The 576716-nt window shown below is 43.9% G+C and overlaps 7 protein-coding genes and 1 pseudogene across 14 annotated transcripts; 7 read left to right on the top strand and 1 right to left on the bottom strand.

Annotated features, from left to right (window-relative positions):
• The first annotated feature begins 1400 nt into the window (after nucleotides 1-1400).
• Nucleotides 1401-160537, top strand: MDN1 (midasin AAA ATPase 1). Of its 3 annotated transcripts, none has more exons than XM_082633597.1 (102): nucleotides 1401-1634; nucleotides 9853-10079; nucleotides 22894-23118; nucleotides 23474-23581; nucleotides 23662-23854; nucleotides 26656-26898; nucleotides 27140-27271; nucleotides 30112-30215; nucleotides 32075-32189; nucleotides 35954-36147; nucleotides 37083-37164; nucleotides 39978-40073; nucleotides 41404-41516; nucleotides 43396-43544; nucleotides 44618-44678; nucleotides 49945-50156; nucleotides 50730-50833; nucleotides 52158-52302; nucleotides 52996-53092; nucleotides 54425-54538; nucleotides 57339-57486; nucleotides 58178-58288; nucleotides 60234-60385; nucleotides 61152-61330; nucleotides 62355-62563; nucleotides 62747-62893; nucleotides 63966-64107; nucleotides 65451-65585; nucleotides 65669-65807; nucleotides 66082-66220; nucleotides 66522-66652; nucleotides 69146-69290; nucleotides 71079-71208; nucleotides 74939-75157; nucleotides 75820-76017; nucleotides 77506-77714; nucleotides 78650-78772; nucleotides 80650-80847; nucleotides 81887-81994; nucleotides 82356-82544; nucleotides 84778-84867; nucleotides 84962-85225; nucleotides 85375-85636; nucleotides 89546-89705; nucleotides 90993-91109; nucleotides 92048-92256; nucleotides 93262-93410; nucleotides 93763-93974; nucleotides 94364-94584; nucleotides 95419-95532; nucleotides 97192-97324; nucleotides 98644-98759; nucleotides 99539-99672; nucleotides 102647-102804; nucleotides 103026-103146; nucleotides 103514-103724; nucleotides 104438-104669; nucleotides 105378-105504; nucleotides 106177-106347; nucleotides 109468-109682; nucleotides 110056-110443; nucleotides 111201-111310; nucleotides 111935-112640; nucleotides 114537-114698; nucleotides 115138-115411; nucleotides 116151-116386; nucleotides 116989-117084; nucleotides 117718-117812; nucleotides 118073-118194; nucleotides 118799-118945; nucleotides 119790-119899; nucleotides 120518-120591; nucleotides 121077-121275; nucleotides 123102-123261; nucleotides 125130-125276; nucleotides 125804-125930; nucleotides 127074-127179; nucleotides 127724-127839; nucleotides 128709-129194; nucleotides 129464-129690; nucleotides 130283-130435; nucleotides 130612-130781; nucleotides 131529-131690; nucleotides 134985-135122; nucleotides 137723-137864; nucleotides 139143-139318; nucleotides 139754-139903; nucleotides 140871-141018; nucleotides 143524-143840; nucleotides 144068-144238; nucleotides 146032-146133; nucleotides 147140-147347; nucleotides 148822-148992; nucleotides 150629-150792; nucleotides 151498-151587; nucleotides 152936-153051; nucleotides 153685-153859; nucleotides 155392-155465; nucleotides 155557-155671; nucleotides 156493-156556; nucleotides 158089-158231; nucleotides 159055-160537. In XM_082633597.1, the coding sequence occupies exons 1-102, from the start codon at nucleotides 1533-1535 to the stop codon at nucleotides 159241-159243; spliced, it is 16809 nt and encodes a 5602-aa protein (XP_082489723.1). In that variant the 5' UTR covers nucleotides 1401-1532; the 3' UTR covers nucleotides 159244-160537. The 3 variants fall into 3 exon arrangements, with proteins under 3 accessions (XP_082489723.1, XP_082489724.1, XP_082489725.1); XM_082633598.1 differs by having other exon boundaries at nucleotides 130615-130781; XM_082633599.1 differs by having other exon boundaries at nucleotides 130618-130781.
• LOC309811430 (mitochondrial import inner membrane translocase subunit Tim9-like) lies at nucleotides 66789-67990 on the top strand (annotated as a pseudogene). Its single transcript has one exon. The product of its transcript is annotated as a mitochondrial import inner membrane translocase subunit Tim9-like (transcript).
• A 3158-nt stretch (nucleotides 160538-163695) lies between the features above and the next one.
• On the top strand, nucleotides 163696-165909 carry LYRM2 (LYR motif containing 2). Its single transcript, XM_082633631.1, has 3 exons — nucleotides 163696-163775; nucleotides 164440-164580; nucleotides 165034-165909. The coding sequence occupies exons 1-3, from the start codon at nucleotides 163731-163733 to the stop codon at nucleotides 165112-165114; spliced, it is 267 nt and encodes an 88-aa protein (XP_082489757.1). The 5' UTR covers nucleotides 163696-163730; the 3' UTR covers nucleotides 165115-165909.
• Nucleotides 165910-166028: 119 nt separating this feature from the next.
• On the bottom strand, nucleotides 166029-390530 carry ANKRD6 (ankyrin repeat domain 6). 4 transcript variants are annotated; one of them, XM_082633607.1, is made up of 16 exons: nucleotides 390372-390530; nucleotides 261415-261678; nucleotides 234821-234919; nucleotides 227720-227818; nucleotides 225755-225853; nucleotides 222015-222113; nucleotides 220544-220642; nucleotides 218277-218375; nucleotides 216921-216998; nucleotides 212592-212696; nucleotides 211121-211255; nucleotides 210626-210811; nucleotides 209776-209928; nucleotides 171811-171924; nucleotides 170982-171108; nucleotides 166029-169816 (listed from the first exon to the last, which is right to left on the bottom strand). In XM_082633607.1, the coding sequence occupies exons 2-16, from the start codon at nucleotides 261532-261534 to the stop codon at nucleotides 169245-169247; spliced, it is 2184 nt and encodes a 727-aa protein (XP_082489733.1). In that variant the 5' UTR covers nucleotides 261535-261678; nucleotides 390372-390530; the 3' UTR covers nucleotides 166029-169244. The 4 variants fall into 4 exon arrangements, with proteins under 4 accessions (XP_082489733.1, XP_082489735.1, XP_082489732.1 ...); XM_082633609.1 differs by lacking the exon at nucleotides 212592-212696; XM_082633606.1 differs by lacking the exons at nucleotides 261415-261678; nucleotides 390372-390530 and adding an exon at nucleotides 232164-232502 and having other exon boundaries at nucleotides 234821-234888.
• A 10267-nt stretch (nucleotides 390531-400797) lies between these two features.
• Nucleotides 400798-438460, top strand: RRAGD (Ras related GTP binding D). The gene is made up of 7 exons (XM_082633627.1): nucleotides 400798-401147; nucleotides 414966-415261; nucleotides 420872-421071; nucleotides 421877-421991; nucleotides 422786-422928; nucleotides 430030-430178; nucleotides 435517-438460. Exons 1-7 carry the CDS (start codon nucleotides 401006-401008, stop codon nucleotides 435666-435668), a joined length of 1197 nt encoding a protein of 398 aa, XP_082489753.1. The 5' UTR covers nucleotides 400798-401005; the 3' UTR covers nucleotides 435669-438460.
• An 11370-nt stretch (nucleotides 438461-449830) lies between these two features.
• UBE2J1 (ubiquitin conjugating enzyme E2 J1) lies at nucleotides 449831-476365 on the top strand. Its single transcript, XM_082633628.1, has 8 exons — nucleotides 449831-450014; nucleotides 458235-458308; nucleotides 459715-459846; nucleotides 462011-462095; nucleotides 462378-462483; nucleotides 463862-463991; nucleotides 465223-465342; nucleotides 471786-476365. Exons 1-8 carry the CDS (start codon nucleotides 449984-449986, stop codon nucleotides 472062-472064), a joined length of 957 nt encoding a protein of 318 aa, XP_082489754.1. The 5' UTR covers nucleotides 449831-449983; the 3' UTR covers nucleotides 472065-476365.
• A 22147-nt stretch (nucleotides 476366-498512) lies between these two features.
• Nucleotides 498513-511669, top strand: GABRR2 (gamma-aminobutyric acid type A receptor subunit rho2; the record flags this gene model as incomplete). Its single annotated transcript, XM_082633786.1, has 8 exons — nucleotides 498513-498949; nucleotides 499073-499145; nucleotides 500389-500612; nucleotides 501996-502078; nucleotides 502265-502405; nucleotides 504727-504879; nucleotides 506036-506259; nucleotides 510714-511669. 8 exons carry the CDS (start codon nucleotides 498513-498515, stop codon nucleotides 511023-511025), a joined length of 1647 nt encoding a protein of 548 aa, XP_082489912.1. The 3' UTR covers nucleotides 511026-511669.
• Nucleotides 511670-532396: 20727 nt separating this feature from the next.
• On the top strand, nucleotides 532397-565362 carry LOC309811120 (gamma-aminobutyric acid receptor subunit rho-1; the record flags this gene model as incomplete). 2 transcript variants are annotated; one of them, XM_082633702.1, is made up of 10 exons in its annotated part: nucleotides 532397-532781; nucleotides 546632-546676; nucleotides 549376-549482; nucleotides 550940-551007; nucleotides 552070-552293; nucleotides 556268-556350; nucleotides 558881-559021; nucleotides 560990-561142; nucleotides 563720-563916; nucleotides 565069-565362. In XM_082633702.1, the coding sequence occupies exons 1-10, from the start codon at nucleotides 532660-532662 to the stop codon at nucleotides 565360-565362; spliced, it is 1434 nt and encodes a 477-aa protein (XP_082489828.1). In that variant the 5' UTR covers nucleotides 532397-532659. The 2 variants fall into 2 exon arrangements, with proteins under 2 accessions (XP_082489828.1, XP_082489829.1); XM_082633703.1 differs by lacking the exon at nucleotides 546632-546676.
• Nucleotides 565363-576716: the final 11354 nt, after the last annotated feature.

Consider the following 576716-nt stretch of genomic DNA (forward strand, 5'->3'; position numbering starts at 1 on the left):
TTATTTGAGCCAAACTAAGGACTAGCCTGGAAGCCAGCTTCCCAGATTACTCTGAGAAGCTGCTCCAGAGAAGCATGGTTTCCAGCACAGTTTTATATCTTGTCAGAACAAAGAACATTAAACAAGATAGGGTTACATTCCTTCAAGGTTTTAAAAAACAACAACAACATACACACAGATCAGCAAGTACACAGCAAGCCAGCATGGCCTTGGCACCTGTAAAGGAAGCCTTATCATCAAAGGAGTACTAGCATTAGCATCCCAGGAAGAGAGACATTTAATCTTTTTTTTTTTTTTTTTTTTTTAGTTTCTGCTTTATAACAAAGTGAATCAGTCATACATATACATCTGTTCCCACATCCCTTCCCTCATGCATCTCCCTCCGACATTTAATCTTTATATTTAACATGGACATTCTTTACTTCTGGTCAGTGTGCTCTTTTAATAATTAGAGCAGATATACAATTTATGTCTGATAGGCCATAAACAGGCTATTTTAGTTAGCATAAAATTCAAGTTAACTCATGTATAAGCCAAGAATGACTTTCATATATGTCAATATGTGAACATTTCTTTTATCACGCATCTTAACATTTATATCCAATACTTATATTAAGAAAGCTGCAAGGGACTTCCCTGGTGGCGCAGTGGTTAAGAATCCGCCTGTCAACGCAGGGGGCACGGGTTCGAGCCCTGGTCCGGGAAGATCCCACATGCCGCTGGAGCAACTAAGCCCGTGCACCACAACTACTGAGCCTGCGCTCTAGAGCCCACGAGCCACAGCTACTGAAGCCCGCGCGCCTAGAGCCCGTGCTCCGCAACGAGAGAGACCATCGTAATGAGAAGCCCGCGCACAGCAACTAAGAGTAGCCACCGCTCACCACAACTAGAGAAAGCCCGCGCACAGCAACGAGGACCCAACGCTGCCAAAAAAAAAAAAAAAAAAAGAATGCTGCCAGGGCTATGCTTGTTACACTTGGGTGTGAATTTCCACAGGCCAGAGGTCTAAAAAGGGAATTGCTGGGTCAGAAGGGGCGAATCTGCTTTTCTTTCCTATTTGATCTTTTCGCCTGTTGAGGCAGAAGGAGGCAGGAGGATCCCACAGCTCCCTACAGGCTCCCTAGCTTCTCCCGCATGGCGGAATCTTCTGTCTCGCTATCCCACCACTCGTCGACTCCGAACTTCCCACCACAGCAAGCTCTCGCCTCGGCTCTAAAAGCCATTTCTGCTCGGATTCCCCAGCGGGAGTTGGCCGGATACGGACGCCCGCGTTTCCGGTGCCGAGGGGGCGGGGCCGGCGTCGCGGGGCGGGGCCGGGTCGCAGGCCGGCGCCGTCGCAGGCCGGTGACGCAGTGCGCCGCGTGCTCCCCCCACGTGTGCTGCTGCTCTCAGGGTGTCCGCGGAGAAGCGGCGGTTGTTTTCTCTGGGGGCGTAGTTGGTGGCAGCCCCGGCGCGGGGACCTCAGCGGCTCGGGGGCTCTGAGCGCGAAGCAGGGAGCGTCGGTGGCCGTCTGGGGCTGAGGTCCCGCGGTCATGGAGCACCTCTTGCTGGAGGTGGCGGCCGCGCCTCTGCGGTTAATCGCTGCGAAGAACGAGAAGAGTCGCAGCGAGCTGGGCAGGTTCTTGGTCAAGCAGGTAAGAGAAGGAGCGAGAGGGAAAGCGCCCGGCCGCCCCCGCCACCCCCTGGCGCGTGCCATGGGGCGCGCGGGGTGCGCGGAGACACAGGGGACAGGAAAGCGGCGTCTTTTCACTCTGGCCCGCTCCCCAGGGCTGGCCCGTGGCGGAGGCGTCCGCGCGCGTTTGAGGAGCCAGGAAGAAGCCTTTTGTTTTTCTCGGGGGGAAAGCCTTGCCTCCTCCTCTCCACCGACTTACCCCCTTGCAGCGCCCTGACTGCGTGCGGCAGACGTGGCCTTCGGAGAGAAATGTGGGTGGTTTTTCTGTAGTTGAGGTTGCGTGTCTGCCGTTTTGACATGTGTATTATCTAAGTGTGCCGAGTCCAACCACCCCTGTTAGCTGGGGTGAATGTTTCCTGTCTGCCCAGTCCCGACTTTTCGGCCCACTGACAAGCATTGATTGTGTTCCTGCTCTGCCTAGCACACAGTGTGGCACTTTGCGGAGACATAAATTCGTTAAGGTCTCTGCCCACAGGGAATTTAGCGTCTATCTTTAGAGACCGTTCATAAACACAGAAAACAACTGACAGACAAAGCGAGACATTGAGTGCATAATTTCTAAGCCATGGAATTATGAATTGGTTTTCTGGGAAATGGGTGCTCTGGCCTTTTAAGAGCGAACTCTCGTTTACCACCAGCTGTCTTGAGTTTTTTCACGTGGCATTTTAACTTTGTGTTTTGTGCTTCCCCACCCCCCACCAATATCTGTTAGCTTCTTTTTTTAAATTAATTAATATTTATTTTTGGCTGCGTTGGGTCTTCGTTGCTGTGCGCGGGCTTTCTCTAGTTGCGGCGAGCGGGGGATATTCTTCGTTGCGGTGCGCGAGCTTCTTATTGTGGTGGCTTCTCTTGTTGCAGAGCACGGGCTCTAGGCACGCGGGCTCCAGAGCGCAGGCTCAGTAGTTCCGGCGCACGGGCTTAGTTGCTCCGCCGCATGTGGGATCTTCCTGGACCAGGGCTCAAACCCGTGTCCCCTGCATTGGTAGGCGGATTCTTAACCACTGCACCACCGGGGAAGTCCTGTTAGCTTCTTGAGAGTAGAAAATTTTTTTTTTCTAATTCCAGTATGTAGACCGTATATATTCTATTGCTTAGGAAACAACAGCAGTATTTTGTGTCTGGAGTAGCTGGGAACTAACATGAGAGGCATTTCTGTTTGGTGACAACAAATGAACGTGTATAGCAAAGGGGAGGGAGCAGTGGAAGATATGCCTGGGGTTATCTGGCTTGTTGATTCCCCCAGGAAAGGGAATCACTAACATAAATGGAGAGGTCTAGGAAAGAAAACGGATTTTTGGTGGGCTAGACTAAGGAAAGAGATGATCAGTTTATATGAGCTGAGCTTGTGGTGACAGGCTCCTGAATTATGTATTGTGGCAAGAAGTATTTTTCTGTAAGTGGGCTTGCATTTAGAACAGAGGTTCTGAAGCTGGGGCTCATGGACCATGGACAATAGGGGATTTATTTATGATTCTCCACTGTAATTGGATATAAAATTGGTGCTTATGTATTGGGAGTAAAATGAGAAAAATGGTTTGTAGCCGTTTTTAAGAGAATCTGATATTTTGAAGTGTGAACCACTCAGGTAGATTCTGAGACTATATAGTAATGCTAAGGAACTTAAAAACTACTCAAAAGTTTAGTTGAATTAAGGAGATTGGGACACCTGTGCTTTCCTTGTCTCACGTTATCTGTCTCTCAGATTCTATCCAATCTGAGAGATGTTTTTCAGGTTTGTTCGTTTCCATTTTCAGTAATAGTTTCAAGCCTTTCGCTCAGAGAAGAGTTGATTGTGTTGTCATTCTATTTTTCTCCTATTTTGGGAAGCAAAATAATTTTTACTGGGAAGCAAAGGCTTTTTTTTTTTTTTTTCTTTTTGCAAAGCCGTGCAGCTTGTGGGATCTTAGTTCTCCAGCCGGGGATTGAACCCGGGCCCTCTGCAGTGAAAGCACGGAGTCCTAACCACTGCACTGCCAGGGAAGTCCCAGCAAAGTTTTTGAAACATTGCTTCTCATGGAGTTTGGGATCTGAAGTAAGAATTTTTTAGGATTGTGCTCCCTTTTTTTTTTTTTTTTTTTTTTGGTACGCGGGCCTCTCACTGTTGTGGCCTCTCCTGTTGCAGAGCACATGAGAGGCTCCGGACGCGCAGGCTCAGCGGCCATGGCTCACGGGCCCAGCCGCTCCGTGGCATGTGGAATCTTCCCGAACCGGGGCACGAACCCGCATCCCCTGCATCGGCAGGCGGACTCTCAACCACTGCGCCACCGCCACCGGGGAAGCCCTGTGCTTCCTTTTTTTTTTTTTCTTTATCTCAGCTGGTGACACCACTGTCTCTCTATCCAGTCCCTTTTCACTCCTTTTCTGTCACATATAGCGAAGTCCTCCTGATTTTCCTTACTCAGTGTTGGATCTGTTCCTTTCACTTCCTCCCTACTATCGCTACCATCCTGCAGTTCTGACTCTTAATTGCACCATGGGGGTGTTCTTTCCACCACCACCAAGCAAGTCTCAAGACACCAGCTGGTGTTCTACAGTTAACTCAGTTCTGACACTGTTTATCTGCAGAAAGCATCATATTCTTCAGAGTAAAGTCTCAGCCCTAAAAGACTTCTCCCACCCGCAACATACACACCGGTTGTCACCTGTGCTTCTGATCAACAGGCTGTAAATTGGAGGTTCCAATGACCTCTTCCCTGGGTTTGATTAATTTGTTAGAGTGGCTCACAGAACTCAGAGAAATGTTTTACGTACTAGGACAACCAACTCTGAAGCCCTCTGAACCACGTTCTTTTGGGTTTTTATGGAGGCTTCCTTACACTGGCACAGTTTTTTAAATCTCTGGCCGTTGGTGATTGAACTCTCCATCTCTAGCCCCTCTGCCCTCCCGGGAGGGCACGGAACTGAAAGTTCCAATACTCTAATCACATGATTGGTTCTCCAGGCAACCAGCTCCCATCTTAGCGGCTTTTCACAATTCACTGCATTAACATAACAAGACACCTTTATCTTTCTCTCTCATCACAGGAAGTTCCAGGGGTTTTAGGAGCTCGGCCAGGAATAGGGTCGAAGACTTCATTTGTATTTCTTATAAATCACAGAGTCACATCTTACCTCCTTGATCACTGTTTATGTTGAGGAAGAGCAGAGTGCTTAAGAGCATATGCATGGATACTGGGGCTGAAGTACGGCTGAAGATCACATCCATTCTCTCTCTCTTTTTCTTGTTTTGTTTTTTGGCCGCCCGGTTTGCAGGATCTTAGTTCCCCGACCAGAGATCGAACCTGCACTGCCTGCAGTGGAAGCGCGGAGTCTTAACCCCTGGACCGCCAGGGAAGTCCCACTGTTCTCTTTTATTTAACTGCCTTTGGGTCCTCCCACAAGTTGCTCAACTCTCCTGAGTCTCAGTTTCTTGATATGATATGTATTACGGATGGTAGCCGCTAAATAGTTACAGAGAGTAGTTAAAAGCAGGGACTCTGGAGCCAGATTCTCTGACATGGATTCCTGGTTCTGCTTCTAGCTTTGTGACCTTACCCCTTTTTTATTTTTCAGTTTCCTTATCTGTAAAATGGGGATCATTTTACCTACTTCATGGGTTGCTATGAGGATTAGGTGCCTAGAATATAGTGAGTGCTGTCTGTAAAATGGGTCGCTGTTATTATTGCTATAAATAAGATTGTTGGGAGATCTAGATGATGCATTTGGGGAGTTTACCACAGTACCTGACCCATAGTAAGTAATCAATACATACGAGCTATAATTAGAATTTTTTAAAGACAGCTTTGGCATGTAATTCACATACCATATAATTCATCCATTTAAGTGTACAGTTCAGTGGTTTTTGCTCTGTTCACAGATATATGCAACGGTCACCACAGTCCATCTTGGAACACTTTTGTTACTTCACAAAGAAGTCTCTGTTCCCTTTAGCTATTATCTCCCATCCTTATTCTGGTCACTTAATATAAATTATCATTAATAAGACAAATCTGAATCTATTGCCATTCTGCCTAAGAGCTCCCCACTGTCTCCAGAATCAAAATCCAAGCTTTCTAAAATGGTATATGAAATATTGCTTTTTTTTTTAATTTTTAAAGAAACTATTTTCTGTCAATCATATTTCCATTTTCTTTTTGAAATTTTTTTTTTCTTACCCAGTCTGGTTCTCAGCTGGGGGCAATTTTGCTTTCTGGAGCAAATCTGGAGATGTTTTTTGGTTGTCACAACTTGTGATGAGGGTGCGCTGTAGGCGTCTAGAGTGTAGAGGCCAGGGATGCTGCTGAACACCTTCTAGTGCACAGGGTAGCCTTCACAACAAGGAAATTATCCAGCCCCAAATGTCAGTAGTGCAAAATTAAGAAAGAAACCCTAAATATATGTATACCTAATAACAGAATGTCAAAATGCATGAATCAAAAAGTGACAGAAAAAGAAAAATAGAGAAACTCAAAATTATAATTGGAGACTTTTAACACTCTAGCCTTGGTCACTGATAGTACAAACACAGAAGATCAGTAAGGATATAGAAGACTTGAACACCATCAACAAACCTGACCTAACTGGCATTTATAGAATGCTGTGTCCAGTAATTGCAGAATACATACTCTTCATATCTGGAACGTTCACCAAGATAGATCATAAGATGGGCCATTAAACAAGTCTCAACAAATTTAGGAGAATTGAAATCATACAAGGCATATTCAGTTACCCCAATGAGATTAAATTAGGGGGGAAAACCCTCAAAATGATGCTGGGAAAAATCCCTAAATGTTAGAGATTAAATAAGAAAATTAAAAGAAACTGATGACTGAAGAAGATATCACTGGGAGAATCAGAAAATATTTTGAACTGTATGATAGCTTAAACAATTTGTGGGTTGCAGGCAATAACAATTAGAAGGAAATTCATAACCTTTAGAGGGAAATTTATAACATTAAGTTCTTATATTTGGAAAAAATGGTTTGAAATTAGTGATATTTCTTAAGCTTCCATAATTAGAAAAAGAAGAGCAAATTAAACGCAAAATAAATAGAAGGAAAAAAGTAATAAAGATAACAGTGGAAACAAATGAAATAGAAAATGGACAAACAATATAGCAAACCAGTGAAACCAGAAGCTGATTCTTTGAAAAGATTGACCAAGAATAAAAGGGAAAAATCGAAACTATTAGGAATGAAAGAAGGCCACCATTACAGTTTGAAAAGAATAAAAAAATAAGTAACTAATATGAAAAATTGTATGCCAATAAATTAGATGACAGGAGCATTCAGAGAATATAAATTACCAAAGTTCACTGAAGAAATAGACAAAAACAAGATAAGAAGAGAGCAACACTTCCTCAAGCTGATACAGAGGGTCTACAAACACCATCATAGTTAATAAAGGAACAGCCCGATTTAAAAATGGGCAAAAGATTTGAATAAATACGTCACAAAAGAAGATAAATGAATGGCTATTAAATACTTCATACCATATACCACTCCACCTCCACTGGAATGGCTAAAATTAAGACCGATAATACTATGTGTTGGTGAAGTTATGTAGCAACTGAAGCGCTCAGATATTGCTGGTGGGGATGTGAAATGGTGCAGATACTCTGGAAAACAACTTCTGTTAAACATTGAAAAATATCTTAAAATTTATTTATTATATTTATTTATTTTTGGCTGCATTGGGTCTTTGTGCTGCGCACGGGCTTTCTCTAGTTGCGGCGAGCAGGAGCTACTCTTCCTTGTGGTGCACGGGCTTCTCTTCTAGGCGTGCGGGCTTCAGTAGTTGTGGCATGTGGGCTCAGTAGTTGTGGCTTGCGAGCTCTAAAGCGCAGGCTCAGTAGTTGTGGTGCACGGGCTTAGTTGCTCCATGGCATGCGGGATATTCCTGGACAAGGGCTTGAACCTGTGTCCCCTGCATTGGCAGGAGGATTCTTAACCACTGTGCCAGCAGGGAAGTCCTAAAAATTTTTTTAAATTAAAAATAAAAGTTTAGGGAATTCCCTGGTGGTCCAATGGTTAGGACTCCGTGCTTTCACTGTGGAGGGCCCAGGTTTGATCCCTCGTTGGGTAACTAGGATCCTGCAAGCCATGCAGCATGGCCAAAAATGTATTATCAAGTTGAGCATACAGTTACTGTGTGACTCAGCAATCTCACTCTTTGGTAATAAAAAGATTAAGAGTAATGAAAATATGGGGGGTGGAGAAATTGGGAATTTGGGATTAACAGATACACACTACATATACACACACTATATACACACATATATAAAATAGATAAATAACAAGGACCTACCGTATAGCACAGGGAACTATATTCAATATGTTGTAATAAACCTATAGTGGAAAAGAATCTGAAAAAGAATATATACATATGTATGTATATATATGTATAACTGAGTCACTTTGCTGTACACTTGAAACTTTGTAAATCAACTATACTTCACTAAAAAAAAAAAAAAAAAAAAAAAGTAATGAAGGACTTCCCTGGTGGTCCAGTGGTTAAGACTCCGTGCTTCCACTGGAGGGGCCTCGGGTTGGATCCCTGGTCAGGGAACCAAGATCCCACACGCTGTGCAGCGTGGCCAAAAACCAAAAAAAGAGAGAGAGGAGTGAACATATGTCCATCAGTCTTTTGTACATGAATGTTCATGGTAGCTTTATTGATGATAGCTGAAAACAGTGCAAATATCTATTAACATGTGAAAGGGTAAACAAGTTGTGGTATGCTCATATGGTGAAACACGAGTAAGTAATAAAATGGAATAAGTTATTAACACTACCTACAAGTACAACTTTGGAACTTTGGAAAAAATTATTATATATATATATTTTTTTTTTTTTTTTTTTTTTTTTTTCGTACGCGGGCCTCTCACTGTTGTAGCCTCTCCCGTTGCGGAGCACAGGCTCCGGATGCGCAGGCTCAGCGGCCATGGCTCACGGGCCCAGCCGCTCCGCGGCATATGGGATCCTCCCAGACCGGGGCACGAACCCGTATCCCCTGCATCGGCAGGCGGACTCTCAACCACTGCACCACCAGGGAGGCCCATATTTTTGAATATGGTATTTAGGTTGTGCTCAAACTGTACTCTTATAGATAACCATTTAGTGTCAAAGCCTTTAGGCTATAAATTCATAGCCTTGGGCTTGCTGGGTCAGAGGGTATACGCCTCAGGCAATTTAAACCCTCTGTCGCATTGCCCAGCAGCAAGGGTTGTGCAGACTTGCATACACACAAGCAATATGAGACCTTTTACATACTTTTCAGTTTTCCTTTTTATGCTTATGGACATACTGAGCCCAGGCACTAGAATTTTGTGGTTTATTTCATCTTGCATATCAAAGTGTGGCTGTCTGTTTTGGATCTGTCTTGTTTATTAATTAAAATCTGAAGCCTTCATGGGGATATATCATCATTCATTTCCAGGAACTGATTTCTTATCCTTATTCTTTCCTCAAGAGAGTTGGCACTTTTGCATACTAACTGCACTTTATTTTTTTCTCATTTAATTCCTGTTTTCCTCCAAGACAAAGGTGTTGGGGGAAACACTGGATTCCCTGGAAACTGTTATGACTCTGAAACATTACTTTTCAAGGAAGCTGAAGCTATCTAGCATTTTACATGGAATCCTGGTGTCAGTCCTTTTACCTCAAACCCCAGTGGACTGAAACTTATTTGTAACAGCGTTTACATTCAATTAACTAATCCTCTATTGCCAAAAAACCCCCACCGTGTTTTATAAGATAAACTCAGTTATGAAGTCTGGAAATTGGATAGTTTGATTTTAAGCCAGGACTCTGTTCTTCTATAGCAGTAAAAATGAAAATCTTTTTTTTTTTTAGATGTTGGGGGTAGGAGTTTATTAATTAATTAATTTATTTTTGCTGTGTTGGGTCTTCGTTTCTGTGCGAGGGCTTTCTCTAGTTGTGGCAAGCGGGGGCCACTCTTCATCGCGGTGCGTGGGCCTCTCACTATCACGGCTTCTCTTGTTGCGGAGCACAGGCTCCAGACGCGCAGGCTCAGCAGTTGTGGCTCACGGGCCTAGTTGCTCTGCGGCATGTGGGATCTTCCCAGACCAGGGCTCGAACCCATGTCCCCTGCATTAGCAGGCAGATTCTCAAGCACTGCGCCACCAGGGAAGCCCCCATGAAAATCATTTATGTAGAAATTTTGTTTTGCCTTTCTCTCAGGTGTGGACACCTCAAGATCGCCAGTGTATCTTGAGTACCTTAGCACAGTTACTTCTGGATAAGGACTGTACTGTGCTGGTTGGCCGCCAGCTGCGCCCTCTCCTTTTGGATTTGCTGGAAAGGAATGCTGAAGCCATTAAAGCTGGGGGCCAAGTCAACCATGACTTACACGAAAGGCTCTGTGTGTCGATGAGCAGACTCATCGGTAATCATCCTGACGTCCTCCCGTGAGTAACAGTTTTATTCTTCACGTTTCTCCTTGAGGTGGTAGAACCTACTCTCTCCTGGGAAGTAAGGAGGAGTCTGAGCTGAGATGAAGAGAAAAGGGGAAATTCACAAAGGGGAGAGAGGAGTGGTACTATTTTATAAAAATAATCACAACAGAAGCCGTTTATCCAGCTCAGTTCAGTGACCATTTACTAGGTTTTTAAGTCTTGAACATCAAGACAGGTCTGGAAAATATAACCAAGATATCTCCCTGCCCTCAAGGATTCTGTCACCTGGAAAGACATGCATATAAGGCAGATCTAAATGAGTTTTAGCTGAGGCTCTTACAGCATCCATTTCAGACGGGTGAGATTCTTACTTGCTGGAACAGCTGAAGTGAGTGGGTTACAAGAGCTCTAGTGTCCCTTCCAACTTTCTGTAAATCTATCCACAGCCAAAGTGTGATAAGAAGTTGTATTAGAACTGGATTCTAATGCATTTCTCTTTTGACCTGCTCTCTTTCCAACTTGGGCTGCTTCACCCCTCCTTAGGCAACCCCATGGTCCCCCATTCCCATGAGGTCACCCCAATAATGCTGAACTTAGTGCAGATGCCTAGTTGGCATAGCGCCCTGCAGCCCGGAAGTCCTGGCCCAAGCCATCCTCCTGCCTTAGCCTCCTGAGTAGCTGGGGCTATAGGCATGTGCCACTGCACCAGGCTTTCTCAAAAGGATAGGTTTGTGTGGAATAGTCAAAAGAGGCAGCTAACTGAGTGTCAGGGGTTTTTCAATTGAGAAGATAAAGGACTTTAACTCTAAACATGAATAATGTTCTGTGTACCTGTAGGAGCATCTTTTTTAAATAAATAAATAATTGATTGATTTTGGCCGTGTTGGGTCTTCATCGCTGCATGCAGGCTTTCTCTAGTTGCGGCGAGCGAGGCCTACTCTTCGTTGTGGTGCACGGGCTTCTCATCCTGGTAGCTTCTCTTGTGACGGAGCACGGGCTCTAGGCACGCGGGTTTCAGTAGTTGTGGCACGTGGGCTCTAGAGCGCAGGCTTAGTAGTTGGCTGCGCTTGGGCTTAGTTGCTTTGTGGCTTGTGGGATCTTCCTTGACCAGGGCTCGAACCTGTGTCCCCTGCCCTGACAGGCTGATTCTTAACCACTGTGCCACCAGGGAAGTCCTAATTAATTTTTTTATTGGAGTATAGTTGGTTAACAATGTTGTGTTAGTTTCTGCTGTACAGCAAAGTGAATCAGCCATACATATATCCACTCTCTTCCAGACTCCATTCCCATATAGGTAATTATAGAGGACCGAATAGAGTTCCCTGTACTATGCAGTAGGTTCTTTTTTTTTTTTCCCTATAAACTTATTTATTTTGGCCGTGTTGCATCTTCATTGCTGCGCGCAGGCTTTCTCTAGTTGTGGTGAGCAGGGGCTACTCTTCGTTATGGTGCACAGGCTTCTCACTGCGGTGGCTTCTCTTGTTGCGGAGCACAGGCTCTAGGTGCACTGGCTTCATTAGTTGTGGCACGTGGGCTCAGTAGTTGTGGCTCGCGGGCTCTAGAGCGCTGGCTCAGTAGTTGTGGTGCACGGGCTTAGTTGCTCTGCGGCATGTGGGATCTTCCCGGGCGAGGGCTCGAACCCATGTCCCCTGCATTGGCAGGCGGATTCTTAACCACTGCGCCACCAGGGAAGCCCTACAGTAGGTTCTTATCAGTTATCTTTTATATACAGTAGTGTGTATATGTCAATCCCAGTCATCCAGTTTATCTCCCCCTTTCCCCCCTTGGTAATCATAAATTTGTTTTCTACATCTGTGACTCAATTTCTGTTTTGTAAATAGGTTCATTTGTACCATTTTTTTAGATTCCACATTTAAGCAATATCATGATATTTTGTCTTTCTCTGTCTGACTGACTTTACTCAGTAGAGCATCTCTTATTATTAGTCTTCTTCAACACAATAAGTACACTTTGGCTTTCCTGGAAGTATAATCTCTAGTCTGGTCCGTGGATGAGGTAATAAAAAATGAAGGCTTGGGGAAACCATAATTTGTGTGAGCTTTTCTAAAAGAGTAGCAAAAAAAAATGGGCCCAGTTTGATGGGACTAAAACATATACAGCAAAGTTAAAGATCACCATCGTACGAGGTATCAGGAGCTTATCCTCTGTGTTGATTGAGGGTCTGGATTGTGGCCTCACTGGGAGCTTTAATCACTTAGGTGTGCTTGACTGTGGTACGGTTTCACAGGGTGTGCTGACTGTCCTGTGCTTACCCTGTAGGACTGACGCGTGAGTGACTTCAACCCCACTTCTCTTAAGCCTTAGTGGTAGAGTGCTCTAGGGCTGTGCTTGAGAATCACTAAAATGATGCATTGGCTACATCTGCTTTCCCATCAGCTTCAGATTTTATGTTCATATTCATTGAATGTGAGGCACACTCCTACTTTTTCTTTTCTTTTTGCCAAAGCAGTATATTTTACTTATGTTCCCACCTTGTTCCAGAAATGATATAATGCAGCTACAAAGGTGCCCCTAATGGAGTAACTTAAAAACAAGGAGAAAAAAAAAAAAAACACCATGTGTAAGTGTGTGTAAGTGATGAGTCAATGCATGATATGAAGTGAACTACATAGGTAGTGATGTGGAATGGGATTTCGATTTTTAGTTTTAAGAAATGTAGCTGATTAGTTTGGCTCGTGCTCTAAATTTCCTGTTTGGGAATTTACCTAATGTATTACGAATATACCTAATATATTTAGATAGGATGCAGTCATTTATTCAGTCGGTAAATATGAGTCCTCCCTTTAAGCTCTGGGCCACATCATGGGGGTGAGAAAGTCAAACGTAATGAGTTTCTGTATTTGCAAACAATAGGATACAATACATTAATAGAGGTGTGAGCCAAATACTTAAGGGAAGCAAGGAAATCATTAAACTAAGAAAAATGAGTGTGTTATCCTCTTGGAAATGAGAGAAGGTTTCGTACTGTGCAGATTGTGGAGGAAGAGTGAGGAGTGGAAGAATGAACAGAGGAGAGATGAAATGGGGATGAAAATCTAGAAGAGAGAGACTGGAGAGGAGGGGCCCAAGTCAGGCTCCCTCGGATCCTAATGACGTTCCTTTTCGGGTTCACGCCTCTGTCTGAGGCCAGGGTGCATGCCCGTTTGGAGTTTCTTTCCATCAGGTATCTCAGTAGTAACAAGGTGTTTCTTTTTATTCCCTTGCTTATGCTAGGTGTTCATTACTGGTCCCCCTTTCCCTAAGCTTTTTTGAGATATAATTGACCCATAACACTGTGTAAGTTTAAGGTGTACAGTGTGGTGATTTGATACACGTATTGTGAAATGTTTACTATAGTAACGTTAGTCAACACATCCTTCACCTCACAAAATTACCATTTTGTTGTTGTTACTTGTTCATTACTGTTTTTACATCTGCAGTCCTTGAATGCATTTTTTACTCTTTGGCAGATTCTTTAGCAGGACTCTGAGAACACTCCTGGTCTGTTGATGCTTTCTCTATTCTGATATACTAGTGTAGGTTTCAAAGTTCTATTTTTGAAAAATCATCTACTTCTGTTCCTAACTTTGCATTCTTGTGTTCCCGGATTTCTTCAGCTGTAGCTTTGTAGATGGTTTGAGATGGTTAATACTACATTATGTGTTGATTTTTTTTTCCCCCTTAGTGTTCTCTCAGGAGTGTAACCTTACTTTTAAGTTCTGATTGTACTTTTATATTTTGTATCTTTTAGTTCTTTGCTTTTTTAGTTTGCTCCCCCTTTCTTGTTTCTCCCCTCTCCCTGGTCTTTGCGAGTCCCTTTAACACACTGTCCTTTCAACCGTGGCAGGCAAATCTTGTGGTAACTGCCTTTCATTAATGATGAGGACTGCAACCACTCTTGCATTTTATTGGCATTGTCTCCAACCCTCAGAGGTTAGGTGTTATTCCCATTTTCCAGATAAGGAGACTGAGGCTCAGAGATGCTAAGTAACTTGCCCAAAGTCCCTTTGCTAGAAAGTGGCAGAGCTGGAATTCAGTCCTAGGTTTAGCTGCTTCCAAAGCCCATGCTCTTTTTTTTTTGCGGTATGCGGGCCTCTCACTGCTGTGGCCTCTCCCATTGCGGAGCCCAGGCTCCGGACGCGCAGGCTCAGCAGCCATGGCTCACGGGCCCAGCCGCTCCGCGGCATGTGGGATCTCCCCGGACCGGGGCACGAACCCGTGTCCCCTGCATCGGCAGGAGGACTCTCAACCACTGCACCACCAGGGAAGCCCCATGCTCTTTTTTTCTACTTTGTGGTGCTGCCCACTCATCCTGGTTGAGCCATTCATGTATTTGTTGACTGATTTACACAGAACTTGATCTGAACAGCGTGTTATAGCTAATGATTATATTTATACTCCCAGGAGGGAAATAATACAGCAGTCCCCCTTTATATGTGGTTTTGTTTCCCGTGGTTGCAGTTACCTGAAGTCAATCATACCCAAAAAAATTAAATGGAAAGTTCCAGAAGCACACAGTTCATAAGTTTTAAGTTGCATGCTGTTCTGAGTAGTATAATGAAATCTTGTGCTGTCCTGCCCGGGATGAGTCATCTCTTTCTCTAGCATATCCATGCTGTATTTGCTACCCACCCACTAGTCACTTTGTAACCATCTGTGTTGTGGTATTAACGTGCTTGTGTTCAAGTAACCTTTATTTTACTTAATAATGGCCCCAAAGCACAGGAGTAGTGTTGCTGACAATTGGGATATTCTGTGCCTGATTTATAAATTAAACTTTATCATAAGCATGTATGTATAGGAAAAAAGTGTGTATAGAGTTCAGTACTATCCGTGGTGACAGGCATCCACTCTGGGTCTTGGAACCCATCCCCCATGGATAAGGGGGGACTACGGTAATCACCTAAGTTCCTTTGGGTTGTACTGGGTTAATTTCTTAGCTTCAGTTTCACATTTGCTGTCAGTTTGTCCTGGACACGTGGATCCCCATCAGTGCTATGTCTTTGATTGGGAAGAGCAATAATAGGTGGGCCTAGTAATGGTCTTTTGTGAACAATAGCAGGTGGAATGCTATGGTAGAGCATGCTTCATGTGTAAAGTGCTGTATATATGTGGACAATCATGCTGAAATCAGGCTGGCATAGAGTGGAATGAGGGACCAAAAGTAGTTATGCTTTTATAAACCTCCGCTTCAAAACTGTCCAGGAATGTTGTAAAGGTAACACACATTTAATTTTAGACTTTCTCCCCCTTCAAGAATTATTTTACTTATTCTGGCGGCATTCTTCTGAGGAAAAGAACATCCTCTTTTTTTTTTTATTAGTTTCTGCTTTATAACAAAGTGAATCAGTCATACATATACATCTGTTCCCATATCCCTTCCCTCATGCATCTCCCTCCCTCCCACCGTCCCCATCCCACCCCTCCAGGCGGTCACAAAGCACCGAGCTGATCTCCCTGTGCTCTGCGGCTGCTTCCCACTATCTATCTAGCTTACGTTTGGTAGTGTATATATGTCCATGCCTCTCTTTTGCTTTGTCACAGCTTACCCTTCCCCCTCCCATGTCCTCAAGTCCATTCTCAAGTAGGTCTGTGTCTTTATTCCCGTTTTACCCCTAGGTTCTTCATGACATTTTTTTTTAAATTCCATATATATGTGTTAGCATACAGTATTTGTCTTTCTCTTTCTGACTTATTTCACTCTGTATGACAGACTCTAGGTCTATTCACCTCATTACAAATAGCTCAGTTTCGTTTCTTTTAATGGCTGAGTAATATTCCATTATATATATGTGCCACATCTTCTTTATCTATTCATCCGATGATGGACACTTAGGTTGTTTCCAGCTCCGGGCTATTGTGAATAGAGCTGCAATGAACATTTTGGTACATGTCTCTTTTTGAATTATGGTTTTCTCAGGGTATATGCCCAGTAGTGGGATTGCTGGGTCATATGGTAGAAGAACATCCTCTTTTAATTACAAAAGCAGTATATTCAGGTAACACTCAATAATACAGAATCGTAAAAAGCAAAAGGCCCTCTCCGCCCTGAAATCCTACTCTCCAGAGGTAACTGCTATGTTTGGTATGTTTCCTCCCAAATCCCTTTTCTTTTTCTTACTCTTGCACCCATCTGAGAGTGTGCACACTGATATATTTACATGCACACATTTAAAAAATAGCTTTATTGAGACGTTTATATACCACATAAGTGTACAATTCAGTGGTTTTTTTTTTTTTTTTTTTTTTTTTTTTTTTTTTTTTTTCCGTACGCGGGCCTCTCACTGTTGTGGCCTCTCCCGTTGCGGAGCACAGGCTCCGGATGCGCAGGCTCAGCGGCCATGGCTCACGGGCCCAGCCGCTCCGCGGCATATGGGATCCTCCCAGACCGGGGCACGAACCCGTATCCCCTGCATCGGCAGGCGGACTCTCAACCACTGCGCCACCAGGGAGGCCCAATTCAGTGGTTTTTAGTATATTCACAGGTATGTGCAACCGTCCCCACAGCAAATTTTAGAACATTTGTGCACATTTTCAAAATAAAATTTTAGTAAAATCTAAAAACAAACATTTGACTATATACTAATTTTAATAAAAACATATTATAATTTTTAACTTGCATCTTGTTTTCAAATTTAGTCACGTATGGACATCTTTGCATCAGTAAATAAAGTTGTTTTAAAAGTTGTGTAGTATTTTACCACTTTTTATCCGTTTGTTGGGCAGTAAGGTTGTTTTTGAACATTGAACATCCTTGGACATGAAAAACTGTGGATCTGCCATGGGAATTAGGAGTGTGGATTTTGGAACAGAATGGTGGTATTTTAGTAATAACACATATTTATTACAGGCTTTAGAGTAAGTAAATAGATAAATATTATCTTTTTTTTTTCTTTTTTTTTTTTTTTTTTGCGGTACGCGGGCTTCTCACTGTTGTGGCCTCTCCTGTTGCGGAGCACAGGCTCCGGACGCGCAGGCTCAGCGGCCATGGCTCACGGGCCCAGCTGCTCCGCGGCATGTGGGATCTTCCCGGACCGGAGCACGAACCCGTGTCCCCTGCATCGGCAGGCGGACTCTCAACAACTGTGCCACCAGGGAAGCCCAATATTATCTTTTTAATCTTTGTACTGTGACATATTCAGGCACTCTTAGCCCCATTTCAAATCTTTAGAGGGGTTAACTAAGTTAACTAAGTTGTTCTAAGTGTCAGAGCCAGAGCTGGACCACAGGTCTTACTTGTGGATGCTGAGTTGCCCAAGTAAGTGGCTGATCCAAGATTAGACGTTTAACTGGATAGTGTTCCTTGTTGCATTTTAGACCTTACGACTCTTTGTTTTATCCCAGGAAAGAGACTATTCTCCATAGACTTCGAATATTCTCCAGGGAAAAATCTGATCATGTTATTCTCTGCCTAAGTATGCTTTACTGGTCCATCCATCACCGCCTGGATCAGAATTTTAGAGCACTTTCTGAAAATGATGGGTCTCTAGAGAAAAGGGTGCTGTAGTCACCAAAGTTCAGGAGGGAATATCAACCCCTCCTCCTTTTGTATACTTACAGTGGACCACAGTCTGTTTCCCCTATAGGGAAGCCTTCTACTACACAGGTTTACAGCCATTGCCAGTCCACTCTGTTCATTTCCCCTTATCCTCAAAGACCTCTTGGGTTGGGTTGATGATTTGGTTACTGCTTATCTCCTACATGTTTGTTGCTGCCCGTTGGTTCCACGTGCACTGCCATCACCAGCTGCCCATGAGCTAGTGGGCGACCAGCCTCCCACACCACAGCTGCCAGGTCTCTCTTCCAAGCCACAGCTGAATCTTTTTTTTTTTTTTTTTTTTCTGGCTGTGCTGCTCGGCATGCGGAATCTCAGTTCCCCAACCAAGGATTGAACCTGTGCCCCCTGCAGTGGTAGCGGGGAGTCCTAACCACTGGACCACCAGGGAGGTCCCCACAGCTGAATCTCCTGAGACTCAGTTGTCCAGTCTCCTTCAGAATATCATGAGCGTTAATGTACAAAGCCTTTATTCTTGTTGGCCTGGCTTGCCCATTGAAGTCCAAGCGTTCCCACCCATCTCCTGAATTCTCATTTTGTATCGTCCCACACAGCTGACATCCAGGCCTCTTCCCTCACCCAAACCCTTTCCCTGCTTGTGCTCCATAACCTGCACACTCCCTTGTATACTTAGCCTCTTCTCTGAATGTTACTTTTGCTTCCTTGTCTTCACTGATTTACGATGGTCTTGATATTGTGTCCGTGTTGATCCTTAACAAGGAAGGGGGTCTTTAATCTCACCCTCCACATCCCTCACAGTCTGCATGTTTAGTGGGTGTCCTCCTCTCTGTTCTGTGAAGTTTTCTGGACATTCTTGTTGCCATGACACCTGCCATCTTCTGCTTTATTTTCTGCTGCTGCTTTCTTGTAGTCACTGATGAACTTCCGAGCTCCTCTTCCTTCTTTGAAGAACTTGGCAACCGGCCCATCGTCTTCTTCCCCACCCCAGCTCCTGTGTCACACTTGGAATATCCATGCAGTGCTGACTCTGTTGTTCCTTGACTAGTTAATCTCCAGTGGACTTCTGCGTTCATTTCACCTACCCTGCTCACTACAGTGGTCACACCCTGGGTCTAGCTCACATCTGCACCACCACCTTACAAGTCACTGGCTCAAACGCTCCGTTCCCAGACTGCCATCTCCTATCCCACTAGTTCACTTAACACACTAGTCTCTCTCCTCACTGGGACTGCCAATTCTTTCTTCCTGTTAATCAGCTCTTTCCAGTTTGTACCTTCCTTATGTGGCTTAAAATGCTATTTTTGACCTTATGGTTGCTATCTTTCTATTAATATCTGCTTTTTTGTCAGTCGGTTCAATGTTCTTATCTATCTAGAAAACTCCAACTCTTGATGAATCCACTTTCTTCATGTCTGTAGTACAGCAACTGAATCACACATCTGATTGTGGAGTTGGAAAGCCTGGATTCAGATAGCCTCTTTACACTTAGTAGCTTTGTGACCTTGAGCAAATAAACTAACCACTTCAGTTTCCTTAGCTTTTTTCGCTTGGGATAATAATACCCACTGTTGACATACTCCCTGTTCTAGTCCCACTTCAGAGTAGACCGGGGTAATGAGAGTACAGAAAGAGCTAAACCAATAGCTTTCATTGTAGACCACCAATACATACAGGGCACAGAGGAGTTTGCTTTGATTACTTTTCCCACTTCCTGGGTTTCCTTCTACTCAACATGCCAAGGAGTACAGTAGAAACAACAAGGATGTGCTTCTACATCATTTACTATCTGAATCTACTGAGAATCACCATGTTTGCAGTATACATAAATTCTGTAGTGTATTTTTAAGTTTTTAAAGTTTATTTTCATTATTAAAAATGCACATACTGGGCTTCCCCGGTGGCGCAGTGGTTGAGAATCCGCCTGCCGATGCAGGGGACGTGGGTTCGTGCCCCAGTCCGGGAAGATCCCACATGCCGCGGAGTGGCTGGGCCCGTGAGCCGTGGCCGCTGAGCCTGTGCGTCTGGAGCCTGTGCTCCGCAACGGGAGAGACCACAACAGTCAGAGGCCCGCGTACCGCAAAAAAAAAAAAAAAAAAAAGCACATACTGGGCTTCCCTGGTGGCGCAGTGGTTGGGAGTCCACCTGCCGATGCAGGGGACGCGGGTTCATGCCCCGGTCCGGGAAGATCCCACATGCCGCGGAGTGGCTGGGCCCGTGAGCCATGGCTACTGGGCCTGCGCGTCTGGAGCCTGTGCTCTGCAACGGGAGGGGCCCGCGTACTGCAAAAAAAATGCACATACTTTTTTTTATTATGGTAAAAAAAAATCATAAAATTTGCCATCTTGACCATTTTTAAGTATGCAATTCAGTAGTGTTAAATATATTTGCATTGTTGTAAAACAGGTCTCCAGACGTTTTTCATCTCGCAGTACTGAAATTTTATACTCTCTAAACAATTCCCCTGTGCTCCTTCCCCCCAGCCCCTGGGTAATCACCATTCTGCTTTCTGTATCTGTGAATTTGACTACTTTAGATACCTAATACAGATGAAATCACACAGTATTTATCCTTTTATGGTTGGCTTACTTTACTTAGCATAATGTCCTGAAGGTTCATATATGCTGTTGAATGTGACAGGATTTACTTCCTTTTTAAGTTTACACAGTATTGCATTGTATGTATATACCACAGTTTATTTATTCATCTGTCAAAAGACGTTTGGGTTGCTTCCACTTCTTGGCTATTGTGAATAGTGCTGTTATGAACATGCGTGTGCAAAAATCTCTGAGACCCTGCTTTCAGTTCTTTTGGCTATATACCTAGAAATGGGATTGCTGGGCCATATGGATAAGTGCATCATGTGATTCACCGTGTTTCAATCTGTAATTAAATTAGTATGTTTGCTTTGTGGTAAAAAAAAGATATGCTAGTTTTATTTTTGTAAATATTTATTTATTTATTTGGTTGTGCCAGGTCTTAGTTGCAGCAGGCAGGCTCCTTAGTTGTGGCATGTGAACTCTTAGTTGCAGCATGCACGTGGGATCTAGTACCCTGACCAGGGAACAAACCCAGGCCCCCTGCATTGGGAGCACAGAGTCTTATCCACTGTGCCACCAGGGAAGTCCCTATTTATTATTATTTTTTTAAATAAAATTTATGTATGTATGTATGTATTTATGGATGGATGGATGACTGACTGCGTTGGGTCTTCGTTGCTGCACGCAGGCTTTCTCTAGTTGCGGCGAGCAGGGGCTACTCTTCATTGTGGTGCGCCGGCTTCTCGTTGTGGCAGCTTCCCTTGTTGCGGAGCATGGGCTCTAGGTGTGTGGGCTCAGTAGTTGTGGCGCGTGGGCTTAGGTGCTCCGCGGCATGTGAGATCTTCCTGGACCAGGGCTCGAACCCGTGTCCCCTGCATTGGTGGATGGATTCTTAACCACTGTGCCACCAGGGAAGCCCCCTATTTTTTTTTAAAGGAACCTCTGTACTGTTTTCCATGGAGTTGCACCACGTTATCCTGCCAACAGTGCACAAGGGTTCCAGCTTCTCCACATCCGTACCAACAATTGTTAATTTTGTGTGTGTGTGTGGTTTTTGTTTTTTAGGTTTTTTTTTTTTTGGCCACGCCATGTGGCATGCAGGATCTTAGTTCCCCCACCAAGGATCGAACCCATGCCCCCTGCAGTGGAAACATGGAGCCCTAACCACTGAACTGCCAGGGAATTTCCTCATAGTATTCCTTATAGTTTATTTTATTTCTGTGGCATCCGTAATGTCCCCTCTTTCATTTCTGTTGTTTTTTGAGCCTTCTATTTTTTTTCTTAGTTAAACTAAGAGTGTATCACTTTTCTTGATCTTTTCAAAAACCAACGCTTAGTTTTGTTGATTTTTTTTTCCCTGTTGTTTTTCTAGTCTGTATCTCTGCTCCAATCTTTATTTCCTTTCTTTTGTTAGCTTTGGGTTTAGTTTATTCTTTTTTTTTAGTTACTTGAGGTGTAAAGTTAGGTTGTTAGCTTGAGATCTTCTAAAATATACATGTTTGTAGCTATAAACTTTCCTCTTATCATTGCTCTTGTTGTATCCCATAGGTTTTGGTGTGTTGTATTTTTTTTTTCATTTGTTTCAAGGTCCTTTCTAATTTTCCTTGTGACTTCTTATTTGGTCCATTGGTTGTTTAACAGTGTGTTGTTTAATTTCCACATATTTGAGGATTTTCCAGTTTTCCTTCTGCTGTTGCTTTCTAGTTTCATTCTATTGTAATATTTTGTATTATTATACAAAAGGTATTCTGTGTAATTTCAGTACTTTAAAGTTTGTTGAGACTTGTTTTGCATCCTTACCTGTGCCCTATCCTGGAGAATGTTCCATGTGCATGTGAGAAGAATATATGTTCTCCTGTTGCTGGGTAGGGTATTCTGTATGTGTCTGTTAGGTCCCTTCGGTCTGTAGTGTTGTTCAAGTCCTCTGTTTCCTTATTGATCTTCTGTCTCATTATTCTATCCATTTAAAGTCTGTTTTGACTGATATGAATATAGTCACTCCTGCTCTCTTTGGATTACCATTTGCATGGAATTTTTTTTTAATCTCTTCACTTTCACCCTATGTGTAGCCTTAGATCCAAAGTGGGTTTCTTGTACATAGCATACAGTTTTATGCGTTTTTTTTCTTTTTTATATCCATTCAGCCAATCTCTGTCTTTTGATTGTGAGTAAACCATTTACATTAAAAGTACTTACTGATGCAGAAGGACTTACTATTGCCATTGTTAATTATTTCCTGTATGTCTTGTAGCTTTTTGGCCCTCTTTTCCAATCTTACTGCCTCTCATGAGGATCACTTCTTCATCTTTTAAGGTGCAGCCAAAGCATCTCTTCTTGACTCTCCCAGGTTCAGTTGAATCTGTTTTCTTTGGGCCTCTCGTTGTTTCTGTGACTCTCTTCCTTCCTAGATAGCAGGCTCCTCAAGGAAAGTATCTTCTTGGTTTTGTACCTCCAGGACTTAACACAGTGTCTGAAACACAGTGTGTGACTCATAGTGAGAAGTCAATAAATATTTGTTGAAAATGAGTTTATTTTCAGTAGTAAACACTTGTGATAAGTTCTTGTGGTTTTTGTTCCCTCTTAGATATCTCATGCTGCAATTCTGGTTCCTGAACTTGTACAGAATATAATCTTAGGACTAGTGGCTTAAAACATTCATCTCTTCTGGTTCTCAAACCCTTGGGAGTTACTGTTATGTCCCGTTGTCTCATTAAGTGGATATGTATACTTTGATATTCTTACCAAGCAATGAAAGTTCTTTTTCTTTCTGAAGGTTTGCCCTGAAGTATTTCAAGGACACTTCTCCAGTCTTTCAAAGACTCTTCCTAGAGAGCTCAGATGCAAATCCAGTCCGGTATGGGCGCAGGCGGATGAAGCTCCGGGACCTAATGGAAGCAGCTTACAAGTTTCTGCAGCAAGAGCACTCCGTGTTCCGGGAGCTCTGGGACTGGAGCGTGTGCATCCCACTCCTCAGGAGCCATGACACCTTGGTCCGCTGGTGCGTAGCTCTTGGGCTGTTCCTGTGCTTCTAGTGTGGGGGTAGTTGAGGGAGTCTGGAGTTGTGTGCATGAGGAGGGAAGGGAGGCCTTTTAAAAGATGTCATTTTTGTTCTGGTCCCTTTGGGGTTCTTATTCCCTTTCACGTGTCATTTCAGAGGGAAATCAGATGGTATGAGTGGAATTCCATTGTTTTGTGTTCCATTAGGTGAATTTATTTTGCCTGATTTGTGTTTTCTACCCTTCCCTGTGTTAATTATAAGGTTTCCTTTTCTAATGTTCAGTTGGCTAGCAAATTTTCTTTATTCTTTAGAATCAGCTGCAGGTCCTGAGTTTATATACTTTGGTTTTCTCCAGGTACACAGCCAATTGTCTTTCTTTGGTCACCTGTATGAATGAAGAGCACAAGTTATCTTTCCTTAAGAAGATTTTTAATAGTGAGGAACTGATTCATTTCAGGTTAAGGTAAGCAGAAGCATTCCTGGAGACCTCGATGTGGCTTTCCTGGGAGCTAGAGTAGTTGATGAGATCCTCATTTTCCTCAGGTTGCTAGAAGAGGCCCAGCTGCAGGACTTAGAGAAAGCCTTGGTGTTGGCCAATCCAGAAGCCTCCCTTTGGCGTAAGGAGAAGGAGCTGCAGTATTTACAAGGACACCTTGTTTCAGCTGACCTCTCCTCCAGGGTGACTGCTGTCTGTGGTGTGCTGCTGCCTGGGCAGCCGCCAGCCCCTGGAGAGCAGGTATGTTGACAGCCGTGGCGTGTGTGGCCTCTTCCATCCACACACTGAGTGTGCATTTTTCCTTGGCTGGGCTCTGTGTTCTAGGTGTGAGCCAAATCGAGTTTGCCAGATTACCGTTCCACTTAGAGAAGTGTTCAAGGAGAGAGTAAGAGAAGTTCACCCAGGACCCTCCTCTTTGACAGTCTCTTTGTCCCTATTTAGTGTGAAGTGAGAAATTCTAATGATGCCTATGCAAAGGCTTTTAACTTTAGCAAAGCTCTTCCGTGTGTGACCTCATTTACTTGCTACAACAGCTGTTTGAAGTTGGGTGGCCCACGTTGTGATACCATATTTATGTAAAACTAAGGCAGAATGACTTGCCCAGGACCTGTTGGGCTGTCCTCTGGCAGAGATGGGGCTAGGCCCAGGTATAACTCCCCGGCCTCTTTCTTTCAGAATATTCTCTTTGCCTGTTGTGTGAGGGGCTAGCATCTGTAGTGAACTCTTCCCCTGCCATAGCAAATGACCTTTCCAAGAGTGTGCCTCCAGACTACACTTTGGAAAGTCTTGTAAATCAGAGTCTGGTTCCATAATCTGGGAACATTGGGAACCAGTCTGTTTTCTCCAGGAGTCTTTAGTCAGTTGTCACTTTGTCTGATGGTCAGACCCACCCAGTTTTCTTCCTGGAACAAGTCCTGAGTCATTCCTTGAACTATCAGTTTGTATCTGGGAAGTACAAACTTAAAAAGATAGGTATAATATAGATATAAAAAAGTGCATGTCTTAAGTGTACAGCTGCATGATTATTCATAAACTAAATACCTCTGTCACCAGCACTGAGACGCCAGCGTTTGCAAAGCGCCTTGTGTTTCCCTCTGGTCAGGAAGACCTCCCCAGCCCTCTTTAACCACTCTCCTCACATAGATTAGGTTTGGAGCATTAGAACTTTAGCAGAGGGAAGGATTCTGGTTGGGGTAGGCTTGATACACTGGGTGGCGGGGGCAGAGCGCCGGGGCAGAAGTACAGAACGGAGCTACAGCCCAGCCTGCCTGCTGGCTGCGAAGAGTAACAGCTCCGCAAGAAGTTCGAGAACTTCCAGCGCTGAATCTCATTGTGTCCTCACGTATCTTTAGGGGACAAGCTATGTTTGAGAATTTACCATGCCTTAAACGTTAATAATCATTGCACTTTTCCAAGAGGTCCTTTTTTCTGTGTCGTGTTAGGTCCATTGTTAATAAAAATTGTTTAAATTGTGGTAAAATGAATGTAACGTTTACCATCTTTACCATTTTTAAGTGTGCTCTTCAGTGGTGTTACGTATATTCACATTGTTAGCAAACAAACTCCAGAACTTTTTCATCTTGCAAAACTGAAACTACCCATTAAACATATTGGGTGCATTATTATTATTATTATTATTTTACTTTTTGTTATGGAAAATGTTAAACGTATTCCAAAGTAGAAACAATAGTGTAATGAATCCACATGTACCCATCGTTCAGCCTCAGTAATTATAAATTCATGATCAGTTATGTTGCATTTATATTTCTGAACACTGTCCTCACACCATATGGTTTTGAAGCAACTCCCAGATACCACATCATTTCTTAGCTAAATATAGGCATACCTTGTTTTATTGTGCTTCTCAGATTTTGCATTTTTTTTTTTTTAACAAGGTGTGTGGCAACCCTGCCTTGAGCCAGTCTGTTGGTGCCATTTTTCCAACAGCATTTGCTCACTTCGTGTCTCTGTGTCACATTTTGGTAATTCTTGAAATATTTAAAACTGTTTCATTATTTATATTTGTTATGGTGATCTGTGACTGGTGGTCTTTGATGTTGCTGTTGCAAAGATTACAACTTGGTGAAGTCTCAGATGATGGTTAGCATTTTTAGCAATAAAGTATTTTTAAATTAAGGTATGTACATTGTCTTTAAGACATAAAGCTATATTGTACACTTAATAGACCACAGTGTAGTGTAAACATAACTTGTATGTGCACTGGGAAACCGAAAATTTTGTGTGACTTGCTTCATTATGGTATTTGGTTTATTGCTGTGGTTTGGGATTCAACCTGCAAAATCTTTGAGGTATGCTTGTAGTTTAGTGTGTGTGTGTGTGTGTGTATGTGTGTATAAAAGGAAAGGACTTTATGCAAACTATTATGTATAGGATGTATATATAATATAAGGGAAATATATTCAGTATTCTGTGATTAACCATAATGAAAAAAATATATGTATAGCTGAATCACTTTGCTGTATAGCAGAAATAAACACAACCTTGTAAATCAACTATACTTCAATAAAATTAAAAAAAAAGAAAAAAGGACTTAAAAAAAATTCCCAGAACTCTTTATTACACCTGGAAAAAATTGAACAATTTTATAATGTATCCTTTTAGTGTCCTTACTCCCCTGATGGTCTCATAAGTGTATTGTGCATTCTTGATCTTAGACATGAAATCCTAGAATATGGTAAGATAAAGAAAAAGAAAAATCCAGTCATGAGAGATGAGGTTTGCTCCCATCCCCTGTGTGTCAACTTTTGTGGCTTCTTAAAGTTTGGGAGACTTTTTCTTGAATTTGTTAGTGAGTTCCCACCCTTCTCCCCAGAGTTGGAACTGGGGGGAGAAAGGAAAGTGAAAAAGTCAGATCCTTCCTTTGGATAGCATATTTGTTGTTATTATAGGTCCTGTACTACCAATTTATTGGCAGAGGTTTATGTAAAAGCCGGTGGAAGCACTGTTGTAGAAATTAACCTGTGCCCTTTGATGGAAGGACTCTTCTTGATATGCCTTTTATTTTTCACTTGCTTCCTTAGGCCAGTGGTAGGAGTTCTTCTCGCGAACAGGAGCTGGCCTTTAGGTCTTATGTGCTGGTTGAGTCAGTCTGCAGAAATCTTCAGACACTGGCTATGGCAGTGGCTTCTCAGAATGCTGTGTTGTTGGAAGGACCAATTGGATGTGGGAAAACTTCCTTAGTTGAACATTTAGCTGCAATGACAGGTAGAAGGAAGCCCCCTCAGCTTCTCAAAGTCCAGCTTGGAGATCAGACCGATAGTAAGGTAAGTAAGAAATGGCAGATTTTGGTTGGTGAGCATACTTGTGAATATTTGCATTAAAATATTGTTTTTGCTAAGAGAATATGAGAATAGTTATTGGTCTTCCTCATAACTGAGGGGACCACGCTGTAAAACCTCAGGTACCTGTTACAACCCTGTGGAAGTTTAATGGAACTAATCGCAGGATGTAGCACTGGCTCCTCAGGTGTGTGGCTTCAGTAGTTACTTTATCTTCTTTTTGCAGATGCTGTTGGGAATGTATCGCTGCACAGATGTCCCAGGAGAGTTTGTGTGGCAGCCTGGTACCCTGACACAGGCAGCCACAAATGGACACTGGATCCTTCTGGAGGATATTGACTATGCCCCCTTGGACGTGGTATGTCACCTCCCTAGTAACTCGCTAATTTCTTGTCTTTGAAGAGAATGAGAATTGTGTTAATAGTGATACTGGGGGATTATTTAAACAACATAGGTATTTCATTAGAGATGGTATGTTGGTTACCTACCTAATCTGGTTTGAGTTCTTGGATTACTGGCCTGATCTCTTGTTTGATAGAAAATTATTAAAATTCTGCTTGTACTGTTTCCTTTAATAGTTGAATATGTGATCAATTTCACAGTAGTTTTTTTTCCTCCTTTAGTTGAAAATGTGACCAATTTCACAGACTTTCCAAGAATAGGCTTGGTGGGAAACATCTTAATCCATGCTGCATATACATTGAGAACTTTGAGACCCAGCTCTCTGGCTATGGCATTTGTAGAGCAGTGGGCTGAGGACAGATGAAAGAAGAGATGGTATAATAAGAGCCTGCTTGTCTTTGTTCCATTAAGGAAAATAAACTGGATGTATATTTTTGACTTCAAAAAGATCACTTTTATATGTGTATAAAATTTAGCTATGGAGGCAGTCCATGTTTCTTATGTATTCTGTAAACTATGACCAAAAAAATGTATTCCAGAATGAAAAAAATCTTCCTTTGGGTAGATTTCCCTGAGATTGGTTTTAATTTTCTTTTACCATGAACCCTAAAGCTACCTGTATATGGACTTTCCCCTCTTGGATTGGAGAGAGAGAGGAGACAGAGATGGGGGAGGGGGAAGGAGAGGTGGGAAAGGTCTTTAGGTTTAGGGAAGTGTATGGGGAAGGAGGGGCTATAAATATGTGTGTGTCTTATGGCACACATATTTTAGAGTCTAGTGAGGTAAAGATGTAGTAGGGTTATTGGCTTAGTTTGACCACCATGTTCTAAGATTTTAATGCTCAGTTTTATAGGGCTGGAGACTCAGATTTCTTAAGAAGCCCAGAGCCAAGGATGACTACTACCAATGAGACTTAAAAATTAAACTGAATTATAAACTACAAGGCCAACTTAAAAGTATTTGTTGAGTCTTGGCGCTTTCTATAGCTCTCTTTCCTGGGCAATTTTTTCAGACATCAGGGTACCTGGGAAGTCATTAGGATTATGAATCATAGAATTTGAGCCAAAGAAGGTAGATGAACATAAGGGATATTTCATTCAGGTCATGATGAAGCCTAGGGATCTATCCCTTTGCCATAGCCAAGTACATTCTTTGATGACCAAGTCCAGATTTCAAGACCAAACTGTTAGTTTCTGTCTTGATCTTCCTTGGGCAACGTCTGGTAAACATCAGAAAATTCTTGTACTTTGAGTTCCATTTTGTGTAGACCATTCCCCTTCTGTTGCTATCAGTACATTTGGTTCCAGAGGGTATGCTGTGCAGTTGATTTAAACTTCATCATCATTATAGTGAAGTTGTGTTTATTTTAAAACATACCTGGACCCTTGATTATTATTTTGTTATTTCCAGAACTTCTCAGCTAATTGCTAACTAATTACTATTTTAAGGTAGCTTTTATGGCTTTTATAGATCTCATTCAGGATGGTTGTCTTTTGTTTCAAGTTTCGGAGTCATCTTGGAGTTGCCCCTATAATATTGTTCCTTTCGTCTCCTAGCCATGTCTGAAATAAGGATGCTTAATAAAATTACCTTGATATTTTAGGACCTTCTTCCTTGGCTCTTTGTTCTTCTTACTGTTTTTTTTCTCAAACTTCTATAAACTCACATCCCCTAGACCCATATGTCTAGTCCATACTTTTCTTGAAAAATCTCTACTTGGATCTTCCTTAGCAGGTACAGGTTCAGGATGTTCAAAATGAACCTTATCTGCTCTTTCCTGCAACAGCCTTTCCTGCCACACAATTACCAAGCCAGAATTTTGATGTGTCTCCTTCCTCTAGTCCCGCATTCACTTAGTCTGATATTGCTTAGTACTTTTTCCTTATCTCTTATTCTGTTCCCTCCTAGCCCACTGCCTTATTAGCACAGGCCTTCTTCTTTTTATCTATCTGTCGGTCTGTCTAATCTATCCTGCCATCTTACCTTTGTTACCTGAATGGTGTCCTTTATCACTTCTTTCCCTCCAGGCTGGCTCTCTTTCAGTTTATCTTCCCTATTGTTGCATAGTTCATTTTCTAAAATAAAAAATAGGTTTTTCTCCAGACTAAATCCTCTCAACAACTTCATGAAAAAAATTCAAACTCCTTAGCTCAGCACAGAAGGCTTTTGATCATTTATCTCTAAGCCTAGTATTTTTCCACTACTTCATGTGCACGTCCTGCCCTAACCCTAACTGTTAAGAGTCCTCTCATGCCATGCTCTCAGGCATATACATTTTTATCCATCTGAATATTTTTGCCTAGAGTAAATGTGCCGTTGCTCTCCCAGCAAGCCAGGCTGATCCCTCCCCATACTTTCAGACTCAGTGAATGTCATTACCTCTAGAATGGCTTCACTGCCCTGCTTCTAAACTACTCCACACTGATCTACAGCCACCCTCTGTCTTCACACATTGTTTTGTACACCCCTTGGGGGTCACACCGGCCATGCTGTATGGTAGTTTGCATGGCTATTTCCCGCCAGACTCTAGGCTGTAAAGCCTCAGTCATGTCTGGACTTCTCCTGCCTTGCTTGATTCTGGCCCCTAGTCGGCGCTCAGTGAATGCTGAGTGAATAAGTTGCTCTGCTGGAGCGTAGGTGGCTCCAGTATTCCCGCCTGGCACTTGACCCCAGTTCATGCCGTGAGAAGTAAGGTTTCCTTTAAGGCCGTGTTCCTCATTTGGTGAGAGGGTTTTTTTGCTTTCTTGTTTGTTACTTCTGTCTTAATAGCTTTATCACTGAGGTTTTGTGATTTAGGTTTCCGTGCTGATCCCTCTCTTGGAGAATGGAGAGCTCTTGATTCCTGGCCAAGGTGACTGTCTGAAAGTGGCTCCTGGATTTCAGTTCTTTGCAACCAGGAGGTATGTCCCATTAACCCTTCTCTTCCCACGATGGAGCCTCTTCCTAAGTCCACATGCTAGAGTGCTGAATACAAAAGTCTTGGAATAGAGTTCTCTGGGCCCATTTTAAGCAAGGTTAGTTAGCAGTGATGACAGATTCAACATTCTCATTCCTGACTTTTTTTTTTAATGAATTTGTTTAATTTTTTTTTGGCTGTGTTGGGTATTCATTGCTGCACGCAGGCTTTCTCTAGTTGCAGTGAGGGGGGCTACTCTTCGTTGCGGTGCTCAGCTTCTTACTGTAGTGGCTTCACTCGTTGTGGAGCATGGGCTCTAGGCACACGGGCTTCAGTAGTTGCAGCACTCAGGCTCAGCAGTTGTGGCTTGCGGGCTCTAGAGCACAGGTTCAGTAGTTGTGACTCACGGGCTTAGTTGCTCCGCGGCATGTGGGATCTTCCTGGATCAGGGATTGAACCCGTGTCCCCTGCATTGGCAGGCAGGTTCTCAACCACTGCACCACCAGGGAAGCCCCTTCCTATTTTTAATGGAGATAATTAATTTAGAAAGTAGAAGTGTTTTTTTTTTTCCCCCCACTTAAAAATAAGTAACCAGTCTTAAAAAACTTTGTCTTGTTTTCATGTTTTCAAACAGAATCAGAGATGAGACTGTTGTCAGATAGCCCTGGGTTTGAGTCCTGACACTGACACTTTGTACCTCTGTGTACCTTGCTTGACTGATTATGATGGGGCCAATAACACCTACTTTACAACTTGGTGTAAGTTATGAAGGTTAGGTGAAGTGACTAAAGACCTGTCACATAGTAAGTGCCCAGCCATGATGGTGGTGATCATAAAGCCATGTAGACTTCAGGCATTTAAAAAAACTAATTGAATATAAGCATCAACAAAGGAATAAAAGCTAAGCAAACTTAGTATATGTCCCTATCTACTTTTAAAACAATGTGAAGGCAGTGGTTTATTTCCTACTACTTGTCTATAACTGTACAGCTTCTCTAAGGTCTTAAAATGCCCAAGAGTGAAAATAATGCCACATTGTATTTAGTGATTATGTTAGTGTTTACTGTACCTCTGTGAACATTCACTTCCAGATGGAATGCAGAGCTAACAGTTCTAAGGAAGACCTTGCTAGGCCCTGTTAGTTTTAATAGACCCTGATTTTATTCACAGCGATGGTGAAGTTCTTTCCTGCTAGATACATTTCCCAGAAAGTCCTGGTACCTCATAGAAGTATGTCACACAAACCTGAGTTCAGTGCTTGGCTTTGCCATTGGTAGTCATAGTTGAGTGAGCAAGGGACACTACTCTCCTTCTCTTCCATACAGTTCTTCCTTAGAGTTAGAAGAAAAGAAGGGCACCATCCCCTCAGGGCAGTTGTTGTGAAGATTAAATTACATGGCTTAGGTGTAAGCCCATGGCTTGCCCAGAGTATGTGTTTAATGAATATTCCTTCTCTTCTGGGCATGTTAAATAATTTTAGGTACTGTCGCTTTTGGTAATAAGCAGTGAACTTATTTTTGGTGCTATCGGTCTTGGATTAGGTTTTCTTTTTCCTGAAGTTATGTCTTAAGGAAAAGGAGCATGTTGTTGAGTTCAAAACGCCTAATAGGATCATTTGCAGTGATGTGAAAATAACTTGGTTAAAGCCCTATCACTCCCCCTAGGAAAATAGTCAAACCTGGCTTGGTGGCAGCCTTTCGTTGTCATCCTCCCTATAAGCCCAACATAGTGCTGTCTGGCACCTGAAGGAGCTGTGAGTTTTACTCAGATATGAGAGAACGTCTCGCAAGGGATAACCAGGGGCATAATTCAAGATTAAAATTGGGAATTTTGTGTGACTCTGTTTTCCATTCTGAAATACAGACTCTTGAGCTGTGGAGGAAATTGGTATCGACCGCTAAATAGTCACGCTACTCTGCTAGACAAATACTGGACCAAAATTTACCTGGATAACATGGATAAAGCAGAACTGAATGAGGTATGGGGTTATTTGAAAGTATCAATGCTTTTCTTTCTTACTCTTCATTATTAAAAGTGTCAGACTTACATGTAAACAGAGGAAATAGCCCAATGAGTCACCAAAATACTCATCACTCTAAATTTAACAGTTGATATGCTGACATTTTACTGTATTAATTTCATCTAGTAGTTTTTTTACTGCTGTGGCCTCTCCCGTTGCGGAGCACAGGCTCCGGACACACAGGCTCCGCGGCCATGGCTCGCGGGCCCAGCCGCTCCGCGGCATGTGGGATCTTCCGGGATCGGGGCACGAACCCGTGTCCCCTGCATCAGCAGGCGGACTCTCAACCACTGCGCCACCAGGGAAGCCCTCATCTAGTAGTTTTTATTTGCTAATATATTTGAAAGCAAACCTCATAGCATTTCACCCTTCAATACTTTCATGCATCTCTAAGGGCATTTCCGTATATAACCGTAATGATTATTATACCCAATAAAATGAATAGTAATTCCTCAGTAGCACTTAATTTTCAGACCATGTTTAAGTTTCCCCAGTTGTCCCCAAAGGCTCTTTTTTATACTAAGTTGTTTTGTAACTAATACCTTTCACACTTAACAACTTCATGTACATTTTGATCTGGGTATTAATGAACATTGAGATGACGTATTTTACAGGTTCTATACATCGCTTTACTTTGTAGTGTCTCAGGTTCTCCGCGAACACTAAGAGGTGTGCCTCCCTTTACCCTGCCAGCCTCCTGTCTCCCCTCAGATCTACCTTCTCACGTGGGAGGCGTCCTGACTTGCAACGTTTCATCTTGGAGAGCAGCAAATAAAGCATTGTCAGTGATCTCATTCAGTCATGGCAGGGGTGCTTTCCTCTTTCTTGGTATAAGTGTTTGGATAAATAAGTGGCACCAGACAACCTTTTCCAATATTTTATCTAGCATTTAGGTATTTACTAGCAGAGGGGTTTTCAGAGTTCCCCGATTACTGGGTAAACCTCGATAGTATAATCTCTAAGAAGCCTTGCCTTGATGGTGTGATTTTATAACTCTACAGCCTGTTTTACACCTGTGAGTTTCTCATCTCACCCGAGTTCCCAGTTGTGTATTTGTGTGTCCTGTATGTCTTTCTTTTCCCCTCTTGCCGCCCTCAACTATAAGCTCCTCCAGTAACTTAACTCAGCTTTGGTGTCCCCAGCATCCAGTCCGTGCCTGGCGCTTTGTAAATGTTTGTTGTATTGCTCTGTCGTAGTGCTCCTCTTCCGTTTGCTGTTGTAGACCTTTAAATGTTTTGTTTTCAGACTTAAATTGTGAGTCTTTTCTTTAAAGGAGAGGGCCGAAGTTCACATTCAGGTGTAATTCATTGGGGATTGAGAGGATGAGAAGAACATTTGACGGCCACTCTGTTCTTACTGTATTCTGTACTTGAAGGATGAGCCAGAGCTGCTCCTTCCACTCCTGCCTCGATCAGCAGTGTGTCCCTCTGCTCACCACAAGTGCGACAGGAGCACACACCTCCTCACTTCAGTGACCTAGGTCATATGTAGGTAGCTGACTTTCAGAAGCTCACTGGTTATTTTTAAGCTTCTGGACTTACTAATCCTAATAACACTCTCCTAAATAAATGACTGGTAGCTAAAAACCTTGTGTGTATTACTTAGCAAATAAAATACTCTCCTATGCCGACCTCACGGGGAACACAAGGAACTGCACTTCTGTTGCTGCCAACCACAGCCGTCTTATGCTTAGAAAGACTGGCTTTGACTTGCTGCTGGAATATCAAGTTACACTTCAAAAAACAAGCTCTTTACATAATGCTAGTCTCATACCTAGTCAGTTTTGGGAACTTACCCCTAGCAGTTTCTCACACCTTGTCTCCCCCATACGCCTTGAATGTGCCCTGATGCCTCACGTGCTGGCACCAGAGATGGCCTGCTTTCTCTGCCGGCAGTCCTCTCTCACAGTCACCAGCGACCTCTGCCAGGTGCCTCTCCTGCTCTGTGAAACCTTCCCGGGTCTCCCAAGCAGGGCCGACCATGCTGTCCTTTGGGCTGCAAGCTTGCTTTTGCTTTCATATCTGCTGCTTATATTAGGGGGAGTTTCTCGAGGACAGGTTCCATTCCTTATTTTGTTTTGTTTCTCTGTCCCTGGAATAGTGCCTGCTACAAAGTAGGTACTTAATAAATGTTTATTAAAGGAATGAATCTCCAAAATACATATCAAATTGATAACCATATCATGTTAGATTAGTTTATTATGTGATGCTGTGTTTAAATTTTGACATTCATGTTAATAACAAAAGATGTTTTTTGACTAAGATAGAAAACGACTAATTGGTTGGTACATATAAATCTCTATTCAGAACTTTTTTTCCAGATAACTGAGCCCTTACTAAAGTGTTAAACCTAACAGAAATTTTTTTCAAGTAAAAACAGCTTTTTTTTTTCACCTTGATCATAAATATACATGCTCGTATGATGGAATTACTACTCAGCAATAAAATAGAATGAACTACTGATACATACAGTAATGTCTGGATGAATTTCAAAAACGTTATGCTGAGTAAGAGAAACCGAACTACACACTACATCCCGTATGATTCCGTGTATATGATAGATTTGAAAGCAAAACTGTATAGAGATCTGAATCAGGTGCAAGATTCCAGGGACGGGGATGTGGAGGAAGGGAGTGATGACAAAAGGGAACATTTTGTTTTAGGGGTGATGGAAATAAGTATATTTTGTTTATGGTAGCCAGGGTCCACAAATATATGGGCAATTTTGAAAATGTTCCCTCCGTACACAAAAAATGTATATTCTGTATTTGAAAGATCCACATGTGTATCCATCAAATTGAATTTGTTGATTTTATTATTCTCTTTTTCTGTCCTTAATTTTCAATACATCTGAAATATGTTTTCAATAATATTTGTTGTAAAATCCTCCAGTTAAAAAAATATATGAAGAAATAAAAATCTATGAGATCTACCACTTGATGACACCGTTAAAAGATTTTAGTGGACCGTACAACTTTAATATATACAAAATATGTTGATATTTCATATATAAATTGGAATCGTGATATTCTTCTCAATTTAAATGTATTAGGGTGTAATATTTCTAATATATACATGATATTTTTCTTCCTTCTCAAGTAGACTTGACTTAGCAAATCCGTATCATAAAAGTGTTGAACCAATATTATGGGCACCAAGTATTATACTGCACAAAATTCTTAATAGTTACCAAAGTGAATTGGACTAGATCTTTTGCTTGTTAAATTCTGTTGTCTGATAAAAACTACTTTTTATCAGGACTTAACACTAGCTCCTTTTACTGTGACTTGCTTTAAAAAACTTTCCTTTTCCCATTAACTGCTTCTTATTTGCTTTTGTCTGAGAAATGACTTAATGACTGTACTAGAATTGTGTTTAAAAAATTAGAGTGCATATTACTTGAAGGATACTTCAATGAGTAAGTGCCTGGGACTTGGTTGCCTATGTTGCTTGAGACTCCTTTCCCATCTAGCTTCTATACCCTAAGCTGTGTGATAGGTGGTGAGATTGCCAGATAACTGAGTTCTGGGCAGGAAAAAGTCATGGTCTTTGAAGGGTGGGAGGTATGGGTGAGGGTGGAAGTTGTTATACTTGGTTAAGATGACAGATTTCTTAGAAAAATTCATTTTTGGTTGACTAGTGTCAGCAGCAGTTTATGTGTGCTTTTAAAAATCACTCTGTCTGCTGCTAAATTTTCTTTGCTTTTTTTTCTCCCTCTGTCAGGTTCTTCAAAATAGATATCCCAGCTTATCGGTAGCAATTGATCACCTGCTTGACATTTACATCCAGCTTACTGGAGAGAAACATCACCCTCTGAGTGATAGTTCTGTTGGAGGGGAACAGGCACCCGAGGAAGTTTCAGAAACCAGATGGGAACACAGAAGACTAAGCCTTGAGGGGAGAGAATTGTCTCTCAGGTACTGGGCTAAACACTTTTGGTATTTTAAAAACTGCTTCCCTCAGAAGTTCTTAGCAGCTAGAACTGAGTGGTTACAAGAAGTCAGGTTTTGAAATTAGACGTTTGGGCTGCTTCATAGTGTTCAGTCCCTTTTTGAGATCTGTAGTTACTGAATGGGAAGGCTTATGAAGGTAACATTATGTTAACTTTAACAAATAACTTTTTTCTTCCAGTTTTATTGAGATGTAATTGACACAGCACTGTATAAGTTTATGGCATATAGCATAATGATTACATACATCATGAAATGATCACTGCAATAAGTTCAGTGAACATCTGTCATTTCATAGGTACAAAATTAAAGAAACAGTAAAAAAAAATTTTTTTTTTCTTGTGATGAGAACTCTTAACTTTTCATATATAACATACAGCAGCGTTAATTGTACTTATGTTGTACGTTATATCCCTAGGACTTACTTATAACTGGAAGTTTAGCAGATAACTTTAAAAGCCAAAGTCGGGGATAGTTACTGACATAGCTCTTTCACTGGATGTCCTTTTGTGACACTTGGGGTCTTAAAAGACTCTTGGGTTTTGCTCTGTATAGTGAGTTCCATGCCTTTGCACTTCGTTCTCAGTGGTTGACTTGCCCTTTGAGGAGTGAGAATTAGGTGTGGGCACCTCCCCTCAGTTTGCTCTGAGAATTAATTGCTCCCTGTCTCCTGCTACCTTGTCTGGCATGGATGGGGAGAAGTGAGTTCTAGGTCATTTCCTGGTAGGATAGGGACTGGGACCACTCATTCTTTTTCCTGACACTGTTTATCTTCTGTTGCCAGAAAAAAAGGAGAGTCTTTGTTGTCAGGTGTTCCCAGACCTAAATAAGCTCTGATGCCTTTGATGTCTTTGGCCTATGGTCTTTTATTTCTTGCCCCCCGCCCCCCCTTTTTTTTAAAGGGATCTGCTGAATTGGTGTAATAGGATTGCCCACAGCTTTGACAGTCTGTCTTCATCAGCATCATTAAATATTTTTCAAGAGGTAAGATACAGTCTTCCTGCTTGTTTCTCTGCGCTCTTTAAGGCTGTTGATTTCCACTGTTATTTTCTGTCTTGACTGCTATCAAAAAGTTTTCTTTTGTGTAGGTACTGTTTATTCTTAGCTACTTAAAACTGAACTAGTGTTGCCTTAAAACTAATTGGGCATAATAAATGTTTTGTGGTTTTTGAAACAGGTTACTACTAATTTCAAATAAGTATAGTTTGAATTAGAGTAAAACAGATACAGTACTGAAATGAAAGCTTAAATGAAAAGAAAGTCTCCCAGGTGATAATACTGTTATAATATAAAGTGTTTCTAAGATCTTTAGTATTTATTTCTATATATAATTTCTTAGTCTATTTGATAGAATTACATTTGTCTTATCCCACCACTAGCCTCAGTAGGGCCTTTTTAACTTTAGTCCAGAGACATTTACGTGGGGTTTGTAAAGTACATCCTTGTGTGCTGGACGTGGGAGGGAAGCTCTATTGAACCGTAGCTCTGCCACATTCAGTAGAACAGAGAGAGATTTATTCCCGCCTGCTTAAGAATAAAGTGATGCTGCCTGAAGGTCTCTGGGCTGTTAAAACATCAACCCATTTTGACTCTAAAGTGTTCTGGTTTCTGTCAGCTAGGACTGAGGAGAGAATAGTGACCCATTTGGGTTAGCAGTTTCTCTCTGTGTTTGGTTAACTTACTTTGAGGGGAAAGAACCCACATTTGGAGCACACACTTAAGCCGGCCGAACTCTGAAGTGCTGTGTGCCAGTCCTTTAATCCTCTCCCTTCCATTGAAATTTCCTTTCCATTCTCCTACATTTCTGATCTTTCTTACAGGTAACCTTGTTTTGTACTTTTCTTTATTTTATTTTATTTTAAAATTTTTATTTTATTTATTTATTTTTGGCTGCATTGGGTCTTTGTTGCTGTGCGCAGGCTTTCTCTAGTTGTGGTGAGCGGGGGCTACTTTTCATTGCGGTGCGCGGGCTTCTCATTGCGGTGGCTTCTCTTGTTGCAGAGCCCAGGCTCTAGGTGCCTGGGCTTCAGGAAGTTGTGGCTTGCGGGCTCTGGAACGCAGGCTCAGTAGTCGTGGCGCGCGGGCTTAGTTGCTCTGCAGCATGTGGGATCTTCCCGGACCAGGAATCGATCACGTGTCCCCTGCACTGACAGGCGGATTCTCAACCACTGCGCCACCAGGGAAGCCCCCCCACCCCCGTACTGTTAATACCCTGATGTATCTCCTTCTACACCCTTTTCTATGGGAATGGGATTAAGAACTTTTTTACTGTGTCAGAACCCCCCCCCACACACATACCCTTGAAGAGATCAGGCCAGTTGTTTTACAGAATGTTTCCACCTTCTGGCTTTATCTGGTTGCTTCTTCACTGCTTTGACACCAACTGGTGGCCTGCAATTCAGTTCAGTTTTGATACTGACTACCTGGAGTTAGTGTAGACCCCACAGGATCTACACTGAGGACTGAGGGCTCAGTCCTCCGCAAGGCTGCCCCACTTTAGACTCTAGCCGCAAGTCTCAGACGCCCACCCACACTTAGGACCTATCAGCTGTCAATTCAGGGGTTCCCACAACTTCCTCAGGTACAGTAATCACCTCACAGAACTCATTGGAAGCTCTGTACTCACCATATAGGTCACAGTTTTATTATAAAAAATATAACTCAAGAACAGTCAAATGGAAGAGACACATAGGGCAGGGTTTCAGGAGTCTGAGCACAGGCACTCCTGTGGAGTCAGGGTGTGCCACCTTCCTGGTACATCACTTTGTCACCAACCAGAAGCTCTCTAAGCTTTGGATGTCCAGTGTTTTATTGGGGTCTTATTCTGACATTGGCTATTCGATTGAACTCGGTCTCCATCCCCTCCCCTCCTCCAGAGGTTGGAGATGGAGCTGGAAGTTTCAACCCTTGGTCTTTCTGGCCTGGCCAGAAACTATCTAAGGGCCCATCAGGAATTACCTTGCTTAGCATAATAAACCTGGTAAGGTCCATAAGGGCTCCAGTAAATAACAAAAGACACTCCTTACTCCTGGTAATTCCAAGAATTTTTGAAGCTCTGTGTAAGGAATTAGGGACAAAACTAGATACATTCTTTTTTAAATGCTTGCATGAAGTTTCTTGATGTATGACACTTGGTGGTAGCAGAGCCAGATATATTCTTTGTTTTGCCGTATACTTGTGTCCTGTGCCTTGTTACTTTATCTGTCTTTCTTGTAAATAGAAGTGTAACAAAATGCTTGATGTATTCAAATTCAGTTTTTGTGGGGTAGAATCCATTTGGTGGTGATACGTACTTTATATTTCATTATAGCAGAAGACATGTATCTTGTTGGCCTATCAGTAGTTGCTAAAATTAAGTACTGGGTTAGGGTAATGACAGTGTAATCCCTTTATTGCACACCAGGAGTCTCCCTTTACATCTAGAAAGCAATCTTTTGGTGTTACCTCCACTGTCTGGAAGTCGTTTCCCACCACGGAACCATATACCCAAGGATTAATGCTAATTGCTATTATTACCTGAATTTTGGATTTGCAAACTGAGGCGTTTGTGTGTGTTTTCCTGATTAACCAGTATTTTGATAGTAAAGCCTTCACATTTTTTGGTGTCCTGTCTCTGTTATGGTAAGGTCCTTTGAGTCTAGGGTTAGTACTTTATTTGTATTCTCCTTAGTCTTACTTGCAGAAAAGTTCTGCTGGATTTTATGTTCCTCCCTTTTTTTGTGGCCTGGATAGTGATGCTCTGTTATTAATGTATTATTTTAAAAATCAGTTGGCATTTACCTTGGTTATTTTAATAGGCTCTGGACTGTTTCACAGCAATGCTTTCTAAGCAGACAAGCAAACTGAAAATGGCAGAAGTCATTGGAAGCAAGTTGAACATTTCCAAGAAAAAGGTATGTAATGCTATTTTTACTTCCCTCTTGAAAGGAAGCTGGGATATTTAGCTTAATTGCTGACCTCTGGTCCTTACCTGGAACAGGTTTTGCAAATAACAGCCTCCTCTGTCATAGTTGGTAGTTTCATTGCTGCCTCTCATGGGCATAAAACTCACTGTCTCCTGGATAAGTAGTTCTCCTTGTGTTCCACGTTCTTAGAGTGAGCTGCCTTGCATCGTTTTTCACACGCACACCTTTTTCTCCGGTGCTTAAGGAGCATGTTATTCTGTAGGTTGTGGTTTCAGGACTGGAACCATGTCTTAGTAACACCTTTGTCTGTAGTTCTGTGCACAATTAGATTTTTTCCAACTTTTTATAGTTAATATCTTCAAACATCAAAAAAGTTGAAAAGTGTTAGTGAACACCTGTATACCCACTACTTAGGTTCACTGCTGATACTGTTAATATTTGCCTTTCCTGTTTTATATCAAAATATGTACTTCTGGAGGAGAGAGCCTTTCGGCAATGGTGTTGGTAGCTGGAGAAATGTCTGGGGCTCGTCTAGAGGCAGATATTTGGCGTTCCCAAATGAATGATGACTCAAAAAAGCCTTAGTCAGGAACCGAGATGGTTAGAGGTGTTCCTTAGGTGTATGAAACTATCGGGATGGTTTTGACTGCAGGTAACAGCACCTACTAAAAGGGGCTGAAGTAATAAGTATGTTAATTATAGGAGACAAGAGAAATGAGACTACCATGATTGGCTTAGGTTGGTCAATATTCAGCCCCTTTGGTTGAAGAGGGGTTTACCTTCCCTGGGCAATTTGCCCCTTTTACTCCTGCCCCAAACCCTGAGCAAAATCTTGGTTCTTTGAGCTAGTGATGAGAATAAGGCTGACGGGTACGTGTCCTGAGCCTCTGTCACAGCTTCTCTTTCTGCTTTGGCTGTCGTCAGATGTATCATGGTTTATTCACGTGACTGTTTCCTGCATTATGTTAGAAATTTAAAGCAGAGGAAAGCATAGAGGAAGAAAAATTACTTTGATTTTTTTCTTATCTTTTAGGAGTAAAACTTTCTGTTCACTGTGTTCACTTCATATAGGTAGATAGAGGCTCATTTGAATGAATAAAAAGTACTGTTACAGGGAAACATTCATGATCAGTGTTTTTAAAAACATAAACTTGGAGAATTTCAAAAAATATAATTAAAAGCTAACTTACCTATCTTAGAAGCCTGAAAATGCCTCTTAGTAGAGGGCCTGTTAGCGGAACACAGTAAGCCTCACGGACGAGAAGTATTTGACGAGCATGCAGAATTTTACTCAGGTAAAATCTTCCCCCTCCCATAGGCTGAATTCTTCTGTCAACTTTATAAACCAGAAATTACGATCAACGAGCTAGATGTGCAAGTGGGTAGAGTGCGGCTTCTACGGAAACAAAGTGAGGCTGTCCACATACAGAGGTAAACAGGGTTCCAAACAGATCTGAGCACTGTGGGGTCGTTGGGAAATTGATAGAAGGAATGTCTGGTCCAGCCCCTTATCTTTGAGTAAAACATGTCAGAACTGTGATCTCTCCAGTGTACTAGACAGTAAGGAGCAGTGACTTCCCAAAATGTGTTCTGTGAAACTAGATGTTAGTAAGTGGAGGAGGTGATGAGGGTCATTAGAGACTTGGGACTAGCAAAGGTGTATCTTTGATTTTATTCACTGTAGTGTATTCAGTGAAGTAAGCATCACCTGGAGGTCAGGCTTGGTCCTAACATTAGTCTGTTAATCCCTTGAGGGCTGGAATTGTATACGTTTCTGAGATTTATTAAAGTTATTTATTAAATATTTGCTATATGCCTAACGTTGTACTGAGTACCTTTTTGCATGTTTTCTCATGTAGTGGTTATAGTAAGCCTATGAATTAATGTGTGTGTTAGTGTCCTTAGGGCTCTCCTAACAAATTACCATAAACTTGATGGCCTAAAACAGCAGGCATTTATTTTCAGTTCTGAAGGCTGGAAGGCTGAAACCAAGGTATTGGCGGGGCCACACTACCTCTGAAGACTCTTGCCTCTTCCTGGCTTCTGCTGGCTCCCAGCAGTCTTCGGTGTTCCTTGCCTTGTAGCTGCATCAATCCAATCTCTGATGCCATTGTCATATGGTCTTCTTCCCTGTGTGTATTTCTTTGTGTCTCTAAATTTCTCTTTCTTTATAAGGACACCAGCCATTGGATTTAAGATTGACCCTTAAATCCAGTGTGATACGCTTTTAATCTTATTATACCTGTGAAGAGCTTTTTTCCAAATAAAGTCACATTCACAGGTTCTCAGTAGACATGAACTTGGGGGGAACATAATTCAACCCACTACGGCTAGTAACTGTTGTTATCCAGATTTTACAAGTTAGGAAGCCGAGGCTAAGAGAGGTTAAGTCATTTGCGCAAGATGACATAGGTAGTACAGATGTTTTATCTTATTGGTGTTTTGAATTTCCAGAGCCTAGTGAAGTAGCAGTTAGGTAAACGCTCCACGTATGTAGAATGAATGAATTCTGCGATTCATATGTTGTAAGGACATCTGTTATAGCAGTGGTCCTCAACCTTTTTTGGCAGCAGGGACCAGTTTCGGGGAAGACACTTTTTCCACGGATGGGGTTGGCGGGGGGATGTTTTGGGGATGATTCAAGCACATTACATTTATTGTGCACTTTATTTCTGTTATTATTACATTGTAGTATATAATGAAATAGTTACACAACTCACCATAACGCAGAATCAGTGGGAGCCCTGAGCTTGTTTTCACTTGCCACTCACGGGTAGGGTTTTGATGAGAGTCTGCAAGCAGTCGATCTACGATGGTCTCAGTGCAGTCACACCTCTCTGCTAATGATGATGTGTATCTGCAGCCGCTCCCCAGCTCTAGCATCACCGCCTCAGCTCCCCCTCAGATCGTCGGGCACTAGATTCTCATAAGGAGCGCGCAGCCTAGATACGTTGCATGCAGTTCACAGTAGGGTTCACCACACTCCTATGAGAATCTAATGCCGCCGCTGACCTGACAGGAGGCAGTGCTCAGGCGGTGATGCGAGCGATGGGGAGCAGCTGTGAATACAGATGGAGCTTCACTCGCCCGCCATTCACCTCCTGCTGTGTGGCCCGGTTCCTAACAGGCCATGGACAGGTACCAGTCCATGGCCCAGGGGTTGGGGACCCCTGTGTTATAACATGAAGACGGTCACTCTGAGTTGTCTCCTTCTTGTTTGTTGAATCTGGGAAATCTGATTCCTCAAAATAACACAAAGGGAAGCTTGCAGCCTGTTCCTCCAGCTGCTTACATACTTCCCCCTCCCCAGGGAGAAGCTCACCTTTGCTGCTACGAGGCCATCCTCTGTTCTTATTGAACAGCTCGCGGTGTGTGTTAGCAAAGGGGAGCCTGTGTTGCTGGTGGGAGAGACCGGGACCGGCAAAACCTCCACCGTCCAGTACTTGGCTCATATTACAGGTAACCTCCTAGAGGGGAAGCACTCTGCCCCCAGGCAACAAACATTTGACACTGACTGCCTTTTTATTATTTTTAAAAAATATTTATTTATTTATTTGGCTGCACCAGGTCTTAGTTGCGGCATGTGAGATCTTTTTAGTGTGGCATGTGGGATCTGTAGTTGCGGCATGCGAACTCTTAGTTGCAGTGTGTGGGATCTAGTTCCCTGACCAGGGATCGAACCTGGGCCCCCTGCATTGGAAGTGCAGATCCTTAGCCACTGGATCATCAGGGAAGTCCCCTGACTGCCTTTTTAAAAAATAAAAAGTCCAAAGAATATTGGAATTTAAGAAGTGCCACCACTCCACTTCCCCTGGAGATAAGCACTGGAAATTTTTACCTTAGAAATAATGTATTCTTTCCCCCTGGAAATAACCACTGTTAACAGATTGGCATTAACTTTTTTCAGTTCTAATCTGTGGTCTGCAAACACATACAGATTTGGTTTTGTTTTGAAACAAACGGGATCATTCTCTATGTATTACATTTAGTTAATAAGCAAATTGGACATCTATTTTTTTTTTTTTTAGTTTTGTATTTTTACTTTATTTATTTATTTTTGAGGAAGCAGATTTTATTTATTTATTCCCCCCCTTTTTTTAAATTAGTTTCTGCTTTATAACAAAGTGAATCAGTCATACATATACATCTGCTCCAACATCCCTTCCCTCTTGCGTCTAAATTGGACACCTTTAAAAACAGAACTGCCTCATTCCTATTCTGATGGCTAAATAATATTTCACACTGGATATTTATTTAGTTCTAATTCATAGACAGACATTGACTTACTGAAGGGTTTTTTTGTTGTTTTCAGTTACCTGATGCTAGAGCAGTGAATCTTCTTTTACATATCTCTCTGGGTTAGGTGAAAAGTTTGAATAGTCAAGATACCTGAAAGTAAAATGAGGGGGTCAAAGGAAATGCACATTTAAAGATTTGCCCTGTGCCCTTGTCCACACATCCTTAAGGATCACACTGGATATTGTCAGTCTTTACATTTTCAGGATAACCCTTTTGCCCTTTCTTTATTAAAGGCCACCGTTTGAGGGTTGTCAATATGAATCAGCAAAGTGACACTGCAGACTTGCTGGGAGGGTAAGTGTGATTTTAAATCTTATTCTTGTTTTGTGTTCACTGTTTGAGGTAAGAAATACTTTTTTTCTGTAAAGCTCAAAACTAGCCTTGGAAAAACGTTCAGAGAATTGCCCCCCTACGCCCACCCCAGCAGGGTATTATTTATTAGAATTTATTAAGGAGCTCTTGAGTGTATAGATGTTTCTTTTCATTTTAAAGAACACTTGAGGTTCTTGCTCTCAAGGATCCTGCTGGGAGGGGCAGGAAAACAAAAAGGTAAGTATGTAATCAAGTAATGTTTGTGTGTGCAGTCATTTATCTGAAGCCTGTGTTCTAGACTCACTGCCTTCAAGCTAGGCTCTCCAGCAGTTTGAATATCTTTGAAACATTAAGTAGCCTCCACTTCGTTAAATGGGACTTGGCTCATGGCGCTCCACTGTGGTTAGTAAAATGCCCTTCTTCCTTATTTGTGGTTTTGAATATGTTAGTTTCATGAACAATTTTAGTCTGTGCTGAAGGCTGTAAAAGCGATGGCTGCTATTGGCATACCTTATGTTGAACCCTAATAGGGTCTGCCCCAGTGACTCTAAGCAGTTGTTTACACAAACTCTTAAAGGCATAAGATAATAGAATTTATTGTCCTTTTTGCTCTTTGTGATATCTGCAAGAAAGCTCTTTATTTACTCTGTTTTGAGGACCACATCATGCTGTAGCATTATTTTTACTATCACTCTTTCCTTGTCTCATATCCCTTCCTGCTCTGGATGGAGTGCTACTTTGGAATCCTGCTTCCTTTGGTGCTTCTCATGTTCTTGCCGTCCCGACCTATTACTTCTATTCTGCTCTACAACTGCCACTAATTATGTATTTTAAATTTATATTCTGTCTTCAAATCCGTTAGCTGAGGCTTACCTCTCTTACTCTAATTCTACTTTGACTTTATTTTTCCCCAGGGGTCTTTCTACCTTGTTTTCGTTTTGCTTCTCTTCAGTTAATTGACACTTAATCTCCCCATTCCCTCACTGTGGTACTTGCAATGTGTTCTTATTAATATATGGAATTTGTTACTTAACTAGGCATGTCTATATTACTGTGTATTTCTCTCTATCCTGTATCTATCTGCGTCTTTAATAATATCCTACTGTTAAGGATTCCTAACACAAATGGCATTAATCTCGTGCTAGTTGAACATGCACTGGGTCTGTCTCTTCTAAGAACTTGTAGTGTCACGTCAGCTGTTGCAAGTAGTTTTAAATGTAGTGAGTACACATTGTGCCTTGATGCAATTAATAATACAAAAGGTTGAAATCAGAATTTGTTAACTGGAATTTTATTTTGGTGCAACTTGGTGAAAAAAATACATATCCATTTGTCCTTGTTAGTAGGTTAGCATCAGTTATCAAAAGAAAACTTACATACGTTTCAATTTTTGTATAGTTGGAAGTATGCCTTGTTTTCTCTTCTTTTGTATTATTGGCAAGTGGTGTGTAAATCACATCTTTTAATATATATTATCGATGTATGAATGACTCCTTTGCTTAAGAACCCTTGTGTATACAATTGGAAGACCAAAAATGATTTTAAAAAGACAAGGGAAAAAAGAAAAAAAGGAAAAATAAATAAAGGCAAGGGAGTAGAAAACAAAGCAGCAGGTAGGGAGGTGGGATAAAGAAGGGCTAATATTTCTATTTTGGCAATGTGTGGTTAGTTTCATCTAACTATGAAACTAGTTCTGTGTTTTGTAACTTACATTAAACATATTTTGCATTTATCAAATACTATGGTTAAAATATAATAAAAGAAATTTGTAGTCCTAATTAGTCTGGTTTGCAAATCTGGATCCTTCAGATTGGTTTTTAAAAAAGTTATAATTAAGGATAAATATATGTTATAAAAGTAAAGCCTTCAAGGCCATTAGGCTCTTAAATTGCATTACTGCAGATTGCCTTCTGATCTTTGTTTGCATACGTACCCCCTTAATTGTTTTTTTTTTTTTTTTTTTTTTTTTTTTGCGGTACGCGGGCCTCTCACTGTTGTGGCCTCTCCCGTTGCGGAGCACAGGCTCCGGACGCGCAGGCTCAGCAGCCATGGCTCACGGGCCCAGCCGCTCCGCGGCATGTGGGATCTTCCCGGACCGGGGCACGAACCCGTGTCCCCTGCATCGGCAGGCGGACTCTCAACCACTGCACCACCAGGGAAGCCCCCCCTTAATTTTTGATTAGTGTTAGTGTGGTATATCTTTTTCCCTCATTTAACTTTTAACTCAATTTTGTCATTCTATTTAAAGTAGGTTTCTGATAGACAGCACATAGACCTTCAGATTACCTGTGAGTAGAGAAGTAAGCCGAATTCTGACAGAGTTGGGGTAGAGAGAGCTTATGAGACTCTGTAGAAAAGAGTAGAAGATACAGAGGACTTAGACGAAGCAGGTAAAAATCATTCCAGAAAAGGAAAGTCTACCATTAAATGACAGAACACAGGTTCACATCCCTGACTATAGGGAATAGGATTCGGGGGGTAGCCTCTGAGGGAGAAACAGATAACTAGAGAAGGGGAGGGATCCTTGGAGAAGTTAACGATGAAAGGAAAGAACAAATGGGAGGAAAATTAAAGATCTCATAGAAATAGACATAAAAGGGCTAACCTGTGTCCTCCTCTAAGCCACCCATGGAAACATCCATACAGGACACTGCACAGCAGATTGCAGGGCAGAAGTGCATGCTTTCAAACCCAGAATCCTGACCCCAAGTGAAGTGAACCGTTTACCTTTTCAGTTACTCAGCATGCACTGTTTTGTGTCTCTTTTACACTGCATGTTCTTTCATGTATGATAATTTTGGAGAGTCATTTTCTTTTGTTCCAGCCATTTTCTAGTGAACTCTTATATGTGGTCTCCATGTATCGTGTATGTAACAGGTAGACCCTGAGTGACTCTCCATGAGGGCCAGGTGTTCTAGACCTCCCTCCCCTCTTGGCCTTTAGGTTGCTCCTGAGGCATATTTTCTCTGCAAAAGACATCATGGAAACCCTGGTCTGTAATGGTTCGTAGTTTGATTTCATCAGTTCTCCCTGTGGCTGGTTAGTTTCCGTTGAGTATTTGTGTTACAGTTTATTTCTATTTATTTATTTTTCTTTTCAGAAAGGTGTATGTATGTTTGTTCATTTATTCATCACTTGAAACATATGTCGACTTAACCGTTCCAGCCACTATGCTTTCAGCTTTAAATGAACAAAATTTTTTCTTAAGGAGCTCAGTCTAATTTGAAATATAAAGCCATTTCTTTCATGAATTCAATTCACTGAGCCAATTACTAGTGGTAATAGTTGTCACAGGTAACTCTTAAATGGCACTCCTGTGCCAGGTACTATTTTGAGTCTTTATCTGTGTTCAGTCACTTAGCCCTCTTAACAACCTGTTGACTATCCCCATTTACACTTCGAGGACCTGCGGCTCACAGGCATTAAGTGCCCTGTTCAAGGTAATGGCTAGTCCATGACTTGAGCCCAGGCAGTCTGTCTTGATCGTCTCCGTCTTAGTCATTACTCTGCTGCCGCAGTTAGCTTTGGATCCGTCTGTTCTGTCACCTTTAAGACTAGCTCTTGTATTTAAATCACGTGTGTGTTTAATTTCTTACCACTTCTTCTGTTGTCATTGTGGTTCATCATCCTCTGCCTGGTCCAGTGCAGGGCTCTCATCTTTGCTTCTACTCTTACCCTCCCCACAGTCTCTCTTCCATTTAGTATTTACAATGATCCTTTTATAGTGTGATCAGATCTCATCACTCTCTTCCTCAGATCCTTCCACTGACTTCTCCGTCCATGTGGAATGTACTCCAAACCCTTCATCACCTGGCTCCGGCACGTCTCTGTCTCCTTCCTTTAGCTCTGCTCTGTGTTGATATTTCCTCTGTGGCCTCCCCTGCTGCCCAGGGATATTTGCTTAGCCTAATCCTTCCTTGTTTGATTTTCTTCAAATTCCTGTCTTTAACACAGCCTCTTCTTACTATCATAGTCAAAGTACCAATTCTTCTTTCAGCCACTCTCCTTTCACCTTATCCAGTCAAAGCACTTGCTACTTGATATTTTATACTAGTAGATGTATTCCCGTATTGTCTCTTTGGTTAGATTGTAAGCTGCAAAGGGGCAGGACGTGGTGGGTCTCATTTACTCAGTGCTGAACTCTAGCAGGTGCTCAGTAAATCTCAGTTGAATAAATGGAGTAAAGAAATGTCTTTACTAATTAATGGGTTAGTGCTTACTGGGAAGCAATATTGAGTTTGTGAAGTTCTCATGCTTTCTGTCTCTGGAATCAGAATCTTCCGTATAGATGCTCAGTATCAGGGCACTGGGTTTCACTCATCTCATTGTTCCTTCTCACAGGCCAGTGAGTAAATAGTATCCATGAGTTCTCCAATTGTGCTTGACTGTTCTGAAACATATTTTGGTATTGTTTCAGTTCTCAAATTATATTTCTTAGAAACAAAATTTATGTCATCATCCTTGAATTGTAGTATTTAGTATCCTAGGCCACGGAAAATTGTATACTTGAGATTTTCCAGGAATGATCAGTGCTGCTTGGGCAACTTCTTTTAAATTTAGCTAGAGCAGTGTTTCTTGACTCTCTACGTTATTAACCCCCCCAATATTAAATTAAATTTTAATTTAAATTAATTCCCTAATTCCCCAACCAGAAAAGTAAAATGCTAAGAAATAGGAGAGACTCTGAATGCTGAGAAATAAAAAAAGTTGAGCCTTGGAAGGTCACAAACCATTGCAATGTCTTAAGATTTTTTTTTAACCGTTCCCCTCCCCCAGTTTTAAATCTCTTTGGGAGTAGTCTCCCCACCCTCCATTGACAAGGCATGATGTTCAAGTAAGTTCTTAAGATGCTTGAATAAGTCAATTTCAGACATTATATTTTTCTTCTAAAATGTTTCAAAAACCTTTTGGTCCATCTTAATAGAATATGGTTTATCATCAAATATACATGATGTTTATTTAAATATGTTCGTAAAATCAGTGACATGCCTTTCACTGCCCAGTTTGGAATTTCAAATTTGTTCATAGTTTATCTAATACTAGTTTTAACCTTTAGTATAGGTGCTTCTAACACTTGGAGTGGAGAAAATAGATTATAATTTAAAACTTTAACATAGATGTAAAGTATTTTGTTATTTCTTATTTTGATTAGAAGAAATCTTACACCTATTCCTGTTTTCTAAGGCATACTTTCCAACTTCTGTTAGCTTTAGAAGTTTGCGAATCACATATTTACCTTTTGTTTCAGTTACAAACCAGTGGACCATAAGCTTATTTGGCTACCCTTACGGGAGGGATTTGAGGAACTCTTTACTCAGACGTTTTCCAAGAAGCAAAACTTTACATTCTTGGGACACATTCAGACCTGTTACAGGCAGAAACGGTGGCACAATCTCCTCAAACTAATGCAACATGTGCACAAATCGGCTGTCAACAAGGATGGAAAAGAGAGTGAGACTGGTAAGAATGTGACCCAGGCTGCCAGTGGGAGGGCATTCGGCTGAAGTTTAATTAGCAGAATTAGGAGAAGAGTTTGGGGGAAGAATGAAGCAATACACATTAGAGCTTTCTAGGACTTTAGGCAGAGCTGACTAGTTTTGAAGTATTGCTGCTCCTGTGACTCTAGTCAAGATTTCCATCAAAGCAGGTGGTCGCTGATGTTGATGTACAGTGCCACTTAGTGGTTAGTAAGTCACATGTGCTTAGAAGAAGAGGTTACTTCCAGAAAACTGGATTCCACAGCGAGTGGGGCTTTTGGTGGCTTATCTTCTTCCTCATCTATAAAGTGGGAATAAGAGTACCTACTTCAAAGGGTTGTTGTGAGGATAAATGAGTTGACCAGTACGTATGCATATAAACAAACTGATTAGTATAGTGGCTGCACATGGTTGGCATTATGTAAGTGTTTGGACTTAATTTTTTATACTTCTAAGATGTGATTTTTGTGTGTGTTATGTTAATTGTGTGTTTTTTAAAGTTATATATATTACAACTCAAAATGTATGTTAAATTCTTGTCTTTATTTTTCTCTAGGGTCACTACTAAAAGAGAAGTGGGAAGCATTTGGTCTTAGACTCAACCATGCCCAACGACAGATGAAAATGACTGAAAATGCCCTATTGTTTGCATTTGTAGAGGTATTTTGCTTCAGTTGTTTAGGTTAAGGGAATGTTGATCTGACGCAGAATGCAAGTTTAAGGAGGCTACTGTTCTGTATTCTCTTCATGTTGACATTTTAGGTCTTGTTGTTTAAGACAGTAAACACTTAATGAAATAATTCTTTGGGGGGGGAGATTTTTTTTAATGTCCTTTATAGAAATTATAAAGTCTTGGTTAACACCATCATTACTATTTTTAAAGATGCAGTTGAGAACAACTAGTGAATTTTTTTATTGTTTCATAGCTGTGTGTGTGTGTGTGTGAGAGAGAGAGAGAGAGAGAGATTTGGGTCCATTCCTGTTAGGACACGTTTTTGATTCCAGTGCATGGGTAGCTCTACTATTTTCTCTCCTGTGACCTTGCAGGATCAACTTAGTTAAATGTTTGTGACTTAAGCTTTTTATATTTTTATTAAAGAAGATTATTTCTGTGGCATTCTTCAGACCACACTCTAAGAGAGGTGTAGGAATCTTACTTGAGATGATGTCTTAGTAAGAGATAAAGTCCCTCAACCATATATCCATTGTTGTGGGAAATTTAGTCATCAGTGCTTAATCTTAACATGATTGTTTCTAAAATAACCAATGAAAATGTCAAGTGCTCTCAAAATAGGGTTTATACCTATTTCATGACTTGACATTACACTGGATTTTAATGTTTGTTCCGTTTTATTTTTTTCAGTTTTATTTACAGAAGATTCTTTGTTAGGATCACCATGAAAACAAAAGCATAAAGCAGTTTAATAATAGTAAAGCAATTAAGTTTCTGATGTTGTGTCACTTGAATAGATTATCATTTCATTGCTTTTGGAAATAGAACTTGAGGAGATCAAATCAGTAGAGATGAGGAAAGATTCATCTTGATATTCTTCAGCAACTGTGAAAGGCTCTGAATTACAACCACTATACACTCTTGATTTAGTCATTTATCTTTTCTTGGTATACTCATAGCCTGATCCTGTATTTATTTTGGGTCTTTTTAATAACCAGTTGGTTACCTTTAAACATCTGAATACACTGTAAGTTATTATTTGCCTTACCATCCATATAATGGGATGGTCTAGTTTATTGCATCTCATCGTTAGGCTCAGAGAGATTCCCTTGGCCCTTTTGGATATTTGAAAAAGAGTTAACTTGACCTTAACCCTGGCAACCAGCTGGCAGCCATTTGGCATTAAGGTGTAAGCTCATCAGGTAGGAGCGGTTTGCCCTTGCCTCTGCTTCTAACCCTGCTCACATAACTGTTCTTGGTGAGTGTGTTTGTGTTTGAAATGGACCCGTAACATTTTACTTCATCTTCTAGGGTACATTAGCTCAGGCTGTAAAGAAAGGAGAGTGGATCTTGTTGGATGAGATTAATCTGGCTGCTCCAGAAACATTAGAATGTCTGAGTGGTTTACTTGAAGGCTCTTCTGGCTCTCTGGTGTTGCTGGATCGAGGAGACACAGGTAGCACTTGATCCCCTTGGGGTTTGACATGATGCGAGGCCTTCTGGCCTCTTTAAAGTAATAGTCTTGAGACTTCCCTGGTGGTCCAGTGGGTAAGACTCCATACTCCCAATGCAGGGGGCCTGGGTTGGATCCCAGGTCGGGGAATTAGATCCGGCATGCTGCGACTAAGAGTCTGCATGCCACAACTAAGACCCGGGGGCAGCCTAAATAAATAAATTAATTAAAAAAATTTTTTTTAAAAAGTAATATTCTTTTGGTTAGGTCGATTACATGGGCCTCCCAGTGTGATTTATTTATTCTGTAGATAGTAATTTTCTGCAAAGTCTTATTGTTAGATGATATAGGGAATGAAAAAAATACGATAATTTGTCAAGGCATTTGGGTAGTGGGTAATAAGGCATGCACCCTCAGTGACAGTGTACGTGCTGGTGAATAGGTGATGAAATATAAATAGCATGAACAACCTCACCATAAGAGATGGTGGGATGGCAGTTTAAGATGAAGTTGTGTACATAGATCTGGAAACTGATTTCATTGGGGTTTGAGAAAAGGCAAGGATGGTTGAGCAGCCAGTACCAACCTTGCTGAGCCTTGAGGCATAGTGGTCCACCCTGGGGTTCAGTGGAGTTAGTCTTCCCCTGATCACTTATTGTAACAAATTGTTGAGAATTTATAGTTTTCTTTTAACAGAACCACTGGTTCGTCATCCGGATTTCCGTTTATTTGCGTGTATGAATCCAGCAACTGATGTGGGCAAAAGAAATCTCCCACCAGGAATAAGAAACAGGTAAGGGGACATGGCTTGGTTCCTGGAGCTGTTTTTAAAATTAAGTTCTCTTTATTTATTGATTGGTAGTATTAATGTATCCAACCCTCATAACAATGCTTGAAATTTATTGACTGCTGATAGAGGAATCTTTTTACTTGTAGTAGTCTTCTTTCTGTAGGTGGTAGGAATGTGGAAAACTCCAGAACACTGGGAGTTTTTTTCCTTTGGGTTGTGCGTATGACATTTAATGGCTCGTGGATATTGTTGAAAACAAAAATCTTTCCTCCTTCAGATAGCCTTTTAGCTATTAGAAAACCTTCACATACGAAATAATAGTATATCATATAACAACGTAAGTGCATTTTAGGCAGAGTCCTCTTGGATGAGACTAATGATTTGTAAAAGAACATTTAAGTTTCAGTTTTCATCATTAAGCACTGACTGACATGAACAAGATGTTTTATGTATGTAGCATTTGGGAAAAGATAAATGACCTTGAAGAACCTAAGGGCAGGGCAGGAATAAAGACGCAGACATAGAGAATGGACTGGAGGACACGGGGAGGGGGAAGGGTAAGCTGGGAAGAAGTGAGAGAGTGGCATGGACATATATACACTACCAAATGTAAAGTAGATAGCTAGTGGGAAGCAGCCGCATAGCACAGGGAGATCAGCTCCATGCTTTGTGACCACCTAGAGGGGTGGGATAGAGAGGGTGGGAAGGAGACGCAAGAGGAAGGGGATATGGGGATATATGTATATGTATAGCTGATGCACCTTGTTATAAAGCAGAAACACACCATTGTAAAGCAATTATACTCCAATAAAGATGTTAAAAAAAAGATAAATGATCTTGTTTATTGTTGGTAACCTTTTGTTGAATCTGAGTTTTAAAATAGTGTTAAAACTTTACTAGATCTTCTCTCACATTATAAAAGTAGTAAAAGCTTTTTAGGAAAATTTTATCAACCACAAGACTGTATTTTCCTTTGCTACAACTATGAATTTTTGATAGTGAGGCTTTTTTGTTATTGTTGCATGTACTTTTTGTTACATATAGTTGTAATCAAAAACACCTGAAAATGAGGATAAATAAAGTCTTATTTTTGTAACTGTTTTTGCAAGGACTGTTTGACTTTCTTCGAAGTAGTAATGGTAGATTTTTGGTAACGGTTACATTACCTTCTGTTTCATTATGATCAATCTGTATCTCAAGTTGAAAGGCCTTCATAATTCATATTACAAGCAGGTAAAATGAGTTTATATAACTTCTGTCTTGTGTTTTTGTATTGTCAGAATAGCTGTATTAACTTCCTCAAAAATGGTTACTATGGAATAATTGTCTTAACAGGTTCACAGAACTTTATGTAGAAGAATTGGAAAGTAAAGAAGACTTACAGATCCTTATTGTGGATTATCTGAAAGGCTTGAGTGTGAACAGGAGCACAGTGCAAGGAATCATAACGTGGGTTCTTTTTGGTTTCTCTTTATAAACTTTTCTCTGAGCATTAAAATGTGTACCTCATGCACGTATACTGTTTTCTTCTTTTTTGCTTCTAACGAGAGAAGACTGATGGAAGGATTATTTAGATTTTAGTTTAATGTTGGAACCTTATGGACTCCCTTGGATTTTCCTAAGGAAACTACATAGACAGCTTATGAGAATGTGTATTGTCGATACCTATGAGAATACGTAAACAATTAGATAACGCTCTCCTGATTGCTTCTTTATTCACAGCTAAGAGTTTGAATCCCTTGAGGAGATATAAATGGCTTGTATTTTGATCTGCCTTGGTGAAATCCTATTTTTTGCAATTTGCATATTAGCTTTGTGGAATATAGAGGGGGGAAGGTTTATATAATTGATTGAGGCCAGTTTGGAATTATTAGAGTCTTAGCTGAATGAAGTATAGAGTGGTTATATCGCCTGGTGCTTTAATTTGAGTTTCTTTCCTCTGTTTTTTGTATGCCATGTGGAAAGGGTGCAGTCTTTTGTATCATAACACCCTGGGTTCTAGTGCTGGCTCTGTCAGAAACTAAGTCTGTCATCTGGGGCATGTCACTTAGTTGATTTTATCTGTGTCCTCTAAAACAAGATACACAATATGTAAAGATTTTGAAGTTGGATCATATTAGTGTTTTACTTTGCTTTTTGTTCTTTTTTCCTTATTTTTTTTTACAAATAGTTATTGAGTGGCTCAGATGCTAGGGATACAGCTATAAATAAAACAGACAACCTTGGTTCTTTTCATGGAGCTTTAATTCTACAGGTGGAGATAATCAGTAAATACTGTTATTTTTGGTTGTGATAAGTGAAGAAAAAGAACATATAAAGCAAAATGCTGGTTAGAAAATAAAACTTGGAGCCCGGTTTTAAATAGGTTAGTCAAAGAGGCATTTGTCAAAGGGCTTCGTAGTGGTTTGTCACACTACATTTTAAAATCAGAGCACTTTTTGTTAGCCAAGAATATTTAGACAAAAGCGTAAATATGTGTAGTTAAAGTTCAAAAAGCTGGAGATAAAGCAGCGTGGCTGAAGTGCGGCTCTTATAAAATGCTGATAGGGCTTCCTTGGTGGCGCAGTGGTTGAGAGTCCGCCTGCTGATGCGGGGGACACGGGTTCGTGTCCCGGTCTGGGAAGATCCCACATGCCGCGGAGCTGCTGGGCCCGTGAGCCATGGCCGCTGAGCCTGCACGTCCAGAGCCTGTCTTCCGCCACGGGAGAGGCCACAACAGTGAGAGGCCCGCATACAGCAAAAAAAAAAAAAAAAAAAAAAAAAAAAATGCTGATAGTACAAGAGGTTCATGTTCCATATATAAAAACCCACTTCTGGAATGTAGAGTCTTTCTACAAAAGAAAGAATGTCTAGCTAGATTGCAAAGAGGGAAGACATCTCATTTGGGCAAGAACTTGGGTTTTATCTCTTTATTTGGTTGCACTGGGTCTTAGTTGTGGCAGGTGGACTCTTCAGTTGTGGCATGTGAACTCTTAGTTGCTGCACGCATGTGGGATTTAGTTCCCTGACCAGGGATTGAACCTGGGACCCCTGCATTGGGAGTGCGGAGTCTTATCCACTGCGCCACCAGGGAAGTCCCTTGGGTTTCATCTCTGACACATGTTTGGTTATACTTGATCTTGCAGCATGTGATCATGAATTTCATGAATTTTTTTTTTTTTTTGGCTACTTTGGGTCTTTGGTGCTGTGTATTGGGCTTTCTCTAGTTGCAGCGAGCAGGGTCTGCTCTTCATTGCGGCGCGCAGCATTCTCATTGCGGTGGCTTCTCTTGTTGCGGGCACAGGCTCTGGGCATGTGGGCTTCAGTAGTTGTGATGTGTGGACTCAGCATTTGTGGCTCGCGGGCTCTAGAGCGCAGGCTCAGTAGTTGTGGTGCACGGGTTTAGTTGCTCCGCGGCATGTGGGATCTTCCCGGACCAGGGCTTGAACCCGTGTCCCCTGCATTGGCAGGTGGATTCTTTTTCTTTTTTTTTTTTTTTCCGGTACGCGGGCCTCTCACTGTTGTGGCCTCGCTCATTTTGCGGAGCGCAGGCTCAGCAGCCATGGCTCACGGGCCCAGCCGCTCCACGGCATGTGGGATCTTCCTGGACCAGGGCACGAACCAGTGTCCCCTGCATCGGCAGGCAGACTCTCAACCACTGCACCACCAGGGAAGCCCGGCAGGTGGATTCTTAACCACTGCACCACCAGGGAAGTCCTTCATGAATTTTTGACATTTGCACTTGATGTTTCAGTCTGAAACTTCTTCCATCTTGTCATCTTCTGGACTTCTAAATTATGTGGTAATGAAAGTAGAAATGGTCGCCATATCATCATGCTTTTTAACATTTTGTCGTTGTTGATTATAACCGTATCTGTAGACTTTCTTTTAAAACACCATTACTTTTGTTTTCTGTGTGCTTATCCATCACCATTAGAGATTACACAGGGACTTCATTTGACCCTCATATTAAAGCCAACTTTGGAACCCCGTGTTTGGATTCAGTATATTCTTGCTAAGGGCCTCTCATATCCTGCTACCATTCCCTTAAAAATCAGACACATCTCCCCTTTCTCCTCTTTCCATCCTAAGGGAAGTTGATCAATATTCATTTTATTATTTTTGATGCTCTAAGAAGTTGTATGTAAGCTTGGCCATCTAATCTATAAAAATGCCTTTTGGTCCTTTTGTAGAGAAACGGGAACAACAGCAAAATAGTAGGGCTTGTTAGTTAATAAAATAAATCTTTTGAACTGCATCCTCTCTATAGGTTCTATACAGCTGTGCGGAAGGAGTCTGGGACCAAATTGGTGGATGGGACCGGCCACAGACCTCACTACAGCCTTCGGACTCTCTGTAGGGCCCTGCGATTTGCAGCCTCCAATCCGTGTGGCAGCGTCCAGCGCTCGCTCTATGAGGTCTTTGTACATCTGTGTTTGCTTGGGAGCTTGGTGGATGGGCACACCATGGGGAAGGAGCAAGTGGGGATGCCCGTGCCAGGGTTGCCAGTGTTTTCTGTTTAGTCAGATTAGCTCAGAAATTTTCATACCGGAACTACCCTGCCCTTTTTCTACCACTGTATCCCATTTAAAAGTTGTTCTGGGGCTTCCCTGGTGGCGCAGTGGTTAAGAATCCACCTGCCAATGCAGGGGACACAGGTTCAAGCCCTGGTCCGGGAAGATCCCACATGCTGCGGAGCATCTAAGCCCGTGCGTCACAACTACTGAGCCTGGGCTCTAGAGCCCTCAAGCCACAACTACTGAGCCCACGTGCCACAACTACTGAAGCCCGCGCACCTAAAGCCCATGCTCCGCAACAAGAGAAGCCACCACAATGAGAAGCCCACGCACTGCAACGAAGAGTAGCCCCCACTCGCCACAACTAGAGAAAGCCTGCACGCAGCAACGAAGACCCAACGCAGCCAATAAATAAATAAATTAATTAATTAAAATAAAGTAAAATAAATAATAATAAATATATTCTTAAAAAAAAAAAAAAAGTTGTTCTGGGCACCAGCACCACCCAAGAGGTTGAATTTTATTTCTGAAATAAGTTGGCCTGTTATTGCAGAAGGATAACTAGTGTTACATGTATTTGTGTTTTCTCTAGGGCTTTTGTTTGGGTTTCTTAACACAGCTTGACAGGGCGTCGCACCCAATAGTCCAGAAGCTCATTTGTCAGCACATTGTTTCTGGCAATGTTAAAAGTCTGCTGAAGCAGGTAGGTTCTTTTTTGATTTTTGATTTAAATGAAAGGCTGAAATATCAAATTGTTAGCTGCTTTGTTTTTGGTTTTGGTTTGTTTTGCAAAACTTGTTTCTAATTATAAAAGTTGTCAGTTTGTTCCACAAAATTTTAACGTAGGTGGTGAAAATTCCTGATAATCCTGATCTTTGGAGATTTAAACCCTATAGTTAGTCCTTTCCATCTAAATCGTGTGTGTGTGTGTGTGTGTGTGTGTACATATATATATATTTAAAAGTTAAAAAATCTTTTTTATATATTCAAATTCTGATATATGTGTGTGTGTAGATTTATCAAGGTAAATTCTAATACAGGCATACCTCACTTTATTGCAGTTTGCTTTATTGCACTTAGTAGATATTGCAGTTTTTTACAAATTGAAGGTTTGTGGCAACCCTATGTTGTCAGTTGATGGTTAGCATTTTTTAGCAATAAAGCATTTCGAAATTAAGATACGTACATCTTTTTTAGACATGTTATTGCACACCTAATAGATTGTAGTACAGTGTAAACATAACTTTCGTATGCGTTGAGAAACCAAAAAATTTGTGTGACTGGCTTTATTGCCATATTGGCTTTATTGTGATATTTGCTTTATTGCTGTAGTCTGGAATCAAATCTGGAAAATCTCCATGGTCTGCCTGTATATATGTAATATAAGTAATATAAATGAAACCATCTCATAAGAATGTTCTGTAGTTTCCTTTCTTAGCCTAACTATATCCTGGATATATTTTTATGTCTGTACCACAGGTCACTGTGAGTGACGTGCTTTCTAATTGTCACATAGCATTTCATTGGAAGCTTGCACCACAGTTTATCTGCACGCCTGCCTTCTGACTGATGGTTGGGCTTTTTTTCCCCTTTGCTTTTCTTGTTTCTATTATACACAATAACCATTTCAGTTTGACAGAGGAAATTACGGAATAACATGGGATTGAAAGAGGCTGAGAGAAACTGGCTCACAAACTGACTTGTTTATGTGTCGGTTGCTTGCTCTTTAGGAAGAAAAGAGCCATTCGGATTGGGGTACTTTGGATTCAATGTTTTTTCCTTTTAAAAAATTGTACAAGTAACACATGAATATATACTTTTGGTAAACTGTGAAAACATTGAGAAAAGACCCAAGCTTGCTTTGATTATTACCCCATTACCATTCCCTCCACTTATTCTTTTGTATGCTTTTCTCATGGTTATATGTGATGGTGGCTTAACAGTTCTTTTTTCTCACTGCTCTTCTGCCCAACTGAGAAGTCCTTAAAAGCAGTGCCTACAACTGTGGCTTCAAGTCAGGGGGCTAAATGTACTAGAAGAGCACTTTTCTATAGCTATATATCTGACCACCATTTGACCACTTTTGATCTATAAAAATGGCAGTTTTGTATAAATCAACTTAACTTCCACCATACCTTCAAAAGGTTATGCCATCATCTACAATATAATCCTTAACGAATTAGTTTCTCTGGAGGGTTGCTTTTATTTTTAATGTCTTCTAGGGGATCCAGAACATAGTAGTGCATAGCGCCCCCCGCTCCCCGCCCCAGTACAACACTGGCCATGTTTTGGGAATATGGTTTATACGAAATACATGTTTCTGACCAAAATACTTTATTAGAGTTGGATGTTTGGTAGATGAGAGAAGAGAACTGAGGCATAAACTATCTGAGAAATTATTTTCATTCAAGTTTTCCCCCATATCTACCGAACCCCACCTGAATTTTAAAACCAGTACACGTCGCCATTTTGTTCTCCTTCCTCAAAGTAATTTTTTTCATGTTCATTTGTGGGTTTTAATGTTGAAAGCATCCAGAACAAGCAGCATTCTTGGTGACAATTTTTTTCCCACTTCACACCCCTCTCTGAAAGAATGCCATAGTTGTCGTGGGTCTGTGGGTTATTTCTCTCACTCTTGTGTCTTTCAGCCTATTCCAGAACCAAAAGGAGGTCGGCTCATCCAGGTGGAAGGCTACTGGATTTCGGTGGGAGACAAGGAACCTACAATAGATGAGACGTACATCCTCACGTCTTCCGTCAAGCTGAACCTGAGAGACATAGTCCGAGTGGTCTCTGCAGGGTGTGTGGACCTTTTCTCACACTGCTCTGATGTCTTACCAGCATAGGCATTGCTGAAAGTCTAGTCCTACTTCCTGAACTTTCAAAGAGCTCTATTGTTATTCATTGGCTGAGTGAATAATTATTTTCTAAGTCAATCCTGTCACTTTTCTCCAGACACAAAACATCATTTCTAGTTGTACCTTTGGTGGGACTAATATGGACACAGATTATTTTGGCCATCATTAAGGTTGCTTTTTAGTATTTTGCTGATGGATACTCATCACCCATTACTTGTTAAGTGAGACTCACAACAGTCACTCCCGCTTACTGTTTCTCACTAGTGCAAGAGAGGCTGGAATTACTTTCCTGGGTAGTTTCTGAGAAACTTTTTTTTTTTGTGGTAAGCGGGCCTCCCACTGTTGTGGCCTCTCCCGCTGTGGAGCACAGGCTCCGGACGCGCGGGCTCAGCGGCCATGGCTCCCGGGCCCAGCTGCTCCGCGGCATGTGGGATCTTCCCGGACCGGGGCACGAACCCGTGTCCCCTGCATCGGCAGGCAGACTCTCAACCACTGCACCACCAGGGAAGCCCCTGAGGAACCATTTTTACATAGAAACTTCTCAGGGCTTAAGAAACGTTCCATTAGTAGTGCATAGGTATATAAAAACATTCTCTTATGATGATGTTAAATGTTATAGTTGTTCTTTTTTAAACACTACATAATTTAATTCTGGTTTCTGTCTTTTTTTTTCTCTTTTTAATTGCTTTATTGGCTGATCCTTTAAAGAACATATCCAGTGCTGATTCAGGGAGAGACATCAGTGGGTAAAACAAGCCTGATACGTTGGCTGGCCGCAGCTACTGGTAACCACTGTGTGCGTATTAACAACCACGAGCACACAGATATTCAGGAGTACATTGGTTGTTACACATCCGGCTCCTCAGGGAAGCTCATGTTTAAAGAAGGTAAGGATATAATTCTATTCCTTGGGTCTCCTCAAGCAATCTTCATCCTTTCCAGTTGAGGCACATAGATGGACGCCATAATAGCTGTTTTTTCTTTGTCCCTGAGCTATGTGATGGTTAAGGGGTGATGGTTAGGGCCCCAGCTTCATTTGAGCCAGACTAATCTTGTTGGCTGTGCACAGGACTGGGGCCTAGGTTTTTTTTCTTTTTTTAAAATTATTTAATTAATTTTTGGCTGCATTGGGTCTTCGTTGCTGCACGCGGGCTTTCTCTAGTTGCGGAGGCTACTCTTTAATTGCGGTGCGCGGGCTTCTCATTTAGCGGTCGCTTCTCTTGTGGAGCACGGGCTCTAGGTGCATGGGCTTCAGTAGTTGTGGCACATGGGCTTAGTTGCTCCGTGGCATGTGGGATCTTCCAAGACCAGGGAAGTCCTGGGGCCTGGTTTTGAAGAGTGCAGTTGAACTACATTTCCTAGAGTATCAGAAGATGGGTAAGCATTGAACAGAGGGAAGCTGAGAATAGATATGAGAATGTGGTGCCTTAAATGAAAGTAGACTTCAGGGGAAAAAGTAAGTTGTAAATGTAATATTCATCAGCTTTGGCTCCCCCTCTGTGTAAAATAAAAAGGAGTGGGCTTCCCTGGTGGCGCAGTAGTTGAGAGTCTGCCTGCCAATGCAGGGGACATGGGTTCATGCCCCGGTCCAGGAAGATCCCACATGCCGCGGAGCGGCTGGGCCCGTGAGCCATGGCCGCTGAGCCTGCGCGTCCGGAGCCTGTGCTCCGCAACGGGAGAGGCCACAACAGTGAGAGGCCCGCGTACCACAAAAAATAAATAAATAAATAAATAAAAAGGAGTATTTTAAATTGAAAATTATGCTTCCTTGATACTCAAAACCACAAATTATTTGGGGACATGACTAGGTGCAGAGAATAATTTGCTAGGATTTGCTGATTTGTATATAACATTTAAAAAAAAACTTTGGACTGATTTATGCACTAATTTTCAGTATGTATTTCCTCTAAGGTGTTCTTATTGATGCTATGAGAAAGGGCTATTGGATTATTTTAGATGAGTTAAATTTGGCCCCTACCGATGTGCTAGAGGCACTGAACAGACTGTTGGATGATAACCGTGAATTGCTCATAACAGAAACACAAGAAGTTGTTAAAGCACATCCTCGCTTCATGCTTTTTGCTACCCAGAATCCCCCAGGACTTTACGGAGGCAGAAAGGTGTGTAGCATTTGCCCCCTTACTCCTGTTTGTTACCAAATCGAGTAGAAAAGTCGTCTTGGTAAGACTGAGATGTTTTTACCTCTTCTGAAGGGTTTTTCTTTTTGTGGTGAATAGCAGAGCCTGCATTTTGGAAATTAAATGAAAAGGGCCTTTGTTTCATGGTGTTTGTGCATTTCCCAGATGCTGTCTAGAGCCTTCAGGCATCGATTTGTGGAGTTGCACTTTGACGAGCTGCCTAGTTCTGAGTTGGAGACAATCTTGCACAAGCGGTGTAGCTTGCCACCCTCCCACTGCAGCAAGTTGGTTAAAGTCATGCTGGACCTTCAGGTATTCCATCTGTCTCCACCACTTAGTTTCAAATGGACTGTGTTGACCAGATTTGGTGATCAGAATCTGAGGCTCCCTGGGGTAGAAACAGCCCACCCACCCATTTATTATTTTTGTCACAGTAAGGATCTTATCTTTAAAACTCATCCCAGTAATACCCAGTTTTTGGTTTTGCGTTGTAAATTGGCAATTTAATACCATGTTAAAATGTTTCTGATAATGATATGTGATGACAGTTCCCTACTTGTGGATAATATGGAACATTTTACTTAGGTTGGAATTTGGCATCAACAAACTGCAGTTTTTGTTTTTTAAATGGGTGTAATCCTTGAATGGACATGACTAAAGAGATCCTTTATGTGTGGCTCTCCCTTTTCAATTCTACGAAGCTACAGTTTGTGTTTTTTTAAGAATATTCCCCCCCCCCTTTTTTCTAAAGATTTCCCAGAACTTACTCGTCATTTATTTATTTGTTGGGGCACATGGGCTCCTCAGTTGCAGTCGTGGGCTCCTTAGTTGCGGCTTGTGGGCTCCTTAGTTGTGGCATGCAAAAACTCTGAGTTGCGGCATGCATCTGGGATCTAGTTCCCTGACCAGGGATTGAACCCGGGCCCCCTGCATTGGGAGCGTGGAGTCTTAACCACTGCACCACCAGGGAAGTCTCAAGAATATCCCGTTTATTTTATGGGATTAAAAGTGGTTTTTATCAGAATGATACACTGTTAAATTACTTCCTATACACTGTTAAATTACTTACAAATAATTGCCACTCTTATTACTGTGGTCCCACACTGAGATTAATTTTCCTGCCTGTTTGCCACTATTTGTATTATTATTCGTAATCGTTTTCTATGTGTTATATGAGATGGAATTCCATTATTTGTTATGTTCTTTGCTTACACATGGGTTTGAACATGTATCTTCAAACGATTGCAGTCCCTTTACATTTAAGAAAAATTAATCTTAGTGGAATGAATCATTTTTATGGGAGCTTAAATTTGTCAGGAATTTTGTATAAGTTGTACTGTAGGCTTGCCATTGCCCTTTTTCATTTGTTTTGGTCCTTTAATAGTCCTATCGCAGAGGTTCTTCAGTGTTTGCTGGAAAGCAAGGCTACATCACCCTCCGTGATCTGTTCCGATGGGCTGAGCGATACAGATTGGCTGAGCAGACGGAGAAAGAGTATGACTGGTTGCAGCACTTAGCCAACGATGGTATGCTCTCAGCACATGCTCTTTAACTGTGGACTTATTAGGGCAGATTGCATGCTGTGTTATTACAACAAATCTTGCCCAAATTGTGGTCAGTATGTATGTTTCACCAGGCATGGCAGGAACAGAGCCGTTCTCCCTCAGGACCCGACTGATGTTGTAAGTGGTCCTGTTTCTGCAGGCCTCTGTGCTGTTATGTTTTGGTTGCTACGGTTTTCTCACTCTTAGCTTCAGGTGGCCACCTGTGGGAGTCAGGATGTGGACATAACGCCTTTAGGAGTTCAGGCAGGTGGTTGGTGGGGATCTTTGAGCACCTTTTATCTGCGTTGTGGTAACCGTGGAGAGTTATGCTTGCGCCTTAGAGACGTACAGAAAACTGACGGGTTGGATAATCCCAGAGTTCTGAGTGAAGGTAGTTACGTCATCTGAGACTCAGGTTTGTTTACTTTGGTTTAATCCATGGGAAGAATTTGTATGTTCCCCTCCGTGCTAGCATAGAAAGCCTTTCAGAATCTTCTGGTTTGAAAAGTCTTGATGAGTCGTTAACAGGGTGGTTACTAAGTGTGGGGAGGAAATAAAACTAACCCATGAGAGTTACATTTTCTTTTTGCTGGGAGAGAGTACAGGGAGGAGCCCTTTTTTTAAACTTTTTTTATCGAGGTATAACATAAAAGGTAACAGTAAAGTGGGTAAAGTGCTTTGTTATTTCGTGTGCAGCTTAATGTATTTTCACCTATGTGGGTACCCAGGTAAATCACCACCTCGGGAAAGATTTAGGATATTTCCAGTACCTCAGAAGATTCCTTCATGGCTCTTGCCAGCCTTAACTCCTAGAGATAGATAATCACTGCTCTGACCTCTGTCACCAGTGATGGATTCTGCCTTAGCTTGTGCTTCATCTAAGTAGTATCATGCAGTATGTACTCTTGTGTCTGGCTTCTTTTCACTCAATCTGATGGGAGATTCAGCCATGCTGTTTTGTACATCAGGACTTCATTCCTTTTAAATTATTACTGTGTTGTAACCCGTTGTATGGGAGATACCGTGATATGTTTGTCTGTTCTCTTGTTGATGGACATTTGGGTCATTTCTGCTTTTTAGCTATTAGAAAGAAAAGCTGCTCTGAACATTCCTGAACGTCATTTGGTGCATATGAGTTCATTTGTGTTGGATTACCTAGAAGTCGTGTTGCCAAGGCAGAGGGCAGGCGTATAGTTAGTTGTAGTAAGTTCTCCTGGTTTTCCAAAGTAGTTCTTCAGGTTTCCTCTTCCCAGCAGCTAATGCTCCATAGTATCAGTGTCCCTTGGTATTGACACTTGACGGTTCCTTTTTTTTTTTCTTTCAAGGTTTTATGCTTCTGGCAGGCCGAGTCAGGAAGCAGGAGGAGGTTGATGTGATTCAAGAGGTCCTTGAAAAACATTTCAAGAAAAAATTGTGTCCTCAATCCCTCTTCTCCAAAGAAAATGTCCTAAAATTGCTGAGTGAGTAGGCCACCACATTCCAGAGGAGAATGAATTGAGTTGTGTTCATATTAGAACCTAAATATGTGCTCTGCCTTTGATAGGTAAATTGTCTACTCAGATATCCGCATTGGAGTCTAAGTTCAGCCACGTCGTGTGGACCAAGGGCATGCGGAGACTGGCGATGCTGGTGGGAAGGGCGTTGGAATTTGGTGAACCAGTGCTGCTGGTTGGAGACACTGGGTAAAGTGGGGAGACAGTAACTCGTTTTGAGGGTTCAGTTCAATTCAGTAGAGTTCATGTAGTGTGTGCCCTTCTGGATAAGAGACATGGTAGGGTGCTGTGTTTTGGGGAAGGGCCCCCTGAGCCAAGGGGCAGGCACCCTGTGTTGGCCAGATGCCCTGTGTTGACCAGCAGTGTCTGTGGCCAGAGCTCCCCTCTCTTGTTGACTGGGGTGTTCGTGGGTGTGTATTTGGAGTTCATGCTCCTTGTTAATCTGGTGTGTATCTCTTAATAGGTGTGGGAAAACTACTATCTGTCAAGTGTTTGCGGCCTTGGCAAAGCAGAAATTATACTCAGTCAACTGCCACTTACACATGGAGACATCGGACTTCTTGGGGGGGTTGCGACCCGTGAGACAGAAGCCAAATGACAAGGTTTGTCCTGAGCAAATGATAACATGTTCATTTAAAGAATTGCAGTCGGCTCTGTGCGAGAGTCAACTGTGGGATTTTGTTCCTGGTGGGGCGTACAGGTTTGATACATATCTTATCTTCAGATTTTCACTGGTCTGCAGGGGACCTCCACGAGCATCCTGTTATGCGAGATCTGTTCCTTCCTTGTTCTCCAGTCTTTGTTTTCTTCAGAGGAACTCCAGCAGACACCCACTAGCTACATGTGTATTGTCTTGTGGAGCCACCTCCCCTTTAATTCACCCTCTTCTTTTCCAAATTGTAGGAAGAAATTGACACATCAAGACTCTTTGAGTGGCATGATGGGCCTCTGGTTCTGGCCATGAAGGAGGACGGCTTTTTCCTCTTGGATGAGATCTCCCTAGCCGACGACTCTGTCCTGGAAAGACTCAACAGGTACACGAGTGTAAGAGGTTTACCCTGTGTTTGATGCTTTTGCTGGTCTGGATTTTATAGATACTAATTCTTGTGCACAGTAATGCTCTTCATAGGTACACTGTATTCAGTAAATGTTTGAAAATGATGATGAGCTATTGCTTTTTTTGGCCTTAGCACTCAGTGTCTCCTTTAAGAGACCTAGTTTTTCTGTTTAGCTGTCAATAATCAGAAAGATGGGACTGTGGGAGGATAGGGCTAAAACAAACAAGCCCAAGTTAAAATTCTTTTTTAAGGCAAATTATGTGGCCATTATCTTAATTTTTTTTTTTCAAAGAACTAGAATCAAAATCCTGGATGTTACAACTGTAAGGCCTCTCAAAACCCCAGACCAGGATGCTGACCCTCCACACCAGACTTGGCTGGCCACGTAGCCCCCTAGCCGCATACTGGTGTTGGATATGAGAGCTTGTGCTTGAGTAAGAAATCAGGCTTTGCTGGAGACATTCAAGCAAAGATGCTTTTCCAGAACAGAAAGGAAACTCATGCATCAGAAAAGGTGACTAGTGAACATTCTGAAAGAATATGGCTGCACAAATACTGAAATCTGATCAGATAAAACAGTTTAAGAAGTTTCTCAAAACCTACACAGTAAGCCTACGGTAAACCTGCTTTTTGCAGCGTGAAAGACTTCAGGACAAGAGAAGTAAAGCCTGAAGTGACCTCACCTGCTCAGAACATTGCTTCCAGAAATGTTTAAAAATGACACGAAGAATATCAGTGAGATTTCAGGAATATCCTGTTCAACAGAATGAAGCCCTGATAGCTAGTGCAGGATGCCTTGGCCAACCACGTAGAGAAGTCCTGATGGACGGATCCCTGATGAGATACCGGAAATGAGGTCTCACCTGACAGAAACCGCCCAAAAGCAGTAGCCACCGTGTGAACCAGCCATCTGTCCTGACTGGCAAATAAGAACCACTGGAGAAGCAAAATTGCTATTTACCAGAGTAATCAAAATAAGTCTTGTTGTGCAATGAAAATAGTAAGATGCAGCATTTGTTGAGACCTTAAGACTCAGCAGCTCGGTCACTTGATTAGAAAAATAAACCATTGTTTCTTCAAAATAGGTGTTCAGTCATGAGATAGAAAAAAACTATATTACTAAAAGTAAAATAAATGGAAATAACACGGGGGAAAAAAATGAAACAGGGACTTCCCTGGCAGTCCAGTGGTTAGGACTCCGTGCTTTCACTGCCGAGGGCCCTGATTCATTTTCCTGGTCGGGGAACTAAGATCCCGCAAGCTGCCCGATCAAAAAGAAAAAGAAAAAAAAAAAAAGCAACCCAAAACAGAAAACCTCAGATCAGTATGAATCTTGATGAATACCTGTGTTTCTCTCTTTATCGAGGTATAATTTACGTATCATGAAATGTACCTGTTTTAAATGTATAATTCAATTAGTTATTTTTTTTTTCTTTCTTTTTTTTTGGGGGGGGGTTGTTTCTTTGTGTGGGGAGGGCTGGGGAGTTGGGCTGTGGCCACGTCCTGCGCCTTGTGGGATCTTAGTTCCCTGACCAGGGATCGAACCCCGGGCCCCAGCAGTGCGAGTGCCAAGAGTCCTAACCACTGGACCGCCAGGACATCCCCTAATTCGATGAGTTTTAGTAAATTGACTGAGTTTTGCAGCCACCACAATTCAGTTTACATTTTTATCATCCCAGTAGCATCCCTCCTGTGCATTTACAGTTTATCTTTGATGCCACCTCCTGCTCCAGGCAACTCCTCATCCACTTCGTGTCTGTATAGACTTGTCTTTTCAGGACATTTCATATAAATGGTCTCCTCTTTCACTTTGCGTCAATGTTTTGAGGTCCCTCCGTGGTACAGCCTATATCATTAGTGTGTTCCTTTTTATTCCTCATAGTATTTCATTGTGTAGATAATACCATATTTTTTTATCTATTCACCTCTTCTTGGTATCTGGGTTGTTTCTATATCTGTGAATAATGCTGCCATGAACATTTGCACGCTAGGCTCCCATTTTTTATTTAATTTATTTTAAAATATTTATTTGGTGGTGCCAGGACTTAGTTGTGGCTCACCGGCTCCTTAGTTGCAGCATGTGGGCTCCTTAGTTGTAGCATGCGAACTCTTAGCTGCGGCATACATGTGGGATCTAGTTCCCTGACCAGGGATCGAAACCGGGCCCCCTGCATTGGGAGTGTGGAGTCTTATCCACTGCGCCGCCAGGGAAGTTAGGCTCCCATTTTTTAAAACAAGTGTCTTGACGTAAGTGGGAAAAGGAATTCTTTTTCTTTTGATCAGAACTGTTGTTCCACTGCATGGGAATTGGGATAACTATTCACTTTGAAGTTTGTGGCAGGAAACCATTAACTAAAGTGAAAGCTCAGCAAAGGAGATGACTTTTTTTTCGTTTTTGAGAACACTGAAGACAACAAAATAGAATACCGAAGCCTTTTCTAATCTCACATTCTCCAATTTTTCTTCTAGTGTCCTCGAAGTGGAAAAGTCTCTGTTACTAGCTGAGAAAGGCAACCTAGAGGACAAGGATAATGGGGTAGAGCTATTGACTGCTGGGAAGAAATTCCGTATCTTGGCAACCATGAACCCCGGGGGTGACTTTGGGAAAAAAGAGGTAAAACTGTGTTCTTGAAGCATATTTTTTTTCTGCCTTTTGACCTCAGCTCACTGTACCCATAAATACAGTATGTAAAAATGTGTCTGGAATTTTGTGTTGTAAAAACTGAGTAAGAGATAAAAATCCAGAGAGAGCCATTATAAGGTTGAAAAATAATTCTGACAGATAAAACATTTCCTTATTTGATATCTCGCTTTCGTATGTGCCTGAAATTTCATTATTTCAATCACTTTGCCTGGCTTTTTACATATGTTAAGGTAACAAAGTCTCATGAGAGCTCTGTGTGGAAGTTACTACGCTAGTTTTATGGATGAGAAAAGTTGAAAGTGAAGTTTATTCTCACGTGCTGCTTCTAGAATCTACTCTGTTAAACACGAGAGTGGTGATATGAATGATTTAAAGTGACAAAAAAGCAGTCACAGCCATGATCCTGTCCTGGTTTTGCAGGTGGAGAGTATCTGTTCTCTCAGGGGTTGTGTGGGTCACCCTCAGACTGTTGGTAAAGGAGAGGGTGAGGTTGATTTCTTCTGTTCAGAAGGTGGTATGAGGGTCCCCCAAGCCCCACGGCTTCCAGGCTCATGAAGCCTCTCAGTGGAGAAGTCTGCGTTGTGTGTGGGACCCTGGTGTGTTCAAGTTAGGGAAAGGGTAGTGTGGTAGTAGGTCAGGACGAGGAGCAGAAATGGGTTGATGGGGAGTGAAAGCAATTAAGATTCTTGGTAACTTGGTGGCTGCCTGAAATGTGAAAATGATATTTAGGGCCTGATTTTCCTCAGTAGCATAAGAAGAAAGATGATCACTGTGCTTTGGGAAATGTACTGAAGGGAAGAAATAACATACACCACAGTTTCAAAGTATGAAAACAGGCGCTGTGGCACGTGGAAATAGCACAGAAAGATCTGATTTCAAGGTTGTATGTGTTAACTTGCCTGTCACGTTAGCTTAAGTTTTTTTTAGACAGAGATTGCCGGCTTTTACCGAAGGGAAAGCTAGCTTTTGGTTCTGCCTGCCTTGCTGCAGGGGGAGGTGGGATCCTGGAACCATGGTCCTGCTCAGCCAGGATGGTGCTGAGCAGCACATGCACACCCCTGGGGCCTTTGCTGAGCTGCTCCTGAGTCCAGGCGTCGTTCCTGGTCCTGCTGTGCTCGGCCGGGTAGGCGAAGGATGGAGTTGATCTGTCCAGTAAAAGAAAATTGTTTAACTTTTGTGAGCGGGTGTTATCTGACCTAGGGGGAGGGTAGGATGAATCCAGACTGAGGGCAAAGGCCCTGAGACTGGAGGACTAAACAGTTCTTTGTCATACAAGAGGTAAATATATACCTGTTTGCAATTTCACTCCCTTTGAGCCACATCAGAGTTTTCTCCTTCTACTTCAGACAGCTCTCCCCCATGGGAAGATGGCGTTTATTTTCTCCAAACCACCAGTCAAGTAGCTGAAGGGAAAGTAAAGGGAAGGGCCTTTGCTTAAGGGAAAGTGTTGGGGTTTGGAAGTCATCTACGGGGGCTGAATCCTTCTTGCACCACGGACTCTATAAGACCTTGAAGTTCTCTACCATGATTATAAAGAAAGGAGTGGTAGTACGAGCTCGGGGAGTGTGCTGGAGATAATGAGATGACATGTGGAAGGAGCCGGACAGATAGGTGTTCAGTGAATTACAGACAGTAGTAGAGGTGATAAATGAAGCATTGGGTACTTGCCACATTCACAGCTAGCATTCATTCAAAGGATTTGTTTTCTAGCTTTCCTCATAGGTATTAAATTCACATTAGAATTTGTGTTCTTTGTAGCTGTCTCCTGCCTTAAGAAACCGTTTTACAGAAATATGGTGCCCTCAAAGCACAAGCCGTGAAGACTTAACTCAGATTATCAGCCATAATCTTCGTCCAGGATTGTCTCTGGGCAGAACAGATCATAAAGGTGAGAGTGTTCGGGTGGTGGCGGTGGGGTGGGTGTGTGTGTTGGAGGGAGGGGCATAGCATGTTTAGCAGTAGGTGTGTATGGCCTGTTCTATGGAGAAGTGATAACAAACAGAGAGATCTAAGGAAAACGTGGTACTAGCCTGTTGCCCTCTACCAAAGTATCCTTCTTCACCTTGCTTCCATCACCGGGTTACTACGTTTTAGCTTTCTGATTGTTTCACCTGTCGGCCGTCTTTATATATAAGGCATATTTGTTGGCTAAAGATAAGGAAATGTGATTTAAATTTAAATCATTACCACCATTAGAAAATGTTCATAAAATTTTAAACTGCATTTCTTTAGTAGTTGTCAACTGATTTATTATTTCACTTTATTTTATTTTAAATTTTCCTTTTATTATGAAAATTTCAAACACAAGGAAAATAGTTTTAAAAACTCCCATAGGCTTGTAACCTAGATTTAATAATTCATAAGATATCCAGTCAGAGCCAAAACATTTATTATACGTTTTTTTTTTTCAAATTGAGCCTAGATTGCCCTGATTAATCCCATATTCTCGGCATTGAATGGGCTAAATTTAGGACCTAGATCTGGTTCTAAGCCTTAATACAAACCCTAATACAAGTAGTTTTTTGGATCATTTTGCCTCTCTGTCTTAAAGAATATAAAAGGATATCTGCTTCTTTGAGATTGAGGTTCATGGATAGTTCAGCTTTTTAAAGGCATGCTAAAGCACAGCTTCAAAAATAGGTAGGATGGCTGTGGAGAGTAGGTGCATGGGTCCCAGCCTCATCTGTGGTATATTAGGAAAGATTGGCTCTTTAGTTACCTGAGCACAGACTTCCTTTTAAGAAGGGCCTTTACTGAACTTCAGTGTTCACGGGTGTACACAGTGCTGTCTGAACAGCTGGAGTTCCCCTGGCTCCACCAATATCACAGCCACTCAGTGGTGCAGAATTGACTAAGCCTGCGATTCCCAAACTCACCTGGACAACTTGTTTAAATAAGCTTGCGGGGCCCTGCACCCAGGGCTTCTGATTCAGTCGGTCTGGTGTAGGGCATGAGAATTTGCCTTCCTAACAAGCTCCCAGGTGGTCCAATAATATTGGTCTATAGCCCACACTAAGAACCTGTGACTTACCTTGGTTGTGTGCATTGGTGCATTTATGGTGAAAATTCAAGTAAAAAGAGGAGGAGAAGACAGAAATTGTTAAGCTGGCATGGTTTGTCTTTTGGCTCTGGGTTGGGACTGGGTCCCTCAAGGAAGTAACCTCTGAATCTCCTATGGGCTGCTTACTCTTCTGAGCTACTTGGATTGTGATAAGAATGGCGGAGGATGCAACTGCTGTTAAGCTGCCACGTTTGCTGCATCATAAGTGCTTTTCATGTTTTAACTGAGCAAACTGTTCCTCCACAGGGCATAAGCACTGGGACCCCTAGGACTTACTTGAGTCTTAACGGCTTGTCCTTAAGGGGCTTGTTTACTCCATGCTTTCCAGGCTGCATGACAGCAGACTTCCCTGGGGAGGCATTAGAGACCCTGAGGGAACATGGAGCGTGAGGGAGAAGTGGCTTAATAATTTATATCAGTTTTTTCATTTGGAAATGGATCAGGGTGGCACAGCATAAAAACATTTTTTAAATTGTGTAATATAAAACAGGAAATTAGGGAATTCCCTGGCAGTCTAGTGGTTAGGACTCCGTGCTACCACTGTAAGGGGGGGCACAGGTTCGATCCCTGGTTAGGGAACTAAGATCCCACAAGCCGCACACCGCCAAAAAAAAAAAAAAAAAAAGGAAACTAGACATAGCTTTTCCCCAGGTTTTCTTTAAGGATATATATGATTCATTGAATTTAATATTTCAACTATTATGGATTCTAAATTGAATTCTGAGCCTATTTAGGGTATTTAAGATATATTTACTGCATCGTCTTAATGAAAATATAAATACCACCTTGGGTACCACTTACTTTCTCTATTATTTTTGGTTCACAAATCTCTATAGTAGTATTATGCATACATAAATAATATAACAAAAAAGATTATGTAATGAAATCTTTTCTATATTTGATGTGTTGATGAAATTGATGTATTTTTAAAAATTGATCTCTGAAGGGCATGTGGGCTGCTGCTTCCATTCTCAAACTCTCATTGATCAGTATTTCTCAAAGCATTCTCTTTTCATTAAAATGACATATTGTTCAGAGCTTTTCTTTGAGTTGTATTTCTAGAAGTAGAAACAAGGATCTTCCGAGCTCCCATTAGTTGTGGCCAGATTGCTCTCCAGAAAGTTGGCCCCATTCACAGTGCTGCCAGCAGCTTAATTAGTTCCCCGACCAGGGATTGAACCCGGGCCCCAGTACTGAGAGCGTTGAGTCCCAACCACTGGACTGCCAGGGAATTCCCGTCATTTTTTTCTTTTTAAATACAATGAAATCTATTATTTTATCCTTGTTAATTTAATGGATATTCTAAAATTTCATTTTCTTTTACTACTAGTGAATGGAGCATTCTCTTTAGTTTATTTAAAAATAACTATTATTTTACATATTGCTATTTGTATATTTTTGGATAATATTCCTTAATATATTTATCACATAGGTTTCTCTCTTCTGTTATCTTCAGTATTTGTTGTTAAAAATTACATACATGAACCCATCCCATCCACTTTATCTCTGATGATCTTCTATTTCTTTAATAGTCATGATTTAATTCCTCTCTATTAATGGATAAATTATTTCATTTTCCTTAAGTCCTTGATTTGCCTCAATTTTTTTCCACTCTGAAATGTGGATCCAGGTACTCATGTTTAACATCTAGCTTTTGAAACAGTATTTAATTTCTTTCCTCTTGTTAACTGGACTTTCCCCCATGAGTTGTCATTTTATATTCTTTCTTAAGATTTGTGTTTTTTTCTGTAATTAGTATTTTTCTTCTAACCAGTTTGCAGTGTAGCTTGAAAGCTGTTACTGTATAGTCTACTTTTTATTACAGCAGTGCTGATTCCTCCTCATCATATTTTCTTTTTGAAAAACATTCCTTGGTGTTCATACTTTTTAGATAAATGTTTACTATTGACTTCAGAAGTTATATGAAGTACTCCACTAAATTTGATTGTCATTGCTTTGAATGTCTGTGTATGACTTAGGTATTTTGTTTCCAGACAAATATTTTACAATATGAAATTGCGAAAATTAGAATAGTCATTAACTTGAATCACGAAACATAATTTGTGAATCCTCTAATTTGCTAAATTGTGATTGATGAACAGGTGGACCAAACAAACAAAAAACCTAGACTAAATGCCACTGAAATGATAATCCCCATTCCACTGAATCAGTTAAAAATGTAAATAAATCTGTATGTTTTCTAAAATCATGGTGTCTTGTCTTCAAAATTGTATCTGAACATGAACCAAATGAATACTTTATTTCTTTGAGCTGTTCTCAGGGTGCTTTCTTAGACTTTAATTCTCAAAGTTTTCTTTCTGGTGTTTGTTTGTTTGTTTGTTTTGGTAGGGGTAGAATGCTGTTCTTGAACCCTGTGGAATATGATTAAAGCCGTGGACCCCATTTGCTTAGAAAAAGTATTAATGTACATTCACAAAAATTTGCATATAATCTCATGAAACATGGATCCCTTTTAAACCATCGATGGGCCCCTGGTTGCAAATCCCTGTCCGGAGTCTTCCCAAACAGCAAATACCTTTGCTTTCTTGTGTCTTAGGGGCTGACATAGCTGAGGTGATGCTGGATTTCATTGACTGGCTGACCCACCAGGAGTTTGGCCGAAGGTGTGTGGTCAGTATCAGAGATATCCTGTCCTGGGTTAACTTCATGAACACAATGGGGGAGGAAGCTGCTTTGAAAAGGCCGGAGACCATCTCCACAGTGACGTCTTTTGTCCACGCCGCCTGCCTGGTGTACATAGACGGAATAGGTTCAGGTATGTTGTCTGTTAGCTGGTGAGAACAAGGGGTGAGGGTAGAGGGGACTGTGAGGTGGAGCAAGCCCAGACCTCTGAGCCAGATGCCTTTAACATTTCCAAGGCTCACAGTGGCTCTCTTGTTCTTTTACTCTGTTTGAGAGGCGACTGGTGTAAAAGATACACGAGAACTTTTCATTGCTTATAGGCCAGGGATTTAGTAGATGTGAAGCAGCGCGTATGATAGAAAGAAGGCTGCTGGAGGTACTCGTGCTCCCGAAGAGTGCCACATGGCATTCCTTAACACGGTCATTCAGAGTTCACGGGCCTGAATCCTGTAGTTGGTTGTAAGCTTGCTACAATTTTATTAAATCTAATGTTTAGGCTTTTTTCAGCCATGAAAATTAGAAATACAAGCCCACGTGACTAAAAGTACCACATTAGTTACTCTTTTCTCCAGCCTGATTTCTCACGGAGTGACTGGAGTGCTTTACTGAATAAGCTGCTGCTGAATTGATGACGTGACACTTGTGGGGAGAGGGGAGTCACTCTCCTTCTTAGGGCTGCTTATACTAGCAATCGTATTTTGGCTGTGATTCAGGAGCCCATCCTAGAGTTCCTGCTGAGTGGTTGTGAAGCTGGGTGCCCTGCTGTCGTTTGATGGACCGATCCTCTTCCTTTAGGGGTAACTTCATCTGGGTTTGGTACGGCTCTCTTGGCTCGCAAAGAATGTCTGAAATTCCTAATCAAGAAACTTTCCAAGGTCGTCCGACTTACAGAAAGTCAGAAAAACGAATTGAAGATTTATGACAGACTCAAAGCCAAAGAATTCACTGGGATAGATAACCTTTGGGGAATTCATCCATTTTTTATACCAAGGGGTAAGAATGATTTTAAATAAATAAGATTCTCTTCTTGTGGTTTATAAACACTTGACCTTTATTGTGACTTTTAACTTTATATCATGATTACTTTTGAACTAGTTATCTGCGTTAGAATCTGACTTGGCGTAATCATAATTGTGTGAGTGGTTAAAAATATATAACAGGCATATAAAAATAGGAGAAAATACAGTCTTTAATACATAAGTAAATTGTCCCATAAAAATGCATTTATATGTTTATTATTTGGTGCTCAAAACAAGACCTTTCCTATAGTGGTAATTCAGCCCATAATGTTTCAACTACAGAAATTTATCACCTTTTGCAAAAACAGTTTTTTGAACCCTTGAGGGCAGGTGTCATTCATCTTCCTGTCCCTGGCATCTGCCACATAGACATTCAGAGAATGTCTGCTGAGTGAATGGATGAAAAAATGAGTGATTAAATAGGAAATGCAGGTGGATTTCAGTTCTAATCCTTGCTCTTATTAGGTTGCCTCTGTCAAATATTTAAATGAGGTAGTTATATTAGATATCTTTCCAGGGCACTCTGGATTTTTCGGATTGTTGCTTCTCTATCAGAGTCATGTATTTCTTGTCCCTTCTTTCCTCCCTGTGTCAAGAATTGTTGAGTGCCTGGAAAGTGTATAGGTGCAGTGGCAGTTAGCAGGGGTTCAGTGGTGAACTAAACCAGCCCAGCTTCTGGGCTGAATGGAACATTGCCCCTTTCCCTCTCCCTCGTCAACAGTACTGTCTTCATCCCTGATGGGGCCCCCCGTGATCTAAGCATTAGATCCCTTCCCTAAGCCAGCACGGTAGTTAGTATTCAGTTCTCTCGTGTAGCAGCTGTGTGCTCATGGCCTGGGACTGGGGTGGTCCTTGCTTCTGCTTCCGTAGCTGAGGTAATAGGTGTTTTCCTAGCCCCACTGCCTCCAAACTGATGTACCAACAGCTTCTGCCAGGAGACACAGTGGCATGAATATTAAGCTCTCTAAGACTGTTATCAGTCCTGCACTTCAGCTACATTATGGGTTAAGGATGCATCCTGAATTGTCTTGGTGGCCTCAAAACCTTGGATGAAATTGTTTATATGGGCTTATATACCAAGCTTCCACTTGACTTTTAGGAAAATACAAGTATAAGGTAAATTGTACAAGTACGTGTAGTAGTAATTCCAGGTGTAGGTTGTGAAAGGAAAGATGTCTGCTTGCAGTTTCGCCCTATATGAGTACGGATAGATGTGGGTGTGGGAAGTGCCGAGATCTGCGTAGCAGGCACAGTTGAAGGAAGTATGCTGCTGGCTCTTCCTGGAAAGCATTTCATGGACCCAGAAGGGAGCAAATACCAAAATAGGGCTAAGCGTTCTCACCGCAGATGGTACTTCACTGGCTGACAGTCCACTTGGTGGATTCGTTTAATCTCCAGTTGATACATATGTATGATTTGGTGATGTCCAGCTTATATGTGGCTTTTCTTTTCTCCACTTCAGGACCTGTCTTGCACAGAAATAATATCGCCGACTATGCACTCAGTGCGGGCACCACAGCTATGAATGCCCAGAGGCTCTTAAGAGCTACAAAACTGAACAAACCTGTCCTCTTGGAGGGCTCCCCTGGTGTGGGCAAGACGAGCTTGGTGGGAGCCTTAGCCAAGGCTTCAGGCAACACTCTTGTCCGAATCAACTTGTCAGAGCAGACGGTAAGCTTAAGTCACGCTACAGCTGATGGGGGTAGGTGTAGGGAGTTATGGTTTTATCTCTTTATAGAGTTTTCTAGTCAGAAGTAATCACGATGTCAGAACCCCAAACATTTCATGGTGATAAAGACCATAGCAACACGGCCCACAAACCTGATTCTCCGTTTGTGTTCATTACTAGATGACACCGGTTGTAGTATTCTCTGGAAGCTTTACTGTAATTCTCTCTCTCTTTTTTTTTTCTTTTTTTTTTTTGCGGTACGCGGGCCTCTCACTGTTGTGGCCTCTCCCGTTGAGGAGCACAGGCTCCGGACGCGCAGGCTCAGCGGCCATGGCTCCCGGGCCCAGCCGCTCCGCGGCATGTGGGATCTTCCCGGACCGGGGCACGAACCCGCGTCCCCTGCATCGGCAGGCGGACTCTCAACCACTGCGCCACCAGGGAAGCCCTGTAATTCTCTTTTGAGAGAGAATCACTCATTTCAGTTTTTATTGTAATACAGCCTCTCTATTTTTGTCCTTTCTAAAAATATTAATTACAAATAAAATGACCCTTTAAACAATCTTATGAAAATATGGGACAGAGATGACAAATTAAATAATCTCCTGGGATGGGGTCTGGGAGGAGGGCCTGGGCATTGTTTTTGGTGTGTGTGGTTTTTGTTCTTAAGGTCACCAATTTATTTCCAAGTGCATCCAATGTTGAGAACTATTGATCTAGAGCTCCAGTTGATAGATGCTTAGACTATTGTGATGATAAGATGCTTAGGGCATGTCTGGGCTCCTGGTAAAGAGTTCTGGGATTGATTGGTTCTCTCTTGGGGATAAGACTAAAAAGTGGTACAAGGCCTAAGTATTTACCATTTTACGTTTGGGGTCTTGGGATCTACTTAATTTTCTATGTAATGTTGGCTTTTCCCCATTTCTTCCTCCTCTCAAAGGACATCACAGACCTGTTTGGAGCAGACCTACCTGTTGAAGGTGGCAAGGGAGGAGAGTTTGCCTGGCGCGATGGCCCCTTGCTGGCAGCCTTGAAGGCAGGCCATTGGGTTGTGTTGGATGAGGTGAGAGGACGGCCCATCGTGCCAACGTGGGACTACAAGTGTGAGAAACGGGGGTGGGGGCAGAACTTTTCGAGGCTTGAGGGCATTTCACAATGGATGATCATGCTCTTGGCTAGTAAAGGCAAATTCCCTGATGAAAAGAATCCTCCGTGGTCTCTTGTATGAATAAGAAAAGTCACTTGTCAGAAAGCATACAGAACTCCCCCCATGTATAGGGTTGGCCAGAAAGTTCGTTTGGGTTTTCCCATAGCATCTTATGGAAAACCACATGAACTTTTTGGCCAACCCAATATAACCTACAAACTCTCCTGCTTTCGTGAGCTAGCCTCCAGAAAAAGAGCCTCTTCACTAGTTTTATGCTCTAGTCGCTGGCAAGCTTGCTGTGTTTGTATTTATTTTCAGAGATAAACATAGTTTACAAATAGTGCCAACCACCTCATTTCAGCAGAGAGGCTGGGGAAAGTTACAGTACGAAGAGACATAGAAAAATGGTGAGAAAATGGTCAGTGTCATATGTGCACATGGGATAAATTAATGACCAGAAGAACAGAGCACATCATGAGACGTGATAAGTGCTGAATCTCTGTGACTGACAGGCAGCTAGAGAGATATGGAGGAGAAGTGATGCACAAAATAAAAAAATTGAAGGTTGTGGCCAAAGGATTTGAGTTAGTTCGGGATGTGCAATGTCAGTTCCAGAAAAGGCGAGCAAGTAGTTGTGTAGCTTAAATGATTTGAGTGATGAAAGTGCCACAGATGAGTTTTGGCACAGGTTCCCTAGATTCAGACCCCCCTTGCGTCTGCAGTAAGGGGGATGGATTCCTTTTCTGCTGAGCTGCTTCCTAATTACCAGATATTAAAGAGAGGGAGGGTTTTGGTTTTTGTTTTATTCCCCCCAGATTTTTTTGAAGAAGATACGTGATAGAATAATCATCAGCTAGGAAAAAAAGAGTGCCTTGTTTCAAAGCTAGAAGACTACTGACCATAGTCATATTTTGTGGAAATGCACATAGGGACTGCAAGGCATTCTGGCCTTGCAGTCACACATAAGAGGAGTTTTTTAGAACTTGACCCGTATGTGGGTATATAGCAGAGTTTGTGTTTTGAGTGCTTATGTAAGCATGACACTTGAAATTCTAATATAATCTGATTTTTGGCCCGTTTGCATTTTACTGATTCACATTTCACAGTTGAATTTTTCCATGTTACCTAAAAACCACCCATACTTCACATCCCTGAGCTCTGAACTCAGCATCTGAGGACCTCCATTCAGCTCTTTTCATTTCTGGCACTCACACACACAAATCCTTGTGTTTGTTTTTGTTGTTCGCAAAACTGTTGGCATAGTTAGACCTACTTTATGTAGTTTATATTGTGACTTTGAAGCCCATTTGGAGAGTTCATTCAGTATTTGAGCTGGGAAGGATGTTTAAGTATGTAAAGAGCTATCTTACTTCACCTTAAAAAAATCCCAGAGCGAAAATGAGGTATCTTTGTATTGGAAAGTTTCTTCTGTAAGCTATGACTTATAAAGTAGGCCAATATAGGAGCAGATAATGGATACAGTTTTATTTTTGAGACTAATCTAACTGCTTTAAAAAAATTTAACCTACATACTCAGTTTACTTAAAATTATTATTACTTATTATTATTTACTTATTATTGCTATTTTATACACCCCAAATTTCTCTAACATATATATGAAATAATAGGATGAATACACAGCAGTTCAGCTTGAGAAGCAGAATGTTACCAACGTTGTTTGAACTCCTTCCCCCTTGAGGATAAGACTACTTTTTGTGCATATTTTTCTTTTGCTTTTTTGTAATGGCTATACAACATATAAAATAAGTATATGCTCTTTCTTCTCCAAATAGCTTAACCTGGCTTCGCAGTCAGTCTTGGAAGGACTCAATGCTTGTTTTGACCACCGAGGAGAAATCTATATTCCTGAGTTAGGAATGAGCTTTCAAGTGCTGCATGAGAAGACGAAGATTTTTGGTTGTCAGAATCCTTTTAGACAAGGAGGCGGAAGGAAGGGCTTACCCAGGTCTTTCCTAAACAGGTTTACTCAGGTAAGATTTGCTGTTGCCCCAGAAACCAAAGGTGCCGTCAGGGGCGATAATACTGCTGACACAGCTATGAGGGTGCCCACTATGAGAATGAAACAGGCTCAGTGTAATGATCTGCTTCTCGATTTCATATCTTTATATGTTGGATATCAATGTGACTGATTCCCATAATGACTTCTCTCCTGCTGCGAATCCTTTGTCTTAGGTCTCAGAGGACCTGGTATGTTATCAGTTGGAGGAAAGTAAGATGACCACCATCTTGAGGGTTCTGTTACCGTGCTCAGAGATTAAGGCCAATCTTTGACCTTTTCAAGTGCATTTGTGATGTGTTAGAACATTAAAAGATTATTTTATAATGAAAATGCATTTAAATCTAAGTAAAATAAAGTATAAAAACTACCATGAAGAAAAAAAATCCAGTATTCTCCATACCAAAGTCAACCACTATTAATAATTGGTATCTTTTCTTATTACCATAATTCTCATTTGCAGCAGAAGGTGTGTGTGTGTGTACACGTAGGCTTACATGTTTTAACGTCTTTTTTCAAAGTTTGGCTAATGTAGTGGCTTGGAAATGCTTCTAGATGTTAGCTTTCTTTTATGCCCCATCCCTTGATAATTAAGAATTTACTGAGTATCTTTTAAGAAATTTATTATGAAAAATTTCAAACATGTTGAAAAGTTGATCAAATTTTAAAATGAATGCTCATATACCTACCATCTGGATTTTTTAGAGCATTTTACATAATATATAGGAAATTAAAATTACAAATATACTTTAAAAAATTACTTGCATGTCTTTCTCTAATTCACTAGAATGAAGCTAACAAGAAAACCCTCTTGCTCTATATTTCAAAGACTTTATATGATTCCATATCCTAAAAATGCAAGAAAAGAAATTTCTATAACTGAAATGTATATATTACTGAGGTATTACTACTTTGGTGTTAAATAAAAATTTTACGTAAGTCACAGTAGTCATTTCTGGTGTTTGGTAAAGAGAAACGATGTCATTTTTTCATGTTATTTTTGGATTTTCTAGGTCTTTGTGGATCCCCTTACAGTAATAGACATGGAGTTCATTGCCAGTACTCTGTTTCCAGCCATTGACAAAAGTATTGTTAAAAAAATGGTTGCTTTCAACAACCAAGTAAGTACCTACGCATATTATTTGTTCTTTATTCTTCTGATTTTCTCATGTTCTCAACATGGAACACTAAATTACCAGTCTCCATAACTAAGATAAATCACATAGACTTCTAAAAGTTTCTAGTGGAAGGCAAGCTACTCATTTGAGGGTTACAGTAATTCAGTTCTGTTGCATGTATCATTGTCAGTGCTTACCAGGGTATTCCTGGCGTTGAGAAGTCTGGGTTGGGAGAAGGAGACATCTGAATCAATCCTGTTAGTCTCTGTTTTGGATTATGTATGCACTCACAGCACACTGACGGTACTTAATGCGGTGCCTAGCAGTGGTACGTGCTTTCCTAGTACGGGTAATTGCTTTTCAGATTGATCACGAAGTGACTGTCGAGAAGAAATGGGGGCAGATAGGAGGACCCTGGGAATTCAACCTCCGAGACCTTTTCCGCTGGTGTCAGTTGATGCTAGTTGACCAGTCCCCTGGGTGTTACGATCCTGGTCAGCATGTGTTTTTGGTCTATGGTGAAAGAATGAGAACCAAGGAAGATAAAGAAAAGGTGAGTGTCATACTTGCTCTTTGCGTTTCTTTCCATCTGTAAGTTGATTTCTTCCTGAGGGACAGAAGGGGTGTACTCATTAACAATACCAAACCCAAATTTAGAAGTTACAGGAAGAAACTAAACATTCACGTGTCTCAGAGTCTCGTAGTTTGCTTTGGAGGACACAGTTTGCTTATCCATCTAAATCCCCATGATTGCAAACCTTCTTTAACAGTATTGCCCTCCATTAATAAAGGCTTGGTCTTTATCACCTTTCCAGGCACAAAAGTGAGAAGCAGGAGGAGACAGGTGATAACCAGTAGAAGAGGAGGGCTTTCTACTTTTAAATAAATGTCAAATTGAGAGGTATTTTATCTAGAAAGGATACATAGATGAAAAGAGAGAGGAAATTCTGTATCTAAACGGAAGTAAAAATATCCCTTTGTAAGTAGAAAACAACACCAGAATTTCCAACTTAGTAAGCCAATAATGTGTGCATTTTGCTTTGTGGTATTTCAAGTACAGTTCATGGAAAATTCACAACAGTTGCAGGTGGGAGGTGCTGTCATGACCTCTTAGAGCTGAGGATCCAAGGCTCAGAGTCATGGAATCTCAGTGCGCAAGTGGCAGAGCCAGCTCTCCAGCACAGACCTTTCCACTTTGCCTGCTATTCCTTCTTCTGTATCACAGTTGTTTACAAACAAAGTAACTTACAGATTCACGTGAGTTAGAAACAGTAACCTCCTTACTGACGTGAAGATATGGCTGCCCATGGCACAAGTGACTTTCACACACTTTGATTCTGCTACTAAGAGCACAGATCCCCTTTTATGTGGCATCCAGAGTCTAGCCCAGTGTTAACAACTCATTTATTACATGCAAATGGCTTTCAGTATATTAGGACAAGATGTTCAGTTAGTTTTGTTTTTTTTTCACAAATTTTAATTCACATATCATCAGCTAGTATTTTAATTCCTTCATCCACTTACTGGTTACAGTATATTAACTGTGGCAGGAATGGCCAGTGTTGGGTAATTGATGTTGGTCAGATGGTGAGTCACTGTAGGGTGTGGAAGGTTTCCATCACTTCTCCAGTTCAGTTGCTGTAGTTGACCAAATGTTTTCTGAGGGGGAAAAAAACTAAGTAAAATAATAATAGAAGAAGAGAGGCTATAAAAGTATTTGTAATTTTAACTCTGGTATAATATCAGGGAGAGGAGATGATGTGCTGTAGAGTGGGATATAAGGTCAGAAATTGCCTGGACCAAGGAGTAGGTGGTGGGAGCATTTTCTTCTGTGCTGCTTTTAGGCTTTTACTCGGTGTTTGATACTCATTATGATTTTATCTTTGTTGTTCTTATTTTCTGACTTCAGTCCAGTATACATTGATTAGTATGAATATTGCTGCTTTGTTAGAAATGCACAACTTCTTGCAAATATTTTGGGTGGCTGGAATCTTTGTGGCTGCTATGGGCTAAATTAGTGTTTTTTACACACCCCTTTATTTTCCCCTCCCTAGCTCCTCTTAGCTTTAAAAAAGAAAAAAAAAGTGCAAAAATGAAGTACAGTTAACAGGAAGTTTTTAACAGTATTGCTGCTAAGAAAGGGATAAGTGACTGTAAATAATCAGTCAGAGAAATTACTTTGCTTGTCCTCTCTACCTAAATATTTAGAAGGATAACAGTGATTTTGGAGTCAGACAGGCTTAGATTTGAAATCAGTTACCAACCGTGGGCAAATCCTGTAACTGTCATGAATCCCCTAATCCATATCTATAAAATGGAAATGGAAATAACTATTTTGCAAGGGTATTAGGATCAGAAATAATCTATCAAAGCACCTAATATAATGTTTGGCACATGGTAGGTACTCAGGAAACAGTCATTGTTCTTCATAAACTTCATGTTTCTCTTCTACCTTCTTTAGGTGGTATCTTGAATGACGAAAGCAAATTCATTTTTCATCTTAAGGTTTACCATAGTTTCTATGGCTTTAATTTATGGTATATTCTCACTGGAATCTCAGAATAATTTGAGATTATGTGATTACTCTTTTCTTAAGCTTCAGTTTACTTTCATTCTGAAGAATTAAATGCAATCTGTCCTTTTTATAAGAAAATTCAAAAAGATAAGGACTCAGAATATTGTCATTCTCCTATTGTGTTCATGTTTACTAGTATTCATTCTAGAAGGTTTGGCTCAGAATTTGGTGGAGTGATTTGTGTTTTGATTGTATCATCTTCTTCCTTTAGGTCATTGCCGTATTCAAGGATGTGTTTAATTCAAATTCTAACCCGTACCTGGGAACCAGACTGTTTCACATCACTCCCTGTGATGTTCAGGTGAGGAGAGGAGGATAATCCTCTTCAGTTTTCTATGGCTTCTGCTCCCACTCGCAGGCACACTTGTGAAAGCTCACCGGCATGTCTTTTTCAGCTGGGCTACTCGGTGCTTTCCCGTGGCAGCTACGTTCCTCCCCCGACTTGCCGGCCCCTGTTGCTCCTGCACCAGTCTTTACAGTCTCTGGAGTCAGTTATGAAGTGTGTACAAATGAGCTGGATGGTCATCCTTGTGGGGCCGGCCTCAGTGGGCAAGACCAGCTTGGTTCAGCTCCTGGCACACCTTACAGGTCACACTTTAAAGGTCATGGCCATGAACAGTGCAATGGACACTTCGGAGCTTCTGGGTGGATTTGAGCAGGTAACTGATCTGCCTCTGCGTTTTCAGGCAGAACACAATAAACCGTGTGGTCTGGCTGGTTGTCTTGTGTGTTGGTGGTAGCTACAGTAGCAGTGTTCTTTGATTCTGGCCATGGACTGTGCTGGGTTCACGTGCTCTGGAAATTGCAGGTTGATCTCATCCGGCCGTGGAGGCAGCTCCTTGAGAAGGTGGAGGGCACCGTCAGGACCCTGGTAAGAGACAGCCTCCTCGTCAGTGCTGACGATGCAGAAGTAGTGCTGCGAGCCTGGAGTCATTTCCTTCTGACGTATAAGCCCAAGCGTCTTGGAGAAGGTGGTAAAGGTGTCACGATGGAGATTGTCAGCAAGCTGGAAGCAGTGTTGCTGCTTATGCAGAGACTCAACAATAAAATCAACTCATACTCCAAGGCAGGTATGTGTGTTTGGGTGTGTGTATCAGGCACTTACTATTAGTGTCCACCTGCAGGTGATACATTTGTAAATTCAATGCCCATAATTTTTAAAATGAATTTAATGATTATTAACAATCAAATTTTGGAAATCTTTGTCTTAGGAAGTAAAATGAAGCTGATGTAAAGTATTCAGAATTGGTGATCCTAAACAGAGGAAACAGGAAAGAAACTGGTTACTGAGTTTGATTTATTCTGTGTATAATCAACCACAGTGACTTGTATGTAAATTTGGTTTTATTGTTTGTTGGCCTGTCTTTTAAACTTGTTAATAACTTCTCAAGAAATCGAGTATTTCAAACTGAAGAACAGAAGTCTAAATTGATAGCTAGGAATCTATTTTGTATAGAAGGTGGAGGAAATTCCTCAGTTAACCTGGAAATATACAACTCTCATCTTGCAGTGCAACTTTTTCGGTGGTAATGAGCATGCCCTTAGGGGAGAATTGATTAAAGGTTAAGGCCTGTCACTAAGGTTGTCGTCCTTTCCAAAACCTGCTCTTAACTGTTTATTCCTTAGGAATTCTCAGTTATTCCTTGGGAATAGTTGATTCCTTAGGGGTGAAGAAATGAGACTCCCCTCTTCCCACTGTGTCAACATTGTATCCAGATAGTTTACTTTCTTAGTTAAGACAGTGATTTCAATGTTGTTTTGATCTGTCATTTTCCAATTCAAGCTCACCATTTGAATTTGAAATTCTTTACTCATTCGTTCAAATTAATTATTAGATATGTTAATGAAGTCATACATCACTTTATATATTTTTAAAAGATAGGTATCGTAAAACTCACCATTGAGGTTTGAATTCCTACTGAGTGGTGGACACTATGTTAAATATGTTTACTTTTTTTTTTTTTTTTTTTTTTTTTTTTTTTTTTCCCGCTACGCGGACCTCTCACTGTTGTGGCCTCTCCCGTTGCGGAGCACAGGCTCCGGACGCGCAGGCCCAGCGTCCGTGGCTCACGGGCCCAGCCGCTCTGCGGCATGTGGGATCTTCCCGGACCGGGGCACGAACCCGTGACCCCTGCATCGGCAGGCGGACTCTCAACCACTGCGCCACCAGGGAAGCCCCAAATATGTTTACTTTTAACCCTCACAACAACACCACATTACAAGGAAAATGAACCCCATTTTATACGTGAGGAAGTGGATGCTCACAGAGGTAAAATAACCTGCCCAGTGCCTTCTTGTTACCAAGTGGTTAGACTAGGTTTGGGTTCCAGTCCTCTCTGACTTCAAAGCCTGGAATCTGGTGTGTATAGATTTCTTTCATAAGTCTGTTAAAATGTAAATATCTAGGGAAGTTCTCACAGCCCATTCTCAATACTGCCTTTTTTTTTTTTTTTTTTTAATATATTTATTTGGCTGCATCACGTCTTAGTTGTGGCATGCGGGATCTTTTGTTGTGGCGTGGGAGGCTCTTCGTTGTGGCACACGGGCTCTAGAGCGCTCTGGCTCGGTAGCTGCGGTGCACGGGCCTAGTTATCCTGCAGCACGTGGGATCTTAGTTCCCTGACCATGGGTTGAACCCGCATCCCTCGCGTTGGAAGGCAGATTCTTAACCACTGGACCACCAGGGAAATTCCAGTACTGCTTTTTATTTAGGATTGACTTTCATATTATTGAGTAATTCATTTCTTAGGGATATTGATAGAGTGAAAGAGGCTGGGTCTAAAACAGTTTGTCTACTACTATTTTACTTTTGGTTAAAAATATCTTTTCTTCTTCTTTATATCTTTTAATGTCCCTATGATGAACATGTATGACTTTTAAAATCTATTCTAGTTTCATATTTTATCTTAAATCTTTGTACATATTGAGCATATATATAATAGCTCTATTAACATCAGAATGCAGCCCTTAGGGGCTTCCCTGGTGGCGCAGTGGTTGAGAGTCCACCTGCCGATGCAGGGGACACGGGTTTGTGCCCCAGTCCAGGAAGATCCCACATGCCGCGGAGCGGCTGGGCCCGTGAGCCATGGCCGCTGAGCCTGTGCGTCCGGAGCCTGTGCTCCGCAACGGGAGAGGCCACAGCAGTGAGAGGCCCGCGTACGGCAAAAAAACAAAACAAAACAAAGAATGCAGCCCTTAGGGACTTAAAGAAGCAAGAAAATATATCTAGGAATTTTTATTAGATTCTGGGCATTTTGAATTTAAGTCGCTAAGTGCTGCATTTTGTTTTTTTGAGGTTTTCTTTGGGGGGAATAAGGCAGTTGAGTTGCTTATGGGTCATTTTTATCTTTTCAAGCTCGCACTTAAGCTGTTTAAGGTCAGGTCCGGAGTAAACTTTACTCTAGGGTTAAAATTAGCCCCACTCTTGAGGCATGGCCCTATGGCATCTCTACTGAAGGTCCTGTGTGTTATGTGGAGTCTCTTCGCTTTGACTGGTGGGAACTGGAGTGTTGTTCAGCCCCGTGTGAACTCTGGGAATTGTTCAGCTCACAGCTCCCCGGTAACTGTCCTTTCCTTGGAAGTTTTTGCTCATGCTTGTGGAGTTTCAGCCTTCACATGCACGTGTAGATTATTATTGAGCCGAAGACTCCAGGAGCCCTCATCTGGATTTCTGGAGCCATCCCTTTGAGTAACTCTTGCCTTTTGAGCACCCTGCCCCTCATTCTAGTTGCTGTAGCCTCCCTGAATTCAAGTCTGTGACCTCAGGTCATTGAGGCCTTGGGATCTGTTTGAGTTTCCCCTCCCCGCTTTGCAGTCTAGAAATTGCTTCCAGGCAGAAAGCCGGCCATTATAGGACCTCCTTCCCTCAGGTGTCACAGTCCTGTACTGTTTTCCAACATCTGAAAGCAGTTGTTTCGTATATTTTACCAGTTTTCTTATTGTTAAACATCGGGAGGTTAAGTCTGAACCTTACTATTCCTTCATGGCTAGAAACAGAAATCCAACATATATTACCTTATGATAAGAAAAAGGGTCAGGAAACAATTTCTCCTCTTTCTTTTTTAAAAAAAATTTTATTTTATTGGAGTATAGTTGATTTACAGTGTGGTGTTTCAGGTGTACAGCAAAGTGATTCAGTTATATATGTACATATATTCATTCTTTTTTAGATTCTTTTCTCATATAGGTTATCACAGAATATTGAGTAGAGTTTCCTATGCTATACAGTAGGTCCTTGTTGGTTATCTGTCTTATATAAGGAAGCAATTTCTAATGAGAAAGATCAATTGAAAAACTTCTGGGAAAGGACTGTCTAAACTATGAAGCACATAACTACCGGTTGTTACTGTATACGATATGGTCGTTACAAAGGCTGCCCTGTTTGATGACGCTGATGGCACTGTGCCGACTTAACTGCACTTTCCTATAGTGTAAACGCAGTAAGAGGTGGAAGACGTTATCCTTCCACATGTGAAAAAGTAAAACACATAAAGGTAATGTCCCTTCTCTGTCACCCTTGAGTCAACTGTATCCAGCCATTCATTCAGAAAGCCATTAAATAGTTTCTATCCCCAAACCTAATTTTCTTACTTGTTTTGTTCAAACAAAAACGAAAATCTGGGCTTCCCTGCTGGCGCAGTGGTTGAGAGTCCACCTGCCGATGCAGGGGACACGGGTTCGTGCCCCGGTCTGGGAAGATCCCACATGCCGTGGAGCGGCTGGGCCCGTGAGCCATGGCCGCTGGGCCTGTGTATCCGGAGCCTGTGCTCCACAATGGGAGAGGCCACAGCAGTGAGAGGCCCACATACCGCAAAAAACAAAAAACAACGAAAATCTTATTGTTTACCCTATTATGAAACTTTAAAGAACTGGGCCAGAAGTTTCCAGCCTTCTTTTAATAAACTCTTAGTTTTTTGTTTTATTTGTTTGCTTTTGATTGCCCTGGTTTGAAATTAAATACCGTGGCTGTGACGTTTCAGAGTTTGCCAAACTCGTGGAGGAGTTCCGAAGCTTTGGTGTGAAGCTTATGCAGTCAGCCAGTGGCCGAAGCTGTGGCACGTTCGAATGGGTTGACAGCATGTTGGTTCGGGCCCTGAAGACTGGAGATTGGCTTTTGATGGACAACGTTAACTTCTGCAAGTAAGGACCTTCTATTCAATCATGGGTCTGATTGAAATTTGAGATATGCTTGTCAAAGTAGAAACCCAGGTGGAAGTTCTGGTTTTGTTTTTCCTCCCTCCCTCCCTCCCTCCCTCCCTCCCTCCCTCCCTCTTCATTGGTGTGCGCAGGTGTTGCGGTGCGCGGGCTTCTCATTGCAGTGGCTTCTCTTGTTGCAGAACACGGGCTCAGCAGTTGTGGCTCGCAGGCTCTAGAGCGCAGGCTCAGTAGTTGTGGCGCATGGGCTTAGTTGCTCTGCGGCATGTGGGATCTTCCCGGACCAGGGCTTGAATCCGTGTCCCCTGCATTGGCAGGCGAATTCTCAACCACTGCGCCACCAGGGAATTCCAGCTCTGGCATTTTTAATCCACTGTTTTCTTAGCTAGAAACACATCCTCAGCTATATTCTATAGGCTTCTCCCAGTGGTGAACAATGGTAGTTGGTTATTAGCTACGATATTTTAGTTCTAGCAGATAGTTTTGAGCTGAACTGAAGGCTAACAAAATTGGATTACTTCTCCAACTAACATCCTTTGAGTCACACCTTTGTATTTAACATCAGAAAGCTTCCTTTTGTTAGGGTTTTTTTTCTTTCCTTTCTTTTTTTTTTTGCTGTGCCACACAGTTTGTGGTATTTTAGTTTCCTGACCAGGGATTGAACCCCAGTCCACGGCAGTGAAAGCGCTGAGTCCTAACCACTGGACTGCCAGGGAATTCCCTGTTAGGGTCATTCTTAAGTACAGATTTTTGAAGTGGAGGGTCTGACACAGGGCAGACATTTAGTGAATGTGCATTCAGTGTGTACCACTTGATTCTAAAGTAAGGAAAAGGGCAAGTGTAAGACTACTCTGCCTGTACAGTGAGCGTAATACAGGTCAGGTGAGGGGCTTCTCTACCTGGAGCATTTTCAGAATGTTTCGAGTTAAAATCCAGTTACCTTTAAATGAATTTGATATTACTGGGAAGTGGGGGAGAGGGAAGGGGAAAGAGAAGAGAGTTTTATTAGTTCAGGGAACTTTCCATCATTTTCCTTAATTTATTCAACAAACATTTTGTATATTTACTGTGTATGAATCACTGGGCTGTGTGCCTTGGGGAGTGAAAACGGGAATTGATAGGAAAAGAGATCTTGGAAGAATCACAGTTCTGTACGGGGACGTGATCTGTGCTGAAAGGAAGACATGGGTCAGGCGCCGTGAGAGGCCTGAGCCACGGCAGTAGTCAGTGTGGCACGCCAGCCAGTCCCCCATTTGGATTCTCTCTGTGCAGCCCATCGGTGCTGGATCGTTTGAATGCTTTGCTGGAACCCGGAGGTGTCCTCACTGTTAGCGAGAGAGGAATCATCGATGGATCCACTCCCACCATAACACCAAATCCCAATTTCAGGTATTTATGCCTCTTAAGTTTGTGCCTCAGAATCTGACAGCCTTCATGTCAGAGGTGACCATTCACTAGGGCCACCTTACGTATCGTATTTGTACACTCAGTCATGAACATGTTCATACATTCATTGATGTAACAAATATTTACTGAGGCTCTGCCATTTGCCAGGTGCTGGTGTGCTTTGGGGGGCATAGCAGTAAATAAGAAAGATGAGGTCCCTGCCTTGGGTTGGTGGTGAAGGCTGGAAGCAGGGAGACCAGTTAACAAGCCTTTTGCAGTTCAGGTGAGAGATGATAGCTTAGGCTAGGGCTGTCAGATCAGTGGGACTTGCTCATGGGCTTGGGGTTAAGAAAAGGAGGAAGCAAAGATGGCATCTAAGGTTTTGGCTTGAGTAATTGGGTAAAGGGGTGCCATTCATTGAGAAAGGGGAGACTGGCAAAGGAGCAGGTTTGGTGTGGGGAGGGTTAGCAGCAATCAGCTGTTTAGCTTTGGAGGTAAGTGTGAGCTGTCAGATAGCTAGATGCAGAAGTTGATGGACATTGAATGTTATGAAGCTAAGTGTTTCTGGAGAATACACTGCTCCTTTTTCTTTTCTCTGTAGGTGAGTTAGAATAATTGATGAATTAGCACTGCCTGATGTGGGGAATACCTGAAAGTAAGAATTTTACAGTCCTCAGTACTAAAGGTGCACTGGATACACAATACTTAGTTCCTTAGGAAAATAGGTGTAGAGAAACTGATTTGCTGTATTGATGCATTTTGGAACTAGAGGACAGAATGCAGATGTAAACAGCATCTGAACGTTGAGTTAGCAGTGTCTCTTTTGATGAGCTCCCTGAAGATGAGCCACATAGGATTTGCCCTCACCAGTTGTTGCTGAGCTGCACTGTTGGCTGCACTGAGATTTTGATTTTTTTTCCTTTGAATTGCTACACTGCTAGACTTTTCCTCTCAATGGATCCTGTGCATGGAGAAATATCCCGAGCTATGAGGAATCGTGGACTTGAAATCTACATTTCAGGAGAAGGGGATGGGAGCATCCCAGATGACCTGGATCTGAAAGTCCTACTGCACAGCCTTGGGTTGGTGGGGGGCAGTGTGTGTGACATCCTTTTGGCTTTGCACTCAGAGACCCGAAGTGCTGTTGTAGGTAAGGTGCTTGACTTCTAGGCCTCTGCAGGGTTTTCTTCCTCTGGAAGTTCATGTTATTCCATTTGACTGCTAGTTCAGGGGTTCTTACATTTAGTGTCCATAGAAATAGAAATTACCAGGAAAGCCTGTTAATAATGTAGATGCGCTTGGTACCCTTCTTCCCCAAGAGGTTGGGTTCAGCAGGTCTGAGTGAGGACAGGAATCAGCACGTTACAGAAGCTTCCTGGGGAGCTCTGCTGCACACACTCAGAGAGCCACACTCAGAGGAGCACCTGTACTGCTTCTCACACTGAGATTGGTGACGTTTGTCCTGCAACTCTTCACGGCCATCATTGAATCTCTTGAAGGTTGAATAAAGAGGGAGCTTTGAGTTGTTTAAAACAGACAGGTGTTACTTCTTCTAAATGTCCAAATATACAAGAAAGAGCAGTAATAATAACAATAATGGAAAAATAATGAAATGTTACTTATTAAGTAACTACTCTGTGTTAGGCGCAATGTTGGCTGCTAATTTAGTCTTCACATTAGTTCTGCAAGGTATATTTCCATTTTACAGAAAAGGCTCAGAGAGGTAGGTTAACTTGTCAAATCCAAACAGTTAATAATGACAGCTGGGATTTGAAAGCAGGTCTGTTGGATTTCAAAGCCCATGGTTCTTTTTGGCACCATGCTCATTTTGCCCCCTTCAGTGTGTGTCAGCTTTAGATCCAAGGGTCTGTGTGGCCAGGCTTTATCACATTAGTAAATGAGTCATCTAGTCACTTCCCCAAAAGGTACTGCTGACAGAGAAGGAGGCGAGGAGGGCGGAATAGGAGGCAAGGAATGTGAATGTCCCAAGTTCAATGTGTGCTAGTGAGCCCCTATGGTCCACTTGGAAGGCTTTCTAAAATGAGTATCTGGGTGGATTTGAGTGGAAGTTTGATGTGAAAGTGAAATTTGTCCCTTTTCATTAGAGATTTTTCAGAATCTGTTGCTCATGGATGGCACTATTTCTTCTTTATAGGTTCTCCAGCATCCTCGTTGTCAACACTCATTCAGACAGCCTTACTCATTGTGCAATACCTACGGCGAGGGCTGAGCTTAGCCAGAGCCTTTTCTGAAGCATGCTGGGACACATATGTCCGTTCCCAGGCTTCACCAGCAAACCAGAAGGTACTGTGAAGTGTTTCACACAGCTTTCTACGTTATAACGTTACAGGTAATAGGAGGAAACTTTATTGGTGGCAACTTTAATGACCTAAGAGAGCCATCTGCAGTTACACTCTAACAGAGATCTGGTATCCAGGCACTTTCCTGGAAAAGAGCGTAAATGTAAATATTCCTTGAAACTTGCCTCTCAGCAGAAAAAGTGAAATTTAGCTTGTAATGTTGGATATTGAGGAATGTGTCTGAGTGTTGTGAGAGGGTCACAAGGGGTCTAGAAAACTGCTGGTGCCCTGCTAGTTTTGGGTAAGCGCACTTGTGTCTCGGTGCCTGTACACCATGCGTTTTTATCTCCTACCAGCTTGTGCAGGCTTTACTGGAGAAACACGTTTGTTCTCTGCAAGCACATGAAACCTGGGGCAACTCCATTCTTGCCATGGGGCTGTGGCCAGATTCTCTGCCCTCGGCTCTCTCTGCTACGGAAGATTCTCATCTCTCTAAAGTCCGAGGCGATGGACAGATCTTAGCATATTGTCTCAACAGGCTGAGCATGAAAACGAGCAACTGGGCAAGGTTAGTGGAGCCTTGAGCTTCTGTGTCTCTTTGGCATCTTGACTTTTCCTCCCTCCCTCCCTTTCTTTCTTCCTTCTTTCCTTCCTTCCTCCCTCTCTCTCTTTCTTTCTCCCTCTCTCTTTTTTTGATGGTAATGGTCATGACCCAACATATTTGACCAGAATGTTATGTGGCCATTTTCCACACAGTTCCATTGTTTGTTGCGATATTGCTCCCTATTTATTATTTAGTATAGGTACGTGTTTTAATTGTCCCCCTTTGGAGGGGACTCATGTTTTCCCTGTTAACCTCTTCGATACATTAATTGTAAAGTTATTGTCTTGGTTCTTTGAAATATGAAATGAAGGTTTAACCCTAGTACTAACTTTGCCTATTGCAATGAATTTCAGGATTCAGCCTCTTAGTTTGCCAGACTTAGAGAAAATTATGCAGTCCCCCCACCCGGAGAGCTTAAAATTCAATTCAGTTGAAATGGATACTTACTGGATCGATGAACCAGATGCTCTGGCTGTGGCTGTTAAATTGCTCATAGAAAGAGCAACCAATCAAGACTGGATGCTCAGAGTTAAATGGCTTTATCATTTAGCCAAGAATGTGCCACAGGGGCTTGGTGAGTAGAGAAACTTAATTTGTGTAATGAGGGAATTTAAGTACACTTACCCGGCTGTAGTAACTCCGCAGTTGTTTTACTCTCTGACTACACTTAAAATTACATCTGGGGAAGCTCCTAGCAGGACGTTTATGACTTAGCATTACTGCTTATATAGCTGTTAAAATATTAAGGAACACATCTGCCCTTAGATGTTCCCTGAGAGAAATTTTTTCCCCCCACGTAATCCTTAGCATTTCAGGATCCATCCAGCTTTCTATCAAATCCAGAAGGAAAATGTACTATATTATGTTACTTTTAAGTTTTTGAACACCCTGCTTTTTTTGCTGTACTGACTCTGCTGCACACGCATTCTATCTGGGAAAGGATGGCTTTTGGTAAATTTGCTTCCCATAAAAGTACATAAGATTCTAATCTTATTTTCGTTCCAGTGCTCTTAAGTGGTCGTGCTCGATTTCTTTGTACTTTTTTCATTCCAAGGGAGGGAAAAGCAACAGTTAACAACATTGTACAGGTTGTGAAGTGCAGGACTTGGAATTTGTTGGTAGAACTTGTTGACTGAAGTAATTGAGTTTACATGCGTCTGCCGCACGAGAACTTGTCGATGAGCCAGCGTATATGTATATTACCGTGCGGCACACGTGATGTCTAAACGTGCAGAGAAACATTGTATACATGTTCGTATCCGCGGTGTCCTGTGTGACAGCTGCTAGCCACGGGTAGCCGCTACACTGTGACGTGTGACATGGCTGCTGTGACAGCAGCTGTGGAACAGACAGTTCACGTGGGCGGCGCCGCCTTAGGTGCTAACGTGTGCTTCTCCTTCCTCCACAGAGGCAGTGCAGATGCATCTGGAAGCCAGCGCTGCATCTCTCAGGAAGTTTTACTCAAGTTCTCTCTCATCTGGGGTCAGTAGTGTCATCAAAATATTACAACCAAGTGTAACAGGTACTGCACCTGACTTGATTCCTAGCTCTCAGCACCCTGGGAAACTTGTCCATTGCGTTCATGGGAAAACGATCTGTTACAGCTCCCACTTGTAACAGTTTTTTCTAAAGAAGACTCAGGGTATCCAGATGCAAATCCTGCTGCTTTTTTTGAAATTGTGCATTTATTCTTCAGTTTCTGAAAGAGGATGATGACACACAATGTAGTGGGAAGAACACAGGAGTTGGAAGACTGGGCTCCAGTTCCAACTTGGCCACACACTGGCTTGTTGATTGGGGGCCCATCATTCACACTTGCGGACTTTGTTTGAAAACTAGGGGAATTACATTCATTCTTCTGGGGTCCCTCTCACTCATGACTTCCTGTGGTAGACTAGTGCTGTTAACAGAAACTGTGATCTATTTTGAGATGAAGGGGAAACAGTGCAGGATCCGTGTCTTCAGAAAATAGAAAACCTCAATGATGCAGTTATAAAGCCTTAAATACAAAGTTACAAAACAAAAGCATCATGAGAAAAGGAGTAGCCATCTGAGCTATCTAATCAAATGAGGTATTCAGAATTTCTCAATCTTTATCTGATGTTGATCAAAACATACTGTTACCCATTTGGTTTAGAAAAAAGTATGCATGATGCTTTCGTGCTAAACCTTATGTTTACATAATTATAATCTTATGTATACTTATAATTACCTCATGTACACTAAAGGTAATGGGCTAAATGGTTGAGCAGAAATCAAACAATAGAGAAAACTTGCGGCTGGACCTAATTATGGCTTTCCAATTATGAAGGAATTTTGGTCTTTGGGAACACAGTTCTAGACTAGAGTGGTAGGTTCCCTTTGTAGCAGACATGGCTTGCCCTCTGTTGGCACTCATTAGCTCGTCTTCCTTTTTCCTTTTCAGCTGTGTAGCTCTGGATTGTGTAGTCTTGCAGGACTTTGGGATGTGGGCCCCCATGTGTACCTTGCTATTCACAATAGGCATTTGTTAGGCTGCTCTATGGTGGATGCCTTTAAAACTTGAAGTGCTCCACTGACCCATCCAGCTCAGCCACCATCAAATGAATGTTCCCATCGTTTTGTCTTACCTCTTCCGCTGGGCTCGCAACCTCTGGAGCGGGGCAGAGTCTGATCGCTGCTGCTTTAGAGAAGAGATACTGAGCTTGAGCCAAGGGAGCAAGAGGTAGCAGCAGCACATCCTGTGCTTATAAGGCAGTGGTTTTTAACGGGAAAAATCTTGAGTTGTATTTTGTACTGAAAGCAAATAATGAGATGTGTTCATTCATTTTCTGCCATGTAAGTTCGTTTTTTTGTGGTTAATGGCGAAAGATTGGCTAATTAAGCCCATGGATTCTTTTCCAACCAGAAGTGGGAGCTGAGCAAATGAATACATTTGTTGGAATGTTTATGCTCTAGCAGAGGTTACCTTTCTATCCTACGGTGGAATGAATTTTCAGGGCTAGAAGAAATTTTGCATTTAGAAAGGAAATAGCGTAAAAGCTGTTGAACCCTACTTTTCTACTACCATGGACTGAAACCATTTCCTTGGTCCCTCTCTTCCCCGGCAGGACTCAGTGGGATCAAAGTAAAACAATGAAAATCCTCAACTGAAATTTGCCAGGCAAGTTTCCAAAATTCTACCTTTTGTTTTTTAAACCAGATGAATACGTGATCCCTCTGGATCCCCGATGGAATATGCAGGCTTTGGACATCATTAGAAATTCGATGGACTTTGACCCACAACTGGACCAGCCTGAGCAGCTCTTTGCCCTTTTAGAGTCTATTGCAAACAAGTAGGTGAAGTCTACTGCTCTGGGTGCTGTTTGCCTCGCTGTACACTATGGCTTCACAGATTATACCTTTCCTAAGCTATACTTGACAGTCTTACGTGTGTTTAATTTTCTGAACCTGAGAAGTGGTGGGTGTCAGACATGATTGCTTCGTCACCACCTCTCCTTCACTCTCCGTGTGCAACAAAATCATTCTGACCCTGATGTCCAGGTGCCTGTGAATGTGACAGGTTCTTAATAATTTAATAGGGTGCTTTAATAAATACACTAGTGAAGCATTAGTGATGGGATTTGTTTTATGGTTAATCTTTTATCATAGGATAGTTGTGTTTCCACTGTTTTCTGTGTGACTCCCAGCAGCTCCTTGCATTTTCATATGTCCTTTCCTCAGCCATCTGTCTGCCCCATCCAGTGTTGGAGATGTACGTACATAGTGACCTATAGTATAAATTTACATAATTGTTATATAAGTTGATCTTTCCTCACCTTTAATGTAATGACCGGTAATATTTTTTAATTGGCCATTAGTGTTAATAGATTTAAAAGATACTTTTGTAATTGAGGTATAACGTGCATTACAGAAAAGTACAGTAATGATGATTCTATATCGTTTTGATGACTTTTCACAAAGTGAGCTCACTCATGCGATAATGTAGTAGCACCTCTGAGGCCCCCTGTCCCCCCTCCCAGCAACTCCCCCTTCCTCCTCCCCAGGTAACTTCTAGCACTGCAGGTTACTTGTGAGACGGCCAGTTTTTAATTTTTATTTATTTATTTATGGCTGTGTTGGGTCTTCGTTTCTGTGCGAGAGCTTTCTCTAGTTGCGGCAAGCGGGGGCCACTCCTCATCGCGGTGCGCGGGCCTCTCACTACCGCGGCTTCTCTTGTTGCGGAAGACAGGCTCCAGACGCGCAGGCTCAGTAATTGTGGCTCACGGGCCTAATTGCTCTGCAGCATGTGGGATCCTCCCAGACCAGGGCTCGAACCCGTGTCCCCTGCATTGGCAGGCGGATTCTCAACCACTGCGCCACCAGGGAAGCCCTGAGACGGCCAGTTTTAAGAGTTCTCAGCACGGTTTGTCACGTCATGGCAGAGCAGCACAGTGGGGCTGGGTGGTCTACCTCGCCCTCTGTCTTCCTCCCCCCAGCTCAGTTGTCATCCCTCTTGCTGCCGTCTCTCTAGTCCAGAATTTGCAGAGGCACGAGGGGAATGGCAGGTTGAAGGAGATTCATGTTCCAAGGGTTCTCAGGATTCAGCAGGTAGAGGCTGTAATAAGTATTATTAACCAATAACTATTTGTTATGTTATGGAATCTCATTTCAGGACAATCATATATCTTGATCGGGAAAAACGGATTTTTACGGAAGCAAATTTGGTTTCTGTTGGTGGCAAAAAGTTAAGAAATAGTGTTTTGAGAATGTCCTTTGAATTCCATAAAGGTAAGGACATTACCTTTACTTTCTTCAGTTATGCCTCTGACTGCATAATGTTGCTGAAGGTGAGAGGGATTCAGCAGCTGATGCCATGGTACTGATTCCTTTTGATTTGCTAGATCGAGTTTGAACATCTTCCCTTATTCAGTAGTTTTGACTAAGTGCTTTTTTACATGTCCTTGATCTCATTTACTTTTTATAGCAACCATGAGATAAGCCTCATGAGAGAGGAAAGGGAGGCACAGAGATGCTCAAGGTCACATCTCTAGCAAGTAGCAGAGCCAGAACTTGAAACTTGTTCTGTTGGCTCAAAAGTATGAGCTCATAAGCATTTGGTTATAGGTTCTTTCTTCCTCCCTCCTTTTTTTTTTAAATTGAAAAGATAACGGTATTTCTTGGAAAATATTCAAACTATATAGAAGCATAAAAATGGAAAAAGTCTTTTCTCGCAGCAGCTACTGTTAATAGTATATTTGTTTATATCTTCTCAGATCTGTCTGTATTATCTATCCATCCAGTCATATACACACTTAGAATTCGTATTTAAACAATTTTGTATTTAAACAAATGCTTTTTTTAAAAAATTAAGACGTTATGAACATCTCTAGGTATGCACGACTAACTTGCTAACTTAATAATAGACAAAGATTTGCTTTCAGTTTTGATGTTTCAAACTGACCCTTATACTGAGAATAACATTAAGTTGTAGATTACTGTTGATTTTGAAAATGTCCAGAGATTTAAATCTGATCAAATGTTCTTATTTTGTTTATACCAACTCTAAGATCCAGAGAGCTATCACAGCCTGCCCCATGAAATCGTGGTCAATCTTGCTGCTTTTTTTGAACTTTGTGATGCGCTAATCCTGCTCTGGGTACAGTCCTCCCAGGGGCTGGTGTCTGATGCCAGTGTTAATGAGGTAAGAAGATGTACCTGTTTTTATCTTAAGCAACATATTTCTTGGCACAAAGATTCTTAGGGGCGAGACCAACTTCAGTGTTGTTACATGTACAATATTATTTGAGAAGTTCTTAAGAATTTAAATAGATAACACATATTTTAAAGCTTTATGGGGTTATAACTGACATATAGTAAGTCGCATATAAAGTGTACAGTTTTGTATGTTTGACACGTGTACACCCGTGATACCATTACCACAGTCCTGACAGTGAACAACCTGTCCATCACCCTCAGACCTTTTCCTCTTGTTCTTTTGTTTTCTCTTTTTTCCTGCCCCCCACCTCCAACCAGGTATCCACTGATCTGCTTTCTGTTACTGTAGCTCAGTTGTGTTTTCTAGTATTTTATATTGTTCTTTTTTATCTGGCTACTTTCACTTAAAATCATTTTGAGGACTTCCCTGGTGGTCCAGTGGTTAAGACTCCACACTTCCAAAGTAGGGGGCACAGGTTCGGTTCGATCCCTGGTCAGGGGACTAAGATCCCATATGCCGCGTGGTGCAGCCAAAAAAATAAAAATAAAATAAAAATGAAAAAAAATATTTAAAAACATCATTATTTTGAGATGCATCCATGTTGTTTTGTGTCTCAAGGATTCATTCCTTCTTATTGCCGAGTAATAGTCCACTGCATGTATGTCCTACATCTTCTTCCTCCACTCACCTGCTGATAAACAGCAGAATCTTAACAGTTATATTTTAATTCACTTGATCCTTCTTAGACATGATTGTCACATATGGACTAAATTGGGCTTGAATCCAGATTATTCGAGTAATTCTGGTTAAACTAGAATTGTAGATCTTAAACTTTTTAAAAAGTCTCAAGAACCCCCCCCCCACTATGGTCATAAAAGTTACCAAAACCCTCAAAGAACTTCTGTTTATGTGTTTACATGTATCAATATTTACTTTATTAGGAAATAAATCTGAGAAATGTAAAAAATATTTATTAATATGTTTAAGAAACACAGTAACAAATTCATTTCATGGTAATATGAATAACATTTTTAATGAAAAACAACTATTTTCCAAAACAAAAATTAAGAGGAGTGGAACTCTTTTACATTTCTGCAAGTCTCTTTAATGTCTGGCTTAACAGAAGAAACCTGGATTCTCACACCTGCTTCTGCATTCGGTCTCTTACAGTATGTTGTATGGGTTGAAGTTTGTGAAGAAAAACTGGCCTCTAATTTCATGTGGCTAAGAGATTGGAAAGGGAGGAGTATGTAACAAACATTTCACATAACTGTGATATTCTTCTTTGATTCTGTACCACAGGTTGACAAGTGTTAGTTTTGTAAAGGTTACTTGTAATGTGGAATCTGAAAAAGTATCACTGATCTTGTCATGCATTAAAATCCGTTGGCCTGGCTTGCACTTTGGATGGACTTTTAGCCTTGCATGTATGTTCTCATGCACTGGTAATTTGGAAAGTATTGTTCAGTGAGTTATCAGATCTTCCAAACGTCGACACATTACGTTTTTCAATATAGATAAATTTAAAAAGTTTAAAAAGTCACACTCATGAAAAATTACCACAGAAAGTTACCTCATGAAAAAATCTGTAAGTACTGGGAAGTTGTCAAGCTCTTAGGTTTTCAAAGTTCTAGGCTTTACTTGAAGGTTCAAATTCTATCATCAGCAACAAATACTCTCCTGTTTTTCTTGAACTGACAGATTGACTCCATTCATTTCCCACACAGTGTTTGCCAGACACCCAGTCAGTTTGTCCCCTCCACCCCTCGCCCTGTTTTTGGTACCATCAGTGCAAACGTCAACGTAGTGAAAAAGGCAAATAACGTGACATTATTATGAAAACAGCTTTGACATCATAAGACCTAAAAGGAATCACTAATCTTGAGACTACTGTAAAAATACATAATTAGAAGGACAGCTAAGTTGGAGACTCAAAATACCTGATCTGCATTAAGAAGCTACATTAATGAAAACAGTAGTTATTTTCATAAGGATAGACATTGACCAGTGAAACAAAAAAGAGACTTCGGAAATAGACCCTCTTATATGGTCAGTGAAGTTTTGGGGCAGGGGGGCAAATATGCAAAGGTAATTTAATGGGGAAAACAGTTCATTCAGCAAATGGTGATGGAAAAACTAGATATCCATATAATATAAAAATGAGCCTTTACCTGCTACCTTACATCATATAGAAAAGTTACCTCAAAATGGATCGTAGACCTATGTATAAAAGCTAAGATTATGAACCTCTAAAAGAAAACATAGAAAATCTTCACAGCTTGAGGATAGGCAAAGATTTCAGGGCATTCTTCATAAAAGAAAAAAATTGATGAACTCAATTTTGTCGAAATAAAGAACTTAATAGCTTTAAGAAAAGGAAAACACTGGGAGACACTGTTGATAAATCACATGTAAATTTTATAGACAAATAATAAGACAGCCCAGTTTTTAAAAATGAACAAGAGAATTTGAATAGATGCTTCTCAGAAGATAAATGAATGCCCAATGAGAACTTGGAAAAATTGCAACATCATTAGTTACCAAGGAAATGTAAATTAAAACCACAGTGTGGTGCCACCCACCAGAATGGCTAAAATTAAAATGGTCAACAGTAGCAAGTATTGGCAAGGAAGTGGAACAAACTGAAACCCACCTACACTGCTGGATGGGATACAAAATAGTGCAGCTGCTTTGTCAAGCAGGTAGGCGGTTTCTTATAACATTGAGTGTACACTTACCACATGACCCACTAATTCCATTTTCTCTGTTAACTGAACTTCAGATAATAGGAGGAAAAAGCTTTGCCTTCTCTGACTGCCTTAATATCCCTAAAAATACTCCAGTCGGATGCTAGATCTTTAACGTGTGTATGTTGAGTATTGATTAATGATTGAAGTCAGTGTTTTGTGTCCTTCACTGGGAGATGTTTGCGAGCAGTTATGGTTTACTTTGTTTTTAGGTCTTGGGTTCTGTGCGGTGGCGGGACAGGTTCTGGACCGTGGCCGATACCGTAAAAGTGGATGCACCAGGCCTGGCCTTGCTTGCCCTTCACTGGCACTGGGTTTTAAAACATTTGGTTCGTCAGATCCCCCAACTCCTGATGAACCACGAAGACAAGTAAGCATCATAGTCAGAGTAACAACGTCAGTATCTACAGTATTGATGTTAAAGGGAGGAGGGTTAGGAATTGAAATGTGCTTCTTCTTGGCTTTACTTTGGTTTGTCCCCTTGGCCTGTTGGTGAATGTAAATCAAATATAAAATGTGAGTGATGTTCTTACCATCCAGCATTTCCCCCTTTCCTTACTTCCCTTCTGCCCTTTATCTCCTTTGTTGAAGATATTACAAAGAGGTTCAGACCGTCTCAGAACATATTCAGAGTTGCTTGGAGAGCCCAACTGGTGGATTCACGGGTATAAAGAAGTTACAGAAGTTTCTGGGACGACCGTTTCCTTTTAAGGTATGACTTGGAAGCATGTAGTAAACACAAAGATTTGACCTCTTTGGCAGCTCTCCTGGAAAACGTGGGGACTGCCATTCAACTATACTCAGCCTTGCTTGCAAAGCTTAATTCTTAAATGTTCAATGAGTACTATTAACTGACCTGTTAAATGTTATCATTTTACTTCTTCTTGAGACTTCTAAGGCTGAGTAGACTTTTAACTTTATGACTGTGAATATCCTGAGATCTACAGGAGTAAACCAGCTTTATGTTTTGTAGAATCATTCAGGAAATATTTAAAACATGTTTTTCAGCCACGAATAGGCTGCTAAAAAGCACTGCTCTTCTCCTCTGTAATAGGCTCTCCTGGGTTTTATTGTTTCAGGACAAGCTGGTGGTGGACTGTTTTTCACAGCTGAAGGTCTTTAACAAAGCCCTTGCCATCAGAGAGCGGATGCCTGCCCTTGGGGAGAGTGGATGGTGGGAAGACATTAGTCGGCTCCAACTGGTTGCTTCTGAATGGACATTAAAGAAAAGTCTCCTGCGGGCCTGGGGGTTGGTCCTCAGAGCTAATACTCTGGAAGATGTCAACCCAGGTAATATGCTCTGGAGTTTGGCTAGCTGACAGATGTTCTAAGCATATCCTCTGCTTTGCAGCCAATAAGTTTTATTAATTAATTTATTTATTTGCAGCCAGTACGTTTTTTAAAGTTTTCCCTTAGATATTCTCCTTTTATTTATTTATTTATTCCCTGTATACTATACCGACCACTAAATAAGTATCAGGCATAGGGCTAAACTTTTTTTTTTTTAATTTTTTTGGCCACACCACGCAGCTTGTGGGATCCTAGTTCCCCGACCAGGGATCATACCTAGATCCACGGCACCCAAGTCTTAACCCCTGGACTGCCAGGGAATTCCCTAAACTTTACATATATTATTTAATTCTGTCATTGGAATTGTGCAGGTATTAATAGCATTATTTAACACAGCGGTCCCCAACCTTTTTGGTACCAGGGACCGGTTTCGTGGAAGAGAGTTTTTCCATGGATGGGTCGGGGGTGGCTCAGGCGGCGATGGGGAGCGATGGGGAGCGGCAGATGAAGCTTCGCTCGCTCGCCCCACTGCTCACCTACTGCTGTGCGGCCCAGGTCCTAACAGTCTGCGGACCGGGGGTTGGGGACCCCTGTATTAACACATGAGACACTCACGCTCAGGTGAAGTTGAACTCAGGTTAAGCTAATGGTCATGTGACTGGCTGTTGGGAATCTGAGCCTGACCACTGACCACTGTGTGTCTTTTTGTCCAGATGAATTGAAGAGTCTTGTGAATGCTCAGTGTTCAGAACTAAAAGCCAAAGGAATTTCACTTGGTTTTCTGGAGAAAAAGCACAGTGAAGCTTCCTCCCTGTCACAGCCAGGCTTTACCTCCTTAATCCAACTCACCAGGAGTGTTCAGCTCTGGCCTGCAATGGAGTACCTGGCTATGCTTTGGCAGTACAGAGTCACAGCGGATTTTATGACACAGGCTTGCCTGAGAAGGTGAGCCGTCCTTCAGTTTTTTTCCTTTGGGGGCACTTATTTTCTTGCAAGGTTATTCCGTGTATCCTACATGTAAAACAAAGCACAGCATTGTCTTGAGGGGGCATAGTTGCTGAAGCAGAGGGAGGTCATTTGCCACTTTGGAAAGCCAAAACTTCTTGAAGATTCCTTGCCTGTTTTGACTCCACTTCTAAAAGTTACTAGGTGTGGGACTTCCCTGGTGGCACAATGGTTAAGAATCTGCCTGCCAATGCAGGGGACACAGGTTTGAACCCTGGTCCGGGAAGATTCCACATGCCGCGGAGCAACTAAGCCCGTGCGCCACAACTACTGAGCCCACACACCACAACTACTGAAAACCGCACCTCTAGAGCCTGTGCTCTGCAACAAGAGAAGCCACTGCAGTAAGTTCACACGCCGCAACGAAGAGTAGCCCCCACTCGCCGCAACTAGAGAAAGCCTGTGCACAGCAATGAAGACCCAACAGAGCCACAAATTAATTAATTAATTAATTAAATTTATATGAATGAATGAATGAATGTATGTATGTCACTAGGTGTTTTTCCAGTAGAATTATGTGCTCATTTTTAAATAAATGTACTCGAAGTCCTGTGTGTTCCATCTTCCCTTACATAGCAGTTAGCAGTTTTCTAGCAGCTCATTGAAAGCCTACAGCCCACTCTCTCTTCCTCTTTATTTTTGGAGCAGGTCCAGCAAAAACCAGCAACCCCATATAGAGGAGGAGATAAGTCATCACATCACATTTTGTCTTAAGCACACACCAGTTGCTCCTCCAGAGCTTCGAGACCTTTGGTCCTTAGTGCACCATCAAAAGGTAAAAACCAAAATCAAAATCAGAAAACCTCCTTTAAACTATGAGCTGATTAGATTTTCTCTGGCAGACTGATTGCAGAACATTTATTTATTTAATCTCAAAAACTGCATGTTGTAAAACTCTAGTCTTATCTGAAGTAAGTTTCAAAGGGGAGAACTTTGAATGTTCTTTGGCAGTAATTTCCTTGGTATTTCTCTACTCTTATCACAGATTCACTTCATTTGGTTTCCAGTTAAATGAGGCTAAAATATTTGCTTACTTTTATTTTATTTGCTCAAAAATGTATTGTCAGAGTGTTTTTTACCCTTCCACAAGAGTAACTATTAAATGTGAATAGTGGTAAACTGTAGTTAATGTAACTTCATTAGTACAACCTTAAATTTTTTTGATAATGTTTTATTCATTTATTTATTTTGATCACGTAATTGTGTGATTATTTTAATTAAGTTTTCTCATGCACTCTTATAAAGTCAGATCTTATGTTTTATAAAATTATAAATAGGTTAAGTGACTTGACCAAGACAACTGGGGTGGCAGAAAACCAGGAACATTAGGATTAATAATCTTTAAACCCATGTTAGTTATAGATGTCTTACAAGACAGAGAGACCGTATAACGATTTATGGAACCTTTCTCAAATACTCTTTTATCTAATTATTCCTTTACCTCTAGATGTCTACTGAAGAAAGGATCTCTTTGTGGTCCGAGTTATTTAATTCCACGTTTACATCTTTCTGGAGCAGTACCGTGACCACAAATCCAGAATACTGGCTAACATGGAGCCCTCTGCCCGGTGTGCAGCAGAGGGAGACACCCAAGTCCCTTCTGGACCCCACGTTAAAGGTTTGTTGTCATAAAATTATAAACATGTTTGATGATAGTAGAAGAAACTTCTCAGTGGATCTAGCAATGAACATTTATTCCTAGGGTAGAGCAGTGACTAAGTGATTGCAATACTTTATTTTCTGTAGGATATTAATAAGTGTACCTTCAAAAAAGATATTCCATCTTAAATGATTTGGGAAATCCTGAATTAATGTAAACACAATTTCCTTTCAAAAGTCTTTAATTTTGGGGCTTCCCAGGTGGCGCAGTGGTTGAGAGTCCGCCTGCAGATGCAGGGGACACGGGTTCGTGCCCCGGTCCGGGAGGATCCCACATGCCGCGGAGCGGCTAGGCCCGTGAGCCATGGCCGCTGAGCCTGTGCGTCCGGAGCCTGCGCTCCGCAAGGGGAGAGGCCACAACAGTGAGAGGCCCGCGTAACGCAAAAAAAAAAAAAAAAAGTCTTTAATTTCTTTTCTAATTGAAATATTTTTTCTAATTATAAGATTTTAAACAGTACAGAAACATGTAGATATGTGTGCATATGTGTGTGTGTATATATATATATATGCATACACATATACATACACAATATGTATACATGTGTATTTATATACATATATAATGTAGAATTCACTGGCAATAACCACTCTTTGCTCTGTATACTTCTGTTAACATGTATTTTTATATTAAATACATATGTAAACAAAAACAAGGCCACCTTCTTGGTTCACATGATATGTCGTGGAAATTTGCACCTGTCATTCCAGCTTATTCTTTTTAAGGTATTCCACTGTACTAATATGCTGGAATGCATTTAATCACTTTCCTCTTTTTTTTTTTTTTTTTTTTTTGTGTGTGGTACGCGGGCCTGTCACTGCTGTGGCCTCTCCCGTTGCGGAGCACAGGCTCCGGACGCGCAGGCTCAGCGGCCATGGCTCACGGGCCTAGCCGCTCCGCGGCATGTGGGATCTTCCCGCACAAACCCGTGTCCCCTGCATCGGCAGGCGGACTCTCAACCACTGCACCACCAGGGAAGCCCAATCACTTTCTTCTTGATAAGCATTGAGGTTTCTTGCCTTCTCCTCCCCCTCCCTGTAGCAGACATACCTGCATCAACTACCCTTGTATAAATAAGCCTTTGTCCACTTGTCTGAGTATTTCTGTGGATATGTGACGAGAATTGGAATTTAACCCTTGGCCAAAGTGTCTTCACACTTAAAGAGATTTGTAAATATTATCAGAACGTCTAGGGAAGTAGGTTTTCGTTTTTTCACTTTTTTTTTTGGCACGGTATGTGGGCATCTCACTGTTGTGGCCTCTCCCGTTGTGGAGCACAGGCTCCGGACGCGCAGGCTCAGCGGCCATGGCTCACGGGCCCAGCCGTTCCGTGGCATGTGGGATCTTCCCGGACCAGGGCACGAACCCGTGTCCCCTGCATCGGCAGGCAGACTCTCAACCACTGCGCCACAGGGAAACCCTTGTTTTTTCACTTTTTAAACCTGCAAGGAGACAGTGAAGAGGGAGAACATGAAGTCAGGATGACCATGGCGGACTTGGGACTAGAGCATGTTTCACTTATCATATATCCTGTGTTTCCATATCTTTGCCCCACTAGGTGTTATTAACACTTTAAATTATTGCCAGTCATACAATTTTTTAAAAAATCTCATTTTGATATGTATTCCTTTGATTATTATTCAGGTTGAATGTCTTTACATATGTATATTGATTGCTTTTATTTCTTTCTCTGAATTTTCCAGTCATGTTTATTGCTCATTTTGTTTTAAAAAAAAAAGTCAGTAGTCATCATTTTATTATGAAGATCTCTTTATGTATTATGGATATTAAACCTTTACCCAACATATATTTGGAAATACATTTCTAGTGTTCTGTTGTCTCTCAAGTTTGAAGATGTTTTCTTATATCACAGAAGTTTTATAATGTTTTCTTTTCAAATATGCCAGTCCCTTTCTACTTTCTGGCTTTGGTATCATGCTTTTTAAATAAGTCTTCCTTCATTACCCAGAGAGTTAAAAAAAAATTTTTGTCTTTTTTTTTTTTTTCCCGGCTGCGTTGGGTCTTCATTGCTGCATGTGGGCTTTCTCTAGTTGTGCGAGCGGGGGCTACTCTTCATTGCGGTACGCGGGCTTCTCATTGTGGTGGCTTCCCTGGTTGTGGAGCATGGGCTCCAGGAGCACAGGCTTCAGTAGTTGTGGCTCACGAGCTCTAGAGCGCAGGCTCAGTAGTTGTGGCACACGGGCTTAGTTGCTCCGCGGCATGTGGGATCTTCCCGGACCTGGGCTTGAACCCGTGTCCCCTGCATTGGCAGGCGGATTCTTATCCACTGCGCCACCAGGGAAGCCCTCATATTTTCTGTTTTTGCTTTTGTTTCATGTTTACATCAGTCTCATCTGGATATCTTGTTTTGTGAGGTGGGGATGCGAATTTTTTATTTAATACAAACGAGCATAGCCAAAAGCAGTATCAGCAACACCAGTCTTGACTAGTTCATCCTTTCCATCTCTTTTGAAATGGCCACCTCTGTCGTAACACCTTTTTCCCACGGTGTTCATGGATTTATTTTTGGACTCAGTCCTGTTCCATTGCTGTATCAAGATTGATTTCTTTAGTGTAAAGCATCTCTCAAAGCTCTTAGTGTTAAACCTTACGGGTCCCCAAGAGTTGCACAGAGTCAGGTTTGCTCTCGTGTATTTGACCCGCTAACCCTTTGTTCGTGGACAGCTGTTCCTGTGTCCCAGGTTAACAGTCCAGGGAGACAGGCTTGTCCCTGTCTCTTCTGTTTGTCTTCCAACTCCTTCCCCTGCCTCCACGTCTCACCTTCCTGCCCCAACTCTGCTGCACGACTGGTCTTCCTGATGCCCAGGTTTGAGGGCTTTTCTTCTGCGACTAAAGCCCCCACGGCTCCTCGTTCGTAGAGAATGGAGTCCTTCAAAGGCCCACTGCACCCGACCCCATTCTGCCCTTCTGGTCCTGTCTCAGGCTGATGTTTACCTGTTCCTAGCAACTGGAATCTCCTTTTAAAATTTCTTTCTTTCCTCTAAGGTGCCCCAGTGCCGCTTGTTGAAACCTTTTTTTTTTTATTTCTAAAAGTTAACATGACTCCTCTCCCCTTATCAGGGTCCTGGAAGTCTCAGTAGAGCCGTGTTCTCCAAGTGCTGCTTTGAAGTCTTGACCAGCAGCTACAGAGCAAGTCCCTGGGATGTGAGCGGCCTCCCCATCCTGTCCTCCTCACATGTCACCCTGGGGGAGTGGGTTGAGAGATCACAGCAGCTCCAGGACATGAGCTCGGTGCTTTGGACCAACATGGCTGTCCCTTCCGTAGCAGAGTTCAGGTATTCCCTCCCCCGGGTAGACGGTACAGCTCCCGTCTTTCCTCCAGAGCAGGTAGTGGGGACCTCAGTCAGAGCTTTCTCCGATAGTGGCTAGTTCCGGTGGGTGGAGGAAGGGTGTTTTCTGGCTGGATGAGCAGGTTTTCAGTCCATGACAGAGACTGCTGTGAGTTGGCCAGCCACTCTGTCAGCTGTGAGTATATTGTGATCAAGAAGGTGGTACTTAGAAAACCGTATCAGATTTAGTGAGAATAGAAATTGACCTCTAGGTGTAGGCAGTGCAGTCTGTCTTGTCATTTTCTGGAAGAACAGTAGCATGAGAAAGGAATGGTGGTCGCTGTGACGCAGACCCTTAAGTGCTTCCCTGTCCCCACAGACGCACGGATTCCCAGCTCCAGCGGCTGGTGCTGTGCCGGCACTTGGCTGGTCTGGCAGAGCTGCTCCCCGAGCCCCGGCGGCAGGAGTATGTGCAGAACTGTGAGCAGCTGCTGCCTGGGGACAGCCAGGCATGCCAGCGTGTGGGCCAGACTCTCGGCGACATGGCCGGGCACGAGATGCTGCCCAAGGAGCTGCTGTGCCTTTTGCTCACCTCCCTGCACCACTTGTTTGGGGAGGGGGAGGGTAAGCGGGACCTGCCTGAGCCAGCCCTCCGTGGGAGCCTGTGGGTGAGCCTGGGCCTGCTCCAGATCCAGACCTGGCTTCCCCAGGCACGCTTCGACCCCGCCGTGAAGAGGGAGTACAAGCTCAAGTACGCCAAGGAAGAGGTATGGAGGGAGGGTTTGGAGCGCGGGCTGCATCCCTGACTGGCTGGCTTTGCTTAGTATATTACTCCTTTCTCTCCCTATGGTTGCTCAGAGCACAGAGGGATGATTTTACATAAGCTTCCCTGTGACATCCCAGGAGTGTGTTCTGAAGACTGTGTTCTCCTCTTTGCGGGTTCCTCTGAGTAGGTTCAGACACCGGGAGGGGCCATTCTGATGTGTCTGCTGATAGGCTGCCCTGGGCAGAGGGCATAACAGGAGAACACTAGTGGTATCCCTCCCTATCCAGATCCCTCTGCCTAAAGCAAGTTGTGGATATATGGATTTGGGTAACTTCTTTAGACAGGGTATAGCATTCCTTAGGTTTTGAACTTTGGGTGTGTGTTATCCAAAACTCAGGAAGTAGGTAGATTCGGATAATGTGGTGTATCTCTTGCTATTTGAACTTCCAACCAAACTCGGGAACTGAATACATTAAGATAGTGATACTCTAGTTCTATATTTTGAAGAAGGAAAATTATGTTAGTTGGGGTGATGCCCAGACTGCTGTAGCAGTTCATTGAAGTTCATTGGCATAAATGAGATAGTGTCTTTTCACCTGACAGCTCTGAGGTGAGTGGTCCAGGTTAGTGGAACAGAAACCCCTGCCCTTGGGTCATTCAGGTTCCTTCCATCCAGGGAGCGACCCTCCCCGCAGGGCTTTGTCTCTGGGGCCTGGTCCTAGCTGGGCACAGCACACCAGTCTCTCCTCTTCCGCTAGTTACAACAGCTGCAGTGTGAGTGGAAGACCCGGAGCCTCTCGTCTCAGCTGCAGACCGGAAGAGGCCTGGAGGATGAAGTCGTCCTCGGTCACTCTCATCCTCACGTCAGGTAACACCGTAGTGATTATTCCAGTTGGGGGTTATTGGCTTGAATATTCTTTTTAAAAAGACATTCTTTAGTATAATTACATTGTTAAGCTGAGGTTATGATCTACATCTCTGAACTACATTAGCAGGTAGATCCCAAAGCCATGGTTATAATCAGGAAAAATACATACCCTGTGAAAGGAGGAGGAGGACTCACATGGGGCCAGAAGGGTTGAAAGCAGAGCTTATTCTCAATGTGGAAGGAGTGGGCTGCGATGACGTGCACTGTGGAGGTCTGTTACCTTAGGAAATACTGTTCAGTAGTGGGTTCTGAGTTCCAGTCCTGTCCCTGACCTTTGGCTTTAAACCTTGGGTAGACCACTCCATACCTTAAACCTCAGTGCCGTATTTGTAAAAGGAAGATAATAGTGCCCACTTCAATGAGACGTGCCTCCGAAATGCTCGACGACACGTTTTGCACATGGTAAATGCCTGTGTATATATTATCCATTTGCATTATAATGGTCCATATATCATTTTATGCCTCAGTAGCTGAAATGTCTTCCTTCTGTTTTCCTGAGGCTCAGTCTAGATTTGCTGCTTTGCTTCTGACAGAATTTGCATACTGTGTTTAATTTGCCTTTAGGTTGCTTCGCCAGAGAATTGATCAGCTGGAGAACTTAATCTGTAGCCTGTCCAAGAAGCAGGCCTTCAGGCCCCCGCTGCCTGCGTATGAGTCCCTGGTACAGGAGGTCCACCACTATGTCACCAGCATCGCCAAGGCCTCTGCCGTTCAGGACCTGCTCACTCGGCTCCTGCAGGCCCTCCACACGGACGGACCTCGGGCTGCCCAGATGGCCCAGAACCTTCTGAAGGAGGAGGCCTCTTGGCAGCAGTCACACCACCAGTTCCGGAGGCGGCTGGCAGAGGAGTTCGCCCTTTACCCAGACGCAGCGGCCCCGCTGCAGGCATCCGTCCTGCAGCTGCAGCACGGCATGCGGCTGGTGGCGTGCGAGGTCCACGCCTCACTCCATGGTGGCGTGCTCTGCGCGCACAGGCTAGGTGCCCTGGCCACATCCCTGTTGGCTTTCCCATCAGTGGGCCCCACCTTCCCCACCTACTATGCTCACGCAGATGCTTTGTGCTCGGTGAAGTCGGAGGAGGTCCTGCGAGGCCTTGGGAAGCTGCTCCTTAAGCGCCTGGGAGGAAAGGAGCTGGAGGGCAAGAGCCAGAGGCCCTGCCCCACCCAAGAACAGCTGCTGCTGAACGCCCTCCTGTACCTGCGCTCCCATGTGCTGTGCAAGGGAGAGCTGGACCAGCAGGCCCTGCAGCTCTTCAGACATGTGTGCCAGGTAAGCCCCCCTCCTGACGGGAGCTGGGGACACGAGCAGGGCGCGTGCAGGACACTAGCAGTGCCCGGCGTAGGTGAGACTGTGGTAGGCACTGGGGATCTAGTGTCTGCTACTTGGCCTTTTCCCGTGTAACTGTCAGGTTTAGGGGCCTTTGTCAATTTTTAAGAGATTAAAAAACATTAGTGTTGTTAGCCCTTTGTGCCTGATACACACTGCAAATATTCTCCCCTTTTTTATTGGTTGTTTGACTTTATGGTGGGTTTTGCCGTGTAATTGAATGAACTTTTATTAATATTAAGAAAATAGGGGCCCAGGTTCAATCCCTAGTTGGGGAACTAAGATCCTGCAAGCCAAGCAGCGCAGACAAGGAAATAAAATAAAATAAATCCTGGGGCTTCCCTGGTGGCTCAGTGGTTGAGGGTCCGCCTGCCGATGCAGGGGACGCGGGTTCGTGCCCGGTCCTGGAAGATTCCACATGCCGCGGGGCAGCTGGGCCCGTGAGCCATGGCCGCTGAGCCTGCGCGTCCGGAGCCTGTGCTCCGCAACGGGAGAGGCCACAACAGTGAGAGGCCCGCGTACCGCAAAAATTAAAAAAATAAATAAATAATTCTGTTTTTTCCCTTATCAACAAAAGCAATTTGTTTTCATTGTAGACAATTAAAAGACTAAGTATAAGCGAAATTATTAGATTCTGCCACTCAAAACTATATAACTGTTAACACATTGGTGTGTTCTATTCTAGGCTTGCTCATTTGTGCATGTATCTGTAAGTGTATGTCTGTGACACTAAATGTTTTACAGCTGTTTTTTCCCAGTGGTTTACAGTTTTTTTGGGTGGCGAGGAGTAGACCCTTTTAAAAAATACAAATATTAGCAGAGTGATCCAGTATTTAACAGATAAAAGGGCTGCTCTGGTTGAGGACAATGCTATACCCTCCGTGGTCCCCGAGATAATGTCCTCAAATGGCTTGAGCCCTACAAACCACTAAGAAAGTCCATTCTGTTTTATAACTTGCCTTTAAAAACCTAACAGCTAAAATTCAGTGCTTATTTCCCCCACGATTATGGTATTCTCCACCTACATCATATTTAGTGACTGCCAGGTTTTCTGTTTTATGGGTAAGTCATTTAACAGTTCCTGTCACTGAATATTTACATTTATATGTAAAGGGTTTTTTTTTCTGTTTTGGGAAGAAAAAAAACCCAAACCAGTGCCGTCCTAAAAGTCTTAAAGCTAGATCTTTGGGTAAAACTTCTAGAAAACAGAATTGCTGAGACAAAGGTTAACTGCTTGCTTGGGCTTTTAATACAAATTGTCATCCTGGGGTTGCTTATCTCCTCAGTTCTTCTCAATATTGGGTGGTTTCTTTATAGTTCTTGCCAGTCGTAGGGCTTTAGAGGTAATAGGGAATTTAAGAAATGTCTGGTATCGTATAGCCTAGTTTTGCCTGATTGGTTGCCCTCGACCACCCAGTCTCCAGCCCATTTTCCCTTTTCCGAACCCCCAGGATATCTACCTGAGGTGCTGGCCAAGTGCAGTCTGCATCACACACCCACGTTGCTGACCCTCACCCTGTCCTTCATGCAGCGCACCATTCACGGCTGACGGGGAGTCCCCCGTCGTGCCACTACAGCAAGTTTTCACACCTGCTAAATTGTAACAATACAGCGGGGGGGCGGTTAGGAAACTCAGGTTGCTGCAGATACACAGTTTGAAAACAAATCCCATTTGCTCTCTGTCACATGGAATTTAGTGTCTTGGATGTTGGCATTTATCTGTTCGTGAACCATGGTATTTTGTTTTCATGAGGAAGAGATAGCAAGTCTTGCCTCTGTTCATTGTAAATGCCTCAGCAAAGGCAAATAAGCTTCCTTCGGAATGTGTGATTTTTTTAGGAAATCATCAATGAGTGGGATGAACAGGAACGCAGAGCCCAAGAGAAGGCTGAGCAGGAAAGCAGCCTGTACAGATACCGGAGCACTAACTCTAGGACAGCCCTGAGCGAGGAGGAGGAGGAAGAGTGGGAGTTCAGGAAACACTTCCCACTGCATGGAGAGGTTGGAACAAATTCTCTTGATACCACACACCTGCCCTTTGAAATCTTTTTTTTTTCATTCCAATTTTATTGAGATATGATAGACATACAGCACTGTATGAGTTTAAGGTGTACAGCATAATGATGTGACGTAACGTCATGAAATGATTATCACAATAAGTTTAGTGAACATCCATCATCTCATATAGATATAAAATGAAAAAATTTTTTTCCTTGTGATGAGAACTCTTCGGATTTACTCTATAACTGACCTACAGCACTATGTTAGTTCCTGTTACATCCCTCTGAATGGTTTTGTAATTTTTAAAGCATTTCTCAATGCACGTAATTCCCTATTTCATTTTCTTGATCATTCACACTCCATCCTTCCCCCTTCCTTTTAGTCTTATTAGAACTGGATTTTGACTTTAAAAGTTCAATTGCTCTAATATTATTTACAGGACTTCGCAGATATTTTGGTAGAACCAACACTAGAGGCAAAGAAGGGACCTTCAGATGGGCAAGAAGAGGAGGCCGCCCCAGAGCCCGCCCTCCTGTCACAGAGCTCGATGCAGGCCGTGATGCTGATACACCAGCAGCTGTGCCTCGGCTTTGCTCGGTCCCTCTGGTACCAGCAGACGCCGCCGCCCCATGGGGCGGATCACTACCTCAGCCTGTTTCTGTCCTGCTACCAGACTGGGGCGTCGCTTGTCACAAACTTCTACCCCCTGATGGGTATGGCAGTTTACTTTTGTTAAGCGCTTGGGAAATCAAAACGAATAGATGCGATTGCTACTTCTGGAACAACTGAAACTATTACGTCCCTGTTTTTGCTAAATTCCTTATTGATGGAGTTTCCTTCGCTTAAAGGACTTAAGCTAATTCCAAAAATTTAAAATTCTGCAATAAAGATGGGTTTTCACCCATCTTTGAATATGAATATGTGGGGGCAAAGGAATTAAGAGTAAGGATATAGAATTAGTTTAAATGGTCTTATTTCTCCGCATTATTTCCAATTTCCCTTTCACAGCTTCAGTGCTTTTCTAATGAAATCATGTATTCCTGGGAGCAACCTGGCAACTCAGAAATTAATCTCACAGGATATGGTTTGATGCAGTTTCCTACGTGACCTCATGAGTTATTCCTTGCAAGTAGGAAGGAGGCTTTAAATTTCAGGTCTGCCTACCAAGAAGAGCTACAAAAACTGGGAATTAGAATCCATCAAACCCAACTCTGCACCCTCTTGATCACATGTAGGCAGTATCTGAGTTCCTCTGTATATACCGAAACTTGGGGCAGATCTTGGTGACCACTGTAGTATTGGGGTCACAGTCTTTTAGACCTTTGCTGCTTTGAGGGTGAATGGCATTGCAATATCTACTTCATTTCGTCACAGTCATTCATTATTTCTGAGCATGTTGCTGACCTCATTGTAACTTGATACCAACTTACAGTGATCTTGTTAACTTCACAGGAGTTGAGCTGAATGACCAGCTCTTGGGCAGCCAACTTTTGGCCTACACCCTGTCCCGTAACGCTCTCTTTGGGGAGGGGACCTTGGACCTGATGGTGAAGCCTGACGGTCCCTATGACTTTTACCATCACCCCAACGTCCCAGAAGCTCGGCACTGCCAGCCTGTGCTTCAAGGCTTCTCAGAGGCCGTCCACCAGCTGCTGCAGGATTGGCCGGAACATCCGGCGCTTGAGCAGGTAGGGCAGCGGTGGGGAGGCGGCCTCTCACTGTCCTGGGGGCAGTGACTTGCACACTGGATACACAAACAGAGGTTTACAGAACTGCGGTTCAGTGCAGTGCTATTCCCTGTAGGATGAATATACCAGGTTGTAATGCTGTTGTGTAAATGGTGTTTGAGATTCCACTTATTTTATCTGCTGCTCAGGGTTTGCCGTCCATATATTGAAGTGCTGCTATGTTGCTCTCTGTATTCAGACACATCCTTACACTAACAAGGGCCTGGCGTTTTCAACATTGGCAGTTTTAGCTCAGACCTTGCTCTGTGATCTTCAGCTAATTCTGTAATAACTTATAACAGAGAGTAATAAGAGTAATTACTTTATCAAACTCAATCTTATTTCCAGAGTAATGCAGCAGATAAAGTGTTTATCTTGGGCAGGATCTGCAGCCCTGGAAGTTTCACCCGCAGCTTTCCTAAGTGCTCACGAAGCAGGGCCTTTGCATGAAACTTCCAGTCAGGCCCCTCTTCAGTACCCTGTGACTTTGGGTGATTGACAGTCCCACAGGGATGCCCAAATCTTCTTCCCCCCCATCCCTCCCCTCTCCCCCCACCCCGCAGCTGCTGGTTGTAATGGACAGGATTCGTAGTTTCCCACTTTCCAGCCCCATCTCGAAGTTCCTGAATGGCTTAGAGATCCTTCTGGCAAAGGCACAGGTAAGAGGATTCTCTCCGGTCCTCATTTTAGTTACAGTCAACTGAAGAGATTCTCTTATTGTTAGAGGGACAGGATGTGATAGTTTGGGTTGGAAAAGGATGAACCTCCTCGGTTTTTCTGACATAAGGTCAGATTATTGCAGGTGAAGCCACTGCCTCCATGGGACACATAGGGGACCTGCCTCACCTGTTCTCAAGGGTGGGACGCAGCGTCCACCAGTCCTAAGGGCTCAGTCTGCCAGCACTTCTGGGTTGGCCTTCAGACCAGCAGGGTGCCTCCACTCTTCAGCCCCTCAGTCCTCTCACAGCCTCTGAAGTGGCTGGTGCTCCCCTGATTTTCAGATTAGGGCTCTGGACTTTGGAGGGGTCACGTGACTAACAACAGGGATCCAGACTCAGGTCTCCAAACCCTGTGTTGTTTGCTCTGCTGGAGGTCTGTAAAGCGACCAGAAAGGACTCAAAGCTGGATAAGCTGCATGTAAACCCATTCTGGTTAGTTATTGGTAAATCAGTATAAAAGTTGTTGACGGTCCCAGGGGTCTTTGCTCAAGAAAAGTCCAGGGTGTTCCTGAGTGAGGAGGTGGTCAGGGGACTGAATAATGGCCATAGTAAATTTTATCTGTGTCTCTTCAGGATTGGGAGGAGAATGCAAGTCGGGCCCTGTCTCTGCGGAAACATCTTGATGTGGTCACTCAGATGGTCATCCGTTGGCGTAAACTGGAACTGAAGTAAGTGATCCAATGGTCACTTCCCCTCCTGAGCTTAGGTTGTAGGGATATAGTCTTTGAATAGTTTGTTTCCTCAGAGTTTATGTAGTATGTCAGCTAGAGACCAGACAACAGCATGCGTTCAGAGGCAGCAGACTGGGAGCTTCTCCGTCTCCATTTGGGAGGAGAGAATAGTGGATATTTAGCTTCTGCTTCTGTGGTTTCAGATGTTTGAATAGGTTTCCTTAAATGCCTCCTTGGCCTCTACTTCCATGTTTCAGCTGCTGGTCCATGAGTTTGGATAATACCATGAAACGCCATACTGAGAAATCCACCAAGCATTGGTTCTCCATCTATCAGATGCTGGAGAAGCACATGCAAGAACAAACAGAAGAGCAGGAAGGTAACACCGTCTGTAAATTCTCTGCTTACTTAGAGGGTCCAAGCTAAGCTTGAAGTGCTGCAGAGTGTGGGATTTACCTGCTGCCATGTGTCCTCGCCCCACTGCTTTCACATAGGACGTATCATTTGACTGCAAGGTATTCCTGAGAGGTCAGCCAAGAAAGCTGTATAGTTTTATTCTTACTAAGAATAATAATGGAAGTCAGAGAGGTTTAAGTGACTTGTCCAGAGTCTAGAGAGCTAGTCATAAGATAAAGTTTCCTTCTTCTCTATATCTATGAGACAAGTCAAAGAGAAAGTTTCTGTCTTGGTAGGTAATAGTTAAAATGCTTGAGTTAAAAGGGTTTCATCTCATACTTAGAACAAGTGCCTCAGAATTCAGTTTCCTAATTTGCTGTGAGTGCATTTCACACATACCCTGAGTGGGGCTGTAGTTTTTAAATCAGCTTGGAATTTAGCTGTGGTCCTTGCTTCAAAGCTTCACCTTAACTGGTGTCTTTACTTGACGGCCATCCCTCGGGAATCCCATAGTAGACTGTGTGCGCTTTGTGACAGCAAGTGATGGTTGCAGGCACGTATATGTTTTCTTCTTTGAATCTCTAAAGATGACAGACAGATGACGCTGATGTTGCTGGTCAGCACGTTACAAGCATTTATTGAAGGATCTTCACTGGGAGAGTTCCACGTACGACTTCAGATGTTACTGGTTTTCCATTGTCATGTCTTGCTGATGCCACAAGTTGAAGGAAAAGGTAAGGATATACATATGGATGTATAATATTTTTTCTTTAATTTTACCCTTTGAATTCTCCACATGAAACAGGTGTCTTTTTGCATACCAGGTTTTAAACAAGACAGTTTCAGTTGTCTTTTCCTATAATGTGATTCAGGTTAGATAGAAAAACGTTAAAGTTGAGTACAGACTGGTTATAAATGAAGCCCTGGCCAGCGAGCCGTGGCAGAGGTAAATCACCGGATGCAGAGCTCGGGCGCTGGCACGTTGAGGCAGCACATCTTTCTGTCTAGACAGTGCCTGTGTCCTGCTAAGCTTCTGCTTGATCCAGGCCAGTATTATTAGGTTCTTTGATCTCGGCAGAGCGCTGCCACGTGTCAAGTAACGGCACGTAAAACTTCGACTGTCGATTCCTATCGCTGACCACAGCAGTTTAGACAAAAGTGTCGCTGTAAAATGAATATAGATTTACGTGAATGAGCAGTCAAGGTGAGCCTCTTAATATGCCATCTTTTAAAACAAGCTTAGTTTATGCTGACTTTACAATAAGATTCCGAGAAAGGGTTGGCACTTGTGAGTTTGGCAGAATGTCTGAGTACACCATCTTTAAGAACAGAAGTGCAACCAAAATATCCAGTACAAACTGAAATGAAACTATAGGGTAGGATTTAGAGCCTGCATCTCTGGGAACTGGCAACCCCGGCTTCCCGATGAGCTGTTATATGGCCTGCATGTGCTACATTGCACCGTGCTCTCGTGGCCTAAAGAGTAAGGAGGAAGGATCACCACTGCACTGGACCTCAGGGGGGGCCAGCAGCACATGCAGCAAGTGTGGTGTTTTTGTTTCTTTCTATTTCTTCCAGATTCACTTTGTAGTGTCCTGTGGAATTTGTACCATTATTACAAGCAGTTCTTTGACCGGGTCCAGGCCAAAATTGTGGAACTTCGTTCCCCCCTAGAAAAAGAGCTTAAAGTAAGATGAACGGCTGTCATAATCACTCTTGGGAGGACAAAATCAGCAAATTCTTCCTCAGTTCTGTTATTTCATCCATTTGACTGTGAGGCAGGGGGATCTGGGGAATGGAGGAGAGCGTTGCAACTGCCAACTAGGATGGTGGGTTTTGCATTTTGTGGCATTGGCTCCATTGCTGACCTGGCCGCATGTGTGAGGGTTCCGGGGCGTGGCCCCTTTTCAGAGGCTCCTAAGAGGGATGTTAGTGCCCACTCCCCTGGTCTTGCCCAGGCTGACCCTCCACCTCCGACGCGCACCATCTGGTGTTGGTCTGTGGGCTGTTGACGTGCTGGGGGTGTAAGGAGGATCCTCTCTTTTTGACACTTTCAGTGGTCGTGGAACCAACCCTGGTTTCAGCTAGAGTACATAGTGACCTACTGATTGTAGCAGCACTTTTTTCCCCCATTGCTTTGAGACAAACACATGGTTCCTTTATTACACTTGTTTTACTTGTTCACTGACACACGGTCCTGTGTTTGAGATGTAGTGGGCTCTGGTCTTCGGCAAACAGATGATCTAGAAAGAACAGAATGACACCAGCTTTATAAAGCCATTCCTTGAGCTTCATTTATCTTACAGGAATTTGTTAAGATATCCAAGTGGAATGATGTCAGCTTCTGGTCTATTAAACAATCTGTGGAGAAGACACACAGGTAATTGATCTTTTAAAGCCGGGGGTGACCAAAACGCAGAATTTTTGAATGATAGACAGCATGACTGCCTTGTTACAGAGGCCTGACGTGTGCTGCCTTGAACTTAACTAAACAACACTAGACTGTTATGCTGGCTGCCCAACACCACGCCCTTCCACCCGAAGCACAGTCTCCCTGCAGGAGGAGCGGACGTGTCTGGAGGCGGAGCCGGCTGTGGGCCGTGGAAGGCCGAGTTCTCTGCCACCTGCTCACCTGGAGCAAAGCGATCCCGCCATTCCTGGCTTTTTTTTCCTCCTAGAAAAGAGAGACCAGAATACCTGCCATACTTTTTCCTTTAAAAAAAGATTATGAGTTTCTAAGGAGCTCATTATGTACCAAAGGTACAAGTTATTAAGTTATCTATGTATGTGTTATATGTCATTTACATATTTCCTCACTTTCCATCCTATTTTTTTCTGCCCATCTCTGTCATTACCTGGGGCCAGAACCCTCTTTAAATTCATGAAGAAATTTGAAGCTGTCCTGAGTGAACCCTGCCGGTCATCCCTGGTGGAGAGTGACAAGGAGGACCAGCCGGACTTTTTGCCAAGGCCAACAGATGCAGCCGCAAGTGAGGAGTCGCCCATTCAGAGTCTGAATCGGGCACTGAGAGAGACCCTGTTAGCCCGGCCAGCAGCTGTGCAGGTATTAGCTCGTGGGATAGTGTTTGCTTATTCCTGAGCTAGTTGCGTGGGGTCTTTGCTTTCTGTGGGAGGAGTGTCCTTAGAACTAGGGGAGGGAATGCCTTTGGACTAGTGGTATAGCATTTGTTTTCATGACCTGCTGCAGAGTAAGGCAGAAAGCATTAATCCTGGTGCTGGAAGTTTCATGTTAGCCTGTGGAAACGACTGTTGTGCTTACCTGTGAACAGTTCATCTACCTGTGAGGGAAGATTTAAAGCATCAGTTTAGGAATAGGATATTGAAGCTGCCTTTGGGCTCCCATGTGATGAAGCTGTTGTACAGGGAGTGACTGTGTGCAGTGATCTGCTGGTTTGAAGTGGTTGCTGGTGACAATGGTGTAGAAACATATATACTCCCATCGTGGCCAGTTTCAAGCGCCAAGAGTTAAGAGCTGGCTTGCAAAATTCCTGAACATTTAAACAGTTCTCGAGACCTTGGGTGAGCAGGCCTGTCACAGGAGGATGTCCCTGCTTCATAATCACTGGGTGTAGGGAGCACTCTCCCCGCCCCCCGCCCCCGCTGCCCCCAGTAACTTTATTTATTTATTTTGGGCTGCGTTGGGTCTTTGTTGCTGCGCACGGGCTTTCTCTGGTTGCGGTGAGCGGGGGCTACTCTGTTGCAGTGCACGGGCTTCTCATTATGGTAGCTTCTCTTGTTGTGGCTCACGGGCTCTAGAGCGTCGGCTCAGTAGTTATGGTGCATAGGCTCAGTAGTTGTAGCTCTCAGGCTCTAGAGCGCAGGCTCAGTAGTTGTGGCACATGGGCTTAGTTGCTCCACGGTATGTGGGATCTTCCCGGACCAGGGCTCGAACCTGTGTCCCCTGCGTTGGCAGGCGGATCTTAACCACTGCGCCACCAGGGAAGTCTGGGAGCACTCTTAAGGGAGTAATGACTTTTGTCTTCCTGCTGTGCTTTTCACCCTGGGTCTATAGAGTTAGCAGTGGAGTTCCTCAAGCGATTTTTAATATTTTAATAGTTCAGAAAGCATAATAGAAATTGAGCATACAGCCATGATATGGCCGCACATGTATGATATGGCTGCCAGATTTTCTTTTGATTGTATTCATCAGTTCACCGCTTGTCACGCTGATCAAATTTTTAAACTTACTATTGATGACAGCACAGGAATTTCAGGTCTCTTTTTTGGGGGGTGGTGCGTGCTGCGTGGCATGTGAGATCTTAGCTCCCCTACCAGGGATGGAGCCCATACCCGCTGCAGGGGAAGTGTGGAGTCTTAACCACTGGACTGCCAAGGAAGTCCCAGAATTTCAGGGATTCTCAAGGGAAAAAAACTAGTGAACATAGGCCTCTGGTGGTTGCCTAGTATCTGGATCCTGGTCTTTGAACTGTCAGGAATTGGAGGCAGGGGAGAGATGGTGGTAGAAGTCAGCTTCGGCGGATCAGGTTAGCCTCGCCTGTGTGTCTGAGAAGCACAGTGCAGTGCAGCACCGTAAAGGCAGCAGTGACGCTGTCGGACCTCCACCTTCATGGAGCAGAAGCGCAGGCCCCTGGTGACGAGCGCAGGAGGCGCTGCGGGAGGTGGGGACCCTCTGCTACGGGGACCTCCCACAGCAGCAACACACGACGCTGAATACCCGCGGCTCATGCCTGTTTTAATTTTGGCGATGATGCCTTTGTTCTCGTGAGACTTCAGAGGCGTGGAGAGGAGAGTTTGCTGTTGCTGAGCCAGGTGTGTGTGGAGCAGCGCAGCATTTGAACTGAGCACCCGTGCGGGCTCGTGCTAGGGCTGTGCTTCCTGGCGGTGAGGATAACCTGTGCTGTCTCACAGGCCGTGGTTCCAGAAGAGCGTCAGGGTGCCCCTCCCGCCCCGGAGGGGGCACTTCTGCGTCGCTTGCCGAAGCTTGTGAAACGCATGAGGAAGATGTGCCTGGTGCTCATGAAGGGGAGCCCCCTACCCTGCCTCGTGGAGAGCCTCGACCAGTTCACCGGTGGGTGCACACTCAGGACGAGGGGGCTTTGCCCTCTCCGGTATCCTCAGTGGCGTGGGAGGGTTGGAATGAGATACCTGTGTCCTTCTGTGACATCTTAAATAGCGTTGAGCACATAATTAAGCAAGTGGGTTAAAAACCATCCGAGCCCAGACACAGGAGCCAGCTGAGACCCCACAGGTGGTCACCTTGTCCTCCTCCCGTGCACACCGGTGCAGTGTTAGGGCGTTCTCTACAGCAGCCCTGCTCATGTCAGCTCTTGCTGGTTGGGGACACGAGTAAAGGGCTTCCTAGAGTCTTGAGGCTGTCCCCACCTCTCAAAATGTCTCTCTTGGGTTAAAGGGGAGGTTTGTCCACAGTCCACTTCTTTTTTCCTTCACTTCAGAGAGGTGTAGCAGTCTCGTTTCCCTGTTCGTGCTGTACAGCATATCAGCAGTGGCTGGGAAAGGGAATCCCGACCTTAAAAGATCATTTGGGCCCTTGGCAGCCTTTCAGCACTTCCCCCACCTCCGCCCACCCACCAGCCGCGGTGAGCGTGCAGTCAGGGTGAAGCTGGTCCTTCTTCAGTGAGGCTGCCGTCTGATCTCAGGGAGATCTTTGTTTTTAAAAAAAAACTTGTTAGAGTAATAGCCTATTACCCGTTGCTCAGGATGCCCTGCCTGCATTGTTAAGGGGTCAGCTGCACCACATCTTTGGTGGCTTAAACAATAGAAATTTATTTTCTCACAATTCTGGGGCTAAATGTCCGAGATTAAAGTGTCAGCAGGGTTGGTTTTCTCGGAGGCTCTCTCCTTGGCTTGTAGATGCCTCTTCTGTGTCCTCATCTCCTCTTCTGTTAAGGCTGCCAGTCAGATTGGATTAGGACTCACCCATAAAGCCTCATTTTATCTTTCATTTTTTTTAACTTTAAAAAAACATATATTTATCTTTATTTGGTTGCACCAGGTCTTAGTTGCGGCTCGCCAGCTCCTTAGTTGCAGCATGCGGACTTCTTAGTTGCAGCATGCATGTGGGATCTAGTTCCCCGACCAGGGATTGAACTCTTGCCCCCTGCGTTGGGAGCGTGGAGTCTTAGCCACTGGACCGCCAGGGAAGTCCCGGCCTCATTTTTATCTTAATTGGCTCTTTAAAGGCCCCATGTCTAAATACAGTCACATTCTGAGGTATTGGGGGTTAGGACTTCAACGTGAGCTTGGGAGGCCACGCAGTCAGCTTATAACACTGCCTGTGGCAGGTTGGCAGCACCCTGGTGTTCTAGGTGCCGGTGGGTGCTCAGGAAGGCAGTGCAATGCTGGAGAACGAATTTGGGCTTTGGAGTCGGTTCAGCCAGGGTTCAAATCCTGGCTTCAAGTCTGCTCTTTACCTGAATGGCCTTTAGAAGATGACTAGACTTCTCTGAGCCTCTTTGAGTGGCTACAAATAAGTTCTTCTGGAGCTGTGCAGATTAAAAGAACATTTATTTACCAAGTACGAGGTACAGCGTAGGAGCTCAATACATGTTGTATGTATTGGAAATTTACCTCAAGTTTTAAAAATTCTTAGTGTAAATCACTGCACATAATCCATGTTCAATAAGTGCTTTTTGCTTGATTGGTTATGAAACCCCTGAATAAAAAAAAAAACAGAATACCTACTTTATTTGGGTTGTTGGTTGTTAAGAGAGATGAAGCCCATGTGTTTTGATTTTTCCATTATCATTCGTCTGGATCAGTTTAATCATTGAGAATTTACCAAATGCTAGGGACTATGTTAGCTATAAAGATGCATGACACCTGGTCTTTGTTTTTGACAGGTCCTTGGTCTTGGGTAATTTGAGCACATTAAGAATTCCTGGGGATTTCCGTGTTTCCCCCTTGTCTTCCCTGCAGGTGAAGTAATTTCCTCTGTGAATGAGCTGCAGAGGTTAAAGGTGGATCCCTCCGCAGAGAAGGAGAAGCAGCGCTCAGAAGCCAAGCACATTCTCATGCAGAAACAGCGAGCTTTAGCAGACCTCTTTAAACACCTTGCAAAAACTGGTAAGGTCCTCGATGGAAGCCCAGTGAAGTGTACTCACCTGATTTTAGGAAGACAAATAACATGGGTGATTTGGGGCAAGTTTGTAGAGACAGTTGAGGTGGTGGGAAACATAAGGTGGGAGGCAAGGTTTGAAATGTGTGAGTCCCAGTCAACACACACGAAAATCCTACGATGAACCATTTGTGACTCCCAGGTAGTTTCACAGTTTTGTAATGAGGTTTCTCAGAAAATATGTTTTTTATTTTCATCACCATATGTTGTACAGCACCCGCCCTTCCAACGTGCATAGGGAGCAACACTTTTCAGACTAACTGTGTATGAATCACCTGGGGAATCTTGCCAAAGTGCAGAAGCAGATTCTGTTTCAGTAGGTGTGGGGCAGGGCCTGAGAGTAAGCTTTCTAACAAGCTCCTGGGCGATGCTGTTCCTAGGACTTGACTTTGAGTAGCAGTGGCACTGGGGGGTTCCTGGCACATCTGTTCTCTCCTGAGTTTCTTTATTTAACCACCTGCTGTTTATTTCCTAGGTTTGTCATATCGCAAAGGTCTTTCCTGGGCCCGTTCAAAAAGCCTTCAAGAGATGCTTCATCTTCACCCGTTGGATCTCCAGAGCGCGTTGTCTATAGTCAGCAGCACTCAGGAGGCTGATTCTAGGTTTGTGTTTTTAATTATAAATGGAGCAAGTCAGCTAAGCCTCCGTGGCCTCATTTGCCCAAGTGGGGAGAGGAGTACTTCTGTCCTAGTGTTGCCATAAAATTAGCATTTAGAAAAGTGCCTGGCTCAGGACGGGCAGGTGGTGAGCACCCAGCATTAATTCTCTTTTCTTTTTTTTGTTTAACCTTTTCTTTCATTAGAAAAAGGTAAGGGACGAATTCGAAATATTGGGTGGTTGGGGCTCTGGTGGGGTAAGGAAGACAAGGGGCCACTTTGAGTGTTTAAAGCAAGTGTCAGTAGTTAGTTAGTAACTGTTGATTTTCTTCTTTCCATCCTCCTTGTCTTTATGTCTCCCATTATTTTTTTTGGTCCTTTGATTTTTCCTGAGGTCTACTCCATTTGAATGTACAGGTGAAAATCTGTGAGAGAATGGCCACCCTTTTAGCTATTCCATATACATAAACCTAAGTTCCCATATGTTCTTGAATTTGAAAGCCTATAGACTTTAGAGACAGATGGAGCTCCCTCTGTGTTAGGAACTGGTTGGAAATGAGCTGAGTACAGCATACATGTGTGTTTTCTTTGCTCAGTGGCCCTCTCAAGTGCTTTAAATTTGAGTTCAACACAACACTGTAAAAAGTAGAAATTTTACATAAACATTCTGGATTTTCAGTTTTTCAATTTGGCCAAGTGTGCTTGCCTTCCCGTGTGGTCGAAAGTTGACTAGAGTACCCTCCTTTTGATAGGACACATGCTCTCGGGTTCACTGTGGTCAGTAACGGTCCCTGTTGCTTCTCAGCTGTCATCGCCAGGGATCATTTTGTGCTTGGCTGTCCTTAACCATGTATGTTATCTGCATGGCCCCTGTAGGCCTCAGAATTTATGATCCCTAGACTCCACTGCCGAGATAGTCATAACATTTTTATTAAGGAAGCCATATGGTCATAGTTTATTTTCCCACTCTACTTTCAGTGCTAAGTATAAAGGACTGATGAGTGGCTGACTGAATGGGTCCTCACAGAGACCAATCTGTTCAGACTCTTGGCTTCTGGCTGTGGCTAAATGGACCAGTCTCTGACTCCTCAGGATCTAGGGTGGAGATAGTGGTTTTAATTAAGTAAATCATGTTGATTTCTTTCCCAGGCTGCTTACAGAAATCTCGTCTTCGTGGGAGGGGTGCCAGAAGTATTTTTATCGCTGTCTTGCACGGCACGCCAGGCTTAGTGCAGTCCTGGCAGCTCCCGCCAAGGTAGGATGATAGAGCCTTGGGATTGCAGGGGCTCAGGGATTCCAGTTCTGTTCATCCAGGGCAGCGTCGTCAGACCTGGTCCGGTGATCACAGCCCATTACTGGAAGTGACTGAACTTTTTGCAGTCATTAAACTTACAATATAAATCAATGTAATTTTGTGCTGAATCAGAGAGCATTTTATAGTAAGTTCTGTTACTCAACATTTGCTAACAGGACCAAATCCTTAAGAAAAATTACGGAAGAAAAACTTCAAATGGAGAATGCCACCCTCAGATCTTTCCCCCCTGTGAATTGACAGAAGATCACTGATACCCAATTTTGATGTTAAACTAGTTCTTGTTCATGGAACTTCCATGGAAGCGTAATTTGAGATGCACTGCTCCCAGAGGTGGACGTGTCACCTCTAGAGGGCAGCGCACCCAGGCTCCGCACCACCACCCCCCCACCCCCGACAACCCGCCCCAGCAGGGGCTCCCCTCCAGGAGCATGGGACCCAGCACTTCCCAGCGGCCCGTCAGCATGCTCTCTTCTCCCCCTGCCAGGAGATGAGTGTGGGCCACATGGAGCGGTGCAAAGGGTTCTCGGCGCATTTGATGAAGGTGCTCATCCAACAGCGGCGCTCCCTGACCACACTGACCGAGCAATGGATCCTCCTCAGGTATCGCTGACTGGCTGCGTTTGCAGCACGAATCCAGAGTATTATGCGCAGCTCAGAGTTGCTGCACACGCTGCTCCCAACTGTGCAGTGAAGTCTGAGGTCCGAAGGGGCAGGTGGGGTTTGCCTTGGCTTGGCCCCTTGCTTTCGGTGGTAATGCCTCTGCCCCCTGGTTTTGGCAGCACCTCTGGGGGATGGTTCAAGGCCGAGTCAGACGGTAAAAATGTTCATGGCTGAACCACACACCTGGGTCTGGAATGAGGATGTCCGTGATTGGCAGTCCGTGTGGGCCGAGGGCAGGGTTGCTTTCATGGCATCGGGTGTCTCAGACTCTGGGCACAGATCAGATGTGAGTCGGCTTTTTGGATCACAGAGTTGCAATTTGCTGAACCATACACTGGTGCTCCGCAATAGAAATGGATACTTAAAAGATGAAGACAGGAAGCCTGTCATCATCTGCTGAGTGGATCCCTGGCTGACAGGTAGTATTTCTAGACTGTAATTACTTCAGCTATTTTATTCTCCACTCATAAGAGTTTTATCTAGCAAAGTCTACTACATTTACTAGATTTTTTTTTTAGAACATAGTGGTTGAAATCACTGTGGTGCTGTGACTGTGTTGGATGTGAGAGGCCTGTAAGGGGCAGGCGATAAGCAGTGAGCACCGATGCTTCTGCTACACTGAAGGATGGTTTAAGTACTTTGGAAGGCGTTTGAACAGACTTTTTACTTATCTGGGGCATCCTCTCTTCTTGATTATGTGGAAAAGCCCAAACTTGGTTCAGAAATCAGTGAATTTACTGTTACAAACAGCGCGGTGACACAGTTTAAGGTGCCATGCGTTATCCCCGTGGGTTTGTTTCTCTGCACAGGAACCTCCTCAGTTGTGTGCAGGAGATTGACGGCAGGCTGACGGGGCCGCCCGTCTACCCCGTGGCCTTCCCCCCTCAGGACGGGGTGCAGCAGTGGACAGAGAGGCTGCAGCACCTGGCCATGCAGAGCCAGATCCTGCTTGAGCAGCTCTCCTGGCTCCTCCAGTGCTGCCCCAGTGCAGGGCCGGCTGCAGGCCAAGGTGATGCCCAGGCACAGGGCCAGCCTTCTGCCGCCTCCCTGGAAGGACCAGAGCTCACCAAGGGGCAGCTTTCTGGAGCGGTGCTGGGCCTGATCCCGTCAGATCGGAGCTACCCATCCCCAGTTCCTGGAAGGCAGCTGCCCTCTGGTTGCCGGATGCGGAAACAGGACCAGCTTTGGCAACAGTCAACTGTGAGATTAACAGAGATGCTGAAAGCCATTAAAACAGTGAAAGCTGATGTTGACAAAATTAGGCAGCAATCTTGCGAGACTCTCTTTCATTCTTGGTGAGCGCACCTACGTCTTTGCCTCTGTGTGTGCGGCGCCTGGTCAGGGGTTAGTAACGGGCTGAAAGGATGGAAGGGGTCATGCTTCAGTCCTTGGTGTTCCAGTGGACCCTCATAGCGCTTTGTGGCACACGTCTAGCTGTAAATCTTTAGATGCAATGAGTTTTAGTGGTGGGAGGGAGGGAGTGTGTGTGTGTGTGTGTGTGTGTGCGCGCGCGCGCGCACGCGCACACCTTCCTTTCAACATTATGGCATTTCTGTTGTTGCAGGAAAGATTTTGAAGTTTGCTCTTCTGGGCTGAGTTGCCTGTCCCAGTTGTCAGCTCATTTGCAAGGCCTAGAGTCCTTGTTCATTCTTCCAGGGGTAGAGGGTGAGCAAATAGACCCACAAATGGCATTAGTCAAGAGCCTGGAATATGTAAGAAGAGAGATCAATAAAGCCACAGATGACTTTGCTACTTGGAAGACACATCTGCTTACCCCAGGCAGCCGAGGAGGTGAGGACTATTGTTCAGTAGGGGAGTAAAAGCCCAGTGTAGGAAAGACATCTTATAGATTTAAGTCCAGATTGTCCTAAAGACACATTGTGTTTTGTTCTAGACGTATCTGTCCAGGGTTCCAAGGCAGGGAAGTATAGTTGGAACACATAGCTCTTAACTTTTGTTGCCTCTTTTGTTTGAGAACCTTGCCTCTGGATTGCCATCATGTTGCATACTTTATAGCACATGAGTAAGCAGACAGCACAGGCTCACTGGCTGTTTCAGAAAGTCCTTAGACTGGAAAGCTGCTGGCTAATGTTTGGACTAAGTTGGTGTTCATATATTCCATCTTAACTATTTTCATATTTTTGGCATTCTTTTAGCAAAATTGTTTTAATACAAGACAGTAACCTATAGGTTTACCTAGGCCTGGAATGTGTCTCTTTCTTCTTTGTACCCAGCACAGCTTGCCAGTGGCTCAACCATAGCAGGTGTTTACAAGGTGGCTGTTCGTTAGAATGACCAATGAGGATTGGTAATGATTTCCAGAGGCACTGAAACAAATGAGTGAGTTTTTAAAACTTTGTTCTGCACCATGTTACTTTACTAGGAAACCAAATGCTGGATGAAGGGTTTGTGGAGGATTTTTCGGAGCAAATGGAAACTGCCATCCGGGCCCTCCTTTGTGCCATCCAGAACTTAGCAGAAAGAAATAGTAAAAAAACAGAGGAGAACACTCACCAAACAGGACCACAAGAAGACGGTATGTCTGAGATCAGGAAAATACTAGTTTCTTACTTGATTTAATTTTTATTTTGATGATCTTTTTTTGTGGCTCAATATTGAAGGCCAGATGTGGGAAATGATTCTTGGATGACTGGAGATGAAAAGAGTTTGTTTTCTGTTCCTTACCATGTCATTCTCTTCCGTGAATGAAAGAAGCAGCAGGCTGTGAGAGACTGCGGTCAGGACATCTAACACAACTCTTAGAGGATGACTTCTGGGCCGATGTGAGCACTTTGCATGTGCAGAAAATAATTTCCGCTGTCTCTGAGCTCTTGGAGAGGCTGAAATCGTCTGGCGAGGATGGCACAGCAGCGAAGCACACGGTAACCAGTGGTTCCTCAAAGGCTTATTGCTGTCCAGGTGGGCTGAGCAGAGGCAGAGGGGGTTTCACCTCGCTCCATGTGGTGGTCCCAACGCAGGCCTCCTCGGCAAAATCACTAAGAATCTCTTGATGTCTTTATACATGTAAACCTCACTGACAAACTTTGGAAAGCTTAGGGCTTGCTGGCTAAGGATTACAGTTGTAAGACGCATAGGTGCAAAAATGCTGCCAATCCAGAATATCCATTATCTTGGGGTTCTTTCACATCCTTATCACATACTCCTGGGTATTTGATGTGAATGGTGGATGTTGCCGCCATAACTAAGGCTTAATGGCCGCACTATGCAAACACCTATCCCTTCACAATAAGCCAGAAGAGGATGACGTTATCTCCCTAAGTCCAGAGAAGCAACTTATTTTTGAGGACTTGTGTGTTATTCTGTAGTATTGCCTCCAGTGCCAACTTTGATTCCCAGTAGAATTTGTATATAAACATATTTTTTAAACACCAAACAACCTTGTTAACTAACTGAGACTTAAGTGACTAAGAATTTAAAGTGTAGTGTTGTGAGGGTTTGTGTAAACAAGGAAGAGATCTCAGTGAGCAGGTGTTATGTACGTGTGTGTAAACAAAATGTACCATTAGTGACCTTTAATACATTCACAAGGTGGTACAACCGCCGTCACTACCTGGTCACCCCAGAGGAGACCTGGTGTGAGCAGCCTTTCTGATCTGTTTTGCCCCCAGTTCTTCACCCAGTCCTGCCGCTTGTTGGTGCGCCTGGTGCCCATGCTCTCCAGGTACTCGGACCTCGTCCTCTTCTTCCTGACCACGTCTTTGGCAACTCACCGCAGCACTGCAAAGCTGCTCTCTGTGCTTGCCCAGATCTTTACGGAGCTTGCCCAGAAGGTAAGGACTATTTACGTGGAGCACCACAGGGAAGCAGGTACCCATGTATTCCATACCCGTTAGTGTTTGGTTTGATGGGATTTTATTTTGGGCCTTCACAAATAGCAGGAGGTGATTTGCTCTCTCTGTGGAATTTTTAATTAATTTATATATATATGTATATGTTTTTGTAGGTGGAAAGCATTCTCTGAAAGGTATTAAGACAATTACAAAATACAATTTTTTTTCCCTGGGCTGCGCAGCTTGTGGGATCCTAGTTCCCTGACCAGGGATTGAACCCAGGCCCTCAGCAGTGAAGCACGGAGTCCTAACCACTGGACCACCAGGGAATTCCCACTCTCCCTGTGGATTTTTTTTTTTTTTTTTTTTTTGTGGTATGCAGGCCTCTCACCGCTGCGGCCTCTCCCGCTACGGAGCACAGGCTCCGGACGCGCAGGCCCAGCGGCCATGGCCCACGGGCCCAGCCGCTCCGCAGCATGTGGGATCCTCCCGGACCGGGGCACGAACCCCCGCCCCCTGCATTGGCAGGCGGACTCCCAACCACTGTGCCACCAGGGAAGCCCCTCCCTGTGGATTTTTTACTACTTTGTCTGGCCTCCTTTTACTAATCCTTTTTCCACTAAAGGTTTGGAACCTGAAGGTCTCTCACTGGGGAGCTCCCTAGACTCCACAGTCTGTCTAAAGGCTGCTGCTTTCTGTTCACACCCTTCTTTCCTGGTCTCCAATTTGAAATCTTCTTCTGATAACTCTGAGCTAGGCTTGTAGGACAGATGAATCCTTAAGGCTGTTAAGTTTTCGGTCGTTTATACTAACGCATGCTGAAATGGTAACGGGGCTCTTAATGTTAGGAGGGGCGTCTTTAATAGGGAAGTCATTCATTGATTCAGCCATGTACCCAGTGCTGTGAAAATCACTGAAGTTATAGAGATTGTAGACCCTACCCTTGGAATTCAGGGGCAGCAGTCAGAACTAACAGGCCCAGCCTGGCGTGCTAAGTCCAGTCACAAGGGTATCCAGTTCTGGGACTCAGAGTGAGTGAGTCACTTAGCCTCAGTTTCCTCATTTTACAAATGAGATTTGCATTTTTGTGAGAATCACCTTCAACTAAGTATATAGTTTTTTGTTTTTGTTTTTGTTTTGTCCCTAGTATTTTAAGATCTTTTCTGAATCTTAGTATAGGTGAGATGCACTTGAGGAAGATAGGAATTTATAAACTGAAGGTGAGGTCTAGGCTTCTTGTGAACAGTGAAAAGTTCTTAGTTCTCAGTATCTGGAATACTGGAAATGGTTAAAAAAAAATGGGAGCAAGCCCGTGCCTTGTATCTAGAGGATAAGTACGTACATTTGTTGAGTAATGGATAAATGAATGCCTCTCAGATTTGCCCCCTCTATCTGATGGGCACTGAGCCAGTCTTACATCCCATCACTTCTTGGAGGAAACACTTGCATGTAGAAGACAGTGGCAGGACAGTGTATGTTGAGGGTGCCCTGAGATTTGGGTCAGCTACGTTTGTCCACTTGCACCATTTCTCTTGTCTGACGAGTTCTAGAATGACTGTGGGCTGTCAGACCTGTGTGTGTTTGGGGGTAGCAGTGTGGGGTAGAAGTGGTTTTGATGAAAGCAAAGTGTTGGGAGCCCAGTGGCTGTCCCAGCTGCAGCCACTGTAGTAACATGACCTGCAGAAGGACATCCTGAATCTCCTTCCTTTATGGTTGATTCTGCCTGCATCTAAACATATTTCTTTAAAATAGTATATCTCACTGTCTTAACCAAAATGTATTTTTCAATCGACTTTCTAAGAATACATGTCCTGAAGGTGAGTTTGCCTTTCCATTCATTTAAATGTCCGAATTGTGTTCCTGTCCTCTCTGAGGAGTGCTGAGGGAACTTGAAAGTAGGTTAGACACAGTGCTAAGATAATAGATTTAGGGGAATTCCCTGGTGGTCCAGGACTCCGAGCTTCCACTGCAGTGGGGACACAGGTTCAATCCCTGGTCGGGGAACTAAGATCCCGCGTGCTACATGGCGAGGCCAAAAAAAAAAAAAGATAATAGATCTTGGTTGTGATTAAAGCACTTAATCCATAGGAAGCTAGTTCTGTGTAACTAAGTCACAATCAGTGTTTGCTGGTCTTGGAACTTGGTCTTGTTAGTTGACAGCTTATTTGTAGTACATTCTCGTCCTTAGATTGGCAAATATCTTGATAGCTTGTACTTTCTCAGATAAAATTTCTGATTGAGGGCCATGATTTTCTTCTTTTTCTGTTCACTTTTGTCCCACACACTAGTAGTTGATATTTGGGTTTGGGCTATTTTCCTTTTTCTTTCTTTTTTTTTTTTTTTTTTTTTTTTTTTTTGTGGTACGCGGGCCTCTCGCTGTTGTGGCCTCTCCCGTTGCGGAGCACAGGCTCCGGATGCGCAGGCCCAGCGGCCACGGCTCACGGGCCCAGCCGCTCCATGGCATGTGGGGTCTTCCCGGACCGGGGCACAAACCCATGTCCCCTGCGTCGGCAGGCAGACTCTCAACCACTGCGCCACCAGGGAAGCCCTGGGCTATTTTCTGACATGAAATACAGTTTTATTAACTCTTCACAAGTCTTGCTGTGTCTGACCTTGTTCTTAACTCTAGACCCCATTGCCATGCTGGGTGCCAGGGTGCCAGGTGCCTTGGCAGCAGACAGCCCAGGCCAGATACAGCACGTTCCCTGAGAGTGACAGATTTACTTCAAGAGCTGAAGGGGAAGGCATGTTTTTTTGTGTTGTAATTAACATGACTTTATTTGAGGAGCATCACACAAAATTTTCTTCAATAAAAGGAAATGAAATCTCTCACTTGTAGCATCTGCTTTCAAGTTGCTGTATCTCCAGGGTTACATGTCTTCTCTCTTTCTTTTCAGGCTTGCTAATTTGAGAAGTAAAGAAGGACAAAACCCCTTTGGGATTTAGACACTGAGAGTTTCTGTGCCACACCCCGCCCCATAACTTGCTCCTTAAATACTGTCCTAATGTATACCTCATTCAAATTTTTGTCTTGGCAAATGACAAATTACTACATGCCAGAGGCCTCCACAGAGTCTCAAAACCTTGTATATTAAATCTGATGTCAAGCTTTGAAACTGCATAATAACTGTTGTCACCAACAGAGGTCTACTGTAGTTCAATCAGATTTAAAATACTGAGCTAGAAAAGAATTAATCATTTATTTACAGTATTTTCTCCTGTAGCAGGACTGGAAATCCCTTCTTTATTGCTTTTTTTTTTTTTTACCTAACTTTCACTCTTTTTATTTTTGAGGGATTTTGCTTGCCCAAAGAATTTATGGAAGATTCAGCGGGAGAGGGAGCGACTGAGTTCCATGACTACGAGGGAGGTGGCATTGGAGAAGGCGAGGGCGTGAAGGATGTGAGTGACCAGATAGAAAATGAAGAACAGGTACGTTTTCACAGGCATGAAGTATGTATATAGTTTACAGAAGCTCACTCCTTTTTCACTATTTAAATTACATATATAAATGGTTTTTCTACTAGGTTAATGGTTTTCAAACTGTGATCTAGGCACCTAAGAATACTGGAGCTTAGGGAGTGGATGTAAATTAAAAGCTTAAAGACCACAGAAAGGAACTTTTGCAGCGCATTTATTGGTTGTAGCTATAATTTGGGAGGGAAATGATTAAAAAAATTTTTATTTTAAATGGGAAAACTTTTGCTGATGACTTCTAAGAGAGCATTTTTGGTAGTGGTTCATTTAGGGATAAAAAGCTTGGCTATTTTAAGTGATAATTGCATTAAACAATAATGCCAGTGTTGGCTGTTAATAGGATTTATTGTTGTATGTCTTTAAGACGTGGTGAAATTTTTAAAATCTATATCCTTTTTTATTTGGAATCAAGAATGCTTTTGAAATATTTAGATGCTTTGGACTAAGATTGTTGTGTTGCTTTTTTAAATTCCAATCTCATTTGGGACTGTTTTTTTAAACACACTACTTTTATTTGGATTTATCAACCGTGACTTGAAGAAAGAAGAGGTAGTGGAATTACTTTTTATCACTTATATTCTAAATTTAGAGCACTGCATAAATTTCTATTTAAGGTATGGTTATACTTATTAAAAATAAAGGAACAAACCAATCCAAGCTTCCTCTCTTCCTTTGAAGGGAAAATTGGAAACATAAAAAAAACAAAAGAGTAATGCTAGCATTTATGTGGCATAGCTCTCATGTACATTATGTGTGTGGATATATATACACAGATAACATACACATTATTGTTATTTTGGCCTTTTTCCGTATTTCTCAAATTTAACTTAATTAGCACATAGTACTTTGTTAATGGAAAAATAAAGGAAAAAGTAAACCTAACAGAAAAGTACAAATCCAATGTAAAAAACATTAAGTGGGATAGAAAGCTATCAAAACAGTTCGGCAGTATCTAATAAATTTTAAATGGTGTGTGTTCTTTGACCTAGGAATTCCATGTTTTCTTGTACAAATGCTAATAAGGGCCCAAGATAATAAATATGTGTATAATGGAGTGTGTTTATACAAGGATGCTCACTACAGCATTATTTATACTGGTGAAAATTATGAATTATTTAAATTATATTATTCATGCAGAATGATACTATAATTAAACACAATGAGATAGGTTTATAAGTGACAACATGGAAATATATCTAGGAGACATTTTTTAACTTAAATAAAAAAGCAGATGGCAAAACAGTTTGTCAAGTATAATCCCTTTTTGTTGAAGAAGATGCGGGAGGCCGGTATTGGTATACCCCATCTATATTTCTAAGTATCTGTTGGTGTACTTACGGATAAAAGTATGTGCCAGAACATCACCAGTGGTATTTACTCTTTCTGTTTTGCCTAGAGATTTTTTTTTTTTTTTGCGGTACACGGGCCCCTCACTGTTGTGGCCTCTCCTGTTGCAACGGAGCACAGGCTCCGGACGCGCAGGCTCAGCGGCCATGGCTCACGGGCCCAGCCGCTCCGCGGCATGTGGGATCTTCCCGGACTGGGGCACGAACCCGTGTCCCCTGCATCGGCAGGCGGACTCTCAACCACTGCGCCACCAGGGAAGCCCTTGCTTAGAAATTTTTAAGTGAGATTTTATTACTTTTGTATCTTAAAAAAAAGAACTTTAAAAATTCAGCAACAATGAAACATAACAACGTGAATCTTTTGTCCCAAATATAGTGTAGATTATGTAGGAATATATAGTTTAAGGAAAAGTGAAGAAAATTACATTCACTGGCGAGGGATAAATTAGGAGTTTGGGATTAACCGACACACATTACTGTATATAAAATAGGTAAACAACAAGGACCGACTGTATACCACGGGGAACTGTATTAAATATCTTGTAATAACCTACAATGGAAAAGAATCTGAAAAAGTGTGTTTGTATGTGTATATATAACTGAATCACTTTGCTGTACACCTGAAACTAACACAACATTGTAAATCAACTATACTTCAATAAAAAAATAAAATAAAAAGGAAGGTAGTAGGGGGAAAAATTACATTCACAGTTGGGTAATGTCTATGAGAGATCAAAGTGACAAAACAGATATTAAATTTATGGGCAATGTAATAAGACTGATGAATTTTCTTTTACCCTACAGAGAATGCATAGTCTTTTTTAATATGTATGGATTAAAAAAAAAATTCAGGGAAATTCCCTGGCGGTCCAGTGGTTAGGACTCTGTGTTTCCACTGCAGGTGGCCCAGGTTCAATCCCTGGTCTGAAGACTAAGATCCCACAAGCTGCCCGGCTTGGCAAAAAAACAAACAAACAATTCTCATGGAGAAAACCTCAACAAAATTCTATATTCTCTAACAAAAAATGTAATAAAACCGGAAATTAATTACAGAAATGTTAAAGCAAGTCACAAATTATGTGTATTTTCTCTCCCCAGAGATAATTTTATACCATTAATCTTGGCATTTATATATTCTATTTAGAGCTGAATAAACATTAGTAATGTTACAGTGTGCATTTATGTTTCTATAATGTTTTTTTGATATAGGCAGAAGATACATTTCAGAAGGGTCAAGAAAAGGATAAAGAGGATCCTGACTCAAAATCAGACATTAAGGGCGAGGATAATGCCATTGAGATGTCAGAAGACTTTGATGGGAAAATGCATGATGGGGAGCTTGAAGAACAAGGTTTGAGATGATCTGTCACTTCATTCTTATTCTTGAAAAATAAATATTTTATACAGGAAATTACATATTTCCAATAAGGAGCCTATTATACTCTTTTGGAACAAGTTGGTTACTCTGCATAACTGCAGGTGGAAACATCAGTGTATGCCTGTGCCATCCCCACCTCCGGTCAGAAGTCTCTAGTCCATTTTGGAGATTCTGCTCTTGAGTAGGCGGAGACGCTGACTCTGATGTTCTGGCTGCCTCGTGTGCCAGATCAGTGACTTCGTAGTGTCCTTCAGGGAAATCTAGAAGAGCAAGGAGATGATCCCTAGCAGAGCTTGGCTCTCAGCTCAAGTTAAATTGTTCTGGGGAGGTTGTTTTTTAATATATATATTTTTCTGATTACAAAATTAGTAGACATTTGTTATAGATGATTTGGAACAAAAATGCAGAAACCATATCGATACCCTTTAGGCCTACCACCCAAATCACTTAATCAGTTTTGGGTTATTTCCATTTCTTGCATGTATATATATGGACGCAGAGACCGTAAGTGGTTCTATAGTCTGCTTTTTTCATTTAACTTATGAACATTACATGTCATTGAAAATTATTTGATAATAAGATTTCTTACAGCACATTATCATCTGTTGTGTTTGAACCACAATTCAACTGTTGCCCTCAATTTCTGTCCAAAGTTTAATCTGAAATACAGTGTCTTACTTTAAGTGAATGCCTTGCAGAAATGATACCTGACCTCAGAGTAGAAGAATGTATGCATGCCTAAGTAGCGTTTAAGGGTATAACCTTTGTCAAAGTAGACCTTGAACGAAGACAAAGGCAAGAAAATTCTGGTTAATTGAGCTAGACACATGATTTGAGATGTTGGGTAAAATCATTGACATGGAGTATGTTGGAGACAGGGAGGAACCTTGGGAATTTCGTAGTCCCGCCTCATCATTTCCCAGGTAAGAAAGCAAAACCCAGTGAGGTTGCTGAAGTCCCATAATGAACACTCTCCCAGCACCAGAACTAGACATCCTGACAGCTGTTCCACCACCCTCCTCACAGTCTGTCGACATAACACGTCACAGACCTCCTTCCTCCTCCAAACAGTCTGCAAAACACAGTAGGACTACTTCAGGAGATCTAAAGCATCTCCTCTAGGGTGTTCTGTAGAAACAGGCAGTAAATCCCAGGTCGGACCCTTGCCCTGCCCTTACCTCTCCTGCATACACAGGAACAGATCAATTTGGGAATCTGCCGAACTAAGCTCAGCGCCTTCTTCCCTTTCAGAAGAGGATGATGAGAAATCAGGTAGTGAGGGTGGAGACCTGGATAAACAGATGGGCGATCTGAATGGTGAGGAAGCTGACAAACTAGATGAGAGGCTTTGGGGTGATGACGACGGTGAGGAAGATGAGGAGGAAGAAGACAGTAAAACTGAAGAAACAGGACCAGGAATGGATGAGGTAATTAAAAGATTCCCTCCATCACATAGTCCCTGGGTTGAGAGGAGGCAGCCTTCCTCCCAAATACCACTCCCTGCTGTTCACTGCTCGTCCTTTTCTGGCTTGGTTTTTCTTCTTCTGTTTCTTCCATCTCTGTTTCTTCTTTTTCCTCTGCTATCTAGGTTATCAATTGTCTTTATGGCTAAAAGAGTAGCCTGACCGGCATGTTCACGACAACTCCCCACCCCTGCTGTTCACACACCTGCCCTCACTGCTGCCATCCGGGCAGACCTGCACGTTCCCTCCAGGATGACATATGCCCTGTCGGCTGGATGTTTCCATAGGGTTGGCCCAATATGTGTCTAAGAGCTGCGTTAGGTAGGGTCACCCTATGTGAAAGCAGTTGTTCAGATTGAGAGCGAGGATTTTTGTGTTTTTTCTTCCTCTGGTATTTAGGAAGATCCTGAACTTGTTGCTAAAGATGACAACTTGGATGCTGGGAAGTCAAGCAGAGATAAAACCCAGCAAGATAAGAAGGAAGAAAAGGAAGAAGCAGAAGCTGATGATGGGCAAGGCCAAGATAAAATTAATGAACAAATAGATGAGGTAATGAGGATTCAGAACCAACCTGCTCTCCTGACTCAAGGCCAGGGCCACTGCAACGCACAGCTCCTGGGGTGTCTCAAGACATTTTTTTCCTGCTTATCATTTGCTTTCCCATTGCCTCATAAGGGAATGTGTAACAGAGCCTCTTAACCGGACATAAAATATCTAACTGTTGGTTACCGATGAGGTGGTCTTCATGCTGTTTGGACTCGTGCTGTAGTTTGGAAGCTAAAACCTGTGGTCTTTTTCTGTATTTCTTCCCATAAACTTCCGTGTCCTGTTTGAGATTAAGTAACGCAGCACCTCTTATCAGTGGAGAATGTGCACTGAAAGTGAAACTTGAAATTCCAACATGAAAATTCAAAAAATATTGGTAAAATTCTAATGTGTACTGGTAATTTTAGGGAAGAGACACTGTATTCTCTCAGCATAACTACAGTTGACCCTTGAGCAATGTAGGCGTTGGGGGCACTGCCCATCTGCAGGGTTGGAAATCTGTGTGTAACTTTACAGCTGGCCCTCTACATCCGCGGGTCCCACCAGCCACGGATCTGTGTGGCACTGTAGCACGTATTTATTGAAAAAAACCTGCATAAGTGGTCCATGTAAGTGGACCCACACAGTTCAGACCTGTGTTGTTCAAGAGTCAACTGTGTTTTGAGCTGATTATATGTGAATGCTACACTTTTTTTTTTTTTTTTTTTTTTTTGCGGTGCGCGGGCCTCTCACCGCTGTAGCCTCTCCCGCTGCGGAGCACAGGCTCCTGACACGCAGGCTCAGCGGCCACGGCCCACAGGCCCAGCCGCTCCACGGCATGTGGGATCCTCCCGGACCAGGGCATGAACCTGTGTCCCCTGCATCGGCAGGCAGACTCTCCACCACTGCGCCAGCAGGGAAGCCCCTGAATGCTACACTTCTTAAAAGTTCATTTTTATTTATTTTTTCCTGTTCTCTCCATTGTCCAAAGAGGGAATATGATGAGAACGAGGTGGACCCTTACCATGGCAATCAGGAAAAGCTGCCCGAACCTGAGGCCTTGGACCTTCCAGATGACTTGGACCTAGACAGTGAAGACAAGGATGGTGATGGGGACGCAGACAGCGAAGACGGAGAAGGTGTGTCTTTCGAAACCTAAAGAGCCCGTTGGAAGTCATTGAAACTGAGCAGTAACAGATTTCTCTTCAGGCCAGTGTCATGGCCAGGTCATTATCGTGTCTGGTCAGCACAATTCCAGTTGGATAAAATTCCTCGCCTTTTCTTTGTTTCTCCTCTGGGTAGACCTGAAGCTTGTAGACCAGCAGGTCTCTGTCACTCCCGTCATCTCCTGTCCTGTGTTTCAGTGCTGCTGTCCCAGGCAGTGCTGTCGCACACAGCCCCATCGCCCCACAGTGTCACCATGTGCCCCGTCTCAAGGGTTGATGTAAACACCGTGCAGTCCAGGTAGAGCCAGGCCTCTCGTGGAGCCCAGTCACAGCTTTCCTGGGAAAGTTGTTGAGTGTTGTGCATATGTTGTGTGTTTAGTCTGAAATATGAAATCACCATGGGGAGTGAAATGGAATAACCCCAAAAGAAATCACTTGGCATGGCAGTACTTCAGCGCCTCTGTCACCCACTGTTCAACCCGAGTGTGACTCCTTAGGGGTGCTGTCTAGTATCGGAAGCTTGTGTACGCGGTGCCGCTGAAATAGAGAGCCCCCGTCGTGGTGGGCAACCAGATGAAAGGTGGCGCCAGCGAGGCTCTGCTTCTTAGTGAATCAGTTACATATGTAGAAAGCTATTAAAAACACTGCATTGGAAAAAAAAGAACAAGTTACAAAAGAATTAATGAGAGGTACCATTTAGGTGGAAATGTAATACAAGAACCAGTACTATATATTGTTTATGGATACATCAAATATACGAACACATAGAAAGGAATAATATACAGTAACTTCAGGTTATGAGCTCTGAGGAAGTAGGAAGGGCAAAGGCATCCAGAATCCAGACAGCTGTGTCCAGAACCATTTATTTCTTAAAAATGAGTGACAAGTTTGATAGACTTGTGGTAACACATTAACATCTGTTAAATCTAGGAGGTGAGTATATGGCTCAAATTTAAATGCATTTCTCACGTTTAAGGTATTTGGTAATTCGTGCTTAGAACAGTCTTCGCTCTGTGAATCTCTAGTTTACTTTTTTGTAATAAATTTATTTTATTTTTATTTTTTGGCTGTGTTGGGTCTTTGTTGCTGTGCATGGGCTTTCTCTGGTTGCGGTGAGCGGGGGCTGCTCTTTGTTGCAGTACACAGGCTTCTCATTGCAGTGGCTTCTCTTGTTGCAGAGCACGGGCTCTAGGCACATGGGCTTCAGGAGTTGTGGCACGTGGGCTCAGTAGTTGTGGCTCGCGGGCTCTAAAGCGTAGGCTCAGTAGTTGTGGTGCACAGGCTTAGTTGCTCTGCAGCATGTGGGATCTTGCCAGACCAGGGCTCAAACCTGTGTCCCCTGCATTGGCAGGCACCACCCGGGAAGCCCTCTAGTTTACTTTTTAAATGTAGTATAAGCTGCTGCTTCTAAGGCATTTCCATTAACTTATAATTTTGGAATCTTACTTCAACCTTAACAACCAAGCATAAAATTAAAATCCACTGAGAATCTAATAAGCCATTTGCCCTAGAAAAATATCCAGGCTCGTTTTAAGCTACTGAGTATATAAACTAAGAAGCAATTACTATTAAAAAAATTTTTATAAGTTTTATACAATTCTTTCCATTTACAGTTACTACAAAATATTGGCTCTATTCCCCATGTTGTATAATACATCCTTGAGCCTGTCTTACACCTGATAGTTTGTACCTCCCACTCTCCCACCCCCAATACACATGCACACACCCCCGCACATGCACACAGACACACACACACAGGTAACCACTAGTTCTCTCTGTGAATCTGAAGAAGCAATTATTTTAAAGAATTATTTGCTAACAAAATAACTGATTTCTGAAGTGCCCAAAGTATAGAAAAGCTCTTTTAGATAAACAAAATGTTTAAATAAGATTGTTCCCATTTGAATATATGTTGTATTTTCTGTGTATGGTAAAGAATGATGTCTACCAATTATTCCCAGTGATAATTGAAAATTAGACTGGCATTTCCTATCTGTTCTAAAATATTCCTATTGTTGTGGTGGCTTTTAGGATTTTTTAGTGGATTACTTATTCTTTAATGAAATGCACCATCTAAACAGTTGTATGCAATATGTAAGTACGGTTAAGAGCAGACGTAGGCAAAATTTTTCTGTGAAGGGTCGGTCAAATAATTAACATACAGTCTTTGCAGGTCATATGCTGCAACAGAGTCGCAAATACTTAGTTCTGCTCTTAGAGTGTGAAAGCAGCCGTAGGTAATACAGAATGGATGGGGTAAACACATAGGTAAACGGTTGGTGCAGATGTGTTCCTATAAATCTTGTGGAGAAATTTGCAGAAATATGTGGATGGCCAGATTTGGCCCAAGGACCATAGTTTGCCAACTCCTGGTTCGAGAATAATAATAAGACACTTGTGTAACTACATCCCATCTTAAGAAATCACATTGTTTGGTTTTTAAATTCTGTGTTCCTTCTTTTGGTTTCATCTGTCCAGAAGAGAATCCTTTGGAAATTAAAGAGAAACCAATGGATACTGTAGAAGCAGGTCATGAAGCCGAAGACATAAACGAAGAGACTGAGACTGACCAGAATGAAGGCCAGGGTCAGCACGAGCCTGAGGGAGGCTCCAGTGAAGATGACCAGGAGGAGGGGGAGGAAGAGATGGACACAGGAGCTGCCGACCAAGACAACGATGTTGCCCAGCATCCTGAAGAGAACACAGAGGAGGAGCAGCAGTCTTTGGAGGACAAGGACGCCAGTGAGGAAAGTGCAGAGAAGGACGTCCCTGTTGACCAAGGTCTCCAGCCTCAGGTATCATGGCGGGTCTGGCTTGTCTTCGATTAAAACTATGATGATGAGAAAAAATTACCTTCTTCCCACTGGGATCTCGCTTAGGCTACTTTGCCGAGCAGCTTTATGTTTCTGTTTAAGACCCACTTTGGCCGATCCCCTCCCTGCAGACTCCCCTTGGTGAGGGGGGCCTCCCACCTCATCTTCGTCCTCCAGAGCAGTTAATGCTGTGTTTGATTTCCCTGCAGATGCAGGAAAAAGAGGAAGAAGGGGAGAACTCTGACACGGAGCAGCAGGTGCCAGAGGCTACGGAGAGGAAAGAGCACGACTCCTGCGGGCAGATGGGCTTGGAGAGCGAGCAGAGCGAGCATGCCGTGGAGCTGGCGGGGGCCGCGCCCGAGAAGGAGCAGGGGAAGGAGGTGAAGGGCCCTCTCTGCCTCGCCCGCTGCCCCTTGGGGGAGGGCCTCTTCTCCCTGTCCGAAACCAAGTTCTGTTTAGTAGTAGTTGGTTCGTGTGTGACGTTTATCTGTGGTTGACATCTAACATATCATCTCCCGTTCGTTAAGAAAGTGGTCGTACACCTAATTTTATATGCCCCCTGGAACAAATCCCAGAATACTTTTACACACTTTATTTAAGTATGTGCTCAATGAGAAAAAGTTACTAGAGTGTAGTTCTCTGTGGGAGAACCAAGTTCAAATTATATTTTAGAAAGCTCCTAAGGAAAGAAGGGTTGACTTGAGACTTCATGCAGTGGTATGGCTCTAGTATGTAGTAGGGCTTCCCTTTTCCTCGCTGTTCACCAGGCTTCTAAACATTAATTTCAAATGGAAAGTACCTCTTCATTCCTTGACATAGGGTGAGGTGTCTTTTGTGGCCCAGTTGGGGCACTGGCAGCCTGGAAGGAGCCCTGGAAGTTGGAGGGCCTGCTACTCAGAGGTTTCTCTGGACAACTCCCTTGGCCTCTCTGCACCCCTACTTTCTCAGCAATAATTACAACAGTTTATATTTCTCATCCCCCTTCCAAACCATTTACTGAGCACCCATTAGGTGCTGAGCATTTCATTACTTTAGCAAGTCTTCATCGTGGCCCTATAAGATAGATATTATTGTTCTTTGTATGTTCTCCATTTTATTTTTTATTTTATTTTATTTTATTTTATTTTTGGTACGTGGGCCTCTCACTGTTGTGGCCTCTCCCGTTGCGGAGCACAGGCTCGCTCCGGACGCGCAGGCTCGGCGGCCATGGCTCACGGGCCCAGCCGCTCCGCGGCATGTGGGATCTTCCCGGACTGGGGCACAAACCCGTGTCCCCTGCATCGGCAGGCGGACTCTCAACCACTGCGCCACCAGGGAAGTCCATATTTTTTATTTTTTAAGAACATTTTTCTTTTTCTTTTCTTTTATTTAGTTTTGGCTGCGTTGGGTCTTCATTGCTGTGCACGGGCTTTCTCTAGTTGCAGCGAGCGGGGGCTACTTTTCGTTGTGCGCATGCTTCTCATTGCAGTGGCTTCTCATTGTAGAGTTGTGGCACATGGGCTCAGTAGTTGTGGCTCTTGGGCTCTAGAGAGTAGGCTCAGTAGTTGTGGCGCACGAGCTTAGTTGCTCCGCAGCATGTGGGATCTTCCTGTACCAGGGATCGAACCCATGTCCTCTGCATTGGCAGGCGGATTCTTAACCACTGTGCCACCAGGGAAGTCCCTATGTTCTCCATTTTATATCTGAGTTAAATAAGCCCCAGTGAAGTTAAATGACAATCTCCAGAGTACTCAGCTGGTTGGTGATGAAGCCTGGTTTCAAATCGAGGTCTGTCCCACCTTCAGAGTAAGCTATTACCTCCCGTAGAGAAGGAACTAACGAAGTCCCACAGGAGGGTAACAGACTCAGGTCTAGATGCTCTCGTTTCTGCCCACAGGCCAAGCCTTAGTCATGGGTGAGTTCCAGAGCAGACAGGCAGGTATGGTGACAGTTGTCCCTTGGGGTCCAAGAAGGATTGATTCCAAGACTCCCCTGGATACCCAAATCCAAGGCTGCTCAAGTCCCTTATGTAAACTGGCGCAGTACAGTGGGCCCTCCGTGTCCCCGGATATAGAGTGCCAACTGCATATGACTGTGAGATGAGAATGGTGAGAGGAGTTGTGCACAGTGCAGTCGATAACCAGATACTTGCACAGCTTCCTCCACCTCATTCTTTGTGGCTTGGATTTCACAGGAACACGGCAGTGGAGCTGCGGATGCAAACCAGGCAGAAGGCCATGAATCCAACTTCATCGCCCGGTTGGCCTCTCAGAAAAACACCAGGAAAAACACACAGGTCTCTATCAGTCTATCACTCTTCACCTAAACTTAGGTGAAGGCTGCATGTAAAATGATGTTCTAAATGTAATGGTTTAAAAAAAAAAAACTACCAAATTCCCAGCCTTTGCTGTCTCACCATGATTGTCAGCCTTGGTGAGCAGACCAGGACTGTGGGGCTTTCCCAGCTGGGGCTTCTTCCCTGTGTGGAGACAGACACACACAGACACACGCACACAGACACACGCACACAGAGACACAGACATGCATGCACACACAGACGCATGCACGCGCACACACACCCTTATCCTGTTAAGTTCTTATTATGGAGCCTAAAAACCAGGTGTTCTGTGTTGTTGCCAAGGACTAACCAGTCTTACTCTGTTCACTGTCCATTCTCTTTTTTGTTTTATTTTTAAATTTTTTAAAATTTAATTAGATTTATTTATTTTGGCTGCACTGCATGGCTTGCAGGATCTTATTTCCCCAACCAGGGATTGAACCCAGGCCCCAGCAGTGAAAGCGACGAGTCCTAACCACTGGACTGGCAGGGAATTCCCTCTTTTGTGTTTTAAAAATAAGGTTTTTTAAAATGGGGTATTATTCATGCATGTGATACAAAATTAGTATATAGAAACCAGTCCCCTAAAAAGCTTCCATTTTATTCCTGTCCCCAAGCCACCCAAGGGACTATGCTCAGAGCATATTGGTGCTGCCAGTCTTGTCTTCTTTCTAAGAGACTTTCTGCATATGTAGTATAGGTATGGATGTTTGTGTGTGTGCATCTCCCTGTGTGAGAGTGTTTCTTTGCCTCTTTGCCTTTGTTTCAGGTATAAAAGTATATCATAGAGATTGCTCTGTATATGTATTTAGAGATCTTCCTATTAACAGCTTCACTGAAATCCACTCTTGTATGGTACACCTGGTTAACTTAATCAGCCCCCTGAGGGTAAACATTATGATTATTTTTACTCTTTTTGCCATTACAGACAAGGTTCTGATGAATTTCCTCATATTTCCCACAGAGTTTTAAGAGGAAACCTGGGCAGGCCGACAACGAACGCTCCATGGGTGACCACAATGAGCGTGTGCACAAGAGGCTGAGGACTGTGGACATGGACAACCACACTGAGCAGGGCCCGGCCCAGGCCCAGGCCCAGGCCCAGGCCGAGGACGCGGAAGCATTTGAGCACATTAAACAGGGTAGCGAGCCCTATGATGTACAGACCTACGGTACGACGCAGGGAAGGCTTCTCCTTTGCTCCCTGAGCTCTGTGAGCGCTTATGCTGTGTGCCCGCCAGGTGTTCTTACAAGTCATCTTAGGAGGGAGGGGAAATGGCTTTTTAAACTAGTTTCCTTCTAATTAGAACTGTGCAGAAATACAATTTGTTTTGGATATAAAGATATCTGTAGCCAAGTGCAGGGTTTCAGTGCTCAGGGTTCTGGGTCTGGTGTAAGCCTTTTAAATATCTTTGGTAATGGTTGGCCGTATCCAAACCCAGCACTGATAACAGGGATTCTGAGTAGTGGACATTTCTTCAGAATCACCCGGCAATGGTAGGAGCTGTGAACTTGAAATATGTGTTTCAAGAAAGGAGAGAGGACTTCCCTGGTTGGCACAGTGGTTGAGAATCTGCCTGCCAATGCAGGGGCACAGGTTCGAGGCCTGGTCCGGGAAGATCCCACATGCCACGGATCAACTAAGCCCGTGCACCACAACTACTGAGCCTGCACTCTAGAGCCCGCGAGCCACAACTACTGAAGCCCGTGTGCCTAGAGCCTGTGCTCCGCAACAAGAGAAGCCACCACAGTGAGAAGCACATGCACCGTTACAAAGAGTAGTCCCCGCTCACCACAACTAGAGGAAGCCCGCACGCAGCAATGAAGACCCAGTGCAGCCATAAATAAACAAGGAGAAAAAAGATCTCAGCTTAGAAAGGGAGTAGTCAGTCGTCACTCAGTCTCCGCTTCAAGTTCTCCTGGTAACTTGTCACTGTTTCGTTCCTAACATGCAAGCTGGTGTTGCTAATGTGTACTATGAGGATGGTACAACAAGACTGCTCTGCTGTGGATTACTGTTTTCTCTCCCTGTCCCCACTTTGAAGAAAAATGAAGCAATACCAGTGATGGCTGCCATGCATGGAGCTTTTACCTTGTGCCCAGCACCGTTATGAGCCTTTGCGGCATGACCATGGAGTTCCGCTAACAGTCTTTACCAGCTAGGATTTCTCCATTTTATAGATCAGCACACTGAGGCCGAAGATGTTTAAGAACTGGTCCAAGATCACGATGCTGGGATTCCCATGCTGATCTTTCTGTGCCCCGTATTGTTATACTTTATCACTACAGTTTTTCCACCCGTAACTTGGCAATGAGGATGGTTCCATTAGCTGCTCTGAGTCACGTGCCTGGCGTGTTTATTCTGGTTCAGTGTCTGGCCATAGCATTAAAAACCCAGCTAAACATCCAACTCTATGGTCACATGTATAGTTACACTGTATCCTTGAAGCTTCTGGCCGGGGGGCGTGGCGGGGAGTGTTAAGCACTTACATCAGTAGATCACAGACAAGCCAAGTACTGTGTCCAAGCCACATAACCAGTCAGTGGCAGAATCTTGGAAACTACGAATGACCAAAAGCACACCCACTTGTGATGGCTTTGTCTGCAGAGAGCTGACTTTTTCATGTGTGTGCACTTTGTTGGCAGATGTGGCTAGCACGGAGCAGCAGCAGTCTGCAAAGGACCCCAGCGAGGCTTGGGAAGAGGAGGAGACAGAGGATGCCTCCGTGGGCACAGGGGAGCAGGAAGAGCTCTGCACAGTAGACATGGAGCAGCTGGAGTCAGAGGAGGCCAGGTCGGGGCGCACAGCCGGGCCAGGTGAGTCCTGCAGTGAGCACACCCTCCTGCCTAAGCTCTCTGACTCACAGAAGCCATTTCTCTGGTGCTGCAGTCGCGCTTGGTCAGTTCTTTCCCCATCCTAACCCATGGCTTAGAGATTCATTTGCCCATAATGATTTCCCTGTACATATTTCATTTGGGAGTAGGAAGGTAGGTGTTACAGGACGCTGTCCTTCACGGACACCCTTGAAACTTGAGTTGCAGACAAAATCCCAGCAGTCTTTATTATTTTTTTATCTTATTTATTTTTAAAATTTATTTATTTATTTTTGGCTGCATTGGGTCTTCGTTACTGTGTGCGGGCTTTCTCTAGTTGCAGCAAGCGGGGGCTACTCTTTCGTTGTGGTGCACAGGCTTCTCGCTGCGGTGGCTTCTCTTGTTGCGGAGCATGGGCTCTAGAGCGCAGGCTCAGTAGTTGCGGCACACAGGCTTAGTTGCTCCGCGGCATGTGGGGTCTTCCCAGACCAGGGCTCGAACCCGTGTCCCCTGCATTGGCAGGCGGATTCTTAACCACTGCACCACCAGCAAAGCCCAACCCAGCGGTCTTTTTAAAATATGTAGAAGAAAACAGAATAGTACACATACTCCAGTATGACCAGAAGATATATTCTTTTTTTTCCCTTTCTTATTTATTTATTTATTTATTTGGTTGCACCAGGTCTTAGTTGTGGCAGGTGGGCTCCTTAGTTGCGGCTCACTGGCTCCTTAGTTGTGGCACGCATCTGGGATCGAGTTCCTTGACCAGGGGTTGAACCCGGGCCCCCTGCACTGGGAACGCAGAGTCTTATCCACTGTGCCAGCAAGGAAGTCCCCCAGAAGATATATTCTTGAGTATTAGAGAAACAATATTTTTAATTATATGAAAATATACTATATTTAAACATTTTATTTAAAGAAATAGGGGAAATGCATGTGAGAAGGTAACAAAACTTCTTACATACAGTTCCATTTCATAGCTGACCAAGTGCTATTACAAGGCTGTTTTTTTTTTTTTTTTAATTCATTCAACACATGAAAAAATAGCTTTATCAGCAATGGTATAAGTGCAAATTCAAAAGAACTTGCTAAATTCAAAAACTTTTCCTTCTGCTTTCGTCTTCTCAGGGGCGTTAGAACTGCTGACTGCCCGGCTGTTACAGGACAGTGGGAAAGGCATAGCTCTGTGATTAGACCTTCCTAGATTCAAATCCAGACTTTCTCTTACTTACTTACTTTAGGTTGAGGCAAATTATTTGTCTTCTTTGTCTCAGCTTCCTCATTTATAAAATGGAGCGATGATGTTATTTTAGTTTTTGGTTCTGTCAGAGTTCTGCATGCACATAGTTTATTTATTTGCATGAACATAGTTTAATGGATCACACGGTTCTGTGAGGCTTGTCAGGGTAAAACAGTCTCCCCCCACTTCCACCTCCCAGAACAGCTGCCTTCCATATCAGGGTGGGGAGAGGGGGAAGTTGAGGGAGTGAGAATTGGCAGACCGTGTCAGAGAGAAAGGACACGTGGAGCCGAGGTGTTAATGTGCCGGGGAGTGAATGAGTGAAGTCTGAGTATTGTTAGGATTGACACGTGACTGTGAAGGCTGAGTCTTCATGTTGACATTGTGGTGTGAGAACAGGCTTTGAAGAGATGGAGATGGAGACCCAAACTGTTAACACAGAGGAAGACCAAGACCCCAGGACAGACACACCCCACAGGGAGACAGAGAATGAGAAACCAGAGAGAAGCCGAGATTCGACCATTCATACAGCCCATCAGTTCCTTGTGGACACGATTTTCCAGGTACTAAAACTTTCACAAATTACTACTTCGCTAAGTTGACAAAACGCAATTATAAGTTGCTTTTAAACAGCTTAAGACATGTTTGTCTTAAAACCTTTATATAGCATCTGGTTGTTTTGGGGTATCATATCCTTATCAGTCTTTTAAGGAGTACTGTTGGTACGACTGTGTTCTCTGAGCAGTTAACACACTTCTAACGGTTAATCCCAGGGTCACCGTGGGTGGTCTGTGTCCTGACTTGGCCACGATGGTGGGTCTTGTCCTCGGACCTCTGGCTCTCACATCCACCAGCCTTGTGTGAGGAGCCTGCAGGACAGTTAAGTTTATGTTGGTTAAGTAGGAAGAATCGTTGGCTTAATGCCTGCATTTAGGAAGAGCCAATTAACTGAGTTGTTTTCCCTAATTCTTTGACTTAATTATAGTCTAGATTAATTAAAGAATATTTCCATTATTGATATCTTCCTGGGTACTTTCTTTGTTTTACTGGGATGGATTTATTAAATGTTAAAATTTCCTTTATCCATTTTGCCTCTACATAATGGGAAGGAGAAGAAGAATGGCTGTCTGGCGTCTTAATTGTGCCATTAAATTTGCTCAAGTTTTGCATCTCAGGGGGAGTTCATACTGCAGGGAATAAGGCAACCAGGTATAGTGAGTTGGTGATTCCAACCTGGGTCTCCTCTATCTGTGGCTTTTCCCTCTTAGCCCTTCTTAAAAGATGCCAATGAACTAAGACAGGAGCTGGAGAGACAGCTGAAAACATGGCAGCCACACGAATCTGGAAACCCAGAAGAAGTAAGTCACTGGTCTTTTTATAAAATATCTTGACTTTTGTTTTTTAAGGTACAGGAAATCCAATTACTTTGGTCAAAGCGACCGAGTATATGGAGAATATAATAATTCTGAAGCCTACATCTGTCCATTGTTTTCTGCCTGCTTTGCCATTAGATCTGTAGCTTAATTAAAACAGAGAGAAACTGGTGTGTTTAATTCTTTAACTTCCATTGCTCAATCTGTAATGGACGTAATAGACGTGACAGTGGTTGAAACATGGGGCAAAAGTCTATACTGTGTCACTCTCTGAATAGGCCACCTGGAACACTGCCAGCTGATATGGCAGTGTAGATTAACCAGGTGTTTCCTTTTCAATGACCTTGCATCCTAAATTTACTAATATTTACTAAATATACATATTTTAATTTTGTATCTCTTATTATTCTCACCACATGTATGTATTGACTGCTCTGCCATAATTGGCAAAAAAAAAAAAAAACTAACCATGGAGCTTTATATTCAGGAAATAAGCACACTGCTGAGTGTTACTGGAGAGGTTTGCACTCGTCACTTTTGTTTTTGAAACATGAGCCCGAGAGACCATGATTAAGTGGCTGGATCTCCTGGCACCAAAATTACCCATCACAGCTCCCTCTCCATATGAAGGGTACACGTTATATACTCCTCATAGGTGATGTGAATAAGGCATTGATTTGGTCATGAATTCCAGTATTTTATTACCTTGCTTTCTCATTGGAACTGCGAGTTGTGGCTTTGGTGGAAGAGGAGACATTTTATTTATTTACTTTTAATTTATTATTTTTAAATTTTATTTATTTATTTATTTATGGCTGCATTGGGTCTTCGTTGCTGGGCGTGGGCTTTCTCTAGTTGCAGCGAGCAGGGGCTACTCTTTGTTGCAGTGTGCGGGCTTCTCATTGTGGTGGCTTCTCTTGTTGAGGAGCACGGGCGGGCTGTAGGCACACGGGCTTCAGTAGTTGTGGCTCTCGGGCTCAGTAGTTGTGGCTTGCGGGCTCTAGAGCGCAGGCTCAGTAGCTGTGGCTTGCGGGCTCTAGAGCGCAGGCTCAGTAGCTGTGGCGCACGGGCTTAGTTGCTCCGTGGCAAGTGGGATCTTCCCGGACCACGGCTCGAACCTGTGTCCCCAGCACTGGCAGGCGGACTCTTAACCACTGCGCCACCAGGGAAGCCCAGGAGGAGACGTTTTAAACCGGGTGAATCAGATAGCAGCTTGACAAGAGAAGCAGGTTGCTTTCTACTGCTTTGCTTCAGGCCTTCATCTTGCTGTGAGGACTTTGGTTGGCTTCAGCCTTCTAAGGGTCACTTACATGTTGTTGCTGTGTTGTCACAGGAGAAGGCAGCAGTGGACATGTGGCAGAGTTACCTGGTCTTAACGGCACCTCTTTCACAGCAGCTGTGTGAACAGCTTCGTCTCATATTAGAGCCTACCCAGGCTGCCAGACTGAAGTAAGTCTTCTCCATTGGATGCACTCATGGTGCCCTGGAAAGGTGGCAGTGTCACCTTTTCTGCTGAGCTTATTAGCACGTAACAGCTATGGTGCTGGCGTCTAGGTTGCCACTTGTGCTGCACAGGCTCTAGCATGGCGTTCCTCACCTTGTTGCCATTTTATCATCTCTACCACAGAAGTTTCTGTGAAGTTCAGTATGAATGCACTTTCTGTGACTAGTTAATTAATACCTGATGAGAAAATTGGCTGAGCCTTTGGGTGTGTGTGCTGGTCACCTTCTACATGTTGGATCACTCACTCGCTGCATGTGTCACTCACCTAGATCTTCCAAAGATGTGTCCAGAAGCATAGTTTTAGAACACAAAAGAGAATCCAAGACTTAATATTCAATGCAAACATTATTTTTCTTTTTAAAAAGTGTTTAAAATTTTCTAAAAGGACCTAATTATTCTTGCCACATACATACCCAGTTTTTCTGGCTGCTGATCAAGAAGATCCCAGCCCTTAATAATCTCAATTGACAGTAACACTGCATTGTGCCAGGTTACTGGTTATTTGGTATAACTGGTTATAAGTTATTATTACTGTGACTTTATCCTTAATCTTGCTCCTGTTTGGTTAAATTTAACAGAGGAGACTATCGAACTGGGAAGCGACTGAACATGCGGAAGGTCATTCCATACATTGCCAGTCAGTTTCGGAAAGACAAGATTTGGCTTCGAAGGACCAAGCCCAGTAAACGCCAGTATCAGATTTGTTTGGCTATCGATGACTCTTCTAGCATGGTAGACAACCATACCAAACAGGTAAGGAGGAGAGGTGTAGTGGCAGTTCGATGGGCCACCTGAATGTTTTAAATATGTTCTGGCTAAAAAACACTTTGAAATACCAGTTAGTTTGTTCTGAGAATATGAGACCATATTTGAGAAGATCTAAGATTTAAAGAGTTCAAAGGGGCAATTTCAGGACGTCTCAAGAAATTTTGGTGTCTTACTGCTGTAGGTCGTTTAGATTGTTGTGTTTCTTAGCATTGCCAGGCTATTGTCTAGTCGCAGAGTAAGTAAATTTGTCAGTGTTTACTTTCCACTGAATGAATGTACTATATTTTTTAAGACCATGCACAACGTAATAACTGAATAGCCCTGATACTTTTTTTTTTTTTTTTTTTTTTTTTTTTTTTTTTTTTTGCGGTACGCGGGCCTCTCACTGTTGTGGCCTCTCCCGTTGTGGAGCACAGGCTCCGGACGCGCAGGCTCAGCGGCCATGGCTCACGGGCCCAGCTGCTCCGGGGCATGTGGGATCTTCCCGGACTGGGGCACGAACCCATGTCCCCTGCATCGGCAGGCGGACTCTCAACCACTGCGCCACCAGGGAAGCCCTGAGTATCCCGGATTTTTTAAGATGTCTTCAGTACACGTTTCTTTACGTCTGTGTAGTTAGTGTTCTATGTTAGTGTTCTATCAGCAGTAACAAGGCTTAGGAGCCTGGAAAACACACACACCCACACACACCCACACACACCCACACACACCCACACACACACACACACACACACCCACACCCCACCCCCACCCCCGCCGTCAGGGACGTGGGGAGTCGGGGGAGGTCTTCACTGTGATGCTGTTGCCCAGCACAAGTCAGCGAGCAGCCTGAAGTCTGTGCATAAGCTCGCTGGAAAAAGTGTAACCTCCGCACCTGTGTTCAGGTCTCAACTCCCCACTTAGTACTGCGTGACTTTGGGCAGTTCATTTTATGTCTGTCAGTTTTACCTTCTGAAAACATGATGATAACAATACTTACCTCAACCTCAGAGTTGTTATGAAGACTAAGTGAAATCATGTATACAGAGCGGTCAGTTCAGTGCCTGGCACTTGATACATGTTCAGTAGATGTTAGTTGCTACAAGTATCGTCATCTTTTTAACTGAATTTAAATTCTAAAACTGTACTGTCATTTATGCATAGATTAGAATAAATCGGTTTTTAAAATCTTTTACCCATGAGAGATTACTTTATGTAGTCAAAAAATGGGGAAGAAACCTTAAAAATGTATGGACCAAATTTCTCAAGATCTCTTTTATTGGATAATGTCTAGAGCAGACCTTTCCTACGAGTATAAAGGATATTGGGTTTCAGCGCTTGTGCTATTAGCCAAGGCCTAAGACTACCAAAGCCACCAAAGCCTCTGAGTTGGTTGTGAATAGCCATATTGATGTTGTTCCCCTGTGTGCCATACCAAAAAAGTAGTGTTTTCTGTGGGAATCTTGGTATAAAAAAGGTTGAAAGGCATTGGTGTAGAGGATATTCCGATTTCTTCAACCCTTCACTTTGTTTCACAGCTTGCCTTTGAATCTCTGGCTGTGATTGGAAATGCTCTAACCTTTCTGGAAGTGGGTCAGATTGCGGTGTGCAGGTAAGAGTGCCTTTTAATCCCATTGGGAAAACCAGCCTTTTTTTGCATGACAAAAAATAACTCCCATTGTATTTGGTTTTTCTCCCCCAAGTTTTGGAGAGTCCGTAAAGCTGTTACACCCATTTCACGAACAGTTCAATGATTACTCAGGGTCCCAGATTCTGCGGCTCTGCAAATTCCAACAAAAGAAAACCAAGATTGCTCAGGTATGCTGATGACTTCAGATGTCTTCTGCAGTTATTTTATGGTATAGGAGAGACATAATTTTTAGAACTCCCTCCTCCCCAGCATGGTAAAATTTACAATAGAGAATAGTCCTAAGCCTCAGCCGGTGTACCACTGGAATAGAATCTCCCTTGGCATCCATTATTAAATAGGATGTGATCTCTTTTTCTGTTTTTCAAAGATCACTTGACTTTGCATCATTGATTTTCTGGCTCCCTATTTTGAGAGGTTTGGAACAATGAACCACCTCCCAGTACCCTTATCAAGTGGGTCAAGGCCAATTTCTCTACCATTTAGCCTAGAGAAGAAGATGTGAAATAAAGCCAGTGACTTGCTCAGGATGGCATACGTTCTAAACACAGCATGGGATAACAATTCCGTCCTGATTCCTGCCGTAATTTAGCCTCCTTCACGTTACACTGGATATTTTATGTTTTCTTGCCTTCTTTTTTTTGCTCAGCTCTTTTCCTTTCTTGAAAGAAGACAGCTCTTTGGTTCATTTGGGGGATTACTGACTTCTTGTCCCCCAGAGGAAGTGTTTCTTTTCCTTTGGGGTGTCTCGTAGAACACTAGTGGGGTATATGCCAGGGACACAGGTCTTGTCTGTGCTTGAGAATGCCAGCACCCAACATGAATGCCAAGTGCAAGGATTGTCAGTCCTTTATGGATGGATGGGACAGTTTGATTGCTATAGATCTGAGATGGTTATCTGACAATCACTTAAGTGCCAGAAGTAATTTCAGTCTCTATGATAGTGGGAAGAGAGTTTAAATAGTTCTCTAATTGTCTACTTCTGGTTTAGTTTCTAGAGTCTGTAGCCAACATGTTTGCAGCCGCTAAGCAGCTCTCACAAAACATCAGTCCAGGTGAGCTGTGTTCTTTGGTCTTTGCTAACAAAATGCTTTTTTGTTCTCGTACTATTTGCAAGTTGCTTGTTTTCATCTCAGTGTACCCATCACCATCTTTTAAAGTGTATGCTCTATAGGAAAACACATAAACAGGGGATGATGCAGAGGTATTAAACATTCATGGAATTTTTTACCCACCTGTTCATTCATTCAAAAAATTTTTATTGAACCCATACTCAAGAGGCTTATAATCAAAGGAGAAGGTAGACACCAACTAGTTTGTAATTAACTAGTATGTACTCATTTGATAGATTTGAGTTCAATTGTGAATGAAAGGAGTAAGGGTGTGTGGAATTAAATGTAAAGAGTATTCTTCAATATTTTAATAACAAAGGAAAGTGGAGAAGGACATAATTCAGAAACCAGCTAATCCATCCATGATTGATTTGGGGCTTTTGCAGCACACCAGTTCTTTAGCCTTTCCCTAAATCCTCAAATTCTGATTGTACCATGGGAAGACTTCCTTTTAAAGTAGGTCATTCACGCCTCTCAACACTTGCTAACCTTCCTTGACAGAAGACAGCCTGCCTTTAAGCACAACAGTCTTTCACTGGAAACATTATATAATATGCTAAAAATTTTAATACATTTTTATTCACTGTTCATTTTAGTGGTCCCTTCTATTTAAGTTTTTGTTTAAATTTCTATTTGTTTTTTTTTCAAGAAAAACAACAGAATTTAGGTACAAGAAATTGACAGAAATCTGAAGCTAATAGCCAATGACTGATATTTGGAAGATACAGTTCTAGGTTTCTGATTTGGGCACTTTCTTTTAATGGTCTAACTCAGGACTGCTTTTTTTATACTTTATATCCATAAACATGTTTTAATTCTCACATGTTGCTGTACAACAAAGTTGATCTAAATGTGACATTCCCCAAAGCACTACTGGGAAATTGTTTTATTGACAGAAGTTTTGTGTGTCTTTGTGCAGCCTTGTCTGTGACTCACGCGTTCACAGTAATAGATCTAATTTTATTTGTGCCCAGAATTCACCAGTTTCAGAGAACTGCTTGGTTTTGATAGCACAGAGAAAGCCTGCACTAATTTGTCTTACTGTCCGTAGTTTACTTATTTATTTTTGGCTGCGTTGGTCTTCGGTGCTGTGCGCAGGCTTTCTCTAGTTGCAGTGAGCAGGGGCTACTCTTCCTTGTGGTGCGTGGGCTTCTCATTGCAATGGCTTCTCTTGTTGCAGAGCATGGGCTCTAGGCGTGTGGGCTCTAGAGCTCAGGCTCAGTAGTTGTGGCACACGGGCTTAGTTGCTCCACGGCATGTGGGATCTTCCCGGACCAGGGCTCGAACCCGTGCCCCCTGCATTGGCAGGCGGATTCTTAACCACTGCTGCACCAGGGAAGTCCCCGTACGTAGTTCGAGTTGTCATTTGAGTTGAGTTGTTCCTCTCCTGCTGTTATGTAGGGAAGTCCCCGTACGTAGTTCGAGTTGTCATTTGAGTTGAGTTGTTCCTCTCCTGCTGTTATGTTCTACTACAGAAACTGCACAGCTCCTCCTGGTGGTCTCTGACGGACGCGGCCTTTTCTTTGAGGGCAAAGACAGAGTCCTAGCAGCAGTTCAGGCCGCCCGGAATGCTAACATCTTTGTCATTTTTGTTGTGTTGGACAATCCCAGTTCACGGGTGAGTGATTACTAAAAGCCACTTTTCTGGGGATTCCCTTCAAGCTGTTCTATCTGAAAAAGGGCCTGGGTCTCACTGTCATACCGAGAACTCCTATAACATTCATGGCAGCCTGAAGGGCACTGTGCTAGGCATTTTATAATTATTTTCTCATGTAACCGAGCAGTAACCCAGTGATGTAGGGATGGTTATTCCCGCTCTACAGCAAAGGACAGAAGCACAGAGGTTGTAGGTAATGACAAGGAAGCCAGTGTCCAGACTGACTCAGCCTATCCTCTTACCCACTTTCTGTGCTGACTAGTACTCGGGTGGGTCATCTCCCTCTGCACAGCGTTGCTGCAGGTATCACAGCCTTGATGATGGGCCCTGTCCGTTGGAAACACAGACCAGCCTTTCCAAGTACTTGGATCTCAGCAGTGCCCTCCTCAAAGGAGGAAGCATCAGTCGCTACATGAAAGATGTCCACGGGGTGGTCTGTTCCTAGGGAAGTACTGTCTCTGCAGGTCACATTAAGGCCTGGATAGCAAGCTGAAGATTTAATGTGAATTCTTCCAAGTAGAGAATAGGAAATACCATCGTAGGGAAATCAGGTTTGCTTATCTACCCCTATCCTTCCCTTTTAGTGGCCATTCTCCTGGAAGGGGTGCTCAGAGATCTGCCGCCTCCTTATTGAGAGTTCTGTTTTACTTAGTAATAAGAGCTATTTTTATAAGCAGGAATTAGACATGTGAGGCCTAAAAATTGCCTGCAAAGGAGATCATAAAAGAGCTAGCCAAGGACACTGATTTAGTTTTTTTATTTCTAAATGTTTTTTTCTTGCCAGGATTCTATCTTGGACATCAAGGTACCAATATTTAAAGGGCCTGGAGAGATGCCTGAAATCCGGTCCTACATGGAAGAGTTCCCATTCCCGTTCTATATAATCCTACGCGATGTGAACGCACTTCCCGAGACGCTCAGCGATGCTCTCCGGCAGTGGTTTGAGCTGGTGACGGCCTGTGACCACCCGTAGAACAGAAGGAACGCAGTCCTAAGTGAGACTTTGCAGTCAGAATGTCACTGGTTGCCAGGTACTCCCTTTGGGACAACTGTTTCTGAACTCCCAGCTCGAAAATGGTATTTAATCTTAGACTTGATTTATAAACATTCACCCAACAGCTACAAAAAATTTTATTGCAACATTTTACAACACAATTTCAGAGCCTAGAGAAAACTCATGCTCCCTGCTGTGCCTGGGCCCCAGTGCTTGTAATAAACTTGGGGTGAAGGAACGGCAGCAGCAGGTGTCTGGTCCCGTACCTGGGGGGTGGCGCGGCCCTTCGGGCTCATTTCAGAAGTCCTGGCCCAAGAGGAGGCTGCACCCCACCCTTGGGGCCCAGCTGCCTGCCTTCCCTCCCGGGGACCCTGGACACCTCCATGAGGAGAGGCTGTTGGAAGCATGGGACTGTGCCAGGCCTCTGGGCAAAGGACTAAAGGGAACTTCCCTTTTGACCCTGTGCTAATAAGGCTTGGCCTTGCGAAGCCCACAGGGTGTACCCAAAAGCTGTCAAGTGGCTAAGGCAGCTGCGGTTTTTTTTTTTTTTTTACTGTGCTGCTTATGAAAGGAACTAACTTCTCTACGAGGGTAGGAGGCTTGTGGTATGTGTGTTTTTTTATAAAACAACCAGACATGGGAGCCAAAATCATCAGAAAATGACCCTTGGGCCATGTGTGAATGAAATGGCTTTTCAGTGTCCTCCCCTTCACCTTTGCTGCTTCGGGAGACTATGCAATGATGGAAAGATGATTTTTCCTTTATTTCATTCTCTCTGTGCCATAGTTCCTGCTGTGGTAGTAATTTATTTCTTTAGTTCATTTTTTCTTAACAGTTAAGAGGAAGAATCATTCCTCACTGATTTCAAGTTGAACTGAGCCTGTCTTATGCTGGAAAAGAAGTGCTGTATCAGAAGAACTAAGCAGCCACATCTTTTTTTTCAGTCAAAAATGCATTAACGGTTTTTAGGCAGTTTTTACTTTGCCAAAAAGCAGTGCTTGAATACTTAACTGTGTGGTGTGTTCTATTTAAGCTCTGTCAGATGTTCTTTTGTAGACAACGTGCCATGACGTAATCATCTATCTCCATGTCTGTTATCAAGTTACACTGTGAAGTGTGCCTCCCTTTTGAGGTGGTCCTCAAAGACACAGTTTGCTTGTTGTTTAACCAAGTGCCCTAAAGCATGTACCTGAGGTTATATCATTTTTTATTCTAAAAAGCTATGCAGGTTATATTCTGAAAACTATTAAAAAATATACCACTGTTGATGTAACTTGTGACCACTCTTAATGGAACATGACAGGAGTGTAAAAGGTGTGCCAGGGGGTCTTGTGTGCTGGATCAGTGAGCTGTCAGTCACTAGTTTATGCTGTGTATCACGACTCCAAAACTTCAGTGGCTCATTTCAAGTCAGGGTCTGTTTCTTGTGGTTATGTCTGTGGTGGGTGAGCCTCAGCATGCTGGCCTCATGGCAGAAGATGGGCAAGCTAGTGGACACACACAATGGCTTGTAAAGATGCTGCTCCAAGATGAAATCTGAGTGTAAGAGATGTATCCCTGGCCAAAGGCCTCCGTGGGGCAGGAAGTTGAATCTTCCATACCAACATGATGACTGTGATGCGGTCCATCATATCTACCTTTAATTGACAGGACAAGCTAAGCTGAAGCATCCCAACTGAGGTGCCAGCATAAGTGATTCCCTTGGCCCTGGGATAGCTAATAGGGTCTGGAACAGAAGAATTTCAGTAAGCAAGTTACCCAGGAGTGCTATCTATCTTCAGTTTGTGCTGTGACAGGAAAAGGGTTGGGAAGCACAGGAGCAGACACAGGAGACCCATCAGGAACTGAGGGCGTTGGTTAGGAAGAGTGACACACCTGAGTCACTTAGAAGAAGCTACTGCGGATAGGCTTGCTCTCTCACACACTCACTTGGAGCACTTGGAGCTCAACCTTTACATTTGCCTTACCTTCCTCTCCACCTCCATCCAAACCCCAATCTTGTCTGGTCTATCTTCTGGATATTTACCTTATCCTGTCTTCCCTTTTGCTTTCCTCTGACTGCAGTGCAGCTGGAGCTCTCTTAAAATGTAGCTTGAGGGGGACTTCCCTGGGGGTAAAGAATCCACCTTCCAATGCAGGGGACACAGGTTCAATCCCTGGTCAGGGAACTAAGATCCCACGCGCCACGGGGCAATGAAGCCTGCACACCTCAACTAGAGAGCCTGTGTGCCACAAACTACGAGCCCACGCACCACAAGGAGAGAGAAGCCCACGCACCGCAACGAAAGATCCCGCGTGCCGCAACTAAGACCCGACGGAGCCAAAAAATTTTTTTAAATAAATATTAAAGTAAATAAAATGTAGTACTAATCACTTTGCTAGCTTCACTTTGTCATACTTACAACATCCAAGGAGATCTTTCTGAATTCCTGTGAAGAAGGTACCATTTGTTGCTTCTTAGCACTACCTGTATCCCCTGTCCCTTCTCTCCCAGCATCCCCACCACGCTATTTGATCTGATCACAGCAAACCACAGGGGCCTTGGAATCTGCCAGTGTTCCATGCATTCTTTGTCTAGAACTCTCTTACCCACTTTGCCTTTCTGACTTTGCCTAGCTCAGATAAGCCCTCCAAGAAGAAAGCTCCCACAGTATAAGCCTTGACAACATCTATAAATACTATGTTGGACTTATGTCTTCCTACCCAAAGAGTGATTCTAAGGACAGGGGGCATATATGACTCGTGACAGCATTACCAATGTCTAGCATGAGTGAATCTTTCCGGATGGGAAGAAGAAATAATAGTATAAAAATGTCAGTTCTCACTTTATAGATTCAACGCAACCAAAATTTCAGTAACGATCCTAAGATGATTTAGAGGAAAATAATACAAAGCATTTCTAAAGGTCATACAGACCATTAATAGAAGACTCTTACAAGATACTACAGGGGAGTATTCTTGCCTAATAATAAAACATACAACAAAAAAGTAAAAACGACCTGGATGAAATTACCCTGAGGGTTATTCAGACCCTAAAAGAATTTACCAGGAGTATCACAAACCCCAGGAATATGAATGAATTAGTTAATAAATGGTGCTGAAATTATAGTTTACAACCGGAAAAGAACTTATAGCCCCATTATGCTATAAACCAAAATCCTAGATAAACATTTTAAACATTAACAATGAAAAATTAAATTTTAAGTTCTGAAGGGGAGAAGATGAAATTGAAAAGGCTCAAAAGAATGGAAAATACACGTGACTATATAGAGACTTAAAGCTATAAAAGGAAAAGGATCAATTTTTTAAAATATGGCAAAAAGCCCATATAAAATTAGAATAAAAGTCTGGACCATCATAAAGGGACCAAAGTCATAACAATTCACAAAATAAGTATAACTAGAAGTGGCAAGGGATATTTAATTTCACTACTATTTTTAAAAAAATGAATTGCTAATTAGTAGACAAATTTTGAAATATGTGGTTATGGTATTAGCATCATTCACACAATGCCTGGTAATGTTCAAAATCTTTAGAGTGCTTATATGCGCCAGGTTCTGTTCTCAGTGCACTACATACAATACGGTACAACAGCAGCTCCGGGGTAGATGCTGTTATTTCACTTTACAGACGAGCAAACAGGCGAGGAAACACACACACACAAGTAGCCAGAAGTACACAACTGGGAAAAGGGAGCTCCAAGGATTCCAAGCAAGGCAATCAAGTAAATGCTCAGTGAACGAACGGGTAATTGAACACTTTGGGCTGTATTTTAATTCACAACAATCCTGCTTTTTAAAAGGAGGGATTCACTAACACCTTACAGTTAATATAACCGAAGAGCGTAAGGAGTGTGTTGAGGGGAGGATAAAACGATTATAGGGGGAAAAAGCTTAAGGCGTAGGGATGTTTGGTTACTCGTTACTAGTGACACAAAATTCTCAAAACTGCAATGGGACAACCATTTAAAGCCTTGTAACTAAGGACGATCATGAAGACTACAACGCCAGGAAAAATGCTCGCAGTAGAAAAGAACAGGGACAAGAAAAGGAGACGGGCAGAACACACACTTGAAGAGAAATTAACATTTAAATTTTTAGAATTTTTCACTATACGCACTAAACCTCAAACAGAATATACTAGTTTTCTTCCCTCACCCCCCAAATCCTTTCATTTAATGAAACTTAACCACGTGTCAGGAACTGGGCTAAATGCCTCACCACTATCTCATTCTTACAACAACCTGTGAAGCAGGAACTGCTATCCTGTTTCACGGATGAGCAAACTTAGGCTAAGACAAAGCGAAACTGCCTTGAGCTTCAGTTCCGACTGCCCGACTGCCGGGCTCCCGGAGCCAGCGCAACTGCGGCCGGCCGCCTCCCGGGAAACCGAGCTCGCCCCGCCCCGTCACCGCCCCACTTCCGCCCCTGCGCGCTGGGGCTCTGGCGGACCGCGCTGTGGACGTGATGGCCGCTTCCCGCTTACCCCCAGCGACGCTAACGCTAAAGCAGGTACCAACTCTCCTCGCCGGCCTCTTAGGGCAGCTTGACCGGGTCTGACCTCGATTCTCTACCGCTCCCTGCACCCATTCTATAGAGGGGTCTCGGGGACTACTGGGGGCGGACAACCCTGCGCGCGCCCCACTTATTGGCTCGGGCTGGGGGGGCGGGGCTTCGGGCCGACGGGGGTTGGGGCTACTCTCCAGTCCTGGTGCAAGAGGCGGGCCGGGCTCTTGACCTTGAGCCCGGATCCCTCAATGCCTAGTGACTGCGGGAAAGACTGGTCTGCTGCTTGTATTTTTTTTTTTTTGTGGTACACGGGCCTCTCACTGTTGTGGCCCCTCCCGTTGCGGAGCACAGGCTCCGGACACGCAGGCTCAGCGGCCATGGCTCACGGGCCCAGCCGCTCCGCGGCATGTGGGATCTTCCCGGACCGCGCACGAACCATCGGCAGGCGGACTCTCAACCACTGCGCCACCAAGGAAGCCCTGCTTGTACTCTTGATTTTAAGTTTGACAAGGGAGTAAGGAGACAACGCAAACAAACTTCTTGCCGTTTTCTTAAAAGAAAAAAGGTGGTTTTCTTCCCCCTTTTCAAAATTGAGAACCAAAGAGAAAAGAGCCTACCGGGCTGACGATTGTGCAGCTGTAATTGCCATTTCTCCTCCCCTGCACAGTTCGTGAGAAGGCAACAAGTTCTCCTCCTCTACAGAAGGATTTTGCAGGCAATTCGGCAAGTTCCAAATGATTCTGATCGCAAATACCTGAAGGACTGGGCAAGGGAAGAATTCAAAAGAAACAAAAGTGCCACCGAAGAGGTGAGACCAAGATCATGGTGATGGTAGGCCCTGACCCTTTTGTACTGATTAGTGTGTTTTTATAAAAAGTTTGATAGATATCTTGGGATATGTCACTGAGATAGTATATCTTGATCATTGCTCTTGATGTTACTGATTTTTCACTTAACCGATATTTTAAATTTAACAATGTTTGCTATATCTACACTCTACAGTAGCACCACCCAATTTGTCTGTTAAACCACACACACACGAAAAGATAATAAATATTACAGCATGATGGTTTGGGAAGTATGTTTGGGGTGTATGAAAGCATGCCAGACATTGTGTACCCCTAATTGTTAACTTTTGGCTTTCCTAACGTGCATCAGTGCCAGTTCTCCGTATTAGTTCCTAATTTTAACAAATAAAATGGTAGAGCTGTACCTTGTTTAACCAGTTAAAACAGTGACCAGATTTCACTTTCTTCTACAGGATACAATCCGGATGATGATTACTCAAGGCAATATGCAGCTCAAAGAGTTAGAAAAAACACTTGCTTTAACCAGATCTTAACTACAGCATTATTCTGAAAGGTTTTCAAAGTCTCCATGTGTTTAGTTGAGCTTAGGCTCAACAGTGGGTAGCCCAAAGCCAAGTGAAACTATCTGTACATAGAGCCCTTGAGCAAAATATCAGAACATGGAGCATGGCATATCAGAGAGAGCCAAGAAAAGGGCATAAGAGCAATTGTCTTAGCACTGAAAACATACCGTTTATTTTGAAAATGTTCTTGGATATGTCAGCAGTTTTTGGAAGAAGCAAAAACCAGTACAATAGATAGCACATAAAAAGATGTTCAACACCATTAATCATTAGGAAAATGCAAATCAAAACCACCAAGAGATACTATTTACATCCACTAGAATGGCTATAATTAAAAAGGGAGATAATTGCAAATGTTGGTGAGGATGTGGAGAAACTGGAACCCTTAAACACTGCTGGTGGGACAATAAAATTGTGCAGCCACTTTGGAAAAAAGACTGTCAGTTGCCCAAAAGGTTAAACAGCATTATTCATAATAGCCAAAAAGTAGACAATCCAAATGCCCATCAGCTGATTAATGGATAAGTAAAACGTGGTATACCCATACAATAAAATATTATTTAGCAAACAAAAAGGGATGAAGTACTGATACATGCTACACCTGGATGAACCCTGAAAACATTAAGTGGCCAGTCACAAAAGATCATGTATTGTATGATTCTATTTATATGAATGCACAACTCTGAATATACTAAAATCTACTGAACTGTACATTTTACAGGTATGATATGTGAATTATATCTGAATAAAGCCATTTTTCCCCAACTTTTTGGAAATATAATTGATATATAATGTTGTGTAAGTCAATTAAGCTGTTTTAAAACAATGTGAGGTATAGGGCTGGAGGTGTACTGACCTCAGGAGACACCATGGAGCTTCCTTGGAAAGTCCTTCTGCATTAACCCTCAGGGTTGTTGAGGTATGTTCTTCAGATGTGTTGCATCTGATACTCAAGAGGACTTTCCAAAAAGATCACCACTGGGAATCTAGAACTTTGTAGGAAAAAGAAGAAAGAGAAGTTTAACAAATGCACTGAAGCACCTACCAAGAAGAGGCAACTCCTGGTCAAAACTAATGTGGTTACCTTAATATCCACATGGAAAGTAAAACAAATCATTAATTAAGGAAGCTCCTCAGTGCACTAGGTTCTCCTCCAGTGACAGGAAAAAACAGAGTTTGAAGAATACATTGGAGACAGAAGTTGGCTTCAGGACACTTTTGAAAGAGACCAAATTTGTTCAACAGTTAATTTCGTGAAAGTTAAAGCTCATGGAAGAGGCTGGGATTGGCAGTTCACCTACAGAACAAATCTAAAAAGTTAATCCAAGAATCAGAGCAGCATCTGAAAGATGTAGAAAAACTTTTGCAGGATAAACAGTGTCTAGTGTTGGACCGTGTGCCATTGGAGAGGTGTAAACCACTGGTGTGACACTAACCTGCATTCCAAGCCACCCTTGCCCTTCCACAGCTCCAGAACCCACAAGACAAAAATAATTCTGAATACTCTGCCACTGGGGGATGGGCTAATCTAAAATGCTTGCATAAGCCAATTTTCAGGTTTTTATATAGATGTACTTTCAGTCAAGCCATCTGATGAACAGAGGGAAAAGTATGTGTGAACAGTTTCTGAACAGAGAACCTTAGACTTACTCTTTTGTGTGGCATGATTGGCAAATACTCAAGTACAGGCTATCTCTAGTAAATCTAAAATCTTGAAGCTAAAAAACATCCTTTTATGAAGTGTAACAAGCAGTGACTTTGATGTTCTTCCTAGCAGTACTGTATGTGGAAGATGTAAGCGCATTTGTGGTTTGTATTTGCAAGAGTCAAATACCACAGACTCCCCAAGAAAACCTAATGTGGGGTTTTGTTTTGATTTTGTTTTTTTAAGTGGGTAAAACATGAAAAATTGAATTTTCATCTTCCAGAGACTAAGACTATTCTCGTGGACAAGCTTTTCCCTTCCTCTCTAAAGAACAGTTTAATTTTATTTGTTCACTTACATCTTTGCGTATCTCCTGAATTATAGGCCAAGTCCGTTGTTTAGCCCAAGAGAAGATTTATTTAGCAATTTCTTCTCATGTGGAACCATGGTCATTAAGATGTTGGCCAGAATAGAATGCTGGTGAAACACATTTTATTCATCATCTTCATCAGTATTTTGGATTAGGCAAATTAACTGGGTGTTCCCTGTAAACTATACTGTTGTTTGAATGCTGAAGTTTTGTTCCTAAAGTTTAAGATGTCTGAATGTTCAACTAATGTATATTAACTACAATAAATCCATCTTTGAACCCCTTATTATAATATCTATTATATTATCTAAATTATTAGAATTTTTTTAAATGCAAAGCTTTCTAGCATGAGAAGTGGCTGAGGCTATTATTTAACATATTGACTGCCCCTGTGTCATTTTTTTCCCCTTTAAAGTGTGCCACTGAAGTTTTAAATTCGACAAGACGAGCTTACAAACCTGAAAATAAACTTGAGAGAACATCAAATAAATTCCCTGTCCAGGTTCTGTAATGATGACATACATCTACATTTATTAGGAACGCCTAGATCCATAGATTGTCAGTATTTAAAAGAACAAACCAAAAACAACTGAGCTTGATGGGCAGAACACGCAGGGACTAAATGCATACTTTGTTTTTCTGGGTGTTCCCATGTCAAGAAGTCATATTTTCTCTTTGGCTCAATGAGCAAAAGTTCATTCAAAATTACAGACAACAGTTACTTGGTTCCTCTGTTTACAGAAATAGAATCGAGGTTTCTATGCATATATGGAATTTTGAGGAGATGAATATAATGCCACAAGGGACAAGAAGCTTGGAAGATAATTAAATCCAAAGTTTCAACATACTGTTACTTTTGCAACTTTGTATACTCCATAGAGCAGAGTAACATCCACAGTGCTCCCTGAAGCTGGGGAATCCAAGTCAATTTATTGCATTATTTACCTTGACATAGTCGCTACAAAGCAGTGGAAAGCTTTTAAGGTTCTTCAATGACAGAACTCAGTTCAAAATGAAACACTTTCAAGAAACAGCCTTATTTCTTTATAAAATGTAGACCAATAAGCTCACATTCAGAAAGGTACTCTAAGATAACTGGCTGTGAATTAGGTTATAGAAATTTCAGGTAATTGCTACGTGAATGTTTTTTCCATTAATCCACTTTAAAATCACTATGATTAATTGTACTGTTTCTTTCTTTTGGCTGAAAGATACAGAAACCATGATCCAATGATTTGAACCTTTCTCCTTTGAGTTCATTGACATTCCCAGCGTTATTAGCCAATTAGCCCATTATTTAAATACACTCTGACTTTTCAAAACATTTTACAATATACTGGATCTTGTGACATCATGAAAATCCTTCTCCTCAAAATTTGTTTGGTGAGTTTTCCCTGGTTAAGATGTCAGCATTTTGGGAACTATGAACTTGAGGGAGTTCAGCGTGTCTGTTACAGCTCCTACAGAAAGACACTGTCCAGGCACAGGAGGCATGTTGGTATGAATGACTGCTTGAGTTCAGTGCACAGGGATTCATATTTTTTCTTGCTTTTCATTTACATTATTTCATATCCTGAATATTAGGGTTTAGGCTTACACATCCTTCAGTTTCTTAGCACAGCTCGCTTCATCTGAGCTTTTGAACTTCAGATGAACTTGAGCTGAGGTTTCAAATCTGTAATGAACCTGAAACTAAGCAAGCATCCCCTAGTTTCAGTCTAATTGTTGAAGTCTTCATAACTTCAGGGCATAGGAAGCATGTGTCTGGCACGTTTTAGAAATGAGTGCTTTTTTTAAAAGGCAAGTTCTGCTATGTGTACAAAAACTGACACCTCGGACGTAGCTCTTCTGCAGCTGCAGGACCGGAAATCCTCAGGAATCCTTCCCCCCACCGCCCTCCCCACGGCATGCAGGATCCTAGTTCCCAGACCAGGGATCGAACCCCAGCCCCCTGCACTGGAAGCACAGAGTCGACCACTGGACCACCAGGGATCGAACCCCCGCCCCCTGCACTGGAAGCACAGAGTCGACCACTGGACCACCAGGGAAGTCCCAGGAATCCTTTCTTGTCCCACTTCCCAGGCCCTAGTTTTCCTTGTGTACCTTAGTCCTTAGTTTAGCAAGTTCCTCCTCTAAACTTTTAATGTGTTCCTCCAGTGTGGCCTTGTCTTGCTGGGCTTTCTGACTGGCTTGGCTTCGTGCTTCTTCAATCTTCCTTTCATACCACTTTTCCATCTGGGTAGAAACAGCCTCAAAGAAATACTGGGTGAGCTCCAGCGCTTGGGAGGTATCTCGAGTATGAGGGCCAGTCTGCTCGCCACCTGCTGCTGGTGGCAGCTGCCCGCAGGTGGTGCTGGCTGCTGGCTGCTGGCCGCGGTGCCTCGTCTGCCCACTTTTCCCAGACTTTTTGGTTTGGGTGCCTCTGTCAACACAGGGCCCAGCCTGCGGGTCGCATTTGGCTGCCTCTTTCAAGGGTAACGAGGCTGTCTGGACCTTGACATTCCTCAGTCGGGAGCCTGTACAGTCCAAGGAAGACAACTCCTGCTGGAGTCTGTGGGCAGCTGTGGAGCTGAGGGTCTTTTCCTTGGGCCTGACCACCTGAGGGGGGCTGTCAGAGGCTGCTACTGGACCTGCGGTCACCACTGACTGATCCACACCTGTTTTGGAAGGAAAACAAAAGTCAGAGCGAATCCGTGTTCATACAGTCACATGGGCTGGCATTTGAGAGTCCCGGGAATCCTGTAAACCAGGCTTCTCAACCATCACCCACCGTGTGCAACTTCTCCTGTCCTTCCCCTCCACTTCTCCCGATTATCATCTTGGCTTGTCAGGCTTTCAGGGATGTTGCGTTAGACACACTGGTGGCATCTAAGCCAAAAACGTTACTGGCCTTTCCTTTAGCCTGTCTCAATCTACACTAAAGGGCTCTGGGTACCATTTCCTGATTGCTAAGGATGACACATCTCACTACTTGTCCTAAAACAGAATTGGGCATTTACTGATCAGAATAAATACCCCCATTCTCTAACTTCCAGGCCCTTTACAGACCATAGCCCCAGTTACTAGTTCCTTGATCCAAGCTCCCACTTGGAGAGGCGGTCCTATTACCTATACCCAGAGCTCCATGACAAGTTCCGTAACTAGTCCTAGTGTGAAAAGTTTGCCCAGGATTTTCCCCACTGTTATGGGCACAAAGAAGACAAAACCACAAATACAGAGATGGCCTATGGTACCATGAAACACGTGACATATCAAAATCCCCCCATGGAGGTCTAATTACTAAGGCTATGAATGTCCTCAACTGATCATCACTGAGTGTAGCCACTGTAGCTAATGTAAAGATGCTCTGGCTCAAAGCATCTCTTATCCAGCCCCTGGGGCAGCTTTGATACATGAACTGTTTTTTAATGAGGCTGTACGGAGTTGGCCAAAGGTAGAGGGCTGATCAAGGAAGAGAAGGGGAAAGAGTCACAAGGGCAGGGGCGAGTGCCCTTCTGAGAGGACACACCCTTTCCTCACCCTCATCTTTGGGGTCCAACTCTGACGCCATCAAGATTGCACTGCTATCACGGATCAACAATTCTTTTATTCCTTCATTCAGATATTTCTGAACACTTAAATAGGAGTGCTTTATTACTGTCTAGGAACTGTGTATACAGTAGTGCGCAAAGCATGGTCCTTGCCCCTACAGAGTTCACATCATAATCCAGTGTCCCCGCAGCCCTGTCACACAGACTGCCTTCAGAGGCAGAAGAGAACGTGACCGGGGGGTTTCATCACCTTTGGATGGAAGGGCTCTCTCTGTATGCTGGTGTCGGTTACCTGTGGAGGACTCGCAAGTGGATGGTGTGGATTTAGTCCTGGAGGCCCTAGAATCTCCAGAAAGCTTCAGCTCCAGATTCTGAATCTTTAACATGCACCAAGTTTTTAATTCATCCACCAAGGACATCTAAAAAAACCCCACAAGTTAGTACACAAGTCATCAGGAGACTCTGATACATGGCTTATGAATTAAAACCTCAAGAATGTGGACTTTTCGACTGTGATAGGGTCTTTTCTGGACAAGCCCCAAAGTTTCGGATTACCCGCCTCCCACGGGCCACACGGCCTTCTCTGTTGGCCCTCTGAAGCCCAGGATTCACCCAGCACCCAAGCCAATAGCTAACTATGATCTTCATTAAGTGACTTAGAGACACCTTAGACGCCAACAGCCAAAGCTTCCCACGGCTTCCACACCAAGCACGTCTGGCTGCTAGGCGCATGAACTCACACGCTCGCAAGTACTCATTTCACGTCTGCCGTCTGGGGTGGACCGCAAACTGCCCGAGGGCAGGAACCCAATCTTGTGCAGGCCCAGCAGGGGCGCGATATGTAGCAGTGATCCAGGGCGGAGCTCAGCTCTCCAGCACGTTCTACAAACTGCTCCGCCTCCACCTCCTGCCAGCACATTCAGCCGCAAACAGGAACCGAACTCCAGGCTCCTTCCTACTGACTTCATTTCAGGTTATAAAAATGGCACGCTCTTTGATGCCAACGCTTTTAGGGGATCTTGGCCTGGGAGTTTTCAATGATGGGTCCGAGTCCCTTGACCCGGGGGGGGCGGGAAAGAGTGGCAAATCGCAAGGTCAGCACGGACAGATCTGGTTTTCACCTGCCGTTTCTCTCCCTCATGCTTCTCCGAGTCCGAGTGCTGCTGCAGGCGGCTCAGGCACTCCGTCCTCTCTGCTGAGAGTCGCTCAACCATCAGCTTGTCCAGAACCCGCATCTAGGATTCAATGGGCAAAGAGCGAGTGACTGAGATGATCTAAGGATGGGACCTGGCATCCTGACTCCCGAGGCGGGCTCAGGAGTACCAAAGCAAGGGCCAGACAGAAGGTAAGCACACCTCCACTCCTCAGCCCAGTCTTTTCCGGTGGCATTCATGGAACTCTGAGTTTTCAGAATTCCTGAGCATGTTTTTGTGTAGGCCAAAGCTTCTTTCTTTTTCTCATTTAAAAGTCCTGAGGGGTTTAAGAGACTATATATACACAATAAATATACAGCTTGAGCCAACACAGTCCTGGTAGGTAAAAGAGAATCTGTATGGGTCTTAGAACGTTATTGCCAAGACTGTTACTGCAAGGAAAAACTATGTCAAGGAGTACGGAGCTACCCCAATTCCCCTCTTTAAAAAATTGTTTTTTTAATCCGCCTTTCCCTTTTTAAATGTCAGTGGCTGCCCAAGAGGAAATGAAAGAAGCTGAATAGTCAGGGCTTTCATCCAGCTTTCCCAGTGAACAAATCCTCTTGGCCCTTCACTGAAAGTAGTCAAAGCACATGTGAAGAAGGTTGTGGACGGAGTTCAAAGGGATTGCTTCAAGGGACTTGGCAGTCCAATGGTTAGGACTCCTCGCTTTCACTGCCAAGGGTGCAGGTTCAATCCCTGGTCGGGCACCACAAGCCGCATGGCCAAAACAAGCAAACAAACAAAAAGGGACTGTTTCAGGGAGTAAATGACTGTCACCTTCCAATCACGTGCCCCTCTGTGCTCCCCCAGCTGGACACTTCCTGTAGGGCTCTCTCCCAGTGGGGCCACACTCCCACTGCCTGAGAAGGGCCAAAGCAGAGAAGGGAACCGTTGTGAGCGGGAGCCAGCCACGGAGGGCTCAGCGGCAGCTTCCTCTCCTGTCGGGGACACAGCTGATGCTCCACACTCAGATGTTCATAATAAAAAAGCAGCAGCAGTTCTGCAGATGCGGTGAGCACCTCCCGCTTGGTCTCTTCAGCCCTCACATTTTTCTGTGAACTGCTCTTTGCCTGTTTCCTAGGGCTGGCCTTTTCCGCCACCTCCTGCCCCCTGCATGGACGAATGGCTCGGCCGAGAGCACCCAAGTGGATACGCAAATGTGTTCCTGGGGCACAGCTGACTGGTCCGGGCCTGCACACCTGACTCACGCTGGACCAGAGTCCTTCCCCTGAGATCTGGAATTAGGACTAAGATTCTACATCCCAATCTGTCACCTTCTTTGAACCAAAGAGAGGTCCTTGAGACATCCCAGCACTCACCTAATGCATTCCTCTCGGGGCTTGAGCTAGCTGAAGTGACGTTTTATTTACAAAACGGTCGTAACTAATCTATTATGGCTCAAAGATCTTTAAAATGGGCTTTCTATGAAATGCAAATAACCAACCTTAAAAATTTCACCAGTAAACAAGGAAGTAAAAATTAAACAGTCAAATGTCCTTAATCAATTGGGAAAAACTTTAAAAAATGCTAACATTAAATGATGGCAGAAGTTGGAGGCTCAGATACTGCTGGTAGGATATAAATCAGTACAACCTTTCAATTAAGTAGCTTGCCAAAACTTATCAAGAGCCTTAAACATACTCTAAACTTTGGACCCAATTATCCTAATTCTCAGCAAATAACCTCAGAAGCAATCAAAACTTTATGCTCATAAATGTTCACAGCATTTATTTGAGAGAAAAACTATAAGCAACTTCAGTGTTTAACAAAAGGAATGTTTAAATACATTATGTTGTATTAATATGCTGGAATACTATGAAGCCAAGGACATGGGAAAGTGCTCATGAAGTGAGCATAAAAGTGCTCATAAAATTCAGTAAAAAAAAGCAGGAAGCAAAAGTATGTATATACTAATCATTAGAGAAATACAAATCAAAACTACAATGAGGTATCACCTCACACCAGTCAGAGTGGCCATCACCAAGAAGTCTACAAACAACAAATGCTGGAGAGGGTGTGGAGAAAAGGGAACCCTCTTGCACTGTTGGTGGGAATGTAAATTGATACAGCCACTATGGAGAACAGTATGGAGGTTCCTTAAAAAACTAAAAATAGAACTACCCTATGACCCAAAAATCCCACTACTGGGCATATAACCTGAGAAAACCATAATTCAAAATGAGTCACCTATCACAACGTTCACTGCAGCTCAATTTACTATAGCCAGCACATGGAAACAACCTAAGTGTCCATCGTCAGATGAATGGATAAAGAAGACATAGCACATATATACAATGGAATATTACTCAGCCATAAAAAGAAATGAAATTGAGTTATTTGTAGTGAGGTGGATGGACCTAGAGTCTGTCATACGGAGTGAAGTAAGTCAGAGAAAAACAATATATGTTTTTCTAACATATATATGCTAACACATATATATGGAATCTAAAGAAAAAAAATGGTTCTGAAGAACCTAGGGGTACGACGGGAATAAAGATGCAGATGTAGAGAATGGACGTGAGGACACAGGGAGGGGGAAGGGTAAGCTGGGACAAAGTGAGAGAGTGGCAAGGACGTATACACACTACCAAATGTAAAACCGCTAGTGGAAAGCAGCCGCATAGCACAGGGATATCCGCTCGGTGCTTTGTGACCACCTAGAGGGGTGGGATAGGGAGGGTGGAGGGAGGGAGATGCAAGAGAAAAGAGATATGGGGATATATGTATAATGTATCGCTGATTCACTTTGTTATAAAGCAGAAACTAACACACCATTGTAAAGCAATTATACTCCAATAAAGATGTTTAAAAAAAAAAGTATGTGTATATCTCCTTGCATAGAAACAGTACACTGCCATTAAAGAGCACACCGGGGCTTCCCTGGTGGCGCAGTGGTTGAGAGTCTGCCTGCCAATGCAGGGGACACAGCTTCATGCCCCGATCCGGGAAGATCCCACATGCCGCGGAGCGGCTGGGCCCGTGAGCCATGGCCGCTGAGCCTGCGTGTCCGGAGCCTGTGCTCCGCAACGGGAGAGGCCGCAACAGAGACAGGCCCGCGTACCGCAAAAAAAAAAAAAAAGCACACCGTAGCTCTACAAGTCTAAGATGTACTACTAAATTAAAAAGTAAGCTGCAAAAAAAAGCACAGTATAGTCCCATTTTTGTTTAAAAGGGAAAATTAGTAAGGTTATATCTATAAAAGAAAGAACCTATGGGAAAATTCACAGTAATTGAAGGGATCTCTGGGGAGTGTCACTATGAAAATAGTTCTGTAGGTGGAATGTGGAATGTTTTTCCCAATGAACGTCTGTTATTTTATAAGCTTTTAAAAACCTGCATCTGTCACATATTTCTTATTAATTACAAAGGGAAAGTGTACCTTTACAATGGAAAGAGATGGTGGTTACCAGGTTAGCCAAATGAGACATCCTGACATTTGTCTCTTCTGATGTGATGCAATTTGAAGTTTACACAATTAAATATGATGTATTCTTGCCGCAAATATTTAACCATTGGTCTCAAACTTTAGGTTTTTACCAGCATCACCTGGAGGTCCTGTTAAAACACAGGTGGCTAGACCCCGCCCCCCCCGAGTTTTATTCACAGTTAAATTCAGTAGATTTGTAATGAGGCCCAAGAATTTGCATTCTTTTCCCCACAAGTCCCCAAATGATGCTGATGCTGCTGCTTTGGGGATGACACTTTGAGGATTACTGCTCTAGACCTAACTTTCAGAAATACAGGGATAGAGAAAGAAGTTAAATAACACCATGAAGAAACTGTCAGACAAATCCAGAATATAAAACATCCTATAAAACAAATGGCCTGGACTCTTTAAAAAGTTAATATTATGGAAGAAAACAGAAACTGCAAGAAGGAACCAGGGACTGCTCTAGATGAAAAGAGACCACGGGGACCTAACACATAACATAAAAGCACAGAATATTCACTGGATGCTGGGCTGGGATTAAAAACAAAAAGCAGGGCTTCCCTGGTGGCGCAGTGGTTGAGAGTCTGCCTGCCGATGCAGGGGACACAGGTTCGTGCCCCAGTCCGGGAAGATCCCACATGCAGCGGAGCGGCTGGGCCCGTGAGCCATGGCCGCTGAGCCTGCGCGTCTGGAGCCTGTGCTCCGCAACGGGAGAGGCCACAGCAGTGAGAGGCCCGCGTACCACAAAAAAAAGAAAGAAAAAAAAGAAATATATCTTCACGGAGAACTGCTCATATAGAACACCCATTGAACGCTGGCAGAAGACCTCAGACCCCCCAAAAGGCAAGAAACTCCCCCACGTACCTGGATAGGGCAAAAGAAAAAACAAAAAACAGAGACAAAAGAATTGGAACGGGACCTGCACCAGTGGAAGGGAGCCGTGAAGGAGGAAAGGTTTCTACACACTAGAAGCCCCTTCGCGGGCGGAGCCTGCGGGTGTCGGAGGGTTGAAGCTTCAGAGCCGCGGAGGAGAGCGCAGCCACAGGGGTGCGGAGGGCAAAGCGGAAAGATTCCCGCACAGAGGATCGGTGCCGACCGGCACTCACCAGCCCGAGAGGCATGTCTGCTCGCCCGCTGGGGCGGGCGGGGCTGGGAGCTGAGGCTCGGGCTTCAGTCGGAGCGCACGGAGAGGACTGGGGTTGGCGGCGTGAACACAGCCTGAAGGGGGCTAGTGCGCCACGGCTAGCCGGGAGGGAGTCCGGGAAAAGGTCTGGAGCTGCCGAAGAAGCAAGAGACTTTTTCTTCCCTCTTTGTTTCCTGGTGCGCGAGGAGAGGGGATTAAGAGCGCCACTTAAAGGAGCTCCAGAGACGGGCGCCAGCCGCAGCTAACAGCACGGACCCCAGAGACGGGCCTGAGACGCTAAGGCTGCTGCTGCCGCCACCAAGAAGCCTGTGTGCGAGCGCAGGTCACTATCCACACCTCCCTCCGGGGAGCCTGTGCAGCCCGCCACTGCCAGGGTCCCGGGATCCAGGGACAACTTGCCCGGGAGAACGCACGCCGGCCTCTGCCGCTGCAAGCTCACCCCACACTCCATACCCCTCCCTCCCCGCGGCTTGAGTGAGCCAGAGTCCCCGTATCAGCTGCTCCTTTAACCCCGTCCTGTCTCAGCTAAGAACAGATGCCCTCAGGCGACCTACATGCAGAGGCGGGGCCAAATACAAAGCTGAGCCCCAGGAGCTGTGAGAACAAAGAAGAGAAAGGAAATGTCTCCCAGCAGCCTCAGGAGCAGCGGATTAAGCCCCACAATCAACTTGATATACCCTGCATCTGTGGAATACCTGAATAGACAACGAATCATCCCAAATTGAGGAGGTGGACTTTAGGAGCAAGATACATTATTTTTTCCCCCTTTTCTCATTTTGTGAGTGTGTATGTGTATGCTTCTGTGTGAGATTTTGTCTGTATAGCTTTGCTTTCACCATTTGTCCTAGGGATCTATCTGTTTTTGTTTTTTCTTTTACTTAAAAAATTTTTTTTTCTTAATCATTATTTTTTATTTTAGTAACTTTATTTTATTTTATTTTATCCTCTTTCTTTCTTTCTACTTTTTCTCCCTTTTATTCTGAGCCATCTGGATGAAAGGGTCTTGGTGCTACAGCCAGGAGTCAGTGCTGTGCCACTGAGGTGGGAGAGCCAACTTCAGGACACTGGTCCACAAGAGACCTCCCAGCTCCACGTAATATCAAACAGCGAAAATCTCCCAGAGATCTCCATCTCAACGCCAGCACCCAGCTTCACTCAACGACAAGCAAGTTACAGTGCTGGACACCCTATGCCAAACAACTAGCAAGACAGGAACACAACCCCACCCATTAGCAGAGAGACTGCCTAAAAGCATAATAAATCCACAGACACCCCAAAACACACCACCAGACGTGGACCTGCCCACCAGAAAGACAAGATCCAGCCTCATCCACCAGAACACAGGCACTAGTCCCCTCCACCAGGAAGCCTACACAACCCAATAAACCAGTTTTAGCCACTGGGGACAGACAACAAAAACAACGAGAACTATGAACCTGAAGCCTGAAAAGGAGACCCCAAACACAGTAAGATAAGCAAAATGAGAAGACAGAAAAACACACAGCTGATGAAGGAGCAAGGTAAAAACCCACCAGACCTAATAAATGAAGAGGAAATAGGCAGTCTACCTGAAAAAGAACTCAGAATAATGATAGTAAAGATGATCCAAAATCTTGGAAATAGAATAGACAAAATGCAAGAAACATTTAACAAGGACCTAGAAGAACTAAAGATGAAAAACGCAATGATGAACAACACAATAAATGAAATTAAAAATACTCTAGATGGGATCAATAGCAGAATAACTGAGGCAGAAGAACAGATAAGTGACCTGGAAGATAAAATAGTGGAAGTAACTACTGCAGAGCAGAATAAATAAAAAGAATGAAAACAACTGAGGACAGTCTCAGAGACCTCTGGGACAACATTAAACACACCAACATTCGAATTACAGGAGTCCCCGAAGAAGAAGAGAAAAAGAAAGGGACTGAGAAAATACTTGAAGAGATTATAGTTGAAAACTTCCCTAATATGGGAGAGAAAATACTTAATCAAGTCCAGGAAGCACAGAGAGTCCCATACAGAATAAATCCAAGGAGAAACAGACCAAGACACATATTAAACTATCAAAAATTAAATACGAAAAAAACATATTAAAAGCAGCAAGGGAAAAACAACAAATAACACACAAGAGAATCCCCATAAGGTTAACAGATGATCTTCCAGCAGAAACTCTACAAGCCAGAAGGGAGTGGAGGACATATTTAAAGTGATGAAGGAGAAAAACCTACAACCAAGATTACTCTACCCAGCAAGGATCTCATTCAGATTTGATGGAGAAATTAAAACCTTTAGAGACAAGCAAAAGCTGGGAGAGTTCAGCACCACCAAATCAGCTGTAAAATGCTAAAGGAACTTCTCTAGGCAAGAAACACAAGAGAAGGAAAAGACCTACAATAACAAACCCAAAACAATTAAGAAAATGGGAATAGGAACATACATATCGATAATTACCTTAAATGTAAATGGATTAAATGGTTCCACCAAAAGACACAGACTGGCTGAATGGATACAAAAACAAGACCCATATATATGCTGTCTACAAGAGACCCACTTCAGACCTAGAGACACATACAGACTGAAAGTGAGGGGATGGAAAAAGATATTCCATGCAAATGGAAATCAAAAGAAAGCTGGAGGAGGAATTCTCATATCAGACAAAATAGTCTTTAAAATAAAGACTATTACAAGAGACAAAGAAAGACACTACATAATGATAAAGGGGTCAATCCAAGAAGAAGATATAACAATTGTAAATATTTATGCACCCAACACAGGAGCACCTCAATACATAAGGCAAATACTAACAGCCATAAAAGGGGAAATCGACAGTAACACAATCATAGTAGGGGACTTTAACACCCCACTTTCACCAATGGACAGATCATCCAAAATCAAAATAAATAAGGAATCACAAGCTATACATGTTACATTAAACATGATTGACTTAATTGATATTTATAGGATTTTCCATCCAAAAACAACAAAATACACCTTTTTGTCAAGTGCTCATGGAACATTCTCCAGGATAGATCATATCTTGAGTCACAAATCAAGCCTTGGAAAATTTAAGAAAGCTGAAATTGTATCAAGTATCTTTTCTGACCACAACGCTATGAGACTAGATATCAATTACAGGAAAATATCTCTAAAAAATACAAACACATGGAGGCTAAACAATAAACTACTTAAGAACGAAGTGATCACTGATGAAATCAAAGAGGAAATCAAAAAATACCTAGAAATAAGTGACAATGGAGACATGATGACCCAAAACCTATGGGATGCAGCAAAAACAGTTCTAAGAGGGAAGTTTATAGCAAAACAATCCTACCTTAAGAAACAGGAAACATCTCGAGTAAACAAGCTAACCTTGCACCTAAAGCAATTTGAGAAAGAAGGGGAAAAAAACCCTGAAAGTTAGCAGAAGGAAAGAAATCATAAAGATCAGACCAGAAATAAATGAAAAAGAAATGAAGGAAACGATAGCAAAGATCAATAAAACTAAAAGCTGGTTCTTTCAGAAGATAAACAAAATGGATAAACCATTAGCCAAACAAATCAAGAAAAAAAGGGAGAAGACTCAAATCAATAGAATTAGAAATGAAAAAGGAGAAGTAACAACTGGCACTGCAGAAATACAAAGGATCATGAGAGATTACTACAAGCAACTCTATGCCAATAAAATGGACAACCTGGAAGAAACAGACAAATTCTTAGAAATGCACAACCTGCTAAGACTCAATCAGGAAGAAATACAAAATATGAACAGACCAATCACAAGCACTGAAATTGAAACTGTGATTAAAAATCTTCCAACAAACACCCAGGACCAGATGGCTTCACAGGCGAATTTTATCAAACATTTGGAGAAGAGCTAACACCTATCCTTCTCAAACTCTTCCAAAATATAGCAGAGGGATGGACACTCCCAAACTCATTCTACGAGGCCACCATCACCTTGATACCAAAACCAGACAAGAATGTCACAAAGAAAGAAAACTACAGGCCAATGTCACTGAGGAACATAGATGCAAAAATCCTCAACAAAATAATGGTAAACAGAATCCAACAGCACATTAAAAGGATCATACACCATGATCAAGTGGGGTTTATTCCAGAAATGCAAGGATTCCTCAACATACGCAAATCAATCAACGTGATACACCATATTAACAAATTGAAGGAGAAAAACCATATGATCATCTCAATAGATGCAGAGAAAGCTTTTGACAAAATTCAACACCCATTTAGGATAAAAACCCTGCAGAAAGTAGGCATAGAGGGAAATTTCCTCAACATAATAAAGGCCATATATGACAAACCCACAGCCAACATCGTCCTCAATGGTGAAAAACTGAAACCATTTCCACTAAGATCAGGAACAAGGCAAGGTTGCCCACTCTCACGACTCTTATTCAACATACTTTTGGAACTTTTAGCCACAGCAATCAGAGAAGAAAAGAAAATAAAAGCAATCCAAATCGGAAAAGAAGAAGTAAAGCTGTGACTGTTCGCAAATGACATGATACTATACACAGAGAATCCTAAAGATGCTACCAGAAAACTACCAGAGCTAATCAATGAATTTGGTAAAGTAGCAGAATACAAAATTAATGCACAGAAATCTCTGGCATTCCTGTATACTAATGATGAAAAATCTGAAAGGGAAATCAAGAAAACACTCCCATTTACCATTGCAACAAAAAGAATAAAATATCTAGGAATAAACCTACCTAAGGACACAAAAGACCTGTATGCAGAAAATTATAAGACACTGATGAAAGAAATTAAAGATAATACAAATAGATGGAGAGATAGACCATGTTCGTGGATTGGAAGAATCAACATTGTGAAAATGACTCTACTACCAAAAGCAATCTACACATTCAATGCAATCCCTATCAAACTACCACTGGCATTTTCGACAGAACTAGGACAAAAAATTTCACAATTTGTATGGAAACACAAAAGACGCCAAATAACCAAAGTAATCTTGAGAACGAAAAACGGAGCTGGAAGAATCAGGCTCCCTGACTTCAGACTATACTACAAAGCTACAGTAATCAAGATAGTATGGTACCAGCACAAAAAATGAAAGATAGATCAATGGAACAAGATAGAAAGCCCAGAGATAAACCCACGCACATGTGGTCACGTTATCTTTGATAAGGGAGGCAGGATTGTACAGTGGAGAAAGGACAGCCTCTTCAATAAGTGGTGCTGGGAAAACTGGACAGGTACATGTAAAAGCATGAGATTAGATCACTCCCTAACACCATACACAAAAATAAGCTCAAAATGGATTAAAGATCTAAATGTAAGGCCAGAAACTACCAAACTGTTAGAGGAAAACATAGGCAGAAAACTCTATGACATAAATCACAGCAAGATCCTTTTGGACCCACCTCCTAGAGAAATGGAAATAAAAACAAAGATAAACAAATGGGACCTAATGAAACTTCAAAGCTTTTGCACAGCAAAGGAAACCATAAACAAGACCAAAAGACAACCCTCAGAATGGGAGAAAATATTTGCAAATGAAGCAACTGACAAAGGATTAATCTCCAAAATTTATAAGCAGCTCATGCAGCTCAATAGCAAAAAAACAAACAACCCAATCCAAAAATGGGCAGAAGACTTAAATAGGCATTTCTCCAAAGAAGATATACAGACTGCCAACAAACACATGAAAGAATGCTCAACATCATTAATCATCAGAGAAATGCAAATCAAAACTACAATGAGATATCATCTCACACCAGTCAGAATGGCCATCATCAAGAAATCTAGAAACAATAAATGCTGGAGAGGGTGTGGAGAAAAGGGAACACTCTTGCACTGCTGGTGGGAATGTGAATTGGTACAGCCATTATGGAGAAGAGTATGGAGGTTCCTTAAAAAACTAAAAATAGAACTACCATATGACCCAGCAATCCCACTACTAGGCATATACCCTGAGAAAACCATAATTCAAAAAGAGACATGTACCAAAATGTTCATTGCAGCTCTATTCACAATAGCCCGGAGCTGGAAACAACCTAAGTGTCCATCATCGGATGAATGGATAAAGAAGATGTGGCACATATATACAATGGAATATTACTCAGCCATAAAAAGAAACGAAACTGAGCTATTTGTAATGAGGTGGATAGACCTAGAGTCTGTCATACAGAGTGAAGTAAGTCAGAAAGAGAAAGACAAATACTCTATGCTAACACATATATATGGAATTTAAAAAATGTCATGAAGAACCTAGGGGTAAAACGGGAATAAAGACACAGACCTACTTGAGAATGGACTTGAGGATATGGGGAGGGGGAAGGGCAAGCTGTGACAAAGCGAAAAAGAGGCATGGACATATATACACTACCAAACGTGGGGTAGATAGATGGTGGGAAGCGGCCGCATGGCACAGGGAGATCAGCTCGGTGCTTTGTGACCGCCTGGAGGGGTGGGATGGGGAGGGTGGGATGGAGGGAGATGCATGAGGGAAGGGATGTGGGAACAGATGTATATGTATGACTGATTCACTTTGTTATAAAGCAGAAACTAATAAAAAAAAAAAAGAAAAATCTGAAAGTGAAATCAAGAAAACACTCCCATTTATCATTGCAACAAAAAGAATAAAATATCTAGGAATAAACCTACCTATAAAGACAAAAGACCTCTATACAGAAAATTGTAGGACACTGATGAAAGAAATTAAAGATGACACAAATAGATAGAGAGATATGCCACGTTCCTGGATTGGAAGAATCAACATTGTGAAAATGACTCTGCTGCCCAGGGCAATCTGCGGATTCGGTGCAATCCCTATCAAACTACCACTGGCATTTTTCACAGAACTCGAACAAAAAATTTCACAATTTGTATGGAAACACAAGGGACCCTGAATAGCCAAAGCAATCTTGAGAATGAAAAACGGAGCTGGAGGAATCAGGCTCCCTGACTTCAGACTACACTGCGGAGCTGTAGTGGTCAGGACAGTATGGTACTGGCACAAAAACAGAGATATGGATCAGTGGAACAGGATAGAAAGCCCAGAGATAAACCCAAGCACATATGGTCACCTTATCTTTGATAAAGGAGGCAGGAATATACAGTGGAGAAAGGACAGCCTCTTCAATAAGTGGTGCTGGGAAAACTGGACAGCTACATGTAAAAGGATGAGATTAGAACACTCCCTAACATCATACACAAAAATAAGTTCAGAATGGATTGAAGACCTAAATATAAGGCCAGAAACTATCGAGCTCTTAGAGGAGAACATGGGCAGAACACTATGACATAAATCACAGCGGGGTCCTTTTTGACTCACCTCCTAGAGAAATGGAAATAGAAACAAAAATAAAAAAATGGGACCTAATGAAACTTCGGAGCTTTTGCACAGCAAAGGAAACCATAAACAAGACCAAAAGACAACCCTCAGAATGGGAGAAAATATTTGCAAACGAAGCAACTGACAAATAATTAATCTCCAAGATTTACGGCCAGGTCCTGCAGCTCAAAAACAAAGGATCAAACAGCCTAATCCAAAGATGGGCAGAAAACCTAGGTAGGCATTTCTCCAAGGAAGATGTACAGATTGCCAACAAACATATGAAAGAATGCTCAACATCATTAAATATTAGGGAAATGCAAATCAAAACTACAATGAGATATCAGCCAGAATGGCCATCATCAAAAACTCTGGAAACAATGAATGCTGGAGAGGGTGTGGAGAAAAGGGAACCGTCTTGCACTGCTGGTGGGAATGTGAATTGGTACAGCCACTGTGGAGAACGGTATGGAGGTTCCTTAAAAAACTACAAACAGAACTACCATATGACCCAGCAATCCCACTGCTGGGCATATACCCTGAGAAAACCATAGTTCAAAAAGAGTCATGTACCACAATGTTCATTGCAGATCTATTTACAATAGCCAGGAGATGGAGACAACCTAAGTGTCCATCATCGGATGAATGGATAAGGAAGATGTGGCGCATGTATACAATGGAATGCTGCTCAGCCATAAAAAGAAACGAAATTGAGTTGTCTGTGGTGAGGTGGATGGACCTAGAGTCTGTCATGCAGAGTGAAGTAAGTCAGAAAGAGAAAGACAAATACCGTATGCTAACACATATATATGGAATCTAAGGGGAAAAAAATATCATGAAGAACCTAGGGGTAAGACGGTAATAAAGTCACAGACCTACTAGAGAATGAACTTGAGGATATGGGGAGGGGGAAGGGTAACCTGTGACAAAGTGAGAGAGTGGCATGGACATATATACACTACCAAATGTAAAATAGATAGCTAGTGGGAAGCAGCCACATAGCACAGGGAGATCAGCTCGGTGCTTTGTGACCACCTGGATGGGTGGGATGGGGAGGGTGGGAGAAGGGAAGACGCAGCAGAGAGGAGATGTGGGAGCGTGTGTGTGTGTATAACTGATTCACTTTGTTACGGGGCACACCATTGTGAAGCAACTGTACTCAAATGAACATGTAAAAAAAAAAAATAAATAAATACATCTATACGTGGAACTACTCCTATAGGACACCCACTGAATGCTGGCAGAGACCTCAGACCTCCCAAAAGGGAAGAAACTCCCCACGTACCTGGGTAGGGCAAAAGAAAACAGAAAAAACAGACAAAAGAATAGGGACAGGACCTGCACCAGTGGGAGGGAGCTGTGACGAGGAAAGGTTTCCACACACTAGAAGCCCGTTCGTGGGCGGAGACAGCGGGGGGGAAGCGTCGGAGCCGCAGAGGAGAGCGCAGCCACAGGGGTGCGGAGGGCAAAGCGGAGAGATTCCCGCACAGAGGATCGGTGCCGACCGGCACTCACCAGCCCGAGAGGCTTGTCTGCTCGCCCGCTGGGGTGGGCGGGGCCTGCGAGCTGAGGCCCGGGCTTCGGTCTGAGCACAGGGAGAGGACTGGGGTAGGCGGCGTGAACACAGCCTGAAGGGGTTAGTGCGCCACGGCTAGCCGGGAGGGAGACCGGGAAGGAGTCTGGAGCTGCCGAAGAGGCAAGAGACTTTTTCTTCCCTCTTTGTTTCCTGGTGCGCAAGGAGAGGGGATTAAGAGCGCCACTTAAAGGAGCTCCAGAGATGGGCGCGAGCCGCGGCTAACAGCGCGGACCCCAGAGACGGGCCTGAGACACTAAGGCTGCTGCTGCCACCACCAAGAAGCCTGTGTGCGAGCACAGGTCGCTGTCCACGCCCCCTTTCCGGGGAGCCTGTGCAGCCCGCCACTGCCAGGGTCCCGGGATCCAGGGACAACTTCCCCGGGAGAATGCACGGCGCGCCTCAGGCTGGTGCAACGTCACGCCGGCCTCTGCCTCTGCAGGCTCGCCCCACATCCGTACCCCTCCCTCCCCCGCAGCCTCAGTGAGCCAGAGCCCCCGAATCAGCAGCTCCTTTAACCCCGTCTGAGTGAAGAACAGACGCCCTCAAGCGACCAAGACACAGAGGCGGGTCCAAATCCAAAACTGAACCCCGGGAGCTGTGCGAACAAAGGAGAGAAAGGTAAATTTCTCCCAGCAGCCTCAGGAACAGCAGATTAAAGCTCCACAACCAACTTGATGTACCCTGCATCTGTGGAATACCTGAATAGACAACGAATCATCCCAAATTGCAGAGGTAGACTTTGGGAACAAGATACATTATTTTTTCCCCTTTTTCTCTTTTTGTGAGTGTGTATGTGTATGCTTCTCTGTGAGATTTTGTCTGTACAGCTTTACTTTCACCGTTTGTCCTAGGGGTCTGTCTGCCTGTTTTTTTTTTTTTAACTCTAAAAAATTTTTTTCTTAATAATTTCTTTTATTTTAATAACTTTATTTTATTTAACTCTACTTTATTTTATTTTATCCTCTTTCTTTCTATTTTTTCCACCTTTTATTCTGAGCCATATGGATGAAAGGTCCTTGGTGCTCCAGCCAGAAGTCAGTGTTGTGCCACTGAGGTGGGAGAGCCAACTTCAGGACACTGGTCCAGAAGAGACCTCCCAGCTCCATGTAATATCAAACAGCGAAAATCTCCCAGAGATCTCCATCTCAACACCAGCACCCAGCTTCACTCAACAACCAGCAAGCTACAGTGCTGGACACCCTAAGCCAAACAACTAGCAAGACAGGAAAACAGCCCCATCCATTAGCAGAGAGGCTGCCTAAAATCATAATAAGGCCACAGACACCCCAAAACACATCACCAGACATGGACCTGCCCACCAGAAAGACAAGATCCAGCCTCATCCACCAGAACACAGGCACTAGTCCCCTCCATCACGAAGCCTACACGACCCACTGAACCAACCTTAGCCACTGGAGACAAACACCAGAAACAACAGGAACTATGAACCTGCAGCCTGCAAAAAGGAGACCCCAATCACAGTAAGATAAGCAAAATGAGAAGACAGAAAAACACACAGCTGATGAAGGAGCAAGGTAAAAACCCACCAGACCTAATAAATGAAGAGGAAATAGGCAGTCTACCTGAAAAAGAACTCAGAATAATGATAGTAAAGATGATCCAAAATCTTGGAAATAGAATAGACAAAATGCAAGAAACATTTAACAAGGACCTAGAAGAACTAAAGATGAAAAACGCAATGATGAACAACACAATAAATGAAATTAAAAATACTCTAGATGGGATCAATAGCAGAATAACTGAGGCAGAAGAACAGATAAGTGACCTGGAAGATAAAATAGTGGAAGTAACTACTGCAGAGCAGAATAAATAAAAAGAATGAAAACAACTGAGGACAGTCTCAGAGACCTCTGGGACAACATTAAACACACCAACATTCGAATTACAGGAGTCCCCGAAGAAGAAGAGAAAAAGAAAGGGACTGAGAAAATACTTGAAGAGATTATAGTTGAAAACTTCCCTAATATGGGAGAGAAAATACTTAATCAAGTCCAGGAAGCACAGAGAGTCCCATACAGAATAAATCCAAGGAGAAACAGACCAAGACACATATTAAACTATCAAAAATTAAATACGAAAAAAACATATTAAAAGCAGCAAGGGAAAAACAACAAATAACACACAAGAGAATCCCCATAAGGTTAACAGATGATCTTCCAGCAGAAACTCTACAAGCCAGAAGGGAGTGGAGGACATATTTAAAGTGATGAAGGAGAAAAACCTACAACCAAGATTACTCTACCCAGCAAGGATCTCATTCAGATTTGATGGAGAAATTAAAACCTTTAGAGACAAGCAAAAGCTGGGAGAGTTCAGCACCACCAAATCAGCTGTAAAATGCTAAAGGAACTTCTCTAGGCAAGAAACACAAGAGAAGGAAAAGACCTACAATAACAAACCCAAAACAATTAAGAAAATGGGAATAGGAACATACATATCGATAATTACCTTAAATGTAAATGGATTAAATGGTTCCACCAAAAGACACAGACTGGCTGAATGGATACAAAAACAAGACCCATATATATGCTGTCTACAAGAGACCCACTTCAGACCTAGAGACACATACAGACTGAAAGTGAGGGGATGGAAAAAGATATTCCATGCAAATGGAAATCAAAAGAAAGCTGGAGGAGGAATTCTCATATCAGACAAAATAGTCTTTAAAATAAAGACTATTACAAGAGACAAAGAAAGACACTACATAATGATAAAGGGGTCAATCCAAGAAGAAGATATAACAATTGTAAATATTTATGCACCCAACACAGGAGCACCTCAATACATAAGGCAAATACTAACAGCCATAAAAGGGGAAATCGACAGTAACACAATCATAGTAGGGGACTTTAACACCCCACTTTCACCAATGGACAGATCATCCAAAATCAAAATAAATAAGGAATCACAAGCTATACATGTTACATTAAACATGATTGACTTAATTGATATTTATAGGATTTTCCATCCAAAAACAACAAAATACACCTTTTTGTCAAGTGCTCATGGAACATTCTCCAGGATAGATCATATCTTGAGTCACAAATCAAGCCTTGGAAAATTTAAGAAAGCTGAAATTGTATCAAGTATCTTTTCTGACCACAACGCTATGAGACTAGATATCAATTACAGGAAAATATCTCTAAAAAATACAAACACATGGAGGCTAAACAATAAACTACTTAAGAACGAAGTGATCACTGATGAAATCAAAGAGGAAATCAAAAAATACCTAGAAATAAGTGACAATGGAGACATGATGACCCAAAACCTATGGGATGCAGCAAAAACAGTTCTAAGAGGGAAGTTTATAGCAAAACAATCCTACCTTAAGAAACAGGAAACATCTCGAGTAAACAAGCTAACCTTGCACCTAAAGCAATTTGAGAAAGAAGGGGAAAAAAACCCTGAAAGTTAGCAGAAGGAAAGAAATCATAAAGATCAGACCAGAAATAAATGAAAAAGAAATGAAGGAAACGATAGCAAAGATCAATAAAACTAAAAGCTGGTTCTTTCAGAAGATAAACAAAATGGATAAACCATTAGCCAAACAAATCAAGAAAAAAAGGGAGAAGACTCAAATCAATAGAATTAGAAATGAAAAAGGAGAAGTAACAACTGGCACTGCAGAAATACAAAGGATCATGAGAGATTACTACAAGCAACTCTATGCCAATAAAATGGACAACCTGGAAGAAACAGACAAATTCTTAGAAATGCACAACCTGCTAAGACTCAATCAGGAAGAAATACAAAATATGAACAGACCAATCACAAGCACTGAAATTGAAACTGTGATTAAAAATCTTCCAACAAACACCCAGGACCAGATGGCTTCACAGGCGAATTTTATCAAACATTTGGAGAAGAGCTAACACCTATCCTTCTCAAACTCTTCCAAAATATAGCAGAGGGATGGACACTCCCAAACTCATTCTACGAGGCCACCATCACCTTGATACCAAAACCAGACAAGAATGTCACAAAGAAAGAAAACTACAGGCCAATGTCACTGAGGAACATAGATGCAAAAATCCTCAACAAAATAATGGTAAACAGAATCCAACAGCACATTAAAAGGATCATACACCATGATCAAGTGGGGTTTATTCCAGAAATGCAAGGATTCCTCAACATACGCAAATCAATCAACGTGATACACCATATTAACAAATTGAAGGAGAAAAACCATATGATCATCTCAATAGATGCAGAGAAAGCTTTTGACAAAATTCAACACCCATTTAGGATAAAAACCCTGCAGAAAGTAGGCATAGAGGGAAATTTCCTCAACATAATAAAGGCCATATATGACAAACCCACAGCCAACATCGTCCTCAATGGTGAAAAACTGAAACCATTTCCACTAAGATCAGGAACAAGGCAAGGTTGCCCACTCTCACGACTCTTATTCAACATACTTTTGGAACTTTTAGCCACAGCAATCAGAGAAGAAAAGAAAATAAAAGCAATCCAAATCGGAAAAGAAGAAGTAAAGCTGTGACTGTTCGCAAATGACATGATACTATACACAGAGAATCCTAAAGATGCTACCAGAAAACTACCAGAGCTAATCAATGAATTTGGTAAAGTAGCAGAATACAAAATTAATGCACAGAAATCTCTGGCATTCCTGTATACTAATGATGAAAAATCTGAAAGGGAAATCAAGAAAACACTCCCATTTACCATTGCAACAAAAAGAATAAAATATCTAGGAATAAACCTACCTAAGGACACAAAAGACCTGTATGCAGAAAATTATAAGACACTGATGAAAGAAATTAAAGATAATACAAATAGATGGAGAGATAGACCATGTTCGTGGATTGGAAGAATCAACATTGTGAAAATGACTCTACTACCAAAAGCAATCTACACATTCAATGCAATCCCTATCAAACTACCACTGGCATTTTCGACAGAACTAGGACAAAAAATTTCACAATTTGTATGGAAACACAAAAGACGCCAAATAACCAAAGTAATCTTGAGAACGAAAAACGGAGCTGGAAGAATCAGGCTCCCTGACTTCAGACTATACTACAAAGCTACAGTAATCAAGATAGTATGGTACCAGCACAAAAAATGAAAGATAGATCAATGGAACAAGATAGAAAGCCCAGAGATAAACCCACGCACATGTGGTCACGTTATCTTTGATAAGGGAGGCAGGATTGTACAGTGGAGAAAGGACAGCCTCTTCAATAAGTGGTGCTGGGAAAACTGGACAGGTACATGTAAAAGCATGAGATTAGATCACTCCCTAACACCATACACAAAAATAAGCTCAAAATGGATTAAAGATCTAAATGTAAGGCCAGAAACTACCAAACTGTTAGAGGAAAACATAGGCAGAAAACTCTATGACATAAATCACAGCAAGATCCTTTTGGACCCACCTCCTAGAGAAATGGAAATAAAAACAAAGATAAACAAATGGGACCTAATGAAACTTCAAAGCTTTTGCACAGCAAAGGAAACCATAAACAAGACCAAAAGACAACCCTCAGAATGGGAGAAAATATTTGCAAATGAAGCAACTGACAAAGGATTAATCTCCAAAATTTATAAGCAGCTCATGCAGCTCAATAGCAAAAAAACAAACAACCCAATCCAAAAATGGGCAGAAGACTTAAATAGGCATTTCTCCAAAGAAGATATACAGACTGCCAACAAACACATGAAAGAATGCTCAACATCATTAATCATCAGAGAAATGCAAATCAAAACTACAATGAGATATCATCTCACACCAGTCAGAATGGCCATCATCAAGAAATCTAGAAACAATAAATGCTGGAGAGGGTGTGGAGAAAAGGGAACACTCTTGCACTGCTGGTGGGAATGTGAATTGGTACAGCCATTATGGAGAAGAGTATGGAGGTTCCTTAAAAAACTAAAAATAGAACTACCATATGACCCAGCAATCCCACTACTAGGCATATACCCTGAGAAAACCATAATTCAAAAAGAGACATGTACCAAAATGTTCATTGCAGCTCTATTCACAATAGCCCGGAGCTGGAAACAACCTAAGTGTCCATCATCGGATGAATGGATAAAGAAGATGTGGCACATATATACAATGGAATATTACTCAGCCATAAAAAGAAACGAAACTGAGCTATTTGTAATGAGGTGGATAGACCTAGAGTCTGTCATACAGAGTGAAGTAAGTCAGAAAGAGAAAGACAAATACTCTATGCTAACACATATATATGGAATTTAAAAAATGTCATGAAGAACCTAGGGGTAAAACGGGAATAAAGACACAGACCTACTTGAGAATGGACTTGAGGATATGGGGAGGGGGAAGGGCAAGCTGTGACAAAGCGAAAAAGAGGCATGGACATATATACACTACCAAACGTGGGGTAGATAGATGGTGGGAAGCGGCCGCATGGCACAGGGAGATCAGCTCGGTGCTTTGTGACCGCCTGGAGGGGTGGGATGGGGAGGGTGGGATGGAGGGAGATGCATGAGGGAAGGGATGTGGGAACAGATGTATATGTATGACTGATTCACTTTGTTATAAAGCAGAAACTAATAAAAAAAAAAAAGAAAAATCTGAAAGTGAAATCAAGAAAACACTCCCATTTATCATTGCAACAAAAAGAATAAAATATCTAGGAATAAACCTACCTATAAAGACAAAAGACCTCTATACAGAAAATTGTAGGACACTGATGAAAGAAATTAAAGATGACACAAATAGATAGAGAGATATGCCACGTTCCTGGATTGGAAGAATCAACATTGTGAAAATGACTCTGCTGCCCAGGGCAATCTGCGGATTCGGTGCAATCCCTATCAAACTACCACTGGCATTTTTCACAGAACTCGAACAAAAAATTTCACAATTTGTATGGAAACACAAGGGACCCTGAATAGCCAAAGCAATCTTGAGAATGAAAAACGGAGCTGGAGGAATCAGGCTCCCTGACTTCAGACTACACTGCGGAGCTGTAGTGGTCAGGACAGTATGGTACTGGCACAAAAACAGAGATATGGATCAGTGGAACAGGATAGAAAGCCCAGAGATAAACCCAAGCACATATGGTCACCTTATCTTTGATAAAGGAGGCAGGAATATACAGTGGAGAAAGGACAGCCTCTTCAATAAGTGGTGCTGGGAAAACTGGACAGCTACATGTAAAAGGATGAGATTAGAACACTCCCTAACATCATACACAAAAATAAGTTCAGAATGGATTGAAGACCTAAATATAAGGCCAGAAACTATCGAGCTCTTAGAGGAGAACATGGGCAGAACACTATGACATAAATCACAGCGGGGTCCTTTTTGACTCACCTCCTAGAGAAATGGAAATAGAAACAAAAATAAAAAAATGGGACCTAATGAAACTTCGGAGCTTTTGCACAGCAAAGGAAACCATAAACAAGACCAAAAGACAACCCTCAGAATGGGAGAAAATATTTGCAAACGAAGCAACTGACAAATAATTAATCTCCAAGATTTACGGCCAGGTCCTGCAGCTCAAAAACAAAGGATCAAACAGCCTAATCCAAAGATGGGCAGAAAACCTAGGTAGGCATTTCTCCAAGGAAGATGTACAGATTGCCAACAAACATATGAAAGAATGCTCAACATCATTAAATATTAGGGAAATGCAAATCAAAACTACAATGAGATATCAGCCAGAATGGCCATCATCAAAAACTCTGGAAACAATGAATGCTGGAGAGGGTGTGGAGAAAAGGGAACCGTCTTGCACTGCTGGTGGGAATGTGAATTGGTACAGCCACTGTGGAGAACGGTATGGAGGTTCCTTAAAAAACTACAAACAGAACTACCATATGACCCAGCAATCCCACTGCTGGGCATATACCCTGAGAAAACCATAGTTCAAAAAGAGTCATGTACCACAATGTTCATTGCAGATCTATTTACAATAGCCAGGAGATGGAGACAACCTAAGTGTCCATCATCGGATGAATGGATAAGGAAGATGTGGCGCATGTATACAATGGAATGCTGCTCAGCCATAAAAAGAAACGAAATTGAGTTGTCTGTGGTGAGGTGGATGGACCTAGAGTCTGTCATGCAGAGTGAAGTAAGTCAGAAAGAGAAAGACAAATACCGTATGCTAACACATATATATGGAATCTAAGGGGAAAAAAATATCATGAAGAACCTAGGGGTAAGACGGTAATAAAGTCACAGACCTACTAGAGAATGAACTTGAGGATATGGGGAGGGGGAAGGGTAACCTGTGACAAAGTGAGAGAGTGGCATGGACATATATACACTACCAAATGTAAAATAGATAGCTAGTGGGAAGCAGCCACATAGCACAGGGAGATCAGCTCGGTGCTTTGTGACCACCTGGATGGGTGGGATGGGGAGGGTGGGAGAAGGGAAGACGCAGCAGAGAGGAGATGTGGGAGCGTGTGTGTGTGTATAACTGATTCACTTTGTTACGGGGCACACCATTGTGAAGCAACTGTACTCAAATGAACATGTAAAAAAAAAAAATAAATAAATACATCTATACGTGGAACTACTCCTATAGGACACCCACTGAATGCTGGCAGAGACCTCAGACCTCCCAAAAGGGAAGAAACTCCCCACGTACCTGGGTAGGGCAAAAGAAAACAGAAAAAACAGACAAAAGAATAGGGACAGGACCTGCACCAGTGGGAGGGAGCTGTGACGAGGAAAGGTTTCCACACACTAGAAGCCCGTTCGTGGGCGGAGACAGCGGGGGGGAAGCGTCGGAGCCGCAGAGGAGAGCGCAGCCACAGGGGTGCGGAGGGCAAAGCGGAGAGATTCCCGCACAGAGGATCGGTGCCGACCGGCACTCACCAGCCCGAGAGGCTTGTCTGCTCGCCCGCTGGGGTGGGCGGGGCCTGCGAGCTGAGGCCCGGGCTTCGGTCTGAGCACAGGGAGAGGACTGGGGTAGGCGGCGTGAACACAGCCTGAAGGGGTTAGTGCGCCACGGCTAGCCGGGAGGGAGACCGGGAAGGAGTCTGGAGCTGCCGAAGAGGCAAGAGACTTTTTCTTCCCTCTTTGTTTCCTGGTGCGCAAGGAGAGGGGATTAAGAGCGCCACTTAAAGGAGCTCCAGAGATGGGCGCGAGCCGCGGCTAACAGCGCGGACCCCAGAGACGGGCCTGAGACACTAAGGCTGCTGCTGCCACCACCAAGAAGCCTGTGTGCGAGCACAGGTCGCTGTCCACGCCCCCTTTCCGGGGAGCCTGTGCAGCCCGCCACTGCCAGGGTCCCGGGATCCAGGGACAACTTCCCCGGGAGAATGCACGGCGCGCCTCAGGCTGGTGCAACGTCACGCCGGCCTCTGCCTCTGCAGGCTCGCCCCACATCCGTACCCCTCCCTCCCCCGCAGCCTCAGTGAGCCAGAGCCCCCGAATCAGCAGCTCCTTTAACCCCGTCTGAGTGAAGAACAGACGCCCTCAAGCGACCAAGACACAGAGGCGGGTCCAAATCCAAAACTGAACCCCGGGAGCTGTGCGAACAAAGGAGAGAAAGGTAAATTTCTCCCAGCAGCCTCAGGAACAGCAGATTAAAGCTCCACAACCAACTTGATGTACCCTGCATCTGTGGAATACCTGAATAGACAACGAATCATCCCAAATTGCAGAGGTAGACTTTGGGAACAAGATACATTATTTTTTCCCCTTTTTCTCTTTTTGTGAGTGTGTATGTGTATGCTTCTCTGTGAGATTTTGTCTGTACAGCTTTACTTTCACCGTTTGTCCTAGGGGTCTGTCTGCCTGTTTTTTTTTTTTTAACTCTAAAAAATTTTTTTCTTAATAATTTCTTTTATTTTAATAACTTTATTTTATTTAACTCTACTTTATTTTATTTTATCCTCTTTCTTTCTATTTTTTCCACCTTTTATTCTGAGCCATATGGATGAAAGGTCCTTGGTGCTCCAGCCAGAAGTCAGTGTTGTGCCACTGAGGTGGGAGAGCCAACTTCAGGACACTGGTCCAGAAGAGACCTCCCAGCTCCATGTAATATCAAACAGCGAAAATCTCCCAGAGATCTCCATCTCAACACCAGCACCCAGCTTCACTCAACAACCAGCAAGCTACAGTGCTGGACACCCTAAGCCAAACAACTAGCAAGACAGGAAAACAGCCCCATCCATTAGCAGAGAGGCTGCCTAAAATCATAATAAGGCCACAGACACCCCAAAACACATCACCAGACATGGACCTGCCCACCAGAAAGACAAGATCCAGCCTCATCCACCAGAACACAGGCACTAGTCCCCTCCATCACGAAGCCTACACGACCCACTGAACCAACCTTAGCCACTGGAGACAAACACCAGAAACAACAGGAACTATGAACCTGCAGCCTGCAAAAAGGAGACCCCAATCACAGTAAGATAAGCAAAATGAGAAGACAGAAAAACACACAGCTGATGAAGGAGCAAGGTAAAAACCCACCAGACCTAATAAATGAAGAGGAAATAGGCAGTCTACCTGAAAAAGAATTCAGAATAATGATAGTAAAGATGATCCAAAATCTTGGAAACAGAATAGAGAAAATGCAAGAAACACTTAACAAGGAACTAGAAGAACTGAAGAGGAAACAAGCAATGATGAACAACACAATAAATGAAATTTAAAATATTCTAGATGGGATCAATAGCAGAATAACTGAGGCAGAAGAACGGTAAGTGACCTGGAAGATAAAATAGTGGAAATAAGTACTGCAGAGCAGAATAAAGAAAAAAGAATGAAAAGAATTGAGGACAGTCTCAGAGACCTCTGGGACATTAAACACACCAACATTCGAATTATAGGGGTCCCAGAAGAAGAAGAGAAAAAGAAAGGGACTGAGAAAATACTTGAAGAGATTATAGTTGAAAACTTCCCTAATATGGGAGAGAAAATACTTAATCAAGTCCAGGAAGCACAGAGAGTCCCATACAGAATAAATCCAAGGAGAAACACACCAAGACACATATTAAACTATCAAAAATTAAATACGAAAAAAACATTAAAAGCAGCAAGGGAAAAACAACAAATAACACTCAAGGGAATCCCCATAAGGTTAACAGATGATCTTCCAGCAGAAACTCTGCAAGCCAGAAGGGAGTGGAGGACATATTTAAAGTGATGAAGGAGAAAAACCTACAACCAAGATTACTCTACCTAGCAAGGATCTCATTCAGATTTGATGGAGAAATTAAAACCTTTAGAGATAAACAGAAGCTGAGAGAGTTCAGCACCACCAAACCAGCTCTACAACAAATGCTAAAGGAACTTCTCTAGGCAAGAAACACAAGAGAAGGAAAAGACCTACAATAACAAACCCAAAACAATTAAGAAAATGGGAATAGGAACATACATATCGATAATTACCTTAAACGTAAATGGATTAAATGGTCCCACCAAAAGACACAGACTGGCTGAATGGATACAAAAACAAGACCCATATATATGCTGTCTACAAGAGACCCACTTCAGACCTAGAGACACATACAGACTGAAAGTGAGGGGATGGAAAAAGATATTCCATGCAAATGGAAATCAAAAGAAAGCTGGAGGAGGAATTCTCATATCAGACAAAATAGACTTTAAAATAAAGACTATTACAAGAGACAAAGAAGGACACTACATAATGATAAAGGGGTCAATCCAAGAAGAAGATATAACAATTGTAAATATTTATGCACCCAACACAGGAGCACCTCAATACATAAGGCAAATACTAACAGCCATAAAAGGGGAAATCGACAGTAACACAATCATAGTAGGGGACTTTAACACCCCACTTTCACCAATGGACAGATCATCCAAAATCAAAATAAATAAATACAAGCTTTAAATGATACATTAAACAAGATGCACTTAATTGATATTTATAGGACATTCCATCCAGAAACAACAGAATATACATTTTTCTCAAGTGCTCATGGAACATTCTCCAGGATAGATCATATCTTGGGTCACAAATCAAGCCTTGGTAAATTTAAGAAAATTGAAATCATATCAAGTATCTTTTCCAACCACAAAGCTATGAGACTAGATATCAATTACAGGAAAAGATCTGTAAAAAATACAAACACATGGAGTCTAAACGATACACTACTTAATAACCAAGAGATCACTGAAGAAATCAAAGAGGAAATCAAAAAATACCTAGAAACAAATGACAATGAAAACACGATGACCCAAAACCTACGGGATGCAGCAAAAGCAGTTCTAAGAGGGAACTTTATAGCAATACAATCCTACCTTACGAAACAGGGCACAACTCAAAAAAACAATCTAACCTTGCACCTAAAGCAATTAGAGAAAGAAGAACAAAAACACCCAAATGTTAGCAGAAGGAAAGAAATCATAAAGATCAGATCGGAAATACATGAAAAAGAAATGAAGGAAACAAGAGCAAAGATCAATAAAACTAAAAGCTGGTTCTTTGAGAAGATAAACAAAATTGACAAACCATTAGCCAGACTCATCAAGAAAAAAGGGAGAAGACGCAAATCAACAGAATTAGAAATGAAAAAGGAGAACTAACAACTGTTAATGCAGAAATACAAAGGATCAGGAGAGATTACTACAAGGAACTCTATGCCAATAAAATGGACAACCTGGAAGAAATGGACAAATTCTTAGAAATGCACAACCTGATGAGACTGAATCAGGAAGAAATAGAAAATATGAAGAGACCAATCACAAGTACTGAAATTGATACTCTGATTAAAAATCTTCCAACAAACAAAAGACCAGGACCAGATGGCTTCACAGGCGAATTCTATCAAACATTTAGAGAAGAGCTAACACCTATCCTTCTCAAACTCTTCCAAAATATAGCAGAGGGAGGAACACTCCCAAACTCATTCTACAAGGCCACCATTACCATGATACCAAAACCAGACAAGGATGTCACAAAGAAAGAAAACTACAGGCCAAGAGCACCGATGGAACGTAGATGCAAAAATCCTCAACAAAATACTAGCAAACAGAATCCAACAGCACATTACAAGGATCATACACCATGATCAAGTGGGGTTTATTCCAGGAATGCAAGGATTCTTCAATATATGCAAATCAATCAACGTGATACACCATATTAACAAACTGAAGGAGAAAAACCATATGATCATGTCAATAGATGCAGAGGAAGCTTTTGACAAAATTCAACACTCATTTATGAAAAAAACCCTGCAGAAAGTAGGCATAGAGGGATCTTTCCTCAACATAATAAAAGCCATATATGACAAACCCACAGCCAACATCATCCTCAATTGTGTAAAACTGAAAGCATTTCCACTAAGATCAGGAACAAGACAAGGCTGCCCACTCTCACCACTCTTATTCAACATAGTTTTGGAAGTTTTAGCCACAGCAATCAGAGAAGAAAAGGAAATAAAAGGAATCCAAATCGGAAACAAAGAAGTAATGCTGTCACTGTTTGCAGATGAATGATACTATACATAGAGAATCCTAAAGATGCTACCAGAAAACTACTAGAGCTAATCAATGAAGTTGGTAAAGTAGCAGGATACAAAATTATTGCACAGAAATCTCTCGCATTCCTATACACTAATGATGAAAAATCTGAAAGTGAAATCAAGAAAACACTCCCATTTACCATTGCAACAAAAAGAATAAAATATCTAGGAATAAACCTACCTAAGGACACAAAAGACCTGTATGCAGAAAATTATAAGACACCGATGAAAGAAATTAAAGATGATACAAATAGATGGCAAAATATACCATGTTCTTGAATTGGAAGAATCAACATTGTTAAAATGACTCTACTACCCAAAGCAATCTACAGATTCAATGCATTCCCTATCAAACTACCACTGACATTTTCCACAGAACTAGAACAAGAAATTTCATAATTTGTATGGAAAAACAAAAGACCTCGAATAGCCAAAGCTATTTGAGAGCAAAAAATGGAGCTGGAGGAATCAGGCTCTCTGACTTCAGACTATACTACAAAGCTACAGTAATCAAGACAGCACGGTACTGGCACAAAAACAGAAAGATAGATCAATGGAACAGGATAGAAAGCACAGAGATAAACCCACACACATATGGTCACCTTACCTTTGATATAGGAGGCAAGAATATACAGTGGAGAAAAGACAGCCTCTTCAATAAGTGGTGCTGGGAAAACTGGGACAGCTACATATAAAAGTATGAAATTAGAACACTCCCTAACACCATACACAAAAATAAACTCAAAATGGAATTAAGACCTAAATGTAATGGCAGACACTATTAAACTCTTAGAGGAAAACATAGGCAGAACACTCTATGACATACATCACAGCAAGATCCTTTTTGACCCACCTCTTAGAGAAATGGACATAAAAACAAAAATCAACAAATGGGACCTAATGAAACTTCAAAGCTTTTGCACAGCAAAGGAAACCATAAACAAGACCAAAAGACAACCCTCAGAATGGGTGAAAATATTTGCAAATGAAGCAACTGACAAAGGATTAATCTCCAAAATTTACAAGCAGCTCATGCAGCTCAATAACAAAAAAATAAACAACCTAATCCAAAAATGGGCAGAAAACCTAAATAGACATTTCTCCAAACAAGATATACAGATTGCCAACAAACACATGAAAGAATGCTCAACATCATTAATCAACATCATTAATCATTAGAGAAATGCAAATCAAAACTACAATGAGATATCATCTCGCACCAGTCAGAATGGCCATCATCAAAAAATCTAGAAACAGAGATCACCTTCCTCCCCACGGATACACCAGAAATACAGCTACACGTGCAACAACTCCTACAGAACACCTACTGAACGCTGGCAGAAGACCCCAGACCTCCCAAAAGGCAAGAAACTCCCCACATACCTGGGTAGGGCAAAGCGGAGAGATCCGCATACAGAGGATCGGTGCCGAGCGGCACTCACCAGCCCGAGAGGCTTGTCTGCTCGCCCGCCGGGGCGCGCAGCGCTGGAAGCTGAGGCTCGGGCTTCGGTCAGAGCGCAGGGAGAGGACTGGAGCTGGCGGCGAGAACTCAGCCTGAAAGGGGCTAATGTGCCACAGCTAGCCGGGAGGGAGTCCGTGAAAACTCTGGAGCTGCCGAAGAGGCAAGAGACTTTTTCTTCCCTCTTGGTTTCCTGGTGCGCGAGGAGAGGGGATTAAGAGCGCTGCTTAAAGGGGCTCCACAGACGGGCGCGAGTCGCGACTGAAAGCGCGGAGCCCAGTGACGGGCGTGGGACGCTGGGGCTGCTGCTGCCGCCGCCAAGAAGCCTGTGTGCGAGCGCAGGTCACTGCCCACACCGCCCTTCCGGGAGCCTGTGCAGCCCGCCACTGCCGGGGTCCCGGGATCCAGGGGCGGCTTCCCTGGGAGAACGCACGGCGCGCCTCGGGCTGGTGCAACGTCACGCCGACCTCTGCCGCTGCAGGCTCGCCCCGCACTCCGTGCCCCTCCCTCCCTCCCGGCCTGAGTGAGCCAGAGTCCCCGAAGAGGCTGCTCCTTTAACCCTGTCCTATCTGAGCGAAGAGCAGACGCCCTCCGGCTACCTACACGCAGAGGCGGGGCCAAATCCAAAGCTGAGACCCAGGAGCTGTGAGAACAAAGAAGAGAAAGGGAAACCTCTCCCAGCAGCCTCAGAAGCAGCGGATTAAAGCTCCACAATCAACTTGATGTATCCTGCATCTGTGGAATACATGAATAGACAACACATCATCCCAAATTGAGGAGCCCGGAGTCAGTGCTGTGCCTCTGAGGTGGGAGAGCCAACTTCAGGACACTGGTCCACAAGAGACCTCCCAGCTCCACATAATATCAAACGGCGAAAATCTTCCAGAGATCTCCATCTCAACACCAGCACCCAGCTTCACTCAACGACCAGCAGGCTACAGTGCTGGACACCCTGAGCCAAACAACTAGCAAGACAGGAACACAACGCCACCCATTAGCAGAGAGGTGGCCTAAAATCATAAAAAGTCCACAGACACCCCAAAACACACCACCAGACGTGGACCTGCCCACCAGAAAGACAAGATCCAGCCTCATCCACCAGAACACAGGCACTAGTCCCCTCCACCAGGAAGCCTACACAACCCACTAAACCAACCTTAGCCACTGGGGACAGACACCAAAAACAACAGGAACTACGAACCTGCAGCCTGCAAAAAGGAGACCCCAAACACAGTGACATAAGCAAAATGAGAAGACAGAAAAACACACAGCAGGAGAAGGAGCAAGATAAAAACCCACCAGACCTAACAAATGAAGAGGTAATAGGCACTCTACCTGAAAAGGAATTCAGAATAATGATGGTAAAGATGATCCAAGATTCTATTTCCCATATCCAAAATCTTGGAAATAGAATGGACAAAATGCAAGAAACAGTTAACAAGGACCTAGAAGAACTAAAGATGAATCAAGCATCGATTAAAAACACAATAAATGAAATAAAAAATACTCTAGATGGGATCAATAGCAGAATAACTGAGGCAGAGGAACGGATAAGTGAGGTGGAAGATAAAATAGTGGAAATAACTGCTGCAGAGCAAAATAAACAAAAAATCTAGAAACAATAAATGCTGGAGAGGGTGTGGAGAAAAGGGAACACTCTTGCACTGTTGGTGGGAATGTAAATTGATACAGCCAATATGGAGAAGAGTATGGAGGTTCCGTAAAAAACAAAAAATAGGGCTTCCCTGGTGGCGCAGTGGTTGAGAGTCTGCCTGCTGATGACGGGGACACGGGTTCGTGTCCCGGTCCGGGAGGATCCCACGTGCAGCAGAGCGGCTGGCCCTGTAAGCAATGGTCGCTGAGCCTGGGCGTCTGGAGCCTATTCTCCACAACGGGAGAGGCCACAACAGTGAGAGGCCCGCGTACCACAAAAAAAAAAACAAAAAACAATTACCATACAACCCAGCAATCCCACTACTGGGGATATACCCTGAGAAAACCATAATTCAAAAAGAGTCATGTACCAAAATTTCACTGCAGCTCTATTTACAATAGCCAGGAGATGGAGACAATCTAAGTGTCCATCAACAGATGAATGGATATAGAAGATGTGGTACATACATACAATGGAATATTACTCAGCCATAAAAAGAAACGAAATTGAGTTATTTCTGGTGAGGTGGATGGACCTACAGTCTTTCATACAGAGTGAAATCAAAAAAACAAATACTGTATGCTAAAACATATATATGGAATATAAGAAAAAAAAAAGGTCATGAAGAACCTAGGGGTAAGACGGGAATAAAGACACAGACCTACTAGAGAATGGACTTGAGGATATGGGCTGGGGGAAAGGTAAGCTGTGACAAAGTGAGAGAGTGGCATGGACATATATATACTACCAAACGTAAAACAGATAGCTAGTGGGAACCAGCCGCATAGCACAGGGAGATCAGCTCAGTGGTTTGTGACCACCTAGAGGGATGGGATAGGGAGGGTGGAAGGGAGGGAGATGCAAGAGGGAAGAGATATGGGAACATATGTATATGTATAACTGATTCACTTTGTTATAAAGCAGAAAGTAACACACCATTGTAAAGCAATTACACTCCAATAAAGATGTAAAAAAAAACAAAACAAAAGAATCTGCCTGCCAATGCGGGGGACACGGGTTCGAGCCCTGGTCTGGGAAGATCCCACATGCTGTGGATCAACTAAGCCTGTGCACCACAACTGCTGAGCCTGCGCTCTAGAGCCCATGCTCCGCAACAAGAGAAGCCACCGTAATGAGAAGCCTGCACACCGCAACGAAGAGTAACCCCTGCTCGCCACAACTAGAGAAAGCCTGCGCGCAGCAATGAAGACACAGCCAATAGTAAAAAAAAAAAAAAAAAAAAAAAAAAAAACAAACAAGAAAAAAAAATATTTGGGGAGAAATAAGAAAATCTGAATATGGATGGATATTATGCAATTAGTGTTAATTTCCTCAGATGTGAAAATGGTACTGTGTTAGGAAGGACAAAATCCTCATTCTTAGTCAATGTGCTCTGGAGTACTTAGAGGTGAGGGGTCAGGACAGTCTACAGCTGAATCTCAAACAGTTCAGCAAAAGAACAAAAAGTGTGTGAGAGAGACAAAGCAAACGTGGCAACATAGTAACGACTAGTTGAACCTAGGTGAAGAGTGAACAAGCATTCATTAAGCTATCATTTCGAGTTTTCTGTATATATGCCAACTTTCAAAATAAAGTTGGCAAAATAAAACAAGACAGACATGGTTATATTACTTTAGTGTACAGTGGGAAACGGGTGTAAAGCACACAGACATAAAAAGACTGGAAGGAAAAAAACCCAAACATTAATAGTGCTTTCTCTTCATAGTGGGCTTATAGGTGATTTTATTTTCCTTCCTAGTTTTCATATTTTTAAAAAATGCTCCATAATGGGTATGTTATGTTTATAATCAGAAGCAATTTAAACATGCTCCTAAAAAATGTTAAGTCAATGCCTTTAAAGGAATCACACATCATCTGGAAGATGGCGGAGTAGAAGGACATGCTCTCACTCCCTCTTGCAAGAGCACCAGAATCACAACTAACTGCTGAACAATCATCAACAGGAAAACACTGGCACTTACCAAAAAGATACCCCACATCCAACAACAAAGGAGAAGCCACAATGAGACGGTAGGAGGGGCGCAATCATAATAATATCAAATCCCATAACTGCTGGGTGGGTGACTCACTAACTGGAGAACACTTACACCACAGAAGTCCACCCACTGGAGTGAAGGTTCTGAGCCCCATGTCAGGCTTCCCAACCAGGGGGTCTGGCAATGGGAGGAGGAATTCCTAGAGAATCAGACTGTGAAAGCTAGCAGGATTTGATTGCAGGACTTCGACAAGACTGGCGGGAAACAGAGACTCCACTCTTGGAGGGCACACACAAAGTAGTGTGCACATCAGGACCCAGGGGAAGGAGCAGTGACCCCATAAGAGACTGAACCAGACCTAACCTGCTAGTGTTGGAGGGTCTCCTGCAGAGGCGGGGGGTAGGTGTGGCTAACTGTGGGGACAAGTACACTGGCAGCAGAAGTTCTGGGAAGTACTCCTTGGCGTAAGCCCTCCCAGAGTCCGCCATTAGCCCCACCAAAGAGCCCGGGTAGGCTCCAGTGTTGGGTCGAATCAGGCCAAACAACCAACAGGGAGGGAACCCAACCCCATGCATCAGCAGACAAGCGGATTAAAGTTTTACTGAGCTCTGCCCACCAGAGCAACACCCAGCTCTACCCACCACCAGTCCCTCCCATCAGGAAACTTGCACAAGCCTCTTAGATAGCCTCATCCACCAGACGGCAGACAGAAGCAAGAAGAACTACAATCCTGCAGCCTGTGAAACAAAAACCACATTCACAGAAAGACAGACAAGATGAAAAGGCAGAGGGCTATGTACCAGATGAAGGAACAAGATAAAACCCCAGAAAAACAACTAAATGAAGTGGAGATGGGCAACCTTCCAGAAAAAGAATTCAGAATAATGATAGTAAAGATGATCCAGGACCTCAGAAAAAGAATGGAGGCAAAGATCAAGAAGATACAAGAAAAGTTTAACAGAGTTGAACAGTACAAGAACTGAAATGAAAAATACACTAGAAAGAATCAATAGCAGAATAACTGAGGGAGAAGAACAGATAAGTGACCTGGAAGACAGAATGGTGGAATTCACGGCTGCAGAACAGAATAAAGAAAAAAGAATGAAAAAAAATGAAGACAGCCTAAGGGACCTCCGGGACAACATTTAACACAACATTCACATTATAGGGGTCCCAGAAGGAGGAGAGAGAGAGAGAGAGAAAGGACCCTAGAAAACATTTGAAGAGATTATAGTCAAAACCTTACCTAACGTGGGGAAGGAAATAGCCACCCAAGTCCAGGAAGTGCAGAGAGTCCCATACAGGATAAACCCAAGGAGAAACACACCAAGACACATAGTAACCAAACGGGCAAAAATTAAAGACAAAGAAAAATTACTGAAAGCAGCAAGGGAAAAATGACAAATAACATACAAGGGAACTCCCATAAGGTTAATAGCTGATTTCTCAGCAGAAACTCTACAAGCCTGAAGGTAGTGGCATGACATATTTAAAGTGATGAAAGGGAAGAACCTACAACCAAGATTACTTTATCCAGAAAGGATCTCATTCAGATTCAACGGAGAAATCAAAAGCGTTACACACAAGCAAAAGCTAAGAGAATTCAGCACCACCAAACCAGCTTTACAACAAATGCTAAAGGAACTTCTCTAAGTGGGAAACACAAGAGAAGAAAAGGACCTAAAATAACAAACCCAAAACAATTAAGAAAATGGTAATAGGAACATACATATCGATACTTACCTTAAACGTGAATGGATTAAATGCTCCAACCAAAAGACACAGGCTTGCTGAATGGATACAAAAACAAGACCCATATATGTGCTATCTACATGAGACCCCCTCAGACCTAGGGACACATACAGACTGAAAGCGAGGGGATGGAAAAAGATATTCCATGCAAATGGAAATCGAAAGCTGGAGTAGCGATACTCATATCAGATAAAATAGACTTTAAAATAAAGAATGTTACAAGAAACAAGGAAGGACACGACATAATGATCAAGGGATCAATCCAAGAAGAAGATATAACAGTTACAAATATATATGCACCCAACATAGGAGCACCTCAATACATAAAGCAACTGCTAACAGCTATAAAAAAGGAAATTGACAGTAACACAATAATAGTGGGGGACTTGAACACCTCACTTACACCAATGGACAGATCATCCAAACAGAAAATTAATAAGGAAACACAAGCTTTAAATGACACAATAGACCAGATAGATTTAATTGATATTTATAGGACATTCCGTCCAAAGACAGCAGATTACACTTTCTTCTCAAGTGCGCACAGAATATTCTCCAGGATAGATCACATCTTGGGTCATAAATCAAGCCTCAGTAAATTTAAGAAAATTGAAATCGTATCAAGCATCTTTTCTGACCACAACGTTGTGAGATTAGTATCAATTACAGAGACAAAAACATAAAAAACACAAACACATGGACACTAAACAATACGTTACTAAATAACCAACGGATCACTGAAGAAATCAAAGAAGAAATTTTAAAAATACCTAGAGACAAATGACAATGAAAACACGATGATCCAAAACCTATGGGATGAAACAAAAGCAGTTCTAAGAGGGACGTTTATAGCAGTACAAGCCTACATCAAAAAACAAGAAAAATCTCAAATAAACAATCTAAACTTACACCTAAAGGAACTAGAGAAAGAAGAACAAACAAAACCCAAAGTTAGCAGAAGGAAAGAAATCATAAAGATCAGATCAGAAATAAATGAAATAGAAACAAAGAAAACAATAGCAAAGATCAATAAAACTAAAAGCTGGTTCTTTGAGAAGATAAACAAAATTGATAAACCATTATTAGCCATACTCATCAAGAAAAAGAGGGAGAGGACTCAAATCAATAAAATTAGAAATGAAAAAGCAGTTACAAAAGACACCACACAAATACAAAGCATCCTAAGAGACTACTACAAGCAACTCTACACCAATAAAATGGACAACCTGGAAGAAATGGACAAATTCTTAGAAAGGTATAACCTTCCAAGACTGAACCAGGAAGAAATAGAAAATATGAACAGACCAATTACAAGTAATGAAATTGAAACTGTGATTAAAAATCTTCCAACAAACAAAAGTCCAGGACCAGATGGCTTCACAGGTGAATTCTATCAAACATTTAGAGAAGAGCTAACACCTATCCTTCTCAAACTCTTCCAAAAATGTGCAGAGGAAGGAACACTCCCAAACTCATTCTATGACGCCACCATCACCCTGATACCAAAACCAGACAAAGATACTACAAAAAAATTACAAACCAATATCATTCATGAATACGGATGCAAAAATCTTCAACAAAATACTAGCAAACAGAATCCAACAACACGTTAAAAGGATCATACACCATGATGAAGTGGGATTTATCCCAGGGATGCAAGGATTCTTCAGTATACACAAATCAATGTGATACACCATATTAACAAATTGAAGAAGAAAAACCATATGATCATCTCAATAGATGCAGAAACAGCTTCTGACAAAATTCAACACCCATTTATGTAAAAAACTCTCCAGAAAGTGGGTATAGAGGGAACCTACCTCAACATAATACAGGCCATATACGACAAACCCACAGCAAACATCATTCTCAAAGGTGAAAAACTGAAAGCATTTTCTCCAAGATCAGGAACAAGACAAGGATGTCCACCCTCACCACTATTATTCAACATAGTTTTGGAAGTCCTAGCCATAGCAATCAGAGAAAAAAAATAAAAGGAATCCAAATTGGAAAAGGAGAAGTAAACCTGTCACTGTTTGCAGATGACATGATACTATACCTAAAGAATCCTAAAGATGCCATCAGAAAACTACTAAAGCTAATCAATGAATTTGGTAAAGTTGCAGGATACAAAATTAATGCACAGAAATCTCTTGCATTTCTATACACCAATGATGAAAAATCTGAAAAAAAAATTAAGGAAACACTCCCATTTACCACTGCAACAAAAAGAATAAAATACCTAGGAATAAACCTATCTAGGGAGACAAAATACCTGTATGCAGAAAACTATAAGACACTGATGAAAGGAATTAAAGATGATACAAACTCATGGAGAGATATACCATGTTCTTGGATTGGAAGAATCAGTATTATGAAAATGACTATATTACCCAAAGCAATCTACAGATACAATGCAATCCCTATCAAATTACCAATGGCATTTTTTACAGAACTAGAACAAAAATCTTAAAATTTGTATGGAGACACAAAACACCCTGAATAGCCAAAGAATTCTCGAGGGAAAAAAATGGAGCTGGAGGAATCAGACTCCCTGACTTCAGACTATACTACAAAGATAAAGTAATCAAGACAATATGGTACTGGCACAGAAACAGAAATCTAGATCAATGGAACAGGTTAGAAAGCCCAGAGATAAACCCACGCACCTGTGGTCAACTAACCTATGACAAGGGAGGCAAGGATGTACAATGGAGAAAAGACAGTCTCTTCAATAAGTGGTGCTGGGAAAACTGGACAGCTACATGTAAAAGAATGAAATTAAAACACTCCCTAACACCATACACAAAAATAAACTCAAAATGGATTAAAGACCTAAATGTAAGGTCAGATACTATAAAATTCTTAGAGGAAAACATAGGCAGAACACTCCATGACATAAGTCACTGCAAGATCCTTTCTGACCCACCTCCTAGAGTAATGGAAATAAAAACAAAAATAAACAAATGGGACCTAAGAAACTTAAAAGCTTTTGCACAGCAAAGGAAACTACAAACAAGATGAAAAGACAACCCTCAGAATGGGAGAAAATATTTGCAAACAAAACAACTGACAATGGATTAATCTCCAAAATATACAAGCAGTTCAACCTGATCCAAAAATGGGCAGAAGACCTAAATAGATATTTCTCCAAAGAAGATATACAGACTGCCAACAAACACATGAAAGGATGCTCAACATCACTCATCATTAGAGAAATGCAAATCCAAACTACAATGAGGTATCACCTCACACCAGTCAGAATGGCCATCCTCAAAAAATTTACAAACAATAAATGCTGGAGAGGGTGTGGAGAAAAGGGAACCCTCTTGCACTGTTGGTGGGAATGTAAATGGATACAGCCACTCTGGAGAACAGTATGGAGGTTACTTAAAAAACTAAAAATAGAACTACCATACGACCCAGCAATCCCACTACTGGGCATATACCCAGAGAAAACCATAATTCAAAAAGACACATGCACCCCAATGTTCACTGCAGCACTGTTTACATAGCCAGGTCATGGAAGCAACCTAGATGCCCATCAACAGACGAATGGATAAAGAAGATATGGTACATATATACAATGGAATATTACTCAGCCATAAAAAGGAATGAAATTGGGTCATTTGTAGAGACGTGGATGGATCTAGAGACTGTCATACAGAGTGAAGTAAATCAGAAAGAGAAAAATAAATATCGTATATTAACGCATATATGTGGAACGTACAAAAATGGTACAGATGAACCAGTTTGCAGGGCAGAAAGAGAGACACAGATGTAGAGAACAAATGTATGGACACAAAGTGGGGAAAGCGGCGGGAGGGTGGGATGGTGGTGGGATGAATTGGGAGATTGGGATTGACATGTATACACTGATGTGTATAAAATGGATAACGAATAAGAACCTGCTGTATAAAGAAATAAAATTAGGAAAAAAAAAGAAATCACAGGTCTCTTTCCCTGACAGCCTGCCCGACACGCTCAGGGCAGAGTCTGCAGAACAGAAAGGTGTGCTGAGGTCTGATTTCAGTTTCTACCAGGACACCATGCCATGAGAAGGATGGCAACCGCTTACTTGGTGCTGGGTCTTATTCTCCATGTGCCCCAGCTTCGCGTTCATCTTATCCTGAACGGACACCAGCTCTGCTTTGATCTCCTCCACAGCTGCCTCCAACTGATTCTCCAGCTTGTTGATCAGGGGTTCACATCGACAGCCATTTATTGGTGCCTAAGAGGGAAGACAAAAAGGCATCAATCCAAGTGGTTCGTTCCTTCTGAAAATATGTGTCTGTCAGTCCACCAGGGGACCACACGTGATGGAGGAGACTCATCCCTGTGGTAACTTTGGACTGACAGGCCAAGCCTTGGCTCCGTAGATGTTAAGAAGATTCAGAGAGGGCCTCCCTGGTGGCGCAGTGGTTGAGAGTCCGCCTGCCGATGCAGGGGACACGGGTTCGTGCCCCGGTCTGGGAGGATCCCATATGCCGCGGAGCGGCTGGGCCCGTGAGCCATGGCCGCTGGGCCTGTGCATCCGGAGCCTGTGCTCCGCAACGGGGGAGGCCACAACAGTGAGAGGCCCGCATACCGCAAAAAAAAAAAAAAAAAAAAAAAAAAAAAAAGAAGATTCAGAGAGTGTAACATATGGTCCCAGTCCTCAAGCTGCTTTTATCCACTATCCGGCCTCAAGATTATCTATGCAGTCACCTAAGGATGGTGCAGAGAGTCTTGTAACATCCCTGTGCTCTCCAGGCCTAAGTGGCAGGAGGGTACTGCACAGTTTAGGTGGGGAGGGCCAGCTGGCTGATCTTCAAAGCTCATGCCTTCTGTAGTCACCGCCAAAAGTGGACATTAGCCCCCAGCAACAGGGTTACACAGACACCTCGCTTACAGCCTACAGTTCTGCCCTGACAGGGCCCAGCAGGTACCTGCATCACTTTGCCATCCTTGCCCCGGTACAGCGTGTAGAGCTGGTACGCTCTGAACTCGTGGGGGGCGGCTGGTGGTGAACAGCGATGCCTGGGCCTCTTTTTAGGGTGACTGTGAGTGTGCGAGCTCTTCTGCTGTCCAGGCTGCTGGTCTGCTGGTGGGGTGGGGTCAGAAAACGCTGACGCCTGCGGGAGAGAAGGCGACAGCCACCCTGAGTGCCGTGACATCTGCGAGCCTGACGCCCAGCCGGCGGCTCCGGTCTGGCCCGCCTTGCTGGTCTCTCGGCGTTCTACGCCAGGTACGTGTCAAAAGAGATGTACCAGCCTGCTTACCTTGTGTCCGCAGCCGGCCAGGGCCGATTTCTGTGCTCTGGCTCCAAACCAGCAAGCAAGCCAAGTGCAGTGGCTTTTTAGCTGCTGGGCATGATGCTATCCCAGGGCCCTCCGCCAACCCTCCCTCCCAGCCTTCTCGGCAGCTCTCACGTGCCTCCTGACCTTGGGCCTTGACTTTTTCTGCCTGTTGTCCTTTGCTCTGGGCTCCGGGGACGCGGACAGGAAATCTTCTCTGGACTCTTCTTTTCTGGGTACAGCCTGTTCACTGCTATGGGTGTCTCCTGCTGAGACACTTCCCTACAGAGAAAAAAAAGCCCAGAAACCTCTTCTACTTGATCCCCCAGCCTTTTTCAATAATGGCATAAAATTTCCCAGCCTCCATCCACTAAAGGACCCCTGGGAATCTTTGGCAATGACAAATTTCAGACATAGGAAGCACTGCTTGGTGGTTTTAACTGAACACCTGTGCTTTTCCTGGTGCGTTGAATGTTTGGTTTTTCACTTATTAGGTGCCAAACTAGATATCGCCTTGGGTCTAACTCTATGTTCTGCAACTTTAGGAACGTAGTACACACAAAACACCTCAGCATTAGAGATTTTTTGGTCTTTTACATTTCAACAAAAAGACAACGCCACTCATTCTTTGATCTTGGACCCTCACAATTCACAGAGGAGAGAGAACCTTCTGAAATGAAAAAAAACCCAAATCACATTTCTGGTCCTTGTGAGAACTTTTACAAGTTAATATGTACAATTCACACACGGGAACCTAATGCGAGTTACAATGCCTTAACCCTGGAAATTGGTAAGATTTTCAAACAGAGAGAAAAACAAATAGTTGGTATAAAATTTTATGTGCCAGAAGTTGTCTCTATATCCTAGTCGTCTTCTTCCTGGGAGAGCTGAAAGGCATGGTTCACTCCAGGGCTGCTGTGCACAGCTGTGCAAGCTGTTCAATGCACAAAGGCACCTAGCCGAGGGCATGAGTGGGGCTGAGGGAGCTGAAGTCCATCTTGGGCTCTATTCACCATACGTGCCCTGGGCTAGGCTGGTCTGCCCAGAAGGCATCTTTTTCTAACTTGCACAGAGGAGCCGTATGGGCTAGCACAGCCTCTGTTCACTCCCTAAGGGGAAGGAGAGGCAACAAGCTACGCTACTGGTCCTCCAACTGTAGTCCACATTGGAATCACCTGGAGGGCTTGTTCAAACACAGATTGCTGGGCCCTACCCCAGAGTTTCTGATCCAGTGGGTCTGGGGTGAGGCCCCCAAATTTGCATTTCTACCAAGACTCCAGGTGACAAGTGGATCCACATTTTGAAAACCTCTGCTCTACATGATGAAGGGTGGGGTGTCAGAGAGGCTGTGCTGTCCACATGGAAGCGACAAGGCCACGGATGCACGGGGCTCGCAAATACAGCCACACAGGGTGCTGGAAAAGACGGGCGGCATGAGAGCACACGGCCTGAAATCGCGGAGAGGAGAAGACAAGAGGCCAGAAGGAAAGACGGACGAGATTTGAAGGACCCCGAGGAAAGGAGAGACAGAGGAGGGCCCGGCAGCCGCCAGACGGGCCCGGAGGAGGCGGGGAGACAGTTTCCCACCCTGGAAGTGGGCGGGAGGGCTACCCCCCACCTTGCTTTGTGCCACATCATCTCTCGGCACAGACTGAGCTCTCCTCTCTTCCTTGAGCCTCTCTCTCTTTTTCCTCAGGCTTCGCCCACGACTGAAGCGTAAGACCTGAAGGAAGCAAGAGGCATCGTTACAAACCACTGGTGTGCGTGGACCTAATGGAGCCTCCAGCCGAGCAGGGGGAGACCAGGCATTCACATCAAACAAGCGCCTCTAGACCACCCACTATGCCTCCTACATCCTGTGCTGGGCGCTTAGGGTCCCAGAGACGGGAGGACATCATTCCTGACCTTGAGCTCACAGTTTGGACAGCAACACTAACAGGCACTTAGTAATGGGCCAGGGCATCTACGTAGGTGTGAGCAGGCCGTGCAGGGCTCAGCTCCAGGGAGCATGGCTCACACAGACCAGGATGTGAACGGTGTCCCCTGGAGTTGTGTGACAACAGCCCTATGCCAGGACTTGTCTATCTTGGGACACTGGATGTAGCCCAGCAGATTTTCTCTTGGCCAAACTGTATCCAAGTCATATTCAAACGTAACTTTAATTCAAGCCGAACTGAGATGTACCTGTGAGCCACGGTACCAACCACGGGGCAGGAGTCTCTTCCCCCAGAAGAAGGCTGTGGTCTGCCCCTTCGAGGGCAGAGAGGTGGAACGGACACAGCCAAGTACACGTGGGACCCCACAGGCCCAGAGGAGCCCAGCAGCAGCTAGCTGGGGATCTTCAGGCAAGTGATCTGACCTCTCTGTGCTCCATCTTCTCAACGTGAGAACGGGGAGCTGCCGGAACTCACCGAGACAATGTAGGTGGCCAGCGCGCCTTGGACCAGTGGTCACTGGGGGTGTCTCCACCTGCCTAGGGGCCTTAGAGTGCTCAGCTGGCAGAGACGTTTAATCACAGAGTACAGACCTGTGCGCTGGTGGAAACCTTCAATCCCTGGCTCAGGTCCACACCCTTCTCCTCCAGACTCCCTACTCCTAGTTTCAGGGTTCACCTCCCTTAAAAAAACCCAAGGGGGTCCAGACGGTGAAAGCACTTTCAAGGCCACACTATCTTTCTGCAATAAAACAATATTCTACTGTCTTCTTATACAGATAGATAAGGGCTCTCTGAAGTTCAGTCTAGTGTTTTTCATCTCAATGTCAGACTTTCTTCTTCTTGTGTTCATTAAATTCAAGTGACACATTATAAGACACAAAAAATCCTCCACGGGCAGTGGGTACCTCCTAAATGGAGAATTCCTGACAATATCTGCCTGCAGCTGAACCGGATTTTTAAATTATATTCTCATCCCCTAAAGCCAGCAGTTCTGAAAGTGTCCAGGGACCCGAGTCCATGAGGTTAAGATTATTTTCATAATAGTACAACATTGGCATTTTTCATGCTCATTCTCTCATGAGTGTACTGTGGTGTTTGCCAGAAGCTACATCAGTGACATTACAATAGGCTGCATGCAGCAACAAAAGATGCCAGAATTCTAAGTAGGACAGTAAGGAGATGAGCAAAAAATGTAAACATTGCTACTCTTATTTTTGTTTTGAAAAAGTTCTTTTTCACAAAATGATGCTATTTATGTTGCTACAAAATGGACTTATTTTTAAATGAATATCTTTAATATTTCTAAACTTTATTTTCAAATACAGTAATTATTGATAGATATAAACTCACATAAACAGAGCTCTTTATGGGCCTCCGTAATATTTAAGAAAGTAAAAGGGTCCTTAGACCAAAAAGGTCTGAGAGCCAGTGTCCTCAGCTAAATTTTAGACTCAGTAAAAAGTCGAGTCTGATGAAAGGAAGCAAGTAAGGCCCGTTGCGCATCTGCTTTACAGACACTTAGAACAGGACACAGCTCCAGGATCAGCCTGAAATTCACCTTCCAGAGCATTTGTGAACCACAGCAATAAAAAATAAGAAGTAACACTCACTTCACCCAAACACAAAATAATCAGAAAAATTCCCTCTATAGACCATGTTATTAGCCAATGAAAACAACTCTGCATGGCTCACAGCCTTTCTCAGAGAGCCAGGCCATCCACCAAATGGACCATCATCAATCTTTCCCACTTCACAGAAATCAGGGAATATTGACCTTAAGGCCTCAGAAAGAAGTATCCTCTTAGTACTGCTGTGAACCATCAAAATCCATGGTCAACTAAGGTGCCAAGGCAAGGGGATTTCTCGTTTCAGACAAGACCATTTCTATAACCACAGATCAACAGAACAGTATGCATGCAATTTTATGCATATTCCAAAGCTTTTTCTTTGCACTGAAAATAAGGGTTAGGAGGTACAATTATGTAAAAAAAAAAAAAAACTTAAAAAATATCCTATTTGCTATTCAATATGGGTGTGGAAAAACTAGCTTAAGTCATTTTTTTAACGGAAATGCTAAAGGAGAACCACACAGGAAAATAGTCCACAAGAGAGCTTTATCCCTGGGAATCGAGATTCTTGGGCTCTGGAAGATAAATGACAGGCAGGTTAAAGGCACATCAATCCTCGTGTGCCAGGGGACCCTCCATCCCACAAGACTTGATGATCCTCATGGAGCTAGCTGTCCATCAAACTACCAGACACTGAAATGCCAGGTAACTAACGGATTCTGACACTTATATAGCACCGTCCTTTTTTCTTTTTTTTTTTTTTTTTTTTTTTGCGGTACGCGGGTCTCTCACTGTTGTGGCCTCTCCCGTTGCGGAGCACAGGCTCCGGACACGCAGGCCCAGTGGCCATGGCTCATGGGCCCAGCCGCTCCGTGGCATGTGGGATCTTCCCAGACCGAGGCACGAACCCGTGTCCCCTGCATCAGCAGGCGGACTCTCAACCACTGCTCCACCAGGGAAGCCCCCCACCGTGTCCTTTTTGATCTGCAAGAGACTAGCATTTTTTTTTTTTAATCGGGATTCCCAGAGGTGATTCTGCTGAGGATTTGTTTGCAAACAGCTAGACAGAGGTGGAGTCTTTTTCCAAAGGAGCACCCAACTCGCACCTGTCAGGGGCTCTGTGGATTTTCAGAGCCCACTGAGAAGGACCTTCTCCACGGGCAAGAGGGTGATTGATTTTGCAAGAGACAAAAATCTTAACCATTTCCAGAAACTGCTAGTTATATCAGGCACGTTTTTAAAACTTAAATGGAATCAAGGCCATGCAGAACCCCAGGCTGGCTGGGATTGGGCCATGGTGCAGCAGGCTGGGGTCTGGACTCTCCCTCTGGCTCCCTAAGACTTTATCTTCCTGCAGCATTAGCCAGAATAAGGTGAAAAACCAATCAGTGTTCGCTGTAAGGTAAGAGACTAGCTCTAACTGGGAAATAACCTAAATGTGTAACATTAAGGAAATGGTTTAACAAGATACTGAACAGCAACCAAAGAAAGAATATTATGCTTCCACTGTGATAAATAACTGTAAAGATTACAGAACAGTTTCCTATTACAGTTAGGATAAAGGGCATAATACCAAAGAGTATATACATTGTGGACACAACTATACAAAAATTATATGTCTGTGGAAGGTACTATAAACAAAGTTATTTCAGGGTGCTAAAATTATAAATAGGTTATAAATCATCACTATTAAATTTCTTTGTGACTTAGATCATTTCAACCTCAACTAAGATATCAGTCATCTTCTTAAATTGAATGATGGCCAATATACCATTATTTAATAAAAAAGGAGAAAACTATACTGTACTCAACTGCCTCTAGTGGACATTTATAGCTTTGTCTGCCCAGACGGATGCCTCATCCCACCTCTGTCTGGGAAATACCTCTTCTAACCACATGGTCAAACAGATGCCACCATCTTCCTAAAGCCATCTCTGTCCCGCCTGTTCCGGGCATTTGCCCCAAGCTCGCCAATCATGATCTTCTCCTATGATGTTTTACCGTTTTTATTTATTTTTTGGCCGTGCCGCACTCCATGTGGGATCTTAGTTCCCCGACCAGGGATTGAACCCACGCCCCCTGCATTGGAAGCACGGAGTTTTAAACCACTGGACCACCAGGAAAGTCCCTCCTATGACATTTTAAACTGGAACTTTTCCCTGGCTGGGAAATTATGATTCAGGAAACTGGTTGTGACAATGATCCAGCCACAGAGAGGAAATGATGCCCATGTATGAGAACAGCCTGCTGGGCCTGAGATCTCTGGTTCCAGGTGTCCTGGAGGCTCACGTGGATTCCTACACTTCCTGCTGCCTAGACAGTAAGCTCATCCGTCCCCTTCTTAAGTTGGTCTGAATTGGCTTCAGTAGATAGCAACTGCGGAATCCCAATGACCCTGAAGCCCCCGCATAATCAATACAACAAAAAATGCAACAAATCCTACCTGGGGTGCTTTAGTGAGGAGGAGAGCCACTTCCGGATTATTGTGGTAGCGGGCAGTCTCCAGTGGAGTCCGGCCTGCCTAAGGAAAGGCAAAGGGAGGACCAGTGAGTATGGAACACCAGCCCCGCGCCTGCACAGCCCAGCGGGGACAGCTCTCCCAGGAGCTAGCGACCCGGTCACACCAGCACCTACACGTGTGCTCAGCGAAACACAACCGTGCATGTGACATGGTCCTGCTCTTGAGCCTCACCCATCCAACGGGGAGCCCAGTCACACCTGAGGACACAGGCACACGGGGTAAGTGCTGACCAGGTGAGCAGTAGGTGTTCTAAGAGATAATGGTCAGGGGCACTGCTCAACCAGGAAGGCTTCCTGGAAAAGGGATGAGGGAGGTAAAAACAAAACAAAACAGATGGGGTCAAGGTGGAACTTGAGAAAACATAAAGCATCATAAAAACCCAGCCGAGCGATACATTTTCCGGGAGTACAATGGAGAAAACACCTGGAAGGGCAGATCACGGCCCAGCCACAGTGTCTCAGGAACTGGACTGTGAAAAACATTTAGGAAGCTACAGCCATAACGGAGACTCTAGGGAGATTAAAGCCCAGACCAGGAGTTGAAAACAGTGGGATTCAAAGGAAGGGAAAGGTGCTCATGGCATCATGGGGGAGGTACCACCAATCCAGGTACTAGAGCTGGGAGGGGGTACTACCAGCCTCGACACCCCCAACTCCCCAGACAACTGTTCCACCCCCAGTGCCCCCCGAGTCTGTGCAATTTCAGGAGCACAGAGATCACAGGCCAACCTCGAGGAAGAGAGGGTACCTGAGCTGGTGCCTGCTATAGGATGAGAGGGGGAGGGGAGGGGGAGGAGAAGGGGAGGGGGAGGAGAGGGGGAGGGGAGGGGAGGAGGAGCGGGGAGAGATTGAGAGAGAGGGCGTGAGAGAAGACGATTTTAGAGAGAAAGCAGTTGGAGTTTTGAGGAAGAGTAGCCTGGTGGCCATTTTTCTGAGGACCACATGTGTTTAAAAGGCCTAGAACTCACCTTCGGTAACATCCACTTGCCAGTTTACTTACACACCCCTGACCCTTTTTCATGCCAGGACATGCTCGCTGAGTTGTCTGAAGATGAGCCCTCAGGGTTTGTAACTCGTGGGGCTGCTGAGAGCAAGGGTCTCCTCAAGTCCACCCCCGCGGGCCCCAGGATCATGGGGTCAGTGCCGCCGCATGGTCTTCCCGAGCAAGCCTGGGTGAGGCTGTGCTCTGGAGTCCACAGGGGGCGAGGCAGCGACAACACGCCCTGATCCAGAAAGGGGTGGGAATACCTTTAGAAACCACTGTTGCAACTCCACTTACGTTATTGACAATGGTCCCATCTGCTCCGGCTTCCAGCAGGATTTTAACCACCTTCTTGTGATTTAGGGCAGCAGCGATATGAAGTGCTGTGTCTCCAGCCTGGAATTAATCAGAAGAAACCCGGCTAAACCCCATCGGATCGTGGCCCACAGGCCTCTGGCTTTTTATTCCATGGCCTGGTGGTGGCTTTTCAAAGTCAAACTAAAATCTGTCTTAGACTGACTGACCTTGGCTAAAGTGTTATGTGGTTCTTTTATTATTTTTAGCTCATACTTCATTGAATTTTAAAGTTTATTTTATTGAAGTATAGCTGACATACAATGCTGTGTTAATTTCTACTGTATGGCAAAATGATTCAGTTTTATAAATATATATATTCTTTTTCATGTTCCTTTCCATTATGGTTTATCACAGGATATTGAATATAGTTCCCTGTGCTATACAGTAGGACCTTGTTGTTTAAATGTGGCTCTTTTGAAAGAGATTCTGGAACTGAATGAACTTATGCACGAATACCACATTCCTTTCTGAGTGGAGATGCCAGAAATCACAGCACAGGATTAAATGCAGGGGGCAAAGTCGTGCTGGGCCTGGGTTGTTGGGAATAGTGGGACCTGACCTGAAAAGCAGGATCACAGGCAGGTAGCCAGGAGCTCTGGACCCTGTCCCTCTGCCCAGGCAGGGGGTGGGCAGAGAACCCCTTGGTTTCTGAGTTAGAATGAGCAGAAGCTTCGAAGATGGCTACTTGCACAGGCCCTGGAGTAATATCCCAGCCCTGAAGCCATCCTCAGGGATGTGAAAGGGCCACCTGGAATCATCCTGCAGGCCAGGGTGTTTTGTTTGGGTGGAGTCACTGAGAATCAGTATTCGCTTAACACCAGATGTTTTCAAACTCTTACCAAATAGCCTAAGTTTTCTGTTGTTGTTGTTTTTAACAAAAAAATATTTCAATCAACTGTGAAAGAAGGCTATGTCAAATGCAGCTTGGTGGGCCAGTTCCAAATGCAAACTGTTTTTAATTCCCAAACAGAATGACATAAATAAGTCAAACCAATATAGAAGTGAAATCATTCATTCGTTCCTGGCAGGTGAACAAGTAAAGCATGAAAATCCCCCATCCCAAGGCCCTCCTTCTCTGGTAAGTAGCCGAAGAAAGTGTTCATTTCATTCCTAAGTCACCTAGTTGTGTGTTTTGAGGAAAGCTCTGGAGCAGTGGTTTCCAGTCTCGTCTGCTCATTGGAATCAGCTGGGAAGCCTTAAAAACTACTGATGCCTGGGTCCCACACAGACACTGATTTAATTGGCTGGGAGTGTGGCTTGGGCATGATGATTTCCCAGAGCTCGCAGGTGATTGAAATATACCACCCAGGTTGAGAAGCAGCACTGGTTGGTGAGGGCTGTTTGGGGGTAACCTGATGAACCTAGAATTCATGGGGAGGCTGTAGAATGACAGAATTTAGCTATTTTACGAGGTCAGTGGTTCTCAATGCTGTCTGCACACTCAGGCCAGGAGCTTTTTAAAAATACCATTGCCTCGACCTGACCCCAAGATGTTCTAATCATTTACATTGGGGTGGGACTCAGGAATGGTATTTTTAAATCCTCTGTTGATTCTAATTTGTGGCCAGGGTCAGTAACCACAATTATAGGGTATTTTTAATCTGAATTACAATCTTTTTTTTTTTTTAATTTCAGATTCACATACCCAAACTCAGAAAAGTCAAACAATGCATCACTTAGGTATAGGTATCAATAAATAACAAGACAACTTTTTAAAAATCCACGTAACTACGAAAATCACATTTCCACAGAACACTAATAATCACAGATCTCAAAACCCCAGTATATGGCGTAGATACTGATCAGGTGCCGAACTTTACAGAAAATAGAGACTCCCTCAGCTCACATAGAGGTGGCAGTTCAGGTAAGAGAACTCAGGAGTCATGAGACACCTAATGCCCTTGCTTATTTACTAAGCCACTCTTCCTTGTGGGTTTCCTTTTTAAAAATCACACTAAAAACAAAACCCACCCCAGGATCTCCAGAAAATGTTCACTATGCAAATGTGGTGATATGAACTGGAATGCTATGGGCATGCTTTCTCCAGGAGGCCAGATAAACCAGGGTCACAGGAGCTCCATGGTTCCTGCAAAGGCCAGCACTGGCCAAGTCCCAGGCTGGGAAAGGACACCGCCCCCCAGCAGCCTCTGCTCCCGTCTGTGCCAACACACCTGCAGGTTAACCATGGGAAGGACACATGCACTGACCTGGTTCTTTTCATGGACAGAACAGAAAGCACTGAGGAGGAGCTTAATGATGGACAAGTGATTATAGCGTGCAGCAACGTGCAAACAGGTGTCGCCTGCCTGCGGACAGAAATCAAACTCTAAGCACAGTCTGAGCAGTTACAAAACAGAGAAGATAAAAAGAAAATATCATTTAAAAGCTGGCAGGCTAGCATATATTCTTTAGAAAGTAACAGCCTGAATTATAAGCATCCCCTTTATCACAGACGCTCACTCCACAACTCACAGCCCTTTTCTGTCTGCAGCCCTGCTTTTTCCCCACCATGCAGACTGTTTCGGGTTTCATACACTGGATGCCTGCTCCCCATGAGACCTTCGCAAGAGCTAAGGGAGGCTCTGCTTAGCTGGCATTTACTAAGACTCCGCTGACCCCAACCTCTCCTAAGACCCGAAGGCTCTGGAGTACCCTGATTAAGACCAACAGCACTGCTTTGGAAATGAGACTTTCCCATCACAGATCCATCATGGCTGAGAGGACCAGGAGAGCAGGGTGAGCCGTTGGACTTTAAGATCGTGTACTCTAAAAAAATTCAAGTGCACCCCATTTAATAGGACCCCAGTATCCCACGGGGAGCAATGTAGTCTAGGGAGCTAATGAGGAAGCAATCGCTGAGCATAAAACAGAGCATTCAGAAAAACTACTCCCAGAGAGAAAACAACAGAACTGGAGACAACGTGGCGACCTTTTGCAGCGCTCCCCTGGCGTTTCCATGCAAGCTCTACTTCTGTCTAGAGATGCTGGCCGTCAGCACAACCTTCTCCCCCCGGATTAAGAAGGAACCAAGCTCAAAGCTGAAGTTCAGAGCGTTCTCAGAACCACTTTAGATGAGCCTGCCCCCAATCAGGGGGCCCCAGCTAAAGCCATTTTTGAGAGAAGCCTCAGATTCTCTTGTCACGTGGCTGAGACACAGGCTTCATGAAGGAAATGCAGCTCTGTGGAGGGAGGAGGGATACCCACGGCACCTTTCAGGTCAGGCGCCTCTAAGAACTACCGGCCCATCCGCTCATCCCAAGGATGCCTCAGTAATGGATTTGTAGACGCCGGGCATGGAGCATCAGAAGGCCTCCCGGGTACAGCATCAACCAATATTTGCTAAGAGTTTTCAGGAAGCCTCTGCAGGCACAGGCTTCCTGAAAACAATTAGCTTCGTTCACTAAACTCAGATGCTAGACACCTGCTGTGAGCGATAAAACAGACTGCGAGGCTGAGGGGCGAGGGAGAAAGGATGGGAGAAAAGCAGTGTTTCCGAATGTTGATTCCTCTTTCCCATCCCCCTAAAGGACCCCTTAGGAATTAGCAAAAAAATGAATACTTTCTCGGCAGTCCCCGAACCCTTTTTACTGCCTACATGTGAATACTCTAGCATGCTTGCAGGGTTACTTTCCGAGGTGACATGAGAGCGCGTGAGGGAGGCCGGTTTTGTCCACCCACGTTATTTTTGAGGTCGGCGCGGGAGCCGCCCAGCAGGAGGACGCGTGTGCTCTGGGCGTGGCTATTCTGGCAGGCCAGGTGCAGAGCCGTGTTCCCCGCCTGGGAGGGAAGCAGACAGAAGAGAACACATGTTAGCAACCCCTCCTCCGCGGGCCTGCACCGGGCAGGCCTTGCCGTGGGGGACGCCGAGGCTTACTCACAGAAGAGTCAAGGCTCACGTTCTCTGCTTCCTGATCGGTGGTCCCAGGGCTTCGGTGGCAAAAACATTTAATGGGGAATCCAAACGGGCAGAAGCGTCACATCGCTCATAGCCAACCTTGGTTCCAAGTCCTAGGCTCTGCCACTTAACTCGTTGCAAGCTACTGGGCAAGGCTCTTAATTGAATTCCTTACCTGTAAAATGGAGCGTGACTCCTACAAGCTGAGGCTTGTGAGGATTGATTCGGAGAGCCTAGGAGAGCATCTTCTTAATGGCAGAGGGCTGTGCACGTGCACAAGGCTGTTCCTCTTACCGACAAGAGGAACACGGAGAAAAGCTGTGTTAGGGTAGCTGTTGGTTGGCTACCCTACCAACAGAGTCAGGAAGGCAAACAGGCCCCATCCGACACTGCAGGCTAAAGGTTAATAGAATGTGCAAGCCTTTTGAAATCTTGGGTTTTTCTTGAAACATCAAAATTTGAACTATGGACAAGGCCTCCACCCAACAGGCCGTAATACAACTGCATCTGTCACATCCCACACAGAGACCCTCTTGCTTTTGGACTCTACCTTCAAGGTCAAAATGGCAACCAAAGGTCAGAATCATGTCCACAGCAAGGTTGCAGAGAGAATTTGCGACAAGAAGAGAACTCTTTGAAACTATGGGAATAAGGCCTGCAAGGCTGCTGCTAACCCCTAGAAAAGCAACAAGAGAAACAGGCAACGTGATTTAGTGTCAGCCTGCAAGGACTCAGGAGATTAAATACATAAGCTCAGTATTTGTTCTGCTGAGCTTAAAAGCTGCGTCAGGGCCTGCAGCTGTGGGCTCAGAGCTATCAGCCTGCCGGTTTAGGGCTTTTCCCTGGCCTGCTTTATTCCTCTCTGGATCACACAGCACCGTCTGCCCCTAGTCAAGGATGGTTTATATTCCTTCCCTTTGAAAAGACGAATAAGTTTTTAAAAATAAAGGAAAACTGGGTGCCGCTGGGTCACTCACTCCCCTCTCACCACCTTAGCTCTAACCAGCCTGGGCAGAATCTTCCTTCCTCGCTGTTACCTCCAGGAACCTGCTGAGCTCTAAGCCCGAGAGTTGCGGGAGCTCGTCAGTCATCAACCCTCGACTACCGTCTGGAATCAACCTGAGAGGCCCTTTAAACAGTCCGGTGCGCAGACGCAACTCTGATGGCCCCACCCCCTGGGGTGGGGCCAGGCCGCTCAGGTGTAGGCGCTGAAAGGCCGGCATGCTGGGAAACCCCGACGCCGACTCAGGGCAAAACGGTACAGCTGGTCACCCCAGGCCTGGTCATCAGGTGGGTTTGGTTTTCTCCCCTCTCCCCGTGTTTTTAAAGTTTCCCGGGGGATTTTAAAGCGCAGCCGGGTAGAGAACCACTGCTAGCTTAGTCCTCCAAAATGAAGGGTCTGCCCGTGATTTAAACCCTCCGCTCCCTGTGGCAAGGCTCAGGGCTCGGCTTGGTATGATTCTCAGTGCACATAGAGAAGGTTGTCTCAAAGCTGCTGGCTTCGTGGGAGTCATTAAGTGTGTTGAATAAATGACTGAAATAAAAGAAATCTGATGGCTGTAGAAATATACCAAAATTTACTTCAACAATAAAAAAAAATCAATTATGCTGAAAAGCATTTGGATGAAGAAAATGAAAAGACATGGGTTAGAATACAGATTGTGGTACACCCATACAATGGAACGTTACTCAGCAATAAAAATGAACTAATCGTACACGAAACAATATAAAAGACTCAAAACCACTGTGCAAAGTGAAAGAATTCAGATGCAAAAGGCTGCAATGTCAAAACCTGAAATTAAAAAAACCTGTGACGTAGGTAGATATACATAGCAGGCATTTTCCCCACCCTGAGTAATGAGTTCTGATCTCCCAGACAAGGGCTGCTACACTTTGCCGAGTAAGGACATTTCTTATACAATGGAATATTATTCAGCCTTTAAAAAAGAAAGAAATCCTGTCATTTGTGACAACATGGGTGAACCTAGGGCAATACACCAAGTGAAATAAGTTAGAGAAAGACAAATACCGTATGATTTCACGTCTACGTGGAATCTGAAAAAAAAAGATGGACTGGTAGAAACAGAGAGTAGAAAAGTGGTTGCCAGAAGCTGGGGTGTGGGGAAATACACAGAGGTTGGTAAAAAGGTATAAACTTTTAGCTATAAGATGAACAAGGCCTGAGGATCTAATGCGTAATGTGGTGACCACAGCTGATAACACTGTCTTCTATAATTGGAACTTGCTCATTGGAGAACTTAAATGTTCTCACACACACACAAAAGGTAAATATGTGAGGTGATCCATGTGTTCATTAACCCCTGGGAATTATCAAGTCATCACGTTGTACACTTTGAGTATCTTACAATTTTGTCGATTATACCTCAATAAAGCTGGGGGAAAAAAAAAAAGAGAAGGATCTTCTAGAGGCTTTCCCAGAGGCTGTGGCTGGTGCGGAATGGAAGTCCCTCTTCTGGGATGGCACCTCACCTGTGCTTCCAACAGCCCCTGCTGCTTTATCTAGAGAGAGGACGCACGGCTTCCCACACAATACTTTTGGGGCCCTGCAGGGGACAGGAGGGAGTGTGGTGGAGACCCACCAGGGCTGGCTTACGGCCCTAATTGTGTCACAAACGAATCACGTATCTTACAAAAGCCTGCCGGCTCCCAGCTTAGGCCTCCCTATCCATTAACTGGAAACCACCTACTTCGAGCTGGTATAACGTTCCAGACCATGTACCACCTGGAAGAAATGGAGAGTCACCAGCGTGCCGGGCAGTGGGCCAGGCATTACTGGCGGTGTCACAATGCATGGCTCGCCGCTTTCCTCAAGCTTTCGGCCCCTGAGGGAACCATGAGAAACATCTCACCAGTCAGCACAGCACAGAGCTGTGTGCAGCCCAAGAGAACCCTCTAAAAAACCGCCCGATGGGCCTGCGGGGACAGGGCTGGAGGTCAGCGGGCAGAAAGGCACAGGGCACCCCCGAGGGAGGGGGCAGCGGGGGGGACGGTGAGCCCACACTGCTGTGCAGGAGGTCCACGCCAGGCTCTCCCAGAGAGACAACAGCCACAGAGGCTGACGCCACTCCGGGGAGGCCCCAGGCAGATGGGTCAGTCTGCTGTGAGGCTTCTGAACTAGTCCAGGGACTCACTAATAACGAGCACGGAAGGAGAGGGAGGAATGAGAGAGGGGTGACAGAGGACACCGAGAGAGAGGAGAGGCTGCTGTCCTTTCCTGTCCCCGCAGCACAGGGCTGGCCCCCCCTCAACCGCACTCTCATAGACCAACGGGACAGCAGGGAAGCCGCAGCGCTCACGGGAGGCCGGGGCCCCAGGTAGGTCCTCCTCCCCCCACGTGGACCCCGTGCATCGCGCCCACCGAGGCGCTTCAAGCTTTCAATTCCCACCAGGTTCCGCGGCCCTGAGCCCTCGCCCTGCTTAGCGAGAGGAGGCTCCCGCCGGGAAGGCAGGCCGGACTGTCCTCACCTGTGGCCGAGGGGCTCTAGCACCTGCCGGGCCTCACCTTGTTCTTGGCAAGCACGTTGGCTCCTGCTTTAACGAGCAGCTTGGCAGACTGGCTGAAACCGTGCCAGGACGCTTCGTGCAGGGCCGTGTTCCCGTCCTGGGGAGCACACACAGGGGAAAGCACATCAGCCGAGCCTGATCGTCTCACTGTCGTCAACAGAGCACATGGTACTTCAGGGCACAAGCAGGGGCCTTTCTCCGCCGGGGCTTCTCACCTGGACCACAGAACCCAGGCAGTGATTTGAGTGGTCAGTTTCTCCACTCTCCAGGAAATGGTACCTAACAAGTACCGTTCCAGGTGCGTTCTAGATTTAGGATGTATTACAACGGATGACTTCAGGCATTAGGGCTTGAGTCTCTCCGGGAACCAGGGTGAGGAAGGCTCCAGGGCCCATGCACAGCCCACGTGTAACAGAACGTAGCATCAGGAGGTACGATGCCCCTTCCTCCCCACCTCTACCGCCCCTGAGGGCCTCCTCTGCACTGCTCTGGCCCCTGCAAAGGTCAGGCAAATGAAGAGTTCAGCTTCACAAGTTCCAGGGCCCCAAGGGCAGACAGGTAGATTCCACTGCTCCTTTTTCTTCCCCCAAATCTAATCTCTCCCAGTTTAATCCAAAACCCTCAGGGCCCCAAACAAATGAGCAGGCACTTAGGACAGTGATCTATCCGTAAATAAGGTAAACGAGTGTCCTCAATAGGTGGTTTTTCAATAGAAATCAACCCATTAAACACAGCTTGTATTTGTTTAACTTACTATTAAAGACACATTAAGTGCAATGAACTGCGTGGGGTGGGACCTGGGATTAGGGGTGAGGGGACGGGGGCACAGAGAGGAGAGATGGAAACGCCCTCCTGGCTGTTCCAGGCCAGGCACAGGGCCGTCAGCTGGGGGCAGTGTAGGGACGGTGTCCAACTGCGTCCAGGCTCTGGCTTAGACATTCATTCAACACAGTTTAAGCCACGGGCCTGATATTGCTGACACCCACAGGGAAAGTCTAGGGTCTCGAGGGCTGTACCAAAGGCTGGGATGCTGGGAATGGTGGTGGCGGATATGTGTCCCGGAAGCAGGAAGCAGAAGGCAAAGTGAAGGGGGTCCCAGGTGGGAGCACTTCTGGGTCCTGGTAATGACCTCCTTGATCTGGGGGCTCACACAGATGTGCTCAGGCAGTGCAAACTCACTGAGCTGCACACGTATTAGTGTGCACCTTTCTGTATATGTATGTTACACTATAATAAAAGGTTGTTTAAAAAAAGTGGACAGAGGCCAGATTGCACTTAATTGCCAAGTCCCATGTTTTAGGATGGTTTGACAATTTAAAAACACTGGATTAATATATGTCATTGGGATTTTTTAAAGATTTTATTTCGCTTATGTTTTCTTCCAGTGTAGTTTAAATAAATTAACTCACTCCGTTATCTTAAAAAAAAAAATAAAAAGGAAACAGAGAGAGGCTGGGGCACATCCCTTCCCCCACCCAGGCCTCCAAAGGTCACTAATTCTAGACTTTTTTCTTCACCATTTATATTTATGTGGTTGCCCACTGCTGCCACAGCACAAAGGGATGAGTTTTTTTAAAATTCAATATCAGGGGGCTTCCCTGGTGGCGCAGTGGTTGAGGGTCTGCCTGCCGATGCAGCGGACACGGGTTCGTGCCCCGGTCCGGGAGGATCCCACATGCCACGGAGCGGCTGGGCCCGTGAGCCAATGGCCGCTGAGCCTGTGCGTCCAGAGCCTGTGCTCCGCAACGGGAGAGGCCACAGCAGTGAGAGGCCTGCGTACCGAAAAGAAAAAAAAAAAAAAAAAAAACTTGGAAAAATTCAATATCAGATACTCTTTCTGAGGAACCCTGGGCCGATTTCCTCATGTTAAGGCATGAGCGCTGACTCAGGAATGACACATCTCACGAGCTCGGCAGGTCCCAAAGAGGGTCCTCAGGCTGCCCCGTCCCACTTCCCTCCTCACCTTGTCCTGTCGGTCCAGAGCACAGCCCTCCTGGATGAGCGCCGCGATGACCTCCGTGTTCCCCACCACCGTGGCCCGGTGCAAGGCGGTCTGATCCCCCTGCGGGCGGCGGGGAGACAGGGACAGCAGTCAGCTCTCTCTGGCCCCTCCCTCCACCCGACACAGGGACATCCCCATCACCGCGCGCCAGCCGGGCTTGGTGGGCTAGTTAGTAGACAGTGCATGCCGGGAAGAGTCATTTTGTTCACAAACTCAGTGGTAACCCTAAGCCAACTGCAGAACAGCCCTGGGCCACAGAGCTGACCTCTGGATGAGGGTCACCCCAGGGGACGGCAGTGTGACTGTCACATCTGTGAAGAGTGGGTCTGAGAGCTGGGCTGTGTGCTGTGCAATGGAACCAGCAATGCCTGGAATCTTTACTCCCTGCTGAGTCCTCCCGTTCCCCAGGGTCAGAGGACTCACTAGCCTGCTGTGTCAGCTAGCTGGCACTCATGACCGGAGGGCGCGTGTACTTGTTGATTGACTGGCCCTGGCCTAGAGCAATGCAGGGATTATGCTAGGACATCTGAGGACGCCAGGGACTCAGGCTGTCACTGCACATCTCTAAGAAGCCTCTTCTGATGTTTCATGACAGCATCCTTGCTGATTTATGCTGCATTTGACCCCTTTCTCTGTGATCAGATTCCTGGGATTGCCAACCTTCTTTTTCTCTGTCAGGGCGCCAAAGGGAACTTGACTCTTCCCCTAACTGCAGTTGAGAGAAGGACTAAAATCCCAGAAGTAAGACAGTCAAGTCTGTAACAAGAGAGAGTTCTGAAGTCTCTGAGGGCACATCTTATCTCTGACAGGCACTCAGGAAATCAAGTCCAGCCTGGGGCACAGGCTTGAATGGGGAGATGGGTGAACAGTGTGGAAAACTGGTGGGGCGGAAGGGGCGCAGGGCAAGGGGGTCAGGAGATGTGTGTCATGCATAGCCTTGGGAGACACCTGTCACCTTGCTGGACTTCAGGTTCTTCACCTGTGAAAGGAGGCAAGGTCCCTCCCCTCCCTTCACTTCTTGGGGTCCATGATGTGGCTGGCAAGACTTTTACATAAACAGTTTTCTGGTGGAACACTGGAGGGGCAAAGGACATGCCCTGGGGCACTCCTGGTCCTTAGCCCAAGAGAGGAAAGAGACGATTAGAAGACAGAAAACATGGAGGTTTTTTAAAGAAGGATGCACTGCTACCTATAAATAGCCTTAATCAAATGCTGATTCTACTTACATCCCTGGAACCTGTAACAAATGACAATGCACTTTAAAAGCACTTAATCCAAAAAAAAGTTCTGGGGATGGATGGTGGTGATGGTTGTATAACAATGGGAATGTACTTAATGCCACTGAACTGTACACTTAAAAATGGTTAAGATGGTCAATTTTATGTTATGTATAGTTTATGACAGTAAAAAAGCACTTAATCCTATTTAAAAACCAAATTCACATTCTTAAAATTTTTTTAAATCTCCCTTTAAAAATCCATGAGGGGAGGGACCTCCCTAGTGGCACAGTGGTAAAGAATCCACCTGCCAATGCAGCGGACATGGGTTTGAGCCCTGGTCCAGGAACATCCCACATGCCATGGAGCAACTAAGCCCATGCGCCACAACTACTGAGCCTGCGCTCTAGAGCCCGTGAGCCACAACTACTGAGCCAACGTGCCACAACTACTGAAGCCCACGCACCTATAGCCCGTGCTCTGCAACAAGAGAAGCCACCGCAATGAGAAGCCTGCGCACCGCAACTAGAGAAAGCCAGCACACAACAATGAAGACCCAACACAGCCAAAACAAAAACAAAAAACAAAAAACAAAAACATGAGGGGAAATGATTTTTATTTTCTTCCTTATACGTTTTAATACTTTCCAACATTTTACACATATAATTTCTAGCATCAGGAAAAACTGTTATTTATTAAAAGCCTAACCTGTACCAATATACCAGGAAAGGGACTGTCCATGTCTCAGAAGCTTTTCTCACTGTTCATTCTGCAGTGATGGATCCAGACCTCCACTGTCCCATTACCATGATTCCACCCACTGTCCACTGCAGTCTGTCACCGAACCTGCCCCTTGGCATCCTAAGCTATTATTCCCATTACACATTAGCTTTAGCCTTGGTTTTCTTCTCACCCAGCTTTCCAAGACCCCTTACTCAAAGAGGACCCTTTCTGTGTGCCATGCGGTCAAAAGCAGAGCGTGGCCACTGGGTCAGTGTTCGCACAAGGTGTGTGAAGCCATTACACATCGTCTTCAGACAACGTAGGAAGTGTTTCCAGATGAGGTGTACTTAGTAATCATGAAAATTGCCCAGTCTTAACTTTTTAAAACTTCTGTAAGAATCTCCAAGACTGCCTGTTTCCCTACCAGCACGGTGATGGGTTTTCCCAAAATGGACCCCAAGTGCAATTTGTTACTGACCTGATAAGAAATGTGGTGCCCTGTTCTCAGAAACAGAAGTGAGGCTGAAGCCCCCTCCTTCAGGGTAAACACAGGCTCAGTCAGATTTCTAATCATTAGAGGCCTTTTACTATTCCCACAAGCTGCCGGCATTCTAACTAGCACTCCTTGGCCCAATCCGAACAACACTTTTACGTAACCAAATGAAACCATTCTGTGCGTGTTGTGCATAAAGTGTGGGTCGTGTCGGCCACTCTTGCTGCTAAGCCAAGGCACAGTCTAACCTCAGCCTGGCTTCAAGTCAAATGCTTTATTGTGTTTCACGGGCTGCCACTAAATCATGAGTTGAGGCAGCTTTGGAGCCAGAATGTCACCAGTATTTATTACTTGCTTTTAGCATGAATCTCCTGTACTTGCTTCCCTGGGGGTAACATTCCTTTGTGAAACTCTAGCTCAATGCAAGAAGCTAAATCTCACTTCTAGTTCAGCCCTTAAAAGTCAATTTCCAGAAGGACGAGCAAAACATGCAAGGAGACCTGATGACCTGGGTGAGGCTACGGTGGGAACAAAGGGTCCTCACACACCTGGCACAGGTGTCTCCTGCGTGTCCCCTTTCCTGGCCCTGCCTGTCTCCAGGCCACAGCCTCCCCTCCATCTTCACACCCCTCAGTCACAGACCCGCTCAAAGCCAGGGTCCTTGCCTCAGGTGTTGGATATACACGGCTGTGAAGGCCAAAGCCAGCCTTTCCCCACCCTGAGTGGTCCTTGAGCAGGACCGTTAGCTTTGCTCACACCAGCTGGGGTGGGTTTGGAGGACTGGGTGAGACACTTTCTCTGGTTCATAAAACCCAGCCACCCTGAAGTTGCCAAGGTGAGCATCACAGGCTGAGAGACACGAAATACATAAGCCAAGGACCACCTCGGGCTGTCTCAGAGCTACTCTCCCCCAGAACACAGCACAAGCAAACACCTGAGACCCTTGATTGAAACAGGGTCAATTACCTGTGAATCTTCCTCCTATAAAACTAAAACTTACTTTTGAAATATTTCCTCTTTGAAATTTGACGTAGAAAAGAACAAGATGTATCCTTACTACGTACTTGTAACAGACCCAAGCAGCAACTTTGACATACTCTTTATTTCTATATGATCTAAATATCAACCATGAAATTCTGAAACTTTGGAGGAAAAAAAAAAAGCTAGGAAAAGTGTGGCACTCTCAACAAAATTTACTCATTATTTATTCAGCGAATATTTATTAATCGTCTACTACACTCCAAGCACCGTGGCACCTAATTCTCTCATTTTATTAATTAAAAAAAACTAAGGCCCAGTGCAGTTCAGGGGATAACCAGCTAATCTGGGGTAGCACAGTTGGGGCAGAACTCAAATTGTCAAGGCCTTTCGCGCTCACCCTGAGCTGTTCACAGCCTGTGAAGTCAATGAACCTTAAGACAGGCCTTAAAAAAGATCACGTGCTTCTGTGGGATGGGCTGCCTCTTTATGGCATCATCAAGCTAAGTGATTGAGCCCAGTGCCTTGGCAAGTATAAGGCACCTGAGAAGTATTTGTTGAATGACTGACTACAAAGAAGCAGAAGGAAAGCGCTAAAGCTGGAAACTTGAAGACCCAGCAACCTTGCAGTTTGGCACTTCGGTTTGGAACAGGCAAATCATGTTCCAAAGTACCTGCAACTGTCTGCAAAGTGCATGAACTGCCAGCTCTCCATTTTTCTAAGACGTCAGTGTTCCTTACTTTGGGATTTCAAAAGGTTTGCAACCACTGAGGTCTAGAACTTTGTTCTGAAATACTTTTAGTGTTCTCTCCTACATGGCGAAAAAGAGTGAGCACAAATGTGGGCAGATTCCAAAGCCAAGCTCATGGGAGAAACCCCAGTCATGCAAGGGTGCACCATGCCCCTCTTCAGGAGGAATCCCTCCCAGGTGCCACAGGGAGACATGTTGCAAGGAAGCTCAAGACAGGGTAGGTGCACAAAATAATTGCTGACCTCTTTTTCTCTCTCTGATCTTCCAGGGTTCTTCCTAGCCTTGCTTCTCTGGTTTTTCTTATTTTTCTCTTCCTTCATGCCTTTTACCGTGGCCACGGGGTCCTGGACTATTTCTGAAGTGGGGGCCGTGTGATTGCTCATTGACCAATCAGAGATGGCCTTAGAGCTCCAATGAGAGTTGACAGGGTTGGCAGGAGGCAAGAGGGAACTTGCCCCTGGAGTTGCATATTCTAAAGAACTGGTTTCCACAGGTTCAAATTCATAATAATCCCACTCCAGGGCACTGGAGGTCATTCTTCAACTAATTCTCAGTCTTTACCATGACATAAAGCACAGTATCTGTAGAACACGAAGTTAGGAGTAAATTCTTCATAACAATAACCTTCTCTATAGCTACCCATCACCCAAGACAGGTAACTTCTGAAACGATTTTTTTCCAATACTTAATCTCCCACCAGCTTCTTTAAAGAACACTCATAAAGAGTTTTCTTCCTTGAATTCCTACGTGAGTTTCAAGGCTGATCAACAAGCACAGTAAATGTATAGAAGACACACATGAACCATATTCTGGCAAATGCATTACTTCAGAACTAGTAAAGATCAATTCTACCTTCTCCATTCCCAGCTGTTTCTACACTGTTTTGTTGTTGTTTGTTTTGTTTTGTTTTAAGCTACCTGGGAGAAGCAATGTATGCATCGTCTAGAGCAAGGGAAAGATGCAAAAAAAAAAAGATTTCAATAAGTGAAAGAGTTCCTCTCTAAAAGTAGAGCTGGCTTTCCTTCTGCTGCCATGTCCCCCTTCGGCTGCCTTGGCTCCTGATTTTTTACTTCCTATCTTGCCTGATATAAACAGCAGTAGTTCTAGAAAGTCAGCATGGCTTTTGCTTCAGGAGGACACAGTGATACTCGTAGCTCAGGACCTGAGACAGGAGTGTTGGGTCAGGATGGGTTAGCATGCCTCGTACTGCAGCCTTGCCACCGTGGCAAGCAAGGGCTTCAATTACGCAGAGAAAACCAGATGCAGTCCGACATATTTGCACCAAGCACTGAATGCCCTGCGTTTCCTGTGGTCAGAATCTCTTCTCTCTCCCTGTATTTTTGCTCCTGTCATGTAAGGATAAGATATAATCAGGTATGTTATGATGGCTACAGTGCAAGGAAAGAAAAGAGTGTTGTGACCCAAGGTAGAAATCAACAGCTTAAAGCTAGATCAGCATCTTTGGAAAATAATATCCTTGATGACTCAGTAGGTTCCAAATATAACCAGAAATTTATGAATGACACTGACAGCCTTCTGCCCGTGTATATGACATATTTGCTTATTTCTTTGTGAATGCTGTCCTTCTCAACTTGTGTGTTTGCCAAGTTTTAGGACATTACACAGAGACTCAAAGAAAACTCGAAGCACTATGGTAACCCACACCCTAGCCACACCTGAGGGTCTGAAATCTGATAACGTTCTGGAACCACAGAGATTACAGGTGAATCTGAAAGGGGTTTATAAATACTAACTCTCTAAGATTCTGTGTTCCTCACAAAAGTCCTTTCTCCTTTGAGTCCTACTATACAAATTAGAGTTAGAAACAGAATTGAAAGTTTCTGAAAATAGCTTCCAATCAGATTATCATTAGGATATTTTCCTAATAGCTCACTGGATGGCAATTTACATAATCTTTTCTACATGCCCTTCTTAGAGAGTTCACCCCCTTCAAAGACCCAACAGGGCCACCCTATGCACTAGGTGACCCCATGCCAGCTACTGCTGATTTACTCAGGAATGGATTCTTGACTCCAAAAGAGCCAACTGGGGCTTCCCTGGTGGCGCAGTGGTTGAGAGTCCGCCTGCCGATGCAGGGGACGTGGGTTCGTGCCCCGGTCTGGGAAGATCCCACATGCCGCGGAGCGGCTGGGCCTGTGAGCCATGGCCGCTGAGCCTGAGCGTCTGGAGCCTGTGCTCCGCAACGGGAGAGGCCACAACAGTGAGAGGCCCGCATACCGCAAAAAAAAAAAAAAAAAAAAAGAGCCATCTGGAATCTCTTTCTAGATAATTTGACTAAAGAAACTCAGAGACTGAGTTTCAATCATGGCACAGCACCAGAGTGACCTCTTTCTGGAGGCCTCCTCCTCAGATCCCATGAGACCAGTGTGCTGTGGTTTCTTTAAACAGGTCCTTTTTAACTGAATGTATACACAGTAAGAGAAATCAAGGCGAGAAAATAGAAAAATTAAGTTTTTAAGCCTCACTTTTTCTCCAGTTGTAAGTTTGGTCAATGACACATTTCCGGCAAGCCTTGCCCATACGTGTGTGTGTGTGTGTGTGTGTGTGTGTGTGTGTGTGGTGTGCTCCTTCATACTGAAGCAGGACACAGACAAGAGGCTCTGCACTTGAATAATACTAGACAGGAAGTACTACCACTAGACAGGAACCATGATGGGAAGGCCAGCTCACACCCCCAAACTCAACCTTGCTACTGAGAATGGGGCCCACAGCAGACCTTCAAGAGGAAGTTCTTCCCACCAAGATGAAGCTACTCAGTGCTGCAGAACATCTCCTACTGCCCCCTCCCTCCCCTCATAGCTAGTTACACGTTGTGGGACTCTAGGCAGACAAGCCCCCTTGACAGCCATGCCTTGATAGCATGATGGCTTCTACTCACATCGTCCTGGACGTCGAGGTCACAGCCAGCCTTCAGCAAGATCTGGACCACAGAAAGGTGGCCCTTATTGGCAGCAAGATGCAGGGGGGTCCGGCCATGCTGTTAATGCAGAGCAAACACTGATTTCAGAACAAGACATCATGCGTTCTTCCCCTGGGGGCAGGGAGCCTAGAGCAAGGTTTGCACGGTGGCGCTCCCCGCCACCCCCACCCCCCCAATCCCCGTTCAGTTTGGCAGGAGATTCTTATGGATTCATCCGGAATTCAAGTTGGTCTTGGTTAACCTTGGCTACTGGCACTGTGATCAAGGAACAAAATATGCTCAAAACGTGGAGACTTCCCTTAGTGCATAATTTCTACTCCCCGCTCATCCAACCAGCAAGTAGGAAAGTGAGGGCTTTCAAGTTTTCTCTTAGTTCCCCACTGGTTTGATAGTCAGGGATGGTGAAGTGGCCACAGTGCATCTGATGGGGTAAGAGATGGGAGGACAGCAAGGAGTCAAGCTAATCAGCCCCGGAGAAGTCTAGTTAGTAATTTCCTCAAAACTGAAACTGATGGACAAACCATTAGAACACATTCTCCCCTCTTTAGAAACAAATTTTAAAATTACAAAGTATTTCAGCCATTTAAAAATATGAACATTTTTAAATGTACACACCCACCAATCACTTTAAGAAAAAATTAGAGGAACCGTAGCCGTTCCTCACGAACCCCTCCCAGATCTCATTTCCCCCCAGCCCCGAGGTAACCGCTCAATTTGGGATTCGTCATTCCCGTGCCTTTTATTACACTTTACTACATGTTTGTAGCCATGCACAATAGGTGAACATCGTTTTGCTTGTCTTCAAAACTTACATAAATGGTATTAAACTGCACAATGTCGTTTGGCAATTTGGGGGGGGTCCAACATTATATTTTTGAGTTTTTAAAAAATATTATCACATCATTCACTCATTCTCCCACTGAGGGGCTCCAGGTTGTTCCCAGTGGCTGGCAGAACACACCTGAGTGCACATCTCCTGTGCACCTGAGCGGGCTTCTCAGCCCTGCTGGTGGGTCAGAGATGACCGTTCCCTGCAAGCGGGCTCCTGAGCTGTGACACTGAGGGTCACACTCAGAATAATCCTCTTCAGTGTATATCAGTTTCCATCTAGAGAACTGACCTTGCCAAACGCCTAATTCTCCAGCTTTTGAAGGAGCCATTATGTTGCCTTTGCCTTCTCCCTCAAGTTCACGGTGAAGAAACGTTCCCACCCCAGCTCCAAACAGCATTTAACCATGCCCGGCCCCCACCTGTGCTGAAACACTCCCAGAGGAATAAGGGTCTCGCACGGCCTGAGTCCTTTCTCGCATCTTGATAAAACTTCCCAAAGGCCTTTATTGATATTCTAGCAGGATAAACCCATTTATGATCTCAATCAAGTGCCAGTTTGCCGTAGGTAACTAGCCTTGCAGGAAAACAGAGATAGCGGACAGTAAAGGATCTTAATTTCAACCCGCGAAATGCAATCAAAGCATTAGAATGATTCTGGAAAGAAAGAGGTCAGAGCTCCCTTTAAAATTAGAATTCTTAATTAAGAAAAAAGTTTGTCCTAAGAAAGTGGGCTATGAAAAGCCTTCATAAAAAGGCAACGTCTGAGATGAGATGAAAGCGTGACCTGCCTTGGCTGGCAACTGTGCTCAGCGCGGGCCGCTTAACCTTGACTCCTCTGACGAAATGTCCACAGCTGATGAGATGGAGCCAGAGAGCCTGGTTTCCCCCGCTGGGCCTGGCCCCGGGCTCCACCTGTCCTGCGTCCTTGTACAGGTCATCGGATCAGTGACCTTCACAAGGCTTCTAGAGCATCCTGAAACAAGGGGAAGCCCATTGCATTTGTGAGAAGAAAGACGTGTGTGCTGTGAGGAAGGCTGACAGGATGGCGGGACACAAGAGCTTCTGAGCATCTGGAAAGTGCAGACCGTGAGGGCAGAAGCTGCCCCGAGAGAGGCTGGGAAGGCGGCCACAGGCCAAGGAGTAGCTGGTGCCCCAGGTCAGGGGAGCCCCAAGGAACATCCCTGTCAGCAACCAGATATTACAGTGTGGAAGCTCAGGCCCAAGGAGGCCAAAGGGTCTGCCCAAGTGAACACCAAAAAATCAGAAGATCCAGAGAAGGAAACACCGATGTGGTTCAAACCAGGTCATGTTTGGAGGGCACTTCAGAAACTATAGATTACTAACAAGGTGGCCCTGGACTGGAGGCAGCTTCCTCATTCAAGGTCAGCAGAGCCCCCTCTGTGGAGAAAAGAGAGGCCAGAGGCACTGGAGCCCGACAAGCCTAGTTCAAACCCCGGCTCTGACTGGTAACACCTGTGTGATTTTGTGCAGGACACTCTCCTAAGCCGCTTTCCTCATCTGTGAAATAGGAACGGTCTCCACTACCCACCGCGGAGGCTTCAAACAGGATAAGTGAGGTGACGCCCAGCATTCATCACGGGTTTCCTTCCCTCCAACTGTCCCCAGCCTCGCCCTGAAGACACCCCAACCGCTGCCTCTCCTCCCTGGCACCCCTGCACCGTTGCCTCGGAGACAAGGGAGATCTTTTCAAGGGCACAGACCTGGGAGAAGACTTGGATCTCGGGTCACCTGGATAGCCAGGTGGGCCCTCGCTGGAGGCTCGAGGGTCCTACCAGCCAGGTCTGCTCCACTCACCCACTGCCATTTTTGAAATACAAGGTCCCAAGTCTCCACGTCTCTCTGGAAGGGGGCTTCTTTACTGAGAACACTCTTCTCCAGTTCTGCGAGAAGGAATGTTCCCGGCTGCCTTCTCCACACCCACAGCACTTCGGCTTCCCTCAGGGAACCACCAGTCCTGTCCTGAGGGCCCTTCCCACTAGGCCGTGATCTCCCCGAGTGCGGGACTGCACCTTCCGTGAACCAGGAGGCAAGTGGACTCTGCAGTGTTGCAGGGTCAAGCCAATCCCAGCGCTCCTCAACCACAGGGCAGGCCGGGCCTCCCAGGGTCACTGGAGCAAGTTCCACAGGTCCACGCTTGACCAGAGACAAGGCAGGCCCGGCGGGCTGCAGCATCCAGGTTCGGGGACGTCTCAACCCCTCAGAGGAGGTGTAGGCATCCTGGGGGCTTCACGAGCATCTGAGCAGCTGCAACAGTGACACAGGGGCTCCTCTGAGGAGGGTCAGTGTCCCCCTTGCATGTCTGGCTCCTTTTCTGGCATCTGGTAAAACTATAGCAAGTAGCAAAGGCGGTAGTAACTGGTTTCCCACTGACCCTGAAGCTGTCTACTCCTGTCCCCTGGGCTCTCCTAACACAACCACACACATACACACACACACACACACACACACACACACACACCACCCACCCACCCAGAAACGTGGTTAGTTTTCCAGAACATTCTGTAGTGAAAAGCAACAAAAGTAGAGCCATTCAGGGGAGTAGCTGCTCCCACCCAGCACACAGGGATACCCCAAGGTCATGCCTGACAAATGCAGAAGGCTGAGACCACCCTAAGTGTGAGGGGGCAAATAAAAACTGATCCTTAGAGGGGTCTTTGAATGACCTGAACTTAAGGTACAACCGGTCTCACCTCCACACCCCTAGGAATGGCCAGTGGAAGACATGGGAACAGGAGAAAAGACTGTGGGCCATGAATGACAAGAGAAAGAATTTCTGAAGCACTGGTTTGTCCTAGGCCCTGCCTAGTGTGTCAAAGACCAGTTCAACCCAACTCAACCCAGGCCCTGGTGAGCCCAGCAAGACCAACAGCAACAAGGATGAGAGCAAGGGCCAGCAGCAGCTAACGTTTATGGGACGCTTATGGCACGGTAGGCACATCTTAAGAGTTTCACATGTATTAGCTCATTCAATCCTCCCAACGACCCTAGGAGGTAGGGAGCATTTTTTTTTTTTTTTTGCGGTACGCGGGCCTCTCACTGTTGTGGCCTCTCCCGTTGTGGAGCACAGGCTCCGTATGCGCAGGCTCAGTGGCCATGGCTCACGGGCCCAGCCGCTCTGCGGCATGTGGGATCTTCCCGGACCGGGGCACGAACCCGTGTCCCCTGTATCGGCAGGCGGACTCTCAACCACTGCGCCACCAGGGAAGCCCTAGGCGCATTATTAAGCCCATTTTACAGATGAGAAAACTGCAGCATAGAGAGACAGTCACTTGTTCAATGTCACACAGCAGGTAACTCGAGTCTGGATTCACCCCTAAGCCATCTGACCCCAGCCCGCACGCTCTGGCCCACCACACTCCCTGCTGCCTGCCTCCTCTCGGGGGAGGCACTCCCCTGGCAGAGGGCTCCACTCTCAGGACGCTCCCACGGCTCCCAGATGATCACCCCTGAGGGTGCTTGCAAATTACCTGGTTTCCTCAGAATCTCCAGATGAGGAGAGAGGCTGTCCATTCTCACTGCACATCTGAATCGCCTGGGGAGGTTGGTCTGTTTGTGTGTCTGTCCACCCGTCCTGAGACCTGAGGCCTTCCTCCAGAGTTGCTGACTTAGTGCTCTGTGGGGGCGCAGGCAGCAGGGGGTTATACATCCTCCCCAGGTGATTCCGATGAGTGACCTGGGCTGAGAACCCGTAGGCCGAGATGAGGAGGGGCCGGAATAATCCTCCCCAGAGCAGCCACAGGCCCTCAGGTGAAACCTGCCCAGTGGGGACCGTCCCAGCAGGAGTCACTCCTCTCAGGTACATTCCTCATGATGTTTTCGTCCCCAGCTGTCAGTACAAAACACTAAAAGACCGCATCTCCTCAACCCAGAACTTCCTGTATCTTACAAGAGTATATAAACAATACAATGACATTACTAAACATTCGGAAAGTGAAAGCAAGTCATCTGTGGTTCTGCCACCCCATACAAGGATTATCGTTTTTACCCCATCTTTTCCACTGCATCTTTTCCGTCGGTGCTTTTGCAGTTACACTCACAGTTCACATGAAACTAGCTTGCTTGTGCATTAATAGTGGTCCTCAAACTTTTCTGGGCGGCAGGGGCTTGTTAAAGACAGCTATCTGGGCCCCCTTCCAGGGTTTCTGATTTTGTAGGCCTGGGGTGGAGGCTGAGAATTTGCATTTCTAACAAGTTCCCAGGAGAAGCAGATGCCGCTAGTACAGAACCACATTTTGAGAACCACTAAACATAAACCACCGGTTTTCAATGCTGTTCCACAGTACAGTAGAGTCACCTGAAAATATTTTTAAGCTCTCAAATTTCAACCCCAGATTCCATCAGCCTAGGGTGGGGTCTTGGAGTGGGTGTTTTTTAAGTTCCAGGTGATTCTAACGTGCAGCCGGAGGTTATGAATCCCTCGTTGCATGCTTTAAAGGTGCTGGTCCCTCCAACCTGCCCTGGGGTCAGGACGGGCCATGTGAGAACAGCGACGGGAGAGAGGGTGCAGGACCCTGCAGGGAGCACGTTTCCCTGATCCAACCAGGGAGAGGCAGAGGCTTGGAGCTCACTCACTTCCAGGGAACTGAATGGCAAAGGGCCTTGAGACGTAGCCAGGCGACAACTACAAAAAAGTGGCCTCACTGTCAACAGCTCTGGGCTCTAGTCCGGGTGCTGCTTTGTTCTGGCATGTTGAGCCCTGCGGGTCCTGATTTCCAGCAGAACTGCTGCATGGTAACATCAGAGTGACTCCTGTTCCAGCAAGTGACCCGTAAATTACACTCTCAGGTGATCATAAAGGGCGCTCAGAACGAAAAGTCCCCGCTACTCGTTTGGAAGAGCCTAACTCCCAGCTGGAGGGGGTGGGGCTCGGTCAGGGAATAGTCCTGGAGAAGAATTCCTGTTCAGATAAAGATCTCCCACCAACAAGGGAGCCCAGTCAAAGGTAACCAGCTTAAAATACACCTTGAAAGGAAGTGGAGGTGTTTTGTTCCTCCCTGTGTTCAGATGTGGTACTTAATTCTTCTCACCAGACACTCCAGGCGGATCAAGGCATTTACACTGGAGACACCTCCCTCGGGAGGGGGGGAGCCCCAGGGAGGTGGACCAGGGGTAATTTGAGAACCACAAGCCACCGAAACAAGCCTGGAAAGACTCTATCTTCATACAGGCTCCATGGTACCCGAGAGTCCTGGCCCGTGACCATGGTCACACATTACTCCAGTCAGGACCTGGAAGCTGGGTCACAGCTCCTTTCTCCTGCTTAGGTATCTCAGATCCTCCTTACTAAAGGGCAGGCCTTTCACGCTGACAACATTTGCCCCATGAACACCTGCCCCATGGGTGCTGAGCCCTGACTCCTCAAGGAAGCTGCTGGTCTAGCAGAGTGGACCTGAGAAGTGAGAAGAAAGGGTGCTTAGCCATTCCTGGAACAAAATGATATGCTTCTGCTCAAGCTCACACAGACACACGGGGCAAAAGGAGGCTAAAGGAATTGAGACTCATTAGCTCAAAGAAATAAAACAACTGAGCCATCTTAACTGGGTGTTGTTACAAGGAGGGCAGTTGCAGAGATGTGACCCACATGAAGGGAAACAGTTTAACAAGAAGAATTTAGGTATAACCTAAATTAGTGTAATAATTTCAAAATGACAACACTGCCTTTCTTCAGATCATGAGAAATACAATAGGTCAGGTTCATGCAGTCTTTTCTGAGGCGAGTAAAGTCTGTCTGTATTACCTGCAGCATTAAGGAAATAGGAAAGAGAGAGAGGAAGCAAGCAAGTTGTAACATTAGTAAAGTAGGAGTGGCACATATTTTAGAAACAATATAATAGTCGGATTGAACAGGGTCTTTGAGAATTTAATTTGGAGAGGATAAGTAAGGCTAGCAGAGGTCAGTGATTTTCAAGAGCTCAAGTTTTATTTGTGGCAGAACAAATAACAGCTGGAATCCTGGCCACTTGGCCCCTTGTTCCGGTTTTAAATTGTATTACAAGGCTCGCCACAAACTTTCTTAGGTGTCCCCAGGGTCCCCTTATCATAAACAGTATTCCCAGAGCTCCGACTGCCTGGAATGGTATAGATTTGGGTCCAAAACTTCAAAGTCCTTCTCAGGCTTATGATTCAATGAAAACAAAGTTATCAAGATATTCAGGGGAGAAAATGGACAAAGAAAAAGTGCCATGGATAAAAGGAAAGTGAGAAAATAAAACTTTACATTTAAAAAAAAATGTATAGTTTAAAGAGACTTCAGAACTTTCTTTCCTTTTTGGAAATGTGATTTGTCTACCTGCCTACTTGGATGAGTGACACATCACATCTTAATCAGACCGTAGGTGACAAGAAACAGCGAGGGAATAAAGTCCTTGGATGACAAAAATCAGGATCCAATACAATCTCAGATTGGAAGGACAGGCTAATTTTAACAAGACAAAATGTAATGGGGGCAGGTGTAAAATTCCTGCACTGGCGGAGGTCAACAGTCCAGTCATACTCGGGCAGGGCTACTGGGATTGTCCTCTAAAATAACAGTCCTTCCTTGTAAAATGGTCAGTGCCAAAAAGCTTCATAATGTTTCTCTAAGTCTTACTTTGGGGAGGGCCTAATAATCATAAATAATTGGGAGAGATGATTTTAAATGTGTATGGTTAGGAATCAATTATTCAAACATAATGGCTTCATTAATAAGAGAATTCCTTTTTAGGTGATGCAGAAACTGTTAGGGTTGAGCTTGCTTCTAGAAAGGTCCACCAACCAGAAGGACCAAAATATTTCAAGCAACTTAATTGGCTGTAAAGAATCCCATTGGTTAGGGACTTCCCTGGCGGTCCAGTGGCTAAGACTCCGCACTTCCAATGCAGGGGGCCTGGGTCTTGTGCCTGGTCGGGGAACTAGATCCCGCGTGCCTCAACTAAAAGATCCCACGTGCCGCAACTAAGACCCGGCACAGCTGAATAAATAAATTAATTAATTTAAAAAAAAGAATCCCATTGGTTCCTATAGTACATCTGTTCCTAAATTAGAAGGTATCAGTTAATGGCCTCCATGCTCCTTGCAGGTAGCTACTTAGACTACATTTTCAACATGTTGAAACATTGACAGAGCAAAGCACGGTGGTCCAATGCCTGATGAACTATGGTTGGGAGGTAAGAGCTGTCCTCTCTTATTTCCTGATTTTTATTGGAGTCATTGCCTTTTCAGCAATTGTTAATATAGTCATGTGGGTTTTTTCCCGTGTTAATCTGTTGGTGTAATGAATTACGGAACCATCCTTGCACTCCTGGATCAAACTCTACCTGGTCACATTGTACTATTTTGATATGTGCTGTATTTTATTAAGTAAGGTTATTAAGAATTTTTGTTTCTAATTCATAATTGGGATTGCTCTATAGTTCTTTAGTATTTCTCTCACTCTCATTTATATTTACCTGGTTTTGGTATTAAGGTGGCACTGGTTTCGTAACACAAATCCAGCTTTCCAGTTTGCTCTATGCTTTACAATAGTTTAAACAACATTGGAATTGGTTTTTTGTTAAAATACAGAACAGGGCTGTGAAACCATCTGGCTCTAGCGCTTTTTTAAAGGTTGCATCTTTAATCACATTTCTAATCTTTTCTATGGTAATTAGACTATTTAAGTTTTCTGCTTCTTGGGTGAACTAAAAAAATTTTTTTTATTATGGTTAAATATACATAACATAAAATTTACCATTTGAACCATTTTTTAGTTTATAATTCAGTGGCATCAAGTATATTTCCAATGTTGTGCAACCGTCACCATTATTCAATTCCAGAACTTTTAATTATCCCAAACAGAAACTCTGTAGCCATTAAACAATAATTCCCCTCTCCCCCAGCCCCTGCTAATTTCTATCCTACTTTTCTTTTCTTTCTTTTTTATTACTTTGGCCTCACCACACAGCATGTGGGGTCTTAGTTCCCCGACCAGGGATCAAACCCGGGCCCTCGGCAGTGAAAGCGCAGAGTCCTAACCACTGGACTGCCAGGGAATTCCCCCCACCCTACTTTTCATCTCTATTAACTTGCCTATTCTAGGTGCCTTATATAAGTGGAATCATACAATATTTGTCCTTTTGTGTCTCTCTTATTTCACTTAGCATAATGTTTTCAAGGTTCATCCATGTCACAGCATGTATCAGGATTCTACTCCTTTTTAAGTCTGACTAATATTCCACAGCAATAAGGTGGCTGTCTGTAAGCCAGGAAGAGGGCCCTCTCCAGGAACCAAATCTGCCAGCACCTTTATCTTGGACTTCCCAGCCTCTAGAACTGTGAGAAATAAATGTTTGCTGTTTAGCCACCTAGTCTGTGGTATTATGTTACAGCAGCCTAAGCAGACTAAGACAACTATTGATACGGGGATTACACTGATGGATGTAGAATCAGCCTTGCGTTTTCACTTGCTCATGGTGTAGAATTCTTTATACGTTGCTCTATTTGATGGAAACACAGGCTGAAAGAAGACCAGGCATAGTCACCACCTACTCACCCATCTTGGTTTATATCCTTGGTTTATAACAACTTAAACATGCAACAGCCAGTTCTCACTGGAAACAAACCAACAGGCCTGCTGAGAAAGAATTTTCAGTCTCCAAACAAGTTCCTGGCTTCATTTATTTTCTGAAACCGAAGTCATTACAGCTTAAGAGTAAGAAAAGAGAAAGAAGAAAACTAATAGAGAATCCACCAACAGACCATCTGCACTGGCATCTGAGCAGAGGCCCAAGTGGGCAGCTCAGCAGCTTCTAAAGCTTCTTTCCTCTCTGGCTTCCTTATTTTATAGCAACCCTAGAGCGTGGATTAGGTGATGACACTTGGTGGAAGTCTTACAACAGGACGATTACTGGCCTGGAAACCAGGGATCCTCCAATGCGTTTCGTTCAGGAAAGACACAGGTGCTTAGGGAGGATTTTAAAATGCTGACACCCGGCCATGCCGTGCCGTTTTCACCTCTCCTCTCACGTGGTTAGGACCTATCAAATATGTGGCTTTAGGGGGTGTTACCAGCACATTAATCTGGGCTATACAAGTCAGCTGTGCAGCTTGAGGCTTCCGTTTTCAGCGCAGACTGCTAAGGCAACAGAGCACGCCCCGCACAGACAGACCCAGGGGTGGGACATGCAGCTGACTTGCTGTGTGAACACCCAGGTGCGGACTGGGCCTCTGGGCCACCGCACCCAGCAGGCCTGCCCGGAGCTGGGGAAAGAGGGCCTGCCTTCGCCCCCCACCGAACACCACTGCAGACACAGCAAGAGGGCAACAGAAGAGGCCCCGCAGAGCAAGGCACCCCTCCCAAGACTTCCCCAGAGGCCGTAAGCAAGCAGCCAAGAGACTCAGGGTCGACCACAGGAACGACTCCCGTAGCGACGGCTGCCTCTCCTGAGGTGCTTGAGTCAGTGTTAAGGGTCCATCCCCGACGTTTCAAGGCTTGTTCTCCTCAGTCACAGCACGTCTCCCCTCAGGCCCAGGCAGGGGCTTAAGTCTGACCCATGACACCAGTTCTTACACTGCCCTCTCCCTCCCCCAAAAGGAGCATCTCGGGGGGGCGCCCCCTACCTTTGCGGGAAACACGAGCTTAACTAACACCCTCATCATCCTAAGTGACCCCTCCCTGAGACTTTCCTAGTATTGACCCAGTGACGTGCCACTCATGTCTCACAGGTGGGCCACACAACAATTCACAGCATGCATTTGCCTTCCCACACTCAAGACGTGGATCTCCTGCAGGTGAACTTGTTTCTAGCTTGTGTTACGGCATCGAGAATATCAGTACTCCGTGGTGTTCCACAAAGAGCGCCATGAATTCCAGGCATCTAACTTGGCAGTGCTCTGAAGAGAGCGTTGCCCCGTCCCACACACAGGGCTCCAGGCTCCCGGGAGGAAGGCCCGGAGCAGTGAGTGGGTTCCCAGCCGGCTGCTCGTTACAGAGTCACGGGGGCTCTGAAACAAGCCCAGCCACACCCCACATCAGTTAAATCAGAACCTGGGCATCCGTATCTTGTTAAGGCTCTCCGGGTGATCATACATGTGGTCAATACTGAAAACTGCTGACCTACCGAGGGGAACTTCTGTGCCTCTGGGGACCACGGATGCAAGTGAGAAAACAGTAATTACGGTAATAACTACCCTCCGCTGAGCTCGTTCTACATCCTTATTATGCAGTACAAGCACTCTGCACGGATCATCTCATCTGACCCTGACAACAAATCCCCGAGGTAGGGGTTAGGCTGATTTTACAGACAGGAAACCAAGGTTCAAGGAGGCCAGGGTCACAGAGGTGGTGAAGTGATTCTCTGCCTCTGCTCTTGGGAAGGAAACACTGGGAGATTCTTAAACGGGTGACAAAGTCACAGAGACAGGAAGTGGAGTTGTGGTTGCCAGGGCAAGGGGGGTATGGGGTGGAAGTGTTTAAGGGGTACTGAGTTTCTATCTGGAAGATGAATTCTGGAGATAGATGGGGCTGGTGGTTGCACGAAAATGTGAATGGACTTAATTCCATTGAACACTTAAACACAGTTAAAGTAGTAAGTTTTGCGTTATGTATATTTTACTATAATTTTTAAACATGAAAAAATTTTAAAATAAAAATATAAAGTGGGTGAAAGCGAGAGAGATGACCAGGTGTCCCATTTCAGGTGCAGTGCAATTCCAGGTCATCTCCGGGTTATCTTCCTTGTCTTTGAGCTATTTCACAAGTCTGTAAGTCTTGGAACCCTGAGGGTGATGCCAACAAATTGTGTCTAGCAGATTCAGTGTATACTGGCCAGTTTTATGCCTAATAAGCAAATTTATTTCCGCTTTCCCGAGACCTGCATGTTTGTAATTTTCTGCATTCTCTTTTGAAGCAGTTGCAACATCTTACTGGTTCCCTCACTAATTGATTAAATAAAATCTGAACACGTGTTCGTTTTATGAGTTGCTTAGAATTACCACCATATGTCAAGTTTCCCTGATTTCTGACAATAAACTACAAAGGCCTGAGTTTTCCCGGTGGATATTTTCTTCCCACAGGGTGATGCTTCCAGCTGTTGGAGAACAAAAGGCAGACTTTCTGTGTGACCTGACATGTAACTCCGCACCCTCAGGGCCCCCATGGAGCGTGTGGATCCAAGAGCAGGACCGGGGCTGCATCAGCCCTGCGCAGGCTCAGCCCTCACCCAGGAGGTGAGAACACGCTGGCTACTGGGTGTGAGATGCGAAGTCCCAGGCCGCCTTGGGAGGGTGAGGAAGGGGAGGAGATGTGTGGAGACTCCCGCCCCTGGCCTCCGATCAGCCACCCCTTGCTTTTCCCCCCGACTCCTGGGAAGCTGGCACTAGACACAAGCCAGAGCTGGTGAAAAAGAGAAAATTCTGTGAACCCATGCCAAAGGGGAGAGGAACAAAGGCCAAAGAGAGCCACTGCCGAGAGCTCCTGGCGAGGAATCGAGAAAGGCAGGATACATTCGGAAGAAGGGCCGGGAAAAGAGGGAGGAGGGAGGGGCTGGTGTAACACTGGCCACAGCGCGCTGAAAGGGCAGTGCTCCCGGGCGCCCCTCTCTCTGCCGGGAGAGTGCACACCAGCACAAGCTCCGTGCAGAGCAGTTCTGAAAATTACAAGGGCCTGTCCTGTAATTATGCCCTGCCCCATCAGTGCCCCTTACAGAAACCTGTCCCACAGACAGAACCACGCTGTGCAGGAAGACCTCAGGACAAGGTCAGTAGCTGCCACATAAGTTCTAAGACCAGAAGATTAACAGAATGTAAATGCCCATCAATAGGGGATGGGTGAAGCCAATTACGGTTCACTGAAGAAAAGCAAAGGGAAGAAGGGTATGTAGAGTGTCCTACAGTTTGTACAGAAGCAATTTGTGGGGATATACATAGAGATACATCTATTTGCACATATAGGCATAAACCATCTCAGGAAAAAAAACGCAAGAAACAGGTAACACAGGTTGCCTTCAGAAAAGGAGACACTGAGCCGCTGGGAGAGAGTGTGAAAGACTTATCAACTTTTTGTGCCTTCTGTTTTAGAACCATGTGAATGTAAATATTACCTGTTCAAAATATTTAAATTGGTTATATCTTTTTTTTTTTTTTTTTTTTAATTTTTGGCTGTACCGCGCAGCATGTGGGATCTTAGTTCACCAACCAGGGATCAAACTCGTGCCCCCTACAGTGGAAGCATGGATTCTTAACCACTGGACTGCGAGGGAAGTCCCTTTTATATCTTTTTAAACAAATGGATGGAGTCTCCTGGAAGAAGCATGCGACAGACAACACATTCTCTCAAGTGGACACTTCACCTGATCAACAGCTTTGTAAGCATCTATTTCTCACGCCGCCCTCCTCTTGGGGACTGGGGATTGGCAGCTTTCAGGAAAGGACTACAAACCAACAGGCTGGCAAACAAGTTCAGACCCACCCCACTCCAGTAAGTCCTAATATTAAACACACTCCCACAGAATCAAAACCAAAGCAAATGAACATCAACAAAAAAGATCCTTGGTTTCCACTGTTCTGGCTGCACTTCCTGAGGCCGTGAATGTACAGCATTTATTCACCTCCAGCCTTCCCTTGGGAGTGGCTGCTGAAAATATCTACCAGGCCTGCACGCTCTTCATTTCTGCAGACACGATCAAAAGTCATGCTTGGGAAAGTGACGTTACTACAATCAAACCGTTTGCAGTTCTCTTTTTAAAAGTTTAAAGTTTATATTTATTGGAGCATAGTTATTCACTAGTAATGGGATACCTAATATGAAAGCTCCACAGGAGCCACAAACAACTTATAAATGTGTCGGGGCCCAGGTTAGGCCACCCAAAATAGGCCTCAATAGCACACTGATTATTCTGAATTAAAGTTACTTGAGGGCTTCCCTGGTGGCGCAGTGGTTGAGAGTCCACCTGCCGATGCAGGGGACACGGGTTCCTGCCCCGGTCCGGGAAGATCCCACATGCCGCGGAGCGTCTGGGCCCATGAGCCATGGCTGCTGAGCCTGAGCGTCCTGTGCTCCACAACGGGAGAGGCTACAACAGTGAGAGGCCCGCGTACCGCAAAAAAAAAAAAGTTATTTGAGAAATAGCCGGTGAGAAAAAATACTTAAAAAAAACACTCTGACCACCCCACCTCTTTCCCTCTGAAAGCAGGAGATAAATCTCCCATGTGAAGATATCCTCCTTATAAAACAGGGGGATAGAAAGCATCCTTACTACCAAAGCTAGAGAATTCAAGGCTAAGAAAGCTGTATAAGCAAACTTCTTCATGAGTCTGCTTTCCCAAGCACAAGCCCCTTTGTTTTGTTAAATCTTCACAAATAATTGTTCCTTTGTCTAAAAATGATATATAAACAAACTGCTTTGGTCACTTTGGGATGGGGTGGGCGGGGATCCCATTTCTGTGAGACCTGTGTGTGTATGAATTAAATTTTTTTCTCCTGTGGATGCGTCTTGTGTCAATTTAATGATTAGACCAACCAAAAGAACTTTGGGCAGGGGGTGAGGGGAAATGTCCCCCTCCCCAACAAATGACTAGAACAAAGTTATTAAACCCCCTTAAGTTTATTTCCTTATATAACAATCACTATATTTAGAACAGATATTTTTTTTAAAATCAAAGTATGATTTACATTCAGTAAAATTCACCGTTTTTAAGTATTCAGTTTGATGCGTTTGGATCCATGTATAGAATCATAGAAAACCACCAGTGCAAGTAAAACAGAGATTTTCATTTCCTCCCCCAAATTGCCATCCGCTTCCCCCACCCCGCCCCCGTCATCCCTTTCTAGCATCCCTGGTCCCTGGCAATCACTTATCTATTTTCTGTTCCTATAGTTTTGACTCTTCTAAAAAGTCCTACAAAGGGGATCACACTGTGTGTGGCCTTTTGTGTCTGGCTTCAAAGGCATAAGGCTTTGAGAGTCATTCACATTCTTTCCTCTATTGGTAGCTCAGTGGCTGAATAGCATTCCCCAGTATGTTCATCAATTCAGCAGCACAGATGCGAGGCGGTTTACTTTAAGGGATTGGCCCTTGCCAATTGTGGAGGCTTGGCAACTCCTAGCTGCAGGTAGACAGCCAGGCTGGAAGCAGAATTCTCTCTTCATTCAGTGCTGGACACCGCTACACAGCTGTCATCTGGTTTAATCCTCACAGCAACCCCACAAGGTGGGGATTAGCCTCATTTTTCAGATGAGGGCACTGACTGGCCTGTGTCTTCCCCTCAGGACTCCCTGCCTGGTACTCGGACCACGGCTCTCAGACCATAAGATATGCTGGCTGTTGCATCATCAGGACCGCCTGGTAACGGCTGCCACATCCAGCGCTTACCATGTGCCAAGTGCTGTTCTAAGTACCCTGCATAATTGATTCCGCTGGTGCTGAAACAACCTCCTGAGGTAGCCAGTACTACTTAACCCTCATTTCAGAGGTGATGATATGAATGACAAAGGGAACAAGTAACTTCCCCAAGATCACAGAGCTAGTAAATACGCTGGCGTTTGAACCCAGGCGAGTCTGGATCCTGGGTCCAGGTTCATACCCTTTGCACTACACTTCCTTGGTCGGGAATTCCTGAAGTTGCTTGAAAACTGGGAATGGTGTGTCTGTGGTGTTGGAGGTGGGGGGAGGAGAAGGCCCTTTGGCCTAAGCCCCTCCCACAGAACGGCCTCTTTCTCTGTGTGCACTGATGGGGAGAAGCAGCTGGGGAAGGGTGGCTGGCAGGGTGCTGGAAGGCACAGGGACTGCGCGGGTGCCGTCCTAGCGTGGGCCTCACAGCCAGACAGGGCTGGTTCCCCCCCGGGGTTACTGACGACTTAACTGGGAAGTTACTCAACTGCTCGAGCTGCTTCCTGCTCAGCACCTCCCTTTCCCCTTTGGTATCACACAGACAGGAGCACAGGCTTTTTGAGCGGCGAGAATTTCAGTGAGATGGTAAACATACAGCACTGGGCCAGTGCTGGCACAGACACTCAACACACATTTCTGAACTTGATTTCATGTTTCACAAATTACTCAAGTAATATATGCTTGTTTTAATAAGCGGAACAATACAATGGAAAAATCTATAAAAGCAAAGCTAATCATCTTCGCTGCCAGGCAACCAGCGTCAGCAGTCTCTTGTGTTCCCCACGGTTCTCTGTGCTCACACAAATAGAGGCAGGCTGGCAGACAGAAGTGGATTTGCGCTTTAACCAAAATGCATCAGACTGTACCCATCACTTGCTACTTTCCTATTTGCTGTTTTCATTTATCAATGGATATAACTGGTCAATATAAATGTAACTCTTTTCCAAGTTCTTTGTGCATGAACATGTATGCAAGTGTAACATTTTACATAAATTACATAAATTAGACACACATGACATTGCGTAAGTTTGCATATGGTCTTTAGTTCTTTTTTTTCCTTCCCTTCTTCCATGTTTCCCCCCCCCAGTTGCCACCTGTTGAGTTTTCTACCCATCCACTCAGCAGTGAACTCTGGGGGGCTCACTTTCTATGCCTTGAGGCCCTGTGGTCTGTACTTCTTAATCATCTAAATCCTATGTCATTACTCAGGGGTGGTGGTAGGTATCAAATAGAAATTTGATAAACATTAATTTTATGAATGAAACTGCATTTTTCTTAACTAAAGCTGCATCAAATAACCTCTGTTTGGTTACTTTCAGAGAAAACGAAAGCTGTGGTGAAACATCCCAAGGATCAGCTTCCTAAAAGTTCTTTAAAAAGATACTGGAGCGGGACTTCCCTGGTGGCACAGTAGTTAAGAATCCGCCTGCCAGTGCAGGGGACATGGGTTAGAGCCCTGGTCCGGCAAGATCCCACATGCCGCGGAGCAACTAAGCCATGCGCCACAATTACTGAACCTGTGCTCTAGAGCCCACGAGCCGCTAACTACTGAGCTCATGTGCTGCAACTACTGAAGCCCGTGAGCCTAGAGCCCGTGCTCTGCAATAAGAGAAGCCACCGCTCAATGCAACTAGAGAAAGCCCGTGTGCAGCAACGAAGACCCAACACAGCCAAACAAACAAACAAACAAATAAATAAATTTACTAAAAAAAAGTTGCTAAAAGCCGCATAGCACAGGGAGATCAGCTCAGTGCTTTGTGACCGCCTGGAGGGGTGGGATAGGGAGGGTGGGAGGGAGACGCAAAAGGGAGGGGATATGGGAACATATGTATATGTATAACTGATTAAATTTGTTATAAAGCAAAAAATAAAAAAATTAAAAAAAAAAAGTTGCTAAAAAAAAAACGAAGCCATTAGCAGCAACACAGGTGGACCTAGAGATTCTCATACTGAGTGGAGTAAGTCAGACAGAGAAAAACAAATATACGATATCGCTTATATGTGGAATCTAAAAAAGAGTACAAATGAACTTATCTACAAAACAGAAACAGAGTTACAGATGTAGAAAACAAACTTATGGTTACCAGCGGGTAAGGGGGGGAGGAATAAATTGGGAGATTGGAATTGACATGTATACACTACTATATATAAAAGAGATAACTAATAAGGACCTACTGAATAGCACAGGGAACTCTACTCAATACTCTGTAATGACCTATAGGGGAAAAGAATCTAAAAAAGAGTGGATATATGTATATGTATAACTGATTCACTTTGCTGTACAGCAGAAACTAACACAACATTGTAAATCAACTATACTCCAATAAAATTTTTTTAATGAATTTTAAATGTTTAAGTGTAGTTTCTACACCAATTCGCAGTTCCCAAGCCCGCTGCCTCTGATGACTTGTCCTGCGCAGGGCAACTCCACTTGTGCTTGGTGGATATGGTGTCATACCCACACACTGTTAGCTCCTAGGTAAAATCCCCATGAGGACAGAAGAGGCTGCCCTTATCTGAGGCCCCTGGTGTAACAGAGATGACATCAGCATGGGAGCCAGGAGATCCCGGTTCTGGTGCCACCTCTGGCACGTGCTAGCTTGTATGTCACTTCCCTTTTGGGGCCTCCATTTCCTCACAAGTCCAAAAGAAAAAGCTCATGGAGTTCTGGGGATGAGCAGCACATATACGAAAATAACTTGCGAAGTATAAAATGTTACACACATGTACAATACACTATTGGGAAACTGCTTTATTAAAGTACCTGGGCACGTGAGTTACTAGTCAGTAAAACATTTGCAGATTATATCTCCTATGTGTAAGATGCCAAGGAAGATGCTCTAGTAACAAGCAGCCCACAGGATGTTCCCAACCCAAGGTCATAAACACACAGGGAAAACATGGTGTTTAAGAGCAAAAACTCTGGAGCCAGAGGGTCGGGGTTCCAATCCCAGTCCTGAAACTTTGGGAAGGTTACCTCACCTCTCCTTGCCTCCGTTTCCTCATCTGTATAATGAGAACAGAGTCGTGGTGAGGTTTAGAGGACTTAATCACTGTAGACTCTTACAAGAGTAGCTGACACCTAGTAAGCACTGAGTGTAAGCAACTTACACTCAGCAACATTATTCCCCTCACTGGACACACATGGGGCCTAATGAGTGAGTACTGTGCTAGGCACTGGAGGGGTTAAAAAAACAGACCCAATATTTTGTGCCCACTTAGATTTTATAACTGCAGCCACATGTGTTATCACATTTAGGCCCTATGGAAATCCTCTAAGTTTTGGGAGGAAAATGAGCCCTGTAAAGTGAAGAAATTTGCCTACATCTATGCTTCTCAGCAAAGGGTGATTGTGCCCCCCTCCCAGGGGACATTTGGCAAGGTCTGGAGACATTTTTGATCGTCACAACCAGGGAGAAGAGAGTACCATGCATCTAATGAGCAGAGGCCAGAGGTGCTGCAAGGCAGTCTACAATGCATAGGACAACCTCCCACAACAAAGAATTATCTGGCCCAAAACATCAGTAGTGCAGAAGCTGAGAAAGTCCGGCCTACATTAACAAGCACTTAATAAGTAGTAGAGCAGGCACCTGCATCAAGGTCTTTGGATTCCATACCCAGAGCTTTCCTTCTGTGTCAAACACAGAGAAATACAAAACAGAAACTGGCCCAGGTCAGAGTGATAGTCTGCTGGGGAGTTCTGAGCGCCCACAGAGCAGTCGCAATTCTGAGGGACACGGAGCCAACGCACAGCAAGCGCTGCACCAGTGCAGAGGAAGTGAGCTCCACGCAGGGCACCTGCACAGAACCATTCTCGGTGGACTTCCTGGTGGCGGAGGCTCATGAGCTGGGTTCTGAGTGGGCAGGCCTTCGGGGGGCACAGTGGATACAAAAGGCCTTTCAGGAGGCAGCTGCAAGTTAGCATCTGTGAGCTGACTTCCCAACAGCAACACTCAAAAACAAAAGAACAAGGCTCAAAAACAGTAAAACATTGCCTTCGAAGTTCTAGGTTTCATACCAAATTGTCAATTAAATGAGAGGGTAGAATACAGATCTTGTTTTCAGATATGCAGACTCTCAAAACATTTGTCTCCCATGTTCCCTCTCTTAGGCAACTGCCAGAGGATATGCACCACCAAAATGAGGATGACATGGGTTTTGGCAAACAGGGGGTCTAACACAGGCGAGAGGTGAAAGGAATTCTCAGGATGACTGCATGCATCAGAACTAGAGAGAAGCCCAGATCAAACTGGAACAGAAGGATGGATGACTCCAGAAGGGATATCTCCAGGAAAAGAATAAAACTGGTAGATACATGATAGGCTTAACCATGGAAATTACACTAAGAACGGGTTTTGTTTTGTTTTTCCCCAGCCGCGCTGCACGGCTTGCAGGATCTCAGTTCCCTGACCAGGGGTTGAACCTGGACCATGGCAGTGAAAGCCTGGAATCCTAACCACTAGGCCACCAGGGAACTCCCTCTAAGAACTGTTTTACAGAGTTGAAAGGTAGAGGAAACATCTAACTATAAGTTTGAATAAAACTAAACAAATTTAAAAATCAAGGCAATGATCAAGTTCAGGAAAAGCAGCAAGTTATACAAACAATGGAAATGTAATGATAGTACAATTATTGGCTCACCAGCGAAGAGCGTTTATATAATCACACTAATTATGGATCTGCTCCAAAACTGTGATGTAACTAGATAGGGAGAAATGTGGGAGAGAAAGCGGCAATAGATTGTGTCTAAAATTGATTAGTCTCTCCTGTGCGCTCATTCTCAGGAAGGCATTCAAGCTGTGCTATTCAATATGGTAGCCAATAAATGACATGCAGTAGATTATTGATGAAGATAACAAAATAAGTTTTATAAGATTTTTTCATAAAGAAGACATTTTATTATGTTTGGTTTGACAGTATACTATATAAAAAATCCAAGGTATCTATGAAATTTTTTTTTAACATCTTTACTGGAGTATAACTGCTTTACAATGGTGTGTTAGTTTCTGCTTTATAACAAAGTGAATCAGCTATACATATACATATATCCCCATATCTCCTCCCTCTTGCACCTCCCTCCCTCCCACTCTCCCTATCCCACCCCTCTAGGTGGTCACAAAGCACGGAGCTGATCTCCCTGTGCTATGCGGCTGCTTCCCACTACCTATCTATTTTACATTTGGTAGCACATATATGTCCATGCCATTCTCTCACTTTGTCCCAGCTTACCCTTCCCCCTCCCTGTGTCCTCAAGTCCATTCTCTACGTCTGCATCTTTATTCCTGTCCTGCCCCTAGGTTCTTTAGAACCTTTTTTTTTTTTTTTTTTAGATTCCATATATATGTGTTAACATACGGTATTTGTTTTCCTCTTTCTGACTTACTTCACTCTGTATGACAGACTCTAGGTCCATCCACCTCACTACAAACAACTGTTTCACTTCTTTTTATGGCTAATATTCCATTGTATATATGTGCCACATCTTCTTTATCCATTCATCTGTCGATGGACACTTAGGTTGCTTCCATGACCTGTCTATTGTAAATAGAGCTGCAATGAACATTGTGGTCCATGACTCTTTTTGAATTATGGTTTTCTCAGGTTATATGCCCAGTTATATGCTGGGTCGTATGGTAGTTCTGTTTTTAGTTTTTTAAGGAACCTCCATACTGTTCTCCATAGTGGCTGTATCAATTTACATTCCCACCAACAGTGCAAGAGGGTTCCCTTTTCTCCACACCTTCTCCAGCATTTATTGTTTGTAGATTTTTTGATGATGGTCATTCTGACTGGTGTGAGGTGATACCTCATTGTAGTTTTGATTTGCATTTCTCTAATGATTAGTGATGTTGAGCATCCTTTCATGTGTTTGTTGGCAATCTGTATATCTTCTTTGGAGAAATGTCTATTTAGGTCTTCTGCCCATTTTGGGGTTCAGTTGTTTGTTATTTTGATATTGAGCTGCATGAGCTTCTTGTAAATTGAAATTATTAACCAATTAAAAAATGTAATAAATTTGAAAGTCCACATGATGCAAGTGAATATTAAATACCTAAAATTAAGCTTGGTATTATGTTTATAAATGTGTTTTAATATAACTAAACAAATTAAATGTAACTTCAACTTGTGGAGCCTTAAAAAAAACCAAACAATATGGTAGTCCAGCCACACATGGCATTTAAACTTAATTAATTAAAATTAAATTTAAAATTCAGTTCCTCAGTCATCCTAGCCACATTTCAAGTACAGCCAACCCTTGAACAACATGAGGGTTAATGGTGCCAACCCTCCACGCTGTCAAAAATCCGAGTATAACTGATATTCATATTCCCAGGTCCTCCATACCCGTGGTTCCTCAGTGTCTGCAGCTGCAAATCCACAGATTCAACAAACCACCGACCACATGGTACTACAGTATTCACTACTGAAAAAAATCTACGTGTAAGTGGACCTGCGCAGTTCGAACTCTTATTGTTCAACTGTACTCAACAGCCATGTGTTGCTACTCTGTTTAGACAGCACAGATATTGAACATTTCACCATCACAGAAAGTTCTCTCAGACAGTACTGTACTAGAGAGTGTACCACAACAAAACAAAGAAGGAGAAAGACACTGGGGCCCAGAAAATACCAAGTCAACATATATAAAAGCGGTAAGGGGAATCCCTAGGGTAAGAGTAAAGGCGGATCCTCAGACAGCCGCCAGAGGCTGAAAGCCTCCAGCGCAGACTGAAGCAGGGGAAGGGGCTCCAGGGGACGCTCTTCAAGGAGAATCAATGGAGAGACTACCGAACATCCTGCACATCCAGAGATTACACAGATGGGGACGATTAGTGACAGTAAGAGACAAAACTAAAGAAACAAATATAAGACGATTATAAACATCAGGGTAAACAAATTATTGCAAAAAAGTTAATGTTATGATAGTACATACCACAGGGCTCAGCTATAATTGGAATAAATTGGTTAAAATATGTAAAAATGAAATGCTGAGGTCATTGTTATGAAAGTATGTGTGAGAGGGCAGGAGAGGGAAAGAAAGCTAAATCTTAAATCATCGGTTTTCATATTGTTAAACAGATAATGCCAAAAGTGGAAAAAATCAAGATTTAGCAGTATCAGGATATCTTTATGGATGTAAGCACTAAAAGAATCTACCAGAAGAATCGAAAGTAGTTGCCTACGGAGAATCAGAAATGGAAGGCAGAGCTTACCCTGGTGGCGCAGTGGTTGAGAGTCCGCCTGCTGATGCAGGAGACACGGGTTCGTGCCCTGGTCTGGGAAGATCCCACATGCCGCGGAGCAGCTGGGCCCGTGAGCCATGGCTGCTGAGCTTGCGCGTCCAGAGCCTGTGCTCCGCAACGGGAGAGGCCACAACAGTGAGAGGCCCGCATACCGCAAAAAAAAAAAAAAAGGAAGGCAAACATAGTAAAAATATTCGGTGCTTTAACTTATGGGTATGTGCAACATAAAAATTAAAATAATAATACCTAAATTTTTTTAAATTAAAAATTAAACTGATTAATCAAATTAGTAGTATTTGCATATCCATTAGAAATATTAAAATAAATGCCAGGAAAAAATAAGTCTGAAAAATTTTTAAGTTTTTTCTGCGGGGGAGCAGATTGGAGTTTTTGTTAAAAGCCTTCTTAACAGTATTTGAACTTATACTTTTAAAGCTTCTATGTGTATGCTTTACTTTGATAATTATTAAAAAGCAAGTGATGTAAAAAAAAAGATAATAACAAGCATTGGTGAGGACACAGAGAGACTGGAAGCTTCATACACTGCTGTTGGGAATGTAAAATGGTAGATACTCTGGAATATAGCTTGGCAGTTCCTTAAAATGTTAAACATAGATTTACCATGTGACCCAGCAATTCCACTCCAAGGTGTCTCCCCAAAAGAAATGAGAACAAATATGTTCACAGCAGCATTATTCGTAATAGTTCTAAACCAGAAACAACCCAAAATGTCCATCAACTGATGACTGGATAAACAAAATGTGGTATATGTATATAGTGGGATAATATTCTGCAATAAAAGAAAATGCATGCTACAACACAGATGAACCTTGAAAACAGTAGGCTAAATGAAGATACCCAGACACAAAAGACCACATAATGTATGATTCTATTTATATAAAATGTCCATAAAAGGGAAATTTGTAGAAACAGAAAGTAGATCAATGGTTGCCAGGAGCTGGGGATGGGAATGGGGAATGAGAGCTAAGAAGTATGGAGTTTCTTACTGGGATTCTAAAATTAGAAATGTGCTAAAACTAGAACATGGTGTTGGTTGCACAACTCTGTAAATACATGAAAAATTATCAAATTTGGGGCTTCCCTGGTGGCGCAGTGGTTGAGAGTCCGCCTGCCGATGCAGGGGACACGGGTTCGTGCCCTGGTCTGGGAAGATCCCACACGCCGCGGAGCGGCTGGGCCCGTGAGCCATGGCCGCTAAGCCTGCGTGCCCGGAGTCCGTGCTCCGCAACGGGAGACACCACAACAGTGAGAGGCCCGCGTACCACACACACACAAAAAAAATTATCAAATTTCAGGGACTTCCCTGGTGTTTCAGTGGTAAAGACTCCACGCTCCCAATGCAGGGGGCCTGGGTTCGATTCCTGGTCGGGGAACTAGATCCCACACGCCGCAACTAAGACCTGGCAGAGCCAAATAAATAAATAAATAAATACTTTTAAAAAATTAACTAATTTCACACTTAAAATGGGTAAGCTTTTTGGCATGTAAGTTATACCTCAATAAAGCTGTTTTTTAAAAAGCAAATGATACTGTTTAAAAAAGAGAACTTGCAGACTATGAGCTAAGTGCTTTAATAAGTTATTATTAAAACAATTCTGAAAGGTTGGTGTTATTATCCCCATTTTACAGATAAGGCAACTGAGGCTCAAAGAAGTTAAGCAACTTGCACAATTAGCAAACACAGCAAAGTTAAAATGTGTACACATGTGCCCTAACTACAGAGTTCCTGTACTTTCTCCCATGTGTGACCGCCTGGGTCCTGAAGAGCTGTGGGTAGATCATGCCGAGGCCTGAGTCAAGGTTCCCTTCACCCTGGATTCCATACAACCTAGTCACCACCTAGGTCAGAGTGCTGTTAGGCTAATGGGTGAACTTTGAGTACCCAAAGGCTTTCAGTCTCTCTAGAGACAAGCATTGTGATACTGTGACTTATGATAAGAAATATAGGGCTTCCCTGGTAGCGCAGTGGTTAAGAATCTGCCTGCCAATACAGGAGACACAGGTTCCATTCCTGGTCCAGGAGCATTCCACATGCTGCGGAGCAACTAAGCCCGTGCGCCACAACTACTGATCCTGCGCTCTAGAGCCCACGTGCCACAACTCCTGAAGCCCGTGCGCTTAGAGCCCGTGCTCTGCAACAGGAGAAGCCACCGCAATGAGAAGCCCGCGCACCACAATGAAGAGTAGCCCCTGCTCGCCGCAACTAGAGAAAGCCCACGGGCTGCAATGAAGACCCAACGTGGCCAAAAATAAAATAAATAAAAAATTAATTAATTAAAAGAAAAAGAAATACAGATTTGCTCTTAACCTCCGTTCCTGGCTCACAGCTCCTCACAGCTCCTTGGAATTTCCTAAGTGATAAGAGCAACCGGAGCATCTTTTGTTATAAAAGTCGGTCTTCTGCCATCAGCTCCTGAAATAGCTCCAGAGCCATGAAGGTGAAAGGAGTGTGTTATTCATAATAAACTCCTTTCAACCACACCTGAGGTTATATTAATAAGATAACTTATGGAAAGCCCTAAGGATGGAGGGCTGGTTGCCAGGGGAACCAACTGTGATTACAGGTTGGAATTTTCAGTCACACTTCCCTGACCTCCAGGGAGGGGAGAGAGGCTGGAGGTTGAATCAATCACCAATGGCCAATGATTTAGTCAATAATGTCTATGTAATGAAGCCTCCACAAAAACCCAGAGGACAGGGTTCAGGGAACTTCTGGGTTGGTGAACACACAGAGGTGCTGGGAGGGTGGTGCGCGTAGAGGCATGGAAGCTCAGCCTCCTTTCCCCGTACCTTGCGCTCTGCATCTCTTCCATCTGCCTGTTCCTGAGTTATATCCTTTTATAATAAACTGGTAATCTGGTAAGTAAAATGTTTTCCTGAGTTCTGTGAGCTGCTTTAGCCAATTAATTCAACCCAAGGAGTGAGGTGTGGGAACCTCTGATTTATAGCCAGTCAGTCAGAAGCACAGGTGACAACCTGGACTTGTGACTGGTGTCTGAAGCAGTCTTATGGGACTGAGCCCTTAGCCTGTGAGATCTGATGCTATCTCCAGACAGATACTGCCAGAATTGAGTTAACTGCTTGGTGGTGCTGGAAAAAGCACACATCAGAAGCAGGAAATACAGAGACTGCACGTGACTAACTAAAATGTGAGCTGGCCAATCTTTGCCATAGGAGGTCAGAGGTCAACAGACGTTACTATTTGAAAATGAAACGTCGCCTCTCTCCATGGCTCTCTCTGGGGTGGCCTGGAGTGGGGGCTCTGGAGTCATAACTGGGTCCAAGTTGCAGTTTTGCCACTCAGCAGCTGGGGGCCCCTTGAGTAAATTACTTCAATCTTTCTGTGCCTCAGTTTCCTCATCCCTAAAGTGAGGATGAAAAGAGAACCTCTTCTAGAGGCCTATAAAGTGCTTAGAGCAATACTAAGTGTTTGCCGTCAGCATTACTTCATCTATGTATTTGCACTTGTCACCTAACTGGGCAGAGCCTGCCTTACCTCAGTTTTGCTATAAAACTGCCCTTGGGCCTGGTGCATTCTCTCGTCTACCATGGTGTCATCTGTTGGTGAGGGGTCAGCAATGCCCTCCAAAGCCTGCAACACATTCTCACTGACCCACGTGAAATCAGCCTAAAGAGGTCATTGGGAGGCATCTGGTCCAAGCCCATCACTGTCCAGATGGGAGCAGTGAGGTTCTGCATGGCGTCTGGGCTGCCCCGTCCACAGGCCTCCCAAGGGAGCCTAACGTGATTCTTGCACAAACACTCTACCCAGTAAGTTCTCGTGCCCCAGTTTCTCCAGAGAGATCTCTTGTCCATCTGGCTAAAGAAGTAGGTGAGAAAAAGCCACACTGCGATTTTAAAGAGGGTCAAATGCTAATTACGAGTGACTCCATTTGAAAGATAGCAAGGAAAGCATTTTTAATCCTTCTTCTTTCTCCCCAAACCTCCAGCACTGGAAAAAAAACAAAACAAAACAAAACAAAACCAACCAGTTCTTTGAAAACTGAACCCAACACAACAGTTTTACGGACAATGCTTAAGAGGCAGGCTTTTCCCCAGGGAACGGCTGAAGTGTTTATTCTCTTGTTACCTTGGTAACCGCTACCTTGGCACCCTTGTTGATGAGCTGAACCACATTCTCCGCCTGGCCTTTGTATGCAGCTATGAGCAGGCGTTCTGAAAGCGCGGCGACCGCATCCTGCTGGCTCATGAATTAGGAGAGAAAGACGTTTTCCGGGACGTGGTAGACAAGTTCCTTTGGCTAAACACGATGCCGCGGGCCCAGGCAGGCACCCTCGGGTAAAGACGTTCCGATCATTGGAAGGTGTCTTCATCACTATGCCATCTTTGGGACCTAGGGGTTACAGAACAAAGCTGCCATCAGCACCACTCAGCACCCAGGACAGGCCACACCTCTCCTCCCTGGTTTTAGGGCATCTGCTGATTGCTCAGTGCAGGGGAGGGGAGCTGGGGGGACAGGACAGGCGGGAAGCACCCTCTGCAGAGCAAAACCTGAACCTGCACGTGGAAGGCGGAGAGTATATGGAAACACCCCGTTCCCATCCCCACCCCCGCAGACTCCAGACCACGGCTAGGTCTGCTCTGCATCTCTCACCCAGGTAGCAGCGGCCTGACACGATCCCCTGAATGTAGCCTGGTTTCCAGGCCCACCCTCGGCAGCAAACTACACTGTGTAAGACCACACAGGGCCCTCTGGACCGCATTTTGTGGGCCCACCACGGCTAACATGCCTATTCCCCTAGCCGGTTAGGTGCCTGTGGACCACACCCCACAGAGACCCTGAGGAGGGGGCCACATCCACGGGGCTTTCTCTCAGCATGTCCGGCCTTTCTCTTCCTTCATCCTTTTCCCATTGTACATGGTGCAGGTTCCAGAATTCTGCAACAGATGCAGAGCTGGGAGCAGGCCCGGACCATCCCCTAACCAATAACTGCTGGAACAACCCATCTTGGGAACAAAAGTGATGCTACAAACAGTTCCTCTAGGGAGGGGCTTAACAAGAGGGAAGTAAGTGGGCAATTCAAACCGGCAACAGGATGCTGAGCCCCGGCTCGGAGCAGTGGTCTGGGGGTATAACTAGCAGGAAACTCATGCCCTCTTTCCACCAAATGGCCAAATGGATAGAATTTTAAAGACTGACTCTTCCCAGTAGTGCTGGACCACCATTACAGCAAACCAAAGCCACTGGTATTATGCCAAAGGTGAAGGGTTTTGGGAGCCAAAGAAGGAAAGCTTAAGAACCTGACCTAGGCTTCCCTGGTGGCGCAGTGGTTGAGAGTCCGCCTGCCGATGCAGGGGACATGGGTTTGTGCCCCGGTCCGGGAAGATACCACATGCCGCGGGGCGGCTGGGCCCGTGAGCCATGGCCGCTGAGCCTGCGTGTCCGGAGCCTGTGCTCCGCAACGGGAGAGGCCACAACAGTGAGAGGCCCGCGTACTGCAACAAAAAAAAAAAAAAAAAAGAATCTGACCTATTCCTGTTAGGAGAGCAAGGCAATGTGGGCCTCTTTTTGTTTTAAAATGTACTTACTAAAAATACCAATATTGCAGATGGAAAGAAAATGCTGTACCACAAGGAATCCCAGGCCCTACCACACATTCTAATGATGAAGGACCAGAAGATACAGACGTCCTTTACAGCGGTTTCCAGGCAAACCCCATGCTCCTTTCAATCTGTAAAGAGTAAGGCACTGGCTGTGATGTGACTGAGAAAGGGCTGGTCGGTACCTGCTCTGACTCTGCATCACCGTGACATCCAGGTGGCTCGTGTCACCAGCAGCTCTGGGCAGCTGGGGTTAAACGTTCATGTATAAAACAGACAGAACAGGGCTTCCCTGGTGGCGCAGTGGTTGAGAGTCCGCCTGCCGATGCAGGCGACATGGGTTCGAGCCCTGGTCCGGGAAGATCCCACGTGCTGCGGAGCGGCTGGGCCCGTGAGCCATGGCCGCTGAGCCTGCGCGTCCGGAGCCTGTGCTCCGCAACGGTAGAGGCCACAACAGTGAGAGGCCCGCGTACCGCAAAAAAAAAAAAAAAACAGACAGAACAGGACTGTGGTAGGGACTAAAGATGGTATTTTATTACGTGAAAGTATTGGCCAGATGTGAGTAACTTCCGAAAGGTCATTCTTCTCCCTGCTCAGCTTGCAAATGATCAAATTTTCTCACTGTCGTCCATCTGTTGCCCAAAATGTGGATTAAAAAAGAGCAAGGAAAGGGACTTCCCTGGCGGTCCAGTGGTTAGGACTCCGTGCTTTCACCGTCGAGGGCACAGGTTCAATCCCTGGTCGGGGAACTGAGATCCCACAAGCCACGCAGCACGGCCAAAAAAAAAAAGAAAAGAGATAGCAAGACACGAGGAACTCTCACAAACCCACCCTGCTCTGATCACCAGGCTCATCGGAAGTGCAACAAACCTGAAGAAGGTACAAGCAGGGGACCCCTCCCGCAGCCACGGTCAGAGATCGCTGGGATGCGCCCCAAATCTCTGCTGAATGAATGCGCCAATGAAAGAATAAAGTTGAGACTCAAAACAGAGAGAAATGGAGCTGGAAAAGCCTTTGGAAATTCCGAGGGTCGCATTGAAAGACTGTAGTTTGGGCGTTATGTTTCCCAGAATGTTCTACGGTTTGGGGGTGGTTTGTTTTCGTAAACACAGGATACACCATCTCTCTTTATTCAGGTAATCTGCGGCACCTTCAAACCAATTACCCTGAGCTTCTGATCTGTCTGCCCCAATCCTGCGAAAGCACTCCAGGCCCAAATGGCAGGAAAACGCAGAAAATTAGCCCTGGCTTCCTAAATGCTCTCCCTCCCTCAGCCACATTCTTCTGCACTCACTCATTTGTTATTTATTTCCCAAACCTTTCCTGCAAGGGGCATCTGAGTGTCTCAAGTACAATGGCCCGGTTCATACACACATTATCGTCATGGCTAAAATTTCACCATTTCACTCCACAGCTTAACTCCTGGGGATAGAGATCTTCTTGTTGCAACCCCAGGGCAGCCCATCAGCCAAGCTGTCCGGCCTCCCCAGCAATGGAAGCACGGGTTAACCAGCCTGTCTACACAGACAGACAGTCCCTCCCCTCCCTCCCTTCCGTCCCATGCCATAAATTCAGCCTCGGGGACACTGAGACAAAAGCCAAGGTGCACTGATTGCCATGGCTGCCAGCTACTGAGATAGCCCATAATTACCTTTGGTAAACAGCCCTTTACAAGCCCAGCCACATTACTATTCCTTTTTTTTTTTTTAAGAGACAGAAACACTACATTTATGAGAAAATGTTGGCCAAGCAGAAATGTCAGCGTTTTGGTTTTTCTTTTTTTAAAATTTCAATGGCAGCTACTTAAGAATAAAATGCTCCCCACTCCCAAGCCATCCCACGCCCTCCACCACGGCCAGTGCACAGCCTGCCGGAGGCAGAGAGCGGCCTTCAGGATAGGTCCCCCGTGAGATTCTGGATACCTCACCACCACCAGAGTTGCCCAGAAAACTGCCTGCAAAATCAGGAACAGAATCCCAGGCTTCCAGTTCCTAGTCTGCTGCTAGCACCATCGCTCTGTGCTTGGGTATCTCAAGTTCATGCTCAATTTCAATCCAGTAGCCTCACTAGTAGGACCTCCAGTATTCGCCTTCATTTTCATTTACACACAGCAGAGGCGGGCAGAGAGAGGGATCAAAGTGGCTGAGTCTTCTTTTCTGCCTCCTTCTTTCTTTTTCTTTCTTTTTTTTTTTTTTTTTGGCCCTGCCGTGCAGCATGTGGGATCTTAGTTCCCCAACCCGGGATCAAACCCAAACTGAGATCAAACCCATGCCGCCTGCAATGGAAGCACGGAGTCTTAACCACTGGACCGCCGGGGAAGTCCCTCTGCCTCCTTTCTGACTTCCACCTTGGGTTGGGGTGCAGGGCCCAGCTCATGTTCCTTTCCACCTCTCTCATGATCACTGCCCTAAACCTTTGTATCCTTACCTCCCACCTAGAACAATGATCCCCATCCTTTTGCAGTGAGGGGATACTTGGCTTCTTATCTGATCCCTCTGAACTGACAAATCAAACCAGGCGGAAGGAAGTGGGCTGGGGAGAGGAATAAAGAGGCTGTTGGACCCCCAACAGTGAGTGGAGAGGGGAGAGGAATAGAGAGGGAGGGTGACCAGTCTGCAATCAAGGAGTTAAACTTCACTGCCAACCTGTTGGGTACCCAGGCTGCAAGCAGCTCCGTTCCCTCATTCCGTCTGAGCTTCCGCTTCCAAATAGATCACCTAGCAGTCAAGACACTTCCTGTTGCTGGCGGTGAGGAATTTCTGCCCCAAGTCTATCAATCACATCCCTCTTTGTCACTTTCACAGCATTCTTCACAGGAGAAAAACCTTAAAATGCAAACAAGCTGCCAGTTCTTTAAGCAGAAATGAAATAAACGCACGATCATAAGTATGCCATGAGCATCATGAATCTAGAAAGGGATTTCGCTTCCTAAGAAAGATTTCCCTCCTTCCTCCCAGTCCACGGCCCCATTTTCATTGTTCTCCAGTTCGCCGGTGTTTTTGTGTCTCATTACAAATGCCAGAGGGCCAAACAGCTGCTTGGTCTGTGATCCGATCGGTTTTCTTTTTATAGTGAAAGGTCTATGAAGTTTCCTTGAAGATTTACAACAAAGTCCCCCGGTACCGGTATCCCAAAGCCACTGCATTCAGTCTCCTAACAGGCAAATATTCTAGAAGAAACCTGCAAACAAAAGTCCCAGCCAGGCATTACGCACAGCCCACCCAGAGACGGTCCACAGGCACCCAGGAACCAGTGGTTAGGGAGGACCAGCAGTTACAATAACTCGCTTTGCCCCTACTGTCCAAACCCTGTGTTGAGAGATTGTACTCACATCCGGGGGCCTGTCCTCCCCGTTCTACATCGTGTTCTGTTGCTGGAAAAGCACGGTCAGTTCCTTTCCTGGAGAGATCATTAGCTTCCTAGGGCTGTTAGGCCCAAGGGTCTGCAGTGATTTACGTTACAGTGCTTGCTGCCTTTTCCCCTTGAGCTTCCTCTGCCAGTACTGGCCCGATCACATCTAAAAGCTCAGTAAGACATCCATTCAGCTCGCAATGTTTGGTGGCTTCCTAGTCTGCCTGGCACAGAAGTCTTGGGTCTTCAGACTTTGTTGGACTGCTCCCTCCTGCCAGCAGAGGACCTGTAACACTGCTCTGATCAGAGTCAGGGAATGATTCACAGATGGGCGGAGTGCTTTTGAATGATGCTCAGACGGCAGAGAAACGAAGTTTGTATTCTTTCAGCAGTAATACGGGGAGATGAATGCACGTATTGTAAGGGACGGAGGAATGCAGGAGGGGTCAACATCTGTAATGAACTGCCTTTGTGACAACAGTTATGGAAATGCCCGTTTTGTGGAAACAGCGGAGACCCAGACACTCCCCGCCCCCCTTGGGCAGAGAGCTCCAGCGCAGTGACCGCAGCAGCAAGGAGACTAGGGCCTGGTTGAGAAGCCGTTCCCCGTGTTTGTGAACCCATAGTTGGTCTCAAAAATCCTCCTCTGAACAGAGTCTCTGCAGGAAAGGGGGAAGGGAGGAAACAGGGAGCTTTTTCAAGTGCCGTCAATGGCCCTCCACATTGCAGGTGTGTCCTCCAGACCACTTGTGGAAGCAACAGAAAACCAACTTCCCAACTATTTCTATGAGTAATCATAGAAAAGCAGAGGGTTTTGGTTTTGACTTGAACCAATATTACTATTTCCCCCTCATTTCTAAAGCAAGAATTGTTGGTCCTGGAGAGGCGAAAAGAACACTGTCAACATGAACCCTCCAAGCACCATCCCTGCCCAAAGCCTTGCTTCCATTACCCTAAGGGTAGCAGCTCCTATGGGCAAGGGGCTGGGATTCTGCTTTGGCCAGTGTTCGCCTTACACCAAGGGCAGGAGAATAGTCAGGGACCGGGGCTGGTGCGCTGCAGAGAGAATGAATTCCCCTGGGGAGACAAAATGCCAGTAGAATGATAATCCTATTTTTAAGGCACGACCCGCAAACTAGTTTATCCAGAAGTGATCACTGCTGGGATACTACGACCACCACTGGAGGACCAGTGAGCTTAGAATATAGATGAATGTGACCCACTCCCTACTTTGAAGAAACTCATCATCTGGCCCTGATCAGCCTTGATCAGGGCCCAAAAGGCCAGATGCCAGATGAGAACTGTACACAAATGCGACAGAAGTATAAAGCAAGGAGTGGTTAATTTTCTCAGAGCTTCTGACATTTCCTTCTTCTGAGAAAACGGACTCCCCAGATAGGGACCCTCAACACAATAGTATCCATGAGGATAGAACAACACTGGCTGCTCGCAGAGTCTGGTGTTCACAAGTGCTATCTGCAAAAGACAGGGGCAGAGAGGCACCTCTTGAGCAAGCCCACCACGGCAAAGGAACACGTATGCTTATTTCTTGAGGACGTCTCAAGTACAGTAACTATTCTCTTCTGAGTCTGAAACTTAGAGGATCTTTGAAACAATCACCTCTGCAGGAGGCATGGAGAGGCTGTTGCAGTGAAAGTTGAGGGACATCTGGATACTATTCAGTAAACCTATGACATACCCTACCATCAAGAAAAGCTGCTAACAGGGCCTCCCTGGTGGCGTAGTGGTTGAGAGTCTGCCTGCCGATGCAGGGGATACGGGTTCGTGCCCCGGTCCGGGAGGATCCCATATGCCGCGGAGTGGCTGGGCCCGTGAGCCATGGCCGCTGGGCCTGCGCATCCGGAGCCTGTGCTCCGCAACGGGAGAGGCCACAACAGTGAGAGGCCCGCGTACCGCAAAAAGAAAAAAAAAAAAAAAAAAAAAAGCTGCTAACAAATGTAAAATAATATATCGGAGGTTTAAGGACACATCACTGAATACAGATATGACTGACAGGAGGCTTGTGATGTAGAAACCTTCCCTTTTTACATGGGGCAAGAATTACTTTTTGGTTGTCTGGCACTGCTAGATCACCAGAGCCTCCAAGTTGGGGGCCAGGCACTCACATCACATAGCAAATGACCCAAAATCCAGACCAAGAGTCATCCATTGCTGAGCCCTCCGCTGCCCCATCTCTCCCTAGACAAGATGAGGCTGAATTGTGTCCCCCAAAATTCATGTTTCGAAGCCCTAACCCTTAGTGTGACTGTATTTGGAAACAGGGCCTTGAGGAGGTAATTAAGGTAAAATGAGGTTCTAAGGGTGGGGCCCTGATCTGACAGGGTTAATGCCCTTATAAGGAGAGACACCAAAGAGCCCCCTGCTCACTCTCTTCCCCAGCCGCCTCTTTTCACACCTGCACCCTCACCTCCGAGCCACGCTCACAGGAAAGGCCATGTGAGGACACAGCGAGAAAGTGGCCATCTGCAAGCCAAGAAGAGAATCATTATCAGAAACCAAACTCTGCTGGACCTTGATCTGGGGCTTCCAGCCTTCAGAACTGTGAGAAAATAGATTCCTGTCATTGAAACCACCCAGTCTACTGTATCTTGTTATGGCAGCCCTGGTGACTAAGTCCCGAGCTTCCCTCACAGTGTAATTTGCTGGCATGAGCTCAAGGTTGGTCTTCCTGGTTAGACAGAACTCCTTGAGGGCAGGAACCCTATTTTGTTTATCTTGTATCTCCAGTGCCTGGCATAGTTCCCGGAACATGCTTAGCCTTTAATGTCTCTTCAGTGGATGCTAGAAAATCTAATAATCAATTGCTTTTTCTAATCATTAATTGGTCTTTAGATCCCATAAAAAATAGAGGAGATACGAACCAAGTCAACTAGCCTTTTTCCTTTCCCCAAAGTTAAAACAGGCTATGGCTGCAGAACCTTCAAGAGATAACAAATGGGGGATGTTTTCATTCTTCCCTTTCACTTCCTCCCCAAAACTGAGGATGATCCCAGCTCCTGGGATCAGAATTACTGATCTCAAGTGACACAGGTCCGTCAGCACCCAAGCACTGGACAGCACCACAGTCACCCCTGGAATTTTCCTCTCACTATCCTTAACTTCTGTTGGGTAAAACCACAAATGCTAAAGATAGACCTAAACAAGCAATACCAAATGACAATAAAACCAGTCCGCAGAGAGTAGCCCACCTGCCGTGTATCCATATCTCATCTCCTATCCACTCCTTCAATCTACTTTGATCTGGCTTCTTTCTGCCCCGAATTTTCCTACTAAACCGTTGCTGATGCTGCGGTTGTTAATTCTGTGGTGTATGAAGCATTGATTGAAGAGATGAGCACAAAGAACTATGGGAATTGGGTGAGACAGCTTTCCTGCTTGGTGTGCTGGGGTGGAAAGCAGGTCAGGAACGTTCTTACAGAGAAGGTCACATCTGAGCTGGGTCTTGGAGGACTGGAGGATTTTGTTAGATAGAGAAGTGGGGGAGGACATAGGCAGAGAAAACAACAAGAGCAAAGGCAGAGTGGTCTGGAAGGGTAGGAAAGAGGAACAAAGAGACTTTTGCAGCTGGAGCTTATAATACGTGGGCAAAGACCAGAGATGATGTTGCAAAGTCAGACTGTGGAAAAATTTTCACATCATGCCAAAGACATTGGACTGTATCTTGCATTTGTGATGGGGAATCCTAAATGTTGGTAAGAAGAGAGACTAGTCAGACTTGTGTACTACTTGGAACTCAAACATACAGAATTGGGTTAGTCATAATTATGGGTTCATGCTACACTTTCAAGATTGTATGTACACAGCTTTCTCTTCCTTCCTTCCTTCCTTTACTTCTTCTTTTATTCCTTCCTTTCTTCTATCCTTCTTTTTATTTTAATTAATAGACTTTATTATTTTAATAAATTTAATTATTTCTAATTTTTTTAAAATTTATTTTTGGCTGCATTGGGTCTTCATTGCTGTGCGTGAGCTTCCTCTAGTTGCAGCAGGCAGGGGCTACTCTTCATGGCAGTGTGCAGGCTTCTCAGTGCGGTGGCTTCTCTCCCTGTGGAGCATGGGCTCTACGTGTGTGGGCTCCAGTAGTTGTGGCTTGCGGGCTCTAGAGCACAGGCTCAGTAGTTGTGGCACATGGGCTTAGTTGTTCCGTGGCATGTGGGATCTTCCCGGACCCAGGCTTGAACCCGTGTCCCCTGCATTGGCAGGCGGATTCTTAACCACTGTGCCACCAGGGAAGCCCTAGACTTTATTTTTTAGAACAGTTTTAGGTTTACAGAAAAATTGAGCAGAAAGTATAAAGAGGTTCCTTATACCACTTCACCCATACTCCCGCCCTCACACCCAACATAGTGTCCCCTATTATTAACATCTTGCTTTAGTGTGGTACGTTTGCTATAACTGATGAGTCCATATAGATACATTATCATTAACTAGAGCCCATGGTTTGCATACGGTTCACTCTGGGTTGTACAATTCCTTGGCTCTGCACAAATGTATAATGGCATGTATCTATCACTATAGTATCATACGCAATAGCTTCACTGGCCTAATGCTCCACCCGTTCATCCCTCCCTCCCCCCAACCCCCGACAACCACTGATCGTTTTACTGTCTCTAAAGTTTTGCCTTTTCCAGAATGTTATACAGTTGGAGTCATACAATATGCTGCTTTTCCACACTGGCTTTTTTCACTTAGTAAAATGCATTTAAGATGCCTCCATGTCTTTTCATGGCTTGATAGCTCTTTTTTTTTTTTAGTGCTGAATAACATTCCATTGTATGGACGTATCAGCGTTTATCAATTCACCTATTAAAAGACATGTTGGAGATTGGTTCAAGATGGCAGAGTAGAAGGATGTGCTCTCACTCCCTCTTGCGAGAGCACCGGCATCACAACTAACTGCTGAACGATCACTGACAGGAAGACACTGGAGCTCACCAAAACAGATACCCCACATCCAAAACAAAGGATAGGCCACAATGAGACGGTAGGAGGGGCGCAATCACAATATAATCAAATCCCATAACTGCTGGGTGGGTGACTCACAAACTGGAGAACGGTTATACCACAGAAGTCCACACACTGGAGTGAAGGTTCTGAGCCCCACGTCAGGCTTCCCAACCTGGGGGTCTGGCAACGGGAGGAGGAATTCCTAGAGAATCAGACTTTGAAGGCTAGTAGGACTTGATTGCAGGACTTTGACAGGACTGGGGGAAACAGAGACTCCACTCTTGGAGGGCACACACAAAGCAGTGTACACATCAGGACACAGGGGGAAGGCGAGTGACCGCATAGGAGACTGAACCAGACCTACCTGCTAGTTTTGGAGGGCCTCCTGCAGAGGCGGGGCGTGGCTGTGTCTCACTGTGAGGACAAGGACACTGGCAGCAGAAGTTCTGGGAAGTACTCCTTGGCGTGAGCCCTCCCAGAGTCCGCCATTAGCCCCACCAAAGAACCCGGGTAGGCTCCAGTGTTGGGTCGAATCAGGCCAAACAACCAACAAGGAGGGAACCCAACCCCATGCATCAGCAGACAAGCAGATTAAAGTTTTACTGAGCTCTGCCCACCAGAGCAACACCCAGCTCTACCCACCACCAGTCTCTCCAATCAGGAAACATGCATAAGCCTCTTAGATAGGCTCATCCACCAGAGGGCACACAGAAGCAAGAAGAACTACAATCCTGCAGCCTGTGGAACAAAACCCACATTCACAGAAAGACAGACAAGATGAAAAGGCAGAGGGCTATGTACCAGATGAAGGAACAAGATAAAACCCCAGAAAAACACCTAAACAAAGTGGAGATAGGAAATCTTCCAGAAAAAGAATTCAGAATAATGATAGTAAAGATGATCCAGGACCTCAGAAAAAGAATGGAGGCAAAGATCGAGAAGATGCAAGAAATGTTTAACAAAGACCTGGAAGAATTAAAGAACAAACAAAGAGATGAGCACTACAATAACTGAAATGAAAAATACACTAGAAGGAATCAATAGCAGAATAACTGAGGCAGAAGAACGGATAAGTGACCTGGAAGACAGAATGGTGGAATTCACGGCTGCAGAAAAGAATAAAGAAAAAGAATGGAAAGAAATGAAGACACACTGAGAGACCTCTGGGACAACATTAAATGCAACAACATTCGCATTATAGGGGTCCCAGAAGGAGAAGAGAGAGAGGGGCCGGGAAAATATTTGAAGAGATTATAGTCAAAATCTTCCCTAACATGGGAAAGGAAATAGCCACCGAAGTCCAGGAAGTGCAGAGAGTCCCATACAGGAGGAGAAACACGCCGAGACACATAGTAATGAAATTGGCAGAAATTAAAGACAAAGAAAAATTAGTGAAAGCAGCAAGGGAAAAATGACAAATAACATACAAGGGAACTCCCATAAGGTTAACAGCTGATTTCTCAGCAGAAACTCTACAAGCCTGAAGGCAGTGGCATGACATATTTAAAGTCATGAAAGGGAAGAACCTACAACCAAGATTACTCTACCTGGCAAATATCTCATTCAGATTCCAAGGAGAAATCAAAAGCGTAATAGACAAGCAAAAGCTAAGAGAATTCAGCACCACCAAACCAGCTCTACAACAAATGCTAAAGGAACTTCTCTAAGTGGGAAACACAAGAGAAGAAAAGACCTATGAAAACAAACTCAAAACATTTAAGAAAATGGTAATAGGAACATACATATCGATAATTACCTTAAATGTGAATGGATTAAATGCTCCAACCAAAAGACACAGGCTCGCTGAATGGATACAAAAACAAGACCCACATATATGCTGCCTACAAGAGACCCACTTCAGACCTAGGGACACATACAGACTGAAAGTGAGGGGATGGAAAAAGATATTCCATGCAAATGGAAATCAAAAGAAAGCTGGAGTAACAATACTCATATCAGATAAAATAGACTTTAAAATAAAGAATGTTACAAGAGACAAGGAAGGAGACTATACAATGATCAACGGATCAATCCAAGAAGAAGATATAACAATTATAAATATATATGCACCCAACATAGGAGCACCTCAATACATAAGGTAACTGCTATAAAAGAGGAAATCAACAGTAACACAATAATAGTGGGGGACTTGAACACCACACTTACACCAATGGACAGATCATCCAAACAGAAAATTAATAAGAAAACACAAGCTTTAAATGACACAATAGACCAGATAGATTTAATTGATATTTATAGGACATTCCATCCAAAAACAGCAGATTACACTTTCTTCTCAAGTGCGCATGGAACATTCTCCAGGATAGATCGCATCTTGGGTCACAAATCAAGCCTCAGTATATTTAAGAAAATTGAAATCATATCAAGCATCCTTTTTGACCACAACGCTATGAGATTAGAAATCAATTATAGGGACAAAAACATAAAAAACACAAACTCATGGACGCTAAACAGTACATTACTAAATAACCAAGAGATCACTGAAGAAATCAAAGAGGAAATAAAAAAATACCTAGACACAAATGACAATGAAAACATGATGATCCAAAACCTATGGGATGCAGCAAAAGCAGTTCTAAGAGGGAAGTTTATAGAAATACAAGCCTACCTCAAAAATAAGAAAAATCTCAAAAAAGCAATCTAACCTTACACCTAAAGGAATGAGAGAAAGAAGAACAAACAAAACCCAAAGTTAGCAGAAGGAAAGAAATCATAAAGATCAGATCAGAAATAAATGAAATAGAAACAAAGAAAACAATAGCAACGATCAATAAAACTAAAAGCTGGTTCTTTGAGAAGATAAACAAAATTGATAAACCGTTAGCTAGACTTATCAAGGAAAAGAGGGAGAGGACTCAAATCAGTAAAATTAGAAATGAAAAAGAAGTTAACAACGGACACCGCAGAAATCATCCTAAGAGACTGCTACAAGCAACTCTACACCAATAAAATGGACAACCTGCAAGAAATGGACAAATTCCTAGAAAGGTATAGTCTTCCAGGACTGAACCAGGAAGAAATAGAAAATATGAACAGACCAATCACAAGTAATGAAATTGAAACTGTGATTTAAAATCTTCCAAGAAACAAAAGTCCAGGACCAGATGGCTTCACAGGTGAATTCTATCAAATATTTAGAGAAGAGCTAACACCCATCCTTCTCAAACTCTTCTAAAAAACTGCAGAGGAAGGAACACTCCCATACTCATTCTATGAGGCCACCATCACCCTGAATGCAAAACCAGCAAAGATACTACAAAAAAAGAAAATTACAGACCAATATCACTCATGAATATAGATGCAAAAATCCTCAACAAAATACTAGCAAACAGAATCCAACAACACATTAAAAGGATCATACACCATGAACAAGTGGGATTTATCCCAGGGATGCAAGGATTCTCCAATATATGCAAATCAATCAATGTGATACACCATATTAACAAACTGAAGAAGAAAAACCATATGATCATCTCAATAGATGCAGAAAAAGCTTTAGACAAAATTCAACACCGACTTATGATAAAAACTCTCCAGGAAGTGGGCATAGAGGGAACCTACCTCAAGATAACAAAGGCCATATATGACAAACCCAGAGCAAACATCATTCTCAATGGTGAAAAACTGAAAGCATTTCCTCCAAGATCAGGAACAAGACAAGGATGTGCACTCTCACTGCTATTATTCAACATAGCTTTGGAAGTCCTAGCCACGGCAATCAGAGAAGAAAAAGAAATAAAAGGAATCCAAATTGGAAAAGAAGAAGTAAAACTGTCACTGTTTGCAGATGACATGCTACTATAAATAGAGAATCCTAAAAATGCCACCAGAAAACTACTAGAGCTAATCAATGAATTTGGTAAAGTTGCAGGATACAAAATTAATGCACAGAAATCTCTTGCATTCCTATACACTAATAATGAAAAATCTGAAAGAGAAATTAAGGAAACACTCCCATTTAACATTGTAACAAAAAGAATAAAATACCTAGGAATAAACCCATCTAGGGAGTCAAAATACCTGTATGCTGAAAACTATAAGACACTGATGAAAGGAATTAAAGATGATACAAACAGATGGAGAGATATACCACGTTCTTGGATTGGAAGAATCAATATTGTGAAAATGACTATATTACCCAAGGCAATCTACAGATTCAATGCAATCCCTATCAAATTACCAATGGCATTTTTTACAGAACTAGAACAAAAAATCTTAAAATTTGTATGGAGACACAAAAGATCCCGAATAGCCAAAGCAGTCTTGAGGGAAAAAAACGGAGCTGGAGGAATCAGACTCCCTGACTTCAGACTATACTACAAAGATACAGTAATCAAGACAATATGGTACTGGTACAAAAACAGAAATATAGGTCAATGGAACAGGATAGAAAGCCCAGAGATAAACCCACGCACCTATGCTCAACTAATCTATGACAAAGGAGGCAAGGATATACATTGGAGAAAAGACAGTCTCTTCAATAAGTGGTGCTGGGAAAACTGGACAGCTACATGTAAAAGAATGAAATTAGAACACTCCCTAACACCATACACAAAAATAAACTCAAAATGGGTTAGAGACCTAAATGTAAGACCAGACACTATTAAACTCTTAGAGGAAAACGTAGCAAGAACACTCTTTGACATAAATCACAGCAAGATCTTTTTTGACCCACCTCCTAGAGTAATGGAAATAAAAACAAAAATAAACAAATGGGACCTAATGAAACCTAAAAGCTTTTGCAAAGCAAAGGAAACTACAAACAAGATGAAAAGACAACTCTCAGAATGGCAGAAAATATTTGCAAACGAATCAATGGACAAAGGATTAATCTCCAAAATATATAAACAGCTCATGAAGCTCAATATTAAAAAAAACAAACAACCCAATACAAAAATGGGCAGAAGACCTAAATAGACATTTCTCCAAAGAAGGCATACAGATGGCCAAGAAGCACATGAAAAGCTGCTCAACATCACTAATTATTACAGAAATGCAAATCAAAACTACAGTGAGGTATCACCTCACACCAGATAGAATGGGCATCATCAGAAAATCTACAAACAACAAATGCTGGAGAGGGTGTGGAGAAAAGGGAACCCTCTTGCACTGTTGGTGGGAATGTAAATTGATACAGCCACTATGGAGAACAGTATGGAGGTTCCTTAAAAAACTAAAAATAGAATTAGCATATGACCCAGCAATCCCACTACTGGGCATAAAGCCAGAGAAAACCATAATTCAAAAAGACACATGCGGGCTTCCCTGGTGGCGCAGTGGTTGAGAGTCCACCTGCCAATGCAGGGGAAATGGGTTCGAGCCCTGGTCCGGGGGGATCCCACGGGCCACGGAGCAACTAAGCCCGTGCGCCACAACTACTGAGCCCACGAGCCGCGGCTGCTGAGGCCCGTGCACCTAGAGCCCGTGCTCCACAGCGAGGGAAGCCACTGCAATGAGAAGCCCGCGTGCAGCAATGAAGACCCAATGCGGCCAAAAATAAATAAATAAATTTATTTAAAAAAAAAAAAAAAAAAAAGACACATGCAACCCAATGTTCATTGCAGCATTATTTACAATAGCCAGGTCATGGAAGCAACCTAAATGTCCATCGACAGACAAATGGATAAAGGAGATGTGGTACATATACAGAATGGAATATTACTCAGCCATAAAAAGGAACGAAATTGGGTCATTTGTAGAGACGTGGATGGATCTAGAGACTGTCAGAAAGAGAGAAACAAATATCGTATATTAACGCATATATGAGGAACCTAGAAAAATGGTACAGATGAACCAGTTTGCAGGGCAGAAATTGAGACACAGATGTAGAGAACAAACGTATGGCACCAAGGGCGGAAGGTGGCAGGGGGGCTGGTGGTGTGATGAACTGGGAGATTGGGATTGACATATATACACTAATATGGATAACTCATAAGAACCTGCTGTATAAAAAAATAAATAAAATAAAATTCAAATAAATAAATAAATAAAAGACATGTTGGTTGCTTGCAAGTTTTGGCAATGATGAATAAAGCTGCTATAAACATCCGTGTGCAAATAAGCCACAGGGATGTAATATACAGCATAAGGAATATCATCAATAATATTGTAATAACTTTGTATGGGGACAGATGGTTTCTAGACTTATCATGGTGATCATTTCATAATGTATGTAAATGTTGAATCACTGTGCAGTTCACAGAAGTAACACAATACTGTATGTCAACTAGATTTCAATTAAAAAAACCCTATGTGCAGGGCTTCCCTGGTGGTGCAGTGGTTAAGAATCCACCTGACAATGCAGGGGACACGGGTTTGAGCCCTGGTCCAGGAAGATCCCACATGCCGCGGAGCAACTAAGCTCATGAGCCACAACTACTGAGCGTGCACTCTAGAGCCTGTGAGCCACAACTACTGAAGCCCTCAGGCCTAAAGCCCGAGCTCCGCAACAAGAGAAGCCACCGCAATGAGAAGCCAGTGCACCACAACAAAGAGTAGCCCCCGCTCGCCGCAACTCGAGAAAGCCCAGGCGCAGCAACAAAGACCCAGTGCAGCCAAAAATAAATAAACAAAAATAAATAAATTTATTTTAAAAAGTAAAAAATACCTTAAAAAAAAACCCACCCATGTGCAGGTTTTTGTGTGTACATAAGTTTTCTCTCCTTTGGGTAAATACCAAGGAATACATTTGCTGAATCGTATTGTAGGACGTGTAGCTTTGTAAGAAACTGCTTTACTGCCTTCCAAAGTGGCTATAACATTTTGCATTGTAACCAGCTGGTTTTACATTGACTTAGTTGCCAAACACAAGGGTAACCTTCAGTTCCTACCATACATGATTTCTCTGTTGCATGAGGCACTGCTACCATCCCTCCCTCATCACACTTCCTCCTCCTCTGGTTTCCGTGACCCACTCTGTCCTCATGCTCCTACCATCCCTTGGACTATCTCTTTCTCTCATCCAAGGGCTCTTCTTTCACTGGTCCCTTAAATGTTGCAGGTCCCTGAAGATTCTATCCCAGGTTGTTGTCTCTGCTCATTTTCTTCCCCAGAAGATCTCAGTGCATACATATCCTCCATACCTGCTGCCCACACACTCCTCTGCTGCCTAGATACGAATTGTTCCAAATCTTCTTTAGCCTCAACCACTCTCTCTAAAGCTCCATTTTTTAAACACTCAACCATTTAACAGACATCTTACTCGGATGTCCCCTATCAACGTGTTCACAGCCAAATCACCGTCCTTCTTTCTAAACCCGTTCCTTTCCCTGTGTTTCCACCTTGGTGAGGGGCTCCATCTTTCATCTGTCTGCCTATTTCCCTCATCTGGAACACTCCTCTCCTTCCTCTTAGTCTCCTTTCCCTACCTCCACATTCAATAATTTACCAAATCCTCCTGATTTGAGACAGTAAAACATAGAGATTTAAAAATGCAAGCTCTGGGACTTCTTTGGTGGCGCAGTGGTTGGGAATCCACCTGCCAATGCAGGGGACACGGGTTCAAGCCCTGGTCCGGGAAGATCCCACATGCTGCGGAGCAACTGGGCCCGTGTGCCACAACTACTGAGCCTGCGCTCTAGAGCCCGTGAGCCACAACTACTGAGCCTGTGTGCGCTACAACAAGAGAAGCCACTGCAATGAGAAACCCGTGCGCAGCAACAAAGACCCAAAGCAGCCAAAAATAAATAATAAATAAATAAATAAATTTATTTTAAAAAAAATGCAAGCTCTGAGGGGACTTCCCTGGTGGTCCAGTGGTAAAGAATCTGCCTTATAATGCAGGGAACGCGGGTTCAGTCCCTCGTCAGAGAACAAAGATCCCACATGCCGCAGGGCAAGTAAGCCCGCCCGCCACAACTACTGAGCTCACATGCCTCAACTAGAGCCCACTAGAGCCCACGTGCCACCAACTACAGAGCCCACGCACTCTGGATCCTGTGCGCCACAACTAGAAAGAGAAAACCGCATGCTGCAACTAGAGAGAAGCCCACGCACCACAACGGAGAGCCCACATGCGTCAACGAAGATCCCTCGTGTGCCGCAACTATGACCCGAGGCAGCCAAAACTATAAATAAATAAATAAATAAATAAATAAATAAATAATCTTTTAAAAAATACTAAATAAAATAAAATGCAAGCTCTGACGTCAGATTGCCCGGGCTCAAATCCCAGCTCTGCTACTTATGGGCAAATTTCCTAATGACTCTTAAGCCTGCTTCCTCATGTGTAAAACAGAGAGAATAACAACTCCTACCTCACTGGATTGTTGCAAAGATTGAATGAGATAATACACAGGCTATACAAGCCTAGCACGTAGAAAGTGCTCAGTAAATATTAAGCATGGGGCCTCCCTGGTGGCGCAGTGGTTGAGAGTCCGCCTGCCGATGCAGGGGATACGGGTTCGTGCCCCGGTCTGGGAGGATCCCATATGCCGCGGAGCGGCTGGGCCCGTGAGCCATGGCCGCTAAGCCTGTGCGTCCGGAGCCTGTGCTCCGCAACGGGAGAGGCCACAACAGTAAGAGGCCCGCGTACTGCAAAAAAAAAAAAAAAAAATATATTAAGCATGGTTGTAGGGTTACTGCTTAAATGTTCCCTGACCTGTTCTCTCTTCTCTAGCTGCATTGCCACTGCCTTCTTTCAGGCTGTCAGCATTCCTTACCTGAACTGTTGCAGTGGTCTCCAACTGGACACTGAATATGTTTCCTGAAATTCTTCTAAACTTAGAGCTGGGATGAGGGAGGTGACATAGGTTTCAGCTTGCATCATAGAATCTGCCTCTGCAGATGAGTTTTTGCCTAGGAAATGGTAGAAGCCAAGGCCAGACTAATGTTCAGGACTCAGATGGTGAGTGTACATTGGCCTGAAATGTATCTTCAATAAAAGATAACTTTGTAGAGGTCACCACAACCTGGCCAGAGAGCTGCTGGGATTTCTTAAACTTGACTCTCAGGAGAGACAGCCGTTGAGCCAACAGGGGTTAAATTCTCTCTCTTCTTAGAGACCACTGAGCCAATAACAGGTAAGTCCCCCCTTCTGATACGTCAGTGTTAGAAGAAAGGGAGTCATGAGAAACAGCCTTCTCCTCCAGCTTGTTTCAAGATGCAAAGCTGGAGCACAGACAGCCGAGCTACAAGGCAGGAGGGGCCATCAACACCGTGCCTATCTGCCAGGCGGTGGTTTGCTGGGGGGTGGCACCTGGGCCTTTGGTACCCATTATTTTGCCTTTGTCTGTGGACCTCTCTTCCTCTGTGCTTCTTAACAAAGAGCGTTTCATGTGAATGGACCATCCAGGGGGCTTGGAGGCTCTCTTTATAGGACTGAAGTTTGCATGTAGAAGCCATTCTGCCATGTTGGTCTCCATGCCTCAATTCCCTCCCCTACCTCAGTGTATGTGATCACTGATATCAGAATGCTGTTTGCACAGCACAAATGTGATAGTGTTTTTCCTCTGCCTATAACCCTCAATGACTCACACTCCCCCAGCCCAAAGTCCAGCAATACACAAACCCATGTGTGGTCTGGTCTCAGCTCATCCCCACCTCTTCTTCTGACACCCCATCTGTCCACCCATCCTGCACCCTCGCTTGGCCACAAGGGTGCTCAGGACACCTTGGAAGCACCATCCTGTCATTTTTGCTTAGAATGATCTTTAGATCTTTTCCAAACTCCTTCTATACCTTCCAACTTGATTCAAGGTGTCCTTCTCCAATGCTGTTCCACCCTCCAGGTACCCAAGGCCAAAATCCCAGGTACCCTGAAATGAAATCCCAGCTCAGCCACTGATTTTGGGCAATGTACTTAATGAATCTAAGCTCCCGTCCTTGTGTATAAAACAGGAAGAACAACTGTTTTTACCCATTGGGTTGCTGCAAAGATTGAATGAGGCCATAACGAACTGTATTCTTTCAAATCCTTCTTAGCATTTACCAAACCAGACTGCACGTGTGCGATGTCAGTGTTCTTGTCCTCTCTTCCTACCTTCTGATTAAAAGCTTTCTCCATTCACCTCCTCTTGTAAGGGGACTGCCCTAGCCAGAGAAGTTTCTGGACTTTAGGATGCAGAATTAGAGGACAGGCGAGAAAGGTGGGAAAGAACGCTGACCTGTCAAGGGAAGCTAAGCTAATCTATATAACAAAGAGCTGGGAGGGAGAGAAAGAAGCGCCGTGCAGGATGGAAAATGGAACAAGTGTTTCCAGGGGGTGATGGTAAACAATGGGCTTCTGAACCCTATGGAATGTGAGAGAATTAGAGAGAGAAAAGGGGATATGAAAATTGTTTCTGGGAGTTTATGAGTTGGGTTTCTTTTAAATTTTTTGACAAGTAAATGATTACTATTCCTTTAAAAATTACTTTTGGTCTTTGGATTGTGCTTTGACTATCTCCAAACAAACACTAGACTACGAGACTGAGGTTCTTTGGGGTTACCCTCGTTTTCAATGTCTTTCTTCTCAGACTCAGCTCCCCCAGTAAGGGGGTGTGTCTCATTCCAGCTGTGTAAATCCAATGCAACAACACAGCCTGGCCTATGGCATATGAACAATAAATGCTTGCTGAATAAATAAATACACTTATGCCTATCCAGTGGATTATAGACTCCTACAGAGCAAGTAGCTACTCTTATTTTTCCATGTGTGCAAATACATCAATGAATGCTGTAGTGAGCTGAATGGTGGCCCCCAAAAGGATATATCCACGTCTGAATCCCCAGAACCTGTGAGTATTAATTTATATGATGAAAGATGTAATTATGTTAAGGATCCTGAGAGGAGAACCTTATCCTGGATTATCTGGGTGGATCCTAAATGCAATCACATGCATATTTTTTTTTCCCCCCCAGGGATGCTCTTTTATTTATTTTTATTTTTTTCTTTCAGGGATGCTCTTTTATTTTATTTCTTATTTTTTTAACATCTTTATTGGAGTATAATTGCTTTACCACATGCATCTTTATAAAAGCAGAGAGAGTTTTAAGACAGAAGAAGAGGAGGCCACGTGACCCCAGAGGCAGAGACGGGAGGGATGTGGCCACATGCCAAGGAACACCTGGAGCCATCAGAGGATGGAAGAGTCAAGAAAGGATTGTTTTCTACAGCCTCCAGAGGGAGTACAGCCCAGCTGACACCTTGATTTCAGACTTCAGACCTCCAGAACATGGGAGAATAAATTTCTGTTGTTTTAAACCACTTAGTTTGTGGTAATTTGTTACAGTGGCCACAGGAAACGAGTACAAACGCCTTATACATAATGGATGCTCTATAACTCTTTATCAGTGACCTGTCTGGGTCACTTACAATCACAGGCTGTGCTTCCTTTTTAAAGTCACTCACACATCCCAACACCTTCTTGGCCAAAAGCCAGGACTCCGTTATGTCACTTCAACACTTGTAAATGCTGTTGTAACCAAGGGGTCCCTCACTGCTGTCTGAGGGACAGTCAGTTTCCAGGGGCTGAGAGTGTTTTACTGACAACATATTCCTATAAAACATCCTTCACCCATTCCTTCAGGAAGGAGATGGTGTGATGCCAGGAGGAGCAATGGCCCCTCAGATGGACAAACACCTCACTGGGGTCTCTCCAGCTGGCAGCCGACTCAGGCTGAAGACTCAGCAGCCTCCCAACAGGAAACACCGCAGAACTGAGAGGAAGCCATGTCGGGCTGTCAGTTTCTGATTCTGCACACAAAAAAGACAGAATATGAAGTTGCTCTGCTGGCCAGGAATTAAGTGTGTCCGAATGTAACCCTGCAAACACAATCCCAAATAAGGCAAAGGGAAGTCTGGGATTAACAGGAGTGTCATTTACTCAGAAGTAAACACCAACTGTGACTTGCCACTATAATTTGTTTTTCAGCGTATTTCCTCCACAATATTCCTCAGAGGACAGAGGCCTTCTCTCATGTCCATGACTTGAGAAACCCCTCAAACTCCCCCAGCCACATACTGAGTGATTCTGCCTATCAATGTCTGCTACCTGATCCTCCAGAAATGGTCGTTTTTACCTCTGCTGGAGCAGGTTTTCATCACAGGGGTCCCATTTTATTCAGTAGCGCTGCCAGTGAAGTATTTCTTACCATAATGCCTGTGATACTAGAAACTCCAGATGCTATAATGCATGCCACCCTTCTCTCACCCCCATCTCCCCTAAACCACATGGCTTTCTCCAATAACTTTTATTTTTATTTACTTTTTTTTACTGAAGTATAGCTGATTTACAATGTAGTGTTAGTTTCAGGTGTACAGCAGTGATTCAGTTATACACACACACACACACACACACACTCTTTTACAGATTCTTTTCCCTTATAGGTTTTTACAAAATATTGAGTATAGTTCCCTGTGCTATACAGTAGGTCTTTGTTGGTTATCTACTTTATATACTAGTGTCCAATAACTCTTTTATTATTTTTATTTTATATTGGAGTACGGTTGATTAACAATGTTGTGTTAGTTTCAGGTGTACAGCAAAGTGATTCATTTATACATACACATGTATCTATTCTTTTTCAAATTCTTTTCCCATTTAGGTTGTTACAGAATATTGAGCAGAGTTCCCTGTGCTATACAGCAGGTCCTTGTTGGTTATCTATTTTAAATATAGCAGTGTGTACATGTCAATCCCAAATTCCCAATCTATTCCTCCCCCCAATAAATTCGTTCTCTAAGTCTGTAAGTCTGTTTCTGTTTTGTAAATAAGTTCACTTGTGTCATTTTTTTTTAAGATTCCACATATAAGTGATATCATATGGTATTTGTCTTTGTCTGACTTATTTCACTTAGTATGATCATCTCCAGGTCCATCCATGTTGCTGCAAATGGCATTATTTCATTCGTTTTAGTGGCTGGGTAATATTCCATTGTATATGTACCACATCTTCTTCATCCATTCACCTGTTGCTTCCATGTTGCTTTTAGGTTGCTTCCAAGTCTTGGCTATTGTAAACAGTGTTGCAGCGAACATTGAGGTGCACAATAACTCTTTTTTTTTTTTTTTTTTTTTTTTGGTGGTACGTGGGCCTCTCACTGCTGTGGCCTCTCCCGCTGCGGAGCACAGACTCCGGACGCGCAGGCCCAGCAGCCACGGCTCACGGGCCCAGCCGCTCCGCGGCACGCGGGATCCTCCCGGACCGGGGCACGAACCCGTGTCCCCTGCATCGGCAGGCAGACTCTCAACCACTGCGCCACCAGGGAAGCCCACAATAACTCTTTTTTAAAGCTACAGCTTTCAGCAAGCACGTCTAGGTTAGATGTGATTTGATGGTAACACTGCCCACCACCTATAAGAGGAGACACCAGTGGTCCGGCAATGCCGGTATTACGTACACACCACTGGCTGCAGAAGCTACACGCCTGGACCCCTCATCTCAATTCCCTTCCAGTTCCTCCTGGCAGAGGCAGGACTGGGGAGAAGCAAGAGGAGAAGAGGGTCTATTAAAACCCTCCACCACAGAGTGTGCTCCATGACCCTGGGTGGGTTATACAACTTCCTTGGGCCGTAATGTCCTCGACTGTAAAATGGGGCTAATAATGGTAGCTACTGACTTCATAGGGCAGCTAAAAGGACTCCCTATGGGAGTGGACAGCAAGCACTTAGCACAGCGCTTGCACATAGTAAGCACTCAGGCAATAGTGGGTGTGCCTGTGTGCATGTATAATACCAAGTCGACGGGAGGCTAAACGCTCTTAATTAGATTTCTGAATCCTTCCTGTATCTCTTACAGCTTCACTTCTCTTTAAAGCTCCTAGGGGCTGCCCCAAGGAGGCTCTGGTCCCTTGGCTTTGCTCAGCACGCAGCATGATGCAGCGTTTGGCTCCAGCACAGAGCTTTGCTGGGAGTAAGTGGCCCTCCCTGGGGAGGAAGGGAATTAGGACTCAAGTAGAGCCGCCAGCCAGGAGGCTCTGCGGTTCTCTCCCTGTCCTCGTGTCCGTATATACCAATGGTCACACGTGTGCATGCGCAGTCCACGGCTCAGGAAGATGCAGCCCACCTGGTGGACGCCAACCCCCAGGGAGGTGAGGACCTAGGAGGAGAAACAGGCTTCCCGGGAAGGCCCTGCTGGAACTCAGCTTCCCTCACACCAGCCTCTCCCTCGCCCCGGTTATTTCTGGTTATTTCTCAGCTAAGACGTTCTCTCACATTGGTGATTGTTCATATTTTAAGTTTTAGTCACAGATGAACCATGAGCAAGTTTGGTCCACGAAATTCTCTCCCATAATTCTATCACACGATAAACACACCACACTGTCAACAGCATCAGTCATGGTGCATTATTCGAAATTGAAATTCTGCCACCTCTTTACAAGAAGAGGTTCTTACAGTGAAGGCAGCGGGAATGACAGTGACCTTGACTTGCTTATTATACGCCCAGAATTAGCCCCAGAGATACTCATTCCCAAGAGTTTCAAACAATCTTAAAATAGTTATGTCGCAGGATTTTCTCATTATTATTGTCAAATTATTTCCACAATGAAACTATATTTAATTAGTTGAACTTCAGCAGTCTTCAGGAGACAGGTGACCTGAGGAATTCCACAGCGTGAGCCCCTCTGCAGAAGGGCCCCGGTGAAGCCTGTGCCCTCCCCCTTCTGATGGTTTCTCAGAGCACAGGGTCATGCCCTCTCTTCAGCAAAGCCTGAGTCTGGACTCGTTATGGTCAGTGGTGGAGCTTTCGCTCTCAGGCTTAGCTCTTCCTTGCTCTCGGGGGCCTGGGAGCCAGTCCCTGGAGAGAATTCACAGACCCTCTCCCAAGTAACTATTCCTTTCCTGACAGCCCTTCTCCAGGGGGTTCTCCCAAAACCCTAGGTGAGGACAGTATGGCGCGGTCTCCAATTTCAGACAGATCCCCTCTTCGATGATTATTTGTATCCAGTCAATGTCCAAACAAGGAGCATGGTGGGGGGGAAGGCAATAGAGAAGAAAAGAAGGGGAAAGGTGGGGAGGTGGGAGGGGGGAACAAAGGAGGAGAGACAATGTGAAAAGACAGTGAGCACCCCCTGTGAGGACGCAGTTACTGATGGGGAAGGGGGTGCTGCTCCATCCCTCTCAACTCCCAGCCGTGCCCAAGCTAGACACCATCCAGCCCGCCCAGTCTCTGCTCACCAGAATTTGCTGAATTAATACAAGGATTCCTTCTGATAGTCTGTATCATGTTTAACAACTTTTTTTAAAATATTTTTTATTTTTTAACATTTATTTGTTTTTGGCTCCATTGGGTCTTCGTTGCTGCGCACGGGCTTTCTCTAGTTGCGGCGAGCAGGGGCTGCTCTTCGTTGTGGTGCGCGGGCTTCTCATTGAGGTGGCTTCTCTTGTTGCGGAGCACGGGCTCTAGAGCACACGGGCTTCAGTAGTTGTGGCATACGGACTCAGTAGTTGTGGCACATGGGCTTAGTTGCTCCGCGGCATGTGGGATCCTCCCGGACCAGGGCTCGAACCCGTGTCCCCTACACTGGCAGGCGGATTCTTAACCACTGGGTCACCAGGGAAGTCCGACAATGTGCTCTTTTAGAATGAAAACTAGAGGTGGGGAAAACCTGAAAATAATTATGTATATGTATATATTAATGTGTAATTATATATGTATATATTACATTTTATATTTTAAAATGTATGATTTACAAAAGTGTACAAATCACACATGTACAGCATGTTGAACTTCCAAAAACAGAACAGACTTGTGTGTGTGACTAGCACCTTAGTCAAGGAAATAAATTGGCCGTATCCCAGAAGCCACCCTCACGCCCCTTCTCATCACTAACCAGCGCCCACGCTCCCACCCCAAGAGGAACCACTGTCCTGATTTTTAACATCACAGATTAGTTTTGCCTATTTTTGAACTTTATATTGTGTCCACAGAAGCAAAGAGGATGTATTCTTTCATATTTTGAGAAGAAGACAAGAGTTTTCAACAAGTAAAAGCCCAGTTAAGTCATACAGGTGCTGTCCGAGCAGCATTATTCATCACCAAATAGTACAAACAATTCAAATGTCCGTAACTGGTGAATGGACAAACAAAATGTGCTATATCCAAACAATGAAATATTATTCAGGCATAAAAAGGAATGAACTGCTGATACTTGCTATAACATGGATCCCTTGAAAACATTAAGCTAAGTAAACAGAAGCCAGACATAAAAGGTCATGTGCTGTATGCCTGCATTTATACAAAACGGCCAGAACAGGAAAATCCATACAGACAGAAAGTAGACTGCTGGCTAGCAGGAGGAGCGGGGAGAGAGAAGAATGGGGAATGACTGCTAGTGGGTTTGGGGTTTCTTTTTGAGGTGATGAAAATGTTCTGAAGTTAGATAGTGATGATGGTTGCACACCTTTCTGAATATAGTAAAAACCACTAAATTGTATACTTTATTTATTGTTGGCTGCGTCGGGTCTTAGTTGCAGCACATGGGCTCTTCATCGCGGCGCGCGGGCTTCTCTCTAGTTGTGGCGTGCAGGTTTTCTCTCTCTAGTTGTGGTGCACGGCCTCCAGGGAGCGTGGGCTCTGTAGTTTGAGGCACGAGGGCTCTCTAGTTGAGGGCACGCAGGCTCAGTAGTTGCGGCGTGCAGGCTTAGTTGCCCCACGGCATGTGGGATCTTAGTTCCCCAACCAGGAATCGAACCCGTGTCCCCTGCATTGGAAGGTAGATTCTTTGCCATTGGACCACCAGGGAAGTCCCTAAACTGTGTACTTTAAAAGGGTGAATTTTATGATAAGTGAAATGTATCTCAATTTTAAAGAACATCAAGTTAAGAGCCAGGGCACTGAAACCAGACATGGATTTGACTCCAGTCTGCTGCATGCATGATTCTGTGGGCAAACCATCTAAGCCTTCTAAGCCTCAGTCTCCTCCTCTGTAAAATGGAGATAATAAAAGAATGATCTCAAATGGTTTTTGTGAGACTCAAACTTACAGGTGGAATCTAAAAAATACAACAAAATCGTGAATATAACAAGAAAAGATGCAGACTCACAGACATAGAGAACAAACTAGTGATTACCAGTGGGGAGGGGCAATACAGGGGTAGGGGATTAAGAGGAACAAACTACTGTGTATAAAATAGATAAGCAAAAAGGATATATTGTACAGCACAGGGAACAGAGCCAATATTTTATAATAACTATAAACGGAGTATAACCTTTAAGAATGGTCAATCACTATATTGTACACCTATAACATATAATATTGTACATCAACTATACTTCAATTTTAAAAATAGCATAATCTTAAGAAAACAAGGTAATAAGAGTTTGGTACAGTGATGACACACAGAAAATGTCCAATAGGACATTCTTCAACATAAATTGCAGCAATAACTTTTTGGATCTGTCTCCTACAGTAATGGAAACAAAAACAAAAATAAACAAGTGGGACCTAATGAAACTTAAAAGCTTTTGCACAGCAAAGGGAACAATAAACAAAACAAAAAGACAACTTACACAATGGCAGAAAATATTTGCAAATGATGCAACCAACAAGGAATTAATTTCAAAAATATATAAACAGTTCATGCAGCTCAATATCAAAAAAAAAAAAACAAACAACCAATCAAAAATGGGCAGAAGACCTAAACAGACATTTTTCCAAATAAGACATTACAGATGGCCAAGAGGCACATGAAAAGCTGCTCAAAATCACTAATTATTAGAGAAATGCCAATCAAAACTATAATGAGGTATCACCTCACACCGGTCAGAATGGGCATCATCAGAAAATCTACAAACAACAAATGCTGGAGAGGGTGTGGAGAAAGGGAACCCTCTTGCACTATTGGTGGGAATGTAAATGGATACAGCCACTATGGAGAACAGTATGGAGGTTCCTTAAAAAACTAAAAATAGAATTACCATATGACATAGCAATCCCACTACTGGGCATATACCCAGAGAAAACCATAATTCAAAAAGACACATGCACCCCAAGGTTCACTGCAGCACTATTTGTAATAGCCACGTCATGGAAGCAACCTAAATGCCCATCGACAGACAAATGGATAAGGAAGTTGTGGTACATATATATAATGGAATATTACTCAGCCATAAAAAGGAACAAAATTGGGTCATTTGTAGAGACATGGATGAATCTAGAGACTGTCATACAGAGTGGAGTAAGTCAGAAAGAGAAAAACAAATATCATATATTAATGCATACATGTGGAACCTAGAAAAATGGTACAGATGAACCAGTTTGCAGGGCAGAAATAGAGACACAGATGTAGAGAACAAACACATGGACACCAAGTGGGGAAAGTGGCGGGGTGGTGGTGGTGGTGGTGTGATGAATTGGGAGATTGGGATTGACATGTATACACTAATATGCATTAAATGGATGACTAATAAGAAACTGCTGTATAAAAAAATAAAATTCTAAAATTCAAAAAAAAAACTACAATGAGGTATCACCTCACACCAGTCAGAATGGCCATCACCAAGAAGTCTACAAACAATAAATGCTGGAGAGAGTGTGGAGAAAGGGAAACCCTCCTACACTGTTGGTGGGAATGTAAATTGGTACAGCCACTATAGAGAACAGTATGGAGGCTCCTTAAAAAACTAAAAATAGGGGCTTCCCTGGTGGCGCAGTGGTTGAGAGTCCGCCTGCCGATGCGGGGGACACGGGTTCGTGCCCAGGTCTGGGAGGATCCCACATGCCGCAGAGCAGCTGGGCCCGTGAGCCGTGGCCGCTGAGCCTGCGCGTCCGGAGCCTGTGCTCCGCAAGGGGAGAGGCCACAACAGTGAGAGGCCCACCTACCGCAAAAAAAAAAAAAAAAAAAAAAACCTAAAAATAGAGCTACCACATGATCCAGCCATCCCACTCCTGGGCATGTATTTGGAGAAAACTATACTTTGAAAAGATACATGCACCCCCATGTTCATTGAGGCACTATTTACAATAGCCAAGACACGGAAGCAACCTAAATGTCCATCAACAGATGAATGGATAAAGAAGATGTGGTATAAATATACACAATGGAATATTACTCAGTCATAAAAAAGAATGAAATAATGCCATTTGCAGCAACATGGATGGACATAGAGATTATCATACTAACTGAAGTCAGACAGAGAAAGTCAAATATCGTATGATATCACTTATATGTGGAATCTAAAAAAAATGATACAAATGGACTTATTTACAAAACAGAAACAGACTCACAGACTTCCAAAACAAACTTATGGTTACCAAAGGGGAAAGGGGGGGGAGGGATAAATTAGGAATTTGGGATTAGCAGATACACGCTACTATATATAATATAGATAATCAACAATGACCTACTGTATAGTGCAGAGAACTATACTCAATATTTTGTAATAACCTACATGGGAAAAGAATCTGAAAAAGAATATATATATATATGTATGTGTGTGTGTGTAACTGAATCAGTTTGCTGTACACATGAAACCAACACAACATTGTAAATCAACTATACTTCAATAAAAAAAATAAAGAAAAAAAAAGAAAATGCCCAGGGCTTCCCTGGTGGCACAGTGGTTGAGAGTCTGCCTGCTGATGCAGGGGACACAGGTTCATGCCCCGGTCCGGGAAGATCCCACATGCCATGGAGCAGCTGGGCCCGTGAGCCATGGCCGCTGGGCCTGAGCGTCTGGAGCCTGTGCTCCACAACGGGAGAGGCCACAACAGTGAGAGGCCCACGTACCACAAAAAAAAAAAAAAAAAGAAAAAAGAAAATGCCCAATAAACTACTATTGACATTAAAGTGACAGAAATAGTAGAAACTAGCTCTTAGGAAACATACCTTTTGACATTCCCAGGATATACTCATCAACGACATCTATCAGACCACTATATCCAGTAAAAGATATAATTTTCTATACATTATGTAAGGAGTTAAACTGGTGAGGTTTGCTGTTCAGTCAAAAGGGGGAAATCCTGCCATAAAGGAAGAAATATCAACAAGCAGAGAAACGGGGTGGGAAGAGCTGTGTCCAGAGTCCCTGAGGATGGGCTGTCAAGCAGATACCGTTGGGAGTGCTTACTGTCTGAGAATCAGCTGGACAGGTGGCCCCCGCTCCAATCCCCCCAAGACACCATGCTCGATGGCTTCCCATCTTCCCCCTTCATGCTCAAGTACGAGCAAGGATATTAACACCAGGGCTGCAGGTCCAAGAAAAGGCAGGTCTCTGAAACTGCAGGGCATGCGGCTCCTATCAGCCGTGGCAGAGAAAGGTGTGGTACTGCCGGTCCCCTCTCTCCAAGAGCCAACTCTTGCCAGATCAACCAGTGCCCGCCACGTCTGCCGTAACTTGTTGCTGAACTACATTCTACGTAATCCCCCAAAACACGAGTTGTAGTAGGATCTTTCTAGTTATCACACTTAGCAAAGCCAACAGTACTCCATCAATCAGAAGTTTCCTTAAAAGTAATATTTCAGGATGGCGGTTCCAAATTTACCCTCTAATTGCCAAGGGCTGAAGAAAGACTGACTGCAGCGGGTGCCCTTCTTCATGGTCCTGGGGCCATCATGGAGCTGCTCGTATGGCACCTGTATGACTTAACTGGGCTTTTACTTGAAAACTCTTGAGTCTTCTTATCAAAATATGAAACAAAATACAGTAGCTTCTGAGGCAGTGTTTAGAAGGCTATCACAGTATGGAGAGACAGCCTCTCTGAGGGGACTTGTCTCTTGGAGCTTCATTATTATTTTGATGACATTGTCCTTTTTGGCCATCCATATGTCTTCTTTGGAGAAATGTCTATTTAGATCTTCTGCCCATTTTTGATTGGGTTGTTCATTTTAGTGATATTGAGATGCATGAGCTGTTTATATATTCTGGAGATTAAGCCCTCGTCGGCTGCATCATTTGCAAATATTTTCTCCCATTCTGTAGGTTGTCTTTTCGTTTTGTTTATGGTTTCCTTTGCTGTGCAAAAGCTTTTAAGTTTAATTAGGTCCCATTTGTTTACTTTTGGTTTTGTTTCCATTACTGTAAGAGACACATCCAAAAAGATATTGCTGCAATTTATGTCAATGCCAATCACTGTGAGAAGATCCTATGTAACAAGGGCTTCCTTCTATTGTCTTTTTTCTTTTCTTTATTTTTTTCCTAAATTTGGTTTAATGCAATTTTTAAAAGCATCACATTGCTTTCAGCTTTTTTTCTTAATGATGTTTTAGAACATCATTGGCTTGTTGTACTCTTCCTTTTTCAGAAATTATCTATATGTGTATGAAAAATTCTGTTATATACATTTCTTCCCCTAAATTTTCATGGCTTTGTTGGGGTGTCAACATAACTACTAAAAATCAGTTGGTTAACATTTTAGAGTCAGATAAATTTAGATCCACTCCTTACTGGTTATTTTATTGTCGAGAAGCTACTTAACTTCTGAGTATCAGCTGCTTCTTTCGTAAACTGGGTATATTATCTACTTGATAAAATGGTTATGAAAATTCAATAAGATCATATACAAGAACATTACCTTAGAGAAATAAGATAATGTATCTAGAATGTATACAGATCCCAGCTTTCAGTAACCACTATTATTATTGCAACTTTGTGGTTAGACAACCATGATTGACTTTAATTCAATACTGCTTTCTTCAAGACTAAATCCACCTTTGGGGGGTTGGAGACACTTGAAGACACCTGGCCTCCTGTGAACCCTGTGAATGTATCTGTCACCCAGGAAGTTCTGGGTTTAAATGAAGTATTTCTCTGACCTCATCTTGTAAGTAAAGTCCCGCGGAGACCGCTTGTTTTGGACACCTTTTGTGCACTACTTCACAATCCTCTCGTCTCTACCTTGCTAGCTACAGCCAGAACTACCGATCAGGAGAACTACACAGCACCCACCTGGGATGGAGCTTCTCTGACACCACAGGGTGGGACTCCTAGAGGTGTGGGGAGTTTACACAGATGAAGTCACCCTGAGACTTGCCACAGGGACACTGGTGCACAAGTCCCAGAATCCTGAACTCCCAAATTCCCCTGAACTTTCTGGACCAGCAAAGCAGCTCCTTTCAAAAGGAGAGCTGCTCCTTCTCGCCTGGAGACCTGCAAAGACCTCCCCCGAGGCAGCTGCCTCATAAGGCAATGCTCCCCCTCCTCAAAATCCTTCCACCCCAGCTGATAGCTAGGGCCAGGTCTCGGCACAGCCTGCAGCGAAATAGAGTCCCTGCCCTTGCAGGAAAAAGCTTTCTACTGAAGGACTTTCAGGTTTCACTATCATGTATGGATGGAATGGGGAACGCATGGATGAGGGAGGGTTGGTGGCGTTAATGTCAGGCTAGACTGATGAGAACTTATCAACACAGGAGCACTCTCTTGTAACTGGTAGCTTAGTATCCTGGCACAGACAGGACCTGAAGCTAGTCCTCAAATGTTGGGATGGCTCCTGGAAGCCTAGGCACAATGACGGCCTACAGTGAATTAAATGGGGATGCTGGAACTGCCTTGATATAATATTGAGGGATGAGTTAAAGGTTTGAAGGTTGAAGGGTTAAGACTGGACTTATTATGAGAGAAAAAAAGAGTCCACCATCTGACCATGATCCCAGGAAGGCCAAGGGGTCGCTTTCTTCACTAAACGGTAACAGCACTAGTGAGAAGTCCAATGGCTCTGGTCTCCATTGGCTGGAGTTCACATAAGAGATGCTCCCAGGTATTGGGTGCTTTTGAATTAATGGAGGATGACAGGATTCCAAAACAGCAGAGACCAAGTGGTGACAATTAACCATCAGAGGCTGGACGGGTGTAAATACCATAATCGACAGCAAGGCCAGAGTGGCAAACAGGGTGCTTTGACCATTAGGCATCTGTAGCCATGGTGGATTGGCCACAGGCAAGATGGGTGGACAGACTAGATGTGTTATTTGACTTGTATAAAAAAGAGACAGTGGGCTGGAGAGCAGAAGGCTGACATCACTGCTGTAATTCACAGGTTCACAGGCCACTGGAAGAGAAGAGGCTAGGTCTCCTTGGGGAGGGACCCTGCAATACCACCCCACAGTTCATATGATAAAGAGTTCACTGTTCCTTCTACAAGAGGATCCACAACCACTGATGAGGATCTTTGGCGCTGGGGAAAATGGGATGCCAGATCTTTCATGTTGGTTACGGGTCTGAGCTGACGCTGAACCCGTGGGACCTAAAATGGTGATTCTCCAGTTGGAGTCCAGGTGACAAATGGAGTTGTGACCACGTCTGTTTCACAAGGGGTCTAGTAGGTCCACAGAAGCATCTGTGGGTATTTTCCCAGCCTCCAACTGTAAAATTCATATAGATATACTTAGAAACTAGCAGAACCCTCACAGTGGGTCCCTAGGAAGAGTCAGGACATCCTCTCTATAGAAAAGGAAGATCTACAGATGTTATTTTTCTTACATCTGTAAAACAAAACATAGTATTTTGTCCCTGAAATAATAGTGCGCAGTCTAAAAAGGTAAAATAAAAAGTATATTTTCCCTTAGAAGATGGTATGAAGGAACATTCATACTACATCAGCCTTTTGTCATGTCTGACATTCCTTGCATTTCCATGACATTTCGTGACCTAAATCCTGTCTAGTATCAGGCCGCTGAATGTAAAATACCACAAAAAACCCAAGAACAAATAGACATTTGGCAATTTGAAGTTGAGCAGTTAAAAGTTACTCATTTGGGCAAATGAAATCCCCACTCTCCTCACAGAGTTACCTTCTCTTTAGTGACCAGAAATAGAACTTTGTTAGAGAAATAGGAAGGTAAAAAAAAAAAAAAAAAGACACTGGTTTCTGAAATTGACATTAAAAGGCTATAATTGGGCTTCCCTGGTGCCACAGTGGTTGAGAGTCCACCTGCCGATGCAGGGGACACAGGTTCGTGCCCCGGTCTGGGAAGATCCCACATGCCGCGGAGTGGCTGGGCCCGTGAGCCATGGCCACTGAGCCTGCACGTCCGGAGCCTGTGCTCTGCAATGAGAGAGGCCACAACAGTGAGAGGCCCACGTACCACACACACACACACACACACACAAAAGGCTATAATTAGGAGTACCTTCAGCTAATTTTTGCCTTCAGAGGAGTATGTTGTGAAATGAAGTGATTTAGCACTGAATTACTTATACTGATGATCTTAAATAATTTCAGGTATCAGAGCTGATCCAAACAGTGACACACAAAAATTCTTAAGGCTAAGGAACCACATCCTACACTTATTTATCCCTTATTTACCTTCGCAGTGCTTTGCACAGAGTAGATACTCATTACATAGTTGGTGAGAGCCATTTCTCTATGACAAAAGACCACTAGAAAAGTGGCACCGAGTATGAGGACTTTTTTTTTTTTGCGGTACGTGGGCCTCTCTCTGTTGTGGCCTCTCCCGTTTTGGAGCACAGGCTCCGGACGCGCAGGCTCAGCGGCCATAGCTCACGGGCCCAGCCGCTCCACGGCATGTGGGATCTTCCCGGACAGGGGCACGAACCCGCATCCCCTGCATCAGCAGGCGGACTCTCAACCACTGTGCCACCAGGGAAGCCCAAGGACTTTTGATAAATGTCAAAAGGATCTCTGCCTCCTAGGCCTCAAGGGGATCAAGCAGTTGATGAGGTGAAGATTCTCTTTGTAGAAGTTATCTCATAGTACAGAAGCATAGAGATAAATGAAGGAGGAATGACAGGATATCACCACAGTGCAGTCTAATGAATTAATGGATCTTGGCAATGATCATCAACAGGTAATAACATCACAGAAAGAGACAACAGCAACTAGACATCTGCAGCTCCCATCAGACATACATAACACCACTGTCCCTCCCACTCAAAAAAAAAGAGCCTGACTGATCAAGCTTCTAGGAGATCTAACTATCAATTTACAGGAAGTATTCAACATAAGGAAGAGGGGAAAATGATAAATGACACCATGGGGATGTCTTTCTAGCTTGCTCTTTTTTTTTTTTTTTTGCGGTACGCGGGCCTCTCACTGTTGTGGCCTCTCCCATTGCAGAGCACAGGCTCCAGACGTGCAGGCTCAGTGGCCATGGCTCACGGGCCCAGCCGCTCCGCGGCATGTGGGATCCTCCCGGACCGGGGCACGAACCCGTGTCCCCTGCATCAGCAGGCGGACTCTCAACCACTGCGCCACCAGGGAAGCCCTCTAGCTTGATTTTTTATTTCCAACCAGTTTCTGTTTTTTAAATTATATTTGTAAATGTAATAAAAATACATTACTAGAAAAAAGAAATGTTTAAAAATAGACAACATACAAGCCCCAATTTTTTGTTCATAGATTAAGAAGACATAAAAGTACACTCTTATAAATATAATTAGAAAAAATAAGAAGAAAGAAAAGAATTAGGAAAGCTATACATATTATTCTTTGAAAATGTGCATATAGGAATTCCCTGGTGGTCCAGTAGTTAAGCCTCCACGCTCCCAATGCAGGGGGCCCAGGTTCAATCCCTGGTCAGGGAACTAGATCCCACATGCTGCAACTAAAGATCCCACATGCCACAAGTTAAAAAAAAAAAAAAAAAGATTCTGTATGCCACAACTAAGACCCAGTACGGTCAAAATAAATAAAGAAATTAATTTTAAAAATGTAAAAATGTGCATATAAGCAATTAATCAAAAATTGCTATTACACTCACAACTTTGTCACCTTGCAGTTGTAGCTAAATAAAGTTACAGAGGAAGTAGCAATTCCTCTGTGGATATTAGATACTTATATACACACTTTGAATAAACACTGTTTATATCACTATTTAAAATTTTAAATGTGAAAAATCAGCTTGCTTCAAGCCTGTTAACCAATCTCACCTAAATTGAATTAAGGACAACACTACTTGTTGGGGATATTTAAAGGAACTGTTTCAATGTTTATTTTAATAACAATCATAGTATAGAAAACAGTTTCACAGAGGCATGCTTATCGAAATGAAAGAATAGATTTTAGGGCCTCCCTGGTGGCGCAAGTGGTTGAGAGTCCGCCTGCCGATGCAGGGGATACGGGTTCGTGCCCCGGTCTGGGAGGATCCCATATGCCGCGGAGCGGCTGGGCCCGTGAGCCGTGGCCGCTGGGCCTGTGCATCCGGAGCCTGTGCTCCGCAACGGGGGAGGCCACAACAGTGAGAGGCCCGCATACCGCAAAAAGAAAAAAAAAAAAAAAAAAAAAGAATAGATTTTAAAGTAATTTTAGCAAGCTCAAGATATTTACTTTTTAACTTTTATCCAAAATGAGACAACAGATGTTGGTATTTTCAAAGTTCACCTTCAATCTACAGTAGCCAACTCTAGTAATTTGTCCTGTAAAGTTAAATTATCTTTCAATGAAAGAAATGGGTTTCTAGGTTCATGAATTTCCTATACATGAATTGTCTTTGATAAACAATTAAATTCAAAATGTTTGATCAAATTCAAAAGATGTTTGGTGATCACTTGTTATTTATGTCCAATATCACACATGGATAGTCTTCATTGATAATGATTATAAATTACAGAATATGTCATAACAATCAATTGAAACTGTTCTTCCAAGCATTTTGTCTCCTTTTGATCTTATTTGCCACTGAAAAACATGTTGCTTTTCTTGTTTGCATCAAAGTATTAAGATCATTAAAACACCAAAGATATCAGATAAATTTATATTTTTTAAAAGTTGGAACCAAACTGGCTTCTGACCTTGAAGAACACCAGGAGTTCCTACATTTGACGGGACTTTTTCCCTCAAAAAACATCATGCTTCAGTACGCCATAATTATTGTTTATGATCAGCTTCCACTTATGCATAATAAAGAGAATAATCTCACACTTCACGGATTAGCCTTTATGTGAATTCATAATTTTACTGTTTAATTCTGCTGAAACATTTCCACAGCAAGACATTCTTGACCAAGGAAGCAATATGTTTATTTACATTCTGACACAAGCTTCTTTATCCTCACAGTTACTCTAGAATGTTCTCCTATCATCTTAGCTGCACCGTTAGAACATCCTCATACACAAAATTTAAGTCCAAACCACATTTGCTGATAATAACCACGTTCCTGGATGTTACAGAAATATCTAATTGCTATAATCGTTTCTAAACATCTACTCTGTACCTGTCACAAACCAGCACTGGAACACACTTTCAGAAGCAATGTTCTGTAAGACAAATGACCTGATTTCTTCAACAACAAAACAACCGAAAAAAAAAAAATCAAAAGATAGAAAGAAATGGAGGAAAAACTTAGAGATTAAGAAAGACTTAAGAGACACATCAGCCAATTACTATGCATGACCTTCTTTGTATCCCAATTAAAATTTTATGGGACAATCAGAAAAATGTAAATAATTACTGAATATTTTAGGATATTAAGGAGTGATTGTTAATTTTTGAATGTGTGATAAAGATATTGTGGTTATGTTTTTTTTTCCAGAGAGTGCTTTTAAAGATATGAACTAAAATATTCACAGATGAAATGACATGTCTGGGATTTGCACAAAGTAATCTGGGACTGGGGGAGAGAGGTACAGATGAAGTAAGATTGGCCCTGAAAAAGTGTTAAAGCTGGAGTGTTTGGTACAGAAGGTCCATTGTACTATAGTTTCTACTTTTGTATGGGTTTGAAATGTTTTATAATAAAAGCTTGTAAAAGATCAAGAAAATACTCAGTGACAAAAGCTACTACCTGGAACAATTGGTATTGTATTATTGATCTACAGACATTAAAAAAAAGTAGTAGCACGTATGTACAAATTATCCAGGCCACGGAAAATGGTTAGTGCAGTGGTGGATTCACAGAAGAGCCACACCTCCGAGACACCCATGGTCCTTGGCTTCAAGCTTGTTTTAGGGTAGTTCTCAATCATTTAAAACCCAGGTTCTTTATGGTATTTTCTGGATATTACAACCAATCTAGAAGATTTTGTTGATTTTTTTTATTCCTTTGTATTACAAATATGGATATCTACAATACGCTTTTTAAAACTCTACAGTTTGCCCCCCCTTACACACACACACACACACACTTCAAATACACCCTCTTCCCTATTGAAAACCATCATTCCAGGAGACTCATTCTAACTGCCCACAGTTCACGCCATCTTCAGAAACAGCCCCTCTGAGCTCGGACTGATGGAGTACAGTTCACCCCTACCTAGTTGCACCCAACAATCAATAACGCCAGCTTCTCCCGTTCCCTCCCTCCCTCCTCCGTGGCCCCTCCCCCATGCCTCCCTCCTCTTGCTGCCCACGAAGTTGGCTTCCCTCCTTCAATTCTCAAGCCCAACATTTATTCCCTTAAGAGCACAACTTTAGTTTTGAAGCCTAATAAATTCAGCTCTCACAGATCAAGGGCCCTTATATCTGAACCACCTGGGTGTTTTACAGTACTTTCTTAGTCACACCCCTTTTTACTGACCCAGGTTTAAGTTGTTTGATGAAGGAATCCAGCTGTTTGAGGTCTAGTCAGCCCCTTTGCAGACCAAAGTCTAACTAACTGCAGGTACACTGTTCATTTTGCTTAGTCATCTAAACACTTAGAATCTAAATGGAACATGGATTTTAGTTAACAAAGAATTACTGGCTAGTCTATCTGAAAACTACCAGGGTCCTGGAGTGAGAATTTAAAGTGTTATCTTCACAAGTACATGGCCTTATACTCTTGAAATGGGGCTTTTCAAAAACCTTGAGGTTGGTGCTATAGACTAAATGTATGTCTCCCCAGATTCATACATTGAAGCCTAATCCCCAGTGTAATGGCATTAGGGGGCAGGGCCTTTGGGAGGTACTTAGGTTTAGATAAGGTCATAAGGGTGGGGCCCCATGATGAGATTAGTACCCTTATGAGAACAGGAAGAGACCAGAGCCCCCTCTGTCTCCGCCATGTGAGGATAAAACAAAGAGGTCCACAAGCCAGGAAGAGAGTCCTTGCCAAAACCAGAATCACCCCAGCACCTTGATCTTAGACCTTCCAGCCTCCAGAACTGTGAGAAATAAATGTTTGTTGTTTAAGCCAGCCAGTCTATGGTTTTTATTATAGCAGTCTGAACTGAATAAGAGAGTCGGTCACGTGCCTATTTTAGAAACTATTTTAAATTTAACTGTACAAGTAATACACACATAATTTCTCATTATAGAATAAAACTCAAATATGATAGCTAAAGCAAAATTCTTCCTGACTCATCCCTCCTCTCCATCCCAATTCCCTTCCTGTAGGAAACTACATTCCCAGTTTGGTGTCATCCCTTCCAAACCATTTCTATGGGCACACACACATACACACATCCAGAAGCACCAGTACACACACTCTCTCAATGGTATACAGTTGTGTGTATATGCATTTTAATATAATTATATTATATGAATTATTTGTAACTTGCTTTTTTCAATAACTGCTGTATAGTATTCTGTGGAATACTAGTTTATTTAGGCATTCTTTTATTGATAATCATTTAGCTTGTTTCCAGTTCTTTATTTTTGTCATGAATAACATGGCAATGAACAAATGTCTCTTTGCATCCATCATACTCATTTTGAGATGGGAAAACGAAGGTAAAAGAAGATACCCATCTTGCCCAGGTTTGCAGTATGGCCTAGAGCAGAAGCAGGAGACTCATCAGTCTACCGGCTTGCTTTCCAAGGTTCTCCCTACATAAGATCATTCATTTTACTTAATCAGTTCTGATGCCTTTAAACATATATATTAAATATATATTTTAGACTTTATAAATATAATATAATACAATTATATGTGTGTGGTATATATATATACACGCACATACATTCAAGTTAGCCTTTGGAGACAACTCCTACTGGATCAGCTACATTCCTTAAAAAATTCCCGGACATGTCTTTTTCTGCACACCAGGGCGACAGAGAGGAGAGTCAGGTAGCATTCCACCAAGAGCGCATTCCCCAGCTCTGAGACTGGAAGCAGAGCCACTTGGAGTCAAGTTCATAGCAGCACACACCTTCCTCCCAGGAGCACCTCCGCTTCTGGGGATGTAGCTTTTAAGCTGCTTTACAGAGAAAGGGCAGCGGAGTCAACACAACAGGGCAAAAGCAGCCTCACCTGGACGCCAGGTGGAACCCAGTAGCGATGATGGTGGGAATGATCAGTGACGGAGCTTTTGACCCTGGGTCATGCATCGTGGTAAGGTCTTCACTTAATCCTCTTGACAGCATAGGGGTTGGCCCTATGATTACCCACATTTCATAGATGAAGAAATAAGCCAGAGAGAGGTCAGGCCACGTAATCAGGATTGCCCAGCTAGACACTGGTCGGGTCAGGATGTGGTCCAGATCGCCGAATTCCAGGGCAACGGCTGTCAACTATGAGGTGCTACCTCCCTAGCTTCAAGAGGACATCAACTGTCTACAGTAGGCCAAGCAGAGGTCAAGTTCCATGGCACTCTTTCAGAATAAATGCATGTTTGACTTCAAGTTGCTCTCCATACAGAACTAGGCCCTGAATTATACTGGTCACTGCTGCCAGGGGTTCTCTGGAGAGCATCTTGTTGAACAGAGAAGTGTCCCGGGTACTTTATGGCACGGCACAGGGCGGGAATCCAGCCAGACAACCATATGTGTATCACATTCCATATTTATCAGTGAAACTAAAAGCACAAACTCAGATATTTGCTTTGCGCTGATCTTTCCACGCGCATGTGTGTGTGTGTATGTGTGTGTGTGTGTGTTTTAAATTCTTGTCTGTTTTAATTGACTCAGCTGTCAAAATACAGCAGCTGGGGAAACATGCAAACAGTAGATAGTACAACAGTAGAGCTTTTCAAACCAAATATTTTATTTCCCAGAATGGCTAATTCTTCGAAATTTTACCTTATTTATACTGCAGGCATTTGGGGTTTACTACTTACACTTAATGAAAGCCAAAGGTTTACACTGGGGGCACATGACTCCCTATCTCCTAAATCAAGATGCCTTTCGACCTCATGGAGAAATTCAAGTATTACTACTTATAATAGAATTAATCATAAGGAAAGTTTTAAGTATACATTCAGTTTTAATGAACTTGATTAAGGCAGTGATTGGGGAACCTTACTCCTGTTTAAGACTTGCAATGCCTTCTTCTCTTTTCCCTAAAGAAGCTCTGTGCTCTACTTAGCTGAACTGGAAGTCCAAAGAGAGTCCTGCTAACAGTTTGCCAGGTTCTCCCAAAAGTTTCCATTTCTACCTGCCAGGTGTGTGGCACAACCCTGCAGTGGCGCTGGTAGCAGGGGCGGGAACGGGGAACCTTGCTCAGGCACCAGGTCCCTAGGTCTACAATGCTTTGGGCAGGTCGGAATGGACTAGCTGCTTCCTCCCCAAGTGCACACACTTCATCACAGGGCTGAATTCTATTTTCTGACAACAGTCAACATAACTGGAAATCATCTTGTTCATTAATTTATTTACTTGCATATTGTCTACCTCCAGTCACCCCCATCCCATGGGAGCTCCAAGAGGGCAGGGGCCTCTTCCATGCTAACCACTTCATCCCCAAGCCTGCAACAGTCCCTGGGCACAGCAGTACTTATAGATATTGAAGGAATGGATGACTAAATGAGTTGGATGTGAGATGTGTAGTCAAGAATGTAAAAGTAAGATCTAAAGATTCTTTTAAACAAAGGTCCCGTTCACCAAAAAGTACTTTATAAATTCACTGGTTAGGAAAAAGAATAGGTCAGGAATCTTCATTTCTCCCCACTCCCTGCTGTGGAGGGGGAGACACAAGCTTTTTTTTTTTTTTTTTTTTTAACCTATGTTATCTTTCAAGTTCAGAAAAGAACTTTTCCATAAAACAGGTTTTCAACTTTTCTTTCTTCTTTCTTTTCTTTTTCTTTTTTTATTTTTTGGCAAAGGCAACAATCACAGAGTAATTACAGGCTTGACACCTAACAGGATCATAAATTAATTGAAAAGCTTTGTACTCCCCCCAGCTCATCTCTCCTTTGACTGAGCAAGAATCCGTTAGGGAGGCAACATGATATCAACCCAGTGGTTGGAGACAAATACTTCAAGTCAGCCATAAAATTGTCTGTCTTTGACAATTAAACTCTTCCATAGCAGAGCCACATGTGGCTGCATTATTAATACTGCAACTTGATATATAAAGAAAAAGACCTGCCCCATCCTCTAGGGAATTAATTCTCCTAGGGCATCAGTTTGTAATTTCACAAAATGAAATAGATGTTTAGCTAACAATCCCCCCATATTCTGGGAGTGCAAATGTATTTTCAAGTCATCTTGAGAAGACACACAGCCTCAAAAAATACATATATATACTGGATTTCAGAAAACCAAGCCCTACTATTTATTGGCACCAGGTACTATCTGACACCCCTGGACCCACCTTCCCCAGGTCACTCAGAGAACCTGGCTTACCCCATAGCCCCCAACTAGGTCTATGGAAGTGGCAGACAGGGAGAGAGGGCTGCTTTTTGGAGAGCAGAATGATCATGAAGAGAAGCGTTTCTCCTCTTTTGTTTATTCAAGACCCATTTATTCTGTAGTTCCGCCCACATGGAGACACCCTCCTTGAAAAGGCACTGAATCCTTCCGTTCACTTTAACACCTCGGGCTGAAAACACGTGTTCCAAGGTTTCAACTATGAGATCCACATTCTTAAATCACTAATTCTTAAACCTCATCTAGATTTCTCCCCTTGGATGGGGGGAGATGACCAAACACAATGAAGAACAGCTCAGGACTGTGGGCTCTGCTCGCCCAGGAGACCTTGCAGCTCCCCTGACCACACCCGGCTGGAGCCCGGATCAGGGTCCTGAGACGAGGGGCGCCTGCTGGGCTGCTGCCAGCGCCACCGGCCCCCAACCCCTGTCCTCTAGGTTCCCTGGAGTTCGGGGATTCCAGACGGTCTCTGCTCACACTTCTGTATCACGCCCGCTGCCTCAGCACTGCTGATCCACACCAAGGGGGGAAAAGCACACAGAACTGCTTTTCAACACACCAACGTTCCACACAAAAGTTCTTTGATAAGCCTGCAGGTTCTTTTTCATCAGAGGACATTCCCAAGGCCGTGACTTCCCCCGGCTCCCCACTGCCCTTGCCCGCAGACTGCATGCGCGTGGCCGCAGTGCTGAGTCGGGCGCACCCCCTGGCTCCACTCCGGCGCACTCTCCCGGAGAACTGAAGGCGGCGCCCTGGGCTCATCAGCAGGACCTGTCCCGAAGCCAGTCCTAGAGTGACAAGAGCCACACCTGCAGGTCGATTCCACTGACCAGCCGCCCAGGATAGAGCTGGGCCCACGGACCTTGGTCTGGATTGTGTTGGCTGGTCCTTCTTGCCTAGGTTCACAGGCCAACAGCCAGTGTCCCTCCTTCCCTGCTCATCACCGCACCAGCGGCTCACTCCTACCTGCTGCCGTCACACGCCTGGCAACCTCGTGTTCGGGGCCAGCCAAGAACTGAGACCCCAGCAGGCCCCTAGCTCCCAGCAGGCCAACTCCCCATTAAACTACTGCTGCCTGGCCGTGTTCTCGAGGCTTCAGAGCCGGGACAGTGCGGACAGCAGAGCAAGCCGCGGCGCCCCCAGCCCCGGGGCCGCGATGCTCCGCGGGGGATGCTCAGGGGAGGCGCCGGAGCCTCAGCGCACCGCCCCCCTCCCCCCACAACACAAACGACCTCGGCGCCCGTCTGCCCCGCGGACCCGGGCGCACCTCCGGCCGCCGCGACCCAGGACGGAGGCGCGGGGCGCGGGGCTCGGCCGGCGGTGGGCGCTGGGGCGGGCGGGGACCCGGGCTCCGGTCCCGAGGCCGCGCGGACGCGCCAGGCCCACCTCCGCCCGCAAGGGGATTCCTGAACAGACTAGAGGTATCTTCAAGAAGGGGAGAGTGGCATTCCGTTCCCCAGCTGGACATCTGCTTGGCCAGCAGACTGGCTAACTTGCCCCTATTTCCTGGGGCAGAGGAAAAGAGAACTGAAGATGGTCCAGAGAAGACCCCAGGGTGAAGAGGGGACCAGCCTCCCTCCCCTGGAATTCTGGATTCCGGGTTCCTGAGAGACATGGAAGCGGATCCTCCAGAGTGAACCTGGGAGGAGGGAGCACGGCGGGCCACTTCCTGGATGCTATCACACTGGGTTGCTGGGGGTTGTCGCATACATAGTGCAGCACCTGACCCTTACTAAGTGCCGTAAGTGCTAGCGGTCACCTTCATTATTACTGTATTTGAAGCCCAGGTTCTATATGACAAGCGACATGACTGTGGGCAAGTCCCTAACCTCTGTGGGCCTCTGCAAAAGTGAAGAGAATAATATTTACTTCACAGGGTTGCATCTGTGTATGTTAAGAGCCTCATAGCTTGTAAACTTTTAATATAGTGTAAACTTTCAATACACTCATTTATTCATTCGTTGGATGATCTTTGAATAGGTAGTAAAAGCCAGGCATGTAACAGCAAAACAGATATGCTTCCTGGCTTTCTGCCTTCATGGAGCTTAAAGTCTAGCGGGGAAGGCTGGCACTGAACAAGTGACTCCAAGTGTGATACTAAAGGGAAGTTTAGTGTGCTCTGGCAACATAGAGCTGAGGCAATGAACCTAGCCTGGGAGATCAGGGAAGGCCCCTTTAAGGAAGGAGAATTTCAGCTGACACATGATGGGTGAATAAGAATGTGCCAGACGGGGCTTCCCTGGTGGGGGCTTCCCTGGTGGCGCAGTGGTTGGGAGTCCGCCTGCCGATGCAGGGGACACGGGTTCGTGCCCCGGTCTGGGAAGATCCCACATGCCGCGGAGCGGCTGGGCCCGTGAGCCATGGCCGCTGAGCCTGCGCATCCGGAGCCTGCGCTCCGCAACGGGAGAGGCCACAGCAGTGAGAGGCCCGCGTACCGCAAAAAAAAAAAAAAAAAAGAATGCGCCAGACGCAAAAGCACTCCAGGTGGAGCAAGCAGCCTGTGCAGAGGCTCAGAGGCCAGAAGATAGTGTAGCGCATTAGACAAGCTGGAAGAAGTCCAGTGTGGACAGATGACAGAAAGCAAAGCGAAGTGCGATAGTTAATTTTATGTGTTAATTTGGCTGGGCCACAGGGTGCACAGATATGTAGTTAAACATTCTGGATGTTTCTGTAAGGTTGTTTTTGGATGAGATTAACATTTTAATCAGTGGACTCTGAGTAAAGCAGATTGCCCTCCATAATGTGGGTGGGCCTCATCTAATCAGTTGAAAGCCTGACTAGAATGAGAAGACCAGCGTCCTCCAAGCAAGAGAGGATTCTCTGGCAGACTGCCTTTGGACCTCATCTGCAACATCAGCTCTTTCTGGTTCTCCAGCAGACGGCTTTCAGACTGGAACAGAAACATCGGCTCTCCTGAGTCTCCAGCCTACTGGACCACCCTGCAGATTCTGGATTCGCCAGCTTCCATAATCACAAGAGCCAAATCCTTATAATAAATCTCCTTCTATATATGTATATACACATATCCCATTGGTCTGTCTCTCTGGAGAACCCTAATACAGGGAGTAAGGAGAGACGAGGTGGTGTTGTAGGTGGAAGCCACTCAAAGCTCCAGTGATCCCAGTGGTTAAGTCACGGGATGAGAGGGCAAGGAAGGTGTATGGGGCAATGGAGAGCCCTGGGAGGGCCTCTGAGAGGAAGCCCCACGGTCAGGTTTGTGACTTTGAAATGGTCAGTGTGGTGCAGCATGAAGAGCGGAGGGCGGGGCAACGGTAGAGCCCCGGGTTACCAGTGGGGCTCTTGCTGCTGCAGCGTCAGCAGATGTAGAGGCTTGGACTGGGGTAAGGACGGAGAGATGCTGAAATAGAAGGATCCATGAAAGACCGAGGAGCTCTCATCCATGTGGTTGGCCATTAATGTCTTTTCTCTTAGAAAAGGGAGATAAAGTATCCCGTAATCCTCCTTCAAGGAAAGTACAGTGGATTCACTGGTTCTTCCAATTGGAACATATTTATTTGCCCATATCTTCCATTCTATTGATGCCTCTATCTCCTTTCCTCAGAGTAACAGTGACATAACCATGAAAACAGGAGCCAAGAGAAAGAACAGATGGGAACGTTGGCTGAATTCCCAGATGGGAGCACACCTCCCACCCACTGGGGAGGGGGTGCGTGGTCACAGACGCACTGAGCCACCTCTTGTTTACACAGACACAGCTCTCTGGGGTGCACGGCAACACGGATCAGGGCTCCTTCACTTACAACTCCTAAAACACACTGAGAGGACAATAAAGCCTCCCATGAATTCCCATGGCTGCATTTTTAGATCCCTGTAGTGCAAACAATCTCAACCATCTTTTTAGCCCTTGACATTCAAATACAGTGGCTGAATAAACAGATCTGCTCCTCAAAGCAACCTCTGTGCTTTTTAAATGGTCTGCCACTGCTCAGCACGAAGAAAGGAGGGGCCAGGAGAGCTCGGTGGGGCTGTTGCTGGAACCTCTCCACCCACCGCGAGGTACGAGGTTCAGAATCAGGTTATACACTTATCTTGGGAATAGTTTCAAAGCAAGTCCTCCTGGCAGAGTGTCCCGCATTCTTTATTTATTCCTCCAACCTGGGCCCCTCCTGCCGGCCTGGACTGGCCCCGAGCTGGGGCGCTGTGAGTGGCCGGCCTGATGCTGTCTGGGCACTGCGCAAAGTGAGGACCGCTGACACTCTGTCTCTCTGAAAAGGAGCTAGGCTCCGTAACTCCCTGCTGCCACTGAAGGGGTGTTACGACTCACTTAAGGTCACCCCAGAATCAGGCCACAAAAAAGGGGACTCCAAATAGCCTTCAGTTCCCTGCCCTGTATGATATTAAGATAGTTTAGGGGCTTCCTTGGTGGCGCAGCGGTTGAGAGTCCACCTGCCGATGCAGGGGACACGGGTTCGTGCCCCGGGTCCAGGAAGATCCCACATGCCGCGGAGCGGCTGGGCCCGTGAGCCATGGCCGCTGAGCCTGCACGTCCGGAGCCTGTGCTCCGCAACGGGAGAGGCCACAACAGTGAGAGGCCCGCGTACCGCAAAAAAAAAAAAAAAAAAAAAAGATAGTTTAGGAGGCCTCCCTCCGTGCCCAATGCAGGAAATAGTAAATGGGGTGTAAATTCCCCTGCAGACCCGCAACCACTGAGAGCTGGCCAGGCCCCCCGACAGTCCTCTCTCCAGCTGTGGCCACACGGCAGAGCCTGCGTGCGCACAGGCCTCCTGGGGCTCTCTTCCGTGAGGGTTCACAGATGAAGGATGCCGGGGCAAGGCTGAACGGAGGGAATGGGACGCTCAGAATCCCCACTTCTCGGTTCAGGGTTGTTTAACCGTCTTGGCCCTCCAGATGTCAGCGCCGGGGCATGTGGGAAATAAATATAGGACGGGACGGATCACTCGAGGACCTCTCAAAGCCTAGGGCAGCCAGACCACGCGCATGCACCACCCCCCAACCCACACACACAATCAGTACCTCAGAAGCAAACCAGCAAGCAGCTCATGGCAGCAAGAGGTTACTGCAGGAAATAATAAAAGTACACACAGAAACAACAAGATGAAGACGCTGGCTTCCCAGCGACAGACCAGACAGGAGGACGTCCACCCTGCTGCCAGCTGGGAGCCCTCAAGGCTAGGGTGCGAGTCTCTAGGAATGGAGCCCTGGGCATAGGCAACCATGTTTAAGTTTCTTCAAACAGAGCGGACAGAGGTCCTGTGGATGCAGAAGTTGAGCTGAGGGCATTTCCGTTTCCTGCTGAAGGTTATAATTCTACCCCTGCTACGCCGGCTCCTCTTCCACGAGGGTGAAAAGTATATGAACTGACGTTATTCCCTTTTATCCAATTGCATACGACCTCATTCCATTACAGAAACATGCTCTGTAGCCAACAAACTGCACCGTTACTACACTCCAGAGGTTAGAGCAGGTAGCATTAGGACCAGTCTCTGATATTAGACACCGCCGCCGCCCAAGAGACTGATTCAAGCAGTGAACTCCTCAAGGGTAGTGACTTCAACAGACTTGCTGCGACGTGCTCAGCCCCTAACACAGTAGTGTCCTAAGTGGTTGTTGAATGAATAAATGAAAACAGACTCTCCAGCCACTGAGGAAACTGAGCAGAGGTGTGGGGCTGGCGGCCTTGGCACACTGCACATCCTGTGACAGCAAACCTTTCATAGCATCACTTATGGTGAAAACGGAGAACTCTAGATCCAGAAGGGACTGGAAGCTCTTCTCTGGGCAGGATAAGAATGGGTTACCAAGATGATAAATATAAAAAGAACTGTCCCCTTGTGGCCACAGAGCAGTATCTCTGAGCTCTTCTTATGGAAGGTTCAGTGCTTGGTTTTGTCACTTTTGGTGACATACCTAAGTATGCATACCCCCCCAAAGACCCTGAAGTCCTCCAACCATAGGCTGGCCCAGTAATAGACAAAGCCTTCCTTAAACAACAAGGTCCTACTGTATAGCACAGGGAACTATAATTAATATCCTGGGACAAACCATAATGGAAAAGAATATAAAAAAGAGTGGCTAAATGTGTATAATTGTCACTTTGCTGTAGAGCAGAAATTAACACAACATTGTAAATCAACTATACTTCAATAAAAAAATAAAGAAAACGCTTTCTTGAAACATCTTCTCCTTAGATCCTTCACATGACAGTCTTTGAAGGCAAGTTCCCTTTTTATATTTACTGAGAGCCAGCCCTCCCCGGCCTCTCCCGTGAACACAGCTGCTCACGGATGCAAAGAAGCAAACTGCCTCTCAGAGAGAAAAGGAAGATGCAAATCTCATTCACCGCAAAACTGACTGCCTGGTGTGTCAGGGCTCCTTAAACACCACCCTCTCCTGAGGCCTACCTTCCAGCACTTTGGTACACATTAACCACTTAACTGCGTGAGAATAAAACAACGGGCTGGGGCTTCCCTGGTGGCGCAGTGGTTGAGGGTCCGCCTGCCGATGCAGGGGACACAGGTTTGTGCCCCGGTCTGGGAGGATCCCACATGCCGCGGAGCGGCTGGGCCTGTGAGCCATGGCCGCTGAGCCTGCGCGTCCGGAGCCTGTGCTCCGCAACGGGAGAGGCCACAACAGTGAGAGGCCCGCGTACCGCAAAAAAAAAAACAAAAAAACAAAAAACAATAGGCTGAAGAGGCTGCTCCAGCTCTCGGGGGAAACCTGCCATCTCCTTCTGACCTAGGCAGACCCAGGGCACAGAAGGTCATCCCTGCTTTGCTGCCTAGGAATGCTTGTGACCTGGAGAAATCCCTAGTCCCTGCACCTTTGACTCCCCTGACATGCTGAAGGCTGGATGTCAGGAGGGTTGGGACCGGGTTTTGGGCCACTAGAATTGATCCCTCCCTCCTCATGCAGTGCTGGGGCCAGATACCTAAGACCAGCTGGGTGCAAGTCAAAATGAGTGGAGCTCAAGGCCATGAGACTCTCCCTCCTAATCTACTGTGAAGAAAAGGGGAAAAAAAATTCTATGAGAACCATCTCTATTTTTTTTTTTTTGGCCGTGCAGCAGTTTGCGGGATCTTAGCTCCCCGACCAGGGATTGACCAGGGTTCAATCCCTGGTCGGGGAGCTAAGATCCCACAAGCCATGCGGTGTGGCTAAAAAAATAAAATAAATAAGTTGGTTTTTCTGTTTTGTTTTTGGGTTTTTTTAAGTTCAGATTATAAAACAACGTATACGGGACTTCCTCGGTGGTGCAGTGGGTAAGAATCCGCCTGCCAACGCAGGGGACACGGGTTCAAGCCCTGGCCCGGGAAGATCCCACATGCTGCGGAGCAACTAAGCCTGCGAGCCACAGCTACTGAGCCCACGTGCCACAACTACTGAAGCCCGTGTACCGAGAGCCCGTGCTCCACAACAAGAGAGGCCACTGCAATAAGAAACCTGTGCACCGCAACGAACAGTAGCCCCCACTTGCCGCAGCAGAGAAAGCCTGCACGCAGCAATGAAGACCCAACGCAGCCAAAAATTAATTAATTAATTTAAAATAAGTATAAAAAACTGAAAAAAAGACCATGCACCATTGTTGTTCACATGAACAAGAAGAGCTAGGTTTGCTCACCCCTTGCACTCTGCAGCCTAGAATTTTAAGTCCAAGGGAATACTTTTTTTTTTTTGGCCACACCGCACGGCTTGCGGGATCTTAGTTCTCCAACCAGGGGTCAAACCTGGGCTGTCGGCAGCCAAAGTGCCAAGTCCTAACCACTGGACCACCAGGGAATACTGCTTAGCTCACCTGGCCATCTGGTGCCACATGGCTCAGCAAAAGCCATTAATAATCCAGGAAACAGTGATGTGAACTGTTGACAGAAGACCAATCTGGTATGACCTTGGGCCGCTATCTTTCTCATCCTTTGTGGTTTAGCTGTGGTAACTGCTAAGATACTTTTTGAGTCTTTGCTATTTGTTGTGACGCTGACAGATTTGCAGCCAAGCATATGCAGCAAACCACTGTTTGTGCATCTGTGCAGGTGACTGCCTGATGCTTCTGTGGGCTATACAACAGATTCGACAGCTGTAAGCTGTGGGACTCAAGAAAATGAAAAGAGGTACCACATTTTCTCTTATTCTCATAGCTTGAGTTCATTTTCCAACCTCTTTCCAAAATTCTAACTAAGAAAGTCAATTACCCACACGCAAAGTATCACATGATCCAAAGAACCATTTCTGTTTGGTTGGAGATGCTTCTACTATTTTCTTCCTCAATAGACAGCCTTTCTAAGGAAATGATTATATACTATCCTTAAGCCCTAAACCAGCTCATGGTAATGAAACAGTTTAGACCACAATTTATTTATTTTTTTATTCAAAACATTTATCAAGGATTTAAAATATGCCAGGTAGTTCACTAAATACTATTATCATCTGTAGACCCAAGTCTCTCAAATTCATATCTCTATTCCAAATCTCTCCTCCAAATTTCTGACCCATATAGCCAACTGCCTACTCATCATTTCCACATGGATGTCTCAAAAGCACCTCAGCTCTACAATCTAAGACCAAACTTATCTTTCTCCAACCTCATCTCCTCCAGTGTTCCTACTGCAATTCTACAAAGCCTAAAAATTTGGGAGTCAATCTTGAAATCTCCCTTTTCCCATTCCCTCTGTTGAATGCTTCAATCCATCATCACTGCATCCTGTTGATTTTGCTTCCACAGGCTCTCTCACAACCATCTCTACAACCAAACATTTATTTTCTCAACTTTCTCAGGGCTAGAAGTCCAAGATCAAGGTTCAATTTCATTTCTGGTGAGAGCTCTCTTCCTGCTTGCAGACAGCTGCCTTCTTGTTATGTTGCCACAGGCCTTTCCTTGGTGTGTGGAGCTGGGGTAGAGTTGGCGGTGGAGAGAGAGCTCTCTGGTGTCTCTTCTTATGAGGACACTAATTCTATCAGATCAGAGGCCCCACCCTCATGACCTCATTTAACCTTAATTACTTCCTTACTTCAAATACAGCCACACTAGAGATTAAGGCTTCAACATGTGAATTCGGGGGGGGGGGGAACATACATTCAGTCCATATCCTTTATAAGAAGAGACATCAAGGATGCATGCACAGAGAGAAAAGACCATGTAAGACACGGAGAGAAGGCAGCCATCTGCCAGCCAAGAGAAGGGGCCTCGGGAGAAACCAACCCAGACAGCACCTGGATCTTGGACTTCCAGCCTCCAGAACTGTGAGAAAATAAATTCTGTTGTTTGAGCTGCCCAGTCCGTGGTATTTTGTTATGGAAGCCCAAGTATTGCTCTTAAGATACAAATCTATGTCCCTGACTTGATTTAAAAGGTTCTGCATGGGGCTTCCCTGGTGGCGCAGTGGTTGAGAGTCTGCCTGCAGGTGCAGGGGACGCAGGTTTGTGCCCCGGTCCCTGAGGATCCCGCATGCCGTGGAGCGGCTGGGCCGTGAGCCGTGGCCGCTGGGCCTGCGTGTCCGGAGCCTGTGCTCCGCAACGGGAGAGGCCACGACGGTGAGAGGTCCGCGTATCGCAAAAAAAAAAAAAAAAGGTTCTGCATGAAACCACCCTCCCAGAGTCATCTCTCTCAACACAACTCTTAACTTCCTGAGAATTGGTCACACTGGGCTTTCCTTCAAGTTCTCATTGGTGAGATGCTCTCTTGCATCGTATGACTTTGTGAACCAATTTGTCTGCTCAGAATGTTTGTCAGATATCAGCCCATCATCAGTTTTTCCTGATTCCCCCCAGCTTAGAACAAGCTCTGTGTTCCCATGTTCTCACAGACTCACGCTCCTTTCTTTCAGGTCATTTAGCTCAGTCTATATAACCTACTCATTTTAATGATTCTTTGCTTGTCTGTCTCCAATTCAACTGTGAACACCATGAAAGCAGGAACCATGTCAGTTTTTGCTGTTCAAAGTATCTTTAGTACCTAGCACTGCACTTGGTACAAAGTAGGAAAGTAATAACAATTTAATGAATGAATCAGTGAAAGTATGAAGACACTGGCTTTGCTCTCAACCACTTGCAGATAGGCATGTATCCAAAAAAATATATAAATAAAAAAATTGACCAGTAAGATCCCAGGATCCAAGTTGGTGTTACCATTGTTTATCCACATACCACTACATATCCTAACAACCATAGGAAAACAAACAGCTGGGTTTCTACTCTATTTGGCAATTTTTTTTTTTTTTTTTTTTTTTTTTTTTGCGGTATGCGGGCCTCTCACTGTTGTGGCCTCTCCCGTTGCGGAGCACAGGCTCCGGATGCGCAGGCCCAGCGGCCATGGCTCACGGGCCCAGCCGCTCCGCGGCATATGGGATCCTCCCAGACCGGGGCACGAACCCGTATCCCCTGCATCGGCAGGCGGACTCTCAACCACTGCGCCACCAGGGAGGCCCCTATTTGGCAATTTTTAACTATCAAAAGGACAAGGTCATTTCTCTTTTTAAGTTTTGCCACTGAATGTTTAGGAGTGGTCAGAATAAACAAGTATCAGTTTTTCCTTACAGCAAGTTGTAAAGATGATTGTGTTGACTGCACATAATTAATTGAACATAATTCACCTATATGGACTATCAATCCCAATTTCTTCATCTGTAATGGTTCCACTATAAGTTGATTTTTTTCCACTTGACGTTTTTAATCAGTTTCTCCACAAATTCTTTAACAAATATAATACTATACTGAAGAAAAATAATGGGTGTCAGACTTTCAACCTATCTGAATTTGTTGCTTGATTCTATTAATACAATAAAAGAAACCAGCTCTGTAGTAATAATGGAATTTCATCATGCTTCCTTTCACAATGTATTAAAAATTACACACTTGTCATCACTGTAATCAAAGAAAGAATTACATTCCACGAATTTAATCTGAAATAGCAATTAAAATCTAGAAGCTGACTGTAACAAAGTTATTAAACTACTACTCGTTCAAAGAAGTTATGGAAAAGCTGACTTACACCAGATCAACTGTATTAGTTTCTTTTGGCTGCTGTAACAAATTACCACTTAGGGCCCACCATTTAGGGCCCACTCACATAATCTAGGATAAAAGCCTCCTCTCAAGATCTTTAACTTAATCACATTGGGGCGGCATACAAAATATCAATAGTATTCACTCTTTATCATGTAAAGTAATATTCACAGGTTCTGGGGATTAGGAAGTGAATATATCTTTAGAGGGCCATTTTGTCTGCCAACCACACCACCCCGACCACCTATAACAACCAGAGAAGCCCACCAAAACACTAAAAAATCTGTCTGAAGACATCAGAGAGCTAGCAGGGCAGCAAGGACCTACATAGCCATGAACATGAAGAAAAGGTTAGTGTAAAGAGGGTGAGTCAACCGTCTGCAGTCACATTTCCTTTGTGGCATTTTCCGATTTGCAAGTAGCTGCCAAGAGACTTCAGGGAACAGTGCCAGCTAGAAGGGCCTGAGTAAATCCCCTACACTTCAGTGGGGGAACCCTGAAAAGGGCTAATCACCCTAGGAATAAGGATAAAGTGGAAAGAAACTAGCCCTCACGGAGACCGAGCTTGGAATCTATTTTGGTGAAGTCAAAGAGGGAGAGAAGAAATGTACATTTCATACATCCACTTAACGTCTGATGTCCAGAATACATAAAGCATGGCTCCAAAACCATTAAGAAAAAGACAGGGAATTCCCTGGCAGTCCACTGGTTAGGACTCTGTGCTTCCACTGCAGGGGACACAGGTTCAATCCCTGGTCGGGGAACTAAGATCCTGCATGCCTCGAAGCATGGCCAAAAGAGAAAAGAGGGAAAAAAAAGAAAAGAAAAAGATAGACAATCCAGTGGGAGAATGGTCCAGACTCTTGAACAGGTAACTTCACAGAAGAGGCTACCTGGATAGCAAAGAAACATATGGAAAGGTGCTCAACTTCAAAAGTCATCAAGGAAAAAGAAAATAACCATTCTGACAAGAATGGTTAAGATTTTAAAAGACTGAAAATACCAAGTGTTGGCACAGATCTGGAGCAATGGGAATTCTCCCACACCTCTGGTTGGGGGTGTACACTGACAACTGTTTGGTAGTGCCAAACATACACATATCCTATGCCCAGACAGTTCCAATTCTAGGTATGTAATCCACAAAAGGGCAAACACATATACACCAAAGGACATACGGGGAATGTTCACTGCAGCATCGCTCATAATTGTAAAAAAACTGTAAAATAAGTTATTGGTAACCAATCTGAACATAAGGATAATGTAAATTGTCTCTATGACAGGCTACTGAGGATGTCTTATGTGCACTGTAATTCCATTTATGATTTGACTACTTAAGTAACTGAAATGTGACAGAATCTGATAATTCTTGTTGTCACAAATTGGAACTTTAATTTTTCCACCAAGTTATAATTTTCTAAATTTATCTATAGAAGTAACAAATACATCCTGAATCCCTTTACCATGCCATAAATAGGGAGACACTAATTATTTTATAATGAAGTATAAACTTTTCTGTCTCTTCTGTGAAGCTCACTGCCACCTAAGACTGGCATCAATGCCTTTCTATTCCAGAATAAAATTAACCAAAGTATTTGAGTTATGTTCTGAAGGAGTTATTGTTTCGTAATTGTTTAGTGCTTTAGTAGCACACAAAGTTGAAAATAAAGTTTGAAATACAGATAATTTTTTAAAATCCATAGGGCAACAAAAATGTCCATCAAGAGTAGGAGGGAGGGCTTCCCTGGTGGCGCAGTGGTTGAGAGTCCGCCTGCCGATTCAGGGGACACGGATTCGTGTCCCAGTCTGGGAGGATCCCACATGCCGCGGAGCGGCTGGGCCCGTGAGCCATATCCACTGAGCCTGCACGTCCGGAGCCTGTGCTCCGCAACGGGAGAGGCCACAACAGTGAGAGGCCCCCGTACCAAAAAAAAAAAAAGAGTAGAAGGGATAAATTGTGATGCATTCTGACTATATAGCAATGCAAATCAATAAGTGATAACCGCATGGACAAACCTCACAACACAGAAAGGACACACGGTATAATTCTCCTTATATAAAACTCAGAAACAGGCGAAAGGAACCTATCGTGTTAGAAGTCAGGAGAGTGATTTGGGGAGGAAGGCAGGTATTAACTGGGAGGATGTGAAAGGCTTCTCGGTTGCCAGCAGCATTCAATTTCCTAATCTGGGTGATAGTTATGTTCACTTTGTGAAAACTCACCCATCTGTATGTTCATGATTTGTGCACTTTTCAGTTGGTACACTATATTTCAATCCAAAAAAAAAGGTTAGGGCTTCCCTGGTGGCGCAGTGGTTGGGAATCCACCTGCCGATGCAGGGGACACGGGTTCGAGCCCTGATCCGGGAAGATCCCACATGCCGCGGAGCAACTAAGCTCGTGTGTCACAACTGCTGAGCCTGTGCTCTAGAGCCCGCAAGCCACAACTACTGAGCCCACGTGCCCAGAGCCCGTGCTCCATAACAAGACAAGCCACCGCAATGAGAAGCCTGTGCACCGTAACAAAGAATAGCCCCCGCTCGCTGCAACTAGAGAAAGCCCGTCCGCAACAGCGAAGACCCAACGCAGCCAAAAATAAATAAGTAAATATTTTTTTTTTTTAAAAAGGTTAAAGCTCTAAACCTCTGGATCTGAATTTTCTGAGAGGAAACCACTCGCTCGTCTAAGAAAAGAAAAGCAACAGGATGATTCCTTTCCAGATTAGCTGAGAAATCTCCCCCCAGCCCAATCAGGATCTTTGGTTAAAATTGACACTGATGTACAAAGTGCTGCAGCAGCCATTCTCTAAGCTTAGTGGCATTTCTGACACTGCCAAGTAATTAGTTCACTAATTTCGCAAAAGCACTGAAAATACCTCCTTCTGGTCAAAATCCAAGTGCACAGCCACAGAGGAGCTTCTGCTACTCCCTGAGCAGCCCTGGCCTGCAGCTGCACACTGCACAGCAGCTCCCGGGGACGTTCGGGGGTTCTGCAAACCCAGGACTGCACCTCCGCCTGCCCCCCCTCAAGTGTAGGCAGAGACACTCAATGGTTGTTTTCAAAAACAAAATCAACAGGTGGCTCAGATTTGCCTCATGGCAGTTCCTGAGGGAGGGGAGAGAGTAGGGTACAAAGAGCAATGTATCTGAAAGAGAAAAATTTAACATTGTTCCTTTGTTTTGTTGATCCCGAAATCCGGCCTCTCTCCGGGCTATGCTTGGAGTTTAGCGAATATAGAATTTACTGTTTTTTAAAAATATTGCTGCAAGTTTACGTTGGGGGTAACAATTATCGTCAAATTCTAGAACATTTGTATGAGATTTAAGTGGTTCACACAGGCTGACAACATGGCCCTTCACCTGCTCTCAACTTGGATTCCCCAGGACTGAAACAATAGTCAGGGTAACCCTGCGGTCAGAACCATTCTCAAGACCAAACCATGGGTCCGTGTGTCTCTGCCATTGTGGCCATCCATCTCTTCTCTCTCCATTTCCCTCCACTTCCCTTTCAGGAGATAACACAGAGGTATTCAGTGACTTGCCATAAAAATCATCTAGCAAATCTTAGGGCAATTTAGAAAAAAAAACTGATTTAAATTTACTTCTTTTCTTCTCTAGGAAATAGTAACATCAACAATATCATGACCAAATTATTGATAATAGAAAAACAATAGCAAAACATTTTACTGGTCCAGGTACTACACTAAGGACTATACATGCATCATGCTAACAACCTCACAAGTCTATTCATATTATTACACTATTCTTATCCCCATTTTACAGATAGGAAATAAAGCCTTAAAAAGGTTAAGTAACTTGCCCATAGCCTCTTAGCTAAAGAATGTCAGATCTGGGCCTCAAACCTAGACTTAATCACTGTACTATTCTGCCTCCTGGTGTTTTGAATAATGTGAGCTGAGTACTCAGGGAAAGGCAGACAGGCTGCCCAGACTTGGGTTTGCAGGTGGGAGTAGGAATTCCACAGGCCGGCAAGCCAGCAGTGCCTGGTGTACTACTCAGAGCAGTAAGAACCTCCCAAGGCCTCAGTGTATGCCTCTGAGAAGTGGGTCTTATCCCCAGCCAAGTATCCAGGGACAGCAGGTTTCCCTGGAGAGGAGGGAATTCAGTGAGGCCCTGAGAAAAGTGTGGGTTTGGGAAGAGTCTATGGAGGAACAGGAATCTATAGGGTGTGGTGACCCTGTAACCTACGACTCCACCTCAGCCCTAAAGGGGGCATTTACTTTAGGACTCACCCCACATCAAGTGCATGGCCTTCACTGGGCCTACCTCTCAACCTTCATGGTAGGCCCTGAGACAGAAGTTTCTGGATCAACAGGAGACCAAGATTGCTAGCAGGTTATTCTCTTGCCCCCTTACCCTCCATCCAGGGCAATGCTGGAGCTACCAAGCTGCCAGCTACTCCACCCTGCTCTCAGCCCCTGCCATTGGAGCCATCCACTCATCCAGCAGGTAGCTACTGAGCACCTACTATGTGCCAGGCACTGGGTGCCGGAGTCACAGCACAGAACAAAGCAGACAGAGGTCCCTGCCCTCATGGAACTTACCTTCTATATGAATCCATTTATATAAAATGTGCAGAAAAGGCAAATCTACAGAGACAGAAAGTAGCTTTGTAGTTGCCTAGGGTTGGGGGGCGGGGCTGGAGTGACTGCTAAGGGGTAAGGGTTGCGGGGAAGTTCTTTTCGGAGTGATAATAATGTTCTAAAATTGATTATGGTGATGGTTGCACAATTCTCACTCTATTAAAAACCACTTCATTGCACACTTTAAATAGGTGAACTGTCTGGTATGTGAATTATATCTCAATAGAACTGTTGTATTAAAAATATAATAAGGACCCAAACCCAGAACTTTCAACCTCAAGCTCCATGTTATTTCTATAGTACTAGCCTGCCTTCTACATATATATGGAAGAAAGTGAATGCTATCCAATGAGGTATTGGAAAGACAAATAATAATCTGGGTAAATAATAACATGAATAAGTAAAATAATTCAATAAACTGGAGATACCTTTGTGTCCAGCTTATTACTAATGTACTCCTTAAAATATTAGGCACATCAATACATCAGTCAGGATGGGCTCAGTAACAAACAAACCCCAAATCTCAGTGGCTCAACGGGAGCTTATTTCACACTCCAGCTCTGTCCACCTAGGGTTGGCTGGGGCTCTGTTTCCCCTCTGATTTGCCCAGGCTGACAGAGAAACCACCAGCCACCAGGGCACAGGTAAAGACAGATCTGGAGGGTCACACAATAGTGATCACATGATCTAGCCCAGAGGTGACACAACACAGTTTTCACAACTTGGTGGCCAGAAGTAGTCACACGGCTCCACAAACACAAGGAGGTGGGAAGCACAAGCCCATCACGTGCCTAGAGAACAGAAAGGTTTGAAGATTGGGTCTACAGTAGCACTGTTGTTTGCACAGGGAATTAGGGCGCAGTGTGGTTAAGAGCATGGGTTGTGCAGCCAGCATGCAGTCACCCTCTAGCTAGACATCACCACCTCACCTCAGAGAAGTCAGTGGGATCTCTTCATGCCTCAGTTTCCTCATCCAGGAAATGGGGATAGTAACAGTATGTGCCTCCTAGGTTTGTTAGAAGATTAAGTGAGTATTTCTATCTGTAAGGAATTTAGAAGTTCCTGGCAAGTGCTAATATCAAAAGTACTACACAACTTGTATTATTTTGGGGAAAAAATTTTAAGGCAATGTTTTCATTTATTTTTATAATATAATTAATGGATGGGCACTGTGTGAAGTATCAGCACAGAAGCCAACACATACAAAGTAGGTACAAAATAAATGGCAGCCTTTATTAGCAGAATACCAGGAAGCCCAGGCCCCGCTTGGCCAGGCCTTGAACCAGCTGCCCGGTCCTTTGGCTTCCAGGTTTCTTTCTTATCTTTAAAAGAGGAGCTGTACAAGGTGATTGCCAAGGTTCTCCAGCACTAAACACTTGGAATTTTTTGATTCATGGGTCACTGACTTGGCCTGATAAGGTATTTTTCATTGTTTACTCTTCATTCTTTGATCATAAAGGATGATCTTCCTCTCCGAATCAAGAGGACATTAATACGTTCTCTACCTGGTTCAGGAAGGCCAACCTCCCCTGGATTCTGCCCCCTGGGCAGACCTACCTTTGCTGCCACTGCAGCCCAACTACCAGGAAGCCGTCAGGAGAGGAGCAGGTCCTGGGTGCACTTCCAAGAAAGAGCCTCACCTCCCAGGAGAGCAGAGAGGGTGGATAACAGTCATCCAGAGGGCAGCTGGCCTCCCCCGGAGCAGGCTGAGCTCACCTCCGCCCACCACTGGGTGAGGACCTCAACACCCCACGCAGAAGCCCCCTGCCCACCTTCACCCCCCCACCCATGTCCCGGGTGGCGGCTGCACCTGTGTTAAAGGGGCAGCAGCCGTCACCCTCTTGGTTTAAGGGGAGTCAAACATTCCCAGAGACCTTTCTGTTGTCCATCTGGCCCTGTTCTGGGGTCAGGAACAGGATAAACAAATTTTTAACGAATTTAAAAATAAGGAAGATGTGCTGCGAGGAAAAACAAAAGAAGCTCTCAGTAGAGCGAAGCTTTAAACAGTAGGGAGCCGTCCACATTTCAGCCTCAGAGGAACACACTGAGTGCGTGAATAAAATGTGCGTGTACCTAGGAAAAGATATCTCTGGGTGCTGCTATTTTCCAAACGTTAATGACCCCATCTGATGATTTCAGTCTCGGGAGCTGTGCCCGCCCCCTTTCAGGAGCCATTAAAGCCTTCCCCAATGTAATCTATCACCTGAAACCCTTTCTGCCCTGCAGGATGTGTCTGGGAGCAGGCTCTCATTCTGCTTTCCACTCCATTCTGTGAGGTTCTCCCTCTGCACTGGTGTTAGCATCTCCTCTGGCTGGAATGCCGTGCCCACGGGTAGAGGATCCAGGCAAGTCCCACCATCAGGGCAGAGCTTTCTCTGAATTCTCCAATCCCACCCCCCCATCATTTCTGGGTCACTGTCATCAGCACCCTTTTTTTTTTTTTTTAATGCGGTACGCAGGCCTCTCACTGCCGTGGCCTCTCCCGCTGCGGAGCACAGGCTCCAGACACGCAGGCTCAGCGGCCATGGCTCACGGGCCCAGCCGCTCCGCGGCACGTGGGATCTTCCCAGACTGGGGCACGAACCCGTGTCCCCTGCATCGGCAGGCGGACTCTCAACCACTGCGCCACCAGGGAAGCCCAGTACCCTTTTTTTAATAAGGAAAAATATTAAATATTTAACTTGTCTAAAATTTCCATACAAAATGTTTTCACTTTTTTAATGATAAGCTTGAGTGTGCATCTGTGGTTGTAACTTTTTTTTCTTTGGCTGTGCCTCTCGGCTTGCGTGCATCTTAGTTCCCCAACCAGGGATTGAACCGGCAACCTCGGCAGTGAAAGCTCAGAGTCCTAACCACTGGGCCGCCAGGGAATTCCCTGTGGTCGTAACTTTTTATAGTAGGTTATATATTTGCAATTGTTACATGTAGTTTTTTCATTGAAGAATAGTTGATTTACAACGTGTTAATTACTGCTGGACAGCAAAGTAATTCAGTTATTCATATATATACATTCTTCTTTATATTCTTTTCCATTATGGTTTATCCCAGGATATTGAATATAGTTCCCTGTGCTATACAGTATGACCTTGTTGTTTATCCATTCTCTGTATAAAAGCTTATACCTACTAACCCCAACCTCCCACTCCATCCCTCCCCCAATCCCCTCCCCCCTGGCAACCACCAGTCTCAGTAGCACCCATTTGAAACTGCCTTGTTCCATCTTTGAAGGTTCAAGCCATCAGCCATGTGACTGAGCCCTCTTGGGAATGGATTGTCCAGCCCATCAAGTTGCAGATGAGGGTAACCCCTTGCCAGTGTCTGGACTACAGCCTCACAGGGGACCCCGAGCTGGTACGACTCAGAGAAGCCACTCCCCAACTCCTGACTCACAAGAGCTAAATGAGATAATAAATGTTTATTGTTTTAAATAAGCTCCAGGAATTCCCTGGTGGTCCAGTGGTGAAGACTCCATGCTTCCACTGCCATGGACCTGGGTTCAATCCCTGGCTCAGGAACTAAGATCCCACAAACCACAAGGAGCAGCCCCCCCCAAAAAAAAGCCCTTAAGTTTGGGGTAATTTGTTATGCAGCAATACCTAACTGACTGTAGGTGATAAAGCACCTATAACGATAAGTAATGAAGCAATTTTAATAAAATGTTGATGGGGGAATTTAGGTGGTGGTGGGTATACAGGTGTTCACTGTAAAATTCTTTCAGCTTTGCTGTGTGCAGGAAAATTTTCATAATCAAATGTTGGAGAAGAGGGGCTTCCCTGGTGGCGCAGTGGTTAAGAGTCCACCTGCCGATGCAGGGGACACGGGTTCGTGCCCCGGTCCGGGAAGATCCCACATGCCGCGGAGCAGCTGGGCCCGTGAGCCATGGCCGCTGAGCCTGCGCGTCCGGAGCCTGTGCTCCGCAACGGGAGAGGACACAGGAGTAAGAGGCCCACGTACCGAAAAAAAAAAAAAAAAGTGTTGGAGAAGAAAGTGCAGGCTTCACAAGAAAAAAACTGGCAGCTGGATCAGTCCATGACGCAGCTGCAGTCATGGTTCCTGAACGACAGAAGAGAGTGATTTGAAAGGGTTACCAAGGAATATAGTATGTTTTGGAAACATGTCTTTAGAGTGATATTTATTATATATATTTTTGAGTATCCATTTGTGTATATAAAGTAGCATTAGATGTATTTTACTCATTTTTTTATCCCAACCTCCAATTTTCAAAAAGACACCGATCTGCCAATTTCAGTTTTTATCATCCAGGGCACTTTTCAAGAACCCTATTATTGACAGGACTTAGTATTATGTCAAAAGTAATTTATCCTTCAGATGAGGCCACCGGAATCCATTTATCCTACTCTGTGTTTTGCTTTGTTTGTTCTGTCTGATTTAGTGCCCAAACTAATTAGGGTAGCTTAATTCCCTGTTGCTTTGTCAGGTAATGGTTAGAGGAATTTGATTAACTTTTACAAAATGTACTTGACACAAAGCTGCAAGAAATGGCTATTTCTGGGCTCCAGAGAAATCAGACTGGTCAGAGCAGTGTCGATGCCAGTTCATGTTTTCCTTAACCTTTACCTGGGCCTGACACCCACTCCTGCATATTTTTACAGTGAAAACAGTCTGCTACAATTTCTGTTCATACCAAATGTTGATAATGCAATTTTAGATAAATAGTGTGACTAGCCTAGTCTTTTTATGTAATGACATGAACCATAAAAACATTTTGTGATAAACAGAAATCCAGACTCATAACTTTCTCCAAATATAAATAAACCAAAATCTGCCTGTCAGTGATGAGGCCCACTTTGTTTATTTTATAGACATCACAGGGTCATCACAGTGTAATTAATTATGAGCTCCTCCATTACAAAATACACAGCACTGTACTAAAGATAAGCTTGGGAAACATTGACAGTTGGATTTGGTGTTTAACGTAGAGTTTTATGTTGTGGGTGGTATCTTCTCAACACCGGCCAAGCTAACAAAACCAGAAGGAGGGGCCCTGCCATACTCACCGCAGACAAGTGGGAGGTCACGGGGACTGGGGTTCCGCTTGTTTAACCTCATCTCATCCTCCTCCTGGCTGGAGGGCAGAAAACTAAAAACTACACTTTGCAGATCACACACCTGCAGCTAGAGATTAGGATGTGATCCAACTAGAGGCACCTCTACCAAATTAGGAAGCCAAGAGGAGGCCTGGCCTGTACAGCGGTGACTGGGGAGCAAGGTGCGGAGATGGGAGGTTTTTCTGTAGCCGCTTTCCAGGACCATTCTCCTGCCTGGTGGTGGCAAGCCTCTCTCCACTCAGGTTGCCTGATCTCTGAAACACAGGCAGGGAGTGGGTTCTTTTTTTTTTTAATTAGTTTATATTTTATTGAAGTATAACTGATTTACAATGTTGTGTTAGTTTCAGGTGTACAGCAAAGTGATTCAGTTATACACATACACGTGTGTGTGTATATATATATATATATATACACACACATACATATATATTCTTTTTCAGATTCTTTTCCCATATAGGTTATTACAAAATATTGAGTATAGTTCCCTGTGCTATACAGTAGGTCCTTGTTGGTTATCTATTTTATATATAGTAGTGTGTATCTGCTAATCCCAAATTCCTAATTTATCCCTCCCCCATACCTTTCTCCTTTGGTAACCATAAGTTTGTTTTTGAAGTCTGTGAGTCTGTTTCTGTTTGTAAATAAGTTTATTTGTATCATCTTTTTAGAGTCCACATGTAAGTGATATCATATGGTATTTGTCTTTGACTTACTTCACTTAGTATGATAATCTCTAGGTCCATCCATGTTGCTGCAAATGGCATGATTTCATTCTTTTTTATGGCTGAGTAGTATTCCTGTGTGTGTGTGTGTGTGTGTGTGTGTGTATGTATACCACATCATTTAAGTTGCTTCCATGTCCTGGCTATTGTAAATAGTGCTGCAATGAACATTGGGGTGCATGTATCTTTTCCAATTATGGTTTTCTCTGGATATATGCCCAGGAGTAGGATTGCCAGATCATATGGCAGCTCTATTTTTAGCTATTTAAGGAACCTCCATACTGTTCTCCACAGCGGCTGCACCAATATACATTCCCACCAACAGTGCAGGAGGGTTTCTTTTCAGGGAGTGGGTCCTTGAATCCACAGGCCCAGTTCACATCCTCTGAGTTGGGAGGCTGCTGGTAGGCCCGTCCTTCAAACTTCTGGGAATCACCCCAGGGCCAAGCCTACGGCTCCTCAGGGCTCTCTCCCTTCCAGTAAGTCTGTGACCACTTAATCCCCATCTCTTCCTGCTTAAAGTATCAATACTTAGAGTGGTTTCTGTTTCCTGCACTGAACCCTTACTTATTCACAACAGAAATCCTATGTCTTTTAAATTATTAAAAAATGCTAATGCAATTAACCCTCCTCCGTTTACTTTCCAAAGCTCAATCTCTCAACATGGGTGAAGAGCAGCAAAGGCCTGGAGTGAACAAGAACACAGAGGCCTGGGAAGGAGTGGAGAACCACATAGTGCCAGGGCAGGGTCAGGCCTGCTGCCTACAGGGGGTGGAGGATGCCCGGGGAAACCAAAACCAAGAGGCTGAACTCAAGTAGATGTAACAAGCCGATGAGCTGTAACATCCGCCTGTGGACACACAGGGCATGGAAACCAGGCTCAGTGCTTTACTGTCAAAGCTCACACCACACAAAGTGTGACGGAGCAGCTCTTTTCCATGTGTGATTTAATCGAGCACCTCCCCGCTGTGGTTTCACAGTGATTTAGATCTGCAGTTAAAGGGAAAGGCAGGAAGCATTCTGCTTGGTTCAAAGCCAGAAATTCTGAGCTCCAGTCCTAACGCTGCTACTGCTGACCAGATGGACAAATCCCTGACCTGTTTCCTGTGTGTGGCAGGACTGTCCTGCAAGACGACAAGCCCCTCAATAACAAGAGAGTAGCAGCTGGCCTTTATTGAGGACCCGCCACATGCCAGGACCCTGTGTGCATCTCACTTAACCTCACAACCACTCCATCAGGTGGACATTACTCAAGAGGTCCAGAATGGGACCACTTTGCCTCATTTTCCTACCACCATCCTGGTCCAGGCCTCCATCCCATCTCACCTGTGCGCTGCACGGCCTCTTGCCTGGTCTTTCTGTTCCAGCCCTTCCCCTCACCCCACGACTGTTCCTCATCACAACTGCCAAGGTGATGAAACCTTAAGTCAGATCGTGTCACTCTTCTACATTTTCAAATCCCCTTCCCCCAGCCCCGAACATGGCTTCCCATATGGGCCAGAATAAAAGCGCAGGTCTGTGCAAAGCCCTCTGGGATCTGCTCCCCCTTTCCTCTCTGATCGCATCCTCCAGTCCCCTGGCCCACTCTATCCCACTCTACACTGGCCTCCCTGCTACTCTTCCAACATACCAGGTACCCCCTGCCTCAGGACCTTTGCACTGTTGTTCCTCTATATAGTATGTAAATGACCCTCCCCCTCAGCCCCTACAGGTGTTTGCACAGATGTTACCTTACTGGTGATGCCTTCTCCGACTACCTTGCTTAAAATCACAGTCTTAGCATTTAGCACTACTTACGATATTTATTTTGTTTACTGTGTTTCGCCCTCTAGCATCACAACAGTAGGAATTGTTTTGTTCAAGGCTAGATCAGCCACATAGTAGTCACGTAACAAATATTTGTTGAATTAAATAAATAAATGCAGAATCTAAGGCATTAGGTAGAGTCCCACGTCTGCAGAGGTGTAGTAGGGCGCAGTGCTAGGAGCGAAACTCAGGTTCCATCTGACTCAGAAGCCCACCCTCCTTCCATACAGGAAACCCTCCTTCCACATCCCAGGGGCTGTCAGAGACGCAGCAGGCATAAGATAAATATGTGCGCTCATGTGATCCTACTTCCTGTCCTCTTCTCTACCCAGGGGAGGGGCTCCTCCTTAGACGCTGGGCCCATCCACACCGCTTCCTAACCAGGCAGAGAACATGACTTAGAGGCAGTGGGACCCACTTTCCTCGTCCTCCTTCCAATCCTGCCTTGAGAGCCCCAGCAGCCAAAAGGCATCAGATCCACCCACCGTTCTAACGCAAAAGGCTGGGCACTGCCTGACAGGCGCTGTAGTGTAGCCCAATCACTAATGTCGGCAAGAGGGCTTCTGCAGATTACCCCAGATGCCGGCTGCAAGGACTGCATGGGTCCAAGCCAAGCACTCTGCTGCCTGAGGACTGGAGAGAGTGGAGGGGCTCCTGCCGCACCAGCAGGAGGATGGGGAGGGGGCGATGGAGGGGCTACAGCCTGGGCTACACAGAACTAGGGGCAGCAGCAGCAGAGCCTGGGCCAAGTCCTGTCAGGATCACCCCACCGGCACCCCTCCCTGTGTTGAATGCAATAAATCTTCCAGGAGGCAGACCGTTAGCTAGAGACTGGCAGGCTTTCTTGTCATACCCCACGTTGAGATCTCTGTGTTTTTAATTAAGTGAATTAATATAAATACCAGGCTTAGAATAGTACAATGTGTAGGCCACATGGTAAGGCCTCCATTTCTGTAGCTATTATCCTAATAGGATTTAATTGGTATATTTTCTTGACAACAGCCAAAAGCTCAAAAAGGGTCCTGTCAGGTAAGGAATGCGAGGATTGAATCTGCATATGCTTTAAAAAGCTGTTTTTTCAAAGTATTTATTTATTGGCCCAGACAGGTCTAAAAAATAAATAAGACTAGGCTGTAAGCTTGGTAGCCAGGAATCTGGATTTCTTTCTTTTCGTATGTCTATCGAGATGTTGAAATGGTTATTCTGCCTGAGATAATTACAGTTAGATTATTTTTATTATGGTTATGTTAATTATAGGAACGTTACGTTATTTTAAATGAGTATATTTATGTAAACAAAAAAATTTTTTTCAAGTAAATAGGCAGTGTAAATCTCAGTTCTATTGTAATGATTCCCATTATTGCTGTGAAGAAATGTGGCCGACCTCACGAGAAAAAATTACAAACATCCAATGACCAGTGAGGAAATGGAATAAACAGAAATTTTAGGGCAAGCGTAATTTAATGTTAACGAGAATGTAGGGGCTATAGGCAATGGTGCTAATTGTGTACAGTGGCGGCCAGCTAGAACTTTCAGCCGAAAACCAATGAGGGTGAGCATCTGAAAATCTATCCTGCAAACCAGACCCATTAAATTAAAGGAGGAGAGAAAGCGGACGGGTCGGTGTGTGCTGCGCATAATGTTGTCTGCACCACACAATTCAAGTCTATGCTTTGTTTTTGAAGAGAACTTTCTCATATTAAAGACTCAGCACCACGATGCCTTTTCAATGAAAAGGAATGCAAAAGAAGAATCTTCATTACAGCGCTCCATATCAGGGAACACACAAATAAATGCCCATTCACTCCAGTGTGAGAAACAATCTTTTTCAAGTGTCTCCAAGTGGATGTCACCCCTAAAGCCCCTCCCCAACTCACTGAAATAAGTACTTTGCTTTGATGCAAAGACACTGCAGGATACACCATTGACAGGTGTTTTGTTACGCTGTTTCCTTCCAGAGACAGATGCCTGCGGCTTAGAGACAAGGGGTAAGGCGGAGCTCTGAATAAGCGGGGCCTTCTCATGGCTGGAAGTCCTGTCAAGCTCATCAAAGGAATGTGTTTCTAAAATGTGTTTCTAAAGAATGTTTAAGCTGAAGGAGTTCGGAGCAACCCCATATGGACAGTGTGTGTGCTCTTGTGCGAAGGCCTTTCCCTTTTGCGTGCAGACGTAAATGGGGCCCCGCGGTTTAAGCTGTGGAGGGCAGACCCAAGAGGCGTTTTTTGGCTGAAAGAAAGTTTTCCTCTGTTTTTATAAGCATGTGCTCCTTAAAGGGCAAAACACTGGAAATACATAGGAACTAGCCTGGTGCTTCCATAAGAGAAAATGATTAGACAGGTCTACGTCTTGATGTTGTCGGTAGGATTTATGTACCCTGGAAAGAGAAGGCAACCTGGAAGAGGAGCGTTCCGATCACAATGTGTCCCCCACTTGGAATGCAGCCTTGATGCTGGAGGCTTGAGGAATCAAGGAGGGCGCCGGAACAGACGTGAAAGGGAAGCCGGGCTAAACTGAAGAGAGGCGCGGACGGGAAGGGGACCTTGGGCATTTCCTCCAGGTTGTCCAAGCCAGTGTAGCCAGGGGCTTCCCTGGTGGCGCAGTGGTTAAGAATCTGCCTGCCAATGCAGGGGACACGGGTTCGCGCCCTGGCCCGGGAAGATCCCACATGCCGCGGAGCAACTAAGCCCGTGAGCCACAACTACTGATCCTGCACTCTAGAGCCCGTGCTCTGTAACAAGAGAAGCCACCGCAATGAGAAGCCCGCGCACCACAACGAAGAGTGACCTCCGCTCGCCCCAAGTAGAGAAAGCCCGCGCGCAGCAACGAAGACCCAACACAGCCAAAAATAAATAAATAAATAAATAAAATTTAAAAATAAAAATATTAGAAGGGAAATCTGTTATCCTTATAGACAGATGTCTAAGTACTGTAATTATATACTGCAGACCTGGTAGACACACCAGATTTATACATCACACCCTAGATTGCCACATGGAGCACCCTGAACACAGCAGGAGTGTTATATCTTAGCTAAATTACAAATTTAGCTCTTTTATCTTCTCCATTACCCAAGAACCCACGTTTTCTAAAGATATTTAACTCCTTAGCTATAGAAAAGCAGGAGATAAACATACATGCATATACTAAACTATTTACAAAAAGTAAGCGATAGCACATCTGGGATTGGCTTCAAAATAATCCAAGAGGGTGGGAGAGAAAAGCAGAGGGGGCCAGTAGATGAAACAAGATTGACTGTAAGTCCCTAATTATTCAATCCGGGAGTGAGGTACATGTGGGTGACTTGTACTAGTCTCTCTAGTTTTGAAATTGCCACAGTAGAAAGTTGGGTTTTTTAAATAGCTCTGGAACAAATACTGATACATATTTCACAGATGAACCTAAAATAAAAAGCTGAATGAAACTAGCCAATACAAAAAAACAAATACTATATGATTCTGTTTATATGGAATGTTTAGAAAAGGCAAATGTATAGAGGCAGAAAGAAGGCCGATGGTTGCCTGGAGCTAAAGGCAGGGGTTAGAACTCACTGCAAATGGGCACAAGCTAACGATGAGGAGTGATGAAAATGTTCTAAAACTGCACTGTGGTGATGGCTGTGCAACTGTAGAAATTTACTAAAATATATATGGATGTGTTATGGTATGTGAGTTTTACCTCAATAAAGCTATTTTAAAAATAGCTCCAAAGACAGGAGGAGAGAGAAATGCATCCACTGTTACTTGTTAGTACTACACTTCGGAAGATAAGGCTTGCAGGAGTGATTAAAAAAAAAAAAAGAATTTTCACAAAAGAACACTTTTCAAGGATTTCACTAATGTCATAGAAAAGCAGCGTCTAGTCATACATACCATTTCTCGTAGCCTTCCTACAAATCTGAAAATGAGAAATAGAGAAAGGAAAAAAGCAAACAAGGTCTGGGCAGTGAGTCCAGTGTTTCTGCAGAGCAGGAACTTACTAGACAAGGAGGAGGTGATTAGAACCCTCTGTTTACAAAAGTCATAAAGCAGGAGACAAAAAAAAAAAAGTATGCCAAATAAAAAACAAGCAAAAAATAAATGTGGTTTAAAGGTTGTAATTTAATTTTAAATATCCTAAATTATCAGCTGGTGCCAGCAAAAATTTGTTTTTGTTTTTGTCATTCGGGAGAATCTAATCCATTCAAAATCACCTCAGATTAAACCCACCTAGTAAGGAAAATTAATTTGAAACTTCATTTTCTTTTGTAAAAGAAAGCATCTCTGACAAGTTAGAATTTACACCAAAACAGAATAAAGGAAGCTGCGAAATCATCCACAGCAGGGGCACTGTGCTTGCGGTAGAAGCTTTGTCTGCTGCAAAGTGAGAAGTAAAAACAACTTTAATTTTTCATCAATGTTGTCTATCAAACAATAACTGCTAGAATTTACACTTAGATGTTGGGACAAACTTCTTACAGACCTCATAAATTCTCAAATTCTGAAACTTAGTAAGTTTGTTGTCACTTGATAAAAAAACAGTGGGATTTAAAGTTTAAATTTCCCCCGGGGCACATTCCTCTAAAGGACAAAGGGTGGGGAAGAGTCAGATTTCCTGGGCCTGAGTGCAGACGGGCACCAGGCTTCACATCATCTCTCTGCCCACATCTCCAGTTCACACACTGACATCAGTTAGCGTCCTGCAGGCTTGCTACAAACAGGATCCTGGCTGGTGATTCACTCTGCCCTCTGACAACCCTTAATCACGCCAACTTCTGGAACCTTACCTTCTAAGTACTCTAGATAACCCCACACCCCTTCATACACAGAATTCTGTTCTGTTATTCATTCAACCATTGTCTTCCCAAATGAAACTCCTAAGTACTTACAAAAAAACAAAACAAGGGACTTCCCCTGTGGTCCAGTGGTTAATACTCCGAGCTCCCAATGCAGGGGGCCCAGTTCGATCCCAGGTCAAGGAACTAGGTCCCGCATGCATGCCACAACTAAAAGATCCCGCATGCTGCAACGGAAGATTCCACGTGCCGCAGCTAAGACCCAGCACAGCCAAATAAATAAATAAATATGAAAACAACAACAATCACAAAAACCCACTTGCTAATAATCCTTCTCTTCAGTGTTCCTGAGAATTCCAGAGTTTTCGTTTTCGACAGGCTCACTACGATGTCCTGAAGACCTAAGGCTGCCCCCAGTTAGCTCCGGAAGCCTGTCCCCCCTTTAATGGGGGTCCTTGGGGTTGCGCCTGAGCACGCACACACGCTGGTCTGGAGTGGCAGCCCCGGGTTCCAATCCTGACTCCACCATCACTAGACGTGAGAACCTGGACAGGTCAAAAACTTTCTGAGCCTCAGTTTCTTCACTCCAAAAAATGGAGACGAAAAAAAACCCAAACAAACAAAAAAATGGAGATAATACCTATGACTTGAAGGCGGTAAAAGGTTAAACAAGATAAAGAAAAAGTGTCTTAGAGAGCCCACAGCGCAGGGCTGGGGTGAAATAAACGTGAGTCAGATTCGATATACTTAGCATACCGGATTCCTGCAAAGCTCTAGGAGAGTGTTTCAGTTTGACAAGCAAAAAACACTACTGCCTCATCCTGTAGTAGAAAAATAAGCTGTAGAAGAGAACTGGAAATTACCGTGAAAGCAGAGGGCCTCCCATTCCCTGAAGCACCAGCAGGAGCTACTTATAGAGTCGTCGAGCCGATTCCATTTATTTCCTTCCTGTAAATCCCTTTATTTATTTATTTATTACCTGTCTCCACGGCAGGAGACAGGCTGGCCACTACCTGCTCAGATGTGAGTCCAGCAACTGATCTGGACCTGGTTCTGCCCTGGTCCTCCCTAGAGGGATCAGGTCATTTTGAAGGCAGCCCCCTCCTCCCCTGCTATGGAAAAGACCCTCCCACACCCTCCTCCCACAGACACCAGCCTTGAAGTTAGACCCGCCCTGTCCCCACCCCCAGGCCACAGGGTTCCGGCCACATCAGGTCCTTCAGATCCTCAGAATGACCACGGGGCTTCTTATCAGCTGCCAAATGTTTCCAGGGTGGGCCCCAAACAGGCAATCAATTTCCTCTTCCCACACAGTGATTTATCTAAAATTCTCTCTGTTGTCACAGTGAGTTTCCTAACATCAGCCCTCCTGGGTTGAATGCAAACAATAACATTCAGGGAGGGGCAGGTGCTGCTTTCTAAGGCGTGGGGCAGGGCTGGGGGGGAGAGCTGGCGAGCAGAGTGACCTGTAAACTGGTTCTGCTAAAGAAGACGGCATGCCCACGCTGCTAGGGCGTCTGGAGAGGCAAGAGAGGTTGATTGCAGGAGACGAGAGAGAACCCTGCAAGGAGCCACTTTTCCAATTAGGCAGCTGCAGCATGTAGCTCTCCAGAAGTTCCCCCATCGGCATAAGCTCGGTTGTTGATATAGTTTGGGTTGGCTTTGATGGTCTTTCTGAGTCTGGAAAATACTGCTTAAGAGAACTGTGACAAAGACCCTCTCCTAACCAACCTCACGTTGGCCCCCATCCGTGCGGGGCCTGCAGAGCCCAGTTTTAGCGAGAATCCCGCTAAGTCAGTTTAGTACCCTTAATACCTCCCACTCTTAATACCTGATCACCCTCAATATCTGATCAAATTCCTCATCCCCCACCATCTGGCCTTCAGCAAGATTGTTCGTTTAGCAAGAATTCTTCCTACCCTTGAGGTCTCCTCTTAGTAATTTTCCCTCCACCCCTCCAACCTGCTCCTTGGCTATAAATCCCCACCTGTACTTGTCATATTCGGGGCTGAGCCCAATCTCTCTCCCCTACGGCAGCAGTCGACACTTGTCACGATATTCCTGAATAAAGTCTTTCTTACCATATTAACATGTGTCATAATAATCCTTCCTTTAACAATGGTTAGTGGGTTGAATGGCGGCCCCCCAGAAGTTACATCCATGCCCTAAGACTGGGAACCTGTGAGTATGGCCTTACCTGGCAAAAGAGTGGATATTACTTTTGGGGGCCCTGAATGCAATCACATGTATCCCTATAAGAGAGAGGCAGAGGGCGTTTGGGGACACAGACATAACAGAGACACAAAGAGGAACCAGCGATGTGAAGACAGAAGCAAAGACTGTAGTGATGTGGCCTCAAGCCAAGAAATATCTTCACCCCCGGGAGCTGCAAGAGTCAAGAACAGAATCTGCCCTAGAGCCTCTGGAGGGAGCCTGCCCAGCCCCCACCTGGATGCTGGACTCCTGGCTTCCAGGGTTGTGAGAGAGTAAATTTCTGTTGTTTTAGGCCACCCGGTTTGTAGTAATTTGTTACAGCAGCCTCAGGAAACTAATAAGGGCATAGAAGTGTGTCTTAGTCCATCTGGGCTGCTATAACAAAATACCGCAGACTAGGTAGCTTATAAAGAACAGAAATGGCTCACAATTCTGGAGGCTGGGAAGTCCAGGATCAAGGTGCCAGACGATTCAGTGTCTGGTGAGGGCTTGCTTTCTGTTTCATAGGTGGTGCCTTTTCACTGTGTGCTCACATGGTGGGAGGGTCAAGGGTGCTCTCTGGGGCCTCTTTCATAAGGGCACTAATTCCATTCATGAGGGCTCCATCCTCACGCCCTAATCACCTCCCAAAGGCCCCGCCTCCAAAGACCATCACATTGGACATTCGATTTCCTCATATGAATTTTGGGGGGGACACAAACCATAGCAAAGTGGGGAGTGGGTTTTGCAGCCAGCTAAAGTACTAAGGAGCAATATATTCAAACCTACCATTTGACATTTTTATAATAAGCTTGAATTATTTTTGTAATAAAAATTGATCATTAAAGCCATAAAACATGAGAGTACGTAAAATTTGGGGGATGGGGAAAGTGAACATAGAAGGAGATATCGTGCCCGTCAGACAGACAGCTGAGGAGACACAAGACCTTTAGCTGCTATGTCTCATGCCGAAGAAATAAAATTTAGTTTGACCCCAAAATGTACTCACACCTAAATTCTATCTCACTAAAGAAAACAAACAGGTATCAAATGGTCTAGTTCTAGAAGAAGGAGCATGATGTGGGGAGGGTCTGTTCTAGAACCTGAACTCCTGCATCCCTGAAAGGAGCATGGACTAGTTTCACATTGCGGAACATGATTTTCTTCATCTGGTTTAAAGATGCTCACTACACATCACAGGAGTGAGTCAACGTTAATTGATAATTTCAAGGAGGTAAAATGCCATAAAAATATATCTTTTTAGGAAAAAGCAGTGAGAAATACAAGTTCAAGAATAAGACAAGGTGGGTGACTAAAGCAGCCCTCTAGCCGGGGGGCTGCCCTCTCCAGTGGGCAGTGGCCAGAGAGCGGAGAGTGTTTGCGCTTTCCACATGTCCACACAAGAGTGGAGCCAGCCAAGGAACAAACAAACCTCACCCTGTATTTTTCGCCTGGTCACCCGGCGTTAGGAGCCATTACCTGAGAGGTAGTACAATGAACCATCAAATAATCCTTTATAAACAGGGCATCACTCAAACAAAGGCCAGGAGTCAGATACCAGCTTTGCAGCCCTCTCTCCTGTTACTCCCTTTCACAAAATCCCTGCTGCGGCCACACGGCCTACTCTCCCTACGCAGGGCTTTGCCTCCCGCCCCTGTACTCTCTCCAGAAACACCCTCCCTCCTGTAGTCCCTGCCTATGGAAACCCAGGCTTAGTTTGCTAGGGCTGCCATAACAGACTGCCACAAAGTTGGTGACTTAAAACAGCTGCAATTCATTCTCCCAAGGGTCTGGAGGCCTGCACTCCCTCTGGAAGCTCTGGGCAGGATCCCTTCCACGCCTCGTCCAGCTGCGGTGTTCCTCAACCCTTTTTCCAAATTAGGGAACGTTCACAGGCTCCAGGGATTTAGGGAATGGACGTAGATTTGGGGGGCCAGCATTCAATCCACTGTGCAGGCCAAGCCGAGCTACCACCGCTCATCGGAAGCCTTCCCTCGTCTAGTTTTCTGAACCTGAGGGTGGATTTTCTGTCCTCTCACAGGCGTACCTGGAGCTTCTCCTCAGCTGTGTTCACTGAAACCAGCCAGCCCGTGCTTCTCCAAAGCGGGGCGTCCCAGGGAGAGCGTTCTCCCAGGTGGGGTGAGGAGGGGATTACGTCCTCATCACTGCAGCCACCGTGCTGTGTCACGATAACCTCTTGTGCCTGTCTCCCCTACCCGAGCATCTTGAGGGCGGGGTCCATGTCTTCCTCACCTTGGTACCCCCTGCCCCTCCCCACAGTACCTATAAACAACAGGTGCTTAATTGACAATTGATATTTGTCAAACAAAAGAATGAAGATATATGTATCCCATGAAATGTATTGTGTTATTGCTACTCATCAGGAGGTACCTGTGTGCTACACAATGCCTGGTGGGGAAGGTAAATATTTACAGGGTTCTCTCTGTCAGTAACTCCCGTGAGGCTGATTTAATGACCCAGGAATGGGCTGATAACCACAGCTTGAAAAACATTGACCCAGGTGACCACGAAGATCTTTTTCTATCTCTAAATTCTGTCATAACCAACAACTGGAAAAACAAATTGGCGTGCAATCAAATTGTGGTGATCTGACCAAGCAGAAAGCTACAATTAAGGAAGAATGTCTAAGTACGTGCAAGGTGCTTGGGAGGCACTGGACAAAATAAAATGTGAACCTTGGGTGGCATACTTTAGTCATGTCTGCAGACAATACATTTGTTAAATGAGAACACGAACCCATTGTGTGCAACGGGTTCTACTGTGATACAGGCCACGTGATCCCTGAGTGGCAAGTGATCCTAAGCGCTCTGGTCACTTTTGGTGGGTCCCCTCATCCCTCATCCTTCATCATTTGGATCAGCTCTCTCACCTCTAAGCCCTACTCAAGTCCACCCCAAGACACCAGGTCTTCATAAAATTCTCATAAAAATATTTAAAGAGCACCACACTCTCAAACAGCTTTCAAAATGCCATTAGATTCAGAAACTTCCACCGGCCTGCAGCTCCCCTGTTCCTGCTCACAGCCCTCCAGGCACCCTGCCCACCCCCCCTGCAGCCCTCCCCTTGCTCTCGGTGGCTGTCCAAATCCCCACTAAATGTTATCTGACGCAATCTTAAGGTATTCTCTTTCCTCAAGGATATTTTTATTTTGAGCTGGGAAACCAAAAAGCTTGTAAGATTGAAAAGGATGAACTTCTAAAAATAAAATTTTAGGCACAAGGGAATGAGGAGACATCTTTAGGAAAATCCTTTCTGCACCCCTTCAAAACACACCAACTGGGGAGCCAGCTTCTCTACCTGCTTGACAGGGAGCCAGCCCCGACTACAGATCTATCAATCCACGGGCAGCTGGCATCCTTAATAATGAACAACTTCCTTCTGTTCTATCAAGAGCAGAGACAAAGACATGATTCACGGGCACTCAAATTGAATTATTGTCTTTGTTTAAACCCTCCCTCTCAGACAGAGCTGTCAGCTAAAGCAGAGAGTCCAGGGAAGGACGAACGCTCTCAAAAGCGAAGCTGTTCAAGTTCCCAGGCAGCCAGCACATGGGCTCCGCCTTCACTGCCTGCCCAGGCCCGTGGCCCCGAGACCCGCCAAAGGTGATGCCCGGGGCACAGACAGCCTGCGGGGCTCGGCACCTAGAGGAAGGCAACGGGCTTCCACTGTGATAAAGGCCCCACTAAAGTTATCCACCACACCACCTCTGGAACAGAACTTCCAAACTGCAGGTCATGCAGGCCTATTTGTGGGTCATGAAAATAAGTTAGTGGGTCATAAGCAGCATTTTAAAGAATGAAACAGAACTGGAAATAGAGTGTGCTGCGTGTATTTTGGGAAACAACTGTTTCCCTTGTATGTGTTTATAGGTGTAGGTACATAGCCAGTGACTATGTAAAATATATTTCTTCTAATGGGTCACAGTCAAAAGTCTGAAAGGCACTATTCTTGAGCAAAAGTGAATCAAGTATTCAATCCAAAGAAATAATAAAAATATAATTTACCTTCCTTTTTTGGAATGCCAATAATTATCAAAAGTACCTTGGACAGTGTCTGCAAACTGAGTCAGCCTTTCCCGAGCACAGTTCTAGGGTTTTAAGACGTATTTTCAGAGGCCTGAAAATTCTTGATGAGAATTTTCACATTTTGTGCCCCTAATATAACCGAGCAGGACCCTCTGGGGCCTCCCCGGGACAGACCCCTCCGCCATATCCTTTGCTGTAGCTCCTCTTGAAGTACCTAGATAATAGTATCTGATGCACACTTCCAGCGTTGTTTTACAGATGATAAAACCACCACCAAATGGAAGAAATTAACTACTTGATGATCATGAGCCCCAGGATCTATGGACAGGGCGCCTAAGGGTAATGTCAACCACCCAGTTACCTCAACATCAACCAATCAGAGAATTCTGCGCGAGCTGATCACATACATACCCTGCAACCCTGGCTCCCTCACCTGGCTTTTAAAACCGCTTTGCTGAAACCCTTCGGGGAGCTCAGGGTATTTTCAGCCGGAGCCCTCCCCTTCCCACCCGCCACACCCAGCTGTCCTTGCTCGGGCCTGCAATAAACCTTTCTCTCTATGGGGATACATGCATCTGTATAGCTGATTCACTCTGTTATGAAGCAGAAACTAACACACCATTTTAAAGCAATTATACTCCAATAAAGATGTTAAAAATAAATCTAAAAAAAAAAGGGGGGGGCTTCCCTGGTGGCGCAGTGGTTGAGAGTCCGCCTGCCGATGCAGGGGACACGGGTTCATGCCCCGGTCTGGGAAGATCCCACGTGTCGCGGAGCGGCTGGGCCCGTGAGCCATGGGCGCTGAGCCTGCGCGTCCAGAGCCTGTGCTCCGCAACGGGAGAGGCCACAACAGTGAGAGATCCACGTACCACCAAAAAAAAAAAAAAAAAAAAAAAAAACACCTTTCTCTGCTCTAAACTCTGACATTTTGGTTTGTTTGGCCTCACTGTGCATCGGGCACACGAACTTGCGTTTGGTAACGCTAATGCGAATCTATACCGAACATATTCGGAATCATCTGGATGTCTCCCTCATAACTGTGTTGGGTCATATGGTTTAAATGTTCACATTTGCATTCGTGTTTATCATCAAATGCAGGTGGCTGGATTGCTGAGATCAACAGAGAAGCAGCCCTCATCTAGCAATGCTGCAATGATGCACGTGAAGGCCAGGCCAGGTCACGGCATGCTGTGCAGAGGGTTCTCGGTCACCTGAGGGTGGGAGAACTGAGTTAACACCCAGCAACTCGTAGGACAGGACCACTGAACAAGGAACGCGGACCACAGCTCTCACTCCCAGGTCCAGGAGCAAACACTGTGAATCCCATCTTTGCAACAATTTCTTCACTGTAAATGTAAAAGTCAATGCAATGAAGTGAGTGATTTTCACATATCACAGAATAAAGAGACGAACCTAACGTTTTACAAGTTATATGGCTAATTTCACGTACATTTCCTATCCTGTTGCTGAAGATAATTTTTTTTTCTTCCAGCATGTCAAGAAGTTAAATTTGGTTGGAGGGGAAGAGAGCTTGAGGACTACACTTATGGGTTCTACATCACGCCATCCCACACCTAAACAATTCTTTATCAATGGAGAGAAGTTGGAGCACTGAAAATACCAAGTGGCAGGTGAACCACCTTTTTTTTTTTTGACTGTGGCATGCTTTATTGAAGTCGTTTTGTGGCTAATTCATTTCCTTAATTATACTTGCCCCAGAGCAATATTATAGGAGTTTATATTCCCAATTATTGGAAGGGGGAGGTCCCAGAGCACACAGGATATTAGAAGGAAGCCAAGCTGAATTTTTTAATTCAGTTGAGAAAAGCTGGTAGGAGTGCTGAGAAAGGAGAAATTCAGCAATATGTATCCAAAGCCTCTAACCGTTGTTTGCTCTCTGACCCAGAAATTCCACTTTTAGGAACTGATATAAAAAGTAGTAACTCTATAGGTCAGAAAGGATACAGTTGCAAGAATACCAGGGGAGGGGTTAGCAGAGATGGTACAGTCAATGATGCTGATGCTGACGAGATGATGCTCTCTCACAGATAGTGAGTGTTTACCTTTTGCAAGGCTCTATTCTAAGCACTCAACATCTATCTCCTCATTTAATTCTCAGAGCAGACCAGTGCAGTGGGTATTACTATTCTCCCCATTTTACAGAAGAGCAGATGGAGACACACAGCAGTTAAATAACTTGCCCAGCTAATGAGAGGCAAGGGTGACGTATGGACCCAGAGTCCGACTCTAGGGTCTCTGCGCTTTGGCACTGTCCTCTCAATGGATCACTAGGAGGCACGTAAAATGATGTAATATCTATGTGATAAGACACATGTTCGTGAGACAGTGTGAAGTGAACAAAGCAGGTTACAAAACATCATATACTGTAACCCCATTTTTGTAAAATTTTAAAGATCAGCAGGATATATATCAAAATGCAGTAATTACTGGTATTTTTATGTATTTGAATTTTCTTTAATTAAATAAAATTATTTTTTAATTGAAAACAACACATCAATTGACAAATATGTTCCAGGTAATCTTACACGTGAGTTATTAAGATTGGATGTATGTACAGCATCACAGACAATTGCTGGTGAGGATTAGTCACTCACCTTTCTATTGCTTTCTACATGAAGATAAGCCTGGGAGAAGCTTTCTTGCGGGACTTTGATTTAACAGCACTTGACTGTCAAATAAAAATTTTAATCACACCAAACTATCTAAGAACTCAGACTCCCCAGGAATCTTTATTCCAGCCCGAATCCCTTTCTGCCTCATCAAGGCCTCTGGCCTGGCCTGTGACAACCTGCAGGCGGGAGGATATGCAGACGGCACCTGCCGCCACGGTGACCCCTTCTCAACAGAGGTGACAGTGCCCAGCAGCAGGGCAGTGCACTGAGACAGCTGTCCAGGCCCTGGAGGCCAGGCCTGTGGCCACAATAAACCCTCTTCTTCCCTTTAAGGACAGGAGGACATGAAGGACAATCCAAAGCTAACCAAAACACCCAGGCCCAGCTCCCGACCTGCGTTTGAACAGTCTCGGAATTCTTCTGTGCTTACAGCAGGGAACTCCCACAGCAATGAAGCTCTGAATTGGAGCTGCCATGGCACGAGTGTCCTGACCCAGCACGACTGGGTCTGACTTCACTCCCAGCAGCACAGCATTTAACGCCAGATGGGAGATACAGACACTAAGTGTAACAGTTCAACATCGTTCTGGATGCTTTCAATGCTCTGCTTGTGAACCTGAGAGAAACAGAGCTGAAAGAACCTCAGGGGCCGTAGGGTTCGGTGTTTCTCAGCGTGGGAGCCATTGGCATTTGGAGTGGGCCAATTCTTCCCTGGACCGGGTGGCACCTCAGGATTTTAGTTTCCGGGGTCCTCAACCATTGGTGCCCCCAGTGGTCGAGAACCACTGAGGGCAGAGAAGTCAGTCATTTGCCCAAGGCCACCTAAGTAGCTAGAGCTGAATCCCATGTCTCGTAACACTTAGTTTTGTGTTCTTTTCATTGTACCAGACTCCCCTAATTATGCTCATTAGAGCATGACACTTAAATATTAAGAATAGACTTCACACTTACTGATAGGATTTATGGTTTCTGGATCTAAGCCTGATTGCGTGAACTGTTTTTTCAATCTCGTTATGGGTATTCTGGTATAGAAACATAATTCTATTACTATAATTACTCTTAAGAGGGCAAAAAAAGTGTCTGAACTAACAACCACCTATCAATATTCAAGTCCTCAGGATGCATATTTCAAAGAATATTTGTACCAGAGACAGAAAGAGATCTGGAAACATTTACATTTTATTAAAAAAATGTTTTCCTTCAAAGCACCATCTCTGCAAGCAGTCAGGGAAGTGAGTCCTACGTGGGATAACTTCTACCAAATAAAACCTTTCCGTTGAGATTTTTTAAAATCAAGATTCTCAAACTCAACCTAGCACTCATTATGAATGTGAAATCTAAGTTTATATTTTCAATAACTTCTCGCTAGTTCTTAAAGGACTTGTAGCAAAATCAGTCCAAAGCATGACACTGTCAACTGAAAAAATGCACAGTGTGAGAGCTGTGAATCCCGTTGTACTGGGGGACTTGCTGAGGACAAAAGCCCAGGAGAGAGCAGCTCAGATATCTCTAAGGAACGGCTCTGAAGGGTGGGGGAGGTCAATGCATATATGATTTGGCAAAGGGTGTACAGGCAATCCAGCACACATCTCGGCAGAAGGCTGCTGTTAAAGTCACAAGGAGCAGACGTTTCCATTAATGATTTTAGTGCTTTTCTAGGTATGAGAGGATGCAAGAAATTGGGCTCATACAATTTTCTCCTGAAAATATCTAACTCTCTGAAGGCCTGTTCTGCCAGTTTTTCCCAGAGCACAGAGTGCCTCATTCCTGATCTCTGTTCTGAACTCCTTTCAGGGGGTATTAAAGGTCAGCGACGGCCATGGATGATGACCTAGTCCTCGCAGAGCTGGACGGCAAGTGACATTCTTTAGTTGGCACATATAAATTTTATAATTCACATGTTAAATTTAGGACACTATAGCTACATAAACTTTTGCCCTGAAATTTCAGAGAGAGAGAGAAAAAAACAAACTCAGCACCTCCAGTCTTTAGTGGTGGTTTATTCATATAATTCTAATGGTGTATAATTTTTCCTTCACTTCTCTAATTTGTAAAGTACACTGTGATACTCCTTTTATGAGTCACACAATTTACCATCCCTACAAGAACAAGGAGGGGACTTCCCTGGTGGCAGAAGTGGTTAAGAATCTGCGTGCCAATGCAGGGGACACGGGTTCAAGCCCTGGTCCGGGAAGATCCCACATGCCGCAGAGCAACTAAGCCCGTGCGCCACAACTACAGAGCCTGTGCTCTAGAGCCCGCGAGCCACAACTATAGAGCCCGCGTGCCACAACTACTGAAGCCCGTGAGCCTAGAGCCCGTGCTCCACAACGAGAAGCCACTGCAATGAGAAGCCCACGCACCGCAACGAAGAGTAGCCCCCGCTCACCATAACTAGAGAAAGCCCACGCGCAGCAACAAAGACCCAATGCAGCCAAAAATAAATAAATACATCTATTAAAAAAAAAAAAAAGAACAAGGAGGGAGGGCGGAAGGGAAGGGAGATAGAGACTGAGAGCGGGAAAGGGGGTAGGGGGGTGCCCAAGGGACTACAGAAACACAAAGCCGAAAATAATGCTACAGAAATTTCAGGTAAAATTCAAAAAGTACTTTGAAACTCATCTAGCATCAAACCTTGTCTATGCACATACAGGTGGGCACACGTGATTGTTTCTTTTCTTACACCAAATCAAATTAATCATCACTTAATAGTATTCTTTTTCATTTCAAAAACCTTCACAGAGTCTCTGTCGACATCCAAAGGGACCACTCCCACTGCATGTGGCTCGGAGAAGTTTCCAGTCCACAATCACCATCCCAAACAGAACAGTTTTACAGCAGAGCTGATTCAGGACTTACCTCTGCAGTCAGGACGCCCAGCGCCTCACAGGGTAAAGCCTGCAGCCGTTCAGGGCTGGGCTTTGTGTGGTTGGAGGGATGGCGGGAGGGTCTGCGGGGATCCGCCTCAGGCCCCTCTGGCCATTTACATGTCAATAGTCAAACCAAAGCTCCCCGACCTGGGCCCCTCCGTGCAGCCAGGCCCTGGGTTTTGTCCTTCTCTCTCTCCACGGAGCCTTGAAGCCACTGGCTGCCAGCAGGCGTCTGGCAAACTCGTTATGGCGGATTTGTCACCCTCTTCGGAGCCCTGAGCCTAGGTAAATACATCACAGGCTTTTCAAATGATCTGAGGACGCCACGCTGGGAGAGATGAATGCTTTAGATAAGACCGACAGAATCAGAATTCCAAAAGAGGTCTGTCTGGCTTGAAAAAAATGAGCTGAAAGGAAAAAGACAGTTCAGAGAAACAGAGGTTCCGTCATTCACTTAGGCTCGAAGCAACTGCTCTGGGGTTTTAGTTTGCTTACAAGTCGATAGGAGACAATGGAGAGACAGGGGTGTCAGAAACAAGTGAACAAACGTAACAATTTTAGGATTCATCATAAAAAGACAGCACCGAGGACAAGGGCGGATGGGGAGGATTAGATGGTCCACATCCTATTCTACAAAGAAGAGCGGGTGACCAGGAGGGGAGAAATCCTGAGAATCTTCTCCTACGTGGAAGAAATGATTTGGGCAGGGTCGGGGTGGGGAATGGCCATCCTCAGTGCAGGAAGGGCACACACAGTAGATTTATTCTGGGGGCTCCAGACGGCAGCAGAAAGGGCTGATGAATTTTCTAACAATGAAAAGCTCTGGCTGTCGGGAATCAGCGCCAAGGCTGCTTTCCCGCAGGGCCCTTGGAGCCCCGCCCCCTGTACGAGAGGTGCTGGCAGAGGCTCCTTCCAAGGCTCGGCTGGTGGCCAGCTGCCTTCAGGGACACTTCCTTAGCATCTGATGTGAGAAGACCACCTTGAGTACGGGTTCTCAGGATCTTTCGAGCTGGAAACAGGATGACGATGAAATAAAAATATGGATTTAAAAAGTGGCATAATCCGTGTAATGTACAAAGATTGATTTATCTTGGAATGAAGCCACTCTTAAGATGCTCAAAAACAGTCCAAGCATTAGTCATTTCTGAAATTACAAAATGTAGATCCATGACCCATTTGTTACGGTTTGAAAATGGCAAGGTTGGCTCCCTGGATCCCATTTCCTTACATTCCTTTTCCTTCCTCTCTCCATTTCTCAAACAGCTGCTGATATAATTTGGGTCACTTACAGCAGTTACATTTACAAAGTGTTTTACGGTCAATTGAATCTTATGAATATGTCATAGGGCAGAGTCTCTCTGCTACCTTAGAACTTAGAAGCAGAGGAAAGGAGAGAGTTCTAGGGCATGCCTTCAGAAAGTGTCTGCAGGGACTGAGCAGACCTCCGATTGTTCCCGCCTTGAGAAGAGCAATGGTAAAAAACCTTTCCTCCCCAGGGAAGCTTATCTCTCTGCCTACGTTGTGAAAGAATCATGGGAACTGCTTGGACCCACATTGCCCCCTGGCACTGTTCTGGGTACAAAGCAGACTCGGATGAGACCTCACCAAGCCTCCTCATATAGTAGAGTCACCACCACCAGCACCAGCACGTCACCTAATGACATTATTATAAAACAGCTCTCAACATTCTGACTTCTCTCAAGTCAGCAGAGAACACGCACAAGATAGGGGCTTCCCCGGTGGCGCAGTGGTTGAGAGTCCGCCTGCCGATGCAGGGGACGCGGGTTCGTGCCCCGGTCCGGGAAGATCCCACATGCCGCGGAGCGGCTGGGCCCGTGAGCCATGGCCACTGAGCATGCGCGTCCAGAGCCTGTGCTCCGCAATGGGAGAGGCCACAGCAGTGAGAGGCCCGCGTACCGGGGGAAAAAAAAAATGCACAAGATATGTGTAGACAAAATTTTGGTAATGACTGACAAATTACCCTCTAGATAGATTTCAACTCCCACCCACATCTACAGAAGTGCCATTTTCCTACATGTCCACCAACATGAACATAATCAGGTCTGTACGTTATGTTTCGCTTTACCTTGGAGAACTTGATAGGGGAAAAAAATCTCATTTTTGTTTACTCTGTATTTCACTTATTGTTAGTGAGATGAAGCATCATTATATTTTTTAAACACTAGGGAGAAAATTTGGAGACATGTGTCCTAAATTGCAGACCATGGTTGCTCATCTTTGTGGGACAGGAATATAGGAGACTCACATTTTCCACATATGTGCTTCTGTAGTGTTTAAACTATGCATAACTTTGCTTTTTTCCCCCCGACGTCAAAAGTAAAGTTTTTTAAGTAACTAGTGAGTGGGGCATTTTCAAAAAAATTATATCAATGGTTATTCAGCATCACTTAATTATGCAAGGCACCCTTTGGGGTAGAGAATACAAAACTAATTAAGGTGAGTCCTTGTTCCCTGACGCTCGCTGTCTGGTAGAGTGAATAACATGTACTCACACTCACTTTTAAAATGAAGGAAACAATACAAAGCTTGTTAACAAACTCTTCTCTCACTGAGTCAGGACACCATCACTCCTGATCCAGCTCCTTCATGCACCCATATGCCCAGCATGTCACCATGATTGTGGGGCTTTTGTTACTCTGTTACATTAGATGTGCTGCCAACATTTAGAGTCTAGCAGAATGCAGAGGACATGAGTCTTTCTGAGGGAATCTCGGAATAGAACAGAAATAGCCAATTTGGAAGGCTGATCTTTTGGGACAGTTAGATTTCAGACAGACAATGACCTAAGAGTATAAACAGAGACCAATGCACACATCTGCTGGTGGGAAACCAGCACAGAAGCTGTGTGGGCAAGTCTGTGATGGCACAATGCCCTGTAGGCAGGCGTTTCTCAGAGGGAAAGAAGAATCTAAGGAGGAGGGGGGTCTTGCATCCCAAGTGATACAAACCTCACTTTACTTCCCTGGAATGGTTCAGTCTTCAAAAGAGGAAAGTACTGAACTGTTTCAACACACCCCAAAAGATATAAAAGACTATAATAAGTCAAATTGATTTGTTAATAAATTTCACTTGATTATTAGTGGGAATGTAAATTAGTCATTCTGAAAAATAATTTGACTGTTTTGATACTCTAATTCTATTTCTAGGACTCTATCACTAAGGAAATAATTCTTTTTTTTTTTTTTTGCCACACCATGCTGCATGTGGGATCTTCCCCAACCAGGGATTGAACCTGTCCCGCATGCACTGGGAGTGTGGAGTCTGAACCACTGGACTGCCAGGGAAGTCCCAGGAAATATTTTAATTATGGAAAAAGCTTTATGCAGAAAGATGTACATGACAGAGATTGGCAGAGATTGGTTCAAGATGGCGGAGTAGAAGGACATGCTCTCACTCCCTCTTGTGAGAGCACCGGCATCACAACTAACTGCTGAACGATCACTGACAGGAAGACACTGGAGCTCGCCAGAACAGATACCCCACATCCAAAGACAAAGGAGAAGCCACAATGAGACGGTAGGAGGGGCGCAATCACAAAAAAAATCAAATCCCATAACCGCTGGGTGGGTGACTCACAGACTGGAGAACACTTATACCACAGAACTCCACCCACTGGAGTGAAGGTTCTGAGCCCCATGTCAGGCTTCCCAACCTGGGGGTCCAGCAATGGGAGGAGGAATTCCTAGAGAATCAGACTTTGAAGGCTACTGGGATTTGATTGCAGGACTTTGACAGGACTGGGGGAAACAGAGACTCCACTCTTGGAGGGCACACATAAAGTACTGTGTGCATCAGGACCCAGGGGGAAGGAGCAGTGACCCCATCGGAGACTGAACCAGACCTACCTGCTAGTGTTGGAGGGTCTCCTGCAGAGGCAGGGCATGGCTGTGTCTCACCGTGAGGACAAGGACACTGGCAGCAGAAGTTCTGGGAAGTACTCCTTGGTGTGAGCGCTCCCAGAGTCTGCCATTAGCCCCACCAAAGAGCCTGGGTAGGCTCCAGTGTTGGGTAGGCTCCAGTGTTGGGTTGCCTCAGGCCAAACAACCAACAGGGAGGGAACCCAGCCCCACCCATCAGCAGACAAGTGGATTAAAGTTTTACTGAGCTCTGCCCACCAGAGCAACACCCAGCTCTACCCACCACCAGTCCCTCCCATCAGGAAACCTGCACAACCCTCTTAGATAGCCTCATCTATGAGAGGGCAGATAGCAGAAGCAAGAAGAACTACAATTCTGCAGCCTATGGAACAAAAACCACATTCACAGAAAGATAGACAAAATGAAAAGGCAGAGGACTTTGTACCAGATGGAGGAACAAGATAAAACCCCAGAAAAACAACTAAATGAAATGGAGATAGGCAACCTTCCAGAAAAAGAATTCAGAATAATGATAGTGAAGATGATCCAGGACCTTGGAAAAAGAATGGAGGCAAAGATCGAGAAGATGCAAGAAATGTTTAACAAAGATCTAGAAGAGTTAAAGAATAAACACCTCGAAGAATTAAAGAACAAACAAACAGAGATGAACAATACAATAACTGAAATGAAAAATACACTAGAAGGAATCAATAGCAGAATAACTGAGGCAGAAGAATGGATAAGTGACCTGGAAGACAGAATGGTGGAATTCACTGCCACAGAACAGAATAAAGAAAAAAGAATGAAAAGATATGAAGACAGCCTAAGAGACCTCTGGGACAACATTAAACTCAACAACATTTGCATTATAGGGGTCCCAGAAGGAGAAGAGAGAGAGAAAGGACCCGAGAAAATATTTGAAGAGATTATAGTCGAAAACTTCTCTAACATGGGAAAGGAAATAGCCATCCAAGTCCAGGAAGCATAGAGAGTCCCAGACAGGATAAACCCAAGGAGAAACACGCTGAGACACATAGTAATCAAACTGACAAAAATTAAAGATGAAAAATTGTTAAAAGCAACAAGGGAAAAATGACAAATAACATTCAAGGGAACTCCCATAAGGTTAACAGCTGATTTCTCAGCAGAAACTCTACAAGCCAGAGGGAGTGGCATGATATATTTAAAGTGATGAAAGGGAGGAATCTACAACCAAGATTACTCTGCCCGGCAAGGATTTCATTCAGATTCGACGGAGAAATCAAAAGCTTTATAGACAAGTAAAAGCTAAGAGAATTCAGCACCACCAAACCAGCTCTACAACAAATGCTAAAGGAACTTCTCTAAGTGGGAAACCCAAGAGAAGAAAAGGACCTACAAAAAGATGTACATGACAGCGTTATTTATAGTAGCAAAACTGGAAACAGCATCAGGGAGACTGTCATCCAATAAAAGAGGATGATTCAATAAACCAGGAAACCTCCACCTGCTAGAAAATTACAGTGCCCTAAAAATGATGTTTCAAGCTTCACATTCTTGTCTCAGTAATGCATTACTGGGAATCTATCCTAAAGAAATAATTGAAAAACACAGGAAAGTGAAAACACCCTAATATCCCACAATAGAAATGTTAAGTAAGCTCCTATTATTTCTTCCAAACTCAGCTCAAGTGGTACTTCTCCTGGGAAGTCTGCCCTCACCCCTGGCCCAGCTCTGGGCTCCCATGATGCCCTGAGCACCACTAGTCATAGCATGACCCCAGGGTTCTATTCCTGTGTGCTAATTAAGCACCTTAAGGTCAGGGAACTTGACTTTGTTGATTTAGTACTCCCAACCCAGCACAGTGCCTATAGACAAAGAAAATATGCACCTAGACATCTATATTGTATAAGACTACATAATCAGTGTATTCGTTTGTTAGGGCTGCCATAACCAAATACCACAAGCTGGGTGACCTAAACAATAGTCACAATTTATTGTCTCACAATTCTGGAGGTCACAAGTCTGGAATAAAGGTGTCAGCAGGGTTGGTTCCTTCTGAGAGCTATGAGGGAAGAATCCACTCCAAGCCTTTCCTTGACCTGTGGATGGCCATCTTCTCTGTGTGTGTCTGTCTCCAAATTTCCTCTTTTCATAAAGATACCAGTCATACCGGACTAGGGCCCAAACCAATGACTTCATTTTAACTTGACTGCCTCTATAGAGACCTTGTCTGCAAATAAGGTCACTGTCTGAGGTAAAGGGAGTTAGGACTTTCACATGTGCATTTTCGGGTGACACAATTCAACCCATAACAATCAGCAAATTTGTAGATTTATGAGAGTTCCCAATAATTTAAAAACACCTGTTTTATAATGTTTAATAGAAAAAAAGATCTATATTTATATATACAGCAAGAGTTCTTAACTTGGATTTTATTTTAGAGTCCATGACCATCCCCAGGTTAAGAACCATTGATGATACAAGATCTCAGGGTTTTTTAAAAGAAAAAAAATGTGAAGGTAATAAACCAAAATATTAATGGTTTATGCCTCAGGGTGATAGTATGGATGTTTGGGATTGTTTCCCAATTTTCTGTAATAATTTCAAATTACTATTATAGTCAGGAAAATTTTTCACTTTTTAAAATTTTTTTTAAATTAATTAATTAATTTATTTATTTATTTATTTTTGTGGTACTCGGGCCTCTCACTGCTGTGGCCTCTCCCGTTGCAGAGCACAGGCTCCGGACGTGCAGGCTCAGCGGCCATGGCTCAGGGGCCCAGCCGCTCCGCGGCATGTGGGATCTTCCCGGACCGGGGCACGAACCCACGTCCCCTGCATCGGCAGGCGGACTCTCAACCACTGCGCCACAAGGGAAGCCCTCACTTTTTTTAAAAAAGGAGAAATGATATTTTTAAAGGGTTTAGGGACTTCCCTGGCGGTCCAGTGGTTAAGAATCCACGCTTTCACTGCAGGGGCATGGGTTCGATCCCTAGTCACAGAACTAAGATTTCACATGCCATGTGGAGCAGCCAAAAAAAAAGGGGTTTAGAAACATGTGAAAATGAATATGTTTTACACAAATAGTGTATTAGGGAAAGATAGGAAGAAAATATATAATACTCACAGAATTCGTTAACAGAAGTTACAGAAAGAATTTTGTGAACGTCTTCCTAAGTTTTGAGTGTTTTCCAAATTTTTTAATAATGAACTATATTACTCTCATGACCAGAACAAGCCAATAAATCTTATTAATTAAGAACATGTAGTTTAAGTATTTGGTTGTACATTAAATATTCAATATTAAGAGCTGAGTTAACAAATTATGGTACAATGACAAAATGCAGTTTTTAAATGACCATTATGAGACACACAGACATAGGAAAGAGCTTATGAGACAGTTCTCTGAAAAAAAAAGTAAAATATAAAAATACACACAAATTATAACCAGTAAAATATATCCATATGCAGACAGTAATTTGCAAAAATGAATATCTACTAAGAGTAGGATTATGTATTATTTTAAAATATTCTTTAATATTATATTTTCATTTTATTTATGAAAATGTATTCTAAGTATCCTTAGAAAATGTTCTTTTCTAAGAATATCTGTAACTCGTTTTACACTGCCTAAAACAGCTTTTAACCATTCCAAGAATCAACTTCTTGTCTAGAAGATGGCTGGCAAAACTTCAGGCTTGTCTGGCTCCCAACAAGCAACCCACAGTATTCATCACAACTCAGTGGCTGGTTTCACCTTCACTGTTGGTGGAAGTGCACATGGACACACCCTTTCTAAAGGACAACTTGGCAGCACTTGTTAAACCTATTAACGTTCACTCCCTTTGACTGAACATTTCCACATCTGGGACTCTGTCCCACAAACAATTCTACACATGCACAAAGTAAAGGTAACAAGAACGAACAACTGGTCTACCTAGGGTGGCCCCTTTCTCACAGGGGACTGTGGGAAGGAGAGTTTCAGTTAGAAAGCAGTGGAGAGACCTACAATAGCTACTAAATGGAAAGGCCACGCAGCTTTGATTCACTGCCCAGGTTACTATTTCCTTTGATGTCTTTATTTCTGGCAACTAACCAGAAACAAGGGTGCTGATTCAACTCTACATGTTCCAATCATATGCATGCCAGTACAGACGCTAGGATACAGATTCAGGTGAAATAAGCATGTTTTAGATTGTTTTCTTTTTAGCTCCCAGCTTCACAAACAGAATTTAGAGTATAGCAACTCTTATTTGAAAATAGTCATAGAATGGGAGCCATATATGCTCTCATTTTTTCCTATTTTTGCTTAAATAGGAAATGTCCAGACCTTAGGTTTGGGCTCCTAGGGTTTGTCTCCTAAATAAATTGTGTTTCCATCCATCTATTCATGTTTACACAGAGAGTCTTGGGATTGTTGCCTTCTGACACTTTACAAATAAGACAAATTTCTCATTTTTCATTGACTCCCTCAATGGTTGACTCAAAGTACAAAAATTCTGATCAGGTCAAGAATGCAGGTTAAATTAGATCTCCTCAGTGAAGGCTGTAAAGGAGGAGGAGTAAAAGCACAAATAACTTCAAGCTAAAATGACATTAATGAATTAGGTTTGTTTCTAGACTATATTCAATGTAACAATGTAGTGGGCGATTTTTCAGATTAAAAAAGAGAGGGACTTCCTTGGTGGTCCAGTGGTTAGGACTCCACACTTCCACTGCAGGGGGCACAGGTTTGCTCCCTGGTCGGGAAACTAAGATCCCACATGCCGCAGCACGGCCAAAAAAAAAAAAAATAGACAAAAACTTTACAAGTTATTGATATTAGAGTTCCTCAGATAAACATATCTTTATGAACACTGATGATATCTATTTGCAGACCACTGCACATTCCGAACATTTTTTCTCTACCTCAAGCTAATGACAGCTTTAGAGATGTGAAGGAAAAGATAAAAGGAAGCTGGGTGAGTCGTGTAGTATTGCATGGGGGCTACTTGGAGAAGTCTGACAGATAAGCATTACCTCTTGCACCCCCTTCATCCACTGCATTACAAGCTGTCAATTTTTAAGCCTCAAGTCTCACCATTAACTGGATTGACAGTTGCTTAGAAAATAAAATTTTTTTAAACCATTCACACTGGTAATGTGAGATGTTACTTTACAAAATAACACAACTACACTTGATGAATAAACACTATACATCAGGTACATAGAAATTCACTGGAGAGACTTAAAATTAGGCAACCTTAGAAGGATAAGAATAAAGATGAGATTTTAAAAGGAAAGAAAAACCAAGAAATGACACCTTTAAAGAAAAAAATTTTTGAAGATGTAACAAATATATACTTTTTAATAAATTCTCTAGACCTACAGCAGTGATTACATAGAGGTGAAAAGCAAAGGCAAGGGAGCAAAAACTTATAGTATGCCTGAATTCGAAACTTGGGATGCCAGGTCAGGAAAAAATCTAAAAATGTCTGATTTAAAGAATCTCTATTAAACACAAAGAAAGTATAAGCAATGCGTGACGACAACACGGAGCAAGGCCAGTGACCATGGAGACAGATGAGAGGTCAGGAAGCAGGCAGTGGCCTCTCTTCCTCTGGGGCTTTTCCTGGCCAAGTGTGAGCCCAGGTACCTCACAGCCCGAACCTTCTCATAGGGCTGAGGCACGGACACAGCACGTTGGCCTGAGCAATCAGCAGACGTGGGAGCAGGGGAGTGAACGATTTTGCTTTTCAGAGGCAGACCAGGGCGGGGGGGCGGTGCAGACAGCATGAAACAACATGGTTCACCTTGCCTTGCAGAGGAGGCCACTCACAGACAGAAAGATGCCAAGAGATGGGGAGACCCAGTGAGACGCTGAGGTGGTGGCGGCACCCGTCACCCTGAGGTTTTCTGCCAGGATCCTCAGGGGGTGCATTCACAATTCTGGCACAGGCTATCCTGAGAGGGACTGACAGGAAAGGACCCAGCGAGTTTTTGGCAGGTCCACCGTGAAGCAGGACTATTGCCAAAGACAAGGGAAGACCCGAGAAGCACAGTGACCTCCAATAACCAGCCGTCCCTGCTCCTCCGAGGGGGTCCTTTACCCATCAGGCACCTACAATGGATTCACTGACTCTGGGCCGAATCACAGTTACTTAGAGTTTGACCATATGGGGCTGTCCTGGAACTTGAAGTGATAAACATGTACATATACGTATAGGCATTGATATCTATGCGTGTGGAGATGGAAGGGACAAAGGAAGGGCTGCAGGGGGGGAGATGGTTATTCCTCATTTAGAAGAAACAGGAGGTGCTGAAGAAACTGGCAACAATACTTGGTAGTATTTTATACTTTTCTTCTGAATAGATTTGGAGTGTCTTATGCTACACTATATTTGCTTGGAAGCTTAATAAATAACCACCTCAAGAAATTAAAAAGAAAGAAAAAACGGGAGGTGGAACTACATGACCTCTTAGCCAAACCATTATCTACAGGATCTCATGCAAACCTCTATACCTTTACTTGAAAGAAAGGTATTCCAAGAAGCTATTCCAATAGGCACTGTGCTCTGTGCAACAGACTCTCTTGAATTACACTAGTTTTTTTTTTTTTTTTTTTTTTTTTGCGGTACGCGGGCCTCTCACTGTTGTAGCCTCTCCTGTTGCGGAGCACAGGCTCCGGACGCGCAGGCTCAGCGGCCATGGCTCACGGGACCAGCCGCTCCGCGGCATGTGGGATCTTCCCGGACCGGGGCACGAACCCGTGTCCCCTGAATCGGCAGGCGGACCCTCAACCACTGCGTCACCAGGGAAGCCCTACACTAGTTTTACTGTAAGGAAGTTCCTGTAAAAACTAACTGATAAAGGAAAGAATTAAGATTTATCCTGCCTGTGCTGTTACAAACTGTTCCAAATAGTAAATGAGTAACCAAAATAGTAAACCAAATAGTAAATGAGATAAAGTTTCTCTTTATATCTCAGCTAATAAAGAAGAAATAATGCAACCCGTATATCTATTTAGCAGTACCCAATGGATTAAAGAGCCATATTGAAAACAAAGAGGTTGCTACCTATTAGAAATTATGGAAATAAAGGTAAAATATATAGATGTTATAGTATCTATGATATACACAAATATAAAAATAAAAGACAATTTAAAAAATAAAGCCAAATAAAACAAGTATACCCTGGTAAAAAATAAAAAGTTAAATTAAATTAAAAAAAAATAAAACCATAAAAATAGCAGAAGAAACTACAGATTAATATTTTTACAATTTTAGGAGAAGCCCTTTTCATCTTAATCATAAAAACCAAAAATTTTAAAAGAAAACTGTGATAACATATGATAACATGTGATAACATGCATACTTTTTGAAAAGTTCTTACAAATGAATAAAGATAAAACACTCAAATAGTGAAATGGGCAAAGGATCTGATTAAGCAATTCCACACACACACTAAATAAGTTCCATTATAGGACTGGAATTATTTGGACTTAGGACCCTAGAAAAGCGCAGAAAACAGTAGTCAGTCTAATTGAAGGAAAACACACACACATACACACACACACACACACAAACATTAACTTACAAAATAATATTCAATCTTAGTCTTGAAAGAAATGCAAAAGAAAGAAAGATATTTTTAAACCATAAAATTGGCAAAGATTAGGATGATTTGACAATATTCATGTTGGTGAGGGCAGTGGAAAAGCCACTGACAACTTTACCTGGGTACAGCTTTACCTTTCTGATGGGCAATAATATCACCTAGCATACACACACATTTGACCCACCAATTTCACATGCAAGAATTTATCCTAAAGAGTTAATGGGGAGAGAGGGATGAGTTTAAGGATAGCTGTATAAAGCTGTTCATTACTAGGATGGTTCATTTTATGTCCCAGCTTAACTGGGCCACTGGGCACCCAGCTATCTGGTTACACATTATTCTGGGTGTCTGTGAGGATGTTCCTGGATAAGATTGACATTTGAATCAGTAGACTAGGTAAAGCAGATGGCCCTCCCTAATGAGGGCAGGCCTCATCCAATCCCTTGAAGGCATGAATAGAACAAAAGACTGAGCAAGAGAGAATCTGCTCTCTGCCTGATGGTCTTCAAGCTGGGACATCAGTCTCCTGCTTTCAGATTCAGACTAGAACTTGCACCATCGGCTCTCCTGGTTCTCAGGCTTTCAACTGGAGATCTTGGGACTTCTCAGCCTCTATAATCACATGAGCCAATTTTTTTATATTTCTCTGTGTGCGTGTCCCCTGGTTCTGTTTCTCTGGAGAACCCTAACTAATACAATTACAGTGTTAGTCATACAAATGAAAACCCAGGAAAGAATGTGTATCCTCATCAAAAGGTGGTAGATTAAATAATTGTTGATTCAATCGAGTGCTTGATAATTGCTTACAGAAATGAAGAGGATTAACATGAACTGACTTGGAAAGATGTCCCCAATATACTGCTGAATTTTTTTCAAGCAGGTTACAGAACAGTAGGTACAGTGTGATTTCATTAATATAAAATTGTGGTATCATGCACAAGAGTGCGTATGTACATGTGTGTACGTGTGAAATGCGACATGATGTTTAATGAAAGGCAATTTACCTCTGGGTGATGGCATTTTGGATGATTTTTATCCTCTTCAAATTCTGTATTATTTGTATTTTTCTCCAATGAGCTTGTTTAACAGGAAAATCAATAAAGCAATCTCTTCCATTAAAAAAAAAGTTCAAGACTTGTGGTTACCAAGGGGGAGGGGTTGGGGGAGGGTTGGAGTGGGAGACTGGGGTTAGTGGATGTAAGCTATTACCTATAATGGATAAACCAGGTCCTACTATATAGCACAGGAAATTGTATTCAATATCCTATGATAAAACATACGGAAAATAATATTAAAAAAAGAATGTATATATTGTATAGCTGAATCACTTTGCTGTATAGCAGACATTTATACAACGTTGTAAATCTACTATATTTCAATTACAAAAAATAAATTCATAGAGGCAAGCAGAGAGAGATACAGCTGTAACAGAGGGAATTTGGGTAAAGAGAGAGTTTGCAGTAGTTGCTGTTTTACAATAGGAGAAATTAGAATGTTAATGGGGGAAAGAACCAGAAGGGGATGAAAGAGTGAGCACCGCAGGCCAAGCAGGTTGAGTGTGTCCAGGGGAACCAGGAATAGATGAGTTGGTTCCTACCCTCAGGCGACACAGATAAGAGCCTACAAATGTAAAAACAATTCCCGATGAGTGACACTGGAGCTGCAGAATGCAGAGCAACACTGCCAAGGGGAGGGATCTGCAAAGGAATGCTGGAGGAGATGGTGCCCCTTCCAAGGTGGGTCGGATTTCTCTGCACAGAGATGGGTGGTAGGAAAAGCAGTAGCTGTTCTGACTGGCAGGCTTGTCAGATCCACAGGGCAGAATTTGGAGGTCAAGGAGCAGCAGGTGACGAGACTAGGAAATTAATCTGGAGCTCACAGTAAAAAGGCTTGAAGAGGCTGAGGACTTGGACCATAACACAGGAGGAATTCTAGGAGGGCTGCTTAGTGCAGGGACCCCATTCAAATACAAATTTAGCGGCTGCTTGTTGGATTTACAGATTGAGGGAACTTGACCCTGGAGGCAGGGAAAGCCCAGTGAAAAAGCTAACGTGACAGAGAAATGAACTAAAGTTGCGAATTAAAAAGGTGGTAACAGAAGTAGAGAGTGACATGAAAAGCATGGTGGAAGGGGTCTACACGTAGCATGAAACATGCGACATCCACAACGGCGGGAAACCGAATCAAGACGGGGCTGAGCTGATTCTATGAGGCTCTGCTGTTAATCACTCTGCATTTAGAATTTTACTCAAATGCCACATTTTATAAACAGGTGTTTATAAACCCCAGTTTATAAACACCTTCTGCAACTTACTTTTGTGCCAGGTATAAGAAGGTGAGGCGGTAATAATGAACAGTTCTCCTAAAGGAAATCCAAAACCTGAGAGACCGCCTTAGCGCCTCATTAGAACGAGCTGAATTTATAATAATCATTACTCATGAGGTGAAAACTAAACAGACCCAGAACTGGGGAAGTGGAGGAGCTGACGAGATGGAGGTGGGGAAGGGAGAGACCAAGGGAGGGGGAATCAAAAAGGAACAAGTTTGTAACTCAAATTTTTACAAAATGATGCGCCTTGGAAATTTTCTGAAGATACTGCTAAAAATTCTAAATACAGATTAAGCGGCCAGAGAAACGCTATAAAACCACTTAGGTTAGCTAGAAAAAGTCCCAGCCACTCAGAAAAACTAAAATAAAAAATTTAATTCTAAGCGACCCTCACATTCAACCATCAAAACAGGATCTATTTATCATGCCTAAATAAATAATGTCTCAATATTTATAAATAATAGGGGTAAGAACTTGACTTTTGCTCTGCTGATTTATACTCATTCTACAAATTTCTTCATAGTCTGCTCTCGCTTTCAAAAAAGGATTATAGGTAATACAGAATATTTCATTAAACTTTGAGTAAAAAAAATAAAATCCAGACAGGTAAGATAAGCACCCTCCTCATCACCTATTAGGCAAAATGTGAATTTTTAGACTCCCTGATCAGAACTTCAGAAATCTCCTTAGAGTGGGAGGGTGAACTATTTTAAAAAACCGCCTGTCAAGCCTAAAGCCATACACACGTGGTATGAGTCACCTAACGGTTTTCAGAAGGCTTTTATGCCATCAGAGATATCTCCTTAGACGGCTGGGGGGCCTTGTGGTGGGGAGAGCTTGGGAAGTAAAGAAAGTGGAAGGAGAGACACACCACCCTGGGAACTCCGTCAGTACAAGAGGAATTTTTACAGCTGTTTTAAATTCCAAAATGAGTTTGAAGGTATGAGTGAAGTTTCAACTGCACTCTAAAGAAATTTCCTTCAGTTCACAAAAATATATGCTTCGCACTTAAGCCTCAAGATGCTACACAGATAAATGAGTCCTCCAATATGCTTTCAGAAATTATACCTGCAGGAGGCCTGAGCAACTGCCCTACAGAGGGTGAGCTCTTACAATACTCTTCAAAGAGAATCAGTGAAGCGTTCACCGTTGGCAATGGTTCCAATCTTTCCAAGAATCCCACCTTTCAAGTCATTTGTATGCTAAGCATTGTGACCTCAGCTCTAGAATCACAAAAATCTGTGCCTTCCATCTCGACTTTTGATCTATCTACACAGCAAGTCCTTGATAAATACAGGGCATAAACACTGTGGCTGACTCTAAGAGTTTAAAATACCAAGACAGTGTCCAGTAAATAGTTGAGGACTCCATCAAGATATCACAGGTATAGTGCTTGCTTCGGCAACACATATACTAAAATTGGAATGATACAGAGAAGATTAGCATGGCCCCTGTGCAAGGATGACATGCAAAATCATGAGGTATTCCATATTTTGGGGGGATTAACAGATACAAACTACTATATAAAATAGATAAACAGTAAGGTCCTACTGTATAGCAAATGGTGCTATATTCAATATCCTATAATAAACCATAATGGAAAAGAATATGAAAAAGAGTATGTATATATATGTACATATAACTGAATCACTTTGCTGTACACCAGAAACTAACACAACATTGTAAATCAACTATACTTCGATTAAAAACAAATGATATCATAGGTATAGCACAAAACAGGATTCACAATATCTAATCAGAATGAATGAAGTATATTCCACCTACAAAGCAAACTCCAAACAGTAAATCAACTCACCAGCAAGTATTTGCTATTTTCAGAAGGAAAAAAAAAAAACTTCCCAATTGTATCTATAAATAATATACCTGTATACTATAATATCATAAATATCAACTGATTTGTAGTTTTTCTCTTAGAGACCTCATGGATGAAGCTTAATTGACCAACCTCAGAGTATCAGATTCATTAACAAAGTTGTTGAAATTTTACTTCTTGGGGAAAAATATCTTAATGAAGCCAAACAATAGCTTTTCAACATAAAGATCTCTTACAAATTGAAAGTTTACAAGAAAGTGAATACTTTAGGGAAAAAAAAAGGTGAACAAGGAATACCAGGTACTTCACACACCAGAGAAGAAAAAGAAATCCAAGAGCTAAAAACATATACAAATGTTCAGTCTTCTTCATAATCAAACAACGAAGACACAATTTTTACCTATAAAATTGAATGTAAAAAAATTAGAATAATCCCTACTGACAAGAGGGCAAGAAAACAAACTGTCACACATCGCTTAGTGAACATTTCTGGAAGGCTATTTAGCAATATGTGTCAAAAGCCTTAAAAATAAAACCAAATACCTTTTGACTCAGCAATTCCATTTCTCTTCAAGGAAAATAACTTCAAGAATGAGATTAACATACAAAAATGTACACTGAAGCATTTCATGTAAAAGTGAAAATCTGGAAGCCACCTAAAGCTTCAACAATATGGGAACACTTTAATAAACTAAAAACTACCTATCCAATCAATGTAGTTCTATTTTAGATATATGATGTTGAAAAGTATGGGCAAATGCTCATGATATATTATTAAGGGAAAAAGTTACAAAATAACATGGAAAGTATGATCTCAAGGTTGCACACAAAGAACATTTAAGGGTATGTACCAATATAGTAATAGTGGTTACCTATAGGTGGAAGGATTGAAGATGTTTATCTCCTTTTCTGCTAATTTTTATACTATCTTCTTTTCTTTCCTTTTATTTTCTTTGGCTTGCGGGATCTTAGTTCCCCGACCAGGGATTGAACCTGGGCCCTCAGCAGTGAAAGCACGGAGTCCTAGCCACTGGACCACCAGGAATTCCCACTATCTACTTTTCTACAATGAATATGTACTAATTTTGCTGGCTAAGTAACTTACCCATAACAAAGCAACAAGGTAGATATTATTATTATCCTCATTTTAAATATGAGGAAACTGAGGCACAGAGAGGTTAAGTAGCTTGTCCCAGGTCACACAGCTAATACATCATAAAGCCAGGATTTGTCCTAAATTGACCTAGCTCCAGAGCCTGATCTCTAAACCACTTTGCAGTGACTCACATTTTTAAAATAATTTAAAGTAAAATGCCAGATAATCTATAATTACATGCACTACAAATTCTTAAAGAAAGAGGATCTTTGCGGGCCAGAATTTTCAGAGCATACTGGGAGACAGGTGGTGAAGCTGGATGTTTTCTCCCATCTTACCAGGCTGTCCCTTTTCATTTTAGGTTTTCACTCAGATTATCTGAAAAGTCATCTATTTATTCCTCTATCACCATTCTCCCTCCCTTCAACACACACACACACAAACACACAGCATTCTCGAAAACTCAAACTCCAATTGGTACACTTTCCTGCTCCCTTCCCAGGCCGTGGCAATTCCCTGAATACTTCTTTCCTGCTCCTAAAAGCCAAGGTGGCTCCCCCACAAATAACTCCCAGAGGTCTTGAAACAGAGCCAGACCTTGGAGGGGGGCCCCCCAGATGCAAAAGCCCTTCCATGTCCCCTGTCTCTTGTTTGTAGAAAAGCCATAGTCTCCCAGGCCTCCCCTGAGTCACAAAAGAGCAGGCTCAAGCAGTTAATGATGAGGACAAGAGAGTCACAGAATCTTTAGTTCCTCCATGAAGGACATAGATAACAGTGTCTGATGCACATTCCTGAGTTGTTTTGCAGATACTAAAACTGCCACCAGAGGGAAAAAGCTAACTGCAGGATGACCAGACTGTAGCCATGACATAAGCTGCTCTGTCTAGAGCAGTACTGAGTCTATGCCTTGCACAATTCCAAGAACTGGCCTCAAGGGAATGGGATCAAATCAACCCTGGAATTGAAGATTAACTGTGCTTAAAACAACCACGATGATGCTGATTAGACCACCACATGACCAGTTTCAAGAGGGTTGTCGGAGCTGACTGTGCTGTTCTGCACGGAGGGCCCCCCACCGCCTGTGCACCCCTGAAACTCCCCTTTAAGACCTTCTGCCCCCTAACCAACAACTGGGAGGTGGTTTAGGGTATGCTAGTCTGCCATCTCCCCAGGTTGCCGGCTTCCTGAATAAAGCATCTTTTTTTTTCACCAGCCCTTGTCTCTTGAACATTGACTCCAGAGCCATGAGCAGCCAAACCTGAGTTCGGTTCCAGCTCTGGCCAGTAACGGTCTACCCAGACATATTAACTCACAATCCAGTATAAAATAAAGTATTTTCCATTTCCCTCACAAACAGAAATGTATACTATTTTTCCCCTAAGGAAGTTTCGAGTTAGTTTAGATGGAAGCAATGTAAGTTCTTGGAAAGGTGTTGTTAAAGTACAAAAGACTCTTGACAAACTATGGTGTGCCACGTATGAATAGGCAAGATTACAGGACCTTTTCCTGCGTATCATGTGACATCCCTGCTCTGGCCTCCAAACAAAAGCCTGATAGATGTAAGTGCTTGTAGATAATACTCTGAGCCATATAGGGCACATTGAGATTTCTGTAAGGGTGCACAGATGATCAAGTTGCTAGAGGCTAAAGAAATGTTTTCTGTACATTAGAAGAAAAAATATTACTAATCAGTATAAAGCAAGCTCCAGCCATCTGCTGTTCTAAAATTGGACACTTGATCATGTTAAAAAGAAGTGAAGTTCCTGCTGGTGGAAGTAGGAATTTAGACTACTAGATAAAATATCACCACTAGTGATGAAATTATCTTATTAAAGAACAATGACAACTTTTTAACTTCAGGGACCAATAACAGTTCTCCTCAGTTACATTTCAGAAAGGAATATTTCATTCTGTTATCCCAGAGCTTATTAAAGATGAGCCACTATTACTGGTGGACTGTGGTTTTGCACCTAACTGATAAATTAGATTGAGCCATATCTCCAGTATGTAAATATACATTATCAAATCTTTGTTTTGCAAAAGTGAAACTAACAAAAGATTGCCTCACCAAGGAATGAGACTAGTTAATATAAGCTCCTTCAATTATTAAGATTTATCCAAAAACAATCTTAAAATTCACATGAAACCCCCCGAGACCTCAAATAATCAAAGCAATCCTGAGCAAAAAGAACAAAGCTAAAAGCATCATACTATGTGATTTCAAAATGTACTAAAAAGCTATAATAATTAAAAGAGCATGGCACTGGCATAAAAACAGACATATAAACCAGTGGAACAGAATAGAGAGCCCAGAAATAAATCCACAATTGATCTTCAACAAAGGTGCCAAGAACACACAAAGGACAGTCTCTTCAATAAACAGAGTTGCGAAGACTGTTTTCATCAAAAGAATAAAATTGGACCCTTATCTCACTCCATATGCAAAAATCAACTCAAAAATAGATTAAAGACTTAAATGTAAGAACTGAAACTATAAAACATAGGGGAAGAAAACATAGGGGAAAATCTTTTTGACATTGGTCAGGGCAATGATTTTTCTAATATGACACCAAAAGTGCAGAAAACAAAAGCAGAAATAAATTGTATTGAATCAAACTAAAAAGATTCTACACAGCAAATAACGAAGTATAGAGACAATCTATGGAGTGGGAGAAAATATTTGCAAGTTATCCAAAATATATAAAATGCTCAAACAGCTTAAGAGAAAGAAGACAAATAACACAATTCAAAAATAGGCAAAGTACCTGAATAGACATTTTTCATAAGAAGACATACAATTGCCAACAGATGTATGAAAAGGTGCTCAACATCACTGATCATAGGGGAAAACTGCAATGAGATATCATGTCACACCAGTTAGAATGGCTACCATCAAAAAGACAAGAGATAACAAGTGTTGGCAAGGATGTAGAGAAAAGGGGACCCCGTACACTGTTGGTGGGAATGTAAATTGGGACAGTCACTATGGAGAGCAGTATGGAGTTTCCTCGAAAAGTCAAAAATAGAACTACCATATGATCCAGCAATCCCACTTCTGGGCATATATCCGAAAGAAACGAAATCAGTATCTCCAAGAGATATTTGCACTCCCATATTCATTGCAGCATTATTCATGATAGCCAAGGTATGCAAGCAACCTAAGTGTCCATTAATGGATGAATGGCTAAAGAAAACATTATATATATATATATATATATATATATATCATATTTTATCCCATACACAGTGGAATAAATTTCAGCCTTAAAAAAGAAGGGCATCCTGTCATTTGTGACAATATTAATGAACCTGGAGGGTATTATGCTAAGTGAAATGAGTCACAGAAACACAAATACTGCATAATGTCACTTATATATGGAGTCTTAAATTTTTTTTTCATTATAAATAAATAGATAGATATTAAATAGCTGAACTCATAGAAAGAGAGTAGGCTGCCAGGGTCTGGAGAGTGAGAGCAACAAGGAGAGGTCAGTAAAAGGGTACAACCTTTCGGTTATAAGATGAATAAGGTCTGAGGATCTAATAATGTACAACATGGTGACCACAGCTGATAACACATGTAGCTGAAATTTGCTGAGAGTACTAGAACTTAAATGTTCTCACACACAAAAAAAGATACATGTGAGGTGATGGATATGTTAATCCTTTCACAATGTTTACGTATACCAAACCACCATGTTGCACACTTTAAATATCTTACCAAAAAAAAAAAATCTTAGGGCTTCCCTGGTGGCGCAGTGGTTAAGAGTCCGCCTGGCGATGCAGGGGACACGGGTTCGTGCCCCGGTCCGGGAAGATCCCACATGCCGTGGAGCGGCTGGGCCCGTGAGCCATGGCCGCTGAGCCTGCACGTTCGGAGCCTGTGTTCCGCAACGGGAGAGGCCACAGCAGTGAGAGGCCCACGTACCGCAAAAAAAAAAAAAAAAAATCTTAAAATTTTGTTTGTCAATTATACCTCAATGAAGCTAAAGGAAAAAAAAAAACCACGGGGTGGGGGAGACAAAATTCCTCATAATATTAATATTGTTTTCTGATTAAAGAAAGCTTATTGGGGACTTCCTTGGTGGTCCAGTGGTTAAGACTCCACACTCCCAATGCAGGGGGCCTGGGTTTGATCCCTAGTCAGGGAACTAGATCCCATGTGCCACATCTAAGAGCCCGCATGTTGCAACTAAGATCCCGCGTGCTCCAACTAAAAAGATCCTGCATGCCGTAATGAAGATCTCGCACACGTGCAGCCCAATTAATAAATATTTTTTTAATAAAAGAAAGAAAGCTTATTGAATCACGATATTGTACACCTAAAACTAATATAACATTGTAAATCAACTATACTTCAATTAAAAAAGAAAATAAAAACAAATTTTTAATAATTTTTTTTTCATTTCTTGGCAGAAAAAAAGAAAGCGTATTAAACACCTCCCCTATATCCTCTCCCAGCAAAGACCCCACTAACATGTGAGAAAAAGAATAAAGATAAGCCACAGTAAGGAATAGAACACAGAGTGGCCAAAAGCAAAGGAGAGATTTCAACAGCTATGGAAGATGGAAAGCCAGTGGAGAAGAGGTAACTTCTGTGTGAGGGGGAGGGAAAGAAGCCTCAGCTTGGTGTTTACAGAAGGGGACACTCGAGAAAGGGACAATTTTGCCCCACAGAACCCTGCTGAGGTTTGGGACTTAGAACCACTTGGCACTGGGGTGGACACAAACACAAACTGGGGAGAAACTGAAGGTCTACAGTTGTACTTGGTTAGTGGTGCCCCACACGCACTGACTCATTATAACCCTCTCTGTCTCAAACGTTTCAATATTAAAAACTATGCACACCCCCATGCGCACACAGGTGAATCACTCCGGTGCTGAGGAGGGAGCGGAGGGAAGATGCACACCTCCCAGCCCCGCCCCGCCCACGAGCTTTCACCAATGAGCACTGAGCACAGTACTGCTCTTTGTCTCCCAGCTGCTCCTTTACTCCGAGGTTTCTTTCTGCCTTTATTTCATGTGCAGCTGAACAGTTCTGACCCCAAATGGCTCACAGAGGTGTGTAAGTGACAGCAGTGAAGGTGCTACAAAAGTGCCTGAGGCACCTTGCAGAAGGCAAAGGATGAAATTTAAGACCAGCAGGTACGCAGGGGCTGGTGGAGGCATCTCTTACACATCACTGGGAAGACTGGATGGTGTCTGGAAGAATCCGTGACCAGTATACACATCAGGACGTCACGGAGCAGGGTGCCAAGAACAAATCCAAAGGAATTATGCATAACCACCCTGTTTGTGCTGATTCATTCAGCCCCGTCATTTCTCAGACTGCATACTGAGCTGAAAGGGTGGGTCATGATTATGAACAGTCAGCCCCCCAACTCCAGGCACAGAACACTGTCAGTCAAGCATCTGCTCTCACAAGATGGGATACAAAGAGTTTCCTTCAAATGTTCTCATTTTTATTATGAAATACTTGACACATATAAAAGACTATATTAATATATTACATATACATAGGAATAAAGATCATAATAAAACTCACTTCTCAATTTAAAAAATAGAACATAACCAATAACAGTGATATTCTTTTTTTTTTTTTTTGCGGTACGTGGGCCTTTCACTGTTGTGGCCTCTCCCATTGCGGAGCACAGGCTCCGGACGCGCAGGCTCAGTGGCCATGGCTCACGGGCCCAGCCGCTCCACGGCATGTGGGATCTTCCTGGACCGGGGCACGAACCCGTGTCCCCTGCATCGGCAGGCGGACTCTCAACCACTGCGCCACCAGGGAAGCCCAACAGTGATATTCTTTATGCTCCACTCCAATCATATCCCCAAAGTGTAAGCACCATTTGAATTTTGTGTTTACTTTCTTTTGCCTTTATTATGGTTTTGCCACATATGTATGTAACCACAAGCCATATGTCACTTAGTTGTATTTTTCAATTTGTAAAATTGATATATTGTATTAATTCGTCGGTGGTTCCCCCCAATATTATGTTTCCTCTCTAGAGAATTTGAACAGCTTCTAAGACAAGACCTTCATATACTCTACAATTTTGCACACAGACCCTCCAATTGCCTTTTAGTCTTAAACATGAACACAAAACCAAGGACCACCAGACATTCAAGGAAAGCTTCCAAAATGAAAAGGAGGGACCACAGTAAACAAGAAGAAATAACCCTGGAGTAAACTAAGATAATTCTGGTAACTGACAAGAACTTAAGGGACTTCCCTGGGGGTCTGGCAGTTAAGACTCCAGTATTCCACTGCAGATGGGGCTGGGTTCAGTGCCTGGTAGGGGAACTAAGATTCCACATGCTGTGCTGTGTGGCCCAAAAAAAAAAAAAAAAAAAAAAAGATAAGAACTTAAAAAAAAAAAACAACTTGAATTAGTATCCTCAGAGATTAAAGAAAGTATTTTAGAACAAGTTAAAATGAAAAAAATGATCAGAGAACCAAAGAGATTTCTTGGAAATAAAAATGTTATTGGGCCTCCCTGGTGGCGCAGTGGTTGAGAGTCCGCCTGCCGATGCAGGGGATACGGGTTCGTGCCCCGGTCCGGGAGGATCCCATATGCCGCGGAGCGGCTGGGCCCGTGGGCCATGGCCGCTGGGCCTGCGCATCCGGAGCTAAAAAAAAAAAAAAAAAAGTTATTGACAAAAATTTTTTTTATTCAATAGAAGGAACGAAAGTAAGTTTTAAAAATCTCCCAGGAAATAGAACCAAAAGACAGAAGAGGCAGAAATAGAGACAGAAAAGTTAAGCAAAAAGAGAGGCTCAATTCAATAGGTCTTCTGCATATCAGAAGTTTTAAAAGAGAAAACAGAGTAAGAGGACAGGAGAATTACCAAAGAAATGATAGAATAAAATTTCCCAGAAGTGAAGAGCATGAATCTCTATACTGAATGGGACAAGGAATGAAAAAAACTAACCACATCAAGTGGTTGACGTTTCAGAATTATCCAAATTCCTTACATGGAGAAGAAAAGGTCATTTTAAGAAGAGGATAAGAATCCATTTCTTTTTCTCTTCTTCCTCACCACTCTGGAATGGGTTTGACAGTGTATAACATAACCATTTGCAGATGTGCAAAAGCAGGCAGCCAATCAGTTACACTAAAAGCTCGAGACCATCTTAGAAGTAAACGAGGCACAATTTATTGCTCATGTTAAGCAGTAGGATTTGGTGAGTTTACAAAGTACTAAAATAAAATTAGAAGCTACAGCTATAAATAAAAGCTAGTCTTGGAAGGGATCACTGTTCTTCACTTTACTAGTCCTGTTTCCCACAAGTTGAAAGACCTTATGCTGAGCATAAATAATATTTTGTGAAGCAGGAAATTAAATTCCCACCACGAAGATATTGAAAACTAAAAACTGATCTTGGTGGCCAATGAACAGAGTGTCTATGTACTTTTCTGTGTTTTAAAATGTCTCTTAAAATAAATAAAAGGCTCAAATAACAAGAGATCAGTTAAAACAGAAAGTCTGTTATAGGAATTGCCCAAATCTTGCCCAATCTTTTACTGCCTTATCCAAAAGACCTTATTTTGTCTCTAAAACAAAATGTTACATATGAAAAACAGAACACAGACTTGTGAAGCCCACTCCAATCAGGACTTGCAAGTATTGGTTTTTCATAAGCAATCTAGTCATCATAATGAGTCCTCGTGGTTCCACGCCCTACATGTGCTCTTAGCCTTTACCAGGTACTCACTTCACTCCAGATCTTTACCCCGTAGCACAGAGACATCTTTGTTCCTAAGGCAGACAGATAGAAGCCAACAGGGAGCTTGTATTATGTGTCTAGAAAGAACTGTTCATTATTCACCCATCTCTGCCACAAATAAATTTCAATAACCTTGACTCTGCAAAACAGCCTGATCCCAAATGAACACAAACTCTGCAAACTTAGTTCACTACATTTTTGAAACTAGCAACCAGTCACTTCTAATGAGCCTGTGGAGTGAGGTAGAATACAAATATATTAGTTTTTAGCTATATTTTTACGATATGAATTGTATGAAACTCAGTGTGACAACTACTCAGTTTATTAGACAAACTTCCAGGGGTGTAAAGATTCAATAACATCATTTCTAATACTCTATTCACAAGAGTTCGGATTGAATACTACACTCATTTCTGCAGCTGTGTGAAGTCCTATCAAACTACAACACATTAAGGGGCTTAAACTCATCATATTTTACTAATGTTCCTAATTTTCCTTTATGAATGAACCCAAAACATCTTTATTTAACAAATGATACTGAGTTATGAGTGAATGTGGGCAATTAAAAAAATTTAAATCCTATGTGGTATTTATACAATGGAATATGACTCAGCAATAAAAAAGAATGAAATAATACCATTTGTAGCAACATGGATGGACCTACAGATTATCATATTAGGTGAACTAAGTCAGACAAAGAAAGACAAATATCATACGATGTCCCTTATATATGGAATCTTAAAAAATGACACAAATGAACTTATTTACAAAACAGAAATAGACTCACAGACATAGAAAACAAACTATGGTTACCAAAGGGGATAGCAGGGGTCGGGGGGGGAGAGAAATTAGGAGCTTAGGATTAACATACACACTACTATATATAAAACAGGTAAACAACAAGGACCTACTGCATAGCACAGGGAACTATACTCAATACCTTATCTTGTAATAATCTATAACGGAAAAGAATCTGAAAAAGAATATGTGTGTGCGTGTGTGTGTGTGTGTGTGTGTGTGTGTGTATAACTGAATCACTTTGCTGTATACTTGAAACTAATACAACATTGTAAATTACCTATACTTCAATAAAAAATGTAAATCCTGGGCTTCCCTGGTGGTGCAGTGGTTGAGAGTCCGCCTGCCGATGCAGGGGACACGGGTTCGTGCCCCGGTCTGGGAAGATCCCACATGCCGCAGAGCGGCTAGGCCCGTGAGCCATGGCCGCTGAGCCTGCGCGTCCGGAGCCTGTGCTCCGCAACGGGAAAGGCCACAACAGTGAGAGGCCCGCGTACCGCAAAAAAAAAAAAAAAAAAAAAATGTAAATCCTAAATTATTAGCATCAGCTTTATATCGGACATAAGTTGATTTAACATAAAGCCATGAACCTCATACTTTATACTGCTAAATCACTTAGGTAACTATATATCTTCCTACAGACAGCACATAATAAATACTGTTGCACAAGTTTACAACCTGTCATAAGAAATTTCATCTCACACCAATTCTGTTCTGTCTCATCAACTAATATACCCTCTATACTACTCGTGTTCACCCCTGTTCAACTTGCTTCCCCTCCTTCATATATTCTTCCTGCTCCATAGCAATGCTTTTCTGTCATTTCCAGTAACGTCTCCTACTTCACATAAAGGCATATGTGATATCTGAAGCTGTTGATCCCACATTTTAGAGTTCAGGATCCACCATTTAAGACCAGTATCTCGGGTGGGGGGGATGAACTGGGAGATTGGGATTGACATATATACACTACTATGTATTAAACAGATAACTAATGAGAACTTACTGAATAGCACAGGGAACTCTACTCAATGCTCTGTGGTTACCTAAATGGGAAGGAAATCTAAAACAAGAGGGGATATATGTTTACGTATAACTGATTCACTTTGCTGTACAGTAGAAACTAAGATAAAATTGTAAAGCTACTATACTCCAATTAAAACAAAACAAAACAAAAGACCAGTATCTCAGATGAATGACCAAGCCAAAGAAAAATCTATTAATAGATAAGTGTATGTATTTGGATTAATATAATGGTTTTAGTCAGACATAGAGACTGAGCATAAAAAATTACCGTGAAAACTCTTAAAAATATTAACTCATTAAGTATGAGGTAGAAAGTTTGCATTTAATAATGTTTAACTTTGATGACATGCCTATAAGATAAGCAGCATTTGAAGGTAGAGACTTACAAACAGGTTTCCCAATAGTACGACACTTTTTACCCATCCAATTTATAGCAGCCAGTCCCCGAGATGGCTCCCAATAATCCATACCTCCTATATTCATGCCTTTGTGGAGTCCCCTTCTACAGTGAATCAAGACTGGATCTCTGACCAATAGAACACGGTGAAAATGACAATGCATTGCAGCTTCTGTCTTGACCTCTTGGATTACTCACTCAGGTCAGCTGCCATGCCATAAGGACAGTCAAGCAGCCATGTAGAAAGGAACTGAGGCCTCCCACCAGCAGCCATCCCCAACATGCCAACCAAGTGAGCAAGCCATCTTAAAGTAGATGACTCCTGCCCCAGTCAAACTTTCAGATGACTGTAGCCCCAGTTAAATCTGTCTGCAATCTTATTGAAAGACCAGAGTCAGAACTTCTCAACTGAGCCACTCTCTAATTCCTGACTGACAGATTTTGAGAGATAATAAATAATTATTGCTGTTTTAAGCTGCCAAGTTTTGGGGTGATTTGTTATATACCTTTAGTAACTGGAACATAATTTTACCCAACATAATCCAGGCCTAATTTTCAATGTTTTCCTTCAAGAATGATCCTAACTCTTGAATGAAAAGTTTATGTGATTATGGCTTATGTTTTATATAACCAGTGGTCAAGAAGCCCAGCTATTTTGATACATAAGTAGTAAAGAAAAGAAAGGAATAGAAGATGTGATGGGCTGAATTGTGTCCCTACAAAATTCATATGACTATATTTGGAGACGTGGCCTTTAAAGAGGTAATCAAGTTAAAATAAGGCCGTTAAGGTAGGCTCTAATCCAACAGTACTAGTGTCCTTATAAGAAGGGAAAGAGAAACCAGGAGTTCACATGCACAGAGAAAAGACCATGTGAAGACACAACAAGAAGGTGGCCAGACACAAGCCAAGGAGAGAGGCCTCAGGAGAGACCAAATCAGCTAACATCTTTTTTTTTTTAAGTTAAAAAAAATTTTTTTGACGTATAGTTGATTTACAATGTGTTAATTTCTGCTGTACAGCAAAGTGACTCAGTTACACATATGTATACATTCTTATATGTATATATAAGAATATATATATATTCTTTTCCATTATGGTTTATCATAGGATATTGAATATAGTTCTCTGTGCTATAAAGTAGGACCTTGTTGTTTATCAAATCTGCTAACACCTTGATCTGAGATTTTCCAGCCTCCAGAACTGTGAGAAAATAAATTTCTGTTGTTTAAGCCACCCAGTCTGTGGTACTTTGTTACAGCAGCCCTGGAAAACTAATACAGAGGGGAAACTCATAGATTTAAAAAAAAAAAAAAAAGACTTAGAAGACATAACAAAAACTTTTTATGGAACAACACTAAACCATAGTGTCCAGACTTACAAGAAAGTGATTACTACAGCAAATAATACAGGCAGCCTTCACTTTACATGGTTATAATGTGCACAATTTCAGGTCCCACAGTTTAAATTACACCAGTCCTCCAACAACAAGGCTCAAATCTCACTTACCATGGTGAATTAACGTTCAGAAACTGCATGAGGTACAAACTTCACTAACAGCACTCCAGTCTACAAATCACTATGTAATTAATAGATGACCATCATGATCAGTGACCAATCATGTCACATCTTTCCAAGTCTGTCAGTGACTGGTCACTCATTTGTTACTCGGTTCACACAGACAGCAAACCATGTATCTGTGTTGTCTTCTTGTCTCCCAGTGAAAAACCCACATAACAGCTTACCAAAATAAACAATTAAAATAGGTAATTAGCCAACAAAGAAGAAAGTGCAGCAAAGAAATCAAAAGTGGTAACACTGGAAGTGAAATTTGAATGGAACAGGATGGAGTCACAGAAGAAATGTTTGACTGTGGGAAAGTTGATGCGCTACCACCCGAAGCCTCTAGATGTGCAGCCAGAGGAATTGAATGTAGGGAACTGATCGCCATAAATGACGAAAGTGTGGAGATGAAAAGAATGAAGAAATGACGCTGCAAAAAGTCCACATTAAAACAACTCCTGCAGATACTTCACAACACTGAAAACGCAAAGGATAAAATGTTGGAAACTGATCCAAACTTCTACAGGAGTATGCAAGTTCATCAAGGCATAGAAAAGATGCTTGTTGAAGATGCAGACTAGTATATATAGGAAGGATAAACAACAAGATCCTATTGTATAGCACAGGGAACTATATTCAATATCCTGTGATAAACCAGAATGGAAAAGAATATGAAAAAGAATGTATATATATGTATAACTGAATCACTTTGCTGTACAGCAGAAATTAACATGACATTGTAAATCAAGTATACTTCAATAGAATAAATTTTGAAAAGAAAAGATGCTTGTTCTGTATCATAAATTATAGGATGGGAAAAGGCAAACCAAACTCTTGATAAGATTTTACAAAGAAAAGTCTAATTCGCAATGTTGCTAATGTTTTCAATTACTGTGTACTAAATTTTAGTATTTTTTCATTTCCCTCTACAATTATAACAGACAGTAAAAGAGTTTTTAATGTTCTGGCCAAACATTTAAAGGTCTCAGAACAATCGCAATTTCTCCCACTGATTATTAAGATAGCCTATCAGGATTTCAGCATTTCTTTATAGTACCACAGTGCCATGTAAGGCAAGGACTGCCTGCAGTTAATTTGGAGGAAGAGAGGGAGTTATGATTGAGATGCAACCCAAGGAGGGGCTTCTGGGGTGACTGGCAAAGTTCGATTTCCTGACTGGCGTGGCTGTTACAAGGGTATTTGGCTTATAATAATTTGTTAAGCTAAAAAATGTTTCCGGGCCTCAAATCCATGGGGGCAGGGGACTAGTCAGTGAGGACCCATCTGAAACATGGGTCCAGTGGTCACCTTTCTAAGAGAAAAGAAAAGGAGAGCCACAGAAGTAAGAAGGTGACTCGGCAGAGGGCACAAAGGCTGCTGTCAGACATGAAATTGGAACCCAAGCCTCCTGGCAGCCAAGTCGCACTCTTCTCTTTAAAGCCTGCCAGTCTCCCACGAAACAGAGTTCTCCTGAAGGGCATCTGTATTGTGCAAGAGAGGTAATTCGGCCAGGTTTGAATGTAGAGGCCTGGGGTTTTAAGATACATTACCTAATGCTAATAAGAAAGAAAAAGACAAATACGTAGGGAGGCCAAGAGAGAGTCACTGACCTTAAAATTTTTTTTTCCTCAATTATTTTTCAGGTAGAGAGATTAGGCTTTGCAGAGAAGAGTAACACAGTTTGGCCTCCCTGATCCTAGGGCAGCAATACACTCAAACTTAATGAATGCCATTTATTCTGTGGGGCTGAGACAGCGCTGCTGGGGATTTATGGTACCTGGTTAGGTTACAATCAATACTTGGTCTTTCCTTTTACTTTTTTTTATTATTTTTAATTTTTAAAAATTAAAACAATTTTTATTTTATATTGGAGTATAGTTGATTAACAATGCTGTGTTAGGTACAGGTGATTTTACAGTTACAGTTACAGCAAAGTGATTCAGTTGTACCCATAGAGGTATCCATTCTTTTTTATTTTTCCTTTTAGATTTAGTACTATAACATAGAATTTTTCCCTTCACTTAAATACCCTAATAGCCTCTGACATTGCTTTTTTCATACAAAATCCAGAACTTCCCTGGCGGTCCAGTGGTTAAGACTCCGCGATTCCACTGCAGGGGCCACGGGTTCTTTTCCTGGTTGGGGAACTAAAGATCCCGCATGCTATGTGACACGGCCAAAAAGAAAAAAGAAAAAAGTCCATCATAGCTTCTGTCTGTTTACTGATTTGGGGAATATGTTTTCTCTCCACTATATACACAGCTTTTATTAACACTAACAAGAAGTACGCCTTGTACACCTGAGACATTAACATCCATCCTATTTAGTTGGCTGGGAAATTCAAAGCAAATACTTCGTCTCTTAAGATTTACTCTCTTACCCTCAAAGTTAATGTCTCTGACATTAAGGGAATTCCAAAGGCTGGGGAGAGAAGGACATAATAAGAAACAGCACAGAAGTCCTGGGGCAAAAATCTGGTACAATATTTCATGTTCTACTTTTAGACACAAAAACATGGTCACGTTGAACACAGTCAATTATAAGCACAGTGTTAGTGTTTTTGAGTCTTTAAATACCAAGGGAAGAATATAAATTTGTGAATTTAGGATTTAAAAGGACAGAAATGCACTGAGCATCAAGACAATTTGTTTTTGGTATATCAAAATAATCTATTTTTAAAGACAGAAGCCTTATTTTTTTCAAAATGGCCTTTTCTCAAGGGTTTAGTAATAGGAAGGAAAGAAATTCTGGTGTCTAGAGATAAATTAGACCTGTTGCATATTTTGCCGGGAAGAAAAGGAATCATCTAAAGCTATCATTTTAATAAAAATAGAAGATGGTTGTTTATTTAGCAGCCTCTTGAGAACATGTTCCCTGATGGTATTCCTAACTTCCCGGCAATGCTGGGCTCCCTTAAAGAGGGTATACTTTGAATGATTAGTAATTCTAATCATATATTAAATATCCTGGGTCTAAGGGAACTCATTATTGAAAGGAATCCTTTGATAATCTTACATAGGATTCTTTAAATCCTTATTAGCATATGCTTTTGAAATCAGCTTCCCAAGACATCTCCCAACAGGAAGGTATCTAATTAGCTGTTAAGTCCTTCATTGGATGATAAAGTGTTTACTTTACATTTCAGAGTACAAAATACCCTGGCTTACATCCAATCAAACACCCAGGTTTATTTCAGCAGGGTAGCAAAGACGGAAGTGTTTAAAGGCACATGATCCTCAGTTTTAACACTGCTTTTGAACAGCAACACAGCTCCACTCGTGGTAAGTACTGAAAGTGTGAGGTTCTTTGATTCTTCCTTCAAGTTTTTATTTTCCTGGTTTTTGTTTTTGGACTTTTTTTTTGCGGGGGCGGGGTGTCTCACTTTTTTCCATATTGTATTAAAACCCAACAGGTGCCAGGGGATTTTGCCATTATTCATTAGTGGCTTTGCAGCTCTTTACTCGGTTTTTGAATAGCCAATGGAGGAAAACAAAGGCTTCAGTGAGCAAACCGTTCATTAAGTATCACATAACCTAGGGTAATACATTCTGGAGATTAAGGAAGTTATAAACCATTAAATCAGCATCCGTTCTTAAAGCACCTATAAAGCACCTGGACTTAGGTTCTTCCTCTCATGGTAACTTCTTCTGCTATTAACTTTTATCTTGATTTTTAAAAAGAGACAGCTAGCCCAGGGCTATACTGCTAATTTTAGCTTTAATTTGTTCCCTCTTAGCATCAGGAGGCATACAGAGCTGCAACGAAAACGAATCACTTTCTCTGAAGCCCCAGTGCCAACTTCCCTATCATTATTTCTATTTGAAAGCAAAGCAGCAGATGGCTGTATAGGTGCAGTCAGGCAGTCAATGATTTGATTTATACGATAAGCCCACTGCCGGGTCTCTCTGCACATGTTCAGAATGCTGATGACGAACGCCGCTGGGCAGTCCCCCTTTGGTTCCAAGCTCTCCTATATGGTAGGCAAGGCTTCAATTCCGGCTGAGTCAAGAAGCATATCTGGAGCTGTCAGAGAAACTATTTCTAGGGACCCAAGGACAAGTTGCCACAAGGGTCTGAGTTACTTGAAGTCCAGGCCACCTGCATCAGAATCTGGGGTGCCAGTTACACATGCATCTTCCCAGGCCAGATGAATCAGGACCTAAGGAATGAGGGTGGGCATCTTTGAATTTGAATAGAGTTCCCAGATGATTCTTATACATGGTAAATTGGAAATGGATTGGTCTAAGGAAGCCTACTGGAAGACAGACTGGCAGATAGCGACTAGAAGATCAACTGAGCAATTTGCCCAAGGTCACTTAAAGTCTACTTTAACTACCTCGATAGGTAGGTTTTATTATCCTCACTATGATGGCGAAGTGTGGGCCAGAGATTAAGTAAATCCTAAGTAGGAACAGAGTGACCTCAAACCAAGTTACACTAATTTTAAGGGTTTAAGGGTCTAGTGAAAGGGTTAGCAAACTTTCCATAGAGGGACACTAAATAAATACATGAGGTGTTGTGGGCCGTATGGTCTCTGTGACAGTTACCCAACTCTGCCAGTATAGTGTGAAAGCAACCACAGGAGGTATGTAAATCAATGAGTATGGCTGTGTTCTAACAAAACTTTACAAAACAGGCAGTGGGCTAGACTTGGCCCATGGCTATAATTTGCTGACCTTTGGTCTAGTGCATCTTTAAGTCCAACATGGGCACCATAAAATGTAACTTTAAAAGAAAAAAACTAGGACTTAAAAGATGGTAAATATTCATGGGTAAATGAAACACTACTACAGGCTGACCTCGAAGACATTGTGGATTTGGTTCCAGAGCACTGCAATAAAGTGAATACTGCAATAAAGCAAGTCACACGAGTGTCTTGGTTTCCCAGTGCATATAAAAGTTATATTTACACTACACTGTAGTCTATTTAGCACGTAATAGCATTATGTCTTAAAAATGTACATACTTAATTTTAAAATATTTTATTGCCAAAATATGCTTACCATTGTCTGAGCTTTCAGTGAGTCATAATTTTTTTGCAATAGTAACATCAAAGATCACTGAACACAGATCTTCATAACAAATATACTAATAATGAAAAAGGTTGAAATATTGCAAGAATTACCAAAACGTGACACAGAGACACAAAGTGAGCAAATGCCATTGGAAAAATGGTGCCAATGGACTTGCTCAATACAGGATGACCACAAATCTTCAATTTGTAAAAAACACAGTATCTGTGAAGCACACTAAAGCAAAGCACAGTAAAGCGAAGAGCAATAAAACAAGATATGCCTGTATAGTTAGTGTAACTACTAAAGTTGTGGACCACTTTCTCCATGACTCCAGCTAAGTACTGGGATCCTTCACACTCGATATTCTCCATTTCTAGCTGTTGGATGCTGAATATAGCCAAATGGCACCCTCCTAGGCACAAAATGGCTTCAAGCAAATAAGATAAACAGATCCAAATCGTACAACATTAATTTCCCTTAAGAGCAAATAAGTAGGGCTTCCCTGGTGGTGCCATGGTTAAGAATCTGCCTGCCAATTCAAGGGACACGGGTTCGAGTCCTGGTCCGGGAGGATCCTGCATGCCATGGAGCAACTAAGCCCGTGCGCCACAACTACTGAGCCTGTGCCCTAGAGCCCGCGAGCCACAGCTACTGAGCCCGCGCACCTAGAGCCCGTGCTCCGCAACAAGAGAAGCCACTGCAACGAGAAGCCGGCACCACAACGAAGCGTAGATTTCGCTCGCCACAACTAGAGAAAGTCCACGCGCAGCAACGAAGACCCAACGCAGCCAAAAATAAATAAATTTTAAAAAAAATTAAGATATTTAAAGAGCAAATAAAAGTGACATATACATTTATGATTGTGTAATACATCCCACGGTGAAGACTGCTTTTCTTTTTTTTGAAGAAGAAGAAGAAAAAAATGTTCATACCTGCCTATTGCCAGCAGCTGGAAGTAGTTTTAAATTACTACGAGAACATTCATGAACCCAATAAGATATGCATATTCTTGTTCTTTGCTAATCTTCCTCTTTGCTAATGTTCCATCTTTCTCAAATGTACAATTCTCTAGGGGGCTGGGTGACTCTGAATAAATAAAATATACTTCATTCCCTAATAAATGTATAAAACTAGATGGCTTAATCCCATTTTTATTTGCTCAACAATTATGACAAAATTGTTTCCCGTATGAAGGTCTCATCCACACTTTACACTATAAAGACATAACACTTGCTGTTTGGAAAGTGAGAAATAAATAATATGAAGGCAGTTACACTGAAGTGACCGGTTAAAAGACTAGCATATTAATATAAAAGATGGCTACTTATCCACCAAAGAGTTCTGTTCCCCTTCTAAAGTGAATGATTATTGGGAATTCCCTGGTGGTCCAGTGACTAGGACTCAGTGGCCCTGGCTTCAATCTGTGATCGAGGAACTAAGATCCCGGAATCTGCATGTGCAGCCAAAAAATAAAAAATTAAATAAATAAATAAAGTAAATGATTATTGCTCAGAAGCAGCTGTCTGGCCAGGCGCTATATTTCCCAGTCTCCATAAATTGAGGTGGGGCTCTGAGCTGCTTCTGGCCAATAGAATGTGAGCAGAAGTGATGTTTTCACTTGCTGGTGAGGGTAGTTAATCTGGTTGCGTTTTTCATACTCTCTTCCCCCTTGCAAGGACATGAGAAACCACATGTTGAAAATGATGGTATAACAGGATGGAAGGAGCCTTTATCTCGAGTCACTTGCAGAATAGTTAACCAGGAGAGCTGCTCAACCAGGAATAACCTATTTGGACTTCAGGTGAGCTGGAAATAAACTTTTACTGGATTAAGCTACTGAGATTTGGAGATGTTTGTTACAGCAGTTAGCCTACCCTAACAGAATATATTTTGAGTTGGATAAATGAGTCAAGTCATAATTTGTTGGAGGGTTTCTAAGATGAATGCAAATATTGAAGAATCACATGTATAAGAAAAACTTAAAAGTTACAGTTTTTCCCATTTATGCAATCCATTCATATGAGTTAAAAACCAATCTGAATGACTAGAGAGTTCTATTTATAAATAAATTCTGATATTAACATCTTTTATAATAATACATCATTGCAATAGCTCACCTAAATCACTAGATACTCCACAAGGTAGAATGTATTGCATGATATATTTATAATACATTTAAAACATAAAGTGTAAACCAGAAGACAATCTGAAAATTAAATTTGCATTCCCCAAGGCAGAATCCACTGAACTTGAGTCATTCAGGACCACTTCATGAGTTTTCCAGAGCTGTACCTCAAGTATTATTTTCTTCCTATTTTTCTGGAGCCTAAAGAGGTTAGGGACAGAACTGGCAGTTGTGAGGCTGAGTCCTGCACACACTCTAGTTCCACATCTGCCCACTAGGGACTCCAAGACAGTTTGCTATGGGGCTCCTCTGGCCCTTGAGGAATGGATCCTGGAGTTTGTAGGATATAGGAGAGAATGGCGGGAGGCTCTGAGGGAAAAGAATTGTTCCGGCTTCTCTCAGGTTTAAACAGAAAGAAAGCCTCTGGAGGCTGTTAAGGGGAAAGATATACCAGAAAACTGAAAGGGGCTAAGACACCCAAGTGAAAGAGCCTGTTATGCGGTGGGTAGAGCTCTGTAAACAACATTTTCTTGCATTGCTTGCTAACCATTTTTGGGTTAGGGAACCATGTGAGAATATAACAAAAGCTATGGAATGTCTTCCCTCTCATATATACAAATGAGCATTCACTTAAATACCTACACCTAAATTCTGGGAGCTCTTAGAGCATCTGTAGCCCATCAATGAACCTCAGGTTAAGAATCCCTATTTCAAAGTAAGTCAGACAGAGAAAGACAATATCATATTTATATGATTATATGTGGAATCTAAAAAAGGAGTACAAATGAACTTACCTACAAAATAAAAATAGAGTTACAGATGTAGAAAGCAAACTTATGGGGACTTTCCTGGTGGTCCAGTGGCTAAGACTCCATGCTCCCAGTGCAGGGGGGCCTGGGTTCGATCCCTGATCAGGGAACTAGATCCCACATGCCACAACTAAGAGTTCGTGTGCCGCAACTAAGACCCAGTGCAGTCAAATAAATAAATAAATATTAAATAAATAAATAATATAATGCCTTTAAAAAGAAAAAAGAAAACAAACTTATGTTACCAGGGGGTAAGGGGGGAGGGATACATTGGGAAATTGGGATTGACATATACACACTACTATATATAAAATAGATAACTAATAAGGACCTACTATATAGCACAGGCAACTCTACTCAGTACTCTGTAATGGCCTATATGGGAATAGAATCTAAAAAAGAGTGGATATGTGTATATGTATAACTGATTCACCTTGCTGTACACCTGAAACTAACACAACATTGTAAATCAACTATACTCCAATAAAAATTCTTTTTAAAAATCAAGCATGTTTTCAGAAACATCAAAACAACAACAAAAAGAATCCCTATTTTAGTAGGAGATTTAATAGCTGCTCCTCAGGTTGATATAGGAACCTACTAATAAATAATGCAGGCTCTTCCCTATACAAGACAGAACACAGCTCTTTCTTGCATCTCTTCTCCTATGACTGGGCATAAGGAGGAAGAGGAAAGAGAGGTAATGTCACTCCTTGGCCTTTCTGGCCATCCTGCACTGCTCTTAACCTCTAGGCCTTGGTACAGTCCAGCAGTGGGGCCCCATCAATGGGATTTTTTTTTCACTTTTTTAAACTTTATTTTGAAACAACATTAGTCTCACATAGAAGTTGCAAAAATAGTCCATGAACCTCAAAGGTATTAAGAGTAAGTAAAATAAGCCAGTCACAAAAGAACAAATATTGTATGATTCCACTTATAGGAGGCATCTAGAATCAAACTGACAGAGAAAGAAAGTAGAATAGTGGCTACCAGGGGCCTGGGGGAGATGGGATTGGGGAGTTATCGTTTAAGGGGTACAGAGTTTCAGTTTAGGATGATGAAAAAGCTCTGGAGACTGACAGTGGTGATGGTTACACAGCAATGTGAATATGATTAATGCCACTGAACTGCATACTTAAAAAATTATTGAAACGGTAAATTTTATGTTGTGTATATTTTATCACAATAAAAAAATAATGCAGAGAGTTCCTGTTTACCCTATCTCCCAATGGTAATATCTTACATAACCATAGTACAATTATCAAAACAAGGAAACTGGCACTGGTATAATATTATTAAGTAAACTTACAGAACTTATTTGGATTTCACTTTTTCCATGGGCTCACAGTGTTTGTGTGTGTGTGTATGTCTGTGTGTGTGTAGTTCTATGAATTTTATCACATTCATAGATTCATGTAACTATCACCATAGTCAGAGTACAAAACTGTTTCAAATCCCCATTTTACAGACTAGGAAACTGAGGCATAATGAGGTTAAGTAAACCGTCAAAAATGTTACAACCAGGGCTTCCCTGGTGGCGCAGTGGTTGGGAGTCCACCTGCCGATGCAGGGGACACGGGTTTGTGCCCCGGTCCGGGAGGATCCCACATGCCGTGGAGCGGCTGGGCCCGTGAGCCATGGCCGCTGAGCCTGCGCATCCAGAGCCTGTGCTCCGCAATGGGAGAGGCCACAACAGTGAGAGGCCCGCGTACCGCAAAAAGAAAAAAAAAAAAAAAGTTACAACCAATAGGTGCCAGAGCCAGGCATCTAACCCAGTAAGATGCCTGGGGCACAGCTAGGATACTCAAATGCATCTATATATACCTACTCAAGAAGTCTGCTCTTTGGTACTTCAATATTTTATACTACATATGGCCTAATATAAAACAGTATATAGTGCATCTCAACATTCTACCTAAATTGGGTCAAATTCAGAATTTCAGCTGAGACTTACAGTTCACTTGGTATTTTCTAGCTAGAAAGTAAGTTTAAAAACTGGCACTAGGGACTTCCCTGGTGGTGCAGTGGTAAAGAATCCACCTGCCAATGCAGGGGACACAGGTTCGAGCCCTGGTCTGGGAAGATCCCACATTCTGCAGAACAACTAAGCCAGTGTGCCACAACTACTGAGCCTGCGTTCTAGAGCCTGCGAGCCACAACTACTGAGCCCACATGCCACAACTACTGAAGCCCATGCGCCTAGAGCCCATGCTCCACAACGAGAGAAGCCACTGCAATGAGAAGCCCACACACCACAACGAAGACCCAATGCAGCCAAAAATAAGTTAATTAATTCATTAATTTAAAAAAAAACTGGCATGAGACATGTTATCCCTGCCAAAGAAAGAGAACTAACTTTTAGTTTTGTGAAAACTCTGAATTGAAAATTTCCAAGTCAAATTGTTCATGATTTATTTTTCATCCTCAATAATAAATTCAAATCACTACCATCTAACCATGATAAAATAGGCTCATCTTGGGCTTCCCTGGCAGCACAGTGGTTAAGAATCCGCCTGCCAGTGCAGGGGACACGGGTTCGAGCCCTGGTCCGGGAAGATCCCACATGCCGCAGAGCAACTAAGCCCATGTGCCAGAACTACCGAGCCTGCGCTCTAGAGCCTGCGAGTCACAACTACTGAGCCCGCGTGCTACAACTACTGAAGCCTGCGTGCCTAGAGCCCATGCTCCGTGACTAGAGAAGCCACTGCAATGAGAAGCTCACACACTGCAACAAAGAGTAGTCCCCACTCACCGCAACTAGAGAAAGCCCATGTGCAGCAACAAAGACCCAACGCAGCCAAAAATAAATAAATAAAAAATAAATAAAATTTAAAAAAAAATAGGTCCATCTCATGTCATTACATTTTCACCTCTCATTAAGCAAATATTTTAGTTACTAGAACATCTAAATAGTTCCATTATGGGAACAAAGTATTTTTTGAGTACATGTGATTAATAATGAATTTTCTTGTGTAATTTTTTAAACTTTTAACTAATTTATTTTTCTGATTATAAACTAAATATATGTTCATTGTAAGAAGCCTTAAAATTTCCATACAGATGCAGAGGGGGAAAAACACCCAATACTCCTAAAACTCACCACCTAGAGGCAATTTCCTTGTATATCAGATTCCCCTGGGACTTTCCTAGAGTTAGAATAAAATGCTGACATTTTTAAAAACTGAAAACTCTAATTTACTGAAAAAAGAATATAAATTTTCTGACCTTGGAATCAGGTTTTAGAATAAGGTGGTACTTTGGGTTTATATTCTAAAATGTGAATACACGCATACATAGTCTGAAAGGACTCTACACAGTAAGCTATTGATGTTCATAATAATAGGAAGTCATTAGGTTACATCAGGTTAACAATCTCATTAGCTCTCTTTGGCTCACAGACCATCAGGTTGATTCAAGGGCACCGACCTTTCGAAGTGAGGAAAAAAAAAGAGTGTTGCTTTTACACTGTGAATATGAATGAGTTCACAAAACCATACCTTTTACAAAATAATATTTTGGTCTAGTCCTCTTAGTGAAGAGAAAACCGAGGCTCTGAGATATTTTCTAGAGCTCCACAGCAAGTTGGTGGCCAGGACTACACTACGTTTCCTGATGTCCATCCAATGTCCTTCCATCCTCCTCAAGGACCCCGGATGTGCCCCTCCATCCAACCCGACAAGATGATGGAGAACAGGGTTCCTAGAGCTAATGTGGAAAATGTCACAACCTTGAAAGAACTAAGTTCTGTTTTCACCTCTTATCTACTTAATATCTGCAAGGAAAACTGACCTTATTCTTTTGTATTTATTCCTTTTACAAACATTTCTCAAAGCATATGTCCTTTACAGAAACAAAAATAAACCAAAAAAAAAAAAAAGCCTTGCTGATTCCTGTTTAGCTGTTAATACTAGTTTACTTCGAACTACTTCTCCATTCTTGGTTACTATCTGCTGATATCTATCTCCATTAAATTCACCTTTTTTTATTTTTATTTTTTATAAATTTATTTATTTATTTAATTTATGGCTGCGTTGGGTCTTTGTTGCTGCATGCAGGCTTTCTCTAGTTGCGGCGAGCGGGGGCTGCTCTTCGTTGCGGTGCGAAGGCTTCTCACTGCGGTGGCTCCTCTTGTTGCGGAGCACAGGCTCTAGGCGCGCGGGATTCAGTAGTTGTGGCACGCAGGCTCAATAGTTGTGACTCGGGCTCTAGAGCGCAGGCTCAGTAATTGTGGCGCACGGGCTTAGTTGCTCCGCAGCATGTGGAATCTTCACGGCCCAGGGCTCGAACCCATGTCTCCTGCATTGCCAGGCGGATTCTTAACCACTGCGCCACCAGGGAAGTCCCAAATTCACCTTTTTTTAAAGAATGCTTTTCACTATCATGGACAGAAATATTTCCCATAATCTCCATTCTGGAACTGAAGACAAATCAGTGATGTACATGAAATTAAGTCCATTCAGCTACCAATAAACTCCCAAATTTAAATTAAACCTTTTCCTCCTTACATACCCTTTCCTAGTTTTACATGAAGATATTAAGAGTCAAGCAGTTCCCAGATGGTCAACAGACACACGAAAAGATGCCAATATTGCTAATCATCAGGGAAATGCAAATCAAAACCACAATGAGATATCACCTCACACCTGTCAGCATGACGATCATCAAAAAGAACACAGGGTTTCCCTGGTGGTGCAGTGGTTGAGAGTCCCCCTGCCGATGCACGGGACACGGGTTAGTGCCCTGGTCCGGGAAGATCCCACATGCCACGGAGCGGCTGGGCCCGTGAGCCATGGCCGCTGAGCCTGCGCATCCGGAGCCTGTGCTCCGCAGCGGGAGAGGCCACAACAGTGAGGGGCCCGTGTACCACCAAAAAAAAAAAAAGAACACAAATAACAAATGCTGGAGAGGGTGTGGAGAAAAGGGAACACTCTTCCACTGTTGGTGGGAATGAAAATTGGTGTAGCCACTATGGAAAACAGTATGGAGGTTTCTCAAAAAGCTAAAAATAGAACTACCACATGACCCAGCAATTCCACTCCTGGGTAAATATCTGAAAAAAACAAAAACACTAACTCGAAAAGATACATGCACCCCCATGTTTATAGCAGCATTATTTACAATTGCCAAGATATGGAAGCAACCTAAGTGTCCATCAACAGATGAATGGATAGGATTTCCCTGGTGGTGCAGTGGTTGAGAACCCGCCTGCCAATGCAGGGGACACGGGTTTGAGCCCTGGTCCGGGAAGATCCCACATGCCACAGAGCAACTAAACCCGTGTGCCACAACTACTAAGCCTGTGCTCTAGACCCCGCGTGCCACAACTACCGAAGCCTGCGTGCCACAAGTACTGAAGCCGGAGTGCCTAGAGCCCATGCTCCGCAACAAGAGAAGCCGCCGAAATGAGAAGCCCGTGCACCTCAGTGAAGAGTAGCCCCTGCTCGCCACAACTAGAGAAAGCCTGTGCACAGCAACAAAGACCCAACGCAGTCCAAAATAAATAAATAAATGTATTAATAAAAACAGATGAATGGATAAAGAAGATGTGGTATATATATATACACAAACCCATAGGAATATTATTCAGCCATAAAAAAGAATGAAATTTTGCCATTTACAGCAACATGGATGGACTTGGAGGGCATTATGCTAAGTGAAATAAGTCAGACAGAGAAAGACAAATACTGTATGGTATCACTTATATGTGGAATCTAAAAAATACAACAAACTAGTGAATACAACAAAAAAAAGGAGACTCACAGATACAGAGAACAAACTAATGGTTACCAGTGGTAAGAGGGAGGGAGGAGGGGCAGTATAGTGGTAGGGGACTAAGAGATACAAGCTATTAGGTATAAAATAAGCTACAAGAATATATTGTACAACATAGGGAATATAGTCAATATTTTATAATAACTATAAATGGATTATAGCCTTTAAGAAAGAGTCAAGCATTTTGCAAAGCACTTTGTGCCTAATATCAGATTCTAATAGCTAAATGGATGCTCAAACTTTCTGACTGTCAGTTTTCTTTTAATTAAGAGTTGCAGACAAAAAGTAGAAAGCAATTCATTCTAATCCACATTTTATTATCTACAATGCAGTTTTCTACTTTATACCCTAAAACCATAAGGCATTGAGCATTATCTATAAAAATATTGAATTACCATGTTGTATACCTGAAACTAATATAATATTGTTAAGTCAGCTATACTTTAAAAAAAAAGATGTTGAATGTTAAATATAATCAGCTTAACCCAAGGCAAGGTATGAAATTCCTATTTTTTAAGAAAGGAGCAATATGTTAAGTAAAAATAATGCTGATAATTTATAGATGGGTGTGAAATGGAAAAAATGGAATTATCAGTTCAGAAGAATCAAATACTTTCTCACACACAAACATATATCCAAATTTTATAGAGGGAGAAAAAAACCCTCAACATTATAAACCAAAACAAACAGAAAAAAAATTTTATGTCAATTTGGAAGCATCACCTATGGTTCTGTATAGGCTTCCCAATGATAAATGACTGAAGAAAGCAACAATAAGAATCTACAACTATGCTGGGGAAACATCACCATTGAGTGTATTCTCACAAATTGTTAAAATATCACCAGGTCCTAGCTTACGCTTGGGATCTGGGCAAGGAATAGAACAAGGGAGGAAAGGTCTATGTTACCTAAAAGGCACCGTGACAGCCATCTGCGACATCGCTATCCAAGTCAGCCTTTCCTTGGAGGATTAACAAGTACCACTTATTGATAGGAATTATCATGGGATGCTCTACAATTTAATAAAAACTGTTTCATCTGAAAAGATTATCTGCTCTCTGTGCCAAAAGTATATGTGGAAATTAAATCCTACTTGAAACATTTCTTGGCCTGTAACCTACGTCCAAACTTCCCAAGACTTTGTCTTATGACAAAGTTCAGGCTCAATCCAATCAGTTATGACCTCCTCCCCAAACCAGGGCACATGGTGGCCAATGAAAATGAGTATTCCAAGGATGGTCTGAAAAATCAAAAAGTGTCACAATGGTACACCAGAGTTTTCTGTTTGAAAATGATAAATCAGGCTTCCCTGGTGGCGCAGTGGCTGGGAGTCCGCCTGTCGATGCAGGGGACGCGGGTTCGTGCCCCGGTCCGGGAAGATACCACATGCCGTGGAGCAGCTGGGCCCGTGAGCCATGGCCACTGAGCCCGCGCGTCCGGAGTCTGCGCTCCGCAGTGGGAGGGGCCACAACAGTGAGAAGCCCTCGTACCGCAAAAAAAATAAATAAATAAATAAAATGATAAATCATCCTATAATGTGAACTAATTACCTCATAGTTTATTTGCTAAGGTTGAGATTTCAAGTACTGGCTATTCTTAAATAGGGGCAATGACACACACCTGTTACTGGACATTCATTTAGTACTATTTAACAATCATTAAAACAGCTACCATTTCTTGAAACTCCATTATATTCCAGGGCTTTAATAGATGATTTTACATACGTTATCTAGTTTAATCCTCTGAATGACCCTTATGAGGAAGGCTCTAGCCACTCCATTTTACACAGAGGAGAAAACCGAGATGTAGCCCACTGCACCCAGAAGCTTAACCTGGGGCTACTTCAGGCAGACACCTTCCTCAGTAACTGATCTCTCTTGGGAAGGGGGTTTTACCTTAGACCAACAATTCCCCAACTGTGCGCCAAGGCACTCAGGAGCTGTAGAAAATGCCCAGGGGAAATGTAGGATTTTTGAAAATTTCAAGGGAAACACAGTGTACTCAATGTGCTGGACACTGAAGCTACAGACTGGAGGAGTCCACAGCTTCAACATCAGATCCCATTACATTCCTATCAATGACATCATATCTCTGCAAAGCTTGGGCTTTCAGTGGTTGCTGTGATAAAAAGCAAGTGCTGCAGAAAAATTAACGTGGGACAGGAAATGAGATTGGGATCCAATCTGATCCCAAAGTTTGTGTGTGCAGCACACACACACACACACACACATCCTCTTTGTAGCTGTGGTTATTTAAGAATGATATAAATTTTTTTCTCTCAGTTTATGTGCATTCTTTTTTTTTCAAACAGCTTGTATGTTGTTAGGATATAAATACTTATTACGTTATTTCAACCTAACTATTACTAACTACCTAAATCTAGGGACACTGAAATAATTACTTAGATACTAAGGGGGCCATGAACCAAGTTTAGGAATCTTTGCCTTAACCAAGAAATGTCAGAATGTGTAAGATTCACGGAGGAGACCTGTGATTCAGCCCAAAGGAATAACTTAAGGTCCCTAACACAAACATTATAACCAGAAAAAGAAGAATTTAGGTTAAAACCGTTTTTAAAGGTCACTCTCAGCTGGCTTAATCCTTCAAATCCCAATACAATGTCCCCTGAAAACTGATATTTTTTTTAACACTTCTAAAACACATGCACACAAATTACTGTTTTTCCAATTCTTAGAGACTCAAGCAAAGCTTTCAAAATTATAGCCTCCAAGCTGTGTTGGAAGAGACTGGCCCTCCCCGACACACACAGAACACACCCGCAGAACCTGTGCCAAAGGAAACTGGGGGCAGACCCTGACAGCCAGCCTATCCGTCCCAGCACTTGGATACTTTCAGCTTTCTGTGGTTTGCATCTTACTCTCAATATCCTGCTTTTACGTTCTACAGGAATGCTCCAGGTTATTGTGGAAAGGCTTGTTTGGAAACTTCCCTCCCACAGAGTTTTTCACGTAAGATATTAAGGTGAAAAGCAAGGGGAAAATAAACACAAAATCCAGACTATCAGTTCCTTGGGGAGAGAGAAAGAAGTGGAATGCCACAGGGAGGAGTGCTCGGGCCTGCAAGGTTCTGAGGATGCACTGGTTCTTCAGCTGGGTGATGGGTACTTGGGTGTGCCTTGTGTTCTTATTCTTTAATTTGTACCTCTCCGTTTGATACTTTCTGAATGTATGATATAGTCCACAGGGGCAGCACCAGAATTCCAATATGCGAGGGCCTTGGGAGTTGAAAGAGTACTTCGTCTCTAAGCAGAGTTGGATCACAAGTCGTCTGCTTTTACTTGGATTATATGCTTATCTGGAGGGGCTCTGGAGAGGCTGATGAGTTTGAGGGGGACGCTAAGGTTAATTTTTGGTGCCACCACCGAACAAGGAGTCAACAAATTAGCACTGTGTTATCACCCTTGGTTTATACCTCCCAACAACATGCAACCAGTTGTCTTCTGGGCTCTTACACCCTTTTCACCCTTCCTCCACTCTCCCCATCTCATTTAGGACCTAGAGGGCAGAAAACTCTTCCAATTTTAATTTATATCCCTAATCAAACAAAAAAATTCTTCATTTACCAGATACTAAGCACCTGCTAGGGATGATGAAAGATAAATATGTATAGTCCAGCGCCTACTACAGCAGGAGAACAACAGGTTGCTATTGCCATTTTAAGGATGGGGACTCCATCAGAGACCATCAGTACACTGTGGGACCACCGTGGACCAGGGGTGTTTGTGTTCACGGCCCAAGTGCCCACTTCCATTGGCCTAACAGACATTAGGTCAACGTGAATGAATATCAACATCCAACAGACTCACAAAAAGGACGCCCAAACTTCAAGAGCGCTATGCCAAGCTTTTCACTTGCATCATTTCACTTACTTTCTACAACCATACCCCCAGGTTATGGATAATACACCCAGTTTACGATTCTAAAAACTGAGGTTTAAAGAAGTGGGTTTTCCAATGTCACACACCTAACAGGTGGCATCAAGACTCAATCTCATGACCCCAAAGGGGGTCTCTCAACCGCCACTTAAACCATCTCACCATGCTTTAGGGAAAACATTCTTTTTTTTTTTCTTTTTGGTCTGTGTTGTGTCTTCGTTGCTGCGCGCGGGCTTTCTCTAGTTGTAGCGAGCAGGGGCTGCTCTAGACTTCTCACCGCGGTGGCTTCTCTTGTTGCGGAGCACGCGGGCTTCGGTAGTTGTGGCTCGCGGGCTCTAGAGCGCAGGCTCAGTAGTTGTGGCACACGGGCTTAGTTGCTCCGCGACATGTGGGATCTTCCTGGAGCAAGGCTCGAACCCATGTCCCCTACATTGGCAGGTGGATTCTTAACCACTGCGCCACCAGGTAAGCCCCGGGAAAACATTCTTGATCCGCTCTAGGAAACGAACGCTCCTCTAGGGTCACAAATAAGACTCCACTTCCCCTCCCGCCCCTCAAATCTACCGGAAGCACCACACTGAAATTTCCAAGACAAGTGTCCGGGAGCTGATGTCTAAACTCAAACCAAACAATGTGCACGCTCCCTTGAGCCCAGAGAGATGCCACTTGCTAACTCTTTACAGAGCTTAAGTCCAGCCAGAGCGGACCTCCCCGGAGTAGGGCAGCCCCACGGTCCGGCGCCTGCAGCCCTTTGTGGTCCTCGAAGGGGTGAGGGAAGGGGTCAGGCTGCTGTCGCGTCCGAGCCGAGCCCGGTCACTCGGAGGCCGGCCCGCAGGCCCAGGGACGGCGGGGGACGCTGGCCACCAGACGGGACCGTCCCTTACGCCCGAACACGGGCGGCCTCCGCGTCCGGTCGGGGACCCCCGCCCCGCCCCCCACTTTCTACAAACTCTTTGAGCTCACTGGAGAAAGAGGAGGGGGACGAGCAAAGATGAGAAAGTTCTCTGCCTCCTCCCACCAAAGTTCTATATTCTAGGGAAGAAACTGAAGGAAAGAGACAAGGGAGGTGCCCCAGGAAGAACCCCCCCCTCCAACGCCGGCTTCCCCAGAGGCCGCAGAAAAGGGGGCAGCGCGCTCCGTCTGGGACTCCTCCCCAAACAGACAGCGACCTGGGGGCGCTCCCACCCGCGACACGGTTCTCCCGGGATGAGAGGCCCCCCGAGAGTAGGGGACGCCGGTCCTGGGATGAAGAGGGGTCTCGAAGGGACCCGGCGAGGGCACACGGTACCTTTCTCTCTGCGCCGCTGGGATCGATGCCGGCGACAGCGTTGGGGGCGAGAGGAGACGATGGGCACAGGCTCCCGCTGGCTCCGGCGGCCCCTGGGCCTCGGCGCCGCCCAGCGCCGCCGCCTCCTGCCGCCGCTCGCCGGTCTGCGCTCCCTGCTCCCGCAGGTTACCTGTGGCCGAGCCGCCGCGCCCGCCGCCCGCTCGGCGCCCCGCCCCGCCCCGCCCCGCCCCGCCCCGCCCGCGCTCCGAGGCTGGTGCCGCAGCGCCCCGCAGCGGCCGGTTAGGGCACGGCAGCGGCCCGAGGGGAGGTGGGGCCCCCAGGGCCCTCGGGCTGGCCTTGGCCTGCAGCCAGCTCCCTGCTGGGCCGCTGCCGCTTCCGGGGCCTCCTGAGAGCCATCCTTATAAAGTGGGAGAGGAACGGCGGATGCCGTTGGGTGAGGTTTTCCTGGCAGGGGTTGCCAGGAGGTTTGTAGGAGAGAGAGGGGATTCGGGTGGAGAAACCATCCCTCAACCTGTGACCAAGTGTGTATTTCAATATGTTCGTAGTTCACTTAACTGGGATGTCTCAGTAGAAGCTGAACAACAATGATGAATGATCCAGGCTCATTAGAAAGCTGGAGAGAAGAAAGGAAGCCTTTATTCCAAAAAGCTTGTCTGCTAATAGCTTGTCGGAAGCATCCCATACGAAACGGGCAAAAGCATTGAACCTTCCTGCCTCCTATATTCAAATCACACTTGACATACCATTAACTCGGTCTGGTTTTGTCTGTTTGTGACAGTCACTACTTCAGTATCTAGAAGAGTTCCCTGAACATAGCGAGCACTGAGTAAATTATTGTTGAATGAATGTATGAATGAGTAGGACCTCATTCAACCTTTTGAAGAAGCGCGACAGGTATCTGCTCTCTGAACACAGAGAACTGGAGAGGGAGGTGGGGAACCCTAGAATGGAATTTCGGTCTTCCCTGAGCTTATTTTGAACCGGATTTTTCTTATCCCCTCTGAAATAGGCCTGGTTTCCAGGGAAAAAAACATGATGATCTCCTACTTTTTCTTAAGATATTTGTCTCCCTCTCTCCTTCAGGGAACATTAGGCAGGAGAAATCCAAATAGCCCTATGCATACCAGGAAAGGGTAAGTGCTAGATTTTCCTCTACTACTTCTGAACTTCCCCCAACCCCAAAGGCATAGCTAGGGTTTTACGTGGCAGAGTGTGAAACCTCTCTTCTGAGTATCCTTTGGCTTTCTTCAGATTTGCCCCCATCCCTGTTGCTCCCCATCTAAAGCTGGTAGAACACATTTCCTTTCCCTGCTCATCAGCTCTGGATTTCTCTCCAGGCAGGTCACTGCTGAGTTCTAGGTGAACCCCCAAGGTCAAGGTAAGTACCCATTACCTTTCAACCTGATCATTTCCTTCTTAGACTTTTCCAGATTAAAGACTTTTCCTAGCCAGTCCCTTGAATAAACAACCACAGCTATAGTGCTCCGTTCCTCCGGGAGGCTTTTATGACATCGCCACACGGTCGAGATGAGATGGAGTTTGAAGTTACATTCATGGGCAGTCAGAGCAATCGCACATTAATCCTGCTGAAAGGAACAGAAGCCAGCCTGTACGACATGTGAATGCTCCTGGGAACTGACTGGTCTGCAGTTGTTCCCAGACCTTAGTTAATGGCAATTCCTGGCAGAGGGGCCTCATGAGAGCCAAAGCAGGCAGTGGGTGAGCTGCTTGGAGATCACGCTTGCTTGTCTCCAAGTGGGCACACAGTGTTTGGACACCTAATCAAAGGAGAAGCCTAAAGCTCCCTGTATATGAGGGAGGCTCCCAGCCTGCAGTTCCGTTCTGCCTCTCTGTCCAGCTCCATCACAGCCAGCCTCATACATGCACCCCCACTCCTTCTGCCTCATGAGAAAAAAGTTCTACTCTACCAATGACAGCTTTCACTGTTCTATGAGAATATAATCTGCTCCTATTTCCAGCAACATTTCTTTAACGAGTTGACTGCACTAGCTGTCTTTTGCGTCATTAGCTGCAATTGTTCCTTCAGCCCACCATTCTGACTTCCATCCCTTGCTAAGTCTTCCACTCGAGAAACCTTACATGTGCCCCTCCACGATCATAACCTCCTTGTCCTCCAGAGGAAACCACAGTCCGTAATTTTGTGTTAATAATTCTCTTATCGAGGGCTTCCCTGGTGGCGCAGTGGTGAAGAATCCGCCTGCCAATGCAGGAGACACGGGTTCGAGCCCTGGTCCGAGAAGATCCCACATGCTGCGGAGCAACTAAGCCCGTGCACCACAACTACTGAGCCTGCACTCTAGAGCCCGCGAGCCACAACTACTGAAACCCGCATGCCTAGAGGCTGTGCTCCGCAACAAGAGAAGCCACCACAATGAGAAGCCCGTGCACCACAAGGAAGAGTAGCCCCTGCTCGCCACAACCAGAGAAAAAGCCTGCGCGCAGCAATGAAGACCCAACGCAGCCAAAAATAAAATAAATAAATAAAATAAAATAAATTAATTAAAAAATAATAACTCTCATCACAAACATATGTAGCCCTAAATACTGTACTGTTCAGTTTTGCCTGTTTTTGAACTTTTCTGTAAGTGGAATCATTCTGCATGATTCCTATGCAACTTGCTTTTTTCACTTAGCATTCTGTTTCTGAGATTCAGCTATTCAGTTCCTCTGTCATATAGTATTTCATTGTAAGAAGATATTACAATTTATTTGCCCAGTTTACTTTTAGACATTGGGTAGGCTCCAGTTTTTGCTATTGCAAACGACGTTGTTATGAACATGCTTAAATATTTCTTCTGAGGCATGTGTGCAAGAGTTTTTAGGATACATATCTAAACTTAATTGTTGGGTCTTAAGGTATGTGTGTGTTCAAATTTACATGCTAGGTAATGCCAAACTGTTTTCTAAATCCGTTGTACCAATTTTAATTCCCAAAAGCAATGTATGAAAGTCCCCTTGCTCCACATCTTTGCCAGCGCTTGTTTTTTCTGTGGGTGTGAATGATTTCTTACTATGAGTGAGGTTTGTATTTCTCCAGTTATAGGTATGATTGTTCATCTTTTTTTTTTTTTTTTTTTTTGCGGTACGCAGTCCTCTCACTGTTGTGGCCTCTCCCGCTGCGTAGCACAGGCTCCAGACGTGCAGGCCCAGCGGCCATGGCTCACGGGCCCAACCGCTCCGCGGCATGTGGTATCTTCCCGGACCGGGGCACGAACCTGTGTCCCCTGCATGGGCAGGCGGACTCTCAACCACTGCGCCACCAGGGAAGCCCTGATTGTTCATCTTTAAAGGTGACTAACTATTCTTGTTTTCTCTTTTGTTAACTTCTCATGTCTTTTGCACTTTTTTATGTGTTTTGAGAAATCCTTCCTGACCCTGAGGATATAAAAATATTCTCCCATATTTTCTTCTAAAAGTTGTAAAGTTTACCTTTCACATTCCATCTGAAGTTAATTTCTCCTCTCATTTGCAATGCCAGGGCTATCTTATAATGGGTTTTCATGTTTGTATGGATCAGTTTTAGATGCTCTATTTAGTTCCATTGGCCTATCCCTGTGCTGGTCACATGCAGCCTGAAAATCTACGGTTTTATATTAAATCTTGATTTCTGATTATGGAAGTCCTACCCTGACTTCTTTATATTCTTTGTAAGGATCTCAAGTATTCTTAGCCCTTTACTCTTCCATAGATATTTATAATTAGTTTGTCAGGCTCCATGAAAAATTTGGGATTTTGATTTGGAATTGCAGTGAATCTGTGTGGTAGATTGCATTAGTCATTCACAATTATTTGTTCCCTTCCCTTCTCAGTTCTAGGCTCTTTCTATTATTCTACTGTACCAACTCAGTACTGGCTTTCATCTTTGGCTTGACATCTAGGCAGGAGAAAGGGGCAGGCCTTCTCACTGTGTTTATTTTAATTTGAGAACAAATTCCTCACAGCTGCCCCTTAAATCTATTTTTCTTTCATGTCATTGATCACAACTGGGTCACAAAGGTGAGGGGCTGGTTATCATACCCAGTGTAAACCAATCATGATTCAACCTCTGAGCCTGGGCTTCCTTCCTCGAGTATGTTGATACTCAAGAACAGTTAAGGATATCAAACTAAGGACAAAGTGGTGGGGGGATTATGACACCAGCAATCTCTGCCTGACTTTGTTTGATTTTGTATTCCCTGTGCCTGTCCACATGAGGCACATGGTAGATATATTTGGAAGTTTCTATTCAGCTTTTCCCCCTTTTGTTCAGAGCTGTCTCCCCACTCATGAGGATAGACCTTTGCAGCCACAAGCTGCACCCCCAGCCATAGTGGACTGGGCCATTAATTCAGCATACTTATTGGAACTGGACCACCGTCAAGCTACCATATTGCACATAAAATACAATGTAAATGGTGCACCCTAGAGTTGTGCTTCATAGAGGTTCTGACCACCGTGTTAGGCACCGAGAACAAATCGATGAGCACAAGCAATGGTCCTAGAGTCTAGTGGTGAGTACAGTCCTCAATCAAATATTAAATGATAGCTGAGGTACGTGTGCTAAAGGAGTAGCAGTATATGGTCTTATGTAAAATATGATTGGGGCATAAGAATGGATTACTGGCCTAAACTCAACTAATCAGATTTTCTTGCCTAGGAATCAAAAATAATAATAGCTAAAACTTATATTGTGCTCACCTTGAAAAATGATTTTACATAGTTTAATGGATTTAATTCTTTCTACAATCCTATTGAGGTACATAACATTATAAACAGTTGAGAGATGAGGAAATCAAGGCACAGAGAGGTTAAGTTTCTTGGTCTAGGTCACACAGCTAGTTAGGCTACCCAGGTAGCCTAGTTCCGGAACTGAGCCCACTATCACTGGGCCTGGAAAGATGGAGCAGCCATCTCCTGCCATCTGGTGGGAGAAGCACAGAAAGGCAGTTTTCATGCAGAGAGAGAAGAAGGAAGTGAGAAGTACAGAGAGAAGCAAAACCAAGTTCCCTTTCTAATGAAGCTGTGATTATCTCCTGATATATCCTGAGACACCTTTCCTAGGATCCTCTGAATATGACATAACTTCTGAATTCACCGATAGGTATATGATCACGTTTCATCCATCCATCCCTCCTTCCCTCCCTCCACTTATAAAGGTTATATGTTGTAGCAGTTAGGATACGTTTTACTGCAAAGTTCAGAAAACCCCACCTTCAGTGGTTTACGTAGAACTTCCCAACTGGTTTGCCACCACTACTGTGTGCCATAAATGGGTTACTGATATGGCCAAGTTATTGATCCCCATCAGCCTTTGGGACAGCTGGGCAGGGACTGAGGCGGCCAAAGTCTCTGGGCCAGTCACCTTTGGCTGCAAGCAGCTTGTCCATTTAGGTCAGTGTGCCATATAAATATGTGTGCCATGACTGGTCAAGGTAGGGAAGCACTGACTTAAGGAATGGACTTTTAATTTTCTCATGAAATAAGAAGTTTGGGGGGTAGGCTTTTACAGGTTTGAGCACAGTAGTTCAGCAAGGTCATCCAGGGTCCTCCTTCTTTCTATTCTGCCATTTCCAGGACAGGCTTTTAGTCTTAGGCCTGTTACCTCAAGGCTGCAAGATGGCTTTCCTAACTCCAAGTACCATGTTCCCACACAACTGTGTTCAAAGCAGGAAAGGGTGAGGGTGGGGGGTCAGCCGTATTAGCCAGAAAGGGAACTAAATCACTTGCTTTTTTTTTTTTTTAACGATCTAGGTTTACTTTTTCATTTTTTTGGCTGCGTTGGGTCTTTGTTGCTGCGTGGGCTTTCTCTAGTTGTGGCGAGCGGGGGCTACTCTCCGTTGCGGAGTGCGGGCTTCTCGTTGCGGGGGCTTCTCTTGTTGTGGAGCGCAGTCTCTAGGCATGCTGGCTTCAGTAGTTACAGCACGTGGGCTCAGTAGTTGCGGTGTGTGGGCTCAGTAGCTGTGGTGCATGGGCTTAGTTGCTCCACGGCATGTGGGATCTTCCTGGACCAGGGCTCGAACCCGTGTCCCCAGCATTGCCAGGTGGATTCTTAACCACTGTGCCATCAGGGAAGTCCCTCACTTGCTATTTGTGTTCCTAATAAAAGGAGTGATGGTGATCAACAATTTTATTATGACAAGTAGTTTTCTAACTTCTGTTCATTAGGAAGCTTTTCAATTTTTCTTCTTTTCCTTCCTTTCAGTGAATCCTGTAAATTAGTGGGCTGAGACAACAGACCCATTTTTTAGCGTCTATGTATGTTTTGGTTCTTTACCTAGGAGATTGGGAGCCAGCTTTTCCCTTCCCCTTCTCCCTTTTCAGTTTCAGGCCATAATGTAATTGACTTTAGCTTTAATTCCATTAAATAGGAATAGGTCTAGTGTCCAGCTGAGTTCCAAAGTAGTTTCACCATCTGGTACCTTCCATGTGGTACCTTGGGTGAATATTTCTTATCTGTAAATTAAGGACAATAATATTACTTAATGGGAATATTTTGAAGGTCATATTATTTTGGAAGAGCTCCTTCCTTATTCATGTCTTTTTTTCCCAATATTAGTTGGAAAATTTTGGCAAAAGACAAATCTCATATTTCATGATGCTACAAAATATCTCTGAAAATTAAGAGTTTTTTTAGAAAGGAAGGGTTAGCAAAAATAGAATAAGCATTCCATAGTCATTATACTGTAATTGCTTCCAATCTTCAGGCAGTCTTGAAGGGATGAAGGCCTGAGAGTCATCATCTCTTGCATGTCAACTCATTCTGATTGCACTCTTTTTTTTTTTTTTTTTTTTTGTGGTACGGGGGCCTCTCACTGTTGTGGCCTCTCCCGTTGCGGAGCACAGGCTCCGGACACGCAGACTCCGGACATGCAGGCTCAGCAGCCATGGCTCACGGGCCCAGCCACTCCGCGGCATGTGCGATCTTCCCGGACCGGGGCACGAACCCGCATCCCCTGCATCGGCAGGCGGACTCTCAACCACTGCGCCACCAGGGAAGCCCCTGGTTGCACTCTTGTAGAGCATAGTTCATATTTCCCTCACTGTGGCATTTCCCAGGGTTTAGAGTAAGTAGAAAATTTGGCTTCCGTTTTTTCCTGAAGTTTCCTCTCAAAAATATGCCTGGCCATGTACTGTATAACTTCCTCCCTTCTTTTCTTTCATTCATTTCATAAACTTCAGCACCTATCATGTATGTGGCAACCTGCCATGGTTACACACAACAGCAAAAGCCAAGAGTAGCCCAGAGACAAATCCTCACATTCTTGAGAACGCCCTCCTGGGGAGACGTCACAGAGCCTGAGCTCCAGGCCACAGTGATCAAGGCGGTAGCTAATTCACTGAGCAGATCCCATATCGAGTGTCTCAAAGGCTTTCAGTGTTTAGTTCTTTCTCTTTTTATTTAATTTCTGAAAGGATCCACACACACAACGTTTAAAATTTAAAAATTTCTGAGATATTTTTCAACATATTCTTTATTTGAAAGCTGACAGTATTGAAATGATAACAGAAAAGAAAAAAAGCAATAAAGATTTTTCCTGTTCTGTTCATTCGAACTTTATCAATACTGTACATTTCTGAAATGACAGTGAATTTGAATCTCCTAAACCTGTACATGACTCTTATCTACCTTGGGGTGGAGCATAATTGAGGATTTGGCTTTTATTGATTTTGTGTGTGTGTGTGTGGATTTGTTCCTTTTTTTTCTCAAGAATGGTCAAATTCTCAAATATCCTAGGGTTTGCTCCAATCTCCTGCTGGTGTTCCCCCTCTCAGGATCTCTCTTTTGCGGGGGGGCGGGGGGAAGTCAGAGAACCATCAGGTATCTCCTTTTTTTCTTGATCTCAGGCACAGAGGGGCCTTTGGCTTAGCAACTGTACTGCCTGAACCCCTGGATCCCCAAGGCATACACAGTCATCAAACAGCCCAAAGGATGTCCTGATGGTCTGGGCTGACCTTTGGACTGGCTTCTAGGGCCCCATATATAGCCCTCTGCACTTTGAATCAGGCCAGCTCAACAGTTCCCCGGGCTAGTGGTTTGTTCTGGGATAACTGAAAGTCTGAAAACCACTCTAAAAGAGACTACCTCCCAGGTACTTCTTTCCTTAAACAGAATGGATGAAGATGGACTAGGAAAATTACTCCTAGAATAACTTCCTCTGATAAGAGCGAGGAGAGCCTGCTTGTGCTGGATATACTATTTGCCCCTACCCCTGCCCCCGGAACCCACTGCCCTCCCAACCCAACCTCTGAGTCCTGGACTAGGTTGCAGTCTCTCTAGCCCTTTGGCGTCCAGTTGGATTTGGCCAATGGGAACCTCTTTCAGGAGAATGAAGGGGATTCCCTGGCGGTCTAGTGGTTAGGACTCTGTGCTTCCACTGCCGGGGGCCTGGGTTCAATCCCTGGTGGGGGAACTAAGATCCTGGAAGCCGGGAAGCACGGCCAAAAAGAGAAGAATGGAGGGTGGGAGGCAAGAGATGTGAGTGTATTCCTTCCCACTGCTGTCTCCTGGACAGGAGGTGGCCCTGGCAGTGGCTGTCACCAGCTTTAGCTCCTGTTTTGAGCCCCCTGTCCAGGACTCTTAGTTCCCTTCCTTTACACCAACTAGTTTAGGGGAGATAACCTCTTCCCACTGTTGTTAATCCCTGTGTTGATCCCTAAACTCTGCCTACATCCTAGTAAATTGTCCCTTTTACTTTATAAAGCCTTTTATTTTATTTTATTTTGTGGTACGCGGGCCTCTCACTGTTGTGGCCTCTCCTGTTGCGGAGAACAGGCTCCGGACGCGCAGGCTCAGCGGCCATGGCTCAGGGGCCCAGCCGCTCCGTGGCACGTGGGATCTTCCCAGACCGGGGCCCGAACCCGTGTCCCCTGCATCGGCAGGCGGACTCTCAACCACTGCGCCACCAGGGAAGCCCTATAAAGCCTTTTAAATTAAAATCTTTGCATGTGCCATCTATTTTTCTCCGGGGAAGGGCCTTGACTGATACAGCCATACATGCCTCCACCTGGAAAATCCCAAAACCTTTCCGAGATTAGAAGCAGCCACCTCCTAGTAGGTGTCGGCATCCACCTTCAACACCTACAGCTACTACAAAATCCAGGACCGGAGTCATGATTTGCTAGACTGGGATTTCTTCCAGGGCATGAACACTGTTCTGAACCTACGTGGAGGCCCGCACGCACCCTCACCCCTTAGCCCAGCCCCCTGGCATAGGGTAGGTTCTCCATCCAAATTCCCTACCTAGGCAGCACACTGGGGCCCCAAGAGCCTCCAGCCTCAGCTCCCTTCTTCCCCTTCTCCTCCCCCATACCACCTGCGGAGCTGCTGGCACCTGTAGAATCTGGATTATCCTGCTGGCCAGCTGGTTTATTTCTCATTGTGCTTGACAGAAGGAAGTTCATCCACGTGATTTTTTGCAGTATCCAGAAAGGGCGGGTACGGTATGTCCTGTGGTGAAAAGCTTGTGGAGGAATGCTGGTTTTAATCTCTCCCTCACACTGCTGCAAGTCCTGTCTCCGCGTCCACCGCCCCTCTCTCCCCCCAAAAGCCTTGAAACATTTTATTTTGAGATGTGGGATTTGGGATTACAGTCTATTCAACAGTGAGACAGGAGGAGGTGGCTATGAATAGCCCCTTGGTGTGTTACACACCTGAGACCTTTGCCCAAACGCCGCAGAGGAATTATTATTCAGGCTAGGCAGCCACGAGGCATGTTATATTTTCAGGAACATTTACAGCTGGGTAGGCCTGATTAGTGAATACGTCTGTTTTCTTGGTGGGAAGCACTTTGAACCACAAACGCGCACTAAAAGGCAATTGCTATGGAGACTGCGCCGCCTCTGCGGCGCATTTCTCTAGAGTTTTCTTCTCGGGGCGCTTCAGCATCCACGGGGTGTCCTAGGCACGCCGCTCGGAGAGGGGGCCTGGGCGCAGCAGTGTTCGGGGGCGGGGGCAGCTCACTTGGGACTGGAACCCTCGGCCGGGACCGAAAGCTGGAGAAGGCCGCCCTAGGTAGCGTGTGTGTGTCGGGGGAGGGCGGTGAGAGGTTCTCCGGGTGCGCGGTACCCCAGCTCGCCCGCCTGTGCGGGGACCACGTGCAGCAGGGGCGCTTGGGGGCCCAGGGCGAGCAGCCGCGGTGGGTGACTGCGCCGCGTCCCGGGTCCCCGGGTACCGGGCGAGTGTCTGTGTGCGTTTCTGGGTGGGTGGAGAGCCCCGCGCCGGCCTGCTCCCGGTTGAGTGTGTGTGCGCGGCCTCGGCCCAGCGCCCCAGCGAGCGGTGCTCCCGGGAAAGCGCGCGCGCGCCCGTGCGGTGTGTGTGTGTGAGTGTATGACAGTGTGTGTCAGGTGACTTGGGTCACGCAGTCTCTCTCTCCCTCCTCTGGGGAGGAACTGCCGCGCTCTGGCTGACTCCTCCGCCGGCGGGCGGGCGGGGCAGGGGGGCTCCGGGCGCGCTGCGAACGGCGGGACCCAGACCTGGACGCCGACCGCCGCGGGGGACGCGTGGCCCCCGCCTCCGCCCGCGAACCTCGGGACAAAACCCCAATTCAGAAATAGGTTGCGAGTGGCAGGCCGGGAGGTTTGGCGCCCCCCACCAGAGACCCCCGTCGCCCCGGGGACGGCCGGCCGTGGGCGCGATGAGCCAGGTGCTGGGAAAGCCTCAGCCGGAGGAGGAGGAGGACGACGACGAGGAGGAGGATGAGCTGGTGGGGCTAGCGGGCTACGGGGACGGGCCCGACTCCTCGGACGCCGAGCCGGACAGCGGGACGGAGGAGGGAGGTGAGCACCGGGTCCCCCGCTCGGCCCCCCGCCCCGAGCGTCCTCGGCCCGCACCCCCGCCGGGCCCGGCGCACGGGTAGCTGACTTGGAGGGGATCCAGGCAAGCGGAGTTGGGGGGTGGGAGTGGGGAGGGAGCCAGAGGAGCCGCGGCGAGATGCAAAATGGGGGAGCCCGGGTGCAGCGGAGCGGGGGCCGGGATCGGTGGAGAGGGCGGAGAGGAAGCGTCTGGGCAGGAGGAACGCGCGCTCTCTGGCAGTTCCAGGGCCAGTACCTCCCCCACCCCTCACCCCGAGCTCTCCGCAGGGTCCGGGGGTTTGGGAGGGGAGGGGACTGCCCGGCGCGCCCTGGGATCTCTCCCTGAATGCTGCTGTCGGAGCCCGGGTCAGATGTCGTGGCTAAAAAAGGCAGCCGGCGGCAGCGTGACTGGCAGGGTCGTCGGCAGCTGCGGGTGTCAGTCTTGCCCCGTGTCGCCGCGGGAGGGGTCCCGGGGCCGCCCAGGTCGGCGGCGTGGAGGCACCGGTGGTGCGGCGGAGGGATGCACCCAGGTGATAAAGGAGTCGCCGTGTGGCCGCGAGTATCCAGAGATCCAGGCAAATAAGGTTGTTAGGACACCTTATCTCTGCTCAGCGTCACCACCTGGGCATGGCAGCGCCTGCCCTGGAGTGAGCGCGGGGAGGGGGAATACGGAGCCACTCAGAAGCAAACTCTGTTTCCTGTTCAAGAAGCAGGATTTAGCAATTGTTCAGCCAGCGGGGGCTTCCTGCGTTTAATTCTTAAGGACTAAGGGAGTTGAGAGCTTTTTAGGATTCCAGAAAAGTTCATCTTTTTTGTGTCCCTCCAAATCGAGGAAAAAGTCCTTTATTGTAAAGTCTTTTGGAAAGATCAGTAGAATGAGGCTGGTAAACATAACATCTAGGTGGAACTGTCAGCATCCTAAAGAAGGAGCTAACTTTTAAAATGTTCACTTGGCAGAAATTGCATGAGGGATAAAAAGTACTTTCGTGACTGTTGATTTTGAAGAACTTTAATTGAAAATTCACTGGACTTGTTTTAACTTCTCCATACAAACAAAGCCTTTCTCTGGGGGGGGCAGTTTTCATTATTTTTACGTATGGTGAGTGCTTTCAATTAATCAGAAAGGGAAGATTGTTAACTAAACCTTGAGCCTGATAGATGAGAAAGGAGCTTTCCAAGTCACCCTTTTTCATAGTGTCTGGTCCCCAGGGAGCATTTGTACTAATTCCCTATTTGCTTAAACTCGTATGTGCACCTGTGCGCCTCTTTCTTCTGCACTCCTCATAACTGGGTCCCACAGTCGAGCAGGTGGCCACATTTTTGTGGATAAAGGTTTTCAACCCTTTTGTTGGAGTCTCTAGGGCTACCTTTGGTAGTTAAATTGTTCAGTCGCTTCATTATTATTCAAATTGCGTTTGTTAGCCCCTCCTAGATTCTTCGGAGGCTCCGGAGAGATTCAGAATGGGGATGTATTTGCAAGGTATTTGAAACCGAAGACCCACAACAGGGTGCAATTGTGATCCTCTTTGAAAAAAAGGAAAAGAAATAAGAGACCATATATGGGAAGAAAAACCCTGTAATTTGATATTGTCCTGGGGGCCAGAGACTGGTTCCAGGAAAAGCACGGGACCTGTTTGTTTATTCTGCAGTTCTTTAAGGGGGCACTTTAAAATTTTGATTTGGGGCCTTGGAGTGAAATTAACGCTTTGGCTGAGGGGCGGGGATTTTCTGAACAAAGGGCTTCCCCAGATCCGGGTGTAGGATGCTCCCCAGTGCTCCTAACCCAAGGCAAACCCGCCTGGAACTGATGCTTATGATTACTTTAGTAATAAAATCCTCCCTCGTGAGTTCTTGGTATCAAACTGAAATCTTGCTATAAAAGCCCTGAGTATATTTGTGTGGTAAGAAGAGCAAACATTACTGAAGCCTGGCCTTTCTCCACCTGGGCCTGCTGTGGATATGGTCTATTCTCTGAAGATTTCCTCCATTACCTTGGGCTGCTGTTCTTTCCATGTGTTGCTGGCTTTGATTTGGGGGTTTAGGCCTGAATGTAGAATCTCTATCAGAACATTCACTTTCTAGAGTAGCAGATAGGCCCCTCAGTCAGCAGTTCTAGCAAGGACTGTCCCTGACACCTGTCATGCCAGCTGATATGGTCTTGGGGAGTCAGGATGGGGGTGGAGGCTGGGAGTTGTGACTTCTGTTCCTGTGGTCTTCTGTTCTGGAGACATCAAGGTGCCACCAAATGGTCATCCCGATTTCTAATGGGCCCCGGGCACGTATTGCCTTATAACCCTGTGTTATTTGGGTTAAGTTTTACATTTACCTACTCTCAAACTCAAGGCGTGGAAAGTAGCGGGTGGGGAGGACTTATTTCCTCTGAGAAGAGATGTATATGGTGCACTTTGAACCATGAGCAAAGCATTTCTCTAATGAATTCCAAACCATCCTAATGGACTTGGTTTAGTGCCTGAGCTTCTTGGAGACCTGGGGCTTTTTCCATGAGGTTCAGAAATCTACCCTGGTGGGTGGGATGCAGGCCTGACCAGCATTGCTGTGCAAAAGAATGTGATTGAAGGTGGATAGTGTGATTTTTATTTCCCATAGTCTTACAAGGAACCTCTGATCTTATTTTTAAACCGAGTGCCCTGTACGTTTTACCACATTGTGTTAAGGTTGAAAATGTAGTGCAGCTAAGGTGAGCCTTAAACTGCACTTCTTTGGCTTACATTCCAAATTTTATTCATGAATAGCAGGGGTGTTCTTGAGCACTTTCGTTCTGTTAAGGACAGATTTGGGCACTTCCCAACCCCCCCTTTCAGGGTCGTTAATCAGAGATAAGATGAATCTCATCTTCAACCCCCATACTCCAGATAAAACTCCAGAGAGAGAGGAGACAATAATTAAACCATTAAAAACAATTGCACCAAAAATATTGATTATTTTTAGACAAATGGACTTTTAAGTCTTTATTAAATTACAGTTCTTTAAAAACTATAATAACAAGGAAACCAATTAAAAGATCATATTTAGTCAGAAAGTGAAATTATTTTTTCCTGAAGTCCCTCCCAATTTTTTAAGTTTTTTTTAAAGATTAATTAATTTATTTATTTTTGGCTGCATTGGGTCTTTGGTGCTGCACGCGGACTTTCTCTAGTTGCCACGAGCGGGGGCTACTCTTCCTTGTGGTGCGTGGGCTTCTCATTGTGGTGGCTTCTCCTGTTGCGGAGCACGGGCTGTAGGCACGCGGGCTTCAGTAGTTGTGGCACATGGGCTCTAGAGAGCCCGCTCAGTAGTTGTGACGCACGGGCTTAGTTGCTCCATGGCCTGTGGGATCTTCCCGGACCAGGGCTCGAACCCGTGCCCCCTGCATTGGCAGGCGGATGCTTAACCACTGCGCCACCAGGGAAGCCCCCCCTCCCAATTTTTAAGGGAAATTTGGCTAAGACAGCTGTTCTGCCACAGTCCAGCTAAGTGCGGTCCTGTTTTTGTAGCAGCCTGTGCACTCTCTCAGGGTCTGAGGAAGTGACAGTTAGGTGGTCCCTGGAGACACAGAAAATCCAGCGGTCAGCAGGTGATCCTTCCCTGGTGGCTGTAAAGGCAGTGAATCTGGCGATTCACTTCTAATCATTAGTGTCGGCTTTTTTTTCTTAAAATAATTTTTAAAATTATTAGTGAAGTTACCTTCTCATTTTTTCTTGAGGGTAAGTAGAGAGAATTGTTCTTCTGATATTGAATCCGTGGCTCAGAGATGCCAGGGGACTTTTCTGCAGCCACAACATGGGCTAGAACTGAGCAAGGTTTAGGAGAGGGTCAAGTACATGGAAATGTAAGTCCCTTCCCTTGTAACTCTGCCTTGTCCAAAAAGAGTTGGGTTGACTGCAACCCTGGCTATAGCCAATCTCTTGGGTTTCCTTCTGGTCCTGAAAATACAGAGATATATAAGTGTTGAAATAGATGGAAACACAGAATAGTTAAAAATGATGTGACCAAGGTCACGCCTTAGGCCCAAAGCTTATTCAAATACATATGGTTAGAGAGCATATTTTTATATCAGATGTTTGTAAACATGTTTCAGTGATTCCTGGTATCATAGAATCTTGATTCTCTACTTTTATAAGAAATATCTCCCATTTTAATATTAGAACAGACCTGGGGTAGTCTAATGGAAAAAAGAAGCAGAATCAGCAAGTTCTGGAGTTCTGGATAAGGTGCTGTGCCTGAGTTCATCTGCTTTGTTCACCCCCCCAATTTGCATCACTGTTGGTGATATGACTTTACTTCCTATCACACTCACTTGTCCTGCTCATTTTTCTTACTTCTCTACTTCCTTTATTCTTGTATTCCTTACCTTTTTTTAAAGGCAACTTTTCAATTCTCTTTTAAAGAGGGCTTTAAAGCTGTCCTGCGACAGTGGCTTTCCCTGGTTCGGCTGTAACATACAAGACAGATGGGTTTTTCACTCCTGGCCTAACGCCCGGAGAGCTGGTGGACTTTCTCCTCTTGAGGACCTCTGGGGAAGACTCCAGCTCTGTTTCTCAGTGTGTAAAATCGAGGACGACATAAAACCAACCTTGATCACACTCAGAGTGATCATTTGGAGGAAAAAAAAAAAAGCTCACAAGAACACTTTTCCCTTCTTGCAGAAGCAAATCAGAACACATTAGAAACGTGTTTTTTTTTTTTTGGCTGTGCCACACGTCTTATGGGATCTTAGTTCCCAGACCAGGGATTGAACCCGAGCCACAGCAGTGAAAGTGCCGAGTCCTACCCACTGGACTGTCGGGGAATTCCCAGAAATGTTATTGGATGCTTATGTAAAGGAAATATTCACATATAGAATCATGTTTTTTAGTTACCTGCCAGTGTGATGTGAGAGGATTTCATAGAAAAAGATTAGGTCTTCATGTATAAATAAAAATCACCTTCAAAAACCTTTGTGCCGGGCTTCCCTGGTGGCGCAGTGGTTGAGAGTCCACCTGCCAATGCAGGGGACCATGGGTTCGTGCCCCGGTCCAGGAAGATCCCACATGCCGCGGAGCGGCTGGGCCCGTGAGCCATGGCCGCTGAGCCTGCACATCTGGAGCCTGTGCTCCGCAACGGGAGAGGCCACAACAGTGAGAGGCCCGCGTACCACAAAAAAAACAAAAACAAAAAAAATCCTTTGTGCCTTTGAAAATACATGTTCTGATTGCATTAAATTTTCCTTACTAAGTAGTTCGTTAATCAAACGGACAGTGAATCTTCATGATTTTTGCATATTCTCTTATTAACAGTATTAGTATTCATATATTTAATTGCCACTTGGGTTGGAATTTCTTACTGGACTCCTGGCTCTTGAATGTGTAAGTAGTTCCATTGATCCGAAATGTAAAGGGCTACAGATAATGATGCAAATAGAACCAAACCAGAGGCCTCTTCCTAAAACCGTAAGTATGTAGAACCTTAAGCCTTTGTGGACCCCACAGAATACTAATAGCAAAGACATTCTAACTTTCCCTTAAGGCTGAATGAGCCTCTCGCTGTGGTCACATTCCAAAAAAGACCTTCTCGTTACCTAGGCTTGGGCTGGGGAAAAAAAGAAAGAAGCAGGGTTGTGTGTGTGTGTGTACATGCTGACAGAGCCTGATAGATGAGGAAATAAAGGCTCATGGGCTCTGGGACATGTGTGGGCATTTACACAGCTGGTAAGTGGCCAAGCTGGGATTTGAACCCCAATCTGGCACTAACACAGTACTTTTTCAACCATTCCATTTGCTACCACATTATCCTAATTCTTTTGTTAAATCTTTGTTTTATTTTCCAGTTTGGGGTCTGTTCAAAGGCATCGTCTCTTGGAGAACTTTCCTAAATTATAATAGCTCTCAATTGTCTGATACATGAGAATTTATGAAATGCATTTCATACAATACCTTGTTCTCCCCAGGAAGCCAGGGCCAAGCCTGTCAGAACTTCAATTCCCATTTTCCTGATTTCTATTTCCTTCTTTGTTGTGAACATTCCCAGCCCACAGATCAGTTAGGTGTGGCCCCCAGGCAGCCCTGTCCCCAAGTCACTGATCCATCTCTCTCCCTTACTTCTGTCGTTTTTTGTTTGTTTGTTTGTTTGTTTGTTTTGCGGTACACGGGCCTCTCACTGTTGTGGCCTCTCCCGTTACGGAGCACAGGGTCCGGACGCACAGGCTCAGCGGCCATGGCTCACGGGCCCAGCCGCTCCGCGGCACGTGGGATCTTCCCAGACCGGGGCACGAACCCGTGTCCCCTGCATCGGCAGGCGGACTCTTAACCACTGCGCCACCAGGGAAGCCCCCTTCTGTCGTTTTTGACAGGGCTCTGCCATTTCTGGGTTAAGTCATTAGCCTGCAGGTGTTAAAGGCTGACAGTGGCTCAGTTAAGTAACCCCTCCCCATAATCCTGCTCCTTGGGTGACTGAGTTTCCCTGGGTTTCCTGGCAGTCTAGTTACAAAACTGAGCTATCTGGGATTTGGGTACGAACAGGATCCAGTGGAAGATATAGGTAAGGTGTGTTCAGTGCCCTGATCAGAGTGGATAAACTTCACCTGGGCATAAAGCTTATCCTCTTGATACCTAAATGCTGGGCTGGGCCAAAGTCAGGTGTGGTTTCTTTTTAAAGCTTCAGCTAATTTAGCTTCACATTCTGCTCAATCACTTTCATTTAATGATCCCAACCAGCAAACATCTATTGAGTGTTTAGCGTGGTAAACACCGAGGCCTCAGTTTTCACATCTGTGAAGGATAAATGTTATCAATTTGGGGATTAGAGATGACACTGTGTGCTATGCAGGTGCTTAGTAAATGGTAACTGCTGGTGATAAGCGGTTGGAGTGGGTTGGTTTGAGCCATTTCTTGGTGGCCGAAGCCAGAACCTCTCCAGTGTGCCCTCACCCTCAGCCAACAAGCTCAGGGAAAAAAAGGACCAATGGGGCACGGACTGCCTCAGCAAACTGCATTGCCGCTTCAAACCTGCCTGCGGCTTCGTATTCATATTGCCTTCTGAGGCCCCAGATCTTTTCCTCACCTGAGGCAAGGCCGACAGGCACCCCAGACTCAACAGCTTCAAATCCGTGTTCAGCCTCTTTGCCTTTATGAACTTCACGAACGGATCCTTATTCACTTGATCTTCCAGGTCAGGAACTTGGGGTTTCTTTCTCCTTTGTCCCCTATATTCAGAGGATCACCAAGTACTACCGAGTGGATTTGAGCTTCTCATGAATCCATTCCATCTGCCCATTTCCACATGCTTCTCATTTGTGATTCTAGAACAACCTAATTATTGTCAGGGAGGAAAAACTCTTAGGTTCTGAGTTGGAGTCCTGCAAATTAAACTGACAAATGACATGAACAAGAGAAAAGTAGGTTTAATTAAGTACTAATGCATGAGAGTTCACAGAAAATTCGACTTAAGGAGGTGGTTAGAATTTGGGGGTTATATACCATTTTAACAGAGGATGAGGGGGGTAGAGGGGCACTTCTGGGAGAAAAAAATGACTTCAAAGGGAATGCGGGAAGGGGCACTTATGGAAAAACAAGTCACTGGAAGGATAAATGGGCCCATAGGAGAAAAGGTGGGAGATAACGATAGTTTGGTGACAGTGTCTGTTTGGGTGTAGGGCTGACTTCTCTCAGTCTCCAAGAAGAGAAGATGAGAGTTGCTCCTGGGGAGGACGTTTTTGACAACTGTGTTCTTTTGGGAGGGTCTGCTTTAGGCAAATAAGGGACTTCAGGAACTCCAGGGCCTTTAGCTCAAAAAATTTTTTATTCCATAGTGGCTTATTGGTGTCTGCACACTGACCCCCTCTAAGGAAGTCTGTTTCTGGAGTGAGCTTCCTGATCACGTTAGTCTCCCCTTAAAATCCTTAGTGATTTTCTCATGGCTTGCAGAGTAAAATCCAAATTTGCATCTCATTCATGAGCTAGCCTATCTCTCTGTCAATTAATTTATTCAATGATATTTATTGGGTTCACACTACATGCTACAATGTATTTTGCCTGTGTATATGTGAGAGACAATAAACAAGTAAACAAACAAGATAAACAATATAAAGTAAAAAGATAATTTTGTATAGTGAAGTACTATGAAGAAGACACAGGGATATTAGGAAGTGACGGGACCCCATTGAGGTGAGAGGAGGTAAAATTGCCCCTGGGCTGAGTGGGAGGAGGAGCCAGGCGAGGCCTGGGGAAAGCTTGCTGGACAGAGAGAGGAGGGAGTCGGAGGGAGGAGGGAGGAGGGAGGAGCGAGTGGAGGCCCTAAGGTGAGCAAGCAGAAGGCCAGTGTGGCTGCAAGGCAGGGAAGTGGTGGGGAGGATGAACCAGGCATGGGATGAGAGGGTAGCCCATTTAGGGCCTTTTGGGCTACGAAGGTATTTGCATTTTATTCTAAATGCTGTGGGAAGCCGCTGGAGAGTGTGCAGGCTTTTCTTGTCTTTAAACTATGTTCCCTAAACTCCAGGAAGGCCACATCTCCTCCTGGCACGACCGTTCCCTCATTCATCTCTTTTATGCCTCCTCTCCTTTAAGACACAGATGCTATTTCTCCAGGGAACCTTCTCGCTGAACCCATAACACCTAGAGAGCAGTGCCTTGTAGCTGTCAGTTATTCTTGTCCGTTTTCCCCCCTAATCGCTAAGGAATGAAGCTTTTCTTTGTGTCTGCAGCCTCTGGCTCAGCCCTGTCGAACAGAAAGAACACTTGGCAGACGTTCAGGGAACCTTTATGAAACAGGAACAAACTGCCCTCTTGTAAATTTCACCTCTCTCTGGCAACTTCCTCCAAACGCCCGCGGACACTTTTAAAGAGCCCTCTTTGGGGTCCCATGTCTAGTCCCAGATTCTCCAGTAGTTCCTTTCTGATTTTCCTTAAAAAAAATAAAGTACTAGCCCTTTTGTTGCCCCTTTCAAAGCAGCTCTCATCCTTCATCCTCTTTAACGCTTTCATTTTTCTCAGGTGTTTCTTATCAAGCTTGAGCAAGTGCGTGATACTCAGGGAACTGTCATGGTGCCCGGGGTGGGATGTGGCAGCCCTCTGCAGGAGGTCCGGAGGCTGGGGTGTTTCCTTTTCTGATGGAAGCTCCCTGCTACCAGTCCTCGAGTGGAAGGAGATCCTCTGAGAAACCCCACAGGGTTTCAGAAGCAGAGAGATTTGAGAGAGTGAGAGAGAATTCGAGGGAAGATTTTTGCCAGTAGGCTTTTCTGATGTAAGAAACCTCCCCTATTCAACAGCAGTGGCCTACAAACATTTTTGACTGTGAGTCCACAATAAAAAGTACGTTTATATTGGGAGCCAGCACCCACCTACATATAAGTAAATGTAAAAGAGTTTCGCTAGCAGTATTTACTCTTGTTATGCGTAACGCACTCTGATATTTTCTGGTCTCTTCCTTTGTCTTTGTTGCAGTCTTAGTACAGTGTCAGCGGATTGGTGGCTAAGGCCCTGGGTAAGGGCTCTAGCACATACCTGTCCTGCGTCCTTGGGCAGGTTCCTTTCCCCAGGTTCCTCAGGTGTAAAGCAGACTTGTACCTCCTCATTGCGTGGGTAAAGTTTGTAGAGATGTCTGTGTCTAGTGAGGTCCCTGACACACTATATTTCTGTACGTGCTAGTTAAATATGACAAAATGCATCTGTATGCGTGTAAGGGATCTCTACAGAGTTGATGGTACTCTTGCTGATCTGACTCACTATTTCCCAGCTGTTTACATTTGGTGGCTCATGCCTCCAGCTGTGTGTATATGTTATAGCTGCATGTGTATTTCACTTCCCAGCCACTCTATGTATGTAAACACACATACACGCTCCCTCCCCTTTCCACAGTGGTCTCCATCACCTCCCCACTCTCCCAGGAGGAGGAGAGCCAACCTCCAGGGCACCAGTGTCAATGATCATGCCACATAGAGACTTGCAGACCCTGCTGAAGAGAAGTTACAATCTGCATCCACATCCAACAGTATAAATTGGGAAGAAATAAAGACATTTATATGCACTTAAATATTTTTGTAGTTGTACATAATTAAATGTGGTACACCTATTTTATATTTTCTACTAGTTTGAGATGCTTATCCTTGTATTTAAAAAAATTGATACATAACTGGGCTTTTCTAACAAGGACCATAGCATTCTCTTACTTACCTTTTGCCTACCTCTCCCTCACCAATCTCCCATGTCTACATTGCCTGGAATTTTAGTTTCTGATTTTTATTCAAAAATTTAAAATCAGGGACTTGCTGGGTGGCTCAGTGGTTAAGAATCCACCTGCCAATACAGGGGACATGGGTTCGATCCCTGGTCTGGGAAGATCCCGCATGCTGCAGAGCAACTAAGCCCATGCACCACAACTACTGAGCCTGTGCTCTAGAGCCCGCGAGCCACAACTACTGAGCCCGTGTGCCACAACTACTGAAGCCCACATGCCTAGAGCCTGTGCTCCGCAACTGCAATGAGAAGCCCACACACCTCAACAAAGAGTAGACCCTGCTCGCCGCAAGTAGAGAAAGCCTACGTGCAGCAACGAAGACCCAACGCAGCCAAAAAAAATTTTTTTTAATCAATACTTATTTCAAATCAATAGGTTTCAGTAAAATTTGTCTTCCATTGCTTGTTGCATTCCACTATATTTGAGTGTATTTTCTTCCAGGAGTGCATCCTTTTTTTAAAAAAAATAATTTATTTATTTATTTTTATATTGATGATAAAATTTATTTTATCATCTGTGTTTATTCTGCTTTTCAATCCATATATCCTCCCTGCCCAACAGTTGTGTTTTTATTTCTAAGATCCATAAGGCCCTTTTTCATAACTGCTCTTATTCTGAAACTGTCTGTTCTTGTTTCATGAATGCCATATTTTCTCTGATCTCTGAGTATTTTAATTATACTTGAAAGTTTACTCTGACTCCTGTATAACTCTGCTTCTTCAGGTATACATTCTTCCATTTGTTGAGTCTGTATTCTCTTCTATAATCTTGTCTTTCCTCAAATATTTGGCATTTGAGGAAATGTCTAGAGGGAGGTTGGTGCTGCTTCCACCTCCTGGACTCCACACACATTGCAGTGAGAGTTAGGGAAGGTCAGAGTACTTAGAGGGGGTACTGTGGGTGCTTCCTGTTCCTTCTGGGCATCAGTGCCTCTAGGGCACTGCCCTCCCTCTCATACCTACATTCTTACATTCACTGCTCCCACTTGGAAGATAGTCTAGTGTGTATGTAGGTGCACAGTTTATCTGCTTGGCTCTTCTCACTATGATTCTCCAAATAACAGCCCTGTTGGTTGTTTTCATGTCCTTTCCTGTTTGAGCTTCCTGTTCTACCTTTTCCAGCAGAACCCTACCATTCATAATCAAGGGCTGCAGTTTCCCCCTTCAATCTGATCTTTGTGTTTCTTAGGGATTTCTCAGTAATTTGTCAATTTTGAGTTCTCTCTTTGGTCTCAAGCTCAGCTATCCGTGTTTATTTGTTCATCTATTTATTTATTGTTCATACCTTTTCTATTGTGCTTAGGGATTCAGTATGGGAAGGGGAGACTGACATGTTCTTAGTCTGATATTTTTGCAACTGGAAGTCCTGTTTTCTTTTTCAGTTCACGTCCTGCTTTTGCTAAGATTGACTTGTAATGACGGTACTGCAAGTATAGCATATAATCCCTGATGAAGAAGAAGAAAGCTGGTGTTCTTTTGGGTGGTTTAATTCCACATCACTCTGTCTAGGGCATATCATCCGCAATTTGTTGAGTTGGGTTAAGTTGAATGGGAAAAGTGTGTGTGGGTAGGATGGGAGTAAAATGTTGCTTATAGTAGAATAGTGTCTGTACATCTACAGCTACTTACTTTTTCTTTATTCATTTACTGTTTTACCTGAAATTTCTGTATTTCCCTGCACCTATTGCAAAGTGAAACATCAAAATATTATATATAGTAAATGAAATTTCCTAAGATTCTATCAGGTAGTAACCTGTGTTTTAGATAATTGTAGAACTTTGGGAAAAATTCTTAGTTGCAATAGGGAAATAAAGGATTACTTTCCAGTCTGTATTGGATTATGCTTAGATCAGGACCAGCGTCTGAGAAAGACATAATGAGGTATAGCTCAGAAGGAAACAAAAAAGAAATGTAGAAAAATAATATATGTATATTTATTTTCCTATGTTCTGCCTTTTTTCTTAAAATGTTGGTTTCTTTTCTTGATCTTTCTCCAAGTTTCATACTGGGTCTTTTATTTTTCTTATTTTTTTGGGTCAGTCATGAAGGCTTAATTCCAGAACATTTTTATCACCCCAAAGAAAACACATACCCATTAAGAGTCACTTCCCATTTCCCCCTCCCTGTAGCCCCTGGCAGCCACTAAGTACTTTCTGTCTTTATGGACTTGTCTATTGTGAACATTTCATGTAAATGGAATCAAACAATATGTGACCTTTTGTGTCTGTCTTCGTTCATTTAGTGTAACATTTTTGATGTTCATCCATGTTGTGGCATGAATCAGTACTTCATTACTTTTCAATGGCTGAATAATATTCCATTATATGAATATACAACATTTTGTTAATCCATTTATCAGTTGATGGCCATTGGATTGTATCTACTTTTTGGCTATTATGAATTGTGCTGCTGTGAACATTCATGTACAAGTTTTTGCTTGGACATATGTTATTTCTTTATTCCTAGGAATAGAATTGCTGGGTCATGTGGTGACTCAAATGTTTAACCTTTTGAGCACCTGCCAAACTGTTTTTCAAAGCCCATCATTTTACATTATCACCAACAGTGTAAGAGGATTCCCATTTCTCTACATCCTCACCAACACTTGTTATTGTCTGTCTTTTTTATTTTAGCCATCCTAGTGGGTATGAAGCGGCATCTCATTCTGGTTTTCATATGCATTTCCTTATGGACTAATGATGCCGAGTATCTTTTCACGTGGTTATTGGCCTTTTGTGTATCTTTGGAGAAATGTCTATTTAAATCCTTTACACATTTTTTATTGGCTTATCTTCTTATTGTTGAATTGTAAGAGTTCTTTATATATTCTGGATACTAGACCCTTATCACATGTATTATTTGCAAATGTTTTCTCCCATTCTTTGGGTTGTCTTCACTTTTTTTTTTTTTTTTTTTTTTTTCTTTTTGCGGTACGCGGGCCTCTCACTGCTGTGGCCCCTCCCGTTGCGGAGCACAGGCTCCGGATGCGCAGGCCCAGCGGCCATGGCTCACGGGCCCAGCCGCTCCGCGGCATATGGGATCCTCCCAGACCGGGGCACGAACCCGTATCCCCTGCATCGGCAGGCGGACTCTCAACCACTGCGCCACCAGGGAGGCCCTGTCTTCACTTTTTTGATAAGTGTCCTTTGAAGCACAAAAGTTTTAAATTTTGATGAAGTCCAAAATTGTTTCTTTGAGGCGTAACTCAAACAAGCATCTCTTTAGTGCAGAGACTGATGATCTGGGCAAAGAAGGACCTTGCTCTGGAATGCTAAGACTGGATTCTCTCCCCCCATAGTCTGCTCCAGAAACCTCTGCACTTCACACTCCAGAGTCCCTGCTCGTGATGGGGAATATCCCAGGTTTTCTGGCCCTCTGGAATTGTGTGAGAGGTGGTGATGCAGCCTTTTTCAGGGTTTTGCACTTTCTAAAAGCTGGCCCCTCCATGAGCAGGGTGATGGAGTTAGCGCTGTCTGTGTTTGGAAACGTAGCATTGTCTGTGGATCATACATCTCATCTGAGGCGGAAGTGAAACTCATCTCATTAACCGCTGCGACAGCATCTCACCCTCACTCTTGTTTTGTGGTTTCTCCAGTTCTGGACTTCAGCGACCCCTTCAGCACGGAGGTGAAGCCGAGGATCCTGCTCATGGGCCTGAGAAGGAGTGGCAAGTCATCCATCCAGAAAGTTGTCTTTCATAAAATGTCTCCCAACGAAACCCTGTTCTTGGAAAGTACGAACAAGATCTGCCGGGAAGACGTTTCCAACAGCTCCTTTGTTAATTTTCAGATTTGGGACTTCCCAGGGCAGATTGACTTTTTTGACCCTACCTTTGACTATGAGATGATCTTCCGGGGGACAGGAGCACTGATATTTGTCATAGACTCCCAGGTAAGGCTCAGTCTCGGGGTACGGTGGGACCGTAGCCCCCTGCCCCAGGCAGCCCCTTCTTGCAAACAAGTTCCTTTGCAATCATTTTGGTTTGGTTTTTAGAGTCGGGAATAGGACTTTCTACCAGACTAGCATTTCTCAGTTGGGGCTCTCAGGCTTTGCAAGGGACGCAGCCCTGACCAACATGCGATGTTCGGGAACTGTGTGCTCTCAGCAAACCCTAGAGGAAACCTCACAGACGGGGGGCAGGGGGGACCACCGTGCAGGCCAGTGACACCAACGATGTGTCCCCCCGTCTGGTACTCTTGGCAGACATCTATAAAAGATCACAAGTTCTCTATAACAAAAATACATATATATCTACATTTCAAAATGTTTACTATTTCCTTTGAAGATAAAGTTCTCAGTGTGAACTTTTTTCTTCTGAATCATATTATTGTACTTACCTCTAGCACACAATTACAGCAGCATGACTAGTATGTATTTTATAGGTAACTAAATACAAAATGTAAAATTTGAGATACATATATATTTTTTTCCACTTAATTCATGTATCTATGCTTGACTAAGACAGGATTTGGCATCAATTCTTTTTTTGTTTGTATAGCTGTAAGTACTGAGAAACCTTGTTCACATAAGGTGGATATGGGATGAGTTTTGTTCTAGCATTCACTCAATTGTTTAACTCCTTCTAAGTTATTCCCCTAAAGTACCCAATTTTCTATCACAAAAAAATTATTTTTTCACAGTTTATCAGTAGACATCCTGATTGTGTCAGCAAAGAATTGGGAGCCCCTTGACTGGTGAAGAACTTTATCACCCAGGCGTTGCTCCCTTTATTGGTATTCAGACCAGCCTTCTGAACGGTCTCTTTGGCACCCTGGGTTTTTAAGACCCTGGGCCTTTCTCCTGTGAAGTATGGGCAGAGCTGGTGGTTAAAGGGGAGGAGAGGAAGGGAAGCAACAGGACCACAGATGCATCTCCGGCAGGTCAGTCTTAGCAAAGAGCACAGGGAGCAGGACTGGGACGTTGACATTGACGTTCTTCAAACTCTCCATGTGCAGGGACTCTTAGAAAGTGTCCCCAAGGGGTGGCCCAGCCCGAAGGCCCTCCTGAGGGCTCTCTTTTGTAGCTGTGTGGGAATAAAAGGCAACAGGTCCTGCAGGAATGCCCTAAGCCAACTCTAAGCTCAGGTCTCAACGTTTCCCTGCAACTGTGGACCTACAATCAGACAGGTAGGGCCAAGCACTCCCAGCCCTTCAGGAGCCCAGCGGTGTTAGGGAGGAAGGGCTGTGAAGACCCTTAGTAATAATGGTTCTGAGCCCACTCTTAGAAAACCATTCTCGGACAAGACTACTCATGCCTGAGAGTATCATAAGTTCATTCACGGAACGAGGTGCCTGTTTAATATAAAAATGAAATTTTCAACTCGGCCTTTTAGTTCCAAGCGACTGCATGGTGAACTTGTGGAGCTCTAGTAGCCCTACCCGTGGGTAAGTAGATTCCAACCCTGACTCATCACTTCAAGACAGTGACTTACGAAGTACTTCCTTCAATACAATATTGTGCATACATAGCAATTTACATTTATGGAATGTGAATCTCCAGTGCACCTCTATCTCAAGTGTTTGTAATATGGCTAAAATAGGCATACTTGCCTGTTTATTTTTCATTGTTTGGGGTGTTTTTATTGCTTCACAGTGATCCCCTTTTTATGGTTGGTTTGTTTTATTGAAGTATAGTTGATTTACAATATCGTGTTAGTTTCAGGTGTACAGCACAGTGATTCAGTCATATATACATGTATATTTATATTCTTTTTCGGATTCCTTTCCCTTATAGGTTATTACCAAATATTGAGTCTAGTTCCTTGGGCTATACAGTAGGTCCTCGTTGCTCATCTATTTTATACATAGTAGTGTGTGTATGTTAATCCCAAACTCCTAATTTATCCCTCCCCCTCCCACACTTGCCTATTTTTATTTTTTATTTTTTATTTATTTATTTCGCCAATTTTTAAATTGGAACTGTAATTTGGTTTTAATTTTACCTGAGCATGAAAAGCGGACCTTCGATTGTGGTTGGTAAATGTGTTCTTTGTTTTAGTTTGTTTCTTGGTTTGTTGGGTTTTGTTTTGGCCGTAGAGCGGACAAAGGTATAAGAATGAGAAATACATCTTTTTAAATTACACTTTTTAAAAGGTAGAAAAAAACATTGTTGAGAGTTGTCATTTACTAAAAATAAGGAATAGTTAAATAAGCAGTTTCCAGAATTTGCCTAATAGGCTTTTCTACTGGAAGCAGCTGATAACAATCACGTTTGGGGGAATTTTTTTTTTTTTTTTTTGCGGTACGCGGGCCTCTCACCGCTGTGGCCTCTCCCGTTGCGGAGCACAGGCTCCGGACGCGCAGGTCCAGCGGCCATGGCTCACGGGCCCAGCCGCTCCACGGCATGTGGGATCTTCCCGGACCGGGGCACAAACCCGTGTACCCTGCATCGGCAGGCGGACTCAACCACTGCGCCACCAGGGAAGCCCTGGGGGAATCTTTACTTGATGTGACTGCAAGCACTAAACAAAACCAAACTTGAGGGAAGTGTCTGGGCAACTCTTGAATGTCACTGCCTTCATTTCTAAGCAGTGCTATGTTCGTCTGACACCTCATATTTTTTTATTTTTTGCTTGCGAATTCCTCACAATCACAGGATTGCCAGATAAATATATCACCAAGGAGAAAATGTGTCCTCACAGAATGTTGTAACATAAAAGAGAATGAAAGCATCAAGAGTAATTTCCCGTGAGCTCCCCGTGTGACACTGCCAGCCCCCCGGCACGGCGCACAGAAAGGACCTCATCTCCAGGGCCACCCTCAGCCCCTGGGAGCCATTTCACACGTGCCTGGGATCCAAACTAGAGTGTCGGCTTGACCCACGTTGGTGACTGACCTGCCTCTCATTCCTAGATCTAATTTTGGAATAGAAACCAGGCAGCGTATTTTTCCTTTTTTTAATTTGTTGTAGAAGATAATAATAAACACAGTAGAAAAAAAATCATTCACAATCCCTCTGCTCTAATAAATCAAGTGTTTTCTTTCTTTTCATGTCATTTTTATCCCTTGTAGATCTGTACCACTTCATCAGTTTGTTGGTAATCAGACCATTTTATATGCTTGGCAGGGAGGTTAGAGGAGTGATTTCTAATCTTTTGAGACTGTGATAACACTCTTGACTTTGGCTGGTTTTGCTCACAGACATGTGCCCTGAACTCCTCTCTTCAGTTAAAGACATAAGGAATAGCATTTTTTGAAGTGTAATTTACATGCAATAAATTGCACTCATTTAAAATACACAGTTCAACAAGTTTGACAAATATACCTCTAACCACCTCACAATCAAGATACGGAATGTTTCCACCACCCTGAAATCTTCTTTGTGTCCTTTCTCAGACGGCCCCCAAGACCCCAGCCCCAGGCAACTGCTGATGAGATGTGCTTTCTTTCTCTATAGAGTAGTTCGCCTTTTCTAGAATTTCTGTATGTGGAATTGTACAGTATGTGGACTTTAGTTTTTATTTGAGATATTGTAAGGTATTTAAAAAGTGCTGCAAATTATTAATCTAGAATTTTTCCAAAATGCATAATCCGCTATCCCAGTGTCCAATGTTTGTTTTTCATTTTAAACAACTCTTTAGAGTACAAAGGATGAGGACTCCGCTTGATCTTTGTCTCTCTTCATAGTTTCCTATTAGTATCTTTAATATTTTGATTTATCTAAAAACTAGGGGTACATTTTTATTAATTTAATTTGGGTAATACAAGAATGCCTAAAAACATCCCCTGTTTTATTGGCTTTTCTGTATTTGTCCAGGTTTGGAGTCAGAATTGGCAGGGGGCGGTGAAAAGTCCTTTAAATTCTGTCCTGAAGATCCCATTCTTCAGGATCTTGAACCCGGGCCCATGGCAGTGAAAGAGCCCCCATGGCAGTGAAAGCGCCGAGTCCTAACCACTGGACTGCCAGGGAATTCCGCCCTTTCCTTTTTTTGCTGTAAAAACAAGACCTATTCACACCCTTCAAATTGGCAATAATGAAGAGACCTGACAACACTGGGTGTTGTTGAGAGTCTGGAGCATCAGGGGCTCTTACACATTATCTAGTCAAGTTCAAGGTGCTCATTCCTATTACCCAACAAGCCTCCTTTCAGGGTAAGCCCTAAGAAACTTGCAGACAGGCACAGAGGTGTGTGCGTGAGACTGTCCACATTATCATCATCACCTGAACGAGCACATAACTGGAAATATTCTGAATGTTCATCAACTGGCAAGTGAGTGATAAATTTTAGACCATCCATACGATGGAATTTTATAGAGTTGTTAACAGGAATCATGTACTAGAGTTCTGTGCTTCAACAAAGGTGAATCTCACTGACATAATGTGAGTGAAAAAGGCAAACGGTAATCCACATGCAAGTTGATATTTCTGTAAAGTTTTAAACAATGTAAATGAATTCTGTATGTTGTTTAGTGATACATATGTATGCAGTAATGTATAAAGACATAAGTGGTGATACAGGCAGAAGTCAGGATAGTGGTTACCTCTGGAGGGTGTGGATAGAGTGATGCGATGGGCTGGGAGGATGGGGAGAAACATACAAGGCTTCAGTGTCTAACGTTGGATTTCTTAAACAGAGAGATGCATACACAGGCATTCATTACATTAGTACATAGGTATCATCTGTAGGAAGGAGAAAAAAATAGTGTTGTGTTATTTGGGGCAATTACTCTAGACCAGGGGTCAGCAGACTTTTTTCTGAAAAGGGCCAGATGGTAATTATTTTAGGCTTTGCAGGCTGTGCTGTCTCTGAGGAGTTTCCACAGAGGACGACCATTCAGCTCTGCCACTGTACCCTCAAAGCAGCCATCGACAGTGTGTAAACAAATGAGTGTGACTGTGGTCCAATAAAACTTTACTTACAAACAGTAGGTGGGCCCAGTTTGGCCCGAGGGCCATGGTTTGTTGACCTCTGCTCTAGATCAGTGGTTCTTAAAGTTTTTCCTCCTGGCTCCTTCCCCATCTTCCCAGTGACCCCTATCATGTTTTCATCCCTACTTGTTCATTACATTTCACCAAGAGACTCAGAATCCTGGAGGGACCGTATTCCAGGGAAGGTCCTGGATGGTGTGTGGTCATTTTCAATACATAAAACTGCAACTCTGACCTTTGTGACTGTCATCAAGCTAAATCATAACTGTATTTTTCTGGCCTTTCTTTTTCATTTCTTTGTTAACAAAACTTAAGTTTTCAGTCTTGAATTCTATGAAACAGCTTTTATGTGGGCATTTGCAAAATATTTTTTTGGGGGGGGGTTGTAAGATTAACAGTGTATGTGGAAGAGAAAAAATGGTACCTGTAAGGTGATGGATTGGTTCATTAGCTTGACTGGGGGGAATCCTTTCACAATGGGTACAGATGGGTACACAATGGTACCAAAACATTACGTCGTCACCTTAATACATGCAATGTTTGTCAGTCATACCTCAGTAAAGCTGGGAGGGAAGACTGTATGTGGAAGGGAAGCAAAGCAGCCTCCCTGACAGGAGTGTGCTTTGTTCCCAGGACGATTACATGGAGGCCCTGGCCAGGCTCCACCTCACGGTGACCAGGGCCTACAAAGTGAACACCGACATCAACTTCGAGGTGTTTATTCACAAAGTGGATGGTCTGTCAGATGACCACAAAATTGAAACCCAGAGAGATATTCACCAGAGGGCAAATGATGACCTTGCAGATGCTGGATTAGAAAAAATTCACCTCAGGTGAGAACAGAAACCCATCAGGGATCTCTGGGGTCCAGAGCCATCAGGGGTGGTTTGGCCCGGACAGTCATTTACCTGTGTACCCTGTTTTGTGCTGTAGACATTGGGGTAGTATTTGGGAAAAGCAAGCTTTGCATGTGCCAACTCTAATCTTTGGGAAAAGCGGTGGGGCTTTAAAAAAATTTTTTGGACCGAAGGTCAAAGCTAAGGTTCTTTCCCCCTTTGAAAAACACATAGGAGAAAACCCATGAACTGCATCCAGGAAGTTAATCGATGCTGAAGTTTACTGTTATAGATAGGATCTATAATCATAAGTAAAGGAGTACTCTGAAAATAATTCAGATAGAAATATTCACAGAGGAAAGCCATTTCTCTAATTTTTGTGGGGTAGTAGGTATATGCATCATTCATTTTGCAAATTGGAAAAATGGAAAGATGAGATGCTTCAGTATCAATAATATAACTGTTATTAACATGAGAGGTGTGTATAAAGATGCTCTGGTGTGGATTCTCTTGCAGAATATAAGGATGCTGATATAGGCATATACGGCTGCATTTTTAAGCCTCCTGTAGTCCAGCCAGTCAGCAGATCAGAATGGGCACAGTACTTGCTTTGGGGAGTTGGGCAGGAATGTCTTGTTAAGACATGTTCATTTTTTTTACTGAGGTTGTTTTGAATTCTGAAGGGGGCTAGAATGTGTGTGTAGTAAATACAGAAGGCATGATTCTGGTGTTATGACATAGCCTGAACAGTCTATTCCTCAGTCGAAGGTAAAAAGTGTTGAAATATTGTTTCATCTTTCAGCTTTTATCTGACAAGCATATATGATCATTCAATATTTGAAGCTTTTAGCAAAGTGGTTCAGAAACTGATTCCACAACTCCCCACCCTGGAGAATTTGCTAAACATCTTTATCTCCGTAAGTAAATAATGCTGTCCTGTTAGAGTCATTTGCGGAATTTAAGAATAACATTGCAAGAGTGAAAATGATCTTATGTCTACTTGCTCTTAACAGCATTTCAAGTTCACTGAAATATTATTTTTGAAGATTGCGCCTATGTACTATTTTAGGGCCTTTAAAATGTAACTCCCAAAACGATTCCTGTACTTCACTTGTATAATCGGAATGTTTATTCAAGTTGTAGGCAATCATTCAATGTTAATGGAATCCTAACGGAGTTTGGGAGCATAAAAGTTGGTTTTGGCTATAAGATATATACTGTTGAATTTTTAAAAATATGTTTAACACTGTGAATGATGTGCTGGCTGGCTGAGTCCTAAAAACCACCACCTCAAGTCAAACTTCACAAAATAGAATTAAGGCAGACCTTTGGTTGTATTCACATTGATTCTCACTGCACAATTTTGAGTTTGTTTGCCTAGATTTTTTAAATCTATTTTTACATTTAAAGTTTTTAAAATTCTTTTTTTTACTTGGCCTTTTTCCTAACTGCAGGTACATTTCTAAGAGTCAGGAAACAGCACTTAATTTGTTTACCTAAAGTAAATAATCCGTGATAATTCCAGTTTTCATTTCTTGTGCAAGTCCGTTATAAAGAAGTTTATGACAATGAGGTTTAAATTGTAATAAAATGGAACAACCTAAGTTTTTGCTGGTTCATATTTGAGACTGAGGATGGCATATTTTATGTAACCATGACATGCTCTGCAATCAGCTGTCCCTTTAAGGCCGCATCTCCTTTTTTGTTTCAGAATTCTGGAATAGAAAAGGCATTTCTCTTTGATGTGGTCAGTAAGATTTACATTGCAACTGATAGTACCCCCGTGGATATGCAGACCTATGAGCTCTGCTGTGACATGATCGATGTGGTTATCGACATTTCTTGTATTTATGGGTAAGTAGAACATTCTGAAAGGCTACAACTGAGCCATACTTTCTTTCATAACCTTTGAGAATTTTGCATTTACTTATTTGATCTTAATACTTTTGTTTGAAATGACTGAGATCTATAAATACACCATTTCGTATGTAATAATAATAACAAAACATTATTGAGTAAATGTCTGGCATTATGCTAATAATTTCAGTGCCCACACTATTATCATTGAATTCTCCACTATTCCTCGAGGCAGGAATTACTATCACTATCTTATAGATGGGGCACTGAGGTTCAGAGTGGTTAAGCTTCTAACCCCTGCTCACACTGTCAATAAGAGACAGAATTAGTATTGTATTTGAGCTCAAGTCTGATACCTTCTTCCTCTACTGAAAAATCTGTTATCATATCATAATGTATTTACTTGAGGGAGACCACTAGGATCCTTGGATTCTACATAAATATCTCATGTTTACCACAGTTCTGTTATTTTCTTCATTACATGAAATAACTGCTGAGTTATTTGTTTTTCCAATATAGTTTTGATTGTCTTCTATGGTGGACAGCAGAGAATTATTAAAGTAAGCAAACAACATTACCTGCTTATTATTATTATCTTATATTCTTAGAAAACAGAACTTCTTGTACATTTAAAATAATATAAAATAAACAGACGTGGGGAAAATTGATTCTGTTACCAAACATAGAAATAATTCCACATAACTGTGCATTTGCTGGATTCAGGGTGTTTTACAGAGTGAGTGGGTGTGACCTCGTATGTCTATCTTATTAAGGCATCGCGTTGTTGCTGCCTTGTATTCATATTGAATCTCACATCCTCACACACTCATTGGTGAGATAAAGCTTTCCCTCATCTTCCTCTTTACTCACTGTCTGTGACTCGCTTTACACAGCCTCCTCTGCCAGCTTCTGGGCGAGACTCAGTCTTACCATTTCTTAGTTCCATTCTCTTTCTGTTAACTGTTATACACACATGAACACCCGCAGTTCCTTCCCTTATGAAACAGGGAAAGTGATTCTTACCTCACAGGACTGTAGTGAGGATGCAATATCATTAGGTTTCCCCTGGTGGACCCTGGATAAATGTAGCTGCCATTATAATTATTATTAATTATTGTTATTATTACTAAACACTGCCACCGGCTTTAGAAATAGACCTTATTTTCCATGATCACTGCCCTGCAGTATTCTCTTGTTTTTAAACTCTAAGTGGATGACCTTGAAATAGTCTTGGAAGCTGAAACTACCCTGATTACAGTCTAGATGGCTGTCGTAATCAAATACAATGAACAGCACAATTAATCTGGCACATATTTAATGATATGCATAATCATTATTTTGCCATATGGTAATTAGACATAAGTGGTAAGTTGTTCATATAAATGATGTTAATCAGAGTTACTTTTATCCAGCTGAAACAAACACGGGGAGGGAGGGGTTGGGCGGAGGAGGGAGCAGGTCCTTGCTGGTAAATTGCTTTTCTGTTGCCGAGCGCAGTGTTCCTGGGAGCCTGCCCGGTTCAGTAAGAACCAGTCTGGGTATGGGTCACAAATGGGGCGTGAGTTCTGGGGTTTCTTGAGACTGTTTGCTGGAGCAGCCATGAGCCAGCCCATGTGCCCTGCAGGGGGTGGCCGGGGATGCATGCCACAGCCCGGGAAGCAGGCAGCCCTGTAATTGGAGACCCTAGAAGCAGGTGACCTGGTCTGCTCAAGAATCTCAGCTGGGATTCTGAAAACGTATACACAGTTTCAGATAAGGGAAAAGGTACAAGACGTGCTCCTTTGCCTATAAAGAAAGGATACATGACTGATTACATCAGTGTCTTCAGAGGGCTCAATTTTGATCATGAAGGCCATATTAATGATAATAGCAGTTAGCATTTATTGTGCATTTTATATGCTCTCAGCACTGTGCTTAGCACTATATATGTATTATTTCATTGCATTAGGAAACTTTGAGGTAATTACTGTTCATGTACAGATGAGAAAATTGAGGCTCAAAGAAGTTACTCAATTTGCCCAAACTTATACAATAAATAAGAGAGCTGGGATTCAAACCCAAGTCATTTGTGTTTGCAGGCCACACCTTTTCTTTTTCTCTTTTTTTTTTTTTTTTTTTTTGCGGTACGCGGGCCTCTCACTGTTGTGGCCTCTCCCGTTGTGGAGCACAGGCTCCAGACGCGCAGGCTCAGCGACCATGGCTCACAGGCCCAGCCGCTCCGCAGCATGTGGGATCTTCCCGGACCGGGGCACGAACCCGTGTCCCCTGCATCGGCAGGTGGACTCTCAACCACTGCGCCACCAGGGAAGCCCCACACCTTTTCTTAAATAGACCAATTTATTTATTTAACTTTTTATTTTGAAAAAATTTCAAATCTATAGAAAACATGCGAGAATAGTACAGCGAACTCCTATGTACCCTTCACTGGGATTCACCAGTTTTTATCAGTTTGCCATATTTGCTCTTTCTTTCTTTTTCTAATACAGTTGACCCTCCATGTGGGTTCCACATCTGCAGATTCAACCAACCAGCAGATTGAAAATATTCAGAAAAAAAATACCAGAAAATGCCAAAAAGCAAAACTTGAATTGGTTGCATGCTGGCAACTATTTACATAACATTTACATTGTATTAGGCATTATAAGTAATCTAAGGATAATTAAAAGTGTATGGGAGGGACTTAATTGATATTTATAGGACATTCCATCCAAGAACAACAGAATACACTTTCTTTTCAAGTGCTTATGGAACATTCTCCAGGATAGATCATATCTTGGGTCACAAATCAAGTTTTGGTAAATTTAAGAAAATTGAAATTGTATGATGTATCTCTTCCAACCACAATGCTATGAGACTAGATATCAATTACAGGAAAAAATCTGTAAAAAATACAAACACATGGAGGCTAAACAATATACTACTTAATAACCAAGAGATCACTGAAGAAATCAAAGAGGAAATCAAAAAATACCTAGAAACAAGTGACAATGAAAACACGACAACCCAAAACCTATGGGATGCAACATAAGCAGTTGTAAGAGGGAAGTTTATAGCAATACAATCCTACCTCAAGAAACACGGAACATCTCAAATAAACAACCTAACCTTACACCTAAAGCAATTAGAGAATGAGAAAAAAAGCCCCCAAGGTTAGCAGAAGAAAAGAAATCAAAGATCAAAGCAGAAATAAATGAAAAAGAAATGAAGGAAACAATAGCAAAGATCAATAAAACTAAAAGCTGGTTCTTTGAGAAGATAAACAATTGATAAACCATTAGCCAGACTCATCAAGAAAAAAAGGGAGAAGACTCAAATCAATAGAATTAGAAATGAAAAAGGAGAAGTAACAACTGGCACTGCAGAAATACAAAGGATCATGAGAGATTACTACAGGCAACTCTATGCCAATAAAATGGACAACCTGAAAGAAATGGACAAATTCTTAGAAAAGCACAACCTTCCGACACTGAACCAAGAAGAAATAGAAAATATGAATAGACCAAACACAAGCACTGAAATTGAGACTGTGATTAAAAATCTTCCAACAAACAAAAGCCCAGGACCAGATGGCTTCACAGGTGAATTCTATCAAACATTTAGAGAAGAGCTAACACCTATCCTTCTCAAACTCTTCCAAAATATAGCAGAGGGAGGAACACTCCCAAACTCATTCTACAAGGCCACCATAACCCTGATACCAAAACCAGAAAAATATGTCACAAAGAAAGAAAACTACAGGCCAATATCACTCATGAACATAGATGCAAAAATCCTCAACAAAATACTAGCAAACAGAATCCAATAGCACATTAAAAGTATCATACACCATGATCAAGTGGGGTTTATTCCAGGAATGCAAGGATTCTTCAATATATGCAAATCAATCAATGTGATAAACCATATGATCATCTCAATAGATGCAGAAACAGCTTTCAACAAAATTCAACACCCATTTATGACAAAAACCCTCCAGAAAGTAGGCATTGAGGGAACTTACCTCAACATAATAAAGGCCATATATGACAAACCCACAGCCAACATCGTTCTCAATGGTGAAAAACCGAAACCATTTCCTCTAAGATCAGGAACAAGACAAGGTTGCCCACTCTCACCACTCTTATTCAACATAGTTTTGGAAGTTTTAGCCACAGCAATCAGAGAAGAAAAAGAAATAAAAGGAATCCAAATTGGAAAAGAAGAAGTAAAGTTGTCACTGTTTGCAGATGACATGATACTATACATAGAGAATCCTAAAGATGCTACCAGAAAACTACTAGAGCTAATCAATGAATTTGGTAAACTTGCAGGATACAAAACTAATGCACAGAAATCTCTTGCATTCGTATACACTAAGGATGAAAAATCTGAAAGAGAAATTAAGGAAACACTCCCATTTACCATTGCAACAAAAAGAATAAAATATCTAGGAATAAACCTACCTAAGGAGACAAAAGACCTGTATGAATAAAACTATAAGACACTGATGAAAGAAATTGAAGCTGATACAAACAGATGGACAGATATACCATGTTCTTGGATTGGAAGAATCAACATTGTGAAAATGACTGTACTACCCAAAGCAATCTACAGATTCAATGCAATCCCTATCAAACTACCAATGGCATTTTTCACAGAACTAGAACAAGAAATTTCACAATTTGTATGGAGACACAAAAGACCCCGAATAGCCAAAGCAATCTTGAGAAAGAAAACCGGAACTGGAGGAATCAGGCTCCCGGACTTCAGACTATACTACAAAGCTACAGTAACCCAAGACAGTATGATACTGGCACAAAAACAGAAATATAGATCAATGGAACAGGATAGAAAGCCCAGAGATAAACCCATGCACATATGGTCACCTTATCTTTGATAAAGGAGGCAAGAATATACAATGGAGAAAAGACAGCCTCTTCAATAAGTGGTGCTGGGGAAACTGGACAGCTACATGTAAAAGAATGAAATTAGAACGCTCCCTAACACGATACACAAAAATAAACTCAAAATGGATTAAAGACCTAAATGTAAGACCAGACACTATTAAACTCTTAAAGGAAAACATAGGCAGACCACTCTATGACATCAATCACAGCAAGATCCTTTTGGACCCACCTCCTAGAGAAATGGAAATAAAAACAAGAATAAACAAATGGGACCTAATGAAACTTAAAAGCTTTTGCACAGCAAAGGAAACCATAAATAAGACCAAACGACAACCCTCAGAATGGGAGAAAATATTTGCAAATGAAGCAACTGACAAAGGATTAATCTCCAAAATTTACAAGCAGCTCATGCAGCTCAGTATCAAAAAAACAAACAACCCAATCCAAAAATGGGCAGAAGACCTAAATAGACATTTCTCCAAAGAAGATATACAGATTGCCAACAAACACATGAAAGGACGCTCAACATCACTCATCATTAGAGAAATGCAAATCAAAATTAAAATGAGGTATCACCTCACACCAGTCAGAATGGCCATCATCAAAAAATCTACGAACAATAAATTCTGGAGAGGGTGTGGAGAAAAGGGAACACTCTTGCACTGTTGATGGGAATGTAAATTGATACAGCCACTATGGAGAAGAGTATGGAGGCTCCTTAAAAAACTAAAGATAGAACTATCATATGACCCAGCAATGCCACTACTTGGTATATACCCTGAGAAAACCATAATTCAAAAAGAGCCGTGTACCACAATGTTCATTGCAGCTCTATTTACAATAACCAGGACATGGAAGCAACCTAAATGTGCATTGACAGATGAATGGATAAAGAAGACGTGGCACATATATACAATGGAATATTACTCAGCTATAAAAGGAAACAAAATTGAGTTATTTGTAGTGAGGTGGATGGACCTAGAGACTGTCATACAGAGTGAAGTCAGAAAGAGAAAAATAAATACCATATGCTAAAACATATATATGGAATCTAAAAAAAAAAAAGGTTCTGAAGAACCTAGGGGCAGGACAGGAATAAAGATGCAGACGTAGAGAATGGACTTGAGTACACGGGGAGGGGGAAGGGTAAGCTGGGACGAAGTGAGAGTGGCATGGACATATATACACTACCAAGTGTAAAATAGATAGCTAGTGGGAAGCAGCTGCATAGCACAGGGAGATTAGCTCTGTGCTTTGTGACCACCTAGAGAGGTGGGATAGGGAGGGTGGGAGGGAGACGCAAGAGGGAGGAGATATGGGGGTATATGTATATGTGTAGCTGATTCACTTTGTTATAAAGCAGAAACTAACGCCATTGTAAAGCAATTATACTCCAATAAAGATGTTGAAAAAAAAAGTATATGGGAGGATGTGTGTAGGTTATTTGCAAATACTGTGTCATTTTATATAAGAGACTTGAGCATCTGCAGATTTTGGTATCTGCTGGGGGGAATCCTGGAACCAACCCCCCCCCCCATAATGAGGGATGACTGAACGTGTTTGTTTTTGCTGAACTAATTGGGAGGAATTTGTAACATGATTCTATAGGAATCATGTGCTATTACAAGGATGTTTTCTTGTAGGATGACAGTTTTAATTTTCAAATTAAACTTATTTAACATATCTGCATTACTCTGTTATCTAATATAGAGTCCATTTTCAAATTTTACCAAAGGTCCCAATTCTATCTTTCATAGCAGTTTTTTGCTGGATCCAGGATCTAGCCCAGCCTTTTGCTGCCGTCTCTCTTCAGGCTGCTTTATTTTGGATCAGTTCTTCACCCCTTCTTGGTCTTTCATCAGGCTGTGCTTTGGACAGCCTGGTTATTCTGTCACCAGAGAAAACTGCAAGCCCTTGTGGGCCACGGAGGGGAGAAGAACTAACCTCCATCCCTCACCTGTGTTTCTCAGGTGCCTGGAGAGTTGCCCAGCTGACACACCACACTCTGTGTGTCCGTAGGAAAGTGACTGTCATACGCTGTGTACATTCTTGTGATTGGGGGTTTCTGAGATCTTTAGCCGAAAGGCAATGTAAGTGTAAACTCCCTGCCATTATGATTATCCTTCTCTGTGTGAAAGCCGGTCTCTGTCGCTGGGTTACAAACTGAAGTCCTTTCTCAATGGTCAAATATGTTTTGGTTTCTGTCCCCATTTAGTCTCAAAGAAGATGGAGCAGGAACCCCTTATGACAAGGAATCAACAGCCATTATAAAGCTGAATAATACAACAGTTCTTTATTTAAAAGAGGTGACCAAGTTCCTGGCTCTCGTTTGCTTTGTCAGAGAGGAAAGCTTTGAAAGAAAAGGTAATTTTTTGTGTGATTTAAATGAAGCATTTCCATTCAGACGTTGAATGCAGGTGGACAGCAGTGTGCCTTGGGAGGCTTCCAGACTTTAGTCACAAGGCCCCTTTGCCTCCTGCCCACATCCTGGGGTTTTGGGATCCGTGAACCAGCCTGCCCTCTAGTGATGCAGCTGCCGGGAGGTGGTAGTGGAACCAGACCATCCTCCCAGGGAGGGGCCTGAGCTTTTCTGGGAGCAGGGCCAGCTGGGGCATCGTTGCCAGGCTGTAGATCTCTTACCCCAGGGAGTGCCCCTTGCCTACAGGGGGTGCCAAGGCCTCGCTCTTGGGCCACACCTCTAGAAGGTATTAGGGACCTTGTGACCACTTGTCCCCCCCGTGTAAAGGATGAAACTCCTACAACATTAAAGCTAGATGTTATTTAACTTCTGTTTAGCCCTTGTCCATTCTTTAGTCCTAAAACACAGGGACAGCATCGTGATTTCAAAACAGGGAGATATGAATACATTCAATAACATCACCAAATATCTTTTTAGGACCAAATTTAGTTTTAGTCGGAAACAAAAGCAATTAACCCTCATAAAGATACTCATATTCCCCCACCCTGCCCCACACCGCTATGTAAACTGGGAAATATCGGTTTACTGGTGTAGCTAGGGATTTTATTTTATTTATTTATTTATTTTTTGCGGTACGCAGGCCTCTCACTGCTGTGGCCTCTCCCGTTGTGGAGCACAGGCTTCAGACGCGCAGGCTCAGTGGCCATGGCTCACGGGCCCAGCCGCTCCGCGGCATGTAGGATCTTCCTGGACTGGGGCCCGAACCCGTGTCCCCTGCATCGGCAGGCGGACTCCCAACCACTGCGCCACCAGGGAAGCCCTGTAGCTAGGGGTTTTTGCTAGTAATTAGGGGATGATTTACGCTAAATTCCCAACAAAGTGGCAATAGTAACATTTTCTGAAATAGCCTTTCTTCTTATATGCAATACATGTTCATTATAAAAATACTTTGAAAACTTAGGAAAGTATAAAAAAGTCAGTTTCACCATCTAGAGCTAAGCTCCATGTTAAATTTCTGGGATTTCTTTTCTCCTTCCTTTTCTCCCTCCCTCCCTTCCTTCATCCCTTCTTTCCTTCCTTTCTTCCAACAAAAGTGGTTCCATGTTGCCTAAATAATTTTCTATCCTGTTGTTTTCACTTATTTATATCATGAAAATCTTCTTAATTCATTGAGCCTGAAAACATGATTTAGATTTTTGCTACTTCTTTTTGTTACAGAGCAATAGATTCATTTAGAAAATTTAGATATAATAAATAAGCAAAAAAGAAATAATTATTGATAAGCTCCTCACTCACATAATCACTCTCGATATTTTCTGTATAACTTTCCAGTTTTTTTCATAGATATCTCTCCATATGGGATTATATAATAAATACTACTTTATAACCTTCACTTAAATTATTACAGACATCTTTCCAATTCATTAAATCTTTTTTTAACCACATCATTTTAATGATTAGTTTCTTCTATTGTTAGAAATGTGTGTTGTTTCTAGATTTTGATGTTATAAATAATCCACAAAGACCTTCTTTCCACTAAATATTTGTGTACATCTTTGGTTATTTCCTCGGGAAAGACTTCAACAAATGGAATTACTTAGATCAATACATTTTGGTAGCTTCTAATGCGTATTACCAAAATGTCCTTCAGAAAGTTTTTACAGGTTTATGCTACTAAGAGACTATGAGTGTGTCCATTTTGCTTTATTCTCATTAATATTGGGTATTAGCATTAAACATTGATAATTGAAAACAAATTTACATTTTTTCTGCTTCTTAGTGAAGTTGTGTATTTTTTCCTGTATTTACTATTACCAGCCAAATTGCCTGTTATGTCCTTGGCTCTCAAAACTTTTAATTAAATGGTGGTAATCTTTTACTTTTTATTTTCATCTTGCTGAAACTAAGAACAGATTATATAAAGGATTCATGGAATTTTGAAGATAGACAGGACCATCCTGTGTTTCACTCTCTCAGTTACTGATGATTTTACCCAGACCCAGGAAAAAGAAGTGACTTTCTCCTATGGTCATACCACCAGTGTATGGCAGTCTGGGCTAAAGATTTCTAGGCTTCTCCCTGTATAGAATCAGTTCTGTGTATTGTGTTTTAAACCATTATACATACATTCCCTTGGTTAAAGATATTTCCAGAATTTATATTTGGTGATTAATATTTTATGTTGATTTTGGAAACTAAGGAAAGTAAAAATAATGCAAATAGTACAACTATAGACCCCAAAACATCTAGGGTGATGACAAGTCCTAAAATTTAGGGTACAATAACATCAACCTTGAGAGCTTGTTTATTTTGAACTGATTGTAGACTTAACAGAAAAGTTGCAAAAATAGTACGTAGTTTATATACACTCCTCATCCAGCTTCCCAAAATGTTAACATGTTATGTACTGTAGTACAGTTATCAAAGCTAGGGAATTAACATCAGTATAATACTATCAATATTAATAAAACTTACAGACCTTATTCAGATTTTACCAGTTTTTCCAAAAATACCTTTTTTTCTGTTCCAGGATCCCAAATTGATTTAGTTACTATTTCTCCTAGTCTCCTCCAATCTGTGATGGTCTTTCATGACCCTGACACTTTTGAAGAGTACTCATCACTTTTTTTTTTTTTTGCGGTACGCGGGCCTCTCACTGTTGCGGTCTCTCCCGTTGCGGAGCACAGGCTCCGGACGCGCAGGCTCAGCGGCCATGGCTCACGGGACCAGCCGCTCCGCGGCACGTGGGATCTTCCCAGACCGGGGCACACACCCGCGTCCCCTGCATCAGCAGGCGGACTCTCAACCACTGCGCCACCAGGGAAGCCCACTCATCACTTATTTTGTACAACGTTCCTCAAATTGGGTTTGTCTGATATTTTCACACAATTGGAATGAGATTATGCAATTTGGCCAGAATACCACACAGAAATGATATTGTGTCCTTCGTGTATCATATGTTTATGATGTTGGTTTGGCTTATTACTGGCAATGCTGACCTTGATTTAGTTAAGATAGGGTCTACCAGGTCTTTCCCCTGGAAAGTTCCTACTTTTCACTTTGTTAATAAATTAATAAATACTTTTATGTTAATAAGTTAATAAATACTTTCAAACTATGCAAATCCTCTTTCTCCTCACACTTTTGCCCACTAATTTTAATGTCCATCTATGGTTGTGTGCGTTAATTTAAGCAGGAATTTCTTATGTGGATCTTGGGCAACTTATTGTTAAACCACCTAGGGAGGATCATCTCTGAAGATAGGCAGATTTTGTAAAATTTATTAAACTAATTAGAAACCTGAGTATTTGTTTTAATGTGATAGAGAGATAAATAGGCAGACAAGGTTTAACCCCATGACGTTAAGCTTGTTTGCTTTTTAGGGTGACTAACCAATCTCCATTTGCCTGGGACAGAGGTGAGGGTTCCTGAAACAGGGGACCTTCAGGGCTGCAACTGGGAAAGTCCCAGGCAAATGGATTAAGTTGATCACCTTAGCTTTAGAAAGAGCTTGATGCTTTACATATGCATGGAGTGGTTTGATTTGTTTTTGCTGCTTTAATCTCAAGTGTTGAGTCCTGCTGGTGCTGATAATCAACACTTGTTGTGACTTGTCCTGCTGTTGGTCTCTGTCTGTGTTTTCATGGATGATTTCTGACTGCTTTGGCAGAAAGGGGAGGATAGAAAGCAGAAGTGGGATTCTTGGTCTTAGCTGCACATCGTAGGCACCTTGGGAAGGGAGGTGGTTAAAAAATATGGCCATCGAGGCCTGCCACAGAACAATTAGAACAGAATTCCTGGGAGAGGAACCTGGGGTTTTTTGTTTTGTTTTGTTTTGTTTTTCCGGTACGCGGGCCTCTCACTGTTGTGGCCTCTCCCGTTGGGGAGCACAGGCTCCGGACGCGCAGGCTCAGCGGCCATGGCTCACGAGCCTAGCCACTTCGCGGTATGTGGGATCTTCCCGGACCGGGGCACAAACCCGTGTCCCCTGCATCAGCAGGCGGACTCTCAACCACTGCGCCACCAGGGAAGCCCGGGTTTGTTAATTTTTAAAAAGTTCTCTGGATGCTTTTAACATGCAGCTATGATTGAGCATCACTGAACCAAGAGGATGTAGGACCATCCCATAACTGCATATGGTGCTGAAGATAGTTCTTGTTCTGTTCATGTCTCTGTTCCTGTATTTTCTTTTTTTTTAATTAATTTATTTATTTAGGGCTGTGTTGGGTCTTCATTGCTGCATGCGGGCTTTTCTCTAGTTGGGGCGAGCAGGGGCTACTCTTCATTGCGGTGCGCGGACTTACTGTGGTGGCTTCTCTTGTTGCAGAGCATGGGCTCTAGGCACACGGGCTCAGTAGTTGTGGCTCGCAGGCTCAGTAGTTGTGGCTCACGGGCTTAGTTGCTCCACGGCATGTGGGTTCTTCCCGGACCAGGGCTTGAACCCGTGTCTCCTGCACTGGCAGACGGATTCTTAACCGCTGTGCTTCTAGGGAAGCCCTGTTCCTGTATTTTCAACTGCGTTTTATGAAAGAGTTGAAATAAACAGCAAACTCTTTGTAGGCACTTCCTTTAAAAACCTCAGTCATGGGCTTCCCTGGTGGCGCAGTGGTTGAGAGTCTGCCTGCCGATGCAGGGGACGCGGGTGTGTGCCCCGGTCCAGGAAGATCCCACATGCCGCGGAAAGGCTGGGCCCGTGAGCCATGGCCGCTGATCCTGAGCGTACGGAGCCTGTGCTCCGCAGTGGGAGAGGCCACAGCAGTGAGAGGCCCGTGTACCACAGAAAAAAATAATAATAATAAATAAAATAAAATCAGGGACTTTGTTTTCCCCACGGCTTATGACAATGGCTCTGTGACCTTGAGATCCCAGCTATACTCCAAGTCAGGGTCTGCCTCCACTCAGAGTCAATTTAATAATACCTTTTGGGGAAAAAATACTAATAAGTATTTCACTTAAGGTATATCTTAATTGTTCTTACAATCTTTAATTCTGAAAGATTTTTTAAAAAGGCAGTTCAATTGGTTCTTCAAACTTTTGGGGTCATAGACACCTTTGAAAATGTGGTATATACTCTGGAACCTTTCCTTAGTAAAAATATATATATTCACAAGACTTTGCCTGCAATTCCTGAAGCCCAGCTGCACACCTCCTAGAGAAATCTATAGATCTTATGTTAAGCCTGCTCCTCTACCGCCCCCTACTGGCTTGTCTTCTCCATAGCTGCCATGAAAAGAGATTATTTCTAGGCGGCACCTCTATAAATATTTTTGTTTTCTTCTCCAGGGCTGATTGACTATAATTTTCATTGCTTCCGGAAGGCCATCCATGAAGTTTTTGAGGTGAGAATGAAAGTGGTGAAATCACGAAAGGTTCAGAATAGGCTGCAGAAGAAAAAAGGAGCCACCCCTAACGGGACGCCTAGGGTGCTGCTGTAGGTGAGGTTTCAGGAACATCTTTTGAAATCAGACCTTTCATTGAGGCTGCTGCTCTGTGTTGCACTAAAGGAAAAGGAAGAAGGAGATGGGGACACATGACATATATTTGCTGTAAAAAAAAAAAAAAATTCCTGCCACCCTCTTGATCTTCTCTTTTTTTAAATAAAGTAAGCACTTTGAAGCAAAAACGTATATTAACAATGAAGTGAAATCTACTGTAACTTCATTACACAAATGTAAACTTTTATGGTCTGTAGTCAGAAAAAATCCTGTGTGAGAACTGCCAGGAACTGTATATATTTTGCACTTTTTCATGTTTTTGTTTTTTTTCCTCATTGAACTAAACTTTGATAAAACAACTTTTCTAGGCTCTTTTCTGTCCTTGGTGTCTAGGACATGCATACCGAGTCCATATCTATAGGGCAGTCAGAAGGTAATCAAAAAGTGATGCGTTGGCAGTGACTTTTTATAAATTTGGGAATCTTTGCTACCAATTGTTGAGAAAAAACATTTTTCAGTGGAGGAACAGATTGGGGCAGCAAGCTCCTGGAGCAATAAGAACTGTCCCCTGTTTATAACTGACATAAATAGAAGTTTTATAGAATAACATTAGCACCAAACTTATCTAAAAATTTCTATAGCCGTGACAGTGCTTCCCTAGTCGACCCTTTTTACAAAACTCTTTACCTCAACACATCTCTCTAGAATCATTTTATACAGAGAGGTTATTTCTTTTCGCTGCATTACTGTTCTTCAGAACCTTTGGGACCAGATTTCCAAAATGGTGCCGATCAATGGAGAGAAATCAGAATGTCACTAAATTGCAGGCTTTCTGGAGGCTTTTCTGTACCTGCCACTCAGGCTAAAGTCATAACATCAGAGGCCACATGGTTTCCCAAATGTAGGTGATTGGCAACTGCAGATTTTAAAATATGTCCTATACAATGTTTGGCCCCTGTGGAATGAGCCTCTTACTGTGCAACATTGCAAATGTTTATTTAGGACCCGTTTTTTTGTTGCTTTTTTTGCATTGCTCCACGACCACAGGCAATATCTCAGCTCTCTGCCACAGAGCTGAATCCTGATGGGCACATGTGTCACCTCTGAGTCTCCCTCTCACCTGTGACAGTGTGCCTTGTGGACTCTGCTTGTTCCCACCTTATGATTGAACTAGAGCTCGGTTCTCCAGCAGCGTGTTCTGCATGGCTAAATAGGCATCCTGAAAACCTCTAAAGGTCAGTGGAAAAGGATGGCCAGAGGAGGCACTACAGTTAGCTTTGTGTCTGTTTCTATGAAATTCTTCCACTTATGTTTACTTTAGGCCAACAGCAAGTTAATAGATTCTAAATCTACCCCCATCCCAAACCATTCCAAGTAGATTATTCTAGATCCATCCCAAGGGTCAGTGCCCTAAGTAAAGCATGTTGGCAGGTATTAGAAAATGTACATATATATATGTTTTTAGCAGAGCCTCATAGGGATAGCAATGCTGATCCTAGCAAAAGATCAGGTTCCTAAAGCAACTTGTTCTTGAAGCAACCCCACTACTATCTGCAGCTTCTTTCCATCCTCTCCCCTTCCGTCCTTTTCCCAAGTCCTATTCCTTTGAGGCTGGTAACTGTAATTTAAGATGGTAGCTGATTGGGGTTTAAGGTTTGAACCCTCCCAAGGGTCTGTGCATTTTGGAAGGAAATTTCTAAAAATCATGAAGGTGCCCTAACTCCCTTCCTCATGATTCCTACTCAGAAACACAGGTGGGTAGGAAGCCAGGGTTCCAGGGAAGTCTTTTTCCTAATTTTCAGACCTATAACCTGTTAGACCTTTGCCAACATGGTACATGGAAGTTATTCTTATAAATCTATTCTTTAATATTTTTTACACAGTGTTCCTTTTTGGATAAGCAAATAATCACTTTTCTAAAGTGACTTTATCCTCAAGATAGAGACATTTACCTATCTGGTAAATCACACATTACTTAGGTATATATGTTATTATAACCAGGTGGAGCTTCCGTTTTTAAGCTGGGTATATGATGGGTTTTTGTTCAAATGTGCCTTAAAAGCCTATTACTTCAAGAGCAAATGATTCTTTGGGGGAAAGGCAACGTTAGTGCTGTGACACCAGACCCAAGTTCATGGTAGTCAGTGACTCTTTGACTCATGACACACTGATACAGAGACTACTGCCTCAAGGCCGTGAGCATGGCAATGACCTCTTAGTTCAAGAGAAATGTAGGAGTTATATCTAAGCATTCAGTTTCTGAGGTCTGTGCTATTGGAATTACAAAATCTCTTCAATTCCTTTTTCATTTTAGTTTTGATATGGGACTTAGCTTACTTGTGTGTGGCCACCTTTAGGTCTCAAATGTAATGCTATAAATATGTATAAATATACAAAATAATGTATAAATACAAAGCCCAAATACATGGCTACAGTGACTGCTCTGGAACAGTTTTGCTCGTTTTCAAAGGTTGAGAACTTGACCTACAGGTTTCCAGGGCAGTTAGAACTTCTGTGTGGGGATGAGACTCTGCTTGTGAAATACCATCTTTGGTTATTTTCAGTGATGTAGATTAGTGTGTATGACCAGGGTAGCGTGTTTCTGAAGGAATATAAATCAAAAACTGGTTGACATTCACAGACAGTAATGTTTTGTGAACATGATATATTTGGGGCCCTTAAATGTAAAAATGCCTAAAAACACAGCAATATTGTTATATACGGGTTATATGAAACATACTCGAGAAAAACAGCTGAATTGTCTTGATTATTAAAGTGTGGTATGCATTCAACTTATGTGGACTGGATGTAATTTGTAATCAAGTATAGTATTTAGTATTATGCTTTACTTTAAGCAGTACATCATTTATAACCATTGTTAAAGCATTCCTTTCAAGAACGTTAGCTGCCCATTTAAAAGCGTGTGTCATACGCTCATGATTTGGTAACACTCTCATTTTATTTCAGACGTATTCATAACTAATCTTTCTGGGAGCGGAATGGTCTCTGGTGAAAAGAAAGCATGGTCTTTCATGTTCGTGAGGTTGTTTACTGTATACATGCGTATCACTGCTGGGTTCCTTTAGATAAATGTGTTTGTCCTAATTAACCAGCTGTCACTTTATGAAAAAGAGGATAAATTGATCTATTTAAGTTGGATTTACATTTTTATTTATTTTTTTAAACACTCGTATCTCTCCATATTTTTGATGGGGACTGTTTTGGCTGTAGAACTTATTTCAGTAAACTTCAGATATTCTTGCTGCTATGGCCCTAATCCCTAGCCATCCGAAAATTCTTTTCCTAACAGTCCACCTTTTGATTTTTACTTGCTTAGTAAGATTCCACCGTATAATGACTTTTACAGATCCCCTCAGAGTTCTCAGAGAGGGCTAGCATTAGATGTTATATATGAAATCCTGTTTCTCATGGGAAAATCTGAACTGAAATAATTATTTCCAGACCTCCCTGGTGGTGCAGTGATTAAAACCCGTCTGCCAATGCAGGGGACACGGGTTCAATCTCTGGTCCGGGAAGATCCCACATGCCACGGAGCAACTAACAACTGCTGAGCCTGTACTCTAGAACCCGCGAGCCACAACTACTGAGTCCACGTGCCACAGCTACTGAAGCCTGCACGCCTAGAGCCCATGCTCCACAACAAGAGGAGCCACTGCAGTGAGAAACCTGAGCACTGCAAGGAAGAGTAGCCCCCCGCTCTCTGCAACTAGAGAAAGCCCGCACGCAGCAATGAAGGCCCAGTGCAACCAAAAAAAAAGAAAATTATTTCCAAGTTTGTTTTTTTTTTTTTGGCTGCATTGTATGGCATGTGCGATCTTAGTTCCCCAACCAGAGATTGAACCCATGCCCTCTGCAGTGGAAGTTCAGAGTCCTAACCACTGGACCACCAGGGAATTCCCCAAGATTTTTAATCAGTGGTGATGTTGAGTTTAGGGGAAAGAAAATGTCATTAAAAGCATTATTTAATACTAACAGATATTGAGTGCACACGATATGCCATGCGCTGCTCTTAAATGCTTTTACATAATTATCCTCATAAACCCAAGAGGTAGGTACTATTTTTTTTTTTTTTTTTTTTTTTTTTTGCGGTACGTGGGCCTCTCACTGTTGTGGCCTCTCCCGCTGCGGAGCACAGGCTCCGGACGCGCAGGCTCAGTGGTCATGGCTCACAGGCCCAGCCTCTCCGCGGCATGTGGGATCTTCCCAGACCGGGACACGAACCCATGTCCCCTGCATCGGCAGGCAGACTCTCAACCACCGCACCACCAGGGAAGCCCCAGATGATATTTTTAAAGGTGTCAAATTTGGCCTGGCAGGTCCTCCAGAAGATCTACCTTTATCAAAAATTCAAGTTCAGTTCAGGCAGGGATTATATTTCAGTTGTACCGTCAGTATCTTTGCAGTTTTTTTGTAATTGTCAGGGTAAAGTGAAAATACGGGCTTTAATGGTCCCTATTATCATTTAAAAAATACTTCAGATTGTATCATGTTATTCCAAGAAACAATTCAATTTCATGAAAACAAATAAATTTAGGGAATTCCCTGGTGGTCCAGTGGTTGGGACTCAGAGTTCTCACTGCAGAGGGCCCAGGTTTGATCCCTGGTCTGGGAACAAGATCCCACAAGCCATGTGGGGTGGCCAAAAAAAAAACCTAAACAAATAAATTTAAATTTATATTATATATAAAATAAGTAAAATGATTAAAAATAAGTGAATAAATAAAACAAGTAAATAAAAAAGAAAATCTGAAACAAGATCTTTAATCCAGTAAATACCAGTCAATAGTCTTTCTTTATAGAATTTTACATTTTTTAGCTTCAATAAATGATTTACACTTAAAGCTGAGATGGAGTCTGGTCCTCAGTATTCAATATTGAAAAAGCAAACTATCTTAAAAAGCAGAATGGGGGGTGGTGGGATGAATTTGGGGGATTGGGATTGACATACATACACTATTTTTTTCCCCTCAAAAATTTCAATTTATTTTTAGATAACACTTATGAAAAAAGAGATAAGAATATTCACTTTTTGCGGTCAGTGTTTTGTTTTGTTTTGTTTTAAATTCGGGTACAGTTGTTTTACAATGTTGTGTTAGTTTCTACTGTACAGCGAAGTAGAGTTCCCTGTGCTATACAGCAGGTTCTTATTAGTTATCTGTTTTATACATATTAGTGTACATATGGGGATTGACATATATACACTACTGATACTATGTATAAAATAGATAACTAATGAGAACCTACTGTATAGCACAGGGAACTCTACTCAGTACTCTGTGGTGACCTAAATGGGACGGAAATCCTAAAAAGAGGGGGTAATGTATACGTATTGCTGATTCACTTTGCCATACAGCAGAAACTAATACAACATTATAAAGCAACTATACTCCAATAAAAATTTTAAAAAACAAAACAAAACAGAATGACCATGTGAACTCATACCCAAAGCAATGTTTGAGTGGATGCTTAAAGCTGCCCTGGGACAGAACTGCAGGAGTCAACCCTTTACGACGTCCATTTTTAACTTTTTGTTGTGAGCCACAATAAATACAATTCACAATGCAAACTGTCATGCCCTCATGCTTACAAATATTACTTTTAAAAAATCTCATGAAGTACTGTTCTTTCCACATGCAATGCATTCTAGTATTTTTCTCTTTCACTTCCTTTATAAAAAAGATCTCACAATCCACTAATGGGTCATGACCTGCAATTGGTAATCACTGGTAGAGGGAACCCACTGGCTAGATCAGAGATATCTGAGGCTTTCCTTTCTAACCTAAAAGATTTTCCTTCTCTCTGTGTTAATTTTAAGATCTTACCAAACAGGGAAATTCTGAGAAAGTTCTTGAATTTTTCTTTCATTTGATCAGGGCTTTCTGCTGTGTTGACCAGAGCAGCTTCACTTTTCACTGCCATGCCTTGGATGTTTTTGTATGTTGGGTTGTTGTCCAGGGGCTGCAGTCTCTAGAGGATCATCTTTTACTATAGACTCTATCCTTGACTATAATAAATAATTAACTTGGAGTTTAGTGATTCATGAGTTCATATTTAACTTCTAAGGGGTCCTTTTTTGATTCAGATGACATCAGTCTTATCCAGCATCAAGAATCCATGGGTTTTGCCCTTTTGTGCTCTTTTGACACTCCCAAGAACCAGGTGGACAAGGCCCTTTCCCATGAAAGGGGGCTGATCTAGCTCCCTCCACTCAGGATGGGGGTGGGGGGAAGGGGGACATTAACTAGTGTCCAGATGCCTAAGGCCTTGACCTCCCTGCTTTCTTAATCTGTACTAATAAGCTGCTGGGGCAAGGGGGATCTTTCTAGTCCCCCAGAACTGAGAGTCAGAATACTAAGGCCCTTTTCCTGAATGGCCAAGTACAGTAGAGCAGTTAAGACCTAGGCTTTCCCATGCTAACCCTCTCCATTACTGTGGAGAATTCCATTCCTATAAGCTATTTCTGTTTGCTTCCGGTTTCCATGATTGCCTAAGTCCCTTTGGCTGCTGCCAATTCTCTACCTCTGGCCGGTGGATAGCTCATCCCTGCAGTGTTCCACCTTCACCAACTAGATAGTAACCAGGAACTAACTCCAGACTCTCCCAGACCCCTATAAGGCGGTCTTGGTAACAGGCTTTCACTGCCCCTCCATGGGAAGCAAACAGTAAAGTCGCTGACAGGGAGAGACCAGGCCTGGATGTCTTTCCATAGTGGTGGAAGAGGAAGGAAATCAGGTTTATAATGTGCAAGAAATACTGCTACCAATTCACGTTATACTGTTTCATTTAATGCTCCAGGCCAGTGTTTCTCAAAGTTATTGATCTTAAGCATCATCTAGGGTGCTTAAAGATGCAAATTCCCATCTCTCCCCCAGTCTTCTGGAATGGGAATCTCTGGGCAGAGGTCTGTCTGGGAATCTGTATTTTAAAACAAGCACCTAGGCAATTCTTACAATTTGGGAGACATTGTTTGGCCTGTAGTTGTTGGCAGTGAATCTTTACTGTGGTTATAGTTAATGTGGAGCTACACATGTGATATAATTGTATAGAACTACAAACACACAAACACAAATCAGTACTTGTATAACTGGTGGAGTCTGAGTAAGTTCTATGCATTGTACCAATGTCAATTTCCTGATTTTGACATTGTATTATATATATGTAAGATCTTAACATGGGGGAGGCTTCACGAAGGATGTTTGGGACCTCCCTGTATCTTCTTTTGTTGCTTCCTGTGCATTTATAATAGTTCTAAAATTTAAAAAAAACTTAAAAAAAAAGGGGGGGCTTCCTGGTGGCGCAGTGGTTGAGAGTCCGCCTGCCGATGCAGGGGACGCGGGTTCGTGCCCCCGTCCGGGAGGATCCCACATGCCGCGGAGCGGCTGGGCCCGTGAGCCATGGCCGCTGAGCCTGCGCGTCTGGAGCCTGTGCTCCGCAACGGGAGAGGCCACAACAGTGAGAGGTCCGTGTACCACAAAAAAAGAAAAGGGATAGGAAGAGAAATGGTGAAGGACTAGGATTGGAATCACCTAGAAGAGCTTTTGTCACTCCTCCATAAATGTACCACACACGGACACATATGTACACACACATATGCCTCAAGCATTGGTGTCCTTTTCCAACTTGATTTATTTCAAAGTCTACATTAGTTAATCTGCAATTTGAATGTAGAACTTTTATGGATGGAAATGAAACACTTTAAAAGTTTATTTAAACCATCTATTCATTTAGATATTTAAATACTTGCATTTAATATCAAAAATTATACAAAATGGTATTAATTTAGAAAAGTTACTTTTTCTTCACTCAGATAATTTTAGTCAAATTCTTCACAGGGATCTGCTACAGCAGGGTCTCTCTCATCACTGGAACAACATTTGGAGTCATCTAACAGTTCCCTTCTAGTTATTTAAGATAGAACAGGTTTTGAATTGAGTAGGAGGCTGTCAGTGGAGATTTTACTGCATCTCAGGAACCATTTGTTAAACATTGGGACAAGTGTTTTTTTTCCCTTGGATATTCACAATCTCCTCAGATAGGTCTTGTATTCCTCTTTCTAATACCTTTGTAAGAAGCTTACTAATTATGATCTCCAATGCTTGTTCTTCGTGGTCGTAACCTCAGGAATAATTAATAAATATGTTTTCACCGTTTCCCCCTGATTTTGCTAGCTGACCTTTATAAGATAGAAAACTGCCATCACTTGAGGTCCTTTCAAGAGATAGTGTCTTCCTGAAGAGTACTTTGTCCGAAAAGGACAAGTAAAGAAAAAAATATAAGGCAACTCTCTTTTCTGAAGAACAATATTTTGGGGAAAAATTTGCTTTCTATCCTGGCATGTATGGTGTATACTTCCATTCAAGAACATCTGCACCTAAAGCCCAGTTCAACTTCTGGGGAAGTCAGACTGGCCCCGCTATTTTTTCACAAGATGCTATAAGGCAGACGGAGTATGGCATACCTGCAATTTTTTGGTTATTTTGTGCTAAAAGAATACATTGTGGGGAAGTCCAGGACCACTTTTTAAAAGTGGGTGACTTGGTTATTTTTCAAAATTTGCCTATACTTGTAACGTGAGTTTTAATGGGAAGCAGGTAGGGTTGTTTGTTCTAAAGACGTTAATAATATTGTCTAAATGCTCTGTGGCTGCAGAATTACTCTGAGTCCCATAATTCCTGTGCACCCTGAGCATCGTGTGTGTTTTGCACATCTATGAACTATTATTTTTTGAAAGTTTGTGGATGCTATAGTGGTAAATAAAAAACAAGTTTATTTAAAAGTATTGAACTCATGGTATTTTTTGTCGTTTTGCTATTTCCCAATAAATAGAAACCAAAACCTGTGAAGGTAGGGGGCAGAGTTCTAAGCTATTCTGGCTGGTTTGTAGCTGACCGAGTGTCATCCATCAGCAAGTGGCTAAAAGGGGTCCAGAGGATGACAAATCGGGGTGTCAGGATATGGGGACACAAGAAAAAAAGGCACAGAGTGGCAGAGGGACAGTGCCTGAAGAGCTATTAGGAGAGGACTCGGTGCGAGAGAGAAGACGCAGCTGTGTAGGGCTCTCTGCTGGCCCATCATGAAGTACCTTTCTTTCACCCGTGAACACCAGTTTTATCTTAGTTGCAGGTGTTTCCTTTAGAGCTAAGTTTAGCAAATGAAAGATCTCGTGTCAAACTCACTGGTTACTCAGAACTAAGGAGTAAGGAATATAATATGAGTATTTTCATTTTTGTTGCTAATTTTAAAAGCACCTTTATTTCGAAAAACCCAAAGAAATGCAATCCATGCAAGTAAAGCAAAAGCACAATATTAAGCAGGTTTCCTTTTCCTCATCCCTACTACCAAGAGCTGTAATTTGGGAGATGTCAGGTAATTCAAAGCTATGGTAGCAAATTAGGTTTCCAAGAAAAGACATCATTTTTAAGAAAGCCACAATAAAAATCATTTTAATAATGTTGCAAGCAACTATCAAGTAGTGGGTTAGAAAATGCTTCTTTGCTTATTAATGGAGAAAATCTTTTTTTTTTTTTTTTTTTCCGTACGCGGGCCTCTCACTGTTGTGGCCTCTCCCGTTGCGGAGCACAGGCTCCGGATGCGCAGGCTCAGCGGTCATGGCTCACGGGCCCAGCCGCTCCGCGGCATATGGGATCCTCCCAGACCGGGGCACGAACCCGTATCCCCTGCATCGGCAGGCGGACTCTCAACCACTGCGCCACCAGGGAGGCCCGGGGAAAATCTTTTAAAATGAGGTACGGGTCATCTGGTGGAAGAAATCTACTGCACCAGTGCACTCCACTGGTTTCAAGTATACTCACTTGATGTCTCTGCATAATATTTTCTTCTGGAATATAGTATTAGAAAATTGTTCAGATAGAATGAGCAGGGAAGACATGATCTCGACTATAGCAGAAATTGAGAAAGAAAAAATGAAGAGGCAGTTTCTCTCCTGGATCTCTCAGCTGGCCACCAGATGGTAGACAAAAGCAAAGCTATTAGACCTGCAATGCAGTAAGGCGAGGCATGAAAAAAAGAACTCCTTCCTGGCGGACATTTTCGTTTAGGTAACCACAGTTTAAACTTGTGCCCCTGATAATAACCAACATTTCCTAACATTAACACCAGCCAGCAAATTAGTACCATTTTTCTTATTAACCATTACAAAGGGGAAATCTTGGGGGGGGGAAAAACAGTAGGGAAAACTATGGCAGCATTATTTTTGTTTTTTTAATGAAAAATCAAAACCTCATGAAATATTCTAAGTAATTAATAAAATGTTTACAGTAAAGTCCATACATGGCTTTCCGAGGTGTTTTTTATTTTGAATTATACTCTAGGAAGACACTGATATAAAATTTATCAATTCAAGCTGTTAAAAAACCAAAATTCAACTGAGTTAAAGATCTAATTAGCTTTATTGAAGGATTCATGAACAAGGCAGCATCCCATCTAACAAATAAAAAGGAGTTCCAAGGAGTTGTACAAGATGGAAGGCTTTTATAGGCAGAAAGGGGAAAAGAGTGGGTTGTTTCAGTTTTAGATAACCTACCTACTAGGATGGCAGGGGGCTATGTGGAAGATTACCTCATTGGTGCTGACCAGAAAATTCAACTGACCAGTGCAGAATGCATTCCTGGAAGAGGTCGTAACTACAGTTAGATTGGGTATTGAGTCTTGATTTGCTGACATGGGGCTTAACACAAGTGACTCCATTTAGGGCCTGTCATTTCCTTTTTAACGACATAAGTCAGGGACTTCCTCGGTGGTCCAGTGGTTAAGATTCTGTGCTTCTACTGCAGGCAGCATGGGTTTGATCCCTGGTCAGGGAACTAAGATCCCACATGTCTCGTGGTGTGGCAAAACAAACAAAAAACAAGTCATTAATAGCTCTGTGGCTTGCAAAACAAGTAATCCAGTTAGCTTATGGCAGATATTTTTAGTATAAAAAAAGTACAAACAATAGAATTTCAACCCTAATAATATACCTATGCTTTCTAAACAAAGGCTAAAGGTAAATACACTAAAATGTTAATCATGGCCATTTCTGAGCAGTAGAACTATAGGAGATTTGTATTTTGTTCATATTCTAAATATTAAACAACAATCATGTATTACTTTTGTGCTCAAGAAAAAAATCATTAAAAAAAATAACACTTTTAAATGTGGAAGAATAAATATTTTAAACCAGGACCCTGCGGGGCCCTCCCAGGCACAAAAGCCTTCCTGTGTCCCCAGCTTCTTGTTTGTAGGAAAGAGGCTTCAGCCCCCTAGACTTTCTGCAAATTCCAAAGGGCAGATTCAAACAGTTACTGATCAGGGAAGTGATGGAATGCAGAAACAAAGGGAAAGCACTCAAGAAACAATAGTACAGCGAGAAAGCAGAGTCCTAGCTCCTCCTCAAGGGATATATGTAGAGTCCTTCTATAGGAACTAAGGCCCCATCCAGGTGGAGGTTGGTAACTTCAGGCTGAGCACTAGGTCCCTGGAGCACCACCCTGTTACCTCCCCACCAACCAATCAGAAGAAAGTCACACACCCTACAGCCCTCACCCCAAATGTTGCCTTTAAAAACTCCTCCCTGAAAACCATAAGGGAGTTTGAATCTTTTGAGCACGAGCCGCCCATTCTCCTTGCTTGGCCCTGCCATAAACATCTCTCTGCTCCAAACTCCAGTGTTTTGGCTTCTTAGGCCTCACTGTGCATCCAGCGCACGAACTTGTGATCAGTAACAACAGTACCTGCTTCATAAGCCTCTCCATTGTGAGGCCTATTGCACGAATGCTGGCTCTTGCAGAGCTGTGGTACAGAGAGCGTGTCAAGCGTTAGACAATTTGAAGATTCAACACAAAGAACGAGTGAATGAAGCAGCACACTGGGGCTCCATTTTGGATGCATATATGTGCCAATCAGTTTACCAGTTTACTTTTCAGAAAACATCACGGAATGTTTTAAAAGATACTATCTAGTTTTATTTTTGATATCCTCCACCTCCTACCCACACCTCCTCCAAATTTCACTCTTTACAAAGGGTTGCTGATACAATCAGATATCAAGAACTCAATTCACTTTATTTTTTAAAAATAAATAAATTTATTTATTTACTTATTGGGCTGCGTTGGGTCTTCATTGCTGTGCGCAGGCTTTCTCTAGTTGTGGCGAGCGGGGGCTACTCTTTGTTGTGGTGCGTGGGCTTCTAATTGCGGTGGCTTTTCTTGTTGCGGAGCACGGGCTCTAGGCACATGGGCTCAGTAGTTGTGGCACGTGGGCTTCAGTAGTTGTGGCTCACGGGCTCTAGAGTGCAGGCTCAGTAGTTGTGGCTCACGGGCTTCGTTGCTCTGTGGCATGTGGGATTTTCCTAGACCAGGGCTTGAACCCATGTCCCCTGCATTGGCAGGTGGATTCTTAACCACTGTACCACCAGGGAAGCCCTCAATTCACTTTAGATTCTTAATTTTAACAATAGAAAATATAGGGAGGAAAATAATTTCCCTCTACCCTTATGAGCTCTTGGCTGAAACCCCTTGTAATACACAGATGAACAAAAGAAAAACAAGCCAAGTAACTCCCTGATTTTTTTTTTTTTTTTTTTTTTTTTTTGCGGTACGCGGGCCTCTCACTGTTGTGGCCTCTCCCGTTAGCGGAGCACAGGCTCCGGACGCGCAGGCTCAGCGGCCATGGCTCACGGGCCCAGCCAATCTGCGGCATGTGGGATCCCCCCGGACCGGGGCACGAAGCTGTGTCCCCTGCATCGGCAGGCGGACTCTCAACCACTGCGCCACCAGGGAAGCCCAGTAACTCCCTGCTTTGGCCCAAGTCACCGCTTTAAATACTATCTTCAACTAAAGACAAAAGAAAGCTGTAGGGGGATTGGAGGGAGGCCAGTTATGGGAGGTCATAGGAAAAGCCCTTAAACAAGGGTAAAGATTATTTTGCAGATTTGTCAGCGCCTTCTCCATTGAGACTCTCTTGTGATTTAGAGTCAACCTTCCTTCTCTTTAGAGAGAGGGAGACGCTAACAAACGTAAATTTCGCCTAGAAAAGGGTAATTTCTACTCTGTTTTCAGAGATTCTCTTGAGCCTGCTCTTTCTCAAAAATAATCAGCTCAAAATAATCCTTATGCCAAAGAGGCATATTTTGAGGTGGCATATTCTGCTGCCTTTCAAAAAGAAAGTTTTCTACTTTTACACAACAAAACGAAACTTGCCCAACCTGATTAACCCTCTTCCTCCCACCTAGACTTCCTTCCTTCTCTCTTCATCCTCCTCACCATCCCAATCTCCCCTCTTTTCCTAAGTCTTTGCTCCTCTTTTAAGTCTTCAAAACCCCCAGTCCTGTCCTCTTTTTCTCAGTCCCACTCTTTCCGCAATGAAGCCTGAAGTGTGTTCTTTAAGGATATACCTTTCATATTTGTATGCTTTCCCCGATTCAATTCTTTTTTTTCAATCTCCCCAAATGCTTAAGTGCCTTGCACCTAAACACATTTGTCTGAAAAAGAATCCTTATAAAACCCTACTCAATCCCTTATCACTGGATTTTATCTTCCCGATTTAACTGTTTCCACCCCAAAACAACTATCGATCTAAAAACAAAGCACTTGGCAGGCGCCGGTGCACGCGGGCGCCGGGCCGGGGCGGCTCTGAACCCGGAGTCGAGGGCCCGGGCCCGGACCCAGCCCGCCGCGAGCAGGGCCGGGGCGCTTCCGGCCGCGCCGCTCCGCGGGGAGCTCCGCGAGCGCCTGGGGACGTCGGATGGGCCCGGCGGAAGGTCGGCCTCCGGACGGTGCGGGTGAGAGGAAGACGACCTGGGCTCTGCTCGCTCTTTCAGATCCCGGAGCGGGCTTCCCGGGGCCGGCGAAGTGGCCCGCGGCCGCGCCGCCCTCCCGCCACGAGGCGACTGCCACGTCAGGACAACTTCACAAACCCGGGGAGAGGGCGGGTGACGCAGGCCGGGCGGCCGCGGCAGCGTTGGGCCCGCGGCCAGACGAGGACGCTGACCTCCAGCCCGGGCCCCCGCTTCAGCAACACCCGGGCCGGCGCCGGCGCCTGCCCAGCCCTCAGGGAGGCGGAGGAGCAGCGGAGGAGGCGGCGCTACCGCGGAGCCCGCGCCACTGCGGAGCCCGCGCCTCGCCCGCGCCCTCCCGCCCCGCCGGCAGTCCTGGCCAGGGCTGGGCGTCCCCGGAGGTTCCTGGGCTAGGTCCGGTCGGTCCGAGCCGCGCTGAGACCCGGGCGGCAGCGGCGCGGAGAGGTGGCGGCAGCGGCGGCGGCGAGCCGGGAGGCCGGAGCCGGGACAGCGACCCGCCATGGAGACCCGCTACAACCTGAAGAGTCCGGGTGAGCGGGGCTGCGGGCTGGGCGCGGTGCCGCACTGTGGGCGGGAGGGAGGAGTGACCCCGTACTCCAGGGCCCCGCGCCGTCGTTCCCTCGCGTCGGCCGCCGCTCGCGGCCCCGCTCCCGGTTTCGCGCTCTACGCGAGCCCGCCGCCTGCCGGGCCGGTGCAGGCCGCGCAGCAGGGCTGCCGAGCGGTCATCAAACCTGGGGACTCCCCTCGGCACCGCGACTGCCCTGCCCTCATTTTCGCCGCGTAGAGCTGGGTTATCAACTCATCCCCGAGCACAGGTGTAAAGGTGATGGCCCTGGGTAATAGTGATCATCAGCCCCTAGCCCTACCTGCGCCCTGAACACCGTCGTTAGCCCTTCTCCGTCGCCGCCACCGGACTTTTATTAGCTGCTTGACCCACTCGCATTTGAGGATTTAGTTTAAACGTTCTGTTTGCAGCATTTGGGGCGAATAGAATTACAGACATAAAGGAAATGTTCTGGACTATACCAGTTAACCAGAAAGCTACGAAAACTAGTTGAGCCGTGTACTTTAGAGCTAACCATGATTTTTGCCATACTGAGTGGTATGATGTATGTCTGTGTTCAGTCATAGAAACTTCTCTTCCTGTATTTAATGCCCGTGCTTCATTCACAGAAGCAGCCAAACAATCCTAGCCTCAAATTCTTTTCTGATGTATCATAAAGATGCACGAAGAGTAAGCGGCTCTCTCAGATTAAGACAGGCTTGGAATCTTTGTGTTCTATAAATGGTATTCGATCTGTACCTTGATAAATTTGTTAGGAGGGAGAAGCTCCACACTTCAGCTCTAAATGATAATCCTAGGATGTTAGTGATGGTTTGATCAACCCTTGCTAGTTCTTTTTTTTTGTTGTTCTTCCAAAGAAGCAATTTCTCAGTAAGAATCAGCAAGATTAGCATGCTCATGGAAAGAGCTAATTGTGAATCCTTGATTTTTTTTAATAACTTAAAAACGTACAAAGAATCCAGAAAAGCCTGAGGATACTGATTGAACAGAGCTTTGTTAACCAGAGTGCTGTCAGGCTAAGAAACGTTCTTAGGTAACTAAGTTTACAGAATTGGTCATAACATTTGGGGAGGCAAAGACTTTAAAAAAAATCTGGCAAAGGCCATGGGCTCTCCAGGAAATACATTTATAGGATTCAATTTCAGTGGATTCACAATCCCCGCCCCCAGCCCATCTCCTAAGAACACCAGGGTAAAAAAAAAAAAGGAGATCAAAGAGAAAGAGGGAAAGAAAAGCTTAATTTTAAGATTGGATGGTAGAATGACTAGATTGTTAAGATTGTGCTAGAATTTAATAAAACTACGTGGGTAAAACGTAGGGTGACTCCTTGGTCACATGGTATCAAGTTCCTTGAGACAGCTGAGGTACTTAGTGCGATGTCCAGAGAATAATGAAAATGTACAATTGTACAATAGTACAATTTGGAATGGAGGATTGGTGGGTCCCAAGAGATTGTTGTCAGAGGACCTTGCTCAATTTTGTTAGGTTATCATACCTGAGATTGTGGTAAGCATTTAAAATTCTCCAGAATGTTGTATGTTTCTATACTATATGACCTACTTGTCATCTGGCTGAACTTGGGTAGACAGACATGCTTCTACTGTGTAATAAATTGCTTCCTCTTTTTGGTTTCATTTCCTCAAAGGTAGTGCTGCTGTTCTAAAAATGAAAAAAATTTTTGAAACCTTTTTTGGTCATTGTACAGATTATTTAGAGTTCATGGAAAAGGTAAATTAGATGAGATATGGGACTTATTGAATAAGTGCAGGAGGCATAGTGAAAATGTTTCCTTCCTTTGTTTTATTGTCTTGTAATATTTCGTAGGATAATGCATGTGTGAAAGGAAGTGTTTAAAAACACTGCACAATGTAAGAGATATAACACTTTTTCTCTCTATCTGATGTGGAGTTGTCTTAGGGGTATGGATGGGACAATTAAGTTAAGACAGTACAAATAACTGGTTAAAGGCCAGTATGTTAGCATATGGATAGTAAATTTGTTCATTTTATAGATGGGAAAAAAAATTTTTTTTAACATCTTTATTGGAGTATAATTGCTTTACAATGGAAAACATTTTTTTACGATCTTTCTGGAATGGACCTCTGGCTGTGTGCAGAGCTCTGTGTGGAACCACTTCATAAGCCTCTGGCTAGCGTATGAGTACTTGCCTCTGCATCAGGCTCCCTGATCTCTTTTTGGGTCCGTTCTTGCCAAAGTCGCAGGATAGCAGAGTACGAAGTAGGGAGACGTATGTGTAACGAACCTCCTGTGGCAGATTTCTTTGGAAGGGCCCTATGGATTGCGTTCAGCAGGTGATTGGCAGGCATATAAGAGATTGGTGCAAAGGCACCTACTCCCTCCATCAGAAACCCAGGAGGTATTCTATCCACGCCCAGGGTGTCTACCGCCCCTTCACACTAATCATTCTCAAGCTTTAATGTCCAATTTAGACCCTTCTCCTAGGCTGTAGATACATAGAACTTACTGATGATTTAACATCTTTACCCAAATTTCCTACAGACCAAAAAAATCTCTCCTAGGTATAAAAACCCAAAACCAAACTGATCAGTTTTCTCTCCTCCCCCAAACTTGCACCTCACCCTAATATTCCTACCCCAGGGTTTGACAGGCACCCAGGAATCCACTGGCGTCGTCTTTGATCTCTTGGTCTACTCCTTTACTCCACGCTCTACCCTGAAACACACACAAATGCATGCATTTTCACGCAGGTGCCAATACACACAGTCACATATATCTAATCCTTCGCTATTGTCACCAGATCAATTAAAACAAAACAAAAACTGATTAGGTCATTCCTCAAATTGAAAACATTTCAGTAGCTTCCTGATAGCTGTGGATTAAGTTCAAAGTAAACTGTTTAGCTTGCCCTCCTCACTAGCCTCATCTCCTGTCACTCCTGTGCTCCTTTGCATTTTTACCATCTATCCATTTTGCCTGAGTGATTCTCCAGATGGAGCAGCTCTTCTCACCTATATGCTGCCTTGGTCCCTGTTGGAACCTCTGCTTGGAATGCCTTCCCTTTTATCCATTTGAAATTCCTATTAATTCTTCAAGCTTCTTTAAGATTCTACCTTGTCCAGCTCCCATAGGCAGACTAAGGTAGTCCCTGTATTTGTGCATACTTGGTCAATATTTGTGTTGTAATTGTTTTCATGTCTTTCTCTCTCACTACAAGCTTTTTGAAGACAAGAAGCAGGTCTTAGTCATTCTTCTATCTCCGTGGCTCAGATATTCTTTAAGTTGAATGGACACCTTTGCAGGGTCTTTGTGGGCAGAAACATGAGTCCTTAAGTATTTGCTTAAGTGCCTTCACTATGGGAGCAGGAAGATGTGGTTGGGGAGCATGACGTTGGATTCACATCCTCGATAACTTGGAGATGGATGATATCAAGATATTCATTGATACTTTCCAAGAGAAACAGATGCATGAGAGACAGTGACCTGTAAAAGACCCCTTTAGCTGGAGCTTTGTCTCCAAAGCCCAGTGAGCTACCTGGGCATGTGAAGAACGCTCATGGGAGGCCCTTGGAGCCTAGAGTTTGGATCCAGAGTGATCATGTGGCCGCCATGAAAAGGAAGAATGAGAGCAGGCATGCATGTGCTCCCCACCCTCCTTCTCTTTCCTGGCACATCTTGTCTTACCATGGTTGGAGAGTTCCACTGATAACCTTGCAAAGAGATAAGAGAGGAGCTGGAGTGGAAGAAGTTTCCTCACTATCCATGTGGTAGCAAGAGATGGAGTATCAGGAGAGGCAGACTATGCTCTAGCCTTAGTTTCCAGGCAGTACTTTGAATCTCGACTATTCCATAGCAGTGATATTTCTTTTGGGGAGCTAGGGAGCTATGCCATGTGGCCAACTACATATGCTTATGGCCTGGATTTGAACCAGGGAGAATCACTGAGAGGGCCTTAAATCTCAATCCATTTCTGACCTGGGGAGGAGGAAGGGGTGAAAAGGAAAGGAGAATTATGTGACAAAATTATTGACTTTCATTTGACAGATGTGAACATTGAGGCAAAATAAGATTATAAGTGACTTGTTCAAGGATTTAGAGCTACAAAATATCAGAGCCATATTTTTTTAAATTTATTTATTTATTTTTGGCTGCATTGGGTCTTCGTTGCTACGTGCGGGCTTTCTCTAGTTGCGGCACGCAGGCTTCTCATTGTCGTGGCTTCTCTTGTTACGGAGCACGGGCTCTAGGTGCGCAGGCTTCGGTAGTTGTGGCACGTGGGCTCTAAAGTGTGGGCTCAGTAGTTGTGGTTTGCGGGCTCTAGAGCACAGGCTCAGTAGTTATAGCGCACGGGCTTAGTTGCACTGCGGCATGTGGGATCTTCCCAGACCAAGGATGGAACCTGTGTCCCCTGCATTGGCAGGTGGATTCTTAACCACTGTGCCACCAGGGAAGTCCCCAGAGCCAGAATTTTAATGCAGCTCTAATTCCAGAGTCCACGTTCTTTTTCACGAAGGTGTTTGTAGTATATGTTGTTTCAGAAAAAATAGATTATAAAAACACTAGAATAATCTTACCTTCTGTTTGGCTTTGTACTTTGTCTCTCACGTGGTATGTGCTTGTGTGGCCCGTGGACTAATAAAATCAACTTGTTTAGTGGTTGAGCCAATGATTGTTCCTTTAAATTCTTTCCTGTAGCAATTCCAACCCTTTCATACATCTCTCATAATATCCGTTGGGTGTTTATTTTCCTCTGTTGAACTGAGCTGGGTGACGAAGAGGCAGAGAAAATGTGATAATGTTATGGAATGGCATAAAATCTGACCTCTTCTGCTTAATCATTTTGCAGCCTGCTGATGAGGGATAAAGGAAAAAGTCTTCCTGGCATCTTTGATTGCTGACAGCAGTAATCAAGTTAAACTAATTAACTTCATAGCAACTTCCATGATTTTATTTATATCTAATTATCTTAACTCAGTGATATTTTTACACGGCTCTAAAACAGGGGCTTTCAATTCTCTTTCCGTGGGCCCCTTAGGTAGAATGGGCGGATGGGGATAAATAGCCTGAAGGCCCTTCCATGCTGGCCCTGCTGTTATGTTTTATATATTGCGGTTCTCCTTAAACCTTTCTTTGAACGAAGGATTTTATCTCATTATCAAATAAATTTGAGAACCACTGCTTTTTTTTTTTTTTTTTTTTTTTTGCGGTACGCGGGCCTCACTGTTGTGGCCTCTCCCGTTGCGGAGGACAGGCTCTGGACGCGCAGGCTCAGCGGCCATGGCTCACAGGCCCAGCCGCTCTGCGGCATGTGGGTTCTTCCCGGACCGGGGCATGAACTTGTGTCCCCTGCATTGGCAGGCAGACTCTCAACCGCTGCGCCACCAGGGAAGCCCCCTGCTTGTTTTTTTTTTGACCACGCTGGGTGGCTTGCAGGATCTTAGCTCCCTGACTAGGGATCGAAGCCGTGCCCCCTTCAGTGGAAGCGCGGAGTCCTAACCACTGGATCTCCAGGGAAGTCCCCAAAACCACTGCATTTTAATCAGACCCTTGGAAAGAGTTTTGTTGGGGGGAAGATAGTAAAATTCATTTCAGCTAATATTTGAGTGCTTACTGTGTGCTAAGCCTTGAGGAGACTGCAATGAAGTAAATGTTGTTGAGCCGGAAGGACAGGTGTTAATCACAAGTGAGATGAACTTTATGAAAGAGAAATTATAGGGTGTTAAGGGGACTTAGAGCAAGGGGACTCGAGCCAGTATCCAGGGCAATGGTTTCCAAACGAAATAACTTAGAGAACATTCCTGCTCTCCACTCTCCTGCCAGGACTCCTCAAGGATTTTTATCTGTCCAAATGGAAATCTCTCGTCGCTCCTCTGAGAGTGGACAAAGGAAGGTGTCAGGGAGACCTTCCTGAGTAAATTTCATAAAGGTCTGGTGGGAGCCAGACTCAGTGATGAAGTGGGGGAAGGGAGGAGGAACAGCAATGCAAGCTGAGGAATTGCTATGTAGGAAGGAAGGTCTGAAGTAGAGAGAAGGTGAACTGTGTGCAAAGAATTGAACAAAGCCTGGTTAGTGTCTGGAACTTGGGGGGGGGAACGTGTCTCTATATATGTGCGTGTTTCTAATATAGCATTCATTTATCATGCTGATTTGTGTTGACTCCTCCCCCCAGACTATAAGCTCCTTGATAACAGAAGCTATATTTTATTTTGGTTGTAGCTATAGCATCTAGTATGAACTTAATGAATATTTGCTGATCAGATGAACAAATTCTCTCCCTATAGGGCTTAGCTCAGAGTTGGAGATGGAAAAGAATATTAATAGTTATGGAATAGGATAGTGACTTAAGACTTTTTTTCCAGCTTAGGAACCCTTGATTAAAATGAAATTTTATGCTGACACATTGGCTGTAGTGTGTGAGAGTTGCTTCTCAGTTAACCTCTCCCCGTAACCTTCCAACCTGTGCCACCCCAAATTTACTTTTATCGTTTCCTCAGCTTACTCATACCGAGCCGGGCAATTCCTACTGTCTTTCTTTCGGACGTCAGGACCTGACCCCTCTTCTCTTCTGTCTGCTCTCAGGTTAGGTGCCCACCTGGTGCACACCTCTCTCATAGCACGTATTGAACTGTGTCCGTTGGTTCTCAAGCCGAGTTTTGGAGAGCCTTGGGCCATCTGGTGTTTCCCTGGCTTTGCTCTCCTGTATCCTACACCCGTATCCTGACATTTTTTTTAGCACCTAAAGCTTGAGGGTGAGGGGGCTGGAATCAAAGGATTGACCTTTGTGAACCAATAGGGGAGGAAAGAGGGTACAGATACACATAGGACTGTAAACTGTCATAAGCTGTTAAATAGTCATTGATCACGGGGCTAGAAGTCTGTGCCATGAACTGAAAGAGGCGGAAGAGAATTGAGAGTAAATAGGTGTGAGATAGTCTTGGAGGGCGCGTTGGAGGGGGTTGGGTGGAGGCTTCCTGAAGAAACGTAGGAACACAGGGTGGCATTGTGTGTGGAGCTTGTTGTTAATAACTCTATAATGGCATCAATGTGCCTGTCTCTGACTTTTTAAACCCCCTTCAGTAATGCTCAGCTGTTTGGGTATAGACTCCAGATAAAAAGATGGTTGGGGGACTTCCCTGGTGGCGCAGTGGTAAAGAATCCTCCTTCCAATGCAGGGGACACGGGTTCGATCCCTGGTTGGGCAACTAAGATCCCACAGGCGGCGGGGCAGCTAAGCCTGTGGGCCACAACTACTGAGCTCCGTCTCAACGAGAGTCCGCGCGTGGCAAACTGCAGAGCCCACGTGCCCTGGAGCCCGTGCGCCACAACGAAGAGCCTGCGTGTAGCCACTAAGACCCGACGCAGAGCAAAATAAATAAATAAATAAATAAATAAAATATTAAAAAGAAAAAGAAGATGGTTGAGTTGGCTCAGTTAGAATTAAATTTTGTCAGGGGAACATGAAAGAGGAACTCCTAAGAGCCAAAAGTGTGGATGAAGAGGAAAGTGAATATAGGTATAGGTGGGGTGAAGAATGTTATGGGGTCAGTGGATTGGAGGTTTTAATTAAGCCGAAGAATCGTTTGAAAAAGGAATTCAGCTAGGGCTATAGAGATTCATTGACCTCTGGGGACAGTGCCATCAAGTTAATGCAAGATAGTGGGTAGAAAGTCCCAAGAGGTTGAGGATATAGGGGGTTTACTGTTCATGAGCATGAGTTCCAGAGGCCACGTTTTTGTTAAATATTTTAACAAGGTAGAGTTGGACTGCCTGTGTTGGAATCCTAGCTCTGTCATTTATCAGCTGTGTGCCCTTGGACGTGTTGTATAATTTCGCCATGTCTCAGTTTCTTCATCTGGAAAATGGGGTTAAAAATCGCACCTATCTCAGAGTTGTTTTGAGGATTACATGAGTTAATGTTTGAGTGCTACCATATAGGAAGTGTATATAAGTACTTACTAAATAAAAATAGTGACTTTATGAGACTTCCCTGTATATTTAGTTTAACACGTAACTCTTCTAGTGCCTAGCTGCCATTTCCTCCCCACCATTATTACTGTTATCCCATAATTAAATGATACGCTCTGTTGAACAAGTCCTCTACACCTTTTTTGTTGAAGTAGGAACTTTTTCATTGGGTTTGTAAATCTGTGCTAATCACTTAGAAAAGTAAATTTTAAATGTCTCTATCTTGTGAATTTTATTTTAGCCGTTAAACGTTTAATGAAAGAAGCAGCAGAATTGAAAGATCCAACAGATCATTATCATGCACAGCCTTTAGAGGTTAGTTTCTATCTCTGTCTTCTACATATGTATTTTGATACTTTAATATTTTAAACAAGTTTCTTAAAATTGTTTTTTCATTGCTTCGAGTCATTACAAATGTGTTTGATATGCTTTATTGAGATATTTTATTCCCTATAGTTCCTGAGTTTTTTGGGGGTTTTTAAACTTTTTTTTTTAACCATTAAAAAAAATTGAAGTATAGTTAATTTACAGTGTGTTAGTTTCAGGTGTACACTGAGTATTTCTATTAGCCATTCAGAATCAGACATTTTAGAAGAAGCAGATTTCTGTTCTCTATAAAGTGGGCCTCAGATACTAAATTAATTTTAGGTCTTCCCTCAGGAGGGAAAGTGGAAAGAACTCCAGACTCTACAGGTGGAAGACTTAGCGCCTTGAGGGGTCTCTACAGCTAGTTTGGGCTTTTTGTATGAACATCTCTACCTCTCTTCAGTCTTCCCATCTGTGAAAGGAGGGTATTTAAATGTGCCCAATCTGGTTTTCATGGTAATAGTGAGAATAAGATGTGATAATATATGCAAGCATTTTGCAAACTATGAAGTACGTGGTTAACTGTAAGATGATGTTAACAGCCTATGTGTTAATATTAGTGACCACTTACTAAAGAGCTTTTAGGCATCTATGAGGGATAATTTTTAAAAGTTTGCTAAAACAATCTAAATTTATAGTAAGTTATTTGATTATATAAATCATAATTATCACTAATTAGGATATAAGGATTAATTTACAGTTTAACTCTATAATCTTTTTTTAGATCAAATGATTTTTTAATTAATTAATTAATTAGTTAATTAAATCCCCATCCAGAGAACAATCAAGCATGAACTCAAAATAAATATATTTTCAGTCATACCAGAACACAGATTTTCTTCCTTGTATTCCTTTCAGAGGCACATAGTTGACAATAAACCACATCAAAATAATGCAAAAACCAAAAAAGCAAACAACAACAAATAAATACAGAGGAAGATTGAGATTCCAGTAAACCTAGAAGACATTCAAGTGAAGAATTTTGGAATGTGTCAAGAAAGCAGTTAGTCCAGATTAAAACTTCAGGGCTCCAGAAGAGATTTTCAGAGAAAATAAATGGAGCTAAAGTAATAGGAAATATGTAAATCTATGATCTTACTTATGAATATATAACAATGCTCAGATGTTTTAAAATGCATTTGTTTAAAAACATTTTAGCTCTTATGGGACATGAAAACTAGATTTAATAGCTTTTATTTATAACTTTTATACTTGAGACATTGTGTGCATTAGAAACTGTTCTAGCAATAATAGAAAACGTTAATTTTTCTCACCCATGTTTCTAATACTCACTGATAAAAAAAATCCAACTTTTTAATGTTATTGATTCCTTGTTGGTTATTGTTTTTGTTCAGGATAACCTTTTTGAATGGCACTTCACAGTTAGAGGGCCCCCAGATTCAGATTTTGATGGAGGAGTTTATCATGGACGAATAGTACTGCCACCAGAGTATCCCATGAAACCACCAAGCATTATTCTCCTAACGGTAAGAATTCTTGACTTTTTGGAATGCTTCTGTTGTAACTCTTCCTGGTGGCTGTAAAGTGTGTATGCATACTCATTTTCATTAAGAAATATAGTGGACCATTATTATTATAACTTTGCTTTTGGAGACCAGACCTTGGACTGTATTTTTTTCTGGAAAAAAATTCCTAGGAAGTTGAAGCATCTGAGAAGTACTTATGATGCTAATTGCCATAGTGTGGTTGTTAGGATTCAGTGAATTAATGTATGCAAAGTGCTAGGCTGGCACATGGTAAGTACTCAGTAAAGGGTAGTTACTGTTATTGTACCTCTTAATCACGTTATCTCCTTCAGTTTCTCAGGTTTCTTATGCTTTGTTCTTGAGTTTCCTCATCTTTACGTGCAGCTCTTAGAATAAGAACTGACACAGTCCTCAATAAGTGTTAGCTATGTTATTACTATTTATATCTTAGAATTTCTCTCCATCTTCACATATTTTATCTCCATGTAAAGGAAAGCTGTTGATCCAGTTTTCTCTTTTATTTCCTGGGACATTATTCCATCAGTAAATTCCTCTCTTAAGTGTTAAGCTTTTCCTCCTTCATTTCCTTTCATTTATGTGTGTTTAATTATCCCCTAACCTTGAAAGAAGCAAAAATAAAAGACAAAAACCTTCCCATATCTCTGCTCCCACTTTAAGCTGCAGTCTTATTTTTCTCTTCTGATAACCTTCAAGACATGCTAACTCTAGTTTAGCCTGTTGTGTTCTCTGTTGTGTTCCCACACATAGTACCCTGTTTAAACAGGCTTACTACACCAGTCTCAGAGACCAGTTTGAGAAATCTCACCACCTCTTCTCAGTCTTCATCCTATTCCTTCTAAGTTTAAGTTAAACATCTGATACACATGGGGTTAGCAAATGGTAAAAGAAAAGATATTCATCATTACCAAATTAATGTTGCTTTTACCTATAGTGTTTGGTGTAGTGGAAGGAGCATTAGTTTTAGAGCCAATAGCCCTGGATTCTTCTGGCCAGTGCGGTTTCCATTACACCACGGGCAGGTTACATAATCTCTTTGAAATTCAGTTTTCTCATTTGTCAAAAGGGATGTGTATGGTAAATATAATCACACTATAAAGTTCCTGGCATATAGAAGCAGCTTACTAAACACTAGGTGTTGTTGAGAATTGTTAATGCTGGCAGTAAGGCTGGAGCAGGAGGCCCTGGAGGGGCCCTTCTCTTCTTGTAGTTGCTAGATCGTGGGGAGAGCCAGGTGGTCTGAAGGGAGGGCTGGTGTGTGGGGAAACTGGTGGGCGGGCAGTGGGGCAGCAGCTGTTCACCGCTGATGTCGTCATGTGTACTGGTTTTCAGGACTTACTCTTTCTGACTCACTTCCTCTCTTTTGAAAAGTCTTCTCCAGCCTTCATTCAACAAATATTTATTAAACATGTGTCATGCACCCTGTGGGTGTGGCAGAGATTAAGTCAGATTCTCTGCCCACGTGGAACTTATATTCTAACTTCATGCCTCTTTTTCCTATCCTTCCCCTAAGTATGGATAGTCTACGAGTTCAGACTACAGCTGTTTTCTCTGATTTCTATGAAATGGTTTCAACGATCACCTCTGTGAAAGTCAGGTACCAGAAATGTATTATCTTCTTCTGATACCAGCACGTCTGTATTTCTGCCTCCCTGCCGGACATCATCAGTAGCTCTTCTGCCAAGACAAAACTGAAATCATTCTCTCTCATCTTTCACTTCTGTGTTCTTGTATGAAATTGCATCATCCTTCTGAGAATCACTCCCATCTCAGAGCCTTCCTCCCCAGTATCTAGTTTCTTCTCTTTTAGATCCTTCCCAGAGTCTAGCACCATACTAGGCACAGAGGAGGCTATCAGGACATCTTTATATGTCAGTTATTTAGATGTCACTTGTGCAACTCAGTTTCACAAAGCTGCTACAACTTCTAAAAACAGCTTTTATTATTCATTCAGAATCCAGCAAATATTTGTGGAGTATCTGTAAGAGGACAAAAATCTGTATCCCCTTGGAGGTTCCATCCTTTTAAAATTCTCTAAAAAATTATCTTTAAAAGTTCTTTATATATAAAATATATTTATACTTTAAAGTATAAAACATTAAACACACACATGTATAACTTTTAAAATACCTTATTTATTCCTAAGGCTAATGGACGATTTGAAGTAGGCAAGAAAATCTGTTTGAGCATCTCGGGACATCATCCTGAAACTTGGCAGCCTTCATGGAGTAGTAAGTATTTAAAGTGAATATAAATCTTATATAAATTTAGTCAATTCATAATAATAATATATAATACTCTCTTGAGGTTGAAGCTGTTTTGGATAAATAATTTGATATTATTGAATAAATAATAAAATTCTTTTCCTTGTCTAGATTTTTGCATCATTTTAATACAATCCCCTACTTGTACCTCTTCAGTGAAACCCTATGAGTCTTTTCTCTTTCTCTTTCCAGAGTAAACCCAGTTCCTTTTACAGAGCAACTTAGATTGATGTTTACTTTTTATTTCAGTAAGAACAGCATTATTAGCCATCATTGGGTTTATGCCAACAAAAGGAGAGGGAGCCATAGGTTCTCTAGATTACACACCCGAGGAAAGAAGAGCCCTTGCGAAAAAGTAAGTTTTGTATTTCCTTATTTGTTAGGATCCGAATACGGTTTTGGATAATGGCTACTAGGAGATAGGCTCTATCTCTTTGTGACTCACCTTGGTTCTGCAGGATCTAGTCTTAGTTTTGCTATTTCAGAAATTCAGTTGTATCAATTTCCCCAGGGGCGATGAGACTCTAAAGAATTTGTTTCATGCTATCTCGTTTTAAAAAGTAGTTGATAATATCAACCTACAATGAGCGATACCTTCTAGAAGATAGTACTGGTCATTTATCTCCACTTGGGCAGTTTTACAGATGGAAAAGAGCCAGAGTAATTATATGTATGTAGCTTTCCACAAAAGTTTAAAAACTCCTTGAAGGCAGGGAGGGAATCCATTTTATCATCTTTATATCTGTAGCTTCTGCCACATAGCAAGTGCTCAATAAATGATCTGGAATAAAGCAAAGATTTTCTTTATCAAGTTGTAGTTTCCCAGTGGTATTGCCTTCTTGGTTTTTTTCAAGTACATTCTGTCTGTATAACCCAGATTAGTCATTAGATTCAGAGTAGCCTCTCCTCTGAGTAGTGCTAAAACTAATTCTTGGTTTTGATCATTGTCCTGTTCTGGACTTTGCTGCCTACCACCTTTCAGACCTATTATGTTAATTAAGTTATAGTATATCTTACCCTAGCACAGCCCAGAATTGGCCCTCCATAGATGTTTGTTAAATCAGATAGACTTTAGCCTCGGGAAGATTTGATAGACTCCCTGTTTTATCAGCAACTTTTCTTTTTAAACCTTATTCCCAAGTTTGGTATATACCTTGCAGCTACTATTCACAAACTATAATATGTACTTGGAGTACATAGCATTTGTTTTGATTTCCTATGTCGACTTTCTATCTTGATACTTCCATCCAGTTCATTTCATGTACAAGGTAAAAAAAAAAAAAACCAAAAAACTTTTTGTTTAGACTTCTCACTCTATATATTCTAGGTTCTTAGTCTGTGATACAGGCTTTCTAAAACATGATTTTGCATTCAACCATGGTAGCATACTGTCCTGGTGGATAAACTAATACTAATATATTAAAAATAAACTTTCTCCTTTAAACTTCATCTGACATCTCAGTTAAAAGTGAACACATTTTAAGGTAAATAATTTGGATACAACTGATTCTCAAAGACAAGGTATAATTGACATGGATTTGTTTAAAAAACAGTTTAACTTGTGTATTTGTCTCAGAACTATAATTATTGCCAAAATTGTCTAATTTGCATGTAGATGAGTGTGATATGGAATTGTTGAGTGATCTTTTAAATTTAATCATTCAGTGTTTGAGTGTCTTGGATTAACTTTCAAGTACTTGATTTATACCCATCAAAAAATTACTTCTTACCAGATCACAAGATTTCTGTTGTGAGGGATGTGGCTTTGCCATGAAGGATGTTCTGTTGCCTTTAAAATCTGGAAGCGATTCAAGTCAGGCTGACCAAGAAGCCAAGGAACTGGCTAGACAGATCAGTTTTAAGGTACTCTAAATTTGTAAATAAATTCTAATTCTGTAGCCCTTTTGTTTATTGCCAACTTTTGGACAGAAAGTAAAGCAATGTAATTCTGTCTCACTGAGGTTTTTACAAATAATTTTTTCTTATTACAAAACTAATAATATATATTCACAGAAGCAGCATTATTATTATAGCATAGTAATGGTTAAAACTTAGACTCTGGTATACTGTGCCAGCGTTCAAATCTCAGCTTTGCTGCTTATTGGTAGTAGGACATCAGGCATATTACTTACATTTTTACCTTTTTCTCATCTGTGAATAATAATGGTACTTGTAGGATTCCTACGAGAATTGAGTTAATGCTCATTTAAATGTATTGCATTTAGAACTGTCTCTGGTGCGTAATAAATTTTAACTATTATTATAGAAAATATAGATAAACAGTAAGAAGAAAATAACAATTATGCATAATCCCATCCCCAAGAAATAGCTGTTATTAATATTTTGACATGTCTCTCATGCTCTTGCTCTGCATATAATTACTTCTGGAATTTAATTTTTAGCTCCATCAAAAAAAGTCAGCCTGCCTTAAGCAACATGCTGCCTCCTCCCTTTTCTCCCCTCTCTACATCTTGTATATCCTCCCATGTCCAGTTCTTGGGAGAAATTTTCCCTTCTATTTTACTGCGGTGCCTGGAAGAGGAGGTGCTTAATAAATGTTGGTTATTTTCTTCCTTCTGAGGATTCCTATTGTACTTAACATTACTCCTCTGAAAATCTTAGGGCCAGATGTCTTTTGTACCTCAGCATTTCAGATTTTAGAAATATTAAACCTACACTAACATCCATAGTGGGATCTCGGGCAGCACCCCATAATCAAATCTATTAATATCTCATCAGCAAACCTGGGACTATTTACAGTAATGTGCGATCAAGACTGTTAATAGCCTCACATGTCAGACTTTGCCTGAAAATTACAAAAAACTTTAGTTTTTAGAGCTTTTTGGAGTGGATCGTGAACCAGGAGTGTTAGTTTTGTTCCTCACCAAGTAACAGCTCCCTGAGAATAGGTATTGTCTACTCTTCCTAAAATATCTAGCACAGTATTGGACATGAATGAATGCTCGGAGCTTAACTGACTAATTGATATTAAAGTACTCATTAAAATAAATCCAGGAGAGCACTTAGTAGGTTGTGGGTTATTCTGTACATCTCCTCTTGTGACACTGCTCTTGGGTGTATCTTTTTTTTATAGGCAGAAGTCAGTTCATCTGGAAAGACTATCACTGAGTCGGACTTAAACCACTCTTTTTCACTAAACGATTTACAGGATGATATACCTACAACATTCCAGGGTGCTACAGCAAGTACATCGGTATGGCTCTTGTCTTTTATATCTATATCTATATCTATATCTATACCACTGTCATTATCTGCAGTAGAAGAGGTGATATCTAGATGAAATATCTGAATATTTTGGTTCTCCTAACAGTTGGGTTCTAGCCTAGCTCTCCCTCTAGTGAATTATAGTATCTTAAGCAAGTTATTCATATCTTCTGAGCCTTCTTTTTTGTTAAATGGGGCTGGACTAAACAAATTTTAGGTCCTATTGTCCTTCCAGAATTCTATGACTTTTCTGAAAAGTTAGTTTCAATATAGTGCTAGACTCTGAATGAAACAAAATATACATACATTAGCTGCTTTCTAAATAGGCACTCTATCTCTGGAAGGTTTGTTAAGCTGCATTAAGGCACTGACTTAAAGGCCTGGAGTCAAAGATTTGCCTTAGACCATCTCTGTCCAGTACAGTAGCCACTAGCCACATGTGACTATCTAAATTTGTATTTACCTTATTCAGAATGAAACTAGATTAAAAATTCAGTTCCTTAGTCACACTGGCTACATTTCAAGTATTCAAGAGCCACATGTGGCTAGTGGCTACTGTATTAGACAGCATAGATACGGAACATTATCATCTCAAAAAGTTCTGTTGGATGGTGCTCCCTTGTACATAGTTAAGTGTCTAATAAATAATTATTGAATGAAAGATTACATGGATACTATAGGTCTTATTAGTTGTGCCCTGACCTATTGTCTAAACATTAGCGGGCTTTGGTCATTGGAGAGACTGATTAAGAAACTGTGACTGGATTGTTGCTAAATAATTAAGATTATGGGGGAAAACATTGACTTTCCTTTCTTTTTTAAAATTTTTTAATAAATTTGTTTATTTATTTTTGGCTGCATTGGGTCTTCATTGCTGTGCACGGGCTTTCTCTAGTTGTGGCGAGCAGGCACTACTCTTCCTTGCGGTGTACCGGCTTCTCTTGTTGTGGAGCATGGGCTCTAGGCACGTGGGCTTCAGTAGTTGTGGCACATGGGCTCAGTAGTTGTGGCTCACGGGCTTTAGAGCGCGGGCTCAGTAGTTGTGGCACATGGGCTTAGTGGCTCCGCAGCATGTGGGATCTTCCTGGAGCAGGGCTCGAACCTGTGTCCCCTGCATTGGCAGGCGGATTCTTAACCACTGCACCACCAGGGAAGTCCCTCCTTCCCATATACAAGAGAGGAACTGTCTTTTTCGTAACAGATTGTTTGGTTGAGTAGCCACATCTTTCCCCCCTGTCCAGTTTATAGAGGATTTTAAAGGGTCAGGAAAATTGAAATAGAAGCTGGACAAATACAGATTTTCCTTTTACTCAGGAATACTTATTATAAAGTGGGACTGAGCGGTCTTCTCCCATTCAGAGAGTGAGATGGGCAGCAAGAAGTGGATTGGAGAAAGCAGGGGAGACGGTGCTCTAAAGGAGGTTTTTGGGGGACTGGAGATGGAAGTATAAGAAAAAAGTGCATGCTAAGAGTTAAATCATTTTTATGTGTTGCCCATGTAATTTCATGAATTACAGAGAGATATAGTGAATTAATTTTAGTCAGTAAATGTTTTAGCTTGCAGTGTTTTAAAAAAAATTCAGATTACTTTTCACCTTTAGAATTCTAATCGTTTTTTATTTATTTTATTTATTTATTTATCTTATAGATTTTATTTATTTATTTATTTATTGGCTGCGTTGGGTCTTCCGTTGCTGTGCGCGGGCTTTCTCTAGTTGTGGCAAGCGGGGGCTACTCGTCATTGTGGCGAGCAGGGCCTACTCGTCGTTGCGGTGTGAGGGCTTCTCATTGCAGTGGCTTCTCTTGCTGCGGAGCACAGGCTCTAGGCATGCAGGCTCAGTAGTTGTGGCTCACAGGCTCAGTAGTTGTGGCACACGGGCTTAGTTGCTCTGCGGCATGGGGGATCTTCCTGGACCAGGGCTCGAACCTGTGTCCCCTGCATTGGCAGGTGGATTCTTAACCACTGCACCACCAGGGAAGCCCTCTAATTTTTTTTTATATCATAAATAGTTTTTTTAAAAATAGAATCATCCTATTACAGAGAGGAGGAGGGTAGTAATCTTTTTTCACCTATAAGGACAGTCTCCTAATACCTGTGATGTATTTAAATCTGTCTTTAGTCTATTGTAAATCTATGTCAAGTCTGCTGTTGCACATTCCAGTTATACTTATTCCAGTTATAATTTATTTTATAATTAGTTATTTATTGTCTATCTCCCTTCCCAGAGTGTAGGCTCCTTGAGGATCAGGGCTGTCTTTCTGCTGCACGATATCCCTAGTGCTTGGTTGGCATAGTGCCTTGTATATAGTAGATGGTCAATCGGTATTTGTTGGTTGAATAAATGAATCTTAGGATTGGCACTTTAAACAAATACTAGGAATACAGATAAAGAAATGAAGACGTCTAGTAAATTAGATCGCACAGACAGTAGTTTTGTTTTTACAGTAGTCTTTTCCAGTTTGATGTTTTGTCTTATTATTTCTTCTAGTTTTATTGCAATATACTTGACGTACAGCACTGCATAAGTTTAAAGGTGTACAGCATAGTGATCTGACTTACATGCACCCTGAAATGATTACCACAGTAAGTTTAGTGAACATCCACTATCTCAGAGATACAAAATAAATGAAAAAAGAAAAGAATATTTCTTCCTTGTGATGAGAACTCTTAGGATTTCCTCTCTTAACAACTTTCATGCATAACAAAGAGCGGTGTTCATTCTATTAATCGTATTGTACATGACATCCCTGGTACTTATTTATCTTATAACTGGGCATTTGTACCTTCTGACTACCTTCATCCATTTCCTCTACCCCCAGGCCCTTGTCTCTGGTAACCCCAAGTCTGATCTCTTTTTCTGTGAGTTTGTTTGTTTGTTTTGGAAGTTTAATTTACCTACAACACTACGTTAGTTTGGTGCACAGCATAGTGATTTGATATTTCTATACATTGCAAAATGATCACCACCCATTTTGATTTTAAAGTACATAAAGCAGACCTCTTTTTCATAGGTTAGGTAATTGATACCAATTCTGGTTAAAACAATAAAATTGCATACAGTTGCAAGTTTAGCTCTTAACTACATTTACATACAGATTATCTCAGAGTGTGATTATATAATTTGATCACTGTGGAAGTAACTGAAACCTCATTTTGGCTGGGGTAGCTGCTTTACATGCAAGTGTAATATAAATTCACTGAGATGTTATACATCAAATTCCAGATAAGGTATGTTTTTTTAGCCTTGAGGGGGCGAGAGATTGCCCAAAGTCTAAATACAGCAGATAACATCAGGCCATCTGTTTATTTGATGCAGATTTTTTAGCTATGTAGAAATGGGAACAATACTGATGGTCGATTTTTGTTTTTCCAGTCTATCAGACTTTTTTCTTCTTCCCAGGGATTGAGGTTCTGAATAAGCCATTTCATTTTGTGTTAAAAAGCAAACACGGGGCTTCCCTGGTGGCGCAGTGGTTGAGAGTCCGCCTGCCGATGCAGGGGACATGGGTTCGTGCCCCGGTCTGGGAAGATCCCACATGCCGCGGAGCGACTGGGCCCGTGAGCCAAAATTACTGAGCCTGCGCGTCTGGAGCCTGTGCTCCGCAACAAGAGAGGCCACGATAGTGAGAGGCCCGCGCACCGCGATGAAGAGTGGCCCCCGCTCTCCACAACTAGAGAAAGCCCTCGCACAGAAACGAAGACCCAACACAGCCAAAAATAAATAAATAAATAAAGCAAACTGTCAACAAGTAAAAATAAACACTATTAAAAAAAAAAAAAAAAAAAAGCAAACACAAAACTCCCTCCCAGATGCTATTCTAGGTTACTATAGAAAAGCTTTTATATATATATATATAACAAAGGACTTATCTGTGACTGTGATTTTTTTATATATATTTAAATATAATTTAATTAAATATAAACGTCACATACTTTTATGTTCCCAGAAATATCACTTCATCTTAATGAAGGAAATGGAAACTATTATGACTTAAGTCTTCATTCTGTGATATGTGTGTTTGAACAAGTTTAGGCAAACAGCAGAGATTTAAAAGTCCTACCACCAAACCTACGGCATTTTGAAAATGCTAAGGCCATATTGATTCTCCATCTGCAGTTCAATATGAACCACCAAAATTTAGTCCAATTAGTCCTTCAACTCCAAATAATCATACTAATAAAGTTCTGAAAAGCAGCCCTAAATAAAGTCATGACTTTTTTTGTTACCTAAATCTGGAGTCTTCAAAGGGATATATCGATAGTAATATTAATAATGACTAACATTTAATAAGCAATTGTGTATCCTAAGCACTTTATATCATTATCCTGTTTAATCTTCACAACTACTGAACTGGATAGTATCCTTGTACAGGAGAGGGAGCTGAGTCTTAGGTTAAATGACTTGCTTAGGGTCACACATCTATGAAGTGGCGAAGCCAGCCTAGTAATGATAAGACTCCCTGTTTTAGTTAGGTATGTGGGCAGGATAGTGTTCTCCCCTCAAACTAATGGAAAAAACAACATGTATAAAATCAAAGCTTTAAAATGAGTCAGTCTCTTATGCTAGTTTCTGAATTGATACTACCAGCTTGTTATTTATTTTCCTTAAGAACCCATTTCCCTATAAGCCCTGAGTACTTTTGCTCTATCAGACACTTTTATCTGCTTGGCTGAATGGCTGGAAGAATGGGAGATTTCCAGCGGAATGTTGTAATAAGTCATTACATGACACAGTGTGGCAACATTAGACATCATAAAATGTAACAGCTTTGTGTATCTGTTCTTCAGTGAGCACCTTGCCCCTGAGCCCTGGAGTATGGAAGTCCAAGTTCATGCACCTCTAATTCAGCATTAGCACTTTTATTTTTAACTCAGAGTGGGTAGTTCCTTTCTACCTCTGGGTTATGGGTCACTACATTTGAGTGCTTCCAAAGGATAGTTTTAAGAAACTCAGATTATTTAAATCTTTTAATGTTGGGGTGCTGTCAGAATTAAAATGTAATTTATTCTGCAGGTAACTTAGATCAGCAGTTTTCCCCTATGTTTACAGTTGTTGCCAGGACAAAGCTCATTCTCTTACCTTTTTAAAAAAAAGGTATTTAAATTACATTATTAGATTCTTTTTTTTTCTAAATATTGAAAATTTCTATAATGAAAAGTATTTTTGTTCAATACTTTTTTTGTATTTACTCAATTTAAAAAGTTATTCTGAATAAAACATACATTCTTATTTTTTATTTGAAAGAATGTGTCTTGACACTATTATAATCAGCATAAAGTTGTTTTCAATATAAGAAAGACTGTTGGGTTATTAGAGGTAGAGTTAGGGTATCTATATAAATAAAGTGGAATTCATATTTTGTAGAGCTTTCTTGTCTATAAAACACATTTACGATTTTGAATCACTCGGTACCACATTGTGGTTATGCTTTGACCAAGCGTTCATTGAAATGATGGAAAGCAGTTGACATCCAGTGCTTTTCAGGGGGATACACTGAGTCTCCCCTAACCACCTCTGTGTGTTTCTCAGCACATACCCAGGGCACTCTTTTTTTTTTTTTTTTTTTTTTTTTTGCGGTACGCGGGCCTCTCACTGTTGTGGCCTCTCCTGTTGCGGAGCACAGGCTCCGGACGCGCAGGCTCAGCAGCCATGGCTCACGGGCCCAGCCGCTCCGCGGTGGGATCTTCCCGGACCGGGGCACGAACCCATGTCCCCTGCATCGGCAGGCGGACTCTCAACCACTGCGCCACCAGGGAAGCCCCCCAGGGCACTCTTGACGAGAGTTCATGCTTTACATTCATAGGATAACACAGTTTAAACACACAGTAAACAGTTCTTCTAGACTTGTGTTCAATTCAGTTGACAGGGATTGTGAGAAAAGATAAGCCTGGTTTGAAAACCACATCTATTTTTTATAACAATATTATTATGAAGAACATATGGTTTGAAATTATTTCCTGTGTTCTATGATTGTTGATGTAATAAGATAACACTGGGGGAAGAACGCTGTTGCGAGTTGCTCTTTTTTGCCATTTAGAATATGGCAAACTTTTATGTAGAAGTGGAAATCAAATTGCTTCCCTCCTTGACTCTCCTGAAAGAAGGGAGGTACCCAGATGCCTAGCAGATACTGTTTGAATTGCTGCTGGAGGAGAGTACAAAGCGATCTATGGAGAATATGGGCAAACTCTGTCCTGGGCTTATTTGTTGCTGGTAAATCCCTCCTCTACCTGGTGAGCACTCAGAATAAATTGTGTTGCTGACTTATTCCGGGGGGTGAATTACTAATCTCGGCATTCAGAGAATTCTTGGTAGTTTTGCCCTTAGTCATATTTAGCGCTCGGAGGTTCCGTGTGCTGTTGAAGAGCCTGTATGTACGTATACAAGTGTTCTTTGCCAATTTCAAACAAAATTTCTTAAAATTTCATAGTGTGGAGTCCAGAACACCTTAGCAGCGTCCCTTCAACAACCTGCCCAACCTGTAGCTGAGGATACCTCCATGAGCCCTCGACAGCGCCGGGCCCAGCAGCAGGGTCAGAGAAGGTCGTCTCCTTCACCAGCTGTGACCCAGGGCCGGCCGCCAAGAAACCACCACACTGATCACGGCGGATCCGCTGTACTGATTGTCATCTTGACTCTGGCATTGGCAGCTCTTATATTCCGACGCATATATCTGGCCAATGAGTACATATTTGACTTTGAGTTATAGTATTGTTTTGTGTCTTAAGAACTGTGACTCAACTACTTCATTAAACATTCTGCATTGGGTATAATCTAAGGATTGTTTACAAAGATTATTTTGTATTTACCCTTCATTCCTTTTTTGATCCTTATAATTCAGTATAAATATAGCTAGACATTCAGACTGTGTCCTGCTTAGTATAAGGGACTGGAAGTCAAAGTCCCTTGTCTCTCTGTATGACCTGCTTTATAGGGAAATAACTTATTGTTGTTTCTCATGCCTCAGCTTCTCTTTATGTAAATATGTGATACTTTTCTCTATAGCCCTTTAAAATTTTTGGATAAAAAATGGTATTTTAAGTTCCAATGAGTATTACTAGTTACTCAATACCATTTATTGAGTACTCTGTTTCTACTTAATGTAGAATGATATAGGGATAAGGGTTGAAAAAAAAAGGGAAAATAAAACCCCTCAAATAGCTTGCTTAAAATGTATTCACATGAGACATACTGGAATTGCCCATTCTATGACTGACTGTGTCCTAAACATTCTTCGGTGAAAGTAAACTATTTTGGTCAAACATTTCTGAGGAAATGAGATTACATCATTGTTATTGGATGTTACTTGAAGAGGGAATAATGCTTTGTAACCACTTGGATATGCCGTTATCCCCTTCTCTCCAGTTCACACACAAGATTTGAAAAGAAAGAAGGAAAACAACCCTCCATAGAGCTTTGATTTAAGGAAGGAAGGATCCAAGCCAGGAAATTGCTTGATTTTCTTCCACAAGTTAAATGGGAGGATCTTAAGATTTGAATGTTTGCTGTACTTCGAATTGTGTATCTTTTGAGTTGTATTATATGCCTAGCTTTATAATCACTATAACTTTAATTATTCCAGGAATGTCATAATATTGAAATATTTCATGTACCATTTTAATATAAAAGCTCAGGGCCCATGTAACAGTGATAGAAATTAGAACTGCCCACCTAATCAAAGCCCAAGAGATAATTTTCAGTGCAAAATCAGTGTATCAATATATATCAATATATTTATCAATAAATCAGTATGTAACTTAGTGCTAGCTAGCTCCACAGACTCTAGTAGATAATTTTATCATCGTAAATAATGCCTGGTGAGAACATATAATCACGGAAAAACATTACCGTCCGCATGTTCAGGAGCAGCATTGAGGGCACTCTTGAGGGTGTTGTTAATGAAGATTTCATTTTTAAATACAGGCAGTCCCCAGCTTTCAAATAGGTTACGCTCTAAAAGTGCATTTGTAAGTTAATTTTTTTAGTTTTGTTTTTACGACTCAGTGTTGTAAATCATGTTTAGGTTCTAGACAAGGCCACATTAGACAAAATCCATTAGTCCATAATGTATCTTGAATACTTTGGGGAATGGTATTTATAAAGTCCTTATGTAGCTTTAACTAACTGAAATTATGGGCAAGATAGAAACAATTTATAAAATGATTTTAAAGGCAAATTTAATTTTTACTCCTGCTCTGATAGGATTTTGGTTCTATGAACTATCAGACACAATTTGTTTTCGTCTTGTAGCCAGTTATGTCTGCATCTAAAATAAGAACGTATTGTATACTATTATATAATACACAGTTTTCTTAAATTTTAATAAATTGGCATTTTTAAAGTGTTTACAGATTGCTTCTCTTATATCTATAGCTGAAGTTGGTAAAGTCTAAAAGGCCCAAGGACTTTATGAAGACCTCGTATGTCAGGAAAATTATAGGTTACCATTTTATAACTTTATTGCCATGAGAAAATACATTCTGAAGTCTTGGTTTGGAATGTAAAATATTAGAAATATTGGTTCAGTGGTCAGTGGTCTCCTAGCAAGAGGTCACTGACTCACGGGGGAAGACCAGGTAATGTTACCACCTGAGAAGAAGGAAATCCGCATTCTCTCAGCCTATCCTGAGGTTAATCGTGTGCTAGGAACAATCTTCCCTCCATTTCCTCTCCGTCACACTGAGCCAGCCTCCATCTATGTGATCTCATTGCATGTTTCCATGGAGTGTGTCTATACTTTAAAACTGATTAAGCCAAGAAGATTTCACGTTCTACAGATCTTCCTCTATCTGAGTTGCCTCTCTTTCACCCATCAGCAACCAGGCCATCTCCTTCTTTGTGCTGTTTTTTTTTTTTTTTTTTTTAGCACCTGATACACGTATCTGAAAGTGGCATATCTTTTGCTTCTTCCCTTTCAGCTCATATTGCTACCTAAAACTCCTTAAGTTGTCGATCTGGCCCCCACTGTGGAGTTAATGAACAAAACTGGTCTTTGGAGCCATTCTTATATCCCTATAAAGGCCCTCTTCAGAAAACTATTATTATTATTATTATATTTTTTTTTTGGTGCCCGAACAGGGACTTGAAAGAAAACTATTATTTTTAAAGCCCCAGTTTAACCCCTTATTGACAGCATAAGGCCAAAACCGGATGTGTGATCTGGTAGGTAAAGGCTTAGGACTCCTTCCTCCAATCCTCAGATTTAGGTAACTCATGGCTTTTCCTTTGACCAACACAGCACATATCAAGGTAGTTAAAATAGCATGCTTGAAAAAATAGATAATGTCTGTTTCACTTGTAACTGTTTAAACCAATGAAACCTTTCAAATTTTATGTATTGTGGGGCTTTTATGTGGCACTTTATATTTCATGCTGCTTATAGTTTTATTCTACTGAAATAAATGAACTTCATCAAAATTCTCAACTACTTTTTTTAAAAAACCTTCAAAAATTGTTTATTACTTTGACTATGAAAACATAAAATTTCCTATTTCAGGAGAGTAAGAAATCATTTTGTTCTTTTTGGCTGTGAATAAACTTTCTGGTACTTCGAGACCTCCCATTTTTGTGGAGCAGAATCAGTAAACAGGCAGACCTCACACAATTGGACTTAGTTGTGCAGAAACCTAGGCTGAAGTACTGACAAGCCTATATTGTTTTATTACTTGGAAAAAAGTATATGAAAGGTGAATGCATTTAGTGAACCTGAGTTTTAACAAAGAATAATGTGTACGTTAACATGTGTACTCTGGGAAATCCCTGGAGGTCCAGTGGTTAGGACTCTGCGCTTTCACTGCCCAGGGCCCAGGTTCAATCCCTAGTCAGGGAACTAAGATCCTGCAAGCCGTGCGGTGCAGCCAAAAAAAAAGTGTACTCTTAACAGCCATGTGGGAGGCTATAAATGCTCCAAAGCTATTTGCAATGCCTCTTTAAAAGTTGCTTTCAGGGCTTCCCTGGTGGTGCAGTGGTTGAGAGTCCGCCTGCTGATGCAGGGGACACAGGTTCGTGCCCCGGTCCAGGAAGATCCCACATGCCACGGAGCGGCTGGGCCCGTGAACCATGGCCGCTGAGCCTGCACGTCCGGAGCCTGTGCTCTGCAACGGGAGAGGCTACAACAGTGAGAGGCCCGCGTACCGCAAAAAAAAAAAAAAAAAAAAAGTTGCCTTCAGAACTAGTTTGAGCTGCTCAATAAAACCAGTGACTTTATTCATACCTGCTTTTGAGTTCTTTATGTCATTTGGTCTTATCTCCTGTTCATTGTACCTCCTTGAATATTCTCTTGCATTTTTCCACTTCTCTTCATGCTCACTGCCACTGCCCTAATTAGCCATCATCTCCTCTCAACTAGTGCAATTATCTCTAACAAGTCTCCATTCCTGCCCCATTCTGCACACTGCAGCTGGAGTCTTCTCCAGTGCGTGGTACAGATCTGATCCCGTCTCTCCCATTGCTCTTAAAATAGGCCTGAACCCTTGATGTAGGACACAAGGCTGTGTGCGACCAGAGTCCCACCTAGCTCTGGCCTAATCTGGCTGCAGATGCTTACTGGGGCCTTTCCACAGCTCTTAACTTGAGCCAATGGGGCCGATCCTCTGTCCTGAGAAATAAGCAGATGTTAAAGTTATACACCCACTGCCTCATACCGCATGCAAAATTAACCCAAAATGGATCTGAAACCTTAATGTAAGGGCAAAAACTCTTAGAAGAAAACATTGTCAATTTTTGTGACCATGGGTTCAGCAGTGGTTTCTTAGATACGAGATCAAAAGCACAAGCAACCAAAGAAAAAGTAGATAAATTATATTTCATCAAAATGAAAAACCGGGCTTCCCTGGTGGCGCAGTGGTTGAGAGTCCGCCTGCCGATGCAGGGGACACGGGTTCGTGCCCCCGTCCGGAAAGATCCCACGTGCCGCGGAGCGGCTGGGCCCGTGAGCCATGCCGCTGGGCCTGCGCGTCAAGAGTCTGTGCTCTGCAGCGGGAGAGGCCACAACAGTGAGAGGCCCGTGTACCACAAAAAAAAAAAAAAAAAAAAAAAAAAAAAAAAAAGAAATACATGAATCATTAGTCATTAGGGAAATGCACATCAAACTACAGTGTGATACCACTTCACACCCACTGTGATGGCTAGAGGGTACGTTGCTGGTGGGGATGTATTGATAAAATGGTACAGCCACTTTGAAAAACCTTTTGGTAGTTCCTCAAAAAGTTAAACATCAAGTTACCATATGACCCAGCAATACACCCAGGTATATATCCAAGACAAATGAAAACATGTACATGCAAACTTGTACATGAATATTCATAGCATTATTGTTAATAGCCCAAAACTGGAAACTCAAATGTCCGTCAACTGACGAATGGATAAACAAGATGTGTTATATCTATACAATGGAATATTATTTGGCAATAAAAAGAAATGAAGTTATAATACATGCTTCAACGTGGATGAATCTTGAAAACATACCGAGTGAAGCCATACACAAAAGGCTACATATTGCATGATGTGTATGTATATGCACAAAACTAAAAACCCCATTTTAAAGGGGTAAACTTATGGTATGTGAATGATATTTCAATAAAGCCATTATAAAAAAAAAAGTTACACTTAATCTCCAACTGATTTTTCTCCCTACTGTAATCACAATAATTGAACTACTAAAAATAAGATTTAAAGAAAAAATTGGTAGGATCTAAAGTTACATCTGGAGTGCAACAAAACAAATATTTCTTTAAAACCAACAACATCCATGCAAAATTCTAGGGTTCCAGTCAGTCAGCCCTTGATAGGCCTGGTCCAAATGGAAGACAGCAAAAGAGATCTTTTGAACAAAATTTATGGAAAAGAACTTTCATAAGTCTCATGTCTTCCTCACTAAATCTTTGGCAGGAATGAGACTTTTAAACAAATTACCTGGATAATTCTGAGGAGTGGCCAGATTTGGGAACCACTGAGTCAGTCCCCGTACTAAATTACTCCATTTCCCAGATTCCTATTTAATTCATTGCAATTTGGCTTCTTCCACATCGCACAACTGAAACTACAGTTTATTGAAGTTAGGAGCAATGTTCTGGTTCTCAGGTCCAGGAACATGTTTTGTTCACTTACTTCTTCCCAGCACTGACTGTTAGCTATCCCCCTCCTGAAACTCCTTTGGTTTTCGTAGTCAACATCTCTGCTAGTTTTTCTATGCCTGTGTTCTGGCTGCCCACCCAGCCTTTAAGAGTACAGAGTCTCTGGGATTCTGCACTTGGACTCCGACTTCTTCTGTTCCGGGGAAGATCTCATCTTTTCCTGTGATTAAACTACCACCATTAAACTGATGGTTCCGCATCTGTTTCTTCAATCCAGACCTTTCTCCTGAGTTCCAGCCTCATACTCCAGCTGCCTACTGGGCATCCGGAGGTCCCATAACACCTCAAACTCCATAAGTCAAAATTTATCTCATCCCCCACCCCCACCCCACCAAACTTGTCCACCTCTCAGGGACATCAGATAATGGTGGTACCAACCCACCAGACCTGCCTCCAAACCGGGGTCCTAGCTTTCATTGTGTTCTCTCACCTCCTACTCTCTTCAGTCACCATGTATATTCTCCTTTGGTGATAACTTGACTGTCATATTCTGTCTTCTCTCTTCTTCTCCTTCCCTCTTCCCGTCCCTTAGGGCAGGACCTCATCCTCTTTTTTTTTTTTTTTTTCCGGTACACGGGCCTCTCACTATTGTGGCCTTTCCCGTTGTGGAGCACAGGCTCCAGATGCGCAGGCTCAGCGGCCATGGCTCACGGGCCCAGCCGCTCCACGGCATGTGGGATCTTCCCAGACCGGGGCTCGAACCCGTGTCCCCTGCAACCACTGCGCCACCAGGGAAGCCCCCCTCATCCTCTTTTAACATAGTCAAAAGAGATCAGTCAGTTGGGTCTTCTCTGACCCAACTTATCCCATTTAGGAATTCCTGAAAAAGTAAAGTGGATCATATCATTCTACTTTGCTTAAAGGGATCAAAAGAGCTTCTCTTGATTCTTTCTTACATAAGGAGACCCTAATTCTGTTTCAGTTTTAGCTATTGCTCCTTCTGACCTCCATCTTCATCTCCCTGTGTCTCTACCACACTCATCATCTCCATTCCCAGGACACAGCAAGCAAGCAATAGGTAGTTGTTAAACATTTTCTTCTGCAGAGTATATGAAACATAACCACACGTATCTTTTCACTTCCAATGTTCATAATTCCATATCCCAGAATAGGAATCAAGCCTCATTTATGATGACATTATACATTTTTTAACATCTTTATTGGAGTATAATTGCTTTACAATGGTGTGTTAGTTTCTGCTTTATAACACAGTGAATCAGCGATACATTATACATTTTAGGATGAAAGACCAACATTAATCTAGTGCTCATGCGAGGAAGAAGAGCTACATAATCACGAATTCTCCTTTGGTTTATGCTTTCCTTCAAAATCAAAATATGTTTTATGTTTTGATAAGATGTGTTTTCATTGAAAAAAAAAAAAAAGGATGTGTATTTGGGGGAAAAGCAAGCACCCTTGGCCATAGGTGAAGCACAGGCTCTTAGCTCAAGAGATAAAGCAACCCTGTGGAAACAGGTCATTTACGTGTTTACTCAGCATTTCCGGGGCACATTCAGGTGCTCATCTCCGTGTGCACAAGTCTTCCCTGCAAATCCACTCAGAATCCAACCTGCTCCCTGGCGGATGTGACAGACTGGTTTTATGTCGCCAGAGAGATGGATTAATGATCTCAGCAAAAAGCTGGCATGTCCAAGAGATTTAATTTTTTTTTTTTTTTTTTTTTTTTATATAACAGTTTTAGCCAAAGCTGTTCTAGGACTCAGCGGAAGCTGAGCTTCACAGGAGAACCAACTTCCTGACTAATAGCCAATCACTAAGTAGCGGGGAAGGCAAAGCCTTGGTGTTTGTGTCATGGCCCGAGGGGGTGGGAAGTAGGGTGGCACAAGCGTCAGGATCAATACTAAATCGGGGAACTCAGCCTGGCCAGCCATGCCCTCCTTGCTGCCCTGGCTCGAGGCAGAAGACCGAGTCAATGGTTAAGCCTGGGGGGATCAGCCCCGCTGCAGGTTACTGGAAAGCAGCTTGCAGCATCACAGACATTCACAGGATGCCTTATTTTCCAAGACTCATTTTGTTCTTGTTTTGCCTGATGGTCCTTGTGGAGGGCAGAAAGCCCAAGAAGAGGAGGTGGACAGGGCAGCTGGAAACGTCCAAGCCAAGGTAAAGCTGTGGGCGGGAGGGGAGGGAGGTGACTCGTGGTGGCAGTGACACACAGTGGGACAGCTCCCGGGAGGGCTAAGGGTTAGATCGTTCGTCCTATTGGAATCTGTTTTCCAGCCGGGGCTAGATAGGACCTTGCCCTCACTCAACACAGCCTCTCCCTGGGCACAAATACACTCTTGTGTCACCAGCAGCGAGAGAGGGAAGCTAGACTAGGCTGAGCCTTTCATTCTCATGTCTGTGTTCAGCCAAAGCATTTTGAGTTAAGTCAGACAGTTGAAGACTTAGTGGGTAAAGCATCGTTGTACTTCTCAGATTGTGCTGCTTAGTTTCTTGGGATTACATCCTGTAGGGACCATAGATGACCTGCTAAGGAATTACAATCAAGATTTTTTTTTTTTTTTTTTGCGGTACGCGGGCCTCTCACTGCCGTGGCCTCTCCCGTTGCAGAGCACAGGCTCCGACCGCGCAGGCTCAGCGGCCGTGGCTTACGGGCCCAGCCGCTCCGCGGCATGTGGGATCCTCCCGGACCGGGGCACGAACCCGTGTCCCCTGCATCGGCAGGCGGACTCCCAAGCACTGCGCCACCAGGGAAGCCCCAAGAATTTTTTTTTTTTAAACTACCCTCCCCATATTTCAGGGCTGCTCTCACTTTCCGAGACCACCCCATGCCCTGGGGCCACTCTTGCCTTCTGAGACGGCTCACCTTCTGTCTATGGAGTGTGTTTCTCTCTAAATAAACCTGCTTTCACTTTAAAAAAAAAAAAAGAGGTTTTTTTTTTTGAGGGGAACTGTATATAGGAATGTAGTTGGACTTATTAAGAAAAACCTGTAACTGGGAGTTGTCTTCTTTAAATTATTTGATTGGGAACAATTTTATAATGCTACCAGATTTCATTGTACTATTTTGAATCTTAGAGAAGATGTTTGAAATTTGCTAGGTTATTAAAAATATACATGTGGACAACAGTGAAGGCTATTTCATGATGTAATGGAAACGCTTCCAAGAAATAACTGGTTAGGCCTAGAATTTGCCCTTAACTTAATTACATCACAAATCGAAGTTCCTTAGTACGTTTGTTTTGAACTGATGTACGAAGCACGATATTCTAGGCCTGTTCAGCATGAGGAAAAGAGCAAGCAGCTAAGATATCCACGCCATGTGTAACACGCCATGTTACATGTCTGTTTTTCCATTCTACTAAGCACTGCGTGAACTAGAGATTATGAATATTAACTAATATCTTGAGGCACATTTTCTAGGTCAGTGGTCTCCCTTTTTGATCACGTACCACTATCAGGGACAATTTTTTGAAACCGTACCCCGTGATGTGTATACATATATATACACAAATTACATACATGTACTATTATAAATATGTATATTAAAGCTGAAAAGTTTCCTTATTTTACTTTTTTATTAAATTTTTAAACATTTGTTTCTCACAGTTTTTTTTTTTTATAAATTTATTTATTTTATTTATTTATTTTTGGCTGCATTGGGTCTTCGTTGCTGCGCTCGGGTTTTCTCTAGTTGCGTTGAGTGGGGGCTACTCTTCGTTGCGGTGCACGGGCTTCTCACTGCGGTGGCTTCTCTTGTTGCGGAGCACAGGCTCTAGGCGCATGGGCTTCAGTAGTTGTGGCATACAGGCTCAGTAGTGTGGCTCGTGGGCTCTAGAGCGCAGGCTCAGTAGTTGTGGCACAGGGTCTTCATTGCTTCGCAGAATGTGGGATCTTCCTGGACCAGGGCTCAAACCTGTGTCCCCTGCACTGGCAGGTGGATTCTTAACCACTGTGCCACCAGGGAAGCCCCAAAGCTTCCTTATTTTTAGATAAAAGCTAACTATAAATGAGAGTTACAATTCCTACTTCTTGAATCCCAGTGGAGCATCCTGAGACCTCCAGCTGTGCTCCTACTTTGGAGACTGCTGCTCTGGGAGATGTAAATACTCTGTGAAGTCTAATTCTACTCAGTCAGAAAGCAAACAGGTACAAATTGTCCAGGATATTGGGAAAGAGGCACCACTCTCGAAGACTCATCCTGGTTATGTAGCCAGAATCCTAGGGTGTTGAACTGGCAGGAACTTCAGAGGTCATGGGGTCCAGCAATTCCCCTGAGTTCTAATTCTGTGAAATGTGAATAGGTGTTGTAGGAAGAGGGGGTTCCAGGGTCAAAGAAGGTTGGGAAATCCTGGTTTAGACCATTTTAGACAGATATCTTTATAGCAGAACTTACAGAACATTTATTATGCCAATAGAGGTTGTGAATCTTGAAGAGGAGGATAAATTATGCAGTTTTTCTTTAAAAAAAAAGAAAAAGAACAACACTTTTTTTTTTGGACTATCTTGTGGGATTCATAGTCCACAGAGCACACATGGGGAAACACTGTCTTACTTTACAGGTGCTAAAACGTCGGCATGAGTAATTCATTCAGCTCGGTAGTAGATTGACAGGACCAGAACCTAGGATCCTGATTTACTAGGTCTGAAGGGAAATCATTGTCTGAACCTGTCTCTTTTCTAATAATGGTGCTGGGGTTCAGCACGAGCCCCTCAGGGACCCTCAGGGATTCCACTTGGCAGCCTGGGCAGTTACAGCATCTCTGTTACTCTCAGAAGACCCACAGTCTCATTCCCAGACACCTGCATGAGCTTGTGGACAGACCTAATTTATTAAAAAAAATTTTTTTAATTGCAGTATAGTTGATTTACAGTATTGTATTAGTTTCAGGTGTACAGCATAGTGATTCTAAATTTTTATACATTATACTCCATTTATAGTTATTATAAAATATTGGCTATATTCTCTGTGTTGTACAATGTATCCTTGTAACTTATTTATTTTATACATTGTAGTTTGTACCTCTTAATCTCCTAGCTCTATTTTGCCCCTCCCCCTTCCCTCTCCCCACCGGTAACCAGTAGTTTGTTCTCTATACCTGTGAGTCTGTTTTTTTAAATATTCACTAGTTTGTTTTGTTTTTTAGATTCCACATATATGTAATACCATACAGTATTTGTCTTTCTCTGTCTGACTTATTTCACTTAGCATAATACCCTCCAAGTCCATCCATGTTGTTGCAAATGGCAAATTTTCTTTCTTTTTTATGGCTAAGTAGTATTCCATTATATATATGTATATAGACCACACCTTCTTTATCCATTCATCCGTTGAGGGACACTTAGGTTGCTTCCACATTTTGGCCATTGTAAACAATCCTGCTATGGACATTGAGGTGCATGTACCTTTTCAAATTAGTGTTTTCATTTTCTTCAGATATATACCTGGGAGTAGAATTGTTGGATCATATGGTAGTTCTATTTTTAGTTTTTTGAGGAAACTTTATACTGTTTATGGATGGATTGAATTTGACCCTTAGGGGTGAAGATAACTTTTTGAAATCTGTCCCATGAGGTGTTAAAGTGGATGAAAAGATGAACATACACATTCAAAGAATATAAAATAATTATTGAACAGAAGCTGGGAAAAAGGATAGAGAAAATGTATCAGGGAACATGCTTCTAGGCCTTTCTGAAATCCACCAGGGCGTGTACACGCTCAGACAATCATGGAGCTACGTCTGTCTGTGAAAAATTTCAGCCAAACATCTGACTAAAAGGTACTTTCGGGGCTTCCCTGGTGGCAGTGGTTGGGAGTCCGCCTGCCGATGCAGGGGACACGGCTTCGTGCCCCGGTCCGGGAAGATCCCACATGCCGCGGAGTGGCTGGGCCCGTGAGCCATGGCCGCTGAGTCTGCGTGTCCGGAGCCTGTGCTCTGCAACGGGAGAGGCCACAACAGTGAGAGGCCCGCATACCGCAAAAAAAAAAAAAAAAAAAAAAGGTACTTTCATTATTGACACAAGAGTTAAGCTATGCTAATAAATAGGAATAAAATGACCTGAACCTTTCTCATTACAGTCTTAGAGCAGTTCAGCTCTGTGGAGTAGCTCCTTCTCTTAGAAGTCCTGTTCACACACACACACACACCGAGAGGACTTCTTCTAACCTGTCAACCTTCCCTGTGTCACCCTGGCCAACACACCCTCACAAAACAATTATTCTGTCCAGCAACTGCTTTTTCAGAACTGCTTCCGGTTTTCTGATCCTTTTTGTCCCTTTACTGAATTGCTGCCAAGTGAGCCTCTTTGCTCTTAGCTGTTTGTTTTGTTCTGTTCTTCCTGCCTCTCAGCCTCCCAGGTTTATTCCCCGCCCTGCTGCCTAAGGCGGCCTCCTGACCACATGACTGCTTTCCTGCAGTCGCCCTTCTCCCTTGAGATCTGAAAATACACCAAGATCTGGGAGTCTGGGCTCTGCCCTGATCACACTGTGTGGCCCCTCCTGGTCCCGAAGCCTGAGGTCCCCTTTCATCTTTCCTTCCCATCTGCTGCCCCTTTGGCTCCACCTGCTCTTGGCCATCCTTCTCTCTTTTGGCATCATGGTTCCAGCGCTGGACCCAGGAGCCGCTTTGCTCTCCTGCTACCCAGTGACCCTCACCCTACCTAGGGATCTGGGGAAGGAAGTGGGATTGGGAAGTCAGGAGAAACCAAGTTCAGGCAAGTTCAGGCCCTGCTTCTGCTGCTCCCTGGCTGTGTGGCCGTGTTTCCTGATCTTTCTGAACCTGACTTCTCCAATTGAAACCCACTGGAATGATGTGTTGACTGCAGCTCACCAGCCCTGCTTCTCAAAGGCATAGTGAACACTTCTTCTTCTTCCCTCCCCCCTCCACACCCCGACAAGGCTGGGTTTGAGGTTCCGTGACAGTTCTGGCAGCCCCACCGCGGGGCTGGGGCTCGGCATATGGCCCCTGGAGCCTGGGATGGGGCAGTGGCCGGCATCTCCCGTGGAGAATGGGTGCCGGGCATCCAGCTTATACCAATAGCCTAAGGATCAGGATATCAGCGTCCTGTGTTATCAAATAACTGGACCCGTAAGAAAAGTTCTGGGTCCTTATTGATGGCACTGGGATTTCAATGTCCTCCCTCTCGCCAGGGTGCTGGCATGCGGGAACTTCCCTTCCCCTAATCCTCCCCTCTCAACTGAGAAGCTGTGCTGACCGGCGGGGATTTGCTCCCCGCGAGCCAGGGCTGCCCTCACAATTTAATGTCTGTGATCGGCTAAGCCCTCAGGCTGAGCTCTGCTTCCACGTTCCCGGCGTGTCTCTGCTGGGGCTTCTGTATACGGCCCCCCCAGCAGTCGCTGCGCGGGGAGCTGGGCCTGGTCCTGCTCCACTTCTTACGGAAGAGACCCGGGAGGGCGGGAGCTCCTTGGAAGGGCCCCTCCATGACCACACGTGTTGCTAGGGAACCGACTTAGGTCCCACCTCCCAGCTACAGGAGGAAGCCATTGGCCTCTTGTCCTCCGAGTGTGCAAATGCAACGGGCTTGTCCAAAAGCATATCTGATCATAGCTTCTTTCTCCAAGTGCCCAACACCCTTCCTCTCTTTCCTTGGCTTTTGGATAAAAATTTAAAAAAAAAATTTTTTTTTTTCTTTTTTTGGCCACGCAGCACGCGGGATCTTAGTTCCCTGACCAGGGATCGAACCGCGCCCCCTGCAATGGAAGCGGGGAGTCTTAACCACTGGACCGCCAGGGAAGTCCTGTGGCTAAAGATAAAATTCTTAACAGGATCTTCAAGGCTCTCCCTGGCTGAGCCTCTGCAGCCTCAGTGTGTCCCTTTCAGCCTCACCCCTCCTACCCTTCCACCAGTTTCATATAACGCCCACCTGTCCTTCAGCTGGGTCACCTCCCACTCAGCGGGTCCCAAACTATGGGCGTGTTGAGTTTAAATGCCTATAGGATACCCAACTGGGGATGATCTGTTAGATGGTAGGATATAAAGGTGTACAGCAAGGGACATCGATTTAGGGATCGTCAGTAAGTGAATGACAGTTGAAGCCACTGCCAAAGGGAGTGTCGAGAGGGAAGAGAAGGCAGCTGAGACAGGGTCCTGGGGATGCTGACATCTAGGGACAGGCTGAGGAGGAAGGCAAGGCTGCAGTGGAGGTGGGAGGAGGACCAAGCTCCCTGTCCTGGAAGACGAGGTTTCCAGCAGAGGCTGGTCCTCCCTGACCCTTGGCAAGTGCACCTTCAAGGCCTCGGCTCAGGCACAAGTGGGGCAAGAAGTGCCCAGGAGTGAGGAATGGCAGCAGCTCTTTGGGAAAGTTATTGATTTACTGAGAGGCGGGGAGAGATGTTTTTTTAAAAAAGGAAATGTTCAAAGAAGAGTATAACTACCACCACTGTCCCGCCATCCCTTTTCAATTGATTTTGCGTGAAGAGACGTGGGGTCCAGACAGATTTTCTGCTTCATTTTGGTTCGAGGTGAGAGAGACTCGAATCCGTCTGAATGCTGATGAGACTGAGCAGTGAGAAGGGGACAAGCTGAGGAAGCCAGGCCAGGGTGTTGAGGGCAGAGTCAAAGGGCTCTGGGAGAAGGAGGGTCAGGCACACCTGCTGAGCCCCCAGGGACCCCCAGAACCTACAAGGCCGAAGGAAGTGAAAACACTGCTACTGCTACTGTCTTCTGAGGTGCACCCACCCTCTTTGCGCTTCCTACCTGGTGTCTCACAGGCGTCTGGACATCAAGACGGCTTCTAAGAACTTGATGCACTGTCATCCCCACAAACATGCCACTCCTCCAGTTTTTACCATCTCAGCGAATGCCCCACCGTTCACCGAGATGCTCGTCGTAAACCTGGGCCATCCCTGCCTCTTTGTTTCCCCCATACCCCATACCCAATCCATCAGCAAAGCCTTTCTGATCACTTCTCTACAGCTCCACCCCTTACCGCCCTCACCCAGGCACCATGTTCTCTCAGCAGAAGTCTCCTAATGGTTTCCCGCTTCTTCTCTGCCCTCCCACAGTCTCCTCTACCTGAGTGATCTTCCCAGGTGTTAAACCAGACCTTTTGACTCCCCTGCTCAGAATTCTCATGGGTTTCCCCACTCAGTATATACCCCTGAGGACCTCGGGATCTAGTCCCTGGCCTTGTCTCCCACCTCCTTTCTTACTGCTTTCCTCCTCCTTATTCTCTGCCCACTGGTTTTCTTACTGTTCCACACACAAGCCACACTCACCTCAGGACACTTGCACTTGCTCTTCCCTCTCTCAGAATGCACTTTCTTCAGCTCCTCTCATGACTCACCCTTTCCAGGGCTCGGAGGGCTTCTCTGATCACCCTCTACCCCAAACCATCTCTCTCTTCTTCTTTACCCTGCTCTATGATATATTTATGGCACTTTCTATTTATTTGTTTATTTTGGCTGTGCTGGGTCTAAGTTGCGGCATGTGGGATATTTTAGTTGCAGCATGTGGGCTCTTAGTTGTGGCACGTGTGCGGGATCTAGTTCCCCGACCAGGGATTGAACCCAGTCCCCCTGCGTTGGGAGAACAGAGTCTTATCTGTGCCCAGCTGTGGCCTTGATGCCCGCTGGCTGTGAACTGTCTGTTCTCCGGAGGGTTGAGGCTCTCTCCGCCGGGGTGGATTCTTCAGACAGCTGCCAACTGGACAGATGTAAAGAGCATCAGGTCTGGCTAGGATAACACCAGCCTTTTAAAACTTTAACTACATTTGTCTCAGAATTTTATCTTATTTTTAAAAATATGCCACTTTGGTATATTGATTTAAAAAACTATTTATTTATTATTTATTTATATTGGCTGTGCCGGTTCTTAGTTGCGGCGTGCAGGATCTAGTTCCCTGACCAGGGAACGAACCCAGGCCCCCTGCATTGGGAGCGTGGAGTCTTACCCACTGGACCACCAGGGAAGTCCCTTAGAATTTTCCTTATCACGAAACCAATATTATAACAACACTGAAGAAATATTTTAACAGAAAAAAAAGACCCATCATAATGCTCCACCATTAGACCCAACCGTTGGTCAGCCAGTCATGGCTTTGGGCAAGACAGTTAGGAGCTCGCCAAGGTAGGATGGTGTCCTGCCTCGGGGGATCTACTTTAGGAAGCCTCTGGAAGGGCCAGGTCCTCGGCCCAGCCCACCTGAGAGGGCCCGGGTTGGTGGAGGGAAGGGGTGGGTGGGACCCTTTATCTCTCGACCTCCCTTCAGTGGAGAAAGAGATGGTAGGATGGGCGAAAAGGTGAGTAACACGTAGATCCTGCAGGAAGTAAGTTCCCCAAATCTTCTCACGCGATGTCTTGGTGGGCTGATGGAAAACAGTTTCTTGCTTGTCTTTGCAGTCACCTATATAAGAAGACCCTTGACGTGACCAAAATCCGAAAGGGAAAACCTCAGCCACTCCTCAGAGTGGATGACCATGACTTCACCATGAGGCCCGCCTTTGGAGGTAAGACTGTGTCCTCCCCTCGGCCCTCTGGGGCCTGATCCCAGGGCTGCTTCCTGATGCTCTTGCACTGGGTTCCCTCAGACACAGCCCTCCCCCGGGGTCCCTGATTTTCCTCCCCTCACACTTAGAGAAGCCCAGCTGGCTCCCAGTCACTAATTATCCCCAGGAGAAAAGAGCTGGAAGGAAGTGAGTGGAGAGGGCTGTTGAGGAAAAGGACCTGGGGGTGGTTAAGCTGTTTACATCCGCGGAGGCCCAGCACTGCCGCTGCCAACTTTCCTTTCCGAAAAAAATAAGAGCGTGAGAGCTGCGTGGGTGGGGGGCAGGGGGAGGCTGGGGGGCAGGGCTGGAGCGTCCACACAGAAAAGGACCCCCCGGCTCTGCTATCCCGTGCCTGGCTGGGAATTTGGGGTTCTGAGGGGACCCCCTGCTTGCCAGTGCAGCGACAGTTTAACGCCTGGCAAAGCTCCCTTGCAGACTTGCCCCAAAGGAGCTTCCCTGCTTCGCGCGGGGAGTGGTGGCCAGAACAGGAGGAATGCCACAGAGGGGAGGGGGCTGGGAAAGGAGCCAGCCATCTTCACCCACCAGGCAGGGAGAGGGATGAGGACTGCAGAACGCGTGAGACACGGGGCCCACGCCCCCCTTGTGCAGGTGGGGAGACTGAGGCCCGGAGCATGGCCGCTGATGGGCCTCCAGCCAGAGAGAGCCAGGCAGGCGGGTTTCCATTTCCCCTTTATCTCGCTCTTGACCTCCTCTCAGGTGCCAGCGTTCTCCTGGGGCGGCAGCATGAAGTAGGGGTGACTTGTGGGCAAGTCTCCGACCCTGTCTGAGCTTCTGCCTGCTGGTTCGTGAAAGGGGGATAGTAATCCGTCCATCTGCGGTTGCTGTCGGGATTAAATGAGACAATGTATGTAAAGCCCTGGCACATACAGGCTCACGGCCCCTTAGAGAAACCCAGCTGTCAGGCCTCCCTCGTGTGACTGTTAGGGGATTAGGACACTAATTTATCCCAGAGGCCGTTGCATTTTACAAGGACTCAAAGCCTCCCACTTGGTTCCCTGAGGTCTGACACCTGCCAGGCAGGAGAAGAGAGCAGGTGACAGATGACAGCCCCTGCCTCTTCTTCCTGCCCTGGGTGGAATGCTGCACAGCTAGGGGTTCTGGTGCCCTCCAGGGCTTGTTTGGGGTAATGCCACCAAAGAGTTTTCTGAAATTCAATAACATTTCCCTGAACAAGCAGCTCTAAAATTAGCTGTATGTGCTCCAGGAAGAGACATCCTCGCTCCCCTTGTCTTTCTTCTAGAGGGTCGGGTAAGATGAAGAGGGCCAGCAAGGCGACTGGAACAAGGTTGACAAACAACAGAATTAATGACAGCGAACAACTTCTAGTGACTTCTGTGCCAGGCACCATTCTACTCAGGGTACTTACAGACACGATCTGACTTCATTCCTCACAACTCCGTGAAGGAGGTACTATTATTATGCCCAGATGGGGAAGCTGAGGCGCAGAGAGGTGAGGTGACTGGTCCAGGTCACATAGCTACTGAGGTAGGCCCGCTCTCCTAGCTGGGTCTCTTTCTTACCCCCTCAATCCGCATGTCCCCCAGTGCTGGGCCACTAGGCAGAGCAGGCGTGTTTAGGGCTCACAAAGAATACTCCTAGGGGCCCCTGATAAGATGTTACTTATTTATTTATTTATTTTGCGGTACGCAGGCCTCTCACTGTTGTGGCCTCTCCCGTTGCGGAGCACAGGCTCCAGACGCGCAGGCCCAGCGGCCATGGCTCATGTGCCCAGCCGCTCCGCGGCACGTGGGATCTTCCCGGACCTGGGCACGAACCCGTGTCCCCTGCATCGGCAGGCGGACTCCCAACCACTGCGCCACCAGGGAAGCCCAAGATGCTATTTTAAAGTCAGAAGAAAAAAATAAAATTTTAGGTAGAAGAAAATGTTAATATATAATATTAATATATTCATCTTTATACCACCACAGTTGTATGCTTTTTAAATATTTTTTTCTGGTGGAAGGGCCCATGAAGGCAAAGGTGCCCAGCGTCCTCAAAAGTCATAACGTGACCCTGCTTCAATGCACAGTGTCGTAGGGCAGCTGTGTGTCTGGATGTGGGTGATCTTCTGAATAACACATTGTAACTTTCTGACGGAGGTTGATGTTGCCGGCAGGAGCCTGAACCATCACCTGGTTAGGACTTTCAGTTTACAGAAGAAGAGCCTGGGGTCCAGGGGGTTACGTGATGGCCACAGGACTACTGGGAGCAGAACCTGGGTTTCCTCTGTGATGTCACATGCAAAAGTGAAAGCCGCATGAAAACGCCCTCCTCCTCTGGGAGAGAGCCAGGAAAGCCAGGAGCAAGCTCTCAGGACTGGCGGGTGAAATCCTGCCACGTTCCCAGAAAACCCAGCTCTGAGTAGAATCATCCAACAGGCTGCAGCCTCAGTCAGGGTGCTCCTTCCTCAAGCCATGTTTGAGGAGCAAATTAGACTTCCTGTATCCTGATCCCTGCAACTTCTGGTGTCGCCCAGAGTGTGGAGGGTGAGGACAGTCCCTTGCCCCTGCCTGAGTGAGCCTCTGAGGCTGGGAAAGACCCTGACTTTAGGGAAAGCTGCCGGGGAAGGAGGTGTCACCTCCAGCAGGTGCGGTAAGACCTGAGGCTCTTACACACCAGCTGTCAAGATCTCGGTCACCAAAGCCAAGGGAGGGGGCTACTCCTCCTTCCCAAGCCCTCCCCCCAGAGCAGCTGGTCTTCTGGGCACATTTTCTCCCCTGCAGGACTTTCCTGGATGTCTAGATGTCACTTGGATGAAATAGGACCAGGGGAGCACATGGTGAGGTACACACACGTGAGCTCATAAATAAGAATCTTTGCAACTCGTGGAGCCCTGGCTGTTGCCAATCTGGCTCCCTATGCTCCAATGCCAAATAAAAATACGGAGACAGGGCTTCCCTGGTGGCGCAGTGGATGAGAGTCCGCCTGCTGATGCAGGGGACACGGGTTCGTGCCCTGGTCCGGGAGGATCCCACATGCCGCAGAGCGGCTGGGCCCGTGAGCCATGGTTGCTGAGCCTGTGCGTCCGGAGCCTGTGCTCCGCAACGGGAGAGGCCACAACAGTGAGAGGCCTGCGTACCGCAAAAAAAAAAAAAAAAAAATACGGAGACAGAACTGGAAGATAAGAAATAGAGAGGCTTTTGATTTTCCTTGCCAGGCAAAGGGAAGACACAGTAGGCTAACGCCTCAAGAACTGTGCCCACCTCCTTGGGGAATCGGAGAAGATTTTATACGTGGGGCTCGGCTCGCAGGGGTATATGATAAGGATCAAAAGTAGTGAAGGTCTTGCATTTCTTTTCTTCTGCAAATTCATGGCCAAAGCTGACATCAGGCGGCTCAGCACCCGGGTCTGGTGTCCCTGAAGTTATTGGCCCGTGAACTCCTTTCTGAAATGAAGAGTGCTACAAGGGAGTATAGGGGAGAAGAAAGGCCAGGTGCAACTGGTAATTTGTATGGAGTCAGAGGGTAATCAGCTTTGTGAAGGACAAGTCTAGCTACAAGTGTTTGTTAGTAGTAACAGCTAAACAATAACCAAGATTGCTTAACTCTTTCGGACCTGTTTATGTTGTTTCCCCAGCCTGTTCATTGTTTCCTTATTTTCCTTGTTTATCAGAAAAGTCTTATTTCTATTTTTGCTGCAACATGGCCAAGCAGGCTGGATTGGGCCATCAGAGGAGGGAGCTTCCCACCGCCTGGGGTTCCAATGATTGCTATAATCCATAATCCCTGGAGCACCTGCAGATGGTTTAGAGCCAAGAAGCCTTCCTTGCAGGTCCTCCTGAGGGTCTCCATTCCATCCAGCCTCTCACTCCTGCGCAGAGGCACTGGCCAGGGGTGGGGAGTGGGGTGTCTCTGAGGAAGGAGGCTTGCAGACAGCACATAGACGGCTCTGTGTAAGAGAAAGCCCGCCTTCCTTGGGGGCAGCCCTGTGCCAGACACCTGGTCCAAAGCAGAGCCTGGGCTCAACCGGCCCTAATGCCGGCCCAGCCTAACACGCCCCTCTAAAAAGCAGCCATGCACGCTCAGCAGGCCGTGCCAACAAGATGCCCGTCAACAATTGTGGGGTATGTGTTGCATCCCTGTCTTCTCTTCCTAACTTGTTTTTCGAAGAGGGGCTTCCTTGTGGACTGACATTTAAAAATAATTGCTAGAGAGGAATTTGCCTAAGACTAGATACCACTCGGATGACCTTTTCAGTCTGGAAAAAGAAAAGATTAAAAATCTAGCAGCTTCCTAATAATCCCAGGGATCAGTTGAAACAAAAATATCTTGTCTAAGCTCCCAGCTGCCTGGTTCGCTGGTGTGTCCTAGTTAGGAGAACCTCCAGAGGCCTGGGGTTTCCCCTCCATTTGTTAGGAGAAAGAGTGCAATGCTGATTTTTTAAAATTAAAATTTAAATTTAAAAAATTGGGCTAAAACATACATAGCATAAAATGTACCATTTTAACCATATAGTTCAGTGGTAAATGAATATTCACATTGTTGTGCAATCGTTACCAGCATACATCTCCAGAACTTTTTCATCTTCCTAAATTGTCAATGAAACAATAACTCTTTTTTAAAAAATAAATTTATTTATTTATTTTTGGCTGCGCACGGGCTTAGTTGCGGCGAGTGGGAGCTACTCTTCGTAGTGGTGCGCGGGCTTCTCATTGCGGTGGCTTCTCTTGCGGAGCACAGGCTCTAGGCGCGCGGGCTTCAGTAGTTGTGGAGCGCAGGCTCAGTAGTTGTGGCTCACAGGCTTAGTTGCTCTGCGGCGTGTGCGATCCTCCTGGACCAGGGATCGAACCCGTGTCCCCTGCATTGGCAGGCGGATTCTTAACCACTGCACCATCAGGGAAGTCCCGAAACAATAACTCTTTACTCCTGCTTCCCCCTGCCCCTGGCAACCACCATTCCACTTTCTGTCTCTATGAATTTGACTGCTCTAGGTTTCTCATGTTAGTGGAATCATACAGTATTTGTCTTTTTGTGACTGGCTTATTCACTTAGCATTATGCCTTCAAGGTTCATCCATGTTGTAGCGTGTAAGGCCAAATAATATTCCATTGTATGAATATATCACATCTTGTTTAATTGCCATTCATCTGTCAATGGACATTTGGGTTGTTTTTACCTTTTGGCTCCCGGGAATAATGCTGCCATGAACATGTGTGTGCAAACATCTATTCAAGACCCTGTTTTCAACTCTTTGGGGTATATACCCAGAAGTGGAATTGCTGGGTCACAAGGTAGTTCTATGTTTAGTTTTTTCAGGAACTCCCACACCTTCTTCTACAGCAGCTGCATCAGTTTACATCCTCACCAGCATGATACTGATTTTTAATTCAAACTGTAGAGATGGAAGGTCACCAGCACAGAGCAGGGTGGAGTGTGGGTCTGCTTTCCCAGAGGGGCAACGGCTGGACTGGCTGAGATTGACTGAGCGGGGAAGGTGGGACCAGGGGCAGGTTGGGGCAGTGGCTGGGGCCTGCAGTACTCTCCCCATGTCAGCTTCTAGAGCACAGGAGAACCCTTCCTGCGCCACATCCAACCACCAAAGGGCTGAATTTAGGAGACGAAATATTGGCTCCTGTGCTTCCTTGAGATAATTGCAAAACCCATACTTGCGGCCTTCACTTAGTGAACCTGCTGATTTTCTGTCAGCTTTCTCTTAGGTGACTCAGGCAGGGAACCGTGGAGACCTTGCTGATTTTGCCCCCCTCCCTCCTGCCCTTTCCCCTCCTAGATCAACCAAGTTGATCAATTCATGCATCACAGTGTCTCTCAGATCTGCTCCCTCACACCACACATTCTCAATGCCTTCTTGGGGCGTGAAAAAAATCTTAGACGTTACAATGGTTGTGGCCCTCCAAAGCTCCACCTTCCCTTCCCATCTTATTCCTTAGTATTTAATTTAAATTTAAATGAATTCATACTTAAATAAATTTTCTCTTTCGCGGATGATAATAGTAAGAAGGTTGGAAGCACTAACGACCCAACACCATGGCCCCCAAACCACACCTCGTAGCCAAATTCACCTTCTGGAAACACCCCTTCCCTGTGCTGCTCCCTCAGAAACTTCAGGGCTTCCCATATTCTACGGAATGAAATGCAGACCCGCCTCTCCCCTCTGTGTCCCAAAAGTTCCACGGTCTGGCCCAGCTGCCCCCTGAGCTTACCACCCCCTGACAGAACTCTTCTGTCGTAGAAGCCTCTCTCTTGCTGCACGTCCGTGCTCGAGTCTGCCATGAACATCTGTCCATGGTGGCCCCCCTGTGCTGCGCTGCTTCATCTGACAGCCTGTCCCTGCCTAGAGCCCAGTTTAATTCCTTTCCTCTAACAGGGAACAACTCTCAGCTATTTGGATCCATGTTGAAACTGCACAACTCAGATTGGAACTTGAACTCACTGTCTTTTCATTGAAATCACACACCTGGTCTCAGGACTTACTGAAGCTCAGGTTCTTTATGTCTTAGCGCAGAAAGAATTCAGTGAGAGACAAAGCGATATGTAAGAGGTGGATTTATTTAGAGAGATACACATTCCATAGACAGAATGAGGTCCGTCTCAAAAGGCGAGAGCGGCCAGATTCATCAAGAAGGAGAGGGAGAAGACTCAAATAATAAAGTTAGAAATGAAAGAGAAGTTACAACGAACACCACAGAAATACAAAGCATTGTTGGAGACTACTACAAGCAACTCTATGCCAATAAAATGGACAACCTGCGAGAAACGGACAAATTCTTTTTTTTTTTTTTTTTTTTGCGGTATGTGGGCCTCTCACTGTGTGGCTTCTCCCGTTGCGGAGCACAGGCTCCGGACACGCAGTCTCAGCAGCCATGGCTCACGGGCCCAGCCGCTCCGTGGCATGTGGGATCTTCCCGGACCGGGGCACGAACCTGTGTTCCCTGCATCGGCAGGCAGACTCTCAACCACTGCGCCACCAGGGAAGCCCCTAGTTCATCTGTCTTTAAGTTTACTTTACTTGATATAATATAGCTACACCCATTTTCTTTTATTTATTCTTTGCATGTTATATGTTTGCATCCTTTCATGTTGTATCTTTTCTCCATCTTATATTTTCTTTTCTTTTTTTTTTTTGGCCACACTGTGGTATGTGGGATCTTAGTTCCCAGACCAGAGATTGAACCCACACCCCCTGCAATGCAAGCGTGGAGTCTTAACCAACAACTGGACTGCCAGGGAAATCCCTCCCTCTTATATTTTCAATGTGTCTCTTTAAACAGCATGAAGCTGGATTTTGTTTCTTTTTGTTTGTTTGTTTGTATTTGTTTTGTTTTTTTAAAGAAAATATATTTAATGGAAGAATCAGACAACGTAAGTGCAGCTTGATGATTTTTTGTTTGTTTGTTGTTTGTTTTTGGCCACGCCACGTGGCCTGAGGAATCTTAGTTCCCCAACCAGGGTTCCAGGGATCAAACCCGTGCCCCCTGCAGTGGAAGCATGGAGTCCTAACCACTGGACTGCCAGGGAAGTCCCAGATTTTGTTTCTTGATCCAGCTTGATAAACTTTCAACATTTCTGAATTATCAAGTCTGAAAATATTTAACTGGAGCATTTAGACCATTTACATTTATTGAATAATTTATATATTGGTTCTAAATCTATCATCCTATCATATCCTTTTTATTGTTCAACCTATTCTTTTTTTTTTTTTTTTTTTTTTTTTTCCGTACGCGGGCCTCTCACTGCTGTGGCCTCTCCCGTTGCGGAGCACAGGCTCCGGACGCGCAGGCTCAGCGGCCATGGCTCACGGGCCCAGCCGCTCCGCGGCATATGGGATCCTCCCAGACCGGGGCACGAACCCGTATCCCCTGCATCGGCAGGCGGACTCTCAACCACTGCGCCACCAGGGAGGCCCCAACCTATTCTTTATGTTCTTTTTTTTTTCTCCTTCCTTTCTTGCTTTCTTTTAGACTGATTATTTTTGGTTATACCTATTTTGGCTTTCCTATTTTAGTTTTGAAAATATATACCCTTACTACTTTTTTTTGTGGTTCCCTAGAAAACAACATGAATCTTTGGCTTATAGTACTAGTATGTTTATTAACTATTTTTACTGTCCTCCAGACAACGCAAAGACCTCAGAACACTTTCACTACATTTATACCTCTCCCTTCTTAAATGTTGTATATTTTTATTTCGGTTTTTCAATCCTACAACACATGGTTAATATTGATTTACATAGTCAGTGTTCCCTTAGAATCATACATATATTTACTATTTTTGTTGGTCTTTCATTCTTGCATCTCCAGCTTTCGTTCTAGATCATGCTCCTTCTGCTTGAAAAACACCTTCATTTAGGGCAGGATGCCTGTTGGCAAATTCTGTTTTAATTTGCCTTAAAATTCTACCTCACATTTATTCTTGTAGAGTCAGTGGAGCAGAAATGACATATAGCTTTATTTCAAAAATGGATAAATCCCTAACGTGTGCTTTCCAGGACCATGTGAGGAGAAATAATTGCAGAAAGGCTAGGAACCAAGAAAAGCTCTTGGCTAAACACGTATTTCCCTTCTGAATTTGTTGCCTCACTGGCTATACTGCCTGAAATTCCACCAGTGACCTCCACTTGGCTCACCAGATCCCCCTCTGAAAGTAGAAAAACCCACGTCAGTGTTCAGGGGCCAAGGCACAAATGCCTAGTTAGCTTATTTTCTTTCTAACACCTTATAGGACTCAATCATACTGTAAACATAAAACTGCTCATGGAAAAAGGAGAAAGACCAGTAATTTGGAAGAATTTCTCGAAAATCAGGTTGGGAAGAGCCACAAAATGAAGCGCTCAGGAGAACCTGGGGGCGGAGCGTTGGTCTTGGGCTGTGGGGCAAGTCAAAGGCAAAGGTCACCTCCATTGCACTTGGACCAAGGAGGGCAGAGCTGTTGGTCCCGTTCAAGCTTGGGGTGCGAGTCCCCGAGTGCAGCTCTGGAGCCTCCTGAGCACACAGATGTTTTCCAACAACCCAGGATCCTTGGAGCCTGACCTGCACTCCCATGTGGGCAATACCTCCAGAGGCTGAACGCCACCCTCATAGCCTTTATCAAATTTCTCTCCAAAGGACGGCTGGAACTGCGGAGAGCAAGGCAGGCCCTGGGGACAGAGAGACACAGTGACAGGCACCAAGAAAGCTGTTGTATTTTATCTGGAAAATGTCCTTTGCCAAAACCAGCTGTTGGTCAAACACTGTACTCATTATCTGAAAACCAGGCCACAGGGAAGTGGGTCCAAAGAGGCTGATGGCTATACTGTTTCTGCCCTTTGGCTCTTGGGACGACTGGATGTGGCACTTTAGAGAAAGGGAACAAGGGGGAAAGGTGATGAGGGTTAAGAACTCCAGCCCTGGGCTGTTTTAATGTCTCAAGTGAAGGAAGGTCCGTCCAGAGGACGGGGAATTAACCAGCCCTGCTTCCCATGGTGATGTTGGGAACACCAGTCCTGCACAGGGGCTCAGGGTCTGGGTGCTGGGAGGGGGCCCCAGCCAGGCTGCTGGCAGACCCTCCCTCGAGTTGCAGGCCCCTCGGGGGAGGAAGGCAGGCCAGTCAGCCCTGAGCAGGGGGCTTCAGCCTCACACTGGCCATTCCACTCTGACCCTTCAGTGCCCTCCTGGAGCCTGGAGTGAGAGAAGCCTCCGGCTGTTAGAGCAGTGATCTATCCTGGGGCCTGACCTGAGCCCTCAGTTGAGAGCACAGGAAAATAAAAAGGTCGGCTTATGACCCAATTTATCTGGGAGGGGGAAAGTAAAAATAAAAAATAAAATGTTGTGGGAATTCCCTGGCGGTCCAGTGGTTAGGACTCGGTGCTTTCACTGCTGTGGGCCCAGGTTCAATCCCTGGTTTAAAAAAAAAAAAAAAAAGGTTGTGCTCATTTGCTTTCATGTTTAAGAACACAGAAAACAGCCACTAAATCCCACCAGTAATAAATAAAATGCTCCCATTCTATCGGGCTCAGCCAAAAGCCCCAAATCTTTCATGGTGGGATTGCAAGTCTTAGCAAAGCTACCAGCGTGGAGGTGTGGGGACAGTCGGTGAGCCCATTCAATGCCCTGGCCCACCAGATCCTGTCAGGATCTCTGCTCCTCCTCCCCTGCCTTCAGCCAAAGTCCCCGGCCCTCCCAGTCCTCATTCCCTGAGACCCAGACTCCCCCTGCCACCCTAAGCTTCTCCCAGCTCAGACCACGGGGGGTCGGCATGTCCGGGTCCTGCACTCCCTGGCCAGGGCCCAGAGGACCCAGGTGCAGTGGGCTGGCCTCCAGACAATGCCTTCCTCTCAGAAGGCCCCGCCCAGATGCCACCTGATGCTCTCAGAGACATTTTTTTGCCTGTGAATGGAATAGCATTCATTAATATGCTTGACAGACACAGGTTTTTTTGTTTTCCCCATTTAAGACTTTTTAAAATATTAAAACCTAAAAAAACATTTTATGGAAGCATAAACATACATAATCCAGCTCATCCACTCATGCAACAAGCATGGGTTAAACACCCATGTTGGCCCAGGAAAGGCGCTTAAGGTAGACACAGTCCCCGCCCTCATGGAGAAAGCTCAGGCACCCAACCTGCCAGGAAGTAGCAAGAAAACCCTCATGGAATCTGAACCACTTGCCTCACCCCTGCTCCGCTCAGGCTCCCCTGGGAAGGGGGTAGGGGCTGTCTGCTTGCCCAGTGCTAGAGAGGAAGGCGCCTTAACCAGCCATCTTTGCCTCTCTGCAGGCCCTGCCATCCCGGTGGGCGTGGACGTGCAGGTGGAGAGCCTGGACAGCATCTCGGAGGTTGACATGGTACGAGGCGCGCTCGGTAGGCAGCGCCGGGGCAGGCTGCTGTGGCCGAGGTCCCTTGAGGGCCTGCGGTGGGTGGGGCCACGCTGGGGCAGGCTGCGTCTGGGGGCGGGGCCAGAGCTGGAGGGTATAAAACCGGGATTTGGAGGTTGGCCCAGGTTTAGTAAAATCCAGAGCCTGGATTCTGCCGCTTCGTAGGTAAAACCTGGGGGCGGGTGGGGGTGTGTGTTAAATGCACACAGGCCCCGCCCCAGACTTCCTGATTCGGTCTCTGGGAGTGAGGCCCAGCCCTCTATGTTCTGAACACGCCCCTTTAGCGGCGTGAGCGGCTGGACCCGCCACACTTCGAGGAGCGCCGGAGGTGGACGTGTTGCCCTTCAAATTCTGCAGGTCTCTGCGCGCCAGCGCCCGCCGGGAGCACAGCTTCCCGGCTCACTCCTTGGCAGCGCCCAGCAGGCTCAGGCGGGCACCGGAGCGTCCTTGAAGAAGCCTCGTTTCAGCTGAGACCTGACAGCTGTAGGGAGGGCCAAGCAAGAGCGCGTACGAGGTCTCTGAGGCAGAAGAACAGGGAGTTTGGAAACTGAAAGAGTGGCGGACACAACGGGGAAGAGAGGGGCTGCAGAGGTGGGCCAGTGGGGCGGGGCTCCCCTCCACGGGCGGGCCTCCGGGACAGGCAGGAGGAGCCTGGGTGTGGTTGGCCGAGCAGACGTGGGCCACCGCGTGCATCCTTCCAGCCTCCCTTCACCTGCTCCTGGAACAGGCTCTTTTGGGTAGTTATTTATTCATTGGCGTTCATGTATTAGCTCTGGCTACGGTGTAAGGGCTACACTCTTGGTTTCAGGCATCAGCTGTGCAGACGAGGAGACACTTTTTAACAGGATAAGCTTTCAGGCTGAAATTATACTAGACATGCAGCTGCCCATCTCCTTTCCCCGCATTTTTCCATTCTGCAGATATTTATTGAGCATCCACTATTGTGCCTTGCCAGGCACTAAACTAGGGTCTGGAGATTCAGGGGTGGGCAGGAAACAATTCTGCCTTTAAAGATACTACAAGCCTAATGGTAGAAACCCTCCAAAATTGGACACTTAGGACTTCCCTGGCAGTACAGTGGTTAAGACTCCATGCTTCCACTGCAGGGGGGCACAGGTTTGAGCCCTGGTCAGGGAACTAAGATCCCGCAGGCCACACAGTGTGGCCACAAAAAAAAAAAAAAAAAAAAAGGCAAAATGGGACACTTGGCTGTTCAGGTTTCTAGAAGTGTTTGCTAAGTTGAATTGAATGGTTAGCCAATAGGTAAGGAGCCATGTGTGCAAAGGTCTAGGTGAGAGTGCAGGGCTTTGTGGGAATCCAGCTCTCCTGGCCCCAGGGCAGGCGGTGGGCATCACAGCTGCCATTCTCCTTTGCAAAGCCTGAAGGAGGGGCTGTGCTGTCCCTTGGGCTCCAACCTCATGAGGCACCAACATGAGCCATTCTCTTTCCCTTGGCCATCGTCCCGCAGGGCTGCAGAACTGTTTCCTTCAACTCTGGAGGCTGAGCCTGAGGTGTCCGTCGCAGTGGTGGACGGAGGGTCGGCCGTCAGGAAGAGAGCTTTGTAAGCCATCTCTGTCTGGTCTCCCCCCCACTCCCACAGGACTTCACCATGACCCTCTACCTGCGGCATTACTGGAAGGATGAGCGGCTGGTCTTCCCCAGCACCAGCAACAAAAGCATGACCTTCGACGGCCGGCTGGTGAAGAAGATCTGGGTCCCCGACGTTTTCTTTGTTCACTCCAAAAGGTCCTTCATCCACGACACCACCACGGACAACATCATGCTGAGGGTGTTCCCGGATGGGCAGGTGCTGTACAGCCTGAGGTAACTGTCCACGGGGTCATGGTCTCTGTGTCCAATGGCATCCTCATATGTGTGGACAAGGCCAGGGGTCGTTTGACTGATTTACCACTGTATCGTCAGAGCTAAACTGTGCTTTTCACAGTAGGTGAGAAAACAGTATTTGTGGAATGAATTAGCTAGTCAACTCTTGGTTTAAAAACCACCACAAAAAAAAACCCTCTATTAAAAAAAATGTATATGTGTGGTCTGTCCCTTTGGCCCCGAAGAGTTTGTCACTGTATTTGGGTCTGTGGGTTACATGGGAGGGTCTGAACCTTCTGAAGATAGTTAGAACTCTCTGAAGACGAAATGACCACCGTAGTAGGTGCTGACTTCCCTGTCATCGGGGATCTTTTTTTTTTTTTTTAATTTTATTTATTTATTTATTTTTGGCTGTGTTGGGTCTTCGTTTCTGTATGTGGGCTATCTCTAGTTGCAGCAAGCGGGGGCCACTCTTCATTGCGGTATGCAGGCCTCTCACCGTCTTGGCCTCTCTTGTTGCGGAGCACAAGCTCCAGACACGCAGGCTCAGTAGTTGTGGCGCATGGGCCCAGTTGCTCCGCGGCATGTGGGATCTTCCCAGACCAGGGCTCGAACCCGTGTCCCCTGCATTGGCAGGCAGATTCTCAACCACTGCGCCACCAGGGAAGCCCTGTCATCGGGGATCTTAAGGTCAGGTTAGGAGAGTAACTGAACCTGAATGATCTGAGGGAGACGGTGACCTTCTATGTACCCTCCACCCCTGAGAGCCTATGATTCTGGTTTATCGGCAATAAACAAAAATAGGTAATTATTGGTAATAAACAAAAATTAGGAAAATAACGATAGCTACTCTTTATTAGGTGCTACTGCAGATTGGCTTCTGGGCTGACTTGAGTGATTACACGGTTTCATCCCACACCTTGTACAGTTCGCCAGAATTCAGTGCTAATAGCCTTGAGTCGGGGCTGCGGAGGCAGGGCATAACCTCCGGGCATCTCTGGGGAAGACGAGTCTCTGGACGCGGGCAATGCCCAGAGAAGGGTCCAGGTGTGGACCACACACAACCAGCAGCCTCAGGAGCTGGGATCCGGGCAGAGCAAACACCATCATCCACAGAAGACAAAACTCTAAAAGTTAACTTAGAGGGACTTCCCTGGCAGTCCAGTGGTTAAGACTCAGTGCTCCCAATGCTGGCGGCACGGGTTCGATCCCTAGTCAGGGCGCTAAGATCCCGCATGCTGCACTATGCGGCAAAAAAAAAAAAAGTTAGAGTCCTAGGTTTCCGAGCTTCTGATGTAGATGTGAGGAGGCAGCTGCCCTTGGTGGGCATGTATATGAGCCAGTAACTCACTGCACGAGCCAACATGTTTGTTTGGGTTCTAGGATTACAGTCACTGCCATGTGCAACATGGATTTCAGCCACTTTCCCCTGGACTCCCAGACCTGTTCTTTGGAGCTGGAAAGCTGTAAGTGTCTATTCGTAATGACAAATCTTTGCCTTATTCCCTCTCTGTGCCGTTTTAGTAACTATGAGACTGAGTACTGCCTGCCAGGGATAAGACCTATTTAATCCCTGGCTGAGGTAGGATGGCCCTGTTGCTCCTGCCTCAGAAGAAAAGGAGTGAAATTAACTTATTTTCCTCTTCCCAAAGATGCATATACAGATGAAGATCTGATGCTGTACTGGAAGAATGGGGACGAATCCCTGAAAACAGATGAGAAGATCTCCCTGTCTCAGTTTCTGATTCAGAAATTCCACACCACTTCCAGACTGGCCTTCTACAGCAGCACTGGTACCTAATTTCTGCCATGGTCGGATTCACATGTGGAAGAAAACACATTAGAATTCTTTTTCAGTGTTAACTTTTTCCCCTTCCAATGAAAATAACTTTTCATTATTTTAATAATGCCCAGTCCAACAAGACATAAACAACACTTAAAAGCAGAGGCTGGGCTTCCCTGGTGGCGCAGTGGTTGACAGTCCGCCTGCCGATGCAGGGGACGCGGGTTCGTGCCCCAGTCCGGGAGGATCCCACATGCCGTGGAGCGGCTGGGCCCGTGAGCCATGGCCGCTGAGCCTGCGCATCCGGAGCCTGTGCTCCTCAACGGGAGAGGCCACAATAGTGAGAGGCCCACGTACCGCAAAAAAAAAAAAAAGCAGAGGCTTTAAAAATTGCTGCCCTCTGAAATTCCATGGTCAGAGGTAGTCATTCTGAACAATTCAGCAAACACCCTTGCAGACATCCTGCTTTAATAATGTAATTTTACAAAAGTAGGGTCAGAGTGTACACACTATTCTGTAACCTGATTCGTTTGACTTAACGATATGGGGAAATGTATTTATTACCTATTTATTTATGTATTTATTACTGGATTTACCTATGTATTTATTACCTATATTCAGAGCTATAGATTCATTTCTTATGCGTAGTGTGACCTCTTCTTGGACCTTGGGGCCATGTTTGAAGTTTTGAGAGGATCCATTTGTCCGCTCTTCTTGAATCTCACCGTCAGCCCTTGTGTTAGTTTCCTAGAGCCGTCCTAACAGAGTACCACAAACTGGGTGCTTTAAACGATAGAAATGTGTTCACTCACAGTGCTGGAGGCCAGAAGCCTGAGCGCCGTGCTCCTTCTGAAGGCTCTGGGGAGGACTCCTTCCTTGCCTCGTACTAGCCCTGGTGGTTATGGCATCACTCCAACCTCTGCCTCTGTTGTCACGTGGCATTCTCCCTGTGACTCTGGTCTTCCCATGGTGTGTCTCTGGGCATCTATGTGCAAACATCCCTCTTCTTTAAGGACACTGGTCACTGGATTATGGGCCACCCTAACTCAAGATGACCTCGTCTTACTTTGATTACATGTACAGAAGAGACCCGATTTCTTAATAAAGTTACATTCGCAGGCAGTGGGATCTAGAACTTCAACGTACCTTTATATGCTGCACAGCTCTGCAATATAGAGCTGCAATACACAGCACTGCAGCAGCCACGGGACCCTGGAGGACTTCTCACTTCCTTACCCTTTGTCCCAGTGCTGAGAAGCCTAGGCCTGGCTGTGGGAAGCTTTTGGGCTACCGTCTGCCCCTGCATGGCCACCATCTCCCCGTTCACCTGTCCCCAGCCCCACCCTTCTGTTCGCAACACCAAACACTGGAGAAGAGCGGGCCCCAGCCAAGGTTGCCTTGGTGTCAGGACAGCCCACACCTGCTTTCCCTTTATGCCCATAGTCCTCACCCCCATCCCTTTCTTCTCTTTTGCTCTGATGTGCATTGCCACACAATTTTCTTTTCTCGTCTGTTCTTGGCAAGTTCAAATCAACTCTCTTTCTAAAACCATTTTTAAGAGTTCCCGGTATAACGTTTACTATGTGTCACTGTTTTGAGTGCTTTGTATGAATTAACTAATTTCTACCCAACAAATCTATGGTGTAGATCGTAGTATCCCCAGTTTACAGATGAGAAAACTGAGACTCAGAGAGATTAGATTTTAGAAAGGAAATGTATTACACTAAGCCAGCCAATCATTAACTTTTTTGGGGGCCGCACTGTGAGGCTTGTGGGATCTTAGTTCCCCGATCAGGGTTTGACCCCGGGCCCCAGCAGTGAGAGCAAGGGGTCCTAACCACGGGACCGCCAGGGAATTCCCTATTTTATTTTTTTTGGATCATTAACTCTTTTTTCTTTTTAATTTATTTTTGGCTGTGCCGGATCTTAGTCGTGGCACACGGGATCGTTTTGCTGCGACGTGAGGGCTCTTCATTGTGGTGTGCAGGCTTCTCTCTGGTTGTGATGCCCAGGCTCCAGAGCATGCAGGCTCAGTAGTTGTGGTGCATGGGCTTTCTAGTTGTGGTGTGTGAGCTCAGTAGTTGCGGCACACAGGCTTAGTTGCCCCGTAGCATGTGGGATCTTAGTTCCCTGACCAGGGATCAAACCCACGTCCCCTGCATTGGAAGGCAGATTCTTAACCACTGGACTGCCAGGGACGTCCCTTGGATCATTAACTTTTAACTTTCTGCTGAAGATGAGTGTGATGACAGGGGACGAAGGGCCCCCAGGGAAGGAGTTTGTTTTTGCCTCTGCGATGGAACCTCACTGGCTTCTTCCTGTGTCCCCCAGGCTGGTACAACCGTCTCTACATTAACTTCACGTTGCGGCGCCACATCTTCTTCTTCTTGCTGCAAACCTACTTCCCCGCCACCCTGATGGTCATGCTGTCCTGGGTGTCCTTCTGGATCGACCGCAGAGCTGTGCCCGCCAGAGTTTCACTGGGTAAAAGCATTTGATAAGGTGTGATAGGGTGGTTTGTTTGTTTTTTTCAATCAATCACTATGTAAAGAAGAAGTAAAATCATCATTCAGGGTCCCTAACCGATGGGCTGTCAGAGTCAGAAGGAGCGAACTTGCCTCCTGCTGCTTGCTTTCCATTCACATACTGCCCTCAGTTTCCCAGACTACACTGTGAAAACCACAGGGCGCTCAAACCGCATCAGCTCTGCTCGAATCATTTCAGAAAGATAGCACCTACCAGGGGTGTAGACTTCCACCACTGGCAGTATCAGAGCTCAGTACTTTGATAAATAAGACAATTGGACAAATGCCCAAACTTACTCTGCAAATACAAAAACTTCGTTGGCCTTATTTAGACAGACTGAGAGTTTGGGAGCAGGGCCCATATTTCATGGTTTCTGGGAAGGAGAGGGCTGTACGCCCTGGAGCTGTGGTTTAGACCTTTACAGGCCCTAAATGCCAGAGTAAACATGTGCAACTCATCATCGAGATTTGGACCAAAGCCTGTATGACAGGCTTCCAGGAATTTCCACAGTCTTCCTGGACTCAGAGGAGGCAGGATGTGTTCTTTCCTTGAAGTTTGGGAAGGTTCCTTGAGAGGGGTCCTGTAGCCCCTGCTTTTTAATTTTTATTTTTTATTGAAGTAGAGTTGATTTTCACAGCCACTGTTTTAAAGTCCACATCTGAGCAGATCCTTTGGGAAAGGTCTGCTCACATCACAGAAACCCAGGCTCCCAAGTGGCTCAGAGTGAAAGGGGACAGGCAGTTGGCTGGGAGGAGACTGGGTCGGCTGCTCGGGCGCAGATCCTTGCAGATCCTCACACCTCTATGAGGTGGAAACATGTCCTGGCCACTTCCTATTAGATGTAAGAGGGAGCAAATGTAAAATGGGACTTAGTGAACTTATTTACAAAACAGAAATAGAGTTACAGATGTAGAAAACAACCTTATGGTTACGAGAGGGGGAGGGATAAACTGGGAGATTGGGATGGACATATACACGCTACTATACATAAAATCTCTTTAAGCGTCACAAGACCTTGGAAGAAGCATACTAGAAAAATCAATATAAAATGGTTAATAGTTGAAACAATAAAGGGACTTAGTGAAATGTGAGGGCAACTGTGTACCCTTGTCAGTGGCTGAACTAAAGCTGGATGCTGCAGGGATCACCACGGTGCTGACCATGTCCACCATCATCACGGGGGTGAACGCCTCCATGCCCCGCGTGTCCTACGTCAAGGCCGTGGACATCTACCTCTGGGTCAGCTTCGTGTTCGTGTTCCTCTCGGTGCTGGAGTACGCGGCCGTCAACTACCTGACCACCGTGCAGGAGCGGAGAGAGCGGAAGCTGCAGGAGAAGGTGAGAGAAGTTTCATTCATTCCCTTGTTGGAGCCCATGCTGCTGGTTGGATGAGAATAGCGGGAGGGAGCTTTCATGGAGCAAAGGGAGATGTTTGTGCAAAAGGAGGAGGATCCGTTCTGGAATATTCTAGCTTCCATCACAAAGGATCCCAGAAAGTGGAAAGCCTTTGGACAAAGACTAGGAAGACTTGGGTTCTTGGGCCCAACTCTGCCATTTATGTTGGGCCTCAGTTTCCTCATCTGTTAAAAAAAAAGTAGAACCCTCACCCCATCTTCCTCCCAGGGTTATTGTAAGGGTCACAATACCCTTACAAAAATGTATATGAGGGTTGTTTTGAAAGTGTGTGGTTCTAGATGCACATAAATTATCACTATCATTACTGAACCTGTTTAGGGAGAATGTCTCTACGGCCTGTGAACAGACAAGAGGAAAGTTCTAGAATAAAAAACTCCTGTATTTATCAGTGCTCTGGCCCAGTGAAAATTCAGCCACACACAACCTTAGCCTTTAGACTCATTGGAAATACTATGCTATCTATACGATACTGTACTATAGTAAAGTCTACTATGGGATGGAATGCAAATGGGGAATTCAGGGCAATGCACCTGGGCAGAGAGGGAAAATCTATTCTATTCATATGCGGACTCTTATTAATCACATTAAGAAATAAAATGCCAACTTGTTACCAAATCCTTGCTAGTCATTGTACTGATCAAAATGGGTGTTTACCTAAAAGTTGTAGAGATCAGGGAACGTGAAAATTCCACATTTATGTGTGTCTAGCTGGCTGGAAGCTCCTTAGCAAAGGGAGCTTTAAATTTTAGGAAAGAGGACCTGTTGCCTTTTTAAAAATAGTCTTTTAATGCCCACATTATACCTGTTAAATATTTCCAATTGTCTTCAAATATGCTAGATTGTTTAAGAGTTTATATTTTAAATTGTCTTCAAAATACTTTTGCTTCAGCATTTGAGGATTTGTTCAGTTTTGTTTTTTTTTTTTCCCCACCAGTTGCATCTTAGTTCCCCAACCAGGGATCGAACCCAGGTCCTTGGCAATGAAAGTGCCAAGTCCTAACCCCTGGACCACTGGGGAATTCCCTCAAATTTTGATAATCTGTGCATTGATCATTATCAAATGCCTTTGGAATATACTTAAACACTTTTGACTTGTAATCTGTTAGGCTTTCCTTGTGTAGAGCCGTTCAAAAAATAGCAAAGCCTTCATCCGACAGATATGCGCCCATGAACCATTAACAGCACATAACTTGTACTCAGGCAGATCATTATTAACCTGTTACCATATGATGGGCCCGGTGTTTGCCAGTGATGATACGACGCTGGCTAAAGAGCGATGAGGAAATCATACGTGGACAGCCCTTTGGGCTCCAAGTCTAGCTCCATGTCTATGGGAACAGACAGCCGGGAAGTGAGGGCTTGTTCTCCACTGTTGTCAAGCACGCGGTTGAAAGGCTGAGAAGCTGTGGTTGCTGGGGAGGCAGACCGGTGGGAGGACACGAATTCTCTCTCCCGCTGTCCCACAGAGAAGCCACTGTTCACAACGTTAACATGGCCCCCAGTGGAGCTGAGGTTCCCAGAGTGGGAGCCCAGGAGCACCTGGCCTGGATTCACCTTCTCAGCCTATTAAAGATGAAGATTAAGGGCTGAACCCCAGACCTACGGGCTCAGAATCTCCAGAGATGGCACCCTGGAATTGGCCTTGCTGACAAGCTCCCAGGCAATTCTTTTTTTTTTTTTTTTTTTTGCGGTACGCAGGCCTCTCACTGTTGGCCCCTCCCGTTGCGGAGCACAGGCTCCGGACGCGCAGGCTCAGCGGCCATGGCTCACGGGCCCAGCCGCTCCGCAGCATGTGGGATCCTCCCGGACCGGGGCACGAACCCGTGTCCCCTGCATCGGCAGGCGGACCCCCCAACCACCGCGCCACCAGGGAAGCCCACTCCCAGGCAACTGTGATGCTCACTGAAGTATGACTTCTGCTCTGCCGAGGGCAAAGTTGACTGGAGCCTGCTAGGTTCACCATGGTTCAGAAGGGGACCCACGCTGCTTTGGGTTGAAGCCGGCAGGCAGAGTATAGTTCTGCTCCCCTGTATGTACTTGAATTCTTTGGCTGATCATCCAGACCTGTCCAATGGGCCAGGTGCCACTTAATTTTTCTTAGAAATGAGCTGATGTGGGAAATAGAAATTTTCCATAATTTGGGGCATTTCCTGATTCTAACTCAAAACCTTAAATGTCTCTTTTTATTTTAGCAGAAAGAATTTCAGTTTAGAGCAAGGAAAAAGGAGACCCATGTCTTACAAAAAAGAAGTCCCCAGTGATACAACAATATCTCACAATTTTACCAAAGTTTGGGTGTGATTTTATCTAAATGCAAAGAATTGAATAGATGACCTCTCACTGACCTTTTATCCTTAAAATCTATCAGTTAATTATTCTAGGAATATATTAACGTGCTACTTAATTATTGTTGCTGATGGGACAAGACATAGAAATAGTAATGAAACAATCATGCCTGATTAAAAAAATAGCTCTCCAAACCACAGATTTCCTCAAGTGTAAAAATACTTCAAGTAATTCTGATTTGACATAAAATCATTCATCTATTTTTGCATTCTAAAGCTTCCTGGTATCCATCTGCGTATTTCAAGATCCATGACAATAGGAGGAAATGTGTGAAATGTCATTATTTCACTTTCCCAGATGGAAAAACAGAGGCACCACAGGGCTGAGAGCCAGGTTAGAAACATATTAAAGCCAACAGGTTGAGAATAAACCCAAGATCAGTTGGCTGGATCAGGCAGGCGTCATACCTCTGGCCAGCATCAGCCAAACACAAACCTTTTTTACTTGGGTATGTGAATCCTTGTTTAAATTTTCAATAATCTGTACATTGATTATTATCAAATACCTTTGGATTATATTTAAATACTTTTGATTTATAATGCACTGGACTTTCCTGTATAGAGTCATTCAAAACATGCCAAAGCCTCGGGGCTTCCCTGGTGGTGCAGTGGTTAAGAATCCACCTGCCAATGCAGGGGACATGGGTTCGAGCCCTGGTCCGAGAAGATCCCACATGCCGCAGAGCAACTAAGCCCATGCACCACAACTACTGAGCCCATATGCCACAACTACTGAAGCCTGTGCGCCTAGAGCCCGTGCTCAGCAACAAGAGAAGCCACTGCAATGAGAAGCCCGAGCACCACAACGAAGAGTAGCCCTTGCTTGCCGCAACTAGAGAAAGCCCGCGCCGCAGCAACGAAGACCCAAAGCAGCCAAAAATAAATAAATAAAATAAATTAAAAAAAAAAAAAAAACATAGCAAAGCCTTCATCCAACAAATATGGGTTCATGAACCAGCTGTTAACCGGAGCCAGCTTTGCTGACTCAAACGCTGGGGAGGAGTTAGACAAGACCATTCCCTTCCCTCCACCTTATAATTTCTTATAAACATTTTCATACTCACAGAAATGGTTGAAAAAAATAGGATAATATACAGTCGTACACCCTGCCCCTCCATCCAACATTGTTGACATTTTGCCATTTTTGTGTGAGCTTTTTCTCATATAAACATACTTTTGTTGGTGCAGCTGAACTATTAAAAAATACATGACAGGGGAAAGTGGGGAGGGGGATAAATTAGGAGTTTGGGGTTAATGGATACACACTACTATATATAAAAGAGATAAACAACAGGGTCCTACTGTATAGTGCAGGGAACTATCTTGTTATAACCTATAATGGAGAAGAATCTGAAAAAACGTTTTACGTATATGTGTATGTCTCTCTCTCTCTCTCTCTATATATATATATATATGAATCACTTTGTTGTACACCTGAAATTATGCAACACTGTAAATCAATTATACTTCAATTAAAAAAAAACTTGGAGGATTATCCAAGAAAAAATATATAAATAAAAAAATAAAAATAAAAATACATGATAGGTACCATGACCCTTTACCCTTAAGTGGAATTCTTTAGAATAAGGACACTCTCCTACCTAATCATCTTTTGATTCATGCACACAGTGGTGGAGGTCCACGGCTGGAACCAGAAGATGTGTGTTTAAAATCCTGAATCTGACACTAACTGTCTGATCCCAGGAGAATTGTATAGCCTCTCTTGGTCTTAGTTTTTGCTTCTGCAATTGAGGGCATTTGGACTAAATCAGTGGTTCTGGACCCTGGCTGCATAGTAGAATCACCTGGGAGCCTTTAATTAATTAGTCTGGAGTGGAGCCTGGGCATGGCCAGTTTAAAGAGCTCCCAGGATAGAGAATCGGACAAAGTGATCTCTGGAGATGCTTCTAGTTCTGCCTTTTCTGTGGTTCTGAGAAGCCATGGGCTTTACGCTCGGCCCAGGAAGCCTCCTCTGGGCCTCTCACAGGCCGAAACATGCCTGACATCTCCCCTTGTGTTTGCTGCCCACAGTTCCCATGCATGTGTGGAATGCTCCACTCAAGAACCATGATGCTGGGTGGAAGCTACAGTGAGTCTGAGGCCAACAGCCTGGCCGGGTACCCGAGAAGCCATATTCTGACAGAAGAAGAAAGGCAAGACAAAATCGTGGTCCACCTGGCCCTGAGCAGTGAATCCAACTCCTCCAAGAAGAAGGGGCTTCTGAAGGGCCAGGTGGGTCTTCGCATCTTCCAGAACACCCACGCCATCGACAAATACTCCCGGTTGATATTCCCAGCTTCCTACATATTTTTCAACTTAATTTATTGGTCAGTGTTTGCCTAGGGGCTCTGAGGCTATGCCTGGGGAAGGGCACGGACATTTCTGGTGTCTGGCCGGCCGCCCACACGTGGACCTGCTGAGCGTGACCCCTCACAGACAGAGCGGCAGCCCCTGGACCACCGCGAGCAGCATCCTGGCTCCCGGAGGAGCCCAGGAGCCCTCCAGCTGCCCTCCCCCAGGTCTCATGGGCTTGCTCATCATGGGCTTGCTGTGTTGTGTCCCACTTCTTGCTGCTCTGGGACTGTCTTCTTCTGTTCTCGTGTGTGAACAGGTTCATGAGAGCCTCCCTCCAATAAAAAAAGACTCAAATGCCTCCCAGATGAATGTTTGGAGACCCTTATGAAGCCTAGGATTCAGTTGTAAAAGGAAGGGAGAAATGAAGGGCAAGCTTAGGGGCATTCTGGATAGGAGACAGGAAATTAAGATTCAAAATAGGAATCAAAAAATCTGTAAACCCTACACTGGATTAAGTGCCTATCTAGGAAAGAAAAAAAAAAAAAAAACCTCAGATCCCAGACAGGAAATGATTTGACCTGGGTGAGTCTGGCAGCTCTCATGATTTTGCAATATTAAGGGACATCATTCATTCATACATCCATTCAACCATTCATTAAATATTGAATATCTGCCCTGTGCCAGCACTTATTTTTCTCAGCAATGTGTGACAACATGCATTGAGTATTGCCAGCCAGGGAAACATCACCCAAACCCATCAAAGTGTAGAGTTTTTATTCAGGGCTGGCCATCTGGATACAGCTGACTGCCTATGGCTGACCTTAGTCTCCAGTTCATTCAGAGGCTGAGCTGATAAATCTCAGCCTGAGACCCCATCATAAATCACATTGTTGGCTTAGACCATCTGGCATGGCTGTAGGCCCCCAGGTGAACAAAGACCCTCCAATCAGGCAGGGCAGTCCAGGGGTTTAGAAGTTACCTCCCAGGAGCTACAGGCCAAGGCCCGAACCTTTCCTTTGTCAAGGTTAAATCCTTTACTGCCCAGCAATCATCATCAATTCCTCATTGTTAATGTGTATTACTCTGCTTCTAGTATAGATTCGTGCAGCAAACGTTAAAAAAATCCCTGCACTAGATATAGTAGGGCCCACATTAAGATTAAGAGATGTCTTATTCTTGTATAGCTCTCAGAAAAAGGACTGGTCAAGGATATGGTATGCGATTACGTGTAAGTTAAAAAAGTATTAAGTGGAACAAAAATGGTTCAACGTGTAATGGGAATTCTAAGGAAGGGAAGAATGATTTCCAGGGGAAGACTGGGTCCCGTGGAGAAAACAGCTTCTGAGCTGCTCCCTGAAGGTTGGGGATTTGGAGAAGAAATGCTCATGCTAGGTGCACATGTAGAAAGTACATGCTAGATGTGTGCGGTCTGATATGGTAGCCACTGGCTATATATTTATTTAAATTTAAGTTAATTAAAGTTAACTAGAATTAAAAGCTCCGTTCTTGCCACGTTGTGCTAGCCACATTTCAAGTGCTGTACTCAACAGCCGCATGTGGCCAATGACTAGTGTATTCGATAGTGCAGATCTAGAGAACATTTCCACAGTCACAGAAAGTCCTGTTAGAAGTGCTGCTGCAGATGGAAGGGTCGGCCTGAGCAAAGGCATGAGAGAGGCGGGAAAGTTTGGGATTGCAGAGTATAGTTTGCGGGGCAAGTCATCTCTTTTGGCTGGATCCTAGGTTGTAGGAAGAGGTGAGAGACCAGCTCTTTCTGCAACTCTAGGGCTCACAGCAGGTCCCCCGTCCCTCCCAGTGCTCATCAGGGCAGCTTCCCCTCCATGGAGTTGCCTGGCCCAAGACCAGCGGCTCTCCCAGCTTCAGGGACAAATGAAGAAGGAAGGTACGTAAACAAGGAAATTGGATGGTACAGGGCACCTGGACATGTTTAGAAACGTTTACTCTCTAGAGACTCTCCTAGGCCACAGCACTACTCAAAGAATGATAATTATTGATACATTGTCGTTAAATATATCCTATTGCTTTGGTTGTCTTATGTAATTCCAATACTGCTCTGCTGCTGACAACGTTGTCTTCATAAGTTGAGGCTCATATAACATGGTGGCCTGATCACACTTTAAAAAAAATAAAGATGTATTTTAACTAGCTTATACAGTGAAACTGGAGTTCGTTCTGTAGCAAACATGTAGGATTGTAAATAGCATTTTATCATGTGGGACCACGAACCAATGACACCATCAGATTTAGCACAGCTTTACTGCAGTGTGATAATCTGACTCTACTTGAGAAAAGTAGAAAATTAAATGAGGTAAAAAGGAGACAACAGGAGGAATAGAGAACAGGAACTAAGGAAATTTTGAGAATGGAACGATTCACCTTAGAGACAGGAAGATAGAAGAGTAAACACAACTGTTATCAGGGATGCTTGAATGATACTTTATTTCACTGAATCTAAGACACTATCAGATGTAAGATGCACCCATAGTTTATGTACCACCAAGAAAGAAAAAATGCTGCTAATTAAATTAGAGCAGCCAATGATTATAAGATGAAGCCTGACTTCACCCATATTAAATTGTGAAAAATGTGCATGTAAGGATAAAAGAAATAGGTGTTATACAAAAACTGATGATCAGACATACCTCTTTGACAATAAGGAACCAACATGTATTGTGCACTTGTCTTCAAGGCCTTGTGCCTGGGTGAGGGGAGGGGGCGGTGACAGATAAAGAAATGCATGGGAAACAGCTTTCATTCATTAAGAAGCTTACAGTGGCAGCGGGCATGGTTCTAAGGAGGGGGAGATTACAACATTTGAGGAGTAGTGTTATTTATGGTAAATTCTGAGCAATGGATAGGTATGATTTCAACTAGTAGAAAGCAGGGGAGGGAATATTAACATGGAGAAGGAAAGCTTGGGTGTGTCTAGGGGACAGCGAGCAGACACTCCACCAAATGCACAAAAGTCTTGGGTTCACATCCTTCTAGTTCCATGACCCGGTGTCAAGGGTCCTTGAAGGTTCATTCCGCTTAGAATAAACCTGGGGAAGAAACTGGACGGGTCTGGTCTGGGCCACGTATGTCAAAGATAATCAGTGTTCTGGGCTGTGAGTAAGCTGAGACAGAACTTTGAAACCACTTTGATTTGGTTCAATCTTTCTGTAAACCTCAGCAGAAGGGAGAGCATGAATTTGGAAAATGGAAAGCTGCTGAGTTTCAGGGAACCAATGAGGCAGGAAAATAATGATGTTAAGCTCAGTGATGTTTGAGAACCTCCACCTGTGTGCTGACATTGACAGAGACCAGGAAGCCAGGCGAAGGAGCTATTCCAGGGGAAGGTGAGGAGTTTGGTCTGGCAAGCAAGTGGAGATGTCAAGTAAAAAGTTATAAACACTGGGCTTCCCTGGTGGCGCAGTGGTTGAGAGTCCGCCTGCCAGTGCAGAGGATGTGGGTTTGTGCCCCGGTTCGGGAAGATCCCACATGCCGTGGAGCGGCTGGGCCCGTGAGCCATGGCCGCTGAGCCTGCGCGTCCGGAGCCTGTGCTCCGCAATGGGAGAGGCCACAACGGTGAGAGGCCCGCGTACCGCAAAAAAAAAAAAAAAAAAAAAAAAGTTATAAACACTGGTCTGCGGCTGGAGGGAGGTAAAGATTCAGGACCACCCTCCCCGATGTGCTCAATGAATGAAGCTATCAAGGTGGACAAAACTCCTAAGGAGAGAAGAGGAAGAGAGACGGCCTGCAAACAAGAGCTTGGGAGTATTTATTTAGGTGGGAAGAGAAGGGTTGATCAGAGAAATGGAAGGAGAACCAGAAGAGTACGTCACAGATGCAGGAAGAAGGCATACTCTCAAGTGGAGGAGGGTAGGGCTGGGGGCAAATGATAACCACAAAAATTGAGAAGGGTAAGGACTGTGAACAGATGTGGCAAGATGGAGTCCAGAGGTTAGGTGGGATAAATCATGCAGGTAGGTGGCCTTCCGTGGCAAAGAAGAGGGACCGTTCTCTCCAGTATAAGAGGTTTATGTAGGTAGAAGGAAAAATGTTCAGAGAACTGCTATTTACAATGGAAAACTGGACTTCCCTGGCGGTCCAGTGGTTAAGACTCTGCGCTTCCAGTGCAGGGGGTGTGGGTTCCATCCCTGGTCAGGGAGCTAAGATCCCATAAGCTGCGTGGAGCAGCCAAAAAAATAATAATACCGTGGAAGACTATTTTAGACTCTTGTTTACTTGGAGGACTTAAAAATAACACTCTGGCATACCTAGTGCGGGTGAAGGTTGTGGTCTCGATGGTGCGTTCCCCAAACTCTTCAGTTGGAACTGGGGGGCGTGGTCCAGGAACAGAGTCTATAACCCAGCTACCAGGTCTGTGGACGGAGCTTGGGTAGCAGCAGTCTCGAGGACTCTTGCCGCCCTCCATCTCCATACACGTGGGGTGGGCGCTGCCGGGAGGGAGCGCGGCACCTGCCTCGGCCACCACAGAAGACGGGAGGACAGACATTAAAGCAACTGCACCGGGACTTCCCTGGTGGTCCAGTGGTTAACGCTCTGAGCTGCTACTGCAGGGGGCGAGGGTTTGATCTGTGGCTGGAGAACTAGGATCTCGCGTGCCGCACGGTGTGGGCAGCTGCGTTGTGTAAAGGACAGCATATCGAGTGCCTTCTCTGTGCCTGGCGCCACGGTGAGAGCAGGACGTAGGGTTCCTAATTCAGTTCTCACATAAATGCAGCCAAGGTTGGAAGGGTTTCCCCTAGTACACACCCACGGAAGACTGCTGCCTGCCATACCTGTGTGAACACATCAGGTAGGTGCACTTTTCATGAAACAATTCATTTCTCACGGTATTTTCAGGGGAAAGTGATTTATTTCCTTACTTAGATGGGCAGAGAAGGGGCTGAAAATAAAACCCAAATTGGCCTGGGTTGTGCTGAAACAGGTCGGCCTGGAGTTATCCCTACACCCAGATGGAACCTGGAATTAAACTAGGACATGGGGTTGGCTCCTTGAGGCTGGAAGCTGGCCTGTGGGACGTGCAGCCATTCAGAGGGGCCTACCCACCCCCAACTCCCCACCAATCCCTAAGAAATGTGACACAAGTTAAAATGGTACCCACAAGGAAGGCTGTGTGCCCAACATGTGTCTGAGGGCGAGTACACTGGCCTATCTGCCCTGAGAGCTAAATCTGGTGCCAGAAGGGCCCTACATCCCAGCCTGTCCAACCTCCAGAGCCATCGGAGAGTGTCCACACCTGTAGTATAAATACATTCCCCACTAGCGGATTGACTAAAACACTCAGTCCTCACCTTCAGACCAGCAGATGTCATCTTGGAATGGCATTCGGGTCAACCCTTGAGAACATTAGGTTTGGGGTTTAAAAGATAAATAGAAAAACCAACCTCAGGTGTAAACCATTGATGAATCTAAACTGGCCAGGTTTATGATGGCAAATGCACTTCACCTTGTCCATTTAGCCCAAGGCATCTCACATTTTAACGTGCCTATTAGTAACCTGGAGACCTTGTTAATAAACTTTATTTATTTTTTAAACTTTTTAAATTAATTAATTTATTTTGGCTGTGCCAGGTCTCAGTTGTGGCCCATGGGATCTTTAGTTACGGCATGCAGACTCTTAGTTGTGGCATGCATGCAGGATCTAGTTCTCCGACCAGAGATCGAACCCGGCCCCCTGCATTGGGAGCGCGGAATCTCACCCCCTGGACCACCAGGGAAGTCCCTGTAGACCTTGTTAAAATGCAGATTATCATTCAGTAGGTTTGGGAGGGGGCCTAGGATTATGCGTTTCTAACAAGCGTCCCGGAGACGTCAGTGCTGCTGGTCTGCAGACCATATCTCAAGTAGGGAGGCCCTAGAGACCACCTTCCCTCGTTATTTAAAGTTGAGCTGAGATGTCACCTCCCCTTTGTGACTTTTCTTGACATCCTCTCCCTTGTCCAGGCTTAATTTATTTTTAACTCACCTGTGTTTCCAAAGCATCTTATGCATTTGTGCACTGACGCACTTCCTCTATGTTGTGATTATTCTCCTTAATCCATGCTTCCCAGCCCTGGTTTAGTCACCCAGGAAGCTGTTGAAAAAAATCTCAGTGCCTGAGCCCCATCCCCAGAGTTCCTGGTTTTCTTGTACTCACAACTCTTTTTTTGGTTGTTGTTGTTAATAGCACTAACTCTTTTTTTTTTTTTTTTTTTTTTTTGTGGTGCGCGGGCCTCACTGCTGTGGCCTCTCCCGTTGCGGAGCACAGGCTCCGGACGCGCAGGCTCAGCGGCCATGGCTCACGGGCCCAGCCGCTCCGCGGCATGTGGGATCTTCCCGGACCGGGGCACGAACCCGTGTCCCCTGCATCGGCAGGCGGACTCTCAACCACTGCGCCACCAGGGAAGCCCTAGCACTAACTCTTTTTTAAAGGCTGGTACTAAAGTCTGAAATAAATTTCTCTGGGAGAGTTTTGCATAGTTTGCAAACTGGGTTCCCTGGGGTACAAGGGGCTCTCTGGGGGTGCTTCAGGGTCTGCTCTGGGGGAGGACCCTGGCAGATAGGAGAGCAGGAATGAGCAGAGTGTGTGGGGAATGGGCTGTGGACCCAGCCAGAAAGTGAGGGAGGGCGCTGAGGAAAAGAAGCCCACCCTTCCTCTTCCCAGCGATCTGTTCATCCCAGTCTTGGGCAAACAAACCAGCCCAACAGGGATACTTAACCTACTATGAGCAGGTGCTTTTACAGGAACCCAGTCTTTAATCCTTCCAAGAATCCAGTGAAGTAGGGTTTAAAGGCAGTAAGAGGTAAATAAAGATGGCAAGTTACAGGCCAGAAATGGAACTGGGACTTCTGGCCCCAAAACCTTTTCACTTTTTACGTTTTCCTCCTATAAAGCTCTGGGGTCCGAGACACAAAGGGCCCAAGGGAAGTTTCCATCTTCTCCTATCAACATTCCTCCCATCAGTCCAGAAGGTACCTGGCCTCCTGGCACGGGTGGAATGGAGGCCGGAGGTGGGAGGGACAGGCAGGCACCACCACCCACAGAGCTTTGGTTTTCTGCTCTGACATCAGATTTGCCCAAACTGCTGGGAGGAACATTCCAACCCCAGGCCCTGGTCCTCCGGTTGCCAGACTCTTCTAGCCGCCAGCCTTTATCCAGGTCCTCCTCCCGTCACCTTTCCTTTTCCCCCAGAGAGCACATCTTCTCCCCCATGTCTGCGCTGCCATGGCATTGGAAGGGCTGCAGAGTGGAGCATGGCCACGAACCTCTCTCCTTCCTCCTGTGAGCAGAGAGAGTGCACGTGGGTGAAAGCTGTAGCAGAGGATGTAATCACAGAGGTAACAAGCCCTAGCACGTCAGCTCCAGGGAGAAGGGTTTTTGTCTGTTCCTTAGCTGCTGTATCTCAGGGTACATCACAGTGTTTGGCGCATGTTAGATGCTCAGTAAGTACCGACAGAAGGAATTAATGAAAGCTACTGTTTGCTTTGTTGTCGTTCTGTTTTTTCTTTAATTGTAGTATAGTTGATGTACAATGTTGTGTTAGTTTCTGCTATATAGCAAAGTGATTTTGTTATACATAAACAATATGAACGGTTGACAAATTTGCTTGTCATCCTTGAGCAGGGGCCATGCTAATCTTCTCTGTATTGTTCTGATTTTAGTATACAGTATGTGCTGCTGAAACGACACGAAAGCTACCGTTTGTAAGTACCCACTATGCTCTAGATGCTGTGCTACACAGATTATGGTCATTTTTCTCTCCAAAAACCTTAGGCTTTTGCATTTGTTTAATTTTAATTTCACAGTTTTCCTTGATTATTTTCTTTTTTTAATTGAGATGTTGGAGAAGCAGGAGACAGTTGTGCCTCACCTGTTGCAAAAATGTAACAATACACTTCCCCAAACTAAGATATTCTTCATAATTACACTGCTTACACATAAGCACACATGTATGTTTTCTGCAGAAGATTTTTTTAACTCTCCCGTTTGTAGAGAAATTATTTCAAAGATACTGCCTTATAGCTTTGCAATTAGAAAAAAAAGATGCTTTACTTACATCATGTCATTTACTCTTACCTGTTGCAATATCTTATTCCTGTTCAATATGCAGACAGGAAACTAGAGATTAAGCGAATGCATTTTGCCAGCTGTGTGACCTTGAGTAATCTACTACTCTCTCTGATTTTTAGTTTCTCCATCTGAAAAAAAAGAAGGTGATAATTTTGGCCTCTTAGGATGGATGTGAGGACTGAGTTAAAGTGTCTGAAGTACTCAGCCCAATGCTGGGCCCAGAAAAATATGAAGTAGACAAAGAAGAGGAGAAGGAAGGGATGAGGAGAAGGAAGAAGGAAGAGAAGGAAAGGAGAGGGAAGAAGGGGAGGAAGAGTGTTGCCAACTCTTAACTTTGCTGCATGAAAACATTTAAAACCACCCTGTAGGGCTTGCCTGGTGGTGCAGTGGTTGAGAGTCCGCCTGCCGAGGCAGGGGACGCGGGTTTGTGCCCCGGTCCGGGAAGATCCCACATGCCGCGGAGCGGCTGGGCCCGTGAGCCATGGCCGCTGAGCCTGCGCATCCGGAGCCTGTGCTCCGCAACGGGAGAGGCCACAACAGTGAGAGGCCCGCATAACGCAAAAAAAAAAAAAAGAAGTCCCTGGACTACATTGACAGATGAATGGATAAAGAAGATGTGGCACATATATACAATGGAATATTACTCAGCCATAAAAAGAAATGAAACTGAGTTATTTGTAGTGAGGTGGATGGACCTAGAGTCTGTCATACAGAGTGAAGTAAGTCAAGAGAAAAACAAATACCGTATGCTAACATATATATACGGAATCAAAAAAAAATGGTTCTGAAGATCCTATGGGCAGGACAGGAATAAAGATGCAGACGTAGAGAACGGACTTGAGGACACAGGGAGAGGGAAGGGTAAGCTGGGACGAAGTGAGAGAGTGGCATGGACTTATACACACTACCAAATGTAAAATAGCTAGCTAGTGGGAAACAGCCACATAGCACAGGGAGATCAGCTCGGTGCTTTGTGACCACCTAGAGGGGATAGGGAGGGTGGGAGGGAGACACAAGAGGGAGGGGATATGGGGATAGATGTATACATATGACTGATTCACTTTGTTATAAAGCAGAAACTAACACACCATTGTAAAGCAATTATACTCCAATGAAGATGTTAAAAAAAAAAGAAAAGAAGTTCCTGGACTAGAGCTCAGAGGTGGCGAACATACACTTGAACTTTGCTTTGGGTGGACAGAAGCATGAGTGAAGCATTTGTAGAAGTTGGTAGGATGAAGCGAACTTCATGCAGTTTAAAAAGTTGTTACCTATCAGTTGCAGTCAAATGAAGAAAATAGGCTTGTCTTGAAAAGGCATGTCTACAACTTAGAGATGAGGCAATCCTGATGGGCTCGTAATTGTTCCATTTTACGGTGGAGAACATCCCTGGGCTCTTAGTTTCCTTAGGTGTAAAGCGGAGGCACTAATTCCTACCTAGCCGACCTCCTAGGGTTGGCGTGAGAAGCAAATGAGAGAGTGTTAGCTTAAAGCTCTAAGGGTAAGGTGGTGGCGGTATCTATCACAACTTCACAGTTTTCCCTTGAGAGACTACAGTGGAACATTTTACATGTCGCACACTTTTTGTTTATTAACTCATTTACCTCCCTAAGAAGTAAGTGCAGTTGATGTCTTTCCATTTTACAGATGAAGAACTTGAAGCCTGGGCAGGTTTACACCCAGAAGCCACCCAGGTATACATGGCAGCACTGGGATTTGAACCCAGGTCGACCTGGCTCAAATCTGAGCTGTTACTATTGTGCCATCTGCCTTTCTAAGCACTTGTCATCATACCTCCTCCTAGCCACCCACTGTACAGTAAATGTCTTCATCCACAGCCTTTCTTTCCTCGTGGGAGGGTTGCTATATTCAAATTCTTTGGCATGTTATCTACTAGATGTAACAGAAGGAAGCTGAAAGTTTGCCTAAAACCTTAATGATTTCCCTTTTTGGTCTTCTGGAGGTTTGCAGTGAGACGGTTGAGTCAGCCATATTCTTGGGGTAAACTTTGTATTTGCAAAACAATCAAAACCTCTAACCAGCTGGAACAAAATCCCATGAGCTCCTACATGTGGCTGCCTTTCTCAGGACACACAGCGTGGTGTCCCACGGAGGTGGGAAATGCCCCATGGCATCGACTGCTAAGAAGAGAGCCTCTCCACACCCAAGGCCATTTGGTCATTTACTCAATGTCTCTGTCCACAGTACCTGGATGGTCTGGACTTGCTTCTTATAGAATCCTAAGGCACTTCAGGGCCCCCTCCTTCTGTCTGAGAGGTCGTGAATAACCGAGTTGGGGGAGCCGTTTGCAAGACTGGGTGCGGACAGGTGGGGATGGGCAGCCCAGCTTTCCTTTTTCTTTTCCATTTAAAAATTACTAGGAGGCAGAGGGGAGGGATAAATTAGGAATTTGGGATTAACAGATACACACTACTCTATATAAAATAGGTAAACAACAAGGACCTACTGTATAGCACAGGGAACTATATTCAATATCTTGTAATAACCTATAATGGAAAAGAATCTGAAAAAGTTATACATATATATACACACATGTATATATGTAGAACTGAATCACTTTGCTGTACACCTGAAACATTGTAAATCAACTATACTTCAGTTTTAAAAAAAATTACTAGGGACAACCAATTAACACCTGTAAATGGACCTGAAAGTAAAATGTGGTTTTTAAGCAAACGAACCATGTCTAAAAATTATATGTCCCTAACAATGAGGTTTCAGAGCGTGAACTGTGGAAATTCTAAAGTTATATGAAACTTCATTCAGCAACTCCTGAAACGACTGACCATACACTTCAAGAAGAATCAACCGAGAAAACCACCAGCATTGCTCTTGTTTGCATTTTCTACAGAACAATTAGAAGCAGGAGTCATGGCTCCAATCCCACAATCACCAGAGATTGGCCAGCTCTATCTCCAGCACTGACTAAAAATAGGAAATACTAGTTGTAACTAAATGGAACCAATAAAACAAGAACCTCCTTTGACTTTATAGCCACTTGGAAAAAGCAACTAAAACCAAATAACCCATCTGGACCCATTTTCTGGTGGTAAATGAGGTAGGTTAACCTGGGGGAGTCCCAATACCTATGCCAGCTGGAAGAGTCATGATTCTGTACACGGGCCACCAACGGTCAAGGGCTGCAATCCTCCACACACCTGCGATGTTCACATCTGAGCTGTCCTGGGTGTTCTCCCGGTGGGGTGGCAGGGTGATTACAGAAGCCCCCAGAGAAATCCTAACCCTAACCCTCAGAGGGCAGAAGGTGGACACCAATCTACAAAAATCCTTTGTGTCACTGACTCTTAAATATCTCCAGTGGTTTCTCTCTCCTTAAAGCAAAGAACCAAATCATTTGGAAACATGGCAACAAATGAATACAGTCTGAAGTCTGCTATTTAAAAAGTTTTTTCAACAGATTCAAAGAAAAAATGGAATTTATGTTAAATTACTTTAAGAAATTATTTGCAAACAAAGTTAATCTGTGAGCCAAGATAGTGACATGCTGGGACTTCCCTGGTGGTCCAGTGGTTAAGACTCCTTGCTTCCCCTGCAGGGGGCATGGGTTTGACCCCTGGTCAGGGAACTAAGATCCCACATGCTGCATGACTGAAAAAAAAAAAAAGGAAAGAAAGAAGATAGTGACATGCTGAAAAAAGTTAAATAGTGAGGGTGAGCAGAATAGGTCACCCCCAAATAGGCCAATTTGACACGTGGATTACTTTGAGCTGAAGGCAATCAAGACCCAGCAGACTCAGGGAAAACTTTTACCTCTCCCTTAACTGCCTAAAAGAATTTAGATAACGGGCCTGGTCCTGAAAGAGAGATACTATCAGAGATAACGTTTTATCTGAATGACCTATCTTCATGGCAGGGTGAACATCTAATCATCAAACACCTGCTCTTCTTATCTTCTTGTGAATTACCCTCCTCCCCTTTGAAGACCCCGAGTCCCTATCCCAATCCTTGACTCAGGATGACATATAAGCCTCAGTTGCCCAATTTACCTTTAGGTCTCAAATTTTTGTGGGACTCTTGTCAAAATTAAACTTGGTTTTCTCTTGTTAATCTGTCTTATGTCAATTTACTTATTAGACCAGCCAAAGAACCCAGAATGGAAGAAGGGAAATCTTTTCCACCCCTAGAATAGTCATATATTAAATTGCCCAACTGTCCTTTTCTGTTGTACATTTACCCATGAGTTCAGTTTAAGCCTCTTGTTTATTTTGTCATACAATTGAATTACATTCTTTTCTTCAACAGTTGAATGGTTCCAAATGTGACTTTGCATTCAAAGAATTCATTCTTACCATTGCCAAAACCCCTCTATTTCATTCAAATGAATCAGCTCCTCTAATTAGCAGGAAATAATCTGGAACTAATCAACTAAAAGATCTGACTTGTGGGAACCCTCTTGCACTGTTGGTGGGAAAGTAAATGGATACAGCCACTATGGAGAACACTATGGAGGGTCCTTAAAAAACTAAAAATAGAATTGCCATATGACCCAGCAATCCTACTACTGGACCTACACCCAGAGAAAACTATAATTCAAAAAGACACATGCACCCCAATGTTCATTGCAGCTCTATTTACAATAGCCAGGTCATGGAAGCAACCTAAATGCCCATCGACAGACAAACGGATAAAGAAGATGTGGTACATATATACAATGGAATATTGCTCAGCCATGAAAAGGAATCAAATTAGGTCATTTGTATAGACCTGGATGGACCTAGAGACTGTCATACAGAGTGAAGTAAGTCAGAAAGAGGAAAAGAAATATCGTATATTAACACATATATGTGGAATCTAGAAAAATGGTACAGATGAACCAGTTTGCAAGGCAGAAATAGAGACACAGATGTAGAGAACAAACGTATGGACACCAAGGGGGGAAAGCAGGGTGAGGGGTGTGGTGATGATGGTGGTGTGATGACTTGGGAGATTGGGATTGGCATCTATACACTAATATGTATAAAATAGGTAACTAATAAGAACCTGCTGTATAATAAATAAATAAATAAATGAAATTAAAAAAAAAAAAAGATCTGAGTTGTCATCAAAATGCCTTGGGAGGGCTTCCCTGGTGGCGCAGTGGTTGAGAGTCTGCCTGCCGATGCAGGGGACACGGGTTCGTGCCCCGGTCCAGGAAGATCCCACATGCCACGGAGCGGCTGGGCCCGTGAGCCATGGCCTGTGCGTCCGGAGCCTGTGCTCTGCAACGGGAGAGGCCACAACAGTGACAGACCCGCGTACCGCAACAACAACAAAATGCCTTGGGAAACATGTGACGTAAGACAATAAAATCACTTCACAGAACAGCCAGGCAGGGAGAAGAGGGCACAGAGTCGATGGAAAAGCACAGGCCCTGGGAGTGAAAGCACACATTTCCCTGTTTAATAACCACGTGTCCTGGGGAAAATAACTTAATGGCTTGGGGCCTCAGGTTCCTCATTGATGAAGTGGAGGTAGTAATCTGCTATGCCTGCTTCCAGGCTCATTCTTGGGACCAAATGAATCACGTAAAAATGTTTCGTAAATGCCAAAGGACCATTCAATTGCAAACTACAATTATTCAGTAGTTGGGTTGCTTTGGAGGCAACAGAAAATGTCCTTGTGTTTTACATTCAGCCCTCAGACCACGTAATGCTGCTGAGGGAACCCCATATTTGCATGCCCTCTTCCATCCCAGCAGACCCCCTAAGGGGTTCCTCATGGTTTCTGTGGCTTTAGGCCTGGATTGATCTCACAGTATTTCCTCTTTTCTCCACAGTGATTCCCCTGGAGCCATGACAAGCATATCACAGTCCATCAACAAGAAACTAGGCAACTTTCTGCGAAGTTAGACTTGAACCTACAAGCCTATGCATTTCGGTTAAAAACGGACTTGGAAACAAATAAAAAGTTCAACAATTTTGCTATGATTCCAGTAGAGGGCGACAGGGCTGCAGTGACTCTCCCACAGGAACTGCAACGTAATTCAAAGGTTAACAACACACAGAGCCTGCCTGCCTTCTTTCCTTTCTAATCAGATGACTATAGTCATAATTTTAATACCTCTTTGTAGAGAAAAGACATGGCGAAAGACCATTATGCATTCGGCTGCACTTCCCAAACTCTTCCAGAATGGGTCTGCATTTTTTTTTTTTATCACAGGAGGCACTAGGGCATTTGGAAACAGCAACAAAGGCACGTAATGTGTTCAGTCTCCGGATGCTTCACACCGATGGGCACCATTGGTGGCAGAGCCAGCATTCACCCTGTTTTCTTTCTTCCTGAATCAGAACCTGGGGGCTGTTCAAGCATCTGTCCCATTTCCAGTCCAGAAGAGGGTCCTGATTAGTCTAAGCCAATCAGAGCATGTTTTAATCTGGTAAATGTAACTGGTCCAGGGATGGACTTAGGGCTTTCCTTGGCCCAGTCAGACTGAAGTGTAGGGCTTATCTTCTATGATCTGGGAAAAAGTTTTCCCTCTTTCTCTCCCACTGGATATGAATGAGGAAACTTGTTGCTATTGGCAGCCATATTGTAAGGGTGGGTAAGATGGCCAGAGGAAAAAGAAGGAGGGAAGGAAATAACCCAGGTTTTTGGTGACGCCACTAAATCCAACAACCCTGTCACCTAGACTTCTTGCCTTGTGAGATAATACATTTCTGTTTAAACCTGCTTTGGTCAAGCCTTTATTTTTTGCAGATACCATACGTATATGGATTAATGAGCTCCCTTCACTTTTCCCAAGGCCACCCGCTGGGTGGGCTGAAATAGTGGTTGAGAGGAACTACTTTGGACTAGTTTTTATCTTAAACTATCTATTGGTTTTCCGTGGGTCACTTGCTGAGGATGTTGTTGCATATTATTTCTGTGATATTATCCTTTTCATTAACCCAGTGCTTTAGAGACACTTGTTATTTATTCCTAGTCCTAGATGGACCTATAACTTAGAGGGGTTATCTCTAAGTGAGAGGTTGCAGTACAGTAAGTCAAAACATGTACAAAGTCACCCAATATGTCCATGACTGTGCTGAAAACACTGTGTACTTCATAAGTGCACTTCTCATTTGTAGTTCTAGCCTGATGGAGGGAAAAATTCAGTTTAACATAGCAAACTATGGTAGTTTTAAAAAACAAATCTTTAGTGCTGTCTTACTTTGTTTTCTTTTTCTTTTGTTTAATAAATTTATTTTATTTATTTTTGGCTGTGCTGCGTCTTCGTTGCTGTGCGCAGGCCTTCTCTAGTTGCGGCGAGTGGGGGCTACTCTTCGTTGTGGTGCGCAGGCTTCTCATTGTGGTGGCTTCTCATTGCAGAGCACGGGCTCTAGGCGCGTGGGCTTCAGTAGTTGTGGCTCGTGGGCTCAGTAGTTGTGGAGCGCGGGCTTAGTTGCTCCACAGCATGTGGGATCCTCGTGGATGAGGGCTCGAACCCGTGTCTCCTGCATTGGCAGGTGGATTCTTAACCACTGCGCCACCAGGCAAGTCCCTGTTCTCTTTTTCAAGTTTGGGGATTATACATGTGTTTTTTCTTACTGATTTTTCATTGCTAGTTTATATTCATAACTTCTAATGAATTTAAGCCAAAACCCGCATTTTAAAAGCCTCTTGTGGCTCCTGGTGGACAGAGCTTGCCAAAGCAGGAAGTAGTGGTTGCCTTACAGGAAGAGACCAGGGGGCCCAACATTCCAAGGATTTTGGCCAAGTGTTTGAGGGGTTGTTCAGAGAATCACCAGATACATGGTCTAAGCATTCATGAAACAGTTATTATTTGGCCATAATTATGAGAAATAAAGAATCAAAAGGGAGGGGAGTTCCCTGGCGGTCCAGTGTTTAGGACTTGGTGCTTTCACTGCCATGGCCCGGGTTCAATCCCTGGTTGGGGGACTAAGTTCTGCAAGCTGTACAGAACAGCCAAAAAAGAAAAAGAATCAAAAAGGAATGTCATTTTTCAGCCAACAGTATACAAAGTCTTGTTCTGAGTAATGTTGTGATTAAAAGACGTCCTTAGAGAAAGGAGATTCATACGGTCTGTGGGAAATAAGTAGCCAAGTATTTTAGGCAGCAGAAAATGAAATGCTCAAGTTAAGAGATATAGAATAAGTGTTATCAGTACATGGCGAAAAGGGCTTAGAATGAGCTACTGTGATCAGGAGAGGTGTTGTATGGAGGACAAGAGCTAAACTGGATGGTTTGGATATGGATGAAATTTCAAGGTAAGAAAATTGGGGCAATTATGGTACGGTGTTTAAAAAATTAAACCAATACTAGTCATAAATAATTTTTGTTTCAAACATTGTTGTTAAAAATTTTCCCAAGATGTATTAATACATGAGGATCTGAAATTGTTTAGAATATTTTAGAATATTTTGAAATTAAACTTAGACAAAAATGTAAACAAATTTATACATTATCTTCCTTAGGAAATAAAAGCATTTTATTTAATAGGTTCATTTATTCACTTACTAAATATTTATTGAGCACCTACTGTTTACCAGCTAATGTTCTAAGTGATGAGTGAAACAGATAAGCCTCAGTGATGATTAAAATCTTAGTCAGGGATATCAACAAGGTATGTTCATATCACAAGATTTACACTGTTAAAAAAAGTCAACTCTAGGTAACTAGAAGCTTCTTGTTAATTTAGACTTCCCATCCATCATGCAAATTTCAGTATAGTCGGTGGGTAGTCTCCAGATAGCCTATTGCCATTGCTATATTAAATAACTTGAATTAAATAATCTAAGTGCTTTTAGTGGGATTGGTGGTTCAACAGGGAAGGGGCCACAGGGAAATGACAAAGAGAGTGCACATTACAGATGGGCTTTAAAAGACCTAGGGATCAAGGACTCTGACCTGAATTAAAATAGCGATGCAGAACGGGGGTGGATGCTCGCCATAAATACCACAGCCTCCTCAACATGCCTCAGATTAACGGTCTGACCGACATTTTGTCCCCTCTCTCTTCAGTCTGGATGCTCTGACAGATCTGGAATGTTTACATCTACATATAAAGCGGGCCAAGGAGGAAAGGAGCCCAGTAAACCCCAGCAAAAGGGGTTTATAGGAATAGAAGTTGCGATTCAAGTCACTGCTACCTGATTCCTAAGATGGGAAGCAAAACTGGGGAGTTTGGCAGACTGTTGAGTGTTCCCCCCAGTTTATTCTCCTTTTTTTCCATAGCGATGGTGTTTTAGCTAGACAGAAGGTGACTCAGCTACAGACTGCATTTCTCAGAGTCCTCACAGCTAGGAGTGGCTACGTGGCCAAGTTCTTGCCAATGGAATATGAATAAAAGTGATGAGTACAGCTCTTGTGTCACTCGCGAAGTTGCTTGCCTTTCATTTCTTCTCTTGGCCTCTCCCGGTGGCCTGGGCCACAATCTTAGTGGCAACCCAATTTTAACCATGCATCTAAGGACCACACGCTAAGAAGAAGCAACAAGACAGAAAGGCCATCATATGGAGCAGATATCCCCATCAGCCTGGACTATTTGCCTCTGAACTTTTACTTTTCTATCCTATTTGCTGATCTTTAAATGTCTTGATTACAGCAGCAGCTTAATTTGTAGGCTAGGCAATACAGTGAGTAATACACTGTTGTATCAGGGATGCTTCTGGTCATTGTTTCAACAGATTCCTTTCCTTTGTTCTTTCACTTATGCCTAATTCCTTACCTGGCAAGGTCCAGTCCGATCCATGCTGGGAAACCACATTTAGGCACTGAACTCGGAGCCAGAGCATTATTGGTGGACATGTAGCTAGAGAATGTTCTAGAGGGAGCAACTCAAAAACAGTTAATATGGGCCTGGGGTCATCGTCTGGGAGCAGTTGGGAGCATGGTGTCTGAAGCTGACCCTCTCAGTCAGTGAGTGCCTATGGCGTGGAGTGTTGGCTGGTTCTGAGGGCGGGAGCCAAGGGTACTCTTGCAGAGCCTAGAAGAGGCAATGAGAAAGTAAGCGAGCCCCAACTGCTGCCTGGTCCTTTCTCTGCGGAAGGAGTTACTACCCTGGCTGCCTTACGCTGATGTAGGGAAGGGCATGATGATTGAGGAATAAGAAGGGACATGGGAAAAAGAGGAGACTGGTATACTGAGTAAAGGGAAAGGAGAGTTTGGTAAAACAAAACAAAACCAAAGAAAGAAAGAAACAAACAAAAAAACACAGCGGTTTTTAAAATTGGTCTGGAAATCCAATACTTGAGTAAGTCAGTCTGGATCCCCAGTAAGGCTTGATCCTGCTTCCTAATTCCTCTGCCTTCCTGAATCTGGGGGTTGGCCCCAGCTGGTTCTCTCAGGCCCATGTCCCCTTGACAACTCCTCCCATGTCCATGTCCTGCAGAGAGGGCACAGATACTCTGCAGCAGAGTCATGTGGTGTTCATGGGAAAAAAAATTTTTTTATTAAGAGCACTTACAAGCAGGGAAGTAGCAAAGTGCACACGGCTTTCTGAGCCCTCATGATCCCCCCGAGTTGGGTTGGGCATGGTTGGCCAGGGCCAAATGGCTCCAAGATAGGGCCCCTGCCCTCCAGCTCTGCCATGGGAACTTCCTGGTAGAGGAAGAAGTGGCCTTGGTGGGAAGGCTCAGCAGCTGGTATCAGCCTGTTCTCCCACAGAGCTAACTCACACCTACTGAGCCAGCTCTCTGCTAAGCTACAGAGAAAAGGTGAAGAAATGCATGTGTGAGGCCATCCGGATTTGCTCTTTGGTTATGTCCAGGCTCCTGGCCCCTGGAGCTAGTCCAGGGTCCTCCAAATAAGAAAGAAAGACATTTTCTAATCTGAGCATCAAAAAGCCATTTAGGGACTTGCCTGGCGGTCCAGTGGTTAAGATTCCGAGCTTCCACTGCAGGGGGCACAGGTTTGATCCCCGGTTGGGGAACTAAGATCCTGCAGGCCACACAGTGCGGCCAAAAAAAAAAAAAAGCTGTCTAAAATCTCCCTCAGTGCCTTCGTGGCCTGAGGGGTTTTTTTGTGTGTGTGGTATGTGGGCCTCGCGCTGTTGTGGCCTCTCCCGTTGCGGAGCACAGGCTCCGGACGCGCAGGCTCAACGGCCATGGCTCACGGGCCCAGCAGCTCTGCAGCACGTGGGATCCTCCCGGACCGGGGCACGAACCCGCATCCCCTGCATCGGCAGGCGGGCTCTCAACCACTGCGCCACCAGGGAAGCCCTGGCCTGAGGATTTTAATGTACTCAACTCCAGAATGTTCCCTCTTTGCTACTTTGGTTCTTCAGATCGGCAAGTCACTGTCAGTTAAGTATCTAATCATGCTTAGTTTATATTGACCTCTGGAGACATCACATATTCTGCCTTTATTTCTGTATGTTGAACTGTTTCCAACCTGTGTTTATTTAAAGTGCTTTAGGCTGATTTATATAAGAGTATTTAATCATGACTCATATAACTATAAAATGAACATGTGTCAAAGATTTTGTCTAACTCATTAATTAGTGAGGGGACCAGTAGGATGTTATAAATGGTTCAAATGAGGATTTGATTTACAGAGATTTATATTTTCTAGTGGACAAAAGGAATAATTTGCATAGCTATGGACAGGAAAGATATGCATTACTATCAGTTTTCTTCATGTTAATATCTACCTTTCACAGAGTTGTAAAATAACCTGGTCAAAGACAATCAACCCTCCTACACTGTTGGTGGAAATGTAAATTTGTATAGCCACTATGGAGAACAGTATGGAGGTTCCTCAAAAAACTAAAAATAGGGCTACTATATGATCTAGTAATCCCACTCCTGGGGATATATCCGGAGAAAACCATACTTCGAAAATATACATGTACCCCAATGTTCATTGCAGCACTATTTACAATAGCCAGGACATGGAAGCAACCTACATGCCCATCAACAGATGAATGGATAAAGAAAATGTGGTACATATATACAATGGAATATCACTCAGCCATAAAAAATAATGAAATAATGCCATTTGCAGCAACATTGATGGACCTAGAGAATTCTACATGAAGCCAGACAGAGAAGGAAAATATCATATGATATCACTTATATGTGGAATCTAAAAAAATGGTAAATGAACTTATTTGCAAAACAGAAATTAGACTAACAGCTTAGAAAACAAACTTATGGTTACCAAAGTGGAAAGGCAAGGTGGGGAGGGATAAATTAGGAGTTTGGGATTAACAGATACACACTACTACACATAAAATAGATAATCAACAAGGACCTACTGTATAACACAGGGAACTCCTACTCAATACTCTGTAATAACTTATATGGGAAAAGAATATGAAAAAGAATAGATATATGTATATGTATAGCTAAGTCACTTTGCTGTACCCCTGAAACTAACACAACATTGTAAATCAAATATACTCCAATATAAAAAATAAAGAAAAAATGAAAAAATACAAAAAAAGAACATATTTACCACTCTCCACATCAAAACAAAACAAAACAAAAACAAAGATAATCCAAACCACATCCCTAGAGGATCAGAAAATCCCTGGAGGGTCCACTGGACAAGGCTTAGTCTTCTGTTGAAAGGACCCCCAGTAATCTCTTTTGACCATTTCAAAGTTTGACAGCTTTTCCTGACAGTCTTCCTTCCCCTGTGATCATACATAATTTCAAAGAAAGATTTTTCTTTTTTTTGTGGTATGCGGGCCTCTCCCTGTTGTGGCCTCTCCCCTTGCGGAGCACAGGCTCTGGACGCGCAGGCTCAGCAGCCATGGTTCACGGGCCCAGCCGCTCCACGGCATGTGGGATCTTCCCGGACCGGGGCACGAACCCATGTCCCCTGCATCGGCAGGCGGACTCTCGACCACTGCGCCACCAGGGAAGCCCCTCTTGTCTTGTTTTTAACAATAGATAACTCAGACTTAATCGCTATTGTTAATTTATTACTGATATTTTCCAAACGTGAAAAGTCTGATGAGCTTCACAATATGAATAGTACAACTGACAAGAGAATTTCACTCTTACTGTGCAAAACAAAGACCAAAAAAAAAAGCCTCCTTCCCCCTAGCCCTCCCAACCTCAGCCAGATAGATAACGGCACAGGTACAGAGCCCTGAGTTTCCACAGATTCAACCACAGGAAGGAGTGAGAGTGGGGAACCATCCAAATCCAGCCTTCAGCTGAAGCAAATAATAATGGCGAAAAGCTTTAAATAGATCCAGGGAGAAGCTCATTTTCGGGGCCTAAGAAGCAGTGCAGCACCTCAGGTATTTCTTGTTTCGGAAATTGCTTTGGTTTGTTTTTACTTCCTTCTATTCTGTTGGAACAGAAAATACAGACCTTTTACGAATGTATTCACCACGTCTGACGATAAACTCATTTAGACCAGCCAAAATAATTGTCCGACAGGGACACAGGACTTCAACCTCAGTTCAGAAAATCCCTGACATCTGACGTAGGAGGATTTATAGGTTTAGTGGAAATTGCTTTTTCTCCTGCCCTCCAGATTACAGACTGTGGGTTGATTTTTTTTTTTTTTCTGCATGAGTAAACATCTTTCTAATAATGAACAGAACAATAATGTGTTAAGAGAGAAAAAGAACATCCTTTTCCTTTTTTGCTGTTTCTTGAGAGAACTGTTTGGATTTGGAAACGCATGTTGGCTGTCCAGAACATGAAAGTTGGCCTTTTCCTTTTGTGGTGGCCATGGGCTTTGGCTACTGAAAGCAGAGTGCACTGGCGAAAAAGAGACGTACAGGAGATGTCGAAGAAAGGCAGGTGAGTGGACTTTTCCTGATCGAGGATTTAGGGGAAGAGGGTATGTAAAGCGAGCTTCTGGTTTTGTTGTGGAATCGTTTACAGTATATGGTGTTTCCCGTGGATGCCTTTTGCCTTTTTACTCCTTTTCCCTTTGTTTTCCTGCTTCCGCCTACTCCCCCTTTTAGGAAGTTAGAATTATGTTTTCTTTTTATTTATTTTTTTTTTTTTTGCGGTATGCGGGCCTCTCACTGTTGTGGCCTCTCCCATTGCGGAGCACAGGCTCCGGACGCGCAGGCCCAGCGGCCATGGCTCACGGGCCCAGCCGCTCCGCGGCATATGGGATCCTCCCAGACCGGGGCACGAACCCGTATCCCCTGCATCGGCAGGCGGACTCTCAACCACTGCGCCACCAGGGAGGCCCTATGTTTTCTTTTTAAATGATGCTAGATTTGATACAGTGCTATCACTGCATATTCTTCCATCTCTTAGGAATTGCCCTGGGTAAAAGTAGATACTGGATAAAAGAATATATGCACATTAAAAAAAAATAAGGGCAATTATTTGATGTTTGCATCCTAGGTTGGAGCAAATCTGGGACTTCTCAAATAACCCATGGGACCTCTAATTAGTGAGAATGATTCTGTGAGTTCTAATTCTTTCTGCTAGATGTGTAAGTCCCTTTTAAAATCTTTTAAAAGAGAAGAAAGCAGCTGCCTTCAAGCTGTGTGGCTAGGAGGATCATTAGGCTGTCTCCACCAGTAGTAAATCGGGAGGATGCAGGGGTGGACCTGCCTGAGGACCAGCCACTGCTGGTTACCAACACGGTACACGTCACCCTGGCCATACCAGCCTGCGGAGGGAACTTAGAGCCAGACCGATCCTTCCGCATCGGTCTCACCTGGGCAGCTCTGTGACAGAGCTGGTAATGGAATACCTGCATACCTGCTTGTCCGATATGCATCAATAAAATAGGACATTTGGAGATCCCCCAATCCAACTCTCTCTCTTTCACTGAGGAAGAGATGGAGGCAGGAGGGGCACTGATTCTTGGTTCTTTATCAGCCTGAGTCCAAATTGTGCTTCAGCTTTCTTCATCTCTGAATGTAACATGAATAGAGGTCATAAAAAAGCAATTAGTATGGAAGGAAGTCCGGCTTTCTGGAGTTTGGGGCTAGTGGTTGGGCTGGGTGTCTTGTTCCCCAGTGCCCAGCTCTGTGTTTGAGAGAGCCCTCCACACATGGGATCCGGAACAGCCAGCTCTGGCTCACAGCGCTTGTTTCACGCTGTTTTAGCAACATCACAAAGCTAGGAGCTGAAATATCCAGTGGTCATGGTGAGCCCGGGACACAGACAGAGACCGCTGTGCACGAGCCATATGTCCTGTTACAGTCAAGAGTCTTTCTTTTAAAAATTACTTAAAAGAACTTTTACTTTTTTTTAAATTATGAAAGCCATATATGACCATTATTTTAAAAACCATAGGAACAAAATTTTTTTCAGCACACAGAAATCACCCATAATCCCCAAACCTGGAAGTAACCTTGTTAACATTTTTGTGTATTTTCTTCCAGTCTTTTTTTTCTCTAAGCATATATTGAGTATTTACTAGTCTGGGATTATTCTATGCATATAACTTTGTAACCTCATTGTATTTAATACAATGATTTTGTCTGCTTATTTACTTATTTGAAGTCTATAGAATTATCATTTGAATGGCCACACCATAATGCATAATAGTGTATAATTACCACCATTTAAGCATCTTCCTCTATTTGTGGACATTTAATTGCTTCCTCTTTGTTATTATAAATATTCTGGGGCTTCCCTGGTGGCGCAGTGGTTGGGAGTCCACCTGCCGATGCAGGGGACACGGGTTCGTGCCCAGTCCGGGAAGATCCCACATGCCGCGGAGCGGCTGGGCCCGTGAGCCATGGTCGCTGAGCCTGTGCGTCCGGAGCCTGTGCTCCGCAACGGGAGAGGCCACAACAGTGAGAGGCCCGCGTGACGCAAATAAATAAATAAATAAATAAATAAATAAATATTCTGTATGAATATCTTTGTACCTCAGGGTAGTTGTCTACATACACGATTATTTAATTAGGATAGACTCCTGGAAGTGTACTGGGTCAAATGGCAGAAGAACATTTAAAGCTCCAATATAACTGGCAGAATTGCTTTCCAGAATGGTGAACCCAGCCAGGTTTTTGTTTTTATGTGGCCTCAACTTTTAAAGGCTCACTTAATTTCAGCCAGACTCTAAACTCATAAGCTGCTGGTAATTTGTATCCAGGCTTTGTTTCATGGGGCATAATAATAATAGGAAGCAAGGTGAACTCATGCACACAATGGGGGTGAGACAAGTAAGGCGGCTACGATGCAAAATTGAAGGAGGCCCTCGCACGACCTGAGAGGACGTGTCTCCTTACATTTTGTGCCTTACTTGACTCTCGGTAAAGATCAGAATGCCAGGGCAATGTTTCTAGAATGAATCACTACTTATGGTCTCTCCCTCCTCCCTGGAAGAATGAAGATCTAGGGACTTCCCTGGCGGTCCAGTGGTTAAGACTCTGTGCTCCCAATGTAGGGGGACACGGGTTTGATCCCTGGTCGGGGGACTAAGATCCTGCAGGCCACACTGTGTGGCCAGAAAAAAAAAAGAATAAAGATCTAGCCTGTCTATACCACAGGCCCCTGGACAAATGCTGGCCCAAGCTCTAGGAGGGTAAACTGATCCCATCAGGGACAAAGTACCATTATCATATTGCTTTGTCTTGCTAAAGAATTCAAATTTACTCTGAAGGTAGAGAGGTTCTAATAGTTTCAGCTGATTTCCATTTTGGAGAGATGACACTGGTGGCAGGATGGCAGGAGGATGGGAAAAGTGCTACAGGGGGGACAGAGAAAGTCATCCAGTGTGTCTGCTTTAGACCAGATGAGAGATGGTGCGAGCCGGAACCAGGATAATATGAGTCGGATGAAATGAACAGGGACGGGGAAGATGGATGAGAGCTTTAAGGAGGTAGAATCGTCAGAATTAGATTGGGTGAAAGTCTAGCAGGTATTGGGATGGTATAACTGGGTAGAGGGTGGTACCAGGGAAGGGAGAGCCGGAAGAGAAGCACGTTTGGGGGAAAAGATGATGATTTCAGTATGAGCATGTGGACCTGGATGTGCCTGCAAGATACCAGGAGATGGTTGTCCAGTTGACAGGAAGGCCTACAGGTCTGCCGCTCGGGAGGGCATTCGGGCCTGGAGATGTAGTTGTAAAGAGAGTCCTCCTAGGTGGTGGTGGATGAGGTGACCCAAAGACAGTGTGTAGCATAAGATAAGAGCAGGACAAAGGACAGAGCCTTGGGGATGAACAACATTTAAGGAGAGGCTGGAGGAAGAGGACTCGATGAAGGAAGCTGAAAATGAGGGACCAGAGAAATAGATGTAGCACTGGAATAGAGAGGTACCAAGGAGGCGAAGGGAGCATCTTTGGGACAGTTATCAGTTGCTTGTTACAGGGCAGGCACTGCCCTGGGCAATGGGTGCCTCACCAATGACTGAATCAGATACAGCCTCTGCCCGCAAGAGGCTTACAGACCAGAGAAGTGATCCAGTGCTGTGTCAAGGGTTTCCAGAAGGAGAGAGCAATCCACAGGGTCAGATCCCACCAGAGTCAAAATCAGTTAGGTAGAGGGCCAGGATGTGAGCGGGCCAAGAGATACGGTAGGAAGAGCCATTAACAACCTCAGCGAGAAGAGACAGGTGGTGGGGTGTTGAGAAGAGAAAACGGAGTGAATGCGGTTCACTCTTTTTTTTTTTTTTTTTTTTTTTTGCTGTACGCGGGCCTCTCACTGCTGTGGCCTCTCCCGTTGCGGAGCACAGGCTCCGGACACACAGGCTCCGCGGCCATGGCTCGCGGGCCCAGCCACTCCGCGGCATGTGGGATCTTCCGGGATCGGGGCACGAACCCGTGTCCCCTGCATCGGCAGGCGGACTCTCAACCACTGCGCCACCAGGGAAGCCCGCGGTTCACTCTTAACAAGAAACCTGGCTGTGAACTGGGAGGCTGAGACTAGAGAAGGTGAGAGGGAGAGACAGGCAGAGCTTCCAGGCAAGGGGAGACGAGCGGGCGCAGGTGATGAAGGGCGGAGGCCAGGAGGGAGGCGGCGATCACGCACGAGGCACCGCTGTCGCATCCTGTCCTGACAAAGCGCAAGCCTCTGGCTTATGGACAGCGTCTCTCTGATTGCCCTAAACACCGTGGAATGGGGTTTTCTCTTCAGTTACTAGTGTTCTCTCTTCATCTCACCCCTTCGTTCTCCAGAGAGTTTGCTGGAACTTTGAGTCTCCACTTTGGGCTTCTCTCTCATCTGGTATGACCTGCCCCTCATACTGATGGCTTCCTGAGCCTCTGCTGGGCTGCTCCCATGCTCATGACACCCGTCTCTCCCCACTTCCTCTGGCTCAAGTCTTTTCCTCCTCTAGTATTTAGCACAGATGTCACCTTCTCTGAGGAGCCTTCCTTGGCCCTCCCCTACCCCTGCCTCTCAAGTCTCAGGTAACTTTCTTCCGAAATTCCAGGACCCCTGATCGGTCCTATCTCAGAGGACTAATCATTCAGCATTATCACTTTTCTTCATCTGTCTCAGCTTCTAGACTGTGAGCCCCTTGCGGGCGGTCTGCTCAGGCAGCCATAACAAAACACCACAGCCTGGGTGGCCTAAACAGCAGACATTCCTTTTCTCATAGTCCTGGAGGCTAGAAGGCCATGATCAAGATGCTGGCAAATTCGATTTCTGGTAGGGATTCTCTTCCTGCCTTGTAGATGCCACCTTCTCACATGGCCTTTCCTCTGTGCTCGCCAATGCGGAGTGGGGGAGTGGGGGATGATCCAGGTGTCTCTTCCTCTCCTTATGAGGATACCAGTCCTACTGGGTCTGGGGCCCATCCTCATGATCTCATCTAACCTTAAGTACCTCCCTAAAGGCCCTATCTCCAAATACAGTCACACAAAGAGTTAGGGGACTATATGAATTGGGGAGGAGCACAATTCAGTTCAGAACAAGGGCTCAACCAGCACATTTATTCTTGGCTCCCCAGGTTCAAGTACCATATCTGGTAGATAGTAGATGCTCAAGAAATGTTGGGCATGAATAAATGAGTGACTCCTAACCCTTGCTATTCCTGTACTTCACTCACTCATTCCTTCAGTCATTCATTCATTCAACAAATACGTATTGACCACACTGCCCCAGGCACTGGAGGCAATGGAGAGGAACGTGGACCTCACTCCTACCCGTGACGTGCTGACAGTTTAGTGGGGGTGACAGACCTCAATCCAATAATTTTTACAGAACGTCAGAATATCAAAGACTTTAGAAATCCCCTCCTTTTAAAGATGAGGAGAGAAAGGCCCAGAAAGGTATGGAACTCATGCCACCTCGTGTACCCTGAGAGTTCCGCGTCCCCTGTTTCTCTACTTTCTGTGCCCTCCTCTGACCACCATAAAATGAGAACAGGAAGTTCTATTCACGGATGTGAAAGTCGGGTTGAACCATATGAGAATGTTTTGATACTTCAAAAACAGTGGACTATCAGCCATTTCACGTGGTTCTAGCTGACATTTTCTTGTTTAATCCTTACAGTGACCCCCTAAGTTAGTATTATTCCCCCATTTTATGGGAAACTGGGAAACAGAAAGATCAAGTAACCCACCCAAGGTTAACAGCTAGTTGGTGGCCACCCTGGGATTTAAACTGAAGTCTGAATGGTGCCGGATCAGTGACCCTTCCAATACCACGAGCAGCCTCGTTAAAGAAATCTAACTTCCAGCAAGTGATTGTAACTTGTGATTTCTGTGACATTGGGATCTGTGACCCCCTGTTCTAGGCCTGGTCTCCTCACCATTCCTTGGGTGAGAGGGCGGGAGGTCACTAGGCTGAGAAGTCACCCAGCAACTTCTCATTCCCAAATGCATCACAGGCTCCTTGATGTCCATGTGCTTTGTTTTGTTTTGTTTAACAGCTGGTATATTTAATTAGTGATGGGAATTCCACTCATAAGACATTTATTGAGAGTCTAAAATGTTCAAAGCCATATAGGTACATTGTGAATAGGATATGATCACTAAACAAAGGTTGCTCATAAGCAGGTGGTGTTGGCATTAGGGTCAGATATTGATCTACAAGTTAGAAAGTAGAATGTTCTATAACGTATGGGAAAAATACAACATGAGAATTCTGATAAGAGAATAGGTGGGGAAAATTCAGAGCTTTAAACTAAAAAAAAAAAAAAAGTAATGCAGTGTCTTCGAATGGGATGGCATAGAGAATTTATGTTCAGACATACGTACAAGGAAAAAGGGATGATCTAGGTCGAGATTTTACCTGAAAAGCAGGTGGACAAACATGCTCCTACTGTACCCTCTTGTCTCCCTGGAGGGCCATAGCAGGCCAGGTCTGCGAGTTGAGGACCCATCAGGTTGGTGGGAACCTGTGTCTGTCATGGTGGCAAGAAGAAGGCTTGATCAAAGGAACCCAAGATAACACAGAAGCCACATCCAAGCTAGGCTGGTCCCACCCACACCAGACACAGCCTTCTGGGTCCAGGTGACTCAGGTCTGCCACGGGTATGCAGACTTCAGGTGTCAAGGAATATTCACACTCTGGATTAGTCAGGGTTCTCCAGAGAAGTAGAACCAATAGGATATATGTAATACCTATTAATCTCTCTCTCTCTCTCTCTATCTATCTATCTTACCCACACATATGTGTGTTGTGTAACATATATATAGTGTAATGTGTGTGTGTGTGTGTATATATATATATATATATATATATATGGAGAGACAGGGGGAGGAGGATTTATTTAAAGAATTGGTTCACATGATTGTGTGGGCCACCAAGTCTGAAATTTATGGGGCAGACAGGCTGGAAATTCCAGAGGGAGTTGATGTTACAGCTCTAATCTGAAGGTAGTCTGCAGGGAGAATTCCCTCTTCCTCAGAGGACCTTAGGAGAAAAGACTGAGTTGATTAGGTGAGACCTACCCACATTATGAAGGGTAGTCTGCTTTATTTAAAGGCTACTGATTTAAATGTTAATTACATCTTAAGAATAGCTTCACAGCAACATCTAGGCTGGCATTTAACTAAAAACTGGTACCATAGCCTAACCAAGCTGACGCCTAAGATTACCTATCACACCTTCTTAGAGGCAGTGGTTTGAAAAAGAGATTGCTGGTTACCCCAAAATCCACTTAGTGAGGAATCAAAGGAAATAAACTATTTACACTTGAGGGAAAATACACAATACTGACTCATGATGTGGACGAATGCACAGGCTCTATAGCAATGCAAGAAATGCAATGAAAATAACATTATGATAACATAAATAAATACAATAAATAAACATTAAATGCACACGCACACACCCCATGCTGGCGGGCCCGGGGGAACACAAAACCATCTTTGTGGGGCCCTGACAGCGGACCGACCCTTTCCACATCATCGTCTGCCAATGGGGCTAGAGTTGTAAAGTACCTCTACCGTCTGAGGGATGATGCTTCTGGAACAGACTTGAAAGGTCTCAAAGCTGCCTTGTGGCCCAATCCCTTATTTCATGGCAGAGGAAACAGACTTGGAGAGAGGAGGAACGTGCCGTGTTCCCTCATCGGTCAGGAAAGCCGGGGCTCCCGGCAGTGTGCCAGCCCCCTAACTGCCCGGTGCCCTCCCTGCCACGACAGGTCATCGCCTCAAAGACCTGTGCAGAAGAGCAGGGTGTGCAAACGTCACAGCAGCCTCACTTGGGTGGAAAACCAAGACACTAGCCCATGTTCAACCTTAGCTCAGCGCAGAGGGAGTGCAGCTGGTCTGGCGTGGGTCTCCTCTCCCTTCTGCTGTCCAACCAGCTTGGCCACACCGAGCAAGTCCTGTCTCATGGCCTTTGTCCCTGCTGTGCCTCTGCCTGGACCACTCTTTTCCAGAATCGGCAGGTCGTTCTCTCACCTCCCTCAGGCCTCTGCTAGGTTGTCACCCTCTCAGGGATATGTTCCCTGGCCACCGATATAAAACAACCCCCCCAGCGGCCCATTCCCTAACCCCTAACCCTGCTTACCATCATAGCCCCGAATTTTGTTCCCATAAAGTAAGATGGAGCCCTGGATGTGTGTCCGTGAGGATTTCCTTCGAAGTTTTGGCTTGGGCACGAACAGTTACGGGCAACCCCAAGAATCCATCACCAAAGCTCCCAAGCCAGAGGGACCATGGTGGGAAGTCAGGCTCAAACTGTAAGAGTGCCTGGCTTTGGGACCTGCCACTGCCACATTCTCACACCGTGACTTTGGACAAGTCACTGGATATCTTCAAGTCTGCCCCTTCCATAGAGTGGAGTCAATTATGTCTATCACCTCAGGGTTATTGTAAGGATCGTGTGGGCCAATGCATGTCAAAGAACTTTGACTGTAAAGCTCGAAAACCCATAAAGATGCTGGGCCTCATTTATGCCGTCCTGTGGTGGACACAGATCAGAAACGCCAGTGCAGACCCTCATCCACCAGGAGCCCCGTAGAGCTTGTCTTTGCTTTGAGGACAGTTATACTCTACACATCACCCAGTGATGCTCCCTGATTTGCCAACATGGAGGTCCTGCCCAGGGAAAGGAGACCACTTTAGGGTGTCTTGCCCTGTCTGAACTCACACTGAACTCACATGCTATTGATATGATGGGACCCAATAATGTTCCTAAGTCGTCTTTGTAATCAAAGTTCTAGAACATGGCCAGGAATCAACCTGGAGCTTAACCTCAGCAGTTTCCAGGATACTCTTTTCTTCTTTGTGAATCTCAAGAAAGTGTCTTTCCACCTCCAGTTTTCTGGCTTCTCTCCTATTTTCCAGGTTTTCTCTGCTGCAGGATCCTTAAGTTTCTTGAGCTGTAATTCATCTGGGTCTGTAGGCTTGAGTTCCATTTAAAAAGCTAGAGCAGTTGTTCTCTATGTTGGCTGAGGAGGTCTGAAAGCTGTTGATGGCTGGGTCCCACCCTTGGTCTGGGGTGTGGCCTGGGAATTTTAAGTCTCTCCAGTGAACCCAATGTGTGATCAAGGCTGAGAAACACTGAGTGAGATTATCTCAGGTTATCATTTTCACCACGCTGGTCAGCCACTAATTCTTTTCACTCTTCCCTTCCCAATTTGAAGACCATTCTCTTTGATGGAGAGTATCAAAGTAAAATTGGATTCTGTTAGCAGAATTACTGTCTTATTGTAATTGTCCACATTGCTCCATCTTTTCCAAGCAGTACCTCCTTCTACGGAGTGTCCTGGTTCAGAATCCAACTTTAAAGAATTCTGCTTGTCTTTAGCACCTTTTTTGAGCCTTGCCTCGTTTACACCTTGGTCTTCTTGCCACATCGCTTATGGACCCATTCATCTCTTTGGAATACACCTGTGGTTTGTGTTTCTCCTTCCATATTTTGTATATATCTTAGTAAATTCTGAGCTCTTCAAACCGTTAGGAGCTGGGGCCAGAGAGATGTATGAGATAGAGGCCCTCTGACACAGAGTGCACAGGGAAGTGGGTGGGATGATCAGAAAGCCCCCGCTGTGCAGGATGGAGCACATTCTAATGAAGGTATTGACTTCAGTGGGAAGGAGGGAAGCCCAGGAATTCTTCCCGGAGGAGGTGGTATTGATCTGGGTGTGCAAGGCGTCATCTGGGTAAGAAAGTGTTCGAAGACTAGTGGAAAGGACCTTCCAGATAGATGGGACAGCAGGAGCAAAGGCATGGGGGGTATAACTGGCAGCTGCAAGAAGAGGGGGGGAGAGAGGGAGCTGCGGCTGGGGAGGCGGGCAGGAGGCTTATTATGGGCCTTGTATGCCTAAGTTGTATAGATTTCACTTTGAGGGTGAAGGGTTTTTTGTTTTGTTTTGTTTTGTTTTTTTGCAGTACGTGGGCCTCCCACTGTTATGGCCTCTCCCGTTGCGGAGCACAGGCTTCGGATGCACAGGCTCAGCAGCCATGGCTCACGGGCCCAGCCGCTCCACGGCATGTGGGATCTTCCTGGACCGGGACACGAACCCGTGTCCCCTGCATTGGCAGGTGGACTCTCAACCACCGACCCACCAGGGAAGCCTTCTTCTTTTTTTTTTTTTTTTTGTTTGGATTTTTTAAAAATTGAAGTGTAGTTGAGGTACAATATTAAATAAGTTACAGGTATACAGTACAGTGGTTCACAATTTTTAAAGGTTATACCCAATTTATAGTTATTATAAAATATTGGCTATAGTCCCTGTGTTATACAATATATCCTTGTAACTTATTTATTTTATACGTAGTAGTTTGTACATCTTAATCCCCTACCCCTATACAGCCCCTCCTCCCTTCCCTCTCCCCACTGGTAACCACTAGTTTGTTCTCTATATCTGTGAGTCTGTTTCTTTTTTGTTATATTTAGTAGTTTGTTTTATTTTTTTAATTCCACATATAAGTGATATACAGTATTTTTCTTTCTCTGTCTGACTTATTTTACTAAGTATAATGCCCTCCAAGTCCATCCATGTCACTGCAAATGGCCTTATTTCATTCTTTTTTTTATGGCTGAGTAATATTCTGTTGTATATATAGACCACATCTTCTTTATCCATTCATCTGTTGATAGGTGCTTAGGTTGCTTCCATATCTTGGCAATTGTAAATAGTGCTGCTATGAACAATGGGGTGCATGTATCTTTTTGAATTAATATTTTTTGGGTTTTTTTTGATATATGGCCAGGGGTGGAATTGCTGGGTCATATGGTTCATTAGCTAGTTCTTGCTTTCTTGTCAAAATTAAGTTCTCTACCTTCTCAGAGGTGAAATAATCAGCAAAGTGAAGTATAACTTATCAAGCGCTCTGCTATTGGCTGAATGAGACTTCCGGCAGATCCCTTGCTTCTCACACTCCCCCATCCCTGTTTTATCTAACCTCTGGGAGATGCTTTGAGAAAACATCATCCACATACAACTGATGAGGAACTAAAGCAAGGAAACATCAAGAAGAAGAACCATAGGTCAGAACTTTTCCTTCTCTCCAAGAGGACAGAAAAAAGATATCAATAGATGTTCAAAAAACATACACCCACTGTTCATTCTAAAAAGCTGTCTCAAATGTCATCCTGTACCATCATAACTTGGGACATGTCAATTCCTTCTTCATAACTTTCCAGGGACTCATTCAATAAATGCACTCGTTTAATCAGTGAGTGGCCACCAGTTTTCTGCAAGGTCCATGCTGGCTTCTCTGTGAGGGGAAAGGTAAGCTTGGATGTTCCGCATGTAACCCAAATTCCAGGCAATGGGAGCCAGGTCTTCCATCAAGACACTGTGGCCAACCTTGCCTCTCACCCTCGGAACCAGAGCCTCTGGATTTGACTCCTGGGTCCTTCACTTTTACAAGTTATTCAAACCCTCTGTGTCTTAGTTTCCTTGTGTATAAAATGGGGACAGTGGCAAAGCATACCTCGCAGCGTTGTTCTGAACACTAACCCAAGTTAATACATGTAATATAGTTAGCATTATAACTGGCAGAGTGCTCAGGCAGTGTTATTCCTATTATTTGATGTGTGTCACACTTCATTTCAAGGTTAATAATCATACCTCGGCTGGTAAAAAGATGCTGATGACATGAAAAATATTTCAAGATGTATTGTAACTTGAGTTAAAAGCAAGTTACAGGACTTCCCTGGTGGCGCAGTGGTTGAGAGTCCGCCTGCCGATGCAGGGGACACGGGTTCGTGCCCCAGTCTGGGAAGATCCCACATGCCGCGGGGTGGCTGGGCCCATGAGCCATGGCCGCTGAGCCTGCGCGTCCGGAGCCTGTGCTCCACAACGGGAGAGGCCACGGCAGTGAGAGGCCCACATACCGCAAAAAAAAAAAAAAAAAAGGAAAAAAAAAGCAAGTTACAGTATTTCTCTCTCTCTAAGGAGTGTAAGGATCTACTCAGGATGGCACAGGTTATTTCTTAGTGGTTTTCAGCCTCTCCTTTATGCTTAAATCTATTTTTCAAAAAGTTTTAACATGGGCATGTAAACAGAAAAAAAGTTATTTTAAAATATTAAACAGGGCTTCCCTGGTGGCGCAGTGGTTGAGAGTCCGCCTGCCGATGCAGGGGACACGGGTTCGTGCACCGGTCCGGGAAGATCCCACATGCCGCGGAGCGGCAGGGCCCGTGAGCCATGGCTGCTGAGCCTGCGCGTCCGGAGCCTGTGTTCCACAACGGGAGAGGCCACAACAGTGAGAGGCCCGCGTACCGCAAAAAAAAAAAAAAAAAAAAAAAAAAAAATTAAACAACAACAATAAAAAAAAGACTTTAAGGGAGTTCCCTGGAGGTCAAGTGGTTAGGACTTGGGACTTTCACTGCCGTGGCCCGGGGTTCAATCCCTGGTCCGGGAACTAAGATCCTGCAAGCCATGTGGTGAGGCCAAAAAAAAAAAAAAGACTTTAAGCATCCTATTTATCAGTTTTTTCTAAGCTAGAATCTAAGCTTCATGACGGCAAAGGCAGTGACATCTCAGAATTTGACAAACCTCCCTTTAGTCAGTGCCCAGTTCTGTTTCAGCCTGGCCCAAAGCCACAGTAAAACCAGGGCCAAACCTGATTTTCATTCCTTCCCCCTCTTTTGGTCCCTCCTGGCTCTCTTTTCTGGTGCCCGTCCAAGGGGCTGATCCCATCCTTCATTCACGAACATGTGCTGGGAGTCCACGGGGGCCCAGCACTGTGCAAAGTGCTGATGATGAAGAGGACTCTGCCCTCGGTGGCCTGTGGTCTCATCCTGCCCCTCCTGACCATCTGCCCGTAGCCCAACAGGCCGCCCTCCCTGTAATCTTAGCCCTTCCCACCCCCTGGGACCTGCCCCCGCACACCTGTCCCTGCTCCACTTTGCCACGGATGACATAATCCCTATGCATCAGCCCTGATGTGTCCCTGGGCATCAGTCTGGTCCTGACAGAAAACAGCACCGCACTCAAAAGGGCTTAACCAATAATTGAACAAAGGGACTGCTCGCAGAGCTGTGCAAAGGGTTCAGGAAAGCAATCAGGCAGGTGGATGCCCCCCAAGCACTAGGAACAGAAGGAAGCCATGACGGCCCATAGGCCTGAAGGGTAAATTGTGTTATTGGAGCTTATCGACGATACTGCGATTACCTGTAATCACAGAGCAACACAGACATTGTAGTCCCTGGCATCAAAGCAGAGAGAGAAGGAGGAATAAACACTCTGTGTTTCATCTCCTGCCAGTGCCCATTTGGCTGAATCCCTAAGCCCGGGGGCAAGGATGCCCAAGCGATACAGTCTACCTGGCAATGTGTTCCTCTCCATACTGACAACTTCATGGTAGATCCAGGTTAAGAACGCCATCAATTTCAGTGGGGGAGATAGTTTAGGTCAGACCTTTTCAAATCAGGCCTACTAAGTAATTAATCCTCCAATTCCTCTTCCTGTGGGTCCCGCGGAAATGCTCATCAAAAAGCTAAATTAGGGCTTTCCTGGTGGCGCAGTGGTTAAGAGTCCACCTGCCAATGCAGGGGACACGGGTTCATGCCCCGGTCCGGGAAGATCCCACATGCCGTGGAGCGGCTGGGCTTGTGAGCCATGGCCGCTGAGCCTGCGCGTCTGGAGCCTGTGCTCCGCAACGGGAGAGGCCACAATAGTGTGAGGCCCACGTACCACAAAACAAACAAACAAACAAACAAAAGCTAAATTAATGCATTGCAGCTTCATAGTTTGTTTTTTTTTCTTTCACATTATATTCTGGTTAGATTTGAAGCAAATCTGGAGGGTGAGGGATGCTTTGTTGATTTGAGTACCTAGACTCTCTAGAACACCTTTATTTTTAATTTTCATGGTAAGCCTCAAAGACAGAGACCAGGAGCACACAAAGATGCCCTCAAGTAAGGCAGACACTGGCCAGAGGTGCACACACAACATCCTAAGGGGGTCTCTTCCCCACACCTCGGCTGCAGTGATTTTCAGCAGCACCCCAACCGCTGGCCAAGGGGCGGGAAGCAGAGGGTGGGACAAGAGGAAGGGGGAGTTGAAAAGAAGGAGAAGGGAGGGGGCTCCTGGCTCCAGTGGGAGAGAGAGAGGATGTGGGCGGCAATGGGGACCCCAGCTTCCTCCATTCCATCCACCAGCAGTGTAGCTCCATCCTGATTCACTTGCTCCAGTTCTTCCCCTGGGCCACTGCCTTTGCTGCCAGCACAATGATTTCCTTCCTTTAGGAGGACTCTTCCTTATTGGCTCAGAAACGACAATGGCTCCTCCCATTTGCGTTTTCACCTTAGAGTTTGAAAAGCACACGCACACGCACGATCTCATTGGCCCCTCACACCCCTGGTCAGGTCACAGAGCTTCACCTTTAATCAGGTGAGAAAACCGAGTGTCAGGGAAATAAGATGCCCATAGACACAGAGCAGGCAGGTCAGTGGAGGGCAGAGCTCTGTTTTTCTGTCTCCCAGACGTATTTCACCCCCTCCCCAAAGGACAAGGGATTTCTTCAGGAAAGCAGGTAGCAAAGGACTTTAAAGGCGGACGGAGCCAGTTATAAGGAAGGAAACTGCATGTTGAGGATGAATGCATCAGGGCCGTGGTTCTCAAAGTACTGTCTGCTGACCACCGGTAGAAGCAGCAACTGGGAACTCATTAGAGATGCAAATTCTTAGACCTCAGCCCAGACCTACTAAATCAGAAGCTATGGGGCAAAGAGAGGTTCAGGAACCTAGGTTTGAACGAGCCCTCTAGGAGATGCTGATGCGGGCCAAAGTGTGGGAAGTGTGCATCGAAAGGAAGAAGTGTGTGTGTGTGTGTTAGCCGGGAGGGCACACACACTGGTGTTGGAACAAGAAGGAACTAGGAGAGCAGTTCACTGTTTCTGTGGGTTTTAGAGATGGTGATGATGGGTAAATGAAGGCCGTGCACTGATTGGAACAGCAAAAGACTGGCAGCAACTCACATGTCCACCAATAGAGGACCGGGCGCGTGAGCGATGGTGCATCCGTGCAGTGGAACACTGCACAGTGCGAAACAGAATACGAGGCTTAGGACACTTTGCTATGGAAAAAAGAATCCAAGTCATATATAAAGAAAGAAAGAAAGGAAAAGTATAAGAGTTTATATAGGGCTTCCCTGATGACGCAGTGGTTGAGAGTCCGCCTGCCAATGCAGGGGACACGGGTTCGTGTCCCGGTCCGGGAAGATCCCACATGCCGCAGAGCGGCTGGGCCCGTGAGCCATGGCTGCTGAGCCTGTGCGTCCGGAGCCTGTGCTCCGCAACGGGAGAGGCCACAACAGTGAGAGGCCTGCGCACCACAAAAAAAAAAAAAAAGAGTTTATATAGTATGTAAACTTTGTGTATAAAAATAGGAGACCCTTTGTGACGACGTGGATGACAAATACTGTGTGATCCCACTTCTACGTGGGATCTGAAAAAACAGACTTGTAGACACAAGAGAACAGACAGGTGGTTGCCACAGGCGGGGATAGGGGGTGGATGAAATGGGTGAAAGGGATCAAAAGGTACGCGCTTCCAGTTATAAGATAAGTAAGTCCTGAGGATGTAATGTACAGCATGGTGACATAGTCAGCAATACTGTACTGTATATTTGAAAGCTGCTGAGAGTAGCTCAAAGTTTCTCATCACAAGGAAAAAACAAATCTGTGACTATGTAAGGTGATGATGTGAACTAGATTTATTGCAGTGATAATTTTACCGCAAAATATGCATGTATCAAATCATCATGTTGTACACCTAAAACTAAGACGATGTTATGTGTTAATTATATTTCAGTGAAATTGGAAAAAAGTAGGAGATCTAAGAATATATATTTGTATTTACTTGTACCTACAAGATACTCTGGACAGATAGACCAGAAACCAATAAGAGAGGTACCAGAGGATGGGGGAATGGGATGGGTGGAGGCACAGGTAAGAGGCCAACTTTTCACTGTATTTCCGTTTTAAAAAATTGTCAAACCCTGCAAATATAATGTCTATTTAGAAAAAGTGAAAATAAATTAAAATGGCCCTAGATGTGATTCAGAAGCAGAAGCACAAGAAACTGCCTCCCAGGGAGCCAGGATGATTGGCATTTGACCCAAGGGCAAGTCCATGCTCCCTCCACAGGACGGGCCAGCAGAGGCCAAAGGAGCTGGGCTCAGCCCATACCCGCCACCTCTCCCCTCCAGCTCCAACCTGCCCAAAATGGCCGAGGAGCTTTGGGTGTGTTAGACTTATTAGTAAGCCCAGGACCAGCAGTTCTCAGCCTTGGTTACCCATTAAAATCACCTGGGAAGCTTTTAAAAACACCAATGTCCAGGCCCCATTCCCAGACCACCCAAGTCAGCACCTCTAAGATGGGGCCTGGATGTTGGTATTTTTAAAGTCCCTCATTCACACTCCTAAACCCCTGTCTTGGACCTTCTGGGTGAGTTCATTTATCCAGAAAGCTGGAGAAAGGAAGAGAGGATTTCCAGCAGCTTTAAAGAAGAAATAACACATCCCATCAAACTTGTCAAGATCAAGTCTGAATGCAAATGGGTTTCATCTGGCTTAATTAGGTTATGTGATCAACCTGTTTTCTCCCCCTCTGCAGCCCAGTTCTTAAACGCAGCCCTGATATTACCAAATCACCACTGACAAAGTCAGAACAGCTCCTGAGGATAGATGACCACGATTTCAGCATGAGGCCTGGCTTTGGAGGTATGAAACATGCACTCTGGGGACTTGTCTTCTTTCTACAGGTCCTTCTGTCTGTGGGCAGAAATCAAGCCAAGGGTCCACTCAACGTTGCTCCCTGCATTCAAGTCTACCTTGGTTGTGCTTGGTGGACAAGGCCCCTGAGCCCCCAGCATCATCTGAGTACCTCCCCTGGCCGGCCTGCCCTGGGCTCTGCTGAAAGCATTCTTGGGAGGCGGCTGCTGGTTGGTGGCCAGGCCAGCCCAGCTGAGCTGTCCTCGGGCCACTGCTGACAAGGATGGCTCAGCATCGGGGAGCCCAGCAGCTGGCTGTGAGGACGGCAACGGGAAAACAGGGCAGCTGCAGCCTAAAGCTGCCTCTTGAAAATGCTCGGAAAGAACTATCTTGGACTAAATTTGTTTTTGTCTGGGAGCTGGCAGACAGAACTCTGGGTCCGTATCCAAGGGCAGAGTGTGGTCTGCTGGGTTTAATTAAATGAAAATAGTTAGAGAAAATAATGATTTAGTGCTGAGGGATGCCAAAGCCCTCTGAAGCTTAGCCTGCAGCTGCCAGATTTCAGCTTTCTTAGTGTCAAATAGGGTTTTCATCCTTATGGGTTTTTTCCCTGGAAAAAAAAATTTATTTCAGAAATCATTCTCATGCCTTTTATTTCTTCCAGGCACCTTTGCCTAAAGAATAAACAGGTTCTAGAAGGGAGTCTCTGTCCAGTCCATAATCAGCTGCTGTTGTATCCAAACCCACCTTTTGACTCTGTGATGATCTAAGTGTGTTCCAGGCCTGCCCTACACGCCTGAAAGCAGGGAGGAAAAGAGGCAACAATTTAATTCCCTTATAATACTTTCTTTCTCTTTACGAATATTGTGTTTATGGCCTAGAAACCTCCCCCAAGTCTAATGTTTTCATATCCATCCCAGTGTATCACATCCCCCATGGAAGCTACTCGGTCATGTAGCAAAGATGCAGATCTGTGGGCTTGGCTAATGTTTTGAATATGACTTTCAGCACTGATTTACCAAGCAATGCCCTTCTTATGGCCAGAGACATTGGCTTCCAAGATGAAAGAGGGTACAAAACCAGGAGGTAAATATAAAAAAATAAAATGTGTGACCTCGTGTTGAGGAGTAACTCCTTAGACGGGACCTGACTTTGATCTAGGTCTTCATCGTCCCCTTAGATGAGCATGTGTAACCAAAGACAGATGCTTCATATTAACCTAATTGTTTCAGAATCACCTGGATGATTCAGACCAAAAACATTTTTTTTCACCTTAGTTGGAATATTCCAGGGATCCAGCCCATGACTCCACCCTTTTATCTCTGGTTATCCTGGCATGTGGGACACCAACCCTTCAAATCTGACAAGACACAGAGGTTCCGGGGGAAATGCTCCTTACGCCTGTCTCGTTCACAGTCAAAGTTCAAGCGAAAAGAATAAATGCTCTTGCCGTGCCCTGTCCCCAGGCCCGGCCATTCCTGTTGGCGTGGATGTGCAGGTGGAGAGCTTGGACAGCATCTCAGAGGTCGACATGGTAAGTGCTTCTCTAACCAGAGCTGCAGACGGGGAGATTCCCACAGGGCCTATGCTGGGCCAGGAGCTCCACACACCAGAATTCACCAGGCTCCTAACTCCCCAGGTGGTGGGAATTCCCACGCTCGTTTTACAGTTCAGAGAGGTTGAGACACTTGATCAAAGCTACCCAGTTGGTATGAAACAGAGCCAGATGACAAACGTGATCTCCCCTGCCCCAGCGCCCAGGCTCTCGCCACTGGGACTGTTCTCCAGGCAAAGGCTCTCCAACACACACAGCGGGGTCCAAGGAGCCAGATACATGCTACAGCTGTGGCTTCTGTGTCTGGCTGTGAAAATGCAGAAAAAGCAAAAGTTTCCTTTGTCTTTCCTTTTTAGTGGGCTTAGATAAAAAATAGAACATTCCACAACTCCTTGACTTACAGGACTTTTTAGGGCCTTATCTTAGTTTGGGTCCTCCAAGAAGCAGACCTGAGACAAGCATTCCAGCACAAGCAGTTTATTGCAGGCGCTCCCAGGAGACACAAGAAGAGGCTGGGGACAGGGGAAGGGAAGGAAGCGGAAAGGGCCGTGCCATCCAGCCAGATCTATGTGAGACTCGGTCCCTCGGGGGTACTCCGAGTCAGCAAAGAACTCACCTCAGGGTTGTCCCGGCTGAGGGGCCGGGAGCTGGGTGACTTACCATCTCCCAACCCTTCCCCCAACTCCACTCCCTGGCTGAGGGCTGCTTCCAGAGGCTTGAACTATCTGGCATTTGGGGCTGGCCCTGTGCGTGCGTTAGGAGCCCTCAGGCTGGGGGTCTCATTGCCGGTGGTAGCAGCCTTGGCCCAGCGGAGGCGAGTGTCAGAGGATGGAGTGGGGCTCAGGTCCCCCCTCTGTAGAGCCTCTTGCTGAGTCCCCCCGCCCCAAGCAGGGTTCGAAAGCCTCCTGCGGCAGCAAACCCCAGGGACTAGAAGCAAGGCCTCCCCGGGCTCAGTTCCCTCCCCAGCATGGGGTACAGGGGGTCCTGCCATCACCCAGCTGTTCAGTGGGTGGGGTCTCCCTCTCTGCCCTCGGCCCCCAGGACTTCACGATGACCCTCTACCTGCGACACTACTGGAAGGACGAGAGGCTGTCCTTCCCGAGCACCAAAAACCTCAGCATGACGTTCGACGGCCGGCTGGTGAAGAAGATCTGGGTCCCCGACATGTTTTTCGTGCACTCCAAGCGCTCCTTCATCCACGACACCACCACGGACAACGTGATGCTGCGGGTCCAGCCCGACGGCACGGTGCTCTACAGCCTCAGGTGAGCCCTTCCCGGCCTCCTCTGGGCCCCTTTCCCTCGAGTCCTCTCACTCCTGAAGCTGGGAGGAAGGGAGAACTTGTCAGCCAAGAGCATCACTGGTCCCACCACGGCAGCTTTGCTTTTACCTTTTTTTTTGGCCACGCCGCGTGGCTTGTGGGATTTTAGTTCCCGAGCAGGGATGGAACGGCTGCCCCCTGCAGTCGAAGCGGAGTCGTAACCATGGACCGCCAGGGAATTCTGCTTTTTGGCTTTGAACAACTTAGCTTCTAACTTTCCAGGAGCTGCCGACTTCTCAACATCAAGAAAACCTAACTCTACACATGAGTCAACGTTTATTTATTTATTTATCTATCTATCTTTGGCTGCGTTGGGTCTTCGTTGCTGCGCGTGGGCTCTCTCTAGCTGTGGCGAAGGGGGGCTACTCTTCATTGGGCTCAGTAGTTGTAGCACGCAGGCTCAGTAATGGTGGCGCACGGGCTTAGTTGCTCCGTAGCATGTGGGATCTTCTCGGACCAGGGCGCGAACCCGTGTCCCCTGCATTGGCAGGCGGATTCTTAACCACTGTGTCACCAGGGAAGCCCCAGAGTAAACATTTCAAAGAATTATTTCATTTTGCAAATACAGTTGGGGAAATTTCTCAGGCTGATGCTTATGATTTATGCCCTATTCAAGTTCAATTTCAAACGTTTAATGAAAGTTTTATTTCTCTAGTAGGGGCAGAGAAGTAGCTAACTTATTCTTCTCCAAGACCTGCCTCCTTCAACTCCTCCGATTCCCAATTTCCGATGTGCAATTTTGGTTTAGAAGAAAACTTGTTTACCTTGCCTGGCCAGCTCAGGCTTGTTTTTTGTCCCTTCTCCCTGGTGTTCTCCTTGAGAAACTATGGGGATCTTGGGCCGCTTGATGATATTAAATGGTATTTTGAGCATCACTTTGAAAACACAAAGAATAAAATCTTCTCTTCTCACAAGCTTAGATACCTTAGAAATGTTTATTTTATTATTTATTTATTTATTTATTAAAGTATAGCTGATTTACAATATTACATTACTTTCAGGTGTACAACATAGTCATTCAATATTTTTATAGTCTATACTCCATTTACAGTTATTAGAAAATATTGGCTCTATTCCCTATACTGTGCAGTAGCCTTAGAAATGTTTAATTGCTCATCAAGCACTGACCTGGGGAAGCTTTCCTTAAGCACAGGCATGCAGTGGGGCTTTCCCTGTACGCCCAATTTAGAAACTTGTGGTGCCCGCCTCCCCCTGGGAGGGCGTGTGGAGATGAGCTGCAGGCCTTCACAGAGAAGCGACTCAGCTACTGGCTAAGATTTACTCCTTCTGTGCTATGCTGATGGTACATTTCAGTTTTACACACTTGGTTTTGGTAAAGCTGAATCCACACACCAGTGTCTACGTAGTGGGTGTCTGCGTGGATGCAGTGTATCTTTAGAGTCAGAGATGGCAGTGTCGAAGCTGAATTTCTGCCCCCATCTCCCAAAGGGATATTTATAATAGTCCTTCATTACTCATGCTGGCTTGGAATCTAAGCAGTTAGATACCAGGCTCAGAGCAGGGTTATGGGGTATTCCTCTGCAGGGCCTGAAATACCTCCTCTCACAGGAGTACCCAGGTGGCTCAAGGGTGTGCAACCTCTTCCCCAAGCCACGTTGGGTTGATTCTCCCAGGAGTCCTCACATTTGAGGCAGCTGCCAAGACATCTTCAGCTCAAAAACCACCAACAAAATAACACGATCTAATAACACCAGGGATTCAGAGGACTAGACCAAAACACCAGGTAGCTTGAAAAACCAATTCCATGGCTCTTGAATTCCCAGTCAGCTTCAAGATATGAGAGTCAGTGATTGTGGGAGGAAGAGATGTTTTGGGGGAGAGCTGGGGGCACTGCATGAGCGGGCCTGCAGTGGGACCACGGGGACCACTTGGAGAGCTTGGAGCATGTGTGCCTACTGTTGGGGGACACTGCAGTTAGTGGGCGACAGAAGAGCTACCTAACCACCTAGGGGCAGAGCCAGGTGGGCTCGGTCTGCACTCCCAGCGTTGTTGGGAGTAGTTCAGTGTGTGTGGGATGGACAGTGGGTGAGCCAAGAGCTGGTATGGGAGATGCAGCTGAAGGATGCAGGTGGCCAGCGGTGGGAATGAAGGACACAGAAAAGAAAGTCTCCGCTTCAGCTGCGTAGCAGGCCCAGAGAGCTTGAAGCCACCCTCACCAGAGAACTGTCCTGCTCTCCCCCCACCCTCACTTCCACCCGCGTAGGTAGGAGGTGACCAGAGATGGGCAGACACTGACCACTCACATGCCAGCCCTGCCTTAGCTGGGGAGGGGGAGCGGAAGTCTCGATGTGAATGAAATGTGAAGTGTTGATTAATATCTCGGACCAAAATTCTTTTAATTTCGGAAGTGAGATGTGTTTTGTTACTTCTGAGGGTTTTGACTGCCTGTCACATGAGAGTAAGCAGGAAAATCACAGGACCTGGCAAGTTTTCATCCCAGACAAGGGACGATCCTCCCACTGGAACAACGTAAAGGGACTTGGGGGAAGCATAATAATAAACACGGGTGAGATCACACCACACACTGCGCTTGTTCAGTGCGTGGGCTACAAGTGGAAAAGCATCAAGTCAGGGTGCCAAGAACCAGTCTGATGATGTCTGTGGTTCTGGAAACATCTGTTCCTGTACCTACTCATACAGAGGGTAGAGCTATTTAATCCTTTTGTTCACAGCAAAAACTGCCTGCCTTTGACATGTCATGTCCCCAAAGTGTGCCACAAGCGTCTCCAAGCTTAGTTCCTAGTTTCTTTCTTGCTGGTGATGCTATCAGGTGTGGTTATCTGGTGATGTGTCCAGAGAAATGGGAGGCTGGCTACCCACTAGGTGTCCAAGTCAGGGGCCAGCCTGACAACCCCCAAAAAACATCCTGTATATCAGTATTTCTAGGGGAGCTAAGATGACCCAGCTGTTAACCATACAGAAACCCTCCCAGAACACAACCATGCCAACACTCAAATGGAATGAGGAAAATAAGGTGAATATATGGATAATTAATTTCTTCAAGAAAGCTCTTTTCCTTGAAATTTCCATTTACAAGTGAATTTTTTTCCTTTTTGGCCGTGAATTATCCAGATAATGTTTACAACTTACACATAACCAATTTTCTGTGGTTGAAGGGAAAATAGTATGTTCACTAGCCAATGACTGTCAATCTTAACCTGCCGTGGAATTCCACACTGGGCGGGAGATCTTTCTTCCATGACTGACAATCTGTATTTGCTTCTTCTCTGATGCAGAATCTTACTTTCCTGTGTAAACTCTGAAACAAAACCATTAGATGCCAACAAGTGCTTGCATGCTGATACCGTAAGATCTTCCAGTGTTTTTCCATTACTGTGATCTCCATGGAATTACCCATTAAAAACACCTGCATCCACTAGTAGATGTTATTATCAATATAGAAATATCAACATTGTAAAAAAAAAAAAGTGCCAATCTGGCTACTGGCATAAGTACTTCATGAATATTATTTCTAAGACACTGGACACAAATATTGAATATCTATAAAATCAGTAAAAGAAGAATTTGAATGATCTGAAACAGGAGAGCAATATATGCTCCTATGGTTTAAGAAACCATATCAGATGAGTTGTGATTTCACATTGTTTTATCAAATGAGACCATTGCTTCACTACAATGCTTGCATGTGATGGGAGTTTAGTGCAGTCATTGTTTTCCCCACACTGACCCTGGGCTTAAACGTAAACACCCAAGAGTACTCCAGTGTGGGTATCACACATAAGATGCTTGGTTCTCTAAATGCTGGCATGCTGCTTCTGAATTACAAGAAGGAGGCAGTTGTATTGGGAGGAAGCAGCGGGCTTTCTGCTTGTTTTATCGTTTTGCACTTGTACTTTGCAGCCTCTGCACACCTGGATTCTGTCTTTTTGTTTCTAGGGTTACAGTGACCGCCATGTGCAACATGGACTTCAGCCGGTTTCCCCTGGACACACAAACGTGCTCGCTCGAAATTGAAAGCTGTGAGTAGGCTTGTGCCCAGATATCCACACACACATCTGAAGTTACTCTAAACACCTCTGACCCTCAACAGGAGCAGGACGTGTTCCTAATCTGTGCCTATGCTTTTAAAATGACTTTTTAGATAGAAGCGAAGTCTCGGGTAAGTTTGAAAATCGGAAACAAATTTGGGACTCAAACCTTCTATTCCCATAACTGACGCTTTTTTTTTTTTTTTTTTGCTGTACGCGGGCCTCTCACTGTTGTGGCCTCTCCCGTTGCGGAGCACAGGCTCCGGACGCACAGGCTCAGCGGCCATGGCTCACGGGCCCAGCCGCTCCGCGGCATATGGGATCCTCCCAGACCGGGGCACGAACCCGTATCCCCTGCATCGGCAGGCGGACTCTCAACCAGTGCGCCACCAGGGAGGCCCATAACTGACGCTTTTAATGCCCATGGCAATGGCTTTGAACTTTGGTGCTGTGGAACCTAGATGCTTCCCAGTTCGCCGGGGCAAGAGCTCGGGGTGGGGGAGCAAAGGACTCAGCAAGTGTGGGTCTCCTTTCAAGCCCCCCAGCCCAGCACTCACACACGCAGGCCACCAGAAAGTTCCTTTTGGATCTGTTTTATTGCTCTTCTGAATAAGATTTCCACTGAGGAAAGAATTTCCTGGCAAAAACAAGTTTGGCAGCAGTTGCCCCAGGGGACAGCCATTGTGAGTGCAGGTGGTGGTTGAGATGCTCAGGTACAACTAAGGGACCTCGGGAAACTTACACACACACACACACACACACACACATACACACACACATACACACACGCCCTGGAAAGTTAAACACCAGCCCCAGGAACAGCAAGGCTGCAGCAGCATCCAGGACTAGCCGCTGGCATCTCTAGCTCTCTGCGAACCTGCCCCCGTGCTCCAATCTCTGCCAAAACGTTTCCTCTGATGGGCACAGTCTGGACCCTCCCATGACTCCCATCCCTATACTTCTCCCGAACCAACACACACCCACTGGCACGTCTCGGCCTGTGTCAAAGTCCCGTAAGGAGTCATGTTGGCCCAGGGCACCTTGGTAAGCCTCCCCAGGCGGTGGTGGTGCAGCAGGGGTCCCCTGGCTCCAGTCATCCAGGGCCGAGGAGGACCCCCATGTAGCAGGGGCCGCATGGACAGCTCTGCAGGGCACTCAGTGTGGGATCAGGGGGAATAAACCCCAGGACCAAGGGGGTGGCTGCTCCCTGCACCACCGCTTTCCACCTGCTCTGTCCTTTAATCCTCCCAAGCTCCCTGTGAGAAAATTACGGTGATCTCTATTACACAGAGGAGCGGCGTAACAGAGGGAAGGACTAATCGTTGGCTCCAGAACCTTGCTTTCCCCACAATACCCAGGCAGCGGCATCTGTCAGGGTTCCACCAGAGAAGCAGAACCATAGGAGATACACAGGGAGAGAGTTAGTACAGGGGACCGGAGCATAGGGCTCGGCGAGCACCTGCAAGGTAGGCCCTGGGGAAGGGCAGGCCGGGGACCCTCGGGCAGGAGCCCACCCTGTTGCCCACAGGTGGAATGTCTTCTTCCTCGGGGAAACCTCAGATCTGCTCTTAAGGCCTTTCAACTGATTGGATCAGGCCCACCCAGATTAATCTGGATCATCGCCTTTACTTCACATGAACTGGTGGTTGTGGATGTCACAACTATGAAGCATCTTCCCAGCAGCACCTGGATGAGTGTCGGATTGAATCACTGGGTTCTTACTATAGCCTGGCCAAGGGGACACGTGAAAGCAGCCATCACACAGGTCAAGGGTTAGAGGCAGAATACAAGAGGAATAAAATAGAGCCTCAGGGAGCCCCAGAAAGAACTGTTCACACACGAGCACACTGGACCGGGAACCCCTGAGGGTTCTATCCCAGTTTTGCCCACGCAGCAGGTAGGTCTGCTTGGCTGGGGTAGGTGGTGTGCTCAGCTAAGTGGGCAGGGTGGGGAAGTGTAGCGCCAGAGGGGAAGCAGTCCTCAGGGGAATCGCTTTGATTCTACCCTGGGCAGGAGCAACTGGAAGCCTGAAGAGAAGGGACTTGTTCTGCTGCATCTCTTTATGGGTCCTTTCTTGCTAGAATGCGGCCCTTATTACTTGAGAGAGTGTTTAAAGGTATTTGCCATCAATAATGCATCGTCACCCTTTGAAAGAAGAAAGGTCTACATCACCCATGGTTTAGAAAGCTGACCATATGAAATGTTGCCGCTGTTTAACCTGCAAAAAAAATTTTTTAGAAGCGCAAATTGTAGTTTCTGGTCTACAAATATAGCAATTTCATCTGGTTTAAGGCTGAACTGAGGGGTGAGCACTTTTGCAGCAATGATCATTTAGGCCTGAGAGCTCTGCCCTGATGACTTTTGGAAGGCTGAGGAGAATTAGATTTGTCTTTTTGGATTTACTTTTGCTTCCTTGAGACTGCAGTTTGTTTATTCAGACGATCTTATCCCAATCCCCACAGAGCCTCACAGACAGGCTCGCCATCTTTCCTGGCGTCTGACGCTGTCTCTGTCTTTTCAGATGCCTACACGGAAGACGACCTCATGCTGTACTGGAAGAAAGGCAATGACTCTTTAAAGACAGATGAGCGGATCTCACTCTCCCAGTTCCTCATCCAGGAGTTCCACACCACCACCAAACTGGCCTTCTACAGCAGCACAGGTGGGGGCGGGGCTCAGGGAGGGGCGGGACTAAGAGAGGGGCGGGGCATCCTCCATCTCGGGAAGCCTGTGAATTTGTTGTCAAGTGAGCAGAGCCTGTGCCACTTGGATGTGAAACCAAGGATCTGGACTTCGAGATCAGGTCTAGAGGGTGGTGAGCATTGGGTGGGGGTGATTTTTTGATACCTCCAAAGCATCAGAAGTGATAACCTAGAAAATGCTGGTAAGGGCTCCAACATAAGCCCCGTGGGGAGGTCTATTTGAGACGACGGCATCGCCAGTTTAGCAGCGGGAATCTCACCCTGTTATAACTCCCAGAGCGCCCTCTCCTATGGGCAAGAAATAGTCCAATTTCAGGTTTATTGTTTTCCGTTCACGTTCTCTTGGCTTCAGCCCCTTTGAGTGCTTCTCTCTTAACCAGTCCCCTCCTACTATACTGCTTGCACGAGCCCTCTTATGACCCTTTTGGTGAGCCACGGTGCAGGAACTACTGGTCATTGGTCATTCTCTGTGGGCAGTGTGGTTGCTTTCTGAACCAAGGGCCTGGGCAAGCTTGCCAACCTTCCACCGCACCAACGTTGCCTGAGGGCAGGCGCTGTGGTCTTCCTCTTGGCAGCTGAGGTTACAGCTGAGCTTCACTCTCTCCAACCCTTGCCTCTTTCTTGACCAATTACCTTTCAGGCTGATTTTGCTCTAATCTTTATGCAGTTTCTGTTGCTAAAACATCGCATGGTTGACTACCCAGAGAAGTGCCACCGTTTGAGTCTCTCTGATCTGTAACAGAGGGCACTGCTCCCTTCCAACATGTGGCGATCCCACGTCTCTTATCTTTTGCATACATCACCCACCAGTCTTGGTCCTTTGGGGGATCCCCCATTCCTTCGACTCTTAGCATTTTGACCTTCCTCCTTGCGTGAGTCCATTTCAGGCTGCTATAACAAAGTACCATAGACTGGGTAGCTTCCAAACAACAGAAATTTATTTCACACAGTTCTGGAGGCTGGGAAGTCCAAAATCAAGGTCCCGGCAGATTCAGTGTCTGATGAGAGCTCGCTCCCTCGTTCAGAGACTCTCTGTGTCCTCACGTGGGGGAAGAGGCGAGGGAGCTCTCCGAGACACACGTTATAAGGGCACCAATCCCATTCATGATGTAATCACCTCCCAAAGGCCCCACCTCCAAATACCATCACATAGAGGTTAGGTTTCAACACACGAATTTGAGAAGGACACAGGCAGTCTGTAAGCACCTCCACAGTCACTTTCTGGAGCTGTTATAATTATAACCATTGCACTAAAATGGTCCTGGATGCCAAGTTTTCTAGTTAATGTTGCCAAGTCCCCATTTTATTTTCAGCCCTCATCATGTCAAATTTATCCTGCCTTTTCCTCTCCTTCCACCATTCTCCTGTTCCTTTCAACTCCTCCCTGTAAGTTTTCCTTGTAAAGAACAACAGGGTGGAGCTAAAGCATAGCCTAAATGCATCGTTGTAGTTAGCTTGGTATGTTAACTTCAAACGTATTTTCCCCCATAAGAAATCCAACGGGCGTTGTTAAATCCGTACATCTCAAGCTTTAACGTGTACAGGAATCATGTGGGGAGGAGTGTTAAAAGGAGATTCTGAGTCAGTAGGATCTGGGCCGGGGCCCGAGAGTCTGCATTTCCAACAAGCAACCAAGTGATGGCGGTACTGCCGGGCCCTGTGCCGTAGTTTGAGTAACGAGTCTTCAGTGGCCTGGTTCCCTTTACGTACAGAATGAGGGCCAGAATTCCTTGAGATGGACTCACCCATGCGGTATGAGTTATCGTATAATCACTCTGTTCCATGGTTTTTCTCACTTTCCCTTTATAAAGGTAGGGTAAGTTTCCAGGGAAGTGTCTAAGGCATTTATGATTCTCTGAATCAAGTTTGTCCTATGAAGGAGCTGAGTGGCTCTGCTGTGTGTTCTCTTTTCTTCCTGTGTCCCCCAGGCTGGTACAACCGTCTCTACATTAACTTCACGTTGCGTCGCCACATCTTCTTCTTCTTGCTGCAAACCTACTTTCCTGCCACCCTGATGGTCATGCTGTCCTGGGTGTCCTTCTGGATCGACCGCAGAGCTGTGCCCGCCAGAGTCCCTTTAGGTAAGAAACCTCTCAAGTGAACATTCCAGATATCTGAAAATACAAGTACTTCCTCCCAGATAAAACCATTCTTTCCAAATTGGCCCTGAACCCTTGTTGGTATTTTAACTTGGAAAAACTTTGTTATTCATTCACAGGTAAAATGCCACTCTTAAGAATCTATGTAGCAGGAACTTCCTGGTGGTCCAATGGCTAGGACTCTGTGCTTTCATGGCTGAGGGCCTGGCTTCCATCCCTGGTCTGGGAACTAAGATCCCCAAAGCATTGAGGCCAAAAAAGAAAAAAAAAAAAAACCTATGCAGCAAAGCTCTTTCTAGGTCCCCATAGGTTCTCATGTAAACAACTCATCTTTAATCTTGTTAGAGCTGAGTTCTGGGGTGGGTGGTCCTGGCCTGTGGTGCTTTCTCTGCCCACCTGCCTAAGAAAGTCACATTCTGTAACGGGGTTTCTCCAAAGGTGGCCCAAGGGATTTTTGTGACAGTCTCTGGGGAACTTGTTTAAAATGAAGAATCCGGGGTCCCATCTACATGTACAGGATCAGAAGCTCTGAGAGAGGACCAGGAATTTGCATTTTAAACAAGCTCCCCCAGTAATTTTTTTTTTCTGTAAATGTTTTATATTTTGATTTGTATGGTAGTTATAGAAATATATAAATTCATTGAGCTCAATATTTAGGATTTATGCACTTTATTGTAAGCAAATTATTCTTCAATTTATCTCTCCTTTTTAAAAAATTTATTTTATTTATTTTCTTTTGGCTGCATTGGGTCTTCATTGCTGCGCGCAGCTTTCTCTAGTTGCTTTCTCTAGTTGTGGCGAGCGGGGGCTACTCTTCGTTGTGGTGCGTGGGCTTCCCATCATGGTGGCTTCTCGTTGCGGAGCTTGGGCTCTAGGCGCGTGGGCTTCAGTAGTTGTGGCACGTGGGCTCAGTAGCTGTGGCTCGAGGGGTCCAGAGCGCAGACTCAGTAGTTGTGGCGCATGGGCTTAGTTGCTCCGCGGCATGTGGGATCTTCCCGGACCAGGCCTCGAACCCCTGTCCCCTGCATTGGCAGGCGGTTTCTTAACCACTGCGCCACCAGAGGAGTCCCACATTCTTCAATTTAAAGTCAGAAAACTAACCAGATTTTAGGAAGTCTTGCTTTTTAAATTGCTTGTCCCGATTTCTTTTTTTATTATTATTTTTCCACTTTCTTGCGCATCTATTACCTTTTCCTGTCCTGACTGGTTTTCTCTTCTTATTCATTGATCTGTCGATCAAGTCTTCATGATCTTTTGCCTTGGTTCACAGAGATAAAAACACCTTATCATTGGTGTCTGTCACTGCTTTCAATCCATAAGGTAACATAGTAACAGCTAATACTAATTGTGAAGTATTGGGCTGTTTTACATACATTATCCCACTTAATTCGCATAAAAAAAGCTCATGAACTAGCTATTATTATCATTGTTTTACTGCCCACCCCCCTACCCCGCCCCCGTAATTCCTATACATACTCAAGTCTGAGAATTCCTACTCTACAAGCCTTCCATCAACAGCTATTTGCTATCAACTCTCTTCCCCGCTTTAAATATCGCACCCACTCCACACATGGCATCATTGCTAATACGTCCAGGAGCTTCAAGGGAGAGATGACTCACCAGGTTTTAGTGAAATAGGATTGGCGCTGGCCCTTAAGATGACCCCAATCCGCTGTGATTTGGTGTTTGCCAAGCAAATGTTCTGAGCTTAATTTGAAATCTTGGGAAATTTCCACTGACAGATGCCCTGGCCTTTAACGGTTGTTCTGTAGCTTGAACAGTTACTGTGCTCAGTAAGTAAACATTCTAGTTTAAAAAATCTGTTTCCCATAAATGAGGTTAACACCATTCTTGGTAAAATTGACTGAGTCCTCAAGTCAACACGGCAGAATGCGTAGCCAGGTGCAGCATAGTGGGATGGGGCTCTGCCAGAGGTGCCCTGACAGCTGGTAATATAGGCCCAGGACTGCCAGATTCTACACCAGCAACAAGGGCACAAAGATTAAAATAAAACGTGTACCTTTTTTCCCTTTTTTGGAGAAGGAGTTACAAGAAATATACGTACCTGCTCATATATGCAATCTTTGTTTTTTTATTCATTTATTTGTATTTTATTTATTTATTTTTTGGCCGTGCCCCGCGACTTGCAGGATCTCAGTTCCCCGACCAGGGATTGAATCCGGTCAGGGCAGTGATAGCCCGGAATCCTTAGCATTAGGCCACCAGGGAACTTCCCTGCAATCTTTGTTTTGAGCAATTGAATGGAAAGACCCTGCCAACCTGTCAGGGTCTCTCAGCCGAAGAACAGCATGATGCAAAGGCTGTGATGAAGATGCAGGGATACAGAGCCGGGAGAGGGTGAGCATGGGGGATGGAGAAACAGGAGAAGCTTCATAAAAGCTAAAACTGGAAACGTGAGCAGGTGTCTGTTAAACAGAGGGGGCAGGGATGGAGACATTCTAGGCTAGAGGAGCAGCTGGGAGAGAGAACAGAGGCACGAAGCCATCCAGTGGGTTTGGTGAAAGACAAACCCATGCTTCTTTCTCACTGTGTCTGCAGGGATCACCACGGTGCTGACCATGTCCACCATCATCACGGGAGTGAACGCCTCCATGCCCCGCGTGTCCTACGTCAAGGCCGTGGACATCTACCTCTGGGTCAGCTTCGTGTTCGTGTTCCTCTCGGTGCTGGAGTACGCGGCTGTCAACTACCTGACCACCGTGCAGGAGCGGAGAGAACGGAAGCTGCAGGAGAAGGTGACTTTACCGTGAGCTCGAGTGTCTGCCCTGGAATGCGGGCCTGGACCAGCTCTGGACCCTGGGCAGGTCCGACCTCCTCTGTAAAATGGGACAATGACAACCCCTCCTCCACCTACTTCATGGGTTGGTGTGAAGAGCAAACAGAAACGGTGTGAAATTTACTCTGGGCTACTTCTTTCATTCATTCAAATATTTATTTGGCACCTACCGTATACCAGGAGCTGCTAAGCCAAGTTAACTAAGACGTGGTCCCTTTAATCTTGGTGGTGTTGGTAGTTTAGTGATAAAAATAAATGGTAGTTCAACACGGTGGAACAAATGATTTATGAACATAGAGGTGTCATAAAAGAAGCTTCCAGGAATTTCTCCAAGACATTCTTTTTAATAGTGGTATAATAATAAATGGCTTGGATGTAACATGATTTATTCCCATATTAATGGGCAGTATATTGTTTCCATTTTTTGCCACTATAATAAATGCTTCAATAAACATTATATATATAAATATATATACATATACATATAATATATATATTATACATATATATTTATATATATAAAAGCTTCCAGGGAAACATATCCTCCATTCTAGGAAATTTTCCTCCACATGTGACCTCATACATCTCCCATCACTTCCCAGATCATCTTCCCTCCTACCTGGTTTCCCTTTCGTCCTCCTGTCTGCAATTCAATGGTTATCTCCTCCAGAAAACTCCAGCTACATAAGAGGAACTATCCCCACAATGCCACACCTTTCAAATTCCCCCCATCCCTCCCCCCGCCACCCTGCTGCTCTCTCTCTCTCTCTCTCTCTCTCTCTCACACACACACACACACACACATACACATGCATGCATGCAATAATTGTAAACATTTTTATCAGGGCTCATATCAGTTTATGATCTCATGGAGAACATGCCCATTATCTGATCATGAACCTTCTTGTGGGTCCCTGATATGACGTGGTTTCCTAACAGTTGATGGGTTACCTGCTGTTCTAGAATGTTTCCTGTGCCACCACCATTATTCCCCCAACCCCATAATAGAAACTAGAAAAAGGCAATGCTCTCCACTAGGCAGCTTCTTTGGAAGGGCTTCTGAGAGAGGATGCTGAGCTCACATCCCAATGTGCGTTTGCTGTGTCCGCAGCTTCCCTGCACCTGCGGGTTGCCTCAGCCACACGCGGTCCTGCTGGACGGCAGCTACAGTGACGGGGAGGTGAACGACCTGGGCAACTACACGCCCGAGAACAGAGACAAGCCAGACAGGATGATGGTGCAGCTGACGCTGGCCTCGGAGAGGAGCTCCCCGCAGAGGAAAAGCCAGAGGAGCAGCTACGTGAGCATGAAGATTGACACTCATGCCATTGATAAATACTCCAGAATCATTTTTCCAGCTGCATACATCTTATTCAATTTAATATACTGGTCGATTTTCTCATAAATGCCTGTAATTCTATAAATTTCACATTTTTCTGTATGTACTACAGAAATACCTGAATGATGAAAAATAATTTAAGGTTATGATGAAAAGAAAGTTCACAGTACCCACCCTTCTCCATCTTTCCAAAACTACACTGACAAGACACTTACTGGTTTAATTTGCACTTACTGACCACCTATTGTGTACACAGCATTATACTCAGTGCTGCAGGTATAGACACCCATAGCAACTGATGATAGTTGTTACTGAGATCTCCTAGAAAAGCACGCTGCCAGTGAGGTGGGCACACTGTGGTTCAACCTCTTTTAGACCCTAAATGCTTATTCATATGAACCATGTCCCTTAGGTGAGTGTCATTCTATTCTCTGGACCAAGTGGAACTGGGAAGCACCTAAAGTTCATTTACATGGAACATACACGTACCTAAACCCCACTTTGATCAAAATTCGTACTTCAGTTTATAGCCTCTTACCTATTTTATATGCATCTCCTCGTGTTGATTTCAATACAAGGCAATAATAATATTCCTCCTTTTATTTACCTCTTGTGGTTCCTGAGGTTTTACCTTTTCACCAGAAAAGCTCTTTTGATTGGGTGCAATGGCTTCTGATTTGGGTAGGAAATTTCCCTGGTAGGGAAACTTTGAAGAAGAGAGTATATGCAGGCATTTTGTCAGTTTTGTCATAGAGGTAACTAGCCTAGAAAACTTGTGTGTAAGTGTTCCCTGTTTAATAGTTACTGCTTCATGGATCTCCACCTTGGAGCATGTCCCAGTTCAAAGTGAAATCAGTAATGTGATATCTTCACTGAGGAACTTGGGAATAGACTGATTTTTTTCTGCATAAACTTTTCAAGGAAATGCATAATTTGGGACTACCTGTAACTCTTTAGGATGAGAAATACACGGTTTCTGAATTTTAAAAAAAGAAATGGGAGCACATCACTGGTCATCTCCATTTATACTCAGAGAATACCAGCATCTTCTGTGAACCAGAAAACAATGGCCACTGATGTAAGAGCATGGGATAAAGGAGAGTGTTCTAATCTGATGTATTATTTAAAAAACAAATAGCTATTCATACCATATATCTACAGGATCAACCCCTACCAAACTTATCGCAACAGCATTTGTTTGAAACTCAACTAAATTCTGTACACAGTAATGCCATTTTTCTTCCAAAGTTAATTTGACTGATCTCTATACTAAATAATATCATGTTATTTCTTAATGAGGGCTATACTTTAATCTTTAAAAAGACCCAAATTTGCAGAAAGCCTAATTACAAAGCAATCTCCCATTTCTTCCAATAAAAGCTCATCAAAAAAAAAAAAGAAAGATTTTTTAGCAAACGCTAGTAGAAAAACGTAAAGGAATATAGATGAAGTAGTTGAACGTCAACTTTTAATATTAAAAAATATTTTTAGAACATTACCTTTTTCATGCTTATTTTATGAAACAATTTCAATCAAACTTCACAAACATCTTTGCCACTTGCTTTGTCCTCATGAGCAAGGCCACTTTAAACCATCTGGCAGGTTTCTGGGGCACGTAATCTGAACTTCCATCTACCCCATTTACAAAACTCCACCATTCAAATCAACAAATAGGATGCTGTATTAGTCTGCTCAGGCCGCCAGAGCAAAGTACCATTGACTGGGTGGCTTAATCAACAGAAATTTATTTTCTTTCAGTTCTGGAGGCTGCAAGTCCGAGATCAAGGTGTCAGCAGGTTTGGTTTCTCCTGAGGCCTCTTACCTTGGCTGGCAGACAGCTGCCTTCTTGCTGTGTCTTCACATGGCTTTTTTCTCTGAATACATGCATCCCTGGTGTCGCTTCCTTTTCTTTTAGGGACAGTAGTCATGCTGGATTAGAGCCCAGCCCTTATAATCTCATTTAGCCTAAATTACCTCTTTAAAGGCCCTATCTTTAAATAAGTCGCACTGGGGGGTGAGGGCTTCAACATACGAATTTGGGGAGGACACAATTCAGCCCATAACAGATGCCCATGGGAATTATTCAGCTGCATAATAGTATATCCAGTGCATCTTACAGGTATTTACTCTTGATCTTTGCAACATAATCACATATTGTTTTTTAAACTTATCTTTAAAAGGCTTGTTTACATTGATATCCATACTAGTGATTATGAAGAATAAGTTATTAAATTCATGTTGTTTCTTTGCTATCTTTTCTAGCAATTCTCCCAGGTGACCTCTACAAGCATTTAAAAGTAGCATCGACTGAGGTGATTTCCATGGTAATGTTTTCCCAAGACAGTACTTTGCTCTCAAAGCTATGTAACTGAGAGAGAACTCTGTAATTTGACTCTGTAAAGACCCAAATACAAAGCAACTCTCTTTTCTGATAATTTTGGAGAAAACCTCGCCTTATATGTGGGCACCTATAGTACTTAATAAACTTTTGCTGGCATGACTGGAGGGTAGGAAGACTTGGTTAATGATATTGTCTGGTTAATATGCAGGTACCATATGGCCATATTGAATAATTAATTTTTAAAGAGTTAAAATACTGTAAAATACACTTGACTAAAACGATATCAAAAATAATTTATTCTCGGGGCTTCCCTGGTGGCGCAGTGGTTGAGAGTCTGCCTGCCGATGCAGGGGACACGGGTTCAAGCCCTGGTCTGGGAAGATCCCACATGCCGCGGAGCGACTGGGCCTGTGAGCCACAATTACTGAGCCTGCGCGTCTGGAGCCTGTGCTCCGCAACGAGAGAGGCCGCGATAGTGAGAGGCCCGCGCACCGCGATGAAGAGTGGCCCCCGCTTGCCACAATGAGAGAAAGCCCTCGCACAGAAACGAAGACCCAACACAGCCATAAATAAATAAAGCAAACTGTCAACAAGTAAAAGTAAACACTATTATAAAAAAATAATAATAATAATAATAATAATTTATTCTCTGCTGGATAGTTCAAAAGGCACTCCAGGAGTCTGAGGGTTTCTTATTATTGTTGTGATACAATGTGGACATCACAAAGATGTGCAGAGTGTTAGCCAAGAGAGCACTGGGGCTAGTCAGACCAGCTTTTATTTCACGGCAATATTCTCTTCCTGTGTTTTATGTTCCTAACCAATATTCTTTAGTTTTTTCAGAATTCATATTTCATAGAGAAGTGTAGTGGTGGGATGCTTTAACTTTTCAATTTCATATTCTGAATTTAATTTTAATCTATTTTCTTTCAATCATTTTTAGTATTAGTTCCTTTGTGTGGAAAGAGACATATTTAATTTTTCTTGAGATCAGAGTATTTTATAAACTGTTTATTTCAAAAACAATTTACCTATTGGTGAGTTTAGTGGATTTCAAGTAGCTCTTTTTTTAAAAAATAAATTTATTTATTTACTTACTTATTTATTTTTGGCTGCACTGGGTCTTTGCTGCTGCACGAGGGCTTTCTCTAGTTGCGGTGAGCAGGGGCTACTTTTCATTGTGGTGTGCGGGCTTCTCATTATGGTGGCTTCTCTTGTGGCAGAGCATGGGCTCTAGGTGCTGGGGCTTCAGTAGCTGCAGCAGGTGGGCTCAGTAGTTGCAGCATGTGGGCCCCTGGGTGCGTGGGTTTCAGTAGTTGCGACGCACGGGCTCAGTAGTTGCGGCACACAGGCTCTAGAGTGCAGGCTCAGCAGTTGTGGTGCATGGGCTTAGTTGCTCCACAGGATGTGGGATTTTCCCGGACCAGGGCTTGAACCCGTGTCCCCTGCATTGGCAGGCGGATTCTTAACCACTGCGCCACCAGGGAAGTCCCCAAGTGAGGGTTAAACACAACCCTAGTGACTGCGAGATAAAATTCAACACCTTTTGGGTCTATACAATGTCTGACAGTTTCACTAGTCTGATCAATTGAACAGTAGCTTTGGCATTTTGTAGACTGAACCCTCCTTACTTATCTAAACTTTGATTCTCCAATTTATAAACTCTGTGATTCCCCAGTGGCTGGGGAAAAGCCACTGGAGCAAGAAAACTGGTGTTGGCAATAAAATGTGAATTTTTTGTTGTTGTTGCAATGTAGAACCTAGATAAATGTAATTCCATAACGTTGTCCCTAAAAATGATGGATTCCAAGGAAAAAGAAATTTTTGCAGAGGTCAACGTAATTGTTTGATAAGGATTAAGAGTCACGGAAGTTGCTGTAGGAAAATTTCCTGGCTACTACAGCAAGATTTCCTTTGAGCAAAGGCCAAGTTTTAAATCTCACTCAGGCATGTTTTAACAGGATTCCACTTGTAATTTTCCAGTAGGTTTCTTTCTCTTAGAGCTATTGGAAAGCAACCAACTTTAGTATTGCCCAACTTAATGATACACCCAGAAAAATAGTTCAAGTATGAAAAAATGATAACTTAAAAAATTATCTGAGGGCTTCCCTGGTGGCGCAGTGGTTAAGAATCCACCTGCCAATGCAGGAGACACGGGTTCGAGGCCTGGTCTGGGAAGATCTCACATGCCGCGGAGCAACTAAGCCTGGGCACCACAACTACTGAGCCTGCGCTCTAGAGCCTGCAAGCCACAACTACTGAAGCCCGCACGCCTAGAGCCCGTGCTCCGCAACAAGAGAAGCCACCGCAATGAGAAGCCCATGCACCGCAACGAAGAGTAGCCCCCACTCGCCACAACCAGAAAACGCCCGCGTGCAGCAACGAAGACCAAACGCAGCCAAAAAGAAAAAAATACCGTGTGCAGCCAAAAATAAAAAAATTAAAAATAAACAAATTTATAAAAAATTATCTGAAAGTGATAATCTGAAAATTTATCAGTCTTCACCCCAAATTGGCACCGTTTTCTCATGCTGTGCATCTGAATATAACTATCCTTATTTAACAATCCATTTTAATGTTCTGGCTTTTCCCAAATATACCATGACTACAACTTAATATGAACTTAGTTAACATAGTTACTGGCTTTGCCGTTACAAATAGTTAACAATCTTTGCACAGTGGTATTTAGTTATGAAACACGGCATGACTGTACTCCAATAAATATATCTGGTAGCTAAAATCCAAGGATTTAAGCTACAGTATTACAACTATTTTCCCATTTTGTAATACTGTTCCATAATAAGATTTAATTACCATGGAATTCCTCAAGTTGGAATTCCATTATGGGGTAATCACTGCACCTATTTTTAATTGGAACAAATGCAATTCCCAGAACAGTGCTGGCATTACCTAGGAACATGTGAGGAAGCAGAATCTCAAGCTCCACCCCACACCCAGTTAGAACTTGTATTTTAACAAGTTCCCTAGGTGAGTCTTATGTGCATACAAGTGAGCAAAGCACTGAACTAGGTTCACCTGACCATATGCCTTTGAGTATCATTCACAAAAAGTGATATGAGCTGCATTTATACATTAATCAACTCAATAGTGCGTGCTTACTATATGTGATAAGCACTGTGTTCAGAGCTATAGCTGACTTGCTGATCTCATTCAGGTTGGTAAAGAACCCTCCTAAAGCCTACAGCCCTCAAGCACCAAGCCCAGATTAAAGAACGCAAATGCCTCTACAAAATAGGAAGAAATGTTTTTCCAGGAATATTTAAAAAATATTCCTCGGGCCTCCCTGGTGGCGCAGTGGTTGGGAGTCCGCCTGCCGATGCAGGGGATACGGGTTCGTGCCCCGGTCTGGGAGGATCCCATATGCCGCGGAGCGGCTGGGCCCGTGAGCCATGGCCGCTGGGCCTGCGCGTCCGGAGCCTGTGCTCCGCAGCGGGAGAGGCCGCAGCAGTGAGAGGCCCGCATACCGCAAAAAGAAAAAAAAAAAAAAAAATATTCCTCTACCACAAAGCTCAATTGAGTTTAAAATTTTTTTTAATTCTAAGGGAGTATGAATCTGAGTTACCAGAAATTTAAGTACAGATTTGGGAGGTGTACTTCCTTTCTTTTCTACCTTTATTTTGGTGGGGCAGGGGTAATTTGTAAAGTTCAAGTTATAAAAAGCAGAAAAAAACCATTCATAATCCTATCAGCCATGGGCAACTAGTATTACCTCTCATCTTTTTTTTCTATATAGTTTTATACAGTTGCCATCATACTTTAGATACAAATTGATATAGGTTCTTTTCCATGACATAGTATGACCATTTTTCCTACTAAAAACTCCCTGTATTTTGCAGCCAATAAAATCACTCCATACTATGGATGTACAAGGCAATCTTTTCTTTAATACTGGATAAAAAATAATATTGTGATGAATTTTCTTAAGCATATATTCTTGTCACACTCTACTTCCTCATATTAACAATGAATGTATAGAATGGATGCTGATTTGAGATCAATACTCTTTGTTATGTTGAATAAATTGTGTGTAGTATAGTTTCAGGTCCTTAGCTTTTTAAGACTTTAAAAATCACAAAAGGTACTGAACTATACCTTAGTGGTATCTGATTCTGTGGAATAGTAACCCACTCAAACTAGCTTAAGAAGAACACAGGAATTGCACAGACATGAAGTAAACAGAGAGAGGTAGCTGTGCCTGACAAGAACTGGAAAGATTTTAGACAGCTTCTCTTTCTAGGCAGTCACCTTTACATTTTTCTGGTTGATTGCTTTATCTGCTATGAAGAATGTCCTCTGCTCACACATGACATTCAGCTCCGGATTTGTTGACCTTAAAATTCCAGGGCTCATCATCATCTAAATGGCCTCACTTCAATTCTGAATTTCCAGGAGAGCTAATTCAAGAGTCTCTCCACCCTTATCAGAATTCCATTTCAGTTTGTATAGGCCTTCTAGAGAGCTGAAAGACGGTGAGCTGGCCCTTCAGGAGATGTGAAAGGAATTAGTAACCAGAGCTGGAATTAGATTTTTTCTACTCAAACTAACCTGAGCTCAATGATGGCTGTCTGCAAATGAGGCCAGAATGAGGATCCTTCACACTGTTAAAAACAAATAAACAAACCCCCCAAATAACCAAAACATCAACAACTGGTTCAACATGAAGAACATGCTTCTGAATATGCAGAAAATATACTTCTTTGGCAGTGGGAATGGATAGATCAGGCCATATATTAATAGGTAATAAATGTGGTTATGACATATTGGAGTGAGGACAGAAAACAAGTTTTATTAGTCAAATTATCTGTTATCATCTTAGAATAAGAAATTTGTGCTTTGTGCGTTAATTTCTAAGCCTTTGTAGCTTTTTCCCCTTAATTTTCTAAATTCATTTTTGTCCAACCTTGGATCAACGGAACAAATATTTAGGTCAGAACTTAAAAAGTGGCAGAGAGTGGGTGGGGTAATAGCAACATCAGAAGCTGGGGAACATGGGCTAAAATCTGATTGGAGACACCTACTTTATCTATTGGAGAGAGAAAAATCCAAAATAACCATGATTGCAATCTCTTTCTGGCTGGGATTTTCTATCACAAACTCTTCTTATATACATATTTTTTACAAGGAAGCTTCTCTTAAGAAACACACAACCCACCTAAGTGGGTTTTGTGACTTGGGATAAATGGGCAGAAGCTAAAAGCTTTCTAAAGACAATGGGAGCACTTCCGTGGTGGCGCAGTGGTTAAGAATCCGTCTGCCAACACAGGGGACACGGGTTCAAGCCCTGGTCCGGGAGGATCCCACATGCCGCGGAGCAACTAAGCCCGTGCACCACAACTACTGAGCCTGTACTCTAGAGCCCATGAGACACAACTACTGAGCCCACATGCTGCAACTACTGAAGCCCGTGTGCCTAGAGCCCATGCTCCACAACAAGAGAAGCCACCGCAACAAGAAGCCGGTGCACCACAACGAAGAGTAGCCCCCGCTCGCCACAACCAGAGAAAGCCCGTGCGCAGCAACAAAGACCCAACGCAGCCAAAATAAATAAACAAATACATAAATTTATAAAAAACAAAATAAAAATAAAGACAATGGGAGGTATACCAAACAGTTGCTATGGGTAACTGCTCCATCTCTAAAGAAACATTAGGCTGAACGATAACTTAGTATCCCTCACCACTTTCAGAGATTAATGGGGCTTGGACAATAGTTTAAAACTTTAGGCTTCAACTGCATCTAAGTCTACTTCTTCAAAGGTGGCATCCTACCCCTCTATCAAGCTATAAGCAAACTTGAACTCTTTACTCACAATCAAGGGGTACTTAGGTTCACATCAAACTCTTTAAGGTCCTCATACACAGCAGATGATCCTCCTGCAGGGAATGAGTCAGATCAGATGACAAAGCATGAAGTGGTCGTGAATCCTGAATCCGTATCATTTACAGGCAGTAACAATGCTTGGACCTAGAAGGTTTGGTATTCCTTGAATAAATTAAGCTCAAGTGTGAAAACATGAAGTTTTTGAACTGCTTTCCATTCTCCTGAGCCAAACAAAGTATTGTCAGGCATTAGTGACACAACAAATAGATAAAAGTTCAAACTCTCTCAAATGCAATTTATTGTTTACCCAGTGGGGCAATGTCTACTTAGTCTTTGACCTAAATGAGATTCTTGTCTGTTTAAGACCTTGACCTGATATTCTTTTGTATTTTGTATTTCTGAGGTTTATATTTTAAGGCGATTGGATGCTTTTATCCACTGAACTAACCAAAGCTAATCTTACATTTTAATCACTGGAAAAAAAGAACAGACTTGGACTCTATTTTGAAAGCAAGTTTCAACCCCAAAACACAGACACCTGTAATTTTTCTTACGTGAGGCACTTATTCTTTAGCCATTGTTAAGAAACCTAAAAACCTTCTCTACTGCATTTGAGTTATTACATGGAATTACTTTGTACTGAAGTTGAAAAAAAAATTTTAAAGAAAATTCAATACTGTAATTATGTACCTACCTCTTACCATGTAAAACTTGCATTGGCATTTTTCAGCCTCTGAGACTAGTAAAACATTTATTTTTAAACAAAAGAACTTAATTGTTCTTTTAAAATTCTCATATAAATAATACGATGTTTAAAGTTTAAAAGCAAATCAACATCTGTAATACTGATGCATAAGAGAATATAATATATCACATTGTATTTGGGTAACTGTGCTTTATCTTCATATATTTTTAAAACTCCTTAATTATGTTGAAAAAAACCCCAAGACCATTGCTATTTGATAAACATTTATTAACATTTTAGATTTTTTCATACATACTTTAATATGTATGTATTAAAATATTTTTAAAATGACTATGATCTGATGGTAGTAGAGACTGATTGCTTACTTGAAAAAATTATTTCATACATGTCAAAATGCACTATCCCCAACTATTTAATTGGTTTGTAAAATGCTTGAAGTATGTAAAAAAAATAAAGATGTAATTTTTCATACCTTACAGACTTATAAAGAGTTGCTAGCTGGCACAAAGACAATTAATTTTACAATGAAAATTTACTTTGATAGTTTGAAGGCTAGCACTATGTAGGACATTTTCCAGAAGACCAGAAATGCTTCAGATAAAAAGAAATGTATAAAACACAGCTATCAGAAATTTTTTTTAAAAGAATATATTATAAAATAAGACAATCATTTTTTAAGAAAAGACTTTTCATATCGATTTCTTCTATTCAAACAGACTGACATGACTCAGGTATTTTTAAGTGTTTTAGAGACACTTCCTCAAAAATTTCCAAGACAGCAGCCTTCAGCTGTTCCCTCAATCCCGGTGTTGCTCAGATGAAGCAAATCTTATGAGAACTTACCACCAACCACAAGTTTTTTTGGGGCATGGACCATATCTTACTCTTTGTCTTACCCCCAGTGCTTAGAAGTAGGCTCTCCTCGACAAATGTTTACTGAACTCCACTGCTGAAATTATAACAGCAAAAATATCAACACAACTCATCAATAAATAAACAGTCCTTTGGAGGATTGTGGGAAATCAAAACACTTTCAGTTTATACAAGTATTCATAACACATGAAAATGTTCTAGTTTATCCTAAATGCTCCAGCCCTTATAAGTATTACAGGAAGAAGCAATTAAAAGGGAAAATTTTCCTGAGTAGTTCATAAACTATGGGTAGTTTTAAAAACTGAATAGCAGTCTGAGAATTTTAAAAGGCAAGCTAAATATTAGCTATACTCAGTCTAATATAATTGTTCAGTGTAATTGTTTTATACAGGTCCCATATTCAGTCAGGCCTGCTTTTAAAATTAAGTCACAAAAGAGAAAACATTTTCAATCTGTAATTAAATTTAAACCATTAATTTGAATTATACCTTTAAAGTCTACTAATTTAACAAAGATAGCCAAAAGTTGCTATTTGAGGAAAAGGCCTTCCGTTCAGCCTGTGAACAGTGAAAGTTAAAAAAAAAAAAAAAAAAAAAGGCATGTAATAAAAGCATTTTCCCTAAAAACAAAGATACCTCAAGCAGGTCCACCTCTATCTCTAGTTTAGGTCAGAAACTAATTCAATATTTTAAAAATTATATTATTTTAAACTTTACATGAACTCAGCTTGGCCTGTTTTTTTCCAGATGAGTCAGGTTTTAGTGTACTTGAAGGAAATTAAGCATATTGAGAAGACAATAGCTTCAAAGAACATACAATCTAGTGGAGGAATAACACACAATCACTGAATCCAAGTGACAGTAAAGTGTCATCATTCAAATGAATTCTGGGAGAAAAACTTAGTTGCCCCCTTCCTCAAAATCAAGACACAAAATTTTGAAAAAGTCCTATTCATGTGTCAACCTCCTAAAAATAAATATTCATCTTTTAAATATAAAGAGCTATATATAACCCTTTTTATCTAGAAGTGACACTGTTCTCCTGTAATCGAGTGCTTCCCCATCTATCTTCCAAAATCTTTGGAGACTTAATCCAAAATATGAGGCCTAATCAATAATGATCATTTAAGCTAAGTATAAATGTTTATGAAAATTTAGCACATTCCAAACATGCTATTGAAGTATGAGGATAAAGATTAGTTCCAAAAGGAAAAGCTACCATTACAAAGGAAGTAGTCTCCCAAATTCAAATGGCATAGTGAAGATTAGCTACAGTTGTTACTCTGGACAGATTTTTTGACTCAGCATTTATTTATGTTATTTATTTACACTTTTCAGCGTAATACGGCTCAGTTAATTCACTGATATATATATAAAGTAAAAAGGGATTTAAAAAGTCTGAATTATATTAAATAACTTAAAGTAAAATAATGTAAAATGTCAAGGTGAGATCTGAGGAAAAAAATATATACTTCTAGATAGACTCTGGAGCATCTCAACCTCTTTTCTGACATGATAAATCCAGGACATATTTCAATGGGTAATCCCATACTTTGACCAAGTTTTTTAAATGTTGAAAGGAAAACAAAATTTTAGAGAAGCTCCTAAGGGACAGAAATCTTAGCGGTATGTCAACATTACCTCCTCGGACTGGGTTGTG

This window comes from Mesoplodon mirus (genome assembly GCF_964341445.2).
Source record: "Mesoplodon mirus genome assembly, chromosome: 10".
In the NCBI taxonomy this organism is placed as follows: domain Eukaryota; kingdom Metazoa; phylum Chordata; class Mammalia; order Artiodactyla; family Ziphiidae; genus Mesoplodon; species Mesoplodon mirus.

Coding starts and splice junctions, on each gene's coding strand:
- LYRM2 (XM_082633631.1), top strand. CDS start 163,731: ATGGCCGCTTCCCGCTTACCCCCAGCGACGCTAACGCTAAAGCAG. Junction 163,776..164,439: donor CGACGCTAACGCTAAAGCAG/GTACCAACTCTC, acceptor TCCCCTGCACAG/TTCGTGAGAAGGCAACAAGT. Junction 164,581..165,033: donor ACAAAAGTGCCACCGAAGAG/GTGAGACCAAGA, acceptor TTTCTTCTACAG/GATACAATCCGGATGATGAT.
- UBE2J1 (XM_082633628.1), top strand. CDS start 449,984: ATGGAGACCCGCTACAACCTGAAGAGTCCGG. Junction 450,015..458,234: donor CTACAACCTGAAGAGTCCGG/GTGAGCGGGGCT, acceptor ATTTTATTTTAG/CCGTTAAACGTTTAATGAAA. Junction 462,096..462,377: donor TTGGCAGCCTTCATGGAGTA/GTAAGTATTTAA, acceptor TTTTTATTTCAG/TAAGAACAGCATTATTAGCC.
- MDN1 (XM_082633597.1), top strand. CDS start 1,533: ATGGAGCACCTCTTGCTGGAGGTGGCGGCCGCGCCTCTGCGGTTAATC. Junction 61,331..62,354: donor GAAGCTCATGTTTAAAGAAG/GTAAGGATATAA, acceptor ATTTCCTCTAAG/GTGTTCTTATTGATGCTATG. Junction 114,699..115,137: donor ACTTCCCACTGCATGGAGAG/GTTGGAACAAAT, acceptor TATTATTTACAG/GACTTCGCAGATATTTTGGT.
- ANKRD6 (XM_082633606.1), bottom strand. CDS start 232,457: ATGACCTCCAGTGCCCTGGAGTGGGATTATTATGAATTTGAACCTGTG. Junction 222,114..225,754: donor ACGTGCTTGCCAAGAACAAG/GTGAGGCCCGGC, acceptor CTTCCCTCCCAG/GCGGGGAACACGGCTCTGCA. Junction 218,376..220,543: donor CTGTCCATGAAAAGAACCAG/GTCAGTGCATGT, acceptor GATTAATTCCAG/GCTGGAGACACAGCACTTCA.
- RRAGD (XM_082633627.1), top strand. CDS start 401,006: ATGAGCCAGGTGCTGGGAAAGCCTCAGCCGGAGGAGGAGGAGGACGAC. Junction 401,148..414,965: donor CAGCGGGACGGAGGAGGGAG/GTGAGCACCGGG, acceptor TGGTTTCTCCAG/TTCTGGACTTCAGCGACCCC. Junction 422,929..430,029: donor GACATTTCTTGTATTTATGG/GTAAGTAGAACA, acceptor GTCCCCATTTAG/TCTCAAAGAAGATGGAGCAG.